At 38.8% G+C, this 576716-nt stretch overlaps 9 protein-coding genes and 1 long non-coding RNA gene across 13 annotated transcripts; 4 read left to right on the top strand and 6 right to left on the bottom strand.

Moving 5' to 3' along the window:
* Positions 1-278193: 278193 nt before the first annotated feature.
* LOC134741736 (uncharacterized) lies at positions 278194-285025 on the bottom strand. Its single transcript, XM_063674628.1, has 5 exons — positions 284897-285025; positions 284060-284741; positions 282551-282654; positions 279800-279977; positions 278194-278210 (listed from the first exon to the last, which is right to left on the bottom strand). Exons 1-5 carry the CDS (start codon positions 285023-285025, stop codon positions 278194-278196), a joined length of 1110 nt encoding a protein of 369 aa, XP_063530698.1.
* A 15831-nt stretch (positions 285026-300856) lies between these two features.
* LOC134741279 (uncharacterized) lies at positions 300857-539955 on the top strand. The gene is made up of 3 exons (XR_010127870.1): positions 300857-300985; positions 539632-539707; positions 539873-539955. It is a non-coding gene; the product is annotated as an uncharacterized LOC134741279 (long non-coding RNA).
* Positions 391309-393165, bottom strand: LOC134741644 (acetylcholinesterase-like). The gene is made up of 2 exons (XM_063674497.1): positions 391862-393165; positions 391309-391474 (listed from the first exon to the last, which is right to left on the bottom strand). The coding sequence occupies exons 1-2, from the start codon at positions 393163-393165 to the stop codon at positions 391309-391311; spliced, it is 1470 nt and encodes a 489-aa protein (XP_063530567.1).
* Positions 436751-440341, top strand: LOC134741269 (uncharacterized). The gene is made up of 2 exons (XM_063673980.1): positions 436751-438889; positions 440244-440341. The coding sequence occupies exon 1, from the start codon at positions 436778-436780 to the stop codon at positions 437981-437983; it is 1206 nt and encodes a 401-aa protein (XP_063530050.1). The 5' UTR covers positions 436751-436777; the 3' UTR covers positions 437984-438889; positions 440244-440341.
* LOC134741273 (protein ARV1) lies at positions 512819-520945 on the top strand. Its single transcript, XM_063673988.1, has 7 exons — positions 512819-512993; positions 513630-513749; positions 514538-514674; positions 515768-515910; positions 516953-517024; positions 518312-518476; positions 520813-520945. The coding sequence occupies exons 1-7, from the start codon at positions 512895-512897 to the stop codon at positions 520923-520925; spliced, it is 849 nt and encodes a 282-aa protein (XP_063530058.1). The 5' UTR covers positions 512819-512894; the 3' UTR covers positions 520926-520945.
* LOC134741268 (uncharacterized) lies at positions 527828-528503 on the bottom strand. Its single transcript, XM_063673979.1, has 2 exons — positions 528325-528503; positions 527828-528249 (listed from the first exon to the last, which is right to left on the bottom strand). The coding sequence occupies exons 1-2, from the start codon at positions 528413-528415 to the stop codon at positions 527912-527914; spliced, it is 429 nt and encodes a 142-aa protein (XP_063530049.1). The 5' UTR covers positions 528416-528503; the 3' UTR covers positions 527828-527911.
* Positions 530025-536801, bottom strand: LOC134741277 (uncharacterized). 2 transcript variants are annotated; one of them, XM_063673991.1, is made up of 7 exons: positions 536787-536801; positions 535833-535975; positions 534276-534392; positions 533305-533404; positions 531773-531863; positions 531018-531148; positions 530106-530217 (listed from the first exon to the last, which is right to left on the bottom strand). In XM_063673991.1, exons 2-6 carry the CDS (start codon positions 535968-535970, stop codon positions 531028-531030), a joined length of 567 nt encoding a protein of 188 aa, XP_063530061.1. In that variant the 5' UTR covers positions 535971-535975; positions 536787-536801; the 3' UTR covers positions 530106-530217; positions 531018-531027. The 2 variants fall into 2 exon arrangements, with proteins under 2 accessions (XP_063530063.1, XP_063530061.1); XM_063673993.1 differs by lacking the exon at positions 531018-531148 and having other exon boundaries at positions 530025-530217.
* A 52-nt stretch (positions 539956-540007) lies between the features above and the next one.
* LOC134741735 (uncharacterized) lies at positions 540008-545411 on the bottom strand. The gene is made up of 7 exons (XM_063674627.1): positions 545377-545411; positions 545230-545299; positions 543807-543972; positions 542989-543206; positions 542015-542145; positions 540797-540907; positions 540008-540218 (listed from the first exon to the last, which is right to left on the bottom strand). The coding sequence occupies exons 1-7, from the start codon at positions 545409-545411 to the stop codon at positions 540158-540160; spliced, it is 792 nt and encodes a 263-aa protein (XP_063530697.1). The 3' UTR covers positions 540008-540157.
* A 1091-nt stretch (positions 545412-546502) lies between these two features.
* LOC134741275 (uncharacterized) lies at positions 546503-552943 on the top strand. The gene is made up of 6 exons (XM_063673989.1): positions 546503-546650; positions 547081-547252; positions 548183-548289; positions 551057-551170; positions 552096-552226; positions 552728-552943. The coding sequence occupies exons 1-6, from the start codon at positions 546516-546518 to the stop codon at positions 552912-552914; spliced, it is 846 nt and encodes a 281-aa protein (XP_063530059.1). The 5' UTR covers positions 546503-546515; the 3' UTR covers positions 552915-552943.
* Positions 552944-553943: 1000 nt separating this feature from the next.
* LOC134741267 (histidine-rich glycoprotein-like) lies at positions 553944-569164 on the bottom strand. 3 transcript variants are annotated; one of them, XM_063673977.1, is made up of 4 exons: positions 567931-569164; positions 560095-560314; positions 557132-557324; positions 553944-556293 (listed from the first exon to the last, which is right to left on the bottom strand). In XM_063673977.1, exons 1-4 carry the CDS (start codon positions 569035-569037, stop codon positions 556155-556157), a joined length of 1659 nt encoding a protein of 552 aa, XP_063530047.1. In that variant the 5' UTR covers positions 569038-569164; the 3' UTR covers positions 553944-556154. The 3 variants fall into 3 exon arrangements, 2 of the variants coding, with proteins under 2 accessions (XP_063530047.1, XP_063530048.1); XM_063673978.1 differs by having other exon boundaries at positions 568516-569159; XR_010127869.1 differs by lacking the exons at positions 557132-557324; positions 560095-560314; positions 567931-569164 and adding an exon at positions 556574-556662 and having other exon boundaries at positions 556158-556293.
* Between the last annotated feature and the right edge of the window lie 7552 nt (positions 569165-576716).

The raw sequence follows: 576716 nt of genomic DNA, 5'->3' as shown, positions 1-576716 counted from the left end.
TTTACGGCAAACTGGATATCTACTATCTCGAGTTATCATAGTTTCGCGTAACCACACGCAGGTAGTACGGCGATAGGCGGCTCGCGGTGAGGCGGGGGGCGGGGCGCGGAGGGAGCGGCTCGTCGCTCCTTGCCACGTGTATTTGTTTATTTGTGTCGTTTTCAAACAAAAGGTACCACATTGTCGCTTATCATAAGGACATTCTGACAGGTTTTTTTATGTTGTTTGTTCAAAATATGATAAATTAGTCTTGGAAATGAGTTTTTTACGAAGTAAAGCCTTGTTACGAATGTGTAGTGATAGAAATGTGGTAGAAAACAAAGGTTGTGCGACTAATTATCTTAGCTAATCTCACTTTGTAATCATTGCTGAAAACCCTGTGAAAAACTAAACTATTTCGTTTTTTTTAAATCTTAAGATAACCTACATAGGTACTGAACTGTTTATCGTCGTCCGCTGTCTGTCATGAACTAGTCGTCAACTGGTCTTGTGATTGTCATGTCTAATTTTGAATTTAAATGTCGGTCGTTCCAAATGTTCCAATATTCCAAATATGTATGTCAGTCACCCAGTCAGTCAGTCGGTCTATGTCAGGTCGCCACGGAGGTTAGAAGCCCCGACAGGTACCTACTTACAAAAATCTTAACGTAAATAAAAAATAAAAAATGACAAACACAAAATTAATTGAAATAACTGACAATATAATATAAGTAATGCACGAGTACTATCTTGTTACATACTTCTGTAGTAGTTTCTTTCTTCTGTAGAAGATAACTAATAAATGCATAAAAAGTAAGTAAAGTTAGGAACATAATTTATAAAACATATTTTTTTACTCTTCTTTTCATTTTTATTACTAAAAGCAAGAAAAAGTTTCAAACAGTGTCAGTAGAGGCAAAATATTAGTTTAAACATATATTTGGATCGCTGGAGTATTTGAAATACATAGAAACGTATAGTTAATGATTCTGATTCTGATTAAATTTTTTGGAGTAACTGACCTTAATCTTTTTACTATATATCTTCTAATACCCACAATAAATTTACATCAAACCTGAACCAAAACCTGAGTTCCACTAGGTACAGCCAGGGTTCAGCATCAGCTCTATCTTAGGTACTGCTCTCCCAGTTGCTCATTAAGACGTGTTAGATGACCAAAACAGCGTGTGCCTATGTTACACCAAACCTGAGTTCCACTAGGTACAGCCGGAGTTCAGCATCAGCTCTATCTTGGGTACTGCTCTCCCAAGTGCTCATCGAGGCGTGTCGGATGACCAAAACAGCGTTTGTCTACGTTGCACCAAACCTGAGTTCCACTAGTTACAGCCAGGGTTCAGCATCAGCTTTATCTTGGGTACTGCTCCCCCAACTACTCATTAAGACGTGTTGGATGACCAAAACAGCGTGTGCCTATGTTGCACCAAACCTGAGTTCCACTAGGTACAGCCAGGGTTCAGCATCAGCTCAGATCTATGTATACTAAAACCTTCTCCAAAATGTAACAAACATTTTTCTGAATACCGCATCAAACTCGGTTCAGCCAAACGCGAGATAATCTCGGACAAACATACGGGTCAAACTGAGAACCTTTTTTTTAAGGCGGTTAAAGTTTTTGGAGTAACTGACCTTCTGCCGTTAATTCCGCCTTTTACACTTACTGGGATTAAATATTAAATAAAGTACATACAAACAAACACACACACACACACATACATACATACAGACATACATACATACATACATGCAATACATACAAACGCTATTAAACAAAAGGCTCTTTCCACCATACGATTGATCTACTTTATAACCAATGATGTAAGGACTGATGGAAATCGGGCTCCTTGTATGTAATGTGAGTTAGCACAATATAAAATGGATTATCTTGTGTAGTCTGGTTACGCGTTTTACTAGGAGCACTAATACAACGAACTCTTACAACTTAAGATAAAAGAACTACGCGTGACCACCTCAATATTCCCCATGCCCTGGTTACACGTTTTACTAGAAGTTGATACAATGTAGTCTTCTAACTTTAGATAAACGAAAACCGCAATAAGCCCGCGAGCCGTGGCCACGCGAAATAGTATGAGCGCTCATACAACGAACTCGTCTAACTTTAAGTTAACATAGTTACGCGCAACCACCAAATGTATGAAACAGTGGTTACGCCAAACTATGTTTATGCGTTTATTTCAAAAACTATGTACTTTTACAAAAAAAAAGTAAAGAAATATTATTGTTCACGTCTATTGAAACACAAAACACATATTAAAAATGACTTAACTCAATAAACTCACGAAATATATGAGTTTATTAGTTTTCACGCTCACCAAAAACTTTAAAGTCGATTTACTCAAAACTATGTTTTTTGAGATAGCAGAGATACGTCTGACACGGCAGTCGAGCTCTGGCAACCTTACTCACCGGCAGGAACACAACACTATTAGTAGGGTCTAGTGTTATTTGGCTGCGGTTTTCTGTAACTTAATCAAGGTGGAGGTACCTCCCCAGTTGGGCTCTGCTCTAGATCTGGAATGATATCCGCTGTGCTGTGCCCTACCACACAAAGCGAGATGTCATTCACAGTGCCCATACCTCTCTTTTGGACGTAGTTTAAGGACATACCCGGGTCCAAACATAAAGGGGCCCACTGATTATCAGTCCGCGGGACGATATCGGCCTGTCAGTTAGAACATGGCGGCGCCTTACTGTATACATATAATTATGTTTGAACATCTTGATACAGATTTCCCACAAAGCAATATCATATCATTCAAAATGGACACCATATTGAGCCTAGGCAACGGCAAATTACAGAGTAATTAATATTGTACACGTAGGCCACAGTTAAAATTTCTGTAACGGAACAGTACTTCAACTTACTTAATTAAAATAAGAGGGCAGTCTACCGAAATCGCTTTATTATATATTATGATTTATATGACCTTGTACCTAAAAAGTAAATTTATAAATAATTTATACGACTCCTTAACTCAAAAAAATCTTTTTAATTTAAAATTTGTAATTAAGTATAATAAATGTTGTATACTAGGTTTTCTTTCGGATTTGGAATTTTTTATGTTTTTTCTACTCAAAATTACGAGCAAAATTATTTTATCAAACATTTTGATTTGTGTTTCTTTAAGTAGACAGACTAATACTATATAATATATATATAAATAATAAATTTAAAAGAATGTAATTTACCTACTGAAGAAAATCTCTAATCTGTTAAACAAAAGCCATTGTTTCTTTTGTGCAAGCGGTCGGCCATTGTGTGCCATTGTTTCTGAGCGCGTGCTACGGCGCGTGCCATTGTCAGACACAATGGCACACAATGGCCGACCGCTCACATAAAAGAAACAATAGCTTTTGTTTAACAGATTACCGTCTTAGACGTAAAAGTCATTTGAGAAGATTCATACTATACCACCAGCAGGGGCACATTTCTCGAACGGTTAGACTAATATAGTCCACGAACTGTAAAATCGTATGAGTTGGAATCAGAATCAGAATCAGAATCAGAATGTCATTTATTTGCCTACTTTGTGTTATACATAAATGTCCCTATGACCGATGGAGTCGTGTAGGGGTGAGTCAGCTAACTTATGTCCTAATGGATCTGTGTTTGCTGTGCTTTATTTATTCGCAATAAGTTTAATACAAACATATTGCGTGTTTTGTTTTTATATGTGCTTACATACTATCTTATTCTAAGAGGACGCGGGGCTTTCGTTTTATCGGTAGGCCACCGCCTATGTACTTTTTTATTAGGGTCATACATTACTTCACCTATTCTATAATTAACTCTGAGGGGGTTGAATTCGCCGTGCGCCATGTAGGCGTCCCCGGGGGTTTCAAGATCTTTTATTTGTAATCTTGCGATGTTTTCTAGCATCTTGGTGTTGAGGTCCTCGGCACGTAGGTGCCAAGCTTCGATGTCAGCCATCTCCCAGATCACTTCTGTGGGTGTTCGTCTTGGTAATTGTGCGGCACTTTTCAGTGCCATTCTGTATTGGCGTTCGATTTTGGACAGGTTCGTTGCACTATACCTCGAGAGTAGTTGCACAACTCCGTAATCCAGCAGCGGTAGGATGCAAGTTTGTATGATGGCCAGTTTTGTTTCGAGTTCCGTCTTCGCGTGGTATCCTATTATAGGACCGAGGGCTCCTCTGACTTGTTTTAGTTTTTTGACGATTTTTGCTGTGTGCTCGTTCATCTTCATGTGTTTGTCGAAAATGACGCCGAGATATCTTATATGTTTTTGGTAAGGCAGCGTTTGTTGTTTAAGTTTCACAGTTGGGCGGTATTTTTTCTTTTTTGAGAACATAATGCACTCGGTTTTATCTATATTGCACTTGAGTCCCCATCTCGTATAGTAGTCAATGATGGCTTCAGCTGCCCATTCAGCGCGCATGGTTGCATGGTCTGGGTTCGTGGCTCTGTTAAGTATGCAGAGGTCATCCGCGTACTGTGAGAGTTTGAGTCCTCTGATATGGTCATGTATGTCCCATAGGTCATGGACGTACAGATTGAAGATTACCGGCCCCAGGATAGAGCCTTGTGGCACGCCGTGGGGTATCTGTTTGACGTCGGTTTCGGTAGTTCTGAATCTACCTTTCAGGTTCCTGCCCTCGAGGTAGTTTTCAATTATTTGTATGACGTTGTTGGGGACATCTTTGTTCTGAAGTTTGTTGATCAGGCCTTTGTGGTTGATGGAGTCAAAGGCCTTCGAGAGGTCCGTAGATATCATGGAGACGCTGTCGCCCACGGCTAGCGCGTCGGTAATTATTTTGCCGGTACGTAGTATCTGGGTCGCTGTTCCCCTGGCCCTCGTGAAGCCATGCTGGAATGGTGGTTGCAGCCGGTTGACCGTAGCAGTGAGTCTTGTCAGGATCAGCCGCTCACATAGCTTTCCCATGATGTTGAGTAGTGTAATCGGGCGGTACGATGATGCCTGGCGGTGATCTTTGCCAGCCTTGTGCAGGAATATGCATACGCCGGTTTTCCAACGGTTAGGGAAGTACCCTGTGGACAGTACACAGTTAGCGAGAGGCACGAATGCCTCAGTGAAGACTTCTCCCCCAAGTTTAAGGGCATCTGCCTTGATTCCGTCCGGACCTGGAGCCTTCTTGTTTTTGAATTTGCTCAGTGCGCGTTGGACTTCGCTCTTACACGTTGGGTCGAGCGGTTGAAATGGAGTCGTCTTTTCGGTACCCTCATCTTCTTTTGCTATCTTGGCCTCTTTTACTATGGCTGTGTCGGTAAGTGAGTCGATCGTTTCTGACTCCGTACTGCACCCCGTGATGTTAGGTAGTTTGGCGATTGGCTTTTTCATGTTCCGTTGAATGCGCCACATTTGTGATCTGTTGTCTCGCGGATCTTGAAGTTTGTCAAGCCAGCCCTTTTCGGTGTATTCCTTTAGGGCTTTTTCGACTTCTTTCTTCGCATGGTTATAGAGAGTGCGTGTTTCGAATTGGAGTTCGAGGCTGCAGTGTCTTGCTTGCCATTTAATTTGTTTCAGTTTGTTTCGAAGATCAATTTTATCATTGATTTCCTTCGGTAGCTGTTCATGTCTCGTTGCTCTTTTGAGGGGTGCGTGAGTGTCGAGGGCTGCGACAATTGCTTTTTCCACTGTCTCGACATACTTCTCGCAATCCGCTTCGGTAGTGAAGTCTTCGTTAAGGTCGCGAAGTCCTTCCCGCATTGTCTTTTGGTATGCATCTCTCAGTTCTTCGTCCTCGTAGATTTTCTTCGTGTTACGAGATAGGTGCTCTTCTATGTTGTGTTCAATCCTCACAGTTAGCAGCCAAGGCAGGTGATCCGAGCCAACACTTTCTACCTGCTTGGCCTGCGCTTCGAGCTGTTGATGTGTTATGATAGCCAGGTCCAGGATGGTGTTGCCTTGGCTGGTGGGTCTGGATGGTGCGTTTGCGTGTTTCAGGGTGCAGATTCCGTCATTGATTGCTTTCTTAATAATGTTACCGAGGCCGACGTTTCGCCTGTGGCCTAGGGTGTGCATGCGTAGGTTCATGTCGCCGATGATGATTGATGGTTCGTCGGCTAGGGTCTCCTCCAGTTCTTCCTTGGCGTGGTGTTGGTTGGGAATTTGAATATAGATTCCTTTTATATTGATATATTGTCCGGTGGCGTGGTTGGTGAACAGTTTGATGCCGACACCTTCGATCTTCTTGTTTTCGTCGTTCCATCCTGGGGTGACTTCCGTTTCGGTCCATCTTAGTCCCCTCTGTATGTACATGGCCGTGGCTAAGTGTCGTTTTAGTGTGTGGGTGAGTTTATCGTACCCTTTTATGTCGTATTTGTGTTTGTCAAAGTCGATCTTGCACTCGTTTAGAATGACTATAGCCGGTCTGTATTTCTCGACTAGTGCTTTTATTTCTGAGAATTTGTTTCTTATTCCTTGGGAGTTCAAGTGTAATATTTTTAAATTCTGTATTTTCTTTTTTTCGTTATTGAATGTTAAGATGCGAATGTCTTATTTATTGTGTCGATCAGCCTCGTCAGTGTCTGTTGCATCTGTATCTGCATCTGATAGAGGCCCTCGAGTGTGAGACCGCCTATTGTCAGCGGGACTTGTTCTGTGGATGGTTGTTGTTGTGGTATGTCGTTTTGTGGCAGAGTGGGGAATAGCCTCATGTTTGTGATGTCTGCGTATCTGACACCCTGTCTTACCACTGAGCGTTTGATTCTCTCCTCCCTGAGTTGGCATGACACCAGACTAATAATATTAAACTAATATCGTTCGAGAAATAGGCCCCAGGTGTAGTCTGAATTAGAACGATACTTTTAACTGTAACGTATCCCAAGCTCATTGAGGGTAGATTAATGCACATGTCTCAGTTCTGGATGTGAATATGTTGTGTTTTAGACACACCCATTAAATGTTACTAAAATAAACCTTGTTGCGTACGAGATAATGCTCATTATTCAGTCCTAGGCGCAACGATTATTGTGGTCGGGTCATAGTTTATGTAATGTTAGATAGTAAATTATATACATTGCAATATTAGGGATGGGTGCACCACGTTTGATGTAATCATATAGGTATTGTTATTAAGAACAGTAGGTATGTGTGTACAGATAATGCAAGCTGTAGGCGGTGACAGACAGACAGACAAACAACATAGTGATCCTTATGAGTTCCGCTTTTTTCCTTTTGAGGTACAAAACCCTAAAAATCTTGCAATATCTGTATCGCAATGGTTTACTTGAAATGTGCTGTGGACAGCCATTGCGAAGCCATAGCTCCGCATAGGGCCGAAGGCCCGGAGCATTCGATAAATGCTGAATTCTCGCAACTTTCCTAAGTTTATTAAGGTCCGAAGTGTCCGGGAGAGGCGCGCTGCACTCGAGGCCGAAGGCTGAGCTGTGGGAGGTTAGTGCTCAAACACCGAACGATAGTACAAGTGTCTATTTTGTACTATTTTTGAGCAGTAACCTCACGCAGCTCGGCCTTTGGCCTCGCATGGAGTCGCAGCTCTCTCGTAGGCTTTTGGCCTTCAACTCTACGCAAAGCTCAGCCTTTGGCCTTCGCAATTTGCCGTAGTTGCCGTAAGCTCGCACCTACGGACGCACCGGGCCTTCGGCCCTACAAGGAGCTCGTCCTGTGGCTTTCGCTGTTTATAAACTGTCAGAAGTTCCTGGCTTTCAGACTTCGCAACTGAGAATTCGTTGAGATGAGCTGTTCCATGCTTGTAATGAAGCGAATGCACTGGCAAGAATATGGCTGAATAACTGCAAAATGGCGACGATGAAGGGAGAGCGGGCCCGAGAGAGTACTATTTTTAAATGTTGCTGTCCTCTGTACATCTTCCTTGTACCACGAACCTACCATGACCTACCTATTATTTTATTGTTTGGTCATGCCAAACAATAAAATAAATGATAAAGGTTCTTTCAAAATTAATGGTGTCTAAGGTATACATTAACTGGTAGAAATCTTGGAGTTTTGGTACATTCTCATAGCTCTTATTTAGTTCTCGAATTGTTAACTTATGTTTTTATTCTTGCCACCCCTGGACATTCGAGGATGATGTGGGCGGCTGTCTCTTCTGCCTCCATGCATGCCCTGCAAAGGGGGCTATCTGTAACACGCATGGTTAGTAAGTGCTTGTTTAGTGGGTTATAGTTGTCTATTTTTAATTGTAATTACCTACACCCGTTGGTAAAAATTAATAAATGAATAAATAAATCACGCAATAAGACTGATGACTGGTGCATAAGATGACATTATATCGATTGATTCCTTTTCGCACAGTTATGGACACATGGCCAGACGGGAGCCGGAGAACCTTGAAAAGGGTATTATGATTGGCATGGTGGATGGAGGACGGCGTAGTGGACATCCACCAACCCGCTGGGTGGATACTGTAAAGAAGGCCTGCCAGGGATCTACACAGGCGCCTATTATCAGGAAAGCGTACAAATCGTGACGAATGACGAGTCTTCATGCACAAAATAACGTCCTCATGTGGTGTGATTCATGAGGAATCGATGAAGAAGAAGGATACTTATTTTTCATTGATTGGCAATCAAATTATAGCATTATAACTTGGAAGACCAAGTCTCCCCTAGAACCAAGTCTCCACATTATCTCCTAGCGGTCAGATTTTAATATTTTTTATCTAGTTTCGTCGTCCTTGTTTTATACAATATTGGAATATTGGTGCTCGTAAGTTTAGTCAGGGCTTGTTCGCCACACCACGAAAAAATGTGGCGAACAAACCTCCTCTTTCAAAGTCGGTTCAATCTGTAGTCTATGTCATCCGCGTTATAAAAACTAATACTTAATCTTATACCCAAATATATATCTAAATACATGTATACATAGACTGTTAAAATCACAATTCCTTCCACTAGCTGGGTAAAAATTGTGCTCTCTCGGTTTCTCTCAAATCAGGATTTTCATTAGCGAAGACTTTTAGTAGATTAAGACGGAGCATTGTCGCCGCACATAAAACCGAATTATTATCTTCTTTCCCTGTCTTATTCATCAGGTTAGGCGTGTGTTAGAGCGAGAAGGACACTTGTGAAAGACAACACCCTCGGGTCGCGTCTTAGTAATTAGACAAGTTTTTTCGCTGACAGTGGAAGTTTCAAGATGGTATTACTTGAACAGACTTATTACACCTATTGTCTGTGTTACTTAACGTATTGTAATAAGGTTGAATATTGCATACATATTTAGTACAGTCGCCATTAGATATATCGGAGCAGCCAAGGTGCTCACTAGGGTGGATCGCGCTTGTATGGAAAAAAAAATCACTTCTCATGCTCATAAAGTTGCTTATTATGTTCTAGAGCATAAAGTAAAATTATATATTACGATTACGACCCTTATTGACTTAGCAATAAAGTCCAAAATCTGCCATACAAACTAACAGCCCTGCCGGGGCGCCCCCGACCGACGCGGTCCCGACCGGCGTACCCCGCGCCCCGACACAACCGAGTACAATTTACTAGTCTTGAATAAATACGGTAAAATAACCTAAAATATTGGATATTTTTGTATATTTTACTCACACTCGAAGTGAAAGCAGTGTATAACTCAGGCATAAATGTCCATTTTTATCCTCGACTATATTGGTCCTCGCTGCGCTCGAACCAATAAATTGCCTCGGATAATAATGGATCGCTTTATGCCCTTGTTGTACAATCTACTATTTTTCGTAGATTCAATTCTAAAGTTACAGTATGGGGAGAGTATACTGTCTGTTTTTATTTAATTTTTTTGTGACATCTTTTGCCTTCGCATCATCTTCAAAATATTAAAAAAGTGGAAAGTCTTGTGTGTAACCCGCCGTACAACTGCCGCGGACACTCGTGCCTGAGGATGGATTCCCAAAGAAGCCGAAACATGTCGCCAAAAGCGACTAAAAATAATAGTGAGTAAAAACCGTACTGATAAATATTTTGAAATATGTCTCACGATAGTTTAAGTGCGAAAATATTCTTGCTTGATCAGAAATCGGCATTTTTGGACCATAAGACCATATTACTACGAATAAACCATTTGTATTTAAGATAAGATTTAGCGATTCTGAATTCTGATGCCCTCTTATATCTTAGAGGGCATCGGAATCGCGAAAGTGAAAATAACAAAAATAAAAAAAATAAAACATGTCGTGTATATAATGACTATTGTATCTCATAAAATATGTTTTCTTTCTTCGATATCATCCAATTTTCAGTTAAATATACCATAATAAATGGTTTAAACTACCTAAGCAGCAACCACCAACACTATCTAAGAGCAATAACATTTATTTCCATTTCCCATATAATATTGAAAAATAAGGTTTCCTTTGTTTTTAAAAGTTATTATTATAGGAACATACGTAAACATTTGGGTACATTTGGGTGTTATATGAGATTTTTCTTATATGGGGCATTTTATATGAAAAGGGACCTTATTGTCGATGGCGCTTACGCCGCACAGCGTCGCGCGGCATTGTATTTATATCGGAGCATCGTTAACAATGGCGTAAGCGCCATCGACAATAAGGTCCCTTTTTATAGAAAACACCACATATTTTGGATTAATAAAAAGTATTAATATACATCTGAAAATTACACTCTTCTCTCCTTACAAACCCACTTCAGGACGACAATATTAAACGTGATTTATTCTCTCTCCTCAACAACATGCTTCCGAAACATGTCGCGCGAGTGACTAAAAACACGTGAGTTTAACAGTAAACTTAGTCTAATCGCACTTAAACTATCGTGAGACATATTTCAAAATATACTGATAAATATTTTGAAACTTAGTCTAATGTGAAAAATGCTACTTATCCCTAAAAGAAACTTCTTGTAATACGTAACACAAATTTACATTCCCTCAAAGGCTCCGTGTATATAAATGGGATTTTTCTGAAGTTTTCCTTTCTGATTTGTTCCGTAACATACGGGGTGACACGCCCCGTGTTTGTGTTTTTAGGTGTCATATGATATGTTTTATTGGATTTGTTGAAGTGATGAGCTGTTTGCTTTTCTGGAGTATCGTGGGTTGGGTTTTAAAAATACCTTTTCTCAAACATGTGAAAAAAATTTAGGTTGCTAATAGAATATAATAGAATATAAATAATTTATTCGTTAGCACACACAAATAGGTAGAAAATTATACAAAACAGAGAAACATAAAAAAGAAAAATAATACAATCCATACTATCCATACTAATAATATTATAAATGCGAAAGTTTGTCTGTCTTTCTGTCTGTGTGTTCCCTCTTCACGCTTAAACCGCTGAACCGATTTAGATGAAATTTGGCATAGAGATAGGTTGAGTCCCTGAGAAGGACATAGGATAGTTTTTATCCCGAAAATCATCCCTTAAGAAAGCAAAAAGCGGGGTGGAATTGAGATAATTAATGAAATGCCTGCTAATTTGTGTGCATAATCGTCGACGAGGCGGGCGGCGCGGGCAGTGCACGACGTACAACCGCTGCGGACACTCGTGCCTGAGGATGGATTCCCAAAGAATCCGAAACATGTCGCCAAAAGCGACTAAAAATAATAGTGAGAAAAACCGTACTGATAAATATTTTGAATAATAATACTTGTGACTTCGCTGTGATAATAACTTAACGTACCTAGTAGGAGTTTTTATTTTTACATTTTCTTAGCTTACCGCTAGGTCTTACCTTATTGCGAGGTCTACAGCTCACAGAGCCACTAGTCACCCTTGCCATCCTTGGTCTGGGAGCGGAAGGCAGCGCAGCGGCCCGAGTGGCGGCGCCTCATTCACGATCGAGTCACTGATTTCGAGACTGAACGCCGCAGTGAGCTCGACAGGAAACGAGATGAGCTTAAGGCTCGGCCGCCAACCTCGATTCCCTACAACTATGTAGGTGGTGCGCTTACGTGCCCAAGATGTGCTCGAGTATTTAGCAAGAAGATAGGGTACGTGAGCCACCTAAGGGCGCACCAGAGAGCGGATCAGCTACACGCTAATAACGCGAATTAAAAATTGCCTACTCCAGAGCACACAGTCGCTGTGGCCGAAATCGGTCAGGAGAGCATCATCATCATCAGTGATATATTCAGTACCTACGAGTAGACCGATGTTTGGTTAGTTAGTCAATTCAAGTTAGTTACAGAGCGTTGCCAACGTCGTTAGTAACTTAACTTGATATTAAGTCATCTAAGTAGAGGAAGCCGGAGCAACACGGCTGAACGGGGCAATATGTGCCCTCTTTACAAGTTTTTACCTAACTTGCAATCTTTGTGTGCATGTATGAGTCAAATCTTATTAGCTAAATTAGACTCACTTCCCGATTATTCGGTTGAGTTGAAACTTCACATAAGTAAGCTTACTTAGGCGTCCATAGGCTACGGTGACTGCTTACCATCAGGCGGGCCGTATGCTTGTTTGCCAATAACGTGGTATAAAAAATACTGTCAGTGTCAGAAGTGACATATCTTCAACCATAAACGTCACTTTCGACACTGATCGTATCGTATCGCTGTGACGTCTTATAAGCATTGTTCGAATCAGGCCGTAAGTGACTTCACGTTATATGTATACTCGTAAGCGAAGTTCATGTATAGTTTACGGTTCTGTGTCATGTTTGGTTAGGCGCCGGCAATGTCGCAAAGAAAACATTCGTACATCAAACGTATTTGAATAAGTGTTCGTATTTTGAGACGGAATATTTCATGTTTTTCTATCATTTCGTCGAGGGTTAGAGGCGAAATATTCGTATAAGGTCGTGTTCTTTTTGGATTTTCGCAAACATAGGTAAACAAGACTCAATCAATGGCCAATCCATACTAATATTATAAATGCGAAAGTCTGTCTGTCTGTCTGTGTGTTCCCTCTTCACGCTTAAACCGCTGAATCGATTTAGATGAAATTTGGCATAGAGATAGGTTGAGTCCCTGAGAAGGACATAGGATAGTTTTTATCCCGAAAATCATCCCTTAAGAAAGTAAAAAGCGGGGTGGAATTGAGATAATTAATGAAGTGTCTGCTAATTTGTGTGCATAATATGCTCAAATTGAATAATTGCTATAAGATTTTCTCCAGGCGCTATTCTTACTCTAGCTGGGGTTACTAAGTCCACGCAGACAAAGTCGCGGGCAAAAGCTAGTATAGTATATAATATTGTCTTCGGTTACCGCGATAGTTACTCATGAAATAAAACTATGAAAACGGATTATATCGCGTATATTGAATTTATAATACATCCCGACGTTTCGAACTCTTTACAGCGTTCGTGGTCAACGGGTGAAAACTGTCAAAACAGAGATTTGTGTGACTGTTTTGACATTTTGCTGGGACGTCAGTTAGCCGCGACCACGACCAGTGAAACCTGTGTCGAAACGTCGGTAAATAAAGGTAACAAAATAAATTCGCGATAGACCCGTTTGTAAATGTGATTTAATATGTGTTCAAACCGCGAAAGTTTAAAATGTTATAACACAAAAGGATATCACGGTCCATATCCGGGCATTTTTTTCTGTAGTGATGCACTGGTTTTTTTTTAGGATATGTAAATTTAATGTTATTTGTGCCCAGAATCATGAGCTGATTCCATGCCTCCTAGGAAAGCTTGAATAAAAACTTGGGATGCTTTTTTCCTCCTAGTAGAAGCGAAGGAGCTCGTGATTCTGAGTAGGAAAAACATTTAATTTACCTATTTATAGAAAAAAACGCCCATCCAGGCATAAGTCTAGTAAACACACGAATGTTTCACCAGGAATTGGTACAATATATACCCACATCCATGTTTCACCAAATTGCCAATAAATACCACTCGCACTCCAAATACCTACTAACCATAAGGGTCCCTTTATTTGCACATTAGGCTTGTGAGGGAACATTAAAATTAATTACGAACAGGCTTGAGCCGCGTGTGGATTAGATCGGGTTGTGGAAAATTAGATTTGATTGAAAAGTTGGAAATGGGGTGATGAGTAATTTAAATTGAAAAAGGTATGTGACGCGTAGTCTGACCCGTTGCACTGACTGTACCACATTGCTTAATGTAAACATTGGCTACTTTTACAACTACTATTTAATAAAGTAAATAAAACTTAGCAAAATAATGTTTTTAATGTGTAAATAATTTTATCTTTGTTTTTGATATTCTTTATTTTTTATTTTTTAAGCATCTTATTTCTTATTACGTCTGCGGTACTGTACAGTACACGCCGCGCCCTCGACCAGTGAAGACGTGTCGTGTCTCCGTGAAGACGGTCCTCGTAAATTGGACCGAAACATGTCGAGCTATTCGACTTAATAATACGTGAGTGACCCGGTTTAAAATAATCTAATATGTTTGAGTCTCACGGGAGTTTTATAGTTAAAATCTTATTTCTTTTAACGTATTGTCCTGTGTAGGTGTGCTTTATGGAATAAATGTCTTTCTTCTTCAAAAAAAATAACATTTCAAATTATAACAAGTCACTAAACCTTAATGCCCCGTCTTGCCCCACCCTTGCCTAGCCTAATACATTTTTTTACATTCATATAAGCCTAAAGCATTTCACACACCACGGCCAACGCCTGTGTCCGCTGTACAATAAATAACTGGAGCCTAAACTGACAGTCCATTTGTTCGTTTTTGTATGGCTCGTCCATCATGGGGAAACCTATTAGGTCTCGAAGTCTCGGAAAACCCGGCCATGCGTGTGTTAGGGCCACCCCAGATATATATATTATTCTATGGTTCTTAAAAAATCTGATCTGATTGTGAGTATTATTTTAAATAGTTATGTTCAATTAAGATTTTATTAAATAGTCGACGATGATGAAAAAATAAAGATATAGTTGACATTTGAGTGGTCAAACCAAATTGGCAGTAAATAAGAACAAAACTTTTGGGTGCTAGTACTAGTGTAAGACAAGGATAGTATGATTCTCTCTGTGTATGTTTTAAATAAGACAGTCCTTTGACAAACTATATCTAATATCAAAGAGGATATAATAAGATAGAGCGGTACTGTCATAGTAAATTTTGTAACCACTGTAAATTCACTGCCATCTATCGACATACCTTGAAACTAAAAATGAAGATTTATAAAAATACGTTAAAATGTATTTAAATATGGATAAATGATTTTTTTATTTGCATTAATTATTTTTATATGATTTTAACCCATGTTCTTTAACGGATATGCGTTAAAATTATAAATAACAAACGAAACCGTCAACGCCCTCTATACGAGAGTAGGCTAAACTAGTGGCGCCCTCTTATCGAGAATCAAATTTTCGTGATTTTCGAGGCACGTTTTTTCCTTAGACTGTATCCATCTATTACGGAGTTATATCTATAAAACCCCCTGGCACTGACTAAAATAACCGACTTGATTTCACATTACGTCTCAAAACATTTTGTATGTGTTGTCTATTAAATTCTTTTGTTTTATTTATTTAATCTAGACACGCGGTAGCGTGTCCAGCCAAGTTCAATGGAAAAGGAACTGGTGATAACTATTTAGAGCTAAAGTAACTATTAACACGAACTATTTAGAGCTACTTTTGACCCTTTCACAACTTGAAACCTATTTAAACTACACACATGAATATTGTTCAATTTTGAATACTATTCAAAATATTTTTTCTTTTTTTTGACAACCTTTTCTAGCATTTATATGGTAAAATCGTTTAATTAAGAAATCTCTTCTTTTATACATCGATGACTTTCATATAAAAGAGTTTACAGTACATATGGTGCTACTTTCTCGCACTAGTGCGTAAAAGAGCACTTTTCGTGCATATATGTCGAAAGTTTAAAGGGCCATATGTACTGTAAAACGTTGTACGTTACACGTGCGAATAGGTAATTCGCAACTCGTGTCGATTTAAAACACTCCCTGCGGTCGTGTTTTAATTTATCGACACTCGTTTCGAATTTCCTCTTTTTCGCACTTGTATCGTAAATAACTATTTATTACCAATAAAATAAAATATGTGGGAGACCGAACTTTGCTCGTAAAACATATAAAAGCTCCGAAATGCGCGTTTTCCCAGAGATAAGACATAGCTAGATCGATTTTTCGCCCCCGTAAACCCCCATATAGCAAATTTCATAGAAATCGTTAGAGCCGTTTCCAAGATCCCCGAAATGTATAAATATATATATATAAGAATTGCTCGTGTAAAGGTATACTATTAGTACCTACTACTGAAATTCCGCAATATGGCGAAGACCAAATAAAAACTTATCAGGGTATAAAAAATGGTCGGCTGCTCGAAGCCAGTCACGAAGATACTTATAATATTACCTAAACGAGATTCGGTAATCGACGAGAATATCACCCTTTTATTGTAAAATAAACTCAAGCTCTGGCACGTCTCCAAGTTTCGCCACTTTTCTCCTTTTCAAGGTTGTAGGCCAACAATGTTATTGTTGCCAATCATTTATTCAAAGCTTTCGGATTCCTGGCGATAAAGAAAATGAAAGAAAACGAAAACTTTGCTGAGACTGATATTTTATCATTCCCGTTTGGCGAAGTTAAGTACATATTCTTTAAGATCTACGAGGATTAGCTTTGACAGTTTAAAAAAATAAAATAAATAGATAAAAAGTCATTTATTGTCGCAGTAAAAAAAACCAGTAGTAAATAGGTACAATAAGCTTAAATTACAGCGGTATTATACAAGTACATAATAGAATTATAGTTGACATTTAGAACTATAGTTAACATATTAAAATAAATGCTAAGTGCGACAATTAATAGGCTCGGGACTCAGTTTGTGCCGCGCGTCTGGCGACTACACAGCGCTGTTCTTTAGCCCGCACCTATTCTCTTTGCCTTTTAAAAGGAATTTCCTCCCTCGTACGCTTCGGCTGTGGAATGAGCTCCCTGCCGAGGTTTTCCCGAGGGGCTACAGTATGGGGTTCTTCAAAAAAGGAGTGTACAGGTTTTTAAAGGGTCGCCAACGCGCGTGTAATATCTCCGGTGTTGCAGGCGTCCATAGGCTACGGTAACTGCTTACCATCAGGCGGGCCGTATGCTTGATTGCCACCGACGTGGTATATAAAAAAAAATGCTAAGTGCGACTATAAGCTCGGGACAGCTTGTGACGCGAGTCTGGCGACTGCACAGAGCTGTTCTTCAGCCCGCACCTATCTCAGAAAAACAAAATCTTAATGTTTTGTGAGGATCACACCAGCAGAATATTATTATAATTTCTTATGAGAATATGGGAATTTTCCATCGGACCGAGATTATATGGATGATAGTGTTTTATGAAATAAAACTATGAAAACGGATTATATCGACGGATTGATAGTTTTTTCTCAAGTTTTTAATTAAACCGATTTGATATAGGTATTGGATAGACATTAAAAATCGAGGAAATTCTTCGAACATTTTACACTCCTATTATATTCCATAGGGCAACAATCCGTCTTACCAATTTCATGCCGAGCCATCTATCCATACTTGTGTATCCTCAAAAACATCTTCTGGAAATACGAAAATTCTGCATAAACTGTAGTTATTCTAACAGAAGAGACAAGTCTTAGAGTAAGAAAAAAGATTAGATTAACTAATTTAACTGAAATTATCCAACAAGCCACCAATTAAGTCTCGGACTATTAGCTCTCTCACTGAGTTCGCCAGAAATGGGTGCCTTTCATCCCTTGGTTATTGTTAATCTACTATTGTTATGGTTATGTACGTTTTTTATCCACAATCGTCTTGGTGATTGGCGTCATTCTCACGCACGACTTTCACGTCATTTCGCATTCACATTTATTAGAATAAAATAAAGAAATCTATTTTATAAATTATTACGCATCAATGATCCCGAACAAAGGAACAATGTGTGTTTCACTAGTATATAAGGCAGGCATTTTCCAATAAAGGATTCATTCTTGACACCACTCCAGAGTTGTTATTATAACCCCGGAACGCGCCACACTTCAAATCAGTGCGACCGATCTTCAAAGTCGTATCAAAATAAGATCAAAACCACAAGTTAAATGTTAATCGGGGTCCGGATCTAATTTTGTCAAATGTTTCTGCTAAATAAGTAAGTACCTTCAACTTCGTTTCATTGGAAGGGAAAATCTAAAGGTAACATTTTATTTTTCTCTAACCAGGTAAACGAAGGTTCCTTATCTCAGAATGATCTGGCAACAATGTGGCCTGTCGATAAAATTCCCCTTTTTGTGAATGCGGGGTTCAATTAGCCCACAATGGGCCGAAAACAGCCTTCCGCCCTCGTTGACTAGTGATGTCCTGTTTTGAGAAATATTTCTGACTTAGGGAATATTCCTGGTTCAAGAAAATATTTTTTAAAACTGCTAGTAAAAACTCTTTGTACTTCAAAAACAGATAAGAAAGTTGCTTTTTATCCACATGTGTGGCAAAGTAATCTCATGCAAATTTTGAGTTGTTTGCTCATGTTGGATGATAAAATTGACTTAGAAGTGATGATTTTGAATGATTGAATTCGATTTCTGATGTTTCACAGTTAGTACCTATAATTTCTCGCGTTGGTATAGTGTGAACAATTTTGTTTTTCACTCGGGAGCAAAGTTTGTTTAACCCTCGTGCCTTGAACCCTCGCTACGCTCAAAATTTCATATTTCAATTTTGAAATCTTTCGCTTGCTCTTTACAGTAGTACTAGTGTAGCCCCCTTATTCGTAAAACTTAAACAAAAAGTTTTATCCCATTCTTACAAATACATAAGTCAAAATGACAGATAAAGACAAACGATTCATATCTATTTCAGGCCAGTATCCGTGTCTCTGCCTACCCCTCCGGGGAATAGGCGTGATTATACGTAAGTATGTATGTATATAAAAATAACAATATAATTCAAAATATTTAGATCAGTACGGTTTCACTCACTATTATTTTTAGTCGCTTATGGCGACATGTTTCGGATTCTTTGGGAATCCTTCCTCAGGCACGGGTGTCCGCGGCGGTTGTACGTCGTGCACTGACACAAAACCACGATAGTTTAATTTCGAACAATATAACTCATCGAATTTAAACTATCGTGAGACAATTTAACTAAGCGGTTTCACTCACGTACGTGACGCCCACCCGTCGTGACTGCTACTCACTCAGGCATTGTTAGTGCTTGAAATTGGAGACCTAGGCTCTCCGAAACATGTCGCGCGAGTGACTAAAAATACGTGAGTGGAACCGCTAAGTTAGTTAAGTTAATATAACTCATCAAGAGAACAAAACTCAATTAGTTGCCACGATATAGCGTAATCCTTTGATGCGATCGCGACACAATCACCGCGCTCACTGAGCTGCGATTTTCACGCTATTTCACGGCCCGGTGAATCATTGCCGTGTTTTAACGTTTTATCTTTTTTAGGGTTCCGTACCCAAAGGGACCCTATTACTAAGACTCCACTGTCCGTCTGTCTGTCTGTCTGTCCGTATGTCTGTCACCAGGCTGTATCTCATGAACCCTGATAGGGGTCCCTTTGTTTGACATTATTATTGAAAGTCATAATGTAATGATTGTCATTTTATCATTAGTCATAATTCTGAAACCGTTAACTTTTCAGGATTTTCCTCGGGTTATCCTATAGATAGGTTAGGTTAGGTTTGTTTTATGGCAACTCTGAAAAGTATCGCGTTTCTGAGAAAAACCAAATTATGACTAATGATAATATGACAATCATTATACATCATGACTTTCAATAATTATGTCAAACAATAGGGACCCACCGTGATAGCTAGACAGTTGAAATTTTCACAGATGATGTGTTTCTGTTGCCGCCATAACAACAAATACTAAAAATATTTAAGTGGGACTCCCATACGAAAAACGTGATTTTTTTGCCGTGTTTTGCGTAATACAGAACCCTTCGTGCGCGAGTCCGACTCGCACTTGGCCGGTTTCTAATTGGTAGATAAGTGAGTGGATGGTCGACATTTCACACTATAGTCGGAGTAACGTAAGATAAAGCCAATGTGGAGAAGACCGTATCAGATAATACCGTCTACGTGTTCTAATTTTTGCGTTTGTAGATCAAAATAACCTGAGCTCAAAAATTTATAAAATTTTTACAACGTACCTACACTCATAATTTTAAAACTAACACTGGACTTAATCGCGTACAAACTTATGTTTATTTATTATATGACGTTTGACGTATGGCGTGATGAGTTTGTACGCGATTAAGTCCCGTGCTAGTTTTAAAATTATGAGTGAAAATCGTGTTAGTTTAAATCAGTGTACCTAAACTCATCCGTTGGAGAAAAACAAGCGTAAATCTTTAAACAATGGCTTTTGTTAAAACAATGGCGTTTCAGTTGGATTAATTAATTTTTCTCTCAAAGCGATGTAGCCCAAATTTTATGTTTGTTACAAGCAAATTAATTAATTTTTGTAAGCGCCTCGCTTTTAAAAAAAGAGATCTAATTTGAGGTCGAATTTTTATTTACACGCCATTAATATGGTTAATTCATGTTTTTCTAGGGTCATTTTTCGAAAATCTCATTTCCCTGGCCATACTTTTCGCAAATTCCCAGGAGATTCCGCTTTATTAGCATCTCAATTTTGGTGACTGTGTAACCCAGTAGTGGGCGAAAGGATTTCATCCGGCCCGCCGCCGGTCCTACGAAATAATTAGTAGGTATATAGCATTGGCCCACGATAATAATTGCAAATCAAAACCCATTTTAGCTGTAATTCTGGCCCTCCTCTTAAATTTCTTAAATATTCTGGCCCCCCATGAAGAAAGTTTGTCCACCACTGGTGTAACCCGTGCCAAGTTCCATCTACAACCAACACTGCTGAGCGGAATCTCCTGGGAATTTGCGAATAGGTATAGCCAGGGGAATGAGGAATGAGATTGCATAGGAATGAGGGTCTATCGAGCCAACTTTAATCTTTTAAGGTTTTGGTTATAGTATGCCCTCGCAAATATTATAGTCTACTTATATGATTGCTCCTGATAAGCTCTATAAAATGCGAATATTTCGTCCACGGCAGTAACCGATAAACTATCATATAGGTGTGTACTGTGTAGCAGATTTCTAAAGTTTTCAGCTATACACTTGAAAACTAGTGAAGAACATTTGCGACTGAAGAACGTCCCGACTTTGCGTCTTATTGAAAAAGTTGCAACTTACGCGTAACGGCAGACAAAAAGGTCGTAAGCGCCATGACAACTCAAGGCATTTACGATGTTTTATTTTCGTTTAAGACGAAAGGGGACGAAGTCACTTGACCGGTTCTCCATACAAACGTGGTCCCCATGTTTCAGGATATTAACATTGTAGAAAATATTTTTACAGTACATAATGGTTACTTTACCGCACTAGTGTAATAATTAGCACATTTCGTAACTATGTCGACAATTTAAAGGGCCATATGTAGGGCAGTGAGCTGCTAAATTGGAGTGAAAAAATTATGAATGAATTCATTAGTCGGCATGCACTTAAAAAAAATACGTTTACAATGCATGTGCTCGAAAAGTGCATTTCCTACGGAGCCATATCATGCGGAAAGTACTACTTTTCCGCACTAGTGCTTTTTGTTTTCAATTTTTTTTTACAGTACATATGGTGCTACTTTCTCGCACTAGTGCTTTTTGTTTTTGTTTGTTTTTGTTTTGTTAATAATTAAACTTATTTGCTTATATGTTTTTTATTTACTCGCACAATGCATAGTAAAACATTGTATGATACACGTGCGTAAAGATGATTTCCGACTCGTATTCCTTTATACACTCGCTCGCTTTGCTCGCTCGTGAATAAAATTCCACTGGTTAGAAATCATACATTTTCCGTACTTTTTGCATAAATAGCTATTATTAGCAGACACAAAATAGTATACAGCAATGGAAAAAAAAACAGAAAAATGATGGTGTACGTAACTTAAACTAAAGTTTTTAGTGTTTGGTACGGTTGATGATACTGTACAACGCTGTACGATACATGTGCGAACAGGTAACTCCCTTCGATCGTGTTTTAAGGCTGTTCCCATACCCAAATGAAATCTAAAATCGAGCCTATTATTAACAGCAAAACGCACTAGGTCTTGAATAAACGATTTATTTTAACTCGATACACAACAATGCTTCACCGACGCTTCCGTGGATCCGGCGCCAAGCCATCTTGACAGCTCGCGCTCATGGCAACCGGCCTGTCAGTTAGGGGCGCGTTCCGAACTCTGCTAACAGTCGGCCATCTGACCAAATAACCTTCGCCCTCGAAGGTGTCTTCCACCCGTGCCACGCTGAACTTCACCACCACACTTCACAGCTCAGCTCAGCAGCGGTAGTTAGCTCACTAGCTCTGTGAACCAATCAAAACAATCTGAATGCGTAGCCCGTACAAACCGTTTTTGTTTCAAAAGCCTTTCCACTAACTTTCTACATCAACTATTAAAGTCTCTAATAAGTAATAACCTATAATTTTATCTCTTTTATCACGATAAAAACAGACTTCCATAATTTACTTTTACAGTTTACATACTTTTAGAAACTTCCCTTAGTCAACTTCAAGACTTTGAATAATAAATGTCAGGTACTAAATCAAATTTATCATATCATTATTAAATTTAGATCCTTCTAAAATGATGCACGACTTGCGTGATCAACTGATCGCAAAACAGAATAGGTATGCACCACACTGCTTTATTAACGAGAAAAAGGAACGGGCTCACATCTGACGTCAGTGTTGTAGATGATGCGTGCTCCACGCAGGACCAGCACAAGAGACGGTGCTCGCTCGGCTCGCTGGGCCTCGGCCGAAAAACAAGCGCACAGCTCCACGTCCATGGCCGCCTCCAATACAGCACATGATAAAAACCTGGCATCACAGCCTCTCCAACTCTGTAATACATATTAATGATCTAAACGTTCCGTTGTACAACAAGGAACACTATGCCTTCAAAACAAACTGTGTCTTTCGTAGTCCAACCTACAAGGTAAAACATTAGGTATTACAATTTCGACATTTGCACCTTCTAAACAGGCTGCATAATATTTAAACATTTCATTTATCATAAAAAGACCACAGTGATCTGATTTCTAATAATATCAATGTTGTATTCATCAAAACTCAAATTAAGTCATTAAGCCTTGCTAATTATTACTCAAACATGATTATAGGTCATCTAACCTTGCTTGTACTTTATATTATATTTTGCCTTACCAGCATCAACTTTGTTACCATTCCTCGATGTTCATCTCAAGCCTAGCCATAGGCGTGAGGGAGTTCGCAGACATCATCACCGCACCATGGCAGCATTCCCTGGTCACTTCGTCAACCAGTGCGGAAAGCACCGTTGTCCACGTCTCTCAAGTCTTGCACGCAGAGTAGACACTGAACATTTCCGCCCGAAAGCGCAGTAGCGTCGTGAGAACAGGCATCACCGCATAAAGCGTCGTGAAAACAGGCATCACCGCATAAAGCGTCGTGAAAACAGGCATCACCGCATAAAGCGTCGTGAAAACAGGCATCACCGCATGTAGCGTCGTGAAAACAAACATCACCGCACACAGGCGTCGTGAAAACAAGCATTATCGCACACAGGCGTCACCGCAAGAGGCGTCGTGACTACAGGCATCACCGCACACAGGCGTCGTGAAAACAAACATCACCGCACACAGGCGTCGTGAAAACAAGCATTATCGCACACAGGCGTCACCGCAAGAGGCGTCGTGACTACAGGCATCACCGCACACAGGCGTCGTGAAAACAAGCATCATCGCACACAGGCGTCATTGAACCAGGCGTCACCGCAAGAAGCGTCGTGACTACAGGCATCACCGCACACAGGCGTCGTGAAAACAAACATCACCGCACACAGGCGTCGTGAAAACAAGCATTATCGCACACAGGCGTCACCGCAAGAGGCGTCGTGACTACAGGCATCACCGCACACAGGCGTCGTGAAAACAAGCATTATCGCACACAGGCGTCATTGAACCAGGCGTCACCGCAAGAAGCGTCGTGACTACAGGCATCACCGCACACAGGCGTCGTGAAAACAAGCATCATTGCACATAGGCGTCATTGAACCAGGCGTCACCGCAAGAAGCGTCGTGACTACAGGCATCACCGCACACAGGCGTCGTGAAAACAAGCATCATCGCACATAGGCGTCATTGAACCAGGCGTCACCGCAAGAAGCGTCGTGACTACAGGCATCACCGCACACAGGCGTCGTGAAAACAAGCATCATTGCACATAGGCGTCATTGAACCAGGCGTCACCGCAAGAAGCGTCGTGACTACAGGCATCACCGCACACAGGCGTCGTGAAAACAAGCATCATCGCACATAGGCGTCATTGAACCAGGCGTCACCGCAAGAAGCGTCGTGACTACAGACATCACCGCACACAGGCGTCGTGAAAACAAGCATCATCACACATAGACATGTGAAAACATACGTCACCGCAAGAAGCGTCGTGACAACAGGCGTCACCGCCCAACGTCGTGTGAAAACATACGTCACCGCAAGGAGCGTCGTGACAACAGGCGTCACCGCCCAGAGGCGTGTGAAAACAGGCTTACCCTCTTGCGAGTCTGAAGCTGACGGCTTACTGTTCAACTCATCTCATTGCCAACCGCAATCATGTCTTCGAGCTCAGGCCACCGAGTAGCCTCATTTCACATTATGCCGCATCAGCCGTGTCAGCATTTCTCGCTAGCAGCAATACGCCGAACACATGACACTCTTGCATATGTCCCTCTGAAAACATATTAAGGGCAGTAAATTGGTTCATGCAACCACGTAACACCGATGGCTTTATGCAGCTTTATGTTGTTGCATACCACTCAATCATGTTCCATTATATAATTATTACTCATCTTTCCAAATAAACATATTTTCAGAAACTCCCAAAGTACAAAAACATTTATTCATACTTCAATTTAATTATTTTACTGCACTAACATGTCAATCCTAAACTCAGTTACTCTAGCCACATAATCTCAGGGCTAGAACACTTAGTAAACACACTCTTATTTTTATATTTTCTGAAGAAGTTTACGAATCGCAGATTTTTTTTTTTTGTTGGTGGTGTATACTACCCATGATGTAAAACATTGCAGTTTTATTACCATCATTCATTACTCCCAAACATTATTAACATTAACCTCCCTTACTCATAATTCAGGTAAAGGTTGTACTTTAGTGAGAGTAATAGACATCACCATGATTTGTAAATTGTTTGTCAAAATCAGACTAACGAGCACTCACCTGATTTAATTGCTCAGGATTTAAAACCCTTAGGTATACATCTCACCATTATTATCTATTAGTCAAACATATTTGACATGTTACAAACTTCTAACAAGTAGTGGTCAAGTTTGCCCATAGTTTATCTTGTGTGAACTTTAAACAATAACCCACCAGCCAACACTATGCTTGTATAAGCTAATACTGTAATAAAACCCTTATGCATATCATAATTTCTCGCTGCTAGTAAAAGTCATTTGAGATGTGTTAACAACACCCGACCCGGTAGTGGTCAATTTTGTCCTTTTACTTCCTCTCGTGTAAACCAACCAACTATAGGATATATTAGCATCACACTTGTATTAGTTGTGCAGGTCAATATTCCATCACATTGTGAACCACCACCAAGTACATTTATTGTACACTATATTTAAGAATTTTAAGATTGAAGATGCCAAGACTGGTTTCATGACTTGAAATAAAAGTCATGTGTCATGTCACATGGGTCCAAGCATATCATGTCCTATTTTGATTGCTTATATACTTTCTCAATGGCACAAACTAGACTATGTGCATAATCCAATACCACACTTTGAAGGTTCAGGTAACCATCCACTACAACATATTCAAATATACTTACACCTTTCAATTTAAGTATCTCACAGTATTTATTACCTGCTTAGCTATCATAAGCAAACCACTTTGTTGTATTGTAACTTTGTTTCATATGGGCCATGTTAGGCCATACAATATACAATCTATAAATTTGTCTTGCCCGACGGTAACTTCAGATTAGTTGCATCATCAAATGCAATTCTCGGAGTTGAAGTGATCATTTCTACTCTGGAAATTAAACACAAGCACACCACAGCCACACTAAGCCTAGTGTGGTATTACAATAACAATGCATGTTGTGGATACAGTTATCCAATAATAAAGTATAAGTTCCATACAAATAACACACCAAAGCAGTCAATACCATACCAAATGATATATAATGCACATTCATGTTATGTATTTGTTTATAGGACATAATGTCCATACATTAAAGATCAAATTCCAATATCATTTTACGTGTTAGGTTATAAGTGGTATTACACATATGGATGGTATAGAAAGGATCGCAATCTCTTATGGCAGAATTGTTGTAAAAGTGACCGCGTTAAGCTTTAAATAATAGTTCCTAATCTCTCCGGTGGCGCTAGTTAGGCTCTGGGACATGAGTATAACATGAACCATATAAGGCAACAAATAACCCTACCAAATTACGTAGGCTGTTTTTGGTAGTATTTCGGTGCATGGTGGCGCCGCCTAATTACTGTTTTTTGATGGACACTTTTCATACATAGAGATTTGGCTCCTTTATACAGTCTCCATGATTACGCACTTTTACTCACACAAAACGTTCAGTCGGTTTAGCAATTCGACATACCTGCATTCAGGATTGGGAGAAACCATTTCCAAATAGTTTTTAAATACTAATAATGTTTCATTTACCACTGGCAATCGTGATCGAGTTGTTGACTCGCCTCGAGCGCATAACTTACCGGCAGGCGGTAATATTACTTACGTACTTTTTCGAAATCATATGATTTCTAACATTTTACTTCTTTGTTAAATAGGCATTTGTACAATACATATTTCAAACACTTTGCGACCCAAAACTTAGTGCATTTTACCAAAATACGTACGCGTCCATTCAGTGCGTACTTTGATGCTACTTCCAATATTACTATTTCGTACGCGAATCAATTTATTTGATGGAAATATTTTGTGAGCATGCATGTTTCATATCTCACTTCTGAATTATTAACAGCAAAACGCACTAGGTCTTGAATAAACGATTTATTTTAACTCGATACACAACAATGCTTCACCGACGCTTCCGTGGATCCGGCGCCAAGCCATCTTGACAGCTCGCGCTCATGACAACCGGCCTGTCAGTTAGGGGCGCGTTCCGAACTCTGCTAACACTATATATATATAATTTGTCGATGTTTATTTATTTTAAAAATATTGCCTCAAATTATCGAAATTCGGAAGCTATAAAATTACTATATTAGTTATGATTTATTTTTCTCCTTTTTGTGTTTCATAGTGTCACAAAGTAAAAATACGAGTAAAGTAAGAGTAAAAAATCGAGTTGGAGGTTACTTTGGGAATAAATTGTATCGAGCGAAGTCTTATGAATCGTGTATCGACCGCTATGATATGAAAGATAATATAATCAAGAATTACATATATTTTTCCCACGTCTAAAAATTTCAACGTTTCTTCGAAAAATAGGAAAAATCTTGGGGTATTTTTGCACATCTGGCTCAGGGAACGGCCTTAATTTATCGCCACTCGTTACGAAACTCCTATTTTTCGCACTTGTATCGTGATGTCCTTCTACGCAATTTGATGTATTTAACCGCATCTATGCTTGATTTTTTCTTTTATTAGAATGAAAAATCGAAAAAAGCCAAACGTAGCGTAGCAATAGTTAATATACATTATTAAGTAAATTATGTAAAAACATTTTCCATAATATCAATATTCGGCTTCGCCATCGTCTCGCTTTGTCTCTCTATCACTCTTCCATATTAGTGCGACAGTGACAGTTGCGTTCGTTCGCTACGACCAAAGATAGATATAACTCCGTAATAGATGGATACAGTCTAAGGAAAAAACGTGCCTCGAAAATCAAGAAAATTTGATTCTCGATCAGAGGGCTCTACTAGCTTTGGCCTACCTGTCGTTGGCGTTGACGGTTTCGATTGTTATTAAACAATTTTAACGCATATCAGTGAAAGAACATGTTTCAAAATCATAAAAATAATTAATGCAGTTAAAAAAAAAACATTTTATCGTATTTTTATAAATCTTCATTTTTAGATTTAAAGTGTGTCGATAGATGGCAGTGAATTTACTGTGGTTACAAAGTCTACTATGACAGTACCGCTCTATCTTTATATCCTATTTGCTACGACCCAGAAAAATGGGGTCTACGTTCCTCTTTGCTACGACCCAGGAAAATGGGGTCTACGTTCCTCTTTGCTACGACCCAGGAAAATGGGGTCTACGTTCCTCTTTGCTACGACCCAGGAAAATGGGGTCTACGTTCCTCTTTGCTATGACCCAGAAAAATGGGGTCCACGTTCCTCTTTGTTACGACCCAGGAAAATGGGGTCTACGTTCCTCTTTGCTACGACCCAGGAAAATGGGGTCTACGTTCCTCTTTGCTACGACCCAGGAAAATGGGGTCTACGTTCCTCTTTGCTACGACCCAGGAAAATGGGGTCCATGTTCCTCTTTGCTACGACCCAGGAAAATGGGGTCTACGTTTGTATGCAGCAGCGGTCAATCCACTATTCCCTTAAGTTTGTCGCTAAGACCATACGTTTAAACTGAAAGAGAGTAAGCGTCGTATAGGCAAATGGCGTTTACGACGTTTGAGTGTTACGTATTGTGTCGCGGTTATTGAGTTTGCAACAAAGCTTGTATTGCATAAGGAACGTGCAGCGTTTCCGTTGGCTACAGGCCGATTTTAACTTATGGAGCACTGAAATACTTTTTGGGGTAAGGTTGGCTTCCTTAAGACCGTTCCATCGGTTTGCCTATATCAACATTTCGCAAGAAATAACGGGATAAACAATGCGCCAAGTGTTAATTTTAATCGAATTTTGTCGATTTTGATTAGGGTTCCGTACCCAATGGGTAAAAACGGGACCCTATTACTAAGACTCCGCTGTCCGTCTGTCTGTCTGTCACCAGGCTGTATCTCATGAACCGTGATAGCCAGACAGTTGAAATTTTCGCAGATGATGTATTTCTGTTCGCAACAAAAAATACTAAAAAGTACGGAACCCTCGGTGGGCGAGTCCGGTTTCTTATTTTAAAAACGTTGCCTTACAATATCGAAATTCGAAAGCTGTCAAATTACTATTAAAGTTAACATTGTTTTTTAAATAATTTTATTTATTTTCTAATGATCTGACTTTCCAATCGACATCCATTGTATTTTTAACATTTTCTCAAAACAAAACTTGCGGATAGAAAACTAAAGAATTTCTATATGACAAGTTGACAACTATGACTTCACGAGATATTTAAACGTCACAGTTGAGCGAAAAAATATTTTAATTCAGAACAAGATTTCAGTCCTGAGCTGACTCAGTGGAGGCAAAATCACGTCACGACCACAGTCACTACTTAAACAGTAGGCGAGTGTAAAATAATGTGCTACATATACAGAATGGCTAAAAAATAAGTGCATACCCGTTGCCAGGGAGGTTTTGGGATTATACTGAGCAACTTTTACTATGGGACCAACTACGAAATAGCGGAAAAAAAACTTACCCTCCCATAGAAAATGGATCAGCCAAAATGTATGAAACAGCCAATATTTTTTCGTTATTTAGGGGTTCGTCCCATAGTAAAAGTTGCTCAGTATAATCCCAAAATGTCTCTGGCAACGGGAATGCACTTATTTTTTAGACATCGTGTATATTTTCTAAATGACAAGGAACCTAGCAAATATGGTAATCGCACACTGGCAAACGCTAAGTGATAAGAAAATTGTATCCGGATGACGGATTCTACGAAAAGTCACGTCATTATTTTAATACATTGTTCAATCAATGATTTGTCATGTTTGTTAGATCCCTTGAGTCTACTCTTTTTGTGGAAGTTAAGATTACATAAGCCTAATTTCTAGTTGACTTCTTTTTTATGGTTCCGTACCCAAACGGGACCTTATTACTAAGACTCCTCTGTCCGTCTGTCCTTTCTGTTACCAGGCTGTATCTCATGAACCGTGATAGTTAGACTGTTGAAATTTTCACAGATGATGTATTCCTGTTGCCGCTATAAAAGCAAATACTAAAATACAGAATAAAATAAATATTTAAGTGGGCTCCCATACAACAAACGTGTTTTTTTGCCGTTTTTTGCGTAATGGTACGGAAGCCTTCGTGCGCGAGTCCGACTCGCACTTGGCCGGTTTTTCAACATAAATACTGTTATTATTTTACTATGCCGCTAGAAATGTTACACGGATATGTACTGCAAAAGAACAAGCGAGATTTCGGCCTAATGCCACCATTAACACGTCCATAACATCCCTCATACTAGCCAACGTATTTACAACTCAAAATAAACTTTATCCCTTTGGTATACAGTTCAAATTTCAATGGGTCTAATGGCCATAGTATCTCTTACTCCTGGTCTAGCCAAAATCAACCCTACGCCCCAACAATAAGGTTTGAATTCCAATGGATTTAATGATCCTTGCAATTATGAGTTACGGACACGTACTTTTGGACATGGTGAGATGTTTTCTTATTTGTTTAAAGGTGTATTGACATGGTGCGATTTTCTTCTACGATTGGGCGGGAAATCTTGTAACAATATTGTGATAAACGCAAGGCGATGAAGTTGTTCAACGTCAGTAACGGTAAAAAGGTAATTTTATCGAGAAATTTGTATTAAATTTGACATTTGCGGTATTGTCTGATTCCGAACGTCACCTAGGGTCTCCCTCATAGACATAGTATAAACAAGTAAGTAGTTATAGACGCGCCACCGAGCGACCGGGGGTAAGAGAAATAATCTTAGGGTAGCGGGGAGGTAGGGGGGGGGAGTGTCTATTTTACATTTTCAATCGACTTTGAAAATGAGGGTTTTTTACGGAGAATAAAATATTACATCATTTCAAGGATTTTGCTTGTTTCATCGGGTTCTAAATTATCTGTAGGGCTAATTGTTATACAATTTATTTGAGAAGTTCCCTTTGAAAACGGATCTGAAGTTAAATTGGTTTTACTAATTCCGTTTTGTTAAATATTAATACAAGATCATCGCTTGAACTTGTATTATTTTGCGTATTTATGTATATGTGTTAAAATTGTTAAATATCAAACTGTGTCGCCATCTGCACGAGTATAGGCCAAAGATATGGAGCTATATTTTCGAAATTCGGTAAAAAAACGAAAGTTTTAGTATTTTAACAAGAATATAGGTGTATTAAATATATTAATAACGGGTCACTCACGTATTTTAAGTCGATAATGCCGTAAAAGAGGGTAGTTTCTCGCCCCCTGCCGACACCGGCGCCCGCGCCGAGTCATCGGGCGCGGAGGGCTGCGGCCTGCAGTCTGCGCCGGTCCGTCACCGTCGACGCAAGCTCCTGATGACGCTTCTCGGTACGGAGTGAAACATGTCGAGCGTTTTCGACTTAAAATACGTGAGTGACCCGTTATTAATATATTTAATATGTCTATGTCTCACGGAAGTTTTGTTATTAAGAATATAGGTGCCCCACAATCGCTAATATCTACGTGTTGTGTATTTTTGCCTTCGATTTTATAATTGCTAACTGTAAACCATAGGTAAAACCTTTAACTGTACTAGCATTACACAAACCACCAAAAATGAATCCACATACCTTTTTGATGACTGGCGACGACGGCGATGTGCGCTAGATTGTTCACGCACAGATTTAAATATTTCGACCTGGCCCAGCGTATATCTTTACGCACACACACTTATAGTTATATTCCAAATCTTTTTAGGTAAAGGTGAGTTCACTTCTCACACTATTTTAATATAAATCTTAGCTTGATGCACCGAGAAAACTTTTCATTCCGACATTTTTACAACGACCACCAAGACTAACGTGGGACTTCCGGTTCGATCGCCATCTTGATAGTAGCCTCGTGATTAATTTCTTTGTTTTTTGCTCATTAATATTGTTTAATGTGTAATATCGATAGCTTTATTATACAGTAATCTAATGTGATAGTGTGCTGTCGTATATAGCTTTTAAGATATTTTTATTGTACGTTTTGTGATCCTCTAATTTTGTGTTTTATTATTGTGTAACTTTCTATGTCTTTTAATCATTGTGTGTTTATGTTTTTATTTCTATATTTCGTGCATAGTTATAAGTCAATCAATGTTTATTATTAAGAATCAATGTCCCACAATATTCCCTAACTTTGTAAAATAGCGTAAGCTGATTGGCCAATAAATGGAAACTGACTCTGCACAACTCACCCACGTGACACAGTGGGCGGGGCGCGGTCGCGCTCTCATATAAATATGACCGCCCAACCGAGCCTCGTCAGTAATTCCGGCTACGGCAGCGGTCGAGTGAGGTCGTGCTCACAGTGCGCTCTTGCTTGATTGTTGTCATAGCTTGGTGATCTCTCAGACTTGCTCTGTCTCGCTCGCTCTCTGCTCCCCCTCGTGGTAATTTATCGCAAATTATCACAAGGACAGCCCCGGGTGTGTTAGCTCAGACTTTCTTAAGTCCCCAGTTGACCCGTGTGTCTCAGCCCCTCTGGAAATCCACGCTCGTAGTGGTCGCTCAGTGTTAAAACTGAGTGGGCTTGACGCCGATTGGCCGATACCCGTTAGTTAAGACTTTCTTAAGTCAGACCCGCGTGTCTCTGCCCGTTGAAAAGACCACGCTCGCAGTGGCCGTTTGTGGTGGATACTATAACAGTGCCAAACGAAGCCACGAACGGGGTGGATACCACCACGAAGCCCAATAACCTCAACCCAGTCCGATTCTCTCCCCTCGTGTAGGCACACATTTAGTGGACTGACACGGCGGACAAGTGCGTACCAACCCGACAACGACCCTAGACTCACATTCACAGCCCGGTACCCTAGTAGGCCTAGTTTGTAAGTACGTGCGGCGACCACATTAGGATGGAGGTGACAGCCGAGATTGCGGCGTTGCGGGAGCAAATGGAGGAGCTACGGGCCAGTCACGACCGCCAGTCGGTCGAGATAAGCAACCTGAAGTCTGAAAACGACCTCTTGCGTGCGGCTCTCGACAAGGCTGTTGTCGTGGCCGGCCCAGGCAAGGCCATCCGCCCCTCAATGCCGCCATCCGAAGCTGCGCACAGCCAGGCCCCTCTGGCCACCCCGGCAGACACCACGCCTGCCCCGGCCCCTCCGGCCATCATGGGACCGCCGCCGCCGCCGCCGGCGCCGACGGCCGCCATACCAGCCCCCCTGCCCCCGGCCCCTCAGGCCATCGCACCCACAAGCGTGGGCACCCGTAGGAAGCCCCGTAAAAAGGCAGCCGCGCCTGTCTATGACTCCCCTCCGGCCCATAAGGCCCGCTCCCCCGCGGTTCCTAGCGTAAGGAAATCCCGCTCTCGCTCGCCAAAAGCGCGTGAAGAGCGGGTGTCTGATCGCGACCGCGGCTACTCCCATTCTCCTTTTACCCACATACTGACGGACCAGGAGAACCTAGACCTCATTTACTCCACCGACGACATGGACGACGACACTGACACCAACAAGGAGGAGTGGAAAAAGGTGGAACGCAGCCGTAAGGGCAAACGATCTCGGCCGAAGTCTCCAGCGGACTCGACGCCGGCGTCGAAGACGCCTCGGACTCCCTCCGTCACGGCACCCTCTGTGCAGGCCCCTCAGGCCCGTAGTGCCACTCTGGCAAATGGCGGAGGGTCTTCGGACTCAGAAGTAGATGCGGCGACCCCGCCGACTCCTGCCTCCAAGGCGCCCTCAGCGCCGGCCCCTCAGGCCCGTAGAGCCACTCTGGCTAATGGCGGCGGGTCTTCGGCACCAGGGGTCAGCCATAATAGGCTCGATTTCCTGGTTCTGGTGGACGTGCACAGATGGACCGCTGTTAGGGCTATGTTCCAACAGCGGGGCATCCCGGTGCACCACACCGAAATCCAAACCGAGCCCTATTACGGTCTCAAAATATGGGTTCAGGGATCCGATAACTACCGCGCCCTGGCCAGACTCCTAGAGGAACTTAGCGTGCAGTTCAACAGGCGACAGTTCCCCGAGGAGAAAGACCATAGGGCCGTCATCAGGAATGTCCCCAGGGACATCCCTGATGACGAGGTCAAAGCGGACCTCCAAAAACAAGGAGTCATCGTCAGGGAAGTCTGCCGCCTCCATCATAAGACTAGGGGCAAATATGATATCGTATTGGTGAAGACCGATCCGACCCCGGACACTCGTAAGGCTCTTCAAGCCATAAAACACTGCGTAGGAATTTCAGTTAGGGTAGAACCTCCTAACAAGAGGAACTACATCTCGCAGTGTCACAACTGCCAGAGGTACGGCCACAGCGCGCGTGGCTGTCGCTCTGCCCCCCGGTGCGTCAAGTGCGCTGGCGACCACGAGTCTCGCGGCTGCAAACGTCCGAAGGGTTGCAAGGACCCGGAAGGCAGGCGGTGCTGCAACTGTTTGGAGCGTAAACTCCCCCATGGGCATACTGCCAACTTTGGGGGCTGTCCTTGCGCTCCAAAACGTAGAAACACCGCTGGCAAACCGCAGTCCACACAACCAAGCGGGCGCAAGCAGGAAGCGAGACAGGTGACTCTCCAGTCCGCTTACGCACAAGCTCCACAAGCCCCTCCGGCCGTAGGGTTAGGCACACCGCGTAGGACCCCGCCGCCCTCAGCGGCCGCAGCCCCCCGCCCGGCGCCTTCAGCGCCCTGGTCCCAGAGGGACCCCCGATCAGTCCGGGGTGCTCCCGCCAGTCAAGCAGGCCGGCCTGCTCAAGGCCCCCACTCAGGTGTCGATCCACGCATCGGAGCCCTCTCTCCTCTGGAGCGAAGGGAATACGAAGCGCTGATCGACATCGCACTGTCCAAAATAATCGCCGCTAGGTCCGGCAGTCAGAACGGTCAACACCAATATGAATCATAGTTCCCTTAAGCTTAAACCCAGTTCGCTTACCATTGGCATCTACAATGCCAATGGCCTGAGCCGAATGAAGGATGAGGTGACTCTCTTCCTGCGCGATCATTCCGTAGACATTTTACTAGTTCAGGAGACATTCTTCAAACCGTTTATGAGAAGTTTTCGAGTCCCTGGGTTCACTCAGATTAGGAACGATAGGGTGGATAGGCCACTCGGGGGCACGTGCATTTTCTATAAAAGTAGTTTACATTGCATAAGTCTCGACCCCCCGCCACTGACTAACATGGAAGTGTCGGTCTGCCGCATATCGATGGAAGGTCATCCCCCAATATCGATTGCGTCAACCTACCTTTCACCACAACGCGACATACTTCAGACTGACCTTGATAGGCTCGCCTCCTTAGGTCCTTCGGTCATCGTGGCCGGAGACCTAAACAGTAAGCATGTTCAATGGGGATGCGTGGCATCCAACCCCAACGGCATCCGACTCAATCGTCTCTTGCTCGAAAGCATCCCTTTCGATCTCCTCACTCCCCTTGAACCCACTCACTATCCCCATAACGTAGAACACCGACCCGACATACTTGACATAGCACTCCTAAAGAACGTAGGGTTAACCCTGCGTTCTATAGAAGTGGTACACGAACTAAACTCCGATCACAGGCCGGTCCTTTTGAGACTCGGGCCGCACCCTAATCATGCACCTCCTACCAGGACAGTTGTGGACTGGGATCAGGTAGCGCGTGGTCTCCTAAAGACAGATTCTCCCCTGTTAAGAGCCATCCCCGACAACATTACCACAACTCAACAGACAGACGAAGCGATCGACCTTTTCACCAACTACCTCAACGCTGTAAAAAGCGAGGCCTCAAGGGAGGTGTCGGCCGAGGACATCCAACGCCGCCCTCTGCCTAGGGAGCTGAGAGAGTTGGTGACTAGGAAAAATCGTGCTATCAGGACTTACTCTAACTGGCCTTCCCCCGAAAACCGTCAAATCCTGAAGGACTTGTGCCGCGAGTCCAAGCAGCGAATTGCCGAATTTCGGGAGAACTCGTTCAGGGATCTGATGGGTGAGATAAAGCCTAGTCATCTGGCGTACTGGAAACTAGCTAGATCTCTCAAATCAGATGCCGTTTGGTCTACTCCCCCCTTGGATCGCCCGGATCACCCGACCCCCGCGTTCGAGGACGACGAGAAAGCCGAATGCCTTGCGAGTAGCTTAGAGTCCCAATGTACGCCCAGCCTCCTGCCTGCCGATGAAGCCCACGTCGAGAGGGTGAATTCCGAGGTGGACAGGAGATCGCGTCTCCCAGTAACTTCACCTTTCGTTCCGGTGTCGGTTGAGGAAGTCAGCTCCCGCGTAAGGTATCTGCGTGTTCGGAAGTCTCCGGGTGCGGATGGCATTTCCAACCGCATGCTGAGACTTTTGCCCGCGCATCTACTGCTCGTTTTGGTCGGCATCTTCAATGCCGCCCTGACCAATTGTCACTTTCCAGCCGCGTGGAAACGTGCAACGGTCATCGGAATTCCGAAACCGGGTAAACCCCGTACGTCTGCGTCCTCTTACAGGCCGATTAGCTTACTTAGTTCCGTCGCGAAGCTATTCGAGCGAATCCTTCTTACTAGGATTCTTAACTTCACGGTCGCAAATTCAATCGTCATTGACGAACAGTTCGGGTTCCGCGCAGGGCACTCGTGTGTCCAGCAGGTGCACCGCCTCACGGAGCACATCTTAGACGGCTTCTCACGGCTAAGTGGGGTAAAGACTGGTGCGATCTTTCTTGACGTAGCAAAAGCCTTCGACAAGGTCTGGCATAACGGGCTGATATACAAGTTATATCAGATCGGAATGCCGGACAGACTCGTACTCATAATACGAGATTTCCTTACGGACAGAAGCTTTTGCTACAGATTGGAGGGAACGCTATCAGCCCCACACCCCATTAGGGCAGGAGTCCCGCAAGGCTCCGTCCTCTCTCCTACGCTTTATTCGTTGTTCACAAATGACATTCCAAGACACCCGATGGTGCAACTTGGTCTGTTTGCTGATGATACCGCGCTTTTCACGTCTCACGTTCGTCGCGACCTTATCCGGAAATACCTCCAAGAGGCAATCATCGACCTCGGTCAATGGTTTCGTCTTTGGCGTATTGAAGTCAATCCGGATAAGAGCGCGGCTATCATATTCCACCCTACTTTCACCGCGCCGGTCGAAAGGAAGGTGGAACCGGTACGGCTATTTGACCAACCCATCCCGTGGGTGAACGAGGTCAAATATCTCGGCGTCACACTCGACCGTCGACTGACTTTCCGAAACCACATCCGTAGGGTACGTAACAGAGCGCTGTTCGTATTAGGAAGGCTCGGGTCGATGATTAACAAGTTTAGTAAAATGTCACTTAGAAATAAGCTGACCCTTTACAAGACTTGTGTTCGTCCAATCATGACATACTCAAGTGTGGCATTCTCACACGTGAGTATGTCAAGTCTCAAGCCGCTTCAGGTCGTTCAAAATCGTTTCCTCCGTAGGGCGACTGGTGCCCCGTGGTACCAGACGAACCTCAGTTTGCACCGTGACTCGGGGCTTAACTCCATTTACGGTTTCTTTAAGCAGACTTCGCGGCGTTACTTTGATAACGCTCCGCACCATAGAAATCCGATAGTTAGGAAGGCTGCGAACTACGTTCCCACTCCTCCACCTCCCCCCTCTGAAGTAACCCGATCCACACTGATTAGGGGACGCTCGGTCCGTCGTCCCAGGCACACACTCACGGATCCGGACGAGGCAATCTCCATCGCTAGGATGGCCGCTGAGCGTGCGGCGTCCATCGCGGACACAACGCGTACACAAAGGCTTGCCCGCCGGCGGGGACGTCCACCACGCGACCACATCGACACATTCAGTCCGTTATCAACCCGGTACCGCCGCGTACCGGTTAGCATCATTCCGACAGTCGTCGGGCCTAGCTGAGTTTCTTGCTGGAGTCTTCTCGGCTAGGCTAGGTTGTAGCGAACCAGCGACAAAACTCCCATTAGCTCGATTCCCTTTACACCCTCAGATCAGGTTGAGACCGCTCAACCGATCTGCGCTGGAGCGAAAACTCTTTAGGAGTATTCCAGCGTAGCAAAAACCGTCTCGTGTGATGCGGAAGGGTCCTGGATTTTCCCCAGGCTACCATCCCCCCACACAGTCCTACCGCTCTAATTGCCACCCCTGCAATAGAGCCCAAGTCAGGTTCAAAAAAAAAAAAAAAAAGAGCCTCGTCAGTCTTTCTACAACACCTCTACACTTAACAACTTATTAACCCTAAAATAAGTGTTCTTACTAACCCTCACACTAACCCGGTAACATGGTGGTGGTATTTCTGAGGTAATTGGCAGCGGCAGCTTCACTTCGGCCAGCGCGTTCCAGTCTTCGGCGTACGAGCTTCAACGAAAAACAGTCTACGCTCAACAGTGTGCAGTGAATGGAGAATTAATCTCAAAGCGTGTTTAACCACCATTCTGGAGTCAACGGCCGGTAGTCCACGTGCTTCTCGTAAAATCCAGCTATCGGTTTTACGAGACAACTACAACAACCACCGAACAACGTCGTGCTCTAAGAGCATTTGGTATTTCTACCTCTAACCGTGTCTGGCTAGAGCCCTAGAGGCCCATAATATTATTGTTTACCGTACACTGGCTATGGCCGATGGCTGATATGTTTTAATCAAGAAATATTAATTCGATCCCACTTTGACGTTGGCGAAATCATCGACAGTATCGATGGAGCCATACTACCTGAAAAATTGAAGACTAACGTGATTGGTCCATTTGAACGCTTGTTCTTTTCGCGGCTGCGCAGTGCGAAGTTTAGTATTGCCATGCCATGACACAGACAATGGATTTCAAAATTGAGAGAATGAATAATGCTCGCACACTACGATGCTCACTATATCGTGCAAGTGGGTGCGGTTTTGTGTATTTTGATCAATGATCAGTATATTGATGTAAAGTGTTTACACGCGATCCTCTAATCAGATGGTATCGCACGATTGCCTAAATCAATATGGCCCTTGATAGATATACAAGGTGAAATTTAACGGTGACGAACAACCCTTTTAAATATGTGTAATGTAGGTATATTTTATAAATGTATTGCGATATATCTTTTAGCAATACAAAACTCGCTACCTCTTGGTACTAGACCCACGCCGTCATATTTAAAATGATTATATCTATGCACCTTATGTCTTTATTTATTCTTATCTATATTAAGTATTTTTGCACTCATATCTATCTATCATAAGCTTATATACTTCCTTAAATACATATGTAACTATTAAATTCTGCTTACACACTATACCAGCAATTGTTCTGTCCAATTTCTAAAACATAGTTTACACTCATACATACATGTTAACATAATTCTAAGCCATTTAGTTTTCGACTAACAGCGAGTAAGGGATAATGTATCAAGGGTCTGCCTGAAAACCAGCGTTGTAGTAAATACACTGCAACATTATGCTGAGGCAAGCTCCTATTTAACACGCATGAATATTTCTCTCTGATGTGCAACTCAATTTCTTAGTTTTGTAAGTCTAAATTTAAGGTTTATCTGTAAAAAAATGTACTACGCTATCTGTTAACTCTGCCATTTCATGTGATGTTGAATAAAAATGTTCTATTCTATTCTATTCTATATGTTAGCACTATGCTGTCGGGACTATTTTGTGGCTAAAAATGTGTCATGTAATGTTATATATTGTAACTAATGTAAGTTTGTTTTTGTTCTTTTTAGGGTTCCGGTCCAAAGGGTAAAAACGGGACCCTATTACTAAACTCCGCTGTCCGTCTGTCCGTCTGTCTGTCACCAGGCTGTATCTCATGAACCGTGATAGCTAGACAGTTGAAATTTTCAGAGATGATGTATTTCTGTTGCCGCTATAACAACAAATACTAAAAACAGAATAATATAAATATTTAAATGGGGCTCCCATACAACAAACGTGATTTTTTTGCTGTTTTTTGCGTAATGGTACGGAACCCTTCGTGCGCGAGTCCGACTCGCACTTGGCCGGTTTTTTTTATCTGTATTTCATTTGCTTATTTCTAATGTTTGATCTATAACCCACTCCACTCAGTAAGCTCTGCCCTCTGGCGGGTATAGCGCCCCCGCAAATTCGCAGGGAGGTGGCCTGAGCTGTGTAACTGTGTACAGTCGCCATCAGATATATCGGAGCGGCCAAGGTGCTCAGAAATATCTGAACATGGCCTCTATTGTCATGGCGCTAGGGTGCGTGTTCAGATATTTTTGAGCACCTCGACCGCTCCGATATATCTGATGGCGACTGTACAGCCCGCATGACAGATGCTACAAAAATTCACATTATTATTTCCATACATTACTGGGTGTTTTCTAAAATAAATATTGAAAACCTGATTCTTTCAAATCTGGACATTCTTGGGCTCATTCTACTCAGAATCGACAGCATTCTATATCCTGCCATTAAAAAGATGCCTGCCATTTTCACTTGTATGTGCGTGACGCAGTGGAATGTACAATTTTCATACAAATTTTTGGGACATTTTTTCTTATGATCAGGATTGAATATGAAAGTGATTCTGAGTTGAAAGAACCCAAAAACACCAGGATCTGTGAGAATCAGTTTTTAGGGTTCCGTACCCAAAGGGTAAAAACGGGACCCTATTACTAAGACTCCGCTGTCCGTCTGTCCGTCTGTATGTCTGTCACCAGGCTGTATTTCATGAACCGTGATAGATAGACAGTTGAAATTTTCACAGATGATGTATTTCTGTGTCCGCTATAACAACAAATACTAAAAAGTACGGAACCCTCGGTGCGCGAGTCCGACTCGCACTTGGCCGGTTTTTCAATATTTATTTTAGAAAACGCCCTACTAAGTTTCGATTAGTGTTTTCTATCAACTATTACCTATCATCTTGGCTCCGGCCCTTCATCAGCAGCTCGATATTATCATATCATATCATATCATATTTCATAGTTTTGTTGAGAAATTGTTACCAATTTCGAATTAAAAACCTCTATTTAAATTTTAAAGTAATTAAAAGTCACCAAGCCAATTATCGACGGCACGCAGCCTGGCCACATTAAATTAAAAACGTAAATTCAGTGTTTGCTCTCATTTTAATAGTCAGTATATTGCGGTGTGCCAGATTTTATCTAGTGTGCAGCGGTCAATATAAACCACGAGAGCGGTGTTTACTATTGGAATAATCATCACCGCCTGCTAGATGGTGCAGGTACCGTATAACCACCCAATTACTATAGCCCAGTACCGTAAAATGGGGTGAGTAGGGTTCGCGGGGAGAGTTCGGTTATGAATGGTGAGAGAAAGTTTGAAAGGGGGGTGAGATGGATTTTTAGGGCTACTGCTACAAAAATAATGTATTCCAATTTAAAATGGAGCTATAGTACTCATAACTCAAAAAAAAAACGATCCAAAATCACCTTTGTATGAAAACCCATCTCACCCCAATCACGAGGGACTACGGGATGAGGTGGTTTTTCCTGTTTTTCGTCAAAGTTATGAAATGGAACTACCCAAAATAATATAAAAACTAAAATACAAACGTCCGGAACACTTATTATATACACCATTCAGTTTGCATATGTAAAAATAAAATGTTATCGAGGTTTGAATGTCAGTTTTGCTCCTACTCACCCCATTTTACGGTACTGGGCTATAGTAATTGGGTGGTTATACGGTACCTGCACCATCTAGCAGGCGGTGATGATTATTCCAATAGTAAACACCGCTCTCGTGGTTTATATTGACCGCTGCACACTAGATAAAATCTGGCACACCGCAATATACTGACTATTAAAATGAGAGCAAACACTGAATTTACGTTTTTCAACAAGTTCAACACGTAGTCACAGAATAAGTATAAGTATTATCATACAGAACGGCCACGCACCGCCCCGCCCCGACTCGAATTACCTCGCCCGCGACAGTAGATTGACGGCCGTTTGCCGGCCGCTCAGTACTATTTTTAAGCACTACTATGACGCATGCCGCGTGTACAGACGTGCCGTTCACACATAGAAACGCAAGTGATTTTTGATGTATAGCGTGTCCGCCCTGTGACGTAGTTCAGTATTTTTATACTCAACTACGTATTCAATTAAAATTATTATTCCCTAAGTTCATTAAAACCTTTTTTCTTGTTCGCATTGTTATTTTTCTTCTTCGGTAATTTTACGTATTAAGTGCCTATTCATGGCAAATTATTGTTTAAGCAAACGTAAAAAATGTAATTTTATCGAAACATTTATATTAAATTTGACATTTCCTGTAGTAATGCTTCAGAATTACTTCTCCAGTATTGCATCGCGATATTAAATTAATGCCGACTGCATTGCTGCCGCAAACGTCAAAAAACCGGTCGGTCAGCAACATTGATTTTGAGATTAACGGCAGCAGTACAGCCGGCAGTGATATCGCGCCGCATTACTGCAACAGTAATAGTAATACAGTAATAATAGTGTATAAAAATGTGTGTAGTGTGTGTGTGTGTAGTATGTGTGGGTGTGTGTAGTAATAGTGTGTAGTAGTAATAGTGTATAGTAGTATATATGTATAGTAGCAGTAGTAGTGTAGTATAGGTAGTAGTTTGAATCTGAACAGTGTCTTTATCGTCCAGTTATTAAAGTAGTAGCAGGTATATATATATATATATATATATTTATTGTTGTATTTGTGCTCATTAATTAAAAGCATCTAGTTTTAGTGTTCTTTACATACCCCGCACCAACTATGCTTCTCTGTTTGGCCTAAAGGTTGACTGGTAGAGAATGCCATGTAGCATTAAGTCCGCCTTTTGTCACTGTATATTTTTTACTGTGCAATAAAGTTTCAAATAAATAAATAGTGCGGTATCTACTAGCTGAAATAGCTTGTAATCGAAATCACACTCGTGGTTTCATGCAATGCAAATAACACTTGTTTATCACTGGTAACAATGATTGAAATTACGTACATACTATCACTGATTGGAATTTTCGAACGTGATCGGGCGTGTAACGCAGCGTACTACGTAGGCGAACAACACACGAACGCGAAGCGAAGCGATGCGGCGCAAGGTGAATCAATCCTTTGATACCACATACCTATAGAAGTGTCCTACGTGGGCGATCTCGTTGCGAACGCGAACGCCGTGGGCCCGCCGCGCCGCGCCGCGTCGCGTCGACAACTCGCGAGTTGTTCGCTTACGTAAGACGCTGCGTAAGTATATTGACCATAACTTCCATCGAAAGTTTCACGCGGCTCACCGTATCTTTTGTCCCATTTAAAACAATTTAAAAATGAAATAAACGATCCCATCAAAATTGCAATCCTAAATCAAATCAAATCATCAACTTGGCAGCCCCCTTGACTGCCAACTTGACTCCCATTAATTTTTCATTCCAATGCTCTCGTTTTCGGTTTATTTCACTCGTAGATCACCTCTATCTAAACATCGCATTTAGGACTTGTAACGCTTCTTGGCACACAAGGGATAAACATTAAATCCGTGAGAGATTAACTGGAAGGTCTAGGTGGGGGTTCCTCAGAATTTTTACTTCACTTACCCTGATAAAAATAATTACTGCGAGCAACTCGTTCTTAGGGACATTTATTTTGTTCTAAACTAAGCAAGGTAACCCGTCAGCTGCTACTTTTCATATATTAAGATGTGTCTTGTAACGAACCTTTTACAATCACTGATTGTTAAAGGTCTTCTACAACCTCAGTGATACAGTACTTTATTGGTAAGAGAAACATATACAATTACACGTCATTTCATTACTTAATTACTATTTACATTTTAATATACAATTTATAATAATAACATTCAGATCTACTTATAATCACGATCCTCAGTTATGAGGGAGCGACCACAGAAGGAGATAATAATAACATTGTTGCTATTGTCATATAGGTACCGGCCTTGGGTCAATGATCCTACCGTATACTTGCGAATTCATCTATGCTGTAATAAGCTTTATCTAAAAGTAACAGTTTAAGTTTGTTTTTAAATATTGCATCTGTTTTTGAGTCTTGTATCTCGTTTGGTGTTTCATTATATAAGTTTGGCCCCATGACACTGAGTGACCACCTCCACTCACCTCCAGAAACCTTTTTTTTCCCCTACTAGGTCGGTGGCAAACAAGCATACGGCCCGCCTGATGGTGAGTCTATGGACGCGTGCAACTCCAAAGGTGTTAAATGCGTGTTGCCAACCCTAACACTCCGCACCCTTGTTGAGCTCTGACAACCTTACTCATCGGCAAGAACACAACACTATGAGTAGGGTCCAGTGTTCAAATATTGACTATGTTTGGTTGTTTGTTTTATAAATAAAGATGAATTATTAGTATAAGCAGTCAAGTTGGCGCAAATCGACTAACTCGCTATTTATGTACAGTGGCGCCTTCCTAGCGGTTACATAACACATTACTTTTTTGACATTTGACCGTTGCACGTACTAAATCTGATTTGCGTGATTATATTAAATTAATTAATAACTATATGGTTTGTTGCTAGATAAATCAAAAATCGACCACATATTAGCTTTGGTAACTGCAACGATAATTTGTAATTTTTTCAACATGTGCTATCTAGTGGAAGATAGTCTTCGACCATCGTCTCTCGTGACTTCCAGTGGGCTCGTCTCAGGATCGAGTCCCGGTTTAAATGAGTTAAGACAATTACACGCCGTTAACGATCCGTGGCTATTCTTCTCTTGATAGTAGAACTGGGGGCCTAGTCAAGATGACACTACGTACGTTTGTCATCTTTGCTAGGCCCCCATTTAATGTACATAACGGCACCTTCCTGGGTTATTGGCATTTGTCTTTTTAGGGTTCCGTACCTCAAAACGAAAAAAAAACGGAATCCTTATCCGTCCGTCCGTCTTTCCGTCTCTCACAGCCTCTTTGCTCCGAAACTACTGGACCAATTAAGTTGAAATTTGGCACACATATGTAAGTCTGTGACCCAAAGACGGCCATGTAACGTCTACAATAAAAACAATGGGGCCATTTGGGGGTAAATGAGAAAATTAAAAAATAAAGTTTTGCAAACTATATCGTGTCATATAGGCGTATTGTAAGAATCTCAATTTTTTTTTATCATTTTAGGATAAGCTAGAAGTTATTCAAGAAAATATGCATAAAATGACTATTCCCCCTTTTATCTCCGAAACAGGGTCTAAAATTTTGAAAAATAAAGCACAACAACTACTACTATATACATTTCTATATATTTCAGTATTTCCTTACATGTTCGAGAAAAGCAATATGTATACCTCGTTGGAAACAGGCATTATCTTTCTATCCCTAGGCAACAATGTACTATTAAATGCATATTACTTACCAAAAGTTTTGCGACAAAAAACTTTTGACAGCATTCCGAGCCTGTGTATAAAGAATGGCCTCATTATAAGATTTAAAACTTTCGCAGTTTGAACACATATTAAATCACATTTACAAACGGGTCTATCGCGAATTTATTTTGTTACCTTTATTTACCGACGTTTCGACACAGGTTTCACTGGTCGTGGTCGCGGCTAACTGACGTCCCAGCAAAATGTCAAAACAGAGATTTGTGTGACTACCCCACGAAAAGTGCATTTAAAGTTTGAGGTAGAGATCCCATTTTCAAACCACCGACTACACATAAATGTTAATTATTGTCAATAGTCCAACACGCAACACTCACAACATCCGCGCACACATCCGCAGATAGATCCCTTGGCTTTAACTTCTGGATCACTGGTCCCCAAGTTGCCGATAAGTTAAAACCATCTTCCCTATTAAAATTTCTGGGGTGCTTCTTGATTTCAATCGCTTCTCGCACAACTCGAGGATAATAATAGTAAGTAATTCGCGATAGACCCGTTTGTAAACGTGATTTAATGGCCTCATTAGTCAGCTGTCAGCCAACTTTGTTCCCGACTTGTTGTCTCGAGTATTTGAAAGGTCAACATATAAGTCCTGACCTACCTTGATTTGGAATAGAAGTTATTAGATGCTTTAGTCTATTTGACAAGTTCAAAATGGTGAAAAATTGAGATACTACTCCTAAAAATCCGTGTGATACATCATTCGGAATGATGTATAGAAAAATGTATTCGTTTTTTTTCTTTATTGGGGAAAAAAACAGATACACGGGAACACCAAGTGCACACTACCGTGACCTCGCAGCGGCCGGCTGCTAAGCCCCATCTCCGGGAAATTGATTTCCCAACCGGCATTTGGGGCGTGCCTACGTTTTTTTTTTTGACACACCCTTCGCCTCGAGGAAAGAAAAGTACATATAGCCTACATCCTAAGACAATTCCTAGGAGGTCCGACAGTAGTTGTAGGATAGCATTGTGATCGGAACTAGATACACAGACATACACTATATACTTACACTTAACAATAACGAAAAAAACAAAAGTTATAGACAAAAAAAATACCCAAAAACCGGTGTCTGCCATTCAACTCCACTCTGCCATCGGGAATTGTAGCTTTATTAATACTTTTATCCTCAATGCTGAACATTATTTTGGGTTATTTTAGGTATGGGCGCGCGGCGTAGATACAGTTTAATAATATTCTATTTAGATTTCTTAAAACAAAATGTATAATTAAAAAAAAAAAGTTTTTTTCGCTTTGATACACAAACGCAAAACTTTGCAATAAACATTTTTGTCAACGTAATTTTGGGTCGTTAGAAAAGAAAAACAAAATACACGCATATGCTTACTATTTATAGTACCATACAAATATTTTGAATATAGTGTTTTTACTATTGCCATATTCGTTTTGATGAGTAAATATTAAACGTACAAATGTATGACATGACACAAAACTTTGGAATATGTCACCAATGTCACACTTTTGTGATAATTTTCTATTAACAGAGATAATTATCCTATAGTAAAACGCGGATATGGCACAACATTTTGGAAAAATAAGTTGTTTCAAAAACCGATTAGTGACAATTATAACATATTTTTTGTTAGTTTAGGAATCATTAAAAAAAGATTTTTCTCAAAAATGGATATGGCACAAACGTATTCTCAGCCGCCGATATTTTATCTATGTCGTATCTTTAGCAAATTTTTGACGTGTCTTAAAATTCGAATCAGGCCGCAAATACAAAAAAATAAACTGATAATTGAGCTTAATATCTGCTAATCGTAATTAAAAACTCAAGTAAGTAAAGAGGGGGCTCGATGATCTAAGAACTAATCGAGACGAGTGTTCAGTATTTTTTAATTGAATTTCAGTTCAAAATGCTTCAGTTCACTCCCACTGGATTAAGACACAGACTATTTAATATAGACTCCGTTTTGTAAAACATTTATAGTCTGTATCTTTAGGTATTTAAAAGAATGTAAACAAACCCCAATTAGGTATTTTATTGGGCAAGAAAACTCTTCAAGTCAATTAATTTAACTCGATGTGAAACTTACAGAAGTTTTGCTACGATTTACTTAATCAGCTTAACAACGAAGCTGCTACAATCATGCTATTTTGTTAATAGGAATATATCGGGATGATTTGATTTATCAATATAGTTTGTCAAAGGACTGTCTCAATTCAAATATAGACAAAGATAATCATACTATCTTTGTCTTACACTAGTACTAGCACCCAAAAGAAAAGGATGAGTATAGTTTTTGTTTGTTCTTTTTACTGCCAATTTAAAACATTGTTTACATTTATTTAACTACCTAAAGATACAGACTATAGATACTAACGACGTGAGTACCGTAAATCCACTTAACTATACTCCAGTACTATACAGGGTTCTATGTTTTACTTTTATCGAACTGAAATTTGAACTTTACCATAGTGACAAGTCGAATTTCAACTATCTTGAAAATGTAACATAGAACCCTGTAACATTGAGGCAGCGAAGTTTAATACGTAATAAATTTAAGTATTTTTTTGACATTTCTTTTTATTATTACAATTGATCTAAGCAATTGAATTTACTTGTTAATTGTTGGTAATGTGTTGTTTCTAGGACTCCGTTTTGTTTGTGTATTTTTTTAATGATTTTATTGTTATGTGGAATGATTAATTGCCACACGCGCTCACACGCATATATTATGTGTATTTGGATGGCTATTTATTTCAGTTTATGTGCAATCTAGTTTAGTGATCTGTGGATCAGAAAGGACCGTTGATTATGAGATAAGGATTTATTTCTGTAAGGAGATTAATTAATTACGGCTTTATTGATAAAGAGCTTTGCGTTCTTTCCAGCAAAGTCCCGGGCAGCAAAAACAATTGATTGATTTATTTATTCACTGGTATTTTTTTTTGTTTTACAAGTCAAAATTATTACATATTTACATAATGAAATTACAATACCAATGTACCCAATATTTACAAATTATAGCATTTACATTTACAACCAAAAATGTAACCTATGTAAAATTAATTAGACACAATAACACAAATATTACAAGGTCTTCTTAAAGCTACATTCATTGTTTTTTTTTGTACTACGTCGGTGGCAAACAAGCATACGGCCCGCCTGATGTTAAGCAGTCTCCGTAGCCTATGTACGCCTAAAACTCCAGAGGAGTTACATGCGCGTTGCCGACCCTAACACTCCTCTCCCTTGTTGAGCTCTGGCAACCTTACTCACCGGCAGGAACACAACACTATGAGTAGGGTCTAGTGTTATTTGGCTGCGGTTTTCTGTAAGGTGGAGGTACTTCCCAGTTGGGCTCTGCTCTAGATCTGGAATGACATCCGCTGTCCTGTGCCCTACCACAAAGCGAGATATCATTCGCAGTGCCCATACCTCTCTTTTGGACATAGTGTGACGTTATGCCCTCCTCCACGTATATTGGAGGAGTGGGTAACGGAGCAGGGAGTGAGGAGGTAGAAAGGAAAGGATAGATATAACAGGGGTAGGTTCTTTATTTATCGGCTTTTGTCTCAATATGACACGCTAACAAATGGTTTATTTACAAAAAGAATAAATACGATTGTAGTCGCGCTAGTAGCACGCGCAAGGCAGGAGCACGCGCACGGTAAGGCGCGCAGATAGCACGTGAAAGGTGAGGCGCGCTGGTAGCACGCGCACAGTAAGAGTAAGAGTGCGGGACCAAAAGGCAGCGACATTTATCGCCCTGTCCGTCGCATCACGGAGATCCTGCTCAGAGCAGGAATGCGGGCACGCTGGGCAAGATAACATGTGTTCCATTGTTTGGGGAGTCGTCCCACATGGACATTGGGCGTCTGAGCCGCTTAGAGCGCCCCACTTCAGCATGTTCTCTTTGCTACGACCGACCTGGGAACGCAGTCTGTTTAAGGCTTTCCAGATCGGCCACGGCTGCTTATGCCCAGCGGGGAAGCGCTTCAGCGGGGCGGACGTAGTCATTAGGAGGGGCGCGGGAACTCTTCCATTGGGCAAGTCGCTTCTGGGATGGTGGAATCCGGATCGCTGCAGTACACCGCATAAAGCTCCTACGGCTCTTTAGACGAGATGGTGGTAGCTTGTGGCCGTGGAGAGGATGCCTAGGGTCTTGTTCCTGCTTCAATGTCACTTACAATGGCACTGTCCGCGCGCCAATGCCGTGCATTAGAAGGTCAAGGATGTGGGGGGGAGGGGGGTGTGCGCCGCGCCCGTACGTACAAAATGACACCACTCTGTCATGACGCCCAACATTCCTAACATTCCTCAGCCGTGCACGAAATTCGCGCGACAGTATATTGACAGTGCGATAGCGGCAATACCATGGAGACTATATAAAGAAGCCAAATCTCTATGTATGAAAAGTGTCCATCAAAAAACAGTAATTAGGCGGCGCCACCATACACCGAAATACTACCAAAAACAACCTACGTAATTTGGTCGGGTTATTTGTTGCCATATATGGTTCATGTTATACTCATGTCCCAGAGCCTAACTAGCGCCACCGGAGAGATTAGGAACTATTATTTAAAGCTGAAAGCGGTCACTTTTGCAACAATTCTGCCATAAGAGATTGGCATCCTTTCTATACCATCCATAGGCAATACGGCCAATACGGCTAAAAACCTGTCACTTTTTCAAGGACACTTACCACGACCGCCTTATCAGTGTCAAACTGACATATTCGCTAACATCTGCGTCAAGGGCCTGACACTCTTTGATAGAGAAAGATAGTCTTATTGCGATTTCTATAAGAGAAAAGAGAAAATAGTTCTATGCTTTGTGGGTGGCATCATAGGTAGGAGGCGATGGCGAAATACCAAAATGTATAAGAGTGAAAGAGAAAAAATCCTATGCTGCCCAAATTTTATATGAATATTCTTTCTCTTTCCCCACAGTTGCTCGGTGGCGCGTCTATAACTACTTGTATATACTATGTCTATGGTCTGCATTATGGAGTGTATAGTGTATACCGTCCATAGTATACAGATATTCTAAAAGGTGACATTTTGATTTCTATTTGTACATATTGTTTGTTGTTCCTGATCAAAAATGACTGTTTTATAAAAAAACTTTCTGCAGGCCTGAGGCCGATCGTTTTGTCATACGAGACTTTTAATCGTTTTTGTTTGAGCTGAAATGTTTTATCTGTTGATTGATTAACTGTCAAGCAGATCGAGAGCTGAATTAAGGTGACAGTTCATTTGCAACCGCAGCTGCGTTACTGCTCCGACACTACTGCAGCGGCCTGAACGCGTCGGTGTTATTGTCAATTTCCATAGTAAAATGAATGACGATATCGACTGCACGTAATATGGTGATTTTTCCGTTTTCCCGACCGCAGCTGCACTACTGCTCCGACACGTCGGTGAAGGATTAACTTTCCCCGCCGCGACTGCCGCGATTATGGCGTTCATTCCGTCACTCATTTTACCAAGTCCATTATCAACCCGATACCGCCGCGTACCGGTCAGCACCACTCCGACAGTCGTCGGGCCTAGCTGAGTTTCTTGCTGGAGTCTAGGCTAGGCTAGGTTGTAGCGAACCAGCGACAAAACTCCCATTAGCTCGATTCCCTGTACACCCTCAGATCAGGTTGAGACCACTCAACCGATCTGCGCTGGAGCGAAAACTCTTTAGGAGTATTCCGGCAGCGTAGCAAAACCGTCTCGTGTGATGCGGAAGGGTCCTGGATTTTCCCCAGGCCACCATCCCCCCGTGATCTCCCCACACAGTCCTACCGCTCTAATTGCCCTAGTGCAATAGAGCCCAAGTCAGGTTCAAAAAAAAAAAATAGATACAGCGGCGGAAACAACAGCGCCGTAGCAGTAATTCAGCTGCAGTCGACATTCGAGCGTCACCTTATAATAATGAAATCATCAAAAATCATAGAATAATGATAGATTAAGTGATTTTTGTATGCATTTTTTAGGGTTCCGTACCCAAAGGGTAAAAACGGGACCCTATTACTAAAACTCCGCTGTCTGTCTGTCTATCCGTCTGTCAACAGGCTGTATCTCATGAACCGTGACAGCTAAATGCAGTTGAAATTTACACAAATGATGTTCTCTTGCCGCTATAACAACATATATCAAAAACAGAATAAAATAAATATTTAAGTGAGGCTCCCATACAACAAACGTGATTTTTTGCCGTTTTTTGCGTAATTGCACGGAACCCTATTGTGCGCGAGCCCGACTCGCACTTGGCCGGTTTTTATATATAGAGCTGAAATTTTGCACACATATGTACATCGGACTTCTTCTTCCTCCTTGACCTTTTTCCCATTTACTTGGGGTCGGCCTTTCTTGTCCTTTTCTTCCATAACACACGGTTTTTGGCTATTTCAGCGTCTGTATTAACATCTTTCATGTCTTTTTCGACTGTCGTCAGCCAAGTGGCAGGTGGTTTTCCACTTCCTCTCCTTTGTGTCGGCAAATTTAAGGCTAACTTGACCATATGATCTTCCGGGCGACGTAGGATATGCCCGTACCACCGGAGACGATTTTCTTTAAGTTTCTCGAATATAGGTGCGACTTTAAAACTTCCTCGTATATAGTCGTTGCGGATTTTATCCAACAGTGTGACTCCTCCCGACCAACGCAACATGCGCATTTCTGTGACATGCATTTTGTTTATGTGTTGTTTGCATGTTGCCCAACATTCCGAGCCGTACAAAAGAGCGGGTCTTATTGCACTTTTATAGATTTTCCCTTTAACTTTTATTGGCATTTTCTTATCGCATATTACGCCAGTCAGTTCTCTCCATTTTTGCCAACCTACTGTGGTCCTATGTGTGACATCCTTATCGATCTTGCCATCGTTACTGATAATAGATCCCAAGTATTTGAACTGGCACACAGTAGGAATTCTTGTTGCACCGATGTAGATCTCAAAGTTGTTGGCGTCGGAAATGCCATCAAACACACACGACATATGCTCAGTTTTCTTTCTGCTAATCTTGAGCCCATTTTTTTCAAGTGCATCTATCCAGGTGTTAAATGTGTGTTGGAGGTCGTCTATGTCCTCTGAGATGAGTGCAACATCGTCTGCGTAAAGGATGTTCCAAGGTAGGGGTTTTTGGCAACTTTTCGTGAGGTGGTCAATTGCTACATTGAAAAGCAACGGGCTGAGTGTAGAGCCTTGGTGGACGCCGGCTGTTATGGAGAAACTATCACTTTTACCTGCTGGGCTCACAACTTGCGTCTTCACATCGGTGTACATATCTTTTATTAACGAGATGTAGCTTTCCGGCACCAGCTGACTTCGAAGAGCCTCCCAGATAAGGTCACGAGGGACATGGTCGAAGGCTTTTTCCAAATCAATGAAGACCATGTGTAAGTTCTTTTTGTTGGTTTTTGTCTTTTCTAGTAATATGCGTATAGTTTGTATAGCATCCGACGTTCCTTTTTCAGTTACAAAGCCACATTGATTTGGAGTTAATGATATTAGTTGGTTTAATCTGTTACCCAAGACTCTTTCCCAGATTTTTAGAGAGTGGGACGTAAGTTTGATAGCGCGGTAGTTACCACAGTCTCTCACATCTCCCTTCCCTTTGTAAAATGGAATAAGAAGACTGTTTCTCCAGCTTTCAGGTATTGGTTGACCTTGTATAAGTTTGTTAAGCATTTCATATAGCCAGAGCATACCCTCTTCGCCTAAGTGCTTCCAGACTTCTGCCGGGATTTCATCTGGTCCTGTCGCTTTGTTATTTTTCATTTGGCCTAAAGCTTTTTTAAGTTCCATGGGTGTTATCGCTGGAAGCGGGCCATAAACTGGATTTGGTTGAGACGTGTTTGAGTTTCTCGGGTGCGATACATTTAACAGGTCTTGGTAGTAGTGTAACCATCTATCCCGAATATCCCCATCCTGAGTTAGAAGTTTGCCGGATGCTTCATTTATGTATTTGACCGTTGTTATGTCTTTGGTGCTGTTGTGACGCGATTTCGCCAGTTTATAAATGTCTACTTGGCTGTTGGCGTTTTCCAATTGGTCATACAATGCTTGGTAGGATTTGGCTTTGGATATAGCCACTATTCGTTTAGCTTGCTGTTTGAGGTCATTGTATAACAAACGGTGTGCCTCTTCGTTTGTGGACTGCCAGGTTTTAAAAGCCTCTTTCTTTTTGGAGATAGCGTTTTTCACCTCTGTGTTCCACCAAGCTGTTTCTTTAAACGGACCTTTTTCTGCCTTTGTGCGTCCTAGATGTTTTTCCGCAGCATTTCTACATGCGATCTCAAAATGATTCCACATTTCTGCGGCGGTTGAATCTGCGTCTTTTCTATCCATGCATGCACCCTTTAGTTCCTGGGTGAAAGTTTGTCCTACCGGTTCTGATAGTGATCTCCACTTTATTTTTGGAACCTGGTATTGATTTTGTTTTATAGGCTTGGGGAGTTTATAAGTGGTGACCAGTATCCTATGCTGGGTTGTCAGTGGCTCCCCCGGTATGACCTTACAGTCCCTGTATCTACCTAAGTGTATACGTCTTGCGAGGGTATAATCAATCTGCGTCGAGTTTCCACCACTTCGGTATGTTACTAGATGATCGTCTTTCTTTTTGAAAAAGGTGTTAATTATAGCAAGGTCAAACCTCGACGCCATTTCTATTATGGTCTCCCCATCACTGTTTCGGGTGCCGTACCCAAACCCACCATGACATCTTTCCGCATTTCTATTTGACGATCCTACGTGGCCATTTAGGTCACCGCCAAGATGGATAGTTTCATCACTCGGGATGTCTGATAGAAGGCCACTTAAGTCTTCCCAGAAGATCTCTTTCTCTGTCTCACGGGTGCCTGACTGTGGAGCATACGCAGATATCACGTTGAAGCAGGGCTGTCTATCCAGAGCTAGTTTCACTTGTATAAGTCGGTCACTTTGTCTAGTTACTTTCACTATGCGCTTAGTCCAGTATTCTGAGACTATAATGCCGACGCCGTTCCTGGTGGTAGATGTTCCGTGGTAAATAAGTTTGTAGCCATTGCCGATGTTTCTTGAGTTTGACCCCTTCCACTTGGTCTCTTGTACACAACACACATCGATTTGCCGTCTTTTTAAGACTTCTGTCAGTTCGGCACTTCTGCCCGTCATAGATCCGACGTTCCAAGTGGCCATTCGCATCGATGAGCGCTCGTTTCTTCGACCGTCGCTTCCGGGGGACGCCCTAGCATTTATCATAGACTTCTTATTGTGTACTTTCATATTTGGACAAGAAATAAGTGGTTGGCTATGTCGTTTTACGGCCGGCTGCCGCCTGACGCCAAGACAGTGATCCTCGTGGAGGACTGTGATCGCTGCCGTTGGACTACTAGGAGTCTCTTCCGCCACCAAATCTACTACGTCACCCTGCCCAGTAACGTAGCTCCAGCATGACCTGTAGACCTCATTATGTAAGGGTAGCTCAATGCTGGGGTTGTGCCCTTCCGCCTGTTCCGCCGATTCGATGTTCCGCCATCTTCGCCTTCACAGCCGTTAGGGGTTCAGCGCACCTCTAGCCTTCTCTTCAATTACCTCGAAGCAGCCTCTTGGTGGGGTTTATTGACGGAGTGTCCTTCTCCGGCCTGTTGGTCCGCGGGGGGTATTTTATTTCCCCCCTACCCTGCATATCTGCCGAGCTTTCCCCTATCCGCCACCTGGGGACGCGTTCCCTAGGGGTGAGGCTCCCCCGAGAAACATATGTACATCGGACGACAATGCAATATTATGATGACAATATGGAGCTGATCTGATGATGGAGACAGGAGGTGGCCATGGGAACTGTGATAAAATACCGCAAACTAATTGTGTTTGAGTTTGTTAGAATTGTTTCTATGAGTATTAGTTACCTGTGGAAAGAAAAGTACAGTCAGCGATAAAAGCTTGTACCGAAATTCAAAAAAATTGCCAAAAACTTATGTTCAAGCACAATGCACAAGCATTTCGTACATTCTAGTGGAAAGTCCCTTTATCAAGATTAAAATACTAGGTACTTCTCATCACACGAAACTCATTATAAAATAAAAATAGCTAAAGAAACAATATATTTTTTTCAAGAAGGGTCCGAACCGTACTTTATCTTTAATTAAACTTTATTGGCTTCAGTATCAGATTCTTATCTGTATATGTATTGTTTCTTGTTTGTATTGGTCAGAGACGAAGAATTAATAGAGACTGGTCATAATAAATATACGCGTGCGCCGATCGCATGCAGAAAAATTAAAGGATATTGAACAAGGCAGGGCGCGCTGGCGTCAAAACTACAAGCTGTGTTATTTGTTCGTGACGAAGACATTTCTAACTAATTTCAGACCTAGATACTTCATGTCATTGTATGTGCAAAGTTGAATTACAATCTAACCCGTAGTTTTAAAATGAGAGCGGAACTACGTTTGTATGGGAAGGTGCAATTCGGCCGAGCTTGCCGGGGACTAACATCACAGACAGAAACTTAGTTCACTTATACTTAATAGCGTTGTTGTCAACTTAATCAAAGCTATATTCAACATTAAACCGAGACAGCACAAATTGATGCCATTTATAACAGTAATGAGGATCGCGACCTTGTATGAAGATTGGATGTCTGTATTAATGACTTATCTCTGTATTTGTATGCTTTGTTTGTGAAGCAATTTCGATTAGTGTTAGCTGCTGGGGTGGAAAGGTTCTTGAATGGTGATCAAGTTGTTGAATGCGTCGGAAGATCGCCAACGATCAATTGATTTGGACATTGCAAGAAAAACGTTGGCTCACAATATTTAAACTAATCCTAGGCCTAAACTACACTTGTAAGTATAACATTTAAAACTCGCCTTTTGAACACATATTAAATTACATTTACAATCGGGTCTACCGGGAATTTATTTTGTTACCTTTATTTACCGACGTTTCGACACAGGTTTCACTGGTCGTGGTCGCGGCTAACTGACGGCCCAGCAAAACAGAGATTTGTGTGACTACCCGACGAAAAGTCCACCCAAGAGGAGTCCAGTCAAGAGGGTAAGTGAGAGTTAGCCGCGACCAGGACCAGTGAAACCTGTGTCGAAACGTCGGTACATAAAGGTAACAAAATAAATTTGCGAGCGATCCGATTGTAAATGTGATATAACACTTGTAAGTTTTATTTATTTATTTATTTAAATAGGGACTTTTTCGTAAATAGGGAGTTCTTTAAACAATGGTGTAATCCATTTTTAGCATACAATTGATTTTTTTGGCATATAGCGTTAGGTTTTTTTTATATTTTTTTTATTTGATAGTTATTTAAGTAGTAAAAACTAGTGCCTATGTCAAATGTATCGCCCGGGAAGCTATTATTAACCTTTATTCCTGGCTCATTCATAGGAAGCATGCATAAACAAGGCACATTTGCACATGAGGCCCCTCATTATTATACAGTCAAGCTTAGGGGGAAGTCCTCCAGTGGCGGACACCTAATTTATGAATTAATTTAGTCAACAAACTTTAGAATCAAAATAAAATAACACAAATGCAACTTCTACTTATACATAAACTAATTCAAAAACAAAAAGTAAACTTTTGTAAAAAAAAATTTGCAAGAGTCACCCAGTACCGGACCCAGTAAAGACACTACTTTTAAACTATAAGACTTGAGTTGGACACATAAGAATGCAATAAGAAATCAATAAAATACAAATATTGTAAACAGAAAAGGAAATTTTGTTTCATCCATTCACAAGCAAATCTCAATAAAGCCATGAAAAAATTTCCTCAATCTTTTTTCGTCAGTTACCTATAATAATTAATTACTCAATGTGCTCGATATACCCAATGTCAAAGTCACAGACATATATATTATTAGACGTCATACCTATTCACCCACCGATATCATTGGCCATCCTTGAATGCGTTTAACTTCTAGGTACCTACTCCTAACTTATTTGTACTTATTTCAATCTTGCAACAGAAACTAGTACCAGTATCGTGTTATAATGGTGATGAAAGAAAGACGAACTGCACTTTATATAATGTATTCTAATTAAATATTTGTGGAGCACAATCCAGACACTTGTACAACGACGCCATCTTGGGTGGAAGAGAGAGTTGCCACAGATAACACTAAATGTTAAACTAAACTAGTGCTGTTATTACCAACCTAACATACGTAGACGTAGAGAGTAGGCGTAGAGCCGCCGGCGCAGCATGTCTTTTTCTTCTATACCTCTCTGTCGTCCGTCATCTCATCATTCACTTGCGTTGGTTTCATATCAACTCTCACACAGTCCAGCCATCTTTTCCTCGGTTTTCCTCTCCTCGTACCTCCATTCATTCGTAATACTTTTCTCGTCACATGATTTTCATCCGCATCACATGCCCGTACCACGCTAGGCGATTTCACCTTACTTTTTCTGTTATGGGTGCAATTTTCAGGCTTTCTCTTATACTCATTCCTTATCCTATCCATTCTCGTCACGCCACACATCCATCTTAATATTATCATCTCCACTACATGCAATCTCTCGTGAAAAATGGTATCTAATTGGAAATAGACTTATGCGATTACCATCTGGGGAAATGCAGTAGTAAACCGGGTATTGATTCTACAAAAACGCTCGATTAGAATAATATGCGGGGTAAATTGGAGGACATCTGCGAGGTCCTACTTTGTTAAGCTTGAACTGATGACGGTCATATCATTGTTTATATACAACTCTGTGTTAGAAATTCACAAGAAAGCAAGCACTCTACTTAAGCGTTCGGATTGCCACAATTATACTACAAGGAACAATAGCAAACTAATACTTCCATCACTAAGATTAAAAAAAGTGTCAAAAACAGGGTTTTTTTTTAAATAAAGTTTTTTAATAAACTGCCCACAGATGTCACGGATTTACCTTTTAATTTATTTAAAAACACAGTCAAGACATTTTTCCAAAACCATGCCTTCTATTCGATTACTAAATATTTATCATTAAAACATATTTTAATTGACGCAAACTGTAAATCTTAGATTTCAATTATTATTAAGCGTATTTACCTTGTGTAAATCCATAATGCTCTCTCTATAAGTATAATATTGCATGAAATGTTGACTTACCATGTAATGACCATATTACGTTATGGTTAATGAATAAACTAAACTAAACTAAAATTTTGTATGGTAGGTATTATTTTTTTCGCGATTTCGCGCTTATGGTCCCATAGTAAAAGTTGCTCAGTATAATCCCAAAACCTGGTAACGGGAATGCACTTATTTTTTAGCCACCCTGTATAACTATAATATTATAAATATCGTCGTCTAGTACCCATAAACACAAGCCTTATTGAGCTTACTTATATTTATTTATTTACATATATTTATATGTTTATTTACACATGCACCTCGCCGTTATAACGAGGGTACCACGTATATGTCTATGTCCAATATCGAGCGCCGATAATGGAAGAGCTTCTTCAAAGCGTAATTACTTAAGATCCATCTTTCCCTTAAAAGCTGTTTGGCCCAACCTCCCCTAATCTGGTTGACACAAAGGACTACTCGTATTATTCTGAGTCATTAGGTCCGATTGAAACGAATGAGGGAAAAAGGTATTTTTCTAAAAAAAGGTTTCGGTGAAAAATGTCAGGGGAAATAGTTTCGTTTGACAGTTATTGTTTTTATAGGGTGTTTATCTCTTAGGACAGAATAAGTAATACAAGCAGTAGAGGGTTTACAGGTGGTTTGAAGCTAGGGAATGAAATCTCTAACCAACATTGGCGATTCGAGATCTCGGTCGAAAAATCTGAATCGGGATTGGGTGTTTCGAGATCTCGTCATTCTCGACCGTCAGACATTCGAGATCGAGATTAATCTCGACAACATAGAGATTATTCATAGACAAAGTCATTAAACACCGGCCAAGTGCGAGTCGGACTCGCGCACGAAGGATTCCGTACCATTACGCTCAAAAACGGCAAAAAAATCACGTTTGTTGTATGCGAGCCCCACTTAAATATTTATTTTATTCTGTCTTTAGTATTTGTTGTTATAGCGACAAGCGAAATACATCATCTGTGAAAATTTCAGCTGTCTAGCTATCACGGTTCATGAAATATAGCCTGGTGACAGACGGACAGACAGACAGGCAGACAGACAGGCAGACAGACAGCGGAGTCTCAGTAATAGGGTCCCGTCTTTACCCTTTGGGTACGGAACGGAACCCTAAAAATAATTTATTTTGATCAAAAATCACAAAGAATTCAGTATTTATTACCTATTTATGGTACTAGCTGTGATATAAAAAAAAATATATCAAAGAAAGCATTAACAAAAACACAAATGGGGCATTTTCTATAAAAAGGGACCTTATTTTCGATGGTGCTTACGCCGCACAGCGTCGCGCGGCATTGTATTTATATCGGAGCATCGTTGATAATGGCGTAAGCGCCATCGACAATAAGGTCCCTCTTTATAGAAAATACCACAAATGGGAAAGTTGTATAAAATACTCTTTTTGGTCACTCTTTATTTTCGCTCCATAATTTGAGAGCGCGGCAAGCAATGAAAATTTGGTGCAGAAGAGCGGCGTGCGGCGTTCAGGCTTAAAATTCTGTTCTTGATTTAATATTTAATAATTTATTTGATTTCACTAGACTTATATTGACCGGGATATAGACCGTGATTACCTTTTGTATTATTTGTGAGCTCCCGATATTGGTAACCGTTGGTAACGTTGAAAGTGAACGCAGCCGACGCGCAAGAATGAGGGTAGACAGAGCGCTGTCTACACAACTTTGACACCCACCCGCTATCTTCAGTCACCCGTGAACATGATGCATGTAACTGCGTCGAAATATCGGGAGCTCACAAATAATACAAAAGGTAATCACGGTCTATATCCCGGTCAATATAAGTCTAGTGAAACTAACCGTGAATCATTCAAAACTCTAATTTATTTGATTTATCTAATAGATAGTCTCAATGCTTTAATTTCAATTAAATTTCTTTATTCTTCAATGTAATTGGCGAGATCAAAGCCACACGACTCCGCTGGCTTGGTCACCTGGGGAGGATGGGAGAGGATCGTGCTGAGGATCGTGGGAGAGCGTAATATGTGTGGCACCCGGGCGGAAAGCGTCCGTCTGGGCGTCCCAGATACCGCTGGAGTGACGAAGCCCTAAAAGACCTGTCCGCCCTCGGAATACCCAACTGGCCTGAAGTGGCGCAGGATAGGGCAGAGTGACGCTCTCTTGTGTCAGAGGCCAAGATCCTTTTTGGGTCACTGAGCCAGTGAAGTATTCTTCAATGAAGGCATTAACATAAATTGAGATGATTACGTTTGTCGGGTAGACTTATTAAGACGAATTTATTTGATATTAACTAACTAGTGCTTAAAATAGTATACTAGCTTTTGCCCGCGACTTCGTCTGGGTGGAGTTAGTAATTTGGGTAGCTTATTTTTTATCCAATCTGCTTTTTATCCCATACAAACTTCCCCCCCCCCCCTTCTCACCCCCTTGAAGGATGACTTCTGGGATAAATACTACCCTATGTTCATCCCCAGGACTCAAACTATCTCTATACCAAATTTCAACTAAATCGGTTCAGCGGTTTAAGCGTGAAGAGGTAACATACACACACTTTCGCATTTATAATATTAGTATGGATTACTGATAAATCTAGGCATTTACTTATCTCCGACGAGGTCTACCGTGCCGCCTTACGGCCCGGCCACGACATCGCGAGGCGGCGAGCGGCGGCCATAGGTGGGAACGAAAGGTCTGATTGCTGTGTCTCGCTCCAACCTATGGCCACCGCTCGCCGCTGCCGCCGCCGCGCGATGTCGTGGCCGGGCCGTTACAATTTGTGGGACCCAACACGTGGCTATTTTGGCCCACAAATCATCCGGATCCGGCATACGGCCGACGTGTCCTGCCCAGTCCAATTTAAGCTCATCATTTTATCTTAGCTTTATCAGCGCGTGCGCTTACTCATGTCTAGTTATCATCACGCGCTGACAATATTTAGCTGACCGGCATAGGCATAGGTCTTATGGGCTAAAAGCCTGAAATAAACAATATTTTATTTTATAAATATCAAATCAGTATAAGCGACTTGAAAAATCCGAATCACTCCATAGCCTTTGTACGTTACACAGTAGGAAATTCACTTGAATTTTTAAATATTCAAAACAATATCTGCGCTTGTTTGTGTGACAATATCCTTTGTGTTGCAATCAGGGATTGTGCGGGAAATATGTTTTTTCTTTTACAAATATTGTGTATCATATTTTACATGTTTTTTAGGTCAGAAGAGCAGCGGATGAAAAGAGAATGTGTTAAATATTGTACGTAGTTACACGCTTAAAACGCTTTTTTTTCAGGGGTTCAAGGCGTTAGCCCGGATTGCTAAAGACACTGGTTTGAATCCGTTCTTCACCACTGGAGGGCTTCGTCACTTTTTCTATAATATATGAACATCCATTTAAGTTTATAATTTATATATAATAGTGTCTACTTAAAAAAAAAATTGATTTGTTCCCAACGTTGTCTAACTAGGCCATGTTTGGTTTCGTTTTCGTATAAATCGGGAGTGCCAAATTTATTTATGGTGTCAATGGGACACCATAAATAAATTTGGCACTGGTGTCAATGGGACACCATTACGAAGTTTACCTCCTCTTTAACTTTATTGAGCATTCATTTCCTGACAAATCCCACCTAAGTAATCCCGATCCCGACCCGTCTTACAAACGTTATCCAAACAATACGATAATTGAAAAACAAAACGCGGTGAAAACGTAAATGGCAACATTCGAGTTCCAAATATAAATCTTTATTAGTAATTCAAACAAAGTACCTACCGTTATAATAGAAACTCGCGGTTATTATGCATAAATTAACGGTCGAATTCGAAATTCAAAATTCGTTCCGAATAAGCAAAAGAAATTAATGCTGTTGGTAAACTCTTACATCCTCAAAAACACGCAACTTGCTACCGTATTTCGTAGTAATAAGGATCGGTAGTTTGGCAAGAGGAGTTGCGTGAGTGAATATGGAGTTTGTTTTGTCTATTCGCGAAATGTATAACGTTATGTCTGTTTTTAATTGGGTCAGTATGTAGTCCTTTTAAGGGCGGAATTTGAGTGTTTTGCGGAATGTGAAAGTTTATGTAGGTACGAAATATTATTTTAATGATATTTGTCTACGAACATATTCATAAACCCTGTATGGTGCGTTCAAAAACCGCAAATTACAGCCAGCATAAAGATAAACAAAATGACAAAATCAATGAAAATTTTATTATTGCGTTATAAGAAAGTCGATATCGATTAAACAATGACTATCAAAGGAACGGGAATATGATTGACCTTATTTGTAGCACAGGGCGGACACGCTGTACATCAAAAGTCACTTGCGTTTCTATGTGTGAACGGCACGTCTGTTCTGTACACGCGTTATGCGTCATAGTGTGAGTAAGTTGCTTAAAAATATTACTGAGCGGCCGGCAAACGGCCGTCAATCTGCGTTCGCGGGGCGAGGTAATTCGAGTCGGGGCGGGGCGGTGCGTGGCCGTTCTGTATGATAATACTATTACTTATTCTGTGTTTGTAGTGTCAGTCGGGATGACATTTTATTTCAAATTAAATGTGAAATGTAAACAGTGTGATCAAATTCTGCAATGGCGGCCGTAACACATCATGCGGTTCCTGAACACATCATCTATAGAGAATTGCAATAAAAGTGAAGATAAAGCAGTGTATGTAACTGTACATAATTGGGCATTAAAAACTGCTGTTTTTTTAATGAAACTCGCTTTTAGCTCGTTTCATAAACCTAAACTCGTATTTAAAACCTTATTATGTAGTACCAGTCATATAAACTACAATTTTATTGTACTATTTATAAGTAAGCTTTGAAGAATTGTACCTGTGTGACTTTTGTTACTATAATGTATTGTAAAAACTTGAATTTATTGTAAACTTTTAATATTATAACTTCAAACAATAAATGGTTAACTTATAGTATATCTTTCTTTTCTTGTATTACCTTACATTGCTTGAATTTAAATAGCATTACATCCATTATTTCTGGCTAACAAAAGAAACAACGCAAAACAGGATTCCTACGGGAAATACGAAAAAAGTCCTCGAACATCGCAGATTAGCGATCGAGCTTAGGCCAGTCACACATTGAACACGTTCGTACGAGTTTAAAAGTCGTTACAGACGGGCGTACCGGACCGCGACCATGGTCCGGTCAAAATATATATTTTCCCAAAATATATATTTACAGGTCCCAAGTTGGTCGATGTGCAAAACATGGCTGATGGGGACTGCTCCGTAGCCCTTCGACTTAGTGTACCTGCGACACGGCAACTCAAACCATGGCACATCTACTGGCGTGCCCCGCATGCCCACATCACTGCTCGGAACTGGATCTGAGGGACGCGACAGCCAGGGCTGTCAACACCGCTGCCTACTGGGCATCCATCGCATAGAAGTAGGGGTGGAGCCACGACACGAAAAGAAGAATATATATATTTAGCTCTCACTTATAGCTGCAACCTTAGGACGTACGGCAGACCACCTTACACTCGAAACAGCTTACACCGTACCAAGGTCGCGGTGCGGTACGCCCGTCTGATACATATTTTACTAGTAAGAACACGGCTCCCTAGCCTAGTCCCTAGATCCCGGATTCGAATCCTGGTAAACGCAATAATTTGTGTGCTTATCACAAACATTTGTTTCAAAGTAATTGTAAATAATTGTACAGGCTTTGCCTAGTGCGGAGACCCGTATGTCTGTAACCTTTAGCCAAAATAAATGATCTTTAGAATTACTGATGTTTTCAATGTACTTAATTGTATTGTATGTATTTGGCGAAAATAACTCTGTGATAACACAACAAACTATTTGTGTTTGGGTTTATTAGGATTATCTCGATTCGAATTATCTGCCGGTGAGTAAGGTTGCCAGAGCTCAACGAGGGTGCGGAGTGTTAGGGTCAGCAACGCGCATGTAATTCCTCTGGAGTTGCAGGCGTACATAGGCTACGGAGACTTTTTAACATCAGGCAGGCCGTATGCTTGTATGCCACCGACGTAGTATAAAAAATACAGTCAGCGATAAAAAACCGTATGAAAAATTAATTTTGGCAAAAAACATTCATATTTTAAGTTTGTTTACTCCCTGAATCGTATCTAATATGCACCCAGCCTTAAGCTCTAAACACATTACCTTCACAGGCTTCCTTAATATGGAGAAGTCACATTTTCTCCAATTCCCCAAGTAATGAGTCTACGGCGGGATTACCGGGGCAAAAGACAACGTATATTGAATGTAAGGGTACTGGGATATACAGGACGGCCGAAACAGACGTTGACTTTTTTTTTCACTGCGGCTTTCTAGGGTTCCGTACCAAAAAGGTACAAAAGGAACCCTTATGGTGCGATATCTTGTAATTAAAAATCTTTTATAAGTTACACAAGAAATCAAACAAAAAATTGACTTGTAAACCGCCCAAGTAGACCTAATATTATGTAGGACGTACCGTACGGATGCATATGTAGATGTGCCCGCACACATACATAGTTATTAGTTTCGGGAGCAAATCAGAGATGGTGTTTTCAAATGAGTTTCCATAAAATGCTTCAAGAGGGCTCTCTTTACCCATTATACTTACTTTACTCTTTGGTTCATTCGCTCTTAAATAAGTCTAGATTTTGAATTTAGAATAAGCTTCCAGCTTTGTTAACGTCAGATTTAAGTACGGATTAGTCTAATGATTTAAATGGTCGAGTATTATTCAAGTAGCTCTTCATTTGAACAAGGTGAGTTTTTAGCGTTCAGTAGGTACACTAGGTATCTAGTTACTACCTTAAAAGGAAAATAAAAACCGGCCAAGTACGAGTCGGACTTGCGCACCAAGGGTTCCGTACTTTTTAGTATTTGTTGTTATAGCGGCAACAGAAATACATCATCTGTGATCTATAGCTATCACGGTTCATGAGATACAGCCTGGTGACAGACAGTCAGACGGACCGACGGACATACGGACAGACAGACAAACGGACAGCGGAGTCTTAGTAATAGGGTCCCGTTTTTACCCTTTGGGTACGGAACCCTAAAAATGGAACTTGTATAGGATCATTTGTGTGTCTGTCCATGTGACACAGCCTATTTCTTCCGAAACTACTGGACCAATTAAAAAATTAAAACCGGTTCCGTACCATTACGCAAAAAACGGCAAAAAAATCACGTTTGTTGTATTTATTTTATTCTATTTTTAGTATGTTTTGTTATAGCGGCAACAGAAATACATGATCTGTGAAATTTTCAACTGTAGCTATCACGGTTCATGAGATACAGCCTGGTGACAGACGGACGGACGGACGGACGGACAGCAAAGTCGTAGTAATTTTACCATTTGAAGAAAGAAAGAAAGAAAATACATTTATTTGACGCCACAACATAGTACATAAAAAAGACAAGCATGCAGACAAAAAAACATTTGGACGCCAAAAAGGATCCCCACTCAGCATAGTGCCGCGGCAAACCGTGGCGCTGGTTTTCTGTTGGGACCTGGCTTAATCTAAAAAAAATGGTGACACGTACGCTCACGACACACAAATAAAATTTACATTGACATAAAAATACAAACATTACGGTACAGAACACATTTGGGTACGGAATCATAAAAAAACTTTCTTAAAAAATGTGCGAGTCGCTCGCACTTGGCCGGTTTTTGCTTCTTAAAGGTAATTGTTATTGTAACAAACATATGTGACGTTTTCAACCAAAAGGTACCACATTGTCGCTTGTCGATAAGGTAGATTTCTAATTGAATCTATATGGAAAAAGCGCCTTACTGACAAGCGACAATAAGTACCCTTTTGGTTGAAAATGGCACATATTTCTACATCTAACTTTACCATGTGGAACTATTAGATATATTTAGTAACTAGTGGTTAAGGACTCCATAACACGAACGTACATAATGATGATCAATTCAAACATAGGCTTGAGCAATCAACCCTTTCCTCGCTGTGACCGCCAGGGATCTTGTTCCAAACGCTTACCGAGTTCAGGAAAATTGTCAGGGACCTTCTTCTTCTTTATCTTTAATAAAATAACCCTTTTTGGCGTTCCTCATGAATGTACTGCAATTTAGTATAGCAGCGCGACATAACTGCCGTCTGCATTGATGCTAGGAAATTTCGTCTGTCGTGATCGATGTTTCCGCCCGGATTTCTGTCATTTGTGACGCACTTTATGTAACATAAACATCATTTCTATTGTTCACTTTCTAACAATAAATAATTTGTATTGTATTGTATTGTATTGTATTGTATTGTAGGTACTTACTAAGCTGACTCTTTGACGCTGATTATCACATTTCGTTGGTTGGCTCTGAGCGGCTGTTGGGCTTGTGGTAAGTAGATAGAGAGGGCAATAGAGAGTACTCTCTCTAGGCGGGTGTTATGCCTGAGGACCGAAGTCCACTGAGAGTTAGTCAGAAGGAGTATATATAGTAAGTGACAGTTGAAACTCCGTAACCGCGATGTAGGTTTCTAGCTAATTGCGTTCTAGGTCCCTAACGCCATCTGTTACTCGTAGATGACGTCGACAGTGGCAGCTAGAGGAGACGTCACAAGCTGATTCACTGTACGTTAATGGACCACTTCACACACACACACACACACACACACACACACACACACACACACACACACACACACACACACACACACACACACACACACACACACACACACACACACACACACACACATACACATACACATACACACACACACACACACACACATACACACACACACACACACACACACACACACACACACACACACACACACACACACACACGCGCACGCACGCACGCACGCACGCACGCACGCACGCACGCACGCACGCACGCACGCACGCACGCACACACACAATTAATAAAGAAACATAGTTTTAAGAATAGTATAATACTAAATAATTGTAATTTAGATATGGAAGAGCGGTGCCTCCTAGCACAGGTTATTTTGTAAATAACTTAAAAGGAGACACCAGCCACTGTAATATTTGTAAAGTTTTTAAATGCAATAAACAATTTTGAATTTTGGAATTTTTTTTTTAATTTGAACTCTATATAACTCTATAATATTGTCTTCGGTTACCGCGATAGTTACTCATGAAATAAAACTATGAAAACGGATTATATCGCGTATATAATACATCCCGACGTTTCGAACCCTTTACAGCGTTCGTGGTCAACGGGTGACTGAGGAAAAATTGCAAAACTGCAAAAAATTGCAAAGTGCAAAAATACCCACATACTAAAACCAGCCTTAAAGTTTGTAGTCTATGATTGTTCATTATTTTAGTATGTGGGTATTTTTGCACTTTGTAATTTTTCCTCAGTCACCCGTTGACCACGAACGCTGTAAAGGGTTCGAAACGTCGGGATGTATTATAAATTCAATATACGCGATATAATCCGTTTTCATAGTTTTATTTCTATATAACTCTGTTATTACGCAACATGTTGTTTGAATGCTCAAAATTATTAAAAGGATAAACATCTACCACATTAGAAGAATAAAATGTTGGTTATTTTGAGCGTCTGATTCACTGTGTCCCACTACACATATACAATAACTACATACACCTCAATAATTATGCTGCGGCCATTTGAACTTCGAATCAAAAAATAATTTTTCACCATCGCTCAAAAATATTCAGGCTTATTAAATATATTAATAACGCCCCCCCTGCCGCCACCGGCGCCCGCGCCGAGTCATCGGGCGCGGAGGGCTGCGGCCCGCAGTCTGCGCCGGTCCGTCACCGTCGACGCAAGCTCCTGATGACGCTCCTCGGTACGGAGTGAAACATGTCGAGCGTTTTCGACTTAAAACACGTGAGTGACCCGTTATTAATATATTTAATATGTCTGTGTAATAAGTTTTGTTATTAAAATATTCAGGCTGGTTTTAAACGCCTGATTCACTGTGTCCCATCGGAATAACTCCATACACCTGTAATTATGCAGCCGTTTGAGCGCTGGCACTTTGATCGTGCCCTGTACCTGTACACCGAATAGTTACTCTGGCATTGGCCCCTTTACCTTAGGGACCTTTGATACAAATTAATACAAACTGGGGTCATACCGTGGTATTGTTTGTACTCTTAATTGTATTACACGTGTACCACATATCTACCTAGTTATATCCCTATAGTGTATATTAGACTAAACACGGTATCGCTTTCAGCACGGATTAAAGGTTATTTTGGATATTCTATTTCAGAATGATGAATGTTCGAGTAACATAATATCTCTGATAGTTACTCATGAAATAAAACTATGAAAACGGATTATATCGCGTATATTGAATTTATAATACATCCCGACGTTTCGAACCCTTTACATCGTTCGTGGTCAACGGGTGACTGAGGAAAAATTACAAAGTGCAAAATACTAAAATACTGCACATACTAAAATAATGAACAATCATAAGTAAAGGGTTCGAAACGTCGGGATGTATTATAAATTCAATATACGCGATATAATCCGTTTTCATAGTTTTATTTCATAATATCTCTGTGTAAACTCGCATTGTTTGGTGACACGCCTAATTCGGTCATACAAGTTTTGAAGCATGACACCCAGGAAAGCTAGTGAAGTAGGGCCTTTTAAATGGGACCTCACGGCTTTACGGCTTCGGCGGCTTTGCCGTGAGGTCAAATTTAAAGGCCCTAATTCACTAGCTTTCCTGGGTGTCATGCTTCAAAACTTGTATCACCGAATTAGGCGTGTCACCAATTAATGCGAGTTTACCCTACTAGTTTTAGTGGAAATCTAGGAATTGTAGAGCGATTAAAGCAAGCTGGAAATAAACTTAATACCTTAATTTGGTTCTAAATGCATGTAAACCGAGTTTTCTCCATCCCAGGTGTGCCTAAATTTTTGGGCTCACTGCTTCACGGCTTCGGCGGCTTTGCCGTGAGGTCCCATTTAAAAGGCCCTAATTCACTAGCTTTCCTCGGTGTCATGCTTCAAAACTTGAATCACCGAATTAGGCGTGTCACCAAATAATGCAAGTTTACTGTACTAGTTTTAGTGGAAATCTAGGAATTGTAGAGCGATTAAAGCAAGCTGGAAATAAACTTAATACCTTAATTTAGTTCTAAATGCGAGTAAACCGAGTTTTCTCCATCCCAGGTGTGCCTAAATTTTTGGGCTCACTGCTTCACGGCTTCGGCGGCTTTGCCGTGAGGTCCCATTTAAAAGGCCCTAATTCACTAGCTTTCCTCGGTGTCATGCTTCAAAACTTGTATCACCGAATTAGGCGTGTCACCAAATAATGCAAGTTTACTGTACTAGTTTTAGTGGAAATCTAGGAATTGTAGAGCGATTAAAGCAAGCTGGAAATAAACTTAATACCTTAATTTAGTTCTAAATGCGAGTAAACCGAGTTTTCTCCATCCCAGGTCCAATTTTTGGACCCTTGGGAGATACATTTTTCCTTGGATTGCCAAACCACTTGATGTAGAAGGAACTCACCATCAACTTGCACTACCAGCAAGGTTGGGTGGATCAGACACTGGTTGTTAGGGTCCTACTGGGACGTTTAAACGATATCGCGGACTGTATAAAAATAGGCTGGTTTATTCCGCCTTAATTACAACTGTATGGATGAACAGTGCACACGTGGCCAGAGTTGACGTCGAGCTCAACCATACGATGAGGATCATCTCGGGCTGCATTATGCCTACGCCTACTTGCTGGTTATGCAGCATTACGCCACCAGGAATTCGCAGACAAAAATGCCTATCACGGGAGATCACCAAAATGTCTGGAAACTTATTGCTGCCTATCCATGAAGACCTGGACAACCTCAAAAATAGCCGACTGAAGTCGCGAAATCCACCAGCCAAAGCGTTCCATACACATAACCTGGCATGGAATGATAAACAAGCGTGGGAAAAAGAATGGGAATCCCAGCAGCAGCATGTAGACAACACCATCTTTGAGTTTACCACACAGGAACGGCCCAAAGGATTCAACGAAAGCCGACAAACATGGTGTGGAACTGTGGATTTTAAAAATCTAACAGAAAGCGCGAGTTTATATCTGCGGAATTGTAAATTTTGATGTTAAGTTTAATTTAAGAAGTGTGTGTATTGATGCCATACGATAAATAAATAATTACAACTAGAAATCCCGGCCAAACAATTATAAAAACTAATTCGGTACTCGTCCGTTGCCGGTGAAGCAGGTGAAGCCGAGTGTGCGATGACGTCGCGTGCTGCCCGCCTCCGCGCGTCTCCTCCCGTGCCTATATCCAGTACTTAACACTGGTGAAACGTTTTCGAATTTTTAACATGATATACCAAAAACCGGCCAAGTGCGAGTCGGACTCGCGCACCGAGGGTTCCGTACTTTTTAGTATTTGTTGCTATAGCGGCAACAGAAATACATCATCTGTGAAAATTTCAACTGTCTAGCTATCACGGTTCATGAGATACAGCCTTGTGACAGACAGACAGACGGACAGACGGACAGACGGACAGCGGAGTCTTAGTAATAGGGTCCCGTTTTTACCCTTTGGGTACGGAACCCTAAAAAGGGTTTTCGAATTTTTAACATGATTATACTAAAGATTACGAAATTAAAATATGGCGGCCATTTTTCAGAACCTTTGACTACGAATTCATATTTAGGTACCTTTCGGATCCTCAGATATCAACTTTCATCATTATTAGAGAAAATTTTCCGTCGGACGCAAACAAAAAACTGAAACAGAAAAACTATTTTCATACCCAGTAAACTCTGATTCCACGCATTTAGGACCCAACTAAGTTATAATTATAAATATGATTCGCCGCGGTCAAAAAGCGGGATAAGTACGCGAACCTGGCCGGTAATTATTATTTTGTACCCCTGGCGTTTGAGACTACTGGGTGCTGGGGGTCAGAGGCTATTGCCTTTACTAGGGAAGTGGGACGTCGCATTAGGGAGAGGGGGTCTGACGCCCGCGCGGGTTCGTACCTGGTGCAAAGGTGACAACCACCGTGGTAACGCGGCTAGTGTGATGGGCACCTTTGCGCCGGGGACAACTCGTGGGGGACTTTTTGACTAGGCTAATTAATTCTTCGCAACAATTGTTAAAGGTCCCTTTTATTAGTTTTTCGTAAATCACTCGTATGGATGAATTGGGCACAAGATCGACGGGAGTGGAAGAGGAGGGAAGAGGCCTACAGCCAAGATTGGATCACCAAAAGGCCACCATGATGATGATGATATTGTTTTATTTTGTGTTTTTCCTGTGCTAGATTTCTTTTATTGCATGTGAAACTCCTACTGTAATAAGTACACCGACGTTTGATGTTTGTACGTTTGACGGTTTGACGACCAGTCTGGGCTAGTGGGTAGTGACCCTGCCTGTGAAGCCGATGGTCCTGGGTTCGAATCCCAGTAAGGGCATTTATTTGTGTGATGAGCACAGATATTTGTTATTAATTCATGGGTGTTTTCTATGTATTTAAGTATTTATATATTATATATATCGATGTCTGAGTACCCATAATACAAGCCTCCTTGGGCTTACCGTGGGACAGTGGTGGGACATAACGCTGCTTATCTAAAAGAACGCTCTATCGCGAAATAGTTCATTTTGCAACTAAGCATACAGCTAGACGCGCAATACGCCAAAGTTTATCGTGAATAAAACTCCCGTGGAGTTACGTTATAAAATGACCAGATGGCAGCTTTGTGCCGTTATGACATTGGTCTGATTGTGACGCCATCTTATGAGCGAGACCGGCCTCTGACCAGGTTGTGCCACGGCTGTCCGCGTCGTTCCTGCGTTTGTTTGGCGAATAACGGCTCAACACGAAATAATACACGAGTGGTTATTAATTTTTTTGTGCAACAGTGTAGTATTCACAAATCGTTTGGCGGAATAGTAAAGAAAATTTGTGCAACAGTGTATCATTTGTGGATAGGACACTATTCAATTACAAGTAAGTACAACTATTTTGCAGTAAAAACAAATGAACTTGTATTTACTAAAATCATAGAGATAGGCACGGTCGCCATAGCAAAATAATCCCCTTTACTTGATAAATATAATTAAGTATTGTTATTTAATATGAAATAGTTCACTGTTATTCATAAAATCACATTCAGTTGCCTGATGCATGCATGAATAATACTACTTTTAACTTAGCTGTGGGGCTTGTTTATTATCTACACATAGCTGAAGGTTGACGGAAACATAAACGTCTCTATTAGTTTATGTCTTTTTGCATTAAATGGAAGCTTTGATAACATAATTTTGTATTCATGCCTATGTATTCTTCTTTGTACACTGCGTGTCAGTATTTTTATCTAGTCTCGCACGTTTGTAACTTCAATTTTTTTTGTTTGTGCCTATTTGTGGGTGTAACCGGGAGTGTTTGTGTTCCAATTATGTCACTCGACCACAAGATGTATTCTCTGAGCATGCGCGCTTAAAAACGCTGACGCCGATCCTACTATAAAATGTGTGAGACCGCGCGCCGCTTGCGTCCGTCCGCGGCCTAAATGTATGGCGGGCAGGATCAGCTCTGAACGTATTATAGGTACACGTTTGGAGCATTACGTGTAGGTACAATACGTTATTTCAGTGTACAAAACATTAAAGTCGTTTGTTTTTCAGACATGAACACGCAAACAGGCAAGATGTTTCAAAATCTTCATATCAACCTGAATATTTGTAATAAAAGAATTTGGAATTTGTAAACACGCATGATGACAAACCTACACCTTCACAAAATTAAACGTCATGGAATTTGTAAACAGGCACAGCCCAAATACAGTTATAGTGGAAACTGAAAACGAAAATAACATGTTCATGATGGCACTCAGAATGGCATTAGATGCCACAGAAACAGCTTTGAAAATTTTACCGACCCCTCTTTCTAGTGTATGTCTCGCTCTCGTTTAATATGGGCACTAAGTAGAAGTAACTAATGATTAGGGCTCATAAGAACACAGTAGGTACTATAATAATTATGTTCATGTTCTCGGAAGACCTGAACATGTTAGTACTCCGCTAGGAGCCCATAACTCAGTATTCCAAGCTGAGTGCAATGGGCATCATAAATGCGGCGGCTGCCATCACTGCAAGGAAGGTAGTAGGATCCTCGATCCGCATACTCTCCGACAGTAGAGCAGTCTTAAAGGCTCTAAAAAGCCATATTGTTACATCAAAACTTATACACGAATGCCCCGAACGACTAACGGAGGTATGTCATAATAACAAGATCACCCTACAATGTATCAAGGAACACAGTAGATCCCAGGCTAACGATGCTGCGAACGAGCTCTCCAGGTAAGGGTCGAGTGCGGGGGCGATTGGTCCGGCACCGATTCTCCCGATACCGTTTAGCAAGGTACGCTCAATGCTGCTAGCACGTACAGGGAAACTACACACAGAACACTGGCTAAACCAGACTGGATGCAGACAGGCCAAACAATAAGCCATGCCTGGCATTAACGAAAAACTCACAAGGGCGCTCCTTCAACTAGGTAAGGCCATATTGGGTATTGTTTTACTGAGTATATGGTAACCACTAACCAGTGTCATAACAAGTCATGGACTATTTAACAAACATCTTATAACAGGTTTTACAGACAGTCCCCTATGCCGAGAATGCATGGAGACAGAAGAGACAGCCTCTCACGTGGTGCTTGAATGCAGCGGAGTGGCCCATACAGGGCAAAATATCTCGTATCCCCGAGAGACTACCCCGAGGTCAACATGAAGGGTTTGATAGGATTCCTCGACGAGCTGGGCTGGCAGGACTAGCCCCCCCCCCCCCCTGTCACGCAAAATAGGCGCCAGTCGTCTATGCGGAAAATCGCCCGAATTACAATACAATACAATTAAGACAACATAATACAATACAATTCGGTGGTTGCGAGCGGCACAGGATCGGTCGGAGTGGCGAGCCTTGGGGGAGGCCTATGTCCAGCAGTGGATGATGATGAATACAATATAATTATGTTTAAGTAGTTACTGTTTTTTTTTCGATTGTTTTTAAATTTTGTTTACTGTTTGGGATTATTTTTTTGCATTAATTTATAAGATATATAACACCCACATATAACAAGACAACCAGAACAAGATGGAAGGATGTAGTGCTAAAGGACATGAGTGAGTGCAAGTTATCCGAGAACGATATCGTGGACAGGGCGAAGTGGAGAAGGTTAAGCAGGAAAGCTGACCCCATGCATGTGGGATAGATAGCTAGGAAGAGAGAGAGAAATAACATAAAAAATATTACGGTTATGTTTGTAATAATGTTTAGAAAACAAAATATTCCTTTAAATACTATTTAGATTCGTGATTAAGGAGATTCATTCTTATGACGCAAGCACTGAAAAGTCATTATAGTTGATAAGGCGACAACATTTTTTTTATATAAAACGTAATACTACGGTATTACAGATAAACTTATAGTTACTTTTATTGGTAAAGACGAATATGCCGATATTCGACATAAAAATAAACCATTTTGTAGAACTATTTTGTGTTGTGTCCATATTGCTCAAAGAAGCTAGATCATACCTTAAAAATTGCACGTCACAATGCTAAGTATGTTCAAATATTTTTGATTTTGAACTATAGTTTTTGTTTTTTTTTAACATTATTATTGATTTACCTTGTACTTTATTAAAAAACAAAAAGGAAACAGAAATAATTTTTGATTTTAGTTTATTACAATAAAAGTTATGGCTTGATACATTTTGTTTATTTTTCAAACCGCTCTCCTGAAAAAATACGTTTTTTGAAATACTACGTTATTTTAGATAAGCAGCGATAAGTCAATCTGTGTAAGAATGTCCTATAATATTTATTTATTTACTGTAATAAGTACAAAGAAATTATAGCGAGTAAAGATTATATACAAAACTTGTACTCGCAATTAATGATCCGATTCGCCTCGGTCCACCCTATTGTCTAATGACCCTGTATAATATTATGAAGCTAAAATAAACCTTTGACCCCATCACTCACTGAAAATCTAGCGGCAATAAATATTAAAACTGTCTCTAAGAAACCGCCGAGTAAGCTTAAAATGGCTCATTTTGTTAAACGAGGGCGTAGATCACCTCAAATAGACGCCGCATTTTGAAATATTTTTATTGTTGCCATGTGGCATATGTATCCCCGGTACGCAATGCAATGTTTTTCCGTTTTTCTGCATTTTAATAATAGCTCTGAGGAGCTATTAACGTAGAAACGTATTTGTTAACGTAGAAACTTATTTTTTACTAATTTTACTGCTGTCTAGATGATAATATGTGCCATTCCCAATCAAAAGGGTACTTATTGGCGGTTGTCAATAAGGCGCTATTTCCACATAGCTTCAGTTTGAAATCAACCTTATTGACAAGCGACAATGTGGTACCTTTTGGTTGAAAATGTCACATATGTAGCCGCCGCCATCCAATCAAGTAAGCGAGTTTCATGCAATTTAAGCTATAAAACCCCAAATATAAACTTAATAAAAATATGAATAGAATATATTTTTATTTTTTATTTTTATACTACGTCGGTGGCAAACAAGCATACGGCCCGCCTGATGTTAAGCAGTCTCCGTAGCCTATGTACGCCTGCAACTCCAGAGGAGTTACATGCGCGTTGCCGACCCTAACACTCCTCTCCCTCGAGCTCTGGCAACCTTACTCACCGGCAGGAACACAACACTATTAGTAGTGTAATATGTTATGGTAGCGTTTAAATTTTTTCTTGTATGGCAGTGGCTTATTAATTGACAACGGGTTGTGTGACTCTTAACTTAAAAGTTAATAATGTAATCAGCTAATAACCAGTTACAACGTGCATGTGCGGGTGCACCTCTGCGCACACGCATCCGCTTAGGCAGCTCTTCTGTAAACGCAGCCTTAAATCTGAATATGAATATGAATTGAATCTGACATATTAATTATTATATATTAAATTTATTGGATTTTGATTTTATTGTTGAAAATTTTGTTTTTATTTTTAATGTATTTACTAACACAGCTATAACGATGGTACTAACAATATTGTATGGAATCTTGAATGTTCTGAAATAAAGATATTTTATTTTATTTTATTTAATGGTGGACGTAACGAAACGGAGTGGTAACGGTGGGAACTACTTAATTATATAGTGACACTATGAGATGGCAAGTAGCCACCCAGGTAGCAAAATGACGTAAAATGACGTCATTTTGCTAGGCCAGGATCCTTGGCCAGGGCCAAGGATTAAGATACATGGAGGGCTTTGAAGGAGGCCTTCACCATTGAATACGGGGTTCTTGAATGTTATCTAAAATTTTAATCAAATATGAAAAAATGTAAAGGTTCAAGAAATAAGGCTTTTTTATTATTAATAGAAAAGGAAGAAAGAAAGAAAAAAAAAATACATTTACATACACACATACATACATACATATAATCACGCCTATTTCCCGGAGGGGTAGGCAGAGACCACGGATTTCCACTTGCTACGATCCTGACATACCTCTTTCGCTTCCTTCACTTTCATAACATTCCTCATACACGCTCGCCGGTTTAGGGTGCTCTTGACCTGGCCTTTCTTCAGGATTTCCCCGATCTGATCAGAGAAAGTCCGCCGAGGTCTGCCCCTTCCAACCCCCGTTTCTACCTCTCCCTTATACACTCTCTTTGTTAGCCTCCTTTCACTCATTCTTTCCACGTGTCCAAACCATCTCAACATACTTAACATACAACATACATTTAACTATTTATCATCATAAACATTGGACAAAACTATGATGAAAATTAGATGCTAAAACAGGATCCCCACTCAGCATTATGCCATGGAAAGCCATGACGCTGATTTTCAGTGGGTACCTGACTTAAATCTAAGCTACAACTAAACTAAAACTAAACGAGTGACAACACAAACAAAACAAACAAACACACATAACATAATAATTATATTATGATTATTTAGTGACAAGGAGTCGGCCATGCACCATCTAATCTAAGTGATTTGTGAACGGAACGCCATTAATTTACATTTACCAAGTTATGGAGGTCCTAAATCAATTAACATGTTAATGATGGTAAATGAACTGTTTTGCATATTTTTTTCATCATTTAGGTGTTATGGTCAGGGTTGCGATACTTTAAAGAGTTTCGTGAGCATAATAAAATTGACTTACGAAGTATGTTTTTCAGTAAAATTCGGCTAATACAATCTGCATCTGATTTTACAATTGGTCAGTTTTTAAGGTTCCGTCGGTCTGTCCGTCTGTCCGTCTGTCTGTCACCAGGCTTGAAAGCCAACACAGCTGATCTGTGAACAGATGTTGTATTTCTGTTGCCGCTATAACAACAAATACTAAAAAGTACGGAACCCTCGGTGCGCGAGTCCGACTCGCACTTGGCCGGTTTTTTTATGAACGATTATATTCTTGGCTAGGCTCTCTGGCGCACCAATCAGCACATCAAGCGGTGCGTAGCGCTACGCCGTAGCAGCTTGTTCGCCGTTCGTAGACCGTAGCAGGGACCGGCCCGCTATCCCTTATCGGGGTTTTATAAGGGTATTGCATAAGGCTTAACTCACCATACCCTTTGCCAGACGAAACCCTTTGTTTTGCTTTTAAAAACCCTTATATAAAGCTACCACATTTGAGTAATCGGTAGCCCAAATACCCTTACAGAACCCTTATCATCCGTTCACCAACACCTTGCATATTGCTTATAAGAGTTAGCCTTATAAAGGGCTTCCCTTTTAGCATATAAGCATGCTAATTTAAGTCGTCTACCTTGTTCATAAAGCATACATTACTTCGAATCCGAGCGATCGTCGGCGGCGACGGCGGTGTTCTTTGTTCTTTGACTAGGCACGTACTTTCTTCCCTTTTGATACACTACTGTAGATATATACTAATCCTGTCTCTTTCACGCAAAGGGAAACCTTTATAAAAAGCGCTTAAAGATAAGGGTAACCCTTATTAAGAACTAGCCTTATTTTTGGTTAGCTTTTCGGTAAGGGTTAGTCAAAGGTAGGTGTATGAATGGGCTTGCAGTTCAAAAGGGAAAGTCTTTCAATGTGTTAGCCGTGTTTAAGTGTCGCCCATTGAAAGGGTTTTATCGCGGAAAGGGTTGTCCGTTCCCTGGACCGTAGTCGCTTTCGTAGACTGGTGTTCATTCAGCATACTGATGTTTTACATACTGATATTCAGTATCATATCGGAAACAGATCTAATAACTAAAATTCGAATTGGTCTGTCAGTCCCAATCAATGCACTATAACTTGTTTTATATTTATTTGTTCTTTAGGCATAAGACCGCATATTGTCTTTCTCGATTTTATACATGTAATATAGGTACCTAGTCAAATAACGAGTAGTATGTACTTAAGTTTATTATAATTACGCGAACCTGTACTAAATGTGAAGTAAAATAAAAAATATTCATCATCATCATAATACCGGCCCTTTATCGTCCACTGCTGAGCATAGGCCTCTCTTCCAGTACGCCACTTGTGCCGGTCCTGAGCTAATCTCATCCAGAAGTGACCCGCAATTTTCCGGATGTCCACCCAACGAGCCAACGGCCAGGGGCTCTCTTTCATCCGAACACACACACTTTTAAGTCCACCTCCCATCACTCTGTCTAGCAACATGTCCCGCCCAACTCCATTTTAGAAATATTGAATAATAAATATAGTTGGTCAAGCAAATCTTGTCAGTAGAAAAAGGCGCGAAATTAAAATTTTCTATGAGACGATATCCCTTCGCGCCTACGTTTTTCAAATTTGCCGCCTTTTTCTACTGACAAGATTTGCTTGACCAATTATAATACTGTATTTGTATTATTACACACAAAAACCACAATGTTTAGTCGACAAAGTCATTAATATCTTAACTAATCACATTCAAACAGATCGATTGTTCCAAAAACGTCGGTGTCCCCAAAATATATTATTAAGAATAAGAAATAATTGCGAAAGCAATAAATAAGGTGGCAATAAACGATCGTCATTTGTCATTATTTAAGATGACAAAACAAAAGATCATATTGGAACTTGTGGTCTTTTTATTTTGAGTCTTATTGTTAAGACTGAAAGTTGATTTTTGAGCGCGCATGAAATGAGACTTAGGGGTTTTGGTTGTAAGGTAATGTTGTTTTAACGAAAGCAATTCAACATTGGGCTTTTTAAATTCGTGATATTGCTTTTAATTTTCTTTAAATTAAACCACAGGGCGGACACGCTATATATCAAAAATCACTTGCGTTTCTATGTGTAAACGGCACGTCTGTACACGCGGCATGCGTCATTGTGTAAGTTGCCTTAAAACAGTACTGAGCGGTCGGCAAAAAGCCGTCAATCTGGTGTCGCGGGGAGAGGTAATTCGAATCAGGGCGGGGCGGTGCGTGGCCGTTCTGTTATGATAATTTTAAATGAATTTGTGGCGAGCACTGGCTGATGCGCGGAATCGCGCAGGCCTGTCGAGCTGACTTGTCTTTGTCACGTCAAGTAAAAATTATCTCTCAGATATCTTCCGTGTTATTGTGCGAAGGAAAATAAAAAGTAGTTAAGATTGAAGCTAGAGATTTTACTATCTACACAGATCACAAGCCCTTGAGTTTTGCTTTCGGCACACGAAAAGAAAAATGCTCACCACGACAGTTTAGGCATTTAGATTACGTGTCGCAGTTTTCAACCGACATACGTCACATTTCTGGCCAAAATAACGTCGTGGCTGACACCCTTTCTCGCATAGAGGAAATTCAGTCGCCCATTAATTTTGTCCAACTAGCAGAAGCCCAACACAAGGATCCTGAGTTAAGTCAACTTTTAAACAATAACACATCTCTACGTTTTAAAAAAATGAAGCTTCCCGACGCACACGTTGAGTTGTACTACGACATTAGCACTCAGGTGCCAAGACCCTACGTCACTCAGTCATTGAGAAAACAGGTTTTCGACAGCCTACATTCACTGAGTCATCCCGGGGCAAATTCATCAGCGCAGCTTATCGCAGCACGTTTCGTGTGGCCAGGAATTAGAAAGGACTGTCGAGACTGGGCCCGTGCATGCCTTCCTTGTCAACGTGTGAAGATAACTAGGCATGTAACTGCTCCCTTAAGTAACTTTACACTCCCACGAGCAAGATTCGCGGATGTTCATATTGACCTTATCGGACCGTTGCCCCCGTCTAACGGGTATCGCTATTGCCTCACAGCCGTGGATCGTTTCTCCAGATGGCCAGAAGCAATACCGCTCGTTGACGCGACGGCCGAAACTGTAGGCAAAGCATTATTGTCAGGATGGATAGCAAGGTTTGGTTGTCCATCTTCCATCGTTACAGACCGTGGCCGACAGTTTGAGTCCGCTTTATTTCAACACCTCGCCAAAATATCCGGTTTCCATCATAAAAAAACCACAGCATACCATCCAGCCTGTAACGGCATTATCGAACGCTTTCACAGGCAACTCAAGGCCGCCATCACCTGTCATTCATCAGAGAACTGGACCGAGTCACTTCCTCTCGTACTGTTGGGGATAAGGAGCGCATTTAAAGAGGACTTACAAACTTCATCGGCTGAGATGGTTTATGGAGAGACACTAAGATTACCTGGTGAATTCTTTCACCTGTGCACACCCGGTACGACCGACTTAACGGACTACATTGCTCGTCTTCGGTCAGCGACTGAAAAGCTTCAACCCAAGCATGCCTCACGTCACTGTCATCCACCAATTTTCGTATTCAAAGAACTAGCCACCGCCAGTCACGTATTTCTGCGAGAAGACGCTCTGCGTGGTGCTCTGCAGCCAGCATACACAGGCCCGCATCCGGTAATAGAAAGAACCGAAAAAGTTTACAAGCTCATGATAAAAAGCAAACCCGTCACGGTCACGATTGACCGCCTTCAGCCAGCTTATATATTGGTAGACGGCACTCAACCTAAAGAACCTACTACCCAAGATAAAGTTGACACTGAGCATGTTAATAGAAAAACTATCCAAACCCGCTCTGGCCGTACCGTAAGGTTCCGTGATTACACTCGCCCGTAGTGACGGTCTCTGGAGGGGAGCCATGTGGCGAGCACTGGCTGATGCGCGGAATCGCGCAGGCCTGTCGAGCTGACTTGTCTTTGTCACGTCAAGTAAAAATTATCTCTCAGATATCTTCCGTGTTATTGTGCGAAGGAAAATAAAAAGTAGTTAAGATTGAAGAACGGTTTTATTATTACTAACTACTTACACATCGACTTCCACAAATTCATTACATCCCGCTCGTCCGTATTGCTCAAAGAGACGGATCATGTCACGATCTTTCACATAAACAAGTCGAATACGCCCCCAAGTAATTGCACCCAATTAATCATTAAAACCATTTGAGCTTATCGTGACTTAAATCTGGATATTAACGGAGATTTCAGCGACAGCTGAAGCTTGCATCAGAAATGTCTCTCTGATTACTTGAGGCGTAGGTATTTCGATATTCAGAATATGATATAACATTTAGGCCGTGGACTCAACGCACGCGGCGCGCGACGCGGCAAGCGTGGGCGGGTGGACTATGTACATACAGGGTGGCTAATAAATAAGTGCATTCTCATTGCCAGGGAGGTTTTGGGATTATACTGAGCAACTTTTAATATGGGGCCAATCACGAAATCGCGAAAAAAAAGTACCCTCCCATAGAAAATGGACCAGCCAAAATATATGAAACAGCCGAATTATTTTTCGCGATTTCGGGGATGGTCCCATATAAAAGTTGCTCAGTATAAGTTCAGTTACCTATTTCGATCTATTTCGTGGTATAGAATATATGAATTGTTTTTTAAAATAAGTACCTTTAGTAATAGTTTAGTTATATATTTATTCTAGATTTTTGTAATGTATACTAAGTCTTTTTCTAGGTGTTACTGTTGACTTAATGTTTAAATTAATATAATAATGCATGCTGTGATTGCCTGTAAGTGGGGGATCAATAAAAAATGTGCCCTTTTTGTAAGTTAATACTAGTATGTAAATTGTATCTTCTGTTGGTGATCCTAATAAACAAATAAACAAATAAATAAACATATAGTTTACTAATCCTATCTTCATATTTAGTTAAGATAATCACTAACAATATTTTATGGACTTTAATAGTTCCAAATGAAGATTTTATTATTATTATTTATTATTATAATCCAAAACCTCCCTGGCAACGGGAATGCACTTATTTTTTAGCCACCGTGTATATAAATTATAAACTGAAATAGATACCTAGATATAATATATTAGCCGCGTAAGCTGAAGCCGCGGGTTCGACTCCCGCCTCGGCCATCCGGTGGACTTGGTCACTTTTTCTATAGATTTTGTTTAGAACCGGGCGGCGTGAGAAGCGCGCGCCGCGTGCGTCCAATCCACGGCCTTAGAACCTTCCTCGTTTCTTGGCACTAATACATAATAAACTGGATATCGTTCCAAAGAAATCTTAATCTCACGATAGATATGATTCAATCAATCAATCAATCAATCGTTTATTTGCACATAAAAACAATACAATGTCACACCGGTAATGTCAAAATTAATTACACAATCTTAAAAGATAATACATTACAATAAAAATTTATATGTATATTATATGTCAGTAAATTCATAAATTGCCAATAAAATTAAGAGAATAGGTTAAAACAGAAGAAATACATAATCAGAGCTAATATATAAATGTCAGATATTAATATTAATCTAAAGCTCTAGCAAAATATTCTTTGATGGAATAATAGGGCTTACCTTTGGGGCTTACTAATAAAATATTGTTTCAGTTTTCTTTCAAATGTTTTTAGATCCTGGCATTCCTTTATATCGTTATCTAATTTATTATACACCCTTACTGCGGTGTTGTGTAAAGGGGCCCACTGACTATCAGTTCGCCGGACGATATCAGCCTGTCAGTTAGAACAAAAATTTGACAGTTCCGAACAACTGACAGGCCGATATCGTCCGGCGGACTGATAGTCTGTGGGCCCCTTAAACTCTTGTCAAAATATCTATTGTTTTGATACCATGATTATATTATTACCTACTATAAATAAAGGCACAGTTCGAAGTCAGGCTGCACCAGTATTACTGCTGCAGTCCGGGCAGCAACATTGATTTTGTCATTTTTTTTTTTTTAATTATTATAAACTGATCGGCGATTGGCCCTAGTCACACCTGATGGAAAGTGAAGACAGGGCCTAAGATGGAGCTCACCGGTTCAGTAACAGCCTATTCACTCTTCTTTTAAAAAGACCGAGGTCATATTGATCAGGGAATACAGATTGCGGGAGCGCATTCCATTCCTTAGCGAACAACTCGCGAACGCGAAGCGAAGCGGCGCGGCGCGGCGGGCCCACGGCGTTCGCGTTCGCAACGAGATCGCCCACGTAGGACACTTCTATCGGTATCAAAGGATTGGTTCACCCCGCGCCGCTTCGCGTTCGCGTGTTGTTCGCCTACGTAGTACGCTGCGTTACGCACGCTGCCATTGCGTAATGCTGTCGACTGCTCTTAAGTAGGGTACGTGGGAGCAGTAATAGCATCTTAAAAATGATAGCTAATAAGCTTGATTGTCCTTTGATGTGGAAACTGTGTCAAAGGACAAAATCTATGTTTATTATTAAGTACAAACGTAGGCTAGGATCAACTAACACTCATTGGACCATTTGTTGTCTTTAATAGCATATATGGCAGAAGAGGCATCAGAGCCAAGTGAATGCAGTGGAAATGAGAGCGTTGAGGAGTGTGTGTGGTGTGAGATTACAAGATAGAATTAGGAACAGTGTGATAAGGGAAAAGTGTGGACTGAGCGAAGATGTAGTGACAAAAATTGAGAAAGGTATGTTGAGATGGTTTGGACACGTGGAAAGAATGAGTGAAAGAAGGCTAACAAAGAGAGTGTATAAGGGAGAGGTAGAAACGGGAGTTGGAAGGGGCAGACCTCGGCGGACTTTCTCTGATCAGATCGGGGAAATCCTGAAGAAAGGCCAGGTCAAGAGCACCCTAAACCGGCGAGCGTGTATGAGGAATGTTATGAAAGTGAAGGAAGCGAAAGAGGTATGTCAGGATCGTAGCAAGTGGAAATCCGTGGTCTCTGCCTACCCCTCCGGAAAATAGGCGTGATTATATGTATGTATGTATGTATGTAATAAAATAATAAAATAAATTAATTACTGCAGGCAACATAAAAAGGTAATTTTATCGAGGCATTAATATTAAATTTCGGGGGTACCAAAAGACAGACGGACGGACAGATACACGAATCGTCCTAATAAGGTTACTTGTATCCTTTTAGGGTACGAAACCCTTAAAACCCGTCACCTTCACTTTCTATTCGTACCCACTTCTCGTTATAAATAGGTACAGGGCAATCTGACAATTTTATTCACCTTTATTCCGAAAAAACCCTATGCACGTGACTTGTGTTGAATGTAGTAATGTTTCGTTATTAGGGTTCCGTACCCAAAGGGTAAAAACGGGACCCTATTACTAAGACTCCGCTGTCCGTCTGTCCGTCTGTCTGTCACCAGGCTGTATCTCATGAATCGTGATAGCTAGACAGTTGAAATTTTCACAGATGATGTATTTCTGTTGCCGCTATAACAACAAATACTAAAAAGAGAATAATATTTTTTTTTAATGGGGCTCCCATACAACAAACGTGATTTTTTTGCTGTTTTTTTTCCGTCATGGTACGGAACCCTTCGTGCGCGAGTCCGACTCGCACTTGGCCGGTTTTTATAGTTGCCTAATTTTAAAGTATTATGTAGATGTCGCTGTTCTGTCGGCTTTTTCGCGCTGTTAAGACTTTTCCACAGCCCCGTATATAAGAAAACTTCCGTGAGACACAGACATATTAAACATGTTAATAACGGGTCACTCACGTATTTTAAGTCGAAAACGCTCGACATCACCGTCGACGCAAGCTCCTGATGAACTCCTCGGTACAGAGTGAAACATGTCGAGCGTTTTCGACTTAAAATACGTGAGTGACCCGTTATTAATATGTTTAATATGCCCCGTATATATAGTTTTGGTTTCGAAATAAATGAGTATTAATTTGTCCAGTGAAGTGTTTCATTATAAAAGGTAGGAAGTACAGTACAGTGTAGTGAGTGAACATCATCATCAAGATCACTTATTTCATCAACAAAGCCCAGTTTGACGGGTGTAATTTGGTTTGACATTTTAAAAGTGCTAGGACGTACAAATAACTACGGTTATGTAAAAATAACACCGAAAACTCTTCAGAGAACATTGTTAATTACATTGTATACAGGGTGCCTAAAAAATAAGTGCATTCTCGTTGCCAGGGAGGTTTTGGGATTATATTGAGCAACTTTTACTATGGGACCAACCACGAAATCGCATAGAAAATGGACAAGCCAAAATGTATGAAACAGCCAAAATTTTTTCGCGGTTTCGGGGTTGGTCCTATAGTAAAAAATGCTCAGTAAAATATTAAAATTTACACAAGGGCACAGTAATATGATTATCCTCTTGATAAACAGCTTAAAGCATCAAATTAAGTTTAATTCATGTTTATTTTTACAAGCTAAGCATTTATGTTGGTCTAAATTGTAAGTGAGTGCTTCCAAATACAATTAGGCTCACATTAAATGGCCATTCCTTTTAAACCGAGATGTGTCATAGTAACAGAATGTAGGACAGTACCTTCGAACAATTTAAATTGTCCAAGTCTACATAATTATAATGATGTTAATTATAAAACAACCAATAAAACTTAAATAGTTCTATACAGGTTGGCCAAAAAATATGTGCATTCCCGTTGCCAGGGTGATTTTGGGATTATACTGAGCAACTTTTACTATGGGACCAACCCCGAAATCGCGAAAAATTTTTTGGCTGTTTCATACATTTCTGCTGGTCCATTTTCTATGGGAGGGTAAAAAAAAATTCGCGATTTCGTGGTTGGTCCCATAGTAAAAGTTGCTCAGTATAATCCCAAAACCTCCCTGGCAACGGAAATTTGTTTGTCTACAACCAGGCCTCCTTCAATCGCTCAAGGCCACGCGCTATATGCCTATCGCTCGGCGTATCGTGGACGATACAACCGATGACAGATGGCCGCCGAACGCCCGCCTGAGCGCTCGCACCGCACGTTTTCCGCGCCTACGCTTCGAAATTCCGAAACCACGTAATTATTGTGCAGTACATGGGTGTAAAAGTCAAAAAACAAATTTTGTCACCATTTATTTCTTTGAACATAAGTAGGTAAATCGTAAATTAAGGAGTTTTTTGAGTCAGGTATTATAAGTGTTGTTTTTAAATATTTGATTGACTAATAAAAAATATGGTCGATTCGAAACATTCGTTTTATTACAATAATAACATAAGTAACAGTTCAACCCTAGCGCATTCTTACGATGACGCGTTGGCACGTGGCTCGCACGGCGAGCAAGGCAGTCTCGACTCTTTGTGCGCGTACTTATGGTACATTTCTTCTCATCCTGAGCAGCAGGTATTATTATTAAGATTTTGTAGGCTATTATAGCGTAGGTATTTTCGCTTTTGTATGGGAATGATGTATCTGTTACGTAGTAACTATTTATTAATCTGTGCTACAACTTAGTAATTTATGCTTTTATACGGAGTCTATATAAAGATTATGTGACTAATAGAGGCTTGTTAAGTTACAACGAAACAATTATGGCGTTAGTCATAAACGGTTGTCAATTGTAATAAGCCTTTTATAATCGTTTATCCTTATCTGTCATTTTGATATTTGGATTTGTTAGAAAGGGACAGAATTTAACAGGTTTGCTAAGTTTTATGAATAATAGAGGGTTAGTGAATATGTAAGTTTAGGTAGTTTTGACTCGTTTTGACTTCTCAAACTTTTTTTTAAGTATGAAGTAATTTTATTTCATTATGTTTACTTACAGCATGCTGAAAAACATTCTAAGTTATGCTTTTCTTATCTGTCCAACTTTCCGGCCAATTCAAACGTACACCGAAATTAGAATGATATCTGAGTGATGTTACGAATATTTAGTTAGTGTGCGTCTCGCCCGCGCTAGTATATGTATGGACAAGTACGACCGAAATGCACGATAACTGAATGACATGAGTTAGATGTCATTCAGATGTCAGTGTACATTCGAATTGGCCGGTATTTAGATTTATCTATAGATATAAAAAATATACACTATTTTGCACTGAAGTCTTGTAAAGAGCATCCTTAGCCATTGGACAAAGCCGAACAACCGGTGTAGAGGTTGCGAAGAAATTAACAAATTACGATTTATTACGTTGGAGCAGCCTGTATGTGTTAATAGCTCCTGAGGTGTTAATAGTATAAAACCTTCTTCGACCTTATTGATTATCTTTTTTATTTATGACATTAATAAGATTCTGACTTTCATTTCATTTCGATTCATTTCATTTCATTTCATTTCATTTCATTTATTTACAAATAAGCTTAGAGTCTATAACCAAGGCGCTTATATGTTATTATATCATACATGGTATGCTACACTTACACTATAAAATTACATGTAAATACAAAATTACTTTTGACAAATGTCATCATTGCCGCATATTTTCGAACAAATTGCCAAAGCACTGCCAATTATTAATACAGTAGTCAGTAATATGTTTCTTTTTCTTGTCGATTATTAGAAATAACTTTTGTTTGAAAAAATATATTTTTTTTCTTTTGTTCTTATGAAAAAAATATTAACGTTAGAACATTACTGAGAAGTAACCCTACGTGGGATTTCAGGGTTTGTCCAATGGCTAAGGTCACCCTGTACAAGTTTTTTAGTTTCCATAAGAGATTTCAGTAAATCGTTACTTTTATCTTTATTATGGACCATTCTCGCACAACACGCCTGTTCCCAATGTCTGTTACGGCTGTTATGTCCTGTCACGGTCGCCATGAGGTGAGGTGGGAGGCGAGAGATATTGAAGATGATAACTGGCGTACGTTATAATGGTCCGTATAATACTCGTTTACATACTATCTCCCTCTTTTATGTACATTATAGTATACTATACCATACCGTAATAAAGCAGTATAAGCATACTGTTCTAAAGGCCCTACTGTGACGACAGGCAAAGCTAATTGACAATTAATACTTTAGTTCGTACATATTAATGAGTGATCGTAGCCTGACGCCACTTAAAGCCCACCTGAGCACACGGCAAAATGAAATAGACTCTATTTATATCAAACTAGAGTTCAATTTCATTTCATAACGCCAAGAAAAGCCCACCTGAGCACCCGATAAACTGACCTGGACTCTATTTATGTCAAACTAGAAATCAATTTTATTTCATATGACACAACTGAAAGCCTGCCTTATAAGCACTTGAATAACTGAACTAGACCTTATTTAAAACCACTTAGAGCTTAATTTCAAGTGCCAGTTTTGCAAAGCGATCGGTCAATAAAATAAAGAAATTTAATGCATTATGACATTTATGACGCCTACCTTTGACTTTTTTGATATTTTACATGTTTGACAAAAGATAAAGACTTTTATCGCGTATATATATATATATATATATCTTTACTTGAAAAATAATTATAGTGTATAACTAGCCTTATGAACCGATTTTGCATGTACAACCAGCCTTAAAGTTTGTAGTCTATGATTGTTCATTATTTTAGTATGTGGGTATTTTTGCACTTTGTAATTTTTCCTCAGTCACCCGTTGACCACGAACGCTGTAAAGAGTTCGAAACGTCGGGATTTATTATAAATTCAATATACGCGATATAATCCGTTTTCATAGTTTTATTTCAAAAGAAAGAATTTTTTGGTGAAAAAGTATTAATTTTCAATACAGTTGGATGTTAGAATATACGAATAAAATATTTAGGACAAGATTCAAAAGATTACGACAGGGACAATAAGATATTTACGATATAGTCGGCTGCTAATGAAGTTTTTTTATACTACGTCAGTGGCAAACAACCAGGCCGATCTACAGCTGTAGCTTTGAAACAACCAGTTGTCTTTTTGCTCATTGCTGGTCCTGTAATTATATATTTATTTGCATGTACAGATAGAGCTCTATGTCATAGAATAAGGCTGACTAGCCTTGTTTCTAAATGCATGCTGCGAAATAATTCATTTTTATTTTATATGCAGTCAAACCAAAAAAAATAAAAAAATAAACAATAGTTATTTTTTATTTTTGTTGATGTACGATTTTCGTTATGCGACAACAAATTAATTTATTTTTTTCACACCCGGCCGCTCCTTTCCGCTTCCTTAACACGTTTGCGGCAGCTATGCAATCGGCAGTCATATCGCGCTGCAATACTGCAAGCCAATGATAATTACAAGCTAGGTAGAGTTAGACCATAAAGTAATAGCCTGTGGTTAGACCAAGCTAAGTTGGAAGCGATTTTGATAGCCCAGACTGCGCAAGTGTTATTTAAACGTCATAATTTTATAGAAGTTTGACATTAATTTTAAAATAACAGTCAGGGCTATCAATATCGCTGCCAACTTAGCTTGGTCTAAGTCTACTGATTTGGCCTTCGCTAGACGGAATTTATACTGTTTTGTTTTGTGTTTTATTTTTAATACAGTTTTCCAACGCTATCGATAAAAAATTGGCGTAAAAATAAAAATAAAACTTTCATAACTTTACAAAGAGAAGTTTTTATGGAAACTGGCAAATTGCAAAGTTCTAACGCAACGCAACATCAAACAAAACATAGGTATTTAAATCTATAGATTGTATATACAGATGTCAATCACAATGAAAAATCAACGATGATCAACTCTGGTCAACGTGGGACTCGAACCCACATCCTTGGATTGCCGGTCTAATGCGTTACCAATTGCGCCAGCTGACCATCCGTCAATCAACGCGAATTTAATCATTGCAACTGTGACGACGTCACTAGCGACATCTGCATATTAAGGTTCATAACCTTGAGCAATTTATAGATTGTAATAATGTGGTACGTCCCACAATAAAAAAGGAAAAATATATTAACATTTAAGAGGTATTTAAACTTTGTTTTCTAAAAGTTGTGAGTTACACGTTAAAGAATGAGTAAGCACTTTGCTCTTCTGTTTGGAAATGTTTTTGTTAATTAATTAATATACACGGTGGCTAAAAAAGAAGTGTTTGCCCATTGCCAGGGAGGTTTTGGGAAATAGCAATGCACGATAGTGCGTTTCCGTGAAAGCACGATGGAAAATAATTATGCACTGCACTGATTTTTGAATTTCAAGCGCTCGGTTTCGTCACTAAAACTCTGTAGAAAACGGCGAAATGCTGTCTTTGAACTAATTATTTTTAATTAATTTATAGACAATATTTACACTACACTGATTTAAACTTTCACGATTTTTACTCATTATTATTTATAACGACGGGACTTAATCGCGTAAAATAAGTATTAAACCCACCTCCGACGTTTCGAGGACGGCGTTGTCCCCGTGGTCTCGGAGAAGACTCTTCTCCGACGCCGTCCTCGAAACGACGGAGGTGGGTTTAATACTTATTTTACGCGATTAAGTCCCGTCGTTATAAATAATATTTACACTTACAAAATATGATTTTCAGCATTCTAATATTCCCTGCTATGGTAAAAACATAACATTTTATGTATTCGCATTCCATGTTAACATTCCTATTGTCTTGAGCGCCATAGACGCTATTGGCGTTTAAGTCCTAAAATCTATATTTAATCATAAATTCTAGTCAAAAAATTCACGAGAATCGATTAAGATCAAATCATTTTACGGTTTAGACTCACTTGTTTTAGTCACTCGCGCGACATGTGACAACTCGCGCGACAAGACAGTGCTTGAGAAAGGAGACCTAGGCTCTCCGAAACATGTCGCGCGAGTGACTAAAACAAGTGAGTCTAAACCGTAAAATGATTTAATGTTAATGTTAGTATGTCTCACAACAGTTTAAATTCGATTAATCGATTAAGAGTTGCGAAATATAGGAGAACATCAGGACATACGAAAGCAAAATGCCCGAGTTAAAACGGAGACCTTCGCTAACGCTTCGGTTAAATAAATAATGATTATGATAATGTAATATCTCATAAAATTTTACGGTTTTTTCAATAGAAGTATAATATTTCCAGCACAAAAAGGAACTGATAGTAATCCCTGAAGAGCTGTAACGTTGCGACGATCGTTGTCGCTTCAGCCTGAAGTTTATTTTTTACTTAGGACCAGAGACTGGATAATAAAAACTGAAGTGCGAGTCGGACTCGCGCACGAAGGGTTCGCATTACGCAAAAAACGGCAAAAAAGTCACGTTTGTTGTATGGGAGCCCCACTTAAATATTTTTTTTTCTGTTTTTAGTATTTGTTGTTATAGCGGCAACAGAAATACATCATCTGTGAAAATTTCAACTGTCTAGCTATCACGGTTCGTGAGATACAGCCTGGTGACAGACAGACGGACAGACGGAGAGCGGAGTCTTAGTAATAGGGTCCCGTTTTTACCCTTTGGGTACGGAACCCTAAAACACAAATCAGAAATATTTAATAAAATAATTTGATTTGTTCCCAAAGTTGTGTAGTGGCAAGTTTTCAACTATTTAGCTAAATTAGCACCGTTTACAAAACATTGTCTACAGGATTTCGTGTTTATTCCTAGCTAGCTATCACGGTTTATGAGATACAGCCTGGTTTGTGGAGACCGGTCTGTTTAAGTTTACACGAGCTTCACGTTACGTCCTATGTAACTTTACTTTTGAGTGGCACGGGTGAGACACTTCATTCGGTTCTTGTCTGTCTGATTTAATTTCTTGTCTTATAATTACTTATATAACAATTCAAGTCTTGGAGACCCTTTACACCTCTAAGGATAATTTGATGATCTTTTTTTATTTTTTATTTATTATACATATTTTATCTCTGACACCTAGAGACTTTTACATCTCTAAACAATTTTAGTAACTGTCTGTTGTTTGTATATTTTTTATTAGTTTTTTTGTGTAATTCGACATTGATTCCATATTTGTAATTGTTTTTGTAAATTTTGGTTATTTTGGTTTTGTATTGCTTGTAAAAATTGACATGTAAAAGTGCCCCTGTGGCCTATTTGCTGAATAAATGTTTGATGTGACAGACAGACAGACGGATAGTAATGGAGTCTTAGTAATATGGTCTCTTTTACCCTTTGGCTACGGAAACCTTTTTTGCCACTTTTTGCGTAATGGTAGGGAACCCTTCGTGCGCGAGTCCGACTCGTATTTGGCCGATTTTATATATTTTTCCGAGCGCGATTGGAGATATTTGAGCAGAAATGTAGTAAAATTTTACAATTGTGAACAAACTTCAGTACTTTTACCGGACAATTCCTTGCCGATGTTTTGTATATTTCTCGGAGACCTATTTTAAAGCTCTTGTGACATCATTTACAGGCCCATTCGGACGTGCACCTGACATCAAATCAAGATTTGATTCATGTTGTAATCATATCTATTAGCTGCCATTCTCGTGGACGTGTCACTCGCACTAATACATGTACGGACAAGTCAGAGCGAAATGAACGCGCAAATAACTGCTGACTGATATGATTTCAATACGTTTCAATTTTGTTTTGTTTTGTTTGATTTTGAGACTGAACGCCGCACCCAGGTAGCATTTATACGTCATTATTACGTCAACGAAAAGAAAATCATTATTTTGTGACTTAAAATTGATCGTGATCACCTTTTTTACGTGGAATACAGCCTATAAAGGAACCCTTGCTCACAATAATTCCTGCATATTACCGAAAGCCCTTCAGGACCAGGAATTTATATAAAATCTTCACGGTGCTAGGGAGTGGCCATAAACCGTTAATTGCATCCTTTGTAGCAATACCGTCGTAAAAAATTGTGGCAGCCCTTAACACAGAGGAATGAACTAAACAGAGTAACAGTCTATACGATAGTCTAGTAGATATATCTTACTGTGAAATTTTATCCAAAATAAACGAAAAATAAGTCAACAATAAAATGGGTCGATTCAAATTTAGTTTTCAATTTTTTTCGACAGATTTTGATAAAATATTCTGTGGAATAAACACGAAATCCTGTAGACAATGTTTTGTAAACGGTGCTAATTTAGCTAAATAGTTGAAAACTTGCCACTACACAACTTTGGGAACAAATCAAATTATTTTATTAAATATTTCTGATTTGTGTTTTAGGGTTCCGTACCCAAAGGGTAAAAACGGGACCCTATTACTATTCTCCGTCTGTCCGTCTGTCTGTCACCAGGCTGTATCTCACGAAGCGTGATAGCTAGACAGTTGAAATTTTCACAGATGATGTATTTCTGTTGCCGCTATAACGACAAATACTAAAAAGTACGGAACCCTCGGTGCGCGAGTCCGACTCGCACTTGGCCGGTTTTTTAAGTAGTCACACTCACACACATCAATTATAAACTGTAATAGATGTCATATATTAAAGAAAAAGTGACGAAGCCCTCCAGTGGTGAAGGCCGGATTCGAACCGGCGTCTAGCAATCCGGGCTAACGCCTTGAATCCCTAGGCCACCCCGCCACGGCGGAACCCGTCCCAATTTCTCGACTATATGTCATCAAACATCAAACAAACATCAAACATTTATTCAGCAAATAGGCCACAGGGGCACTTTTACATGTCAATTTTTACAAACAATAAAATTAACCCAAAATTACAAAAAAAAACACAATTACATAAATATAAATGTCACATTACACAAAAAAAGCTAATAAAAAAATATACAAACAACAGAAGTACTAACATTGTTTAGAGATGTAAAAGTCTCTAGGTGTCAGAGATAAAATGTATATAATAATAAAAAAGATAATCAAATTATCCAGAGATGTAAAGGGTCTCCAAGACTTTATTTATTTATCGTATGGCAATTGTATTTTACACTGTTCATTTATTAGCTAGCTTATAATCTAAATCTACAATTGTCCAAGTAGGTGATGGCTGCACTCGTTACGGTTTTAAAATCTTCCACTGGGCCATCATACTTTGTCAGTGGGCACTCCAAGACGATATGCCGAACAGTTTGCTTTGGGCATCCGCATTCGCAGCACTCCTGATCACTCCATCCCCATTTTTTTCGGAGGTACGCACAGTGGCCGATTCCTGTTCTCAGACGGTTAAGCATGCACCAGGCACGGCGTGATTCATTGAACCCAGGCGCGTGGCTACGTGGGTTTAGCTCAAAGAGATCAGATGGGACGTCTGCCTGTGACCATTCTTCGGACCAGGCTTCGTTCAGGTTCCACTGAGAGCATGGTTGGTGGGTAAGGAGAGCCGGTGGGTTTCTGGACTTCAACCTTGTACATCTGAACGTAGCCAAGTCTCTGTTGAGAGGCAGTTCCGGTCGTTCATGAGCTTTGTTAACTTCTCTGAGCAGATGGTGTTTGCGACGGAGGTGGGGAGGGGCAATGCCACTTAGAGCTGGGAGCCAAGGCACAGGGGTGGGCTTCATGCATCCCGTGATGAGACGCATCGTAGCATTTAGCTGCGTGTCAATGACGCTTGTGTGGGCACTGTTGAGCCAAGAGGGGGCGCAATATTCTGCTGTAGAGTATACAAGCGCCAAGGCCGATGTTCGCAGGCAGCTGGCAGAGGCTCCCCATGTAGTTCCCGTTAGTTTTTGCAGAATGCCATTCCTGGTCCTCAGTTTTGCTGCGGTATTATTAAGGTGAGAGCTGTAAGTTAAACTTCGGTCCAGAGTGACACCCAGGTATTTGGGAGACGGGTTGTGGTTGAGCAAGGAGCCCCTGAATGGGATGCTGAGTTTCTTGGTAGCTAGTCGGTTATTTAGATGGAAGCAACACACTTCAGTTTTCGAGGCGTTAGGACATAGGCGCCAGCGGGTAAAGTACTCGTCCATAACGGCTAGGTCATATTCTAAGCGGTGTTCAGTGGTGCTTATATTGCGATCCTGCACGACTAGAGCTAAGTCGTCAGCGTAAGTGAATTTCCTCGATTGAGTATCTGGCATGTCGTAGGTGTACAAATTGAAAAGAGTGGGAGCCAGGACTGATCCCTGAGGTAGCCCATTATTCAACACCCTAATACTGCTGGATTCATTCCCAAGGAGGACGCGGAATGGCCTGTTGGTAAGAGCATCCTCGATGATCCTATATATTTTTATACATGGGACCACCTTGAGGAGCTTAGAGAGGAGGCCTTGCCGCCACACGGTGTCGTAGGCAGCTGTCAGATCTATGAATGCAGTTGACGACTTAAGGTTCTCATCGAAGCCTTTTTCCAAGTGGGTCGTGAGCGCAAGGACTTGATCACTACAGCTGCGGCCTGGGCGAAATCCTGCTTGTTCCTGTGGGATGTATTTGTCGATGGTCGGAGCAATGCGATCGAGCAGTACCCGCTCCAGGAGTTTGTACAGCACACTGAGAAGTGCGATTGGGCGGTAGCTGTCTGCTCGGTCGGCCGGTTTAGCAGGTTTAAGGACTGCAGTTATCTTCGCCAGTTTCATGGAGGGCGGAATTTTCCCAGAGTTGATGATGGCCGTGAAAAACTTTGCAAGCCAGTTTTGCACGCGAGGGCCACAATGCTTAATAAACTCTGGGAAGATGTTGTCTTCTCCGCAGGCCTTCCCGCATTTGATGCACTTGATACTGGACTCTATTTCATCAGCAGTCACCGAGCGACTGAATTGAGGGTCTGGGGCAGACTGTGACTTCAGCAGTTTCAGCTCCTTCTTGACGGCGCGAGTGTGGGCTTTGTGGCTCGGTGCCTTTGACAGGTTTACGATTCGACTCGCTATTTCATTTGGGCTTACTTTACTTATATTCGTCTGGCCACCAGCTCCAGATGTAAGGCGTTTCAGTAAGTGCCATGCTTTACGGCTTGAGTGGGTGAAGTTCATGCCTTGGACTGTGCCTTCCCATTTCAACTGGCGTGCTCGGTTTAGGGATGTTATGAGGGCGTGGGCGACATTGCTGTCCGCAGTGCTGGTGTATTCTTGCCACAGGGTCTCGGTGTCAGAGTTCCAGCACGGTATGTATTGCTTGCGATATCCACGTGGAATGTATTTTTTTGCCGTCGAGATCATTAATTTTAAAAATCTTTCGTAATTTTCTACTAGGGGCGGTATCCATCTAATGGAGTCATCCAATACCTGGGTGTAACTTCCCCAGTCGGCTTTGTGGAAATTCCAGCGTGGCACAGGGAATGACTGGATTATTGGTATCTTAACACCGACGTCCAGAAGGACTGGGCGATGTTGGGTATGTGGGAAATCCTGCAGTACAGTTCTATTTACTGGTATGGGGCGCCGGTAGCAGTCAAGGGAAACAAAGGCTAGGTCGGGGTTATATTCTCGGCCCCAGCGAGCAGATTTAAAGGTGCCTTTATCCTTGTTCCCGAACACCAGAAAGTAGTTACACTCATCTGCCCAATCCACAATGGCTTCACCATTACTATCATTACCTTTATAACCCCAGGAGGTGTGATGGCTATTAAAATCTCCTACTACGATGGAAGGGTGTCCGAAGTTTGGAAGTGCAGGTTGGGGCCACGGACTGTTCGGTGGTTTGTAAATATTGCATATCTTCGTTTCTCCCACTTGTACTGTTGTAATTGCGGTATTCACATCGTTTATGGAGTTGCATATAATTGTAGCCGATGGTAGAAGGTTGTCACGTATGTATATAGCCGTACCGTATTTAGCGTGGTATGTAGCACATAGCATGTGGAAGCCAGGGATAGTTCCCCTTCTAGCGAGTTGTGTGGGGTCAGCTGCGTGAGTCTCTTGGAGCAAAATGACGTCGATTTTATAGTCTATGGCAATCCTGTGCATGCATTCGGACTTAGCTTGGCTTATGCCTTCTATATTTAAAGAGCAGACTCGGGCTGAGGGCCCTACGTCCTTAGTCAGCTGGCACTGTGCAGTGCTGGTAGTAGACATTTGGGAACGCATTCGATTTTTCTGAGCATAGCGAGGCATCTTTGGTAGAACAGTGTAGTAAGAACCGTGAGATCTTCTGGAAGACAGTACGGTTGCCAGTTTGTTGCACTTTTAGCACCACCCAGGGGTCACGTGTAGGGTAGCGGTGGGTAATTCCTACGGACGACCTCCAAGACTTGAATGGTTATATAATTAATAAAAAGACAAGATATTAAATCAGACAAACAGACAAGAACTGAATGAAGTGCCTCACGTTAATGCCACTCAAAAGTAAAGTTACATAGGTAAAATGAAGCCCGTGTAAACAAACAGACCGGTCTCCACAAACAGCGCCCGCAACATCTTACTAAGTAAGACTAGGCGTCTAGGGGTTCTGAAAAGGACACTGTAGTCAATCACGTTCATATAATTGGGGAATATTGTCTGTTATTCCACCTGTCCGCAGTTACCCCACTTGACGGTATAGTGTCACTGACCACTCGTTACGTTAGATGAGGTCTGAAAGAGATAGCATCTAATCCCGTCTGATGAGGTCCTGGGAAGAAAAAGATAGCATCTAAATACAATGAACGTGTCGGACAGAACACTATTGTTGTCAAAAGAGTGGAATGTGGAGATAAGAGTGTGGGCCATGAGATGTGTCTGATTTTGATTATTTATAATCGAGGGAAAAAATTGAAAAATTTACGTTTCCGTTTGGACCATAGTTCCAAGTTGTGGACAAAAGTTACCTGATCTTACGGTACTGATCAGAATGGTAACTTTTTTTTTTTTGTTAGAGGTGGAGGTAATCCTCATTGGATACTGCCGGCCCGGTATACGGCAGCATGTCCGACTCGGCTGCTCTGGAGATTTAGCCGCCTACGGACTAAACCCCTCCACCCTGTAAAGTGTTTTGTTGCCAGAAACTCGGCGCTATCGGTATACGCGTTATTTCTGGGTGTGTAGTTGTGTGAACCGGGAAAGATTAAGTGTCTAGATGTAAGTGTGATGAATTGCGAAGTGTTATGTGTGAGCGACGAGGCGGGCGGCGCGGGCAGTGCACGACGTACAACCGCCGCGGACACTCGTGCCTGAGGATGGATTCCCAAAGAATCCGAAACATGTCGCCAATAGCGACTAAAAATAATAGTGAGTAAAAACCGTACTGATAAATATTTTGAAATATGTCTCACGATAGTTTAAGTGCGATGTTATGTGTGTGTTGAGTGTACCTACGTGTTTATCAGTGTAAGAAGCGGTCCTGTGACCAACTCTTGGCTCGTTGGGTGGACGATATTAGAAAGATTCGAGCACCTCTGGGTGGGCACCCAGGACCGGGATATACGAAGAGAGGCCTATAGTCAGCAATGGGTGACAGGATGCTAAAATGATAATCACTACTCATATTACATCATTATTACTAACAACTATTTTCCAGTTGGATTCCCGCTAACTTTATGGCCCCACCAACCCTGATCTTAGCTCAGATAGCGTTATTGAATCCCCTCTCCGGGGACTTTCTACCTTTCCACCCTGTATGTGTAAGTTTTTTTACGAATTAAACGAACTTCCTGTATATCGTGTAAATACCTTTACCTCACATGAAGTATTGTGTAATATAACCCCGTAAATGTTATTTTGAACTTTTATTGAATCAATCATCGTCGCATCATTTACCGCATCCAATTATTATTATTATTATTATAAACCTTCTTTATTCCTTAAGTAAACTTAGTCTATTTGTTACATATTGTTATATTTGTTATATATTTTTTTATAATACTTTCATAAACAGTTGTTATTAAAGTTTGTTGAAGATAATAGTTGTTTTTTATTTTATATATATATATGTATACAACAAAGAAACAAAAAATTAAATTCAAATTTGTCAACCGCATCCAATACTCGACTTAATTTATTTTGCATGCACCAATAAGCGTAAGCGATCTTTAAGGTCGTATCAAAATAAGATCAAAACCTTAACAAGTTGTTTAATCTGAACCGGACTCCACGATGAGGAGCATTTGCCAAACCAAAGTAACAAAATAACCTAAAATAAATTCAACTTGTACAGGAAAATCCAAATTAAAAACCGGCCAAGTGCGAGTCGGACTCGCGCACCGAGGGTTCCGTACTTTTTAGTATTTGTTGTTATAGCGGCAACAGAAATACATCGTCTGTGAAAATTTCAACTGTCTAGCTATCACGCTTCGTGAGATACAGTCTGGTGACAGACAGACGGACAGACGGACTAACGGACAGACGGACAGACGGATAGACGGACAGCGGAGTCTTAGTAAATAGGGTCCCGTTTTTACCCTTTGGGTACGGAACCCTAATAATACTTAACCTCCTAAGGCCCAAGGCCCTACCTATAGTACTTCAATTAGAAGTCGCTTTTGCTTTGTTTCGTTTAATTTTCAAACAACGCAAAATCAACTCTATTTCCTACACTATTAAGTTCAAATTTCAGTGGCACGATTTGGATTTTTAATTTGTATGTAACACGCGTCCCGGGAATTCCAAATCCCATGTGCATTTAAAACGAAACATCAAAATAATACTTTAATACGGTAAAACGGTTTTTTATCAGCTGACAGATCATTTAAATAGATGGCTTAGAAAACACAGCTTTACAATATGCCGAGAATTTTTGAAACATTTTTTGTTGTTGAACTTCCACTAAGAAAATTTTAACTTTTTCACGTTGTCCAATCCGATATCGGATCACTGATTTAAACTTTCACGATTTTTACGCATTATTATTCACGCCGTCCTCGAAACGTCGGAGGTAAATTTAAAACTTATTTTGCGCGATTAAGTCCCGATATCGGACGTAGGATCCTACATCCGCGAATAGTTAGGCTGCTAGTTATAGCGGCAACAGAAATACATCATCTATTCTGTGAAAGTTTCAACTGTCTAACTATCACGGTTCATGAAATACAGCCTGGTGACGGACGGACAGCGGGGTCTCAGTAATTTTTCGTTTTTACCCTTTGGATACGGAACCCTAAAAAAAACATCAAAATAAAAATCGGCCTCTGAATTGGCCAATATATATGAAAATTAACATATGTCGAATAGGAACAGTCGCCATCGGATATATCGGAGCGGCCAAGGTGCTCAAAAATATCTGAACACGCCTCTATTGTCAAGGCGTTAGAGTGCGTGTTCAGATATTTTTGAGCACCTCGGCCGCTTCGATATATCTGATCGCGGCTGTATCATCATTTCCGAACGAGCTCGGGTCTTCAATGGTACATCGAATGCCCATTGAAAAATCCTGGTTCTATTTTATCGAGATTGTTCGAATTTCATTTAGCCTTATTCAAAGTTTTCTTTCAGATTTAATAGGGTTTTGTGTTGAAAGGGAATTTAAAAAATCCGGGATCGCGTTGGAAGGCTTCGGAGTCAATTTATCAAGAAAATGAACTGTGACATTCAGACATGTTTTAATCTTTATAGAGGACGCGATCTCCATTTTTGTTTTCAAAAGTAAATAGTAGTAGTAGTAATAGCAAACACTTTATTGCACAAAACAAGTACATAACACAGAGAGAATACAGTAAATGTGTACAAAGGTGAACTCCTCAACTCAAAACTCAAACCAACTCAACTCAGAACTCAAAGGTCCTCTAATAAATAGTCCTCTTAAATCATTTAATTTTATTCGTAATCATACAAAAATTACAAATTACAAAAAATTACATGTAAATTATGTCATTTGCCATACGTCAAGACTCAGGATTCCCCTGACATGTCAGGATTTTTTATTTTTTTTCAGCATCAGGGGTGCTTTTGCCAGGATATTCCATTTTTTCATGTGGCAATTAAATTAGTTTAACGTCAAAGTGCGGTAAAGGTTATTTGACTTATATTTTTTACCACGAAAACGATACAAAAAAATACTACTATAAGTACCTTGATATAAGCTCTCGGTAAAGTAGATAGGTTACAATCTACTTGACTTAAAAATAACTTATTACCAATTAATTAAACATAAAACTATTGTATAAAATTTCATAAAAGCACGTTCTATCTTTATAATCCTCCATATTTAGGGTTCCGTACCTCAAAAGGAAAAAACGGAACCCTTATAGGATCACTCGTGCATCTGTCTGTCTGTCCGTCTGTCTGTCTGTCTGTCTGTCCGTCCGTCACAGCCTATTTGCTCCGAAACTACTGGACCTATTAAGTTAAAATTTGGTATACATATGTAAGTTTGTGACCCAAAGACGGACATGTAACGTAAACAAATGAATTTTAAACACGGGGGCCACGTTTGGGGGGTAAATGAGAAAATTAAAAAATAAAGTTTTTCAAACTATATCGTGTTACATATCATATGAAAGAACTCATTGTGATAATCTCAAATATATTTTTTTTTTATAATTTTATGATAAACAATTTAGAAGTTATTCAAGAAAATAGGCAAAAAATAACCATTCCCCCCTTTATCTCCGAAACTACTGGGTCTAAAATTTTGAAAAAAATACACAAAATAGATCTTTACCTATAGATTACAGGAAAATCTATTAGAAATGTGCAGTCAAGCGTGAGTCGGATTTAATTACTTAGTTTTTGATCCGGCCCCTACGGGTTTTTTAAAGACATTTCACTCACGTTTCACATAAAAAATACATTGTTTAAATTATGTCACGTACGGAACCCTTGGAACGCGAGTCCGACTCGCACTTGGCCGGTTTTAAATCGTAAAATTACTTAAATCAGACTTATTAAATTGTCCACCTGTCGTGCCTAATATCTGAATTAGGTTTTATATTTCAAGTAAAATTCGTTTAATGTATCTAATTAGTTTAATTAATGAAATAACGAACTATTATCAATTCTGATAAGTAAAGTCTGACTTTCTGTAATTAAATAATTTTCTTTTACAGAATTAATAAGTGTATGTAGAATCATTGAAATATTAATTAATTATACAATTTCATGATTCATTGCTTATAGATGTAGGTGTCCAGACCGCTAAGCTTAAGTGGGACTGGGCTGGGCATGTCTGCCGCATGCACCCTGAAAGGTGGGCCAAAATGGTTACCGAGTGGGACCCACGGAACACCATAGATGGTGCTGGCCGGGGTGCAGGCAGGCCGAAAAGGAGATGGCGGGACGACTTGGACGCATTTTATCCGGATTGGCGGGACACTACAAACGACAGGGTCGAGTGGAGGAAACGAGGGGAGGCCTTTGCCCAGCAGTGGGACACTAAAGTAGGCTATTAAAAAAAAAAAAACGCTTATAAATTTTTTTCTTCAGTTCAAATTACTGCAGTTGTAAAAAAGGTACCCGTAGAATTTTTTATTCATTTGTTTTACTGTGACAGTCACATTTGTCACTTTCTTATAAACCAATAAGGACATAGAAGGACGTTTGCGCTTTATCTTTTATCATGTCTTGCATTGCATTGCACCGCTCTGACACTTAAGATAAGATAATATTTTTTTTCATTGCATTAAGCTTGGTTACATTGTTGATTATAACTAGCTGTTTGCGTTAGTTTTTTTGTACTTTTTATTTATTATTTTAAGCAATTATGCGATAATTTAATAACGGAAATGCATTTGTAACATTATTAACGGTAACAAATATCCGAATAAAAGTATTTCGTTCAAATATAAACTTCATGCATGAGGCTAATTTTTGAAATTTTTTTGGCACATTGCTAGTGATAATTTGTGCCATTTTCAACGAAAAGGGTACTTATTGTCGGTTGTCAATAAGGCGCTATTTCCATATAGCTTATCGACAGGCGACAGTGTGCTACCTTTTGATTCAAAACGTCACATATGGCAAAAAATTAAATAAGTTTTGTCTAATGAGCTGTTACGGCTGTTACGGTAGGTAGGATAGAACCTGTCCAATGTAAATACAAGTATTTATTTATTTATTTAATCTTTATTGCACAAAAGAAAACCTTACAGTACAAAAGGCGGACTTAATGCCATAAGGCATTCTCTACCAGTCAACCTTAAGGCTAAGCAGAGAAATTGTGGGCGGTGCTACAAATACAACAGCAAAAATAAAATAAAAATAACATAATATATAATCACATATATACAAATATAATATACATATACATATATAACACACATATATAATACATATATAAATAACGACGAGACTCAGTATGAAACTAATAAAAATACACTAAGAAACTTTCTTTCCGCTAGCATAGAAAGCACGTAAGGATTCTCAAGGAGGAAGTATCAACTTAAGTGAAGTTAAAATCTCTTTAGATAACTCTAAAAGTGCGTAATCCCTAGCCAGCTGTTGTATGAACGATAGGACATTGTAACTTTTTACTAGAGTTCGTTTATTGTTTATTAAAATAATGGAACTTTCAGTTTCGAAACTTTTTCATCCCAACCTTCGTAACTGTGCGGAAAGTGTAATTTTAAGTTCTAAATTGAAAGTTAAGGAATATCCTCAGTTTATGGATACTTACTTTGAAAAGGACGGTTTCCTTACAATATATTTAACATATTAATAACGGCCGGCTCACTCACGTATTTTAAGTTGAAAACGCTCGACATGTTTCACTCCGTACCGAGGAGCGTCATCAGGTTTCCTTACAATGTTACTTTTTAGCTCAGAATTCATAGATGGTGTTACATGTCAAATTAAATTAACTGAGAATCTAAAGGTGACGTTCAGATGCATTACTGTTACGACATTACTGCTACTGCCTTGAAACGGGTGCTACATCTGTCAATTTGCTTAATAAAATAAGCGACAATCGCCGCCGCATACTGATTTAGATACGTTGACGATCTTGGTGATTGGCTCGAGGTCCCTTTGTTTGACATAATTATTGAAAGTCATATTATCATTACTCATAATTCTGAAACCGTTAACTTTTCAGGATTTTCCTCAGGTTATCCTATAGATAGGTTAGGTTAGGTTTGTTTTATGGCAATCCTGAAAAGTTACGCGTTTCTGAGAAAAACCGAATTATGACTAACGAAAATGTGGACAAACAATATATTATGATATTGTCTTCGGTTACCGCGATAGTTACTCATGAAATAAAACTATGAAAACCCGTCACCCGTTGACCACGAACGCTGTAAAGAGTTCGAAACGTCGGGATGTATTATAAATTCAATATACGCGATATAATCCGTTTTCATAGTTTTATTTCATGAATATATTATGACTTAAAACTATATGAGAAACAATAGAGACCCGATTGGCTCGCATCTTATGATCTCACGCATGACTTTCACTTCATTTCGCATGTCCCAGGTAGCATTTATACGTCATTATGACGTCAGCGACGTCATAATTACGTCATTATGACGTCGCTGACGTCTCTTTGCTTCCTGGCCACCATTCAGCGTGAGCTATCTTTAAGGTCGTGACAAATTAAGATCAAAACCGTAACATATAATATTGTCTTCGGTTACCGCGATAGTTACTCATGAAATAAAACTATGAAAACGGATTATATCGCGTATATTGAATTTATAATACATCCCGACGTATCGAACTCTTTACAGCGTTCGTGGTCAACGGGTGACTGAGGAAAAATTACAAAGTGCAAAAATACCCACATACTAAAATAATGAACAATCATAGACTACAAACTTTAAGGCTGGTTGTACATGCAAAATCGGTTCATAAGGCTAGTTATACACTACAATTATTTTCAAGTAAAGATATATATATATATATACGCGATAAAAACTATGCCGGCTCCAACCGTAACGTAACATATAGTTAAATTAGAATCGGCCTCCATGTTCTAAAACCCTGCCACGTTAACCAACGTCAATATGAGTGATAACAGTTCCGCCGCCGGCGCACCGCGGTGACAATATCCGCTGCACCCGTCAATTTCCTCGCGATAAGCGAGACCATCATAGCTCTCGTCTCAACTTGCGCACTAAAACTAGCTCATTTTTCAGTGTATCGACTATGAACTTAATTCCAGGTAATAAATATAAATAAAAAATCTTTATTTCAGAACCATAAGTAAAAGACCTCGCGATAATTAGTTATGCTCTCATTTTTTAAAACGACTAGCTAGATTGCTCTGAAACTTTGTACTTAGTTTATGTAGCTTCAGATGCCATAGTAAAAACAAATACAGCGAATTTAAGATTTTCATACAAAACTTGTTTTTGCTCTATTTCGTTTGTTTTATATACAATACAATAGGTACAATACAAATATTCTTTATTGCTCACCAATATAAAAATAACATAACATACAAATTAAGCATTGAAACTATGGTAGACAACAGGCGGTCTTATCGCTAAAGAGCGATGTCTTCCAGACAACCTTAGGGTAATGAAGACAAGGCAAAATGACAAGTAATCTGAGTAGGTGGTGCAGTGAGTGATAGGTGATAGAAATCGAGAAATAATAATACCTAGTAATACACATAAATAAATAGCAAAGAGTATGAACTACTATTAAATCATTTTACGGTTTAGACTCACTTGTTTTAGTCACTCGCGCGACATGTTTCGGAGAGCCTAGGTCTCCTATGATTTAATATTAGTATGTCTCACAACAGTTTAAATTCGAGTATGAACTACCATACATAAATATATACTAGAGCTATATAAACTAATTAAAGACCTAGATATACCTCATGTCATTGTTTGTGCAAAGTTTCATTACAATCCAGCACGTAGTTTTAAAATAAGAACGGAACTCGGTTTGTGTGGGAAGGTGCAATTCGGGCGAGCTTGCCGGGGACTCATAACTCACTGCACCTTGAACAACGCGAAGTGTCACAGGCAGAAGCTATTGGAATTATTCGGGCCTCAATATCAGGTTAAATTGTAAATGCTCAAATCATCATAATGGCTGTTAGAGTACTTATCATAATCAGGCCTTCGGGCGGTTGGCTATCACAGACTAGTTAGACAGCTTCATTACATGATAACCATTACATTCCGTTTTTTTAATAGCCTATATTGTGTCCCACTGCTTGACAAAGGTCTCCCCTGTTTTTAGTTTAATCTTTTTAATATGGAGGCTTATGCTGATTGTGACTTTGAACTGGATTTGTTTTGGATATAATCTGTCAGTGTTTAAAGTGACTTCTTATTTTTACAGTTTTTTTTTATGTAATAGGAAGCAAACGAGCAGACAAGCCGCCTAATGGGAAGCAGTCATCGCCGCCCACGGACATAAGCAACATCAGAGGAGCTACTTATGCGTTGCCCACCTTTGAGAACCCTAAATACCTGCTTCTTGAATAACCCCATGTCATAGCGCAAGGGAAACACCTCAGAAGGTAGCTCATTCCACAACTGGCACGTTCTGGGCAAGAACGATCGAGATGTCCGCTTGTTTTTGGTTTGCCACGTGTAAAGAAAGTGAGGATGAGCTTTGTTTCTTTGGCGGGAGGTGCGGTGGTAAAAACGTGACGGGAATTTCAATAAACCTCTAGGTCTCCTGATTATTATTTTGTAAGGGCATATGCGAATTGTATTTGTGACGAGCAGTGGCTGATGCGCTAGATCTCGCAGACCTGTTCTGGCTCGGGGGGGGGGGTGCCGTGGTCGACATGCTCGCGACGCCATTGCACCCCCCTCAACGGCATAGACGGAAACGCCGCAGGGGATGTTAGTGGGTATTCTCCTCCCCTTCCTCTGGCTAGCAGGGGAAGTTACGGGAGGAGCGAGTCCCACATACCACCCCCCAATGTGCTTCCCCAGCCCGGGGGTGAGATGCGTAAATGCATTTACCACTGCGTCAAAAAAAGGCCTGTTCTGGCCGTATAGTCTGTCACGTCAAGACAATTGTCGTAGCATATTTTGCCTAATCGTTTATTTAAGTAATAAATGTTTTTTGAAATAATCTAGGGTGTGAATCAAAAACTTTTGTAGTATGAGAGATTTTTTAACATCTAGTGACAAAGGTACCATAGTACTAGGGTAGGTGTTATCATCTTCCTCGCGTTATCCCGGCATTTTTAGCCACGGCTCATGGGAGCCTGGGGTCCGCTTACCAGGGTAGGTGTAGCAGGGTGAAAAACTTTTGTAGTATGAGATTGTGCAATTGTCCTGTGGACACCATAAAATTCACTTCAAAGCCTATAAGAGAGAGAAGAAGAAAGATATCGTTTAATATGTATTATAATAGGTTAGGCTAGTTTTTAGGTATTTATCAATGGGCCAGTAGTATCCTGAAAGTAAAAAAAAGTCTTTCATTCATTCATTATCACAGTGGTGAAGTAGGGGCCAGGGCGTTTTGGCCTTCGTTTGGTCCGTACTGTACAGACCCCCTGTGTAAAAAATCCCTGCCTTAGCTGTTCTTCCCACTGCGACCAGAACGCGCCTACGTGCCTAGCATGATATTTCGCACGTGACTTATATCCACTGGACAGGACACCGAAAACTGACAGGTGAAGCTTTGAACTCTATTCCCTTGTGATAAAGTTGAAATTGGCCTGATCCTTACGAACGCTAGATATTGAAGGTGACAGGTAAGTAAGCTCTAGAAGCTATTGGGAATAAAGTGTATTATGGCTTAACAGCTGTCTCAGTTTTGTTAGTGACTAAAAAAATACGGAGTTTTCAAGTTGGGGCGACATCTTGATTAAAGTTATGTCGAAATATAGATTTTTGCGTAAGTTTTAATGTTGTCCAGACAAACACTGATACTCTCCTTTATGAAATAAATGCCAGATAGAGCATTTACTGATTATCAATCCGCCGGACGATATCAGCCTGTTAGTTGGAACAAAAATTTGACAGTTCCGAGCAACTGACAGGCCGATATGGACAGGACTGGTAATCGGTGGGGTCCTTTATAATCGCGCTTATAAACAGAAATGCAATTTGTTAGAAAACTATAGTATTTTTCAAATAGCGTGAGTACGGTCCCAGTTATCATATTCATAGCTGCCAGTGGTCTGCTGTCAGTTGTCTGGACTGGATCAGCGCGTAATAATATTTTGCTGGTCAGAAGACCCATTCGAATGGTCGTTTTGATATCTAAATGATGTCATTTATCATTCGGGCGTGCATTTCGCTCGTACTTGTCCGTATAAGTATTGGCGCGAGCGAGACGCACGCGCAAATGATAACTAAATGACGTCATCTTGATGTCAAAATGTAAGTTTGAATTGGCCGCCAGCACGATTATACTTAAAAAAAACCGGAGAGGTGCGAATCGGACTCGCCCACCGAGGGTTCCGTACTTTTTAGTATTTGTTGTTATAGAGGCAACAGAAATACATCATCTGCGAAAATTTCAACTGTCTAGCTATCACGGTTCATGAGACAGCCTGGTGACAGACAGACGGACAGACAGACAGTGGAGACTTAGTAATAGGGTCCCGTTTTTACCCTTTGGGTACGGAGCCCTAAAAACATTTTCTCCCAAATTAGGTGGTAAGCTCCTACGAAATTCAGGGTCTCTGATTGGAGATTTACTTGGCCTTATAGTTTGACTCGGGACTTCTATTAAGTAAGTTCTCTTTGTCCCTATTGGGAAACTTGCCCGAGTTTATCGCATATAAATAAGTTTAATTCTAGCTTTTGTTTGACCATTGACATTCAGCGTCAAAAGTAGCGTATCAGATTATGCGTCAATAATATCTACTATCCTCTAATAGCATAACAAATAAATACCTTGTGAGAGTTAAGCTGTTATTTAGCATTCTAGAAGTAAAACAACTAGTTGATATAAGAAATAACTATATTTAAAAATAAAAATCGGAGCCGGATTCGCGCACCAAAAAACCACCACCATGGCGCAAAAAACGGCAAAAAATCACGTTTGTTATTTTGCCACTGTTGTGGATAAAATGCAACTTTTTCATAAGTTTCTGAAAAATAAAGATAGCTACCCACATAACTAACTTTAGACTTAGAGATCGCTTTATAGCGATAAGACCGCCTATTGTTTAACCTCTTCTTTTTGTATTATTGGTATTGTTTTCTGTATCCCAGGTAGCAAAGTGACGTCAGCGACGTCTTAATGACGTAATAATGACATAATTATGGCGTCATAATGACGTCGCTGACGTCATAATGACGTATAAATGCTGTAGGTTAATGAGGTGTGCCATAAAGAGTATTGGTAAGAAAAAATGTATTGTATTGTAACTTTTGCTACATAACTGTACCCAGCAATTCGAGCTATAAATTGTATTACTTATACCCAACGCTTCTTAAATATTTACAAGCATACGTTTCGGGCCATAAAATACGCGTTACCAATTACATTTGTGCGATCTAGCTCCGTGTATGTAGAAGCGTAGAAGCCAATTCGCTTATAGCACAGACGAGTTGAAAGATAGACAGCCGATAATGTTAACCTTTAATGTTTAAGTTGAATATATATTAACCTAACCTAACCTAACTTTAGACTTAGAGATCGCTTTTTAGCGATAAGACCGCCTGTTGTTTAACCTCTTCTTTTTGTTTTATTTGTATTGTTTTCTGTATTCCAGGTAGCAAAGTGACGTCAGCGACGTCATAATGACGTAATAATGACATAATTATGGCGTCATAATGACGTCGCGGACGTCATAATGACGTATAAATGATGTAAGGTAATGAGGTATGCCATAAAGAAATTGGTAAAAAAAATTGTATTGTATTGTAACTTTTGCTACATAACTGTACCCAGCAATTCGAGCTATAAATTGTATTACAAATACCCAACGCTTCTTAAATATTTACAAGCATACGTTTCGGGCCATAAAATACGCGTTACCAATTACATTTGTGCGATCCGGCTCCGTGTATGTAGAAGCGTAGAAGCCAATTCGCTTATAGCACAGACGAGTTGAAAGATAGACTGTCGATAATGTTAACCTTTAATGTTTAAGTTGAATATATATTCAACTTAAACATAAAGTTGTCACGATATTTATCAGTACGGTTTTTACTCACTATTATTTTACGCTTCGTTCGATGCAGCCGCCATACCAGACCTTCACTTGACGACTCCATCTGCGGACTGCCCCGTGCCCCCCGCCGCCGCCCCATCAGCGCGTGCGCAACGAGCGACGAGGCGAGCGGCGCGGGCAGTGCACGACGTACAACCGCCGCGGACACTCGTGCCTGAGGATGGATTCCCAAAGAATCCGAAACATGTCGCCAAAAGCGACAAAAATAATAGTGAGTAAAAACCGTACTGATAAATATTTTGAAATATGTCTCACGATAGTTTAAGTGCGAATAAAATTGTCACGATTGCTATTTATATGGATTTTTTTTGACATGCGCATACGAAAGGTTAAAGTGTCGCTAAAGTTAAGTTAAATAATTTCTTAAATCATGCCGTTTCATATTGCACGCGCATAATTATATTGCTGTCTCGCCTATGATGCCGGTGATCAATGCCAGTGTGCGAGCGGTACAGCAATATATTTATGCGCATGCGATAGAGATAGGAAATGGCGTGTCAATGTACTAAATTCTTCTTTTTTGGCGCCCTTAGTAAGAAAGTAAGTATAATTCGTTTTTTTTAGTATATAGGTATTATTTCCTAGAGTTAGACCAAGTAAAGCATGCAACAATTTTGATAGCACACATCACATTGCAAGTGTTATTTTAAACGTCAAACTTCTATGAAATTATGACGTATAAAATCGTTGCAGACTTCACTTGGTCTTACCTACCGATCTTTATTATTAAATTGTCTCTGTATAAAGGATATTTCTGGGTTTAAAGGATATTTTATGAGGTCCATTAATGTAATTACACCACGTGCCACTGACACAAACGGTTTAGAATTAGGTGATTCGAAATTAAGATAATTCAGGTTAAGGAAGAGTTAATGTTAAGAAACCGGTTAAGTGCAAGTCGGACTCGCCCACCGAGGGTTCTGTACTAACTTGAACTTGTAGTGTAAACCTGCCTGTCCGTGCAAGCTGCAAGTATGGTAAACGGGGTACGCTGGTTCGATTCCAGCTCTCGACACTGGAGGCTTTGGTCATTTTTTTCTTCGTATATGACATTTATTTCAGTTTATAGTTAGAGTTGCTCAGTATAATCCCAAAACCTCCCTGGCAACGGGAATGCACTTATTTTTTAGCCACCGTGCAATTGTAATGTGATTGGTATCGTATAGACATTTGATCGTCCCAAAAAAGATTGATGGCATATACCAGGCCGCGTTTACGATGCTTAAACGATGCTACTTTATTTTTACGATGCACGTACCGACGCGGGTAAGACATGACAGGATAAGGGAGGTATTCGGGTTCGTATCAGCATCCTTGCTTTACAATGTCCCAAGGGCTTATTTTAACCCTTAAATGCATAATGATGTATATATGCATCGTATATTTGATGGTTTTTTTAAATACTATGATTTTTTTCTTTATTTTTCCCTCAATCTATACAACATGACACATCTATTTCAATTTATTAAAAAGTTATACAAAAAATCATGCATTTAAGGGTTAATTTAGTTTAGTAGTACTACTGTATTAAGTATAATATATCTTTTAAGTATAAAATTACTTACTTTATCACAGAAGAACCTTATTACAGCATACTATGCTTACTTCCATACTCATCTAAGTAGCGGAATAGACCTATGGGGCCTAGCAGCGGATAGAGACCGGCCATTCATTATACAAAAAAAAACTATTCGGCTAATATGCGGTGTTCCTCAGGACGAGCCGGCCAAACAACTTTTTATTCATCTAAGGATATTGACAGTGCCTTCTCTCTATGTTTTTGAGGTCGGTATGTAAGAAGAAACCTGCATGAGTTCCCAATGGCAAAGGAGCAAACCAAGCCGCAAGGAGGAAACCAAGGCTGGCTGTCCCCGCGCATAGGCTTCAGAAAACCGGTAAGTCTCTTGGTGTAATGGGTGCTAAAATATATAATAAAATACCTGAGCCAATCAAAACAGTTACGACAGATTGTGCCTTTGTTCGTAAGCTCAAAATGTATTGTACTAACATGGCCTACTACTCGGTAAATGAGTTCCTGGAGAATTCATGTGACATGTGACCAAGTACATTGATTAGAATAAATAAATTGTGTAATTTTATATTGTAATTAGTTCTATCTTATTGTTATTATTGTTATTTATAATTATCGAACTGTTCACATTATTAATTTATAGTTAAAATATTGACATGTGAATTTATTATTATTTTGTAAGTAATTATTTTTTATGTAACTGACAGTGTATGATTAATACCAATAAAATTATATTCTACTCTATTAATATATTTTCTGTTTTAAATAGAATCCGCTCAGACTGTTCTTTTTAATTAATGTAATGGAATGGTAAGCGGTTTACAAGCGAATAAACTGTACGTAAATCTATATAAAGTTTCACCCAGGTAGCAAAGTGACGTCAGCGACGTAAAAGTGACGTCATAATGACGTCATTTATACGTCATAAATACGTAACGGACGTCATAATGACGTATAAATGCTACCTGGGCAGGTGTTATATTCAATGTCGCCAAGCCCAAATATCGTAATCAATTACTCAATATTCTCAACGGCCAACATAGTGTTCGTCAGTAATGTGTCGTCATCATTGCTATAGTATCGCTTATTTATTAGTATCGCTACTGTCATTGTACTTAGTTGTACTTAATGTTACATATATTGATTAGATTGGTTGTCAGTATTTGCAAGTTTTTGGTATTTTTGTTTTCTTTTCTCTTTAATTTTAATTGTAGTACCTAATTACAGTACACATACGCATGGTCTGGAACACTTGGTAAACTTGTATGTAAAGATACCTTTTAGTTAAGTCCGTTTATTTTAAGTATGTTTTAGTGAGAGCGTTTAAGGAAGTAAGTGTCATCTCAATCATATATGTACCTAACAATGTAACCTATTATCCTGTCGCATACCTCTGTTGTTTCTCCAATAAATAAAAATAAAAAATATGCGAAATAAGTTTAAATTGTTTTAATGTCATGATTTATGTTTCATACTAATATTTAATTTGATATTTTAATTATTAAGAATTATTTGTGAATTGTCCCGAATTTCGGCACCATATTAAAACAGTGACATACGGACGGACATAACGAAACGTCCCTTTATCCAATTTAGTCTCCAGAACCTAACAAACTCCCAATAAAAATCCTCAAATTCTTGCCTCGCGATGTGACCAAGAATGTTTGCTGTTTGCCCTAAAAATTTTCCTTTCCCGAACGGACGGCCTATTATTATTTTAAGAAATGGTGTCCCAAGTCTATATTATACAACACAAGCCTTCTTGAGCTTACTGTGGGACTTAGTCAATCTGTGTAAGAATGTCCTATATTTATTTATTTATTTATTTATTTATTTATTATTATTTATAGCGTGCTGTATTCTGATAGCTCACAAAGAGTAGAACACTTATGTGTCATAAACACATTGAATAATCTGTATAATTACAAAAAGTTAAAGATAAAGGTCAGCAGAAGCGTCTGCGAACGACAGATAGATGTCGCTAGGGTCCCCTAGACCCATATTGTGGAAAGATTTGCTGGCTATGGATGAGGTATTGGTGGCTCAGTTGGCAGGGCGCTGGAATCTCCCAACTATGAGCCAAAACTAACTTGAATATCTTATTTTTTTGATGATGCAGTTCTAAGGTAAAATATATTCAGAAATGGGAGAAAAATCCGAGATAAAACCATAACAAATATTAGTACTCGTAACCCCTTTTTTAACGATGTGGTAATGCTGTTACGCATACCCCCTGTGACCTAGAGAGGCGTCGGGGGTTATGTGGGACTCCCATGATGGGATTAGCGAGAAAAGGGGGAGAAGTCCTACCCACTAAACCCACATCGGCTTGACCCGCATTGCCGTATGGGAGACGTCATGGGATCGCGAACATTCTGCTATGACGCCCCCGAGTATAGTGTTAATTTTATGAATTGAGCTTGTTTACTCAGAGTCTCAAGAATACAATACCATATTGAGTGGTAAACCACAAATTAGGATAACTACCTCGTAGTAAAAGCATATTATAACCGCCTTGAAATGTTCGTATAGATTAACAACTCTATTTTTTTTAACAATAGACTACAAAATACACTAACTAAATAATGGCTAACATAACTTTTTTTTACATTTTACAACCGTCGACACTCAAAGTGGCTAAGGTGGATATGATTTCACAAAAGATTGAATATGATATTATCTTTTAGGACCATTTTAACCCTATTCAACAAGGAATAAGGTTAAAAATTCAATATAATTGCAATGCACTTCTAACTTATTTTGTAAGTAACTGGTTGGCGGCTACGAGACCCTGTGACCTAGAGAGGCGTCGGGGGCTATGTGGGACTCCCATAATCGGATTAGCGAAAAAAGGGGGAGAAGTCCTACCCACTAAACCCACATCGGCTTGACCCGCATTGCCGTATGGGAGACGTCATGGGATCGCGAACATTCTGCCATGACGCCCCCGAGTACTCATAACCCCTAGTGTAAATTTCATTCGATGGCGTGACGAGCGTTCGCGTTTTTTTTTTTAATACTACTTCGGTGACAAACAAGCATACGGCCCGACTGATGGTAAGCAGTCTCCATAGCCTATGTACGCCTGCAACTCCAGAGGAGTTACATGCGCGTTGCCGACCCTAACACTCCTCTCCCTCGAGCTCTGGCAACCTTACTCACCGGCAGGAACACAACACTATTAGTAGGGTCTAGTGTTATTTGGCTGCGGTTTTCTGTAAGGTGGAGGTACCTCCCAAGTTGGGCTCTGCTCTAGATCTGGAATGACATCCGCTATCCTGTGCCCTACCACACAAAGCGAGATGTCATTCACAGTGCCCATACCTCTCTTTTGGACGTAGTTTAAAGACATACCCGGGTCCTTTTGGACGTAGTTTAAGGACATACCCGGAGCGGATGTTAAAAATATAGATATGTAGGTATCTATGAAAAGTTTTCCTCGATTTCAAAAGACACGGTTTCCCCTATTTCCCCTTAAAGGTCGGCGCGGCATTCCAAATAGGCAGTTTGGGAATCTTTGGCTTGTTTGAGTTGCCAACTATCTCGAACTCCCTTCGATTATACGCGTATAAAAAGTTTGGGAAACTTGAGGAAAGTGAGTTTGAAAGGAGCCCGTAAAAATACTATTGGGTTTTCTATGTTCGTGACTATAATTTTAGGATAAATTAAAGATATATCATAGATCTTTTATCATACATTGAGCATATACAGTTGCCATCAGATATATCGGAGCGGCCGAGTTACTTAAAAATATCTGAACACGTGCTTTATATTACATGCCTATTAGGGTGTTGCCTATTTCGTCGAAGTTAAAATTTTCTATGTCTTTTTTAGTCTTAATTTAGTCTCTCAAAAAAATTTTTTTTTTTTTTTAATTCAAAATGAGAAAGCCCCCCTTCAAGATGTTAATAAAAAAAACTCGTATTTTCTTTGTGAGACAACGGGTCAGGGTGGTTTAATGTGCAGTTTAACACCCCTATTTTTTTTAAACCATATTATGCGTATTTTAGCCGTTCTAAATATTGATTCAGCAGTGCGTACTCCTAAAACAGGATTAACTTATTATTTTAAGAGGGGGCGTAAAGCCAGGAAATGAAAAGGAAACAAAAGAGTATGGGTCGCCAAATTAAACTTGCGATGAAAGAAATGGCCATCGCGCGGGTTTTTTTTTTACTTTTATCTAAACTACTCTGAAAAACTTCTGTTTAAAATTTCTCTCGGCTGTATTATTAGCTATTTTATACTTAAATTATACTCCTATCATTTATTTTATTTATTTTATTTATTTTCCACACTTACAACTATTTTTACAGGTAAACCTAAGACAATCATATGGTATGCAGGGTAACGATTCCAATATATCTAAAAATAATTAAAAATTAGACATGTTTTCGTGATTTTTGTCTAATGAGCCAATTTTTAAGCTTTTTGTTGGAGTCTGCCTAATTTTTATTTTACCCAATTGTAAAAAAAGGAATTAAATATTAACTATAGTTATCAATAGCTAAATAAAATAACTTGTATTTTACTTCCTAGATAAATTTACAACCACTAGACTAGATTCATGATCGCAACGAAATCGCAAAACACCCATATATCATTCCTTACTTCATAAATTCTTCGTCCAACCAAAATTTGAGCCAAAAATGTTCTCTACCACTGCCCGAATACGGTAACAAAATTATAACTCCCAAACTTACTTTTGCAGCTCACAAAACCAGATTTACAGCAGATTTAAAACAACAGTGCCATAACCGCCTGCAAATTTAACTTTGTCATATCAGGAAACATGTGGTTATAAAGGGTATTCAAAATCGCACTTTAGACTGAAGTGTTAAAGTTCAAAATGCGTTAAAAGATTATTATTCAAATTGTAAGATGCGTGACATTAGTAGGGAAGTGAGAAATTAATATTTTTCATGCGTTTTATTTTAGGTTCGTATTTGGAATAGCAAATTGGCGAGTTATGCTTTGTAACTGTGAAAGAGTGGATTTACTGTCGAGTAGATAAAAGGGGTTCCGGTAAACAGACAGATAGACAGACACTCGAGTATTCTTATAAAGGTGAATTTACGTGACAGCCATAGCGAGGCCCAAATTCCGAGCCTTGTGTAGGGCTGAAGGCCCGAATCGTCCGGGTCGGGGAGAGACGCGCCGATACGCGAAGCCGAAGGCCTAGATGCAGTATGCTCAAACAAAGAACAATAGTGTAGACTTATCCGGCTTATATTGACCGGCATATGGACCGTGATTACCTTTTGTATTGTTTTTGTAAGGTAATAAAAAAAAAAAATCAGATAGCTGAGATCCGTAAATTGTTAGTTACAAGACACTTATAAAACTACATTAGTAAACTACCTATTACGTCATCATCATCATCATCATCATCATCTAGTCAGCCGATACACGTCCACTGCTGGACATAGGCCTCCCCCAGGGCTCGCCACTCCGACCGATCCTGAGCCGCTCGCATCCACCGAATTCCCGCGACCTTCACCAGGTCGTCGCTCCATCTCGTTGGAGGCCTACCAGCAGTTCGTCTTCCGAGTCTTCTCGCGCCTGAGGAAGGATTCCCAAAGAATCCGAAACATGTCGCCAAAAGCGACTAAAAATAATAGTGAGTGAAACCGTACTGATCTAAATATTTTGAAATATGTCTCACGATAGTTTAATTTCGATTATAATTAATTTACTGTTATCTCTTACGGTATCTGTCTGTCTTCAGTTCTAAATTAAGCACAATTACATTTATCTAAAGCATTTTAACTGTAATACCCCAATAAAATTAAAAATACCCTTAAAACAAAGTTACAACAACGTAATAACTCTTGTTGCCCGCAATCTCTTCGAAACAACTTTCGGTCGCAAAAGACACCCGTACATAATAATGAGGGAGCAATATCTTTGACAAAGAACTTCGTTCACGTATGAAACGATCGCGAAACCAATTAAAAGTTCTGAGGGCCTACCGCGAACCACGTTCGACGTGTTGCCTCCCTGTCACACTTACGTACGAATTTACAAGTGCGACAGAGGTACAACACGTCGAAAGTGATTCAGGATAGGCCCTCTGAACTTTGACACAGACCACTTTCTCGCCAGACGAATAATAGATTATTAGGCAATAGGGAATATTACGCGAAACTCTGCGCAGGGGGCGCCACTACCACAATCTGAGAGTATATAGCAAAACAAGAAAATTAAATTTCGTTACCTAACATCTCTTTCACCCTTGCATATTCGAGCGATAAAGAAGCAGATAGGGAAATTTCGGATTTGCGTTTCCCGGTAGGTTCTCTGTAAATAAATCGTTTCTAAAAAACGGGTTCTAGTAAAAATGTTTAATAAAAATAACAAAAAAAAAAACTTAATTTCGGAACTTTCAAAATTCCATAAAATATTGTTATTGCTATAACGATGGTATCGTTATAGCGACGTGTTAGTAAATACATTAAAATCAAATCAAAACATAATATAAAATATAAATAATTGATAACGTCGACTTAAATACTACTTTCAACAATGAAATCGCGATAGTAAAATTAAAATTAATTTAAATAATTAATATAATAATAATTAATATGTTAATATATAATATTAAGCCTAGCTTAAGACTGAAAATAAATTAAGGATTAATATGTCAAATTCAAATAAAATAGACTACAATATTAAGATGTCAAAATATCATATTCAATTATATTTCAATATAAATAATGATTTCTTGTCAAAACAGCAACAGGTACAAGCATAAATTGACCATTAAAATTTGACTTTAAAAACTCCATCTCAAATAATAATCGCACCTCTTATATGCAGTATTTTCTAAAACACCTGCAAATATTTTCGTGTTCACTTTAACAAGTTAATTTAAAGTGTATAATGTACCGTTATTTCATACATATTATTCCAGTTTTAGAGTGTTGGAAAATTTTAAACAATTTTGTGGCAGCAACGCTTCTTTAGAAATTGTGAAAACGTTTTCAGGCTTTTTGTTATGGACTTTATTTTAAAGTAGTACCTAGTGTATTTTTAAAACATGTAGGTATAATTTGAAATTACAAATAGTATTTTTTTGACAGACTTAGTTGCATAAAAGTAGTTAATTTGATTTATTAAGTATTTTACCTACTAAAGTTTGTACTTATATTCGGAATTTTTAAAAGTTACGATTTTTTTTCATATAGCCTCCTAGAGTCAAAAAAATAAAGGCCCAGTCATACAAATAAAAAATCCAAAATCTCCTACTGAAATTTGAACCTATGTAGGAAAAAATAGTGTTTGAAAATTGAGCAAAACAAAAATTCAACTCTGTTCCAATTTAATATGATTTAAATTTCATCGAACTGATTAAATTCTATAGCAAGGACCGTGGGCCATAGGACGATAGGACGTCTTTTTTGAAAATTAGTCAAAAACTTGCCTATCGATCAAGACCGATCTACACATTGAATTGATATACCTAAGTAAACAAATTGTCAAATAAAATTCGGCCTGGGCTAAAATAAAATTGAGCGTGAAAACATTTTACATCAGACGCAAAAAAAATGGAAAGCGAAAACCAAATGACAAAGTAAATGTTCACGACAATTAGTCCGACGCACGATCACTTCTAGTAGATGAAGCATATTTACCTCTACTGCGTCTACCTCTACCTACCTCTCGCGTCACATGAAGGTCCCTATGACAGTATTTTTTATTTATTTATTTAGAACACAAATAGTCATAATATGCATGTTACATATGTTGTACACAATGTACAAAAATTAAGAAGCGATACAAACAGACCTGGAGGTTAATAAAAACAATATTAATAAAATAAAAAGGTAGGTAAGAACAACGTAGTAGTTTAAGAATACATAACTAAGCATACGATCAAGGAGTAGTAATTGCCACACAAACAGACCCATCCCCAGAAAGCCCCTGAGTGTATGTACATTAATAATATATGTCGAAATGTATTGCTACTGTTAAGAATTACTGAAAGAGTTTACGTCTTACTAGCATTTTTAGACTAGACAAGGAATTATTAAACGGATCAATATCGAACAAATATTTATTATAGAAACTGGGCTCGTCTGAAAAAGGTATGTCTAGAATAGTTCTTGCGAGAAAAGCTTACATGGAATAAAGATCTAGGTCGTAAGGGGAGACGCGGACAACCAAAAGTCACTAATTTTAGGAGATCAGGACAGTTGATGTTACCTTTAAGAATTTTAAACAGAAACATAATAGGTAAGGAGAGAAGGGACACGAAAATGCTTTACCGCTAATGCTGAATTTTCAAAGTTTCAAAGTATGTACCTGTTCTGTAAGCTAAAGACTTTAGGAAAATGTTTTGTATGTTTTTAATATGAAGCAGTTGTCACGTAAAGTGTTTCTAGACTTTTTTGGAAGCTTAGTCGGGAAAAGAAAACACAAATGAGAACGTCTTTGTATGACCGAAATATCAGCTTAAAAGTTGATTATCGTTTGCTAATTACAGTTAAAAATAATGTCTGATGCTACTGAGAAGTGTGTCTCAAAGAGACGAACTTTACCTACTACTTGTAAAGAACCCGTACATTTTGGTGACCTTGACTTACGTAAACACTTCATAATGCGGAGTCTAAGTAGGTAGTCTGTGGTCTGACGCATAAAGAGATTAAACAGAACAGATGGAACTTTTTTTTCTTGCATAATGGTGCTGGCTGTCATTGGACTTTTTTCACAAAAATATGTTAAAAATATAATTTTTAATGCTTTTTAGGGTTCCGTAAGTACCCAAAGGGAAAAAACGGGACCCTATTACTAAGACTCCGCTGTCTGTCTGTCTGTCTGTGTCTGTATGTCTGTCTGTCTGTCCGTCTGTCACCAGGCTGTATCTCATGAACCGTGATAGCTAGACAGTTGAACTTTTCACAGATGATGTATTTCTGTTGCCACTATAAAAAAATATTCAAAACCCAATAAAATAAATATTTTAGTGGGGCTCCCATACAACAAACGTGATTTTTTTGTCGTTTTTTGCGTATTGGTACGGAACCCTTCGTGCGCGAGTCCGATCGAGTTACACACGGATATTTCGTTTTCTTATTCCAAAACGGTGGCAAATGAGTGCACGCCCTGTCTGGTGGTAAGCTGTTTACACAACATATGGACGCTAACTAAGGGTGCCACATGTGCGTTTTCTGACCCTATAAAACATGGACTTTATAGAATAGAATAGAAAATAGTTATTTGTGCAACAAGAGAGCAAAGTTGATTTTTGTTGCGGGTGTTTATTTTGAATCCCCAGAAAGCGAAAGATTCTATGATTGAATCACGAGCAAAGCGATGTAAAATAACTTTGCTCTTGTGTTGCACATATAATTCTTCACCTCAGTAGTGAGAAAATATTAATGTATTGCGAATTACACAGAATAATACAGAGAAACAAAAAAAGAAAAAATCCTAATTCAAATTCAAATTCTGGCCTATTGTGATGTAAAATTATTTAAATAAATAAATTAGTATTTACTAACCCTACCACCATTCAATTACAATAAATAATTTGTATTGTATTGTATTGTATTGTAAAAAATTTTTTAATATAAGTATGAAGTGGCAGTTCATGGCCTAAATTAAAAAGCTGCTTTGTTTCACTCCCTGGAGTGAGGAAAGTCGCACTTTCCTCACTCCAGGGAGTGACGAAAGTAGGCTTGTTCGAGCTGCTGAGGTAAAAACGTTTATTGCAAAAACCATCTACATACTACAGCACCATATAATAAGTAACTTTCTTTCTCTCCTGTATTGAAGAATTAATTAGCGGGTCCGCTTGGCATTTAATCCCAAGAATTGGCGTAGGCACTACTGCCATCTGACCTTCCAAGTTCCAACCCAGAGGATACTAAACCTTGTTGGGATTAGTCCGGTTTCCTCACGATGTTCCTTCACCGAAAAGCGACTGGTAAATATCAAACGATATTTCGTACATAAATTTCGAAAAGACTCATTGGCAGAACTGGGGTTTGAACCTGCGACATCTGGATTAAAAGTCACATGTTCTTATAAACTGAAATTGATAACATACACTAAACAAAAAGTGACCAAGTCCACCGGTGGCCGAGGCGGGAATCGAACCCGCGTCTTCAGCTTACGCGGCTAACGTCCTGACCACTAGACCACCCGACCCCGGCGGTACCCGTCCCAAATTCTCTGGTGTATGCTATCTTTAAAAGGCTAGGCGCCTTTGACCAACTCTAAGGGCGAGCAGTGTGGTGCTGCAATCTATCCAACTAGGGAACAAATCAAATTATTTTATGAAATATTTTTCGACTAGCTTTTGCCCGCGACTTCGTCTGCGTGGAATTAGTAATTTGGGTACCTTAATTCTTAAACAAATCTGCTTTTTAATCCATCCTTTTTCACCCCCAAATTGGTGCACACTATACATTTCCACCCCATTTTTTACACCCTTAAGGGATGATTTCGGGGATAAAAGTTATTTTATATCATTTCCCACAGCTCAAAATATCCCCATACCAAGTTTCATCTAAATCGGTTCAGCGGTTATTGATTCCCCATACAAATTTCCACCCCCCTTTTCACCCCCTTGAGGGGTGAGTTCTGGGATAAAAAGTATCCTATGTTCTTCCCCGGGACTCAAACTATCTGTATACCAAATTTCAACTAAATCGGTTCAGCGGTTTAAGCGTGAAGAGGTAACACACAGACAGACAGACAGACAGACTTTCGCATTTATAATATTAGTATGGATTTGTGTTTTTAAGTAGTCACAGTACTTCCTTAGCGCTAGGCTACCAGAGCTTAGGAAAAATCCCTGGTATTTAGGTTAAATTGTACGTCATTTTGTGGATCGCAAAAGCCACAGTCAACAGTCTAATGACTCGGATCAAGTTACTGAGTTGACTCAATCGACTCCATTCCCAACGCTTGCATATGACGAGCACAGCACTGGTATCATGGTCGCGTTTTAGTCACTTGTCATATCGTGCGTCACTTTCGTACTTACGTACTTGTTAGAGCGTGACAGGTATGGTGACAAATGATAGACAGCCGTCCATCTTAGGCCCGCAGATCTACATTCTTTTCACCACACCAGCTGCTGGTGCAGTGCTGGTATAGGCTCTCTTGATTGTTCAAAAACTGACAAGAAAGTTGCATTTTATCCGTATGTGAGGCAAAGTAATCAATGGTGCACATATTGTATTTTTCCATGTTATTATCAATAAAAAAATGCAAATTTTGAGTTGTTTTCTTATCCAACTAGGGAACAAATCAAATTATTCTATGAAATATATTTTTTTTTAAGTAGTCACAATACTTGGACTTGGTCACTTTTTCTTTAGTGTATGATATCTATTTCAGTTTGTTTTCTTATGTTTGCTGGTAGAATTTTGACAATAAAAAAAACCGGCCAAGTGCAAGTCGGAGTCGGTACATTACACAATTTAAAAAAATGTATTTTTTATGTGAAACTTGAGTGAAATTTCTTTAAAAAACCCGTAGGGGTCGGATCAAAAATTAAGTCCGACTCACGCTTGACTGCACATTTCTAATAGGTTTTCCTGAGATCTATAGGTAAAGATCTATTTTGTGTATTTTTTCAAAATTTTAGACCCAGTAGTTACGGAGATAAAGGGGGGGGGGGGATGGTAATTTTTTGCCTATTTTCTTGAATAACTTCTAAACTATTTATCCTAAAATTATAAAAAAAATATATTTGAGATTGATGAGCTCTTTCATTTGATATATAACACGGTATACTTTGAAAAACCATATTTTTTAATTTTCTCATTTACCCCCCAAAAGTGGCCCCCGAGTTTAAAATTCATTTGTTTACGTTACATGTCCGTCTTTGGGTCACAAACTTAAATATGTGTACCAAATTTCAACTTATACCAAATTTCAGCGCAGGGGAGACATGGCAATGAAGAAGAAGAATAGTATTTTATACAATCGTGATATAATAGAGAGTTTTTCAGTCCAGTATCGTGTTTAAGTAACGAAGCTTGCTGAGTTGCTTAAGTTAAGGTACGAGATTGAAAAGCTTGATTATATCACTATTGTATAAAATACTTTTTCTACGAGACAAAAAAATAATACCTACTTTCAACTAGTAGAATCATATAGGTAAACAACCCAAAAGTATACAGCTAAGATACGCAAGCTGCCGCTGCCCACGATACCTTTATACTCATACGCGCGGCCCGGCCGCCGGGCCCGGCGCCCCCGGCGAGTTGGTCTACGACACCTCCTCGTAACTCATGAGGCCCTGGTACCTGCTCCTTGCTAAATTCAAATATAAGACGGTTTTTTTCTCGATTTTGGCCACCAAATGTATGAAGTACTATTTTCAAAATTTTTATAATTGACTAAACCGTATCGATAAAATTCTTATGCTTGAGTCGGAAGTGCCATAGACTATCCAACGTTGAAAAGAGTTAGGTTGTAGTGTTGCATATGAAGTAGTAATACACAGATTATAATCGACGAGTAGAAAAAAATTCTTTCAGTATCGTTTCATAGCACTAAAACCTACGTCTCGTTTAAGTTTGCGGCTACCTTACATCTAAAATACACGCAGTATATATTCGTTAAAGAGCATTTGGAATAGTACCCAAGGCTAATGGCGAATAATCTATCGTGTACATTGCTTGCCTCATCGAAGGATATAATATATAATGGATGTACACTTGAGTTCATAGCTTGAACCGAAATTATAGGTTGTTGTCATTGTAAGTTAGGTGTTGATAAAAAAACCGGCCAAGCGCGAGTCGGACTCGCGCACCGAGGGTTCCGTACTTTTTAGTATTTGTTGTTATAGCGGCAACAGAAATACATCATCTGTGAAAAGTTCAACTGTCTAGCTATTACGGTTCATGAGATATAGCCTGGTGACAGACGGACAGACGGACAGACAGACGGACAGACGGACAGCGGAGTCTGAGTAATAGGGTCCCGTTTTTACCCTTTGGGTACGGAACCCTAAAAATGCCATTTGGTGAAACAGTCAACACAGTTCACTTGGGGAGGTACCTATAATACACTTAAGACTAGTAGAAAACGGTTACTATTAATAATAATCATGTATAACAAAAAAACCGGCCAAGTGCGAGTCGGACTCGGGCACGAAAGGTTTGTTGTATGGGAGCCCTTAACTTTAATGTTTATTTTATTCTGTTTTTAGTATTTGTTGTTATAGAGGCAACAGAAATTTATACATCATCTGTGAAAATTTCAACTGTCTAGCTATCACGGTTCACGAGAGTCTGGTGACAGACAGACAGACAGACAGAACGACAGACAGCGGAGTCTTAGTAATAGGGTCCCGTTTTTACCCTTTAGGTACGGAACTATAAAATGTAACCTGCAAAAAACTATCTCCAGTAAATCAGTAAACCGAAATGCAGCAGTTTTATTAAGTCTGTAAATTGGCTGCAACTCCGTCAAAGCTGAGACGTAAATATGTTAGCTGCAGCGTGCTAATAAACGTGTAAGCCGCATGTCACAGACCACTTGCCCACTAGACACCGCATATCGTCAGGTGACAAACAAAAGTCATTAATTGCAAAAATTATAAAAGATAATTGAACGTTGTCTTGTTACTAGTACGTTTTATTAAGGCTCACTTGTGGTAGAAATCAGTGAGTTTTAATTATCACCTGATATCTATGAAAAAACTATTCAAAAGTATTGTAAATAGGGAAAATTGTGTACTAAACGAAGATGTAGTGACAAAAATTGGGAAAGGTATGTTGAGATGGTTTGGACACGTGGAAAGAATGAGTAAAAGAAGGCTAACAAAGAGAGTGTATAAGGGAGAGGTAGAAACGGGAGTTGGAAGGGGCAGACCTCGGCGGACTTTATCTGATCAGATCGGAGAAATCCTGAAGAAAGACCAGGTCAAGAGCACCCTAAACCGGCGAGCGTGTATGAGGAATGTTATGAAAGTGAAGGAAACGAAAGTAGTATGTCAGGACCATAGCAAGTGGAAATCCGTGGTCTCTGCCTACCCCTCCGGGAAATAGGCGTGATTATATGTATGTATGTATGTAACTTGATCTTCAAAATATATGATGTAAGTAAATGTAAGCTCTTATAAAATATTGGCTAAACCAGAATCTATTATACTTTGGCAAGCCAGCTTTTTCAGTAGAAAAGGCGGCAAATTTAAAAAGTGTAGGTGCCAAGGATCGAGCTCTCATAACTCATACAAATTTTGAATTTCGCGCCTTCGCTAACATATAAAGTTGACGTATATTTAATGTAAAATTCGTCATGACATAAACGTATGGAGTCGAATCTCCATGGTTTCTCCTTAAATTGGCTGAAATGTGTAATTATGTTAGCGACTGCAGCGAGCTAATAAGTGCCTAAGGCGAAAGTCACAGATCACTTACCCATTAGAACGCGCATTATGATTCGGCTACAAAAAATGCACAAAGGCTGTATGAGTTCAATGATAAACAAAATTGTAATTGAGCCGTAGCAGGTTAGTCACGTGATATCTGGACTGCCCCCTGCTGGTACCTCACCCCAAGGTTGCACTGCTGGAGTGATATATGCGACAGGGTTGTACGCTGGTTGTAAAAAAGGTGCTGGCGCATCTCTTGAAACGTATATGTTTTTTTATTGCACTCACTACATATCAGCACTTTCATACAAAAAAGTACCTAAATGTATACCTTTATTGTGTACGACCATTGTTAGATTTAACAATAGCTATGCCCTTTAATGTAAAAAAAAATATAAAAAAAACATAAGCACTTCTTTATGGCGCCCCTAGAAATTTTTACGACGAACGTACTTAGGATTTATGGCAAAAAAAAATAATTCAAAATTTCTTTACCTGCCTCTCTATCTCTTTACTTTAATACGCAATGAGCGATAGAAAGACAGATACCTAATATTTTCGATTTCGATGATGGCGGCAGGACCATGTTAGAGCAAGTAATAGTGGAGGACCTCCTAATCACCTTAGCGCCACTTGCACCATTCCACTAACCTGGAGTTTACTGGTTCAACCAGGAGTTACGATGATTACCAGTACAATTTGACACTGGGTTAATAGTTTAACCGCTTAACCCCGGGTTAGTGGGATGGTGCAAGTGGCGTTTAGTGTGTAAGTTGAACGTGAGTCCTTATTATTTACTTTAATGCGGGATCTATGCATGGTGGTCTATTAAGCTCATTCCGCTAAGCCCTAGTACCGGGAACAGACCATGTACTTTAAAAAACCGGCCAAGTGCGAGTCGGGACGCGCACGAAGGGTTCCGTACCAGTACGCGAAAAACGCCAAAAAATCACCGCCAATCATTTGTTGTATGGCAGCCCCACTTAAATATTTATTTTATTCTGTTTTTAGTATTGGTATCACTCAAAATTTCAACTGTCTAGTTATCACGGTTCATGAGATACAGCCTGGTGACAGACAGAGGGACAGAGGAGTCTTAGTAATAGGGTCCCGTTTTACCCTTTTTATCATGTCCTGTAATCTTTTTTGAGGTGAAAAGTTCCTCAGTTGAGCTGTTCCAAGGATCTTTTTTAAAGCTGGATTTTCCGTCTATATGTCACATTGAGACGCGGTTATGACCTCTATGTTAGGATATCTTACTTAAATGTTTAGTTGTTCATGTCAAATTTCATGTTAATAGGGAATATTACGCGAAACTATGGGTAGGTGGTGCTAGGGCGCCACTACCACAATCTGAGGGTTTATCGTGAAACAAGAAAATGTCTTTATCTAACATCTCTGTCACTCTTGCATATTCGAGCGATAAAGCAGATAGCGAATTCTCGGATTCGCGTTTCCCGGTAGGTCCTCTGTAAGCAAACCGCCTTGATGCATCAATGTCATATTTTATTACTGAAAACTTGTCAAAAACCTGTTAAAGGTACAGTATGCATAAGTTACTCTATGGTTTACTAAAAAGGATAGTCCTGCACTCTGGTGGCAGAACGTTGCAGCAATATCCCCTATTCAAAATGTCGTTTTAATAATAGTGTAACTTTGTTTCTATGGCCGCAGCTACATTATTTACTCTAAACAAGTAACTCTCAAAAAAAAAATTTTGTGACACACACTGACTGTACTTCTTCTCATTGGCATGTCTATCGAGTACTTCTTGAGACCTTTATAATGAGCCTAAACTTGATGCGTTTGTGTTTTTCCATCGAGGAGTTCCTTTGGCTAAATAAATAATTTATGATTTACCTACCGGCTGCATCATCAGAACACCTCCATGTGAGCATATTATTGCATTGTCACCGGAATTACGACAGTACTCCAAATTTCAACTGAATCAGATACCGGGAAGTGGTTCTAATTTTAGTTACAAGATTTGAAGCACTATATATATATACAAAGGTAATATACGCAGTGAAGCTAAATAAAAGTGTGTAATAATAAAATATGCATCAGTCAGTAATCAAAACATATAGGTAGGCTGCTCTTTCTGGACAGCATTAAGGCTTAATTCCGGGTCGGTAATTAGACTGCCTTCAAAACTCATTCGAGTACTCATTACTGTGCTCATTATTAATTATGACAGTTTGACTTTGTCACTATTGTTACACTCGTTAGCGTTTTCACATTGTCCGATCCGATATCGGATGTCGGAAGGAAGTAAAATGTAAGATAAAAGTGGCCAAAAAATAAGTGTATCGTTGCCAGGGAGGTTTTGGGATTATACTGAGCAACTTTTACTATGGGACCAACCACGAAATCGCGAAAAAAATCACCCATAGCATTCAGGCAAAATGTATGAAAGAACAAAAAAATTTTTCGCGATTTCGGGGTTAGTAAAAGTTGCTCAGTATAATCCCAAAACCTCCCTGGCAACGGGAACGAACTTATTTTTTGGCCACCATTACTAAAAAACGATAAATAACGCAAAAAGGCGGCCTTAATGCCAATGGCAATCTCCTGCAGCTTTATTTGTCATAGGCGCCTTCCGAAATCTGATATCGGAAAGGCGCTTCCAATAAATTCAGCCATGCCGGAGCTTAGAGTTTAGGTCCCGAGATTCACGCTCCGCTTCTATGGTTTGATGCCAAAACGGCAGCAACTCATGGTGCAAACTGCTGGTTCTCTGTACCGGTTCTATACGATAGCAATAATAGTACAATGACGAAAACACAGTGCACATAATGGTATTCGACCTGACGCGCCATCGCCGTAACAGCGGGTGCAGCATGGTTTCTTTTTTATCGCCTGTCACTATGCCCGTCACTCGCACTTACATCCTTATTAGAACGTGACAGGCATGGTGACAAGCGATAAAAATGAGACCGTGCTGTCATCGATCCGTCCCTCCGATAAAATCCCCGCGAAGGCCGTTTCTTCCGTCGCAAGTTTCGCCCCCAGTCTTAATTGTTTGCGGATTGATACTTTTATATGATGAACCAACAATCTGAAATACGAAATTGAAAATTGGAGTTGTTGCGAGGTTTCACAAGCAAGGTGGACAAACTTTGTAATTTCTGAGCTCTCTCAAAACAAACTAAGCGTTTAAGGTGCTGTATGTTCAACCAGCAGTTTTTAAAATATCGTAACGCTTTTTCAGATTATGTACATGAACAGTAATCGTGAGTCTTTTCTCTAGTATCTTCATTGATTCGAAACCTGATTGAACAAATTTCGATCGATAGGAAAAAAAATACGAATAGGTCTAAAATGCACAAATGAAAATAATTTGTTGCACAAAAGTTACTGCTTCTAAAAATGGGCAATTTTGTTTTTGGTCAAACTCATCGATTCCTTCTTTTTTTAGGGTTCCGTACCCAAGGGGTAAAAACGGGACCCTATTACTAAGACTCCGCTGTCCGTCTGTGCGTCTGTCCGTCTGTCTGTCTATCACCAGGCTGTATCTCATGAACCGTGATAGCTAGACAGTTGAAATTTTCACAGATGATGTATTTCTGTTGCCGCTATAACAACAAATACTATATATATTATATATATATATATTGTATTGTATATTTATTTGTGTGTTAGGTTTCGTTTTAATACTTATATGTATAAGTAGTAATTGTAGTATGTGTGTTTGTGTTTAATAGTCTCCATATTTAGCTCTTTGCACTACCTGTTGACTTTTGTATGAGTTCTACATTTCCTGCTACCCAAAGGTTGTCTGGAAGAGATCGCTTTTTAGCGATAAGACCGCCTGTTGTTACCTGGTTCTATTTTTTCTTTAAATATTTCTCTGTAGTTTTACATGTATGTAAAATGTATAATTTTGGTGCAATAAAGAATATTTACTTACTTACTTACTTACTTACTAAAAACAGAATAATATAAATATTTAAATGGGACTCCCATACAACAAACGTGATTTTATTGCTGTTTTTTCCGTAATGGTACGGAACCCTTCGTGCGCGAGTCCGACTCGCACTTGGCCGGTTTTTTAGATTATATCACGGTTGCCAAAAAATATGAACAGCAAACTTGAGTCCTTTCACTAGTATCATCATCTTTCGCTCGATAGGAAAAAAATTACGAACATGACATAGGTCTAAAATGCACAATTGAAAATTTGTGATAATTTTTGCACAAAAGTTAGACTGCTTCTAAAAATGGGCAATTTTATTTTTGGTCGAACATGGATTCCGCCTTTTTTTGGTAAAACTAACTAAAATAACAATTCAAAACAATGCGATCCCGGGCACGGACAACCGTCTCGCTCAGTGCGAGTGAGAAAACAACCTGAACTTACGGCGTCATTGGAATAATTGGACTTCAAGAAAACCGTAATATTGGCCGTCCGAATCAGAGGGCCTACCGCGAACTACGTTCGACGTGTTGCCTCCTTGTCACACTTACGTACGAATGTACAAGTGCGACAAGGAGGCAACAAGTCGAACGTCGTTTGCGGTAGGCCCTCTGACCTGACGGCGAATCGTTTCAAATGCAAAAGAGGCAAAAATAGGTATAGGGGAGAAGTGGAGCGAAATCAAGCGTGAAGTCCAAGATGGCGGCACTGTGGACGTTCCGTGCTTGATCTAAAGGGGCTTGGACATGTCTAGTGTAAATTTCATTAGATAGCGTGTCGTTTACTAAGGTTTCTGATCTAAAGGGGCTTGTACTGCAAAGCAAAGCAGCAATGTACTGCAAACATTAGGACTATTAGGAGACATAATTTCATATAAATTCCATAGTAGCAAAATCGTTTTGACAGTTCGAAAAAAGAAACTGATTTAACTAGTAGTCAAATGCGCCTTTACTGGATTACAGCACCTAGAGTAATTTTAAAATTTGTAATTAAATTAAACTTTTTTTGCATTCCTCTAAACTTGTCCATGGGTCTATGTAATTAAGGAACATCACAAGTTGTAAACTAATTAGTAGAAAAAACAGAAAAAATAAGGTAACATAAATAAGTTAGCAAAGAAATAAATTGCACAATCACGTGACGAGAGAGCAGGAAATTGCGAATGCTAGGGAAATGCGGCATCGCCACAGATTATATGTCCTAAACTGGAGGAGATACGCCACTAAACGACCCCCTAACCTGGTCGGCAGTTATTTAGAATAAAATAAAATTTTATTCGTATGCACAAACAAACAAGACATTACATAATATAAAAGAAAACATAAAATAAGATTAAAGTGCCACGAAATGGCCTCATCTCAGCATTTCATCTCTATTTGTGTGTTTATCACAAATATAATAATATCATTAATAAAAAAAAAAAATATATATATATATATTTGTTTACATTTTATATACATGGATACATGGGCATTTCCACTTAAAAGTGTACTTTGTCGAAAATCCATCGAAATTTGGATTATTTCTACTCAAAATTGCGAGGACTATCGATTTAAAAAGAAAAAAAAAATGTCCCTGAAAAACTAACAGTTTTGTAACGCATTATCACATACATGTTGTATGGACCGTTACAAAACATAAACCCAAAATTTTTATGAAAAACTGGGGACACTTTTTTCTTTGTTTCATTCAATAGTGATTCTGAGTCTAAATAACCCAAAAGTTGATGGTAAAAAAAAACAAAGTAAGTATAAAAATTATAATAAAGAATATACAAACAACACCAAGGCACATTGCGAAAATTAATTTTGACTAAAATATCCCAGTGATAATTAGAACTAGTTTTTACCAAAGCGCTTCGGAAAACTAGTTTCAACTAGGGATCGGGTTTTTACAGTAACATAATGTTATTATGTTATATCGGTTTATTATATAACATATATTATATAATATCGTCTAGTACTGAGTTTACTGTAAGACTATGTCGATATGTGTAAAATTAGCTTACAATTTTTATTTCTTTAATCTGCGACTGGGAGACAACACGACGTATGCAAAGTTGGATTTCAAACACTCGTTTTCTTCAAAGAGATCAAGTGACAACCAATTAAAACTTTATTGACAATTACAATTTACTGCAAACATGTGTGAGAAGTTTCGTTTAAAAGTCTAACCTAATAAGACATATCAGACAAAATATATGATTTACATGGTATTTACAAAAGTGGCTAAGAGTGTGGTATTTATAACGCTAGTGATTTTTCTGCTGGCTATTCAAAGATTAATTAAGATATGTGATAAACACACAAAAGACCTTACCAGGATTCGAACTCTGAAGCTCTTGCTTCGCAAGTAGGGGGTCACTATTGACTAGGCGAGAAGGCCGTTAATCCTTACAAAAAATAAAAACGATCGAAATTGATTTGATCATTTGTGGTATTCGACAAACTTTCTTTGACAAACTTCCACAAATCGATTGTTCTCGTTTTTTTCTAAGTTGCTGAGCAGAAAATATGCATGCCGTTTTGTGATTCCACAGAACGGTTCTGGGCCGACCAGGAGTGTGTCTGCGCCAGTTCTAGAAAGTTCGTCCGCTTCTTCGTTTCCGTTAATGGCAGTGCCCTGGTACCCATCTAAGTATGACTTTGTTAGAGTGAGCCAGTGCATTTTGTTTACAGTTCTGGACTAGTTTTGAGTTTGACTCAAGAGATTCTAGTGCCAGCAGAGCAGCCTGGCTGTCTGGGTTGATGTAGATATGCTGGTGTCTTATATAGGTTTCTATCCAGGTTAATCTCTGCACATTTGTTGATGGCGAAGACTTCTGCCTGATAGATTGAGGACTGTGTGCCCATGCTGACGCTAGCTCTGAGCTTAGGTATATAGGCATTTAAGTAAAGCTTTATGTCAAGTATTCAGCTTTATTTAAACGCCATCAAAATTGCTTAAAGCCTACACAGAAATTATATTCTTGCAAAACATAAAATCGATTGAAACTGATTTGATGATTTGATAAAAATATCTCAAGTAGCCAGCTTCATAAATGCTATTAAAAATTGCCTATTTCGGCCACGTGCATTCAGAATACCAATATGGCAATTAACTTTGGGGACGTCCGCCCATGCCTCATCGGACTCCGCAAATATGAAAATGGAAAATGTGTGCTATTTTTCTTCGGTATTTTCGCGGGATATTCGTTGGCTTTTTTTACATCCTGTGCATGAATTGCGATGGAAATAAATGGTATTTTAAATGGGGAGCGATTTACCAGACTAATTTTTGTCTGAGACCTAAACAGGCAATTATAAGATCTGAGTTACTTTTATCAAAACAGATGATACCTCCTATTTTTTGTCACTTGTTTGTTACCTTGTTTGTTAAAATATTTAATAGACTGCCTGATGAGCTTAAACAGCTAACACTCAATAAATTTAAAAACAAACTGTACTCTTTCCTTGTCGACAAATGTTACTACAGTCTGAAGGAATTTTTAGTTAATTAACTGTCACTTCATAATTTGTTAGTAACAGTCCACGTTAATAACTAATGGCTTTATAACTAGGTTAATAATGCATGTTTTGATTAAAATAATGATGTCAATTAAACTTAAATTTAGTATAAGTTTTCAATTTGCATGGCTTTTTAAAGTCTAAATGTGTATGGCTCTATAAATAATAATGTAACACCATTGTATACCACATTTAATGGCAAATAAATATATTCATATTTATATATTATATTTATATTTGGTACCTAAATTTTTTTTTTGTTTCTTCAGCATGGGCAGTAGTATAGTTTGTAGTTTTTTTGTACCTACCAAACACATTCTACAAATAGATAATTCTTGGTTCCCGTTATCGACTGTTGCATCATGTGCAACAGTCGATAACGGGAATAGGAATCTCGGATCTGGCACTAAAAAAGGCCCATTTCGTCCTTGAGATTTCGAATGAATCGAAATTCAGCCTTATATGTGACTGGATAAGGTTTTAATTCTATTAAGAACTTACAAAGGGTCATTAGTTGAGGGAAAACGATATTTCGCTGTCAGCCTCGCCCTTATTCTTATTGCTTACATAGTTTAGGTGAGTCGAAAACAGATGCTCACAGAGAATCAAACCAGCTCTGCGCAGCTTAGCGATTTAAATAAATAAACGAAATAAATACCAGAATAAATACGTGGTGACAATCTTACGCAGATCTACCTAGGTAAAACCTAAGCAAAGCTTAAAATACCAGGTACTAGGCAATAATAAACATACATAATTATATAAATAGAAATATGAACCCGGGTACGTTCTTAAACTACGTCCAAAAGAGAGGTATGGGCACTGTGAATGTCATCTCGCTTTCTGTGGTAGGACACAGCACAGCGGATGTCATTCCAGATCTAGAGCAGAGCCCAACTGGGGAAGTACCTCCACCTTACAGAAAACCGCAGCCAAATAACACTAGACCCTACTCATAGTGTTGTGTTCCTGCCGGTGAGTAAGGTTGGAGCTCAACGAGGGTGCGGTGTTAGTGTCGGCAACGCGCATGTAGCTCCTCTGGAGGCGTACATAGGCTACGGAGATTGCTTAACATCAGGCGGGCCGTATGCTTGTTTGCCACCGACGTAGTATGAAAAAAAGTGTGTGCGTGTAATCTTTACGCGCGATTGAAGTAAAACTTCTTTGACGTTTATGTTGGCACTTTGACGTGTGTCCTATTGCGTGTGTCACTACTGAGTGGTACTTCCGTTTGAAAAAAAATCTGAGTTACTTTCTAGTCGCGCCTAAAGAAGTTTTACTTTAAAAAAAAAATAGTACACAATAATAATACATTATGATACAAGTGTACTACGTTGGTCATTGCACAAGAGGAAAGCCGATGTGTGTAATGACCAATGCACACGTGTTTCATACGACGTTTTTCAACACACTTGCGAGGAAAAAAACGAAATTTACATATTCATCAACTTTTAATTGTTAAACCAGTAAAAGAATATTCACTTACTCTGTAAGCATTAGGAAGCGCTCTGATATATGACATAAATGAGGACAGATACCTACTACATACAGTAAATATGATATATGGAGACGACATATTGTCTCAGCTAATGTACGAAGGTTCACTACGTCGTGTGGTTTTTATTGGTGACATGGGTTATACAATACGAGTATGACCATTATTATTCACAACGACGGGACTTAATTGCGTAAAATAAGCCGTTCTCAAAACGTCGGAGGTAAATTCAAAACTTATTTTTTTGAATTGTTTTTGAATTGTCCGCTATCTTCAGTCACCCGTGAACAAGATGCATGTAACTGCGTCGAAATATCGGGAGCTCATAAACAATTCCAAAGGTAATCAAGGTCTATATCCCAGTCAATATAAGTCTAGTGAAACTAACCGTGAATCATTCAAAACTCTTATTTTGAAATATGTCTCACGATAGTCTAATTTCAGTAAATTTCATTTGATATCAAGATTTGTTACTAAAAATCCAATCTTTATTTATTATCATGAATATAATCGGGGCTCTACATCAGACCGATTTAACATCGGTTTTGATATGGTAATCCCTGAAGGTCGGACCTGATCTGCCAACCTAATGTGCGCTTTTGACTCACAGACCACTTAACTAGGCTCTGTGAACCCATGGCTCCGCCATTTAATAAAAAAATCTATAAAAAATCCATATGGATGTTTGTATGGGGAATCGATAAAAAGCAGATTAGATAAAAAAATAAGCTACCCGAATTACTAACCTCACGCTGACGAAGTCGCGGGCAAAAGCTAGTAATATTATAATTGCGAGTGTGTCTGTCTGTCTGTTACCTCTTTACGCTTAAACCGCTGAACCGATTTAGTTGAAATTTGGTATAGAGATAGTTTGAGTCACGGAGAAGGACATTAGGGTAGTTTTTATCCCAGAAATCATCCTTTAAGGGTTTTTTTCGGGTGAAAAGGGGAGTGGGTTTGTATGGGAATCGATAAAAAGCAGATTGGGTAAAAAATAAGCTACTCAAAGTACTAACTCCACGCAGTTGAAGTCGCGGGAAAAAGCTAGTTCTATATAATTACCTATAAATTTGACGAAAATCGGTTGAAAAATGCGACAACACCCGGACATACGAATTTTAGCCCAAGCTGAAAAGGAGACCTTTGCTTTCGCTCGGTCAACTAATAGATGGAGCTTTAGAACGTTTTCACATTGCCCGATCCGATATCGGATGGCGGAAGGAAGTAAAATGTAAGAAATATCTGTTTCTCTGTATTTATTACTAAAAAACGATAGAGAACGCATAAAAAGGCGGACTTGATGCCATATGGTACTCTCCTGCAGCTGTTTTTCTCATAAGCGCCTTCCGACATCCGATATCGGAAGGGCGCTTCCGATAATTTCAGCCATGTCGGAGCCCCCCGTCAGCTGTCGGACCGATAATATTTGTTTGTGTGCGTAACTGCGTGTGTAGGTATAAGGTTTGTTGTAGTGTTCGTGATCGCTAGAAAAGACGGCGCCCCGCGGCCTGACTACGGGGATGTGGGATCCTGCGTCCGATATCGGATCGGATAATGTAAAAACGCTCTTAAGGCCGTTTCATCGGCTTGCCGCTGTCTTTGTCACATTTCGCAAGAAAGAACGGGAAAGAACATACGCGCAAAGTGTCAATTTTGATCGAATTTTGTCGGTTTTTATATTTTAAAAACGTTACCTTACAATATCGAAATTCTGAAATTACTATTTACGTTAAGATTGTTTTTTCTTCTATTTTTGTTTATAGTATCACATAATAAATAACCGAGTAAAGTAGGATTAAAAGTCCGAGTTAGAGGTTACTTTCGGAATTAATTGTATCGAGCGAAGTGTCATAATTGGTGTATCGGAAGCTATGATATTAAAGATAATATAGTCTAGAACTACATATATTTTTTCCACGTCTACGAATATCAACGCCTCTTAGAAAAACATGATCATATAAGAAGATTTTTCGCCTTCTGGCTCAGGGAACCGCCTTAAGAGGACAGGGGACGAAATTACTTGATAGCTTCTCTGTTGGTCTAGCTACTGGAGAGAAATAAGCGGACTGTATAACTTTTATAAATATATTAAAAACTACAAATTGACCGTTACAATAATAACTTAGCGCGGCGCGTACAGTGTTGTATCGCGAGCGGGACGGGCGCGAGCCGTCGTGTTTCGTGTGTCGCGGTTGGTGAGAGAATGTCGTGCGCGGCGCGCGGGGCGCGGGGCGCGTGCCCGGCCGCGGATGGACTACCGGTTCTGCTCCGAGCGTCCAGGGCTCATGATGATGCGATGGTGCTATCGGCACCATTCTCCATACAAAATCGTGATAGCATGAGGTAACGCATTGCGTTGCGTTCACACGTGGTAGGCCTCACGCGGAACTGGGGAGAGACGATAGAATAAACTACCTATGTAGTGACCTCGAGTTTGTACAAGCTTCGCGAAGAGGATTCTATTCGTGGTAGTCCATGGTTTGACCCAAACATGTCATTGAAACCAACGTTCTTGCCAAATGGGTATTAGGCGTGTCGATTCGTAGACATTTGTGTGACATTAACATGTGGGTATCGGCTTTGTCACCTGACAAAATATGTGAATGTCGGACAGTTACACGGTCACTAAAGGACGTTAAGCATTTGGTACATTGACCCGCCTGGTTCTCTCTTTCACACGCGCATAATTATATTCCTGACCCGCTAGCACAGATAGGGGCATTGACGCCGGCATCATGGTCAATAACATTTTTTTCTGAAGTGGTTCACCGGCAATGTCCCGATTGTACGTGATCTTGGCTAGACCACTATGCATGAAATATTTTTCCCACGCAAATAAATAAAACGTGAATTCAAGGCGTTTCTGACTCAATTGAGAAACACAATGCGCCTAATCTACGACCACGCACGGGGATACTTCACACACGTTATTGTCCTGAACAAATAACAAAACCCGGGGCGAGTAGAGGCGGGGGCGAAACGATTTACGCCTTATTTACGGGTATACGGAAATGAAATTTACGAAATACTGATTAAAATTGTGTGAACGGGTTGTAAAAGGGAGGGGTTCATTATGCGCGTGGGCGTTACAAATTACGTTTGTTATTTATAATAAGAATCAGGCAACACTATATTCGTCATCGTGGTTAATAAAATGAGTTGAGTATCTTTACAGAAAGATCAGAGTGGCAGTCAATACAACATTCATATTTTTTAGCAATAATTTTAGTTTAAAGTAGTAATTTATTTACAAGTTAATATAACATTTACAGAGATATCATATTATATATACACGGTGTTACTTGAGCCACTGAAAACCTGAGACACCCCAACAGAGTTTTTTTTTATTTTGAACTCATCTTGAGTTCTTCGTCATCATTCTTTAAACCGATAAAGATTTAAGTAAAAAAATATTATTGTTGATTAGTTTTCTTAACAATTCTATTCGACTGGTGAATTCTACACAAGATGCTTCGTCGTTTTAGTGATGTCAAACAATTTAATAGTTACCTATTCAGAGTACAGGCGATTCAGAATAATTGGTATTTCCAAGTATTTGGTGCTTTAGTTAATGTTTGTGAGCTAGAATATAGTTAGGGAAACAAAACATAATCCCTAGGAGCGAAACACGGTTGCAAACTACAGAATTAGACAGTTCTAACAGAATTGTCTCTATTCAATAGTTAAATGTTTATTCAAAATTAAAGGGTTCTTTGTTTTATAAGCAGCAAAATTGGATTTTATTGTGAGTGATTTCTGGAGTATGATTTCCGGTTGAACTTCAAAGTCTCGAGAATATTTTTGTGTTTTTTGTTCATTACTGTTATTTAAAGTGATTTTTATAGCTAATTATTATTACCTATTTACAGTTAACTAACGTAGAAGTCAGCAGCTAATAAGAATTAAAAAATTTTTTGGAGAAACGAGATTTGACATGTCGTTATTTTGCTGTTGATTGAGGGTAGTAAAAAAATAATAATGAAAATATGGAACGAAGAATTTTTAAATTAATATATCAGTTAATAAAACTAAGTGATATGCAATGACAATATCTACCTTAGACATGTGTAGTCTGTGCTTAGACAAAATCTGAAAAAATATTTTTATCGTATATCTAGTCAGTTGCGTTTTTGATCTTAGGTTGATATGACCTCGAGGATCGCTCGCGCTGATAGGATAGGTACATGCGATATGAAGTGAAAGTCACCAAGACGATCGCCAAGGTCGTATCAAAACCAATTCCAAAGCATAACAAGTTGTTAAAATAGAATCAACCTCCAAATGGACCAACCAATCAAAAAAATAATTTAGTAATGTTTACATACAGTGTACATAATAATACATTATATGCAACCGTTGAAAATCAACCCAAGAATCATTTGAAGTTTTGTAAGCGTGCAACGCAAAATGAATTTATTAATTGTATCCATGTTTTCTCAAACTAAATAAAAATGAAGTAAAGAGCTCAATAGCGAAGATAAAATGTCAAGTGCATGCATTGCGGTTAATACAAGAGAGAAAATCGCAGTAGGATTTATAGGGAAGAAATCAAATTTTATTGATTAAAAAAAACTTTTTTACATACACATATTTGCATACACAAGTAAAAAAAGACAAAGAAATTTGAAATAAGTATGGAATTTATTGTTTATCACGAAATGGGTCCGTCAGCATAATGCTGACGCGAAAGGCAGCGCTGATCTTTGTGTTTTTAAGTACTCACAATTTATAAATTATCGGCAGTAATGTCACACCGCATTACTGCAGCAGTAATGCTGATGTAAAAGTAATTTAAACTTTCACGATTTTTACTTATTGTTATTCACAACGACTTATTTTACGCGATTAAGCCATCGTTGTGAATAATAATGCTGAAGTAGTTTAAATTTAAACGATACCTTAAGATGTCGATCGATTTGTTTCTATTGTATATGTCATAAATTGGATAAACAGTAACCTTTTCTAAAAGAGATTCTCTTTTAAAAGAATAATATCCGTAATCTGATAGGTTTTCCAAACCTTATCCTTGTTAATTTTGAGCAGATAGCAGATATAACATCTATAGTTTGCGTTGTTACGTGACTTGTCTCCATTTCCATTTTTATTTTAGCTGTCATTGACATCCGACGATTCAGATTTAACAGCTTGTTACGGTTTTGATCCTATTCTGATACGAGCTTGAAGATCGCTCCCTGATTGGTGCATGCGAAATGAAGTGGAGTCGTGCGTGAAATGCGCGCATAGACATAGTATAGTAGTTATAAACATGAAACCGAGCGACCAGGGGTAAGAGAAAGACATATTCATGTATTGACAGGTTAATGTATGGCAGCATAATCCTTTTTTTCTTTCACTCCTTTAAATTTCGGTATTTCGCCATCGCCTCCTACATATGCTGCCATAACTCGACCATGAAAAAAAAAACCCGGTTAGTGATAAGGACAAAGCATGGCACTATTTTCTCTTTCCTCTTATAGGGATCGCAATAAGACTATCTTTCTCTATCAAAGAGTGTCAGGCCCTTGGATGCGCGGCAATCTCCAACACGATCAAGATCATATCAAAACCAGTTCACAACCGTAACAAGATGTTAAACCTGAATCAGGCTCCTGATAACTTCTGTATATTGTGTTGTTTTAAACTTATCTGCATTTCCATTCTTGTTGTTTTTCAAACTGTGAAATTGAGCGCTGGTTTCAGTTATGATTTGTGGGAAAATATTGGGTTTATTTATTGACAGGGTACAAGTGTGGGGAAATATTTGTAGATGCGACATGTTTTTGTAGGCATGTGATTTTTTGTATTGAAAATATGCATGCGTATTAATAAGAATAATTTTAGAATTTTACTTTAGGTTTGTGTTCGCCACGGCAGACGATGTAGTGGAATATGTTCGCAAGAAGACCTGTCTGAAGTTTGTCTGACGACGCGTCATTACCTACACTTACAATTACGTTATATGTTTTAATGGCTATGTATATTTAATGTATGTTTCTATTAATTTGTTAAATAGGTAATTAATTTAATTTATTAACAGTTCTTTATTTTCTAAGTATTTAATGTATGTTGTGATTATTTGGAATGTGTAATTTTGATTTTGTACAACTGTACTATTTTGACATAGGTGCATTATGTTAATGCCAAAATTTTTAATGATTCAATATGCTTTGTTAATTTACAATACAATACAATAAAATTACAATAAAAAAATACCATCATTACCATGCCTAAATTGAATAATAAAGAAATTGAATTGAAATTGAACTTCAGCTCATTTGTGATACGCCTGGGAATCACCGCGAACGCGGACTTCTGGGGCCCATTTCTCGAACGGTATAAGTGTAATATTATAAGTGTGTTGTCATGGTAACCCATACGAGTTGACAGTTCGTGGAGTAATAATATTAGTAAAGTCCCTTTCGCGAAATCATGCGAAATGGGCCCCTGGACAAAAATATGGTATTTAGGCGGTTCCGTATTAGGAATCTGTCGAATCCTCCAACGGAACAGGCGGCGCAACTGTGGTCGCCAAAATGATTTTTATTTAGCTTTTTATTATTGTATGTATCTTAGTTTGTATGGGCTATAGTTGCCTTAAAATAGAACAGAAAAGATCCCAGTAAAACAGATTGTAGGTACATTTCGAGTGTTTTACCAAGTGTCACGGGATTTTGTTTATTTTTAACGTAACCACACGTCGGAACAAAGAAGAGCTTTCCAATTATACACCCTTTTACACCCTTTTCCACCCCCTGTCATGTTATGAAAATGGGTCTCGATAAATCACTCCCTAAAATATCAAAGGCGCCCATCAATCAAATGTCAAAACGAGCATTAATTGATGGACTTGACAAGAAGGTCTAAAATGGAACCTAGCTTAGCCCTCATAAAATGTCAATTAAATTATTTAAAACATTCAACTTTCAGGAGCTATTTTGCACAGATTGTTTTATGGCATCACTTATTATCTTATCTTATGGTTTTCGGGGGCCCTTGCGGATACACTTCGACCGATAGGGATCTTTTGTTACCTTCTAGGAAAGATCCGTCCGCTACTCAAGAGCTTTTCCCACCATCTCCATATTCATATTCATATTAGACTTATATTGACCGGGATATAGACCGTGATTACCTTTTGTTTTATATCGGGAGCTCACAAATAATACAAAAAGTAATCACGTTCTATATCCCGGTCAATATAAGTCTAGTGAAACTAATCGTGAATCATTCAAAACTCATATTCATATTCTTTATTTGTATTAATCATACATTATCATATCATATATTATGCTGGATGGATGGAGCTCATGGGTAGCGTTTTGAATTCCTTTGGTTCCAGATAGCCGGATCCAAAGTCCTTCATTCTTTGTCTGGCGAGGGCGTGACATTCACACATAAGGTGTTCTACTGTCTCTTCCTCTTCGCCACACATACGACAATCGGTGTTGTCAGCCGTGTCCCATCTTGGCCAGGATTCTCTTGACCCCGTAATGGCCAGTAAACATCACTTATTACTGTTCTTAGGATATTGACAATGAGAATTTAGTATAGAGGCGTATTGTCAAAGTAAATTTTGTAGTCACAGTAAATTTCCTGCCATCTTTTGACTTTGATCCTTGTTCTTTCACTGATATGTGTTAAAATTGTTAAATATCAAACGGTGTCGCCATCTACATAAGTATAGGCCAAAGATATGGCATTATTTTTTCATGCATAAATTGTTCTTGATTTTCGGAGGTATGTTTTTTTCATAGACTTTATTTATCTGATACGGAGTTGTATAAGTATATCTTTGATATTGATAACCAAACAAAGAGTGCGTTGGCGGCCTTTAAGATAGTAGTAAGTACGCTTTTTTCTTGAAGGTGGAATTTGAAGTTTAAATTCTTTTCTTTTCTTGACCAATGCTACCTTGACGCATTCACACTTCAGTTAATTCTACAGTTTAGATGTGCGAGGCTTGTGTTCAAAAAAATTAAACTATTATTATTCAGTTTTGAAACTTACCAGTGTCAATTAATTACAAATTAAGTCTTAGCCATGGCATGATGGCATGGCCTTAAACTACGTCCAAAAGAGAGGTGGTAGGGCACAGGACAACGGATGTCATTCCAGATCTAGAGCAGAGCCCAACTGGGGAGGTACCTTCACCTTACAGAAAACCGCAGCCAAATAACACTAGACCCTACTAATAGTGTTGTGTTCCTGCCGGTGAGTAAGGTTGCCAGAGCTCGAGGGAGAGGAGTGTTAGGGTCGGCAACGCGCATGTAACTCCTCTGGAGTTGCAGGCGTACATAGGCTACGGAGACTGCTTAACATCAGGCGGGCCGTATGCTTGTTTGCCACCGATGTAGTATTAAAAAAAATGAGGGCTTGTTTCAACCCGTGGTGGTGGTAATTTTTAAACTGAATCACTTACGGGGTAAAATGTACCCAGTCATTTATCCTCGTGACACCATGAGACCCGGGGCCATGTTTGTATTTTATTTATTTGACCCAGAAAACATAATTTTATTTTTGGAAGTTCATTAGAAAAACATGAAACGCAGAAGTTTCGTGATGCTTCTAAAGTTATAATGTCCTAATAAATTTGAAAATAAATAATTTTGTTTGTTAAATAAAGCTCATCTCGTTGTTGCTAATTATTGTAACTGTGTATAATAAGAAATAAAAATAAAATCATTGATACATATTTAAATCATCATCATCTTAATATCAGCCTTTTTATCGCCCAACTGCTAGACCAGTTGATAGGATAGAGATAGGCATAGGAAAGGCATAGGACAGGAATAGGATAGATATAGGCATAGGATAGGCATAGGAAATAGGATAGCATATATGTGAGTTGTCCCGGTTCGGAGCTATCATCATCCAGAAATGAATCACAATCTTCCGAGTGTCGTCCACCTAAAGAGCCAACGTCGTATGCGGAATGAAATCTGGACAAAGTTTTGAACACATTTAATAATACAGGAAAACCCAAAATGCCTAAAAAGTTCAGAATTAAAATATTATCAAATTGAACTGAATTTTTGCTCAGAAGAGAGTCGCAGTAAAATTCTATACGGATGAAATTCCATTTTAAAAGTATTCCCATTTTCATTCATATATAGAAAAATAACTCCACTGTGATTTTTCTAAATAAAAGAAATATTAAACAATTTACCCTCGGGCAATTTACCCTCAAAGCTGTGAAGCGAAGCTTTCGAAATTCACAGAATTTTCCATTTAATTCAAACAATATAATTTCGCTAGAAGACTGCTTTGTTGAGTAAAAACTTCACATGCGAACTAAAATTTGAAGCTTTAGTCAAATCCGGAAGTTCTGATTTGCACTTGTTTATGATGTTGCCCTAATAAAATAAATAATCCAAGTTTGTGACCTCGAGCGCCGAACGCAACATTGTCAAATAATCGGCAAAACCTCGCAAAATTCGCATTTGTTTCAGATTTGGGCGATTATAACTCTAAATGACTAGTTTTTGATATTAACTTTTCAAAACGTTTTTAAAGTAGACTAAATTTGCTACAATATGAGACTAGAATTGTTTCTGTAGACTTAAAAGTTTCCGAGATAAAGCCTTTCAAATTTTATAATTTTTCGAACAAGTAACAAGTGCTGTGAACGTGCAATATTTAGCTCGCAGTAATATTGGCGGGGAAATATTTATGTAAAACAAGGTTGGTGCCCCAGTTTGACGCCATTACTGCAACTACCACCTATCTCAGAGCCCTCGGCTCGGTAACCAGATATCTATAAAGATATTAAATAAATAATAAATAAATAAATATTATAGGACATTCTTACACAGATTGACTAAGTCCCACGGTAAGCCCAAGGAGGCTTGTGTTATGGGTACTCAGACAACGATATATAATATAAATACTTAAATACATAGAAAACACCCATGACTCAGGAACAAATATCTGTGCTCATCACACAAATAAATCTTACTGCGATTCGAACCCAGGACCATCGGCTTCACAGACAGGGTCACTACCCACTAGGCCAGACCGGTCGTCAAACCACAGGTATATTGTTTGTCTGGTTATGGTCGGTCAGGTATATTGGAAACAGTAATTCAGTCATTAACCTTTTAAGATTTACTTATTCTACTTTGTGATCACTGCTTGGCAAATAGACCAATAACTACAGATGAACAGCTGCCAGACGCATGGATCCAGTAATAGGTATGTAGGCGAGTTCTCTGTTCGTAGGCCCTTTACGCTACATACGCGTTTTCCCGTGTTACCGGCTAAAGGATGACTCACGTTAGACCGGGCCGTGTCCGGGCCGGAGCTTCCGGCGCTTACTTTTCTATGACATGACAGGTGATCACGTGATGCTTTCCATAGAAAACGAAGCGCCGGAAGCTCCGGCCCGGTCACGGCCCGGTCTAACGTGAGTCATCCTTAAGTTAAAAGCGCGAAGCTCGGTAGCAGCGCACTGAATGTATTAAAGGAGTCTTGCGGTGTTTAATTTTTTTTATTTTTCCTTTAGTATCAAAAACTAAGTATTGTAAAATGACCCTACTTTGTTACAAAGTTTAAAATTTTATGTAAATTTTAAAATTATGATATATTGTGGTACCTACCATCGATTAAAAGTACACTACTTTTAGTCTTTTACGTCGTAACACTTAAATTAAGTTGTGATATAGTTTTCATATATATAAAAACTCTTGGAGCACAATTACCCATTGAGGAGAAAAGTAAAAACATCTATTTTTCGGTCATTCTAAAAAAAAAATATGTCTGCGTTCTAATTATGTATTTTTAACTTATCTCTGTCTTTGTCTTTTGTATGTAAATAAACATTTATTTACATACAAGATATATACAGTGGTACTACGTAAATGAAATTAATAACTAGCTTAAATCTAAAATAGGCCCTTGAGGCATTGTACCAAGGATGCTGGCGGCATTTCCCCGCTGTATCGCAATGCTGATACGTTGTGCGAGAAAGCCGCCAGCTCTTCGGTCACCAATTACGTCAACCAGACGCTTCGCGATTTCTGCAAACAACTTATGCGCGCTGGGACCCCATGGACCTAGAGTTTCAACTCCAAAATTTGTATGTTATATATTAATTTTGTTGTTTTTCTTGTCGTGATTGTTTTACCGGATGGTCTCACCGGAAGATCAGCGCTGGAAGTCGCCAGCAACATGCTGAGGTGAGACCATTTCGTGGCACTTTTTCTTTTTTATGTTTCTCTGTTTTGTATAATCTTTTATTTGTGTGTGCTAACGAACAAATTATTTCTATTCTATTCTATTCTAATTGCCGCGACCCAAACTAAATGTATGAAAAGAGTAGCAATTAGACGTAACAACAGACATATTCTCAGACCCTTTTAGGGTACTGATTTTGTTGATTCTTTGCCTCTCTATGCGATGATAATAACAACCAATATCCGCTGGAAGCTATTTCCGACGATTACGCCCTCTATACCATCCGTAACCCTATCTGAATATAATATAATATACGTATTCGTACAGGAAATATAGCAATGCAGCGGGGAATCCTACTAATATTACAAATGAGTATGTAAGTCTGGTTGTCCTTCCATTACGAGGCATTTATTAATTTGATGTCTATTTCAGATTTGATTCTGACACGAACTAGTTAGTATTTAGAAGTATTTGTCTGTTGTTTGTATAGTTTTTTTGTGTTTTCGACACTTTGAGACTGTATACATCCCTAATAAAGTAGGTATCCAATACATTTAGTTTCTCTAGAAATAAAACTTTGATTTCGTGGAGATTTATTTATTTATTTCATTGCATTTTTCGACAAAAGCACGATACATACCTACATCGGCGTGAAAAGGGGTTGTCGGCTTCATAACTATTCGGCCTCACTATGTTGGGCCGTCTATATGCAATCGGCCGGCAACCCCTTACTTCCCAGCCTCGGTAGTAATGTACTATTCCTAAATGTGTTTACATTTTTTAATAATTTAAGAAATTCATGGGCGGAGTTATATCTAAGTAGATTTTATTTTGTAAAATTTTACATCACATTGAAGAGCATAACTTTACATAATTTCTTCATTATCATCCTCCGATTCTCGGAAAATACCGAAGTAACCTATTTACAAGCCCATTACCGCCCGGCCGGCAATCTTATTGTTGCCCTAGTACTTCATCAACGCTTTTTACTCTATTTTGTGGTTTTGTAATATCGTCTTGATAAGCTTTGAAGAGGAAGATAATTAGCTTTAAATATACACCGTATTTAGTTTTAAAATAACTCTCTATTCTGTTGTGCTAATTTTATTTTAAACGTTGACTATGTGTCAAGGTTACATTCGAATAGCGACAGCAGCAGCATTACTGCTGCAACATTGCAGTAACGGCCAAACGGCATTGCTTATCTAGTCGAATTTAGAATGACACCTTTCGTGACTTATCGCTTCTTCCACTATCTTTTAAAAATATTGGCTGGGTTTCCACAAAGGCGGAGATGAGAAGAGACGTACTGGAATCACCTAATAGTATTGGTTGTAATCCATCTGAGAGAAGATACATCAGTATACCTATACAACAACAAAATACCACTGCAAACTGCAAAGAGGGATAGAAATCGTTACGCCATGTGTATTAAGATATTCAATCATTTACCAGAGCAATTAAGAAAACTACCCCTCAAAAAATTAAGGCATTTTATTTATCTATGGCGTTTACACACTGGTTATAAAAATATATTAGGTATTACAGTAGAAGTATACAATAATACAGATATGAGCTCGCATTCTTCGTTAGGTTTTTCAAATCTTCGGCGGGTCCGTTGTATTTGGTGATGGGGCACGAACACCATGTGGTGTATAGTCTGTTCTGTATAGTAGTTCTGTAGTCTGTGGTGTATAGTCTGTTCGGGATTTCCACATTCGCATGCCGACGACTCGCTCCATCCCCACTTGTGCCAAAGGTACGAACAGTTACCGAGGCATAAACTATTTACTTGGCTGGTGCAAAAATGTTTTTATAGTACCACTGAATATTGTATAATGTGAGTACTTAACATAGGTTATTTTAGCGAGTAAGCTAAAAATTTAAAATTTGTATGACATATTTAAGTCTAGATATATGGATGGTATAAGCCTAAGATCTGTAAGTACTACATTTGCGAATAAAGATTTATGATTTATAAACAACTATTAAGGAATAATTTTGTAATTTTAATTATAAAACTCCCGTGAGACTCAAACATATTAGATTATTTTAAACCGGGTCACTCACGTATTATTAAGTCGAATAGCTCGACATGTTTCGGTCCAATTTACGAGGACCGTCTTCACGGAGACACGACACGTCTTCACTGGTCGAGGGCGCGGCGTGTACGCGACATGTTTCAGTCCTCGTAAATTGGACCGAAACATGTCGAGCTATTCGACTTAATAGTACGTGAGTGACCCGGTTTAAAATAATCTAATAATTTTGTAGTTGTAGAAGTGTTTCGATTTCGATTGTCCCCGGTCTACCTTAGTTAATTTATTTGTATGCGATGCCGTAAAACGTGATTATTTATTTGATTAGTGTAAAAGGTAACTGAATGGACAAGTATATTTTATATTTTCCGGGCATAAAAGGAATAATAAATATTTTAACAACACAACTTTAAAATGGTTTTATTTGCAAAAGGGGTTTTATTTACTTTTAAGGTATTTCGCTAGTTGTTACCGAACACGAAAACGAGGTATCTTTATAACATTTTTATGCTTCAATAAAGTTTATACAAACCTAATATTAAAACGGTAAAAAGTTTATGCATAAAAATGAAAACTACCGTTGCTAGAGTTGAACGTATACTTTAAAACTTATCAACTTTTGCTAGTTTATTTTGGCACAAAACTAAAAAGCAATAATTCACGAATAGAAAAAAACTATAAACTAGAAACTTTACAACCCTATGAAATAAAACTATGAAAACGGATTATATCGCGTATATTGAATTTATAATACATCCCGACGTTTCGAACTCTTTACAGCGTTCGTGGTCAACGCTGTAAAGAGTTCGAAACGTCGGGATGTATTATAAATTCAATATACGCGATATAATCCGTTTTCATAGTTTTATTTCATGAGTAACTATCGCGGTAACCGTTTACAACCCTAGTCAACTAAGCCGGTTGGCAAATAACGGTAACTATCTCCCTCGCTCTTGAATCGTTATAAATAATGAAGAAAGAGATTGCATGAAAGTTCAAAGTTTTATTTTCGACAGATGTTTCCAGATTCGACCTAGTTTGTAGGGCTGCCAAAATTAATAATTTATGAAACTTGTACGAAAGTTTAGACTTGTAAAGCGGTAAGCATACGATACGGCACCGACTTTAGGCATTTTACTTTTTTAAGGTCTAGCGGTATGCGGTATTTATCCATTACTTTATTTTTGGTTATACAACAAAATAAAAATAACCGATCTATATATCTGTACCTATAACTTTTTTATCAGTACAAATCTTTGTGACATAACTTGTGACCTAAGTTTATTTATTCCCTCTTAAGGCTTGCAGTTTTCTATAAATAGGTAAATGGTGATGTGTGTATGTGTGTTCTTGTGTATAAATTACACACAAGCGGGCCAGCTTTGCAAATATTTAATGACATTAGCGACAATTTGTATGCAAACCCGCAGGAATGGAAAACAAACTTTACGCTCCGTAAATAATGTTATTGCTTTTGAAATTATTGTTATCTGCATCTGTGGTATTTAATTACAATTACAATAATTTATGAAGAAAGAGAAATGAAGAGATACTATGTATATTTTTTTGTTTTAATGGCATATATACAAGGCTCGGAAAAACGCCCGTCATTTTGAAAACAAAACATAATGGACCCGTTTATGAGTCGAAAATGTTCGTTCGCAGTCAAAGGACATGGTTGGGGCTATTGATGTATATCTGAGGACGGGCCTTACGAGCACTAAGATTGTTGCTAGTTCAGCCGTGTGTGCCTCACGAATTCGAGCCAATCGTGAATGTCGTGATGTCTAACGCGCGTAGCGCGCGCTAATTTCGACTCGAACACATCAATCGCGTTGTAGCTGTGGCATGTACTGTCCGCGCGTCAATTCCGTGCATTCGGAGGTCGAGAAGTGGGGGGGGGGGTGCGCCGCGCCCGTACGTACAAAAGGACACCAGTCACCATCACTCTGTCATGATGCCCAACATTCCTAACATTCCTCAGCCGTGCACGTCTTTCGCGCGCGGACAGTACTGGCCCCATTCTTATTATCCATAATTGTCCGAAATTTCGCATTTATAATATTGGTAAAGATATTTATGGATTTCATGTATGTTTACTAACAGGCCAATCCGAACGTACACTGAAATTAGAATGATATTTGAATCATATTATTTAGTTATCGTGCATCTCGCCCGCGCCAAGACGTACGGGACAAGTACGAGGGAAATGCACTATATTTGGATGACATCAGTTAAATGTCATTCTGTGCATCGGTGTATGTTCGAATTGGCCTGTAAGTAACGAGTTTCAACTCATCGTATTAACGTGACATACGAGGAAATTTTTGCCCTCACCAATTGAGTTACCCTTAATAAGGTTTTTACGGGCCTTTCTTAACCCAATTTCATTGAGTCCTTTAAGTTCACTTCAGTGGATAATGTACCGTAAGCAGGAAAATATTTACAAAGGTTTGGAAAAACTCAATTACTTAGTAAGTATAGGTAATTTGGTCTAACTGCACAACCAAAAGCTTTAAATCAACTTTTTCGTTTTACCACTTGTATCAGGTTGGTAAAGAAATTGCGTGGTGATTTTCTAGTAGAAGATAAGGTTTTGTGATAAAATCTAGTTTATAATTATACATTTTTGCTAAGGTACTTGCACAATACAAATCACCTTCATACAGGTAATCCTTCTGTCAGTACGTAGCTGATATAATAGTATTTATTATTCGGTAATATTGATGGGTTACCCCAAAGTATAAGTCCATATCGTAATATAAGTTCAACATCACCATGACACTTCGAAAGAGGGACTTTTTAATATACAGTTGAAGCATTACCAACACCAACACCAAAAACCCATCTCTACTGAATCTGTGAGTCCATATTGCCTTTTACCTGTATATTTTTTTATATATTCTAGTATATACCTACACAAATTGACTAAGCCCTACAGAAAGCTTAATAAAACTTCTGTTGTGGGGACTTAAATAACGATATAATATATAAATACTTAACAGAATACACCCATGACACAGATAAATAAATGCCCTTACCAGGATTTAAACCTGAGACCGTATGCTTCATATTTAGGGTCACTAAAGACTAGGCCAGACAGTTCGTCGATTTTACAATGTACCTATGTACGTTTGTTCGGGTCAAAATCTTGTACGTTAAATTTGACCCAATTCCCGACTTCCAATGAAGCTGAAAATATGCATACATATGTAAGTCGTATGGCAATGCAATATTATGATACCATCGAGCTGATCTGATGGAGACAGGAGGTGGCTATACAAACTCTGTAATAAAACAACGCAACCTAATTGTGTTTGGGGTTTTTAGAATTGTCTAGATAAGTATTAGAACTGCCTGTGAAAAAAGTACCGTCAGCGCTAAAAGCTTGTACCAAAAATGAAATTTTTGCCAAAAACTTATTTATATTAGGGATCCAATAAATTTCAATATAAAGTTTCCATAAATATCAATATTTATGCCGGGTCAGGTTCTCATAAGCGTCACGTCTTTTGAGAGGTCACAGGCGATACATCAAATGCTAAGTGTAACATATGTTAAACCTGGCATTGTAACATTACGATAAAGATTTCATTTCGGTCACACTACCAGTCTAACTTGAGCTCTTTAAGCTTATCAACTGCATATAATCTGAAATGATACTGAAACTGGTTTTGTTAAGGTGAAAAGCAGCGAACGTTTGGAATACAGCCAAGACCCTTATGGTTTATTCAGTATCCCCAAGACGCCCCGTTATTTTTACAAACATATGCAATAAATATAATTTAGACAACCTATCTGCCTTATTTCTGGAAGGTTTTTAGGGTTCCGTACCCAATGGGTAAAAACGGGACCCTATTACTAAGTCTCCGCTGTCCGTCCGTCTGTCTGTCTGTCTGCTGTCTGTCTGTCTGTCTGTCTGTCTGTCTGTCCGTGTGTCACCAGGCTGTATCTCGTGAACCGTGATAGCTAGACAGTTGAAATTTTCACAGATGATGTTATACTGTTGCCGCTATAAAAACAAATTTTAAAAACAGAATAAAATTAATATTGAAGTGGGGCTCCCATACAACAAACGTAATTTTTTTTGCCGTTTTTTGCTGGTACGGAACCCTTAGTGCGCGAGTCCGACTCACACTTGGCCGGCTTTTTTTAATAACCTAGTTTTCTTTGTTCCAGACTAAACTACCACTTGGCTCGTCGTCTACCAGTCGGACTCAACTCGCACTTGGCCGGTTTTTTAATACATCCTGCTCCGGATGTATTCAAGATCTAAAAATTTTACAAGCTTTTATTTAACTTGCCCTGTTAGTATGTGTAGGTATGTTATTTTGTTAGTGTGGGCCAAATCTTTGAGGCTAAATTTGACCCCCTTTTCGATTTCCGATTGAACCGAAATTTTACATACATATGTAAATCGGATGACAATGCAATATTATGATGACGTGGAGCTGATCTGATGATGGAGACAGGAGGTGGCCATAGGAATTCGTTGTTAAAACAACGCGAACTATTTAAGTAGGCATTGTAATACCTACTTAAATAGTTCGTACTTACCCAAATTGAATTAATTAAATTTTATTGAAATATTATTGTAAACATTTATTGACATTTATGCATTTTCTAAAATGACATATAGTTAATTAATATTAACTATATTGTTTCACATTATTTAAATCTATTTATAAATTAACCTGGACATTTAATATTTAGCATCATTATTTTATTATTTTACTAATTTTCTAAACGAACTTTACATTTAACATATAAAGTTATAAATATAGATTTTATTGCTATTTGTATGAGATGCATGTAATTTTACCTAGACTTAAGAAAATTGAGTGCCCTGACAGGGTGTCATGTACCTACCATCCTCAAACTGTAACACCTAATGTATTTTGAACATGACTGCAATACAATAAAGAATAAAGAATACTTGAATAATAAACTATCTTTATCTCTTTATCTTTACAAATATCAAAAAAGTCCAAATGTAACAGATAAAAAATGTCAATCAAATATCACTTCTCAAAGAGCTGGACATGCGTTGACTGAATATTTGAACGACGCCATGATTCCGATTCAGATATAACAACTTGCTACAGTTTTGATCTCATTTTGAAATTCGTTAACGCTGATGCATGCGAAATAAACATAAACATAATTTAAAAAATATTTATCAGTACGGTTTTTACTCACTATTATTTTTAGTCGCTTTTGGCGACATGTTTCGGGTTCTTTGGGAATCCATCCTCAGGCACGAGTGTCCGCGGCGGTTGTACGTCGTGCACTGCCCGCGCCGCCCGCCTCGTCGCTCGCGCGCGTCGCGTACTGATAAATATTTTAAAATATGTCTCACGATAGTTTAAGTGCGATAAACATAATTTATTCAAAAAACACGTGGCATGCTTACATTCATACAAAACAAAGTGCCTGAAGTAGGGTACCCTGTGTTTCAGGCGAGAAATATAGCAAACATTGTTAATGGAAATTAATTTTCACTTACAAAATACACAGCAATAATACTGTAATTTAGCAACTCAATACTTACATCATCATACTATAATAATGGAATACTTATCATATTTATCCTATTATAAATCTAGTCATAACACTGAAACTTATAAATTGTAATTGAATTATTTTTCTTTGTATCCGACGATCGCTATAGAACTAAACTATAATTTCACAACTAATAGTAGATTCTCTGTCTTCGTAGGGCTTTTCGGAGCGTTTCCTTACACTTTAAATAGCTGAATCTAATCTAAGCCCACGTTAAGCCTGTTGAAATGAAGTTAAAATCATACGTGGGATTCACGCCAAGCACCAAAACGATCCTTAACCTCAACCTCAGCCCCCCAACCTCACCGAACCTCAACCTCCTCAAAACCTCAGTGAACTCGGCGCCGTCGACTGGACAGAAACGGCTTTGGGCAGAGTAGCATGGCGGTCTTTGGTGTCGGAGGCCAAGATCCACTTCGGGTCGTCGCGCCACAGCCAGTAAGTAAGTACCAAAACGATCAAGTTATTTAAACCAGTTCACACCTTACAGAAAACCGCAGTCAAATAACACTAGACCCTACTCATATTGGGTTCCTGCCGGTAAGTAAGGTTGCCAGAGACAGAGAGACAAGCCACGCTGAATGCACTGATACCAAATATGTCCATGTCGTCGCAGAAAAGTAACCTAATGCCTGTTCCGCAAAGCCACTATAGAGTCGGCAACGCGCATGTAACTCCTCTGGAGTTGCAGGCGTACATAGACTACGGAGACTGCTTAACATTAGGCCGTATGCTTGTTTGCCACCGACGTAGTATAAAAAAACTGTAACATTTGTCACCGACGTAGAACATTTTTGTCAATCTGAATTGCGCTCCATATTATTTTTCATTTCTCATGCTCTGAAAGAGGGTCATTGTTGTTCTAAAAGGTGCGCAGAAAATGATACGTGTCTGCACTAGAGCATTTTACGTTCGAAGTACGATATTTTTAATTTTTTTACGATAAGCAATTGAAATTTGAGTTTAAATGGATTTGTTATACAATTTCCATTGTGATACTTGACTCTCCATTCCATAAATAACGATACTTTTGCCTGAATTTTTAATTGAAAGTTCCCTCAATAAATACTATAAAAATGTATTATTCGTCATGTTTTTGAAAAAACACATGCATTTTACTTTCCTCGTATTCGAAATGAAAAGTAGAGTGTTTAACTCGGGTGAAAGGCATCATTTCTGCCTCGGACTATTGGCGCTCTCACTGCGTTCGAGCGCCAAGACACCTCGGCAGAAATGACTGCCTTTCATCCCTTGGTTAACAATCTACTATTGTTCATGAATAACTTACGCTTCCATTCGGTACCGCTTTTTCTGTTCCCTTTGATACACCAAGCCTACTAGTCTTTTAATCTAAAATATACCCTATAACTTTAAAATTAGAGTGTAAATTCGATTGAAGGTAGTTGCGTGGCTAGTTTAAGATAATTCGGTTTATGAATAGCAAATATCTGAACGGGAAATGTTGGTATGTAAATTTGTTTGTAGCGCACGAATTGAGTCTATATTTACCTAATAGTGTTGGTTGAGACCCGAGTCCTATGAGTCTTCTGTAAGACTCGATTGTGTTTTTAGACTTATAATTGGGCGTTTTCTAAAATAAATATTGAAAACCTGATTCTTTCCAATCTGGACATTCTTGGGCTCATTCTACTCAGAATCGACAGCATTCTCCATCCTGCCATTAAAAAAGATGTCCCAAAATGTCCATTCCATTACGTCACGTTTTAGTGTGATTTTTTTTCACTTGTATGCGTGACGTAGTGGAATGTACAATTTTCATACAAATTTTTGGGACTTTTTTTTATCATCAGAATTGAATATGCCAGTGATTCTGAGTTGAAAGAACCCAAAAACACCAGGATTTGTGAGAATCAGGTTTTCAATTATAGCACTTTAAACTCGCGTTTTTGTACATATAATTAATGTCATTAACGGATCTAACGCGATTATATTTCAATATTTTAGAAAACGCCCACTTATGTCCATAGTCGAGTTATTTTCAACTTGTTAGAGACCCGAGTCCTTTGTAGAGAGTTGAATTCTTTAAAAAAAACTCATTAAATGAGAAAAAAATATGTACAAAAAATATGCATTGTATTCATGAATACAATGTAGAATTCGTTATTTACACCATAAATAACGTTTATTTTCTATATAGCTACTGGTATTTTCATAAAAGCTACAATATTATTGACTGAGTCTTTATTCGAGTCCTTTCAACCCATTCAGCGCTAATCACTACACTTTGTCGTTTTGCCTCTACGAAACATTTTCGCTACATACCAGAAAACCCATATAATTATGTTACGACGACTACGCTACGCTAGGCTACGGCGTGAATGTATTAGGGCGCGTGTACACGGTGCCGCCTCCGCGCCGAAACCGCACCGCCTCCGCGCCGACACCGCACCGCCTCCGCGCCGACACCGCACCGCATCCGCGCCGACACCGCACCCTTGCGCTATTATACGGTCGTTAGGTTATTAAAAGATTGCTAGCCACGAAGATCACGCGTCATGTCCAGTTTAACGAAAAAAAAAGAAATTAGTGTTAGCTTACTATATGTATAGAAAGTGGCAGAATGAACGTCGTAAGTCCATTAGAAAGTTGTGGGTACATCCTATTCTGCGGAGGCGGCGCGGCGACGGCGGGGGGCTCGCGTCTCGTATACATAGCGCGAAGGTGCGGCGGTGTTGCGGAGGCGGCGCGGCGGCGGGCTTTACGCGTCTCGTGTACATAGCGCAGAGGTGCGGCGGCAGTGCGGTGTCGGTGCGGAGGCGGCACCGTGTACTCGCGCCCTTAAGGTGCGCTTAAAAAAGACTCAATAAAGGACTTAACAAGAACTCTGAAGTTTCTCTTAAAAACGATTTAAGTTATTTAAATGTAGACTCAAAAGACTCGATTTCCTTCAACACTAATATTTACAATTCCGTTTTACCAAATTAAAACGGTTATTCGGAGTTTTGCATTATCCAACTGTTTAGTTAGTCACGTTTGGCTGGGTTGGCGATCGCTGGAATTACTGAGCTGGCGTTAAGAACCTTTGGTTTAATTTAAATGTGGGATTTAACTGAGAAAACTTCGGTGCGCCGAAGCTTATATAAAAGCAAGATAAGTTATCCTTGAAAAATATAAATTTAAGAGAGGGATAAGTATTAGAGGGGATGTGGGGCCATTTTTAAATGACAGTAAGTTCTTTTCTTGAAAGTTTGAAAGCATAGACATAGTATATACAAGTAGTTATATACATGAAACCTTGCAACCAGGGGTAAGAGAAAGACAATCATATTCATGTATTGATAGTTTCATGTATGGCAGCATAATCCTTTTTCTCTTTCACTCATATCCCCTCGAGCGGCAAAGCAATATTTAAAATTTTCGCGCCGTGCGGCGCGCAGCCGCAATGCGGCATGTTTTCCATATTAAAAATGGCGGCCCGCCGCACGCGCGGTTGTCAGATGTAGCTTGCCGCTCGAGGGGTTATAAATTTCGGTATTTCGCCATCGCCTCTTTGCTATGATGCCATAACCCGACCATGGAAAAAATGCCGTCCGGTGATAAAGACAAAGCATGGCACTATTTTCTCTTTCCTCTTATAGGAATCGCAATAAGACTATCTTTCTCTATCAAAGAGTGTCAGGCCCTTGTTTGAAAGTCATGCGACAATTCATTCCATTTAGCTGTTATAGATCGATAGAAAGAATACTCTTTATTGGCACACCTAAGTAAAAAGATACAATAGAAAAGAAAAGAAACAATTGATTAAATGTAGAGGCAGACAACAGGTGGTCTTACCGCTGAAGAGCGATCTGTTTCAGTCAACCTTTGGGTAGCGGAAACAGAGAAATGAATAGAAAAAGTAGGCGTTGCTAAAACGTTATGAAGCCTACATTTATACACACAATTACAGTGAATAAAAATACACGTATAAGAAATACAAATAGACATAATTACATATAAATATACTTATACTTACTTGCTGTTATACTTGGCACCTTGAATGGTGTATTTTTTAGGGTTCCGTACCCAAAGGGTAAAAACGGGACCCTATTACTAAGACTCAGCTGTCTGTCTGTCCGTCTGTCACCAGGCTGTATCTCATGAACCGTGATAGCTAGACAGTTGATATTGTCACAGATGATGTATTTCTGTTGCCGCTATAACAACAAATACTAAAAACAGCATAAAATAAATATTTAAGTGGGGCTACCATACAATAAACGTGATTTTTTGCCGTTTTTTGCGTAATGGTACGGAACGTGCGCGAGTCCGACACGCACTTGGTCGGTTTTCATTTTATTTTGAAAAAACGGAACATTAAATTTATGGGATCACTTCGATCTTGCAAATCAGTTATATGAAAAATTAAATGATAAGGTTAAAACGACGGAGCAAATATACTTTTGTAAGTAAATGCTAAATGAATGAATTAAGTAAGTACTCTAGAAATGGAAAGGAAGATAATCAAATGGAATACAAATAAATTAACTCAAAGTAATTACAGTCCTGAACAAAGTACGGTGTTTTCAATTAACATAAACTGTAGCATAAATTAAGTACCTAACGAAGCTAAATTAAGAATTGGGAGTGTTTTTCAACCCTGGACCAAATTTTGCCAGATTTAAAAATTAAACTGTAGGTTGATAGTCCTCAAACTGATGAACATTACACTGGTTTAAACTTTCACGATTTTTACTCGTTATTATTCACAACGACGGGACTTAATCGCGTAAAATAAGTTTTAAATTTACCTCCGACGTTTCGAGGACGGCTGTCCCCGTGGTCTCGGAGAAGACTGGCTCAAGTTGACATCAACATCTTCTCGCGAGTTTTTCGAACTACCCGCACTTGTTCTTGTTTATTAACTTGAACGTTTTGCGTACTAGGGATGTCACCGTATGTATTTTACGCGATTAAGTCCCGTCGTTGTGGATAATAATTGTGAACTAGTTCAGCGACTTTTTAAAATAGCTTGTATTTTGATTTTTAGCACACTCTAATGTTTATTCTAAAAGGCAATGTATTGCGAATTTTGTTATAAAGCGTGACAATTAACGTCAATTACATTTATGACAGATGGAAGATAATATTTAATTTTGTATGAAAAATACGAACTCCAAATGGAACAAAAAGGTACTAACTTCTCTACCGAGACTCTTCTATTTATTACGTTTTAAAATTTCGGCGCTTTCCGCCGCTCCGCCCGCTTTTAAAGCCTGATCAGGAATATATGATCACGCGCCATGTTGCGGAATTTCACTGGAACTAATTTTTTCATAATATACCCTATACATGCACAACAACAGCGCCCTTTTGACAATGATCATACTGGTCAGGCTTTACATACGTCTGTTAGTTTGTTTCCTATAAAAAAAATACTTTTACTACAGCATTATATCAGCTAGCATTTAGGCCGCCCAGCAGGAGGACGTCCTCGGACGCCTCAGGTATCGCTGGTGCGACATGGTGGAGGCGGATTTCCGCGAACTTCGAGTCACCAATTGGCGAGAGATCGCACAGGACTGAGAAAAATGGCGCTGTCTTGTGTCGGAGGCTAAGTCTCATTTTTGGTCGCTGGTAAGTAAGTAAGTACAGCATTAAGATTTCGGTGCGTAACAACTTATTTCACGCTTCACCGAATTTCGTACGTAATTTGAACCCGTCAAAAATTATAAAACAACCCTTCTGCGGGTAAGAAACTTGAAAATTCCGAACCGACAAAGTTTCCCTTTATTACATTTACTTTGACAAGGGTGTAATTGACTAAGCTTCTCGCAGTAACTTAGGACTTTGTGCTAATATACGGCTGGTAAGTTAAATGACTTTAGTACTAGCTAATTATAACGTTAATTAGTTATGGCAGTGGAAATTTGAGGTCAACAGGCTATCTTGTGGTTAAAATGCCTATAGTAAAAGAAAATGGCGTGATATTAACGTTTCCCAGTATGACCGTCACATCGTAATATGCTCAAAACCGGCCAAGTGCGAGTCGGACTCGCGCATCGAGGGTTCCGTACTTTTTAGTATTTGTTGTTATTGCGCCAGAAATACATCATCTGTGAAAATTACAACTATCTAGCTATCACGTGTCACGTTACTCCCTCCTCCACGTATATTGGAGGAGTGAGTAACGGAGCTGGGAGTGAGGAGGTAGAAAGGAAAAGATAGATATAACAGGGGTAGGTTCTTTATTTAACGGCTATTGTCTAAATATGACACGCTACAGATGGTTTAAATTACAAAAAGAATAAAATAAAGTTTATAGTCGCGCTAATAGCACGTGCAAGGCAGGAGCACGCACACGGATAGGCGCGCTGATAGCACGCGCAAGGTGAGGCGCGCTGGTAGCACGCGCACAGTAAGGCGCGCAGATAGCACGCGCAAAGGTAAGGCGCGCAGATAGCACGCGCAAGGTGAGGCGCGCTGGTAGCACGCGCACAGTAAGGCGCGCAGATAGCACGCGCAAGAGTAAGGCACGCAGATAGCACGCGCAAAGGTAAGGCGCGCAGATAGCACGCGCAAAGGTGAGGCGTGCTGGCAGCACGCGCACAGTAAGGCGCGCTGGTAGCACGCGCACGGTAAGGCTCGCTGGGTAAGGCGCGCTGATAGCGCGCGCACGGTAAGGCGCGCTGGGTAAGGCGCGCTGATAAGCACGCTCTTCAAAGAGGCGAGGCGCAGTGACAACACGCGCCTGTTGAGGCGAGGCGCGCCGATAGCGGGCGAGGCGCGGTGACAGCACGCGCCTGTTGAGGCGAGGCGCGCCGATAGCGCGCGCCTAGGAGACGAGGCGCTCCGCTAGAGCAACTGCAAAGCACCACCGGACTTGGGTGCGTGCAGAGAGCGCCAGACTTCGCCAGGAACACAGGTAACCTTTAAGGAGCGCGATCGAGGGTTTCTTGATGGTGCGGGGCCTGGCTTGGCCCCGCACGGACCCTTACAACTGATGTTCCTTTGTTGGGAACTAGAAGCAAACTGAATTCAGATGTCCGCTGGGCCGCTTATATAGCTAGCAATAACATTTTCTAGAATTCTTCTTTACTTCGTTATTAATTTTGAAAATATTTGAAAATATTAGTTCACCAGTAACAATTTTTAGGTAAAATTTAGAACAAACTACTTGAAAACTATACGACCTAAACTTCATGCTAAGGAATTTAGAGTAATTTAATAGTTTGACGGATTATGTCGAAACAAAGAAACAAATATGTCAAGGAAAATTTATAGTGAATTTTAGGTCGATTAGCTTCGAAATTATTATAAAAACATGAAATGATTAGAAAAACAGCAAGGTAAGTAACCGGACGGGTCAGGGCCGTATTAGGGTAGAAGGAGTTTAGGGAGAATTTAGAAATGATAGCCAGAAAGTAAAACATTTTAAATCAAAAGTTTCAGGGAGTAATTTGGAAGACGAGAATCAGACAGAAAGAGAACGCAAAAGCGTTAAGGAATTATAGCCGATTGGAGAATCCAGAGCATCAGCCCGTGGGAGTAAAGACTGGGAGTAAGGACCCAGGTATGAGATGCTACATTACCCCAAAAACCACGGAAAAAAAAAAACTTTGTCGTAATCTTAAACGGAAAAATTTTTTTTTTTTTGTGAAGAGTTGTTTAGGGGAAAGTAAAGTAAGTAAGTAGGTAGGTAAGTAAGTAAGTAGGTAGGTAAGTCAGTCAGTCAGAAGAAAGAAAGAGCAAGCTCGTTAATGGGGATGAATAAATGGAATGAGAGGATGAGTGATATAATGGAGAAGAAGATGAATAGATCGAGGAACTTCCCTGCACTCATACATCGCCTGTCATAATCACGCATTCATAAGTCTCTGGCAAAGGAAGGGGATGTGGTTCACGCTCTATGACGCACACTCCTAGGAAGTCCTCGCTATGACCTGAGGCTTCTTTATAGAAGGGAGTAGTCAGCCGCTCCACTGGAAAAGATAATAAGATAATAATGAAGGACCTAAGGCTTATTTTAAGGGAGTAGTCAGCCGCTCCGCGAAGATAAGTTTATGTACAAGTTCTAGTCGGTTTAGAGCCGACGAGAATAGAGAGTAGGGGTAGAGCCTACTTCTAGGTTGTGGTAGGGGTAGACCTACCACAGTTGAGTAAAAAAGAAGAGTTTGACCATAAGGCTTATTTTTTTCTTCAGAGTTGGACTACCGCTCTGCAGGGTGAAGAAAAGAAAAAGAAGGGCACCTGGCTTATTAAGCCACCCGAGAATATGAAGAAATATTTACAGATGACACACTCACTCAAAATGAAAGAAATGGAAAATGGCAGTTAATGAAGAATGAAAACGAGCTTGAAGAAGAAAAAAGGGGAGAAGGAGGACGGGCTGAGCTGCAGAGTAAAAGAAGTACAATTATTATAAAGTTAAAGACCTATAAAAATACATCATTAGAAATAAAAGTGATAAAAAAGTACCTATCTAGTCTGATTGCTATAATAAGATAATCTAAAAAACGTGCCATATTGACTAAGGAAATAGAAAATTAAACAGAAAGAGGCCGAAAAGTTATTTAAGATTTAAAGACACGGATTCTGTCTATAATTTAGAATTTAGTGGGTTAAGAAAGCCGGTAAATTTAAAAGTTGGGCGCCAAAACTGTCACGTTACTCCCTCCTCCACGTATATTGGAGGAGTGAGTAACGGAGCTGGGAGTGAGGAGGTAGAAAGGAAAAGATAGATATAACAGGGGTAGGTTCTTTATTTAACGGCTATTGTCTAAATATGACACGCTACAGATGGTTTAAATTACAAAAAGAATAAAATAAAGTTTATAGTCGCGCTAATAGCACGTGCAAGGCAGGAGCACGCACACGGATAGGCGCGCTGATAGCACGCGCAAGGTGAGGCGCGCTGGTAGCACGCGCACAGTAAGGCGCGCAGATAGCACGCGCAAAGGTAAGGCGCGCAGATAGCACGCGCAAGGTGAGGCGCGCTGGTAGCACGCGCACAGTAAGGCGCGCAGATAGCACGCGCAAGAGTAAGGCACGCAGATAGCACGCGCAAAGGTAAGGCGCGCAGATAGCACGCGCAAAGGTGAGGCGTGCTGGCAGCACGCGCACAGTAAGGCGCGCTGGTAGCACGCGCACGGTAAGGCTCGCTGGGTAAGGCGCGCTGATAGCGCGCGCACGGTAAGGCGCGCTGGGTAAGGCGCGCTGATAAGCACGCTCTTCAAAGAGGCGAGGCGCAGTGACAACACGCGCCTGTTGAGGCGAGGCGCGCCGATAGCGGGCGAGGCGCGGTGACAGCACGCGCCTGTTGAGGCGAGGCGCGCCGATAGCGCGCGCCTAGGAGACGAGGCGCTCCGCTAGAGCAACTGCAAAGCACCACCGGACTTGGGTGCGTGCAGAGAGCGCCAGACTTCGCCAGGAACACAGGTAACCTTTAAGGAGCGCGATCGAGGGTTTCTTGATGGTGCGGGGCCTGGCTTGGCCCCGCACGGACCCTTACAACTGATGTTCCTTTGTTGGGAACTAGAAGCAAACTGAATTCAGATGTCCGCTGGGCCGCTTATATAGCTAGCAATAACATTTTCTAGAATTCTTCTTTACTTCGTTATTAATTTTGAAAATATTTGAAAATATTAGTTCACCAGTAACAATTTTTAGGTAAAATTTAGAACAAACTACTTGAAAACTATACGACCTAAACTTCATGCTAAGGAATTTAGAGTAATTTAATAGTTTGACGGATTATGTCGAAACAAAGAAACAAATATGTCAAGGAAAATTTATAGTGAATTTTAGGTCGATTAGCTTCGAAATTATTATAAAAACATGAAATGATTAGAAAAACAGCAAGGTAAGTAACCGGACGGGTCAGGGCCGTATTAGGGTAGAAGGAGTTTAGGGAGAATTTAGAAATGATAGCCAGAAAGTAAAACATTTTAAATCAAAAGTTTCAGGGAGTAATTTGGAAGACGAGAATCAGACAGAAAGAGAACGCAAAAGCGTTAAGGAATTATAGCCGATTGGAGAATCCAGAGCATCAGCCCGTGGGAGTAAAGACTGGGAGTAAGGACCCAGGTATGAGATGCTACACACGGTTCATGAGATACAGCCTGGTGACAGACAGACGGACAGACAGAAAGACGGACAGAGTAGTCTTAATAATAGGGGGACTCTATTACTAAGATTCCTCTGTCTGTCTGTCCGGATTGGTGTTTTTACCCTTTGGGTACGGAACCCAAAAAACAACCTGTATAATAAGCTCTATTATGAATTGACCCTTATATAAACTAAGTCCTCAGTTAAACGGTAGGGCTTACGCTGCGTCTTACGCAAGCGAACAACTCGCGAACGCGAAGCGAAGCGACGGGCTCACGGCGTTGGCGATCGCAACGAGATCGCCTACGTAGGACACTTCTATATAGGTAACCAAGGATTGATTCACCCCGCGCCGCATCGCTTCGCTTCGCTTTCGCGTGTTATTCGCCTACGAAGTACGCTGCAAAATGAAGCATAGTTTTGTCATTTGGCCTGATTCCAATTTTACAAAACGTCAAGAATTAGATCCGATCCATATCGTATCGAGATCCAATTCTTGTTAAAATTAGAATCAGGCCGATTGGCGGAATCATCATAAAGATCAAAGCCACTTTTAAAAAGATTTTAAAAGAAAAAAGTACAAGATTTATATTAAATGGAAACCTCATACAATATTCCCTAAGGATGCTTTAAGAGCTAGAGCTCATTTTCGTCTCCATTTGCCTTTCTTTACACTTATTACTACATTATTAAAATGTTCAGAACATTGTAGCGTAGAACCGTAGATTACATCCGCTAGATATCTCGTTACGCTTAACTTCCTCTTGGTACAGTTAATAAAATACTTATGACTTCGCTAAGCGCATAAGGTTTACTAACAAGAAGGAAGAAGAATAATGGGGATTTACGATGAAAGAGGAAGATGTCACGTGACCACATCCATGTAAACGTAGTCCTCATTTTCCTCATTGGATATTGACATTATTAAAAGTATTTTTTTGCAATTTGATGTGTTTTAACTTTAGCCCATTCGTTTTTCGGATTTTTTTATTGTTAAATGAGTTAGGACCTTTCAAAATTGTGTATGTTATTATTGTGTTTCTCTACTAAACCTGCGTTTCCACCAGAGATGTGCGAGGTAACGAGCGGTGCGAGGATGCGTAACGAGGATGAGGAACGTTGTGAATGTTTACACCAGAGTGCCTACCGCGAACCACGTTGGTGCGAGGTAGCTGAGTGCGGTGTGAGGATGCGTAGCGAGGCGGCTGTTTAGTGGGCTCTTTTCGAATAAGCGATCGGCGTGCGGTGCGAGCAGAGCGGGGTGCGGTGCGAGCAGAGCGAACGCGAAATTATCTTTCAAAACATTCTCCTTTGGCTTTGATAACGTTTGGCCGGGGGGTCTAGTGGTTAGGAGTGTCAGGACGTTACCCGCGTAAGCTGAAGCGGGTACGATTCCCGCCTCGGCCGCCGGTGAACTTGGTCACTTTTTCTTTAGTCTATGATCTATTTCAGTTTATAATTGATAGGCTTTGTTATTAATTTCAAAAGTCTCATAAATATTTTGTCTACGTATTTTACCGCCTTGTAATAAAGTGGTGTGACTGTCTGTGTGTTAGTTCATGTTGCGTGATCTAACAGTAGGTAATCAAAGCACTGTATAAACATTATTTCGCGGTGCTCGCAGCGCAGACAAACAGCGCGTTCATTATTAAAATTTTATACTCTTTGTACTGTCGTGGAGGGAATTCTTGGGACACAGCTTACAACAGCTAGAGCAAACGACAAGTTACACACTGGGGAATATGTATAAGAAATTCCATGAAATACAATAATCCTAAGGTAAATCCTAGTGCTAATGCCAAATACAATGGTGTCATATCTAATGACAACTATTTAAGTTTGAATAAGTATTTACTGGGACAGTGTTATTCTCGGATGCCTACGTTAAGGTCAACCGGGATAATTGCGTTACATGTGGTAATTGCGTCTATTGAAGATGTCTTCAAAACGTAACATTTTAGAACTATTTCAACCCTCCATGTTCGAAGTATGGTTACCGAACTTTTAATGTAGACGCATTTACCACAAGTGACGCATTTATCCCCGTTGGATTTATATACCAACGCAAAAAAAACGGTGTTCAGATTTTTATTACATACGAAACCTTAAAGGCTAAATTAGAATTGCGTGTGTATGCGCTTTTCTGCATCTATTAAGTGTATGATATAATGTAATGCGGCAAAGATAGCAACGTACTGACGACCGGTCTGGTCTAGTGGGTAGTGCCTATGCAACCGATGGTCCTGGGTTCGAATCCCGGTATGGTAATTTATTTGTGTGATGAACACAGATATTTGTTCCTGAGTCATGGCTGTTTTCTATGTATATAAGTATGTATTTATCTTTATCTTTTGGGGTTTGGGGCTATGTCGATCTGTGTAAGATTGTCCCCAAATATTTATTTGTTGTAATATTACTCTTCGATGGCGACTGCAGCAGCGACACTGCTGCTGTGTTAACACTTACACAACACATTAACATTTGAAAGAAGAATATTTTACAATAATGCGGAGGGCGCGTAATGTAAACTATCTTTGTACACATGCTCTGTGGCACAGGACCAAGAGATAACCTTATTTTCTGCATCTAAAAATGTTATCCGTCTTATGCAGGGATGTGACTTCTCTCTCGGCAATATTCGCATTGCCGTGCGAGCTTTAGCATCGTAGGTCGGATCCTAACGATTTAATATACTAACGATATAGATATGCCATTTGCGGGCACTCGATTTGGGGCGGTCAACTTCACGGACATAACATCAAACATCAAACATTTATTCAGCAAATAGGCCACAGGGGCACTTTTACATGTCAATTTTTACAAACAATAAAATTAATCCAAAATTACAAAAAACATATAAATATAAATGTTAAATTACACAAGAAAAAAAAACGAATAAAAACTATACAAATAACAGAAGTACTAAAATTGTTTAGAGATGTAAAAGTCTCTAGGTGTCAGAGATAAAATGTATATAATAATAAAAAAGATCATCAAATTATCCAGAGATGTAAAGGGTCTCCAAGACTTGAATTGTTATATAATTATCAAGTCGTCGCTTAGTCAAGTTTTTAAATTGTCAGGTTCATATAGGTATGTGCAAAAATCGTGCAGTATAAATCACTACATAATATAAACAAAGTCTGTTTCCGCTGTCTGTCCGTCTGTCCGCGTATGCTTAGATGTTTAAAACTACGGAAGTGATTTTGATACGGTTTTTTTTATATAGATATGGGGCATTTTCTATGAAAGGGGACCTTATGGTCGATGGCGGTTACGCCGCACCGCGTCGCGCGGCATTTGTATTTATATCGGAGCATCGTTTATAATGGCGTAAGCACTATCGACAATAAGGTCCCTTTTTATAGGAAATACCAAATATAGTGATTCAAGAAGAAGGTTTATATGTATAATTTATCATCATCTTCCTCGGGTTGTCCCGGCATTTTTGCCACGGCTCATGGGAGCCTGGGGTACGCTTGGCAACTAATCCCAAGAATTGGCGTAGGCACTAGTTTTTACGAAAACGACTGCCATCTGACCTTCCAACCCAGAGGGGAAACTTGAGATTAGTCCGGTTTCCTCACGATGTTTTCCTTCACCGAAAAGCGACTGGTAAATATCAAATTATATTTCGTACATAAGTGGCCGGTGGGGCCGGAAGGTTCTGGAGTGGCGTCCGCGTACCGGAAGACGAACTGTTGGTAGGCCTCCAACAAGATGGAGCGACGACCTGGTGAAGGTCGCGGGAATTCTGTGGTTGCGAGCGGCACAGGATCGGTCGGAGTGGCGAGCCTTGGGGGAGGCCTATGTCCAGCAGTGGACGTCTATCGGCTGACATGATGATGATATGAAGTTCCGAAAAACTCAGTGGTACGAGCCGGGGTTTGAACCCGCGACCTCCGGATTGCAAGTCGCACGCTCTTACCGCTAGGCCACCAGCGCTTGATATTATATGTATTTTTATATGTATAATTTATAAAGGTTTTCTGTTAATTAGTTGAACTACCCGTGTGGAGCCGCCGGGTTTTAGCCTATATGTGTTTCTCTGTATTTATTTATGCATTTATTGAATCATCAATTGTAATTCTGTTTTTACATCTACTGTGACCCATTTTCGAGAAGAGCTAATTTTCACGCGTAAAATAAACGCCGCACTCTTTTGTACACGCTAATAACCAATACAATTCACAAAACTAACAACCAGTATTAGAAGAACCCATTATCACATGAAACTACTAGGAAATGAGGGGTCTAGTTATCCTGAAGCTTACGAGTGTGTTTTTCACAAATCTTAAATGTCCAGCTTAAGTTGGCCAGATGACGGGTTACTATAAAGAAATGAGGGGTCAAGAGACACTGGTTTGTCTAAAAGGTGTGTTTTTGAGAATCCAGGTACCCGTAATTCCGTTCTTTTGTTGATGTTTTGAAAAGCACGCTTGATGTATGAGTTGGGTTGGTCAGAAGGGTTTTAGAGTTCCGTATAAAAAGAATCTTTAAAGATTCTTTTTTTTCTTTGGGCACATCTAGTAATTTCCTCATAATAGGTGATATGAAAAGCAATATGTGTCACATGGCAGCACATTTATTTCTACCTTATCTAACATTTGACTCGTTACGCTCGGGATTCTATTATAGATTCTTAGCTTCGTTCAGGATTCAATATAGCTACGCCCACATGTAAGTGAATTGTAATATTCAAACATCAAACATTTATTCAGCAATTAAGCCACAGGGGCACTTTTACATGTCAATTTTTACAAACAATAAAATTAACCCAAAATTACAAAAAAAAAACAATTACATAAACATAAATGTCAAATTACACAAAAAAAGCTAATAAAAAAATATACAAACAACAGAAGTACTAACATTGTTTAGAGATGTAAAAGTCTCTAGGTGTCAGAGATAAAATGTATAATAATAAAAAAGATCATCAAATTATCCAGAGATGTAAAGGGTCTCCAAGACTGTTATATAATTAATAAAAAGACAAGATATTAAATCAGACAAACAGACAAGACAATTCTTTTGGAGAAATAAATTCTTATACCATAACCATCATAAATGCATCGATAGCCTTGTCATCATTAAAAATAAATTAAAAACACTGCTGCTGAAAGAGTGTTTCTATTCTATAGAGGAGTTCACGACCTACTTTAGTGATTTGTCTACGTAATGTTGGTAGTAATTAATTTAGATTAATTTAGGTAAATACGTCTGATATTGTTCTGCATGTTAGATTGTATAATTCTTAGATTTAAGGACCTAGATTTAAGGAACTTAGCATGTAATTATATTCAAATACAATTATATTGTTCATGAATAAATAAATACAAATACAAAAAAACCATAAGTAGGTAATTTTGCTCCCTTGTGACACAATCTACCATTTGTTTAACGTAACGGAACTCTCCATTACGCTCAATCCTACACACTCTTGGCCACGTTTTAAGTAGGCCCATTCTAGTATGAAAGGGACATCTAATTTATCGCTGGTGCTACTTAAACTCTTTATCCACAAGTGATTTACTTCAAACACTATTCTAGTGGAAACGCTACAGAGAATTTTGACATTTTAAGAACACAAGCGGCTTTAAGATGATACGATAAAAATACAAGCTAAAATAATACCAGGCTTGAAAAGTCAATAAAAACCGGCCAAGTGCGAGTCGGACTCGCGCACGCACCATTACGTAAAAAACGGCAAAAAAATCACGTTTGTTGTATGGGAGCCCTATTTAAATATTTATTTTATTCTGTTTTAAGTAGTATTTGTTGTTATAGCCGGCAACAGAAATACATCACGGTTCATGAGACGTATCTCACCGTGGGCTGTAGACTGGTGACAGACGGACGTACGGACCACGAACGTAACGTCACGTTCGAAACGTCAGGCCATAAATAAACGTAAGTTTGTACGCGATTACATCCCGTATTAGTTTTAAAATTAAAAGTAACTTTTCTATAAAATTTCCTTCAAACAAAAATGTCACTTGACACTGACATATCCGATCCATATCGTATCTAAACGTACTATATGACGTTCGAATCAGGCCAAAAGTTTCCACAGATAGATAGGTACCATAATATATCTTCATAAACACTTTATTTTTGCCAGAACTTTCAAGACTAATTAAAATTAATGAAGTAACTTTGCAGTGCTAATTTTTGTAACGTCGAAATGTGCGATTTATGTTTATTTTTTAATAATAATACCTATAATAGCCATGTTCAGACTAATTAAAGGTCAGACAGCGGATTTTAGAGGGCAAAATTTTATAACAGAGGAGGGGTGTTGCTTATTTCGTGAAGTAAAAATTTTCTACGTCACACCCGCTTAATGTAAGCCTGCCTGATGATAAGCGGTCACGTCGGTATAAGATCAACATCGTCATAGCATTTTTCAAACTGCCTTGATGTTGATACTACGGTTATATTCAAGTCATTTTTAGCTACGGCTTTATGGTGTGGGGAAACTGTCACTAATTTTAACAGCTTTTCTGTTCATATTTAAGACATATTTTTTTTGCAAAAATGCATGCAGCGAACTTCAACGGTACATTGACACATTATGAATGAATTCGTCCATAAATGAACCAGCGCTCACTACCAAAAAGTTCGACAAACCTAATGAGTTTTAAAATTTTTAATTAACCTCAGTAGCAACAATATTCACACACACACATTATACACACAGCAGCAATATTCACAACTTTATTAATTGTTGAAACCCAAATATAACCATTACCATAATAATAGCCCCTACGCATAATCATTTTAAGCAGCACCATTAAGTCCCGATTGTGTAGTTCGCAACAAATAGTTCCAAGTTTATTCCCAAAACAACAAGTTTCATTCCCAGGTAAATACAGTGAAAACTTGCAGTATGTTGACATTAAATAGGTGTTTTTAAAACGGGTCACACATATTTTAAGTCAAAGATTGCACCACGTGTTTCAACGGGAGTATTATAATACGCGGTGGCGGATCCACGCAGACTGCAGGCTGCAGTTCTCCGCGATCGCTTGATCGGTATGTTGTATCGGTTTTAATATATATAATATGTATGTGTCTCACCTTTCGTATATTGACTTATTTTTGTCATTGGAGTGAGCGATAGTTCAGATGTCTGCCGATTACCCGCTGTGGCAAGTACACCAGCCCAAATCCAGCCCTCACGGGACAGGCTTTGCCTAGTGTGGGGGTCAGTATAAACTGTAAATGCTCTAATGTTTCTGGAAATAAACTATTTGTATTTGTATTTGTAAATGTCACCGTATATCAATTTTATCAAGAAAATTTATAGATATAATGTCGGCCACAACGACGCTGCAACAGTAATGCAGCTGCAGCTGACTTTCAAACGTCATCTTAACCAGGTCATCCGATTACGTTGCGAGTGGCCGTCCTACGCTACACTTGCCTGGCCCCTATTTCGCCACGGTAGCACAGGCCTCCATAGGCTACGGTAACCGCTTACCATCGGACGGACGGTGTGCTTGATTGCCAAAACTTCATTATATCACCAATAAATAAGTACTTATTTTGCGAAGCTAATGACAATTGTCACAAGAAACACGACAATTGTCACGAAATTCCGACACAGAACTCATTTCCTGTCAAGAATTACCGAAAATTCTTTTAAATCTTGGGTTGCAATCCAACAGAGCAGCGGAGGAGAGTACTTATATTATTTGCTGATTCCCGCACGTCTCTCATTTTCGCCTCAGTTAACCTCCTAAGGCTCACCATAGAAAGTTTTTCAATTTTTAATAGTTTTAGTTTTTAGTTTCTTACCTTGTGCTATAAGTAAATTCTTTTTTTTTTTTTTTATTATAAACTGATCGGCGATTGGCCCTAGTCACACCTGATGGAAAGTGAAGACAGGGCCTAAGATGGAGCTCACCGGTTCAGTAACAGCCTATTCACTCTTGTTTTAAAGAGACCGAGGTCATATTGATCAGGGAATACAGATGGCGGGAGCGCATTCCATTCCTTAGCCGTCCGTACCAAAAAGGAGGAGGCAAAACGTTTCGTCCGAACGAATGGAATGTGGACCACGAACGGGTGCATTCGCTCCCCGCGCCTGGATGTCCGATGATGGAAAGGGGAAGGTGGGATCAGGTCGTGCAGTTCCTGTGCGCACTCCCCGAAATGTATCCGATAGAACACCGATAGGCAAGCGACTCGACAGCGATGCTCAAGGCTCTGTATCCTTGACTTGACAGTCTATGAGCCCGGCGCTCTACCGAGTCCAGGGCCGCCAGCTGATTCGACAAATTCGAACGAATTTCGTTTGTTTTACAACGCAGTGAAACAAAAGAAATGCTACTTTATTTGTTCCATGAAAGGTTCAAATTATATTGCAATGAATATGTACATTTTAATGTACATTTAGACTCACGAGGTTAAATACTGATCATCATTTAATTGCGTAAGCAATAGCGCTACATTGTACCGCGGTGTCCGGGGGATTCCCCTATCTATATCAATTACCGCTTTTAATTACGCCGTGCGCCGCAAGGGGCGCTGCGGTTCGCACCTCATTACCGTAATATCGAGGGGCTGTTTAAACTTGTCTATGGAATATTATAAAATAAAATAGGGCAACTGTTTACGTTGTATACTTAAACGCTCGTCATGCTTCGATCCGTTTTTAGGGTTCCGTACCCAAAGGGTAAAAACGGGACCCTATTACTAAGACTCCGCTGTCGTCCGTCCGTTCGTCTATCTGTCTGTCCGTTTCCCATCAGGCTGTATCTCATGAACCGTGATAGCTAGACAGTTGAAATTTTCACAGATGATGTATTTCTAATTGCCGCTATAACAACAAATACTAAAAACAGAATAAAATAAATATTTAAGTGGGGCTCCCATACAACAAACGTGATTTTTTTGCCGTTTTTTGCGTAATGGCCCACCTAACCCTGGGCAGTTCTGTCACCGTCTCTTCTGCCTCTGGCTTGCCTTAGCCGGCTGTCCAGAGTGCAGTCGCGAGAGCTACGTTCCCAAGGGTAGATGTGGAAAAATAAGTGGCCAACGGGCTGTAATAGACCGCGAGCCAGGCGCAAATTTCGTCAGTCATCGCCTCCCGGGCGAAAACTCGTATAGCGGTTAACGGCTATGTATGATGAACCCTCGTGAACGTCAGCTGCCGCTCCGTTGGTGGGTTGAGGAATGGCAGCAAAGTTTGCAGTTTTCGCCCGGGAGGCGATTGGTCATGGAAATCTGTTCCTGACCCGCGGTCTTTAAATTTAAAGTCCAGTGCGTCTCTCAACCCTCAGCCCTCATCGTTTATCGTTTGAGCTCTGAAGTTCGCTGACAATCAAAGGATCACAGTGCAGGTAAATATTTATCACAAGGTATCATGAGACCGATACAGACTCTTTACGGTCTTCAACAGGTTTTGATAAAACCTACAAGATCGTCTTGGTGATCTTTTTTCACCTGATGGTACTTTGGTGCTGAGGCCCACCGCGAACCACGTGCCTCTCCGACGCACTTGTAAATTCGTACGTAAGTGTGACAGGGAGGCAACACGTAGAACGTGGTTCTTCTGGTTTCACCGTGAGATACCTTCAAGGTCCATCAATAGATGTGCCATTTTCAACCAAAAGGGTACTTATTGTCGCTTGTCAGTAAGGCGCTATTTCCATATACCTTCAATTAGAAATCAACCTTATCGACAAGCGACAATGTGGTATCTTTTGGTTGAAAACGTCACAAATGGTCAAAACCGTATGTTGTTAAACGAATCGGGCTCCAGTTCGCGATAATGTTAACGACGACCCTTCCTTGTATTATTTGAATAACAGATGTTATCTTCGGCAAACTGATTCAAACGTAATACTAACGATATGAAATTCAATATCGTACGTAACGAGCTCTTGTGAAAGGTTCACAGACATATTCTTAGGCTAGACCACGCAAATACACGTAACTCTTGCCTAGTTGCTGGAAACACGCACTAGGATACATTAAAATTAATTTTAATATGGTCGTTTTATTTAATTTCATTTATTTACTGCATTCCACGGTATAAAAAGATGTTATCTTAAATTAAACTGTAACAACATTGGACCCTGAATAGGGTATAGCAAGTTAACCTTAATAGCTAAATACTTAAAATTAACTTACAAAACATATTACCTATTGGTTAATATCTCAATTTACTAATCCACGTACACTTTCGAAAATAATTTAAAATACATTACAAATCGTTAGTTTTTCAATCACAGTATATAGTAAATATTCAATGTAAATAACTATACCATTTCCTCATAAAGTTAAATTTAGTGTTACATTTCTCTAAATTAATAAAGTTTTCATTTTGGAAATCATAAAGCATTCCCCAAACATTTCAAATATTTTGGAATTTTTCAAACACACTTTGTCCACAACAATTTTATAAACAGATAATAACAAATGATTTATTTGCAGGACATAATAGGTTAAAGTGGACTGAAAGTAGAAGTGGAATTAAAGTGTTAGGTTAAATGCACAGCAGCATCATTGTTAAAATAATAAGCGGTAGGGGCATACTTAGATTGCCAGTATTCTATTTACATATATATCTGCGGGATGAATGAATGGAGCAGACCGAGTGAACGGATTTGGATGAACGATTGTCGGGGAAATACGATTGGATCCGTGGCGGTTAAATTTTAACCATTCTTAGTACAAAATTATTTGCCATTTCTTTTTCCAAGTCTTAAGGTTTTAATAACAAAACTTCCGTGAGACACAGACATATTAAACATATGAATAACGGGTCACTCACGTATTTTAAGTCAAAAAACGCTCGACATGTTTCACTCCGTACCGAGCAGCATCGTCAGGAGCTTGCGTTGACGGTGACGGACCGGCGCAGACTGCGGGCCGCAGCCCTCCGCAACCGATGACTCGGCGCGGGTGCCGAAACATGTCGAGCGTTTTTCGACTTACAATACGTGAGTGACCCGTTATTTATCTCTTTAATAAGTCTTAAGGTTAATGTTGCTTTCTTTTTAATGTTTACATATTTTTAACTGACTTCCGGATTGGCTATTGGAAGCACACAGACAAAAATAGTAGACTGTGTCACAAGGGAGCAAAATGACATATTTACGGCGAGGGCGTACATTGAATCCTGAACGAAGCGAAGGATTCTATAATTAAATCCTGAGCGTAACTAGGGATCCTATAATAGAATTCAATAGAATTCAGTGGAAATCATTATGCTACCATGTCACACATACTGCTTTTCACATCACCCATGAGGAAATTGTTATATTCCAAAATATGATTTAACCTAAAAATTTAGTATGCAAAAAAGAAAAAAATCGTGTTCTAGAACAGAAAAGTGACACTTTGATCCCTCCTAGCAGGGAAGAAAAGTGCCATTGTGATCCCTCCTAGCGGGGAAGGAAAAGCCCTTTTTCGAATAATAGGTGATGTGAAATAGTAGATTGTGTCACAAGGGAGCAAAATTACATATTTACGGCGAGGGCGTACATTGAATCCTAAACGAAGCGAAGGATTCTATAATAGAATCCCGAAAGTAACGAGGGATCTAAAGTAGAATCCTGAGCGTAGTGAGGGATTCAAGTGTGTTACGCCCAAGATGGAAATAATTTTGCTACCATGTGACACATACTGCTTTTCACATTACCTATGAGGTAATTATGATGTTTAAAAATATTATTTAAGCAAAAAAAATAATGTGCACAAAAATGTAAAAATAGGGTCCTAGAACAGAAAAGTGTTACTTTGATCCCACCTAGCAGGGAAGAAAAACCCCTATTTCGAATTTTATTGGTGATGTGAAAAGATTTTTTTTACTTCTTCTAACCAAAACTGCCATTTCACGCTACAATTATTGTGACGTTTTGGGATATCCATCAGATATCCATTGGATGTCTAAGTAATATCTTAAGCAAATCTAAAAGAGATCGTTGAAGAGGACATTCGGAATCGCGGAAATGACATGACTTTCTTAAATATCTCGTTATCGTTTCTGTTTCATATCTAGAAGATATCTAGTTGATATCTAGATCATTGTTCGAATTGGCCCGTAAGTAATATCTTAAGCAAATCTTAAAGAGATCGTTAAAGAGGACATTCGGAATCGCGGAAATGTCAGATTTGACATGACTTTCTTAAATATCTCGTTATCGTTTCTGTTTCATATCTAGTGGGTACTAGTTGATATCTAGATCATTGCGAATTTGCCCGTTCATTTATTCCTTACACAGGTATCAAGTAAACTGACACATTCACCTGCAAGTAGCAATATAAGTCAATAAACACGAGGTTACGAGCACGTGAGTGTAAAATGTGCCTTAGAACGTTTATGTTCAAAATGTGTCGCGTCGACTGACACCTTGAAGATAAGGGCCATAAAACAGGCGTATAGATGTTTAAATACTTAACTAATAGTTGACAGTTTACATTTTGGGCATTATTTTAATGGGTAAGCAATTCACTGATTTAAACTTTCACGGTTCCTACACATTATTAAACTAAAGACATTTATTTAATTCAAATAAAGAATATAAAAACTTAAAGATACTTAAACAATAAACAAATTACAAACTAAATTAAATGATAATACTAAAGTAAAAATAAACTTAAAAATACTTACGTAAAAGGACCTTCTAAATTTTGCCCCCTATAAGGCAAGGTGCCCATCACGCTGCGGCATTCCCGCGCTGCATTGCTATGGCTAATCTTTGCGCGAAAAAGCCGCCCGCGCGAGGGTCACTTGTGGCCTCCCTCAGGTGTTTGCTGAGACGGGACCAAAACGGGACTAAGTAAGTATGTAAGTAAGTCGCGATTAAGTCCCGTTTTACAATTTAATAATGTGTAAGCAATTTTTAGCCACTAACCAAACTACCAAACCATACAACCAAACCAAACTATACAATTGTACCTATGCAACATTGACACATCTCAACGAGAAGGCGTCTGCTTTTTAACTTTACACTTGTATGCACCCTTTACAACATCTTCAAAAAAATACACTCTTTAGGGTTCATCCATTAATTACGTCACAGGTTTTTTGACCTCCAACACACTAACACTAACACTTGTAACACTTGGTCACATTTGGCAAAACCCTCCTTCCCTGGTGTGACGTCACATTTTTCAATAAAATAGGCTCGCGAAACATGTCGCGCGAGTGACTAAAATACGTGAGTGAAACCGCTAAGTTAACAAATACTTACTAAGTACGGAACCCTCGGTAGGCGAGTCCGCCTCGTCCGGTTTTGCTTTAAACCAGTGTGAAATCTACCTCATACTACGGCACCAGGCAGCTTCTTGGAAGTGTTATTTGCTGCTTGCTTTATCCATTAAATTCCTTCCTTCTCTACATCATTTTCTTTTTCTTTTCAGACATTTCATATCTTCTGTATAACTATGAAGTTTAAGTTAATGTTATTGAAGTGGAACTTCTAATGCGACTTGCAACAAGGTTGCGTTAAACGTTTAACGCTACCATGGAGGGGTTAATTTTAAACTCTATTATTAACTCACTAAAGTTAACTTTCGCTCGACCAGCACGGTGTCTCTTATCTCTCTCTCTCTCTCTGTGTATAGTTTTATTCTTTTATTTCGTGGCCCCACACACGATAACACCTTAACCCCACAAGTGTCGCGTGACGCTTCAACCCCCCCATAAACCATTATACAACCCGTAACCTCCCCCCGATTTGCAGATTCGCAACCCATATTTACAATGCCGTATTTGACATTCGACATTCAATGGTTCGAAAACAGAACAGGGCCGTGTTGCATAATAAACTACAGCTTATATTAGTATGTATGTAGTTTATACAACTAATATTAGTATGTATATGTTGTTTATTATACAACACGGCCCAGGTGGTAGATTATAATAGTATTTTATACAATCGTGATATAATAGAGAGCTTTTCAGTCGAGTACCGTGTTTAAGCAACGAAGCTTGCTGAGTTGCTTAAGTTAAGGCACGAGATTGAAAAGCTTGATTATATCACTATTGTATACAATACTTTTTCTACGAGACAAAAAAATAATACTTTCAACTAGTAGAATCATATAAGTAAACAAACCAAAAGTGCTAAGATACGCGAGCTGCCGCGGCCCGCGATACCTCGCGGCACGGCCGCCGGGCCCGGCGCCCCCGGCGGGTTGGTCAACGACACCTCCTCGAAACTCATGAGGCCCTGGTACCTGCTCCTTGCTAAATTCAGTTTTAAGACAGTTTTTTTCTCGATTTTGGCCACCGTAGCCTATGGAGACTAACAAGCAACGCTAAGCGGTTTTCGTAGGGTATGGATGTTGCTATATGAAGGTTGTCACATGCGCGTTTCTGACTTATGAAGCAGTTATTTTTACTACAACATAAAATAAAATGTTTTTGTTGGCCAACCAATCACAAAGCAGATGCGATAATTTGCATTGAATCGAGTCTCCTTAAACAAGAAACATTTTATCGAAATGTATGAAGTTCTATTTTCAAAATTTTTATAATTGACTAAACCGTATCGATAAAATTCTTATGCTTGAGTCGGAAGTGCCATAGACTATCCAACGTTGAAAAGAGTAAGGTTGTAGTGTTGCATGTTAAGTTGTAATACACAGATTATACTCGACGAGTAGAAAAATTATAATTAACCCCCGACGCAAAAAAGGGATGTCATATGATATATGTTTGGCATCAAGGCATTGTAGCTCTAAAACGTATGCAATTTTTATTTTTTAGATAAGATAAGATGTTTATTTGTAAAAGTCATGTACATGAGATGTTATTAAAGTTATACAGGAAGCTTCCATGACAACCTGTCAGGGCACACAAATTGTCTTATATCTAGCTTATTACTAAATTACATTTAAATTTCATTTACAGGCCATGCATGCTATTATGTATAATTAATAATTGAATTAATGTATAATTAATAATTGGTCAGATAATTTTTTTGTATATGTATGAGGTATAAATAATTACAATAATAAATTCAATGTCAATATTTGCTTAATTGCTATGCTTGATAGTTAATTTCATTTAAAAGCTCCTCCACTGAGTAGTAACATTTTTGTATCAGAAAAGTTTTCAATTTTTTGTGAAACTGTCATTTGGTTCTAATTTGATCTCATCGGGTATTTTGTTTACTACTTGGATACACATAAGATGATTTTATGATTAAGGTTCATTTATCTTTATTGCTTTTATCACTTGTCATCTATATTAATGCAACAGATTTGTTAAAACGTTGATTACATAATTTACAGCACACGTGGTGCTACTTTACCGCACTAGTGCGATAATTAATACATTACGTATCTAAAACGTTGTACGTTACATGTGCGAATAGGTCGTTCGTAACTCGTGTCGATTTAAAACACTCCCTTCGATCGTATTTTAATTTATCGCCACTCGTTGCGAATTTCCTATTTTTCGCACTTGTATCGTAATGTACTTTTACAGTACATATGGTGCTACTTTCTCGCACTAGTGCGTAAAAGAACACTTTTCGTGCATATGTCGAAAGTTTAAAGGGCCATATGTACTGTAAAACGTTGTACGATACACGTGCGGATAGGTAATTCGCAACTCGTGTCGATTTAAAACCCTCCCTGCGGTCGTATTTTAAGAGCCCGGTTACGATTTTAGTCGCAAAAATGTAAAGTTGATAGATTTCTTCTGTGAAATTGTACACCTTTTGTTACCTAATTGAAATAACAAGTACTGGTTTCTATTAGCACGACTTCTTATCTCTAGGTTTACCAGATCATTTTTTTGAAAAAAGGCTTACTAAATTAGTAATGATTTTTTTTCTGATGGACGTTTAGGTAAACGCGTGTAAAGCACTGACTTTGATGCTCTTATTTGTAAATTTCGTAAAGTTTGGACTGCTAAAAATGGTAAATTTGTATAACACATATTCTGTACTCTAGGTTTATCAGATTACATTGTTGTTATATGACTTAGAGTTCGAGGAAATGAAAGTTAAACGAATTCAATTTTCTCCAGAAATGACCTCAAAACAAGTGACAATTTCTCCGAAAATCTACTTATTTTCGACGTAGATTGCATACTCAAATAATCTGCAATGTTTACTTAAACTGTTGCTGTACTTCATTTTATTTAAATTGCAACTTTTATTTTCTGACGATTTTTTAAAAACTTCCCCTTTTTCCGGCATAACATCGGTGACACGCGCTCGCGGCCTCAGTCCCGCGCGGGAGCTGGTAGAGGCAGGACGTTTGTTGATCGGCTCCGCACGTTGCATCGACGACGACGAAGTTATTTATCATTGTGTGCGTCGCTCGCCGTGTAAAAAGTTATATTTGTTTGCGTGTTTGGCTGTACTGTGTGCGTGTAAACTGCGACCAGAAACTTTAATCCTTGGGTTGTAAGTACTTGTTTATTACGCCTTCAAAAAAAAGGAGGTTCTCAGTTTGACCCGTATGTTTGTACGTATATGTATGTATGTTTGTTCGCGATTATCTCGCATTTGGCTGAACCGATTTTGATGCGGTTTTTAGAAAAGTGTTTGTTACATTCTGGAGAAGGTTTTAGTATACATAGAGCTAAGCTGATGCTGAACCCTGGCTGTACCTAGTGGAACGCAGGTTTAGTGCAACATAGGCAAACGCTGTTTTGGTCTGTCTTGATGAGCAATTAGGAGAGCAGTACCCAAGATGGAGCTGATGCTGAACCCTGGCTGTACCTAGTGGAAATCAGGTTTCGTGCAACATAGGCACACGCTGTTTTGGTCTTCCGACACGTCTTGATGAGCACTTGGGAGAGCAGTACCCAAGATAGAGCTGATGCTGAACCCTGGCTGTACCTAATGGAACGCAGGTTTGGTGCAACATAGGCACACGCTGTTTTGGTCTTCCGACACGTCTTGATGAGCAATTAGGAGAGCAGTACCCAAGATGGAGCTGATGCTGAACCCTGGCTGTACCTAGTGGAAATCAGGTTTCGTGTAACATAGGCACACGCTGTTTTGGTCTTCCGACACGTCTTGATGAGCACTTGGGAGAGCAGTACCCAAGATAGAGCTGATGCTGAACCCTGGCTGTACCTAATGGAACGCAGGTTTGGTGCAACATAGGCACACGCTGTTTTGGTCTTCCGACACGTCTTGATGAGCAATTAGGAGAGCAGTACCCAAGATGGAGCTGATGCTGAACCCTGGCTGTACCTAGTGGAAATCAGGTTTCGTGCAACATAGGCACACGCTGTTTTGGTTATTCGACACGTCTTGATGAGCAATTAGGAGAGCAGTACCCAAGATGGAGCTGATGCTGAACCCTGGCTGTACCTAGTGGAACGCAGGTTAGGTGCAACATAGGCACACGCTGTTTTGGTCTTCCGACACGTCTTGATGAGCAATTAGGAGAGCAGTACCCAAGATGGAGCTGATGCTGAACCCTGGCTGTACCTAGTGGAACGCAGGTTTGGTGCAACATAGGCACACGCTGTTTTGGTCTTCCGACACGTCTTGATGAGCAATTAGGAGAGCAGTACCCAAGATGGAGCTGATGCTGAACCCTGGCTGTACCTAGTGGAAATCAGGTTTCGTGCAACATAGGCACACGCTGTTTTGGTAATTCGACACGTCTTGATGAGCAATTAGGAGAGCAGTACCCAAGATGGAGCTGATGCTGAACCCTGGCTGTACCTAGTGGAACTCAGGTTTCGTGCAACATAGGCACACGCTGTTTTGGTCCTCCGACACGTCTTGATGAACACTTGGGAGAGCAGTACCCAAGATAGAGCTGATGCTGAACCCTGGCTGTACCTAGTGGAACTCAGGTTTGGTGCAATATAGGCACACGCTGTTTTGGTCTTCTGACACGTCTTGATGAGCAAATGGGAGAGCAGTACCCAAGATAGAGCTGATGATGAACCCTGGCTGTACTTAGTGGAACTCAGGTTCATTTATTGTTATCAGAACTTCCACCCCCTTTTAACCCCCAGTACCTACTGCATGTTAAACGTGTGGTAGCTCTGGTCAGGTGCCTGCTTCATCTGGCAGTCCTCCAGGTGTTCCAGGTCTTGAAGAACTTAACCTGCCTACAGCATACTCTACCAACTTCAGATTAAAAGAGTTTTACCCCTGATCCGATGCGTCCAGCAGCACTCCAGGTGTTCCAGGTTTTGAGCTGTCTCCGTCATACACTACCCACAACACGTTGAGCGAGTGTTACCCACCCTTTGCCCTTGACCCTTTGCACTCAGCAGCACTCCAGGTGTTTCAGATCTGGAGCTTTCCCCATCATACACTACCAGCGGCACGTTGAGCGAGTGTTATCCGTTACCCCTGACCCTTTGTACCCAGCAGCACTCCAGGTGTTCCACGTCTGGAGCTTTCCCTATCATACACTACCAGCAGCACGTTGAGCGAGTGTTACCCCTGACTCTTTGCACCCAGAAGCATTCCAGGTGTTCCAGGTCTTGAGCTGTATCCATCGTACACTACACACTACCAGCGGCATGTTGAGCGAGTGTTACCCCTGACCCTTTGCACCCAGCAGCACTTCAGGTGTTCCAGGTCTTGAGTTTTCCCCATCATACTCTACCAGCGGCACGTTGAGCGAGTGTTACCCCTGACCCTTTGCACCCAGAAGCACTCCAGGTGTTCCAGGTCTTGAGCAGTATTCATCGTACAACCAACCACACGTTGAGCGAGTGTTAGAAGAGTGGAGAAGAGAAGAGGATGACTTTGGAAATAAAAATTATTATCACCCTTCCCAACGATTAAGACTATCTCCATAATATCAAATTCCATCCAAATCGGTTTTATTGGATCCCATACAAATTTCCATTACCCCCCCCCCCTGCCCCCCGTTTCTGGGGTAAAACCTATCCTATGTCCTTCCCCAGGACTCAAACTATGTCCATACCTCATTTCATCTTAATCGGTTCAGCGTTTATTGATTCCCCATACAAATTTCCACCCCCTTAAAGGGTGAGTTCTTGAATAAAAAATATTCTATGTCCTTCCCCGGGATTCAAACTATCTGTATACCAAATTTCAACAAAAGGTTAGTTTCCCCTCTGGGTTGGAACGTTGGAAAGTCAGATCGCAGTCGCTTTCGTAAAAACTAGTGCCTACGCCAATTCTTGGGATTAGTTGCCAAGCGGACCCCAGCAGACTTCCATGAGCCGTGGCAAGAAGGCTGGGATAACGCGAGTAAGATGATTATATATATATAAGATATTGCCTTAGTGCAAATCATTATCATCATGCTATATAATTTGTATGTATTATATGAATACATAGGTAAATTGTTAAGAGTAATAAACGATTATATCAAATTTACCGAAAGTTTTATTTTAACCTAATTAAAGTTATAAAGTGACGCATAATGTTGCGAAAGTATCAATATTGTTTAGGCGGTCGCGTTATTTCAAGCAGCGGCCGGCGTTCGGTTACTGTGTAAAAGTCGTATCTTCGCGCGTTTTCAAATCGACTACGGGCTCTTAATTTATCGCCACTCGTTGCGAATTTCCTATTTTTTTTTTGATAGCATTTATTGAATAAAACTATCAGCTTATTTTCAATTAACTACGCCTTGCGTTTTTATAACAACCTAAATAAAGTTAAACAAAAGTCAAAGTGAAGTAATTCTAAACGAGAAAACTCATTTCGCTCCGTAAATAAGAATTAAACAGCTTGTTTGCTACGAAGTCTCAGCAAGTGAACGTCACTAAAGCCGGTACCCCTAGTGTAAATTTCATTCGATAGCGTGACGTGACGCACGCATTTGCGTTAAGTGTCATTTTGTATTGGATTTTGAGCTTCCAAAACATCCTGCAATAAACATTATGCCTGCATATACGCACACAATGAAATATTATTGATCCGACAGCTGACGGGGGGCTCCGACATGGCTGAATTAATCGGAAGCGCCTTTCCGATATCGGATGTCGGAAGGCGCATATGACAAAAACAGCTACTGGAGAGTGCCATTGGCATTAAGTCCGCCTTTTTGCGTTATTTGTCGTTTTTAAATAATAATGATTTATTAAATGCATATATTTATAAATACAGAAAAACACATATCTTACATTTTGCTGTTTCATACATTTTGGCTAGTCCATTTTCTATGGGAAGGTAAAATTTTTTTCCCGATTTCGTGGTTGGTCCCATAGTAAAAGTTGCTCAGTATAATCCCAAAACCTCCCTGGCAACGGGAATGCACTAATTTTTTAGCCACCCTGTATATCGTAGTCTGAGTACCCACAACACACTACCGCGAGACTTAGTCAATTTGTGTAAGAATGTCCCTATCATATATATTTATTTTTGTGGTATAATCGCGAAATATTTTATTTTTCTTAACATTGATGACATGCCTTCCAACGTATGTTGTCAAAGACTCTCCTTGCCAGTTAAATAAATGACCACTGAAAATCTTCAACATGGCGAGTCCAATCTTTAAAGGCTTTAGATACCACGACTGTTAATTGACATAATGTAAACCTTACTGGATAGATATTAAGGTCTACCGATGATCTGTTAAGAGTTTTGCTGTTCAGCTTCCATTTACAACGTCGAAACCAGTATAATCTTGATCCCCATCTCCCCGTTCTTTGTATAAAAATATAGCTCAATTTATACTGGAGTAGATACATTTTTGATCCTAGGACTGATGGCTCCATTTCTCCCGCACATTGTTTATCCGTGGTTAAGGGCAATCGGGTGACAAATGAGGGTCCGGGTCCCATAATTTAGGACCCTAAATCAAGCTGCATTGCAGCTCGGTTCAGATTCGACACCGGCAAGGGTCAAAGTTGTTTTTGTTGTTTTGAACCTTAAGACTTGATTTGTGACAAATTTAGTAAAAAATGTGGCAAAATAAGCTAATTTGACGGATTAACTTATTTAAATATTTTTTTTACAAACAGAAGCGTGTGCGAGCGATGCTATTAAGCTTAGAATAAATTTAAAAGTAGAAAAATAACGACCAACTAACTAAGATGGACTAATTATTATTATTCACAACGACGGGACTTAATCGCGTAAATTTAAAACTTATTTTACGCGATTAAGACCCGTCGTTGTGAATAATAATTAGTAAACATCGTGAAAGTTTAAATGAATGGACTAATTACCTACCTAACCCTTATAATTAAGAACAGCTGAAAAAGGAATGAAATAAATTCATTTGTATTTGGTTTTTTTTACATTAATCCATATAGACCCATATAGTGGTAAGATTTGCTGACTATGGATGAGGTCTTGGTGGCTCAGTTGGCAGAGCGCTGGAGTATCGATCCAGAGGCCGTGAGTTCAAGTCTCACCAAGGCAGTAATTTGTCCACTTTAAAATTTATTCTAAGCTTATGTTGTCATGTACATGTAATTTTAGTAACTAGCGCCACATGTTTTGGAGAGCCTAGAGCAGCGGTCAAGATAGCCGCGCGCCGCAACAAAAAATTTAAAATATTATTATGACACGACTTTAATTCGATTACATGTGGCACAAATGTAATGTTTTTCTTGTTGTACACTATGCGTACTTATAAAATGGACTATAAGAAAACAAGATTCAGATTCTGCATATAACATTATGTTATGCCGTAATTTTATAGTCTTCATCAGCGGTTCTTCTTTATCAAATTCGCTTTCCAGAAAAAGCTTCTTAATATACCCTCAAATCAATGTCAATGGAAATTTAAAATTTCTTAGGATCTCATCATTAGATTCTGTGTATCACCTGATAATAGGATCAACTTGTGAAGTATTTAAGCCTAAAAAAAAGGATTTGTCAAATTACCTCAGTTATCTTTAAAAAATCGGACTTCATAAAAAAATAAAGACAAATTGAGAACCTCATCCTTTGAAGTCGACAAAAATGGACAATAACACAATTACAAGGCGTCACATTCATTTTTTACAGTCCCATCACATATAAAAAAGCTTGTAAATTAATCAAAACTTTCGTTCCGAATAAAACTAAGTCAATTGTGTCACCTGCCACCGACAGTCTGAATTAACTTAATTCATTCCCGCCCTTTCTGTTAATGCAGAAACTGCAACTGCAAACTTCTGCGGAACTAAGGCAGTTCGCCGCGGAGTCGCTTTTACATCGTTCAATACGATGCATCCAAAGTTGGACAAGCTGTGAATGTATTTCCTAGTTTTATTTGCAAGGAGTTAATTTTAGTTGTTGAATTACCCGACAGATGTCGCTGTACCGTGCGTGAAAAATCCTAGTTCGCGGTATTTCGATACCGGTTCCAAGCCCTGGTTTCAGCACCGTCGTGACGGATATCGTCAAAGCGGTGGGTTTCACGATTTGAATATCATCATATCGGACGGCGTCAAAGCGGTGGGTTTCATGATTTGAATATCATCATATCAGACAGCGTCAAAGCGGTGAGTTTCATGATTTGAATATCATCATATCGGACAGCGTCAAAGCGGTGGGTTTCATGATTTGAATATCATCATATCGGACGGCGTAAAAGCGGTGGGTTTCATGATTTGAATATCATCTTATCGGACAGTGTAAAAGCGCTCTGGAAAAACTTTTCTATTAGTAAGAACTCTTTGGAAACTAGGTTTTTACAAGCGCAGATACAGTCAGTAATTACTTCTCTGAAGCCGAGGTGTTTTTGAATGTTCATTAAAAGTATTTGAATGGGACGCTTTGTGTTTGGAATTTGCGATGGCGGCAATTTCTGCCACTTCGCTTTTGATTGTGTGGTTTTTAAGAAGCTTGGTTTTATTTTATGAAATGAAATGGAGATTTATTATGAAGAGGAATGCAATAAAGAAAAGTGTTGGGATCTGGGGTCACAAAAATTGAATGGCGCCTATGGCCAGGACTAGTAGATAATATTATAATATTACCCCTTTATTGTCTTTGTTTATGTTACTGTACAGTCGCCATCAGATATATCGGAGCGGCCGAGCTGCTCAAAATATCTGAACACACACGCCTTGACAATAGAGGCGTGTGCAGATATTTGTGAGCACCTCGGGCGCTCTGATATATCTGATGGCGACTGTACAGTAACATAAACAAAGACAATAACTGTACATTTATTGTAAACTATGTGAGGTGTGCAATAAAGAGTATTGTATTGTATTGTATACCTAGGTACAACGTTTGTTGTTAAGATAAGGTTTGAGAGCATCTAGGACAGTGGTTCTCAAATATCGCATTGAGAGTTTCTGTGTTGGTGTAAGTTAAACAATAATAGCGGAATGGAGAAACATGTAAAAAAACCGGCCAAGTGCGAGTCGGCCTCGCGCACCGAGGGTTCCGTACTATTTAGTGTTTGTTGTTATAGCGGCAACAGAAATACATCATCTATGAATATTCCAACTGTCTCGCACCGTGACAGCTAGACAGTTTAAATTTTTACAGATGATGTATTTCTGTTGTCGCTATAACAACAAATACTAAAAACAGAATATAATAAATATTTAAGTAGGGCTCCCCTACAACAAACGTGATTTTTTTGCCGTTTTTTGCGCAATAGTACGGAACACTTCGTGCCCAAGTCCAATTCGCACTTGGCCGGTTTTTTAAACATTATATACTTAGGTCACGCTCGAGTTTATACCTTAAGCCGCGGCATTAGAGTCTATTTGCATAAGACTTGGAGGCTTTTAGTGTTGGCAGTGCTGGAGAGCTCCTTAATGATAGTCTTAGAACTCTTAGTGCACGAGATAATGCACTGTCAACTTGAAATATTAATAAACAACGACTTTTCACAAGAAAAAACAAGAAAGTGATTTATGAAATAGTTTTATTACGTAAAACGGATTTTATCGCGTATATTGAATTTATAATACATCCCGACGTTTCGAACCCACAGCGACACGAAACACACACAGCAGTTTCGCAGTGACAGCGAAACGTCGGGATGTATTATAAATTCAATATACGCGATATAATCCGTTTTCATAGTTTTATTTCATGAGTAACTATCGCGGTAACCGAAGACAATATTAAAGTGATTTATGTTTAATACTGATGAAGATGGACGAAACTTTACATTTTACTCTAAATTTAAAACTTTCCAACATAACGAGATCAAATAATGCTATTTTACAATACATAAATGGTGCTACTTTACCGTACCAGTGCGATAATTAGCACATTACGTAACTATGTCGAAAAAAAGGGCCATAACGTTGTTGACGTCCAGTCTGGCTTAGTGGGTAGTGACCCTGTGAAGTCGATGGTCCTGGGTTCGAAACCCGACTAAACGAAGATTCAAGTCCCGCGCACTCAAAAAAATGTTTGATCTCCATACAAACTTTCAACCCCTTATTCGGCACCTTAGGGGATACATTTTCAAAAACGCTGAGAAAATTTATCTTCTCTTTCAATAAAATACCTTTTTACGAAGTTTCAAGTCCCTTGCTAATAAAATTTTAACCTCATAGAAACTTTCATCCCCTTTTGAACCTCCTTAGGGGATACATTTTCAGAAACGCTGAAAATACTTTTCTTATATTTTTATGAAATACTTTTTCCCAAAGTTTCAAGTTTCTATCTTAAAATAAAACTTTTACGCCATATAAAATTTCATCCCCTTTTTAACCCTCTTAGGGGTTGAATTTCTCTAAATCGTAATCGTAGTTGCGGCTCTGCGTTGATTAGTCAGTCAGTCAATCAGTCAGGAGCTCAGGAGTAGTCAGGACACGCGCATTTATATATACATATAGATAGAAGATACATGGCAACATTTTCTCTTAGTGTAATCAATATTGCTCATAATTCTGAGTAGGAATAGGTTAATTAAAATTCTTGGGAATCTTAAAAAACAATAAAACGCCATTGATATTAGCACAATATAAATAAAGTTAATTTTAGTCCTAACTAAATACTCTTCACATTTAAGCCTAATTATCTCTCTCTAAGCTTATTAAGCCGATCTTACAAAACACCCTTAAAATAGAGTAAAAGCGTTGATGAAGCAGGGAAACAACGAGATTGCCGGCCGGACCGTAACGGGCTTGTAAATAAGTTATTACAGTATTTTCCGAGAAGTGAACGGAAATTATGAAGCAATTATGTATTAATTTTTAAAAGTGGAAAAAATATAGCATATTGAATGACCCGTAGCTAATCAGCCTTGATAATTACTTCACTTTTCAATCATATTGCCTTGTCTTGGGCTGAAAGTCAGTCAGATTGCATTCATAGGCAGATACTATATATACTTAAATAATTAATAATCAGAAAATTTATCAGGATCACAGTTAGAGCATAGGTAGGTTAATAAGTCTTAATTACACCTACACCTTTAATGGGCCCCGTTCTTATGTCCTTGAAATTCAACCCTTTCTTCTCCAGACCGCAAATTAGAGTAGGTAACTGGCACAACACACTATAAAATAATGTTCTATACTGTCCTCTTCACTCTTAGAACATCCACTACTAATCAATAAACATCAATATTTAAATTCCACAGTTAGTACAACTGAATTGGTGCAAGTTGTTCCGAGGCAGGCGTGACTCACTCCGCGATGTCGTCGCGCCGCTACAAGTACATGCGGCCGCCCCCAGTTCTGAGGTCTAGCCATAGTAATTGCCACCATGCGCATGCATGCATGCGCCACCTAGCGATCATATCTGTCCTAATAGACGAGTTTTGTTAAAAAGTGAATCTTCTATACCTAGTACTATTATTTATTTTGTGTCCGAGATCACAACATGCCCCCAAAAAAAGTAACATCTAGCCCCAATCACGCGTCTTGAATAGAAAGCCAGATATAGAGTTACGAATCATATGTAATTTACGCATAGTATACTGAAACTGTAGATAAATCCTTCAATTGAAACACTGAAGCACTAAAGGCTAATCGTTAAAATTTTTGAGATTGACCAAAAATACTAATTACGGAAATATTGAACGTTATCCAGCGACACATGAGCGACACACATTCCGTTGCTCCGAGTGTTATCGGGCTGTTTAAGATAGCAGCCGTCGATGCGCTGTGTAGTTTCGTTTCACGACGTGTTTACTCGATATTTCTATTGCTTTTCCTCGCAATCGGAACAACATATCCCGGTAACTTCTAGCCCCGATCTCCCCTACTTAAAAGTGATTGAAGTATATCTAAACTTAGGGGTTGTTGTAACTCGTAACATTGCCCAACAAAGTGATCCTGAACTCTAATCGAGTTTAGAAATCCAAGTGGCCTCAAGTACTTAACTCAAGCTGTCTGGTCAACACTTTGTACTATAAGAAATTCGAACTAGGACAAAGCTCAAAATATGTGCCATTTTCAACCAAAAGGGTACTTATTGTCGCTTGTCAGTAAGGCGCTAATTCCATATAGCTTCAATTAGAAATCAACCTTCTCAACAAGCGACAATGTGGTACCTTTTGGTTGAAAACGTCACATATCTTGGAAAGTCCTTGAATAAGGTATGTACCTATGTTAAGAAGAGGTCCTGTTTTCATGTCCAAACCATTCAATCATACCTATTTTTAGGGTTCCTTTCCGTACCCAAAGGGTAAAAACGGGACCCTATTACTAAGACTCTACTGTCCGTCTGTCTGTCCGTCTGTTATGTCATGAACCGTGATAGGTAGCTAAACAGTTGAAATTGTCACAGATTATGTATTTAATTTCTGTTGCCGCTGTAACAACAATACTAAAAAAATACGGAACCCTCGGTGGGCGAGTCCGACACGCACTTGTCCGGCTTTTTTTACAAACATTTGATTCTTAATTCAAAAATGTGGGAAATTATTTTAAGAGTGATTATATTAGGCTTAATACTGTTCTGGTATCTTAATAGTTGTATTCTCCTTGCTGAAGGGGGGCGCCCTAAGCGGTTCAGACACCCAATGCCCATATGGGACGGCTCCACAAACGTTGGAGCACATGAGCAGCGTGCCCGCAGGCCTGCTCTGAGCGGGATCAGCTCCGTGATGCGACAGACAGGGCGATAAATGTCGCTCGCTACCTTCTGGTCCCGCACAGTCTGAAACCATCGACACGAGAAGAAGAATATTATAGTTGTATTTCAAAAATACATGATAAACACATGAGTTGCTTTTTTAATCCATATTCTATTTTTTCTAATGACTAATTTATTCATCTATCCATACATTTATCTCACTGTTATTATAATAGTCAGAAGTCCATGAATAAGAAGTACATTTGCATGAAATAATCTCGAGCAATTAACTAAAATGGCCCGCGCTCCAAGTTTGAGGCGCATTCAGGTGCAAAACGCGAGGATTCGACTGAAAGCCTAGTTTAGGTTTCTACATAGATCACTTTCATACCTGACAATGTTGGGTAGACTCGCATTATTTGGTGATACGCCTAATTCGGTGATACAAGTTTTGAAGCATGACACCCAGGAAAGCTAGTGAATTAGGGCCTTTAAATGGGACCTCACGGCAAAGCCGCCGAAGCTGTGAAGCCGTGAGGTCCCATTTAAAAGTGCGAAGAAAAGGTAGTTTTGCTGACTGTGTCTATTTAGAGGTCCATATATAAGGTTTGTTGGTATGATTTAGATTTAGATATTTATTCTCATAATATAAAATTACAATATAAATTATCTTAGACTAATCTACACGAATTTTTATTATGATCGTCAGTACAAACAATTTACATTATTTGATAAATTCAAAAATACAATTTTATTACATAATTAATATAAATTACATTATCAAATAAATTCAAAATTACAATTTAAAAATGTCTGAGTAAGTAATCATAATTTTATCCACTTATGTCAAAAACAAAAATTCTTGAGTAACTAGTTACGAGTATCTCTTAATGATCGTCATGTTCTAAGTAAAAAACTAGGTACAAATTATAATACAAAACAATTTATGAAAAGCATGTCAGTTTAAAAAAAATGTAATGTAATGTAAGTTTTGTTATGTTGACGTAAATTCAAGTTACTACGAAATCAGTACTACTCCTTAAGCACTTATGATTGTTGTCAGGCTAGCCAAGTGAACTGTTGTTCTTGTAGTTTTCGCTTGCCTTACTCTTTCAGGAGGACGAGTGGAAGGTCAGAATGGCCGTGTCGCAGATCGTGCTTTATGACGGCTGCGTTTGATGGAATGTCAAGCATTGAATTAGTCTATGTTTGAGAGATTTTTATTTGAATGGCCTAAACAGCTGCGTTAATAATAGGGGGTATAATTACTGCAATGTTATGCCACCAGAGTGCACCCCTATAGTAAACCATAGAGTAACTTATACATACTGTGCCTTTAACAGTTTTTTGACAAGTTTCCAGAAATAATAAAATATAACATTGATGAAAAAATAAATTAGGTTAGGCTGGACTGAGAAAAATGTAATAATCTATCTCTTTCTGTCTCTTTATCTCTCTTTTGACATGTAAACTAATATTATCTACATTGTATTAGAAAGCGGAGTCTGTGACTGTTAATCTATGTCCCAGGTTTAGTCTGAAACTGCTAAGAAATAGAACCTAGCTCTGAACTTTCGAACTGGGGCTTAATCAGAAGTTTCACTTGGATAGAAGTTTTCGATTTAAATAAGAAATTTAAAAGGCTGAGTTTTTACAAGCTTTTTATTAACTTGCAATGTAGTTAATAAGAAAATGACTAAATGTACTCAAATTATATTTAATTCGAGTTGTAACATCACTGGCATTATTATTATAATAGGGTCACTACTAGGGGACTACTAGTCAAATCAGTTTCTTTTTTTGAACTGTCAAAACGATTTTGCTACTATCACAGTATTACAATTATTACTCCCTATACTATGAAATTTATATATGAAACACTAGCATGTCAAACATCAAACATTTATTCAGCAAATAGGCCACAGGGGCACTTTTACATGTAAATTTTTACAAGCAATAAAATTAACCAAAAATTACAAAAAACAATTACAAATATGGAATCAATAAAATATTAGATACTTTGTCAGAGATCTAATATGTGACGTCATAATTAAATTACCTACTCTTTATACGGGTTTTAAACAATAGAATTTGTGTCTAAAAATAACTGCTGTCTACGTTTCTCTATTAATCTTCTGGTGCTTTATTTCATTTATGCTGTAAAATAGTCTTTTTTAAATACAGTCAAATATACCCTAATCGTACTCCAATCAGCTTGTTTTAAGGAATGAACCTAACACCGTACCGGAAGGCATCAGTCAGCAGTAAATCAGGTGGCTGATAAGCGTCTTAGCGCCGTTACAGGAATTAGTCGGTTCGCTGGGCGGGAGAAATATGGCGGCTCGAAGGAAAGAAGGTGCGAAGGTATCAAAAATAGCTTTTTTAATGAATGTCAGCTGACATAGACTAAATAAACACATTACCCCCTTTGTGTCGCGCTGTTAAGTAAAAAGGAACGACTGAAACTCCCTATATTACACACTAAGCGTACCGGAAGGTATCAGCCAGCAGTAAATCAGGTGGCTGATAAGCGTCTTAGCGCCATTACTGGAATTAGTCGGTTCGCTGGGCGGAAGAAATATGGCGGCGTGAAGGAAAAAAGGTACGAAGGTATCAAAAATAGCTTTTTTAATGAATGTCAGCTGACATAGACTGATAAACACATTACCCCCTTTGTGCCGCGCTGTTAAGTAAAAAGGAACGACTGAAACTCCCTATATTACACACTAAGCGTACCGGAAGGTATCAGCCAGAAGTAAATCAAGTGGCTGATAAGCGTCTTAGCGCCATTACTGGAATTAGTCGGTTCGCTGGGCGGGAGAAATATGGCGGCGTGAAGGAAAAAAGGTACGAAGGTATCAAAAATAGCTTTTTTAATGAATGTCAGCTGACATAGACTGATAAACACATTACCCCCTTTTTGCCGCGCTGTTAAGTAAAAAGGAACGACTGAAACTCCCTAAATTACACACTAAGCGTACCGGAAGGTATCAGCCAGAAGTAAATCAAGTGGCTGATAAGCGTCTTAGCGCCATTAATGGAATTAGTCGGTTCGCTGGGCGGGAGAAATATGGCGGCGTGAAGGAAAGAAGGTACGAAGGTATCAAAAATAGTTTTTTTAATGAATGTCAGCTGACATAGACTGATAAACACATTACCCCCTTTGTGTCGCGCTGTTAAGTAAAAAGGAACGACTGAAACTCCCTATATTACACACTAAGCGTACCGGAAGGTATCAGCCAGCAGTAAATCAGGTGGTTGATAAGCGTCTTAGCGCCATTACCGGAATTAGCCGGTTCGCTGGGCGGGAGAAATATGGCGTCTCGCGGGAAAGAGGGTGTAATGTAAGACAAGTGTTTAAAATGTCGTAAATGCTTTTTATACAAGGTGTCAAAAGAATAAGGTTTAAAAAAAAAAAAATAACTTTATTTCAGTACGTTCAAAATTCCATACAATATTGTTAGTACCATCGTTATAGCCATGAGTTAGTAAATACATTAAAAAGATTAAAAAAAAACAGGTTTTGGTGGCAGCTGACAATTTTAAGAATTGCTTAAATTTGGTTGTATCAATAAAATTAATGTTACGCTGTAAAGGGTTCGGGATGTATTGTAAATTCAATATACGCGATATAATCCGTTTTCATAGTTTTATTACAAAATTAATGTTATTCAAGAATATTTAAGTCACAGGCGAAAATATTCTTCATATAGCATTTTTCAAAAATCAACCGCGGGTAAAGAAAAACTATAGCCAAGAAAAGTGTAAGAAATTGCGAACTTGCGAAGCATATTTTCTTAACAATATTATACATTACATATTATTACTGTCGTTTTGCACTAAAGGCAGTATATTATAATTAATGTAATTACCGGGTCTAACGCGATTAACCCCGCGTTAGACCCGGTAATAACATTAATTATGTGTACAAAACTCGAGAGTTTAAAGGGCAGTATTTATCTTAGAAACTTCATGTAAATAAAAATATGCCATTATTTGTCATTAGTATTTATTGCCAATATTTCTTTATAACATTATTTCTATACAACCGATAATTTATTTGTACTACTCGCAAATGCAACATGCAAATAATGTCAGTTGCAGTTTCTTCCATGCCAAACTATGCAGAACCTACTTAAGGCACAGATCTACAATGTACAATCAAAATTGCATGGAGAAATTATGAATGAATTCCATTTATAATTTCTCCATGCAATTTTGAACCTCACTGTACAAGATTGCCTGTCAAATATAAAAAGTGCGACCCAAAAAATATCTAAGGCTAAAATGTATGCACATCTCTGTAGGCCGAGCAACTGTATGAATTAAGGAGGGACGGGTAGTCTATGTCGCGGCGAGATACTCTCGCGCCAATCATGTGTTAGCCCGGCTGGGATAGAGCATACTCGGATTACATGCACTTAGGACCAAATTAAAACGTTTTTCAGCTTGCTGGGAATTAATTTTTCGAAAAAATCTAGTTTGTCTTCGACGTAAATATCATATCTTAGCTCTTCTCTATAGCATTATTTTGAACTCATTCATAATCGGTTCCATCGGTTTGCCGCTGTCACTGTCACATTTCGCAAGAAAGAACGGGAAAGATAATGCACGACAAGTGTCAATTTTGATCGAATTTTGTCGATTTTTATTTATTTTAAAAACATTACCTTACAATATCGAACTTCGAAAGCTATGAAATTACTATTTAAGTTAAGATTGTTTTTCTTCTTTTTTTGTTTATAGTATCACATAATAAATAACCGAGTAAAGTTGGATTAAAAGTCCGAGTTAGAGGTTACTTTGGGAATTCATTGTATAAAGCGAAGTGTCATAATTCGTGTATCGGAAGCTATGTTATTAAAGATAATATAGTCAAGAACTACATATATTTATTCCACGTCTACTAATATTAACGCCTCTTAGAAAAACATGATCATATAAGGAGATTTTTCGCCTTCTGGCTCAGGGAACCGCCTTAATTAAAGAGCGTTTTAGCTATCTCTCCTCCGTCAGGAATTCATGGAAATACCAATATGTTCGCCTCCTTCTTCCACGAAATTTTATTGTTCCATCTACTGTTATACAGGATGGCCAAAAAATATGTGCATTCCCGATTGCCAGGGAGGTTTTGGGATTATACTGAGCAACTTTTACTATGGGACCAACCCCGAAATCGAGAAAATGGACTAGCCAAAATGACACACCCAATTTTTTTTGCGATTTCGGGGTTGGTCCCATAGTAAAAGTTGCTCAGTATAATCCCAAACATCCCTGGCAGCGGGAGTGCACATATTTTTTGTATATTACACACGGAGGAGGAATTTGTTGCCTGTATTTATTTACTTAGGTATTTACTTTGATTGGCATATACGTAATGTCAAGTTACATAGGAAGTATTGAATTCCGATATACCTAATTACCAATGTGATTTCGTAAATTATGTTTTTGGCACCAGTATATTCTAAGCTATAATCACCCATCAAATCCCCTGAATAGGTACAGATTGTATTATCCAGTCCGGTTACCTTAAGTTTTGGTATTCTTTGAACGTACTGCGCCTTAAACTTATTGACTGCTGTATAACTGTTTAAAATTCAAATCGTTGCAGTGTATTCCAATGCAGATCATTATTTTCATCTACAATCTACAATTATGGGCACTTCGCCAAATAGTAGAACATTTTAACAAAGAACTAACTATTTAAATTGCGAAATCATAATGGTTGGGCTTTTGTTGGTTGTTAATAAAATCTAATATACATTTAAACTAAGCTTTAAGTATACTGTTTGTAAAAAAAATATTTGCTTACTTGTTTATCTGTAATGTAATTATGAAATCAAAATACACCGTAACATTTAAACTAAGGGTCGGTTGCACCAAACTGTTCGTCGTCGTTAAAGAGTTCGCAAAATCCATAGAACCACCGCGGCGCGCCGGGTGACGTTGATCAATTTGGACCCGGACTCGAACCCGGATGCGGATCCGAACCCGGACCGAACCTGGACCTGAACCCGGATCCGGCCCTGGACTTGGACCTCGACCTGGTCCTGTACCGGGACTGTCATGTACCTGTCTGTCAAGTGCGGATGGCGCAACTGGCACTTAGTCGCAGGTTATTTCAACCAAAATAGAATTATATTAAATATATTAATAACGGGTCACTCACGTATTTTAACAACGGACGGTACAGAGTGAAACATGTCGAGCGTTTTTCGACTTAAAATACGTGAGTGACCCGTTATTAATATATTTAATATGTCTGTGTCTCACGGAAGTTTTGTTATCAAAATATAATCTTATCTATTTGTTTGAATCGGTGGTGGCCGAGTGGATCTGACGTCGGACTTTCAATCTAGAGGTTACCAGTAGCCTTACCACGACTTAGCGGTGTCAGACGTACATATTATATAACGGATTCAAGTTACTGTTACCACGCTTTTGTAGCGCATCAGGTATGTTCGCCGAGGCACGCATGGACAGCTTTATATCAATAATACGCAAGAGAACCGCTTCCCTGATGCGCCGCGTGCAGGAGAGTACCAACAGTCTCCTGAATCTGGTGTCACAGTGCCCGACTAGTGCAGTCTGGCGGCACTGGAATTCCATTCATATGGAGTCAAGAGGTACTGTATATAACATATTTTAAGTAGTCTGTAAGTTGCTAACGTATAAAATAAGTTTTTTTTTGTTACTAACATTTCTATGGACTAATTACTTATGTCTGATACAAAATAAATTAATAAATTGAATTGAATTGAATTGAATTGAATATTCGATAACGTCATCGTAATTTTTTCTATACATCTCGCTCGCACTTATATTTATTTATTTATTTAAAAATTTAAATCAGGCAACAAGGCCCATATTACAAATACCTTACAGACCATATATATGCATTTTAAAAACTTAAAAACTAAACACTATTTAGGCGACAAAACGGCGTGGCTCCGTTAAATCGTTCTTGTGTCGGATTCGGAAGTTTGCCCCGGATGTCAGTACGAGATGCATAAAAAGTAAGTTAGCGTATAATTCAGTGTCTAAAAGGGCCCACTAATTACCGTCCGCCGGACGGTATCGGTGTGTCAGTTGTCGGAACTGCTAAATTTTTGTTCTAACTGACAGGCTCATATTGTCCGGCGTACTGATAATCCGGCCCCTTAAGGGGCCAATGTCCCCCTTTTACTGGTGGTAGCCGTACAGGAGGCCAGAGGCCAGCGTGGAGACCTTAGCCCAAGCCCTCGCTCATAGATGCTAAATATGCTAAATATATAAGCTAAATAATTTTTATTTTATATTAGTTTTAGTAGGTATATATTGTAATAAAATCCTCATTGTATTCATTGCCACTTCAATAAAAATAGGTCGAACCTTCAATTGAAATGATGAAAATCTTTTTCCAATCCCTTCTAATATTCTATTCTTTTTTTCATGCAAAATAAAACAGATGTTAAAAACGATCCACGTTCTTAAGCAGGTAATACCAATAAAAGCACTCAGCTAATAAATTCACAGCCTTCCAATTCATACACTTTGCATATTTTTAGAATTCGCGATCTTAAGAATAAACGAATTCTTCGCAGAAAATAACGTATTCAATCCAGTCCGTAACTCTGATACTATGCCTCTTACATAGATCACTGTTACTAGATGGTGACTTTATAAGTAGGTACTATAAACAAACTTTAGCTGAAATTCGTAGGTATATATATACATCAACTACAACAAGGGAAGAAACAAAATTATTTTATGAAATATTTTTTGATTTGTTTTCTTTTTAAGTAGTCAAACTAATATAAAGAGTGGCTAAAAAATAAGTGCATTCCCGTTGCCAGGGAGATTTTGGGATTATACTGAGCAACTTTTTCTTCGGGACCAACCACGAAATCGTGAAAAAAAATTACCCTCCCATAGAAAATGGACCAGCCATAATGTATGAATCAGCAAAAAATTTTTCGCGATTTCGGGGTTGGTCCCATAGTAAAAGTTGCTCAGTATAATCCCAAAACCTCACTGGCAACGGGAATGCACTTATTTTTTAGCCACCGTGTATATAAATTATAAACTACTATATATTATTATTAGAGGTCAGGACGTTAGCCGCGTAAGCTGAAGACGCGGATTCGATTCCCGCCTCGGCCACCGGTGGACTTGGTCACTTTTTCTTTAGTGTATGATATCTATTACAGTTTATAATGTCAACTCTACAGTTGCATTGCTGTTGTGAAAATACTGCGATAACGCCGCTGTTTTATCTGTATATTTCCTTGATAAAATGAGTAACATTCTCCGCCGCATTACTGTCAGGATTATGACGTTCAATCCGTCATTCATTTATCAAGGAAATTGACAGATATAGCGGTGGCATTAACGCTGCCGAAGTAATTTCCTAATAGTAACGCAGCTGCAGTTGACTACAGTTTCAAAATTGTGTCAAAACAGTTAAGTGTACTGAAAAAATTATAAACTGAAATAGATGCCATATATTAAAGGAAAAGTGACGAAGCCCTCCAGTGGTGAAGCCCGGATTCGAACTGGCGTCTTTAGCAATCCGGGCTAACGCCTTAAATCCCTTGGCCACCCGCCACGGCGGAACCCGTCCCAATTTCTCGACTATATGCCATCTTACTAAGACTGAGCGTCTTTGACCTACTCTAAGGGCAAGCAGTAAGCGCTTGCACCAGTAAGCATTAAAGTGCGACTACTTAAAAAACACAAATCAAAAATATTTAATAAAATATTTAAATTGATTTGTTCCGAAAGTTGTGTCCTTAAAAATATTATACAAATTATAATGCAGAATCTACGGGACGAAATCTATGCTTTGATATTATGCTTGAAATCGCACAAAGAAACGATTCTGTTTGTGGAAAAATACGGGTCATAAATTGAAAAAGAGGGCGAATTCGTGCGGAATCAAAAACAGGCCGATGACGTCACAACTTGAGAAGGCTAATAATGATTTAAACTTTCACGATTTTTACTCATTATTATTTACAACGACGGGACTTAATCGCGTAAAATAAGTATTAAATTCACCTCCGACGTTCGGACGGTCGAACGCCGTCCTCGAAACGTCGGAGGTAAATTTAATACTTATTTTACGCGATTAAGTCCCGTCGTTGTAAATAATAAGGCTAATAATGATTTAAGGTTGCTATATAATAGCTGAAGCTTGGAGTAACGTCAATTAGAAGGACATTTTGCTATTCAAAAGCATCTAAGTCCCCGGCAAGCTCGGTTCTCCATACAAACGTAGTTACGCTCTCATTTTAAAACAACTAGCTAGATTGCTCTGAAACTTTGTACTTACAATGGGATAAGGTATATCGCATTGTAAGTACAAAGGGGTAATTAGTTTATGTAACTGCAGATACCATAGTAAAAAAATAAAGCGAATTTAGGTTTTTCATACAAAACTTGCTTTTGCTCTATTTAGTTTGTTTTATATAATTACTAGTTCCCGCTAAGCCTGCGTGCAATTCCACATTTACTGAGCAAGTGTGATGAAAAGGTCTATTAAAGGTCTATTAAAACTCTTTAATTTTTAAGTTCCGGTGTCCCACTTCCGTCGCTATCATAACCATCTTAATTGATCTGAAATCTTGGCATGTAGCCAAATTGCCGACTAAATATAGACCCCTTCCCATAGACACCGCTTTTTGAAATAATTGCACAACGGGCGTTTTCTGAATAAATATTTTTTTTTTTTCAAATCTGGATTCTTGAGCTCATTCTACTTAGGCGGCCTAGCCAAGGTGACGATCGCTTGCGCTTCGCTATCGAATCGCTTTGTGTCTCTCTATGACAGTGACAGTTGTGTTTCGTTCGCTACGTAGCGATAGCGATTGGCATGTCGTCTACGGGGCCAGATTCGACAGCATCCTCCATCCTGCTATTTAAAAAAGATGTCCCAAAATGTCTATTCCATTACGTCACGTTTTAGTGTGTTTTTTTTTCACTTGTATGTTCGTGACGTAGTGGAATGTACAATTTTCAAACAAATTTTTGGGACTTTTTTATCATCTGGATTGTATATGCTAGTGACTAAGTTGAAAGAACCCAAAATCACCAATCTGTGTAAATCCAGTTTTCAATATTTCTTTTAGAAAACGCCCACCAAGCGGTCACTTGCAGTTTTTTATACGTTTGAGTCTCACGGAAGTAAGTAAATTAATAGTAAGCATAGTAAGTAAATTTATATTCTTTATCTTACACCATAAAGTAAAAAATACCTACATTAAAAATAAAATAAAAGTTTAAGGCTAGGTAACGCCAGGCGGTATTATTGCAAAAAAGCGATCTCACCCAGACAACCTTTGGGTAGCAAGAAAGGTTTTTATGATAACGGTTACAATTTTTTACGTGCTTTTCTTTTTCTGTATATTGTTCTGATAGGAATGAGGAAAGGCCTCTGCCCAACAGTGGGACACTCTTCCAGGCTTACAAAAGACTTGTAACGTGAGAAAAATATTCCAAAATTTTTTTTGTCAACATTTATTTTCTTGGGGTGGTATGAACTTATCACTCCCTAGCCCATTGCCTGACAACGCTCTTATGAGTCATATGATATATGGATTGGTCTATCATAAGCATACCCCGGATTTATGGATGCGGGAATGTTTTACACTAGCCAAAAAATAGGTAAAAGCTATAAAAAAAATAACTATTTGAACATTTATACGCCCGTTTAGAGCTTACTACCTATTTTTAGGGTTCCGTACCCAAAGGGTAAAAACGGGACCCTATTACTAAGACTGCTGTCCGTCTGTCTGTCTGTCACCAGGCTGTATCTCATGAACCGTGATAGCTAGACAGTTGAAATTTTCACAAAATTGATGTTTTTCTGTTGCTGCTATAACAACAAATAGTAAAAAGTACGGAAACCTCGGTGCGCGAGTCCGACTCGCACTAGGCCGGTTTTTTATTTATTCATAGTTTGGATACAATTTTACAATAAACAAAGTTATAAACACACGAAATCATTCCCGCACCCAAAAATCCGGGTTAGCTTATGATAGAGCAATCTAGTAGTATTAATCTATAGAACTAAGTAAGCGCGAAAGGCAGTGAACGGCAATCTTGGTCGCTTGGTTGCAAGAGAGCCAGTCTATTCACGAAAGATCTTGCAATCAACTGTACAAAATGATCCTAGCGTAATTTGACATAGAGATTATAATAAGTGCAACTCTGGAATGCATAAGATACCATCGTAAATCATGGAGTCAAAAATCAAAAGCTTGTCGAAAATTGTAATGCAAGTGTATCGGGTCCCTTTTTTGACATAATTATTGAAAGTCATAATGTAATGATTGTCATATTATCATTAGTCATAATTCTGAAACCGTACTTTCAGGATTGTCCTCAGGTTATCCCATAGATATAATTATAGGTTAGGTTTGGTTTGTTTTATGACAATCCTGAAAAGTTACGCGTTTATGAGAAAAAACTTCTCTTGTTTTCGTGTTAATACCGTAAAATGGGATGAGTAGGGGTAGGGTTCGCGGGGAGAGCTGGGTTTTGAATGGGGAGAGAAGGTTTGAAAGGGGTTGAGATGGGATTTTAAGGCGTCTGCTACAAAAATAATGTATTGAAATTTAAAATGGAGCTATAGTAATTCTCATAATTAAAAAAAAATCGATCCAACAATCTTCCAAAATCACCTTTGTATGAAAACCCATCTCACCCCAATTACGAGGCAATACGGGGTTAGGTGGGTTTTCCTTTTTATCGTCAAAGTTATGAAATGGAACTACCCAAAATAAAATAAAAACTAAAATACAAACGTCCGGAACACTTATTATATACACCATTCAGTTTGCATATGTAAAAACAAAATGTTATGTGGTTTGTATGTCAGCTTTGCTCCTACTCACCCCATTTTAGGGTACTAAAAATACTGCTAATCTCATAACACATGATAGGTTAGGAAAACAAGAAAATATCCGTTTAAAAATGTATTGTGATCTCGTAATCCTAAAAGCTTATGTGATGGAAAGCTCGGATACATAATTGAAAGCGCAAGGAACGTAAAGAGTAGGGAAGAGAAAATTTTGGCGGTGTTTTTTTGTAGGTGTAATGAATCATCATCATCTTTCTCGCGTTATCCCGGCACTTTGCTACAGGCTCGGGGTCCGCTTGGGAACTAATCCCAAGAAACGGCGTAGGCAATAGTTTTTACGAAAGCGACTGCCATCTGACTTCCCAACCCAGAGGGTAAACTAGGCGTTATTGGATTAGTCCGGTTTCCTCACGATGTTTTCCTTCACCGAAAAGCGACTGGCAAAATAAATATCAAATGATATTTCGTTCCGACAAACTCATTGGTACGAGCCGAGGTTTGAACCCGCGACCTCCGGATTTAAAGTCGCACGCTCTTACCGCTAGGCCAATAGCGCTTTTTTTTAGTTTCTTTTTTTTTCATACTATCGGTGAATCGGTGGCAAACAAGCAAGCCTGATGTTAAGCAGTCTCCGTAGCCTATGTAAGTACGCCTGCAACTCCAGAGGAGTTACATGCGCGTTGCCGACCCTAATACCCCCTAGTTGAGTCATTCTCATTATGATAGGATCTGATGCGATTCTTGACAATCGAGGGATTATGACAAATAAATATTATACATAAGTGATTTAGGTATTATTTATTATTCGTGCATTTTCTCTCGGAAAGCACAATTGAATTTAATTGAATGATGACATTTTAAACAGTGTAGTGAAAATCGAATTTAAACTATCGTGAGACATGTTAACTTAACCAACTAAAACACGTGAGTGAAACCGCTAAGTTAGTTAAGTGTAGTGAAAGCGGTTCTTTATGTGCTTAATAAATTAAATTTATTAAATATAATTTATTATAATTATTTACAACGTCGGGACTTAATCGCGTAAAATAAGTTTTAAATTTGGGTTTTGTCTTCTCCGAGACCACGGGGACAACGCCGTCCTCGAAACGTCGGAGGTAAATTTAAAACTTATTTTACGCGATTAAGTCCCGTCGTTGTAAATAATAATGAGTAAAAATCGTGAAAGTTTAAATCAGTATTAATTTATTATAATCTTACATAAATCGACCTAGTCCCATAGTAAGCCCTGTAAAGCATGTGATAGAAATTATTAAAAACCTTTGCCTATTGGAAAAACTTAGCCGACGGCAATTTAGTCGACTCATCCCGTCCCTAGAAAAGGGTAAACACGGCAGCCCAAAATGGATTTATGTATCGGACTAAAACATTTCAATTTATTTACGCGAAAGAAAAAGCGAAATTTATTCGGTAACTTCGAATGGTCCGATGGAACTTTTTCATTTTACATAGTTTCCGAAACTTTCGGAAAGTTTACGAAGTTCGGAACTTGGAGGCGTAATTTTAGCTCGCTCTTGAATGTTTAAATAGGCTATAGATTTACTTGTTGGTAGTTGAAATGTTTTTCATTAAATTTTGTAACTACTTAAATATTTTTGAAATAACGAAAAGCTAGAAAAATGGCCAAGTGCGAGTCGGACTCGCGCACCGAGGCTTCCGTACTTTTTAGTATTTGTTGTTATAGCGGCAACAGAAACACATCATCTGTAAAAATTTCAACTGTCTAGCTATCACGGTTCATGAGATACAGTCTGGTGACAGACAGACGGATAGACGGACAGACGGACAGCGTACGTAAAGGGTAAAAACGGGACCCGATTACTAAGACCACTGTCCGTCTGTCCGTTTGTCCGTCTGTCCGTTTGTCTGTCTGTCTGTCTGTCTGTCTGTCTGTCTGTCTGTCTATCTGTCTGTGTGTCGATCTGTCTTTCTGTCTTCCTGTCTGTCTGTCCGTCTGTCTGTCACCAGGCTAGACAGTTGAAATTTTCACAGAGGATGTACTTTTGTTGCAGCTATAACAACAAATACTTAAAAGTACGGAACCCTCGGTGGGCGAGTCCGACTCACACTTGTCCGGTTTTTGACGTCTTAGAAATTCGCCAAACGACATCTACCGTAGAAGTACTAAACTATCTATACAATTATTAATTACCTACCGAGTAAACTTTTACCTCATCTAATTAACTTTACTTGTGTAAAATATAAACAAGATTTAATTATAAGCTTCTGTCGCTATTAAAACTATTTTCCATTTTGCAGCATAATAAAAACATTTATTAACTCTTAAGACAAAGCAATAAAATCCAATTTCGCGTGACATTTGACCTATCATATTTCAATAACTATTCGTAAGTCAGGCACGTTTACAAAGTTATATTTGCAGTTGGCGTTGGCAGGGTTTTAATGAGATTTGTTCGGAATGTTGTTAGTTTTAGGTTTGTTCAGCTGTATGTGTAAGTTTGTTGGGTCCTTTAATATTCAACCGTGGATGCTAATTTCGCACTGGCTGGGGCCCAAAGAGCACAGCATTATTTCAAATAATGCGATTTGCTTACGGTACAAGCCACAGTGACACTGGAGGTAGACCAGGCCAAGAGGACCCAAACCAACTTAACATGACCCCAGTAAAAGTAAAACGGTTTTCGAGTTATTACCAAATTAAGGTTTTTCATGAATTTTGATCGTTTTTAACATTGTTAGTGCCAGTGTGCACTCGAAAAGGTCTCGAACTTCTCGAAGTTAGTTTTTTTATGTGTACGGCGTCATGAATAGTTAGTAGCTTCAAATTTAAGTTTATCATACAAAACCTGTTTTAGCTCTATATCGTTTGTTTTATAGACTGGAGCCATAATTTAAACTAATTACAGGACAATTAAACATTGTGTGTGCATAGTTTCATTACAATCCAACACGTAGTTATAAAATGAGAACGAAACTCCGTTTGTATGGGAAGTTAAAATTCGGCCGAGCTTGCTGGGGACTTAAAGTGACTAATGAGACCTTAACAATGGCAACAAGTGACAAGAAAAAGTTGATTCACTCAGCCAAATAAAACTTAGTGAATTGAATAGGCTGTTCTCGTTACGAGTCGAACAATGTAGGTAAGTAATTTGCGATGCCCTTTGCGGTGTATGTCTTACAGCTGTTACGTTTATTGCCGACAAGATTACCGACCCCGGGATCCGTAGCTACGGAACCCATGGGGGGTCGGTACTTAGAATACTGATTGGTTTATTATCAATTTGCTATGCACTTTACGGTATCTGTCTTTATTGCCGATAAGATTACGGAACCCGGGGTCCGTAGCTACGGAACCCTGGGGGTCGGTACTTAGAATACTGATGAGTTTATTAATAAATTAGCGATGTTCTTTGCGGTACCTAGCTGTCTGTATTGCTGATAATATTACGGAACCCGGGTTCCGTAGCTACGGATAGGTATGCTGTATTTATTAGCTTCTCCCCGTGACTTCGTCTGCAAAGAATTAGTAATTTTATTTATTTCTCTTTTATTGTAAATTTCTCTCCCTTTTTCGCAGTCTTAACTGATTATTTTCGTGATCAAAACCTAAACGTGCGTAAACAAATCCAAATCTAATCAGTGCACATAAAAGACGATAAAGTTTATAACGTATTATTCTTAATTAAAATACAAAACAATAATAAGAAAACCTGTATGTTCTCATTTAACCGAAATAAAACAACAGAAAATAAAAAATAAAATAAAATTTAATGGGTTCCAAAAATAAAAAAATCATGCATTTAAGGGTTAAGTGAATATGTACAATATTCTTATGGGAATAAATAATTTTAATCCGAATTTATGTATTTTTCTTAATTTATAAACAATTCTGGTTAAGTTTTATTAAAGTAGTTTAAGAGTAGATAGGGTTAGGTACATTTTGACATTTGTGGCACTAATGCAGTCGGCTGTTACTTCGCGCTACAATACTGCAGCAATAATTCTGGTATCTCGTATGAATCCGAACATCATCTCAACCTTAAGGAAGTTCCATCGGTTTGCCGCTGTCACTGTCACATTTCGCAAGAACGAACGGGAAAGATAATACACGCCAAGTGTCAATTTTGATCGAATTTTGTCGATTTTTATTTATTTTAAAAACGTTACTTTACAATATCGAAATTCGAAAGCTATGAAATTACTATTTAAATTAAGATTGGTTTTCTTATTTTTTGTTTATAGTATCACATAATAAATAACCGAGTAAAGTTGGATTAAAAGTCCGAGTTAGAGGTTACTTTGGGAATTAATTGTATCGAGCGAAGTGTCATAATTCGTGTATCGGAAGCTATGTTATTAAAGATAATATAGTCAAGAACTACATATATTTTTTCCACGTCTACTAATATCAACGCCTCTTAGAAAAACATGATCATGTAAGGAGATTTTTCGCCTTCTGGCTCAGGGAACCGCCTTAAGTGCTGTATATTTGTCAAACAGCCATCGCTCAGGAAGCCATATTTCTCTTTCGCAGCCAGGCGGGTAAAGGATGACTCACTTTAGACCGGGCCGTGTCCGGGCCGGAGCTTCCGGCGCTTCGTCTTCTATGGAAAGCATCACGTGATCACCTGTCCTGTCATAGAAAAGTAAGCGCCGGAAGCTCCGGCCCGGACACGGCCCGGTCTAACGTGAGCCATCCTTAATTCTACGTACTAATAGCGCCCACGAAAGGCCACGAAACGCCATCGAAACCCATTTACCAGGTCTGATTTACTGTTAGTGGTTAACTGCGTAGCTAAATAGCAAAGAGTTTGTATATATAAATCCATCTTAATAGTATATATTTACATACCTAGGATAATAAAGTAAGAAATACCTCGGATCATATATAATTGTTGGCCGAGGCGAAGCCGAGGTCGATAAACATATGATCTGAGGCTGTCTTATTGTCTTATTGTTCACGTATTTATGAACCCTTCGATAACTCAGCTGGTCCTAGGTTCCCTAGCGTAATAAAACCTTTGGACAGGCATTGCAATCAAACAATATGATATAGCCACTAACCTTGAGCACACGCCGATGATTTTCGGGGATTCTAGTCCTTCTTCAGCTAGCTAGCACTTCAAGGGCCTTGAGAAGTCGTCACACACGCCTTGTAAACAGATTTTTCGCAAACACCGCCGAAATACCGAATTTTGGAAATATTAACACACAGAGGAACATGCGTTGCAGGCCGCGCCCGTGCCGAAGTGATTAACAGTCCGAGGTGTTGAATCTACCTCCGAATTTGCTCCGAAACAGCATACCCTCATATTAAAAAGATTACAATGTCCGAACACTTATTTACTGGCAGAGGTGTATACTATTTTTCTGTTCGGTGGAGCCGGAAAGCGGCAACTTCGTTTAGCGCAGCGGGCCGAAAGTTGAGGCTTTCCGGTCAGAGAACAGAAAATGTTTTAGACGCTTTTGTAAATGATAATTATTATAACAAACGAACAGACGAGTCGCACAGTGGCCATTTTTCGAACGGTATTAGACTAAAATTATTTTAGTCCACTAACTGTCAAACCGTATGGGTTTTCATGATAACACACTAATAATATTAGCCTAATATGGTACGCGAAAGCGAGCCCCCTGAAAGGTTTCAAGGTTTGAAGTTTGTATTGGTCCGGTATAGGCGACAATTTATTTCACAGTTTAAAGATAGATAAAGATAAAAGACATTTATTCGTGACCACAACACAAGTACGAACATGTACAGACAACAACAGCAAGAAAAGAAGAGATCATCAAGTGTGCATCACGAAATGGACCCAACTCAGCATAATGCTAGCTATAAAGCCAGCGCTGGTCTTCCGTAGGGCTCATTCGGTGATGCCACGACAGATAACACACAAAGATACATATTAAAACATTACAAAGATACACACAAAGAATACCTAATTATATACAAACATATTAACCAAACCAAAAAGAAATACATGAAGAGCACAAAAAAAAAGTTTAGTGTTACACGTTCCTACCTATATACATATTTTTAGCTAAATGTAAAGAAAGACGCATTTAGATTTCACGTTCTGCGTTCCAAGTAATATCTAAGTCAGTGCATACATTTGAAGCGTGTATACCTTACATTACTTACACACATAAAGTAGGCATTGCGTGTTCCAACCCCATTGATAAGGGTTCCTGCTAACGATAAATTGCACCGGCTTATTTTTTCGGCATTTCTTTCCTAAACCGACGGGAGAGTTCTGTTTTTCTAGCTTAGTACTTAGATATGTACCTATAGGGAGCACATGTAGGTATATAACCAGGGGCCCATTTCTCGAACGGTAGTAGACTAAAATTATTAGTCCACGAACTGTCAAATCGTATGGGTTAGCATGGCAACACACTAATAATATTAGTATAATATCGTTTGAGAAATGGGCCCCAGCAGTGGATACCTCTTTTGGCAACTAGCAACCATTTTCTTTAGTACCGAACCAGTTTTAGGGTTCCGTACCCAAAGGGTAAAAACGGGACCCTATTACTAAGACTCCGCAGTCCGTCTGTCCGTCTGTCACCAGGCTGTATCTCGTGAACCGTGATAGCTAGACAGTTGAAATTTTCACAGATGATGTATTTCTGTTGCTGCTATAACAACAAATACTAAAAAGTACGGAACCCTCGGTGCGCGAGTCCGACTCGCACTTGGCCGCTTTTTTTCCCATTTAAAGAGCACAAAACAAGAATACAAACGCTATTGAAAAAGTGCAGTCTATATTTCGTATTAGTCTCACCCTATTTTTCGGCACTTCAGCAACCAAATATCTTCTCAAATATTAATTCCCATACATCGAAAATCGAAAAGTAACTGTCGGAATAAAAAGTTTCTAAGAGTTTTTCCGGAAAGATGGGCCAAAATGGTTACTGAGTGGGACCCACGGAGCACCATAGACGGTGCAGGCCGGGGTTCAGGCAGACCAAAAAGGAGATGGCGGGACGACTTGGACGCATTCTACCCCAAATGGTGGGAAAATGGCGATGACAGGGTCGAGTGGAGAAAACGAGGGGAGGCCTTTGCCCAGCAGTGGGACACCAAAATAGGCTAATAAAAAAAAAAAAAAAAAAGAGTTTTTCCCAGTTTGTTAATGAAATCTTAGTTTGCCGTGGGATACATCATATGCTAACTAAAATATAGTTGAGCGGTCCATATTGCTACGCAGGATAATGGCAGGTCGACCAACATATTAACGGAATGATGGCCGCTTTCGGATGAAAGGAGCGCCCGGCATCCATTGGCCCGTTAGGTGGACGACATTCGAATGATTGGGGGTCACTCCTGAATGAGATTAGCTCAGGACCGGGGCAAGTTGAGTACTAGAAGAGAGGCCTTAGCAGTGGCAGTCCGCGTAGGGCCGAAGGCCCGGAGCGTTCAACAGGTGTGCACTTTCCGCAACTTATCCAAGTATCTTAATAGCGAAGGCCGAAGGCCGAGCTCTGCGTGTGTCCGAAAGTCTGAAGCGTCTGAGAGAGGCGCGCCTCCACGCGAGGCCGAGGGTCAACTTCGGTCAAGTTAGTTCTTAATACCGAACGTACAAGTCTTAATGCAAAGGCTGGAGGCCGAGCTCCGCTTAGGGCCGAAGGCCCGAAGCGTATCTGGGAGAGACGTACCTACACCCAAGGCCAAAGGCCGAGCGCACTAAGTTAGAACTCAAACGCAGAACAACGTTACAGGACAGGGGGTAAAGGCTGATATGATGATTTAATGACCCTGTTTTGACATTACCTCAGCACGCAAACAAGCCATGCCCCCATGGTTTCAAATCAGAAAACTCGCAAACAATAAAGAGGAGGACGTAGTAATTTATTCATAACTCCAGCGATGGATTTCGCTGGGACGCAGCAACTATGGAATGGAGCCAGCATTCTCATTGCTAAGCGATTAAAGGATGACTTATAGTCTACAGAAACTTTCAGAAAATACGTGTTATTTTTCTGCAATAATTATTATAAAAAAATGTATTATAAAATAGTAAACAAGGAACTCATTAGGGTCGGTAATAATGGCCGCCATATTGAATATCTCACTTCCGGTCAAGATTTCGATCGAGCAACCGCCAAATTCGGATTCAGCGGGGTTAAATTAGGTTAAAAAACCCGGTTGCCAAAAGTAATATGATTTTCCAGTCGAAATCAAATTTTTCAAAAATATGACCAGACTATTACGTTATAGCAGTCTCAAACTGACATGTTCACTAACGTCTGCGTAACTTACTTTCTATACATCTCGCTCGCACTTATATGCGTCAAGCGAGATGTACCTATAGAAAGTAAAAGTTACGCACACGCTAAGCGAATATTGTCAGTGTCAAAGGTGGTAGCCGTACCGGTCCGGGCCGAGCTGCTCGACACTTTGCCCCGTCCCGTCCCGAAAACCCGAACCCGAGAGTTTGTACGGACGGAGATTAATAATTTAGACACTTGTGGTAGCAATGCAGTCAGCAGTAATGCAGCCGACTGCACCAATTAAAGGATGACTCACGTAAGACCGGGCCGTGTCCGGGCCGGAGCTTCCGGCGCTTACTTTTCTATGACATGACAGGTGATCACGTGATGCTTTCCATAGAAAACGAAGCGCCGGAAGCTCCGGCCCGAACACGGCCCGGTCTAACGTGAGTCATCCTTAATGCTGGTACCGTCTGAATCCAAACGGTACCTTAGCAAACATTCGCCCTCAATCGGTAAGTGGCATCAATAATACTTTCACAAAAGAATATCTATAGGATGAGTACCATCCACAATGTTACCTGTCTCGTGAATCTTATCACAACGTCGTAAAGTTCATTATTGGCAAGTTATTGTTGGTACTTATAACCTTTCTGTTCTTGATGGTTCAGATTCTGGAATGATCGGGATCGGAATTACATGATCACTGAATCTTTGAGAATTTCGACATTATTAATTAAAATTGGGGACCGGACGGAGACCGTCTAATCAATAAGTACAGATAGAAGGAGGCCAATTGAAACTTAAGTACATTGTGATATAAAAATGATACCTAAATGACGTCAGCGCCCGTGCGACTCGCTCGCCAATACATGTACGGACAAGTACGAGCGAAATGCGCGCACGACTGACATTATTTAGATATCATTTTTATGTCACAATGTAAGATTGAATTGGCCTCTAGGTAGCTATAGTAGCGATTGATTTAAACTGGGTATAGAGATTATGGATTATTGAGAGTACAGGTATTTGAACTTAAGGCTACCTGTCCACTGGAATGGAGCGAGGCAACAGAGCGATGAGCGAGATAAAAATCCACCAATAGAATTGCATAAAATCTTACTTTTGGCCCATAGATAAATACCTTAAAACAACAAACATAGCATACATATTATACAATATATCTTAAAAATTAAAATACACGCTATGGCTGCGATGCACTTCGCAACCCTGCTGTGCCAGGGAGCCGGCCGCGGAACCGCCAAAACTTGACACCCTTAGGCCAACACTCCCTCGCAAAATATATGCTAACAAGAGGCATGTACTGTTAGGGGGCAGCGCCTGCCTAGAGACGTTAAACGTTAAGGTTAACCCCTTGTGTGGCGCGTCATCGGAATGCATGGTTGATATTTCGCTGCGCTTTTGGTGGATCACCTCGCTCACCGCTCGCTCCGCTGCCTAGCTCCGCTCCAGTGGACAGGCAGCCTAAGAGTCACGTCAGTAACGCAGCGCACTACGTAGGCGAATAACACGCGAATGAGAAGCGAAGCGATGGGGCGCGAGGTGCATCAATCCTTTGATACCTATACCTATAGAAGTGTCCTACGTGGTCGATCTCGTTGCGAATGCGAACGGCGTGGGGCCGCCGCGCCGTTTCGCTCCGCGTTTGCGAGTTGTTCGCTTACGTAAGACGCTGCGTAAGAGAACAAATAGGTACGTAACCTGTATCTAAGTCTGGTGCGTTGCTAAAAATTGTTATATTATAAATAAAATAGAGCGAGTGCAAGTTTTGTATGTAAAACTTCTGACGGCGGTTTGTGTGACTTAAGTTTTATCAAAACATCATATCCACTGAACCGATTTTGGCAAGTGGGATGTCAAAGAATCATTTTCATGACGCGAGTAACATATTATAGTCATTAAAAAAAAAACCAGGTATAGTGTCAAACGTTTTGCTTGTTTGATAAAATCCATACTAATATTATAAATGCGAAAGTCTGTCTGTCTGTGTGTTACCTCTTCACGCTTAAACCGCTGAACCGATTTAGTTGAAATTTGGTATACAGATAGTTTGAGTCCCGGGGAAGGACATAGGATACTTTTTATCCCAGAACTCACCCCTCAAGGTAAAAAATGGTGCGGAAATGTATAGTGTGGACCAATTTGGGGGTGAAAAAAGGATGGAATAAAAAGCAGATTTGTTTAAGAATTAAGATACCCAAATTACTAATTCCACGCAGACGAAGTCGCGGGCAAAAGCTAGTGTACTTATATTTTAATAAAGCTTTACTTTGTTTCAAAAGATACAGTTACAAAATGCGCTACATACACAGAAACGCAACATTTTTCGTTCCGAAACTCGTTTTTTTGGTTAAACACCGACCAACTGACTGTTAGCAGTGCAAACGAGGTTTCAACGAATTTTTGCATAGATTTAGTTTTTTCACACTCAGTCAGAAAATGTTTCCTCTCTTTGCAGTAAAAACGGTTGGCTACTCCTGCATCGAAACTTTATATTGGAACCTGTAACTAATTGTTGCAGAACAATTTAAACGCTAGATTTTTAAACCATATCAGCTCAAAAAGGCTCTCCTCATTCTTTAAAAACTGATACAAAATTGCAAATTATTCACAACACGAAATGACCCGGTCAAAAAAAATAGTCAGTGTGGAAAAATTGAGGTTCTACATAATATTTTGTGCAACAGGTACATAATAAGGGTTCTTAAAGTTCAAGGGCCAAAGTAACAAAATGAGAGGAAGTTGAGTATTGTAAAGACAGGCCCGAGAATTTTAAGACCTAATTATGTACCGTAGTTCCGTGTTCTGGAGCGTACGGTACATAATTAGGTCTACGCTCCAGAACTAGAGTTGCAGATGTAGGCATCAAGACCGCTAAGCTTAAGTGGGACTGGGCGGGACATGTCTGTCGCATGCACCCGGAAAGGTGGGCCAAAATGGTTACCGAGTGGGACCCACGGAGCACCATAGACGGTGCAGGCCGGGCTTAACCACAGACCAAAAAGGAGATGGCGGGACGACTTGGACGCATTCTACCCCAAATGGTGGGAAAATGCTGATGAGGTCGAGTGGAGAAAACGAGGGGAGGCCTTTGCCCAGCAGTGGGACACCAAAGTAGGCTAAAAATAAAAAAAATGTACCGCACACAATATTTTTTCTAAGACAGCAAACACCTAAAATTATGAATATAATCAGAGTATATATTGTTTTGTAGAAGTTAGCATGGAAAAAAAATACAAAAGTTGTACAACAGGGTATGAATATTCATAATGACACTGCTCACTGAAGTTGATTTAAATATCAATGGCAGTTAATTGTGACGTTTTCAACCAAAAGGTACCACATTGTCGCTTGTCGATAAGGTTGATTTCTAATTGAAGCTATATGGAAATAGCGCCTTACAGACAAGCGACAATAAGTACCCTTTTGGTTGAAAGTGGCACATTTATCGACAAATGCTGAAGTAGAAAAAAAACCTAATAACTGCCCGTGTCGTATACATTCATTACAAATCTCGTTTTTCATTAAAGCTATATCTAATTATACAGTATTATTATCAGAAACCTGCCGTAAGTAAGTAATACAATATTATTGTCAGAAACCTGTACCTAATAAACAGGAAGCTACAATATCTCGTCCCCATTTGTCGTGCGATTAATCGCAGTCGCAGCGTAATGAAACCGCGTAAATCGCTGCTATTATCTCACCGAGCGACTATACTGATAAAGTAAGGACGCGAAGCACGAATAGTATATTGCATTGACACGCCGTTGCCTATCGCACACGCATCATTAATTTCTTCTGCTCCCAATGCCTGCTGAAATCAGCGGGCTAAGCACGGTCGCATTTTTATCGCCTGTCACCATGCCTGTCACGTTCTAACAAGTATGTAAGTGCGAAAGTGACAGGCATAGTGATGGATGATAAAAATGCAACCGTGCTGCCACCTCAGGGACCGGAACCGCTTACCCTAATCGAGGTTTTTAATCGAGTATCGCCTATAGCCCGCGGTCTATAATAATCAGGCTTCGGAGTATTTTTAGCACGGTAAGACTAAAGTGAGCTATGGAGTCATTGTTAACTTTAAAATTAAAGTCATACTCATACTCATCCTCATTAATTTGATTCATAAAATAAATAATAACTATAAAAAATACACCACCATCTTCATTGTCGAATAACAAATAATACGCAGGTATTAGAATAAATCCATAGAACAATCGATATCCATAGAACACGTAGCTATAAGAATGAGGGGATCCCTTTGTGTGACATAATTATTGAGTCATAATATTGTAATAAATAAATCAAATAAAATAAAATAAAAAATAAAATAAAATGATTGTCATATTATCATTAGTCATAATTCTGAAACCGTTAACTTTTCAGGATTTTCCTCAAGTTATTCTATAGATAGGTTAGGTTAAGTTAGGTTTGTTTTATGGCAATCCTGAAAAGTTACGCGTTTCTGAGAAAAACCAAATTATGACTAACGAAAATGTAAACAAACAATACATTATGACTTAAAACTATATGGGAAACAATAGAGACCCTAGGAATGAGTTCTTTATAAAATATAGGTAATATTGATTATGTTTTTAAAATGTAAAATTTATTTACATATATGTTAACAGTATTACATATAAGTAATAGAATATTTTAAAACGATCCCGACGAACTCAATCAGTGAGGATGATTATGAGTATGACTTTAATTTTAATGTTAGCTACGACTCCATAGCTAACTTTAGTCTTACCGTGCTAAAAATACTCCGAAGCCTGATAATAATAATGTAATATCCGTATCGTGCAGCGCTAACTATGTAAGGGATGACAATAGCGCCATATCGTCGCTATACTTGCTCAACCTCATATCTGCAACAATCATTTTGATGTAAATGTCGCTTTACTTTCATTCGGAATACGGGTGTTTTTGTCATCAAATGAGTGTTGCAGATACGAGGTTGAGTAAGTATAGCGGCGATATGTGACAGTTTACAATTTCAGTGGGATTAACAGGATCTTTGAGGCATTAGTCAATAATTGTCAGGCGACGAGATTACTTGTTAAATTATTCATATATTCATATACATTTATTAGTTTAAAGTTTAAATTCGGTGAAGCGTGAAATAAGTTATTGTTACGCACCGAAATCTTAAGGCGGTTCCCTGAGCCAGAAGGCGAAAAATCTCCTTATATGATCCTGTTTTTCTAAGAGGCGTTGATATACGTAGACGTGGAAAAAATATATGTAGTTCTTGACTATATTATCTTTAATATCATAGCTTCCGATACACGAATTATGACACTTCGCTCGATACAATTAATTCCCAAAGTAACCTCTAACTCGGACTTTTAATCCAACTTTACTCGGTTATTTATTATGTGATACTATAAATAAAAAAAGAAGAAAAAACAATCTTAACTTAAATAATAATTTCATAGCTTTCGAATTTCGATATTGTAGGGTAACGTTTTTAAAATAAATAAAAATCGACAAAATTCGATCCAAATTGACACATGGCGCGCATGATTTTTCCCGTTCTTTCTTGCGAAATGTGACAGAGACAGCGACAAACCGACGGAACGGCCTTTAGCATACATTGTCAAAAATATTACAGCTATTTATACAGATACATAATTAATTACACTAGATTAATACAACGTAGGCACAAATTTGTAAAGTATTCACAGTTATAAACATAAAACAATAAATAGTAATATAAATAATTACACATTAGGTTAGGAGTAAATAATAAAATATCTGTAGAAATAAGAAATAGTTATTTGTGCAACACTCTTGTTGCACAAAACATCCTCTCTAGGAAAGTTGGTTTTTCTTGCGAGTGTTTATTCGCTTCGCTCGTGATTCAATTATAGAATCTTTCGCTTTCTCGGGACTCAAAAACACGAGATGTAAAATAATTTTTCACCTCAGTAGTGAGAACATATTAAAGAAATAAAACTATGAAAACGGATTATATCGCGTGTATTGAATTTATAATACATCCCGACGTTTCGAACCCTTTACAGCGTTCGTGGTCAACGGGTGACGGGGTTTTATTTCATGAGTAACTATCGCGGTAACCGAAGACAATATTAACATATTAAAGGTTAAAATGTATTTCGAATTACACAGAATAAGCAGAAAAAAAAGTATTATAATATGTACGATACGATACGAGACGAGACCGGACCGGACCGGACCGGACCGGACCGGACCGGACCGGACCGGACCGGATCGTACCGTACCGTACCGTACCGTACCGTACCTCCTCACTCCAGGGAGTGACGAAAGTAGGCTTGTTCGAGCTGCTGAGGTGAAAATAAAATATCGATTTTGTTAGAAATTCATTAGATTGTTTTTAAATCTATTCAGTCAGGAATTCAGTTACGGAATAACAGGCCGTCTTTATACTGAGCAGACATATAGGCGGTCGTTATATATTGATATAGAGATATTATCCAATGATGACATTCGTTGTATTTGTCATCTCGATACGTTTTTTCTTTTTGTTCGGCTTTTTTCAATGTATGTATGATCTTGGCTAGACCCTATAAGCTGATTTGAATTGATTTTTAATTAGTTACGGGTGGCAAATATATTATTAAAAATAATTGGATTTTAAATTCTCATTTAGTCCAACCGAAATGCAAAAAATAGGAAAAAAGAAAACTAAAATATCAGGCCAGTACAGCAGATTGTTGCCTTATTTTTATATTTCAATTTAAGCCGTTTCCGAATACTGTGTATTTTGCCATGTCGAATGAACAAAGGTAATGAGAAAATATAAAAGATTTCCTAGTTTGATTTATTTTCATCTATAGTGCGGCTTCTTAGCTCGATTTAGTATGGAGGTAAAAAGCACAAAACTTAGCATGCATAGCTTTTAGGTTTATAAGTATAAATATTTAGCAGTAGAAACACGCCTAGAAGTTATTGTTTCCCGCCCTCCCCCTACTTTTATATAACTTGAAAACTATAAGTTTTAACAATGATCTTCCAATAACAATATTGTAGAAGATTTTATGGAGAATATGCTTTTCCTAAACATTTTTATTGTAGTTTTCAGTTTTTATGAAAATTCTAATAAACTACAAATGGGGATATACAAGTGGGGGGGGGGGAACGATAACGTCTCGGCGTGTTTCTACTTAGGATGGGTTTAAAGGATGACTCACGTTAGACCGGGCTGTGTCCGGACCGGAGCTTCATTTTCTATGGAAAGCATCACATGATCACCTGTCATGTCATAGAAAAGTTAGCGCCGGAAGCTCCGGCCCGGACACGGCCCGGTCTAACGTGAGTCATCCTTAAAGCTAACTAGCTAAAAGCTATATGCATGCCAAGTTTCATGCTTTCTGCCGGATGGGACCATAGTTGAGGCTAAGAAGCCACACTACCTATTGCGTTCCGGAGTTCGTAGTTCGTACATTTGCTACTAAACGCAAGTAGCAAGAAGCAAATATATGAACTCGCAATAAAAACTAATTAATGTTTAATTATATTCATTACACTGATTTAAACTTTCACGATTTTTACTCATTATTATTTACAACGACGGGACTTAATGTTGCTGAGCATTTACTAGAGTCAGGCCCAAACCACTGGATTGAGCTTCACAACCCTAGAATACTTTCTACAGATCGTGGGTTTTATAGTAGAAAAATCCGTGAAGCCATTGAAATCAAGAAACATAGAAATTTCAATCGAGACGAAGGTTTTAAGATCTCATCCACATGGAACCCAGTCATTAGTAAGTGTAAGCGAAACCAAATATCGAAAGTTGAAAAACCGAATATTGTGAGTGTTGTGTGTCGACCCGGTAGCATCCCTAGTGCGCAAAACGTTCAAGTTAATAAACAAGACCAAGTGCGGGTAGTTCGAAAAACTCGCGCGCCTAGAAGATGTTGATGTCACCTTTAGCCAGTCTTCTCCGAGACCACGGGGACAACGCCGTCCTCGAAACGTCGGAGGTGGGTTTAATACTTATTTTACGCGATTAAGTCCCGTCGTTGTAAATAATAATGAATTATATTCATTGTTTTCACCTTAAATTCCGACGTTTCAGTTGAGTTGCACCAGCTGTGGTCACGAACCCGTGTGGTAGACCCATTCGTATAATAAAATTAAATATTTGTGCCATTTTCAACCAAAAGGGTACTTATTGTCGCTTGGTTAAAGGCTCTATTTCCATATAGCTTCAATTAGAAATCAACCTTATCGACAACCGACAATGTGGTACCTTTTGATTGAAAACGTCACATATGTTCAAAACGCGAGATTAAAGTGTTATATTGCAAACTAATTAATGTGTAAACAGTTCCCAATGTCAGCCACATGTGTACCCCCCCTAGCAATGTGGTAAAGTTTTTTTTTTTGCAGTTCCTATGAAATTTTCTCGGTATTTTTTTCTGCACAATTATTGCCAAACCGTTTTACAGTTACTATACTTTCAATTTCTATGACACTTGAAATAGATGCCAACATGAAATGCATGAAAGTTTCCAGTAATTTCGAAAATTTTGAGGTTCTGCAATCTATAAATTGTATAATTATACAGATGTCAATCACAATGAAAAAACCAACCCACAATAAAAAAGGAAAATGTACATTTGAGGTTCAGCAACTTGGCACCACTTAACAATATTGACCTTATTAATAAATTGTTAGACATTTTTCATATTTCCACAATACATTTCAACTTCTTTAAGTCAAAATATTAGCAGCAATTTACTTGTTCCTAACGATTCATGAGAACAAAGAATGGTGAAACATTACCGCCATGACTGCGCTTGATGAGGCTAGCAAAAACATTTCCAGCGTAACTTTGACAACATCTCATTTAATTTAACATGTTAAGGTAAATTAAACCTTATAGTTGGTGAAATAAAGTATGAATTTGAATGCGTTTTTTCAAACATAAATGATGGTGAAAGCATTAGCGCGCAATACGTTTTTGTACCAGATTTGTATACAAAAGGGATATGTAGTCAATATTTTTGTTTTCTATTGTTTTGGTTTAATATACCTACGGAATAACTAATTCTTAGTACAATCAGTAAAATATATACTAAAATGTCAGGTTTTAGATTGTTTCGCTTCAGTCTTCTTAGCTAACTTTGACTTATCATTATTTTCAATAGTTGTTTAATGGTGTCATCTTCACACTTTCAAAGCGTGAAGATGATTTGCGACTTTCAATCTGAAGATCGCGGGTTCAAACCCCGGCTCGTACCAATGAGTTTTTCATTTCATTTCGCACGCATCAATTAGCGTGAGGTCAGAATAAAATCAAAACTGTAACAAAACTGTAACAAGTTGTTCTAAAAGTATTTACCTTCCCACAGACCCCTGAAAATGCCTTCACTAAATGCGTAAGGGGTGGGGTGAGACTATCACATAAGGCTAACATCTTTGTCTTGTTAGTTAGTTAAGACTAAAACAGTTTATTTTGCTCGGGACAAGACAAACATGATAAGCCCCACCTTATTACCTTAATTAAACTTCTGTAAGTAATATAACGTTTAAAACCTTCGCGTACACATATTTAAGCCGTCAGTTAGCTGCGACCACGACCAGTGAAACCTGTGTCGAAACGTCGGTAAATAAAGGTAACAAAATAAATTCGCGATAGACACGATTATATGTAAATGTGATTTAATATTCTGTAAGTAATTTCTGTGAACAATGACATTCGGAGCGCCATTTCAAAGCTAAATCCATTAGGTATTTCAATCTCGGTCAAAATGAGAAATAATTTGAACCTGCCATCCCTTCTACCCTCTGTCCTTGCCCTTTATCCGAACTTCAGAACTTGGATCTTTAGTTATAATGACGATAGACGTTAATTGTTCTTTGATGACTACTGTCTTCTAAATTTGAGGCAAAGGTTTCTAGGTTTAGGTTTTGTGGCATTATGCTGAGTGGGGATCCTGTTTACCATCTCGTTTGTGTTGTATGTGTTATTTCAAAGTATTGTCCAATGTTTTTACCATGTTAAATACATGTATTTGTTTCTTTCTAAAGGTACCGTTCGGATTCTGACTGCATTACTGCTGCAACTTAGCAGTTATTGCATTACTGCCGCAAATGTCAGAATTTCCGGGCGGCGACATCGATTTTGTCTTTTGCGGTAACAATGTAGTCGGCAGTAACTGCTGGAGTCATGCTGCTGACTGCATTACTGCAGGATATGTAAAAACAGGACAAGTGCGTAAATGTATTTCTTTCTTTCTTTCGAAAAGAACCGTTGGGATTCAAACTGCATTACTGCTGCAACTTGGCTGTTATTGCATTACTGCCGCAAATGTCAGGATTCCGGGCGGCGACATCGATTTTGACATTTGCGGTAATAATGTAGTCGGCAGTAGCTGCTGCAGTCATGCTGCTGACTGCATTACTGCAGGATTTGTAAAAACAGGACAAGTGCGAGTCCGACTCGCCCACCGAGGGTTCCGTACTTTTTAGTATTTGTTGTTATAGTGGCAACAAAAATACATCATCTGTGAAAGTTTCAGCTAGCTATCACGGTTCATGAGATACAGCCTAATGACAGACAGACGGACACCGGAGTCTTAGTAACAGGGTCCCGTTTTTACCCTTTAGGTACGGAACCCTAAAAAAGGTAATTTTAATAAGGAAATTGATATTCCTGCTGAAATGCAGTTGGAAGCATTACTACAGCAGTATTAAAAATAGTAACTTCTAGCCCCGATCTCCCGTACTAGTTGCACCAAAAGTAGATCAATTGCGTCCGTCGAAATGCGAAATGGTACGTTTTCAGCTGGCTAATAGGAATCACAACCAATGAGGATTCAGTTTCGTTTTGATGTACGAAACTCCAAAAAAGTGATGTAAAACTAGTGGATTAAATGAAACTAATGAATTTCGAGAGAATCCGTTGAGAAGAACAGCCGAAAACGTAAATCAGACAACGTTAAACAACGGCCTCGAACTATAAATCTCCATCCAAAATCGCTGTTCAATCCATGCATTCAATTACAATGCATAACCACACCAACCGATTTTAAACTTTAATCCATTGTTTTTAAGTCCACTGTGGATGCGATTTAAAGGCGTGAACACATCAATACGTATTTGCGGAAGCCCGTATTTGGGCTGAGTTAACAATGTTGTATAACCACGCTGTTTGCTGTATGTGTGTAAAGCTTTAACTGATTTGATTAAGACAAGGGCTGATCATATCAACCGTATAACTGAACAAATTATTCCCTTACACTCTGTTGCGTCATTGTGATATTTTCTGTTGTCTACGAAAGGGGACGATGTTACGTGACTTCTTCTCCATACAAATGTAGCCTCTTTGGTAATATAGTAATTTTACGAGCTTTGATGATACATTAACCACAGCTATCTATGCTCCTTCATTTGATTGTTTAGATTTTTAAGACAGATTTTTAATTATTGTAAGACTTTGCTTTTAAGATTTGTTTTTCCCTCTTAAATCTTTTGTTATTAAAAAAAAAAGTTCGACAAAAGTCCAACAAAAGCGCACAGCAGCTATGGTTAATATAAATCAAATTGTGTGAAAATATTGTGGTGATGGTTAGTGCCTAGTAAGCGGTTACTGCAGCCTATAGACGCTTGTTTTTGTAGAGGTCTTACTTGTTTTGCTGTCTCATATTTGATGATCATATTTTTATCGTATTTCTTGGGAGTCGGTCAAAACTAACGGGATAAAATCCTGAATATAAATTCATCACGCCGCAGTTCCTTGGAGGATAAACCATCTCGCTGCCCACGATGATTTAAGAAGGTACAGGTACCTAAGAAGCTTTATCGTTGTTGAAGCAGAGTATGTGGTCATTTTTATGGCACACTTACTATTCCTTACCGGCGCCTTTTGTAACCCGTTGTGGTTTTTCGGGTCAAAAAATATTTTGAATCTGAATACTAGAAACAAATATTCTTAATGCAGTTTTGATACTAATAAAGTGACCAATTTGACATTTTCGTTGAAGGATCAGTCGGATCAGTCTGGGGATGAGCATTTATGTACAAAGCACGCCACGTTCGAACGCCATCTTGATAGTAGCCTCGTGATTAATTCTTTATTTTTTGTTCATTAATATTGTTTAAAGTGTAATATCGATAGCTTTATTATACAGTAATCTAATTTGGTAGTGTGCAGTGAATGGAGAATTAATCTCAAAGCGTGTTTAACCACCATTTTGGAGTCAACGGCCGGTAGTCCACGTGCTTCTCGTAAAATCCAGCTATCGGTTTTACGAGACAACAATAACTACCGAACAACGTCGTGCTCTAAGAGCATTTGGTATTTCTACCTCTTACCGTGTCAGGCTAGAGCCCTAGAGGCCCATAATTTTATTTACCGTACACTGGCTGAAGAAAATCTAGAATTATTAATTCGATCCCACGTGGATCTCACTTTGACGTTGGCGAAATCATCGACAGTACCGATGGAGCCATACTACTTAAAGATTGATTGATTGAAACAAGTGAACTTTCTTTGGCCACAATTTAAATTACTGTTTGTAACTTTATCTCATAGCCAACAGGAGCCACTGTCATGCGCACAGTCAACAATAACCCAAGATTGGCAGGTGGATGAAGTTACAGGTCTGTTCATCATTTAGATGGAGAGCATATTTCATTTTTATATGTAATCCATTAAAATTCTACTAAATAGTACGCGTATTTTAATGAACTGAACATTTTGGGTTTTTGATCCTTTGGGAATGAAATCACTACTACTGATCGAGCGCGCGACGTGTACGAGTGACGGATTGAACGACATAATCGCGGCAGTAATGAGGCGGCGAGCGTCACTCATTTTATAAAGCAAATTGATAATTAAAGCGGTGGCATTAATGCCGCTCCGCAAGCGGTGGCGCTGTGGTGTCACCAACAGTAATGCAGCTGCCATCCGAATGTCACCTTTGATCGCTTGTGTCAAGCGTATAAGCATGTACTATGTCAAATTATCACGATCTGTCAAAATGGAAAGTCAAATGGATACATTTTCATGTCGTTTAAAAACACCAACACGTTTTTATTATCCGCTGGGATTCCGCGCTGATGCGTCGATGGACGCAGCTCCATAATGTCTCGCGCTCCACGTAGGTATTAGGTTATGTTTTTTAATAGATAGATAGATAAATGAATTATTTGCAGCTGCAATTACACACAATATTAATTTACAAACACATCAGAAGAAAAAAAAAAACTAATTACTACTAACAAAGAAAAAAAATTACAACGAAAATACTCTAATAAAAATGAAACAGAAATGGTGTAAAATTATGTGCAAACTGTGTGCGTTGCAGCAGGACAAAAGGGTCACGGCTCAGTGATACGCTTCGCTCTTTGGAGCAAAGCACTGATTTTCTGCCGGAACCCAGGTCACAACAGATAATATTATATTATACGATGTGCTTACGTAAGCGGAATGAAATGTACTGTGTAAAGTGTGATTATATGTGCATGTCGTGTGATAATTACTTGATTACATATTAAGACAGAAGGTAAATGACCCGTGTGTAGTGGTTTTTAAGTTTTTATTTGTATTATAATCGTATGTTACTAATAGAATATGGGACTTGTCCTGAAATAAATATCATCATCATCATCATCATCATGTCAGCCGATAGACGTCCACTGCTGGACATAGGCCTCCCCCAAGGCTCGCCACTCCGACCGATCCTGTGCCGCTCGCAACCACCGAATTCCCGCGGCCTTCACCAGGTCGTCGCTCCATCTCGTTGGAGGCCTACCGGCAGTTCGTCTTCCGGTACGCGGACGCCACTCCAGAACCTTCCGGCCCCACCGGCCATCAGTTCTGCGAGCAATGTGCCCCGCCCACTGCCACTTAAGGTTTGCAATTCTGCGAGCTATGTCGGTGACCCTAGTTCTACTGCGGATATCATCATTTCTGACTATCACGCAGAGAAACCCCGAGCATAGCTCTCTCCATTGCCCTTTGCGTGACCTTGAGCCTTCTTATGAGGCCCATTGTTAGCGCCCACGTCTCAGATCCGTATATCCGACTGATACATAATTATGAAATAAATATCATTCATTCATAATTATGTATCAGTCGGATTAGGCGTGTAAACCTGAGTTCATAATTAGGGGTTTTGGTAGCTGTGGTTAATAATTGTCACCTGCATAATAGGAGTGAGACCAGGAGTTCAATGTAAATTATTAGCGGCTGAATAATTCGTACAAAGAAACCTGTTGCCAGCAATAAAACAAAGATAATGGCTGAAAACAAATCACTTCGTATCTCCAATGTTTATGATTTATCCCTTGATCCCTATTATACGGCTGAAAAACGGACCGTTCGTCATTTCGACGGACGCCATTAATCAACTTTTGGTGCAATTATTAACCAAGTTATTCAAGTCTGAGTATATTTCTACCTTGCTTAACATTTTGGACATAGGAAAGATAATAGTTAGTTGAAAACAGAGCACTTCATATCCCTACTTTGTGATTTATGCGTTGACACAGGGCGGACACGCTATACATCAAAAATCACTTGCGCTTCTATGTGTGAATGGCACGTCTGTACACGCGTCATGCGTCATAGTGTGAGTAAGTTGCTTAAAAATAGTACTGAGCGGCCGGCAAACGGCCGTCAATCTGCTGTTGCGGGGCGAGGTGATTTGAGTCGGGGCGGGGCGGTGCGTGGCCGTTCTGTATGATAATACTATTACTTATTCTGTGGCGTTGATCCCTATAAGCCGGCTTAAAAACAAACTGTTCTTATGAAATAAAACTATGAAAACGGATTATATCGCGTATATTGAATTTATAATACATCCCGACTGAAACTGTTCTTAATTTCAACGGAAACCATTTATCTATTTTGGAGCAATTAGTAGCCAAGTTTATGTTTTTATGTTTCAAAGTTGGATATGTAATAGATTTAGATATTTATGATATTTTCTATAAAAAAGGGCCTTATTGTCTATGGCGCTTACGCCATTATAAACGATGCTCCGATATAAATACAATGACGCGCGACGCTGTGCGACGTAAACGCCATCGACAATAAGGTCCCTTTTCATAGAAAATGCCCCATTTATTCTCATAATATAAAATTACAATATAAATTATCCTAGACTAATCTACACGAATTTATACTATGATCGTCAGTACATACAATTTACATTATTTGATAAATTCATAAATACTTAATGTTGGTTGATATATATTATTATCTGAAAGAAGTCATGTTTGTTTAAAATCACTATTTCAAAATATTGGAGCAATAACCATTGTACACGGCCCAATTCGAACAATGCTTCTAAGATCACTGCGGCACGATACCTATCTGTCAGTATCAAGTGACTTTTTTGTTGAAAAAAATTACACTTTTGACATTTACTGATCGTTATCGTACCGCGGTGATCTCTTAGAAGCATTGTTCGAATACGGCCGATAGTCTTGTCTAACCATAAATAATAAACTGTAATACTGTATCATCATCATCATCATCATCATGTCAGCCGATAGACGTCCACTGCTGGACATAGGCCTCCCCCAAGGCTCGCCACTCCGACCGATCCTGTGCCGCTCGCATCCACCGAATGTGACCACTTAAAAAACACAAATCAAAATATTTTCATAAAAATAATTTGATTTGCTTCCAAAACTTACTAACCATAAATGTTTTTTTTTTTTTTTTAAGAGGGACGCTATGCGGCTTTTCAAAGGCTTATCAAAATTGAAAACAACTAGTTAATTTTTTGAGTAAGTAATGAATAATTAGGTACTTAAAAAAATAACCAGTTATTTTCTTTAGGCAACCGGCCTAATATGTTGGCAATGTATGTATGTTTATATTCAGAACTGCTGATGTCCCAAACTGATGTAATTTCAAAAATAAATAAAAACAATGTCAAATAACTGAATAATTAAATATTGTGATAATGATGTGTATGCTGTGTGACGTGTAAAATTATTCATAATTTTATCAATAAATTTCTCATTCTCATTCTCAATCTTACCATATTCTAATAAGTAAGTACGAAAGTAAAGGCCACAGCTCACCAGCTGCGTGTGCGTCGACGGGCACGTGCGTGTGCGCTGAGAGGCCTGTGTATAACCTGTGGGGGGAGGGGGTAGTAGGTACGCCAGGTATGCGACGCTGAGCCATTGGCCAACACCCCAAGTCCATCATACGCGTCCCAGTCGTCCCCCCTGGGCAATGCTAGTGGTTAGTACGGGCGTCGCCATGTTTACCAACATACCCCGGACCACTAGTAGCAGAGTATGAGGGCCTCGCCTGGTGTGGGCCACGCCAAGAGATGTGGCATCCCCACCCGCCAGGTGTTCCTTCCTTACCCTAGAATTCCCGTCTTTAACCTCTCGAACGCCGGAACGTGGAACCGCGCAGTGGGTATTGAAATTCTAATTAGTTGATAATTAGAGTTCAATGCCTGCTAGTGGGTCCGCGTTCCGGCTTTCGAGAGGTTAATCCCATGTTCCAAACTATCATTTCCTGTCTTAGCCTCTCGAACGCCGGAGCGTGGACCCGCGCAGTAGGTATTGAATTCTAATTAATTAACAATTGGAGTTCAGTGCCTGCTAGCTTGGGTCCGCGTTCCGGCTTTCAAGAGGTTAAATTCCCGTGTCAACCCTCCTTCCCTCTCTTCCCTTCTCCTAACCTTCTAACCCCTTTCCAATTTCCAATCCCCTAATCCAAGGTGTAACTGATCGTGCCGATGGATGCATGGCTGAGAGGAAGCTCAGTCGCGAACGATAGGCCTCGGGTACCGGGCGACACCCGTTGTATAAAGCCTTGTCTACGCAAGCGGGGCTCTGCGTAGTACTGACCTTTTACATCCCTAGCTACTCGTGGGAACTGAATGGAAGAGACTTTAAATAAAAATCAAAATAAAAAATACAAACAGAAACAAACGACCTCCTTAGCTGAGACGGCGAAAGCTGAAGCACTAAGGGGGGCGAAACAGATAGTGAGTGGTAAAGCCGAGGAGAAGCCATTGAAGCTAGATAGGCCGCTGAAAGCCGGGGTACCTACCGGAACCCCAGCCCAGGTGACTGAACTAGAGACGATGGAGCCTCCGACAGCTAGACCCTCCACAAGCAAACCGATGACGGCGGCGAGTGGGACAACACCTGTTGAACCCTCAAAGCAGATCATAGATCCCGGCTGGGAGATCAGGTGCAAACCAAGAGGGAAGCCTGCCCAGACTGAAGAAAACGCACCACTGCGGAAGAAAGTCTCGCAGAGGCAGAGGCAGCGGCTCCAAAAGCGCAGAGAGGCAAACAGCCGCACCTCTGAGAACAAGCAGGAGGTTGACGCCCAGAAGGGACAGGGTGAGGGAGTGACGACCACTGCAGAACAAAACCAGGCAAAGAAACCGGAGGGAAAAGCCAAGAGGGCGCGCCTGGATGAAACCATATCCCCCAGAGGCGACTACAAAAAACGCAGGACAGACGCCATGGGGAATGAGATACAACCCTCCTCCTATGCAGCGGCGGCAGCGACGGACCTGACGGTTGCGATCACCAACGACCGCACGGGCAGGCTGACGCAGCAGGACGCTGAAACGGTGGAGAGGAAGATCGGGGACGCCATCTTCCAGGCGGCCATAGAGACCGATCTGGATACCGTAGCGGAGGCCCCAGCGTTCTCGGGTAGACCCAGTTTTGTGGATGGGTACCTGAAGCTGTGGTGCCAGGACGCAAAAACCAAAGAGTGGCTGATGAAGTGGCTGGAGTCGGCCACCCTCGAGAACGGAGACCGTCTAGTCGGGAAGAGGGAGGACGAGATGGTCCGTAACACAAGGTGCGGTATTTTGATCCCGGCCCTGGAAGAAAACCTTACCAAGGTGGGAAGGGTCCTAAACTTCCAGAACCCGTGGGCCATGGTGAGAAAGTGGACTCTCAACCAGGCGATCCCCCTTAAGAAGAGATCCTGCACCCTACTCCTTGTGGGAATACCTGAGGACGTCGTTCCTACTGTGATGGAAAAAGGGAGGAGACTGAACTACTTATGTGGGACAGTCTACATCCGTTTCCAGCACGGCGGAGGGCGCTTCAGGGATTCTCCACCGGAGAAAAACACAACAGAGGAGAACATGAACAAAGGGGAGGACAAGACCGCGGAAAAAACATCCACACCCGATACCCCCTCTGCTATGGACACGGACAGCGCGGAAAAACAAGGAGACTTTGACCTCGAGGAAGGCATATTGCTGGACTCTGAGGACGAAGACGGGCTACCTAAGGGGATAAGTCTCCTGGACCTGAAGGGAAAAGCGGCAGAAGGGACACCCTCCGATGGCGCCTTCCCACTGTAAGGTCCTCCAGGTTAACCTCCAGCACAGCGAATCTGCAACGGCTCAACTTCGAAAATGGCTGGAGGTTAACCCAACATCCATAGCCCTGATCCAGGAGCCGTGGATCAGGAACACACGCATAAACGGCCTTTGTAACACCGGAGGTAATTTATTTTATAACACACAATACAAACCCAGAACTTGCATATACATATCTCGTAACATAATGGCACAACCACTAACTCAATTCTGTTCCAGAGACGTGTGTGCCATAAAACTCCTCAGAACACAAAACTCAAATCTACCGGAGATAGTCCTGGCGTCCACCTACATGGCGGCCGAGGACGAACCACCTCCAGTGGAGATGAACAACCTCATACGCTACTGCGAACGAGAAAGGCTCGAGCTGGTCATATCTGCAGACTGCAACGGCCATCACAACCTATGGGGAATGGAAACCAACAACAAAAGAGGTAACGATATTGTTGAATACCTTATGTCAACTAACCTAGATATATTAAACACAGGATCCAAACCAACCTTTGTCACTCGTAGATGTAATACTATAATTGACATTACTCTAAGCACAGGACTGGCAGCTCAACACATATCCAACTGGCACGTGTCGGACGAGCTATCCTGCTCCGACCACAGATGGATTCGGTACGACCTAACAGCCACCCACACCTAGAAGAAACCCGAGACGCACGGACATACCGGCGTACAAGGAACTTCTGGAAGGTAAACTAGACAATAACACACACACAGACAGACCTAGCAATACAAAGGAGTTGGAGGAACAGGTAAACTTACTTATTAAGAACATTACCGATAGCTACGAAAACACATGTCCACTATCGACCTCATCAGCTAGAGGGAAAAGCAGTAACAACAACAGCTGGTGGGGACCGGAGTTGGACCGAATGAGAACAAAAATGAGAAGGTTACTTAACAGAGCAATGAACACAAGAGCTGAAGAGGACTGGGATAAGTACAAAACAGCTAAAACAGACTATAAGAAAAGACTGAGATACAGAAAATCAGCCACATGGCGGAATTTCTGCGATAACATATCCACTGTAACACAGGCAAACAGAACAAGGAAAATCCTTGCAGACCAACCAAGGCAACTACTGGGCACCCTGAGGAGACAGGATAATAGCACCACCAGTAGCCCAGCAGAGACAGAAAGGCTACTGGTTGAGACCCACTTCCCAGGATGCAAGGTAGTAAATGAGCAAGACCCGGAACAACACATAACGAACTACAATCCAACTGAAAGAGAATGGAAGACAGCAGAACGCATAACAGAACATAGCAAAACGACCTGGGCGGTAAATAGTTTTGATAACTTTAAATCGCCGGGAACAGACGGAATCTACCCAGCCCTACTAAAGTGGGGAGGACACACACTAATAAAACATCTATCCAATCTACTGTGCAGCTGTATAGCCTTTAGGTATATACCACAGAAATGGAGGGAAGTGAAAGTGATTTTCCTACCAAAACCAGGAAAAACCGATTATTCGGATCCTAAGTCTTTCAGACCAATCAGCCTAACGTCCTTCATGCTAAAAACACTAGAAAGATTATGTGACAGAGAACTGAAGGACACGGCTCTAAAAAACATAGCAATCCATCCAAACCAACACGCCTACAGTCAAGGTAAATCAACTGACTCAGCTCTCCATGCTGTAGTAAGCAACATAGAGAATGCGTTAGCGAGGAAAAACTCCTGTCTAGGCACCTTCATCGACATAGAGGGAGCCTTTGACAAGACCAATTTCAGCAGCATTCAACAAGCATTACATAGACATGGAACCAATCCGCTCATAATCGAATGGATAATGAATATGCTAAGACAGAGAATAATAAGACTAACCGAAAATCAAAATCACCAGGCACTAGTCATGAGAGGATGCCCCCAGGGAGGAGTACTCTCACCATTGCTTTGGAACCTGGTTGTAAACGATTTGATAACAAAACTAAACAACAAACACTTTATGACTATAGGGTACGCAGATGACTTAGTAATACTAATCAGCGGCCTAGTAATAAGCACACTGTGCGATCTCACACAGACAGCACTGAGAATAGTAGAGAAATGGTGCAAGGAGAATGACCTATCGGTAAACCCAAAAAAGACCGACACAATTCTCTTCACACACAAACGAAAACTGGGTACATATGCAATGCCAACACTTTTTGGCACAAAACTGACACTTTCAAAGGACGTAAAGTATCTAGGCATAATCCTGGACGATAAACTGAACTGGAACAAACACCTGGACAATAAACTGAACAAAGCAACAGTAGCCTTTTGGCAATGCCGGAGGATGGTGGGAAAAAGATGGGGACTTGCCCCTCACATTATACTGTGGCTGTACAAAATGGTAGTAATGCCAATGATCAGCTACGGCGCGGTGGTATGGTGGCCCCGCACCCAGCTAACTACAGTAATAGACAAACTAAATAAAACACAAAGACTAGCATGTGTGGCTGCAACGGGCTGCATGAGAACTACTCCGACTGCGGCTCTAGAAATAATGCTAGGACTCCTGCCACTACACATATACATACAGAAAGAAGCGGCTGCCACAGCTCTTCGTTTGAAAAATCTAAACCTATGGACATCTTTCAGCTCATCGCACAAAAAGATCTATGAAAATACGATCTTAAAACTGCCCATGCTGGTAGCGCCCATCGACAAAATACCAAAAACTATGATCTTCTGGAAAGATTACGCCATATCGTTAATAGAAGATAGTAGAAGATCCGAAAGAAGGACTAAACCAAATAAACCTAAGAATATTCACAGATGGCTCAAAGACAAACGAAGGGACAGGATGTGGTGTCTTCTCAGAGGACCTGAACATACACATCACAAAGTCCCTTGGTGAACACAATACGGTATTCCAAGCTGAATGTTTAGGAATAATAGAAGCTTGCAATGCTATTACAAGACGACAAGTGAAACACGAAACCATACTAATACTGTCAGACAGTAAATCGGTACTACAAGCGCTATGCAGCGACAAACTTACTTCAGAGCTTATACTTGAATGTCATCGAAGCCTCACTGAAGTGACCAAAGAAGGCAACAAAGTAACAGTACAATGGATAAAGGGGCATAGTGGATCAAGAGGAAACGATGCAGCGGATGAACTGGCCAGGAAAGGTTCAGAAACACCGGCATATGGACCCGAGCCAATCATGCCCCTACCAATATCCTACATACACAACCAGCTAGAACAACATCACAGACAACTGCACAACAAGTACTGGAATGAAATGAAGACATGCAGGCAAACCAAATAAATTCTACCGGAACTGAACCACAAACTTACCAAAATATTACTGAAAACACCAAGAAGCCAACTACGTAAAATAGTAGGATTAATAACAGGACATAACACACTAAACAAACACCTACATATTATGGGTAAAACGGACAGCCCCATGTGCAGAGCGTGCATGGCAGAAGAAGAAACAACAAAACATATTCTCCTAGACTGTAAACAGGTAGAAGTATATAGGAGCAAATACCTAGGGAATCCATGCACACTAAAGGAAGCAACTAGCAACCTGAAGACCTTGCTAGGCTTCGTGGAGGAGCTGGGGTGGTTGGAGTAGCGCTACCTCGTTTCACGCAAAATAGGCACATTGGATATCGAGTTGCGGAAAATGCCCAGCAAAACTAACTAACTAACCTACGCACAGGGCTATAACCGCGAAAATCGAAGTTCGCAAATTGCGGGCATTTTTCTCTGTCACTCTAATTACGCCACATTGGAGTAAAAGAGAAAGATCCTCGCAATTTGCGAATTTCGGTTTTTGCGGTAGCCCCGATCCGGTGTGCACTACACATCCCTTGACGCACGATATATTATAGAAATGCGACCATCTTACTCATAACGTCTTTTTTTGGATTATAAACTAATTATTAACATTATCCTAGAACTTTAAACACCAGACCGGATATAATAAAAAAACTATTTAAGTAACTTATCCTTTCCAAAGTTCCTTATTCTTTAATATAATTTAAGATTACGGTTCCCTCAAACTTAAAATCCCTGAATTTAAACTTCACTAAGCTTAAGCGCAAAAACTTAAAGACTAACATTCAATTAGTCTACAATCTAGATAGTCAGATGAGTCTAGATAAGAAATAAGTACTTAAATACAGCTTTGAGGAAGTTTAAGTCGCTAAATGGTCCGGAGCCTGATTCAGATTTAACAAATTGTTATGGTTTTGACAATTTTAATAACAAAACGTCTGTGACGCTGACATATTAAATATGTTAAACATGGTCATTCACGTAATAAAGTCGATGATTGCTCGACATGTTTTGCTCCATAACGAGGAGTTTCATAGAGCGCACGCGTTTGAGGTCCGACGAAGACTGCGGGCTGCTGCAGCCCTCCGCGACCGATTAATCGGCGCGGGCGACGGCGGCGACAGGGTTGATTCGACCTTAAAGATCGCTCACGATCGCTCAAGAGTGCATGCGAGATGAAGTGAAAAATCATACGTGAGATACGCATCAATCATCATGATCAAGTATCAAAACCATTTCAAATCCGCAACAAGTTAATTCCGAATCATGTTCCAAGACGGCTGCGGCTTTATCCACGAAGTCAGTTTTCGAAGTTAGCCTTTTTCCGTCCCTTTCGCTCTTACAGTGAAAGAGTGGTGGAGATAAGTGGATTTCGAAAAGACTGAGTTTGCGGTAAACCCACTAGGTCACTTGTTTTATTGGACAGGCCAGTGTGAAACTTTTAAGAGCCGGGTAACTCAAAATTGTGTTTTTTATACAGCGTGTAAATCCAATACGGGCGAATATTTAAACGCTGGTTAGCATAGGATCCAATATTGAGATAAATTTTGCTTAGAAATGCAATGATAATTTTAACCATACAAAATCATATTAAACATATTAATAACGGGTCACTCACGTATTTTTCGACTTAACATACGTGAGTGACCCGTTATTAATATGTTTAATATGTCTGTGTCTCACAGAAGTTTTGTTACATACAAAATCATTCGGCCAACATGTAAAGCAACACACGAGTTGCGAGATACGTGCTTTATAAAGTAACTGTCAATCCTTGTTGGCAGTTACTATAAAAAGCTCGTGTCTCATAATGTCATGTTATGTCGCACTGCATTGATCTTTTAAACGTTCCTGCTATGGATGGTATAGAAAAGGATGCCAATCTCTTATGGCAGAATTGTTGCAAAAGTGACCGCTTTCAGCTTTAAATAATAGTTCCTAATCTCTCCGGTGGCGCTAGTTAGGGTCTGGGACATGAGTATAACATGAACCAACAAATAACCCGACCAATTTACGTAGGTTGTTTTTGGTAGTATTTCGGTGTATGGTGGCGCCGCCTAATTACTGTTTTTTGATGGACACTTTTCATACATAGAGATTTGGCTCCTTTATATAGTCTCCATGGTTCCTGCATTCGAAAAAGTAATTCTATTGAGTGTTATTTTAAATAAGATTTTTTAAAGAGTTTTTGAATAGGTGAACGGAAACCCGCGGTGTGGCACCGTAAGTGCCAATTACTGTTGATAACTTGTGCACTGCACATCTTCCTCCTCATCCTCTTCCTCCTTTTTCTGAACCCGTTTGAAAGTATCCAGGAAGACATTTTATTTAAAGCAATGGATCGTATTTATTACCTATTTAACCCGTCCGCCGCAGCGGAGCTCCGCTGCGCCGTCAACCCTGCCGCTGCGACTGGCAGACACGAGGTCTGCTTGTGACACCCTCTGTAGCTCACTTGTATACTCTGAAGTAGTATCTACTAATTCACCCTTGCTTTGTGTTAATTCTCTTTAAACGTATCTAAAAAATGAACTTGATATGTTTATTTGTTAAAAAACCGGCCAAGTGCGAGTCGGACTCGCGTTCTAGGGGTTCAGTACATTATACAATTTAAACAATGTATTTTTTATGTGAAATGTCTTAAAAAAACCCGTAGGGGTCGGGTCAAAAACTAAGTAATTAAGTCCGACTCACGCTTGACTGCACATTTCTAATAGGTTTTCCGGTGATCTATAGGTAAAGAGATATTTTGTGTATTTTGTTTTTAATTTTTGATCCAGTAGTTTCGGAAATATAGGGGGGGGGGGATGGTCATTTTTGCCTATTTTCTTAAATAACTTCTAAATTATTTATCTTAAAATTATAAAAAAGACAGACAGACAGACGCACGAGTGATCCTATAAGGGTTCCGTTTTTTCCTTGTGAGGTACGGAACCCTAAAAACAACAACATCCATAAAAAAATTTAATTTTAAGGAAAATAAACGATCTTAATAATACAAGTACGACATTTGTACAGTCGGCCCTTCAAGTTATTACGATCTAAATAAGTATTTTTTGCAGTGAAAACCAGCTATTTATAAATATCACTTAGTAATTAGATTGTATTCTAGAAATGAGCGAGAGTATTTTATTTTATACCTTATATTTATAAAATGCTATAAATTTTTACACAAATCTTATCGTATAGGTAGTTTGTCTTATCTTTTAACCAAGTTGTTTGACAAATATAATTTCATTAGTAAATCAAAGTGGCCATTCACATTTTTTTAAAGCGGGAATTTGTGTATTGGTTAAGAATATAGAATAAAGAAAGGATCAACTATCATTAAATAATTTCACGGTTTAGACCCACTTGTTTTAGTCACTCGCGCAACACAAGTGAGTCTAAACCGTGAAATTATTTAATGTTAGTATGTCTAACAACAGTTTAAATTGGATTAACTATCAGTGATAACTGCGTCGGGCACTTGGACCATTCTTTGACGTTATAAATGTACTGAGATCTTCGTCTATATATCGGCGACCGATCATAAGATCAGGCAGATCGTAATGTTCCTCTGTAATGTTTTGGCGGTAGTCACATTAAACCAATAGATAGGTAGGATAGGTTCGTTCGTTACTTCAGATGCCCTAAAAGCAAACTGTCCAGAAATAGGAGCCCCGCTACGCGGGGCTTCGTCGAATCAGGGAAATAGACAATGTATTTTACATTTCACGATATGCCTAGGAATTTCACGATCTGCCTGATCTTACGATCGATCGCCGACAAATATACCTATTCCGTCGCTGGTTCCGATCGCCATAACTGTGTTATAGCTGCATGTAAATGTCCATCTATAGATATTGCTGGACCATGCAGCATAAAATAATACTATTCCCGCCCATCCCAGTCTAAGTGCGTCGTAAATAATGCCGACTTTACACTGCATATATCGCAGCCATTCCTGTCCCTTGCAGGAGTGTAAACCGACATTTCCGTCCATTGCGCATTTAGCCCGATTCAAATTTAACAACTTGTTTCCGATTTGATCTTGTTTTGACACGACCTTGATGATTACGCTGTTTGGTGCATGCGAAATAATAAATAAATAAATAAAAGTATATTTATTTACCAACACAAAATAAAACAATGGATTGCAAGTACAATAAAAAATCAGGGAGAATTAACAAATATTTGTGCAGTAAAATGGATGAGACTCAGCGAGCGCTGATTTTCAGTCCCCAGCCAAAAAACTTAAAGCTAATTCTTAACTAAATAAGTTATTAAATTAATAACTAACTTAGGTACTAAGTGAAAGTCATTCACGAAGACGATCGTCAAGGTCGTGTCAAAACTAGATGAAAACCATAAAGCCGCGGACTGCGGTAAGCGGTGCGCGGCGCGGCGAACGGCAAATCAAGGCGGTTCATTTCGTAAAGGGTGAAATTTTAATCACCAGCCATAATGCGTAGTGACTGTATCCTCGTAAGAAGAAAGTCAGAATATGGCTGGTGTTTAAAATTAAACCTGTAAAATCAATCGCAATCGTCGAGCGCAATGTATGAATGGCCTTTCGCCGCGCCACGCACCGCGCCGCGCGCCGCTTGCGTCTCCGATCAGATCAAGTTCAGGAGAGTAAAACCGGCGTTGCCGGCCGCTACACGTTGTCTGCACCTGCAGGATATTTCCTTCCGGTCATGCAGACTTTATCCAATGCTCTGTTTATGTGTATACTGTATACAGGTGGATTTCTTTGCGTCGGTCTATACCTACTGAGGCGAAACGGTTCGCTATCCATACTAATATTATAAATGCGAAAGTCTGTCTGTGTGTTACCTCTTCACGCTTAAACCGCTAAACCGATTTAGTTGAAATTTGGCGTAGAGATAGTTTCAGTCCCGGGGAAGGACATAGGATAGTTTTAATCCCGAAAATCATCCCTTTAGAAGGTGAACAGCGGGGTGGAATCATGGTGGAATTGAGATAATAAATGAGTTGCCTAATATTTGTGTGCATATTATGCCCAACTTGAATGATTGCTATAAGACTTTCTCCAGGCGCTATTCTTACTCTAGCTGAGGTTACTAAGTCCACGCAGACGAAGACGAAGGCGGGCAAAAGTTACTATTATATAAAGGCGACATTCGTATTTCAACTGCAGCTGTATTACTGTTTTGACATTACTGCTGCTGCTGCGGCGTGGACGCGGCCGCTACAATTATCAAAATCCTAGATAAAGTGTGTAAACATATTAAAATTAACTGCACCTACTTAATCTTTCTGGTTTAACTCATTGGTTGACCGGTAGAGAATGCCTTAAGACATTAAGTCCGCCTTTTGTACCTTCATGTATTGTGCAATAAAGTTTAAATAAATAAATAATAAATAAAATTATTTTATTTTAAACAGGTTACTCACGTATTATTAATTCGAATAGACGCTCGACATGTTTCGATCCATTTACGAGCATCCTCTTCACGGAGCAATGGATCGAAACATGTCGAGCGATTCGACATACGTGAGTTGGGTCACTCACGTGACGTATTCAAAATCATTTTAATAATGTTCGAGTATTACGGGAGTTTTATAGTTAAAATGTGTTAAATTGACAGTGACCGCGCCCGCGTCAAGTCCGCAAAATTTATCTTCACAACTACTATCGGACCAACTCCGAAAAAGTGAAAAATAAATCCCTATACTGTTGGTTTAAGACCTAGATATTTTTTATTATAGTTATGTTATTCAGAAACTAATGTGTCCCAAAGGCCTCCCCTCTCTTTTTCCACTCGTCACTGTTTAGTGCTATATCTGGCCAGCCTCTCAAAAAGGAGTCCAAGTTATCCTGCCATCGCCGACGAGGTCTGCCGGATCCCCGGTTAGACTCGTGGGGCTCCCACTCCGTGGTTAACTTGGCCCACAAGTCGTCCGGCATTCGGCAGACATGACCAGCCTAGTCCCATTTCAACTTAGCGGCTTTTCGAGCAACGTCTATTATTTGAGTCTTCGAGCGCAGCGTGGTGAAAATGAAAATGAAAATGAAAATGAAAATGAAATTTTATTGATAACAATCGTTACAGGTCTGTTTATGTTTTATACATATTAAACCTACAATCTACATACACGTGGTAAAGTTGAGGTTTTTTAGGCAGACAGTCTTAATGACAATTATATTTACAATTCATTACATATATGTTTATTTGTTACATTCATCTAACTATATTATATTTAGAATTTGTGTCGGTGTTTCGGACTCGATCCCTTTTTTTTCAAGGTTATAAGAGTGAGGTTTGTTTGGTAGATAAGTATATAGGATTTAGTCGAGCCAGCGGTGTCAGCCGGGCTAGCACATGATTTGCGCGAGAGTATCTCGCCGCGACATAGACAACCCTTCCCCCTTTAATTTATGCAGTTAGTAAAAGACGGGTAGTCTATCTCGCGGCGAGATACTGTCGCGTCAATCATGTGCTCGGCCTACAGCATGGTTGCATTTTTATCACCTGTCACTATTGCCTGTCACCTTCGCACTTACATACTTGTTAGAACGTCACAGGCATGGTGACAGGCGATAAAAATGCTACCGTGCTCAGCCTGCTGGTTACGCCGCACATTCACCTCAGAAACATAATTTCGACAACAGGGATGGTCTGCACGTGCCTTTGGGTCGCTGCCCACGTTTCACTGCCATACATAAGAACCAGCTTTATTGTACTGTATGCCTCACAAGAGAGTAAATAACTGTCATGTCGTCCGCTAGACGGCATTGTCTCTGCGCCTGACATTTCCTTCCGGTTTGCAGACTTTGTCCAATGTCTTGTTTACGTGTACCGTTTAAGGCAGGCACACACTGAACATTCTTATCGCATACACAACTTCTATTATTTTTTATTTTTTTTATGAAATAGGAGGCAAACGAGCAGACGGATCACCTGATGGAAAACGATTACCGCCGCCCATGGACACCCGCAACACCAGAGGGGTTGTAAGTGCGTTGCCGGCCTTTAAGATGGGAATACGCTCTTTTCTTGAAGGTTTGAAGGTCATATCGGTCCGGAAATACCGCAGGCGACAGTTCATTCCACAGTTTAGCTGTGCTGTGTGTATACAGATTGGGAGTTATCTGATTACATCAATTATTAAATCGACCAAGAGATTCAGATTTAACAACTTCTTAGGGTCAATTTTATACATCCTTAAAGATTACTCGCGCTGATTGGTGCTCGCAAAAGGAAGTGAAAATCATGTGTCAGATACGCGCCAATCAAAAAGACGATCGTCAAAGTACAGTAGAAGACGCTTATAATGACATCGAAGGAAAGTGAAAACCACGTCATACTAAGCGGATGTCATGTGAAGCATAATTGTACGACTTTATATTTTTGTTATTTTTTTCCAAATTAATCCTTTTTTTTTAAATATGAATTATATGAATTTATATGAATTTTTGACATTCTAATTATTATTCTAGTCTATATTATTTCGAATCTGACAATATTAATTATTATTATTATATTCATTATTTATGCTTGTTCGTATTTCTCTATGTAAGTGAATTGTAATATTCTTTTGGAGAAATAAATTCTTAAATCATAATATTATTTAAATTTATTGGATTGTGATTTTGGTTGGTCAGTATAAGCGACTGTTAATATGACTATATTAAACGGATTCTACTGTAGTATCAAAGCCGTAACAAATTTTTAAATCTGAAACCGGCTCCGCCTATTAGAAGGAAATGCTCAAGTTCCGGTTTTCAACGCAAGTGAACCAAGAGGCACTGGGTGCATTAACTCTTCGATCTGTGCAGGAGTACCGTGCAACTGGTAATAGCACACTGCCAGGCAGAAGCAAAGGGTGGACACGCTATACATCAAAAATCACTTGCGTTTCTATGTGTGAACGGCACGTCTGTACACGCGGCATGCGTCATTGTGTAAGTTGCTTAAAAACAAGACTGAGCGGTCGGCAAACGGTCGTCAATCTGCTGTCGCGGGGCGAGGTAATTCGAGTCGGGGCGGGGCGGTGCGTGGCCGTTCTGTATGATAATACTATTACTTATTCTGTGGCATAAGTAAAGTATGACTCACGTTAGACCGGGCCGAGTCCGGCCGGGCCGGGGCTTCTGTTCGTTTCCTATGAAAGCATCACGTGATCATAGAAAAGTAAGCGCTGGAAGCTCCGGACTAGACCCGGCCCGGTCTAACGTGAGATGCCCCTTACCAAAAACCTCTATACAGATGGAAAATAATTGTGAAATGCTATTTTATTAAAAGTATGGTAATGATGGCCCTGGTACAATTATTTTTTGGAAGATTTCATTTGATTCTACTTTCTGTGAAATTCAAGGAAGGGGCAGGCCCAAACGGAGGTGGCGGGACCAGGACAGCTTCCTGAACAACTGGCCGGAAGAAACACAACATCGGGAGTCTTCGAAATCAAGGGGCATTTGCCCAGCAGTGGGATAATCAAATAAGCTAGTAAAAAACCGGCCAAGTGCGAGGCGGACTCGCGTTCCAAGGGTTCCGTACATTACACAACTTTTAACAATGTATTTTTTTATGTGAAACGTGAGTGAAATGTCTTTAAAAAACCCGTGGGGGTCGGATCAAAACTAAGTAATTAAGTCCGACTCACGCTTGACTGCACATTTCTAATAGGTTTTCCTGTCATTTATAGGTAAAGAACTATTTTGTGTATTTTTTTCAAAACTTTAGGCCCAGTAGTTTCGGAGACAAGGGGGGGAAATTGTCATTTTTTGGATATTTTCTTAAATAACTTCTAAACTATTTATTATAAAATTAAAAAAATAATTTATTTAAGATTCTCACAATGAGCTCTTTCATTTGATATGTCACACGATATAGTTTGAAAACTTTATTTTTTAATTTTCACATTTACCCCCCAAAAGTGACCCCCATATTTAAAATGCATTCGTTTACGTTACATACACGTGACCCAAATACACGGACGTCTTTGGGTCACAAACTTACATATGCGTACCAAATTTAAACTTAATTGGTCCAGTAGTTTCGGAGAAAATAGGCTGTGACAGACGGACAGACAGACGCACGAGTGATCCTATAAGGGTTCCGTTTTTTCCTTTTGATGTACGGAACCCTAAAAAAATATTGGTGCTAGCTTGCAGTGTACTCTGTGCTGGGTAATTGTGTGTCACTGGCACACCGTATCCACTGCCGAACCAGTAGTTCCGCACCTGTATTACCCTTCTATTACTACTTGGAAATTACGAGCTGGATTTAATATTTTCCCTGCTTACTTGAATCTAACTATGCTAGGATGCCTAGGATGCTTTTTAAACGTTTAGCCGCATAATATTATTATGGCTCTAATGAAAAGGGGTACAGTTAGCTGTAGAGAAAAGGACCCCCCTGCATATAATTTCGTATGCAGTACTCTGCTGCAGCTGACCGTACAACTCCCATGTAACTCTTTATGAATTGTGTCGTTTTCAATCAAAAGGTAACCACATTATCGCTTGCCATAAGGACGCTCTGACAGGTTATTCGTATAAAGATACAATCCAATTTCGTCCTTATTATGGTAAGCGACAAGCCGTAAGGATTTTGATTGAAAACGTCACAATTTTACACCTAAAGTCATCTATTTAATAGGGTCAGGTAGGGTAAATATAAGACACGGGTAAAAATTAAACTAAGTTTTTACACCCAAAAACTTTTTATATTTCATTCTTATTCCATTTAAAAAGAAGTCTACCCTATACACAAGGCTTATTTTTAAATGGAATAGCAATGATGTAGAATAAGTTTATGCTTGTTAAAAACGTAGTGTTATTTTTACCCATGTCTTAGGTATATATGAATCTGACCCCAGATGTATAGGACAAATACGAAAAAAATAGCTGTTATAGGGGCGACCGAGGTGAGTTGTGACAGAGGAGAGTTGTTACATTGTAGCTCACAACAGTGCGCGTTTGTTAGCTAGTAACTTGAACTAACAAACGCACGCTATTGCGAGCTCGTTATTAGTTAATAGATTCTAATAAATCGACGATGTCACAACTCTCCTCTGTCACAACTCACCTCGGTCTCCCCTACATTTCAGCTGACCAAATAAAGTAATTTTTTGCGATTTGGAGACAGCTCAACGCATTCAATCCTACGTAGAATGTAAAGTTGAAAAACCTTTGTATAAAATCAATCTTTTTATGCAGCAAAACATGCTTGTTTGAGCAAAGCTAAAACTAAATTCCAAATACCCATTTCTCAGATATTTTTACACAAGATTGCCCTCCATTACACCAATATTAACAATTTGGTATCTCGATATTGGTATACTTTTACGAAGGGTTTTCAGGTTTTCACGATCGAACGGATTGTCTCAAATTGGCCCTTAGACTATTGAACCTATAAATTGCGTGGACAATATCAGGAAACTTACCTTTATATGATACATACTGTAGTGTGTGTAACCTTACCCACACTCATACATGCATACATCCCACGTCCCACACATATTGTTACACTTATTTAACTTGCTTACCTAGGTCTACCTTTCTTGCCTTAGGCACAGGGTGGACACGCTATATATCAAAAATCACTTGCGTTTCTATATGTGAACGGCACGTCTGTACACGCGTCATGCGTCATAGTGTGGTCATAGTGTAAGTTGCTTAAAAATATTACTGAGCGGCCGGCAAACGGCCGTCAATCTGGTGTCGCGGGGCGAGGTAATTCGAGTCGGGGCGGTGCGTGGCCGTTCTGTATGATAGTACTACCTATTCTGAGCCTTAGGTTAGGTTAACTTATATGTAGGCTGTATGTATTACCCGTTACTGTATATTAAACTAAAACCGTAAAGTCTTGGCAGCCTGCGAGGCCTCAGTGAAATTGCAGGCCCATTTGGCTGCCTGTCCACTGGAGCGGAGCATAGTAGCGGTGCGGTGAGCTATAAAAATCCACCAATAAAATTGCAGAAAATCTCCGGTCATCTTTGCGCTATTGATGGATTTTTACTTAGCTATAAAAAGCACCTACTCGATATGCTGGAAGTCACGACATTTCTGTACATATAGTCAATCCAAACAGTGTGATTAAACGCCGTAATACGAAAAAAAAATACAAAAAAAATACAAAAAATTATTTCGTTACCAGGCATAGATTCATCTATAGGATAAAACAATTGGTTTCACTTACAAATATGACAATTTGGGTAGCAGTAGCCCTCACACTAGGTCAAGCCTGTGTCGTGAGGACTAGGAAAATTCAGTAGATTTGTCAATAAGATGATGCGAAAAAAATACAGATAAAATACGAGTTGCAAATATAAATCTAAATAAATAGTAGTAGCATAGAGTAACTTATACTAGAGCGGTACTGTCATAGTAAATTTTGTAACCCCAGTAAATTCACTGCCATCTGTCGACACACTTTAAAACTAAAAATGAAGATTTATAAAAATACGATAAAATGTATTTAAATGTGGATAAATGTTTTTTTTTATTTGCATTAATTATTTTTATGATTTAGACCCATGTTCTTTCACTGATCAGCGTTAAAATTGTTAAATAATAAATGAAACGGTCAACGCCATCTATACGACAGTAGGCCAAAGCTAGTAGCGCCCTCTGAACGAGAATAAAATTTTCTTGATTTTCGAGGCACGTTATTTCCTTACACTGTATCCATCTATTACGGAGTTATATCTATCTTTGGTAGTAGTAACATGCGTATCCGGGACACATCATAGAGAGCTTATTAATATGTGAGTAGATAAAGTAAATTTTGTAGTCACAGTAAATTTACTGCCATCTATTGACACACTATTAAAACTAAAAATAAAAATATCAAAACATGTATTTATAATTTTTATATGATTCTGACCCATGTTCTTTCACTGATATGTGTTAAAATTGTTTAATAAGAAACGAAACTGTCAACTTCATCTAGCCGAGAATAGGCCAAAGGTTGGTATTGGAGGTAGCGCCATCTATGCGGGAATCAAATTTTCTTGATTTCCGAGGCACGTTTTTCCTTAGACTGTATTCATCTTATACGAAGTTACATAGATCTTTTTTACATTAAAAACACTCGTGATGTTTTTATGAAACACGCTTATCGCTCGTTTCATAAAACTACACTCGTATTCATTATGTAGCAATCACATAAACTGCTATTTTGAACTGCAAGTGAGTGACACTACGTAGCATGTGGTGGTGTAAAGTTGTGTGTGGTTTCAATTTGCGGTGCGATATAGCTATAAATACCTACCATCATGCAAATGTGGCAACTGGGGTTCACATCTGTCAGAAACACATTTCGCATAACAAGTACCGCAGAAAACTTTGTCGAATTATACTTTCACTTTAAATCGGCAAATTGATAAAATCTTTTTTAACTGAGAGAAAACAATCGGTTGAAGTTAAGATTAATGGAATACGACAAAGATCATCTGCTCATAACGTATCCATCGGTGTTCCACAGGGATCCGCATTGGGTAATACTTTATTTCTTATCTTTGTTAACGATTTATGGACATTAAACATAGACGGAAAAATGATATTGTATGCTGATGACACATCAATTGTAGTAAGTGCTGAAACATACGAAGAATTGCAAGTAAAAATAGTTAAAACTATTCACACATGTGAGAACTGGTTCAAAGCGAATGGTTTACAGTTAAATTCAGAAAAAACTAACATAATGTTATTCCAATCGCGTAAACCTACAACAACACTACACGTCACCTTAAGTGACAATAGAATAATACAAACAGTCGACAACGTTAGGCTTCTTGGATTTCAGTTGGATGCTGCATTAAAGTGGAATCTCCACATAGATTTGGTCTGCAGTAAAATTGCGAAGGGTATTTATGCAATGAGGCAACTCAAAACCTTAGTATCGAACGATAGCTTAAAACAAATTTATTACGCCTATGTTCATTCAATTATATCGTATGGCATACTACTATGGGGAAAATCTATAGAAAATGAGCGAGTTTTAAAGTTACAAAAGCAAGCTATAAGAATACTAGTGGGGGCTAAGTATCGGGATCCATGTAGACAGCACTTTAAAAAATTAAGTATTTTAAGCTCAATCTCTGTATACATAATGGAAATAATCTTATATGTAAGAAAAAACATCAAACAATTTAAGGTACGATCACAGTGTAATCCGCGCCAAACAAAACGATCTCTGGATATTATACCAACTACCTATAGATATAGGTTAAAGATGAGTAAGCGCTTACCTGACCCTATGGGATGTGAACTCTATAATAAGTTACCATACAATATTAAAAATATAGAAAGCAGCTGTACCGCCTAGCGAAAGCGAGAGAAAGAAGTTCTCGGGATATGGCTCATATAAAATGTGTGAAAGATGATGCAGGTAAGGTGATTACGAAAGATGAAGCGATAAAAGAACGTTGGAAAGTCTACTTCGAAAGGTTGATGAATGAAGAAAATGAATGGGGCAGGGTGCTAGAGCACAGGCTGATAAATATGGGTGCAGTGAAAGAAATATGTATGGATGAAGTAAGAACGGCTGTGAGAAGTATGAAAAATGGAAAATCTGTAGGACCAGATGATATACCAGGAGAGGTATGGAAGTTATTGCGTGAGGATGGATGTATGTGGCTGACTTTATTCTTCAATAAGTTGTTGCATGAAGAAACAATCCCCGACGAATGGTGTGACAGTTTGCTGGTGCCCATTTTTAAAAACAAAGGGGATGTACAGGAATGCAACAACTATAGAGGAATAAAGCTCATGTCACATAGCATGAAAATATGGGAAAAAGTGATAGAGAGACGCCTGAGAGATGAGAGTGATATAACACAAAACCAGTTCGGGTTTATGCCGGGGAGAGGTACAACAGACGCCATTTTTGCACTTCGCCAAATGTGCGAAAAATACAGACATGCTAAAAAGAACCTGCATATGGTGTTTGTTGACCTCGAAAAAGCATACGATCGAGTACCCCGAGAGGTTTTGTGGTGGGCTCTGAAAGAGAAATGCGTGCCTGGGAAGTATGTGGAGCTAATCCGGTCAATGTACAACCGATGTTGTACACGCGTCCGGTCAGCAGCTGGCACCACCGACAGGTTCAGTGTCACAGTAGGCTTGCACCAGGGATCGGCTTTAAGCCCTTACCTCTTCCTGCTAGTTATGGACGCACTGTCATCGGACATACAGGAGGAGGCACCTTGGTGTATGCTGTTTGCTGATGACATTGTGCTTGTAGGTGAAAACGAACTAGAGGTGCAGAGCAGACTTGAGAAATGGCGGCAAAAATTGGAGAATGTTGGCCTAAAGATCAGCAGATCTAAAACAGAACACATGTTCTGCGATTTTGGCGGTCTCTCCAGTTTTGCTGCCATAGAACTCGATAGCGTTACATTGCCGGTCTGCTCCGACTTCAAGTACCTCGGTTCGCTCGTGCAGTGCGATGGCGATATTGACCGCGACGTGAAAAACCGGATTAGCACAGGATGGATGAAATGGCGACAGGTTACGGGAACCATTTGTGACGCCCGTATGCCCCTTCGGTTGAAGGGTAAAATTTATAAAACGATCATAAGACCTGTCGTCATGTATGGATCAGAGTGTTGGGCCCTAAAGGTGAAGGATGAAAAGAGATTGCATGTAGCGGAGATGAGAATGTTAAGGTGGATGTGTGGCGTGACGAGAATGGATAGGATAAGGAATGAGTATATAAGAGGAAGCCTGAAAGTTGCACCCATAACAGAAAAAGTAAGGGCAAATCGCCTAGCATGGTACGGGCATGTGATGCGGAGGGATGAAAGTCATGTGACGAGAAAGGTATTAAGAATGAATGTGGAGGGAAGTACGAGGAGAGGAAAACCGAGGAAAAGGTGGATGGACTGTGTGAAAGATGATATGAAACTAACGCAAGTGAATGATGAGATGACGGGTGACAGAGATGTATGGAAGAAAAAGACATGCTGCGCCGACCCCAAGTGAATGGGACAAGGGCAAGCGAATGATGATTAAAAATATAGAAAGCGAAAGTTTATTCCGTTTACGAGTGAAAACACTTCTGTTGTCTCGCACATTGTACAGCGTTAAAGAGTACATGACCAATGATTATTCCGAATTTGATATTATTTTAAACAATAAAATATTATGTAACCACAGTAGTTGAGCTGACCAATATATAATATTAGTAGTGTTTGACGAAACTTAATTTTTCACTGTATAGAAATAATCTTAATAAAAATTGTAATATTGTACTAATAATACTATACTATATATTGTACTAATTGTACTATAATAATAATAATACAAAATTGTATTCCTATGAACATAATCTCTGACGATCATTATAGTTATGCGTTTTAGGTTTGATTGAAGGCAAATTTATAATGTATTTTATAATGAAATAAAGATATCTTATCTTATCTTATCTTATCACATATACTTGATACTTGATATAATATTCATTCGGCAGATTTTCTAAATGGGTCCGGTTAGGGTTTTCTGTCAAATAAATATTATGCAAAAAAAACTACAAAGTAATATTATGCGAAAAGCAGTATGCGGAAGGTAATTCTGCCAAACATTTCTGCCAAGTAACATTATGCAATACAAAAATATGACAAAAAACTTTCTGCAACACAATAGGGAACTATGGCAACTGTTTAAAAATATCGTAACCATTAATACAGCCGTAGCAACCGTATTATTACGCGATACCGTAAATTTAAGCTGAACCCGTAAACAGTCTTGGCAGGCAGCAGCGGGGCCTACTTCTGAAATTGGCCCATTATGGAAATGCACTCGATACGCGGCATGCACGCGTGCAACGCGCAACGCTGCCATTAACAGTGCTGCGGTGGCAAACCGAATAGGTTCAGAGAACAGTTTGTAAATTGTAGGGGTTTTTTAGATGCCCTACAATTTATTTTAAGATTGTGAAGGTGCCCTGGCGATAAGTAGGGGCTGCCGGAGGGCGCCGTGGTGGAATGTCATCCATCCCAGTGCGCCTTCACGAACGGCAAAGAGGGTAAAACGCCGGAGTGGGTTTAGTGGGTAAGGCCAAATTCTCCCCTCCCCCCTCTCGCCAAGAGAGGAAAGCAGCGGCGAGTCCCACTCACTGTGCGTAAGTGCATTCCCACTCCGTCAAAAAAAGGGCACTCACTCATTTTATAAAATAAATTAACAGTAATAGCGAGAAAACTGAAGAAACTGTATTGGGACGCAAGAGGTATAGTTTTTTTTTTAAATATATATTACATACGGCCCGTCTGATGGTAAGCAGTCACCGTAGCCTATGAACGTCTGCAATACCAGACATATTACATGCGCGTTGCCGACCCTTTAAAAACCTGTACACTCCTTTTTTGAAGAAACCTCGGCAGGGAGCTCATTCCACGTCCGCGGGAGGAAATAGTGCGATTGAAAACTCAAAAGTTATAAAACAAGTTTGACGACTAGCCTGCCTGTGAAGCTGATGGTCCTGGGTTCGAATCCCGGTAAGGGCATTTATTTGTGTGATGAGCACAGATATTTGTTCCTGAATCTTGTGTGTTTTCTATGTATTTATCTATTTGTATATTAAATATCGTTGTCTAAGTCTGACCTGGCTATAGTTTTCCACTCATCTACTCAAAGGTTAGCTGGAAGAGATCCTTTATAGGGATAAGTTCGCCTTTGTACTTCCATTACTATAATTTATTTTTGTAAACCTGCATTGTGTACAATAAAGTGATTACTACTGTCTACTACTACTAAGTACCCACAACCTTTGCCACAACACAAGCCTTCTTGAGCTTACTGTGGGACTTAGTCAATCTGTGTAAGAATGTCCTATAATATTTATTTATGTAAATTATCTACTTACCTCAATCCGATAAGACAAGTTAAGTACTTATACCGTTAATCACTCCGTTAAGCAAGTCCACGTGAATTTATTACCCTAGGTCGAATTGAAAAACTTTCCACTTCGCAATGAGTCGGAGGTAATGTGACAGAGATAGCGGGAGTAGAATTATAGGCCTAATTTAAATTAAGGTAAATGTACCTATTACCAAGGATAAAGTAAGGGCAATACTCAATACAGGTAAGTGTACTGCCCTGCTAAGCCGGAAGGCGCTTATATATTTTCACCTTCATAAACAACTTTCAAGCAGTTAAGGAAACTGTGGCTATCGGACCAGAATTTACTGTTTGTGACTATGGATGTATATTTATTATATAAAACGTAGGTATTATATATATTTGTTATACTGTTACTTCAAATTTTTATCTTATTTTATTTATTTTCGCCCTCTTTTATAAATTTATTGACTTTCCTCTAGTCTATTGTACGCAGTGCTATATTTGTCTACCGTTCTTCATCAATTCTCATCTACTCAAAGGTTAACTGGAAGAAATCCCTTAAAGGGATAAGTTCGCCTTTGTACTGCCTATTTCTGTGCCATATTTGTGTTCTATGTCTTTGTACAATAAAGAGTTTATACATACATACATACATACTTTCTTGAAACCGTAAAATGATTTAATGTTAGTATGTCTCACAACAGTTTAAATTTGAACTTTCTTGAAGATATTTAAACGGATACATACATAATTTTTTACTATACAAATTATTTACATATCCAGATTTTACATTACATTCAGTATTATACGTATTTACATGCTGAGGTGAGACCATTTCGTGGCACTTTTTATTTTTTATGTTTCTCTGTTTTGTATAATTTTCTATTTGTGTGTGCCTAACGAATAAATTCTTTCTATTCTATTCTATTTTGTGAGATGTGGCCATTTTGATTAAAAAAGAGGAACTTAAACATTGATACTGTTTTAACCTTAATTTAGTCATAGACCGCTCCATAAAAAAATATATATACATATTACTCTACAGTAGTTGCGGGATAAAATAAACTGTGTCTGATCGTCACATTAGGACTGTTTACACATTTTATACATTTGCCACGCAAGTAGCAAATGTATTTACTCGCAATAAACAGTTATCAATGTGGAAGCGCTGATGGCCTAGCGGTCACAGCGTGCGACTTGCAATCCGGAGGTCGCGGGTTCAAACCCCGGCTCGTACCAATGAGTTCTTCGGAACGAACGAAATATCATTTGATATTTACCAGTCGCTTTTCGGTGAAGGAAAACATCGTGAGGAAACTGGGCTAATCCCAACAAGGCCTAGTTTCCCCTCTGGGTTGGAAGGTCTGATGGAAGTCGCTTTCGTAAAAACTAGTGCTTACGCCAATTCTTGGGATTAGTTGCCAAGCGGACCCCAGGCTCCCATGAGCCGTGGCAAAAATGCCGGGACAACGCGAGGTACATGAAACAGTAATTAATGTGCTGTAAACAGCATTGAACTATTATTAATTACTAACTTATAGAACCGGCACATAGAACCAGTACTGCTAAGCGGAATCTCCTGGGAACTTGCGAATATGTGTAGCCAGGGAAATGAGATTGAAATGAAATGTATCAAACAGCCACAGAGTTGAAACAAAGGTGGGGGTCGGAAGGTCGGAACACATAAGTTTGTGTGTTTGGTAACTTTTGTACATGTTAATCGCTTATTTATATATGTACCATGAGTTTGCACCATGAGTTGGTGTTGTTTTGACAACAAACCATAGAAGCGGAGCGTGAGTCTCGCGACATAAACGCGTAAGCGCCATGAATTTAACGGCGCTTACGACGTTTTGTTCGCGTGGTACAGGTTGCGATTGCGACAATTACATTATTTGGTATGGTTTCTCTATAGTAATATTATAATAATAGTAATAATATCACAATGGTAAACAGGTCCCAATGTAAAGGCCAGCCACACTTATTCTTATAGACCTCTTATTATCAAAATCACAAACCTATGTGTTCCGACCTTCCGACCCCTACCTTTGTTTCAACTCTGTGGCTGTTTGATACATTGTTGTTTACATTTCATTTCAATCTCATTTCCCTGGCTACACATATTCGCAAGTTCCCAGGAGATTCCGCTTAGCAGTTATGGTTGTAGATGGAACTTGGCACGGGTTACACAGTCACCAAAATTGATATGCTAATAAAGCGGCATCTCCTGGGAATTTGTGAAAGCCAGGGGAATGAGATTTTTATAGAATGACCCACCAAGGTCGGAAACAACAATTGGACGATTTAGCATGACGGTGCTATCCATTTTGAATTTAAGCCATATTTCTCCTAAATTCCGATTGTTGGCAACATATAAATACCTGCGATGTAAGCGCATTTTACGATGACAGTAGCTATAAATCTACCGATAAATGTACCTATAAATCTACCGATAAGTCTATATAGTCCTGTTCTATCGCTCAACACAGCTTGCCAATTTTACTTCGATCTCCGTATACACTTTGTTGCTACGTATCTAGGTGTGGACTTATTTGGTTATTAACGCTTGGTAAACGTTAAACCAGCTTAAAATAAATCTTACATACACAGTTTTAAATCATGGAGAGATCAACGTATATTGGTTTTTCTTTGTGAATTCACTGGCTGGTGTCCAAAGCTAAGATTAACAGCAGAAGGCTTAACAATTTTGCACCTTGCCCTTTTGTGTTAAGATAGAAAATGTCTGCTTACTTTTAAGATTGTACGCTTTAGTCTTAGGCATGCTTAACTTGTCAGCCGTTTTGGCGGTGATTCGCGATATTGCTAGTCGTGAAAATATGGCAGTGTTACCGCAAATCTGTCAAAAAAGTCTCAGGCCAATTCGAAATTACACCTGACATCAAACCGATATTTGGAATCATATCAACTATCATTCGCGTGTAGATTATATATATTTATACATCTTATTAATATTTATATGTCACTCCCTAAGGCCTTGGCAGAATAACAGCGTTGGAATTTGCCTCGTTTGCAAATTGCAAGAATATGCCGAGACAGGGCCTCTTCCCTACTGCACACATTGCCCCGTGTGTAATTTTTATGTTTTTAATGTGTAAATAATTTTATTTTTGTATTTGCTATTATTTTTATATTCCCTTTTTTAATCATCTTATTTCTTTCATCGTATTGTCCTGTGTATGTGTGCTTTATGGAATAAATGTCTTTCTTCTTCTTCTTCTTCTTCTTCATTTTGCTCCGACCTATCCGTACATGTATTACCAACAAAAGTAAACAGACCCTTCCTTTGTGTGCGATAAGCCTTCGATAAACTGTAAAGGCTTCCTGCAAACGACTGCAGTGGGCTTCTCAATTCACAAAACGTTTGTATGTACAACACTCGTAGCTAGTTATTAAAATACTTGAACCCCCTAGTGTTAATTTTCATACCATAGCGTGATGTGCGTTCGCGTTTGCGTTATGTCTATTTTTAGGGTTCAGTACCCAAAGGGTAAAAACGGGACCCTATTACTAAGACTCCTCTGTACGTCTGTCCGTCTGTTTGTCCGTCTGTCTGTCACCAGGCTATATCTCATCAATCAACCGTGATAGCTAGACAGTTGAAATTTGGACAGATTATGTATTTCTGTACACGCGTAGTTCGGGGCACAATATTTGAAGTCATGCTGCGCGCAGTAGGTACAGTTAGGTCATTCGGGGCACAATATTTGAAGCTGTCATGCTGCGCGCAGTAGGTACAGTTAGGTCGTTCGGGGCACAATATTTGAAGCTGTCATGCTGCGCGCAGTAGGTACAGTTAAGTCGTTCTGGCACAATATTTGAAGTCATGCTTCGCGCAGCGGGTACAGTTAGGTCGTTCGGGGCACAATATTTGAAGCTGTCATGCTGCGCGTAGTAGGTACAGTTAGATCGTTCGGGGCACAATATTTGAAGTCATGCTGCGTGCGGTAGGTACAGTTAGGTCGTTCGGGGCACAATATTTGAAGTCATGCTTCGCGCAGCGGGTACAGTTAGGTCGTTCGGGGCACAATACACGTGGGGTGCTCTAGTCAGACTGCTTTAGGTAGGTATTCTAGTTCAATGTTCTTTTACCTTTCTCTTTTACTCCAGTTAAGCCGTAATTAGGGCGACAGAGAAAGATGCAATTTACGAACTTCGATGTTCGCGGTAGGCCCTCAGGTTTACTTAAACTGGTCCATTTGTAGCACACTGGCTTACAGGATTTGTAAGCAATATCCCTGATTGTGAGGGCTGATTGAAAAGTACAGTACAATTCCTCTATTCAATAGATTTTAGTTTGCTATCGGAAAATAAAAGCAACGATTCTGGAGATTGAAAACAGGTTTTTGACAAAGGTGTAGTTTTTTACATTTTTTGTTGTAAACTGTACTGTTTTCGTTTATCAATTAATGATATCTCAATGACTAACCTCGTTTGCTACACCATTGGATGAATTTGTCTAGACGTGTAGTGACTCAAATTTTTAAATCTAAGTAATAAATTATTAATAAATTAGTACCCATGTATCTATTAAATACTTACTTACCTAATATTAGTGAATAAATTGTCTATGTAACTACCAGCCTTAAGGATGACTCACGTTAGACCGGGCCGTGACCGGGCCGGAGCTTCCGGTGCTTCGTTTTCTATGGAAAGCACCACGTGATCACCTGTCATGTCATAGAAAAGTAAGCGCCGGAAGCTCCGGCCCGGTCACGGCCCGGTCTAACGTAAGTCATCCTTTATTTGACTTGTAAAATATTATGTTTTATGAATAAAGATATGATATGATATGATAGGAGTATTGTATATAGTAGTCGAGTAACCGAATGCTACAAGAAGTAAGGGAACGAAATTACGTGATCGCTTCTGCATACAAACGTAGTCCCCATTTTCCTCTCTGAATATTGACATTACTTAAGTTTCCGGCAAGCTCGGCCGAATTTCACCTTCCCGTACAAACGGAGTTCCGTTTTCATTTTAAAACTACGTTTTGGATTGTAATGAAACTTTGCACATACAATTACATGAGGTATATATAGGTCTGAAATTAGTTTATATAGCTCCAGTTTATAAAACAAACGAAATAGAGCAAAAACACGTTTTGTATGAGAAACGTAAATTCGCTGTATTCTTTTACCTATGGTGTCTGAAGCTACATAAACTAATTTCAGACATAGATATACCTTATCCTATTGTAAGTACAAAGTTTCAGAGCAAACTAGCTACTCGTTTTAAAATTAGAGCGGAACTATGTTTGTATGGAGAACCGAGCTTGCCGAGGACCCTTATGCCGCGACAGCAGAGGACGCTGGTTCAGTTTTTCAATATAATAATTATTATGTTTTCGAATGTTACAATTCTTAAAGTACATCTGATGCCATATTACGACACCATGTGCTATAATAATCACATTACTTTGTACACATTACACAGTAAAACTTTGTACGATACACGTGCGAATAGGTAATTCGCCACTCGTGAATTTTGCACTTGTATCGTAAATAACTATTATATGCGCTGGTGGGCAGTTACATTTTTTATAACAACGTATAAAATGTGTCCTTTACTAAAAACTAGCATAAAACTTGTGATATAAAATAAATAAAAGCTATCGCGGCCAATAAAATGGCGATCCTCAATCCTCAAGTATGACGCATGGCGGTCATAAAAGTCGCTTTAAAAATATGGCGACAGTCAATATAGCCGCTATCGACGAGGGGCCGAAGATATCGGTACACCCCTAGTGTAAATTTCATTCGATAGTATGACGTGACGTACACGCCTGCGTTAAGTGTAATTTATTATGGGATTTTGTTTCTAAAACGTCCCGCTTGGCGCGCTGTTCGAAATCTCATACAAAAATAGACAACGCAAACGCGAAAGCTTGTCATGCTATCGAATTAAATTTACACTACGGGGTTCGGTTTTCACGAAGTTCCGTACCATTAAGAAAAAAGCTACAAAATAATCACGTTTGTTGTATGGGAGCCCCATTTAAAAATATTTATTTTATTCCGTTTTTGTATTTGTTGTTATAGCGGCAACAGAAATACATCTGTAAAAATTTAATCTGTCTAGCTATCACGGATCATGAGATACAGCCTGGTGACAGAGAGACAGACAGACGGACAGATAGACGGACAGACAGACAGGCGGACAGTGGAGTCATAGTAATAGGGTCCCGTTTTTACCCTTTGGGTACGGAACGCTAAAAAGGATTAGACTGAAACGTCAGTGTCATGGAATGAAAATAATTCAAATGTCACCCTACCCTTCCCGTTTGAAGTACACTATAATTAATGGAATCAGGCGTTACTCTGCGGAAATGCCAACGAAAAAACTTTTACTTACATACATTTCATCAGCTTTTCTAAAATTCTTGCTCACAAACTTAGCAAAAGGTTTGGAAAACATCTTACCGTCCTGAACAAATAGTTCTGGCTTCCGGGTGGTTAATTTGTCCCGTTTAGGTTGTTTGGGACATTTGGGACAAAGTTTTGGGACATGTTTTTGTTGGTGTCCCGGAGACAAATGTTTATAGTTTGTTTAGGCGCGGCGCAAGTGAAGATAGTAAGGATAACTATGGTCTGTTTTTTTATTCCGTAGACTAAAATGACGTTTCATGTGTATGAGATGACATTTCTTAGTACCACATGGAATGTAATTTTAGTTAACGGAATAAAAAAACAGAACATAGTTCTCTTTAAAGAATCTTTGTCGAAATAATTTTTAACCAATCAACCAGCGATTTTTATATAATAGTCTTATGAGTTACGCTGCGTCTTACGTAAGCGAAAAACTCGCGAACGCGAAGCGGTGCGGCGCGGCGCGGCGCGGCGCACGGCGTTCGCGTTCGCAACGAGATCGCCCACGTAGGACACTTCTATAGGTATCAAAGAATTGATTCACCCCGCGCCGCACCGCTTAGCTTCGCGTTCGCGTGTTATTCGCCTACGTAACACGCTGCGTAAAACTTTTACTCGCACTAATCTCTTTGTACCACAATTTCCAATGAGAGCTTTCTTTTAATGAGAATGTCACTTTGGTTAAACTATGGCTAGGTTTGTATGTCTATTAAAATATTTCTCTTTAGAGTGGACAGTGTCCGACTCGTAAATGCTCACATTTCACGCCCCACACCAACCCCTTACCTGAACAAGCAACTTGAAAGTCAACAAGGTTTAACTGTCTGTGTCGCTAGTTCACCATCCAGACCTTCCAGTGTTTTATGTGTTTTACAATGGAGTTTTTATATTAAGGAATAATTCTATTTTAAAAGTTTGTTACGGTTTTGATACGAACTTGGCAATCGTCGTGGTGATAGGCTTGTCACGCACCAATCAGCGTAAGTGGTCGTCAAGTTCGTTTTAAAATAATTGTTAAGGCGGTTCCCTGAGCCAGATAGCGAAAAATCTCCTTATATGATCATGTTTTTCTAGAGTCGTTGATATTCGTAGACGTGAAAAAAAAATGTAGTTCTTGACTATATTATATTTAACAACATAGCTTCCGATACACGAATTATGATACTTCGCTCGATACAATTAATTCCCAAAGTAACCTCTAACTCGGACTTTTAATCCAACTTTACTCGGTTATTTATTATGTGATACTATAAACAAACAAAGAAGAAAAAACAATCTTAACTTAAATAGTAATTTCATAGCTTTCGAATTTCGATATTGTAAGGTAACGTTTTTAAAATAAATAAAAATCGACAAAATTCGATCAAAATTAACACTTGGCGCGCATGATCTTTCCCGTTCTTTCTTGCGAAATGTGACAGTGACAGCGGCAAACCGATGGAACGGGCTTAAGAGGGGGCTCCTGCAAAATTGCAATTTTTCATTTTATTATTAATTTTTACACGTATTAATGAAGGGCAATAAATGAAAAAAATCATATAGAAACTAGACTATATTTTCGAGGGCTGACTGCGAGCAAAACCTTAAAAGGATAGTGTTGGCTTGATAGAAAAAAATCACAAAAACATGTCTAATTTTCATTTATTTTCAATTTTATAACGTTACCCTGCATTACATAGCAGTATACTTTTAATATAAAATAGCTAGTGATATAGCCGAGGGATTTGTGCAACGAAATTTTGATCAGAAGTATAATTTAAGAGTTATTGAGGAGAAACGTGAAAACCCGCGCGATCGTCAAATCTTCCGTTGCAAGTTTCGCACGGCGCACTGTATTTTTTATTCCTTTCTAATTTGCTGGGTTTACGCGCCCTCTTAAATCGGAATTGGGCTCGAAAGTCAACAGGTTTTGTTTATAGTGCGACAAAAAATAATAAAAATATATCTTAGCAAACGTTGTGCTTTGTTGGCGAACAGTTTTCATAATAATTGTGACTCAAAATGTTCGCATGCTATGCCGAATATTCGGCGCTTCGGTCGATAGGGGTCGAATATTCGATATTCGCCCAAAACCTTTATTCGGGGCATCTCTAATAACCAGTATTGCAACTATTTGGCTTGGCACCGACTTCAACCGTTTCAGTTGCTAGCGCATATAAAACGGGATAATATTTTATTTTATCCGTTTTGAAGCTGGTTTTACTTTTTTTTCATCCTGAAGAAAGGCCAGGTCAAGAGCACCCTAAACTGGCGAGCGTGTATGAGGAATGTTATGAAAGTGAAGGAAGCGAAAGAGGTATGTCAGGATCGTAGCAAGTGGAAATCCGTGGTCTCTGCCTAGGTACCCCTCCGGGAAACAGGCGTGATTATACTGATTTAAACTTTCACGATTTTTACTTTCGCCAGTCTTCTCCGAGACCACGGGGACAACGCCGTCCTCGAAACGTCGGAGGTGGGTTTAATACTTATTTTACGCGATTAAGTCCCGTCGTTGTAAATAATAAGGCGTGATTATATTATGTATGTATGTTTACTTTTTTTGTAGATACATTTTTTATTTCATTTAATGTTCTGAACAGGTACTGTAATGATAGTTTCATATTGCAGTCTTCATATACAAAGGGCCAAAAAATATGTGCATTCCCGTTGCCAGGGAGATTTTGGGATTATACTGAGCAACTTTTACTATGGGACCAACCACGAAATCGCGAAAAAAAATTTGGCTGTTTCATACATTTTGGCTGATTCATTTTATATGGGAGGGTAAAATTTTTTTTCGCGATTTCGTGGTTGGTCCCATAGTAAAAGTTGCTCAGTATAATCCCAAAACCCCCCTGGCAACGGGAATGCACATCTTTTTTGGCCACCCTGTATACATAGTAACTCGTTTCGATTGCTCTCAAGTGTATAAAGTGCACTATTCGTGTCGCCCACATTTCTAAACGTAAACATAAACTAGAGGCGGCTTTGAAAAACAATCCTCCCTTTCCCAAATAGCATAACTACCACATCACTCAAGCGAATTTATACTCTATCTTTAAAATTTAAGGTTGTTATTAGCATGAGAAGGCGAAGTTAGTTTTCATTTTCTAAGTTATTGTCAAGTGTATGCTCCCGTCTCTAAACAGCGTAACCGCCACTGATTATACAAGCGAGTTTAAACCCTAATGTTTATAATTAAAGTTGATATTAAAATGGCAAGGGGAAGTTAGTTAAGTAGTGTTGTGCGTATGGGTGAGGTGTGAGTTTGTAGTTATAGTACCTTTGAGGCTAAAGTTGGACAGACAAATAGTCCTGTAAATGAGGTTATTGTAGAGGCTTCTGTTTATGAATGTGTTATTTAATAAGAGCTTGTTGAGAGGTTTTATTAATTTTACGTTGTCTGAAATAGTAATATACCTACTGGTGCCGCATCACTCGTTTTCCGCAGTCTGTCCGTCTGTCCCTAAGTATGCTTAAATCTTTAAAACTACTCAACGGATTTTGATGCGGATTTTTTAAATAGAGTGATTCGAGGAAGGTTCATATTTATAATTTGTAAAGGTTTTGTGTAAATTAATTGAACTACCCGTGCGAAGCCGGGGCGGGTCGCTATAGTTATTTATATACTGTGGAATCTAGTTAACTCAAATCCCCGTTAATATAATAAAACGGATAAAAATTAAATTCAATTTCCTTCCCTTCAAAAAGCAAAACTTTCATATTATTCCAAAAAAGACGAATTCGTAGCAGGTAGCAGTGACGTCAGTGACATCATAATGACGTAATTATGGCGTCATTATGACGTCGCAGACGTATGTGAGCAACGATATTTAGAAGGGCTCATACCTACGCATGTTTTTTTTTTGAGAAATATTTTTCTGGCGACATTGACCTAGACATCCTAGACTAATAATTATATATGTTTCCCTTCTTTTGGCCTCAAAAATGCATCGTTATAAATCTTTCATGTTCAACATGTTGTATTATTAGAGTTAATTACATACTACTTTTATAAACTTCTGAAACCCCAGTGTACAGTCGCCATCAGATATATCGGAGCACACAACTAGCGCCCTCACAACAGAGGCGCGTTCGGATATTTGTGAGCACCTTGGCCGCTTCGATATATCTGCTGGCGACTGTATATTTCCTTAGATAGCGTGACTGACTAACGCGTTTGCGTTATGTCTCATTTTGTATGGGATTTTGAACAGCGCGCCAAGCGGGACGTTTTAGAAACTCATACTCCCATACAAAATTGTTTAATATTGCCTAGCCGTTTTTGCTCTTTTCCATACAAGTCGTATACAGCATTTTCAAAAATGTTAGTTCAGGCTTCAACGGTTTAAGGATGACTCACGTTAGACCGGGCCGTGACCGGCTCGGAGCTTCCGGCGCTTCGTTTTCTATGGAAAGCATCACGTGATCACCTGTCATGTCATAGAAAAGTAAGCGCCGGAAGCTCCGGACCGGTCTAACGTGAGTCATCCTTTGTACGGAATTGTTTAATATATTTCAATGAAACCTGCTTTAATTTCGACCTTAATTTAAATGTAAATAAAGTTATCAAAGAGAATAAACCGTAATATAAACTTTCACATCCACAACTACATTATCATTAACTAGGTTTACACAAATGGAAAACAATATGGTCCGGACATTCATTTAACAAGCTTTGAGCTAGAAATGTATTATATGACTGTAAAAGCTTATTAATTTTCATTGTAGGTAACTAAAACTATAAAATAAATGAAAACGGGATTGGAAAATGGAATTAGGTAGGTAACTAGGGAACAAATCAAATTATTTTGTGAAATATTGGGTACGCGGATGACAGCACGGTTACGGAGAGATACCTTGGTGACGCGAGGGTCAGTGAAGCTGACACCAAGATCCTCAGGGAGACCATGGTGGAGCGATTGAATCTGTCCTTGGATGCCGTGTCCGAATGGGGCGAGGCCAACTTGGTTGGATTCAACGCCACTAAAACACAGGCGTGTCTTTTCACCGCAAAACGGAGCCAGTTCACCTTGGCTCCCACTTTCCGAAATGTGTCCCTTCCCGTGACCAACACTTTAGAGCTTCTTGGTCTAAGTTTAAAATCAAACTTAAACTTCGGGTCGACTATTGAGTCTAGGGCTAAAACTGCTGCCAAAAAACTTGGTGTCCTATTTAATGTGAAGCGGTATTTCACGCCGAATCAGCTTCTCTCCCTATACCAAGCACAGGTACGCTCGTGCATGGAATACGGCTCCCACCTATGGGACGGTTCTGCCAAATATCAGCTGGCGGCCCTGGACTCAATAGAGCGCCGGGCTCATAGACTCTTTGGCGATGACCTATCTGTCAAGTCAAGGATACAGAGCCTTGAGCATCGCCGTCGAGTCGCTTGCCTATCGGTGTTCTATCGGATACATTTCGGATTTCGGACATCGGATTTCGGGGAGTGCGCACAGGAACTACACGACCTGATCCCACCTTCCCCTTTCCATCATCGGACATCCAGGCGCGGCAAGCGAATGCACCCGTTCGTGGTCCACATTCCATTCGTTCGGACGAAACGTTTTGCCTTCTCCTTTTTGGTACGGACGGCTAAGGAATGGAATGCGCTCCCGCCATCTGTATTCCCTGATTAATATGACCTCGGTCTCTTTAAAACAAGAGTGAATAGGCTGTTACTGAACCGGTGAGCTCCATCTTAGGCCCTGTCTTCACTTTCCATTAGGTGTGACTAGGGCCAATCGCCGATCAGTTTATAATAAAAAAATATATATATATTTTATGTTTTTTTTATGGTTCCGTACCCAAAGGGTAAAAACGGTACCCTATTACTAAGACTCCTCTGTCTGTCCGGCTGTCACCAGGCTGTATCTCATGAACCGTGATAGCTAGACAGTTGACATTTTTACAGATGATGTATTTCTGTTGCCGCTATAACCACAAATACTAAAAACAGTATAAAATAAGTATTTAACAAACGTGATTTTTTTTTGTCGTAAGGAAACTTGCTTTAAGGTCTCGTGTAAGTTTCCAGAAACTTCCGAAAATGTTTCCGCATTTGTCTCCAACTTTCACAGTACCTAGTGCTTGTGTGCAGCAAAAGATGAATTAATCTAAAGGGCCCTACCCATTACCAGTCCGCCGGACGATATCAGCCTGTCAGTTAGAAAAAAATTTGACAGTTTCGAACAACTGACAGGCCAATATCGTCTGGCGGACTGGTAATGGGTAGGGCCCTTTAGATTAATTCATCTCTTGCTGGAGTGATGTACTAAAATTTGACATTTGTTCCAATTTCGAATCTCAAACACTTGGTAAATTGAAAAAATGAAGTCTCTCGAGTTTCAAAACCATTTTCACAAAATAAAACAGGAAAATAGAAAGTAAATAAAATGCCAAAGGATGTCAGACAGTTGTGAAATTGTCCCTAAAAACTAATTCGCAAAAACTCTCAGTTTAAAAAGTCCCTTAACGACCTTAAGAGCCTGAAGTTTGAGGTCTCTTAGTCCCAATTCCACCCGTTATCTGCGACCTAGCTTATCTTAAAGCCTAACCAACGTAATAATAACCAGAGACGAGGAAATAGTATAGAATGTATCAATACATTGTAAATGGGATTTTTTCCTAACATTTGCAAAGTTAAGTACTAGTTTTTAGAATAAAATCCAAATGTTAAGAAGAGAGAAGAAGAGTCTAAGTGAGACGAGTACTTTTTATAAATTATAACAATTTTTTTTTTATAAGATAATAGCGTCAATAACAATTACTAGATGATATTTGTGCTAATTTGAAAGTGCTCGTTGCTAGGCTTACATGATTATTTGGATTTTAAATGAAAAAAAATAATAATACCATACTACGAACAAAGACACATGTAACGAAAATACGTTACGTAACCTAGGTTTCTTTTAAAGTCTGAGGATCCTAAACACCATAATATCCACATGTGTGTGCCCTAAGCAAATTCATGACTAAAAGCAACATAAAACTACAAATAATTATATTATGTGATATTAATCCTTTATGTGCTTTTAATGTCTCATGTTTGAAAGCTTTCCCTTATTTATTTTTTACATTGTGTTTACTAGTCCATCTACTGGGCCTTACTGAAAATCAGCGTCGCGGAGTGTGCCATGTTGGCTCACACCGTGACACCAAGCTGAGTAAGGACCATTTAGCGCAACCTCATTCTGTTTAATTATTTCTAGTTTTAGTCTTGTTATGTTGTGCTAATAAATGCTTTTTCTTTCTTTCTTTCTTTCTTTCAAATGGTTCAAAATTGGTGGTGGTTGACGTTATATTGTGTCCGTTGTATTTCTTCCAGGTATTACACATTTTAAAGTCATCTCTCGATCGGATTATTTATGTTATACCCTCATGTCAGCCGTGTGAAGCTCGATACTCGTTTTTGGCAGAATTACGCTTAACTGCGCGGTAGCCACAAGGAAAAGAGTGAAGTGAAGTGACCAGTGAAACCTGTGTCGAAACGTCGGTAAATAAAGGTAACAAAATACATTCGCGATAGACACGATTGTAAATGTAATTTAATATGTGTTCAAAACGCGAAAGTTTAAATGTTGGATTGCGTCATATCCTCTAGGGGGCTATTTAATTGGTCTCGCGATGACATTGTGAAATGAACGACGAAACGTATCTTCACTCTGACTGCATGAAAATTGTCTGTACTGTTAACTGGTCTCTGTTAATAACGAAGGATTTCGTTATATCCCCTAGGGAGCTATTGGTCTTGCGATGACATTGTTAAATGAACGATGAAAGATAGAGCATTATTGGATTTGGGAGAGGATATGGGATATTATTTTAAGATTATTTTAGCAGCACAATTATAAAATAAACCGCCCAAGTGAGAGTACTTTTTAGTACTTAATGTTATAGCGGCAACAGAAATACATCGTCTGTGAAAATTTCAACTGTCTAGCTATCACGGTTCATGAGATTTAGCCTGATGACAGACAGACAGACAGATGGACAGCGGAGTCTTAGTAACAGGGTCCTGTTTTCCCTTTGGGTACGGAACCCTAAAAAAGAGGAGTAAGGCGTTTTGTATGAACTTTTACTCGCTCTAATTTGTTTGTAGAACCTCAATAACTCGAAATATTTAACCTCATTAAGACGAAGTAATCAACGTTTCCCTTCACGACTATCCAGTACAATTTTTACCTCTATAACTCGAAGAATAAAATTTGACCTCTATAACTCGAAAAAATAGGTGTACCTATTCTTTTATTACCTCTATATCTCGTAGTTACTTACTGACAAACCTTTGTAACTCGAAAAAGACAATGAGACTGTACGTTACGGGTTTGTATAATTATGTAAGACGAATTTTTCATACATTTTACCTCTGTAGCTCGAAACCTCTTCAAGACGAACAAAAACCTATAAGAACCTCCCTAAGTCTATGCCCTCTATAAGACTAAACCTCGTTAACAGTTTTTCACGTTTTCCTTGAGATTCGTGCTAGTGAGGTTCCACTGTATTACAATTTTTAGGGTTCCGTACCCAAAGGGTAAAAACGGGACCCTATTACTAAGACTCCACTCCGTCTGTCTGTCACCAGGCTGTATCTCATGAACCGTGATAGCTAGTCAGTTGAAATTTTAACAGATGATGTATTTTTGTTGCCGCTATAACAAAGTCCGACTCACATTTTTTTATAATTATTATATTTGTCAACGTATTTTGGACCACTCTTGTATTTATTAAGCCAGAAGAATTTCATAATGAATATTATGATATAGTTATATTACTCCATCAACAACGGCCCATTTTCCAATTAACCATCAAAAACATTTCTGCCCGTTTTCAATACCCAACCAATTATTTTGCTCTTTAATTTACTATTCGTAGGTACTTCAATTACGGCGGGTAACTAAAATTTAGTGATCGACGTTTAGTGGTGTTACCTATGGACAGAAGTTTAGGCGTGCGTGTGAAATACGGTCAGAAAATTAATTAATGTTTTTGTACTGTGTACAAAAAAAAGTAGTAATAGTAGTAGTAGTAGCTTAAGATAATGTAAATTAGCAGAGACGCCTCCTGTCCACATTGTGGTAAAGAGGAGACTAGCTTTCACTTACTAGCAGAGTGTATTATGTATGCGGCATCGCGATATAATATATTCGGTAGAGACACGCTGAAAGAGAATGAACTAAAGGATGTCGAACTTAAAGATGTCCTTCTGTTCTGCAGGAAAACAAGAAGATTTGAGGAGAATAGTGTTGGAATGCCGCCGGGACAGTAACCTGCAGCTCCAACTTCAGGGAACTGGGCTGAATGAACGCAACACGTGATCGACAGCCCGCCTGCCTCCGGCCGGGCGTCCTACACTACATCTACATCTACATCTACATCTAGTAGTAAAACTCTTTATTGTACAAAAAGAAACATAAAACAAGAGAAACGCATCATTTGTATAAAGGCGAACTTATCCCTTAAAGGGATCTCTTCCAGTTAACCTTTGAGCAATTGAGGGAGAATTGGAGAACGGTCTAAGCTGTACTAAACGGCATAAAATAAAATATTTAATTTCCCAAAAGATAGGTAAACCAGTAGTATATAGCATGGGCATGGAATTTATGTTAAATAAAACAAATATATTAACAGTCATGTATAATACTTTACTTTCTATACTACCTATAATACTTTCTATACGATATAATACATATACAAAAAATGTACTATTTAATTATTTTTTTCATCTCCTATTGGGTTATTTTTACTCAGGAACACGAAGACGTGACGAAGACTATCGATTTAAAAAGGAAAAGAAAGTGACCGATTTTTTTTAGTTTTGTGACGCATTTTCACATACTTTTCATATGGATTGTCACAAAACTGACGCCTTGTACTTCTAATATTTTACACAGTATGTGTACCGACTTAATAAGGTCAGATATTTCGAGTTATAGAAGCTTGGGCTTCTTAAGGGAAGGGCATATCATTTTATTTCGTGCTTACGAGTATTTTATCTTGAAATGGTTCGAGTTATCGAGGTTCCACTGTAGTTGGAAAGTCGGTCAAATCCTGGAAACAAAAGGCAGGACAATGTGAGCTGATATTATGTGGCGCGCTTTGCAAATATTTGAACGGGTGAGTCATGGGTGGTTTCAGCCATGAGGAACAAGCGGAAAAGTAAACGAATTTAATGCATAGGTATAGGTAATAGAGGTATCTTCTCCCGCATAGGGCTACACAGCCACGAACGCAAGTGTCGTTACCGGGAGCTTAAAACATCTGATACAGATGAAAAGGCCTATTATTAGTGATTACTAGCGATGCTAGTCTAGCGGTAAGAGTGTTCGACTCAATCTGGAGGTCGCGGGTTCAAATCCCGGCTCGTAAAAAAGAGTTTTTTTATGAGGCATCTTTTTCTTCTTCAGGTGGTCCCTTAATGCTGAGGATCGTGACATCATGTCCTTTTCTTGAATTTTAACCTCGCAATAGGGCATTTCTATTATTTTAAAGTGGTACTAAAAATTTTGTGTTACAATTAGGAATTATTATATTATTTCTACTCAGAATCACGAGCTTTTTCCATTTTTACTAAGAAAAAAAGTGTCCCTAAAATTTTTGTTCCGTTTGGTTACGGTTTTCTATACAACCTACTATGACCATAAAAAACTCACAAAAAAATTTATATGAAATTTTGGGGACACTTTTTTTCTCGTATTACGATCGAAAGAGCTCGTGATTCTGAGTGGAAAAAACATAAAAAATCCAAAATCAAAAATGCTAGTCGGGGAGTACAACTTTATAGAAATGCCTAATAATGTAATCGCCTGTGCATTACACCACCAACATGTCCAAGCCTCTGAGTCCTTTCAAGCCTTTACTTTATGCTCCCACCACACCCCACTCACAGAACGACTCAAGTACCTATTCTCGCTGACAACTTAATATAAATCTTATTGCATAGAAGCCATGCGAATTTCACCTACTTTCGCATGGCAACTGGGTCAAAATTTCTTTTCGTTCTTGTTTTTTGTACCCAAAAAATGTGACGGTGTGGAGCTTTTTGTATGTGGAATTTAGTTTTTAATTTTTATCAAGATAATTAGAAAAACATGCAATAACACTCAACTTTTTTAGGGTTCCTTACCCAAAGGGTAAAAACGGGACCCTATTACTAAGACCGCTGTCCGTCTGTCCGTCCGTCTGTCTGTCTGTCACCAGGCTGTATCTCATGAACCGTGATAGCTAGACAGTTAAAATTTTCACAGATGATGTATTTCTGTTGCCGCTATAACAACAAATACTAAAAACAGAATAATATAAATATTTAAATGGGGCTCCCATACAACAAACGTGATTTTTTTGCTGTTTTTTTCCGTAATGGTACGGAACCCTTCGTGCGCGAGTCCGACTCGCACTTGGCCGGTTTTTTTATAACCCTTAAATGCATGATTTTTTATTTTTGGTTTGGTTTAACGGTGCGTCCAATGCTTTGTATACATTTGGCAACAATATGCATTTAAGGGTTAATTTGATAAAATACAAAAATAGAAGCGTGACAGAGTGGTCAGAAACAAACAACGAAAATAATTTTAAAATAGAATAGAATGTAATAGTTTTCATTCGTAAACACACAGACAATAGACATACATTAAAAGAACATAGTGAAAATACAGTGTCACGAAATGGCCCCATCTCAGCATGCTGCTGGCGACTTCCAGCGCTGATCATCCGATGAGACCATCAAGTGAGAATCACGGGAGGTAACAGCCAATTAGAATCATGTTATTTAGTAAAAAAAAAAGATAAAAAATGTTTTGATTGCACAGAACAAATACAATTGTAGTACATAGTAAGTACATATCGCAAGTTACTGAAAAGAGTTGGTGCACTGACTTGACATTCGGAGGTTCCAGGAGTCCCCGCACTAGGCTAGGCCTGTATCGCGGGAGACCAGATGTACATTTTTATGTAATGCGAGTTAACTAGAATAATATATAACTTGTCCGTACATGTACTGGCGCCGCCCGCGATAAATAAATAACATGATTCAAATTTCATTCTAATGTCAGTGTCAGCCTGTCTGTTTGAATATAAATTGATTCTGAACTTATTAAATAATTCATAAGAAAACGCTCAGTGATTAAATGCCACCAGGGGCAATAAACAATGGGCAGCATTTAGCGCTATCTATTATTCAGCACATTAACGACGCTATGCTTTTAGCACTTTGGATTTATACACCGTGTGCTGCAGTACCAACAAACCTTAGCCACGTATTTTGAAGCAATTATGGCAAGTAATATTAATTTTTAACACACCAGCCGATAAAGGCTGTCTTGATTGTTCAAAAACTGATAAGAATGTTGTATTTTATCCACATGTGAGGCAAAGTAATCATATGCAAATTTTGAGTTGTTTTCTCATGTTTGCTGGCTTTTAAATGATGATTTTTTTAATGATATGGTAGAATTGACTATCAAGTGATAATTTTGTATGATAAATATTTAATAACATTAATTTGATTTTGTTTTTGTTTGATATTTTACACAATTAGTAATTTCCTTGTGTTGGTGTGGTGAAAAAATTTGTGTTTCACTCGGTGGTAAAATTTGTTTGACCCTAGAACCTTGAACCTCTCGCAACGCTCAAGATTCCATTTTTCGAACCACTCGCTACGCTCGTGGGTCAATTTTGGGAATCTTTCGCTTGCTCGGGTACCTATCAATATCAGCACGAGAGGTTTAACAACAACTTCCCCCCTTGTAAAACAAATAACTATTGTTGTCAAAGATGCACCTAAATAAATATTTAAGTTTTATAATGGAAAAATACAAATATTTTATACGGCCAGAATTAAGATAAACTGTCAATGTGTTGTTACAATAAATTTATTATCTGTGTAATTTTATTAAGTAATAAGAAAAATTAAGATATCGATTTGATAATGACATTCAAATTTCGAATATCTCTTAAAACAAAGGAATTCGATTTAACTTCATTTCTAGTATCAGTCGAGATGACGTTTTTTTAAGTGGGCGATTAAGTGCCCCAGTGGCGGTTGTAGTTTGACTTGTTTTAAACCAGATGCACTTGTGCATTAAAGCCCCTTCAACGTCCCGCCGTCGCTTGAATAATAAATGAAGAGTAAATGAGGCTGGCTGGCGGCTGACGACGGAGTTACGTCAGAGCTTCTGAAAGCTGGTCGTAAACCAGTCATGAAAGCTCTTCAGAGGCTGTTTAACTCCGTCATAGTCGAAGGAAAAACGCCAAAGGCATGACACATAAGCCTGGTAAGAAGGGCGACAAGACCCTTTTAAAGAATTATAGGCCCATCTCACTTCTGAGCCATGTCTATAAGTTGTTTTTGAGAGTCATTACGAACCGTCTCGCTAGCAGGATTGACGACTTCCAGCCTCAACAACAACAAGCCGAACAATAACAACAACAACAACAAGCCGGTTTCCGGAAGTCCTTCGGCACCATAGACTACATCCATACGCTGCGGAAAGTTATACAAAAGACTGAAGAAAATAACCAGCCAGTATGATTAGCGTTTGTGGACTATGAGAAGGCCTTCGATTCGGTCGAGACTTCGGCCGTGCTGCAGCCTCTTCGGCGGTGCCAAATAGACAATCGATACTGAGGTGTTGCGGAGTTTGTATGAAAACGCCACAATAACAGTTCGTCTCCAGGATCGGGAATCGATGCCTATCCAATTGCGGTGAGGAGTGAGGCAAGGGGATATCATATCCCCCAAATTGTTCATCACTGCTCTGGAAGATGCTTTCGAGCTCGTGAATGTTATACCCACTCCTTTGAAAGTTGAAGAATTTACACTTTTTGTACTGTGCCTACTTGAAAAAACACCAATTAAAATATTTTCATAGAAAATAATTTAATTTGTTCTTAGAGAATAATTTAATTTGTTCTTAGAGTATGGGAAGGCTTTCGATTCGGTCGAGACTTCGGCTGTGCTGCAGCCTCTTCAGCTGTGCCAAATAGACAATCGATACATTGAGGTGTTGCGGAGTTTGTATGAAAACGCCACAATAACAGTTCGTCTCCAGGATCGGGACTCGATGCCTATCCAACTGCGGCGCGGAGTGAGGCAAGGGGATATCATATCCCCCAAATTGTTCATCACTGCTCTGGAAGATGCTTTCGAGCTCGTGAATGTTATACCCACTCCTTTGAAAGTTGAAGAATCTACACATTTTGTCCAGCAATGGAGGTCTTTCGGCTAAGATGGTGATGATGATGAAATGAGGCTGAGTTGTCCCTTAAGGCATTTTATCAATTCCCTACTAGAAGCCCGATTTAGATTTCACAACTTGTTATGATTTTAAGTTGGTTTTGATACGAGTTTGACGATCGTTTGGGTGATTGCCGCGCATCTCACGCATGACTTTCAGTTCGCTTCGCATGCATCAAAGTTCGTATCAAAATATGGCGCTCGAACCGAAAGTCCTTTCTTTGTTAAAAAGTATTATACAAAGAAGATAGAGCGAGTAGAAGTCCCCAGAAACGTCACTTTTGACACTCGGCGCGATTCGGGAAATGGATTAGAGATTCACTAGATATGAAATAGTAAAGACATGTGACGTTCCACGGCAAAAGGTACCTTATGGCAGCCGGCCAAATAAACAAATAAATAAATAAATTATTGCGGTGCTATGCGACGTAAGCGCCATCCAATATTAATAATAGCGTAAGCGCCAACCGCCATACAACCTTTACCCATAGGACGTCACATATCTTTACTATTTCATATCTAGTGAATCTCTAATTCATTTCCCGAATCGCGCCGACTGACAGATCTACCTTTCTAAACAAATCCAAATCAAATTACACTTGTTATTACAATCAAAATACGCTTTCAGATACGAAAATTGGAAATGCCAAAACGATTTCCGCTTTCGATCAAATAATGGCGCCTTCCGTAACTTCAAAGGGTATTTTTCAGTTTGTGCTTTTGGTCTTGTTAAGTGCCTACCTGTAAAGATATTTCAGGATTTATTGATACGAATGATGGGAGATTTTGTATCGGTGGAAAAGTTAGAATCAGGCCGCGTGCCTATGTCTGATACAGGAATCGGAAGAGGAGTTGTGTAATTATTCCAGAATGTCGTTTTTAGGGTTCCGTACCCAAAGGGTAAAAACGGGACCCTATTACTAAGACTCCGCTGTCCGTCTGTCCGTCTGTCCGTCTGTCCGTCTGTCCGTCTGTCCGTCTGTCCGTCTGTCCGTCTGTCCGTCTGTCCGTCTGTCCGTCTGTCCGTCTGTCCGTCTGTCCGTCTGTCCGTCTGTCCGTCTGTCCGTCTGTCCGTCTATCCGTCTGTCTGTCACTAGGCTGTATCTCATGAACCGTGATAGCTAGACAGTGTAAATTTTCACAGATGATGTATTTAACAACAAATACTAAAAACGGAATAAAATTAATATTTAAGTGGGGCTCCCATACAACAAACGTGATTTTATAGCAGTTTTTTTGCGTAATGGTACGGAACCCTTCGTGCGCGAGTCCGACTCGCACTTGGCCGGTTTTTAAATGGAAACGTCACGTCGATTGTATGGAAGCGGCTTGGTTCATGTGACTCTTAAGTGAATATATTTAGTATCTAAAACGATCTAAAATGACGCATACGCATAAAGAGAATTTAAGTGTGCAAAGAGAAGTAATTTTCACACATATGAACATCATGAGTGCGAAAGAGGCAAACTACAACAGAAGAAGTAACCCCAGGTAGCATTTATACGTCATTATGACGTCAGTGACGTCTTTACGGCGTCATAATGACGTCATTATTACGTCATTATGACGTCGCTGACGTCACTTTGGTACTTGGGAACGTAAACGCGGAAAGTTGGTTGCCAAGAGGAATTCAGAGAATAAAAGTTTGACGAAAAGGCACACACCATATTCGTTGACTAATCTGAAAAGCCCAGAATTTCAACCAAAAACTAGAGATGCCCCGAATTGTGGTTTTGGCCGAAAACCTAATAATCGGCCCCTATCTCGGCCGAAGCGCCGAATAATAGGCATGACGTGAACATTTTGAGTCACAATTATTATGAAAACTGTTCGCCAACAAAGCACAGCGTTTGCTAAGATATATTTTTTATTGAACAGAATTAATGAATGTAGTCAATCAAATCAGATCAATGATAAAAATAAAATATTTTGTAATCAACAAATGCTGAAAAAAGGATCTTCGTATTATCAAAGATAGATATAACTCCGTAATAGATGGATACAGTCTTAGGAAAAAACGTGCCTCGAAAATCACGAAAACTTGACTCTCGATCAGAGGGCGCTACTAGCTTTGGCCTACTGTCGTATAGATGGCGTTGACGGTTTCGTTTGTTATTTAACAATTTTTACGCATCTCAGTAAAAGAACATGGGTCAAAATCATAAAAATAATTAATGCAAATAAAAAAAATCGTTTATCCATATTTAAATCAGGGACCGGCCCGCTATCCCTTATCGGGGTTTTATAAGGGTATTGCATAAGGCTTAACTCACCATACCCTTTGCCAGACGAAACCCTTTGTTTTGGTTTTAAAAACCCTTATATAAAGCTACCACATTTGAGTAATCGGTAGCCCAAATACCCTTACAAAACCCTTACCATCCGCTCACCAACACCTTGCATATTGCTTATAAGGGTTAGCCTTATAAAGGGCTTCCCTTTTAGCATATAAGCATGCTAATTTAAGTCGTCTACCTTGTTCATAAAGCACACATTACTTCGAATCCGAGCGATCGTCGGCGGCGATGGCGGCGTTCTTTGACTAGGCACGTATTTTCTTTCCTTTTCATACACTACCGTAGATATATACTAATCCTGTCTCTTTCACGCAAAGGGAAACCTTTATAAAAAGCGCTTAAAGATAAGGGTAACCCTTATTAAGAGCTAGCCTTATTTTTGGTTAGCTTTTCGGTAAGGGTTAGTCAAAGGTAAGGGTATGAATGGGCTTGCAGTTCAAAAGGGAAAGTCTTTCAATGTGTTAGCCGTGTTTAAGTGTCGCCCATTGAAAGGGTTTTATCGCGGAAAGGGTTGTCCGGTCCCTGATTTAAATACATTTATCGTATTTTTATAAATATTGATTTTTAGTTTTAAAGTGTGTCGACAGATGGCAGTGAATTTACTGTGGTTACAAAATTTACTATGACAGTACCGCTCTAGTATAAGTTACTCTATGGTATTATTTAACAACTTTCCAAGGATATAATTTTAATTACCTATTAAATGTATACCTAATTTTTGGTTATTTTTATTATGTAATTTTTCGGTATTAGGCCGAATAGTAGGCAACATTCGGCCGAATACTGAAAATTCGGCTAAATGTCCGAATAGGCGGAATACCGAATATTTGCCGAATATTCGTGGCATCTCTAACAAAAACCTCCAACATTCGTACATTTTCAAAACAACTCAACACTAAAAAGGTAAGTACCCACCGTTATCATCGCGACCACAGAATATGAAACTCCACCACTAGACACTAATTTGGCAGATTAACAAAATTACAACCTTAATTTCCTTTTCCATTGCGGAGTCAGCGCTTGAAAAAGTAAAAGGTACAAAGTCGAAGCGGCAATGGATAGGGTATAATAGTTCTTGTCGTTAGTTAGTGAGAGTAAATATAAAGTCAGTTGTAGGAAAGGGGTGAAAATATTGTACAAGCTGGTTGTAGAGTAAATAAAGCAGACGGTTTAATGTTGGGTGTTTTTATTTATTTAGGTTAAGTGTTTTTGTGTATTGTAGTGTTATTGTGTAAGAAAACTTTCACACATTTCTGATTTTGCACATTAATATTTATTAAATTAGTCTATTAGATTCTATTTTCTCGTTTTCATATAATGTCAGGTAATTTTTAGCTGTTAATAATTTAAAATATTTATCAATACGGATTTTACTCACATTTATTTTTAGTCGCTTTTGGCGACATGTTTCGGATTCTTTGGGAATCCATCCTCAGGCACGAGTGTCCGCGGCGGTTGTACGTCGTGCACTGCCCGCGCCGCCCGCCTCGTCGCTCGTTGCGCGCGCGCTGATGGGGCCGGGGCGGGGGGCGCGGGGCAGTCCGCAGATGGAGTCGTCAAGTGAAGGTCTGGTAGGGCGGCTGTATCGAACGGAGTCAAGCACACTGCACTCACTATGTCCCCGCGATCGCCGCAACACGTATGGAATTTGTTTTTAGTTTCTAACTTTTACAATTAAAAATCGAATATTGTCGAACAGAGTCATTGCTACGGTTAAAATGCAATTAATTGTGTAAAAATACCTTCCATAACAAAATAGGCACTACCTTTGTATGATTGTATGTATGTATATACATATTAAAATTATTCTAAACCGGGTCACTCACGTATTATTAAGTCGAACAGAACGTTTCGAACCAATTTACGAGGATCCTCTTCACGGAGCAACGACACGCCTTCACTGATCGAGGGAGTACACGGCGCGCCCTTGAACAGTAAAGGCTTTTTAAGTGTTTACTGTTGGTAACTACATTCATATTCATATTCGTATATTCATAATAATTCATATTACATGTCGTTTTTCATAATTACATTAAAAATAAAAATTAACAATTAAATTACAATTAGCATTATAAATACATTAAAAATAAAAAATAAAAAGATATTTTTCTTAACAGACGCACTTAAGTACTTATTTATACACTGCGTAAATCCAATACGGGCAATAAATTAAACAATAAAAAAAACAGTTAACATTTATCCGGGAAATCATTAATTAAGAAGTTTTTTTAAGTTACACTTATGATCCCGTAATTGTTTTTTGAATATTTACCGATCAGCATTGTATTGTATTGTGTTTGTATTGTTTTAATTAATTTTAAGTTTTGTTGTACTTACTAACACTATAATATATGGATCAAAATGATTCGAAATAAATAATTGAATTAAATTGAATTGTACTTTAGATATTACGAGACATTACATTACTAGATACGAGTTTTTTGTATTAACTGCCAACAAGCGTCATTAAAAACTCATTATTATCTCGTACCTAACTTGAGTTTTGCATTACATTGCGGGCCGAATTATTTTGTATGGTTAATTATTTTCATTGTATTTCTAAGTAAAAATATCTCAATATACTTCTGAGGTCTTATGCTAAACACCGCCACAGAATAAGTAATAGCATTATCCTACAGAACGGCCACGCACCGCCCCGCCCCGATTCGAATTACCTCGCCCCGCGACAGCAGATTGACGGCTGTTTGCCGACCGCTCAGTACTATTTTTAAGCAACTTACTCACACAATGACGCATGCCGCGTGTACAGACGTGCCGTTCACACATAGAAACGCAAGTGATTTGTGATTTTTAGGGTTCCGTACCCAAAGGGCAAAAACGGGACCCTGTTACTAAGACTCCGCTGTCCGTCTGTCTGTCTGTCACCAGGCTGTATCTCATGAACCGTGATAGATAGACAGTTGAAATGTTCACAGATGATGTATTTCTGTTGCCGCTATAACAAATACTAAAAAGTACGGAACCATCGGTGCGCGAGTCCGACTCGCACTTGGCCGGTTTTTTTTAAATGTATAGCGTATCCGCCCTGTGCCACCGCATAAATATTCGCCCGTATTGGATCTACACACTGTATACCAACCTTTATACTGAGAACAATTTTAGAAATTATAGTCCCACTAGAGAAAATGCTGTCATAACTTATTTTAGTACCTGTCTTAACGTCCCGGCTTACTAGATAAATTTAGAAGCAAAAGCAACTAAATTTGTGTCTCAAAGTGCTTTTTCAAAAGTGCCTTAAGTGCCTTTGTGTTGCTAAGTAATTTTTACGTTTCTCAACGTAGAGTTTCAACGGAGGATGATACATGAGAAATTTCATTTTGAACCAAGTTTGTACTAAGTTTAGTCCAGTTTTATAGGCGAAACAGACTTCCCTTTTATTAAAAACCGGCCAAGTGAGAGTCGGACTCGCGCACCGAGGGTTCCGTACTTTTTAGTATTTGTTGTTATAGCGGCAACAGAAATAGATCATCTGTGAAAATTTCAACTGTCTAGCTATCACGGTTCATGAGATACAGCCTGGTGACATACAGACAGACGGACATACGGACAGACGGACAGCGGAGTCTTAGTAATAGGGTCCCGTTTTTACCCTTTGGGTACGGAACCCTAAAAATGGTAAAGTTTAGAAGAAATAATAAAAATTACGCTTCTATAATAAGGAGATAGGCATATTCGAGTATAGTTATTGGATCTGTTTCCGATTTGATTCTGATCTGTCAGAGTGAAAAGTGACATTTATTGAACCAAAAACGTCACTTTTGACACTGACAGATCGGAAACAGATCAAATAACTAAAATTCGAATACGCCTGGTTAGTTAATACAAACATTGTATTAAATACATAATAATAATAATAATATTCTTTATTGTGCACAATGAAACATGATTAAATACAGCAAATTAACATAAAAAACTAAGCAGCAACAGGCGGTCTTATCGCTTAAAAGCGATCTCTTCCAGACAACCTTCAGGTAGTAGAAATTAGCGCAAGGAAGAAATATGTATAAGGGTAGCAAAAATAAATGGAGAACGAGTACAGGAAAAAAAATATATCAGCACAACTAAATATATAACAATATCAATACATGCATAAATGTAATATATACAATAAATAAATATATATATATAAACATATCACACAATACAGATAGACAGACAGAATTTAATAATTAACGAGTACATTTAAAATCATTAATATTTTTATAAACATAAAATGTTTTTTAAAATAAAGAAAGCCGACTTTAAAAATGAAAGTATAAAATGATATTCTGGATTTAATTTGTGAGTTAAAAAGTGACGATTCTGGTTTTTAACACTGACAGATTATATTCATAAAAAATCCCGATCCCACCATAAATTGTTATTACAGTCAGAACCCGCCTCACTGACTTTTCTTACTGAAATAATATACCTATTTACGGCCTGATTCGATCTTTAAGATACCTCAAAATTTTGCTAAAGATACGACATGGATCGGATACGTCACTTTAAAACACTGACATAATATACGATCCATATCCTCCTTCCTAATCAATCAATCGTTTATTGATAACAAGCGTTACACGTCATTTAACATTTTCTGTTTAGCACACTTTACATACAATTATAAATATGTCATTATTCATGTAGAAGTAATCCTTAGAATTTTTTTGATGTAACTTAAAGTTCGAATCAGACCGTAAATAGGTATATTATTTCAGTAAGAAAAATCAGTGGGGCGGGTTCTGACTGTAATAACAATTAATGGTGGGATCGGGATTTGTTATGAATATGACCTGTCAGTGTTAAAAACCAGAATCTTCACTTTTGACACTGACAGATTAAATCCAGAATATCATTTTTTACTTTCATTTTTAAAGTCGGTTTTCTTTATTTTAAAAACATTTTATGTATACTTCTCATGTTAGTACTTCTTCATTACCTCCCATACCACAGGCCAATTATTCGAACAGTGAGATACGTCATTTATTAGTTCTAGAAACGATATCGATTAGATATGTCAGAATGAGATACGTCTCATTGTTCGAATTGGCCTGCCAATTATGCACTGTGTGCTACGCGGCGTAGAGGGTTACGCCGTAGCTCGTAGAGGTGCTACGAAACCGCAGTCTCGTCTCGAGGTTTCGTGAACATGGCTACGAAAGTTCCTCATTTACGAGTATACAGAGTGAAATAGTACAAGCTACATAAAATTGTACTCGTTACCATGAGCGCTCTGGATTTTTTAAATTAATTATTTTATTATCGTGGCCCAATTGATGAATAAATTTAATGATTCTAAATGATTAAATGATTCAGATCATGAAAATTTATCATCATCTTCCTTGTCCCGGCATTTTGCCACAGCTCATGGGAGCCTGGGGTCCGCTTGGCAACCAAACCCAAGAATTGGCGTAGGCACTAGTTTTTACGAAAGTGACTATCATCTGACCTTCCAACCAAGAGGGTAAATTAGGCCTTATTGCGATTAGTCCGGTTTCGTCACGATGTTTTCCTTTAACGAAAAACTCATTGGTACGAGCCGGGGTTTGAACCCGCGACCTCCGGATTGAAAGTTGCACGCTCTTACCGCTAGACTTCATCATGAAAATTTCTCATTTCATAAAATACTATTTAAGAATTGACTACTTAATGAAAAATTACAGTGACCATCGAAATTACATTCAAAATTTTATTTATTTATTTTATTTAGAAAAAATCTCCTGGACCGTTAGTTTAGTTACGAATGTGGAAGTACTTAATAGAATGGACAAAAAGTTAGAAGTTTTGATCACGGTAAAAAGAAGGAAAATATCATATTTTGGACACATATACAGAAATGACAAATATAATATACTACAACTAATATTAGAAGGAAAAATTGATGGCAAGAGGGGAAGGGGAAGAAGGAGGGTCACCTGGCTTGACAACATAAAAAAATGGACGAACGTCGATAACGCAGTGATGCTGGCAGAAATGGCTACGAACAGGAGAGAGATGGCAAAGGTGGTCGCCGACGTCCGTTAGGGCATGGCAAACAAAGAAGAAGATTTAGAAAATAAATTGGCCAGGAATGGGTCGTTATGAAGCTATAAAATGTAAACTTATTTACGTATACACACAAGTATATCCATATTTTACGTATTTCCACACGTCACCACCAAAGCTTTCAAAGAAGAAACTTGGCATCATTTCTCAAGTGAACAAATATGCGAACTTTGACAAGTTATCCAGTTGACTGTGCAAACAGCAACTCTAAACTGTCCAACCTTGAACCTTACGCCTTTGGATTAAGGTTCATGAACTGTCAGTTAACAGTGTGGGCCATGTTACCTACAGTTATGACACTTCAGAGCCTGAAATAGGAAGTTACTGTTTTAGTTATTTATAGCATAGAGTACAAAAATACAAAAATACAAAATACAAAAATTCTTTATTTAATAAATTAGCAATATATAATGATTTAAAGGGATGGAGCCGCCCAGTAAGCATAAGAATGCCTGTGTCGGGAGACACCGCTCTTCCCTAACTATGTTTTTACATAGAAACAATAACACGACTAATACAATCAATTCTAAATTTAACATGCTAACTATAAACTATAACTATGTAAATAAAGTAACCTAAACTAAACAAACATATAGATTAATCTAACATTTTAGAATTAACATTTATATTACATTAGGAATTAAAAGAAACACAATTTAAAAAGTTACATGAAATATGAAATAATATGAGCGTAAAGAGAGATCTTTTCTGTGTGTGTGTAAGAGCGTGTGTGGATGTGTGATGTGAGTGTAGGTGTGTATGTGCGTGTGTGTGCATGTGCGTGTGCATGTGTGTGTGTGTGTGTGTGCGATTGTTTAGATTCAACGTAGTAAGTTCTCTGTCTCTTCATATGATTTAGTTTTTAGCCAATGTGCTAGGAGCTTTTTACACTCATGGTAAGATTTGGAGTGTATGTCTAGTAATTTATTAATTTTATTGTAAAGGTGTGCGGATTTTATGTTAAACTGTGAGCTAGCAAATGAGGTTCTAGTTTTAGATGGATTAGCTATATTGACGATCAATCTTTTCTTTTTGTAGTTTGGGTTGAATGGTAGAGTCCTATGTTTTTTAAGGGAAGTCTGCAGAATGTACAATTTTCTGACAGATAGAAGTCCACTAATTTGGTATAGTAGTTCAGTAGGAAATCTATTCTTTTTGAAATACATGATCTTGATAAGTGCTCGTTGTGCTCTTTCAATGTCTATGAACCGGCTTTTAGCAGCACCCCCCCAGACAGTGATGCAATACATCAAGACAGACTGTACCAAGGACGTGTATATTTCATTTAAAATGTTACGACTTTTTGTTTCTTTCGTGATTATTGTTACAGGCACAATATGTCTTAGTGTCTTAAATATCCAGAGTAGCTTTCTGATCCTAGATATTACCTGGTCTATGTGCGAGTACCAACTTAGATGCTCATCTACTAGAACTCCCAGATACTTGATTTGTGCAACTTTTTCGATAGATGGGCATCCACAATTTGTACCAACACAAGATTGATCAAAATGTATTTTGATATCCATATTCTGTTTGGGCTGTGAGCTACTTGTAATACTGAAACACATATATTTTGTTTTTCCGGTGTTCAGTGTCAATAGGTTCATTCGCAACCATTTAGAGATCTCGGTCATTCCTAGTTCAGCGCTGATTTTCACTAAGTCCCATGATTTGCCGGTATATACAACAGCCGTATCATCCGCGTACGAATAAAGTTTTGCGTTAGGAATCGTCATGTTACAGAGATCATTGATGTATATTAGAAATAATGTAGGTCCTAAAACACTTCCCTGGGGTACACCGTAAGAGACATTCTCATCAGTACTGGTGCGTTGTGATATTTTAACTCTTTGCTTCCTGTTAGTGATATAATTTTTAAGTAGCAAGAGTGGTGTACCTCTTACACCAATTTTCTCAAGTTTTTGTAGAAGAATAGGGACAGAGACGGTGTCGAAAGCCTTCTTAAGGTCTAGGAAGACTGCCAAGCACTTGTTGTTATTATCAAGATTATCTACTATAAGCGATGTGAGATCAGTTACTGCGTCTTCAGTAGACTTTCCGTGCCTGAATCCGTACTGTGCGGTAGATAGGAGATTAAATTTGTTTAAATAGCTAAGCAGTCTAGTATTGAGAAGTTTTTCTAGAATCTTAGATATTGTAGGCAGTACCGATATTGGCCTATAATTACTGACGTCGTCTCTGTCCCCACTCTTGTACACGGGTGTAATCAGCGAATGTTTCAAGGACTGCGGGAATATTCCTTGGTTAAAGCTAAGATTAGCTAAATGTGTAATGATGGGGACTATTTCTGCAGAGATAAATTTCAAAAAGCTACTAGTGATGTTATCCCAGCCCGGTGCGCTATTAGATTTAAGGTTAGTCAAGGTATTGTAGACTTCATCGACAGTAGCAGGTAATAATACAAATGATCCAGTTTGAGTAGGGATACGACTAAGGTACTGGTTGATATCGTCTTGCGGGTTGGGGACAATTTGTTGGGCAAGTTTTTCCCCAATGTTAGCGAAGTAATTGTTAACAAAGTTTGCTGATTCGGCAGCATTGTCTTTTATATTCAATAGCTCTGAGTTGACTTTGTTAGATTTGTTAAACGTTAAATTTTTTATATTTTTCCATAACAACTTATTATTATTAACAGAGTTAACGAGGAGTTCCCTTTCAAATTTTCTTTTTAAGTTTTTTATAAGTTTGTTGCAGAAGTTTCTGTATCGGGTATATGTAATCTTAATAATATTGTCGTCAGGATTATTACGTGCCTTTTTTTGTAGCTGATTTCGGTTTCTTATGCATCTCAATATTCCGGGGGTTATCCATGGTTTGATAATACGTTTTTTGCTTGGTATCACATTAGTTTTAGTATTTTCTGCTAAGGATTGGGTAAGCATGAATATTAAGCGGTCTGTAAGAGCGTTGGGGTCATTACAGAACCTTAGTTCCGATATATTATTTTCCCTGAGGTATTTTAAGAGTAACTTATACTAGAGCGGTACTGTCATAGTAAATTTTGTAACCCCAGTAAATTCACTGCCATCTGTCGACACACTTTAAAACTAAAAATTAAGATTTATAAAAATGCGACAAAATGTATTTAGATATTGATAAATGATTTTTTTTATTTGCATTAATTATTTTTATGATTATGACCCATTTTCTTTCCCTGATATGCGTTAAAATTGTTAAATAACAAACGAAACCGTCAACGCCATCTATACGACTGTAGGCCAAAACTAGTAGCGCCCTCTGAACGAGAATCAAATTTTCTTGATTTTCGAGGCACGTTTTTTCCTTAGACTGTATCCATCTATTACGGAGTTATATCTATCTTTGTTTATAGCTTGCACAAAGAGTATACAGGGAAAAAGTTAATATATTTTTCCTTTTTTATTGTGGGAGACATACCACATTATTACAAATAAATTGTATATACAGATGTCAATCACAATGAAAAAATCAATTATGATCAACTCTGGTCAACGTGGGACTCGAACCCATATCCTTGGATTGCCGGTCCAATGCGTTACCAATTCCGCATTGGACCGGCAATCCGAGGATGTGGGTTCGAGTCCCACGTTGACCAGAGTTGATCATAATTGATTTTTTCATTGTGATTGACATCTGTGTGACACATAAATTTGAACCTTAATTCTATCACGATACAGTTGCTTTTTAGGGTTCCGTACCCAAAGGGTAAAAACGGGACCCTATTACTAAGACTTCGCTGTCCGTCTATCCGTCTGTCTGTCCGTCTGTCCGTCTGTCTGTCAGTCACCAGGCTGTATCTCATGAACCGTGATAGCTAGACAGTTGAAATTTTCACAGATGATGTATTTCTGTTGCCGCTATAACAACAAATTCTGTTCGTGGAGGCCAAGGTGCGCGGAGTCAGTGTGATTGTTGGTGTAATCTACTGCCCTCCTACGATTGACTACTTCTCCACTTTAGACAGTCTTCTTTGTAGTGTAGGTTCGGAGTACATGCACCACATAATCATGGGTGATTTTAATACCGACCTTCTGAAGGACCACTCAAGGGCACTGAACCTTAAATCCATTGTACATGCGAGCGGCTTCTCCATATTACCTCTCAATGCTACTCACCGCAACGCGGACTCGCCTGATACTTGGTTGGATCTGATACTTACATCCTCCACGGAGCATGTCATAGATTCGGGGCAGATGTTGGCTCCTGGGTTTTCGCGCCATGATCTTATTTACACCACTTATAAAGTCAAAGTGCCCAAACCGAAGCCTACCGTGGTGCGTCTTCGAAACTATGCTCGCCTGGATATCGAGAAGTTAAAGCTGGATGCCGCTGCTGCTAACTGGGCGCCGACATTTGATGCACAAGCTGTAGATGATAAGGTGCTAGCTCTCAATAAAGTCCTTCTAGAGTTATTCGATGCTTATGCGCCGGCGCGCGACGTCCGACTTAGGCGGCCCCCAGCTCCATGGATTACCAGGGGAGTACGAATGGCGATGACGAAAAGGGATCGAGCCTTCCGTAAATATAAGCGTGATCGGTGTGACGAAAACTGGCGTCTCTTCAAGGTTGCTCGAAACCGTTGTAACCAGATGGTGAGGGTCGCGAAACGCCGATACATTCATGACAACATCTCGAAAGCATCTCTTACGGACACTTGGAAATTTTTAAAGTCTTTGGGTGTTGGCAATTCCACGAACAGTTTCGATCCATCAACTTTCTCCCTAGATAGTCTTAACGCCCATTTCTCGAACACTACAACATTAAACTCTGTCATCAAATTTAAAACCATCTCCTTTATTGCTTCTCTTCCGTCTCCTAACATTACACCTTTTCATCTTGCCCCTGTCACAATCGAGGATGTACGTAAAATCATTAGCTCTATTAAGTCCAAAGCGGTAGGCCATGACGATATAGGTCGCGTTATGATTCTCTTTGTTCTGGAAAGTATTCTTCCTGTAATAACCCATATCATCAATTTCTCTTTTCACACTAGACAATTTCCATCTTCTTGGCGTAAAGCCTTTGTTATCTCGCTTCCCAAAGTTTCTAACCCCAGCTCTCTTAGTCACTTCAGGCCTATATCTATTCTCCCATTCATGTCCAAGATACTAGAGGCTGCAGCACATAACCAAATCTCAAAATTTATTAATTTCAACCGTTTACTGTCTCCATACCAGTCTGGTTTTCGGGCAGGGCATAGTACGACCACCGCGCTTTTGAAGGTCACTGAGGACATAAGACAAGGCATGGAATCCTCGAAAGTTACAGTACTTGTTCTCATTGACTTTTCAAATGCGTTTAACGTTGTTGTGGGGGTGCGTAATAACGCAGGAATACTCCACACCTATCCACTTGCTTGCTATAGGCACGGCTTCGGGCGTAGAAAGTAAACAAGCGATATGTTCTTTTGTTTTATTCTTGAGCACACACACACAAGCGTAAGCGAAGGTACAGAGTATATAGGAGTATTTACAGAAGGAGAAATGAAGAAAGATAGATAGGCACTTAAAACTATCAGGCGCGAGCGAATACAAAACAATGCAATTTGCGGTGCAATACGCGGCGCTGCGACATGCACTTCGCGTCAAGGCGGCTGATTGACTGGTGAGCGCGGCCCGCGAGAGAGTGCGCGTGCGCAAGGTGGTCGGCTGAGAACCGGCTCGGCCGTGACGTATGCAGTCGCCGCGCTAAATTATATAATATAACGGGGGATCTGCTTGTCCACTTCGACATGCAAAATATGTAACATTAAAATAATTTTGAATAAATAATTAATTACATTGAAAAAAATAAATAATAAAATGAATTTGATTTAATTGCACAATAAAATTAGAAAAACATAAAACTGTAAAATGTAAAGGTGTAAATTAACATAAAATTAGTAGTAAATACATAAAACGTTTGGCTTGACGCCCACATCACCCCCCCCCCCCCCCCCCCCCAGAGACCGGCTAAGGGCGATAATAGTCTGGAAAATGAACTACACGACCTGAGCGTGTACGTTTGACGACATTTTCCTCATTCAAAGCTGAACCGGTGGTGGTTGTTTTGTGGGAGTTGTTGTGTGTTTGTGTTTCATGTGTAATGTGATTGGTGTGTGTGTCGTGAAGTATGTAGGCTGGCTTTATGCGGTCTACAGATACTGTCACAGACTTACCATTTATGAGCAGAGTGAATACCTTTGGACCTCTCTGAAGGACCTTATAGGGGCCCGTGTAAGCTGGCTTCAACGACTTGAACAGAGTATCGTCTCTGAGAAATACATGAGAAGACGTTGCTAGGTCGTTGAAAATAAATGTACGACGCTGACTCACGTGACGGGAAGCTGGTGTCGGGCGCAAGTTCTTTGTGAACGTGCGAAGCCGAGACAAGTAGTCCGTCACATCAGGAAATGGATCAGCACCTGGGTTGAAAAATTCACCAGGCATTCGCAGGGGCTGTCCGTAGACGAGCTCCGCAGAGGAGGCTTGGAGGTCTTCTTTGAAGGCGTTCCTTACGCCTAACAACACCAGTGGGAGTGATTCAACCCATGTGCTGCCGGCGTGACACGTAATGGCGGCCTTTAGCTGGCGGTGCAGACGCTCCACGATGCCATTACACGCAGGATGATACGCTGTGGTACGCTTATGTACAAACCCTGCCAGCTCGGAGAGCTTCTTAAAAAGTGCAGACTCGAACTGGCGACCTCTGTCCGTGACGATACTCACCGGGCACCCGAAGCGAGCTATCCAGCCATGTAGCAGAGCCTGTGCGACGGTATCGGCGGTCATGTCCTGTATTGGGATTGCCTCAGGCCACCTCGTAAAACGGTCAATGGCGGTGAGGCAGTACTTAAAACCCTGACAAAGTGGAAGCGGTCCGATTAGGTCAATATGTATGTTAAGGAACCTGCCTTTGGGGACGTCAAATGATGACAGTGGTGTGGAGACGTGTCGAGTGACCTTCGAACGCTGGCAAGCCAGACAGTCTCTTCAAGGTTCAGGACCTGCTGTACCTTCCTCTCCCGCGACGCAGAAAGGCGCTTAATCAGCTCCGTCTTGAGCTTTCCATATTTGTCCTCCTCCGGCGGTGACGTAATAATATCTTCAACCTCCGCCGCGTATTGAGGTTCAAGTTGCGCCATGGCATAATAAAATTTTGTCTCGTCTGTCGTTACTCGAGATAAACGAAATTGTCCTTCCAGCTGCGCAAACCATAGCGCAGGTTTGTCAGGGTAAAACGGTGGCACTTTGACGCCAACCCGAAATGATTCAGCCGTTAAGTGCTCGGCGCCATTTTGTAACGGTACTTCTTTGTTTGGTTCAGTGCCGCTGGTGTTAGTCATTCTGAGGTGTTTAGCAGGGAGTCACCAATGTGGGGGTGCGTAATAACGCAGGAATACTCCACACCTATCCACTTGCTTGCTATAGGCACGGCTTCGGGCGTAGAAAGTAAACAAGCGATATGTTCTTTTGTTTTATTCTTGAGCACACACACACAAGCGTAAGCGAAGGTACAGAGTATATAGGAGTATTTACAGAAGGAGAAATGAAGAAAGATAGATAGGCACTTAAAACTATCAGGCGCGAGCGAATACAAAATGCAATTTGCGGTGCAATACGCGGCGCTGCGACATGCACTTCGCGTCAAGGCGGCTGATTGACTGGTGAGCGCGGCCCGCGAGAGAGTGCGCGTGCGCAAGGTGGTCGGCTGAGAACCGGCTCGGCCGTGACGTATGCAGTCGCCGCGCTAAATTATATAATATAACGGGGGATCTGCTTGTCCACTTCGACATGCAAAATATGTAACATTAAAATAATTTTGAATAAATAATTAATTACATTGAAAAAAATAAATAATAAAATGAATTTGATTTAATTGCACAATAAAATTAGAAAAACATAAAACTGTAAAATGTAAAGGTGTAAATTAACATAAAATTAGTAGTAAATACATAAAACGTTTGGCTTGACGCCCACATTGTTGACCACGACCTTCTATTGGCTGCTCTTTCCCATTTCAGGTTCTCCTCGGAATCAATGGCGTGGTTTGATTCGTACCTATCCAGTCGCACCCAAGCTGTCCGTAGAGATAGGTGTATGTCTGATTGGCGTGATCTGAACACCGGAGTACCACAAGGTGGTATTCTCTCTCCATTGTTATTTTCGATGTTTATTAATTTCATCACGCACGGACTCAAATGCGATCATCATCTGTATGCAGACGATCTGCAATTATACGCCCAAGCCGAGGTAGCGGATGTCAACTGCGCTATTGCGGCTATCAATGATGACCTGGATCACATAAGTGACTGGTCTAGTTCTTTTGGCATTTCTGTCAACCCATCTAAGTGCCAGGCCATTATTCTGGGTAGTCGATGGCAACTTTTGAAGTTGGATGCGGTTTCTGTTGCACCGATAATTTTTGACGGCTCGGTTATCCCAGTTTCGAGTCAAGTGAAGGACCTCGGTTTAATCATTGACAGGCATCTCTCATGGGACGGGCAACTTTCTGAGATCAGCCGGAAGGTCACCTGTACCTTACACACACTCTACCGGTTCAAAAACTTCCTTCCGGTATGCACAAAGAAATTGCTCGTTCAAGCACTCATCCTCCCGCTCATTGATTATGCTGATGTGTGCACAACCAACATGGATCAAAATTCTCTCAACAAACTCGATCGACTGGTAAACAACGGAATACGGTTCATTTTTGGAATTCGAAAGTTTGATCATATATCCAGCTACCGCCGCCAGCTCAAGTGGCTCCCCATACGTCAGCGCCGATCCTTTCGAATACTCTCCTTACTCTTCTGTATCCTATTTGAGCCCATCACTCCAGAATATCTCAAATGTAACTTCAGCTTTATTACCCCACGCCCAGGCTGTGAGCTGCGCGCTGCCCGTTCTCTTAAACTCTCTGTTCTCCCTCACCATACCGGTTTTCTCACGTCTTCTTTTGCTGTTCAAGCAATCCGTCTTTGGAATTCGCTCCCTCTAACGATTAGACAAGCCCCAAACAAGCTGACTTTCAAACGAATGCTCTACAAGCACCTGCTAGATACTGTCTAGTGGGACCCCCTCCCCCCTACCCGCACATGCAAATATATATTTATGTATATTATATGATAAATTTGTATATGTATTTATATTGTTTATTTATGTAGTTTATAAAGGTATTATAGTATATAAATATTACTAGTTTGTATATTGGCGTTAGTATTAGAATTTATATTTAGAATTTTTTTTTTCGCATCGCACTGCACCCACCTTAACAATTTCTGTTTGGCCCAGTGGTTGACTGGTAGAGAATGCCTCAAGGCATTAAGTCCGCCTTTTGTACTTGTTCTTGTGCAATAAAGTTTAAAATAATAAATAATAATAAATACTAAAAAGTACGGAAACCCTCGGTGCGCGAGTCCGACTCGCACTTGGCCGGTTTTTTAAAGGACATTGTTGCTTTGCCACGTGGCTAATACGGATGTTAACCGCTATAAAAGAAACAATGGCTTTTGTTTAACAGATTAGGATCTTAGGCGTAAAAATAAGAAAAGATAAGATAAGATAAGATAAGATAAGATAAGATAAGATAAGATAAGATGATCATTTATCTTAGTTGGTAAATACATAGTGGTGGAGTCCTCCTATTAGGTATGAAGTACCTGTATCAGGAGACCTCGCTCTTCCAGAATAACATTTTTTTTTTAATCATTTGAGAAAATTCATAGTTACTTTAGTTGATATCTGAACCCGCCATAAATGTAGTGACAGCATAATAAACCCAGTACCGTCCACGCTGAAAGCTGCAGTTGATTTATGCACTATAAATTTATCAGATGCAGCTGCGGTCAATTATACCAGACCAGTGCGGTGATTCACTGTGTCCGACTATTGTCACTTATTCATGTTTACCATTGTAACGTTATTCGTATATTTTGATGATAGCTTGCCTTTTAATAAATGAATGAATGAATGAATATTTTTTATTGCGTGTAACACATGGACACATATTTATATTAGTAGAACTTACAAACTAAGGGGTTAGTTTGTAAGTTCTACTAATAAAAATATGTAAATACTAAAGCCGATTTCAGATTAGCTGTAACTCCCTAGGGCGTTATAGCTTTTAATTATGTCACAAATTCATGAGAACCCAAGAAGGTATAAACTAGTTTTACTTTTTAAATACTGACGTTTGTAATTAAAGTTTTTATTTATGTTTAATAATATTTAATGTATATCACATATAGATAGTTCCTCATGAAATAATTTATAATACATCCCTACGTTTCGAACCCTTTACAGCGTTCGTGGTCAACGGGTGACTGAGGAAAAACTACAATGTACGAAAATACCCACATACAAAAATAATGAACCATAATAAACTTAAACTTAGGCTGGTTGTACATCCAAAATCGGTTCATAAGGTTACAACAATTTTCAAATAAATGGTTCGAAACGTCGGGATGTATAAATTCAATATACGCGATATAATCCGTTTTCATTGTTTAATTTCATGAATATTTAATGCGATTAATTTCATAGCCGTATAAAATATTTTTACACAATTTTTAATCGTTGCTGAATTCCGGATGGGTCTGTGTCTTCGATGCCTAACCTGTCAAAAAATGACAATATGGAGGACGAATGTTTGAGACGGCACCGTATTTAACAATTATTTCGCTTAGAATTTAGTTTTTTCTTCGCAAGAGTGATAAGAACTATTGTTAAATCATTTTACGGTTTAGACTCACTTGTTTTAGTCACTCGCGCGACATGTTTCGGAGAGCCTAGGTCTCCTTTCTCAAGCACTAATAGTGCTACTAGTACTAGGCTCTCCGAAACATGTCGCGCGAGTGACTAAAACAAGTGAGTCTAAACCGTAAAATGATTTAATGTTAGTATGTCTCACAACCGTTTAAATTCGAGAGCTATTGTGTGTAACTTCGGGGGTAAGAATATTACAAAGTCGTGAATCTAAAGACCTCGTTTTCATTATTTCACAGCCCCTTCGTAGCACATTTACAGTATTATTTATTTATATGATCAACGTAGTTTCTCATAACAAGATTAGATCCAGTTTACACTAACGAAGTTGCCTCGTGTAAGCAATTCGTTAGGAATACACAGGTCAATGACCCCGCGACCTGTGATACTAACATGTCAGAGATAATTCGAGATAAACATATACTGTTTGGATAGCTGCAGTTTAAATTCATTAAAACTGAATAAAGACCGTAAAAAAATATATTTTAAATTTACTGCGAATAAAAATTGATGCCTGATCATCATCATCATCATCATTTTTATTCAAGGACAATATTACATTGTGTTTGAAATCTTAAAACTAGGCACATGCACACAAAAAAAATACAAAAACAAACACCATAGCCACCAATAAAAATATTAATAAGACGTAATCAAAAAAAAGTTGAAATTTCCAAAATAAACATGAATTTGTCAAAAATATTTTTTTTAACATGCAGATACGTCTGCGAGCGATATTCCAAAATTTTATATTTGAGGAAAAAATGGAAAAAGTTACAAGTTCTCTCTTTTTATCTGCATATTGCAGACGCTTTCATAAAAACTATAGTGTTCTACGCTAAATTTTGCAATTAGGTCACCGAGCGCACCACTGGCTTTCTATATGAGCAAAACAATTGATTTTTTTCTTGCTTACACTTCTTTACAAATTGTATTATCTTAAGAAAATTCTAATTTAGTTTTAATATTTGTCAAAAAAATGTCAACGTATTTTTATCACACCCTGTACCGAACATTATGACCCTTGTTTTTTTTTGACTAATTTAGCAAATAAGAACTGTATACATTTGTTTAGTATAGTCCATATAGGGTCGAGTAGGCCAGCAATCCAGTCGCATACCTGCATTGCCGGCGAGGTCAGAGCGTTTTAATCTAGCATGCGCAGGAAATTAAAGCGCAATTCAGCTCGCGTGCACTCGGCGGTCACTACTGCCGGCGCTATTCGACATGCTACTAAATCATATGGTCCACCGAAATATTTATATTTATACAGGTTGGCTAAAGATAAGTACATTCCCGGTACCAGGGATTCCCGTTTTGGGATTATACTGAGCAACTTTCACTATGAGAGCGAAAAAAAATGTACCCTCCCATAGAAAATGGAACACTGTACTGCCAAACTGCCAAACTGTATGAAACAGCCAATTTTTTTTTTAGATTTCGCGGTTGGTCTTATAGTAAAAGTTGCTCAGTATAATCTCGAAACCTCCCTGGCAACGGGAATGCACTTATTTTTTAGCCACCGTGTATGGAGGATAATTTCTGGGTCGTGACGTGGTCGTGACCCAAAACCACTTTTTCTGACTGTAAATGATCCACATTGTCATATGGTAGTACCTATATGATTAAAAGATAGTTAATATTGTGTATTGTGTGTTAATATTGTCACCCGTTGACCACGAACGCTGTAAAGGGTTCGAAACGTCGGGATGTATTATAAATTCAATATACGCGATATAATCCGTTTTCATAGTTTTATTTCAAAAGATAGTTAGTTTATTTTTTCTTATTTTTCAAGTAAAATTAATCTTATACTTAGTAATCATCAATCAATCATCACCTTATTTATGACTTTTGACATCCGCTGTATGGATAGCGACACGACGTCACATTGAGTAGGGTGACCAAATTGTATGCAAAAAAAAAAATGTTTTCTACTTGTCATCTGAAAAAGTATACAATACAAGTCCTCTTTATAGCACAACCTCAGAATAAATGTACACGGAAACACAAATAATACATGAAGACAGAAGTAAACAACAGGCGGCCTTATCGCTAAAAAGCGATCTCATCATCATTATTGGTGATAAACAATAATTAACAACATCATTAGGCTCATCTGTGAATGTTGTATGATGTCTTGTTTTCTTGCTACATGACCCCGAAATCACCCTGTATAGATCCACCAAAATTTGAGCCATAAAAATCATATGAAATGAAATTAAACGAAAAATATTTATTTCGAGTAGTTATGGACTCATGCCGGTTTTATTAAATTAACCACCGAAATTATATGAGCCACCAAAATCAAATGTAGGTGAAATTTACTTGCGTGTGATCCGGCGGTCACTGCTGCGGGCACTATTCGATATGATACTAAATCAAATGTTCTTATATACCGAAATTATATCAGCTAACGAATCGAATTAAATAATAATTTTATCACGTGTGCACTCAGCAGACTACTGCTGGAGATTTATGACGTGCTTATACTATGAATCTTCTCAAATGACCCCTGCATCTGTACTTTTACCCCTAGTTAATAAGAATTACATATTTAATTACCGAGGCCTTACGGAAAACTAGTTTTAACTTAAAAAAAACGCGTTTTTACTAAAAACGGGTTTTTACGGTAACATATACTCCACTAGACTTATATTGACCGGGATATAGACCGTGATTACCTTTTGTATTATTTGTTTTATTTTTATTTTTATCCGGAGCTCACAAATAATACAAAAGGTAATCACGGTCTATATCCCGGTCAATATAAGTCTAGTGAAACTAACCGTGAATCATTTGAAAACTCTAACATATACTCCGTTGGAAATAATGTGAAATTATGTAAAAAATAGTTTTTTCTTAATTTGTACTAACCATTCAATCACTCTCAAAAAGGACATGAACGTTAAGTCGTAACCTTTATACACCTATGTAATCCTTTAGACTTTCTATTCAGTACTAAAATACCTAATGTAGCTCCTGTGACCGCGTTGGATGTCGGCCAAACCGCAGATACTATCAAACGTTAGAATATAACTAAATTGGACAGGGCACTTACATAGACCGAAACAAGTAATTGAAGAAGAAGTCAAATTAAATCAAAAACATTAGGTACTTTGCTAATCGTTGAAATAATAAAGTACTTGTCAATCAATGCTAATCCACTATACTTCCTTGCATATTTTTGCATTAAATTTATTTTTATTTTTATTATTTAGCCTTTTATCAGAATATGTGGTATCGTTTGTTTAATTATCTTCCATTGCTAATTCTGTGTGCCCTTTGGCAAAGGCCTCCCTCAACATTTTCCATTCTTCTCTCTTCTGTGCCAGTCTATTCCAGGTTTTGCCAGCTGTCTTTACCAGATCATCCTGCCATCTTCTGAAAGGTTTTCCTCTCTTTCTCTTGCCCTCTCTTGGGTACCATAGTTTGCATTAAATTAAACTAAATTAAATTAATGTTCCCACCAATGCAAATGTATACAAAACTTGCAAACTTTTGGAGTTTTTAACGCCGCTGTAGTAATGTCGCAATAGTACTCGTAATTCAGCTGCAGAATGACATCCGAATGTCACTTTAATACTCTCATTTACACTGTTTTTCTTGTCTCCTATTATCATTATCTTGGTCAGTGTAATGGTTTAATTTTGTGTAGCAAAAAACTGCACTATCCACTCTGTCATTTACACTGTTTTTCTTGTATCCTATCATCACTATATTGGTCAATGTGTGGTGTGGTGTAATGGTTTAATTTTGTGTAGCAAAAAACTGCACTATCCACTCTGTCATTTACACTGTTTTTATTGTATCCTATCATCACTATACTGTCTTGGTCAGTGTTATGGTTTTGGTGTAGCCAAAAAAACTGCACTATCCACTCTCTCATTTACACTGTTTTCCTTGTCTCCTATTATCAATATCTTGGTCAGTGTTATGGTTTAATTTTGTGTAGCAAAAAAATTGCGCTATCCACTTTAGGTCTGCTTACATCTGTGGCTTCAGAGTTTACATTCAAAGCCTTACGAGGCACTTCAGTTCGTAGCTGTCCCTTTTATATATTCTTAACTCATGAATAGAACTTGGTTTAGTCAACAAGCACCAGTAATAATATTATTAAAGCGAGAATCCAGTGTAAAAGCTTATGTATTATGATACTTGTATTAAACTTGTAAGCGATAGTATTATAATAATGGTGTATTGTTTTGTTTATAGACGATTTAGAGAAATAAAACTACAAAGAGTCCAATAAGTCGAATGTGCACCTTGGAGCAATGAAGTACTTTAAGTATAAACCTTTATAGGAAATAAATCCATGGATTTAACGTACTTTGTCAAATGCTATGGATATTGACATTTATCGAAATTTGTTACATTGTAGACTTACAACACACATTTAGATTTACATGAGCGATGTTTTTTTTTATAATAAATTTTTACTATTTAAGTGTAAAATAAGCCACGAAATTTGCAAACAAAATGTAAAATGTTCAATCATACATTAATTAAAAATATATGATATAATTATAGAGATCTTTTTTTATTATTGACGTCTAGTCTTGTCCACAACTACCAATTCTAACAATACAAGCAATGCTTCTTTATATTTTACACAGCAAAGAACCAATTAACGTTAGCGTAAACGATATCCCATATCTGTCAACTCCTAGCTTTGTAGCTAGGAGTTGATAGCTCTTATGAGCATTAAAAACAAAGCGCTACTCATTCGTTTACGAGTTCAAGGGACTGTCACTGGATCTGTTAACCGCGCCTGATATCCCTTATCCCCTCAGCTGTGTGGGAAAGCCTCGATCAACTTTGATAATTATATTTATGACATATAAAATTCAAATTTGCTCGGGCCCCCTGGGCCCGTCACAGCTGAGGTGATATCTGTCAACTCCTATAACAAGTTTCACAACACTGCTCATTCGTTTACAAGTTCAACAGACTGCCGCTGGGGCTGTCAACCGCGCCTGATTGAATCACGGATATACTTCATACTTCAAAGTTGGAAAAGTTGACAGCTAGACAATTTTGACAAAATATAAAGTTTACGAGTAATAAACGCTGTACGTTTTTGCGAAATACTATATTATTATTATTATTCAGCACAACAGCTTTTTCTTCTTCAAAAACAGACGAGAAAGTTGCATTTTATCTACAAGAGTGACAAATTAATTTGATGCAAATTTAGAGTTGTTTCATCACATTAGCTCTGTAGACGCCTAGATGAGCCATTTTTTCAACCTGTTTAATTTTGCATATATTTTAGTTGGCACTTTTTAAACCACTAACATTTAATGAGCTATACGAGTAAGTACATATTGTTTACCATGATTGATCAAAGATGGACCAAGATTTACCACAATCCCCCAAAACTTCTATGCATTTGACATTTTGAAAGACCTCCATCTCCACTAGCGTCCCTAGCGGCAAAATTAAACACGGTAGCCCTCATTGCTTTGTATTTCTAAGGTACGCTGTGAAATATATTGGCCAAAAAGAAAAACGAAACTACATATACCTGTAAGCGTATGGAATATGAAGGCAGGTGAGTGACGTGGCTCGATCGTGCATCGGCCTGCTGGCTGCTGCCAGCTGGCACTTCGTATCTTGGTACGTGCAATGACGGATTGGCAGGAAAAGTGCCAGGATTTATGGAGCCGATTTTCGATAGTGTCGGTGCACTTTTGAAGACACCGTAAAATGTGCCTTTGCTGCCCACTGGGTAATTGTAGTCCAACACTTTTTAAATGAAAACTAGTGGTGGAGGCCAATTCTTACTAACGTTTTGATGTTATAATGATCTCATTAGCGCCTGATGTCATTAGGTATAATATAAACCTATCAACAATCATCAAACATCGGATGCCCTAGTTGCAATAGGGAATATTACGCGAAACTCTGCGTAGGGGGCGCCACTATCACAATCTGAGGGTCTATCGCGAAACAAGAAAATCGAAATTTCGTTATCTAAAATCGCTGTCACTCTTGCATATTTGAGCGATAAAGAGGCAGATAGCGAAATTTCGGATTCGCGTTTCCCGGTAGGTCCTCTGTAAACAATACAACAATACTTTTTATGTTACAAATTAAGTCTAATTGTTCTTTCAAATTTTAACTGATTATGTAATACGGGCAACCACTGGGGCTGCAACATAGTGCAAAATAACGTAGTCTCCAGGGCTCCAACTTCATAAGTACCATGTATGTTTTGAACAATAAAGATTAATTTATTATTATTCGGTATTTCTATTCCTCTAAAGTCAATCCAGACGAAATGTAAATACAGTTGACTTTTACATTTTGCGGAGTTAAATATTTATCTTGTACACCTTTTTTATCTTTTAATTCGTATTTACAAATATATTCTCAGACGGCTCTCATTAACTTTGTTAATTAAATTTTTGTTTGTTTCATGACTGGGCTGTGACATTCTTTTTGACGAGTTCTTGAGTGTATTTACAAGGTTTTTGTTAACTTACTCTGTTAGTTGGTTGATTAGTTAGTTGTTAGTTTTGACCAAATCAAACCCTGGTACGCTAAAAAATTGTTACCGTAAAAACCCGATTTAATTACTTATATCGGGTTTTTACGGTAACAATTTTTTAGCGTACCAGGGTTTGATTTTACAAACACATTATTCCTTAGTTATCACTTTTACGCAGGCCCTTTGCGACAGCTAGTTTTGACTAAAAAGATCCAACTAAAACTAATTTCCACCAAGGCGATCTAGTTTATCAGTAACAGAACCACTTCCATATAAATAAATGCAATTGAATAATCTTCTTCTTCCTAGCCTTATATCCCATTCACTTGGGGTCGGCTCTCCTTATACGGTGTCGCCAGGAGCGTCTGTCCTGGGTCGTCTCTGGTGGTAATCTTTTTTCTTTAAGGTTCTTTTTTACAAGACCTATCCATGTTATCTTGGGCCTTCCGCGACCCCTAGGCTTTTCACTCATCTCTAGCACCTTTCTCGTCATGTGGTCTGGTGGGCGCCTCATGACGTGGCCATACGATCGTAGTCGATTTTCGGTGAGCTTTTCTTCGATTGGCCTTACTCTGAAACTGCCTCTAACGTGGATATTCCTAATATGATCCAACAACGTTACTCCGCCAGCCCATCTCAGCATCCTCATCTCCGCAGCATGCAGTTTAGCGACTTGTTCTTTTTTGAGTGGCCAACACTCAGAGCCGTATGTCAATTGAATAATGTTAAATAATTTCACGGTATAGACTCATTTGTTTTAGTCACTCGCGCGACAAATTTCGGAGAGCCTATTATTTAATGTTAGTATGTCTCACAAGAGTTTAAATTCGATAAATACAATTTTTTGTTATATAAAAATTTGCTATGGACATGGAAATAGTTTGAGACAAAACCGTCAATTTAAAGAAAACGAAGTTACGGGCAGAAGCAATATTATAGCAATAGCTAACGTTTTAATTTTAATTCATTACATACTTGTCAGAATGTGACAAAAACGTAAATGAGGTTGCAGAAGAGATTTACGAGTAGATATGTAGCGTAAGATTGATGAATTTTCCTCAGAAATGGGAACTGAATTGATTGATTGATATCGGGATTTAATGATCTGTAGGGATATATTTTATCAGATTACCTCAAGTACAATCCAGAGGACGCAAGAACATTTTTTTATTTTTTTATTTAGGAAACAAACAGTCACATACAGATAAGTTTAAACTTGCAGATATACAATAAGACTTATTGTTCCATTAATTATAACATACTGATATTGATAACAAGTAGAAACAGGGCATGTTCGGCACTGCCTATAAATAGGAAGATACACAGAAGTAACAATTAGATACACAACTAATAAAGTACCTAAATATCAAACATGCTTACAAACATACATACGTTACATAAGACTATAAAAATAAAAAATAAATAAATAAATAAATTGATTTTATTTCAGGCAAGCACCCATATAAAACACAGAATTACCTATAAGATGAGACAAGTGCAAAAAGTTAAAAGTAAAAATAAGTTAAAAATAAAAAAATCAATAATTATATATTTAAAATTACAATTTAAAATAAAATAAAATAACCTACTACTTCCGGTTCGCATCTTGATGCAGAGACAGCCAAAACCTACAAATTGGACTTTGCAAATCCTCACTAATTACGGCAAGGATACAGTTTTCAGTGCTGCGCATCCTACTCCAAAAGGACGCCACTCTCGACCGAATTACGGCAAAGAAATCGGGGACACGAGCCTCCGCAAACATACTCGACGCACTACACCACCTTGGCAACTTCATCAGGATTCTGAAGGCGTCGTTATATTGAACCCTTAGGGTGTTAATTGCTTTCCTGGTGAAGTTGGTCCAAAGTTGCCCTGTGTAGAAGCTTTGACAGAATGCTCTAAAGAGCGTCACTTTGACCTCGTCGGAGCATCTGCCAAACCTGCGCGCGAGCATGTTGCACCTCACTGATAAGGCTCTTCTTTCTCGCTCGATGTCTTTGTCGTCCTTCAAGTTTTCGGTTATAATATGTCCGAGGTATTTAAACTGCTGCACCCTTCGAACAGGTAACCCGTTTAAAAATACGTCCAGTATCCTCTCCGGACCCTTTCCCGCTTTAAATACAAGGTATTCAGTTTTAGAGCCATTATATTTCATTCCGTGAGAAATCGCATATTTCTCACAGAAATGAAGCAACCTCCTGAGGCCCTCAGCCGAGGGGCTGAGGAGCACCATGTCATCCGCATAGCTTAAACTATTAACGCAGACGCCACCTATGTGACATCCGACTCTGGTGCTCCTCAACCCCACAATCAGGTCATTCACGTAGAGGTTGAAAAGGTCCGGAGAGGTTATTCCCCCCTGGCGAACACCGCATTCTAACCTATACTCGTTAGAAGTCGCTTCACCCCATTTTACGTAGTTCGTTTGGTTTTCGTACCAGTATCTCAACAGATTGGTGACCTCCGTAGGAACTGTAGTGTTCCTAAGTTTACTCCATAGTAAGTTATAATTTACCAAGTCAAAGGCCTTACTAAGGTCGAGAAAACATGCATACACTGATGTTTCACGCGTAGTGTAGTAGTTGACCGTGTGCTTTAGGCTCATTATGGCTGAATCCGTATATTTATATTTACCGAAAGACAATGAGAAGATATCTAGATTTATGAAATTAACATTGTAATCATGACAGGCTCGTCTAAAAAAAGTATTTTTGGCGAAATTAGATGGTGAACATATATTGTGATTGCGTTACATACATTGCTCACGATCTAATATAGTATAGTAGTTTCCTGTAACAGGAGCAATAAATTAAACTGGAGGCTGTACGCCTCAAACTGACCAACGGTCAGAAACTTTTTAAAATTATGATTTTTTTAGGTTATACCTTTTTCATACTTATTAAATATTATTTTCAATGTACGCTGCCATCTGTGTTTGACGTTTTTGGTGTCACCCTTTAAACATAACTGCAATACTTTGCGTCTTAGAATAAACTTTAAAGTGTAATGAAAGAAAACACAAGTTATTTTTAAAAGTTGTTGAACAAATGTTGGTCAGTTTGAGGCGTACAGCCTACAGGTTAAATTAATGGTCCTGTTACAGGAAACACCCGGTATATTACATACCTGGGCAGTAAAAGTAAGAAATTTGTCGGCCGAGGCGAATCCGAGATCGACAATAATATAATTCGACATTGTAAATTCTTTTTTTTAAATTGACATGCTTTTCATAAATTGTTTTGTATTATAATTTGTACCTAGTTTTTACTTAGAACTTGACGATCGTTAAGAGATACTCGTAACTAGTTACTCAAGAATTTTTGTTTTTGACATAAGTGGATAAAATCATGATTACTTACTCAGACATTTTTAAATTGTAATTTTGAATTTATTTGATAATGTAATGTATATTATGTAATAAAATTGTATTTTTGAATTTATCAAATAATGTAAATTGTATGTACTGACGATCATAATATAAATTCGTGTAGATTAGTCTAAGATAATTTATATTGTAATTTTATATTATGAGAATAAATATCTAAATCTAAATCTATGATAGAATAGAATATACTTTATTGACAAACCTCAGTAAAAATATACAAAAGGTAAAAAAGACAATGTATTAAACGTAGAGCATGCAGCTTGCATTTCCTGTTACTTGCTATTATTTGTTGTAAGCTTTAAACATTATAGAAGAATGTCATTGTTTACAAGATAATCTCTCAAGTGCTAAGCGGTCAGCTTAAGAATCCAAGCTCGGCCGAATTGCACCTTTTCATACAAACCTAGTTCCGCTCTCATTTTAAAACTACGTGTTGGATTGTAATGAAATTTTGCACATACAATGACATGAGGTATATCTAGGTCTGTAATTAGTTTACATAGCTCAAATTTATTAAGCAAACGAAATAGAGCAAAAACAAGTTTTGTATGAAAAACTTAAATTCGCTGTATTTTTTTTACTATGGTATCTGTAGCTACATAAACTAATTACACATAGATATACCTTATCCTATTGTAAGTACAAAGTTTCAGAGCAATCTAGCCAGTCGTATTAAAATGAGAGCGGAACTACGTTTGTATGGAGAACCGAGCTTGCCGGGGACCCTTAAAAAGTTACAACTATAGTTAGTGCCTAGGAACGCTCGGGGTGAGACTGTCCGACATGAATTTGGCCCATTTTCTTCCCACATTTGAAATCAGCTTTTAGGTATATAGAGGTTGATTTTTGGCTGTTTCATACATTTTGGGTGGTCCAGTGTTGATATTTTGTATGGGAGAGACAATATTTTTTGGCCCCATAGTAAAAGTTGTTCAGTATGACCTACATATACTCAGAGTTAGGTCACATCTAACAAAATCACCCTGTATTCATGAGTGGGGAATTCTGATTATTTGATCATTGATTCAAGTTCTCCAATAACAGTCTAAGCATATGCGAATAATCAGAAATGCTAGTATTCATTAATGCGTACTCTTATCGCCTAAAACCAAATTATCAGTGAGCCGAAATTGCAATCTCATGTTCAAATATGCCATTTTCAACCAAAAGGGTACTTATTGTCGCTTGTCAGTAAGGCGCCATTTCTATATAGCTTCAATTAGAAATCAACTTTATTTACAAGCGAAAATGTGGTACCTTTTGATTGAAAACGTCACAAATCACTGATTTAAACTTTCACGATTTTTACTCATTATTATTTACAACGACGGGACTTAATCGCGTAAAATAAGTTTTAAATTTACCTCCGACGTTTCGAAAGTGCGGTTAGTTCGAAAAACTCGCGCGCCTAGAAGATGCTGATGTCAACTTTAGCCAGTTTTCTCCGAGACCACGGGGACAACGCCGTCCTCGAAACATCGGAGGTAAATTTAAAACTTATTTTACGCGATTAAGTCCCGTCGTTGTAAATAATAACGTCACAAATATTCGATCCAATCAGAGACCAACTTTTAAGGTGGTGTTCGGATTGTGAAAGCAACATTACTGTAACAGCAACGCTGCAGTGGCCGCAAATAAAAGATTTCACCGTCAATTTCATTGATAGATCGAGCCTCCTTAACCAGTAGATAGGATAGGACGAAATTCAAAAAATAAGGCAAACTTTATGTTGTCCCTAACCTACATTCTTTATGTAAAATACCTCATACCTAAGGTTATTAGTGTAATGGTATACGAATATATTTCCAAAACCGTCAAGCCATACCCAATCATACCTTCATCATACCTTCACATGCCATTCGACCAATCTGTCAATTTTCCTTAAGCTTCGAGCTCAAAATAATGTCACCCTTTGTTACAAAAACCCAACTAAGTACTCTCCTTAAATCCTTCATGAATAGTAATGCTAAACAAAAATCAATCCTAAAACGAAGTAGTAAGGTCAGTTTTTGTGTATATCGAGGTATTGGCAGGTACTTCATAAATTTAAATCTGCTAATCTAAACCCAACTCTAAACCGAAGTAGTAAGGTTAGTTTTTGTCTATAGTTTCTTATTGGCAGGTACACCATAAATTGGTGAGGGGCAGCTATATGTTTTACGGAACCTGCGTAACTCTTTTTACAGACGGATCAGTTTCAGTTTCAAAAAATACGACCCGTATTTCGTAGTTTATAGAGTGGGATTAGAGCGTTAGGCGTCAATTTTATTACAGGGCTTTTTTTCGAAGGTAAAGGTTGGGAGTTTCTTATATTAAGTTAGCTACTACAGTGTAGGGCTAAGATGGTCGGTTTTTTATCATCTGTCATCATGCCTGTCACGTTCTAACAAGTATGTAAGTGCGAAAGTGACGCATAACATGACAAGTGATAAAAATGCGACCATGATACCGCCGCAGGTCGCGGACTGGACGCAAGCGGAACGCGGCAAGGCGAGCGGCAAATCAAGGCCGTTCACATCAGGGCCCAGAAACTGTTTTATTTTTCAAACCGTTTTCGTTCCTACACCTTGAAAAGAAAAGGGCTTTGTTTCCGTATGCAGTTAGCGGTTACAGAACTGTTCTAGTCACATACCATTTATTAGAGTTTTGAATGATTCACGGTTAGTTTCACTAGACTTATATTGACCGGGATATAGACCGTGATTACCTTTTGTATTATTTGTGAGCTCCCGATATTTCGACGCAGTTACATGCATCATGTTCACGGGTGACTGAAGATAGCGGGTGGGTGTCAAAGTTGTGTAGACAGCGCTCTGTCTACCCTCATTCTTGCGCGTCGGCTGCGTTCACTTTCAACGTTACCAACGGTCGCATTCACACTTGTTGGTCCGGTCGCGTTCACACTCGTTGGTCTGTCCAAACACACTACACTCACGGTGTCACTACGCGTGTTTGATTCGGATATCACTGGTTTTTTACACAAACAAATCACAGGATTCCACACATTTGACAGTTTAAACCCATCTTCACGATTAAAATTTTTGTATTTGTGAATTTCAACGGCTTCTCTTACCAATCTTGGTATATAGTGGCGTTCTGTCGAAATGACCTTGGGACTATGCAACTCGATCCAGTGATTTGTACCCGACTCAAGGAGATGCTGAGCAATAGCTGACTTGCGAACGTCATTGTTCTTGACCGCAGCAATGTGTTCTTTAATTCTGCAGGCAATAGTGCGTTTGGTCTGCCCAATGTACGAACTACCGCAGCTGCACTCAACTTTGTATACACCAGGTTTTTCCAGGGGAAAATTGTCTTTGGGCGACCGCAGAAATTGTGCAATTTTCCTGTGCGGGGTGAAGATAGTTTTTACAGAGTAGTTATTTAGTATTTTTGATATCTTGTCTGTCACACCCTTGACGTACGGCATAAACGCTGGCTGTCTCTCAACGCGATGAGTAAGGCGCTTGGTTTTTGTATCCCGCTTGTCCATGTTAACTCTGTAGCCATTCATCTTTAGGACACTCTGAACATGGTTCAGCTCCTGGTTTAGATGTAGCGAGTCACACAGAGCGTGTGCTCGATTAGTCAGTGATGCCACAACCGAGTTTAACTGTCTGGGATGATGGTGCGAGCTCGCGTGTAAATAGCGGTCCGTGTGAGTCGGTTTCCTATAGACTGAGTGTCCCAGCATGCCACAACCTGTAACATTCAGTCTCACATCCAGAAACGCAATACTCCTTTCTTGTTCCATTTCCAATGTAAACGACATAGATCGGTGCATGCTATTAAGGTGTCCTAGCATCAGTTCAGCTTCCTGTTTACCACCCTTAATTATGCAGAACACATCATCCACGTACCTCTTCCAAATTTTAACGGGAACTGGGGGCGCAGAAAGGGCTAGGTGCTCAAAGTGTTCCATCCAAATGTTAGCCACCACTGGAGCCACCGGACTGCCCATCGCTACTCCCTCTGCCTGTATATAATATTGCCCGCGAAACAGAAAGTAATTTGTAGTGAGGCAGTGTTCAAGGAGCCTTACGTATTCTATTGGCATGCCGTTCACCTGGATCTTGTTTCTTACTACCTCAATGCTATCAATTACAGGTACGTTAGTGAACAATGACTCTACGTCAAAACTGACCATCACTTCATCAGGTTCAATCCTAACGTCCTGTACGATCTCAATAAAATGGCGAGAGTCCTTCACGTACGATTCCGTCTGCCCAACCAACTGTTGCAGCACCTTTGCGACGTGTTTTGCTAAGTCGTACGTAGGAGAATCAATCTGACTTACAATAGGCCGTAAAGGAGAATTCATCTTATGTATTTTAGGCAAACCATATATTTTGGGCGGCAGCACATTTCGGGGTCGCAAAAGAAACTTCACTGTATCCTCGCTTAACACCTGTTCACACTCCTTGACTAGCGTCAATGTAGAGCGATTGTACCGGGCTGTAGGGTTGTAATTTATTTTCTTGTACGTAGCCTCGTCACTAAGTAGTCCATTAATTTTGCTCTCATAATCACTGACATCCATAATTACTGTGGCATTGCCCTTGTCCGCCTTCAAGGTCAAAAGTAAATATCGGGAGCTCACAAATAATACAAAAGGTAATCACGGTCTATATCCCGGTCAATATAAGCATACCATTTATGCCAAATTCGAAAATAGAATGAGTAAGACAAGTATTTCTAGGTATCTCTTACACGTATAAGAACGAGTTTAAATCTTAATTGTTACTAACCATTATGGGCCAGTGTTAAATAAATAAATTGAATTGAAATTGAATTAACAGAGTGCCCGAAAGTCGAAAGTAACCGGTAGGGCGTTCCTCGCGAACCATACTATTTTGTTCCCTCTTTTAACAGGTAAAAAGATAAAAGATTTTTTTAGTTAGCGTTCAATCAATTAAACGGTTATGAATGAACGAAATAATATAATATAATGGTTTTATAAATACGAGTATATAAGTATTTCAATACCGGTTCCGAGCCGTAGTTCAAAAATGTGGTCGAGCGCAATATAGGTACTTTTAAACAAATAAAAGAAATAAATATTATAGGCACATTCTTACACAAATTGACTAAGTCCCACGGTAAGCTCAAGAAGATTTGTGTTGTAGGTACTCAGACAACGATATATAGCTGTGGCTTAAAACTAATGTTTCTTCAAAGTAACTAAAAATAGAAAGAAATTAAGTATATAAAGCTAATTTTAACAAAAATCTGTTCTTAATAGAGTACCTAAGCCTTTTTCTTTTTATGTAAGGTACAATGAGGTGGACTACAATTTTAATAAAGTTTTAATAATCTAGGGGATGTGTGTGCGCGTGCGTGCGTGCGTGCGTGCGTGCGTGCGTGTGTGTGTGTGTGTGTGTGTGTGTGTGTGTGTGTGTGTGTGTGTGTGTGTGTGTGTGTGTGTGTGTGTGTGTGTGTGTGTGTGTGTGTGTGTGTGTGTGTGTTAGAAATACAAGAAGATACCGAGTTATACGTATGTAGATACATGTAAAACAACCATAACTCAAGAATAAATATTTGTGGTAAACACATAAACAAATGCCCTTACCAGGATTCGAATCCGGCACCTCCTGTTTCACAGTCAGGATCACTAACGACTAGGCATGCAAGGAAAAGATTATACTAGGTAGTTATATAATAAAAACCGGCCAAGTGCGTGTCGGATTCCGTACCATTACGAAAAAAACGGCAAAAAAATCACGTTTGTTGTATGGGAGCCCCATTTAAATATTAATTTTATTCTGTTTTTAGTATTTGTTGTTATAGCGGCAACAGAAATACATCATCTGTGAAAATTTCGACTGTCTAGCTATCACGATTCATGAGATACAGCCTGGTGACAGAGACGGACAGAGGAGCCTTAGTAATAGCGTTTCTTTTTACCCTTTGGGTACGGAACTCTAATATTACGACTTCGTATTTTTGTTTCTCTAGATCATCGTAAAACAGAATAATACAAGTATACCTACTGTAACTTATAAATGCTGAATTTAATATGCTAAAAACAGATATCCCTCAAACTCTTGAACATAATTAAATAAAACCATTTCTCATTCCTAATATTACAAAGGAAAATAACATTTCAGGTCGGCAATTTTATATCCCGCGCTCTTTTTTAAGGGTCATAAGTAATATTATATTACAAACTTTTTTATTTCGCGAGGGACAAGTCTTCGGATACAATTCAATATTCTGTGTTCGTTTCAGTTTGTTATTTTCTTTGAAATATTTTGTAAGGCTTGTTTATTTAATGTTTTTATATCTGATGTTCATCTTAAGCAGAGTTATTGATTGTGTCAGGTTTATTTTTACCTTATGCCTTTTTGTTACGGATGCCCTAAGCTCTTAACTGAGAAAAAAACATGATTCTAATTTAGCAATTTGTTATATCCTAGAATATCCTGTAATTTTTCTGAATTCTATATTTCCAATGACGTTTAATATTCCGAATGTGATAGGCAATTTTACATTGCCCTGTGCATACATAGATCTGTGCCCGAACCGTATTATCAACACCCTAAAATAACAACGAACACTCATTGAGATTCCAACCTCAACCCACGTGTCTTTATTACACCAATCTATAAGTTTAACTTGGCGTATTTTTTACAAACATTTTCACTCTGATATCAACCTTATATCTTAAGATATAAAGTACAGATTAAAAACAAAACGCGAAACGGCATTGCGGCAAGACGTGTTATGTGTTTAGTAAGCATGAGAGGTACGATATAAGGTTTTACGTGCGTTGTTATAATTTTAGATCTCTGAACTGATTTTGTTTTACATGTAGGGGTGCGCTATATTTTGTTTTCATAAAAAAATAATGGATTATAGGATAATCTTATATAGGTAAATCAACCTTAGTAAATTCAATAAGGCTTGAGTTGTGGGTATTTGACGGTGATGCCTATATATTAGATAGATATAAGGTAATTGTGGGGAAGATCGTCTATCATGTGATACCGGCAAGCTCTTTCGTAGCTTCTTACTCTTTATATTATACTCCACTTCACTTACTTGACTTAAAGTCCTATGTCCCCTAAGTGGGGCAGAGGGCGTCCACAGAGCGCCACCATCTCGTTCTGTCTTGGGCTGCGTGCTTCGCCTTGGGCCATGATAGCCCGATTGCTAATATTGCTATCGACTCGGATGCCACTGAGCGCCCCCAGGATTGCTTGGGACGGCTTGCTCATCTCTTGCCTTGCGGGGTCCATTCTAGGGCTTGCCTAGAGATGTGGTCGGGATCCCTTCTAAGAGTGTGATCGATCCAGATCCACTTGCGGCGCGCGATCGGGGTTTCACGGCAGGTATCTAATACTCCACTTGCAGAAGGTAAACAGAATAGAAAAAGCAACGCTCTGCCTTTCTGACTTTGTTTGAGCGAAGCACGTATAGAAACATAAGAGTATTTGCCTTACGACTGTCTTCTTAACCAACATTTTTATATGTAGGTCTTCTCCTTCATCTGTTTCTTCGGGTTTGGCAATCATTATAGCAATCTGAACCTTCGTCACATCAGCTCTAAAAAGTGACCTTGTGCTTTTTTGGAACCATTGGCGCAGATTTCTAAGTCATGATATTCTTCTTACTCCGACATTTCATTTACCATGAATCTTTCCTTGTATGTCTTCTCCATATTATACCTTACCTTATATAAATATTTAGATAAACATATGGGAGTGGGGCGGCCTAAGCGGCTCAGACTCTATGCGTATGTGGCATGGCTCCCCAAACGATGAAACACATGCTGTCCTGCCCAGCGAACCAGCACACATGTTCCGAGCAAGATCTACGGGTCGCTACCTTCTGGTCCCGCTTAATATGAAATACGAAACCATCGACACGAGAAGAAGAAGGAAAACAATCATAACTCGGGAACTTCTTCTTCTTTCCGTGCCTCTTCCCATTATTTGAAGCCCTCCTTATTCTTAAGCGCCAGCTCGGTCGATCCTGGGTTGTCCTTTTGTTCAACTGCATCTGTTTCAAATTAGGGCTCCCGGTATCCGTGTTACACGCCGAAACGTATACCCGTGTTCTTAAGCCCGGCGGTACTAAGAACCCGGTTTACACGGAACCGCCGGGATTCGAAAACGTTTCGAAGGAACGTTCCCAAGAAACGTATCTCAGACACGTAACTCCGTTTACACGGGTACTTAAGACCGTTCCGAACGGGTCTGAATACTCCGAACCAGTTTGAGCCAATGTACAATGGTAACAAGGTCCACTTTCCACTATTATTATGTTGACTTCAGATGAATTCGTTTGTCGTACGATTTTTAAAGTAAAACTTTTTTTCTATCGCCCCAATTTATTAAGTTAACATTAAAACCGCGATTTTAATACCGTAATTCGAATTAATTTCCGAATTTTTTTAGTTAAATGCCTACAATCCGAAAAAAGTTTCACTTGCATCGTGGTTTCATAAAACCGCACAATTACATTTTTTTAAATTGTTTTTAACCGTATTGATAAAACATAGGTACTGAGCCATCTTCCTATGTTTAATAGTAGGTATATAATTTTTATTTTAAACTATTTATATCATTTAATAAAACCGATTGCTTCTAAGCTAATTACATGAATTTGATATCGATCATAGTTTTTTTTTATAATTACATTATGGTATTGTATTTTTTCATTAATAATAGGTGTGCAGACAGAATACAATATTCATTAAAAATAACAGTTTAATTATTTCGTGGTTATTTTTATCTCAGGTGTATTACTGCTTTGCGAAAACAACAAACCTGCCAACGGCGCAAAAAAAGTTAGGTGCACAAAAGCGGGATTATCGAGTAATCATGCTCAAATGAAAAGCAGAATTTTACCCAAGAACCATAAAACCCATACTACCTTGAATAACTTGCGATAATATTGCTAATTACATTAAGATAGATCTTTAAATTGGTAATCATTCATAATTCACTTTGGTCACTTTCTCACTAGCGTTCAGGTAATAAACTTAAATGGTCCATCCATCCATTGTTTTCCAATATCCTTTTGTTTGTCATCGTCGAAAACATGTAGGTTCCCAAACTATTATCACAAGTGTCACCGCGAATTATAAGCTTTATGTCGTTGTAATAAGGTTAAAACATCTGCACAAGAAAATGTTTTCCATTGTTTTGTAGCCGCGCCGCACTAAAAAGCGTTTTATTATGGTAAGAGGTACCTAGAGCAAAAACAATTAGAATTTATTGAGAAGGTGCAATTTTATCAAGTTGATTTAAAATGTTTATTAATAACTAGCGACCTTCGCTTGGAGAGTCAAGCATAATAAAATACATTCTGTAACAAGTATTCACATCGGAAGCCCAATAATACTAAGACTTCCATCCACCTGTCTGTCACCACTCACTAGGCTGTATCTCATGAACCGTGATAGCTAGACAGTTAAAATTTTTACACATGTATTTCTGTTGCCGCTATAACAACTAAAATTTAAAATAAAATTTTGTACGGAACCTTCGGTGGGCGAGTCCGACTCGCACTTGTCCGGTTTTTTTAGAAGTTAATAATGGGTTAATTATTCTTAAAATATAGACAGACAGCCATCGCGCACTTTTTTGTAGACTTTTTTCCACCATACATTGTGTCGTTATATCTCAAATAGATTGGGCAGCGTTTCCGATTAAGTCCTGGCCAGCGTGATTTTTTCTAACTTCATTAGTAAACATCGTCATATTTCTACCAATTTAAACAAAACCTTAACAAAATATACACATAAACATTCCCAAAGAAAAACTTCATTCATAGGTGAGGTCTAGTTATCGCGAACATACAGTCTGTACATACGGACGCGGCGGGGGACTTTGTTTTATAAGGTGTACCTACACTACATTATATGACAAGAAATATAATTTCATATCATGTTCTCAAATTAAACTAAAAATAAAGAAGCAAGTTAAAAATTAACTTTTTTATAAATACTTACCTAATGCCAATTTCGAACATTAGTTTGACTTCCTGCCTACATACTGAACTCGATGGTTCTAATTTTTTTTTAAATAGGTACTAGCAGGTTTTTATTTTATTTTATTGCTAACCCGCAACGTAAAAAAAAAGTAGCTATTTAAAGTGCTATATAAAATACTACTTTGATAAGAAGCGTGAATACTCGTAATACCTATTGCAAGCAAAAACTACCTGCTCAAGAAAGGGTTTTCTAAACCGTTTATTTAATTTCGACTCTACGACCTCACGGAATAAGGTTAAATATGACAGAAACTCGTCATGAATCTTTTGTCTATTCATTTGTAGCTGGCGTTCGTTCCTTCGCTACTATCGTCAAGGACGTGTCCCGGAGCCACGGATAAATAAGATACGTATCTTCGAATACCCGTTTATCCGTGTACACGGGTCTTAACTACACGTTTCTTAATTAAACGTGCGGAACGGGCCAGAAAACCGTTTACGTATTATTCGGAGACGGGTATTCGAAACGTGTAAACGAAACACGGATTCGACCGCGAGCCCTATTTCAAATCCATAACGCTGCGTCTTACGTAAGCGAACAACTCGCGAACGCGAAGCGAAGCGGCGCGGCGGGCCCACGGCGTTCGCGTTCGCAACGAGATCGCCCACGTAGAACACTGTAGGTATCAAAGGATTGATTCACCCCGCGCCGCATCGCTTCGCGTTCGCGTGTTTCGCCTACGTAATACGCTGTGTAACTCGGGACCAAATATATCTAAAACACACAAATCATCTTACCAGGATTCGAACCCGGGACCACTTGCTTCGTAGGCAAGGTCACTATCGACGCCAAATAAATTTAAATGAGGTACGATAAATAGCCGTTATCATAAAGTGTACAAATGTGACGTTTTCAACCTAAAGGTACCACATTGTCGCTTGTCGATAGGGTTGACTTCTAATTGAAGCTATATGGAAATAGCGCCTTACTGACAAACGACAATAAGTACCCTTTTGGTTAAAAATGGCACAAATTGATTCCGTTATAATATTGTCGAAGTATTCGGTTTTCGGCCCTAATAATCGTGATTTATTACCCTGTAGCTAAAGTTGCTGAGTGTGCGAAAACTAATATTCATACAAGGTGAAATAACACCTCCTAAATGGTTTACGTAAATACGATCAAGGAATTTAATTTTAGTACAATTTATTACCTTGGCACAGTGATAATAGTACATATTATATGAAAAAAAAGTAAAACAACGTAAGGCCACCAGTGTCAAGGGCTGAGATCGAACCAACGTCCCCTGAATAGGGAGTATTACTGCAAAATTGTGCCACCAGAGTGCAGCACTAGCACCCATCGAAAACCATATAGTAACTTATAGATACTGTGCTTCATGCAGTTTTTTGACAAGTTATCACTATGAGATTGATGCATGTGGGTATGACGTTGGTTTGTCTACAGACGGATTGTCGCCATAATTAACAGCCTAATTTCGTTATCTGCCTCTCTCTCTAAAAAAATAAAAAAAACGCTTGACCATCCGAGTCACGGAGGTAGAAACATGTTTAACCCTATTACTAAGACTCCGCTGTCCGTCTGTCCGTCTGTCCGTCTGTCTATTTTATTTTCTAGTTTTTGGTCCCCTTTCTGATTAAAATAAAACCGTTTAACCTAAAACTTTTTTACCTTAATTTTATTAATAATCGGCCTGTGGGCCAATTTGTTATATGTAACAAAAACAGTTCCCACTAAATTGCAGACTCCTCCCTTTTGAAGTCGATTAAAGCTCCTACTCAATCGCCTTAAAATAAAATAAATCCCGTTTCTATGCCAAGCAATTTATTTTAATACATTGGTCTTATCCTAATCTGGAGGCTGATTCAGATTTAACAATTTGTTACGGTTTCGAACTGGTTTTGATACGCCGGTGACGATCGTCGTGGTGATTGACGTGCATCTCACCGATCTCACGCACCGCTTTCAATTCATTTTGCATGCATCAATCCGCGTTTTTTTTTTATAGGAGACAACGAACGACGCCTGATCGTATCAAGTTGTTACATCTGAATCGGACTTCTGGTAATCCTGATTCTGTTTTTCGGAGAAATTGAGGATTTGTCGATTCAAGTAAACTTGATATGGAAAGGAGCCTATGATAATATTTTATCTTATTATTGCTTATCTATATACTTAACGTGATTGAAAAGATTATTTTTAGGGTTCCGTATCCAAAGGGTAAAAACAGGACCCTATTACTAAGACTCCACTGTCCGTCTGTCTATCTGTCTGTCACCAGGATGTATCTCATGAACCGTGATAGCTAGAACCTGTTGAAATTTTCATAGATGTATTTCTGTTGCCGCCATAACAACAAAGACTAAAAAGTACGGAATCCTCGATGGACGAGTCCGACTCGCACTTGTCCGGTTTTTTAAAGTATAAAATTACGCTCTTATTTTAAAACGTCTAAATAGCTAGATTGTTCTGAAACTTTGTACTTACAATAGGATAAGTTATATCTAGGTCTACAATTATTTTATGCAGCTTAAGATACAATAGTAAAAAAATACAGCGAATTTAAGTTTTTCATACAAAACTTGTTTTTGCTCTATTTCGTTTGGTTTATATACTAGAGCTATATTTTTTTTTTATACTACGTCGGTGGCAAACAAGCATACGGCCCGCCTGATGTTAAGCAGTCTCCATAGGCTATGTACGCCTGCAACTCCAGAGGAGTTACATGCGCGTTGCCGACCCTAACACTCCTCTCCCTCGAGCTCTGGCAACCTTACTCACCGGCAGGAATACAACACTATTAGTAGGGTCTAGTGTTATTTGGCTGCGGTTTTCTGTAAGGTTGAGGTACCACCCCAGTTGGGCTCTGCTCTAGATCTGGAATGACATCCGCTGTCCTGTGCCCTACCACACAAAGCGAGATGGCATTCACAGTGCCCATACCTCTCTTTTGGACGTAGTTTAAGGACATACCCGGGTGCTTTTGGACGTAGTTTAAGGACATACCCGGGTCCAAATATAAACTAATTACAGACCTAGATATACCTCATCACAATCAATCAATCTTTAATGTCAAAAACACATGTCAAAAATTACAATACTAATAAAATTAAAAAATACACAACACCCTAAATTATATAATAACAAAATCACACATTAAAAGATAAAATATAGTTATATATACAAATGTCAAAAACCATTAAAAATCAAAAATACAAATGTCAATAAAATAATACAATGGTAATCATTTTATGTTAAATTTACTGTAAAATTCTTTTACCGTGAAAAATGCCTGGTAACTCCGTTTGTATGGGAAGGTGAAATTCGGCCGAGCTTGCCGGGGACTCTTAAAACGTGATACAAAGGAAAATGAACTCTATTTTCCAAATAATTTGGTTTAAATATCAATGGATTAAATTATCATTAATTGGCTTAGTATGGCGGGTAACACGTCAGTATTGTTATTGTAAAACCAAAGACCGTGGGGTTTGTTTTTGGACAAACAATGTAATAAATTTCAAAGATGTCAGGACAATACATCTGAATATTAAATTATTAATCCTCAACCATCGTTTTCTGAAAACCGTTCAGGTTTTCACTGTTATGAGAAAGTTTAATTGCAATTAAAATAGATTTTCCTTCTAAATTGTTTTAGAAATTCCACAATTTAAAATTACAACGTCCAGTTTTAGGAATTGATATTGCAAATATCTTTTTACAATTTTAACAATTAAAATTTGATAATTATGTTAATTTTAAAAACTGTAATAGATGTCATATATTAAAGAAAAAGTCCCTCCAGTGGTGAAGGCCGGATACGACCTTCACCACTGGAGGGCTTCGTCACTTTTTATTTAATATATGGCTTCTATTACAGTTTTTAATTTATATATAGTAGTGTGACTACTTAAAAAAAACAAATCAAAATATTAAATAAAATAATTTGATTTGTTCTCAAACTTGTTGATATGTAAATTTTGTTTTTTTCCTTGCAAGTGTGTTGAAAAACGTCGTATCAAATGCGTGTGCAACACTGTGCATTGGTCATTACACACATCGGCTTTCTTATTATCACATACCTATATAATTACTAGAAATAAACATAAGCTCGCAGTGCCCTTCACTCGGCTCCATAAAATTAAAAAATCATTCATGGGTAATGTGTAAGATTTTATATTTTAAACTTCCAAATCATATTACTGAATTAAGGATGACTCACGTTAGACCGGGCTGTGACCGGCCCGGAGCTTCCGGCGCTTACTTTTCTATGACATGACAGGTGATCACGTGATGCTTTCCATAGAAAACGAGGCGCCGGAAGCTCCGGCCCGGTCACGGCCCGGTCTAACGTGAGTCATCCTTAATCCTTTTCAATAATCTGTTACTGCATTGCAGTGTGGGGCAGTGCAGCAAAGACTACCATGTTAGAAATTGAAAGAGCGCAGCGTTCAGTCTTGAAAGTAATGTTCAAAAAACCTTTTCGTTTTCCAACTGCTGATCTCTTTGCTCAGGCTAAAGTTCTATCTGTTCGTCAACTGTTTATACACAAAATTTGCTTACAAACACATAAATCGTCTAAAGTATCAAAGGAGTATAATATATTATCACAAAAACGCGTCTTCAATTTACCCGTTCCAAGAGTAAATTCAGCTTTTGGCAAACGTTTTGGGGAACGCAGCAGGACGTCTACATACAATGCTATAAATAAACTATGTAACCTCAGGGATTGCACACAAATGGAAGCGAAAAAACTGCTTTTCAAACTGCTGCACTCACAAAATTATGCCGAGACAGAAGCCATATTTAACAAAATTTAGTTTTAATATTGTGTCTAGATTAAGCCTTAGTTTGTAGTTGTAATTGTAACAAAGTCTGATATTTAAATTATAATTGGTTCCCCGCGATACAGGCACTGCCTAGTGCGGAGACCCCTGGAATGTCTGTAACCTTTTGCTGAAATAAATGATCTTTATTCTTTATTCTTCTTTATTCTTTATTCCCTAATCAATAACTTCCGCTAATCTTGTTTTTAGGGCCACGATTTTCTTTGACCTGATCCGGATGCTAGGATACTAGTTATTTTAAACAAAAACAACTTGTAATGTATTATTATTTTATTATTTAACTGAACAATAATTCTTAATACGTATCTTATAATACTACTTACGTGTATGCTATGTGTACACAAAATTTCATCCAAATCTATTTCAGTAGGTAATAATTTTTACATTTCTAAATAATATAAAAACTATGGACAGATTATTAGTCAAACCAAAAAAAGTATGCAGAGATTTTGACAGCACACGCGGTGCAGGTGTTTTTTTAAACGTCAAACTTCTATGAAATTATGACGTATAAATAACACCGGCACTGCGTGTGCAAATCTCTGCAGACTTTTCTTTGTCTAACTCTAGCTAGATTAATTAAAGCTTTTGTTGTACGCCGTTTAAGTTTAAAACTAAAGGATAATATTAATATTCTAGCAACTTTACTAAGAAAATCTCAAAATAACTTCCGCGATTCGCAAAAGTTTCGTTTTAGTTTTCTTATAAAGTTAGTTCTTAAGATTACCAGCGGAGAAAATTTCGTTATAGTCTTGAAAAGAGTGAAGAAAATATCGTGTTCTCAGATATACAGTTTATAGTTCGTTCGCGTTAAGGATGACTCACGTTAGACCGGGCCGTGTCCGGGCCGGAGCTTCCGGCACTTACTTTTCTATGACATGATAGGTGATCACGTGACGCCTTTCATAGAAAACGAAACGCCGGAAGCTCCGGCCCGGACACGGCCCGGTCTAACGTGAGTCCTCCTTTAAAGCCCGTCATAGACGGAGCGATAATAATTATATCGGCAGATACCGTAAGATACGGCATCTTATCTTTTACACACGAAGCTGTAATTTTGTTATCTTATGATATCTTATCGCAAGGCATCTTAAGACACCTTAAGATGTTATAGCGGTATATTTATTACGATATATTGTGTGTACGCTCTTACACCTTAGACAATAAAGTCGTGTTCACATATTTTTGAGCCATTGGTCTGGATCGATATTTTTGCCTTCGACTGTACCTTAGGGCACCGTTCGAAATCCAACTTTATGATATTGATTTATGTGTTCAAAGTAAACTTTTACAAAAGTGTGTCACACTTACCCATATTGACCTACTTAGCAAACAACAAAGATCATAATTCTGTCATTCCCCCCGGTGGAGGCATCAATTTTGATTAACGTCGAAGTTGCGAACCTATAATAGTGATTGATCTGAGATCGCTTATACCGCTATATTCCAACTATTGTTACAGTCGCCATTAGATATATCGGAGCGGCCGAGATGCTCAAAAATATCTGAACACGCACTCTAGCACCTTGACAATATAGGCGTGTTCAGTTATTTGTGAGCGCCTTGTCCGCTCCGATATATCTGATGGCGACTGTAAATTTCAATTAAATCGGTTTAGCGGTTTACGCGTGCAGAGGTAACACAAAGACAGACAGAAAGGCAGACACACTTTCGCATTTTAAGATTCCCGATACTAAATTATTTCGGTGAATTGATTCTCTTAGCATCTCAAATTAAATTGTTTGTACACGAAACTAAACTGGGGGTAAATCGATCAAAACAGAAACCGACCTATAGAAAGTTATTATAGATATTTAGATCGAAGTTAAAAAAAAATTGAAATATTTAGATCACTACGGGTACACTCACTAGTATTTTTCCGACGACGCCCCCCGCCCCGCCCCGTCAGCGCGCGCGCAACTAGCGACGAGGCGGGCGGCGCGGGCAGTGCACGGAGACCACGGAGTACAGCCGCCGCGGGCACTCGAGCCTGAATAAGGACTCCCGGCGGGTCCGAAACATGTCGCCAATAGCGTCTAAATACTAGTGAGTGTAACCGTAGTGATATAAATATTTTGAGGTATTTAGATCATTATAAAGACTGAAAAACTAGCCTGAAGTTGTTCAATAGGTTATTATAAAGAGTACTTATTAAACTTACGTGTTTAGGTACAGAACCTCTAGTATAAATTTTATTTGATAGCATGACGTGCGTTCGTGTTTGCGTTATGTCTATTTTTGAATGGGATTTTGAACAGCGCGCCAAGCGCGAAATTTTTGAACTCAAAATTCCATGCAAAATGACACTTCACACAAACGCGTACATCACGTCACGTTATCGAATTAAATTTACACTAGGGATACGGAACCGTCACCAAATGGCTGACAGTGAGGAGGCGTGGGTGGCAGTAGCCAACTTCAGTGTCGCAGTGATGACACGAAAGGAGGCTGCTGAGAGAATGCGCGAGGACGACGCCAATTCGCTTCCTCAGCGCCGCAGGAGGACAGAAAGGCGGCGAAGAGCCTTCGCAGCCAGGGTGCTGCCGCTGCTGCTGCCGCCTTAACGGGAACCTGCAGGTGATGGATCGGGAGTTCCATCACCCACCTGAAGAGGTTCAGAGCTGGAGGGCCCTCCAGTGTTCCGAGGCGCCTTCAGCGGAGGACGCTGCATGAGCAGCCACCACAGAATGGGCCTCAAAAGGCAACGCTGACGGGGTATCGGAAGTTGGCAGCCGCGTTCCCGAAACCCCGTCCAAAAGCGAGCGGTGGAATACCCCAGGGGTTTTAGTCCGTGTGAGTCGGACATACCCACTCGGCTTCTCCCGGGCCGGGTGGGATCCATAACAGATTTCCCCTGGGTCAAAAAAAAAAGGGATACGGAACCGATTTTATTCTAAGTAAGTGTCATAAACTCATAACATAAATATTAAAAATAAATGTGGGATCTTTTTTTTTCAACTGGGTAATTTTATGTTATGAATCACGAGCTGCTTTGATGCTAGGAGAAAAAAAGTATTCCAAAATTTCTATACCTACATCCTCCATTCCATTACCGTTACATAAAGTCCATGAATAATGGTGACGGAATGTAAATAAAAAAATTAATAACACTTGTTTTCTCCTATTAGGATCAAAAGAGCTCGTGATTCTAAGTAGAAAGAATAATAAATAATAATAATATAAAAAGTAATAAATAAAAATGTTATTCATATATTTAATATGTCTGTCTCACGGAAGTTTTGTTATTAAAATATAAAAATGTTCAAAAAAACAAAGTAGTGTGTAGCTTTACTAGCTTTAAATAAAATGACCCATATAAGTTATGATTTAAACTTTCACGATTTTTACTCATTATACAAGACCAAAACCAAGACCAAGACAAAGACCAAGACCAAGACCAAGATCAAGACCAAGACCAAACAAACAACAAACAAGACCAAGTGCGGGTAGTTCGAAAAACTCGCGCGCCTAGAAGATGTTGATGTCAACTTGAGCCAGTCTTCTCCGAGACCACGGGGACAACGCCGTCCTCGAAACGTTGGAGGTGAATTTAAAACGTATTTTACGCGATTAAGTCCCGTCGTTGTGAATAATAATGACATATAAGTTATAACTAGGTATGAATAAGAGCAGAAGTACGAATAGTACTCAATTTTTAACATTCGCTGCTGACGCCATAACTCAGTTATTTCAATTTATAGCAAAATTGCTTTCACCTGACCAAAGAATGGAACGAATGACTGAACGCAGGAATGAGTGATTGAGAATAGTTTAACAATCGACCGTAATATAGATGGAGTCAGCATTTCGAATAAACGGTTTTATTGAAAAAGGTAATCGAATTCCGAACAATTATTTATTCACTGTTTCCATCGACAGATAAAAGCCTTAACAGCCATTGGAAAGTCAATTTGAATTTGGACTTAAAGGCGCATGAATACGGTAGTGAATTGAATGCGTTTTTCGATGGCTGTTACGGATTTTGGCTGCAATGTTGGGCAGGAGTTTTTACAGTGTGAAAAGCGAATGGAAATTAAATATGGACGACCAGGTTTTTCAATTGAAATATAGGAGGTATGAGTAGTTATAGGTATCGATATCAGAGTTTGGGCCACACGCGTTATAATCAATGTCAGCGGGATTTCGAAGTTAGTTTTATTTTTATTAATATCGATAAGTGTTATTACAATGATATGCTGTCCTAAAATTAATTTCTGAACTCCTAGTGGGAATTGTGTTAGGATGCATGATAAATTTATCAATTTATGATCTTATCTGTGTATTGTTACTGACCTGTATCTGTATAAAGAAAAGAAAATAAAATAAAAAATTACCAAGGTAACGGGCTTCATAAACATTAGAAGAGAATGTTTTCAAATTTTTTGGCTTATTTTATTATATAATTAAATCAAGTTTAGTTTAACGTAAAAACGAGTGACAGTCGAAAATATTTTTTGTTACACATTTTTATCGCCGACTACACTTTATCTCCTTTGCATGTCTAAATTGTCTATCACGTGTTTACCTATTGGTTGAAAAATGTCACATTTTCTCAGTCAACTAATCTACGTACTGGCCGGACGTCTCATATTGTTCAAATTGTTCGAGCACCTGTTCTGTGGTGTACTTCGACACGGTGTTGGCTACTTGCCACTGACGTTTTACGGGCGAGCAACTGGACTGGCAAGTAACGGGAGGGTATTGAGGAAATGTGCACTGAAATTAGGAAGAGTTAGGTCAGAAATATACTAAGGTATAATTAACACTACATAATCTTACTTAGTATATTCAAACTCCCTATTATTAACAATCAGAATACGTCACATAATGCGCAGCGTTCTAATACGAACTTCACAAAAACAAATTGTTATTGTCATTTCGACGACAACAACGTACAAGGTGCAAAGTGCTAAAAGGTTCGAACTACGTCAGCTGTAGCATAATGATCTAGAAGTCGAAACCTATCGCCTGGTATAAGAATTTTCTTAAAATCTCACTTAGTATAGATTTTTAAATGACGCATACAGTGCCATCTGAGTCGAAAATCTGTATACTAACACGAACACCATTCCAAGTGCCACATCGAATCGTACGCGATGAATGCCATCTCATTCACTCGCGCGTACGGAGCGCTATTTACCACATCGCACTCAGTTCGCGGCCGACCGGCTATTCAACGGTTGTGAATGCTTCGATCGTTTTCTAGAGAATATTAACATGTTATTACGTTAATTTTGTCCTAATTTTGAGTTTTTGTAAGAATTTTGTTGAATTCATTCGATCGATCAATTTACTACAAATATAAAGTTTGTTAATCATGACGGAGAAACGTGCGAGATGGTTGGAATCATTAAAATCAGGAGCAAAAAGATCGGGTACGGATTACATCAAAACAGAACTAAATAAATCGACCACAATAAAATGGAGGTATGTAATATTTATTTACATTTTCTTTATATTTTTATGTTTATACGTTTAAAAATGTGTAAAGTGTTCGATGTGACATATAGAACTACATACGCGAAAAGTATTATTTAAGAGAACTACGCACGCAGGACTATCTGCCACTTAGAACTGTTTACGCCATTTAATCAGTCACTTAGAACTATTTACCTTTTTTTTATTTGTTTTTGAACACACTCAAAATAGTCATATCTTTCATTGCAAGTGCTAATTTAAATAATAAAAAGCTTAAGCGTATTATTATGTTATAATGCTATGCTATGTGTAATAAAATAACTATCCTAGATGAAGGTTTTATACGGGCAGTTTTGTTGTACCTATAGCTAATCCTTATTTTGATCACTGTTTACATTGCACCACTAATATAGCTTTACGTATGAATATATGCACATAATGTTAAAGCTTAATCTATGTTGCTTTTAATATGCATGGTAGGTATTTGACTTTCAGAGTCACCACTAAGGATGGACGAAGCATCATGCGAGGAATTATATTTAAAAAAAAAACAAAAAACATTGTCACCCCAGTTAGCAAATACAGTTCCAGACAGGCAAGACAACCAAAACTTTGATTGTATGAATAATTTTGAAAATATTAGAGATCCTTCTTTGAATGTCGCGAATTATGTATTGTGGCTTGGCCGTTTCGCTACCGTCACATGGACGGAAGGTGAAAAATTTATTCATTATTCTTTATTATACAATAGTTCTTGTAGTAACGAAACGAAAAATTTGACTAAGATGTAGAGCCCTAACTACAAGTAGGTCTACCCACAAGTAGTTAGAAGCTTGGCTCTACAAGAGATCTGATATTAAGTTTTTGACAGTGCGAGCCTAATGGTTTCTTTCATCTTTGCAACATTTTACATGAAAATGTTTTTGGTGGGATTTCACTTCTATTTGTAAGTTGCGTATGACAATTTTCCATCCCCTAATTTAAAGGATTGGGAGTAATTTACTATTAAAAATCCTGAAATACGTATCTGAAGGCATATTTTCCACAATCTGCTTTTTACTGATTCCCCATACAAACTTCAGCCCCCTTTTTTCCCCTAACGCTCTTTTCCACCCCCTTACGGGGTGATTTGAGGGTTGAAAACTATTACTACAAAATGCTACCCCCCTTTTCACCCCCTTAGGGGCTAAAAATTTCAAGTTTTTGAATTTTTCTGTTGTTTGTGTACTAAGACTATGTTATATACCAAATTTCAGCTTCCTAGGATTTCGGGAAGGACCCTAAATGTTTTGATGATCATCAGTGAGTGAGTGAGTGACGAAATTGTTTTTTTTTTAGATATGAATAAAATCTATAGTAAATAAGAGTTATGTAATTGAAAGTGTTTATGCTTACTAAGTCTACTAATGACATCATATGCCGAGAATTTTGTTTATCTGGTATAATCTAAACCCAAGTAATGAGGGTTCAAAAAAACGACAAAGCGCTTCGAGAAAAGGTAGGTAGTGCGCTTCGCTTTGCTCGTCTTGGCGGGGGCACCGTGCCCCCAGGTTCTTCGCGAAAATATCTTGATCCTGACGTTTGTTTTTATTTTTATTGTAAGACATTATTCATTTGATTGAATTATGTCTCACAATTGATTGATTCAAAGACTTGTTTGAATACGTAATTTTGTCAGAAAGACTGATAACTCACGTGATATTAAAGAAGATTTATCAATGTGATAGTAAACCCTAAGGTAAATAAGTAAGAACAATGTTTAAAGGTGCTCCTTTTTTCCTGACTAATTCCGTGATGTAGACTGATATGTAAGGTGTTAGTAACAGGTTTACATTTTTATTACATAATATTGAATAAACAACACATCTAATAAATTTTAATAACAACTAATAAACTTTTACTTTTATTTAGTACTTTCTACATAATTATTAAGTTATAAAACTAATGTCGAATATGATTCTATCTGCAAAATGTGTCAAAATTATAATTATTCAGATTTAATATTGTCTTCGGTTACCGCGATAGTTACTCATGAAATAAAACTATGAAAACGGATTATATCGCGTATATTGAATCGCGTAGATTTATATAAAATAATTATGCAACCAAAAATAAAATAAAAAATAGTGCGTTAAAACTATGTTATATAATTTAAAAAAATAATCGAAACAAATGACTTAAATTTGATGAGTTACTTCACACATAGAATCTTTTACAGTGAGTCGGACACTTTTTTTACCAAGTATAATATTCTTAGTCCCAGATAGACCTACATACGAAGATTTGATAGAAAATTACAACCAAGTATAATGTTCTAAGTCCCAGATAGACCTGCTTACGTAGTTCTTAAAGAAAATTGAAACCAAGTATAATATTCTAAGTGGTAGATAGAACGGTATACACAACGGTGAGCAAATCGTTATAACTTAATCTAGTGGGCTATCTGCATTTTCTCGAAAAATACCATTAAATTGAGTTATATGAAAATAAAATAAGCAATAAAATAAAATTATAATCATGTGTGCCAAATTTCAGTTTATTATCTTTAACACAAAAAAATTTATAAGGATTCTACTTCTGATTTGCTCTCCTGTAAAGTTGTCATTTTTCAATTAGAATCATATACGTTGTTGTCGTCGATTTATTTTAATAAGAAAACAGAATAAAACACATAATAATGATTTGTTTAATTTCTATTGAATGGATAATGAATTGAACTGTATACGAAATGAGTGGTAAACATTAACAAAAAAACCGGACAAGTGAAAAATGAAAAAATTAAAATGAAAATATTTTACTTCATTAATAAAAAGTTACATTACAAGGTAGTAGGTTGGGACTTCCTTTAAAGTATATTATACCTGTATCAGGAAGCCCCGCTCCTCCGTAGCAACAAGTAGTTTTTAGTTTAACAAATGCAGAAAGAAAACTTAAGCTAATACAATTTTATCTACATTAAATGTGTGTGTGTGTGTGTGTGTGTGTGTGTGTGTGTGTGTGTGTGTGTGTGTGTGTGTGTGTGTGTGTGTGTGTGTGTGTGTGTGTGTGTGTGTGTGTGTGTGTGTGTGTGTGTGTGTGAGTGAGTGAGTGAGTGAGTGTGTATGTGTGTGTGTGTAGGTGTAGGTTCTGTACTTTTTAGTATTTGTTATTATGGCGGCAACATTTTGGCTAGTCCATTTTCAGGTTATGGGAGGGTAAATTTTCCCCAAATCTCCCTGGCAACGGGAATGCACTTATTTATTAGCCACCGTGTATAAATGGTTTCAAATATTATTAGTTCATTGAACAATCACTTCGCAAAATATACTTACTTACTACAATTTCTACACAGAAATTGTAATCCCTCGCTACGTACAGGATTCAATTATATAATCCTTCGCTTCGTTTAGGATTCAATCTCGCCGTAAATATGTCATTTTACTCCCTTGTGACACAATCTACTATTATAGTACTCCAGCTATGGAATAGACTGGCTAGTCACCTTTTTAACCGGATTTTTGGTTAAAATATTATTTTAAAACGCGCTCATGATTCACCCTTCGACCGGGCAATCGTCACGTTCCGTGTATTACTCGCTGCACTCGATATGACCGTTACGTGCCTGCAATACATCTCAATATGGTACAATCTCCAAAAATATGTATACACGTAACGCCTTATTACAATGGAGTACGGATCAAAAGTGTTTGTATGTTTTTAACGAGGACGCACTCGTTGTCAATATGGCCGTGTTGCGATTTGAATTTTAAGAGAAATCGGGTCGTCTTATATTCTTATTGCATTTTCTAGCGGGTAATAATTGTATGATAATATATTTTTTTTAACTTACGTGTAACTTGTACAGAATGAAATATAGTAAAATTACTAATGTTAATATTTCTAAATAGTTATTTGTTTTACGAGGGGGCAAAGTTGTTGTTTAACCGCTCGTGCTAATATTGATACCCGAGCAAGCGAAAGATTCCCAATATTGAACCACGAGCGTAGCGAGTGCGAGGGTTTCAAGGCACGAGGGTTAAACAAACTGCCTCCGAGTGAAACAAAAAGTTTTTGTTCGAAACTTTAAGATCTTGTATTTTTTATTATTCCCATATATTTCTAGTTTTCAATTTATTGTGATAAATTGCTCATTTTACTTATATCTATTTAACTAGATTTAGATATAAAATTTAACATGTGTCAACTACCCTAATAGAAATGCTCTAATGTTAAGGTTTTTATGAGCCCATCTTGGCCAAAACAAGAAAATTGCGGTTTTGTCGATGAAATATTGCGTTTACGTATTTAGTTCACATACAATCTTTTTTTGGACAAAATGTAAGGAATCGAATGGTACCCTTACTTTTTTCTTTTTTGGAAGTAAAAAAAAACTTAAACTACACGTCCTGTAGTTTTGTATTAATTCCATAATTATATATATTATTTTAATATCCACATTATTGTGATAAACTGCCTATTTTGCAATCTATTTTACTAGATTTTGTTATAAAATTCAACATGTGTCATCATCCCTATTATTCGTGGTTAGCGTTCTTAATTTACTACCAGCGTTCTTAAATAATGCTTTATTACTTAGGAGGAATAAATTTTCTCCGCATTTATGATCTGTGTTTGAGTACTTACTGCTTCGTTACTTTATGCTTCGCTTTATAGCTGCTGAAATTACCGTCGTTACAGACTAACGCAGCGGCAGCGTACATTGTAGGCGAACAACACCGGAACGCGAACCGGCGCGGCGAACGCGGCGCGGAGCGGGTGAATCAATCCTTACGTATAGAAGTGTCCTACGTGGGCGATCTCGTTGCGAACACGAACGCCGTGGGCCCGCCGCGCCGCGCCGCGTTGCGCCGCTTCGCTTCGTTTGACTACCTAAGACGCAGCGTAGGTAATGTTTTACTAGGTAGTCACCATCAGATATATCAGAGCGGCCATGCTGGTCAAAAATATCTGAGCAAGTAAGTACTTATGCACTTTAACGTCTTTATAAAAGAGACTTTGTTCAGATATTTGTGAACACCTTGGCCGCTCCGATATATCTGATGGCGATTGTACTGTTCGGATTCAACTAGTGCTGCAGTACAAAATAAAAAAAATAAAAACACAGGCAAAAAGTACATTCGTACACCCATATCAAAATACCATTAGAGGTTGCAAGTGCTTTGCTTAGCCTTAAAGATGGGAGTACGATCTTTTCTTATTTTTTTTTTAAATATCTGTTAAAGATGAAGATTTGTTCAACATGCAATCTCTAGCTTTTATAAAAGCACCTTGTAATCCGTAACGACATTTTTATTGCTTGTTCCCTAGTTTAGTTAACGTCTCAAGCAGACTTGCTTATCTTTTTAATTTCCTTAAGTACTGCATTACGGAGGATTGCCACTAGTGATGTAGTGGGAAATGCGGTAATGTTCCTACCTAGGCTTGTTCCCGGGAATATTTTCTATTCTCGAGTGCTTATCAAGGAAACCTAATGTAAAAACAATGAAATTTATTTTTTATTGTCAATATAACATATATAACTATTTAATTGCGCTTTGTTGGTAAAGTTATAAATACTCAAAATCATTCCCGCACAAAGACCACAATGTATACTAATAATAATATAATTGCGAACTACTACGGAAAATTAACGAGGTGCAGGTTAATTAAGAAAGCGGGGTAATTTACGAGTATAAATAAAAAATATCTAGTTCTACTATAGCAACTGTAACGCAGCGTCTTACGAGTACGTAAGCGAACAACTCGCAAAGCGAAGCGGCGCGACGCGGCGCGGCGGGCCCAAGGCGTTCGCGTTCGCAACGAGATCGCCCACGTAGGACACTTCTATAGGTATCAAAGGATTGATTCACTCGCCGCCGCTTCGCGTTCTCGTGTCTTTCGCCTACGTAGTACGCTGCGTAAGCAAGATGCTTAAATTGTGCCATTTTCAACCAAAAGGGTACTTATTGTCGCTTGTCAGTAAGGCGCTATTTCCATATAGCTTCAATTAGAAATCAACCTTATCAACAAGCGACAATGTGGTACCTTTTGGTTGAAAACGTCACCTTTGGTAAGCGTTGCAGTAGCATTAATGTGCGCAAGTATGATGCTTCTGGTTTTATGGATATTTGCTATTTTTAAAATTATCCCGGTTACAAAGTTAGTAATGCTCGTTAGTTGTCAAAAATGACCCCGGAAACACCGGGAAATAAAAATATTCCCGGGAATGTAAAAAATAAAACATCACTAAAATAGATACTCGGGTTGCTTGTTCCAAGAACAACTATTTATTTGCATTTGCTTGTAGCGTTTTTATATCGCGTAATGCTAAACTAAAGCACAATTAGTTTCTTAATGGACGAAATATAGGGAAAAACAATTTTTGCATACATAATAAAATTGCTCGCAGAACTGATGGCCGGTGGGGCGGGAAGGTTCTGGAGTGGCGTCCGCGTACCGGAAGACAAACTGCCGGTAGGCCTCCAACGAGATGGAGCGATGACCTGGTGAAGGTAGCGGGAATTCGGTGGTTGCGAGCGGCACAGGATCGGTCGGAGTGGCGAACCTTGGGGGAGGCCTATGTCCAGCAGTGGACGTCTATCGGCTGACATGATGATGATGATGATGAATAAAATTGACCGAGCGAAAGCGAAGGTTACCGTTTCAGCTTGGTCAAAGGCTTTCGTATATCAGGATGTAGCTATAGGTCGCATTTCTTAACCTATTCTGGATCATTCCACGGGCTGTCCCGTAAAGACGCGTTTTTTTTCCTGTGTTGCGATTTTTTTTCGGCATTCAAAGCAAGCGATTATTTTTCTCTGTATATTTGTGACCATTTGTTATAGAAAAGGAAACTCATACTTGCAAATCTTCAGAAAATTCGCGTTCGTATGGGACAACTGTGGACAAATTTATGGAATTATGGATGGTATAGAAAGGATGCCAATCTCTTATGGCAGAATTGTTGCAAAAGTGACCGCTTTCAGCTTTAAATAATAGTTCCTAATCTCTCCGGTGGCGCTAGTTAGACTCTGGGACATGAGTATAACATGAACCATATAAGGCAACAAATAACCCGACCAAATTACGTAGGTTGTTTTTGGTAGTATTTCGGTGTATGGTGGCGCCGCCTAATTACTGTTTTTTGATGGACACTTTTCATACATAGAGATTTGGCTCCTTTATATAGTCTCCATGCATGGAATGCTCCTTCTCGTGAAATTCTGTGAGCAGGTTCGATATGGATGTACATAGATTTTTTCTGTCGTTTCTTTGAATAGTTTTTAATGTTCAAAATCCGATACAAAAATAGATATAACGAAAACGCCGAACACTCCTCACGCTAACGAATGAAATTTACACAAGGAGTTCAGACCGGAAACCAAACCACAGGGGAGCCAAGTTCGATTGCTATTTAAACTGGAATTGTATCAAACTTGTTCTTTAGACCGATTTAGCTGGAGAATTTGTTCCGGCAATGGTCACTAGGGATGCTTGTTCAGTTGTTTTTAGGGCTCCGTACCCAAAGGGTAAAAACGGGACCGTATTACTAAGACTCCACTGTCCGTCTGTCTGTCTGTCTGTCTGTCTGTCTGTCTGTCCGTCTGTCCGTCTGTCCGTCTGTCTGTCTGTCACCAGGCTGTATCTTATGAACCGTGATAGCTAGACAGTTGAAATTTTCACAGATGATGTATTTCTGTTGCCGCTATAACAACAAATACTAAAAAGTACGGAACCCTCGGTGCGCGAGTCCGTCTTGCACTTGGCCGGTTTTTTTAGTAGATATCTTAATTCGAATTCTTCATAATAAGGTTAAAAATACAGAGCTGGCTTCAGCTGTATATCATTCCACGCAGATGAAGTTAGGAAAAAGCTGGCAATATGATATACAGTGTGGAAAAAAATTATGGGCCCTGGAGGGAGTGTTTAAACCTTAAGTTAGCTCATTTGTGGTATTTTCTATAAAAAGGGACCTGATGGTCGACGGCGCTTACGCCATTATTAACGATGCTCCGATATAAATACAATGCCGCGCGACGCTGTGCGGCGTAAGCGCGATCGACAATAAGGTCCCTTTTCATAGAAAATGCCCCATTTTACTTAAAGTAAACATTCTTTTATTTTTAAAAAGAAACAAAACTGCATTCAAGGATATTTTTCTAGTTCATCCCCTAAAGTGGTGAAACATTTTTAAGAGCCAACAGGAGTGGTCATTTCTCCATACAAACGTACTCGACTGTTTCCTCCGTGGTTTTTGAAGCTAGAGGAATGATTTTTTCAACACAGATTAATATTGTCAATATCTGTGTCGGTGTGTTTTGCTTTTTTTGATATTTTTGTTTTTTAAGGCGCTAGAGCCCTTCAAACATGGCCAAAAATGGCCTCACTGACTATGCCGCAATAAGAGGCGTGGTATTCAAAACTGGTATCAATTAGCCAAAAAATCAAAACAGTCCGACACAGACAATTTCATAATCATTTAGATTTCCAAATTTGGTTACGATTGCTTAAGTTTTGGAGGAGGAAACAGTCGAGTACGAAACCTCGATTTTTGAGATTTTTACGCAGGATTTTTCGCCTAAGCTGCAGTTGTCCTTATCGCACTAATTTTAGGGGCGGGGTCAAGTTTCTAAATACGTACACGGACAGAAAAGTGATGGGCAATAGTCGACATTGAAAGTCGATAATCTAGTGATGTGATAAGTTATCGATAAACCATAACAAAGTCGCGATTTGCCTCTTAGTAGGCGAAGTAAGTAAAGTGAGTATGCACTTTGGCCTCAGGGGATATCGTTTAACACTATTTATTATTCCTTGGTTCATACAAAGCTGAGCTGACGCACTAGCTACGAGATTAAGTCCTGGCTACCCCCCAAAAAGGGAGGGGAAAAGTCGGCTTCTGCGGTCCAGTTTGCCTCTATTTCTACCTATCTCTTGATATGAGATCAAATTTGGTATAAATTTTGTGTAAATTAGGGACGAATAATTTTTTTTTAGAAATAATAGTTTCACATTTTCATACACAAATCTGAATATACGAACGAAAAATTAAAACTATATATAATTTTTGGTCACAGATTTGCTCTTTAGAAGCAAATTGTGGTGATTTGCACTAAAAATTAATTACACAATTTAGTTTATTCATTCTTTATTTAGAAAAGTATCAGTTCTAAGTACGTATTATTATATTGCTTTATATTTTACAACAAAGTATTAATTTTATTAAAACTTTTGTGACGTGATCTCATGAAAGGGGCTCCACGAGGCGAAATACTTTTTACGCCAATTATTTTCTTTTTTTTTAAATTTACAACAGACGAAAGTTCGAAAAAAATGTGGTTACTTAATAACCTAACTTGTTGAAAAAATTACTTTACATAATATCAATTTATAACCGTAGTATATTCCATGATATGTTTTAAATACACCATATTATTTCCTAATTTTTAAAAGAATATTTAATACCTTTAAAATAATATCTGTCTGTCTGTCTGCCAATCTGCCTGTCCGTCTGTCACCAGGCTGTATCTCGTGAACCGTGATAGCTAAAAAGTTGCAATATTTACGGATGATGTATTTCTGTTGCCGCTATAACAACAAATACTAAAAACAGAATAAAATATTTTTTAAGTGGGGCTCCCAAACAACAAACGGGATTTTTTGCCGTTTTTTGCGTAATGGTACGGAACCGACTCGCACTTGGCCGTTTTTTGTTAATAGCTTTGAACTTTTTTTATGTGGGAATAAACGCTTCGAATACATTTTTCTAGACATCATTCTGAATCCAATGAGGTATCATACGTATTTTTAGGAGTTAGTATTTCTATTAGTGGCAGCCGTACAAGCCCAATTTCAAAGAAAAACCGCAAATCGATGTACAGGTTAGCCGTTTGGCACACGCATACTAAGAGGTCAAAACAAAATTTTTGACCCGCAGTTTCTAAAAAAAATCCCTTAGGAGGGGTATGCTGAAACATTTTTTTTGTATGAAAAAAAAAAACATATTTTTTTTCCAAAAACCTATCGTGTGTGGTATCATACGAAAGGGCTTTTTGAGGCGATTCTAAAATTATACCACATCATTACATTTTAGCCATTTTTTTGTAAATTAAAACAAATAGAATTTTCAAAACACACCAAGTTTGGGGTCAAGTTAAAGGGTTAAGTAGAACTGTGTCACTTTGTATTGAAAAAAAAAACTAAATAAATTTTTTATTGCTTTTTTGGGGTTACATATGAGGATATCACGTATCATTTGTACAAAAAAAATCAGCCATATCGTATCTGGAGGAGCCCAAACTTGGTATGTTTTGAAAATTATTTTTCTTTCAATTTAAGAAAAAACCGGCCAAGTGCGAATCGGAATCGGGCGCCGAGGGTTCCGTACATTACACAATTTAAACAATGTATTTTTATGTGAAACGTGAGTGAAAGGTAAATTGCGGTTTACGATTTATAACGTATTAAAAAAAAACTACTAACTAGATCTCGTTCAAACCAGTTCTCGGTAAAAGTTGGCAAGGTAATGTACATCATATATTTTTTCAGTTTTATCATTCTCTTATTTTAGAAGTTAGAGGGGGGGTTACACATTTTACCACTTTGGAAGTGTCTCTCGGTCTCGCGCAAACTATTCAGTTTAGAAAAAAAATATATGAGAAACCTCAATATCATTTTTGAAGACCTATCCATAGACCAACCACACACGTATGGGTTTGATAAAAAAAAATTTTTTGGGTTTCAGTTCTAAGAATGGGGAACCCCTAAAATTTTTTTTTTCCTATTTTTGAGTGAAAATCTTAATGCGGTTCACAGAATACATCTACTTACCAAGTTTCAACAGTTCTTATAGTTTCGGAAAGAAGTGGCTGTGACATACGGACGGACGACAGACATAGACAGACATGACGAATCCATAAGGGTTCCGTTTTTTGCCATTTGGCTACGGAACCCTAAAAATGGCTAAAATGCAATGATGTGGTATATTTTCAGAATCGCTTCAAAAAGCCCTTTCGTATGATAGATGAGAAGTATACGATAGGTTTAAAAAAAAAGTTTTTTTTATACAAAAAAAGGTTTCAGCACTCCCCTCCTAAGGGAATTTTTTTTAGGAACTGCGGGTCAAAATTTTTGTTTTGACTAGTATATACGTGTACCAAACGGCTAACCTGTACATCGATTTGCGGTTTTTTTATGCGAACAGCTTACACTATTTTTTTCACCACCTTGAACCTTTTGTAGACTAGACTATTGTCCCAAAATATTGGGCGACGACCGGTCGTCTGGCCTAGGAGGTAGTGACCCTGCCTGTGAAGCCGATGGTCCTGGGTTCGATGATATGATATGATGAGCACAGATATTTGTTCCTGAGTCATGGGTGTTTTCTATTTGTATTTAAGTATTTATATATTATGTATATCGTTGTCTGAGTACCCATAACACAAGCCTCCTTGGGCTTACCGTGGGACTTAGTCAATCTGTGTAAGAATGTCCTATAATATTGATTTAATATTTATTATTATTTATTTATTTATTTATTGGGTTTCATATTTATTCCGATCAGAATTAGGAGCTCTTCAATTTATACCTATTTTTATCAAAATCTGACACATAAATAAAAAAACGGACCATCAATAAAACTGTATAATTACATCAAAGTAAGAAATATCACATGTCACATGTTTCTTTATTATGATAATTTTATCTAACCTGAGGCTTTCTTTTTTTCTATTCAACGGAGCCGGAGAGCGGCAAATTTGTTTTTCAAGACGCTTGCTCGAAAAGATCTTATTTCATGCAGGTGTACTGAAGGGAAAAGGCCTATATTGTTCCCGCGGGAGTTATAGCTTTCTTTTTTAATTAGGTATGTCACTAATTCATACGAACCAAGTAAGTTATAAGTAAAATACTTTGTTTAAAATCAAGGTATAAGGGAGTTTTACTTTTAAAATACTCACGACTATAATTTAATATTTTTGTTTATCATATTTAAAAATATTTAATTGGATTAATTTAACAGCCGTTATCTTGTATGTTTTTATACAACAATGTTTTCTTGTATGTCCATGTTATGTTATGTTTTTTTACTATTCTGTAACTCGAAATGTTAATTAGATTGCAGGTTGTAGAAGGATATTGAATTTAGTTACTAAAAACGCGAGCGGCGTGAGGCCGGCGAGGAGCGCAAATAACGTGCGCGTCGGTGTGCGTGCACCACACACACTGGGATAGTCCCTCGGTACGCGGTACCGCCCCCGTCAGCGCGACGACGATATTCTCTTTCAAATCTCAAAATTGAGTTTGGTCTCGGCTCCTGTTGGCTCTTAAGCACTTCTACGCGGACACAGCCACGTGTTTCTTTATAAACTTAAAATAGATGTTTCGATTCAATAAAACACTTTATCGTGGTGAAATTGCAATCTTCTAGCAATTGCGTCCAGGGTCCGACAAATAGATGTCATTATATGTGCACTCGTCGGAGATAGAAGGAGGCAAGGAAAGTTACAAGCGCGTAGAAGGAAAGTATAAAGTTAAATTGGGACATTTTCTATGAAAAGGGACCTTATTGTCGATGGCGCTTACGCCGCACAGCGTCGCGCGGCATTGTATTTATACCTATCGGAGCATCGTTAATAATGGCGTAAGCGCCATCGACAATAAGGTCCCTTTTTATAGAAAATACCTCAATTATTCATTTTTAGGTACATTTAGCGTCAAATACTCTGTAGCAGTCAAAGTGAACAAATAGTTCAGTACACCATACTAAATATACGGTGTACCGAACTATTTGACTACTTTAGTTGCTACAAAGTATTTGACTGAGAGTACAAGTGGCTGTAGACCTTACGAACCCCCCTCTGGGCTGACTGTTATTTCCAAAATTTTCAAAAACTTAAATCGACGAAAAAATTCCATAATAGTTGTTTGTCAAACCAATATTTCACGAGAATTTAAAAAAGGAAATCAGCCGGCCATAGAATACGATAACATTTATGTTCAAGCTGATCAGCCGGCCTAGCCAAGGTGATAATCGCAATCGCTACGACAACGAAACGCCTTGTGTCTCTCTATCACTCTTCCATATTAGTGCGACAGTGACAGTTGCATTTCGATCGCTACGGAGCGTAAGCGATTGGCGTGTTGGTTACGCGGCAAGGAGACGCTGCTCGCTCATTCGATCAATATGGATTAACGCTCAAAATGGATCAAATATGAAGCTCAAGGCTCAAGTATGAAATAAAGCCATCATTAAAAAAAGTGTGTGCATGTAATCTTTACGCGCGATTGAAGTAAAACTTCTTTGACGATGACGTTTATCGCTATGTTGGCACTTTGACGTGTGTCTTATTATGCGAATTATGGATGGTATAGAAAGGATCGCAATCTCTTATGGCAGAATTGTTGTAAAAGTGACCGCGTTAAGCTTTAAATAATAGTTCCTAATCTCTCCGGTGGCGCTAGTTAGACTCTGGGACATGAGTATAACATGAACCATATAAGGCAACAAATAACCCGACCAAATTACGTAGGTTGTTTTTGGTAGTATTTCGGTGTATGGTGGCGCCGCCTAATTACTGTTTTTTGATGGAAACTTTTCATACATAGAGATTTGGCTCCTTTATACAGTCTCCATGATGCGAATGTGCGTGTGTCACTACTGAGCGTTACTTCCATCAGAAAAAAAATCTGAGTTATCCTCTAGTCGCGCCTAAATAAGTTTTACTTCAATAACAACCTGTAGGACTGTTTCGGTGAATCATATGTTTTACGAACAGTATTTCCTTTTGGCGGCTTTGGGGCCTGCTCTATAATAAAAGTTGTCACAACCTAAATACATACCTCCCAGAGTATGGTCAGACTTAACAAAACTATCCTACTTATAAATCATAGCCTAAGCATTCTGTACAAAGTCGGGTGTTCATTTGCGCGAAGCTACCGTCAGCCAGCGGTGAGACAACTGGTTGGGGTTGTAATTTGAACTTGTTGTGAGACATATTAACATTAACATTATGAGGGCGCGGCGTGTAGCGTATTTTTTTATCAAATGCAAACGTTTAGGAGCGGCCTTTGATGGACTCTGCTCGAATAACTTGTGAGCTCGACACCACGCTGCACGCCCCGCCGAACGCTCCGCTTCGAGCGTCCACTCAGACCTTGCACTTAGTTTTATAAGATATTCGCTTTCTACTACGGTGTTTGCTTATGGAACATCAAAGTCTATCTAAAACAAATTCAGCTCACTTAATCTCCCTAAGCGATGTTCTATCGAACGATATTCCTCATATTGAAAATAAATTCAATTTTGACTTCATTTTACGCTCTCCAAGCGTCAGCTAGAACCTTCTAACACTTTCTAAAACTCGTATCTACCTTAACGAGACCCTTCCAAATGCAACATTGAAGTCTGAGAAGTAAGGTTTTATTTTGAATGTGGCGGGCAAGTGTTGTAGGAGTTGGTGAGAATTATTTTATATGTAATAAAAGTTATGGCTGTAGTCCCGTGACGATAACATTTTCAGGGTATTTGTTGATTTAAATTATATTGGAATATATTTTAGGAAAGCTTTTACAAGAAAATAATATTAATTGGCTCCCCTGCGTTACTTTCATTACTGGTACATTTCGTATTTTTGGTGGTACGAAAATATAGTAATTAATTTTGATGTTTTTGGGCTAACAGCCTATTATTAAATTTACCTATTAGAATATTTTTTTTTTTTTTTTTGTCCAGGGATGAATGTTGCTCACGTTCGGAGGAAGCATGTATCAGGGTCTAATACATTTTATAAAAAGGTCACTTCTGTGGACAATACATTAAAAGTTAACGACTGGTACATACCTAAGTATATATCCCGTTTTTCTTATTTGCGTTTCAAGTACTGAAATAAAAACCGGACAAGTGCGAGTCGGACTCGCCCACCGAGGGTTCCGTACTTTTTTAGTATTTGTTGTTATAGCGGCAACAGAAATATATTGTATACATCAGCTGTGAAAATTTCAACTGTCTAGACAGCCTGGTGACAGACGGAGGAGAGGAGACGGAGTCTTAGTAATAGTGTCCCGCTTTTACCCTTTGGGTACGGAAACCTAAAAATGTATCCCTCCTGTAAGGGTGTAGCATAAAAATTAGCTTTAGTTTCCATGTCATGTCTACAGGAAAGACGCGAACGAGTTAACTATACTATAAAATGTGTCGTTTTCAAGCAAAAGATACCACATTGTCGCTTGGCATAAGGACGCTCTGGACGGTTTTTCGTGTAAAGATACAAGCAATTTTCGTCCTTATGGTAAGTGACGTAGTACCGTTTGATAGAAAACGTCACAAATGATTGTGTGTGATACCAATACTCCGCACGTGTTTTTTGGGTGTCTACCTCTACACGAGCAACAATCATAATAAAGCGAAATAGGCGAAATCAATCTCTGCTCAAATACGAATGAAGCAATTATTTGTAATACTAGCTTTTGCCCGCGACTTCATCTGCGTGGACTTAGTAACCCCAGCTAGAGTAAGAATAGCGCCTGGAGAAAGTCCTATAGCAATCATTCAATTTGAGCATAGCATGCACACAAATATTAGGCAACTCATTTATTATCTCAATTCCACCATGAATCCCCCCCTCTTTTCACCCTCTTTAGGGATGATTTTCGGGATAAAAACTATCCGTCCTTTCCCGGGATTCAAACTATCTCTACGCCAAATTTCAACTAAATCGGTTCAGCGGTTTAAGCGTGAAGAGGTATCACACAGACAGACAGACAGATAGACAGACAGACTTTCGCATTTATAATATTAGTATGGAGTATGGATATAGACTTACATATTTAATGAGCTTTAGATTTCATTGTTTTGTGTAGAAGGTAGTCTTAATACTTAAAAAAAAAAAACATAAAAAATGTCAAATTTCGTTAACTCGTAGCTAGTAATAAAATTGTAAAAAAAAATGTAATGTGTTGTCTTGTTATGATTGTTATTGTAATTGTACCTATTTGATTTCAAATTCTAAATTGAAAATTGTGCTTGTTATTTTCCAAATTCTAAATTATGCTTGTTATATTTTTAATCGTGCTCGTGGAATATTACTCAATGTTATTGTTAAATTCAACTTACTACTTATTCAAAATACCTAATAATTGTACTTTTTTTTCGGAGCAAAGGAATTTTGTATTAACTATAAGTGGAAACTCTTTTGGCCTATGTTCTAACTATATCTTTTACCCTATTGTATTATTATGTGCTGTATGTTTCCCAAATAAATAAATTAAATTAAATTAAATTAAATACCTTTCTGGTGGCGTGGCTTTGTGCAGTCGCTAGTAATTCCATAATCTAAATTCCAGGTCAGAATTTAAAAGTAAAACTATTACCGACCAAATTTAATCTCGTTAAAATACCTACTTTAAAAATTGCTCCACTGAAAATTAATTCATACACCTTTCAATATTAATAAAGTCGTTCGTTGGCGTGACATGTGGCGTTTTGCATACATTTACAATAATTTACATGCTGATATATGCTAAACTCTTAGATTTATTCCAAATTAGGGTTAACGGCTTGCCTTAGGTACAGCACACGCCATGAATTTCAATTCGCGTACCATTACGCAAAAAACGGCAAAAAATCACGTTTGTTAGCGGCAACAGAAATATATCATCTGTGACAGTTTCAACTGTGATAGCTAGCACGGTTCATGACATAACACACTAAACAAACACCTACATATTATGGGTAAAACGGACAGCCCCATGTGCAGAGCGTGCATGGCAGAAGAAGAAACAACAAAATATATTCTCCTAGACTGTAAACAGGTAGAAGTATATAGGAGCAAATACCTAGGGAATCCATGCACACTAAAGGAAGCAACTAGCAACCTGAAGACCTTGCTAGGCTTCGTGGAGGAGCTGGGGTGGTTAGAGTAGCGCTACCTCGTTTCACGCAAAATAGGCACATTGGATGTCGAGTTGCGGAAAATGCCCAGCAAAACTAACTAACTAACTAACGGTTCATGAGATACAGCCTGGTGACAGACAGACGGACAAACAGACAGACAAACAGACAGACAGACAGACAGACAGACGGACAAACAGACAGACGTCCGGGCAGTGGAGTCTTAGTAATAGGCTCCCGTTTTTACCCTTTGCGTACGGAACCCTAAAAACTGTCAAGTAGCCCTATGGAGGAGCCAACAACTGTAGCTGTCACCATTCATATTTGGGGCATTTTCTATGAAAAGGGACCTTATTGTCGATGGCGCTTACGCCGCACAGCGTCGCGCGGCATTGTATTTATATCGGAGCATCGTTAATAAGCGTAAGCGCCATCGACAATAAGGTCCCTTTATATAGAAAATACCACATTTTACAAGCTTTTATTTAACTTGCAATGTGTTTATGTTCATGTCAAAGCTTGCGAGCTAAATTAGATCCATCACTTCTCTTCATCATTCGATTGAGCTGAAACGTTACATACATGAGTGATGTGTCTTCTCGAGGCAGAGGTGTTGGGTTAGAGCTGGCGTAACTTTATTCATAAACGCATTGTAATACGCCTACTTGTATAATAAAGATCTTTATCTTTAAGGCGCAAAGGCTTCGGTGGCTCGGCCATCTGGAGCGAATGGGAGGCGATCGGGCGGTAAAAAGAGCGTTTGAGAGAAAACCGACAGCACGCCGCCCGGTCGGGCGACCTAGGTACCGATGGGCGGATGTGGTGGACGCTGATCTGCGCGAGCTCCAGGTCCAAGACTGGCGAGAAAAGGCACAGGACCGGGATCAGTGGCAACTGTCGTGTTGGAGGCCAAGACACACTTTGGGTCGCTGCGCCAGAGGAGTAAGTACGTAAGTAAGTTTATCTTTAAGGTGAGTGACAATGCAATATTTTGGTATCATGGAGCTGCTGATCTGATGATGGACATAGGAAGTGGCCATATAATTAAAACATAGCAACAGAATTGTGTTTGGGTTTGTTTATATCAAAAGTGTCTCAATGCGTATTAGTTGCGTGTTGAAAGAAAATTATAGTCAGCTTTAAAAACTTGTATCAAAAATCATTTGACACACAACATAAGACATATTAAATATATTAATAACGGGTCACTCACGTGTTTTAAGTCGAAAACGCTCGACATGTTTCACTCCGTACCGAGGAGCGTCATCAGGAGCTTGCGTCGACGGTGACGGACCCCCCGGTTGATGTCGAGCGTTTTCGACTTAAAACACGTGAGTGACCCGTTATTAATATATTTAACACAACATAAATTTTAAAATTTCATTCGACATTTTAAAGACATGGTTTTCGTGGTCTCGAAGAAAGAATTAATCTATCTTAATGCTACTGAATTCGCGATTAAGTCCCGTTTAAGTAAATATATAATAATACTTGCGGGACTCAAACATAGTGTTAGCTTTTATTATTAATATTTTTAACCGGGTCACTCATGCACTCAGCCCTACATTTGTGACGTTTTCAACCAAAAGGAACCACATTGTCGCTTGTTGATATTAAGGTTGATTTATAATTGAAGCTATATGGAAATAGCGCCTTACTGACAAGCGACAATAAGTACCCTTTTGGTTGAAAATGGCACATTTATTCCTCAACATGATTCCATTTGAAACTTGATAAAATGTCATTCACTATCAGAATTTTGTCCTACAAAAGAAGATATAAACTAACTGTCTCTGTTTAGCCCAATGGTTGACTGGTAGAGAATGCCTCAAGGCGTTAAGTCCGCCGGCGTATTTGTATTACTATTTTTGTGTAAATTTGTGCAATAAAGTTTAAATAAATAAATTAATGTGCCATTCTCAACCAAATGGGTACTTATTGTCGGCTGTCAATAAGGCGCTATTTCCATATAGCTTCAATTTGAAATAAACCTTATCGACTAGCGACAATGTGGTACCTTTTGGTTGAAAAGTCACAAATATTTAATATTATACTTACCACAGAAACCTATTTTATTTCGAACCCTAATATAAAAAGGTATATCACATTGCCGAACAACTCACAGAAATGCAGCAAAATTTTAAAATCCCTAAGCTAGAGCCAGTCGAGCTCAAACACATCTTAACTCAATAAAGCGCAGTACTGGAATGCAAAAATCCACAATTTAAATTGTTTCAACTTCGCGGAAAGTCTCCGAAACCATTTTTGTGAGAAATCCGCTACGACAGTTTTGCAGACAGTTTAAATTTCATTATTATTTACAACGACGGGACTTAATCGCGTAAAATAAGTTTTAGTTTACGCGATTAAGTCCCGTCGTTGTAAATAATCATGAGTAAAAATCGTGAAAGTTTAAATCAGAGTTTAAATTTCATACCACGTCGGTGGCAGACAAAGCATACCAGCCGATTAGTAAGCTATGGACCTGTAAATCCCAAATAAAGAAATAAAAAAACCGGCCAAGTGCGTGTCGGACTCGCGCACCGAGGGTTCCGTACTTTTTAGTATTTGTTGTTATAGCGGCAACAGAAATACATCATCTGTAAAAAATTCAACTGTCTAGCTATCTCGGTTCATGAGATACAGCCTGGTGAAAAACAGACAGACGGACAGACGGACAGACGGACAGCGGAGTCTTAGTAATAGGGTCCCGTTTTTACCCTTTGGGTACGGAACCCTAAAAACTATTTATCTAATATATATTATTACCAGTTATCTACATACAGGCGATGTAGATAACTGGTAATAATATATTTTGCTAAGTTTTAGTTTAGAATAACTGGCCTTAACCGCTTATTTACTTGAAGTATTTAAAGTTAAATATTATCTCGCGGCTAGATTTTATGCAAATAGTTAATAAAGAATGAAACTTACGGACGGAGTTATTTTAATTAAAATCTTGATTAAAGTTTATTTTACTGAATATAAATTTAAAACCTTTTAACTATTATTTATTTTAAATTCGTAACTCCCGTGAGACTACGAAATATTAAATGTGTTCCAAATAGAACGATACGATATGGATTTTCTGGATTTGTGGTTTCTATAGTATTTTTCAAACTCGATGGGTAGGGTAGGTGTTATCGCCATATAATATATAACCTAAAAACGACAAATCTCGCAAAATTGTATTGAGATGACATCTATTCTGTCAGCGTACCCATCGAGTTTTTAAATAGTTACGATACAAGTGCGGAAAAGAGGAAATTCGAAACGAGTGGCGATAAATTAAAACACGACCGCAGGGAGTGTTTTAAATCGACACGAGTTGCGAATTACCTATTCGCACGTGTATCGTACAACGTTTTACAGCACATATGGCCCTTTAAACTTTCGAGATATGCACGAAAAGTGCTCTTGTACGCACTAGTGCGAGAAAGTAGCACCATATGTACTGTAAAATACTATTATTTTTCTAACTCGATGGAGGTAACAGGTGTCATATACAGTTTTTGACCTAAAGAACGTCAAATCTCGCAAAATTGTATTAAGATGACGTGGAGTCGAGTCATACAACGAATAAACAGACGTGACTAATCTATGTTATAAACCCCTTAGTTTATAAAAAAGAAAATAATTAATTCATATAAAAAGTTTTTGACAAATTTTTTATTATTGGTACTTACAAGCTTTTATCGCTGACTGTACTTTTCTTTTCACAGGTAACTAATATCAAAGATAGATATAACTATGTAATAGATGGATACAGTCTAAGGAAAAAACGTGCCTCGAAAATCAAGAAAATTTGATTCTCGTTCAGAGGGCGCTACTAGTTTTGGCCTACAGTCGTATAGATGGCGTTGACGGTTTCGTTTGTTATTTAACAATTTTAACGCATATCAGTGAAAGAACATGGGTCAAAATCATAAAAATAATTAATGCAAATAAAAAAAATCATTTATCTATATTTAAATACATTCTATCGAATTTTTATAAATCTTCATTTTTAGTTTTAAAGTGTGTCGACAGATGGCAGTGAATTTACTGGGGTTACAAAATTTACTATGACAGTACCGCTCTAGTATAAGTTACTCTATGCTAATATTCATCGAGACAATTCTAAAAACCCCAAACATTAGGTTTCGTTGTTTTATCACAGTTCCTATGGCTACCTCCTGTCTCCATCATCAGATTAGCTCGATGGTACTATATTGCATTGTCACCCGACTTTTATGCAAATTTTCACCTTCATTGGAAGTCAGGAAGTGGGTCAAATTTAACTTTGCAAGTTAATAACAAGCTTCACTAGACTTATATTGACCGGGATATAGACCGTGATTACCTTTTGTATTATTTGTGAGCTCCCGGTCAATATAAGTCTAGTTAAACTAACCGTGAATCATTCAAAACTCTAAAAACAAGCTTGTAAAAAGAAAAAAACCGGCCAAGTGCGAGTCGGACTCACGCACCGAGGGTTCCGTACTTTTTAGTATTTGTTGTTATAGCGGCAACAGAAATACATCATCTGTGAAAATTTCAACTGTCTAATAGCTATTACGGTTCATGAGATACAGCCTGGTGACTGACAGACAGACGTACAGACGGACAGACGGAAAGACGGACAGACGGACAGCGGAGTCTTAGTAATAGGGTCCCGTTTTTACCCTTTGGGTACGGAACCCTAATAATACATTCACTGATAACACGCGAAATAGACATCACGAGCTCAAAAACATTTGTAACACAAAACGAAAAAAGCAACCTTTGCAAAATGCAGATAAAAAAGGAACTTGAACATCTACATTCAAAAGAAAGAATTGAAGTAAAAAGGTTCCATAGAAAAATGATAACGCGAACTCGTAGATACTATTTCATGCCTTTTTAGGGTTCCGTACATCGAAAGGGAAAAACAGAACCGTTATGGGATCACTTGTATAAAATGAGTGAAAGAAGGCTAACAAAGAGAGTGTATAAGGACTATAAGGGAGAGGTAGAAACGGGAGTTGGAAGGGGCAGACCTCGACGGACTTTCTCTGATCAGATCGGGGAAATCCTATAGAAAGGCCAGGTCAAGAGCACCCTAAACCGGCGAGCGTGTATGAGGAATGTTATGAAAGTGAAGGAAGCGAAAGACGTATGTCAGGATCGTAGCAAGTGGAAATCCGTGGTCTCTGCCTACCCCTCCGGGAAATAGGCGTGATTGTGTATGTATGTATAATCCATCTGTCACACACAGCCAATCTTTGCTCTGAAAGTATAGTATAAGGATTTTGTGTCGATATTATTATGGCAGTCGGTGACTTAAAGACGACGAGTAACGTAAATATAAGTAATAATTTGAGTTTTAAACACGGCCGACATTTTTGGGGTAAATAAAAAATAAATAAAAAACTGTTTTGATAACCATATCGTTTGGTGCATCATTTCATATCATATGAAAGGGCTTATAGTGAAATTATATTATTGTGTTAATTAATAATATAATTTAAGGAAATATAATGACATATTAAACATATTAATAACGGGTCACTCATGTACGGACACGGACACGGACGGGTACGGGTACGGAGTGAAACATGTCGAGCGTTTTCGACTTAACATACGTGAGTGACCCGTTATTAATATGTTTAATATGTCTGTGTCTCACGGAAGTTTTGTTATTAAAATATAATGACATTGTCCAAGACCTCTCCCCTCTCCCTTGTCACAAACTACGTCGTCCTCTAAAACTTTGGTTTATTTTCTGAAGGATGAAGTGAAGCAATACCTAAAGATCGGTCAAATGTGGGTCGATCGTAAGGGAAAATTATTAATAAATTATTAACTTTGTAAGAAAACTGCAGAACCCATGGGGTGCGCGTCCGACTCGCACTTGACCGTTTTTTCCAAGAAGCACTTGGAAATAAATTTTATTAAGTTATGGGCTTTACAACGAGGTTCTGCGGAACAAATCGGGCTTTGAATGGAGTTGCGTGATTCTATTGAAGAGAATTGTATTTTTAAAATTAAAATGTCCGAGGTAGTGTCGGAAGACTATAGTTAGAGGTTATCCGGAGCCTGATTCCGATTTACCGATTTGTTATAAAAATAAAATAAAAAAAATAAAAACCATTTATTTCCGACAATTCGGAATCCATATATCACAAATAAAATATTAAAATTAAAATACAATCAACTTTTAGAAATTAAAATTAAAATTAAAATAACAACATTATTTAAATTACAATTAAAATAGAACTAAAAAAATAAATAAAATTAAAATTTTAAAAATTGATTGTTTGATTTATGTATTTGTGTATTTAATTTGGCAAATGATTTGAAATGATGATTTTTCTACGATCTTGAAGATCGCTTTTGCTGATTGGTGCTGCGAAATGAAGTGAGTCATTACGTGAGATGCGCGCCAATCACGAAAATGAAGGTCGTATCAAAACCAGCTCTAAACCATAACAAATGATTAAATCGGAATCGGGCACTTGCTGTTTTGAACGTACAAAGTACAAACATTTAAGTGTATGCTATTAGACTTATATTCACCGGGATATGAACCGTGATTACCTTTTGTATTGTTTTCGAGCTTCCGATAATCCGATTCTCCCGAACTGTTAAATGTGTGGAATCCTGTGAGTTGTTTGTGTAAAAAACCAGTGATATCCGAATCAAACACGCGCAGTGACACTGTGAGTGTAGTATGCTTAGACAGACCAACGAGTGTGAACGCGACCAGACCGACGAGTGTGAACGCGACCAGACCAACGAGTGTGAACGCGACCAGACCAACGAGTGTGAACGCGACCAGACCAACGAGTGTGAACGCGACCAGACCAACGAGTGTGAACGCGACCAGACCAACGAGTGTGAACGCGACCAGACCGACGAGTGTGAACGCGACCAGACCAACGAGTGTGAACGCGACCGGTGGTAACGTTAGCGAACGCAGCCGACGCGCATGAGGGTAGACCGAGCGCGGTCTACACATCTATCTTCCACACGCTATCTTCAGTTACCCGTGAAGGACGCATGTAACTGCGTCAATATATCGGGAGCTTGAAAACAATACAAAAGGTAGTCAAGGTTCATATCCCGGTCAATATAAGTCTAGTGAAACTAACCGTGAATCATTTAAAACAGTTGTATTGCTGTTGTAGCGAATGTCGTGACCTAGTAATCAGCAATGTGGAACACTCGCGGTATCGAGAACATTTCCATAATAGGCCAATTTCAGAACCTCCTGCCAAGACTGTTTACGGGTTTTAAGTCTAACTTACAGTATCAGGTATATAAATAAAAAAATACCGTAAAATGTCCTACTTTGCTCCCTGGGTAATTGTACTTCAACAGTTTTTAATTAAAACTATAAAAAGTAGCTACTTTTAAAAAGGATGAGAAAGCGATTTCTGGTCTGGTAATGTTTCATGACTTGATTAACAAATTGGCAGTTTATTTTCGAGCTTTAGGCCCCATTCGCACGAGAGCTTAAAAAAGCGTTGCGTGTGTGACGCACCCATAATGTATATGTCTATCTAACATAGCTTTAAGTGCCCGCATGTACATGTTCGACTAACCTGTTATGGATTTCTGTGGTCCGAAATAAATTATTTTTATTTTTATTTTTTTTATAAGTAAGAGCGAAAAAGAGATATCGCTTTCTATTTCGATATTGTATTTCGGGGCCTTACGCATTTTGATTGAGGTAGCTGCCATACAAAGCATTATGTAAGTGACATTCTTATGGAATGCCCCTAAAACATAAAGTACCTAAGCATGTAAGCTTCAACCTTTATTGGTCAAAATCACGGCCGCGGTATTAAAAATCATAAATTCTCTTTATGCCCTTGGAGGAAAAAGGCCTTTTTAATGGAAGTTCAGGACCCTTTTGCGTTGTCGTTTCGCGAGTGATATTTTCATATTTAGTTTTGTCGTTGTACGAAATGAGTTTCCTTAAAGGAAACTGAACGACCGGGATCCATACAAAACTTCACCATTTTACTATCTGGATGTTAAATTATACTTTCAATCCTGAGGTCGCGGGTTCAAATTCTAGCTCATACCAATGAGTTTTTCGGAAAGGAAAAGTTACGTGACTATTTCCATACATTATTTAACTTTCGATTGGTGTTTCCTATCAATGAAATTCATCATCATCATCTGAGGCACTACAGCCGCGGGTGGGCCTTAGCCTGGTCAAGCAAATCTCCAGTCCGATCTGTTTGTGGCTTTCCTTCTCCAACTTTTCACTCCTAAGGTCCTGATGTCCTGGTATACGCCGTCCAACCATCTGAGCTTGTGCTTTCCTTTCCCTCTGCGGCCCTCCGGTCGGCCTTCTAGAAGGCGTTTGGGTACTCTGGCCTCGTCCATTCGTAACACGTGCCTTGCCCATCGCAGGCGTCCGATCTTTATGGTCTTAATGACGTTAGGCTCATTATACATTTGGTAGCTCGTGGTTATAACGCGTTCGCCATCTCTCATCCTCCATCACAGCTCCGAAAATGCGTCTTAGTATTTAACGTTCAAATACCAACAAGGAATTCTCGTCTTTGTGAAATTTCTGATAGAAAAATGGAGGCTTAGTTTGTATGGGAAAGCGATCTACCACTTTCCCCTTATTATTGTGCGGTGGTTTATAAAGTAAATCAAGATTTACGATTTATTATATGAATTATGAAATGCATATTGCATTGTTTCTTTACGGTTCGCTCGTTTGGCACATCGCCATGAAACGAAGTATAGGTTTTTTTAAATTATTCACAAAGTTTGTAAGTTTGCTGTGGCAAAATATTGTTTTCGTTCTATTTTTATTTGCTAACTTATTAAATATACTAATAACGGGTCACTCACGTATTTTAAGTCGAAAAACGCTCGACAGGTTTACTCCGTACCGAGGAATGTCATCAGGAGCTTGCGTTGACTGTGACGGACCGGCACTCCTTCTGATGACACTCCACGGTACGGAAATATGTCGAGCGTTTTTCGACTTAAAATACGTGAGTGACCCGTTATTAATATATTTAATATGTCTGTGTCTCACGGAAGTTTTGTTATTTAAATCGCTAACTTATTACTTGTATTGTGTACATTTTAATGTTATATGTATAATTAAGATGTGAAAAATAAGCATATCTTTAATAAGGCGCGGTGGCTAAGGTTCGTGTTGCTCTCGGTACCGTTTGTAAATATGAAATAAATGCCCTTACCGGTATTCGACCCCAGGACCACCTCTTTGTAAGCAAGGTCTAACAACTAAGTTACGAATACTGTGGTTTAGTATTTTAATTGACTTTTCATCACACCAGGTGGTAAAGGCCCTCATGATTGTTAAAAACTGATGAGAAAGTAGCATTTTATCCACATGTGTGGCAAAGTAATCAAACGAAAATTCCTATATTGAATTGATTTGCTTTGATTTTGTTTGATATTCGGCCGAATATTCGTATTCGACAAAGTCCATATTCGGCCCATCTCTAATTCTAATATTGGTTTCATGTCAGTGCACGTTAGAATTGGTTTGTAAATGAGTATATATAACTAGTTGGGTGCTTTCACGACAATGAAATCTTTACTATACGTACTGAGAGCCTCTCCGATCTTTTCGTAACGTACATGAATGTGCTTAAACCGTACTTAGCGTCCATTTGCCGCAGACAGAGCGTTCCGAGTTGTTTTAACGATGGCTTCTGCGGCGCCGCATAACGTAGACATTAACGTCAGGTCTATTTGACTTGTTTAGTATTAAATCGTGATATTGCGGCACTTTAAAACCTACTTAAAGTGTTTATGATGTCTTAGTAAAAATTATCCAAACTCACCCCCTTAAGAGCGGAGCACAAACTATCTTTAAGTATACCAAATTTCAAATAAATCGGTTGAGTAACGAGTAAAGAGGTAACAGACAGAGAGAGCATCTCCGTACTCTTCGATGAAAGTGAATGTGTTTAAACCGTACTTAGCGTCCATTTGCCGCAGACTGATCGTTCCGGGTTGTTTTAACGATGGCTTCTGCGGCGCCATTTAACGTAGACATTAACGTCAGGTCTATTTGACTTGTTTAGTATTAAATCGTGATATTGCGGCACTTTAAAACCTACTTAAAGTGTTTATGATGTCTTAGTAAAAATTATCCAAACTCACCCCCTTAAGAGCGGAGCACAAACTATCTTTAAGTATACCAAATTTCAAATAAATCGGTTGAGTAACGAGTAAAGAGGTAACAGACAGAGAGAGCATCTCCGTACTCTTCGATGAAAGTGAATGTGTTTAAACCGTACTTAGCGTCCATTTGCCGCAGACTGATCGTTCCGGGTTGTTTTAACGATGGCTTCTGCGGCGCCATTTAACGTAGACATTAACGTCAGGTCTATTTGACTTGTTTAGTATTAAATCGTGATATTGCGGCACTTTAAAACCTACTTAAAGTTTTTATGATATCTTAGAAAAAAATATCTAAACTCACCCCCTTTAGGGCGGAGCACAAACTATCTTTAAGTATACCAAATTTCAACTAAATCGGTTGAGTAACGAGTAAAGAGGTAACAGACAGAGAGAGCATCTCCGTACTCTTCGATGAACGTGAATGTGTTTAAACAGTACTTAGCGTCCATTTGCCGCAGACTGATCGTTCCGGGTTATTTTAACGATGGCTTCTGCGGCGCCGCATAACGTAGACATTAGACGTCAGGTCTATTTATTTGACTTATTTAGTATTAAGTCGTGATATTGCAGTACTTTAAAACCTACTTAAAGTTTTTATGATGTCTTAGAAAAAATTATCCAAACTCCCTTAAGGGCGGAGCACAAACAATCTTTAAGTATACCAAATTTAAACTAAATCGGTTCAACGGTTTAAGCGTAAAGAGGTAACAGACAGAGAGACAGACACAATGACGCATTTATAATATACGGTAGTTTTACGGTAATGAAATCTTTATTATATGTACTGAATATCTCCGTACTCTTCGATGAACGTGAATGTGTTTAAACCGTACTTAGCGTCCATTTGCCGCAGACGGATCGTTCCGGGTTATTTTAGCGACGGCTTCTGCGGCGCCATTTAACGTAGACATTAACGTCAGGTCTAGTTGACTTGTTTAGTATTAAGTCGTGATATTGCGGCTGCAGCTACGGGCCGCTGGACCGTGGAATTACAGCTATTGGTGACGGCTAACGTCGAATTTGCGAAATCCAATATTTAAAAGTTAGACCAATAAGTTTTTGATTGGTAATATACATCAGTGGAATCCATTTATTATGGCTCTGCTTATACCGACCAACCGCTAAATATGACGTAATTACTGTGTGAAGTTTGGTTTTCATATAAAATTCTTTGTGACGGAGTCGGAGATGACTTCGCTTAAAGTCACAAATCGCTTACTATGACCTATTAATCAGAATCAGAATCAGAAAAACATTTATAGCCACAAAAAAATACCTTAAGAACTAAGTACAAATACTTACTTACTGCTTACTGCTAGCCTTTCTCCGCAGACGTCTTGTCTGGTTGCCCTTGGCATAGGCCTCTCCCATATTCCTCCACGAGTCCCTGTCCAGAGCCTGTCTTCTCCAGAAGGCTCCAGCCACCTGCCTAAGTACAAATATAAATCTTAAATACTAAAAATAGGTACAATTTAATTAGAAATTTAAAACATTTAATATTAAAGATTGGGCAATGGGCTCCAATCTCAGCATATGCGAAGCACTCCAAGTAGTTAATCCTATCATCTGACATTTGCTAGTTTTCGTGGCCGTAGCCACGTCTTTCCCTGATGCGAGGATGTTTAGTGGGTGTGACTGGTGTGAGACATGTAAGTTGTTTTATTTTTGATTCTCAGTGACAAGTTGATAGTTAACAAAACTCATCTCTCACAAAGGAATTTGAGATTAATTTGGAAAACTTAACATAAATAAGAAGTTAATCAACTATGTTTTATATGACATCCGTTTAGTATGACGTATTTGTCACTTCCCTTCCATGTCATTATATGCGGATTCTACTGTAGATGTAAAATAAATAACTTTGCAAATAAAACTAGGTTAACATACAGAGGTTGGACGATATTGTTCAGACAGTAATTTGAGGCATTTTCTATGAAAAGGGACCTTATTGTCGATGGCGCTTACGCCGCACAGCGTCGCGCGGCATTGTATTTATATCGGAACATCGTTAATAATGGCGTAAGCGCCATCGACAATAAGGTCCGTTTTTAGAGAAAATACCACATTTAGTGTTTGTCTAGCGTACCTCAAGAGCAGCTATTCTCGGTCTAGAATTCTAGATATCATTTGATATAAAGCTGGAATATCCTAAATTTACATACTAGTTCGTTAAGAGAGCGGCGTAGCAATTAGCAAAGATATGAATACACAGATCACTTTCCACTAGATGGAATCAAAGAATCAAGAATCAAATTAATATCGTCTTCGGTTACCGCGATAGTTACTCATGAAATAAAACTATGAAAACGGATTATATCGCGTATATTGAATTTATAATACATTCCGACGTTTCGAACTCTTTACAGCGTTCGTGGTCAACGGGTGACTGACGTGTGGGTGGGTGACGGGTGTCAGTCACCCGTTGACCACGAACGCTGTAAAGAGTCCGAAACGTCGGGATGTATTATAAATTCAATATACGCGATATAATCCGTTTTCATAGTTTTATTTCACAACAATCAAATTTTTTATTCGTGATAAACTTAAAACTAAAATTACATACAGAAGTATAACTAAAACTATAAGAATTTATAAAATAGGTAGGAGTTAGTTTACTACGAAAATGGTCTCGCCTCAGCATAATACTGACCCGAAAGTCAGCGCTGATCTTCCGGCGGGACCATTTTGGGCCACGATCGCAGCCGTACGACACGGCCCAACCATAAGCTGAACGCAGCCTTTGCAGCAGCGACCAGCGAATGGCGCATGAGGCGTATTCTGATTGTTATAACACTAATAACAGGTTATAATATTGATCTGAATTTGTGGTTTATGATCTGTCAGTGTCAAAAGTGACGTTTTTTATTGAAGCAATGTCATTTTTGACTGACAAATCATATCCATATCCAGATCAAATATTACAATCATAATCAAGCCTCGGATTTTGTATCGCAGGATGGTAGATCAGAGAGATCGGTAAGACGAAAATGGAGTCGATTTTAAAACTAAAATTTAACTCACATTCATACTCATATTCATTTTCATCATATCAAAATTTAACTCATATTCATTGAAATGCAGTTGCAGTTGACATTCCATGTCACGTTTATTCATTGTAAAAACTAGGGAATGTAAACCGGTTTTAGTTGTATCGAAAAACCGTTTAATAACCGGTTATTAAGCTAAATTTCATGCAAATAAAAACCGGTTTTCATTCCCCAGTACAAACAGCAGCACTCTTAAACTGTCCATCGGTGGACCTTATGCCTTTTGTGAACCTTTTCACAAACAGTGTGGGCGATGGTACCTAAACCCAGAATAAGTATTATCATACAGAACGGCCACGCACCGCCCCGCCCCGATTCGAATTACCTCGCCCCGCGATACCAGATTGACGGCCGTTTGCCGGCCACTCAGTACTGTTTTTAAGCAACTTAAGAATGACTTACGTTAGACCGGGCCGTGTCTGGACCGGAGCTTCCGGCGCTTACTTTTCTATGACATGACAGGTGATCACGTGATGCCCTCCATAGAAAACGAAGCGCCGGAAGCTCCGGCCCGGACACGTCCTGGTCTAACGTGAGTCATCCTTTACTCACACAATGACGCATGCCGCGTGTACAGACGTGCCGTTCACACATAGAAACGCAAGTGATGTGCGAAAACATCAAGTAGTGTATCTTAGTCTAAAATTCTAGATAACGTTTGATATACAGCTTCCATATCCTCAATTTACATACTAGTTCGTTTAGAGAGCGCTTTGCAATTAGTAAAGGTATAAATACACAGATCATTTTCCATTAGATGAAACATTAGACGATTCGCGGTACCCGGATTCAGACTGTACCAGCATTACTGCTGCAGTAATGCGGCGCAATATTGCTACGGCGCACTAGGGAATGTAAACCGGTTTTTATTTGTACGAAATTTCGCTTAATAACCGGTTATTAACCGGTTTTTCGATATAACTAAAAACACGTAGTATTGTTACATACTTTTTTTTTATTATTATTTTAAAATAGTTGTACAGCATAACAGTCTGTATACATAAATGTTCATAAATGTTCATGCTAAGTTCCAGATAATTAAAGCATGTCGTTTTAGAACCAGAGCGTAACATCGATTGTATGGAAGCGTCTTTTGGGCAGCGAGTTCATGTGACTTTAAAAATTGGCCAAGTGCGAGTCGGACTCGCGCATGAAGGGTTCCGTACCATTATGCAAAAACGGCAAAAAAATCACGTTTGTCGTCTGGGAGCCCCTCTTAAATATGTATTTTATTCTGTTTTATAGTGTTTGTTGTTATAGCATAGCGGCAACAGAAATATATCATCTGTGAAAATTTCAACTGTCTAGCTATCACGGTTCATGAGATACAGCCCGGTCACAGACAGACAGGCAAACGGACAGACGGACAGACGGACGGACGGGCAGACGGACAGACGGACAGACGGACAGACGGACAGACGGACAGACGGACAGACGGACAGACGGACAGACGGACAGATGGACAGATACAACAAACGTGATTTTTTTGCCGTTTTTTGCGCAATGGTACGGAACCCTTCGTGCGCGAGTCCGACTCGCACTTGGTCGGTTTTTAGTATTGGTTGTTATAGCGGCAACAGAAATACATCATCTGTCACGGTTCATGAAATACAGCCTGGTGACAGACAGACAGACAGACGGAGAGACAGACAGGCAGACGGACAGCGGAGTCTTAGTAATAGGGTCCCGTTTTTACCCTTGGTTACGGAACCCTAAAAATCACCGAAACCTAACCGCATTATCTTCTTAATTATACTTGTCATTGCTTTAAAAAATCCCGCTAAAGAGACGGCCAAGTACAAGGCCATTTCCATTACATTAATCCTGTCATTAATTTCCCTGAAGACCGGAGTTACGGTTCAAATTCGCGTTACATTCGTGTGTTGACACTGATTTACCTTCCAAGGTCATCTGAGGCCACGAAAATAGCGTAATTTCGCCCGACAATGTTCGAGAGTATTAGTGCAATATTCTGCCGCCAGAGTGCAGCACTAATGTGAAATGTGCACATCCTAAACCGTAGAGTAACTTACCTTCACATACTTAGCCTTAAACAGTTTTTTGACAAGTTTTCACTATGACATTTATGCATCAAGGCGGTTTGTTTACAGGTGGTCTACCGCGAAATGTCAAAATCGAAATTTCGTTATCCGCCTCTCTATCGATCGAATAATATGCAAGTGATAGAGAGGCAAAAACCAACAAATAGTTGTACGTTATATATATTACTATACACATGTTAAATACATTTTTATTGTACCTAAATCATTTTTTAAGCACTTTTACCAACCGAAGAAACTTTTCGGCCGCGCCGAAACATTGTATTTTCGGTGTAGTGTCCGACCGACGTTTCGGTTAGGGTTCGGCAAGTCGGCCGAAGGTAAGGTTTCAGCCGAAACTAGAGCAAAACCGAAACGGTTTAAGTTTTGGCGAAAAACTCGGTTTCGGCCCGACAAAACTCCCATTAGCTCGATTCCCTTTACACCCTCAGATCAGGTTGAGACCGCTCAACCGATCTGCGCTGGAGCGAAAACTCTTTAGGAGTATTCCAGCGTAGCAAAACCGTCTCGTGTGATGCGGAAGGGTCCCCCCCACACAGTCCTACCGCTCTAATTGCCCTAGTGCAATAGAGCCCGTCAGGTTCAAAAAAAGGTTTTCGGTCGTACTAATTGCATAGCAAAAAAGAGTATTTTATTTCATTAATTTAGAATCTGAATCTGTTTCGTGTCAGTTTCGTGGCCCATTGCGACCGACTTATTCCCCAGAAACATTTCACTTCACAAAGAATATCCACGACAGTTTATTCTCTTAAAGCAACAAAGAATCGTATTCAAGGTTTTTATTATTCAAACTGGATTAAATTACGTTCTCACTTTGATGTATTTTGTTAAGAGATTTGTCTTTTAGCTTTTTAGGGTTCCGTACCCAAAGGGTAAAAACGGGACCCTATTACTAAGACTCCGCTGTCCGTCTGTCCGTCTGTCCGTCTGTCTGTCACCAGCCCGCGCAGCATGGTTCCCCTATCACTAAGTCCGTCACTTTCGCACTCACATACTTGTTAGAACGTGACAGGCATGGTGATAAGCGTACCGTGCTACGACCCCAGGCTGTATCTCATGAACCGTGATAGCTAGACAGTTGAAATTTTCACAGATGATGTATTTCTGTTGCCGCTATAACAAATATTAAAAAGTACGGAGCCCTCGGTGCGCGAGTTCGACTCGCACTTCGCCGGTTTTTATTTAGGATTCCTAGCTAAAAGGTGATAAAGGAAACCTATTACTCCTTATTTTATCTTATATCTTAAAACGAACAATTCTTGGAGACATGTATATATTATTTATTTATCTATTTCGGGGATCTCGGAAACGGCTCTAACGATTTCGATGAAATTAGCTATATGTGGGTTTTCGGGGCGAAAAGTCGATCTAGCTAGGTCTTATCTCTGGGAAAACGCGCATTTTTGAGTTTTTATGTTTTCCGAGCAAAGGTCGGTCTCCCAGATATTTTTATTACTACTCAGCTCGCGTCTCCCACGCGCTTCGCGTTCGATAATTATTTGAATTTGAAATCGAAAATTTGCTGGACAGTGGACATCCTGTATTTTAGTTTCCATTGTGTGATGCGTGTTTGGGCCTCCAACGAGATGGAGCGACGACCTGGTGAAGGTCCCGGGAATTCGGTGGTTGTGAGCGGCACAGGATCGGTCGGAGTGGCGAGCCTTGGGGGAGGCCTATGTCCAGCAGTGGACGTCTATCGGCTGACATGATGATGATGATGATGATGTGTGATAGTAACTTAGAGGATATAACCAAACTGAGTAGCCATTAACAGGCGTTCCCCTTTGTCGAAAATAGTCGGCCAATGGTCATACACAATGTATGGACTGATGTTTATCTGACATGGCTATTTTTAAGTTATGTATACATTTGACGTTCCCCTCGCCCCGCAAAAATCGGCAGACTTTTATGTACAGAAAATTACAGACAAGGCGTCACCGTTTGGTTATATCCTCTAAGGATGGTACGGAACCCGTAGTACGAGTCTAGGCTATGACCGCGAAAATCGAAATTCGTAAATTTTTTGCGACTTTTTCTGTCACTGATTACGCTTTTATTTGAGTAAAAGAGAAAGATTGCCGAAATTTGCGAGCTTCGGTATTCGCGGGTCTGCCTCGAACTTGGCCATTTTACAAGCTTTTTATTAACTTGCAATGTACCTATGTAAGTATCTATGTATGTATGTACTTATGTAGCTATGATTGTTTGTAAGGGTCAAATATTGTTAAATTTGACCCTCTTCCCAATTTCCAATGAAGCTGAAAATTTGCATACATATGTAAGTCGGGTGACAATGCAAATATTATGGTACCATCGAGCTGATCTGATGATGGAGACAGGATGTGGCCATAGGAACTGTGGGATAAAACAACGAAACCTAAATAATTGTGTCTGTGGTTTTAAGAATTGTCTCGATCAATATTAGTTGCCTGTGGAAAGAAAAGTACAGTCAGCGATAAAAGCTTGTACCAAAAATGATTTTTTTGCCAAAAACTTATTTATTGTTGCTACACTTCAGCCCTTCGGCTATTCATATTTTAATTTGGCTTTAAAATATTTAATTTAACGCGCTCTGGGTCTTAAAGGGCGAGTAAAATAATAAAAGTGGATTAATTAAAAGAGGCAGTAAGCCATTTTGTTAAAATTAATACTTTTAGCTGGGCTCGCTTTAGGTATTATGTTTCCTCACTTCCTGGGTTATTAGGGTTCCGTACCCAAAGGGTAAAAACGGCACCCTATTACTGAGACTCCTTTGTCCGTCTGTTTGTCTGTCTGTCTCTCCGTCTGTCTGTCTGTCTGTCTGTCTGTCTGTCTGTCTGTCTGTCTGTCTGTCACCAGGCTGTATTTCATGAACCGTGACAGATGATATATTTCTGTTGCCGCCTATAACAACAAATACTAAAAACCGACCAATTGCGAGTCGGGCTCGCGCACGAAGGGTTCCGTACCATTGCGCAAAAAAACGGCAAATAAATCACGTTTGTTGTATGGGAGCCCCACTTAAATATTTATTTTATTCTGTTTTTAGTATTTGTTGTTATAGCGGCAACAGAAATAGGTACATCATTTGTGAAAATTTCAACTGTCTAGCTATCACGGTTCATGAGATACAGCCTGGTGACAGACAGACAGACGGACAGACGGACGGACAGACGGACACTGGAGTCTTAGTAATAGGGTCCCGTTTTTACCCTTTGGGTACGGAACCCTAAAAACAGAATAAAATAAATATTTAAGTGGGACTCCCATACAACAAAGGTGATTTTTTGCCGTTTTTTGCGTAATGGTACGGAACCCTCCGTGCGCGAGTGCGACTCGCACTTGGCCGGTTTTTTTTATTACAATTCTTAGAATTAAAAATTAAGAACGACGAGGAAGGACATAGGATAGTTAGGTCGGAAATCATACCTAAAGAGAGTGAAAAGGGAGGTGAAATTGAGAAATTTAATGAATTGCCTGATAATTGTGTCAAGCAATTAAGCTTATGCTCAAATTGAATGATTGCTATTACCAGAGGGGTGTCACTTCGTAGTTTAGGTACATTTGTCCGGCGCGCCTCCCGGGCAGGCGTATGGCAATGGGTTGCCGCTCGACTCGCGCAAAATTGAAAATACATAATGCCTTCGAAACCTAAATCTATAGATATTGTTCTGTTTACGGATGTCTGAATAAACGGAAGAACAAGGAAGCAGAATTTTTTTTCATTCCGGACTATATTGACCGACATATTTTCAAAGGAATAAATACTTCTGTGGCATACCTACTTCCGTGAGAATCAGACATAAGTTCTCCGGATAAAAAAAATATGTTTACAGAATCAACGTTCGTAATTCCTACATATTTGTTAATCTTAAAAATAATAAATCAGTAGGTATAGGTACAAAAACTTGTCAAGTGACAACCCCGTGCCGACACTCGCAGCTCGGTCATAAAACAGCGGCGCGCAAAGAAGATTCACGGTTCGTGCGCGGTTAAGTTTTAGTTTTGCTTGCAGGCGGCGAGTATAGGTATAATTTTATACCTAAATCTGACTTTTGTGAAGGAGTAAATTTTCTGTACGGTAGTACTATTAGTTATTCTGTGCTATTACACTTTATCCAGGCGCTAAACTTGCTCTAGCTGCTGTTACTGATTCCACGCAGGCACGAAGGCCCGAGCAAAAGCTATTACTGAATAGTGAACAAAAACTTCTAATATCGTACTAATACGGTGTTTCTTACCAAGTAAAAGCATCAATTAGCAACATTTATCAAAGTCAGACTAGCTTTGTAAGAAATGCCTCTATCTTGATCTCATTTTTCTTTCTGGATATTGACATTGTAGAAAATATTTCTACGTAATATGATGTATCGTTAGGTGACAACCAAAACTCACTAATTAAGTACTAAAAATAATGTGTCCAATGCTAGTTATGTTTAATTTAATTTTTTGCACGTAATTCATCATCCTCATCATCATGTCAGCCGATAGACGTCCACATTCAAAAAATCCAAAATTCAAAATTCGTTTATTTTTTAAAAAGGTTTATCCTGGGTGTCGAATCCTCCTTTTAAGTTTGACACTTGTGTTAGGAGGTATTCGCTCTTTCATACAAAGGTGAGAAAAAAAATTAAAAAATAGGTTTGGACATATGGACATAGGCCTCCCCCAAGGCTCGCCACTCCGACCGATCCTGTGCCGCTCGCAACCACCGAATTCCCGCGACCTTCACTAGGTCGTCGCTCCATCTCATTGGAGGCCTACCGGCAGTTCGTCGTTGCACGTAATTGGTTAATTTATAATTTTTTCATTTCTCCACTACCTAAAGGTTGTAGTTGTAGTAGTAATCACTTTATTGTACACAACACAGGTTTACAAAAATAAATTACAGTAATGGAAATACAAAGGCGAACTTATCCCTATAAGGGTTCTCTTCCAGCTAACCTTCGAGTAGATGAGTGGAAAACTAGCCAGGTCAGATAGACAAACTTACAGGATGAACAAATGAATATTTAAAAAAGTAAACTATTTAACATATGGTCTATTCATAAAATAAAGAAATAATATTATAGATTAAAATACATAAAATACATACTAGCATACATACATACAATACTAAATATATATTATAATACGTATAACTAACGTATAACTGCTCGTGTGGGACGCAACTTGTGTTGACACGCTAGCGCCGTCCCACCTCCACGGTACTACACACAAAGCCGGCGCGGCAGCGGAGGCGGCCGAGGCCCTCAAAAAACTTTGTTGCATTTGGAGTCGAGACTCTTGGTCCGTGGGGCCCCGCAGCACAGGGCCTATACCGGCAATTGGCGAAACGGCTGGTGGATGGGACCGGAGATAAGAGAGCTGGCAGCTTCCTCGCCCAACGCTTGAGCATAGTGATCCAGCGCGGAAATGCTGCCAGCATCCTCGGCACCATGCCACGGGGGCCCATTTTAGATTTAGATTTTTAGTTTTATAGTAGTTTTAGTTTAGTTAATTGTAGTTTATTTTTTTCTGTAAAGCTTTATTTATTGTTTCTATTCCAATTGACGTTAAGTTTACAAATAAATTGTATTGGAAATATTAGGCAAGATACTAAATTACAATTATAGTAAAAAAAAAACGTATAACTATGTATAACGCCAATATAACTTAATTTACAGTGGTGAAGGGTAGAATAAGTTTTCTGATAACAAACTGCTATGCAGTTTGGCAGATAAGTAGCAACAATTAATGTACTTCTCCTTTAATATAATAATTAAATTAATATATAAGGTCAGCCACTCAGGGGCAAATATATAAAGCTAAAAACTCTTCTAAGGAGATATGGGGCATTGTCAACAAACGGAGAAGTAAGCTTCCTAATTCTGAGCAGGGAAACATTGCCATAAAATGTAACTCCCAACTAGTGAAAAACCCTCAAGAGGTCGCGGAGATCTTTTCGGCTCAATTTGACCATAGCAGTATTCCGGGGACGGGTGACTTGTCGTCGGCAATTCACTGTGTAGAGCATTCACAGAGAAAACGATTTGCCGATCTGTCCTGGCAACCTATCTCAGAGTCAGAAGTGTTCAATACTGTTAAATGTATGAAAAACAAAGCATCCTATGGATATGATGAGATGCCGATAACAGTAATTAAAAGATGTAATAGCACACTCATGGGGCCACTTGCCTACCTATTTAATAAATGCTTGGATCAGGGCGTATTCCCGGATCAGCTGAAAGTGGCAAGAGTAAAGCCAATCTTTAAGAAGGGTGTTAAAACGGACCCGAAAAATTATCGGCCAATATCCCTCTTACCTGTTTTGTCCAAGATTCTGGAGAAACTCATTAATTACCGCCTTCTTAAACACCTAAAAGACGAGGCCGTCATCAACGCAAGACAGTTCGGGTTTCAAAAAAAAATTTCCACTACAGACGCAGTTGATTGCTTTGTTGAAGATGTAATATCTCAACTTAACAACAAGAAAAGAGTGGCGGGCCTCTTTCTCGATCTTAGTTCCGCATTTGATTCGGTGGATCATGAGATTCTTTTGAGGAAACTAGAGTTTTATGGTCTAAGGGGTAATGTTTCAGGTCTCCTGAGAAGCTATCTCAATAACCGTCAGCAATTTGTGGAGTTAAAAAATCTTGAAGACAACTTGGAGACTGCGGCCAGATCTCGCTTCATTAGACTTAAAAGAGGCGTTCCACAGGGTTCTGTTTTGGGGCCTTTGCTTTTTATTTTATTCACGAATGACCTGGCTAATTACATGAACTCTACTGTGCCTGGTTGCAGGTTAACCTTATTTGCCGATGACACCAGCGGGGTTGTAGCTGCAGACAGCATGGATGACCTTAGCGAACTCATGAGAAAGGCATTAGCGGCGTTCCAGTACTGGTTCTACATTAATAATTTAAGATTGAATACGGAAAAGACCCAAATAATATTATTTAAGAACAATACAAAAAAAACAGATAAGCTTGAAGTCATGCTAAACGGAGTATCGGTAGACGTAATCGATGTGGTCAAGTTTCTTGGTATTCGAATGGACGCTGAGCTGACCTGGAAACCGGAGATAGGCAATATAGAAAACACTATTCTGTCAGCTTGCTACGCGCTCAGAAGCCTGAGGGAGGAGCTCACGATAGAGCAGCTCAAGACAGTGTACTATGCGTTAGTAGAGTCCAAGCTAAGGTATAGCATCATATTCTGGGGAAATAGCTACAAACAAAATATTAATAGAGCTCTGGTCGTACAAAAAAGAGCGATCCGAACCATTCTGCGCCTTCCACAGTGGATATCCTGCCGTGATCTCTTTGTGAAGTTGGGAATCTTGACAGTTCCTTCATTATACGTTCTCGTTTTGTTGACTTCCCTTGTCAAAAATATATCAAAGTACGAGTCTTCTACAGAACAGGAGTTGCGCCTTCAAACGCGTACTAAAAACATTAGGCCAACTTTCTACCCTAGACAACAAGCTGCAAGGCATAGTGTGAAATACCAGGCTGTCAGAATCTTTAACAAGCTGCCTGTAGAACTAAAAGTCATCACGGACTATGAACATTTTAGAAAAAAATTAAAAATATTTTTATTGAGGGGGTGCTTCTACAGTATTGACGAGATCTTTGCGGATTTCCCACATTGAGCGATTGTTTGTATTGTCTTAACTGTATTAGTGTTTTTATTTTTTATTTTTATAATTAAATTTTATTTTATTTTTATTAATAGGTATATGCACGTTGACTTGTTAAATTGTAGATGCATAGTTTAAACTTATATTTAATTTAAGGCTGTATATATTGTAAATTTTATATTGTAAGGATTTCAAACACAATGCTTGTATTGTTTCTGAATAAACTAAATCTAATCTAAAAAATCTAATCTATATATATATATATATACATATCACAAGTGTAAACAAATTAAAATAAAGGTTAGTACTTAACCAGATCACGCTGTTTGGAAAGCCAAAGTTTCTTCAGATTAGCCTTGAGTGACTGGGACTGGGACTGGGATTAGGACTGGGACTGGGACTGGGACTGGGACTGGGACTGGGACTGGGACTGGGACCGGGACTGGGACTGGGACTGGGACTAATTGACACGTTGGGACTGTTTGAGCGACAGGGGCAACTCGATTGTTGTCTGGAAGAGATCGCTCATTAGCGATAAGGCCGCCTGTTGTTTACCTCTGTCTTCATGTATTATTTGTGTTTTCATGTGCATTTATTTTGAGGTTGTGAAATAAAGAGGATTTGTATTGTATTGTAGTTTTAAGTTGGAAAACGAGACCGAGAATTTAGATATTAAAGTATACTGGTAACTGAAAAATCCATAGACCTAGCATTACATAGACGAGCTATACGCGTGCGCCCGTAAGGGATAGACATAGATGACGTCATGAACGTGGGGATACCATATTGGTAAAAATTACCCCAATATTTGATATCACGTTGGGGCGATTACCCTGGAGGCAAAGTTAGCTTGTTTGACGGTATTAAAAAATTGTTAAATAAAATGTCAATGGGCCGTTCTTTTTAGGCGTATAAACAATGAAATACCTCCTATAATTCGCGCAGGTGGTATAAAACTAAACATGTTTAGTAAATAAAACGTAAAATAAAATGTATTATGAGTTTTAATTTAAAGAAATCACAAATCGCAATCACACAAATTAATGTACACCACATTTAATCTTCACAACATTTGTTTATTTATTTTTTGGATTTAGAAGTAAGAAAAAACTTCGAGGTCAAAATTACCCATAAAATTATGATATTTTAATCTGGTATCCCTAACATGATTGTTATGCAGCTAAATTAAGAAGAAGTTTAAAAATGGCTGACCTCAGACTCTTACCTACCTACGTAATTTGAGCGGATAATTTTACAAATAATGTTTTGTTAATTTGCGTAAATAATTGTGATATTTTTATTGAAATCGTTTGATTCTACATTGCTTTGAGTGTAACGTAATTTTACGATGTTATTCTCACATATTGCGTTAAGGGGAAGGTGTAAAATACCGTACTTATGTGTGAAAGGTTATGATCTCATATTTTTGCTCAGAGCGGCTATTACAGCCGATTACAGAACAATTCACCAGTATTTTATCAAAGTTCAAGCATTCAAAACGCTAACCATCACTATATTTCATAAGAGAAAGCACAATTTCATACAAAACAACGATAATTAAACAAGTAACGAACAAACATGACATGTCACGTACTTATTTGTTTGCCACAACCTCGGTTGTGGCAGCGGTGGAAAAGTGAAACTATGACAAGGACAAACAATAACAGCGCTTTCTCTGCTACTCCTACTGAAAGATACATAAGACTATCCCGTTCGGTCATTTTCCCCCACTCCTCATGACCGATCCAGTTATACTAGATTCATGGAAAAATCATTATATAAACTTGTTTAACCCAACCTAAATACCTATGATACATGTAAATATAAATTGTACCTATACTAACACACTATGGACCACGGTCTGCAATAAATATTTCAATTTCAATTTAACTGTTTAACAAATCGCTGCCCCAATAGTAGTCCTATGTTACATTTTCAAGATAGTTGAAATTCGACTTAATGTCACTATGATAAAGTTCAAATTTCAGTTCGATAACAGTCAAACCCTGTAGTATCGGGGCCGCGAAATTTTGGTAGGTAAGCTTCCCGATTTTCGATTAAGCAGAAATTTTGCATAACTATGTAAATCGGATGGCAACGCAATATTATAATGGTTTGAGTATGGTCTGATGATGGAGACGGGAGAAGGACATGGGAACCCTGTGATAAAACAACGCAAAGTACTTAATTGTGTTTGAGGTTGTTAGAATTGTCTCGGTGAGTATTAGTTGCCTGTGGAAAAAAAGTACAGTTAGCGATAAAAGCTTGTACCAATAATGAAATTTATGCCAAAATCTTATTACAGTCATTCTTTATTCAAATAGGCCTGGCAACAAGCACTTTTAAATTGTCAAGTCATCATCATCATGTCAGCCGATAGACGTCCACTGCTGGACATAGGCCTCCCCCAAGTACCTTGGGGGGGATTGCCGTAGTCGCCACGCTTGGCAGGCGGGTTAGCGACCGCAGTTTGATAGAGGTAGTTCTCGGAGGACGCTGCTGCCCATCCACCAATTGCTGACAATTGTCAAGTATTACTAAGTATATCCTTCGAACGTGAGTTTTAGATATTTCTAAGGTCTGTGATATATTATTAACATATTCGGTGCAAAGTTAGCTTGGACGGACTCTACTTCTCTTGAAAGCCGTACACATTAAAGTTGCATTAATGTGGCCAAAACCTTCAGGGAGAATAACTTTATCTAGTTTCCTGAATAACTAAGTTTTGTTCGACTATAATTCAGTCAGCGGCGGTAACACACACACACACACACACACACACACACACACACACACACACACACACACACACACACGCACACGTTTTTCATGCATTTATAGTTATTATTATAAATTATTTAAGTTACAATATCATAAGTTTGTTAAATTTTAGTGTAAGTTAAATGGTCATTTTTGTTGTTTTGGTTTCAGAAATTAATCTTTAGATTTTAAATTTTTATTTGTACAAATAGTTTGCTTTAACCTAGGGAAGAGCGGTGCCTCCCGACACAGGCAATTTTTTGCTTACCGGGCGGCTCCATCACCTAAATCATGGCAATTTGTGTTTAAAACAAATAAAGATTTTTGTATTTTGTATTTTTGTATTTGTATAACTAAGTTGTGTTCAATATTATTATAGTGCGACATAAAAAAGTAGAAACTAAATAAAGTGGAACTAAAAGCTTCCATACTAAATTGTTGCTATGTTTAAGCATTTTACGTCAAAAATGTGACAGTTACGTAGGAAGTGGCGCCCTCAATAATTTTCTACATTTTCTTTAAACTTTATTATTAAAGGTGCAGTGAGTTCAGTACAGTCGCCATCAGATATATCGGAGCGGCCAAGGTGCTCACAAATATCTGAACACGCCTCTATTGTCAAGGCGTTAAGTGCGTGTTCAGATATTTTTGAGCACCTCGGCCGCTCCGATATATCTGATAGCGGCTGTACCCCTAGTGTAAAAGTCGATTAAACATAACATGAAGCATTTTTATAAACAATTTTATAGGTACAATTTTTTAATATCGAATCGATGAAGTTACTCGAGAAAAGGTTCAAGATCCGTATTATTATCTCAAAAAGCGCTATAATGTCAATTTGATTAAGATACCTCCTCCCTCCCCCCTCCTCCTCCCTCCTCCCTCCCCCTGCCTCCTGCTTTTTAGGGAAACATGATCTTAAGTACTAGGTGTAATGTATATCATTGTACCTATAGATGCAAATTGGTTCTAAGTATTTGAGATACTTCGAAATTAAATTTAGAATTTCCCTAGAATCCAGAACACGTATACGTGTGTAATATTCCATGAACAGAAAATGTAATATCATTTCATACACGTGCTAAGCCGTTATATTGCCGGGAACCGCATCATTTGAAATTAGAACATATCTAAAAAGACGTATAATCATACTAAAACTGAATCAGTTAGATCGTTTTGGATAGAATACTAGAACAGTTAGCATTCCAAGTACTTCAAATATGAGATGATTGTAATGCGAAGAAGTAACTTTTGGTATTTTACACTGATAAGTTTACACAGCTAACATTTTTTGGGCCATGATTGACTATACAGGTTGGCTAAAAACTAAGTGCATTCTCGTTTAATATAATCCCAAAAACTCCCTGGTGGTGTAAGGATTATACTAAGCAACTTTTACTATGACGCAAACCACGAAATCGCGAAAAAAAAATTACCCTCCCATAGAAAATGGGCCCGCCAAAATGTATGAAACAACCAATTTTTTTTTTTTTGGGGTTTGGTCCTATAGTAAAAGTTGCTCAGTATAATACCAAAACCTCCCTGGCAATGGGAAATATGGGAATGCACTTATTTTTTAACCACCGTGTATATTGTTTACTGTATTCTTGAGAAATAATTTTCAGAAGAAATTTTAATACCGTGCAGAACGCTAGAAGGTAAACTTTCGTACGGTTTTGATATAAAAGAGCCCGATAACAGTGTTTTTTGTAATCTGTAATATTATTTTAAAGTAAGTAAGTAATCTGTAAGTTTAATTTTAGTTACCTACTTTTTACACGTAAAGTTATCACTTTTCAATCCTGGTCACGGCACCGATTTGAAAACTTAGGTATAATAAAGTAAGTAACTAGCACCAGTTACAGCATGAGTGTGATGAAATGAGTGATAAATAATTGGAAATCAAACAATTGCTAGCGACTGGTGATATAAGTAACTCTAAAAGAGTTAGGGTATCTTGGCCGCAAATGCTAAAGAGTTTGGTTGGAATCCAACATCAGCTCTTTGAGGTCCTTGTCATCAACAGTTTAATTTTAATAAAGCCTGATACAATTTAATTTAGTCCTGAGATAGATAGTGTCGCTACAAGCAACTTACTTATGGCAATAATGTGCGTACGTTCCTTCCTCCCGCGTACGCTTCGGCTGTGGAATGAGCTCCCTGCCGAGGTTTTCCCGAGGGGCTACAGTATGGGGTTCTTCAAAAAAGGAGTGTACAGGTTTTTAAAGGGTCGGCAACGCGCGTGTAATATCTCCGGTGTTACAGGCGTCCATAGGCTACGGTAACTGCTTACCATCAGGCGGGCCGTATGCTTGATTGCCACCGGTACAATGTCAGGTACTCAGTACCGGTCATTTCAACGATTAGTTTCTAAACATTGCTATATTGTTATAGCTATTGTAATGCTTCGCAGTCCTTCGTCCTTTTTTTGTTGTGAGTGCTTTATTGTATTAAAAATATTTTTACTTGCATCTTTGACAATCTATTTCGTCATTTTTGTGGTGAAATCGCGTATGATTGTGAATTGTTCTTCTTGCCAAAGAGGATATAATAAGATAGAGCGGTACTGTCATAGTAAATTTTGTAACCACTGTAAATTCACTGCCATCATTCGACATAATTTAAAACTAAAAATGAAGATTTATAAAACTACGTTAAAATGTATTTAAATATGGATAAATGATATTTTTATTTGCATTAATTATTTTTATATGATTTTGACCCATGCTCTTTTACAGAAATGCGTTAAAATTATAAATAGCAAACGAAACCGTCAACGCCCAAACGCCCAACGCCAAAACTAGTGGCGCTATCTGATCGAGAATCAAATTTTCGTGATTTTCGAGGCACGTTTTTTCCTTAGACTGTATCCATCTATTACGGAGTGATATCTATCTTTGTTCTTGCTTACTTCGGTGACATTCGATGACTTTCAACGTCTGTTGTAAAATAGTATCCAAATAGTACCTGTAAAATAAATTAGTACCACTAAAAATCGGCAACATGTCGAAGGTCAAATATTGTCAGAGTATAGTACCTAATATTCCTAATATTCCATATCCCGTGGAACTAATTAAACATGTTAAATTCCAGCATTGACTGAAACGTATTGCAGCATTTGCAGCGACACACATTATTTATTCAAATGTGGCAGCAATCAACCACAGATGCTTCATCTTAGCGGGCGTGTCTACAGACTTTATTAGTTTAATTCATAATCTGTGGAAGGCTATAAAATTTTGGTACCATTAAACTTTTACCTGTTACTGTATAGAACATTTATTTTTTATTAAATAAGTGGCGAGCCTTGGGGGAGGCCTATGTCCATGATTATGATGAAATAATTTCACGGTTTAGACTCACTTGTTTTAGTCACTCGCGCGACATGTTTCGGAGAGCCTAGGTCTCCTTTCTCAAGCACTAATGGTGCGAGCAGCGTTTACGACGACCGTGTATTGCGTACTGCCGCGCGCCGCGTCGCCCGCTGCGCTCGCGCCGAGAAAGCCGGTTGGGGGAGGTCTTGCGCTATCGTTGTAGGCGGGCATAGTGGTGTGTTTGGATAGCGTGAGTGACTAAAACAAGTGAGTCTAAACCGTGAAATTATTTAATGTTAGTAGTAGTAGTAGTAAAACTCTTTATTGTACAAAAATAAACATAAAACAAGAGAAAAACGCATCATTTGTACAAAGGCGAACTAACTAACTAGTATGTCTCACAAGTCTCACAACGGTTTAAATTCGATTTAATTTTTACTTTATAGTCTGTGAACAGCTCTCTCTACACCTTGACGTCTTCCTTTGAGGTGAGCTTGCTTAAAACTGGTTATATACGGGAAAAAGAAAGAGGTATTTACCTCTTGCTTTTAACGTAAGATGAAGAAGAATTGATTGATTAGTTTATAACCGAACCGATTATAAACCAAATAAAATGTAAGGATATATCTGACTGATTTGGATGAGATTTAACTAAAACAAAGACAACTGGATTCTGGATTAGACAACAGGTATTTTTTACTTTGAAAAATTGTTATAGTTTACTTTTAGGGTCCAGAGCACCGAACTGTAGTCCGGGTTCTAAAAAAATTTAGAGTCACTATCAACATGGCTTTTTTTTATACCACGTCGGTGGCAATCAAGCATACGGCCCGCCTAATGGTAAGCAGTTACCGTAGCCTATGGACGCCTGCAACACCGGAGATATTACACGCGCGTTGCCGACCCTAACACTCCTCTCACTCGTTGACCTCTGGCAACCTTACTTATCGGCAGGAACACAACACTATGAGTAGGGTCTAGTGTTATTTGGCTGCGGTTTTCTGTAAGGTGGAGGTACTTCCCCAGTTGGGCTCTGTTGGCTTAGATAGGTTGACGTAAAATTAAGGTAACGTAGTAAAATAAATCTAAGTTACAAACATTTAAATTTACATTTGTGGCTGATGCCTTAATTACGTCCCTATCCAAAGTATTTAAGCAAACTATTGAATATAACTTTATTCCCATGACAACGCAAAATTCTCAGAATTAAATTTACATTTATTTTTTGGAATCCATACTTATATTTATACTAATCAATACTAATATTAATAATGCGAAAGTCTGTCTGTCTATCTGTGGGTTACTTTTTCACGCTTAAACCTCTGAACCGATTTAGTTGAAATTTGGCATAGAAATAGTTTGAGTCCCGGAGACGGACATAGGATGGTTTTTATCCCGAAAATCATCCCTTAAGAGGGTCAAAATCGGGCTGTATTTGAGATAATTAATGAATTGCCTGATAATCTATGTAAGCAATTAAGCTTCTTCTTCTTCCTGCCCTTATCCGACGTTATGTGGGGTCGGCACAACATGTTTTTCTCTTCCATTCTCCTCTATCTTTCGTCACCTCAGCACTCACTCCTTTCTTTCTCATAAACAATTAAGCATATGCACAAATTAAATGATATCCATTAAACTTTATCCAGGCGCTATTCTTACTCTTGCTGCGGTTACGGTTAGTAAGTCCACGCAGACGAAGTCGCGGGCAAAAGATAGTCATAAATATAATAATCACATAATAATCCATACTAATATTATAAATGCAAAAGTCTGTCAGTCTGTCTGTCTTTCTGTCTGTGTGTTCCCTCTTCACGCTTAAACCGCTGAATCGATTTGATGAAATTTGGCATAGAGATAGGTTGAGTCCCTGAGAAGGACATAGGATAGTTTTTATCCCGAAAATCATCCCTTAAGAAAGTGAAAAGTGGGGTGGAATTGAGATAATTAATGAAGTGCCCGCTAATTCGTGTGCATAATATGCTCAAATTGAATTTGCTATGAGAATTTTTCCAGGCGCTATACTTACTTTAGCTGCTGTTACTAAGTCCACGCAGACGCAGTCGCGGGCAAAAGCTAGTTATAAATATAATTGTCTGATTCGCAGAACCACCCATCTTAGTTAACAAAGCTTAAGTAAAATCTTTTGTATCTCGAAATGCTGAAGTCAAACAAGTGAACAGCCATAACTGAAGTTTGCTGAAGTAATCTAAAACTCAGCGGCTGTAGCACTGAAACTTGCTGGCCTGCATGCATAAATAATATGAGTTTTATTAAAATGTGGCTTTCTATTACAAAAGGGTCCTTATGCTTCAAGTGCAATACGGACGTTTTCATCTGAAATTCCAACAGAAATTCTGATAGAAAGATCCTTAATGCAGATTAAGCATAAGGAACCTTCTCTGATGAAAAGACACAAATTATTTCCCACTAAGAGTAGAGTCTATCTAAGATAACTTTGCACTGACTGGAACAAATCAACAAAGGTGTCATTATTATACAAAATATTTTTCACATCACCAATTGCAAAAAGGGCTTTTTCTTGCCTGCTAGGAGGGATCAAAGTGGCACTTTTCTTCCCTGCTAGGAGTGATCAAAGTAACACTTTTCTGTTTTAGGACACTATTTTTACATTTTTGTGCGCATTATTTTTTTAGCTTAAATAATATTATTGAATGTTGTAATTACCTCATAGGTGATGTGAAAAGCAATGTGTCACATGGTAGCAAAATTATTTCTATCTTGGGCGTAAAACACTTGAATCCCTCACTACGCTCAGGATTCTATTATAGAATCCTTTGCTTGGTTTAGGATTCAATTGTACGCCCTCGCCGTAAATATGTCATTTTGCTCCCTTGTGACACAATCTACTATTTCTAGAAATTTGGCATTAAGAGGAAAGAGGACGGCCGGATTCTCCATACAAACGTAGTCCTTTTCCTCTCTGGATATTGACAATATGAAAAATATTTTTACATATTTTAATGTTAGCCTTAACCATAGCATTAACATTAACTATAGCTATGCCCCTACGTTTGACTTTATTAGATTTTTTGTATGTAAAAATTTGGAGCGAAAAACATTTCGTACAAATTTTGAAATGCTCCTAAATAATAATTAAAAATTCGAAAATTATTTGTTTAAGGATCATAGCTGTGGTTGATGTACAACCAATTGTGTCAAAATATTTTAAATAATATTAATATCCAGAGAGAAAAATGAGGACTACATTTGTATGAAAAGGCGATTTCGCGCGGGTCCTCCACTTTCGTGTTAATGATGACATTTCCCGTGACATTTCCACACTCTGTCATTGCAAATGTCATGCTGAGCTTGGTCTGTCTCTATGATGTCTTGGTAAACTACAGCAGTGGCTTTAAGAAAAATGTTGTATTTAAATTTTACTAGCATTTAACTTTACATTAAATCATTTCACGGTTTAGACTCACTTGTTTTAGTCACTCGCGCGACATGTTTCTGAGAGCCTAGGTCTCCTTTCTCAAGCACTAATAGTGCGAGCAGCGTTCACGACGACCGTGTATTGCGTACCTCATGCAAGTGAGTCTAAACCGTAAAATGATTTAATGTTAGTATGTGTCACAACAGTTTAAATTCGATTTAACTTTACCTTTTCAATTCTGATTATCATTACTATGACTAATTTCAGTCTTAGGGAAGATAAATGAACACGATTTTATAAAATACTATTAAATGAAAGACCCTTCAGTTAATACAGAATGCCTGTCTGGGAACAATGCCTCAGGCTAATTAAGGATTAGATTTAGTTTAATCACTGTTTTGTATGTCAATTAGGTAAGAATCAATTTGTTCCAGTATACCGAAATATGTTAATAGAGAATAAAATATGTTCAATTTATTATAATATGAAATGATAGACTTTATTATATATAAGCCTGTCAAACGGATCGCTGACAACAAACTGAAGGCAACAATAAACAGAGATGTCTTGGGAGACGAATAATACCGATTGAGACAATTGCACAGTTAGGAGTATTAGGACGAAGTTGTGGTATCTAAGGAAACCGATATTTAAGTTATCTTAAACTATCGTGAGACATATTTCAAAATATTTAGATCAGTATGGTTTCACTCGCTATTGTTTTTAGTCGCTTTTGGCGACATGTTTTGGATTCTTTGGGAATCCTTCCTCAGGCAGGAGTGTCCGCGGCGGTTATACGTCGTGCACAAAATCCGAAACATGTCGCCAAAAGCGACTAAAAATTATAGTAAGTGAAACCGTACTGATCTAAATATATCGAAGTTATTTTTATGGAGTTCCTTAAGACGAAAGTGGAGCACACGGAAGAAATCGCCTTTTCATACAAACGTAGCCCTCATTTTCCTCTCTGGATATTAACATAATTAAAAATATTTTGACACAATATATCAACCACAGCTATGCCCCTACGTCTGATTTTTTTCGAATTTTTAATAAGAGGAACATTAAAAAAAATACAAAGTACATAATGGAACTCCATAAATGCGGTCTGGAACTAGACAGATAACCTGTTATAGTATCCCATTCCTGGGCAAAAAAAAAAAACCGGCCAAGTGCGAGTCGGACTCGCGCACGAAGGGTTCCGTACCATTACGGAAAAAAACAGCAAAAAAATCACGTTTATTGTATGGGAGCCCCTTTTAAATATTTATATTATTCTGTTTTTAGTATTTGTTGTTATAGCGGCAACAGAAATACATCATCTGTGAAAATTTCAACTGTCTAGCTATCACGGTTCATGAGATACAGCCTGATGGTGACAGACAGACGGACAGACGGACAGCGGAGTCTTAGTAATAGGGTCCCGTTTTTACCCTTTGGGTACGGAACCCTAAAAAAACAAAGCCTGGCAGACTTTTCCACGACATCAGCTATGAGTGTTTTGGAGTACCTAGTTTTCCGAATGCAATCCGCCCTTGTGACACCTAGAATGCTGCGCTCCATTGCTCACCGGCAAACCTTATTATTTGGACTTCTGACTCTCGCCCAGGTAGCAAAATGACGTAAAATGACGTCAGCGACGTCATAATGACTGCATTATTACGTCATTATGACGTCGCTGACGTCATTTGACGTCATTTTGCTACCTGGGCGGTGAGCGACCATATTTTGGCACCGTAGGTTAGGACTAGAACTAGACTGAATACACATGTCAACGAGTTAAGTGACATTGGAAGGTCGCCCTTAATTACTCAATAAAAAAGGGGAAGGAAAATGAGTCTAATTTATCTTGCAAGATTTGATCCAAACAAATATTACATTCATGCATTTAGGTATTAATCGGGTAAAAAAGATAAGAACAAATTCAATTGATAGCGAAATAGATACCAGAACTGGTACATCATGGCATAGAGTAACTTATACTAGAGCGGTACTGTCATAGTAAATTTTGTAACCCCAGTAAATTCACAGCCATCTGTCGACACACTTTAAAACTAAAAATGAAGATTTATAAAAATACGATAGAATGTATTTAAATATAGATAAATGATTTTTTTTATTTGCATTAATTATTTTTATGTTTTTGACCCATGTTCTTTCACTAATATGCATTAAAATTGTTAAATAACAAACGAAACCGTCAACGCCATCTATACGACTGTAGGCCAAAACTAGTAGCGCCCTCTGAACGAGAATCAAATTTTCTTTATTTTCGAGGCACGTTTTTTCCTTAGACTGTATCCATCTATTACGGAGTTATATCTATCTTTGATCCAAACAAATATTACATTCATGCATTTAGGTATTAATCGGGTAAAAAAGATATGAACAAATCCAATTGATAGCGAAATAGATACCAGAACTGGTACATCATGGTCACATCCCTAAAGAACAATACATAAAGCGAGTTGTCATCTGTCTAGTTCCAGCCCGCATTTATGGAGTTCCATTATGTACACGGTTTTGAAAATGAAAATGAAAATGAAAATATTTTATTTCATTAATAAAAAGTTACATTACAAGGTAGTAGGTTGGGACTTCCTTTTAAGTATATTATACCTGTATCAGGAAGCTCCGCTCCTCCGTAGCAACAAGTAGTTTTTAGTTTAACAAAAGCAGAAAGAAAACTTAAGCTAATACAATTTTATCTATAGGTACATTAAATGTGTATGTGTGTGTGTGTGTGTGTGTGTGTGTGTGAGTGGTTTTATTCTGTACTATTTGCTCCTCTTGAATTGGTCTACAAGACGCTATGCATTTAGGGTGAGAGGGGATTTTCTTTGTGTATATATGCACATAATGCACACAAATTTGTTCTCAAATACCTCTATGCCGGTCGGCGCAATATCATTAGTGCGTGATGAATTGACGATAACTTGGAAGAGGTTAGCGCATATATTAGAGCAGCTATGTTTGTATAGCATAGATTAAAAAATTAGTATTACGATAACGATAATACAACTAAGTTAAGGCCGTTCCATCGGTTTGCCGCTGTCTCTGTCACATTTCGCAAGAAAGAACGGGAAAGATCATGCGCGCCTAGTGTCAATTTTGATAGAATTTTGGCGATTTTTATTTATTTTAAAAACGTTACCCTATAATATCGAAATTCGAAAGCTATGAAATTACTATTAAAGTTAAGATTGTTTTTTCTTCTTGTTTTGTTTATAGTATCACATAATAAATAACCGAGTAAAGTTGGATTAAAAGTCCGAGTTAGAGGTTACTTTGGGAATTAATTGTATCGAGCGAAGTGTCATAATTCGTGTATCGGAAGCTATGATATTAAAGATAATATAGTCAAGAACTACATATATTTTTTCCACGTCTACAAATATCAACGCCTCTTAGAAAAACAGGATCATATAAGGAGATTTTTCGCCTTCTGGCTCAAGGAACCGCCTTAATAAAGTAGTCCAGCGGTGTCAGCATGGTTACATTTTTATCGCCTGTCACTGTCGCACTTACATACTTGTTAGAACGTGACAGGCACGATGACAGGTGATAAAAATGCGACCGTGCTACGGCCGCAGCCAACGGTAACATTACTCATACTGCCACTGCCCCTAAATATCCAGATTTTAACTCAATAGATGGCGCTGCTATAATTTGACGGGGTTATTTTGTTTATTAAAATTATTAATTTATTTTTGCTTTAATTGATATATTCCTTTGGGTGTTATGCGAATATATTTCAAAATAGTAATTTTAATTCTCAAATATCATTTTTAAAATCAAATCTATTGATGTCATCTGCGAGAGTAAAACATTAGGAGCCATTTCAATATAAATGTTGTATAATATTGTCTTCGGTTACCGCGATAGTTACTCATGAAATAAAATATGAAACGGACGATTTTGCATGTACAACCAGCCTTAAAGTTTATAGTCTATGATGGTTCATTATTTTTAGTATGTGGGTATTTTTGCACTTTGTAGTTTTTCCTCAGTCACCCGTTGACCACGAACGCTGTAAAGGGTTCGAAACGTCGGGATGTATTAGAAATTCAATATACGCGATATAATCCGTTTTCATAGTTTTATTTCATAAATGTTGTATATTCAGTTAGTAAACAATTTCTTTGAGTAAAAATAAATTTCGTTCGCAATTTTCTTCCTAGCTCTTAAAACGTTGCTTACATTTGAATTGCGAATATCTCTTCAAAGAAAATAATACGATTTGGCTCTTAATGTAAATATATACCTTCTCTGCAAACTGAATAACAGAAGAATACTTACTCAACGGTAAAATTAATGCTTAGTTTTTACTTGGCCTAGCAATATTGTAAATAGTCATACTTGTTATGGCCATTTTTTGCCCGGATGCTGCACTTCATAATAAAAGCAAGCCGCTTTGCACAGTGATAGAAGGGACCAAACTGAGTGATTTGACCCGCAGCAGCGCAAGTTTCACCCCTTAGGAACAGAGATGGCGCCACTTCTTTAAAAAATATTTCAAAAAATTCTACAAGCTAAACAAATGAACCGATTTAAATGTTTAATATCTTAAATGAAAGCTTATTATATACGTTACTTTTTAAAAAATACTCAAAAAATATATACTGAATACTTTTGACAAGAAACGGCATCTTAAGTTTTTTTTTTACTCGATTGATAGTTGCTACTTGATTTCTCAAAAAAAATGTATGGAACATGAATAGTTTAATACATGTGCATATTACTGAATAAACAACAAGTATTATACAAAAAACTTGACACCGATACCTCTCATACTTCACGAAATATGAAAGTTTGAATGTAAGTGTAAATTTCTTCAAAATATATTTCAAAAAATTCTACAAGCTAAACTATTTGACCGATTTCAATGTTTAATATCTAAAATAAAAGCTCATTATATACATTACTTATAAAAAAATACTCAAAAAACATACACAGAATACTTTTGGCAAAAAACGGCATCATAAGTTTTTTTTCTTACTCGATTGATAGTTTTTACTTGATTTCTTAAAAAAAAAAATTATGGAACATGAATAGTTTAATACATGTATATATTACTGAATGAATAACAAGTATTATAAAAAAAACCCGACACCGATACCTTTTATTCTTCACGAAATATTTAAGTTCAATTATGCACGCTCTTACAAATAAATTTATTTAAAAGAAATCTTCAACCGCAGTAAGTGCACTGATTTTAATATGAAATGTGTCATATGAAAAGAAATCACCCAATTTATTTTAATAAATAAATAAAAATTAAATAAAGTTTTTTCCTGGTGCTGAATTACAAAAAAATATAACAAAATAGAAATTATTTTTATTTAAAGTGACTACATTTGTAAACAAAAAACTTAAATGTCCTCTTCGGTAGATGTAGAACTGAAAAAGAAAAGTCGTTTTAAAGCACTCGTACCATTTCAATACTACAAAATCACCGATCATACATGAACTGGTTGCTGTAGATTACTGTTGAATTTTAATTTTAATTTTCTATGAAAACAATAAAGTGAGCTAAAAACATAATGACCTAAACTAAAAAACTTACAAATAAAAAATCTGACCTAGGTCTCGGTCGTGTGGTAGGGTGCCCAGAAGGCTGGCCGCATTTCCGCGCTGTATAGCTATGCTGATGCGCTGCGCGAAATAGTGACCAGCCCTCTGGTCACAAAGGGCTTCTGTTGAATTATATTTGTGCCTAGCTGATTACCATTAAACCTATAATTTTGTGCCAGACCTATAATCAGTGGTCAGCATGCAAAATAACCCTGGATTGAGAACTACATTAACTTACTTATTATTTGTACAGCCACCTTTGCATGATTTACACTGGGCTGTGCATGGTAAGCTGACGCGACGATACCCACAACGCATAGTTTCGCAGCCAGATTTACAGCCACAATGGTCCAAGAGGCTTAATTGCGACCAAATCGCTGTAACTGCCGACCATTTCTGGAGTCCAACTCTCTTTTTCCTAAGTCCATCCCCAAGAAGATGGACATGGTATGAAAACTTCTGGTTTCAGAGCGTTTCCCCACATATATAGCCCGCTTGGTAAGCTGCTCGAAGTGCATGATGTAGGTGGCAGGGTAGGCAGGTTCCAATTTCTCGGCCAAATCATCTGCTTTGAAATTGGCCGAGAGATTTGTTCCCTGAACGAAGCCCTCCATTGACTGACAACGAAGGTGGACAAATTTGGTTTTCGTACTAGAAGAATTCGTTCAGATCCAGCTGCCTTTCTCTGGCCACTATAAAAAGACGGGAAAATAGGAGTACGTCAACTTTTAAGTTTTAGATTTTGTCAGTTGTTAGGTGTGTACCTACATATTTTAATTTTAGTATAAAGTTCAAAGTTCAGAGTTCAAAGTTCAAAGTGTTTTTATTTGTGAGTATATGTCAAACTGATTACAGTGGCTGGTGGAGTAACCCTAGATTTATGTTATTGCTTTGCTATAGTTACAATTTCAAAAAACAAGCTTGTGACAAGCCTGCCACCTACATCAGCTGCTCTCTATAAACATGCACTTCGAGCAGCTTACCAAGCGGGCCATATATGGGGAAACGCTCCCCTGGAACCAGAAGTTTCCATACCATGTACATCTTCTTAAGGATGGACTAAGGAAAAAGAGAGTTGCACTGCAGAATTGTCGGCAGTTACAGCGATTTGGTCGCAATTAAGCCTCTTGGACCATCTGGCTGCGAAACTATGCGTTGTGGGTGTCGACTGTCGTCGCGTCAGCTTACCATGCACAGCCCAGTGTAAATCATGCAAAGGTGGCTGTACAAATCAAAATTAATGTAATTTTCAATCCAGGGTTATTTTGCATGCTGAGTTGCTGACCACTGATTATAGGTTTGGCACAAAATTATAGGTTTAATGGTAATCAGCTAGGCACAAAAATAATTCAGCAGTAATCTACAGGCACAAAAATAATTCAACAGTAATCTACAGCAACCAGTTCATGTATGATCGGTGATTTTGTAGTATTGGAATGGTACGAGCAGGAACCGGCCCGCTATCCCTTATCGGGGTTTTATAAGGGTATTGCATAAGGCTTAACTCACCATACCCTTTGCCAGACAAAACCCTTTGTTTTGCTTTTAAAAACCCTTATATAAAGCTACCACATTTGAGTAATCGGTAGCCCAAATACCCTTACAAAACCCTTATCATCCGCTCACCAACACCTTGCATATTGCTTATAAGGGTTAGCCTTATAAAGGGCTTCCCTTTTAGCATATAAGCGTGCTAATTTAAGTCGTCTACCTTGTTCATAAAGCACACATTACTTCGAATATGAGCGATCGTCGGCGGCGACGGCGGCGTTCTTTGACTAGGCACGTATTTTCATACACTACCGTAGATATATACTAATCCTGTCTCTTTCACGCAAAGGGAAACCTTTATAAAAAGCGCTTAAAGATAAGGGTAACCCTTATTAAGAGCTAGCCTTATTTTTGGTTAGCTTTTCGGTAAGGGTTAGTCAAAGGTAAGGGTATGAATGGGCTTGCAGTTCAAAAGGGAAAGTCTTTCAATGTGTTAGCCGTGTTTAAGTGTCGCCCATTGAAAGGGTTTTATCGCGGAAAGGGTTGTTCGGTCCCTGGGTACGAGTCCTTCAAAACGACTTTTCTTTTTCAGTTCTACATCTACCGGTGAACCCGAAAAGGACATTTAAGTTTTTTGTTTACGAATGTAGTCACTTTAAATAAAAATAATTTCTATTTTGTTATATTTTTTTTTGTAATTCAGCACCAGGAGAAAACTTTATTCAGGTTTTATTTATTTATTTTTATTTATTAAACTAAATTGGGACATTTCATATTAAAATCAGTGCACTTACTGCGGTTGAAGATTTCTTTTAAATAAATTTATTTGTAAGAGCGTGCATAATTGAACTTAAATATTTCGTGAAGAATAAAAGGTATCGGTGTCGGGTTTTTTTTCTAATACTTGATATTTATTCAGTAATATATACATGTATTTAACTATTCATGTTCCATATTTTTTTTTAAGAAATCAAGTAAAACTATCAATCGAGTAAGAAAAAAAAACTTAAGATGCCGTTTTTTGCCAAAAGTATTCAGTATATGTTTTTTAGTATTTTTTTATAAGTAATGTATATAATGAGCTTTTATTTTAGATATTAAACATTGAAATCGGTCAAATAGTTTAGCTTGTAGAATTTTTTGAAATATATTTTGAAGAAATTTACACTCACATTCAAACTTTCATATTTCGTGAAGTATGAGAGGTATCGGTGTCGAGTTTTTTGTATAATACTTGTTGTTTATTCCGTAATATGCACATGTATTAAACTATTCATGTTCCATACATTTTTTTTTGAGAAATCAAGTAAAAACTATCAATCGAGTAAAAAAAAAACTTAAGATGCCGTTTCTTGTCAAAAGTATTCAGTATATATTTTTTGAGTATTTTTTTAAAAGTAACGTATGTAATAAGCTTTCATTTGAGATATTAAACATTTAAATCGGTTCATTGATTTAGCTTGTAGAATTTTTTGAAATATTTTTTAAAGAAGTGGCGCCATCTCTGTTCCTAAGGGGTGAAACTGCCGCTGCTGCGGGTCAAATCGCTCAGTTTGGTCCTTACTATCACTGTGCAAAGCGTCTTGCTTTTATCATGAAGTGCAGCATTTTGTTCATAACAAGTATGACTAAAAGTACTCAGGCGAAGTACCAAATTACTTCAAAATAGGTACTTGACAGATTTTTAGTGTTCTGTTCGTGCCGATGAGTAAGGTTGCCAGAGCTCAACCGAGGGTGCAGAGTGTTAGGTTCGGCAACACGGATGTAACGCCTCTGGAGTTGCAGACGTCCATAGGCTACGGAGACTGCTTACCATCAGGCGGGCCGTATGCTTGTTTGCCACCGAAGTAGTATAAAAAATCCATACTAATATTATAAATGCGAAAGTGTCTGTCTGTCTGTCTGTGTGTTACCTCTTCACGCTTAAACCGCTGAACCGATTTAGTTGAAATTTGGTATACAGATAGTTCGAGTCCCGGGGAAGGACATAGGATACTTTTTATCCCAGAACTCACCCCTCAAGGGGGTGAAAATGGGGGTGGAAATTTGTATGGGGAATCAATAACCGCTGAACCGATTTAGATGAAACTTGGTATGGGTATAGTTTGAGCTGTGGGAAATGATATAGAATAACTTTTATCACCGAAATCAACCCTTAAGGGTGTAAAAAATGGGGTGGAAATTGTGGACCAATTTGGGGGTGAAAAAGGATGGATTAAAAAACAGATTTGTTTAAGAATTAAGGTACCCAAATTACTAATTCCACGCAGACGAAGTCGCGGGCAAAAGCTAGTAATTAAATAAATATTCACCGCTTCCGGCAATACTCGAACTTGTGACCTTTCAGAACACCGCCGCGCCGGTCCAATCGCCCTTAACCAACTGACATAAATAAAGGGCTGCGCTAAACAAGTTGTGTGTAGGATTGCCTTTTTCTTAACAATTTCTTCGTCCATGTCCTTTTTGGTTTTTTAAGGCGGTTCCCTGAGCCACAAGACGAACAATCTCCTTATATGATCATGTTTTTCTAAGAGGCGTTGATATTCGTAGACGTGGAAAAAATATATGTAGTTCTTGACTATATTATCTTTAACAACATAGCTTCCGATACACGAAAGATGACACTTCGCTCGATACAATTAATTCCCAAAGTAACCTCTAACTCGGACTTTTAATCCAACTTTACTCGGTTATTTATTATGTGATACTATAAACAAAAAAAAGAAGAAAAAACAATCTTAACTTAAATAGTAATTTCATAGCTTTCGAATTTCGATATTGTAAGGTAACGTTTTTAAAATAAATAAAAATCGACAAAATTCGATCAAAATTGACACTTGGCGCGCATGATCTTTCCCGTTCTTTCTTGCGAAATGTGACAGTGACAGCGGCAAACCGATGGAACGGCCTTAAGCCTTTTCACATTAATGGCTACAGTTCCAAGTAGTAACAAATCCAGCATACGGTACCAATAAAGCACACACCAGCAAGTGAAGCAAGAGCACCTATGGACGTATGAAATGGATCGATCGTCAGTGTACTAAATAATTGGATGCCGTCCATTAGAATGAATCCATTGTAACGGCATCCGTTTGGAAGGAATAGAATAGAATAGAATAGAATAATATTTATTCAGGCAACACATTATTACATTACAAAGATACATTAACAAGAAAGAAAAAAAACAAAGGTGAAAAATACGAAACTAACAGATAAGGATGTGAGGCTGAAATGGTCTCCACTCAGCAATGCAGTTGGCACGACTAAGCGTTGTCAACGGCGCTGGTTTTCTGTGGAGCCAGGAGGAGGTGGAGGTGTGCGGAACGGCATACTGCGCGACTTGTGTCAGGTAATAATAAATAAATAAACATTTGTCAATAGTAAATATGAAATATAAATACTTGTATATTACAGCAATGGTACACGCAGTCGGAAGACTCGTCAGTGTGGCCCGATGTGATACAAATTTACAGAGCTGAAACATACTTTGTGTGACGTGAGTTTAAGAGTAATTCTACTATTGAGAGAACAGTATGAGACTTTTTAGCAAAGCACCTTACTGGTTTTTAAACGCCAAACGTGCAGTATGATTCCTTCAGTTGTCAAATCGTCAAAAAGTTCAATATCTATGTACTTCACAGATTCGCTGATAACCTAGAAGAGTAGTAATTAGTGCAAGTCATCAGATATTAGGGAGGCGACCATTACCTGGCCTTTGTTGAAGGATTAATGAATTACACCTAGGTACCTTGGGTTCAGAGAAATCGTGCGAGAGAGTACCTCTTATCAAGTTTCATTGAGGTACCTAATGTATATACACACAGATTCGAGTTTTAGTTATTCGATCTGTTTCCGATATGATTACTGATCCGTCAGTGTAAAAAGTGACATTTATTCAACCAAAAACGTCACTTTTAACACTGACAGATCAGTATCATATCGGAAACAGATCGAATAACTAAAATTCGAATACGCCTGACAATTACTGATGTGACGTTTGAAAGTTTCCAAAACTACGAAAGTGCCACATGGAAAAAAATCGGTAACCTCAATATTTTCGAATAGAAATCGAAATTTTATGGTTTAATTTATTAAAATAACCATAGGGACTGATTGTGAGTGTAGGCAACTAGCTAGTGTTAGTAGAAACTAGAGTCTTTTAAGTCTAAATTAGGTTTATAGAAACTGTAATAGATGTCATATATTAAAGAAAAAGTGACGAAGCCCTCCAGTGGTGAAGGCCGGATTCGAACCGGCGTCTTTAGCTATCGCGGCTAACGCCATGAACCCCTAGGCCACCCCGCCACGGCGGTGCCCGTCCGAATTTCTCGACTATATGCCATCTTAGTAAGACTAGGCGTCTTTGACCAGCTCTAAGGGCAAGCAGTGCGCGCTTGCACCTCCTAAACGAACTCCTTACGGATTTACGTTGTAGCGAGAGAGACTGGTGCTGCCATCTTTGAACAAGTTTGGGAACAAATCAAAATATTTTATTAAAATATTTTGTTTTGTGTTTTTTAAGTAGTCACACTACTATATATAAATTAAAAACTGTAATAGATGTCATATATTAAAGAAAAAGTGACGACGAAGCCCTCCAGTGGTGAAGGCCGGATTCGAACCGGCGTCTTTAGCTATCGCGGCTAACGCCATGAACCCCTAGGCCACCCCGCCACGGCGGTGCCCGTCCGAATTTCTCGACTATATGCCATCTTAGTAAGACTAGGCGTCTTTGACCAGCTCTAAGGGCAAGCAGTGCGCGCTTGCACCTCCTAAACGAACTCCTTACGGATTTACGTTGTAGCGAGAGAGACTGGTGCTGCCATACATGAACAAGTTTGGGAACAAATCAAATTATTTTATTAAAATATTTTGTTTTGGGTTTTTTAAGTAGTCACACTACTATATATAAATTAAAAACTGTAATAGATGTCATATATTAAAGAAAAAGTGACGAAGCCCTCCAGTGGTGAAGGCCGGATTCGAACCGGCGTCTTTAGCTATCGCGGCTAACGCCATGAACCTCTAGGCCACCCCGCCACGGCGGTGCCCGTCCGAATTTCTCGACTATATGCCATCTTAGTAAGACTAGGCGTCTTTGAGGTCTTTGTGTTTTGAGGTTTATAGAACTTTATTTTTTCAAAGAAATTATATATTTCACTACAGAAAAACTTAACTACAGCAGAACTAAATTTAAAATTATTATTAAGCAGAATTAAAATAAATTTGAGAAATTCGACTCTTTTTACGGGATTCTGCGCTAAAAAAAACCTCCGAATCTTTTAAGTCCCGAGTCGAGTTGAAATAAAGGTATTTCAATGCTACCAGCCAAAATGAGGAAACAACAAGAAATTTGCATCTAATTACTTTGCCGCTCTTGCGTGGATAAAATGCAACCTTTTCATCTGTTTTTGAAGTATCAAGGGCCATTATCAGCCGGTGTGGTGAAAAATATCAAACTCTCGCGATCTTCCTCTCTGCCGGAAGCTAAGAGTATGACTGGCTATTTTTCCCTACTTCGACTCCCCGGGACCGTTTTATTTTCATTTAACAGATGCTGAGCGTCGGCAACTGAGCACAACAGATTACTGACAAAAAGTAGTAAGTCAATATATAGTTGTACGGACATACGACCTTGCGTCGGCAACTGAGCAGAACAGATTACTGACAAAAAGGATGGAAATCAGTATTTAGTTGTATGGTCATACGACCTTTTGACAGAAATAAGACAGTGACTCGACGGAATTAGTGTTAAAGGTATTGTATTATTTGCATTTGTAGTATATTTCAATAAAGACAGCTACGCTACCTTTGTCACAATTATCCAATGAATAGGGAATATTACGCGAAACTGCGTAGAATGCGCCACTACCACAATTATCGCGAAACTAGAATATCGAAATTTCGTTATCTAACATCTCTGTCACTCTTGCATATTCGAGCGATAGAGGCAGATATCGAAATTTCAGATTTGCGCAAATCCGTGATGCATCAATGTCATGTTTTATTGTCTCTGAAAACTTGAAAAAAAAAACTGTTAAAGGCTGTATGTATAAGTTACTCTATGGTTTACTAAAAAAGGCTAGTGCTGCACTTGGTGGCAGAACATTGCAGTAATACCTCCTATTATCAAACAATAAAATGTGTTTCGAATTCAAGCATTTAAAAGCTAATTTTTAAGTACATACATTACCAGTTTCATCCTCAATAGCAGCTACATATTTGCGGCATATGATTTGGGTTTTGAAGTGACCAGTACCCTTATCACGAGTTTGACAACTGACATATTCGCTAGCGACTGTTTTTTTTGAAGAAACGTCATTTCTGACACAGACATATATCATCCATTTCGTTTCTAGAACTTAGTAAATGACGTATTTCATTGTTCGAATTGGCCTGTTAGTTAATTTATAATTTTTAATATTATAATAGTTAAATAACATGTAATTCAGCTGCAGGTCAAACAAAATACAAATTCAATTAAATATTCATTGTTACATTGACGTCATTTGCTTATTTGAGCGTGATTTCTGTTTATTTGGAGCTCGACATTATAAATTATTCACAAAGCTGTAACTTATAAATACAACGGTTTCTATTATAAGGTTGATTTGAGTAATTAGGATAATTCGAACGTACATCTGACATCAAAACAATATCTGTGAGTTAGTTATCGTTTGCAAGCGCGTTTCGCTCGCGCTAATTCATGTACGAAACGTATGAAACGAACGCGCGAATGATAACTAACTGACTTCATTCAGATATCGGTTTGATGTCAGATGCATATTTGAGTTGGCCTGAATGTCTAACAATAGTTTGGGAGTGGAATATATTATTATTATTATTGTTGGGGTGTTGTGGGCCTGTGAGTGTCACGTCGACCAAGCAGTGATCTATTGTGACGGCCCTTTAAAGTTCGTTACTAATGCCCGTTGAGTCCAGAAAATTCCAGATTCTTTGGGCCGTAATGTTCTGTACCTCATAGGGTTGCAGTATGTGCCGCCCTGAACCTGACCTGAGCCATGACCAAACCTGAGCTCTTGGGAGAAGTCGAGAAGTTCTATGGACAGTTATACACAACAACCCGAGCACCCGTCGTGGATCTAGCTAGAGACCCTAGAGCTAGACTAACTCGACACTATACCGAAGATATCCCGGACGTCAGCCTGTACGAGATTAGTATGGCTCTCAAACAACTTAAGAATGGCAAAGCCCCAGGTGATGACGGAATTACGGCCGAACTCCTGAAGGCGGGTGGTAAACCAGTCCTTAAGGCCCTTCAGACGCTGTTTAGTTCCGTCATGCGCGAAGGAAAAACGCCGCAAGCGTGGAACAGAAGTGTGGTGGTGCTCTTCTTCAAAAAAGGTGATAACACCTTGCTGAAGAATTATAGACCCATCTCACTTCTGAGCCATGTCTACAAGCTGTTTTCGAGAGTCATCACGAACCGTCTCGCACGCAGGTTTGACGACTTCCAGCCTCCCGAACAAGCAGGTTTCCGTAAAGGCTATAGTACCGTAGACCACATACATGCGTTGCGGCAGGTTATACAGAAGACTGAGGAATATAACCTCCCCCTTTGCCTTGCATTTGTGGACTACGAGAAAGCCTTCGATTCGATCGAGACTTGGGCTGTGCTGCAGTCTCTCCAAAGGTGCCAAATCGACTACCGGTATATCGAAGTGCTGAAGTGTCTGTACGAAAACGCCACCATGTCCGTCCGACTACAGGGCCAGAGCTCGAAGCCTATTCCATTGCAGCGGGGAGTCAGACAAGGAGATGTAATCTCCCCAAAGCTGTTCACCGCTGCATTGGAGGATGCCTTTAAGGTTCTGGACTGGAAAGGACGAGGCATCAATGTAAATGGCGAGTACATCACTCACCTTCGGTTTGCCGATGATATCGTAGTCATGGCTGAGACCATGGAGGACCTCAGTGCGATGCTCGCTGATCTCAGCAGAGTATCTGAACGAGTTGGTCTGAAAATGAACATGGACAAGACGAAGATCATGTCTAACGTCCATGTTGTGCCAACTCCCGTATTAATCGGAGGCTCTGCGCTCGAAGTTGTTGACGATTATGTATACCTAGGACAAACAGTCCAGTTAGGTAGGTCCAACTTCGAGAAAGAGGTCACTCGTCGAATCCGACTCGGTTGGGCAGCGTTCGGGAAGCTCCACAGTATCTTTTCGTCCAAATTGCCGCAGTGTCTTAAGTCAAAAGTCTTTGACCAGTGTGTGTTGCCAGTGATGACATACGGATCTGAGACGTGGGCGCTAACGATGGGCCTCATAAGAAGGCTCAAGGTCACGCAAAGGGCAATGGAGAGAGCTATGCTCGGGGTTTCTCTGCGTGATAGAGTCAGAAATGATGATATCCGCAGTAGAACTAGGGTCACCGATATAGCTCGCAGAATTGCAAACCTTAAGTGGCAGTGGGCGGGGCACATTGCTCGCAGAACTGATGGCCGGTGGGGCCGGAAGGTTCTGGAGTGGCGTCCGCGTACCGGAAGACGAACTGCCGGTAGGCCTCCAACGAGATGGAGCGACGACCTGGTGAAAGTCGCGGGAATTCGGTGGTTGCGAGCGGCACAGGATCGGTCGGAGTGGCGAGCCTTGGGGGAGGCCTATGTCCAGCAGTGGACGTCTATCGGCTGACATGATGATGATGATGATGTGCCGCCCTAAGTGGATACTTTTTTTTTACATTAGTGGTCCACAGGAACAGAGAATGTGCATTGCAGTCTCCTCTGACTCCTGGCAGAACCTGCATGTCGCATCCTGTTTCTTCCCAATTCGGAACATGTCTTTGTTGAACTTACAGTGTCCAGTCAATATTCTAGTCACTGCGCAGGTTTTATATCTTTTGAGTGGAATATATAGGCCACACTGAACAATATTTCCTCCATTCCCTCTGAAAAATTTAATTTGTAATTTCATATTTATTTGAATTTATTTTTTATTCTTTTGGCATTTTATTGACTAGGTATCTAGCTTGCATGCAAGCGTGCAAATGTATGTAGGTACCTAGTCAATAAAATGACGTTCTGTGTGACAAAAGAATAAAACCAAGTATAAACTTGGTCTGAGCCGATTATTCAGTAAGCAATTGTAATTCCCTCGGCAGATAAAAGGCCGTAATTATAATGCCAGCTCACGCGGGGTCGGACATTAACAACAAATCCAGGTCTGTTCAGGGAGGGATCACAATTTGTGTATTTGCTAAGATATTTGCAGTGCCTTGCCCGTATAAGGGCCACACCACACTAGCACACAATAAGTAATAGTATTATCATACAGAACGGCCACGCACCGCCCCACCCCAACTCGAATTACCTCGCCCCGCGACTTCAGATTGACGGCCGTTTGCCGGCCGCTCAGTACTATTTTTAAGCAACTTACTCACACTTTAACGCATGCTGCGTGTACAGACGTGCCGTTCACACATAGAAACGCAAGTGATTTTTGATGTATAGCGTGTCCGCCCTGTGATATTAGCATCTCTCGACCGTCGCGTCTAGTTAACACTATTACTGCTGTTCGACGCAACGTTGACGCAACTGCGCAGCAACGCCATTTTCCATAGCGCTGACTTAGAAACCGACGCTCGAAAGACGCTAGTGTGTGGTGGCTCAGGGTACCGCGTTCAGTATGGATCAAAGGAACATCCATGATACCTAAAGCAAACCAATTTCGACCCCCAATTTCGATGATTTATTTGTGATAGATTAATTGGGATTGCCTGAGCCAAAATTATAAGAATAAGAAAGATCAGGCAAGAAGAAGAAGAATATTTATTTATTTATTTCCTTTCTTTGACGACCGGTCTGGCCTAGTGGGTAGTGACCCTGCCTGTGAAGCCGATTGTCCTGGGTTCGAATCCCGGTAAGGGCATTTATTTGTGTGATGATGAGCACAGATTGTTCATGAGTCATGGACTCTCTCTTCTTCTTCCTCGCGTTATCCCGGCATTTTACCACGGCTCCTGGGAGCCTGGGGTCCGCTTGACAACTAATCCTAAGAATCGACGTAGGCACTAGTTTTTACAAAAGCGACTGCCATCTGACCTTTCAACCCAGAGGGGGAACTAGGCCTTGTTAGGATCAGTCCGGTTTCCTCACGATGTTTTCCTTCACCGAAATGCGACTGGTAAATATCAAATAATATTTCGTACATAAGTTCCGAAAAACTCATTGGTACGAGCCGGGGTTTGAACCCGCGACCTCCGGATTGAAAGTCGCACGCTCTTACCGCTAGGCCACCAGCGCTGTTCATGAGTCATGGACGTTTCTATGTATTTATAAGTATTTGTATAAGTATTATATATATCGTTGTCTGAGTACCCACAACACAAGCCTTCTTGAGCTTACCGTGGGGCTTAGTCAATTTCTGTAAGAATGTCCTATAATATTTATTTACTAGCTTTTGCCCGCGACTTCGTCTGCGTGGACTTAGTAACCCCAGCTAGAGTAAGAATAGCGCCTGGAGAAAATCTTATAGCAATTATTCAATTTGAGCATATTATGCACACAAATTAGCAGACACTTCATTAATTATCTCAATTCCACCCCGCTTTTTACTTTCTTAAGGGATGATTTTTCGGGATAAAAACTATCCTATGTCCTTCTCAGGGACTCAACAATGCCAAATTTCATCTAAATCGATTCAGCGGTTTAAGCGTGAAGAGGGAACACACAGACAGACAGACAGACAGACTTTCGCATTTATAATATTAGTATGGATTATTTATTCTTTCGATCAATAATATAAACGAAACCGTACTTACACATATTATATTCACCAAAAAAGTAGCCTGAAATGAGGATGCTGCTGCTGCAACGATTAATACGAAATAATTAAAAAATAAATAATTAAATTAATTAATTAAATTAATTTAATAAATTTTAATTAATTTCCACCTAATAAAGACTAGGAAATCATACCCCACTAGTACGTACAGGTACATGCACATGCTGGTCCGTCATGAATCACGTCGGACGGTCTCGGGTGGCCATAAATCTCGAATATTCAAGGAAACTTTGTTTTTACGTCTCTAATATCGTCGGTCGTCGGTTATTGTTCAGTAGATTTACGATTAGGTTCAGATTCAGACTAAATTAGCATTACTGCTGCAGGAATGCGGCGCGACGTTACTGCCGACTGTATGGCTGTCGCAAATGTCAAAATCGATGTCAGTGTCACCGCCCGGATTTTTGCGATAGGCCATATTTCTCGAATATTCGGGAAACTTAGAAGCTGGAGTTGGAAGAGGTAGACCTCGTCGGACTTTTTCTGATCAGATCGGGGAAATCATAAAGAAATGCCAGGTCAAGAGCACCCTAAACCGGCGAACGTGTATGAGGAATGTTATGAAAGTGAAGAAAGCGAAAGAAGTATGTCAGGATCGTAGCAAGTGGAAATCCGTGGTCTCTCTGCCTACCCCTCCGGGAAATAGGCGTGATTATAAAATATATGTATGTATTCGGAAAACTTTGTTTTTACCTCTCTAATATCGTGGCCACGGATAGGTATTGTTAAGTAGGTTTAGTTCGCACTGACGCACGCTGATTTATTTATTTAGAAAGTTAGAGGTAATTTGGTTCTTAGCTTTTGAATCTATTTGAACTTTGAAAAGTAATTCAAGTTTTAATTAACTTTTAGTTTTAGTCTCAAAACCCAGCCAAACAAAAGACAACTTCCCCACTTGATTACCAATCATCTAAAATAAGTAGACTTATAAAATTTATAATACTTCCGCATATGTATAATAATAGGAAAATGATAAATGCAAATTTATTTCACATTTCCACGCATCGAAAGTCAATTCAGCGTAATAGTTACACATTCAAACTAGGAACGGAGCTTGTTTTCAGCGGCGCAATGTGTGCATATTGTTTAATCTAAATTTTCTGCTCACCAAACCCTTATTAAGTAAACCTTAAAGTTCAAATTCCATTAAACTGACTGTATGAGTGTGTGATTCGCCGAAATTCTACAAATTTATAAAATGCTGATCATTGCGTTCTACGGAGTTTTTAATAAGATTGATTTTGCATTGACATGGGTGTATAAAGAGGTGTGAAAACTTCAAACTCAATAATGTTATTCAAGAGATAATGATTATTAAAACATTAAGTTGTGTGAAGTCAGACGGAAACTGTGGTTAATGAATATTGATGATGAGGGGAAAGGGGGAAAAGGGGGAGAAGGGGGAAAGGGTTTCAGTGATTGATTCAGCCTATTGTAAGTCTATTAATATAGGTAAATGAAAATCTGGGTCGTCACGATAATCCTTCGCTCTCTGGTCCTTTTAACGTTAATCCAGGCCAATTTCAAATTACACTTTCACACGAAATGATATCTAAATGAAAGAGAGAAGAGAGAAGAAGATTAAGTGACATCTAATTATATTGTTTTTAATAGTCCTTTCGAAAAATTTCACTTGATTTTTTTAAATGTTTTGTACGAAATTGAATCTTGAAGGCCAATTCCAACGTAGGTAAACTGATATCAGACTGACATCTAACTGACGTCATTCAAATATCGTTCATTTCGCTCGTACTTGTCCGTGCTTGTATTGGCGAGACGCACGATAACTACCCAATATGACACGATAACCTATAAGTAATATCATAATTCAAATGTCAATAAATGTTCGAATTGGCCTGTTGGCCGGCATTAAAAAAAACCGGCCAAGTGCGAGTCGGACTCACACACGAAGGGTTCCGTACCATTAACTATAAAAACGGTCACCCATCCAAGTACTGACCCCGCCCGACGTTGCTTAACTTCGGTCAAAAATCACGTTTGTTGTATGGGAGCCCCACTTAAATCTCTATTTTATTCTGTTTTTAGTATTTGTTGTTATAGCGGCAACCGGTATACATCATCTGTGAAAATTTCAGCTGTCTAGCTATCACAGATCACAAGATACAGCCTGGTGACAGACAGACAGACGGACAGACGGACAGCGGAGTCTTAGTAATAGGGTCCCGTTTTTACCCTTTGGGTACGGAACCCTAAAAATGTTTTTTTTTTATAAAAATCACGCTTTTTATCCAATATTAGGATAATGCTTAGGCAGTTCCTTTGTATCTTCTACATTTTCGGATTTCCCCATAATATACCTATCTACTACTTTTTAGTTATTAATAGCGCCGTAAAAATTTCTATATAAATAATAGACGAATTTAAACCGTTGTGAGACATACTAACATTAAATCATTTTACGGTTTAGACTTTAGACTCACTTGTTTTAGTCCCTCGCGCGACATGTTTCGGAGAGCCTAGGTTTCCTTTCTCAAGCACTGTCTTGTCGCGCGAGTGACTAAAACAAGTGAGTCTAAACCGTAAAATGATTTAATAAATAATAGAGCTGCATTTTTTTTTCTTAGCCCGTTTTAGTGTGTCACTGGGCAAATGCCTCTCCCCTTGATATCCACAACTCCCGTTGTTGTGCTTTTTCTACCCAGTTACTGATGAAGGTGTCTAAGTCGTCCCGCCATCGTCTGGGCCTGCCACATCCGCGCTTCGTTTGCGTTGGTTTGCGGCATCCACTTGGTGAATATACTAGCCCACCTATCCGGATCATGCGGCAGACGTGACCCGCCCAGTCCCACTTCAGCCTGGCGGTATTCACCCCCACGTCAGCTATGCGTGTTTTGGTGCGCAATGTAGTGTTTCGGATGCGATCCATCCTGACATAGCTGCATTATAAACTCCATTTGTTTGTCTTCGGTCACCTGCAGTATAAACTGCACCAAAAGTTAAATCGGCCGCATAAATTCAACGCTACAAGGTACAAGGGGCTAGTGAATCGAAAATACTGATAACACTGATACAGCGCCGCGAGAATGCGATAGATGGCCCGTGGTAGATGGCGATAATAGTATATAGTCTGGAGATGGTCCGAATATTCGGTATTCGGCATATTCGGCAAGTTTTCATATGTTCGTATTCGGCCTAATTAGTGGCTGTGACATCGGTTAGGTAAGTCCAAATTTAAATCATTTTTAGTTTAAATGCACACAAAGCCACAGAATTTTGATTTTCGATCAGATGGCGCCACTACCTTTGGCCTACTCTCGTATAGAGGGCGTTGACGGTTTTGTTTGTTATTTAACAACTTTAACGCATATCAGTGAAAGAACATGGGTCAAAATCATAAAAATAATTAATGCAAATAAAAAAAATCATATAACATTTAAAACTTTCGCGGTTTAAACACATATTAAATCACATTTAGAAATGGGTCTATCGCGAATTGCATTTAAAGTTCGAGGTAGACATTACCTCGAACTTTAAATGCACTTTTCGTGGGGTAGCCACACAAATCTCTGTTTTGACATTTTGCTGGGACGTCAGTTAGCCGCGACCACGACCAGTGAAACCTGTGTCGAAACGTCGGTAAATAAAGGTAAAAAAAAAAAAATTCGCGATAGACCCGTTTCTAAATGTGATTTAAAAAAAATCATTTATCCATATTTGAATACATTTTATCGTATTTTTATAAATCTTCATTGGCAGTGAAATTCACTGTGGTTACAAAATTTACTATGACAGTACCGCTCTATCTTAATATATCCTCTTTGCTAAAATGCAAAAATGGGAGAGCGCACAAAAACAATGACAAGGCACGCGTAGTAACATGCAAGTTGCAGAACTTTCTCAGAAATGCAGGAACATTCTCGAAAGTTTGTGGACACGAAACTTACACGAGAATTTAAAGCAAGTTTCCATACAGAAAAATTCTGGTTATCGCATAAATAATAATAAGACATGCAAGGAATATCTAATAAAGATATTATAGTTATTTACGATACAAGTGCGGAAAAGAGGAAATTCGAAACGAGTGGCGATAAATTAAAACACGACCGCAGGGAGTGTTTTAAATCGACACGAGTTGCGAATTACCTTTTCGCACGTGTATCGTACAACGTTTTACAGTACATATGGCCCTTTAAACTTTTGACATATGCACGAAAAGTGCTCATTCCCGCACTAGTGCAAAAAAGTAGCACCATATGTACTAGATAGATAGATAGATAGATCATTTATTGATAAAAATATAAAAAGATTTACATGTCAATTTTGCTTATTCCTATTCTATATTATACATTATTATTAGGTACATTAGGTAATTAATATCACAGATTCAAAAAATTCAATAATTACTGTAAAGATCTTAACATGTTTTCATTGTTTGCTAAATTTAAATTTCTGAGAACTTTTATATATAGGTACCTACTTGTCCTTAGTATAAAATATGCCTAGCGTGGGAAACGCACATGCTGTCGGTCTTAATATTTACTACTCTGTGTCGCTAACCAAGAAAATGGTAATTTAAAGCATTAAGAATTTCTGAAGGAACCTTTATTATTAAAACTATGAAATATTTATGCAAATCGCTACTTACATTTTCGCCAAGAATGCTGGAATACCTACAAAAGTTTCTCTCTTTTTAGTCTGTATATCAAATGGCAAATCTATTTGTAGGTACTTTTATACTGACAAAAGCGAATTTCAAACAAATAAACTAGTCTTTTTTTATAAAAAAAACTAATGTTTTTTGTCAAAAATTTCATTCTTTATGGTTAGATTAAGGCAATTAGTGTTATGTTATTAATTCATAGAAGTCTGAATCGTCATAATTTCATAGAAGTCTGCACTGCGTATGCAATCAAAATCGTTGCAGACTTATCTTGGTCTAACTACCTACAAACCATGCACTTCCAGGAATTAAAACTGTTGATGTTGATTTATAAATGATGATGTATTACCCAGTGAGTGATGTGAGTGAGTGATGTGTTACACCTTTATTAAGGTCAAAGTCTGGCACGCACTTTTCTGACGAAACGCTTTGTTGCTGTATAATATTTTTATAATAAAATGTAAGGAATCGAATGGTAGTACCATTTTTTTTCCTACTTAGAAGTATTTTTTTTTACTTTGAAGTCTTGTATTTATTTATTATTCCCATATATTTTTTAAGTTTCCAATTTATTGTGATAAATTGCTAGATTTAGTTATAAAATTCAACACGTAGAAACAACCCTATTGGAGAAGGCAGACAAAGACTAGTGGAGGTGATTCATCCTTCTTCTTCCAGTGCTATCAGATCTCCTACCGGAGGTCAGCTATCATAAGGGACCTTAGACACAGCTGCGCGGAATAATGAGAGTGATGTTCAAAGATTTTTGACCCATGAGTTACTTCTTCGTCCGGATGATCTTTTCCCTTGAATCTTTCCCTGGATAATGAGTTGAAGGAGTTCATACTTCTCTTCTCACATGGTACATTCTACCACCTCATAAATTCTCCGTACTTCTCAAAGATTTGGTCCCAAAACGCCATCCTTTGGTGATAGAGGTGATGTATCATTTGCAGCTTGGCACCTAACAAAGCGTAAGAGAATTCTTCAATCACTGGTGTCCAGGTGAAAATATGTCTTGCTGGAGTTGGGTTACTGAAATAAATATAATGGGAAAATATTAAAATCAAATTAAAAAGAGACAGGACGCCGTCCGCCGCAGGAAGGTGTGACAGAGAACACACTACGTGCTACAACGTGCAGCGGGTGTTTTACTCAATTATAAAGTCTACCGTTTAACCACAGTATAAGGAAGGTGTTATTGTTTAGTTTTGTTAAAATTGTTTCGACGTTAACATTGGCCTTAGAAAAACATCAGGTTAGACGTCAAAAACTTTCTTTTGGTAATGTGTTTGAAAGGAATGTTTCTTCTTTCTAATTAATTTTGCTAATGCTTGCTTCCAGTTAAATCATGTTTAAAAATAATTTGACAATAATATTCATATAATTACAAAAACTCTTGTAAATATACTTGTACCATACCTGGTTTTGGCAAAATCTGTCCACATGTATGTCATTAGATTAATGATCACTTTATCTTCATTTGTTTCTGAGCATCGAGGGTGTATGTCAGACGATTGTTGAAATAAATACCCAATCTCATCCCCATGTATAGCTCCAACGTTCAAATTCACCCTAAATCTTTTCTTCATATAGTTCCTTCCACCGGCGTAATCAAATGTATACAAATATACTGTAGCACCAGCTTCTACATAGTATCGGCTATCTCTTAAACTTGGATACATTAAAGAGAAGTCAGCATCAAAATCGAACATAGCTTCAATAGTATGAAGACCGACGTTTTGATCGGGTATGTAAAAATATCTAACTCGACTCTCAACTTCATCTAAATCTTCGTCATCTAAATTGAAGTAATTATTTATCTTAGCTCTGAAACTCGCATTCGCTCTTTTAAAATAACCATCAAGAGAATCTGAGAAGTAACGCACGTTAGGATGATCTTCTCTACTATTAAATCCTATTATAATTGGGATTGATAACGACGCTTCATTTAACAGTTCGCTTGGCTTGTCTTTTATCATAGATTGTACGCGAAAGAATTCTTTTTCGACTGTCGGTTTAAAAGATTCAATGAGACCTGTATCTATAGAGGCAGTTATTACCAATTTAGGATCAATTGTGTATAAGTAGTTTAAAGCGTCGTCGACATTATCTGTATCTAGTCCTAAATATTTAGCTAATTTCATCGGTGCCTGTGTATCCCGTTCTGCCATGGCCCAATCACAAAGCACTGATCCACTTTGTAAAATAGCTTTATGAAACAGGCCTTTAGAATTTTTTGAAAGTATATGGACTTCTACAGAAGCAGCGCCTGCGTCCTCACCAAACAATGTAACATCATCATTATCTCCTCCAAAAGCTACTATATTCTCTCTGACCCATAGTAATGCTTTCCACTGATCTCTTAATCCAGCGTTACCTGGTATATCTGATCTATGTATAGACATGAATCCATACGCGCCTAGTCTATAATTAAACGTTACTAGAATGACGCCTTTGGTGACAAGGAAATCAGGACCGTAAGTGTCTCTGTTAGAGTTCCATCTCCTGAAATCTCCGCCGTGGATGAAGACCATGACTGGGAGTAGACTGTCAGGGTTAGTTCCTTCAGGGACGTAAACGTTGATCCGTAAGCAGTCCAGGGTACCGATTATTTTATAATTTATGTCATCTTGTTGTGGACATAATGCCGTATCATCTTTAGCAGAGTAGACTCCTTCAAATGGAGGTACCTCTAACGTTTCCTGCAAAGATAGCAAAATCATGTTTCGATAGGGGATATTACGCAATGTTCTGCCACCAGAGTGCAGCACTAGCCGTTTTAGTAAACCATAGAGTAACTTATACATACTCTACCTATAACAGGTTTTTGACAAGTTTTCAGAGATAATAATATATGACATTGATGCATCAAGGCGGTTTGTTTACAGAGGACCTACCGGGAAACGCGAATCCGAAATTTCGCTATCAGCCTCTTTGTCGCTCGAATGTGCAAGAGTGACAGAGATGTTAGATAACGAAACTTCGATTTTCTTGTTTCGCGATAGCCCCTCAGATTGTGGTAGTGGCGCCCCCTTCGCAGAGTTTCGCGTAATATTCCCTATTGTTAGTAAATGTGTACGAGGTTTTTTTAACCCTTAATAAAATTTTGTGAGGTTAATACACATATTGAACAATTTTACTACGGGCCCAACCCAAATAATGTAAAAAATTTGGCGATTAAGTAAAAGACATTGACATCTGAGGAGTAACTGTATGAAACAGCCACTTTAATTTTCGAGATTTAGGGATTGAAAGAACAGTTAAATTTAAAGATCCATAGTATTTCGTAGGCCTCCCGGTCTGTGTACTTGTTTGTCACAGACGTGAAAAAGTGGTGAGCTTACCCCAAACTGGTTCAACGGGTCAACTATAGCATAAGGTATTCCCATGAAACTGACAATACCATTTTCACTGACTCCTTGGACAAAGCCGTTATTGGTCCAGAGTAGTGGATCTATACAATTCACTACGTTTAAAGACAATAGGAGGTAAACGTACTGCATGTCAGACGCGCTGATGTCAAATGGCGAGTGAAACAATAACCTATTATATTTTATAGAAAGCGACTGTTAAGGCGAATAGTTTTGTAAATAATTCAAAGTTTAATACTAAACTCTCGCGTTTGTACACATATTTAATGATGTTAACAAGTCTCGTGGAAATCAAGGGGAGAGGCCTTTGCCCAGCATTGGGACACTCAGATAGGCTAGAAAATAAAACCCGGCCAAGTGCGAGTCGGACTCGCGCACCGAGTTCCGTACTTTTTAGTATTTGTTGTTATAGCGGCAACAGAAATACATTACTGTGAAAATTTCAACTGTCTAGCTATCACGATTCATGAGATACAGCCTAGTGACAGACAGACGGACAGACGGACAGATGGCCAGACGGACAGACGGACAGATGGCCAGACGGACAGACGGACAGACGGACAGCGGAGGCTTAGTAATAGGGTCCCGTTTTTACCCTTTGGGTACGGAACCCTAAAAACGGGTCTACCGCAATTACATTTCATTATTTTACCTTAAATCCGTCGTTTCAGCTCAATTGCACCAGCTGTGGTCACGGATAAAATTTAATATAGATAACCACCTATGATGTGAGAAGCAAAAAAAGTTGTTCCTAAGTCATGTTTGTAGTTTATTTTAGTACCTAATAGATAGAGATAAAATGGTTGGACGACCTGGCGGCCTAGCCAATTGACAATCGTACAGTCACCATCAGATATATCGGAGCGGCCGAGGTGTTCACAATATCTGAACACGCACTCTAACGCCAAGGCATTGTCAAGACTATAGAGGCGTGTTCAGATATTTGTCAGCGCCTTAGCCGCTCCGATATATCTGATGGCGACTTGTACATCAACAAACGCCAAACGAAAATAGATGCTACGAAATGTCACGTGAATATTTCCATTTGACTATTGTGGAATGAACTGTCGCCTGCGGTATTTCCGGGCCGATACGACCTTTAAACCTTCAAGAAAAGAGCGTATTCCCATCTTACAATCCTTCTGGTTTCGTGGGTGTCCATGGGCTACGGTAATCGCTTACCATCAGGCGATTAGTCCGCTCGTTTGCCTCCGATATCATAAAAAAGATGGCTCTCGTGAAATTGAGAGGATGTGAGAGGATCGTGCGGCCAAGAGTGCTTATCTGGGGCGACTAACTGGGAGACGTCCGGTCGGAAGGCCTAGGTACCGGTGGATCGATGAGGTCCAGAAAGACCTATGTGAAATCCAAGCGGCTGAATGGCGTCGGATCGCACAGGACAGAAACGAATGGCGGAATCTAGTATTGGAGGCCAAGATCCACTTCGGGTCGCTGAGCCAGCGAAGTAAGCAAGTAAGTTCATGAAATTATGATTACTTTTCAAAGTCATTGGATAATCTAATCGCCTTAATCATTTTGGCTATCAAGTTGTGGATATTGTTCTATTATTATATTTTCGTTTCTTGAATAATTGGAATATTTTCATAACATTACCGGATTTTGCCATTGTGTGAAATGTGAAAGTGAAGTAACCTTTTCAAAGGGCAGATGTGCGAATAAGGATTGTACCGAGAAAAAACTGTACATTTCAAACGGCTGTATAATATAAAACATGAAATAAAAATATGAAATCGGATTATATAGAGTGTATTGAATTTATAATACATCCCGACGTTTCGAACCCTTTACACCGTTCGTGGTCAACGGGTGACTGAGGAAAAACTGACTACAATAATGTGCAGACACACTTTCGCATTTATAATATTAGTATGGATAGTATGGAAGTATGGATTTGTATGGGATTTTGAACAGCGCGCCAGGCTGGTTTTGGAAACTCAAAATCCCATACAAAATGACGCTTAACGCTAACATTACGTCACTTCACGATATCGAATGAAATTTACACTAGGGGTACAGTAAAAAAACCTTGGTCCGTACGGTAATGACGGCATCGCCACGCGTGATGGCGTTCAACCGTTTCCGCTGATGAAAGAGCACGTTTCCTGAATAGCACACAGTGTCTGTCAGTTAAACATTTTTCGTGTAGAACCCGACTTTAGGATATATGTATTTATTTTTAGGGTTCTGTACCCAAAGGGTAAAAACGGGACCCTATTACTAAGACTCCGCTGTCCGTCTGTCCGTCTGTCTGTCTGTCACCAGGCTGTATTTCTGTTGCCGCTATAACAACAAACACTAAAAAGTACGGAACCCTCGGTGCGCGAGTCCGACTTGGCTGTTTTTTTTTTTCAATTGCGCTCGAAAGTGTCCGTATTTCTTTCGCAAATGAAACACGGGAATTGGAATTTGTTTGACTTCTTTAAATAAATAAAAATGCAGCATAGTTCGCAAAACAAAATCGTAAGCCATAAAAAATATATTAACAAAGCAAATCCCGTACTCAATCGTATCCATTTCTGATATTAATTATGTTTTTTTATGGATACAAGAAATAAGAACATTTTAAAGTGCTGACAAAATTTGAGAACCAGACAATATTCCTCATTGCTCTGAATAGAAATAATCCAACATTTGTTAATTAAAAAAAAAAAAACTGTACTTTTTTCTGAAAACGGTCTTGTGCGAAAACTTCAAAAAAGAAGATAAAATAAGATACCATTTATTGCTTACAGAAAGGTTACACAATAGGTATTTTATTGTGAATCACTATAATTTGCCTATCAGTAACTTGCAATATTATTATACTGTTCAGCCTCTGTGTGCTATATCCGGGCAACGCGGGTCATTAGCGCGGCCGATATTGCCTCTTCCGGCATAAATCCTGCCCGGGCATACCCGTCCGGGTAATGAGCGGAGCTATGAAATATCTTTCGTCACGACACGCCATTTGTGAGAAAAGTAAATAAGTTTCTATCAAAAAAATATTTTCCAAGGTGACTTTCGGATGGTAACTGCGATAGTGGCCTAGCGGCAAGAGTCGTGCGATTTTCAACCCGGAGGTCGCGGGTTCAAACCCCAGCTCGTACCAATGAGTTTTTCGGAACTTATGTACGAAATATCATTTGATATACCAGTTGCTTTTCGGTGAAGGAAAACATCGTGAGGAAACAGGACTAATCCCATAAGGCCTAGTTTCCTCTGGGTTGAAAGGTCAGATGGCAGTCGCTTTCGTAAAAACTAGGGCCTACGTCAATTCTTGGGATTAGTTGCCAAGCGGACCCCAGGCTCTCATGAGCCGTGGCAAAATGCCGGGATAACACAAGAAGAAGAGGACTTTCGGATGGTAACACTGCAGCTGCTTTACTGTTGCAGCCTTGACATATATTTTGCCTATTTCGCACTCATGACATGTTCAAATACGTGACGGTTTCCCTTTTTCACACTTCAATTTTAAAGGGGCCCACTTACTATCAGTCCGTCAGACGCTATCGGCCTGTCAGTTGTTCGGAACTGTGAAATTTTTGTTCTAACCATAACTGATAGGTCGATATCGTCCGGCAGAATAATAGTCAGTGGACTCCTTTATACCAAAAACAAACAAGCACTGAAGTTAACAAAAATAACCTCTTTTCATCCGTGATTTGCGAATGCTGCTAGCTACATGCAAGGCGGCCTCAACACTGAAACACAAGTGGCCAATTATAGTGGAGGCTTGAGTGCGTGCTAGTTTCAAATGATTGTACGGTGGATTTCAAATGCGAAGTGCTGTTTAGTATGAGTTTTTGACGTAAAACGTGAGTGGAACGTATTTAAAACCAATAGAAGGGGTCAGATCGAATATCAGATGTAACGAAAAGTGTTTAGAGGAAAGTAGCCATTCTTCGAAACTGTATCGCTCACATATATGGCGCTGATTTTGCGCATTCAGAACAAACAAATCAGCTCTCAAATTAACAACTATAAAAGGTAACCTTTTTTCATCCATTGTTGGGAATGCTACATACAAGGCTGGCCTCAAAACTGAAACGCAAGTGGCCAATTATAGTGAAAGCTTGAGTGCCAGTTTCAAATTGTACGGTGGATTTCAAATAGGTATCATATTTGTTTTCTTTCTTATTTGTTTCATTGTGAGCTTTACGTATTTTTTTTTTCAGTTGACAACTGAATAGGTCTTCGAACGCCAGGAATCGGTACTACTCTAAATGTTACACTACGATATATAAATTATAAACTATAATAGATAACATACACTAAAGAAAAAGTGACCAAGTCCAGTGTAGCCGCCGTGCAGGTCTCGACGACAAATAAAAAGACTTCGATTTGAAGTAAACTTATAATCAATAGGTGCTGGTTACTTTAAAAGGTACAGTTGACGTAAACGGTTAAAGGTGTAGAAGTGGCGATAACAGTATGGAGGCTGATGTGAAAGTGGTTAAGCTAATTTTGAATGTTAAAAATGGTAGTCTAAATTTAGGCGCCTCTGATTGGCCGCGATACAGGTTATGTGGAGCGCTCCTATTGGTCCATTTAAATAAGCCTCCGCATAGTAAGCGAGCCCGACGGCTGCGTTTTGCTACTGCATTATACACATAAAAGGTTGCGTTCGCAACATCCAGTAAAGTAGTTGGTCAAAGGCCTAAAACGCCTAGCCTTTCAAAGATAACATACCTACACCAGAAAATTTGGGACGGGTACCGCCGTGGCCGGGTGGTCAGCGGTGGCAGCATGGTGGCATTTTTATCACCCGTCACTATGCCTGTCACTTTCGCACTTACATACTTGTTAGGACGTGACAGGCATGGTGACAGGCGATAAAAATGCGACCGTGCTTAGCCCGCAGGACGTTAGCCGCGTAAGCTGAAGACGCGGGTTCGATTCCCGCCTCGGTGGACTTGGTCACTTTTTGTTTAGTGTATTTTATCTATTTCAGCTTATAAAGATAACTTAATTAAAAGTGAAAAACCTTTAAAAGCTATTTAAGACAAAACAGACTGGATGTTAAAGCCGTAAGTCGTAATAGAGTATCATTTAGTACAGTACGCGAGATCACGCTTTAGTGATGTACCTAGTTTATTTTTTACCTCAATTGGGCTTGAGGTATAGTTCGTTATTTAAATTACATAAATCGGTGCGTCCATTATAACTCATATACTCAAGGTCATAGCAGACAGGGTGGATTCTACATGTACCTTCCTGAAATTTTGGATTGAATTAATTGTAAATAAATAAATAATGTAGTAGTAGTTAAGTAACTAAAGTAGTCATAAGCCAAACTAACAATTCTATGGATAAATTTATCTGAAATAAAGAATTAATAACTAACTGTTTTATTTTCTTCTCGTTTCTTTTTAATCTCGTTTATTTATTTGCTCTTGTACGAGTACACATGACGAAATAAGTTTGGACCTATTTTAAGTGTAGAATTTAAACCTTATTTAATTAAAAAACTGTAATAGATGTCATATATTAAAGAAAAATATATATAGTAGTGTGACTACTTAAAAAAACACAAATCAAAATATTTAATAAAATAATTTGATTTGTTCCCAAACTTGTTTCTTATTTAATTGTTAAAAAAAACTTTTGTTTTGTTTTTATCTTAATGGTGCCTTTTTGTATCTCTTTTGTTTTTTTTTATATGTGTGTATTGTGGCAAACGAATAAATGGTTTATCTATCTAAATACCTCATTAGAGATAAACTCAAATGCCTCACATGACTCACATCCCTACTCGCCCCGCCCCCCGCCTTACCGCCTAAATTAGACTCCGTACGTTAGAATAATTTATTTACGTCGTTAATTCGAGTCCTCGAGCGTCTTGAAATAGAAATGTAATTATGTAAAGTCAAGGCTAGGATTAAGAAGGTTTGTACATAATAAATAGGTACATAAATACGTTATAATATGTAAAAGATAATATAATCATTTCATACATTCATATATCTGACGAAACATTTATATTATTTATAATTTAATAATAAAATGACAATTAAAAATTACAACTACAAATTACAACCAAAAATTACAACTAAAAATCTAAACTATACTATCCTAGAAACTAACACTAATAATAATAAGTCAAACTTCAGCCGTCCCAAAAATTGTCCCGTGACCCCCCCGATGCAAAGGTGCCCATGACGCTCGCCGCGTTGCCACGCTGAACCGCGATGGACAATCTTTGCATCAGGAAGGACCCAGAGCGAGGATCCAAACCCCTCTCCCGCATGCGTATCCCCACTTCCCCGAAAAATCCCTTGGCCTCCGTACACCAGCAGCCCGTAATTTCCACTGCAAGAGGGACCTCATATTTCTCCCGCTTGCGAACTGCAGCCAACTCGGCTGCTGCCCCTGCCGTTCTCACAGTACGGCCAATATGCGACGCCGCGAAAGTGCTGACGCACGTTGCGTCCCACACTAAACATTTCCCCCTCTCCCAGGGAACCAAAGTTAACCCATCCGGTCTCTTCCCGTCAGAGCGACTGAGACCCGGAGGTTCCAAGACGCACGGGACGTTAGCAGATACTAGCGCCCTTCGCACGATATCATTAAGCGCGTGGTGCCGTGGGAACCTCCCCGCACACCGACCACAACTCAACGCGTGATGACCGTTGCTCTCCACCATAGTACCGCAGATGCAAACGTGGGGTTCACACACCGCACAGCCCAGGCGAAGAGCAACTGCAATCCGCGTCGAGTCGTTGTCAAGCAGTGTACCCAAGTGCGGAGAAGGAAGCGCGTGAAGCCACGCTCCAGACTCCGGCTTCGACACTGCGATTACCCTCGCCCTGTCCACACCCACCGCACTCTCCACTAAGCCCCCCAGCAACCGCTTAACCCCCACGTCATCCCACAAACGCTGACGATCCGGTCTCTCCGGCGGCGCTGCCTCCGGGTTGAGAGCCAGCCAAGCCTCCATAGCTTCCGCAGCGAAAGGTATGGATACCCTGTCACCATATGGAGATAAAATTTGAGTGACAAGATCCACGACCCCCGCCGCCGACGCCAGAAAGGCCGGCCAGCTCACGTCCCTTGCGCGCCTTACGCCTAACCCACCCGATCGAATGGGAAGGGAGGCCAGATCCCACTGGTCCGCATTGAGGGAGACGTTCAGCAGTGACTCTACCGAGTCCTTCACCACTGCATCAAACGAGTCAATAAGGCCGGGGCAAAGCCAGGTGGGCACGGTGCGCAAAAAGTAGATGACTCTGGGAACGGCGAAACAGGACCGCAACAGAACCAGTGACACGTGCGCAGAAATGTTCTTTAACTTATCCCCGGCGCTCAAAAGAACCTGTCTTCTCACCTCGAAGGCCTCCGGGATGGCTTCCGAAAAAATGGGAGAGCCTAACAGATTAAACGTTTGGGGTGACAACTCCTTGAGCCCGGGAAGCAACTCCCTAAATAAACTGAAGGAAAGTTGAGACTCGACGCCACATGGAAAAAACTCGCACTTGCTAGCGTTCACTTCTAGCCCCAAGTCACGAAAACGCGGAAGAAGAGCAAGCAAGTCTTGCTGAACCTCAAGAGGCTTACCCCCGATAGTACCGTCATCCAAGTACCAGATGTTGAGTGGGGATTGAAGCCCGGAAACGGCTTTCTGTATTGCGAGGCTAAAGATCAGCGGGCCAAGAGGGTCCCCCTGCTGTGCGCCAACTTGCGAAAGAGTTGCATATCTAACGCTAAGGATGATATGAGTAGGAGTGTATGGCGCGTTATCTCCGCGGAAACATGTAAAAATAAAAGGGGAAATGCTATCGATGTACTCATTAGCAAGTCGGCGGGCGACTGCGTCGGCGCTCGCGCCGCTGCCGCCGCCGCGCTGCTAAACCGGTATTACATTGATACTAATATAAACAATGCCACACCATGCACCCGGACCGCGCTAGTATATCTCTCGCAATACCTATCCGCCGGATGTCCGACCTTTCAATTTGAACCGTTTAGGCTAGATGAGGTGAAAGTCGCATGCAAAAAAATCAAACGCAAGGAATCCAAGGACATTAACGACATGTCGACCCGCATTATCGATTATTTGCCTCCGACCGTCATCTCTCTGCTTTTAATGATGTTTAATAAATGTATATTCTGTGGAACCTACCCAGAAGTTTTTAAACAAATAAAAGTACATCCTATATACAAAGGGAAAGGCGAAATGCACGTACCCAAGCATTACCGTCCAATTTCACTTATACCGGTAATGTCAAAATTTTTTGAATATTTGTTAAGTAACAGACTAATGAAACACATTACATCTAATGATCTCCTGAATCGTCGGCAATACGCATACCAACCTGGTCGATCCACCTCGGACGCGGCGCGCGACGTCGTGACGCGAGTGATGGCACACCTAGAGGGCGGGCGCCAGGTCGCCGCCATCTTCTGCGATCTGTCGCGCGCCTTCGAAATGATTGACCACAAACTACTCCTCGCCAAGCTATCGATGTATGGCCTATCCGGTAGCTTCCATGACGTCATCGCCTCGTTCCTGAGTGACCGCAGACAGAGCACCTATGTACTCGATACTAAGTCTGACCTTGAACAAATAGGAAACTGCGCAGTGCCCCAGGGATCGGTAATGGGAAATACCCTATTTTTATTATTGGTTAACGATATTACGACTGCGTGTGAGGACTCTGAGTGTGTAATGTTCGCGGACGACACCTGCCTTATAGTAAACGCTGATGACATAGACGGATTAAGATTCAAGTTAGGGCATGTCATGTGCCAAATGAATAAATGGTTTTCGGCAAACGGGATGCTACTAAATGTTGAAAAAACTAATATAATACATTTTAGGTTAAGGAAAAGTAACATTCTACTGAATATAGCGACCAACAATACTCCCGTTCCGCAAGTGGACGCCACCAGGTACCTGGGCTTCGTGATCGACTCCGGGCTGACGTGGTCTCCGCACATCGACTATGCGTGCGACAGGCTGTCCTCGGCGTGCTATGCCCTCTCGAGACTGGCACCAACGTTAACAAGTGAAAACTAAAAGAAAGCCTACTATGGCTATTTTCACTCCATACTAATACAAGGTGTCGATCTCTGGGCGGCGTCAGCTGGCCGGGACAGACTGTTCAGATTGCAAAAAAGAGCGCTGCGCATCATTGACCGAAAGCCAACCGATCACCCGGCCCAGGACCTGTTTAGGAAACATCGAGTCCTGACTTTGCCCTGTGTCTTTATCTTAACTGCCTGTAAATATGTTCGGTCTAACCTACACAATTATAAAACTTACAGCGACAAAAATAAAAGGCTAGGCAGACAACACCTTCTAGTACCACCTCGCCGAAGACTGGCAAAGGCCCGCGCGATGCTCGATGTTGTCGGACCTAACCTATACAACCGTGTCCCTATGGACATTAAAAATTCGCCTAGCGATGCCATATTTTCCAAAAAGCTTAAAAACATGCTCACCGAATTAGCATGCTATAGTACTAACGAGTTTCTGCAAAGAGATCGTTGCACCCACTTATAAATTTTGTATTATATTTTACGCCTACTGTTACCATGTGTAATTTGTGTATAAAGCCCTACTTACTGTTACTGTTGGTTCTGCAATTGTGAACATGTAAATAAATAATATGCAACACTTAAGTTATAAATTATATCAACTTAGTTATAAGATATTGACGTGTAAACTGTATTTAATGTATGTTTATAAATAAATAATCTGAATCTGAATCTGAATCTGCTGGTCTATTTTCTATGGCTCGGAGAGTAAATTTTTTTTCGCGTTTTGTGGTTGGTCCTATAGTAAAAGTTGCTCAGTATAATCCCACAACCTCCCTGGCAATTGGAATGCACTTATTTTATAGCCACCCTGTATGTTATACCTAATACAGATTTCAAAACTTAATCGAATTTAAACTGTTGTGAGACATACTAACATTAAATAATTTCACCCGCCCACCCGTCCCCGCGCCTGTGGGTGGTATGCGAAATGCATTTTCCTCTATAAAAAAAGGGCAAATACGGGCCGATTGTTTATCGTTAGATTTGGATAAAACTAGATAGACTATTCTACAGTGCCTATAGTTAGTGATCTATGATTAGGACTGACCGCAATAGCAATTTCGCATTTTCGCGAAAATGGCACCTCTTCAGAACCGAGGTGATTTTTTCCTCGCACGATTTATTTTTATCGCCACATTCTGCTGGCATTGTGTATGCAGTTCGGTGCAGTGAATAGTGGACTTAATTTTAAATTGGTACAGTCGCCATCAGATATATCGGAGCGGCCAAGGCGCTCACAAATATCTAAACGCGCCTCTATTGTCAGGGCGCTAGTGTGTGTTGTAGTAAAAAAAAACTTTTTTTTTACTGAAAAAAACAATTACACTCATGAGCTCATTGCTTCGATTGGCTGATTTGTTAAAACAGATTACTGTGACTTAGCGTTGGTTTAGTTTTGACGTTACTACACTACCGCTATCAGTGTCCCGCCACCCGAGAACCGGCTGGCACACTGGCAAAGTACTCGCGCCCCTCCCGATGACTACGTCCGTCCCGCCGAAACGCTCCCGGCCGGACACAAACAACCATGGCCGATCTGGAAAGCCTTAAATAGACTGCGTTCCCAAGTTGGCCGCAGCAAAGAGAATTTGGTAAGGTGGGGCGGCCTAAACGGCGCAGATACCCTATGCGTATGTGGCACGGCTCCCCAAACGATGAGACACATGCTGTCCTGCCCAGCGAACCCGCACACATGTTCCGAGCAAGATCTACGGGACGCAACAGACAGGGCGTTGAGCGTCGCTACCTTCTGATCCCGCTTAATATGAAATGTATACGAAACCATCGACACGAGAAGAAGAAGAAGTTTTGACGTTTTTCTTATGCTTAGGTAGCCTGTAGTGACTGCCACCAAAAATGTAGGAATAGTGACATTGATGGTTATGTTAAGTCCAGTATTGTGTTATTCTTCTTTATTCTATTAAAGATAATGTCAACTCAATTTGGATTTCCATTTTTTGGATTAACAGGGACCAAAAAATCAGTTCAGTTCTCTCCAAAAAAAAGCGTATTATTCAGACCAATATTGTCCATACTCTCTTAGAATTCAAAAACTTAAAATTAAATTTATAACTAAGGTTGATGATGATGATGATGCTCTCCTGACCGATTTCGGCCACAGCGACTGTGTGCTCTGGAGTAGCTTTTTCATTTACCACAGTATCCAGAAACAGTCCGTTGCGCAGGATATATTTTGGTACGTAAGTGCTCGCGCAAGCACAGACGCACCCTCTTGTCCCTGCCCCCCTTGTTCCAATGGAACGGATAGCCGCTACGATAACAGGTCTCCTATCGCTACCCTTCAGGCCCTCCACAATTGCCTAGCTACCTCGCCACCGGTGGCGGACTGCTATTCAGCCGAAGCAGACACTATGCACTATGCGGGGAGCGACCGCAAGGCTTAGGTGCAAGCCACTAAACCCCCTCTACCAGGTTAGGCCCTCGAGTCGACGTGGTCGCCCGGGGTGTGGCAGCTGCGTGCAAACAGCTACGAGGAGCCACTGGTGAGAGTTTATGGGCATCGGTGATTTTAATTAGGTAGTCCCCCGCCAATAGGCCGACTGGGTGGATTAATTAGGTAGTCCTCCGATAATAGGCCGACTGGGTGGTTCCGACACTTATTTATTTAATCGAATGGCATAAAAAGTCACAAATAAATCGAAAATATAACAGGTATGTCACAGGTTTATATCCAAAGTTCTCAGCCATTGGGCTGCGTCAGTGTGGGTCTCTTGGATTGTGACAACGTCAGCTCTAATATCATACAGTAGCTTTTGCAAGTAGTCCGACTTAGCTTTACTAATTCCTTTTACATTCAGCTGACATATCCGGATTGAAGGGCCGATATCTTTTGTCGAGTGACTCTGTAAAGAGCCGTTCGCATGTGGTAACATTCCGATTGCATGTAAATCTTCGATTCGTGTGAAGCGCTGCGAGGTCCTTCGAGAGAGAACAATGTGCAGCGGCCAAGAGTTGCTGCTCGTTTGGCACCACCCACGTTTGGATCCGACACTGAAAGCCCACTACACCCCACACATACAACTAAGGTTACTTATAACGAAAGTGACTGCCGATATCGTGTCTAAGTCGTGTCGTCCGCTATAAACACTTGTGTCGGGATATATTCCATTAACGTACACCTCGCGTCGTCGCTTTTGGGCCGATTTTAAAATAATTGCCCGGCTTAACTTGATCACAGTACACACTGCTAGATATATCTAGAATATTCTGGAAGCTAATACAATTTTTAAAAACTAGAACTCAAAGGTGTTAGGGTGGCTGTACCGAGTGCACATTACAATTTATTAACTACCTAGTTAAACAGATCTTAAAAAATGATTAGAATGTAGGCGTGCGTGCGTGCGTGTGCGTGTTGGCGTGTGGGTGTGCGTGTGCGTGTCAGAGTCATTGGTGGAAGTGTCACTAACTTTGGCATTGCAGCTGTATACACGGTGGCAAAAAAATAAGTGCATTCCCGTTGCCAGAGCGGTTTTGGGATTATACTGAGCAACTTTTACTATGGGACCAACGCCGAAATCGCGAAAAAAAAATTTGGCTGTGTCATACATTTTGGCTGGTCCATTTTCTATGGGAGAGTAGATTTTTTTTCGCGTTTTCGTGGTTGGTCCCATAGTAAAAGTTACTCAGTATAATCGCAGCCAGCGTGTATACAGCTGCAATGCCAAAGTTAGTGACATTTCCACCAATGACTCTGACACGCACACGCACACCTAGATCCAGACGCACACGCAAACATGCACACGCACGCACGCCTACACTATAATTATTTTTCAAGATAAGAAGCATATCACATTTACATATTTTTATTATTTTTCGGGTCGGTTATTTAAAAAAATTTGTTTTGAATTCTAAAATTGACAAATTCGTCCAAAACAATTTTCCACAATACTCACATTCCTATGCTATTGCAGTTGCCGGAGGCCTGAGGGGGCCTTTTTAACTTGGTCAGACCCTCTAGTTGGTGGGGGGTTGGGTCTTTTGCCTTCCACTTTTACAGCTCTAACAACCATTTTACAAATCCAGATATAATTGAAGCTTCTATCTGGAAGACAGAAAAGATACAAGCTTAAGTTATATTTTAGAGGTAACATGCAGTGTGCACTTATTCCCATCTCCTCCAATGCACTGCAAACCCAATTTGCCGACCGAGTGCGGGCAGATTTTTCAAAATTCCCCTCACATTTTGTGGGCGCATTTTATTTTCCGGTTTTAATGAAATTATTATTTAGAAGATACGGGCACTGAAGCCAGGTTAATGCAATTTTAGTATACCTACCGAAATTTATTCTGCTGGAAAATATTTTAGGGTTACATGTTGCGGCTTCCTGCAACGATACTAAAGGGGCCCACTGATTATCAGTCCGCCGGACGATATCAGCCTGTCATTTAGAACAAAAAATTGTTCCGAACAACTGACAGGCCGATATCGTCCGGCGGACTTGTAATCAGTGGGCCCCACACGCGATTGCATCGGGGCTCTTGTCAACTATGAGTTCCCACACTGGCCCAATGCGGGTTAGGGACTTCAAATACACCTGCATATACCATAACTGCATGGGGAGGAGCATGTAAAACCCACAGGGTGCTGTTGGAGAGGGCACAACGTGCTGTTCTCAAGGTTATTCTTCGGAAACCCATTCGATACCCAACCCAGCTTGTATACAGTGACATGAATGTCCTCACCGTTCGTGGATTGTTTGTTCTGCGCGTGATGTCTAATGTACACGGAGCGGTTATAAAATCTCCCAATTACAACTCCATGTTGCAAAAGCGTACCCATACCTTCGACTTCGTCAGTTTTTGCTCACCATCTGCCTAACTTTCTGCATCCATTTGTTTATAATAAAGTTAATTCTAAAATCTCCATTAAAATATTGTCCGTTAGAGAAGCCCAGAAAATAGTATCAGCCTGGCTCAGCTACCTTACGTATGAGGATATAGAGGATCTCATGAGAGTTGTCAAGTCATTATATTCACTCTCAACAACAACACACACACACACACACACACACACACACACACACACACACACACACACACACACACACACACACACACACACACACACTCGCGCGCGCGCCCGCACACACACGCGCACCTAAACAGTACCTATACACCCAAAATTGCACATGCATCACCCAGGCGCGGCTTCCTCTAAGGAGCGCTTGTGCAGTGCACTCCCATAAAATTATAGTGCCTAATTAATATATTACTCTTTAAGATCTATCGTACAAAAGTCAATACCAATTAAATAATTACCTTTATTCATTATAAGTTTATAGACGGCCTATACTACTCGGCCTACTCCTATAATTACATAGGAATCATAGGTAACGCGCGAAGCGGAGCGCTTTGGATTGCGCTCCTATGAAAAAGATTTAGTACATAAAATCAATAGGAAATTCAATGAGAGCGAAAGAGAAGTTTCGCTACAGTTCCGCACGTGAAACAGAAGATTTTCTATGAAGAAAGAGGTAAAATTGGAGCGGCGCTCCGTAGCCCGTTTGACCTTGCGCCCTCTCGTCGAATGCGCGCGCATTGTGTGCGCCATATTGTCACTTGTTTGTAAACAGACCTTAGTTAGTAGTCAATTTTAAAGTACGCGCGTGAATGGAATTTTGGCATTTTTTTATTATAAATAATTAACCAAGAGTTTAAGCAGTAAGTGCACATAATTTGTTTGTTGTGAGGTGTTTAAAATGAATGAATTTAACGGGAGAATGTGAAAAAAGTTTACAAAATCGACTCGAGTTCAATATAAAAGGAAAACCTTGAACTTTCGTAACAATGTTCGTCAAAAACAAAAACTTATATGTCATTAAATAAGATCAATATGAAAAAACACCGTGGTTGTGTTATGTCGCTGTGATAAAAGTAACTAGGTGTTTTAGTTTATCGTGTTACCTACCTAAGTACATGTATGTACCTAAGTATATGTCTTGTTTGGAGCGGGCGCGGGCGGGCCGGGCGACGGCTGTGCGGTGAGTTTGCTTGGACCGAAACCGATGTGTTAACAATTTAGCACATATTTCCATAAAATTTGAAAACAACATTCACAACCTAGAATCCATTTGTAAAATGAACTGCAGTTAGCGTCTATCGGTCGTCAAGATATTCGTAATAGCGAAATTCTATAAGAGAGTTCAATGACCGTATTTTGTGTCGGTTAATTCAATGTGTAGTTTTTTACTGTGATAGTGAACACCCATAATATAGAATCACCAGCCGCCGCTGGCATCACCTATAAACCTAAGTTTAGTTATGTATGTAGTTTTAGTTTCACCCTGTCTTAAATTTAGCTTTGTAACTAGTAATATTGTTATTACCTACTGATTAGTAACTTCTTTAAATTTAAGTATAGTGTCTTATTGGCATTTCGCACAAATCATGTCACTGATATTTCGTGTCTGGATTGGTTACCTACGTGACAGGCCACGCCTAGTGTAGGAACCGGTACAACCGTCATTGTAAATGCATAAATGTACATAAATTGTCCCTTAGTTTTAAGACCAGTTAATTTTGTTTCTGCTTAATTCTTTGTGTACAATAAATGATTTTTACTTTTTTTTTTTTTACCTTTAAATTCTCTCTCTTACCCCTGGTTGCTCGGGTTCATGTCTATAACTTGTGTACTTGTCTTGTTGTCTATGATTACCACACATGAGTGATATCAAATAAATCCTCAGTCAGTGTATAATAAATATTTCAGTGGGATAACAAAAATCAACAACACTACGAGTAAGTATGTATGTACCTGGTCTACAATATATTATCATACTCCATCAAACCAAGCCAACGTAAGTTTTATTGAAAATCGCATGATAAATGGGTGAGCTCAGTACGAAGGAATGCAGTGCAATATAAACTGCATACATGATTAACAATCTTAACATATATTGCAGAGCAATAAAAATGGGTCACTTTAAAAAAATTACCCCTTTTCAGTGCTGTAGAAGAATAAGAATAAAGATCATTTATTTCAGCTAAAGGTTACATACATACCAGGGGTCTCCGCTCCGCACTAAGGATGACTCACGTTAGACCGGGCCGTGTCCGGGCCGGAGCTTCCGGCGCTTCGTTTTCTATGGAAGGCATCACGTGATCACCTGTCATGTCATAGAAAAGTAAGCGCCGGAAGCTCCGGCCCGGACACGGCCCGGTCTAACGTGAGTCATCCTCTAGGCAATGCTTGTATCGCGGGGAACCAATTACAATTTAAATATCAGAGCTGTTACAATTAAAATCTAACATTTACTAAGAAACTACTTACGGTGAGTACTATTTAAACTACAAACTAAGGCTAAATCTAAACATTGAAACTAAATTTTGTTAAATATGGCTTCTGTCTCGGCATAATTTTGTGAGTGCAGCAGTTTGAAATCCAGTTTTTCGCTTCCATTTGTGCCAATTTCAATCAAAAGGGTACTTATTGTCGGTTGTCAATAAGGCGCTATGTCCATATAGCTTCAATTTGAAATCAACCTTATTGACAAGCGACAATGTTTAGTTGCTGCCTTTTAGTTGAAAATGTGACATTTTAGTGCAATCCTCAGGTTACATAGTTTATTTATAGCATTGTATGTAGATGGAAAATCTGTGGATGGAAAATATTGGTATTGAAAATGTGTGTTAAAAATAATGTACAGCACAAAGTAGTGTGTGTGTGTTTGTGTTAGATAAAGGCAGAATGATCGTTGTGTTTTGCTTGGCTTTAAAGAATATTAAATGAGCTTCTATAAGGCCCAAGATACACTTGAAAGTTTTACTTACGTAAGTAGGGACACAGCTATACTACAGAATGAGAGATGAATATATTTATCTCACTCTAACAAATAGCTTTGTCCCTACTTACGTGAGTAAAACTTACAAGTGTATCTCGGGCCTAAGGCGCATTGTCACTTAAATTATGGCAACTCCAACAATATGCAGCACATACATAATGTGTGTGTGTTACAAAGGCTAGATGAGTTTTGTTCTCGCGCCGGCGCCGGATGTGCTCTGGCGTGTTCACGACATAGCCGCCTGCCTTAATTTAGAAGCGAACAGGCCTATGGAACTCTTCCCGCGGCCTTGTTTATGTACCTTCGCGTCGCGCACCTTAGAAGGTGCAAAAGGTTTAGGTTGTCCGTGCTCACCGATGAAAGCCGCCACGATCGCTTAAATTTCACGATAGAAATGACTTCGCCCCGTGAAATATAGTCTGTGGAAGCGGTAGCGATGCGAAACGCATAAACTGAGTTATTTTCTTGCCTGAACTATACTCATGATGCCTTTACACTAAAAAAGCCCGAATATTTTTTAGATTCATAACAGAGGTCGCACTTCTAAAGCACCACATTCCTCGGCTGGAATTCAGCGTACTCGATGGTCCCCGACAGCAGTACTATCCATCGCGTTTTACTTGTTACATAAGGATTCATAGCCATTGCACAAACCTCATCCCCATCAATCTGCCCTCACTATTTAATTGCCATTTCCACCGACTTGACAATTGCAGACAAGGGCGTGAGAATTGTAGGCGCTTCGTGTGAAACAACATCTACAGCTCTGCTAAAATGCTTGGACCTCGTGTGTTCATTGTGTGTTCGGCAATAGGTGAGACAACAAACCGCCTCGCAAGGCAATTGCCGCGCAGCAGCAGACCTGAAGTATCGTGATCACGCGTACTGGGGAGTTATAACTAAACTCTAGCAAGGAAATTGCCTCGCGACGCAGCTTGTGCACGGTGTGCCTCGCTCGAGAAAAACATATGCGTAGACTCAATGCCTCTGACGGGGCACTGCTTTGCGCGGCTCATAGCTTCACTTTGTGAAGACCCTAATAATTCCCATTTTAAACCTCTTCAGCCAGCAACTTGCACTTCAAACTAGCTTGTTAATACATGTTCGTACGCCATTGTAAGCGTACGTTCAGTTTACTTTGTTTAGCCGACTTTGTTAGTTTGTCGAAGCTCAATGTCCAAGCTTCGACAAACTAACTAACTAACTCAACGATTCAATAGTGGTGGATCTTTGTTTTCTGAGTTATCACAGCACTGGTTTAGTCTCGTGGTGTGAAGAACTAAATGCAAGAAGCTTTTTAATGCGCCACGTATGTAGGAAGAAAAGTTTTTTTTTTATGATATGGGAGGCAAACGACCAGACGAATCGCCTGATGGTCAGCAATTGTAGTTACCCATGGACAACTGTAACACCAGAGGGGTCGCAAGTGCGTTGCCGGCCTTTAAGATGGGAGTACGATTAGTTCTTAATGTACAGAAGCAGGAAATTGATGAATGTGTGAAAAAATAATTATTAATGAAGGAGTGGAAAAGGGTGTAAGATGATCTAAAGAGAGGACGTGCGAAACTGTTACTAATAATTAGTATTTACCATTTTTTTTATTGGTAGTAATGCAATATTAATTACATACAACTGTAACGTGAAATAAACAATGTAGAAGATAATTTACGTTTGGGAGGTCATATTACTGACCAAGGCTTTTAAAGCGGATCAGGAATGCATCAAACACTATCAAGAGAATCTGGTTCAAAGGACCAATAATCGAAATGTGGGTCAGTTTTACGGTGAATATTAAGTTCGGACAAATAATAAAAATGATTATTAGTCAACCAATATAAAATAATATAAACGTTAATATAATAAATAACAAGTCGATAATGTTGAATGCATCTGCCGCGATAATTCCTAAGTATACTAAATACTAACTAATTTTTCGCGTTTAAGTAATTTTTTTTGTTAATTTAATTTAGTACATAAGTATTTTAGTTTTGTTCTGATTGCAATGTACCTATTTATAAAATTGTGTGTTTTTGCAGCATCCAAATAGATGTTTTATCTATCTATCTACTAAATTGATTCATGGTCAGCAATTAGCCGGCTCACTAGACGCACCGGCCGCGCGCGTAAAATTGCCTCTGACGGCAATCTCGGACAGTGTGTAATATACTGATACTTGTGGTAGCTCCAGCCAGCAGATCCTGCAGCAAGGACTAGGAAAAAGAGACTACGAGGGGGAGGCCGAAGTTGAGGCAAGATAGCACTGGGAGCTCGCATGACCGGTGAATCTGCCTAAGCGGCAGCGAGTCGGTGTACTATGTCAGCGTCACATCACACCGGCTAAGCCTCAGATGCTAAGTCAAACAAAGTACGCGTGCAAACATTAAGCAGCAACCCCTGCCAACTCGCCGTATTACGCACCCGCAGCCTGCCCGAACACCGGAGCACCCAGTAGATAGGGTTTGAAGCAATCTCGGACAATGTATAAGACGGTCTTCTTCTTCTTCTCGTGTCGATGGTTTCAGACTTTCAGACTGTGCGGGAGCAAAAGGCAGCGACATTTATCGCCCTGTCCGTCGCATCACGGAGATCCTGCTCAGAGCAGGAATGCGGGCACGCTGGGCAAGATAACATGTGTTCCATTGTTTGGGGAGTCGTCCCACATGGACATTGGGCGTCTGAGCCGCTTAGAGCGCCCCACTTCAGCATGTTCTCTTAGCTACGAGCGACCTGGGAACGCAGGGTATAAGACGGTGTTTACACTAGTTTCTGTTTCTGCTCAATGCCCTGCCCTTAGCGGCACAGTGTGTAAACGGGGTATAAGGTGCACTGTAACGAATCAAGTGCATGCTTTTTGGGAAAACTAAAAGTGATAAACTGCCTGGCGTAGCGACAATTTTTCGTTAACTGAAATTATGGATGGTATAGAAAGGATACCAATCTCTTATGGCAGCTTTGTTGCAAAAGTGACCGCTTTCAGCTTTAAATAATAGTTCATAATCTCTCCGGTGGCGCTAGTTAGGCTTTGGGACATGAGTATAACATGAACCAACAACCCGACCAAATTACGTAGGTTGTTTTTGGTAGTATTTCGGTGTATGGTGGCGCCGCCTAATTATTGTTTTTTGATGGACACTTTTCATACATAGAGATTTGGCTCCTTTATCTAGTCTCCATGACTGAAATATTCGTTGGCATCTTTAAACTGTAAAATATCGTAGTATTAATATCGAACTGTAGAGAGAAAACGCCATATTTAATTATTAAATATTCATACTGAAATATTGAATATTCTATTTCGTAGTGACCTTTAACGAAATTTAATTAATTCCCTGGTAATGGGAAAATCCTTCAAAATTCCTTGTTGCTAAAATGGTAGTATATTTTAAATAAACAGGAATGAACTTCTATATAGATATTCTAACTGGTACTTTCTCACAGCTACGTCCCGTACAACTTGTTTAAATATCAAAATGTTACCTAATTGTACTCCACATCCATTTCATTGTTAATCGTTAAAAAAATTAAAAACAAAATGTACTTTGAAACTTATCACTTTCAACCTGCTTCATAGATAAACAATGAACCACTTTCAATGCATGATAAGTGAAAGTACAGGTTGCCTTAAAAATACGTTAACAATTTTTAAAGGGTTTTTTTTTTTGATAATTTTGACACAGCTTCGAGTTTGTGAATCAATCCCGAAGGAAAATATTTTGAAGATAATATGTCTTGTGTTTATTTTTAATGGCAGTTTGTAAAACGCATATAAGTAAAATAGAATCCGGCCAAGTGCGAGTCGGACTCGCGCACGAAGGGTTCCGTACCATTACGAAAAAAAAAAACAGCAAAAAAATCACGTTTGTTGTATGGGAGCCCCATTTAAATATTTATATTATTCTGTTTTTAGTATTTGTTGTTATAGCGGCAACAGAAATACATCATCTGTGAAAATTTCAACTGTCTAGCTTACACGGTTCATGAGATACAGCCTGGTGACAGACAGACAGACAGACGGATAGACGGACAGTGGAGTCTTAGTAATAGGGTCCCGTTTTTACCCTTTGGGTACGGAACCCTAAAAATGAGTAGTACAAAATGTTTCCCAACATATTTTAGGGCCAATGTAAATACAAAATCTATCATTAGTCATTACCCCTAGTGTAAATTTCATTCGACAGCGTGACGTGATGTACGCGTTTGTGTGAAGTGTCATTTTGTATGGGATTATGAGTTTCCAAAACCTCCCGCTTGGTGCGCTGTTCAAAATCCCATACAAAAATAAACATAACGCAGACGCCAATGCTCGTCACGCTCTCGAATGAAATTTATACAGGCGGTTCTGCAAATTTCTCATTGTTAAAATTTTTTAGGGTTCCGTACCCAAAGGGTAAAAACTGCAAAGGGTAAAGACGGACAGCGAAGTCTTAGTAATAGGGTCCCGACCCTATTACTAAGACTCCGCTGTCCGTCTGTCACCAGGCTGTATCTCATGAACCGTGATAGCTAGACAGTTGAAATTTTCACAGATGATGTATTTCTGTTGCCGCTATAACAACAAATACTAAAAAGTACGGAACCCTCGGTGCGCGAGTCCGACTCGCACTTGGCCGGTTTTTTATAATTTATTGACTTTTGTGAGTTTTTCACCATTTTAATTAATACTCTATAATACTTTTCCGTAGATTTGTATTCCGCCCATGCACTTATTTATATCCTTTCATCTCCTTTTCCTCGTTTTCCTTAAATCTTAATAAAGAAACAGAATTGTTACGGATTTCAACAGATTTATTGCTTACTTGCCGGCATTTATTAAAAATATTATTTACAATTTCGAGTTGGACGTTGCTAGAGGAAAATAAAATATCGTGTTTTACGTTCTAGGATTACTGTGCATAATATTAATAAATTAATACTATAATCAATTTTAAACTGTACACTAACGGATACTAACATTAAATAATTTCACGGTTTAGACTCACTTGTTTTAGTCACTCGCGCGACATGTTTCGGAGAGCCTAGGTTTCCTTTCTCAAGCACTAATAGTGCGAGCAGCGTTCACGAAGACCGTGTATTGCGTGTCTGACTAAACCAAGTGAGTCTGAACCGTGAAATTATTTAATAATACTATAATGTAGTTAATCAATCAATCAATGTATTGAGAATCAATTTGGTTATAACAGTCAATCTTTCATACTCTAAAAATTATACTAAATTACATTTTGTAGTTAATTAGATTATATTAAAAAAATTATACTATAAAACAAATGTAAAACAAGAACAACGCGCACGAGTTGCAGGCGTCCATAGACTACGGTGACTGCTTAACATCAGGCGGGCCGTATGCTTGTTTGCCACCGATGTAGTATAAAAACAAAACGAAACTAAAAGGAAAGAAGTCAGAAGATATCACCTCTTGGCAATTTTCTATCCCTCGCTGCGCATTCTCGCACATCTCTGGTGGAAACGCAGCCTAAAGGGAGCCTTTACGAGCTAGTTTGGTGAAAAAGGTTTTCCTAAAAATGCTCTCCCATAGGCAATGTTTTTCAAACAAATATGTCCGTCAGAAAACCGGCCGTGTTTGTACTTTTATTCCCCAAGGGGCGAACGTTTAAAAATATTTTCGGTTTGCTTTTACCATTTCGTGCTCTTTAGGGTTCCCCGTACCCAAAGGGTAAAAACGGGACCGTATTACTAAGACGCCACTGCCTGTTTGTCTGTCACCAGGCTGTATCTCATGAACCGTGATAGCTAGACAGTAGAAATTCTAGTAGTACCGTCAGCTGCTATTAGCTTACCGCTGCATACATTTTGTATACTCAAAAAGTATGCAGATTGATCAGGGTGATTATTACTTTATCAGTTTTTACTGCAATTTTTGAATAGCTAGTGGAATTGTATGCGAATTTATCAAATTACACACTTGTAACTTTAACATGAAATGTGGTTAATTCAATTTGTCCAAACTAAAATCCTTTGTTGTATTTTATTGTTGAAATATTTGTGAAATTTCCATCGGTAGGTATTAATTGAGATCATTTTAATTTTGGACCCGAAGGTACGGATTTAAAAATATTATATAGATTTGATGTTAATGTTATATTTTAATTATATATTATAAGTAATATAATCTATCGTAATAATAAGTAAGTATGTAGGGGAGACCGAGGTGAGTTGTGAGTGTGACAAAGAAAAGTTGTGACATTTCATAAAGGTGCTAGCGGGCTCGAAACAGTGCGCGTTTGTTAGCTAGTAACTTGAACTAACAAACGCGCGCTATTGCCAGCTCGTTATTAGTTAATAGATTCCAAAAAATCGAGGATGTCACAACTCTCCTCGGTCACAACTCACCTCGGTCTCCCCTAAATAAGTAATATAATATCATTAATATCAATCAAGCAATATACTCTAAGGCCAGGATTACACTTGTAAGTTTTACTTACGTAAGTAGGGACAAAGCTATTTGCTAGAATGAGATAACGATATTCATATCTCATTCTGTAGTATAGCTGTGTCCCTACTTACGTATGTAAAACTTACAAGTGTAATCCTGGCCTTACTAACGACTTTTACTATCCCGGAGGTCTTTTCTTCAAATACAATATTATTATTTTAATACTACGTCAGTGGCAAACAAGCATACGGCCCATCTGATGGTAAGCAGTCTCCGTAGCCTGCAAGTTCAGAGGTGTTACATGCGCGTTGCCGACCCTAACACCGCACCCTCATTGAGCTCTGGCAACCTTACTCACCGGCAGGAACACAACACTATGCGTAGGGTCTAGTGTTATTTGGTTGTGGTTTTCTGTAAAATGGAGGTACTTCCCCAGTGGGCTTTGCTCTAGATCTTTATTATAATAATGATTTGATACGATGATATAATATAATATTGATACGTATATTTTCTAAATTTAATGTACCTACCCATCACTTAGAAACTAACGTAAAATATAATGTTAATGTTTTGAGGCCTACTTACGGAACTATGAATTTTAAACATGAATTTGGCATTTAGGTACCTGCATTTCATGATTGTTTTATTGGCGAGCGCGGATTGAATATGGGATCAAATTGAGTTTTTCAGAGTCCAAATAAGCTTCTTAATAGCCGTATTGACCGATATTCGCTGGACATAAATTTATTATGAATAGTTTAAATTTAAATTTAAAGCGTGCATTCAATGTTTAAGCTTTTGTGAAATTTATTATTAAACGCTGCTTTCATAATTATCGTTTTAAATTACTGTCCATTTTAAATTCAAAGTTGGCGTAAATGTAATTAATTAAACGAATGTTTTACCATTGTGGCAATTCTGTCCGATTATCACGAGTCGCTCTGTAGGTACCAACAAGGTATTCGATTTCAAAGTGGATTTCAAGCTAACATCAGACGATAAAACCGCGACCATAGTAACAATTATTATTGTATTACAACACACATACACACACACATTATTATTGTATTTGTGTTAAGTCCGCCATTTGTACTCTTTTGTGTAAATTTGTGCAATAAAGTTTAAATAAATAAATAAATATTACGTCCGTATCACAATACCGACGTGTGCTGTAGACATTGTCGAAGTCAAAGTCAAAGTCACAATCAAAGTCAAAGTCAAAGTCAAAGTCAAAGTCAAAGTCAAAGTCGAAGTCAAAATATTCTTTATTCAAATAGGCCTAGCAACAAGCACTTTTAAATTGTCAAGTTTTAAATATTACTTTATTCAGTCGATTTTTTGGAACCTACCAATTCTTAGCGAGCTAGCAACAGTGCGCGTTAGTTAACTAGTAACTTGCACTAATAAACGCGCGCTATTGCGAGCCCGTTATTAGTTAATAGATTCCAAAAAAATCGTCGATCACAACTCTCCTCTGTCACATCTCACCTTGGTCTCCCCTATACAGGATGTTTAACATAGTGAAACGAGTGAAAATTACAATTAAGTACAAGAATTCGCTTAAGTTCTTAAGTACACGAGGCGGATTAAGACAATATTTATAAGAACTCAATTTTTGATATCGGGTCTTTCAACCGTATTTTAATCTTAAGGGTCCACTGACTATCAGTCCGCCGGACGATATCGGCCTGTCAGTTGTTCGGAACTGTCAAATGTTTGTTCTAACTGCCATGCCGATATTTTAAAATTGTAATAACACTTTGCACATTTTTAGTACTCAACCAGAACGCTTAGTCTTAAAAAATAAGAAGCAGCAATTGTATAGTTGCCACCAGATATATCGGAGCTGCCAAAGTCCTCAAAATATCTGAACATGCACTTTCAACGTAAAAAAAAGGCTTTTTAGGGTTTTGTACCCAAAGGGTAAAAACGGGACAACGCGACTTTGCTGTCTGTCTCTGCGTCTGTCACCAGGCTGTATCTTATGAACCGTAATAGCTAGACAGTTGAAATTTTCGCAGATGATGTATTTCTGTTGCCGCTATAACAACAAAAACTAAAAACAGAATAAAATAAATATTTAAGTTGGGCTCCCATACAACAAACGTGATTTTTTTGCCGTTTTTTGCGTAGGTAAAGGTACGGAACCGTTCGTGCGCTAGTCCGACTCTCACTTGGCCGGTTTTTGGTTATTTCAGATATTTGTGACCACATTGGCCGCTCCGATTTATCTGCTGGCGACTGTACGAGACAACAAAGAGTAATTTTCAATTTATTGGAGCTTAGCTTTTCCTGGAAATTCCTGTAGCAAGGCTTTACTACGGATTTATGAGAAATTAGTTTTATAGGAATTTCGTAAAGAACAGGATTGGCTGAGAAGGCGACGAATACAGAATAATAGCAATTGAAATCAGAAAACATCGAAATTTCAATCAAAATGAGGGACAGGGGATTTCGTCTTCGTGGAATCCAGTAATTATAGCATATGTAAGGGGGAAAAAACATCCAGCCACATACCATTGGATGTCGTGAGTGTCGTGTGTAGGCAAAGTGACAACCCTAGCGTACAAGTTAATAATCAAGATCAAGTGCGGGTAGTTCGCAAAACCCGCGCGGCAAGAAGATGTTGATACAATTCCTCGCCAGTCTGCCGGTGACCACGAACGTGACGTCACGTTCGAAACGTCAGGCCATAAATAAACGTAAGTTTGTACGCGATTAAGTCCAGTATTAGTTATAAATTATGAATACAGATCACATTTATATTATTACTGGCAACCCGCCCCGGCTTCGAACGGATTACAAAAAACCTTTACAAATTGTGACATTTTCAACCAAAAGGTACCACATTTTCGCTTGTCAATAAGGTTGATTTTCAATTGAATGGAAGTAGCGCCTTATTGACAACCGACAATAAGTACCCTTTTGATTGAGAATGGCACAATTATACATTAAAACCTTCCTCAAGAATTACTCTGTTGACAGGTGGAAACCGCATCATCATCATCATTTATTTAGCTTCAGACAACAATGGTCCACAACGGTACAAATCAAAATCCGTTGCGTAGTTTGAAAGATCTAAGCATACATAGGGACAGACAGACAGCGGAAAGCGACTTTGTTTTATACTATTTAATGATATAAAAAACCGATTTTACAGATTAGATTAGTTATAAATTACTTATTAATTACCAAATAGCACTATATTTTAATGCAACTTTATTTGTAGATGTAAATACAAAAATAGCTAAAAGTATGCTTTTATATAATATCAAATCAACAAAGCTGCTTAGAAATAAATTAAAAGTGGAAAAATTCAGTCGGAGTTGCGACTGAATCACTAGCCCATCGCTTCACCAGCTAAGCTACCGAGACTTCACTCGATAACAGCGAACATTTCCACCATCCACTCACACATCAGAGGCTGCATGCACTCGCCGTCTAGTTTTTAGTTTTAGTTTTAGTTTTTATGCATTACTAACAATAGTAATAAGATTGTAATGTTTGCTAACCATGTATGTGCCTTTTAGTCTGAAATAAATGTTTATTTTTATTTATTTATTTATATCACCCGAGACAGTGAATTTTTCCATTTTTCATTCATCTCTAAGCTTTGTGGTATCGTTAGCAGACCTGACGTTCCAGCTTAATACAATAATTATTTACGATACAAGTGCGGAAAAGAGGAAATTCGAAACAAGTGGCGATAAATTAAAACACGACCGCGGGAGTGTTTTAAATCGACACGAATTGCGAATTACCTATTCGCACGTGTATTGTACAACGTTTACAGTACATATGGCCTTTTAAACTTTCGACATATGCACGAAAAGTGCTATATTACGCACTAGTGCGCGAAAGTAGCACCATATGTACTGCAAAATTAGTTTAATATCACATCAAGAACAGATATTTAAACTTCGAATGCCACCTTTGTCAAAGTTAACAATGGTGCTTTACAATATGTTCCAATTTCTTGCAATTTTAAAGGACTGAAATCCTGAAAAGTTGAAAGCCTCTCAAAAGCTGAAAACGTACGGTTTGTATAGAAACTTCAGTACATTTTTCTATTATAATTGGTACTTATAAATTGAATCTTCTTTTTACTACAAATAGTCATCGGAATAAGTGACGCAACTAAAAACTATAATGAGTGAGTAGACAAAACTTTTAGTAGTGTAAAGGGGCCCACAGACTATCAGTCCGCCGGACGATATCAGCCTGTCAGTTGTTCGGAGCTGTCAAATTTTTGTTCTAACTGACAGGCCGATATCGTCCGGCGGACTGATAGTCAGTGGGCCCCTTTACATGTTAATTCTTCTTAAAACTTTCCTTAAAGTGACTTTTGCCCTAACATATAAGTCTAGGGAAAATTGTAAAGGGCAAAATCAAAAAGGGATCCGAAAATATGATACGACGCAGACGAAGTCGCGGGTAAAAGCTAGTTTCAAATAAAACCTTATTTTATGCAGATACCACCGCTTATTTGGAACGCTTTCAAACAGTATGCTAATACCTTTAAATTGACATTAATTGAATGATTAGAACCGCAATGCCGACATAGGTAATGGATACCGATGTTCTACGAGTAACTATATTGGTTTAAATACAATAGCCAGTGCGATAGGAGTTAATTCAGTTTTAGACGGAGGTTCGGGTAGCAGAAGGCGCATTCAGAATACAAGTTTTAATATTGATATTGATGATTTCTGACCGCTAGGTCGCGCAATAGCGAGCAGGCGTCCGTTCCGCGTGGCAACTACTATGGCTAGCCACCAAAATTGGTGTGGGCCGCATGTACTTGTAGCGACGCGACGAAATCGCGGAGTGAGCCACGCCTGACTTGACCTAATATGGAAAGGGCTTATATTAACTGCTATAAATTTTATGTTTGGTTATTAAACTTATTAATTACCATAAAACCTTACAGAAAACCGCAGCCAAATAACACTAGACCCTACTAATAGTGTTGTGTTCCTGCCGGCGAGTAAGGTTGCCAGAGCTCGAGGGAGAGGAGTGTTAGGGTCGGCAAAGCGCATGTAACTCCTCTGGAGTTGCAGGCGTACATAGGCTACGGAGACTGCTTAACATCAGGCGGGCCGTATGCTTGTTTGCCACCGACGTAGTATAAAAAAAAACAGGAATTTAAAAGTGATCCAGGCGACCGTAACCATGGCAACGAGTTTGGCTTGGCCTAGTCCCTACGCTGGCTCACTGCATGTTGGACACTACATACACCTTTTCTTCGTACATTTAAATTCGAAATATTATTTTCATACGTAGTGGTGGCAACTGTACAGTATGATTCGGGAGACGTGACCAAAATCAACCCTCACTCAGTAACAAATTATGTGATATAAAATTTTTGGTTTCTGAATACGCCCCCTGCAGTTCCGTATTGCAGTAGGTGTCTAACCCGTTTATTATTTCGTAATACAGGGTGGCAACGTGCAGCGGCTGTTCTAAGCGTAATTTGATATAAGCCTGAGCACTTTTACTTAAATGTGTACCATTTTCTTTTTTTCGAAAATTCACCAACTTTTGGGTTATTTCTACTCAGAATCACGAGGACTCGATTTAAAAAGAAAAAAAATCCCCGAAAAAATTTCAGTTTTGTAACGCATTTTCACATACATTTTGTATGGACCGTTACAAAACAGACACCCAAAATTTTGTATGAAAAACTGGGGACATTTTATATAACCCAAATTAAATAACGCAAAAGTTGATGGTTTTTCAATAAAAAGTACGGTACCATTTTTTTTAAACCCCCATAAATGTATTCTATCACGATGTTAGGGTTTGTAGGGAATCGATTAGAACGCAACGGTGTTTATATTATAAATAGTGTCTGCATATTTTGAAGATAAGACTTACCTTATGCGTGCGACGTAAAATAGTAAAAATTAATTAAAACGCAACTAAAAAATTTCCATACTAAATTGTTGCCATGTTTAAGCATTTCACGCCAAAAACAGACAGTTATGTAGGAAGGTGGCGCCCTCTATAATCTTCTACAATTTCTTGTCAGACTATAAGTAGGTATAGAAAATCTACTGCCTCTACCTACTGGTCGAAAGGCCTTACTCCTTATTTTAGTTATATTCAGACTGTAAGTGTAAAAGGCATGCAACAGGAGCCATTTTTTTTAGTTGGACGTAATAGCGAATGCAATCCGGTTTTCATTTGTATGAAATTTCGGTTAATAACCGGTTTTCTTTTCATACAATTAAAAACCGGTTTGCATTCTCTAGTTGGACGTCACACTAACGAAAGCGTTTTGTTTTTTAATCAAAATAATATTTCAAAATATCGCATCCCGCTTCGGAGTGAAAACACCGCAGTAATGGTTATAAAAAGATATTAAATAGCTCGTTATGAATCTTTAAAAAAATAAAACGCCATTCCCGACAGAGTAAAGTTTAAAACAAGAATAAAACAAAGAATCAGCAGCTTGTTGCGGACTAGTGATGGGGTAAATGATAAAAAATAATTAAAAATAAATTATATGAAAATGTAAAATGGAATTATGTAGTAAAGGGTAAAATATTAAATTTAATACTTAACCCTCTCTTAGCTAAAGCAGCACCACCTAGTTGGTTGAGACTTAATGCTTTTGTCAGTTAATACAAAAATTTGACAGTTCCGAACACATAAAGGAAAAAAGTCTGCAAGCGGTACATCATTTTTTTATTAAAGGAAAATATATCAAAAATCACCGCCTCCTCATCATTAATGGCTTCCGCCCGAAGCGGTGAATTTTTCCATGTTTCCTTTAATCTAAAAAAATACCTACTTGTGATCTTTGTACCAACCAAACAGGCATAAATATTGTTTGATACCACATTGTACTCGTATAATATTGATAGGTACCTGCCTTAGGTTGTCATAGTTCGACAACTAATGCCTAATTGGACACCGTAATTACATAATAGTTTTACTAGTGCCCACTTGCACTATCCCACTAACCTGGGGTTAAGCAGTTAAACCGTTTAACCGGTTAATCCCGGGTTATTAAATGATGCAAGTGGCCCTAGGAGGCATAAGCCATCCGACACCGCTACCCTCTACACGCTGGCCCATCTCGGTGCAGAGCCATCCATCCATTCATCCATCCATCCATCCATCCATCCATCCATCCATCCATCCATCCATCCATTCATCCATCCTTCCATCCATTCATCCATCCATCCATCCATCCATCCATCCAACCATCCATCCATCCATTCATCCATCCATCCATCCATCCATCCATCCATCCATCCATCCATCCATCTATCCATCCACCCACCATCCATCCATTCATCCATCCATCCATCCATCCATCGTCCATCGTGTAGAGGAGCCATAATAGAGATCCATAATCATATCATAATCATTCATATTCATAATCTACCAGACCTATCCTGGTGTGGTGAAAAAGTATTTTTACGTTTCAGTTTGGGCACAAATGTTTTCTTTATGTCCGGATGTTATATAGATGCTCTACAGGTTGCAATTCTCAACCGATTCTCGTGAAATCATGTGCACAGGTTCAATGATTAAGTAGTTTTTTTTTGTCCATACAGTTTGTTGTTTTTATTTTAATGACGGAGCCATACATTTATTTAGTTTAAAGCTATCCTCGCGAGATCTACAGCTCACGAAGCCACTAATTTTAATAATTTTCTCTAACCCTTTCTCCTCTCTAGTTGGGACCACAGATAAAGCACTCATTAAGGGGAGCACTAATTGTATTGCTCCGGTTGCGGTACGAACTTTAAATTAATAACGAATATTCTGCGAAAATGTTGAATGTCGACGCCATTCTGACGCGCATAAATAGCCGTAACAGTTATGACAGTTTAAAGTTTAAAGTATGGATGGTAGAAAGGATCGCAATCTCTTATGGCAGAATTGTTGTAAAAGTGACCGCTTTCAGCTTTAAATAATAGTTCCTAATCTGTCCGGTGGCGCTAGTTAGGCTCTGGGACATGAGTATAACATGAACCATATAAGGCAACAAATAACCCGACCAAATTACGTAGGTTGTTTTTGGTAGTATTTTGGTGTATGGTGGCGCCGCCTAATTACTGTTTTTTGATGGACACTTTTCATACATAGAGATTTCGCTCCTTTATACAGTCTCCATGGTTTAAAGTATTTAATTGCCAAACTCTTTATGAATATATTCATTGAATATAAGGGTTAGCGTAATTATCTATCGCAAAGAACCCTATCTTCACCGTTGCTGCCAAACTTCGTCCGAGTAAAATAATAAATCTATCAAGAAATGTGACGTTTTCAACCAAAAGGTACCACATTGTCGCTTGTCGATAAGGTTGATTCCTAATTGAAGCTATATGGAAATAGCGCCTTACTGACAAGCGACAATAAGTACCCTTTTGGTTGAAAATGGCACAAATATAGGTATTTATATACCTACATTGAATTTACAACAAATAGGGTTACGTAGAAATGAAAAATGAAATGAAAAAAGAGGATAGATATATACTTTTTTATTAATTTCATTATACAGATGAGCTGAGACTTTCATCATCATCATCATCATCATGTCAGCCAATAGACATCCACTGCTGGATGCTGGACATAGGCCTCCCCCAAGGCTCGTCACTCCGACCGATCCTGTGCCGCTCGCATCCACCGAATTCCCGCAACCTTCACCAGGTCGTCGCTCCATCTTGCTCGTCGCTGAGACTACGATTAATAAATAAATAATAAAAAATTTAATAAATGTTCAAATTTGTTATACGACATTAACCCACACATGGCGATCTACATTCTGCGGCTTTGCCTTTTTTCACCAAGGTTCATGTATATTCTCCGCTGTGCCCCAGTCTGGAAATTTCCCTTAATCGGGAAGAATCGGGTTATTGGCTGCACGCGCTCCCTTCACGAAACTTGGGCTCCGCTCTAGAACCATCAGCTCTGCGAATCGCGGTTTGCCTTCGCCTGGGTCTGCGAATTTGCGAATCCCACTCTTGCAGTCGGTGCGCCCTGCCGGTGGACACTCTGGGGCGGCATGGCCTGCACTGCAGATTGAGCGCTGGCAGGCTTTACAGGTATGCCACCCTAAATGACTTAATCCGCCGCGCCCTCAGCACTGCCTCTCTCCCAGCGACTTTGGAGCCGTCAGGTCTCTGCGCAGCTGACGGGAAGAGACCTGATGGCTGCACGCTCGTGCCCTGGAGCCTGGGTCGCCCTTTGGCGTGGGACGCCACCTGCGTGGACACGCTGGCTCCGTCCCACGTGGAGGGGTCGGCTCGGAAGCCTGGGACTGCCGCGGACCAGGCCCAAACTATCAAGCGCCGCAAATACGCGTTCTTGTCGAATGAGTACGAGTTTGCGGCGCTTGCAATGGAGACATTGGGCCCGTGGTCGACCGACACCAAGAATTTTGTAAAGGAAGTGTCGGTCCGGTTGATAGGCGTCTCAGGCGATCATAGGGCGGGCGCTTTCTTTGCCCAGAGGCTAAGTCTGGCGGTGCAGAGGGGTAACGCCGCTAGCGTCCTTGCGACCATGCCGGAAGGAGGTGATTTGGGGGAAGTCTTTTATATTTAAGGTTTAGTTTTAGGTTTTGTTAGCATAAGTTTAAATTGTACATGTTAAATGTTAATGTAAATTATTTGTTATTAAATCCGTAAACAATAAATAAAAAATTTATTCTAAATTACAAAATACTGAACTGAATCTAGGCAGACCGTGACTTAGTGGGAGGTACCGGTACAACATTTGCTTACGCCTCCCTGTAGTTATAAGATTGTTGTTGTACGGTACACAGAAAAAAAAGTTGACTTGAACCAAGAACAAAAGTTCTTGAACGAAGAAAATTTGAACGAAGACCGAAATAATCTTGAACCAAGAAAAAAGTTCTTGGCTCGAGAATTTTTTTCTTGGGTCTAGAATTTTTTTCTTAGACCAAGAAATTTTTTCTTGGTTCAAGATTATTTCGGTCTTCCTTCACATTTTCTTCGTTCAAGAATTTTTTTTCTTGGTCCATGTCAATCTTTTTTTCTGTGTAAGGACTTATGTAATTTTAGAACTGATTGCAAGACAAACAGCTTTCTAATTTAAAGTAGTTCGGAAATTTTGTAAAGCTCATTAGCAGGGTATCTGCTCACACATTTGAATTGGCCTGAATCAAAATTACCGGTCTCGGGCATCTATTAAATTCAAATCACACTTTACAAAGGTATCAGTAAACCATTTACTTTTACTATTCATTAAGCAAGAAACTATTTAAACCCCAATTCGGACACCCCAATTAATATTTAAGGTGTAATTAATGCAAACTAGGAGCATCCATTCCACTAACGATTAAATCGGAGATAGTTCCAAAACTATAGGATAGGGGTCCCCTTCCACCTCGGCACAGTTTAAAGTATAGATGCAACGAATATTCGGCTACTATTCGGTATCCGGCCTATTCGGCCACAATTTCACTATTCGGCCGAATACCGGATAGTGGCATATTATTCGGCCGAATACCGAATAGTACGTTAACACGTAGATAACGGTAAACGAGGGTAAAAAAGTAGCAAACTACAAGTAATCAATTATTAAAATCAGTAAAATCTTTCAGAATACCTTTGTATTCATAGATAGTACAAAGATATGAAAAAAAATAAGCGTATTGAAATTGCCTACATAACAGCGAGAAACAAGTTGCAACTTGCACAGCGCACGTCTAGCCGAATATTTGGCTATTTGGCCGATGGCTCCGCCAGATATTCGGTATTCGGCCAAGCCACTGTTCGTTGCATCTCTAGTTCAGGATGGGGGTCTGAAGTATCAGAGGTAAATAGTCAGATTTTATAATTTATTAGTTTTGATATTGCTAGTGACGTTCGGATTCATACGACACCAGTATTTAGCAGTATTGCAGCGCGACATTACTGCCGACTGCATTGCTGCCGCAAATGTAAAGATTCTGGGCAGCAACTGGTTTTGTAACTTCGGACCTTGAATTTTAAGAACCGTTATTAATGTACCTTGCACAATAGTACATTACCATACAAGTGCGAAAATAGGAAATTCGCAACGAATGGCGATAAACTAAAACAGGGAGTGTTATAAATCGTCACGAGTTGCGAATTACCTATTCGCACATGTATCGTACAACGTTTTACAGTACATATGGCCCTTTAACTTTTCAACAAAGTTGCGTAATGTGCTTAATTATCGCACTAGTGCGGTTAAGTAGCACCATATGTACTGTAAAATACTATTATGTAAGCTGTTGCTCTCTGATTATCTACAGAAGTACAAGCCAGATCGGGCGAGTGATGTCAAAATGAGACCAAATTTGACATCATTTTGTACGAAGTCACGAAAAGTGTGTTGATGTTCTCTTATTTTTAATAACAGAAGTGCCGGGTTAGTTTTAGCGCGTATATATATCTTTACTTGAAAATAATTGTAGTGTATAACTAGCCTTATGAACCGATTTTGCATGTACAACCAGCCTTAAAGTTTGTAGTCTATGATTGTTCATTATTTTAGTATGTGGGTATTTTTGCACTTTGTAATTTTTCCTCAGTCACCCGTTGACCACGAACGCTGTAAAGAGTTCGAAACGTCGGGATGTATTATAAATTCAATATACGCGATATAATCCGTTTTCATAGTTTTATTTCAACTGAAGTGAAAAATAGTTAAAATAATGTCGATTCATATTCCATTCCAGCAATACTGAATAGATGCCTAGATAAGGCTTAGCTGTAGTAATCGCTTCAGCAATAATCCCGCGCGGATAACGGGACCGAGCTTAGTTCCCGCCATTTGTACCCTAGGGGCCGATTCTGATCTAAAAATGTTGACTTGATTTGTTATTGATAAGACTCGTAGTGCATCTTGCGCGCATCGATAAGTGCGAGCGATCGTAGACGTATCGTTAGGATTCAGACTACACTAGCATTACTGCTGTTGCCAGTAATGCGGCGTGACATCACTGCTGAGTGCCGACTGCATTACTCTTGGTAATGTCAAAAATCCGGACAGCTACATAAAATTTGATGAGGTACGACAGCAATGCGGTCAGCAGTAAGGCTGCTGACAGCATTACTACATGAAACGTCAAGAAGGTCATTTTATCGGTTCATTTCATTAATTTCATACAATGAAAATATATTTAATTTTTTTATAAAATTTTTAGCAACAAAAACTATAGGTACTCGTACCAGACATAAATATTATTATTATTATTTGGAACCTTACGTGTCCCACTGCTGGGCAAAGGCCTCCCCCAATTTCTCCACAGATCTCTGTCCAGTGCTGTGTCTGGCCACTCCTTCAAAAAGGAGTCTAGTTCATCCCGCCATCGCCGGCGGGGTCTGCCATGTCCCCGATTTGAGTTTTCGGGCTCCCACTCTGTGGCGATTTTGCCCCACAAGAATGGCATTCGCAGACGTGACCAGCCCAGTCCCATTTTAGCTTGGTCGCCTTCCGAGTTTGACGATTTGGGTTCTGGAGCGAAGCGTGGTGTATATTTTAAAATTATATAATATATATATATATTACCCCAATACCTTTTTAACAAGTTATCGTACTCCACCCGCCCTATGAGAGATGCTATTCGACTAATCTGTCCGAGACACGGCAGTTCAGCAGCGTTTCGTGGCAGTTTTCGCTACCCTGCTACGAAATGCTGGAACAACATACCCCCTCCAATACGTAACTCTAAAACTTTATTCACTTTTAAACTTAAATTTAAACGATATCTTTTCAGCTTGCAACTGCCGTGTTCCTCGCGTTCCATGCATCTTAGCTAGATTATTCCATAGGTGTCTTACTTATTTGCGTGAGTGATATTGAATATAACGGATATTTTTCTGTTAGTTTAAATCGTCGATCGATGCCTTCTCTAAAAACCTATTTACAACTAACTACCAAGTACTAACTCACAAATATTTATTAGTTATTGTATTTTATAAATTTAATCATTATTTATTTATTCGATTATATATATATGTTTATTTAATATTTTTTGCTCAATACATGATGGTACAATGGCAGATCTAATGCCTTAAGGCATATATGCTCCACTATATATTAAACTAAATACATGCTTGACTTACACCTCTTTATATATATTTTTACATATTCCCAAACCACTCACTTCCACATCCACTTTCAAATTTTTCCTTGTATATTGTTTCTAATTTGTCCTTATTATTAGTTACTGCCTTTACTGTTCTGAGCTATCTTCTTGCCCTGGGCTCCACGGAAGACCAGCGCTGTAGCATATACCTATATGTTAGAGCATATGCTGAGTGGTGTCCATTTGTAGCCTCTATAGCAGCATCAATATTGTAATTATTGCATGTTAGTATAAGCTACTTGTAATTTTACGTGTTAGTGTATAAGATCTTCTTTTTAAATTTGTATGGTGCTGTATGTAGATTTTTACAATAAACGTTTTCTATTCTATTCTATTCTATTCTATTATATATATATTACTTAGATATATATTAAAAATATTTAAGTATGCTAAGTTTCACGTAATTTAAGCATATCGTTTTAAAATGTGAGTGTAACTTCGATTGTATGGGAGCGGCGTTTTGGCGGCGGGTTCGTATTACTCAATATCAAATCAAATAGATAATTTTCAGGGCCTTATCGGTCTCCCGGGATTTAATCAAAGCGTCGGAATTTTTTCGTGAATTTTGACAAATCGTGAGACAGAACAGGTGGCGTGATAAATTGAAATTAAGATTAAGGTTTTTACATTTTTTTCCCACGACGGAAAAATTAGGGTGTTATAAATTTTTGATCACACTTGCTCGAAAAAGATCTTATTTCTTGCAGGTGTATTAAAGGACAAAGGCCTATATTGTTCCCGCGGGGGTTAGGGATTGTAAAAAAAAGCTATAACTCACAGTGAGTTGTAGCATTTTTAGGGCTCCGTACCCAAAAGGTAAAAACGGGACCCTATTACTAAGACTCCGCTGTCCGTCTGTCTGTCTGTCACCAGGCTGTATCTCATGAACCGTGATGGCTAGACAGTTGAAATTTTCACAGATACTAAAAAGTACGGAACCCTCGGTGCGCGAGTCCGACTTGCACTTGGCCGGTTCTTTTAAACTAAATAAGATAAGATACTAACTTACTTTTTAGGGTTCCGTAGCCAAAGGGTAAAAAAAAACGGGTCCCTATTAAGAGTCCGCTGTCCGTCCGTCCGTCTGTTACCAGGCTGTATCTCATGAACCGTGATAGCTATTAGACAGTTAAAATTTTCACATATGATGTAGTTCTGTTGCTATAACAACAAATACTAAAAACAGAATAAAATAAATATTTAATGGGGCTCCCATACAACAAACGTGATTTTTTGCCGTTTTTAGGGTTCCGTACCCAAAGGGTAAAAACGGGACCCTATTACTAAGACTCCGCTGTCCGTCTGTCCGTCTGTCACCAGGCTGTATCTCATGAACCGTGATAGCTAGACAGTTGAAATTTTCACAGATGATGTATTTCTGTTGCCGCTATAACAACAAATACTAAAAACAGAATAATATAAATGTTTACTCCCATACAAAAAACGTCATTTTTTTGCTGTTTTTTTTCCGTAATGGTACGGAACCCTTCGTGCGCGAGTCCGACTCGCACTTGGCCGGTTTTTATAGATAACTAGCGACCCGCCCCGGCTTCGCACAGGTGCAATTTTATATTATAAACCTTCCTCTTGAATCACTCTCTACTAAAAAAAACCGCAACAAAATCCGTTGCGTAGTTTTAAAGATCTAAGCATACATAGGGACAGACATTCAGACAGCAGGAAGCGACTTTGTTTTATACTATTACGTAGCGATGGCACGGAACCCTTCGTGCGCGAGTCCGGCTCGCACTTAGCCGTTTTTTTTTTTTCATTTTCAAATTACCCAATTGTAGCAAATCAACCAACAAAACTTGAAAAAGCTTATAAAAAAAATAGTAACGGAATTCTTTTTTTTTTGTTTATTTGTTTATTATTATACATATCAGCACTTACAGATAAACCTTACGTGCTAATAGTGTTGTTAGTAATAATTTCATGTGATTATACACTAACTCTAATATAATTCTACATATTCATGAATGGAAAAAGCTTGGGACTAGTCTATTCTCTCACAAGGATTAAATGAGCCCAAGCCCATGATTATATAAGTAGAAATACAAATACAAATACAAATACAAATAGTTTATTATCATAAAAGTTGTTTACATGTGTATCGATATATCCGTCAGACTCCAAACTAGGCTGAGCCTGTATCTTGGAAGTCTGCGAGAGCGATTGACAATTATGTCCACGTTATTAATGTTATTATACATATCTTCTGCCTCGCACAGAATGAACCGCCGCCTGCGGTATTCCGGACCGATACGACCATGCGACGGTTGATGGCTCCTCTACATGGTCCAGCACTGGACCAGCGAGACGGCCATGCTATAATTGAGAGCACGCACTATACGTGTAGATGCGTACGCGCCATGCCCACTACCTTTGGTGTTCGGACGAAAAACCGACACCGTGGCCATCCCATCGCCATCCCGCCGCGCCATAGGCCCCCACAAACCACTACCCTCTCTACACGCTGGACCATCTTAGTGGGCCAGTATGATGGCCCATCTTGTAGTGGAGCCATCAAATCTTCAAGAGCGTCCTCACAATCTCAAATCCCGGCAACGCACTTCCGGGCTGGAAGCACTCTGGTATTGCGGGTGTCCATGGTTGGCGGCAAACGCTTACCATAAGGAGATTCGTCTGCTCGTTTGCCTCCTATCCTCCTAAGTCTACCTTCAGACCCAGCATTAAGTAAAGTACTATAGTAATAAACACAATACAAAATGTTTAGTTGCCCCCCGCTTTCAAATTTGAATGCTCGCGCGGAATATTCTGACAGTCCATAGAGTTGTAAATAGTCTGTTCAGGACTGACAGTAAATATTTATTATGTGCAAAAAAATGAACAAGAAGCCTCTAGGACTAGGACGTTTAAAAAAAGCTGGGACTTAGGCTATATAAAAAAAATACAAAAATAGTACATAAAAGCCTGTACGACCAAAATTTATTTTTCTATTTATTCTACTTTCAACCACAAAGCCATCTAGAAATAAAATTATACCGCGACCGAAACTCAATCAGATCGAAAACAAACGGCAATACCATCACACAATACCAGCCCTTATCACGATCGTATTTGAGTCGCTTTTTGTTTGTAAAGAAATGGTGCGTTCCATTTAGTTACAGCTACAAAGGGCTCTGAATCATTTTCTGTTATCTGGTTTTGTTTTCTCATCGCTTGAAAGGACTTGAACGAGTTGAGTTACCAAGCAAACCACGGTAACGTGACCTTGACGACTGGCGATGGCTGCGTTCCAGCATTGCTGCTGCAGTATTGCGGCGTGACTGCCCATTGCATTGCTGCTACAAATGTCAAAATCGATGTTGATGCCCGAATTTCTAGAGAAGTCTGAATCTGAACAATACCTTAACTTTGCACCGACATTAAAGTCCGACAGTCCGCCGGAAGATATCGGCCTGTCAGTTGTTCGGAACTGTCAAATGTTTGTTCTAACTGTCAGGCTGATATCGACCGGCGGACTGGTAATGGGTGGGCCCCTTTACAAAGTGCTATTAAAAACGGAACGTCATGGTTTCATATGAATTTAACGACACTAGGGTTTGAAAGAACGTCTAAAAACATCATTATTACTGGTTCACACATTTTTCGTCTCACACAGTTTGCGATAGCAATATCTTCGTGCTCTTTCGAATAAGGAACGATTGTCCTCGCTCCATTGTCCTAGCCACAATGAGTTCGACGGCTGTTAGCAGAGTGTGAATTCAGAAGGGCCACTTCATTTGTCCAAACTAGAAATACATAAGTTTTTGGCAAAAAAAAAAACATTTTCGGTACAAGCTTTTATCGCTGACTGTACTTTTATTTCCTACTGAAAACCCCAAACATAATGAGGTTGCGTTGTTTTATCACAAAGTTCCTATGGCCACCTGCTGTTTCCATCATCAGATCAGCTCGATAGTACCATAATATTGCATTGTCACCCGACTTACATATGTATGCAAATTTTCAGCTTCATCGGAAGACGGGAAGTGGGTCAAATTTAACTTGCAAGATTTGACCCGTACATACATACATAGTTAGGTACATTGCAAGTTAAATAAAAGCTTGTAAAAATAAGGTCAGTGTGGAGAAGACGGCATATATGTATTATAATTTATAAGACATATTTAGATCACACTCACTAGTATTTTTAGTCGCTTTTTGGCGACATGTTTCGGACTCGTCGGGAGTCCTTCCTCGGACTCGAGTGGCCGCGGCGGCTGTACTCCGTGCACTGCCCGCGCCGCCCGCCTCGTCGCTCGTTGCGCGCGCGCTGAATATTTTGAAATATGTCTCACGATATTTTAATTTCGATTATACGACATATAAACCGACCGACGACCGGTCTGGCCTAGTGGGTAGTGACCCTGCCTGTGAAGCCGATGGTCCTGGGTTCGAATCCCGGTAAGGGCATTTATTTGTGTGATGAGCTCAGATATTTGTTCCTGAGTCATGGGTGTTTTCTATGTATTTAAGTATTTATATATTATATTATATATCGTTGTCTGAGTACCCATAACACAAGCCTCCTTGGGCTTACCGTGGGACTTAGTCAATCTGTGATCTGTGTAAGAATGTCCTATAATATTTATTTATTTATTTATTTAAATTGTTGGTTGGGAAGACCGTCAAAAGGCAAGAAGGGCACTTCGACTTCGGTCAGACAGTCTAAAAGGAGGAGACACTCCTTCTGCTCTACGGCTCATCTCATTTCGTCGCTTTTAACTCTTGTGTGCACAAACACGAGTTAAAAGCGACGAAAGAGCTTGCAGATGGTATACATCAAGAAACGCAATGGTACAAACCGCGAAAATCGATGTTCGCAAATTGCGGGCATTTTTCTCTGTCACGGTGACACTGAGTGTCGCTCAAATTACCACCTTCATTGAAGTAAAAGAGAAAGATCCCAGCAATTTGAGAATTTCGGTTTTCGCGGTGGCCCCTCAGGGATCGGAACCGGTTTTTTGCAAAAAACTTCGAAATAACCATATATTTATACTCGAAATGTAGGACTCAGTTATGTTTTAGGTAAAGACTTCGTTAGAAATCAGGTAACGTATATTTATATAAACTAAATTCAATTTTAACAAAAACAAACATGAAATAAAGCTATGAAAACGGATTATATCGCGTATATTGTTTTTTTTTTATCGCGTATATATATATCTTTACTTGAAAATAATTGTGGTGTATAACTAGCCTTATGAACCGATTTTGCATGTACAACCAGCCTTAAAGTTTCTAGTCTATGATTGTTCATTATTTTAGTATGTGGGTATTTTTGCACTTTGTAATATTTTTTCCTCAGTCACCCGTTGACCACGAACGCTGTAAAGGGTTCGAAACGTCGGGATGTATTATAAATTCAATATACGCGATATAATCCGTTTTCATAGTTTTATTTCATGAGTAACTATCGCGGTAACCGAAGATAATATTAAAAACAAACATAATAAAACTTAACCTATAGGTAAAAAATTGGCCTAAATCGCCGTCCACGGGTAAGGTTGGCAGAAGGCTGGCCGTATTTCCTCGCTGTATAGCGATAATAATTCGCTGTGCGATGAAGTAATTAACAAAGAACGAAAAAATATCGTTATCGTTCCCATACAAAGATACCGGATCCCTGGTACAATGTTCAAACAGTTGAACCCAAGATTACCGATTTTAGAAGATGCAGTGCTGTGTGTTTGCCAAATGCAAATATTACCCGCACTGCCAACATTTACTTAGATCAAAGCCTGTTGCTGTAGCGAGATCTAGGCCGATCTATTTAAATAACATTAATTTGCAGAATTTGATTATCTATTAGATTAGACAATAAGTTAGTATTTAACCTAGAATAAGTTAACACTATACTTAAACTAGAACTTTTGTATTGTATTGTTGTATTGCTATTTTTTGTACTATCATGTTTTGGCAATAAAGTGATTTGAATTTGAATTTGAATTTGAATTAAGCATCGCTGTATCTTTAAGTGGGTTAGTTTACTTCGTACGTTTAGTTACGGCCGTTCCATCTGTTTGCCGCTATCACTGTCACATTCTACAAGAAGGGCCAAGCGCGCCAAGTGTCAATTTTGATCGAATGTTGTCGATTTTTATTTATTTCAAAATATTGCCTTACAATATCGATATTCGAAAGCGGTCTTAGTGTGTATTTGATACGTTATCTTCTGCTCATTTATTTCCGTTTGCTTTCCAAATAAATAAATAAACAGGCAAGTGAGAGTCCCCCACCGAGGGTTCCGTACTTTTTAGTTAGTTGTTATATACATCATTTGTGAAAATTTCAACTCTCTAGCTTTTACCGTTCATGGAGAAAGCCTGGTGACAGACAGACACACAGACAGACAGACGGACAGAGGAGTCTTAGTAATAGGGTCCTGTTTTTACCCTTTGGGTACAGAACCCTAATGAAATAAAAGTTCACATTTATACTAATGATCTGTTTTTCCTGTTATGTTTTTCTTTTTTGTACAATTACCTAGTGTTTTACTACTCGTAGGTACTTCCACTTGTTATTCTAGCGTGATGGAAAACTAATGTATAGCAGCTAAGCAAAAGCAACCGCACAAAGCAAAACATTAATTAACACTATAATACAGTAGAATACACAAAAAAAATAAATATGAGGTGCATGGCTTGTCTAAATCCGATCCAACATAACACGGATCTTTTGGTCTGTGTGGCATGCAAGGGATTATATCACTACTTGTGTACAAATATGACACAAGCGTATTATAGAGAACACTCTCACGAATTAAAAATATCCTGGCGTTGCCCAAATTGTGAAAATGTTACACGGAGGCGAAAAAATGATGACACGCCAGTACGCAATCAAAAATGTTCACCAACCTTAAATGACACTACCATATCTATAGAAGAACTGTTAGACCCAAACGGAGATGAAAGCTCACACGGAGCCTCCGACAACCCCCCAGCAAGAATATCACCTGTCATCGCCCCGCCAACACAACACAATCAAGATAATCAACAGTCCATCACACTAGATCAATTTAGAACCCTTCTGGAAGCAAACAACAAAGCCATAGTAGCCGAGATGCAAGGAACAATAAAAAAAGAAATAAGTGATGCTGTCCATCAACTAAAACAAGAAATTACACAAAACTACAGCACACTGTCAACAAACCAAACAACTTTAAAACGAGAATTGCAAAAAACAAACACAAAAATAGATCAATTGGAAAAGGAAAATCGGAAGCTACAAACGGAACTTCTTGAGCTCCAAACCAAATTAAAAGCACAACACGATTGCAATCATCACAGTGAACCAACAAAAACAATAATTCTTTACGGACTAGACGAACTTCACTCAGAAACGGAATCAGAATTGTGCCACAGAGTGGATAACATGTTTTATGACATTCTAAATATACATATAAATGGATATATTGAAGGAGCCAGCCGAGTAGGTAAAAAAGGTTACCGTCGCCCGCTAAAAATAGATTTATTAAGTAAACGAATGTCAAACTACATACTACAAAATGCCTACTGCTTTAAAAATACAGGGTACGCTGTATCTGCATGGTTGGATACAAAATCTCTTGAAAAACGAAAATTACTACGAGAAATTATGATACAAGCACGTCATGAAGGCAAATACGCAACCATAAGAAATAACAAGCTATTTATTGAAGGAAAGGAACATATCATCCGCGAAAAAAAACCACAAGAATTAAACAAATCACAAGAGACAACACCAAGCACAAGTACTTCCCCATCGCACACCCTACCAAAACAAATACCGCCGAGTCATAACAAAACACGTTGCAATGAGGAAAATAGTAGCAACGCACACTCCTTTCGTGAATAAAATGACAGTCTTGGTGCAAAACGTACAAAGCTTAAAAAACAAAAGCCATATTATAGAATCATTTCTACTAAGCAAAAATATACCAATAGCTTGTATATCAGAAACATGGATTGCCCAATATCAAAACAAATTAGTCACGTTTGACACATACGAGTTTGCAGCGGAATTTAGTCGTTGTTTACGCCAGGGAGGCGGTGTGGCGATTCTACTAAAACAAGGCATCGAGTTCATGGAAAAAATAGACATCGCTGAACTATCGAAAGAGTCTGTCTTCGAATGTTGCGCCATAGAAATCCCTAAAGAAAACATGTTATTAATAAATATTTATCGGCCCGGCCCGGAAATTGAAACCTTTTTTGAACAATTAGACAAATTACTATGTATCATACATCAAAGGTATAAAAACAAAAAAATTGTCATAGTAGGGGACTTTAACATTAATATGTTGACTAATAACTCTACTAGCAGAAGACTTTTGGACACCATGTTATGTTACAATCTAAGACAAATTATCAAAACACCCACAAGAGACTCGAATAGCTCATCTACTTGTATAGATCTCGTTTTCACGAACGAGATGAAATATAACGTTGAAGTTCAAGATAATGGTATATCAGATCACAAAAGCATTCTGTTAACAATAGAAACACAAACAACACAGATAAAACCGAAACCATGGTTCGCACACAGCAGAATATTTAGTGAAAAAAACAAGCAGTTATTTAAACAAGGGTTGAAGGCAATAAATTGGAATAATATACTATCGGTAACAAACGACATAAACGCAAATTTTCAAGCATTCCACAACATACTACAAAATAATTTAAATAAATATATACCAAGGAGAAAGATTAAACTATTGGCACCGACACAAAACAAAACGTGGTTAACAAAAGGCTTACGATTGTCATGCAAGCATAAACGTCAACTGAAAACCTTTCTAAATATATCAAAAAATGAAGTCATAGGCAATTACTATAAACAATACGAAAATTTTTTAAAAAAATGTGTTAAAACTTCAAAAAAACTCAACTACTCATTCCAAATAAAAAGATCAAATAATAAAACAAAAACTATGTGGACGGTAATAAACACTATTACACGCAAACATAAAGTTAGACAACACAAGAATATGTCATTAAAAATAGACGACTTAGTTGTAGAATCACCCCAACAAATCGTAAACATATTTAATGAGTACTTCGCATCGGTAGGTGAGTCATCGGCGCCCGCGCCGGGCACAGCTGCAGCGCAGCCACAAGCGCTCGGACGTCCCGTTATCTCTCCCGCCAGTAATTCTATTTACATTAGCCCAGTCAACGAAGATGAGGTAATTAAGTTAATACAACAATTAAAAAATAAAAATAGTTTCGGCTGCGATGAAATCCCATCATGTTTAATGAAAATATGCGCAACTGAGTTGGTAATGCCTTTAACACGGCTAATTAACCAATCCTTCGAAGAAGGCATAGTTCCAGACCTATTAAAAATATCAAAAATTAAACCGATTCTTAAGCCAGGAGGCGCCGCAAACAACCCTAACCAATATCGTCCAATTGCGCTCTTGCCGACTGTGTCTAAAATTCTCGAAATGGCCATGTCAAATCGCATTTACAGCTTCTTTGAAAAATATAATATATTTGATAAAAACCAACATGGGTTTCGAAAAAATCACTCGACAACTTTAGCAGTTTATAACTATGTAAAAGAAATTTTAGAGAGAATAAACACAAAACAATATGCTATCGGATTACTATTGGACATGACGAAGGCCTACGATAAAGTGTCCCATGAAATCCTGTTATCTAAATTGCACGACATGGGAATACGGGGTACTGCACATAAATGGTTTAAATCGTACCTGCAAAATAGGAAACAGGTTGTGCAAATCGATAACTACGATGACGAGACTCGGGAGGTTACGGCGACCACCTCACGGTTGCGGTCAACCACCTGCTCAATTCCACAGGGAAGTGTTCTCGGATGTACCCTATTCTTGTGTTACAAAAACGACTTGCCTAAAATATTGGATACAAATATCAAGTGTGTTATGTTCGCGGACGACGTTTCCCTGCTACTTAATGGTACTGATAGTATTGAGTGCAACAAACAGCTTTGCCACACGCTCCTTACCGTTCAGAAGTGGCTCGAGGACCACAATTTAGAAATAAACCTTAAAAAAACCAAAATTATGCAGTTTAAACCCATCCAAAAGAAGCCCTTAGAGTTACAATTAAAAGTTAATAATAATGAAATTGAGGAGGTTAACGAATTTAAATTGCTAGGAATCACAATAGACTCCAGTTTAAACTGGAAAACCCACATTCAAAATACCAAAACAAAAATAGCTACATATACATACGCGCTAAGCGTACTTAAATCGAACACGAACCTTGAATCTGCGTTGTCTGTGTATTACGCGTATATCTACTCGAGTCTCCGTTATGGTGTGGTCCTATGGGGAGCTAGCGTAGACTCTTGCCAACTTTTCATCATGCAGAAGAAGTGTATCCGCATATTAGCAAATATTCACATTCCTAATAGCTGCCGCCCCCACTTTATTAAACTTAATTTGTTAACGCTGCCTTCAATATTTATAAAGGAAGCGGCCCTCTTTGTTCGAAAACACCCAGATCTATTCCCGATAAAACCGGAAACATCAAAAACTAGAAGCCAATATAAAAACAAATTACTCCTACCAAAATCTAACTTGGCTATCTTCAAAAATGGGCCACAATATAATTGTATTTCAATTTTCAATAAAATTCCGGACACTATTAAACTTGAACCAAGTGACAAATTATTTAAAACGAAATTAAAAGACATGTTAATTCACAAATGCTATTACTCAATTGAGGAATTTTTAAATGATGAAAAGCTGACGAAGTAAAATAGCGCAAATACTTATAATAAGAATTTAAAATACTTTAATTTATTTATTGTGACATTGAATTCAAATTATGATTAATTTTTTTTATTCTTTTTATTTTACTTTTACTTTTACAATTGCCAAAATCGGAATGTATGGAATGTTATTAATTTTTTTTATCTTTTATCACTTTTACAATGTTATTATTTGATGATTATAATTATCTTATTTTATTTCTTTACACAAATTACGGTAGATATATTATAATGAAATGTTTTAATAGGTATTAGATAGTAAGTTAAACATTGTTGTTGTGCCCTAACAGGGTGTCATGAATTTACTTACTTTATTTGTAACACCTTATTTTATGTATCATGACTGTGCAATAAATGAAATATGAAATATGAAATATGAAATATGAAGCTCTAAGCTTAATTAATTATCTATGTCAGATGACGCCGTTTTGATTTTAGGAGTTCTTATATGTAGAATTATTCTCAGTAGAATTCCGTGTCTGTACGAGAACGCCTACTTTATACTAAAAGACACTCACTAAAACTCCAAATTAGTTTACAATAGATTATTTATTTTGAGTTTTCTATAATTAAAACAATACAAATCTCTTATCCAACAACTTGCGTTTTTCTCTCTGTCTTAACTTAATCTCCTGTCAATGTCATTATTGTCCAAAACCGCGGCAAACCATCTGTCACTTGTCAGATATTTAAAAAATAAAACTAAAAGACCGTTTGAGATATCCTCAACATCTAACATTCGGCCATCCTGACAATCTAGGAGTTTGTCCTCAAACTCACTCTAGGATTTAACTTTTCACAACCTTCTTGTCCAATGTACCACACGACTCTTATTACATTTCAATATTAACTTATTTTAACATTTTTACTTATCACAGATTAGTCTAAAGTCTCGTAAAGAATTTGTTTCATTAGCCTTATTTACATTACGTGACATGTCGACCTTTACCACACTAGTCTCTAATGCGACAAATATTCACCTGATGTGACATTTCACTCCGCACCACATTAGGCTCTATTTGCGGCCGTGGGAACCTACCCACTCAGTCCATAACATTCAAAATAATAGCCTGAAGTGACATTTCACTCCGTACCACATTAGTCTCTACTTGCGGCCGTGTGAACCTACCCACTCAGTCTTAAACATTAAGAATATTCACCCGATGTGACATTCCACTCCGTACCACATCAGTCTCTAATGCGGCCGTGTGAACCTACCCACTCGGTCTAGAACATTATTAACATTCACCTGATGTGACATTCCACTACGCACCACATTAGTCTCTACTTGCGGCCGTGGGAACCTACCCACTCAGTCCATAACATTCAAAATAATAGCCTGATGTGACATTTCACTCCGTACCACATTAGTCTCTACTTGCGGCCGTGTGAACCTACCCACTCAGTCTTAAACATTAAGAATATTCACCCGATGTGACATTCCACTCCGTACCACATTAGCCTCCAATGCGGCCGTGCGAACCTACCCACTCGGTCTAGAACATTATTAACATTCACCTGATGTGACATTCCACTCCGTACCATATTAGTCTCTACTTGCGGCCGTGTGAACCTACCCACTCAGTCTATACCTAACATCAACAATTATAGCCTGATGTGACATTTCACTCCGTACCACATTAGTCTCTACTTGCGGCCGTGTGAACCTACCCATTCAGTCTTGAATATTCAGAATATTCACCCGATGTGACATTCCACTCCGTACCACATTAGCCTCCAATGCGGCCGTGTGAACCTACACACTCGGTCTAGAACATTATCAACATTCACCTGATGTGACATTCCACTCCGTACCATATTAGTCTCTACTTGTGGCCGTGTGAACCTACCCACTCAGTCTATACCTAACATCAAAAATTATAGCCTGATGTGACATTTCACTCCGTACCACATTAGTCTCTACTTGCGGCCGTGTGAACCTACCCACTCAGTCTTGAATATTCAAAATATTCACCCGATGTGACATTCCACTCCGTACCACATTAGCCTCCAATGCGGCCGTGTGAACCTACACACTCGGTCTAGAACATTATCAACATTCACCTGATGTGGCATTCCACTCCGTACCATATTAGTCTCTACTTGCGGCCGTGTGAACCTACCCACTCAGTCTATACCTAACATTAAAAATTATAGCCTGATGTGACATTTCACTCCGTACCACATTAGCCTCCAATGCGGCCGTGTGAACCTAGCCACTCAGTCTATAACATTAAAAATATGCACCTGAGGTGACATTTCACTCCGCACCACACTAGGGCCGGGTGAACCTGGTCACTCAGTCTAAACATTAACAATATTCACCTGAGGTGACATTTCACTCCGCACCACACTAGGGCCGGGTGAACCTGGTCACTCAGTCTAAACATTAACTGATTAACAATATTCACCTGAGGTGACATTTCACTCCGCACCACACTAGGGCCGGATGAACCTGGTCACTCAGTCTAAAACATTAACAGTATGTATTCACCTGAGAAGGCATTTTGCTCTGCACCACACCAGTCACCAGTGTGGCTGGGTGAACCTGCTCATTTGTTTAGTATACTTATCCATATTTGCAACAAATAACAATCTCAGCGGCAAAAAGGCAACATTATAACCTTTAGTATTCATCTAAAGGCAGTAAGTATTATCATAATTAAATATATGTTCACATATATAAACATGACTTTCATAAACAACAATCATTTTCTTTGACTTTCATTTTTCCTTACTATTTACATCACGTTACTTAGGTGGAATAGCTTTTTTCTCAACCAAATAATTCTATTTTACTAACTATTCTCTTTTCGCTATCTGTTACTTTGTTTCAGACATCCTAATACCATAATATCGTACATTTCATAATATTTCATGTAAAAGTCAATCATATTTTAATGAATCTACCGAACCTGAATCATCAACATATCATATCAATCATCTCAATCTTGTACTATTGACATGCATGACTGTATACAATTATTAACCTAGACATTTTTTTTTCTGAGATGTCACAAGCGTTTAGTGTTAAAGAAGAAACACCATACATGTATCATTAAATAACGGATTAACCATTAGATATTATATTATATTAGGATAAGCATTAGTTTAGGTAGACCACATAATGACGCCAGCAATGATGGGCAATGCTCTGGCCACATCAGTATATAGTGATCAGACCATCTGCAACATTGAACATAGGGCTGCACTGCACTCGAGCTAGCGTCATAATCAGTTATCAGTTCGACCTCATGATGAAAAGCCTTCGCCCAATAAGGTCAGCAAGCAGCACTTCAGAACTTCTACGCCTCGTGCGCCTTCTAAATCGCATCAGGAGATTTGCGACGTAGCTAAGTTGGTCCTCAGCGACTCCACTGACCCCGATGACTGTGCACTGCTTAGGCCTGCAGACTCGCACCGCCACACAGGCGCACACACTCGCACCGCCGCTTAGACGTATAGCCTAGCACTTCCGCTCAAGTATGCAGACTCGCACCTCCGCTCAAGTGCGCAGACTCGCACCGCCGCTCAAGTGCGCAGACTCTTGCCAGTACATTCTGCAATCATAATTCAGGGCAATAACTATATTCGTCATGTTAAAGCATGTTTGGATTCAACATTTCAAATTTCGGTTCAACTATTCTTGACTCACTAACATTTTTCTAATAATTTATCAAAATAATGTTTGATCAGAAGGATTAAATATGACCTTGCGGAGAAGACCTGTGCCCAGCACTGGGACATCATCTGTTATTAATGATGAAGGCTTCAATTACATCAACAATATCAACATGCACTAAGATGTACACTTACAAAACAAGTCAAATACTCTATCGAGATTCTTGATTAGGTAACTCTATCCCTCATATTATAAAAAATTTTGGCAAATATTTCATTTTTGGTTCAAGCTTTTATCGCTGACTGTACTTTTCTTTTGACAGACAACTAATACTTAGACAATTCCAATAATCCCAAACACGGTTTGGTTTGCAAATTAGGTTGCCTTGTTTTATCACCGAGTTCCTATGGACACCTCCTATCTCTATCATCAGATCAGCTGGATGGTACCATAATATTGCATTGTCACGCAACTTACTTATTCAAATTCAAATTATTTCGGAAACAATGTCCATAGTTGTTAGTTTTATACTTTATTTATATATACATAATAACACACTCAAGAACAATCATACATAACCTAGCGAGCAATGCAAAAGGTTCCAGTGCTTCTGGAAGCGCCCCTCACATCGCTCTGCAATGGTGTTCAGTATGCTGTTTGGGCTGCCCCGCAACCTCTTCACTAAGGATGCCACTCTTTTGCGCAAAATAGCTGCAAAGCTGTCCAACTTGTTGTGGCACTTATGTATGCCAATTTTTAGCTTCATCGGAAACCAGAAAGTGGGTCAAATTTAGCTTGCAAGATTTGACCCGTGCAAACATACATAGTTATATAGACACATTGCAAGTAAATAAAAAATAAAAAAAAACTTGTAAAATAAGTTTTATAAGCATTCAGTAATATCAATAAAACATGTGATCAAAATATTGACCTAAGGTGTAGGTCCAATACTGTAACCTGTGCTATAGTTTTTGTACCACGTGTTTACGAAGCGTTACACTATCAACCTTCATACTATTTCTGGCACATAACATTCTAAATTCCCTTTTCTTAATTTTGAGATTAATACAAAATTTTGATCAGTAAATATCAACATTTTCTTACATAGTTTTCTAAGTCTATATTTTATATTGTGATGTGATCCAAATAGTAAATCCATTAAGAACATACATGACCTCTTGTAACCAGTCCACCTCTAAATATCCTTGTTCCTGGTTCCTGCCTTTAACAACACCCTGTTGAGTGAGGCTCCATCTATCTCTCCCCTCACACTGGCACCAACATGCTCAAACCCGGACCAAGACCAGAGACCAGCCCTATGCCACTGCGCAGCCCGTTCTTGACAACTAGTACCTGCTCCTCTACCCAACACTCCACTACTCCGGCCCCTCCTCCAATGTTCCTGTTCTTAATCAAGTTTTTTTTTTTTTTTTTTTTAATTCTAATGGATTGTAGTAGACCTTACCCAAATTACGGAATAATTGCTCGGTCTAATATCATATTATTATTTTTACCTTTTAACCAACTATTTTATCTAACCCTCGACTTTTGATCAAAAACTCAACCTCTAAATTTACTCCCTTCTTAAATAACTATAAATCGCCCATTTACCATCCTCATATACTAATCTGTCTTATTTTATTTCTCTTGTATGCCAGCATCCTACGCTTTTCATAACACCTCTATACACAACACTTAACCCAGTGATAACTCACACATATATCTCATACAGTTACACGATCCACAATTTCCACTGAAGTCTCACAAATTGGTCTCAACCTTAAGTGTCTGACACTGAAGTGTGAGCCAATACTGACTTATGGCAGTACTGTTGGAGAACTTCAAATAGCATACTATCTTGCATCTTTATTGCAAACCGAATAGTAAAGGCTTGGAACAAATTACCCTCTGAAGTTGTGAACTCTACAAGTGTGAATCAATTTAAAAATAGACTAGACAAACTATCAAAACTGTGAAATCATGCTAAGTGAACTATGATTTAGACGTACCAGCATCAGCTGCCTGTCTAAAACAAAATAATAATAATATCCTTCATGTGATTAGATAAGTATACCCTTAAGCCAACAGCCAACAAACAAAGAACTTGTGTAGAGAATACTTAACTTTTGTCATAGTAGCAAATGCAGTATCCACTTCGTAACTTTTGACATAATAGTTAGCTGCAGTCATCTCTCACCGCAGATTTTCTTTTGCCAATGCTCTTTGCTTTCGCTGAAAAAATAAATCCTTGTGCACAATTTGGTGAAGATTCCCATCAAGCAGCTGCAGTGATCATTGGGAAAGACTTTGACATTTTCATTCAATCTTATATGGCTGATTATATTTCATAAACCTTTTATATATGGCCATATAGCACATTGCAATAATTCATTATAATTCTTCAACAATTAGGCCTTTGTGGATATCCAAACACCCAAACTATCATCATCTGTGCATGTAGTTCTCAATCTCGTTACTTTTCATCTTAGAATAGTTAAAATATTTATCAACATGAAGCAATTACTCAACATTATATAAATAACCAAACTTTTATTATACACATTTCTTTTCATATTTTAAGGTTAGCATAACCTTGTCACTAAGGTTGTCATTGTTGTTGAGTTGTTGACATGCGTATATGCCATCATAGCTAAGAATGTAGGCTGTAAAATGTTTGCATATGTGCAATACTCAATATTCAAGATTTTGCACTAAAGCATTCAGTTTGCTCAGTCAGTAGGTTTCGCTTTTATATCATTTGTTCTTTGACATTTAAGGCCCATTCTTCAACGTTCTTGCCACTTCTGATAAAAGACACTCACTAAAACTCCAAATTAGTTTACAATAGATTATTTATTTTGAGTTTTCTATAATTAAAACAATACAAATCTCTTATCCAACAACTTGCGTTTTTCTCTCTGTCTTAACTTAATCTCCTGTCAATGTCATTATTGTCCAAAACCGCGGCAAACCATCTGTCACTTGTCAGATATTTAAAAAATAAAACTAAAAGACCGTTTGAGATATCCTCAACATCTAATAATACAGAAGTGTATTTATGAAGATGTTTATCTAAACACCGTCCCCGATGGAAATGGAGGGAACTCTTTGTCTCACTTGAGGTTGAAAAGAGCCCTCTCACTGTTCTAGTTTTTTTAAACCACGGAGTTCATTTTTATTTTTATGTTCACCGTTTTTCTTTTTGATTTTACTTTTTCGTTCGATTTTGATAAAATGTGGTGCATACAACTAGAATTTAAACGAGTGTGTGAAATTTGCTACTTGCGTTAAAATATAATAAACTCGCAATAAACACTAAGCAATAATAAACACTAATCAATAGCAAACAATGTGAAGGCCTGCCACATTTACCCGTTTTGACTTTTTTCTTTTTTCCCTTGATCCTTAAGCTTGCTCAGTGACAAAACTAAAATAAATAATTATTTGTTTAACAAGGGGGCAAAGTTGTTGTTTAACCACTTGCTAATATTGATACCCGAGCAAGCGAGAGATTCCAAAATTGAAAAATGGAATCTTGAGCGGGGTTAAACAAATTTTGCCACCGAATGAAACACAAAATTTTTCACCATACCAACAGAAGGACAATACTGTAAAATATCAAACAAAATCAAAGCAAAATTCAAAATGAATGTTATCAAATATTTATCATTCAAAATCATCATTTAAAAATCAGTTCTACCACAGCAAACATAAGAAAACAACTCGAAATTTGCATTTGATTACTTTGCCTCACATGTGAATAAGCTACTTTCTTATCAGTTTTTGAACAATCATGAGAACCTTTACCAGCTGGTGTAGTGCAAAGGAAGTTACCATTTCATAAATTACATACTAATATTATAAATGCGAAAGTCTGTCTGTCTGTCTGTATCGATTTTGATGAAATTTGGCATAGAGATAAGTTGAGCCCCTGAGAAGGACATAGGATAGTTTTTATCCCGAAAATCATCCCTTAAGAAAGTAAAAAGCGGAGTGGAATTGAGATAATTAATGTAGTGCCTGCTAATTTGTGTGCATATGCTCAAATTGAATTATTGCTATGAGATTTTTTCCAGGCGCTACTTTAGCTGCTGTTACTAAGTCCACGCAGACGAAGTCGCGGGCAAAAGCTAGTTATGAAATAAACTAGATCTTTTCAAGTAGGTTATTACTTTGAAATTAATCTGCAATGTTCGCGAGCTCTTTGTTTGAGCTAAAACTAATCCATTAAGTTTTTATGATAAAGAGGCTTTTGAGAACGATTCGAGTAAAGTCACTACAGCATCTTAGGAAAGCAATTTATTATCAACTACCTTGTTTTTCTGTTAAGTGGTAAAAGTTAGTTTAAGTATGTCTTTCCCATCACGGAACAATGGTGTTCTAGGGCGCCCGACACCTCCGTTTTCTATAGAAAGCATCACGTGATCACCATCACCTGTCACAGAAAAATAAGTGTCGCGCGCCCCGGCCCGGGCCCGGATTGTTCTAGCTTAAGTCATCCTTTTTAGGGTTCCGTACCCAAAGGGTAAAAACGGGACCCTATTACTAAGACTCCGCTGTCCATCTGTCCGTCTGTCTGTCACCAGGCTGTATCTCATGAACCGTGATAGCTAGACAGTTGAAGTTTTCACAGATGATCCACTCACAAAACGACTCAAGTACTCTCGCTGACAACTTACTATAAATCTTATTGCATAGAAGCCATGCGAATTTCACCTACATTCGCATTGCAACTGGGTCAAAATTTCTTTTCGTTCTTGTTTTTTTTTCCCCAAAAAATGTGACGGTGTGGAGCTTTTTGTATGTGGAATTTAGTTTTTAATTTTTATCAAGATAATTAGAAAGACATGCAATAACACTCAACTTTTTTAGGGTTCCTTACCCAAAGGGTAAAAACGGGACCCTATTACTAAGACCGCTGTCCGTCTGTCCGTCCGTCTGTCTGTCTGTCACCAGGCTGTATCTCATGAACCGTGATAGCTAGACAGTTAAAAATTTTACAGATGATGTATTTCTGTTGCCGCTATAACAACAAATACTAAAAACGGAGTAATATAAATATTTAAATGAGGCTCCCATACAATAAACGTGATTTTTTTGCTGTTTTTTTCCGTAATGGTACGGAACCCTTCGTGCGCGAGTCCGACTCGCACTTGGCCGATTTTTACAGGATAACTTTGGCCTTGCGAATCGGTCAAATGTGCTCTACGCAGATGGCTAAAACTTGGAATAGTTATAACAACTACTTCCACTAACACTGTAAGCGCCACTTGCACCATCCCACTAACCCGGGGTTAACCGGTTAAACCGTTAACCCAGTGTCAAATTGTACTGGTAACCATGGTAACTCCAGGTTTAAATGGTTAATCCGAGTTAGTGAAATGGTGCAAGTGGCCCTAAGCGCCACGCCACTTGCACCATCCCATGGACTAACACGGGGTTAACCGGTTAAACCCTTAACCTAGTGTCAAAATGTACTGGTAACCATCCAGGTCCAGGTTTAACTGGTTAACCCCGGGTTAATAAATGGTGCAAGTGGCCATAAATGAGTTAAAACAGCTTATTTCTTATTTCGTAATGTTTACCGTTTCTCATTCGATTTTATCCCAACATAAGTATCAAAATTGACGTAACCTTTCAACATTGAAGGTGATGTTAAGTCCCCTATTTGCTTGGCTATGCTCCGCTCTCGATATGAAGGTGTGACCGAAGCATGTGCAATATGCATGGTCCAAGTGAAAGGCGCGCCTTTTTTTTGTGAACTTATAGTTTTATTTATTTATTTAAACTTTATTACACAAAATATATACAAAAATTTACAAATGGCGGACTTAATACCAAATGGCATTCTCTACCAGTCAACCATAGGGCCAAATAGAGACACAATTGGTACAGAGAGAGAAAAAAAAATCAATTAAATGAAAAGCTAACTAAGATAGGTACTTATAAACTAAAGATAAAGAAAGTTTATTATTCAAGTAGTAGGCATATTACAATGCGGTTATGAACGTCAAATCGTCGCCAAAACGTCAAATAAAGCTGCGATATATTACATAAATACAAACATATACATACAATTGACACATACATACATACATACGCACTATATATATAATATTGATGAATATTATTCGAACTTGTTTTAGCAAATGTGACGTTTTCAACTAAAAGGTACCACATTGTCGCTTGTTGATAAGGTTGATTTCTAATTGAAGCTGTATGGAAATAGCGCCTTACTGACAAGCGACAATAAGTAACCTTTTGGTTGAAAATGGCACAAATGCTTACGTATTACGTAACATCCGCTTGAAAGAAAACTTACTTGTAGCTTGTCGGATATGTGGAGTAGGAGTGTCAAATACTTATTTATTTTACAAGGGGGCAAAGTTGTTGTTTAACTTCTCGTGCTTTAATAGCCGAGCAAGCGAAAGATTCCAATATTCAACCACGAGCGTAGCGAGTGGCTCGGAAAATGGAATATTGAGCGTTGCGAGGGTTTCAAGTGAAACACAAAATTTTTCACCAACCCAACACAAGGAAAATACTAACTGTAAAATATCAAACAAAATTAAAGCAAATCGATTTAAAATGAATGTTATTAAATATTTATCATTCAAAATCATTATTTAAAAGTCAATTCTACCAGCAAACAAAATATAAGAAAACAACTCAAAATTTGCATTTGATTACTTTGCCTAATGTGAATAAAATGCATCTTTTTTATCAGTTTTTGAACAATCAAGTGAGCCTTTACAAGCTGGTATGGTGAAAAATATTTTGTTCCAATATCTAACTTTTGAACGTGCAAATCTATTTCAAAAGAAACTCATGAATTGGACCAGATGAATGGCGGGATGACTGGCGCAGTAAGCGAGCTCACACTTGTTATCGACGCTCGCAAATCCGACGACCGATACTCTGTCACACCGTGTACTAACACTGGATGATTTTTGAACACAATTTTTTTTACCACAGCTCTGAGCTAGGAAAAAATTAACTGTAAAATATTACAATTCCCAATCAAAATGAGAAAACAACTCAAAATTTACATTAAACTACTTTGCCATTCTTGTGGAAAAAATGCAATTTTATTCATAATAATGAAGAGCCTTAACGAGCTGAGGCCCGTTTCTCAAAAGCTTGTAGCTTGTAATACAAGTGGAAGTCCTTTTCTAACAAAAGCTGTCAAAAAGTGACATCCGCTTGTATTACAAGTTACAAGCTTTTGAGAAACGGACCCGGTGTGGTAAAAAGGTGTTTTTAGGGTTCTGTACCCAAAGGCACAGAAAGGAAACCGGGACTGGAACCTCAGGTGGCATGAGCTTTCTCTGTCAAAAATGTGGGAGGTCGTGCCGCTCGCGCATCGGCCTCCACAGTCACCAAACCCGCTGTCTAAACAGCGATGCATAAATCGTCTGCAATAGACGCAAAGGCCTGTTATGACCCAAAGGGTAAAAACAGGACCCTATTACTAAGACTCCGCTGTCCGTCTGTCCGTATGTCTGTCACCAGGCTGTATCTCATGAACCGTGATAGCTAGACAGTTGAAATTTTCACAGATGATGTACGAGTATTTCTGTTGCCGCTACAACAACAGATACTAAAAAAGTACGGAACCCTCGGTTGGCGAGTCCGACTCGCACTTGGCCGGTTTTTTTACGCTTCTTTCGCCGACTGTCGCCACTGGAACAGTGAACGTTACTTCTTTTCCCAAAAAGACTGGCAGTGATATAAATACATGACTTGGCCAGACAGGAAGGAGTCTTGCAGAATGCTGCGTGAAACTAAAACTGGAAAAATAAAATAAAAATTAAGAAAAGGAAAAATATACTTCAAAATGGATAAAATAAAATATTCTCTTTTAATGCGCTAGCAACTGATACGTTTTAAGTCGGTGCCAAGCCAAATAGTTACAATATAGACATGACGAACACACATATAGGTAGATACCTACTCAAACAATATCCGCCCAGTGGTAGTATTGTGTTACTTTTCGGTGTAATAGAGCACCAATGCATTTTGCTAACACCATATTTGAGGTCCCCATTCGCTACCCAATAGACAGAGAGGTAGTTCCGGAAAATGGTATATATTTTATGATATATTACCGTCGCTCGTGGATATCTGCAACATTACACCAGAGGGGTTGCCAGTGTGTTGCCTGCATATCACCTTTCAGTGTGTCGTCAACGCCAAGCCACAAATTGCACGTAAACAACCCGTATAACATATCAAGCCGTGGCGTGTGGGCAGGGACCGGACAACCCTTTCCGCGATAAAACCCTTTCAATGGGTGACACTTAAACACGGCTAACACATTGAAAGACTTTCCCTTTTGAACTGCAAGCCTATTCATACCCTTACCTTTGACTAACCCTTACCGAAAAGCTAACCAAAAATAAGGCTAGCTCTTAATAAGGGTTACCCTTATCTTTAAGCGCTTTTTATAAAGGTTTCCCTTTGCGTGAAAGAGACAGGATTAGTATATATCTAAGGTAGTGTATGAAAAGGAAAGAAAATACGTGCCTAGTCAAAGAACGCCGCCGTCGCCGCCGACGATCGCTCGGATTCGAAGTAATGTGTGCTTTATGAACAAGGTAGACGACTTAAATTAGCACGCTTATATGCTAAAAGGGAAGCCCTTTATAAGGCTAACCCTTATAAGCAATATGCAAGGTGTTGGTGAGCGGATGATAAGGGTTTTGTAAGGGTATTTGGGCTACCGATTACTCAAATGTGGTAGCTTTATATAAGGGTTTTTAAAACCAAAACAAAGGGTTTCGTCTGGCAAAGGGTATAGTGAGTTAAGCCTTATGCAATACCCTTATAAAACCCCGATAAGGGATAGCGGGCCGGTCCCTGCGTGTGGGGAACGAAATGTACTTACTTTATATCAAGACAATGGCCAAGGCGGCGAAAAGTTGATAGGGAATGTACGCCCTTTTTAGGGTTCCGTACCCACAGGGTAAAAACGGGGCAGGGTACTAAGACTCCGATGTCCGTTTGTCCGTCTGTCTATCTGTCACTAAGCTGTATCTCACGAACCGTATGATGATGTATTTGTGTATAACAACAAATACTAAAAAGTACGGAACCTTCGGTGCGCGAGTCCGACTCGCACTTGGCCGGTTTTTTTAAATAATCATCATAATGAGAGCAACGAAACTGGACAGTTTGCGATGCTATTCTTATTACCTACTTGATCCAGGCGTCTGTCAGCTGTACATCGGTGGAGATCAGACAACGATGACCACTTAAAGGATGCAAGTTTGGTGTCGTATAAAGTTATGAATCAAATAGATATAGGTCGAGCCCTTCATATATCAGACAACTTCAAGACTTTTTCGTAGTCTGGCATTCCTTTTTTTTTAACTGTCATTTTGACCTCCACCGCTGAACAGCTGCCAGTCTCCTGGCTCCGGTAGTACAGCAAAAATAACTAAGCTATGTTTACATTTTTTTCCTTATTACAAAAGTGTAAGGTTTAAAAGTGTATACATACACATATAGGTGTTTGATGTCGGCTCTACAGTTTCATTGCTGGCATTTTCCGTGTCAGCTCTTAGTCTATAACTGCATTTTGTCTATGCTCGCGTTTTCGTGCAACAAAGTTTTGAATATGGATGTCAGTTCCGTGCCAAAGAAATCAAGTCATGGAGTGTTTGGTTTTACACATCGAAGTAAGAGGTTTTGTTAAAATATTACCTAAGTATACATATTTTTTAATGATTTTATTTTTAGGGTCACGTATGTACCTCGAAATGGAAAAACGGAACCCTCATAGGATTACTCGTCCTTCTATCACAAAACCACTGAACCAATTTAGTTGAAATTTGGTACCACTTATGTCCAAAACTACTAGGCCAAAGATTTTGAAAAAACATTAACCTACAAGAAAGTCTTTGGATCAAACGAGAGTTGATCCAAAAACAAAAATATTTAAAAAAATGTCATCATCATTAGTGTCATTACTCTCACATGATCAGTTTTGAGGAAAAAATAGTTCCTCTAGACTTATTTTCCACGGAATGGTAAGAATATGGAATTAAAGAAAATAATCAAAATCTCGACATATATATTGACCGGGATATAGACCGTGATTACCTTTTGTATTATTTATGAGCTCCCCATATTTGCAATGCATTTGTCACCCGTGAACATGATGCATGTAACTGCGTCGAAATATCGGGAGCTCATAAATAATACAAAAGGTAATCACGGTCTATATCCCGGTCAAAATAAAACTAAACTTTATTGCACCACAAAAGAAAAGTCAATAACAGATTGAGGTAGGAACAGGCGGTCTTATCGCTGTAAGCGATCTCTTCCAGACAACCTTAGGGTAGCAGGATATAAAGAACAGAAAACTAAAGAACAGGTAGTGCACGACTAAATTACAGGAATAAGAAGATTACACATACAGATACAAATAAATAAATACGTACCAATAGGTAAAACCAAATAGTAAAATGTATATCAGATGCATTTTTTTTTTATACCACGTCGGTGGCAATCAAGCATACGGCCCGCCTGATGGTAAGCAGTTACCGTAGCCTATGGACGCCTGCAACACCGGAGATATTACACGCGCGTTGCCGACCCTAACACTCCTCTCCCTCGTTGAGCTCTGGCAACCTTACTTACCGGCAGAAACACAACATTATGAGTAGGGTCTAGTATTATTTGGCTGCGGTTTTCCGTAAGGTGGAGGTACTTCCCCAGTTGGGCTTTGCTCTAGATCTGGAATGACATCCGCTGTCCTGTGCCCTACCACACAAAGCGAGATGTCATTCACAGTGCCCATACCTCTCTTTTGGACGTAGTTTAAGGACATATCCGGGTCCGGACGCAGTTTAAGGACATACCCGGGTCCCACACGGTACGTATATATGTATTTATATATACAAATATATAAATACATATATACGTACATACATAAAATATATAAATATATAATATATACACAGCGGCACACTAAGGAAGAGACAAGTAATGATTCTTCAGAAGGTTTTTAAAGCTACATGAAGAGTTTTAGCACACCTAATATCTAACGGTAGAAAACGCTCTGAAAGAGAAACACTGTTCTTAAGCAAGATTAAAATCGAAAAGGAATCGTAGACCGTAAAAATTCCATCGAAAGAGAAGCAAAAAAGCGAAAACGTGTAGGAAAAGGTTCACGCACACTGAACAATTCGACGCCCGCTACACAGTTCTATTCTCGTTCCGGAAAATTCCTTGGATCTTACAATCGTTTTACTTGCAACGAATTTCCTCGTCGCATTATTTCCAGTTTTTCTGTACTTTTACTTTGAGACTTTACTCGATTGCGGCAAAGCGAAGAATAGGCTGAAACGAATAATGTGGATGTACCTAAAAAGGGTAAAGTAGTTCGTGAAACAGCGGGCTGGTAAAACGGAGTCATCAGTTCAAAGATCGCCCGAGAAAATCAGTTTTTTCACTTATACACGGTGTTTCATGACCCACTGAAAACCTTAAAACAGTTTGTTCATAATCGATAGGAGAATCGATCGCGCTGTTTTCTTCTCTTTTCCTTTGCCTTATCCCACATTAGGTGGGGTCGGCTCTCCTTATCCTTCGGCGCCAAGACGATCTGTCTTGAGTTGTCGGGTTGGGTAGTTGGGCTTTTTCCAATAGTTTGGCCATACTCGTCCACCACGTCAGAGGGGGCCTTCCTCTTCGCCAGCCTCTGCTTCGAGTATTCCAAAGAAGCCTGCTGACGGGGTTTGTTACGAAGTGTCCTTCTCCGGCCTTGTGGCCCGCGGGAGATATTTAATTTCCCTCCTACCCTCCGGTGGGGGTACCTGCTACAGATACGCCCAACCGGTGAGCATTCCCCTATCCGCCACCCGGGGACGCGGTCTCTAGGGAATTAGGCTACCCCGTGACAATCGATCGCGCTGTTCTAATGGGGGTAATTTTTTCATTCTTTTTTATCATTTTTACATGCCCATTCTGCAGGTTTGTAATGCAACAATATCAATAACTAGCATTCGACACGTTATTTGTCAATGAGCTGAACTGGCCATTGGTAAACCTTATCTCGTTGCAGTAAGGTATGCAAATGGTCAGTTAACATTGTTTACGATGGTAACTAGCAATTGTTTGATGTCACTAAAACGACGAAGCATCTTGTGTATTGTGTAGAATTACCAGTCGAATAGAATTGTTAAGAAAACTAAACAACTAATACTTTTAGGGTTACGTAGGTACCTCAAAAGGAAAAAAAGAAACCCTTATAGGAGCACTCGTGCGTCTGTCTGTCCGTCTGTCACAGGCTATTTTCTCCGAAACTACAGGACCAATCAAGTTGAAATTTGGTATACATATGTAAGTTTGTGACCCAAAGACGGACATATAACGTAAACAAATTAATTTTAAACATGGGGGCCACTTTTGGGGGGTAAATGAGAAAATTAAAAAATAAAGTTTATCAAATTATATCGTGTTATATATCAAATGAAAGAGTTCATTGTAAAAATCTCAAATATATTTTTTTTATAATTTTAGGATAAATTATTTAGAAGTTATTCAAGAAAATAGGCAAAAAATGACCATCCCCCCTTTATCTCCGAAACTACTGGGTACAAAATTTTAAAAAATATACACAAAATAGATATTTACCTATAGATTACAGCAAAACCTATTAGGAAATGCAGTCAAGCGTGAGTCGGACTGAATTACGTAGTTTTTGATCCGACCCCTACGGGTTTTTTAAAGACATTTGACTCACGTTTCACATAAAAAATACATTGTTCAAATTGTGTAATGTACGGAACCCTTGGAACGCGAGTCCGACTCGCACTTGGCCGGTTTTTGTATAGCTACTCGCTTCTCTTAATTCGCCGCTCAATTTAAAAGAGCCTAATTTAACGTTTTCGCCGCTTAAGAAGCCTTACTCTGATAAATGTCCGTTTTTTCTGAAAGCCCGCCGTAATTTATGCAAAGCAGCCGGTAAACAGGCTTGCTCTTGTAGCTTACCGGAAATAAGATTGAAATGAAACGAAATGGAACATTTTTTCACATCACCAATTCGAAAAGGGGTTCTTCTTCCCTGCTAGGAGGGATCAGTGGCACTTTTCTTCCCTGCTAGGAGGGATCAAAGTAACACTTTTCTGTTCTAGGACACTATTAAAAAAAATGCACATTATTTTTTTAGCTTAAATAATATTTTTAAACATCATAATTACCTCATAGGTGATGTGAAAAGTAGTATGTGTCACATGGTAGCAAAATTATTTCCATCTTGGGCGCCACTACGCTCAGGATTCTACTTTAGAATCCTTCGCTTCGTTTAGGATTCAATTGTACGCCCTCGCCGTAAATATGTAATTTTGCTCTCTTGTGACACAATCTACTATTACTACCGAACTACTAGCCTCTAGCAATGACCTTTTATTAATAATAGACGCGTGACGTTCATAGTTGACAAAACTAAAATGCAGGCAATATTTAGTAGATAATTTTAACAATCTTGACACATTGGCGTCACCTGTACGACATACTCTAGGTAGGTTCTGGAACCTATATTTGATGACTCACGATCGAACGCCTGCTGCCATGTCTACCTCCCTTCACTTACATTCCATGGCCTCTAGTTTGCTAAACGCCACTTACACAATCCCAGGAACCCAGGGTTAACCGGTTAAACCTGCAGTTACCGTGGTTACCAGTTTAATTTGATACTGGGTTTACGGTTTAACCGCTTAACCTCGTTAGTGGGATGGTTTAAGTGGCCCTAAGTTTTTTGGCAGAGATTTTTTAATAGTAAGAGATTTTTATTATTTCATGTCTTCATTTTGGTGACATCTATTATTTTAATGACCAACTTTATGAATATGGTAGTTGACACATGTTGAATTTTCTAACTAAATCTAGTTAAATAGATAGAAAATGAGCAGTTTATCACAATAAATTACAAACTTAAAAAATATATGGGAATAATAAAAAATACAAGATATCAAAGTTTCGAAACAAAACTTTTTTTAAACTTTCAAATAGGAAAAGAAACGGTACTATTCGATTCCTTACATTTTATAAAAAAATATATTGTATAGCAACAATAGACATAAACGCAACATTTCACCGAAAAAATCGCAATTTCCTTGTTTTCCATACATCGAATCGAATTCTAAGCAAAGCGGCTTCAGCAAAGTGACACAACAGTGACGTCACGTTGTGTTGCCATTTGTGTTTTTTTTTATACCACGTCGGTGGCAATCAAGCATACGGCCCGCCTGATGGTAAGCAGTTACCGTAGCCTATGGACGCCTGCAACACCGGAGATATTACACGCGCGTTGCCGACCCTTGTGTTAGAGCGTTTCAGTAAAGGGCGATGGCAGACTGACCATCATTTGTGACTTTTGTATTGCTTTAAGACAATGGGTCAAATGCAGACATTTGATCCTCAAAACAAACCTGATCGACAGATACCATTAAAATATTGTCAGCTACCTTATTATGAGGCAGTCCATACGTTTATTTGGCGATCGATAAAACTACATATATCATTAAATATAAATAATATGTACAAACAGCAACACTTAGTTGTCCATCGGTGGACTTTATTACAAAAGGCATTCCACCCATGGACAGTTAAACGAGTGTGGACGATGGTATAGTTAACGCTATCTCTACTGAGCTCGTTCACTTACGTACTAACAATGGCATTATGTTAAACAAAAGCCATTATATCTTTTGTGCCTGAGCGCGTGGCCTTTGTGCCTGAGGCTCCAACACAATAGCCACGCGATCAGGCACAAAGGCCACGCGCTCAGGCACAAAAGAAATAATGGCTTTTGTTTAACAGAATGCCATTGTCAGTACAGGTCCGCATACTATACAACTAAAATATTAAAAATCCGAATGATTACGAGATCATTTGTCTTTCTTTATCGGTTGAAATAATATCTTCCCCTATTACAATAATTGTAACATATTATTAGTATAATCTTGAACTAAAACCGCAATATTTCAACAAAAGTTCTTCAATAAGGAATACAAGATATGAATCCCTTTTCGAAACAATTTAGTGGTCATATAAAAGGGGAAAAGAACATATGTGTCTATGGAATACATGAAAATTTCAGGGAGTGACAAAGTTGACAACCCTTTTTTATCGAGGGTACGTTCATATTTTCCTCAATGTTATTTGAGTAAAGTGGCGAATTATTTCGATAAACCTTTGAGTGAGAATTGAATAGAATTTTCTTTGTTTATTTAAGTACGAGAAATTTCTTTAGATTTAAGCGTTTTTAAACGAGAGATGCTGAGGCGGTGTTCACAAAATACAGGATTAAATTAATTTTGTCCTACATTTTTGTTAATTTTAATAAGTTAAAATCAAGTTTTACTCAATAGGGAATATTACTCGAAACTCTGCGTAGGGGGCGCCACTACCACAACCTGAGGGTCTATCGGGAAACGAGAAAATCGAAATTTCGTTATCTAACATCTCTGTCACTTGCATATTCGAGCGATAAAGAGGCAGATAAGGAAATTTCAGATTCGCGTTTCCCGGTAGGTCCTCTGTAAACAATCCGCCTTGATGCATCAATGTCATATTTTATTATCTCTGAAAACTTATGTATAAGTTACTCTATGGTTTACTAAAGGGGCTAGTGCTGCACTCTGGTGGCAGGACATTGCAGTAATCTTAGGTACGATTTGTCTTGCTTGTAAGAAATGGTCCTTAGAACCGGATACAAGAAACACATCTTAATTCCCAACTCGTATTTACGGCCAGTAAACCTTTTACTGGCCGGTATGGTTATTGGATGAGATTTTTATGGTGAGCGAAACCGGGGCATTAAACAAGCGTGTTGGGTGCTGGGGCTCGATTCAGGTGTATCAATCTGTTACGGTTTTGAACTGGTTTTGATACGAGCTTGACTGTCTTGCGCGCGCATCTCACGCACGACTTTCACGTGAGCGATCTGATATGAGCGAATGATAATGACGTCTCTGACGTGATAATGACGTATAAATGCTGTTACGGTTGAACTTAAAGATCGTTCACTCTAATGGGGTTGGCCGGTCGAATTTATTAGCAGATGGCGCCAGCATAGCGTGTCCTATCAATCCCTAGGATTATGTCAGCTAATTCTTGTTTTTTAATGTAATTTTGTGCCATGGATGCCAGCCCTTTAAGCCAAATCTTATAGAACTCAACTAGAGAAAGGGGCAATGATGGTGCCATCTATGTAAACCTTTGACAGTTTCCAACCCCATTAGGAGCATTCCACGGGCTGTCGCGTACAGACGCATTTTATTTCCTGTGTTGTGACTTTTTTCCAGCATTTAAAGCAGGCGTTTAATTCTCTGTGCATATTTTTGACCATTTGTCATAGAAAAGGAAACTCTTATACCTGCAAATCTTCAGAAAATTCGCGTCCGTATGGGACAACGGTAGACAATTTCATGGAATGCTCCATTAGATGCATTCGGAATGGAGTGAATGTCGAGCGTAAGATGCGTCGAGCGCCAATCGTCAAGGCGTACCAAAACAAGATCAAAGCCGTAACAAGTTGTTGAATCAGAATCTACCTCCGGAACGTTTAACGAGTGTGTCGGGTGCTGGTTTATTTAAGGGTTTATTTATGATGACGGGTCGTGTAAGTCGCGGTGGATTTACGAGTTTATTTGTGACACGCTTTGTGCGACTAGCACAGTTTATTGTATTAATTTCGGGGACGGAAACGGCTCTAACGATTTCGATGAAATTTGCTATATGGGGGTTTTCGGGGGCGAAAAATCGATCTAGCTAGGTCTTATCTCTGGGAACACGCGGATTTTTGAGTTTTTATGTATTATGTCTCCCAGATATTTGTATTATTTAACAGGGCAAAATTTTAGTTTTTGAATTTTATTTGAATTTTTACTCGTTTCAATCAAAAGCAAATGCCATGAAAAAATGTACACAGAAACCAGATTATATTCGTAAGAATAGAAGAAAAAACTTTATAATGAGTCAGATTATTTTAGCACTTTTTTATTTGCTAAATTATAAAATGGCGATACGTTAAAATCAGCTTACTCTTTATTAAAACGCTTTAATAGTGTATACATGAATTTGAAACGAAGACAGTGACGTCATCATTAATAATGCTTTTAATTAGTTTTTGCTCAATTAATAGAAGTTTATGTGTCTGCTACAAAGGCATAGGCAAAATACGTGTGGATATGTGAAACGAGCAAAGGCGAGTTTCGTATTAAGATCTCACGAGTGTTTTGATGGCAGATTGTGTACAGTGTCATACACTGCTGTAGATAAAATACATATTATAAGCTCTATCATAATAGGTTCAGAAGCCACATGTTACGATCGCCATTGCCGCATTTGATCGCACTTTTTGCAATTGACATTTCATCCATACTAATATTATTAAATGAGAAAGTCTGTCTGCCAGTCTGTCTGTCTATCTGTGTGTTGCCTCTTCACGCTTAAAACGCTGCACCGATTTAGATGAAATTTGGCATAGAGATAGTTTGCCCCGGAGAAGGACATAGGATAGTTTTTATCCCGAAAATCATCCCTTAAGAAAGTGAAAAGCGGGATGGAATTGAGATAATTTATGAAGTGCCTGCTAATTTGTGTGCATAATATTCTCAAATTGAATGATTGCCATGAGAAATTTTCCAGGCGCTATACTTACTTTGACTGATGTTACTAAGTCCGCGCAGACGAAGTCGCGGGCAAAAAGCTAGTTTCGAATAAAGCATCTGTACGCATTAATAAAAGAAATGGATAGAAAAAGTTACTTTACGTAAAAAATAATAATATGGATAAACTGTTATTTTTAATCTAGCGAAATCGCGTAAGTATAACGTAATATAATAACGCACGTACAAAGTCAACTGTCAGTGTCCCCAATATACTGTGACCCCTCAGTCCGTATTAGTTCCTACAAAACGGGGACCAAGTAAGGTTGGGTAGAATGCGCAATATCCGTGGTGGCACCGCCGCGGGCACTCATTTGAGTTGGACACAGATAATAAATACAGAGCATTCCGTTGACGGAGGTTCTTAGAAATATATCTGCGTGTAAATTGATTTCATAAATAAAATCATTTACATGTTACATTGAATCGCGGGGTAAAATTGATCTTCGATTTTTGAGAAATGATAAACAAGATAAGTTCAAGTTAATAAACAAGACCAAGTGCGGGTAATTCGAAAAACTCGCGCGCCTAGAAGATGTTGATGTCAACTTTCGCCAGTCTTCTCCGAGACCACGGGACAACGCCGTCCTCGAAACGTCGGAGGTAAATTTAAAACTTATTATACGCGATTAAATCCCGTCGTTGTGAATAATGATGAGTTAAAATCATGAAAGTTTAAATCAGTGTTTTACTAGCAACATCTACCACAAGGCGGTAGGTACACTTCTAAAACGCCTCGACGCTCGCACGAGTCTTGCCTCAGGCGGTGAGTTTTTCCACTTTTCCTTTATTTAGGTTTGTAGGCATTGCATATTCTGTGTTTCTATTCTGTGTCGTCGCAAACAAGTCATTTAATCTCATATTTAGCTAAGTATGTACTTGCCGCTGTTACGGCTTTGTCTTATATACGCCAGTTTAATATTATATTGCTGGGTATACTTTCATATAAGGGAAGGTGAGTATTTATGAAAAGAATTTTGAGTCTTTAGAGGTATATAGTGTTGTAGATATTTAATTAGATTCTACCCGCAAATTCTTCCATAGGTATCGAACTTTCATAGTAACTTCCACTTCCCCTCCTTTTCCCTTAAGTCCCACGAAACTAGCCGCCGCCGCCGCCATACAATCGAACTCATCCACTCCTTTTTTAATATACCACGTCGGTGGCAAACAAGCACACGGCCCGCCTGATGGTAAGCAGGCTCCGTAGCCTATGTACGCCTGCAACTTCAGAGGTGTTACTTGCGCGTTGCCGACCTTAACACTCCGCACCCTCGTTGAGCTCTGGCAACCTTACTCACCGGCAGCAACACAACACTATGAGTAGGGTCTAGTGTTATTTGGCTGCGGTTTTCTGTAAGGTGGAGGTACTTCCCTAGTTAAGCTATTCTGATTCTAGATAAAATACGTTAGATGGATATAGATCTGCTGCATGCACCAGCGTTACTGCAGTAATATTGCAACACGCCATTATCGATTGTATTGCTGCCGTAAACGTCATAATATATTGCTGCTGCCCGCATTTTTGACATGTTTGACAGCAGTAATAATAACAGCGTACTACGTAGGCGAACAACACGCGAACGCAAAGCGAAGCGATGCGGCGCGCGATTTGATACCTATAAAAGTGTCCTACGTGGGCGATCTCATTGCTTCGCTTCGCGTTCGCGAGTTGTTCGGTTATGTAAGACGCAGCGTAACGCTGCGCACTAGTGCAGCCTGAATCTGTGAATCATACCTTCACATTTTATAAAGAAAATTGACAGTAACAGCGGGTGTCTACGTCCAGCAGTATTGCCGCAACATATGCAACTGCAGTTGTCAAATGCTACTTTGTCCGATTATGTCACCTTAAATACAAAGTAACTTGCTTTATTCCTGCAAACTGATTATACAGTTCTAAACTGTATCCACTTGACCTAAAGCTTATATTAAACTGTGTAAGTTTATTAGTCACAGCAAAAGCTTAGGAAATATGTTTTAATCTAAATGTTAATTTCACTGATAAAATCTGTAGCGTGGTTTTTTGTAATCAAGCTACTTTAGATTTAATTAAATGTTGTTACAACGATTTAGACGGGATAGCATTTTGTTTTGCTTATCTTAATTATGAAATTAGGGAAAAAAATTAACAAATTTTAAGACAATAAAACTTGAACGCCAATGCAATATAAATCAATATTTTTCGAATGTTCAATACAAACCGTTGTCTGTGTAGATGTCTTTCGATATCCTTAATATAAGGAAAAAACCGGCCAAGTGCGAGTCGGACTCGCGCACAAAGGGTTCCGTACCATTACGGAAAAAAACAGCAAAAATATCACGTTTGTTGTATGGGAGCCTCATTTAAATATTTATATTATTATGTTTTTAGTATTTGTTGTTATAGCGGCAACAGAAATACATCATCTGTGAAAATTTCAACTGTCTAGCTGTCACAGTTCATGAGATACAGCCTGGTGACAGACGGACAGACGGACAGCGGAGTCTTAGTAATAGGGTCCCGTTTTTACCCTTTGGGTACGGAACCCTAAAAACTAATGCTATCCCATACTCCGGGACAAAGCCATGCAGAGCACACCGGATGTGTGCGCGTAGCGTTATATAGTAGTGATTTTAAATTTTTAGTCATATTTTTGCATCTTTTTTATCGAGAACGAGTTTTTCTGGTCTGGTGGTTGGAACCAACGATTATTGACCCCCGTCATCCAAATGAAGGGTAAAATCAAAATCAAGTCACCGAGGTAAATTTTATAAAAAAATAATTTTAATTTCTAATTTATTTGAATGATAAAAACTCGCTATGTTATGATGTCGCGCGAGTGACTAAAAATACGTGAGTGAAACCGCCAAGTTAGTTAAGTTATGATAAAAACTTGTTTTCAAACAAAGAACGTTTTTCCGAGCTTTTTACGTGTAAACTTTAAACCTAAAATAATTTGAAGTTACTAAAAAGCTTGTAAAAAGTGCATTTCCTTTATATTCTGCTTTCGGTAATATTTTTAAAATTATTTTGCGCAAAACTGTTTTAACGTTTATTATGTTATATATTTCTTTTACTCAGTTACTGGCCAAAGAGTTTATAAAGCGTGTACAAAGCTTTGCTTTAGGTTTTGTTTAGGAATAAAACACATAGACCGCGGGATCACCACACAAAAGCGCTATTTTACTTCTAAAATACTTTGCCACGACGAGCCGCCCCCGAACGGTAACCGCATCCTGTAGGTATCTAACTATTATCAATACCTATATTGAAAATCGATATTATAGCTCTCCCAGACATTGGAAGTCATAAAATGTTATTTAACATCGTGTGACAGGGACAACATAATAAAACATATATTATTAAATGGAGAGAAAAGGTATCAGAGGAACGCCACTATTACTTTTTAAAGATTATTTATATGGCCGAAAGCAACGCCTTAAATTGGGCGAATGTGTCAGCGATGACGAGGATGTCAAATATGGCGTACCGCAGGGAAGCGTTCTGGGTCCGACTCTATTTTTAGTTTATATCAACGATCTCTGCGTTATGACCATTGCTGGCGCAAAAATCTTCTCTTATGCTGACGACACTGCTATCATTTTTAGTGGCAAATCATGGGAAGAGGTAAGGGTCGTAGCTGAACTCGGAATGTCATACATATCAAAGTGGTTAAGGATGAACCTTCTAACATTAAACACAAGTAAGACAAAATATGTTTGTTTCAGCATCTCACAGCCGACTTCTCCTCTAATAGATTTAAAAATTCACTCTTGTCAGCAATCTAATTTTTGTACATGTAACTGTCCAACTATTGAAAAAGTCTCTGAAACAAAATATTTGGGTGTACAACTAGATGAGCATTTAAATTGGTATTCTCACCTTGACCAAGTAATCGGTAGAGTCAGAAAATTGCTTTGGATCTTTAAGTCGCTAAGGCACATTGCACCAGGTAAAACAAATCTTACAAAGCCTCGCAACATCTTAAACGAAATCTATATCTCCCTGGTGCAATCTGTCTTATTGTACTGCATATCGGTCTGGGGTGGTGCAGCGAAAAGTCGCTTCATCTATCTGGAAAGAGCTCAACGTGCACTCATAAAAGTGATGTACTTCAAAAAAATATTATATCCTACTGAACTACTTTATCAAACCAGTGATCTTCTATCGGTAAGAAAATTATATGTTCTGCAAACAATATTAAAAAAACACAAATTGATACCTTACAACCCTAATTATAAAACCAAAAGAAAAATGATAAATGTAACTGCTTCTTTACGTACGAGAACTTACTTTGCAAGATCTCAGTTTAATTCAAAGTCGTCCTACCTTTATAATAAAATTAACAGAGAATTAGATATCCATTCAAAAACATATCACGAATGTAAATTATATCTCACTAAATGGCTTAAAGCTAAAACCTACGAAGAAACAGAGAAGCTGCTAAAATCAGAGTACTAGAATACACTCAATCTCTCTCTCTCACTCACACACACACACACACACACACACACGCACGCACACACACGCACATACACACACACCACGCACACCACACACACACACACACACACACACACACACACACACACACACACACACGTCCCAGTTGATATTCACACCCCTGTCGTACACAAGCCTGTGTTATAATGCCTGTCTTAGAATTAAGTTAAAAGCCTATTAACTAGAAATTTTGTAAAAAAAAAAAAAAACTCGGATGTATAATCACCACTATTTCTTAGTTATTAGTTATGGTACCATTGGTACCTCAAGCTTATAAAAACTGTAAAAAAAAAAATGTATTATTTATAAACCTAGGGAAGAGCGGTGCCTTCCAACACAAGCATTGTTTTGCTTACCGGGCGGCTCCATCCCCTGTATCACAAAAATGTAAATTATTATAAAATAAAGAATTTTGTATTTGTATTTGTAAATATGTTAATAACGGGTCACTCACGTATTTTAAGTCGAAACTGCTCGATAATTTTCACACCGTACCAAGGAGCTTGCGTTGACGGTGACGGACCGGCGCAGACTGCGGGCCGCAGCTCTCCGCGCCCGGTGACTCGGCGCGGGCGCCGGTGGCGGCAGGGGGGGCGAGAAACTACCCTCGTTTACGGCATTATTGTCACATGATGGGTTGCACACAACACTCACTACGTCATTCGCTAATGGTTCGTCCACACTGTCCACCGACGTAGTACCCAAAACAGTTTCGAGAGCGCTTGTCGAGCGTTTTTCGAATTAAAATACGTGAGTGACCCGTTATTAATATATTTAATATGACTGTGTCTCACGAAAGTTTTGTTGTTAAAACATAATAAAACACTATCAATACTATCATGATGTCCCTAAATAATTATATGTAAAAAGTTTAAATCAGTGCACTGTGTACGAATTTACACCTTTTCAACAAGCAATTGCACTTTGCCACAAATATCAAGACTGGATTACCAAGTTTGTAACTGTAATCTCAGCTCATCACTTATTTCTCGTCGGCCTGATACCTATTTGCTACCAAATGCCTTACAAACTAAAGAACTTAAACTTGCTTCATCAATATCCGAACATGATTCCTTTAAGGCGCCTTCACACGGTCCGATTTTCTCGGACGATTTGCGGCGAGACGAGACACGCTTTGACAAATAATAGCTGCCCTTACCCATTGAGTTATTATAACTATAGAGAAGCCATACTAAACAATGACAAGCCATACTAAACAGAGAGTGATTTGTAATGATAACCGATTATGTGGCTTGCTCGGGTGCAGCCCTACGATTGGTGTCGATGGTCACATTACGATTGGCGCGTTCCAAACTGTCAGACGTCGGAGTGTGTTTTACCTAAACTGTTTTCCGTGGTTTTATGTATTAAATCCTTTATTTAATAATGTATGGTGTTTTCTCCTCTAATAGTAAGTACTCATTTAGTTACGATAATTGTAACTGTACGATAAGAATCTCGCACCACGTAAATGTCCCTTCCGTTTAGTTACCAAGTATCTGAAGATATTTCTAGAAAGTTACCGAAAGTATCCGTTTACGATAGACTCGATAGATTGATCCTCTGCTAAGTTGTGATATATTTTCGGGTATGCCGTTGCCGGGAAATTACTCTTTATTGCACACCTCAATAAAAGAAAACAATATAAAATAAAACGGAAACAAGCATAGGTAAACAGCAGGCGGTCTTATCGCTAAAAGCAAAATCAGTCGGTCAATGTTATTAATGGTACTACTGAAAGATCTCTGAATTCATTGTCTAACAAAACCGATGTTTGACAGCGAAAGTCATGAATCATGTTATCCCTGATCTGACACCATTATCTAGCTCGCTAGACTAAGAAGTCGTGAGCTAAGCGCTCCAGAAACAAATGAATGATTGATATATTTATTTTGGGGTCCCTTTGTTTGACATAATTATTGAAAGTCATAATGTTATGATTGTCATATTATCATTAGTCATAATTCTGAAACCGTTAACCTTTCAGGATTTTCCTCGGGTTATCCTATAGATAGGTTAGGTTAGGTTTGTTTTATGGCAATCCTGAAAAGTTACGCGTTTCTCAGAAAAACCAAATTATGACTAATGATAATATGATAATCATTACATTATGACTTTCAATAATTATGTCAAACAATAGAGACCCATTTATTTTAATTATAGAAAATGTATTTATCCTTTCTTTAACTGTTTCTGAGTTGTAATGTTTTGTGTGCATTTACGAAAATGATTATGATTATACTGGTTTAGTTACTTAAGGTCAGGCTAATCAGAGGGGCTACCGCGAAAACCGAAATTCGCAAATTGCGGAGATCTTTCTCTTTTATTCCAATAAAGGCGTAATTAGAGTGACAGACAAATAATAATAATTCATTTATTGCAAGTAAGTTACACTCATAATGTGGTTAGTAAAACTTAATTCTAAATTATGTATTAGTATTTCTTAAACCTAGGCACAGAATAAGTAATAGTATTATCATACAGAACGGCCACGCACCGCCCCGCCCCGACTCGAATTACCTCGCCCCGCGACACCAGATTGACGGCCGTTTGCCGGCCGCTCAGTACTGTTTTTAAGCAATTTACTCACACTATGACGCATGACGCGTGTACAGACGTGCCGTTCACACATAAAAACGCAAGTGATTTTTGATGTATAGCGTGTCCGCCCTGTGACCTAGGGATACATCTATATCTATAAACTATTTTTGTTGTCAGCTGAGTACGGCACATGTAGCCGACTGCAGCGTAGTAAATAGGGGGAGTCCAGCCTGCCCGCAATTTGCGAACTTCGATTTTCGCGGTTATAGCCCAGGCAAGCTATTAAGAGAAAAGATGGCACGTGGACGCTTCTCCATACAAACGTAATATTTAGTCGTCATTTCAATCAATCAATCAAACATTTATTCAGAAAATAGGCCACAGGGGCTTTTTTACATGTCAATTTTTACAAACAATAAAATTAACCCAAAATTACAAAAAATAATTACATAAATATAAATGTTAAATTACACAAGAAAAAAAAACTAATAAAAACTAAACAAATAACAGAAGTACTAAAATTGTTTAGAGATGTAAAAGTCTCTAGGTGTCAGATATTAAATGTATATAAGTAATAATAAAAAAGATCATCAAATTATCCAGAGATGTAAAGGGTCTCAAAGACTTGAATTGTTATATAATTAATAAAAAGACAAGATATTAAATCAGACAAACAGACAAGAACCGCATGAAGTGCCTCACGTTAATTTCCCGGATGCGTCTGGCGTCCATGAATTGCGTAAAGTGTTTTGACTATTTTTTGCCAAAAAACGTAATATTTGCGAAGACGCCCTCTCTCTCAAGTAACATTTTGTAATATTCCGTTTGTAACACTACCACTTCAAGTAAATCAAGTTCTCTATATTCCTTACTCACGATAGCAACAATGTTTCTGGATCTAAAATTTAAAACTGCTGCACATGTCGAGTTTGAGCCGACTTTGACTGGCTTGTATACTTTGCTAGATGTACTGGGGTCCGATTCAGATTCAACAACTTGTTACGGTTTTGATCTTATTTCGATACAAACTTGAAGATTCCATACGCTGATTTTTGCATGCGAAATGAAGTGAAAGTCGTGCGAAATATATACTTGCCATAATAGTCACTTCGCATAATATTCATTCGGCAGAATTTTCTAAATGGGTTAGGTTGGGGTTTTCTGCCAATTAATATTATGCGAATAGAAATTCTGCAAAGTAATATTATGGGAAAAGCAGTACGCGAAAGGTAATTCTCCCAAACGACATTTCTGCCAAGTACCATTATGCAATACAAAGATATGTCAAAAAACTTTCTGCAACACAATAGGGGATCAAAGTTTTATTTTACGATGACCATTTGTTTATTAAGTATTTTAAAATGTCACAACTTTTAACCGCTTATATAGGTAGTTTACGATCGTCCGATTTCCATACAAATTACAAAGCAAGCCGCAACGCTGCAACTTTTCTCAGCCCAACGCAAAACAGACGTAACAACCATTGGAAAATCAATTGAAAATTTGGAACGTATTACGCTGAAATACAGTATATACTTGATTGAGTTTTCCAATGGCTGTTACGCGATGTATAGTTCGAATCGGTCCTACTTTTAAGACTTAAAAATAGGACCGTGGCTTTTGTATTGCCCTGGGCTATTTAAAGGTTTTTTGGTATAAATAAATATTTAAACAGAATGTAATAAAGTTAACGACAAAGTTCTAGATCTGTTTAGAAATTATTTAACAAGCTTTTATTTAACTTGCAATTTTTGTATTGTATGTGACTATGTTCGGGCAGGCGTGTCTCACTCTGCGATTTCGTCGCGTCGCTACAAGTACCTGCGGCCGCCCCAGTTCTGGGGTTTTGCCATAGTAATTGCCGCGCACCACTACGGAACGGACGCCTGCACGTGCTTGCGTCGCCTTGCATATAAGTATGTATTTATCTATATAAGTATGCATATCGTCGCCTAACACCCATAGTACAAGCTTTGCTTAGTTTGGGGCTAGATTGATCTGTGTAAGATGTCTCCTAATATTTATTTATTTATTTATGTATTAAAATTCAGGACAACACAATTTTCTCGAGCTTTAGAGGTAAGTATATAAATTTTACTGACGGCAACATTAAAGTAGAGATAATTCATACTTGTCATGTCAATATCTATCAAATAAAGTAAAATAGTAAAACTTTTACGAACATCAATAATAAATTGGCTCACACGTCTCACGCAGAAATGTTTCGGAGGGAAAAATACTTTGTGAAAATTCAATTTTATTCGTATTTCAATAAAGCTTGAAAATGTTTTGGAGTGCAGTTCAGGCTTATAAAACATAGTTTTTATTTTAAACTGATATATTTTTACAAATCTATACCGTTAGCAATAAAAAAATATTAACCATACTGTTCTCAGTATATATATATAGGTAACTATTACCTAAATTTTTGAGGTAGGTGTAAGATTGCTTTAGATTAGTGATTTAGAAACATACAACATTACTTACCCCGATTTGACGGGGACAGAAATGCACCAGAGCTTGTGATTAATTGAATATCGACTCAAGTATTATCGATATCGATATGAATAAATTTGTAAGTGATAATAACAAATGTGACTCCTCCTCGAACTAAACGTTAAATTGCGTTAAACAAACTCGTTTTGCACGAGTTCAGAAACTCGCCAAGAGTGAAACGTAAAATTAAAACTTAACAACAAACTCAAACTTGAAGCTAAACTCAAAGATTTACCGCTACTAGAGACCAGGGAATTATAAAGACTGGCGATCTCTAGCTGGGCGTCCGCGGTTGCACTGAGCGGTTGTGTACGGAGCGGGTGAGCCGATTTAGTATGAGCAATGCTAACCGGCGTGGATGCGTGCGACGGAGTTTACCTGCAATGCAATGGCACCCGTGTGACGTCCCTTTGCGTGCACGGCCACAGATAAGATAATGACTTGAATTTTGACAACCCTAAAGCTGAAAGGGATAGTGCCATATATTAGAAAGGGGTTTGATCCGACCTTGAACCGCTGTCAAACTTCGGTTTTGTAGGAAGTTTACTTACTGTACGGTAGTACTACTATTTATTCTGTGGTATAGCCACCAAGTGGATGCAGAAAAATTAAGCGCGGACGTGGCAGGCCTGTCCTCCATCTGGGAGATTACGGGACGACTCAGACACCTTCATCAGTAACTGGCCGCCTGGCCGGAAAAAGCACAATCACGGGAGTTGTGGAGATCAAGGGGCCTTTGTCCAGCAGTGGCAAACTATAATGGGTTAAAATAACCGGTTAAGTGCCAGTCGGACTCGCGCACGAAGGGTTGCGTACCATACGCAAAAAACGGCAAAAAAAATCACGTTTGTTGTATGGAAGCCCCACTAAAATATTTACTTTATTTTGTTTTAAGTATTTTTGTTACAGCGGCAACAGAAATACATCATCTGTGAAAATCTCAACTGTCTAGCTATCACGGTTCATGAGATACAGCCTGGTGACAGACAGACGGACAGGCGGACAGACGGACAGTGGAGTCTTAGTAATAGAGTCCCTTTGGGTACGGAACCCTAAAAAACCCGGTTTCAATAGAAGTCTTTATTGATAACCAGTCTCTGCCGCTAGCGTTAGCCCTGTTAGCTATTTTGAGTTAACACAGCCATTACGAAGTTGTTCGTAGTTGGAAAGCGTTGTGCGATCTATCCCTAGAAGTTTTATCTCGGCTCTAGACAAGATCTTTTCTTCTACTTTTAGTTCCTTTGTGTTATAACTATTAAATAAAAAAATTAAAAACCCACTACGATAACCATAAGATAACGAGACGGGCGGCGCGGGCAGTGCACGACGTACAACCGACGCGGACACTCGTGCCTGAGGAAGGATTCCCAAAGAATCCGAAACATGTCGCCAAATGCGACTAAAAATAATAGTTAGTGAAACCGTACTGATCTAAATATTTTGAAATATGTCTCACGATAGTTTAAGTTCGATAATCATAAGATTTTAAAACATTTTATGCCAAAAATGCCTTATATCATTTTGGAAAAGAGCTGATATTCTTCAAACTGCTGGATCGATATTTATCAAACATAGCTAGAAACTACCGCAAGGAAACTCGCTTTCACTTAACCTCGTAAGGCCCAATATTCATCATAATGTTCACTCTGTTTCAATCTAATTTGAACCTTACGCTAACTGAATTAAGTAGCATTTCTTTTGTTTCATTGTTTTCTAAAACAAACGAAAGTCACCCTAATCTTCTATACAACAAGGTTCAAATTAAAAATAGGGAAACTTTGTATGGTGGGCCTTACGAGGTTAAAAAAAGCATTGAAATCGGTCCATCCGTTTGAGAGGTACGATGCCACAGACAGACAGACAGACATTGGCACCAAACGTATACAACCCTCTTTTTGCGTGGGAGTTAAAACCCAGTAAGACCCGTCAAGCGCCTTCAATATTATATTCTATAGTAACTCAGTGTATTTTTTCTTATTTACTCGTAATGCATGTTAATTATAAGATTTAATGTTTTAAAAAGATGTGTCCCGCCGAGTTTGTTGCCGGTCCCATATTGGGATACCCACCTCCAATTGAGGGGGGATTTAAATCTTCTCGGGGTAGAGGTGTAGGGTTAGAGCCGGCGTAGCTTTATTTGACGTTCATAAGCGCATTGTAATATGCCTATTTCAATAATAAACTATCTTTATTAAGTTGACCGGCAAATGTCGGCGCCGCTGAAATTGCTCGCACAAAAATTTGAAGTCCTTTTCGATTGCGTGCTTTTGTATAACAGCCATAGAAAATCAGGCATATTTGTTGACAAATTGTATAATAAAGTAATAACTAAGCAAGTTTCAATTCGATTTTAAACTGTTGTGAGACATACTATTAAAGGAAAAAAGGAACGAAGGAAAGGCGACTAGGCTCTCCGAAACATGTCGCGCAAGTGACTAAATAAAAACAAGTGTCTAAACCGTAAAATTATTTAAGTTTTAATTCGTTTAAACTATGATATACAGTCATAATCAAACGTAATTGACTATCATATTCACTAAACTAAATTAAAATTCGTCTCCTGAGAGGATTAAAAAAAAGGTTGAAGTTAAAATGGACCTGTAGAATTTTGGGTTATATTAATTTCTCCCCTAGAGAACGTGTAAACCAATCAGAATGTATAATCAAACGATCTTCATTATCTTACGCGTCTTTTCACTGGTTGGTTATTCTAGTTCGTTGCGACTTTGACTAATAATAGTTTATGATTAAATCACATTTACAATCGGAACTATCGCGAATTTATTTTGTTACCTTTATTTACCGACTTTACTTTACTTTTCGACACAGGTTTCACTGGTCGTGGTCGCGGCTAACTGACGTCCCAGCCAAATAAATGTTATTGTAAATATGATTTAATATGTGTTTAAAACGCGAGTTTCAAATGTTGTATAGTTTATTATTCCAGTACGCCGACTCTAACCCTACATCTCTGACTCGAGAAGATTTAAATAAATCAAAAGAGAATGAACAATTTTACAAAATCAAACCCATTTAGTCATCTAAAATTCCGCTTCAATCCCTCAAATAGTCTTCGAAAATCATCCACAATCAAAGTCAATAATAATAAGTAAACAAAATGGGACGGAAATTCATTTCTCAAGTCCTTATTGTGCTCAACTTCCTTGTCAGGGTTGTCTCCTCTAAGTTTTTGCTGGCATTTTTTTTTATGAAAACAAAACTATATGATGGATTATATCGCGCATTATGAATTTAAAATGTATCGATGATGTATTTTAAATTCAGTATACGGCGACATAATCCGTTTACATAGCTTTATTTTATGAGTAAAATGGGTACAAAGAGCGTAAAATAGAACAGAATACCAAAAATATATGGAGGCCTATCTTTAAGATTGAAAGGGGCTAAGAAGAGAGAGAGAAATACATATATAAATACATGGAAAACATCCATAACTCAGGAAAAACTATTCGTGAAACAAACCAGGACCTCCAGTTTCGTAAGATTTCTTTGAGAATAGCGTAGAATATAAAGAATACAGTCCTACTAGAATGTTGTGGTTTTTTTGGTAGAAATATGGGAGTTATTAAGTTTTTTTATAGAGACGAAATCTCACATGATGGAGGTTAATAAATAAACTAGCTTTTGTCCGCAACTTAGTCTGCGTGGGATGATGATGATGATGATCCATAAAAACTATCATAATTATGTCTTTCGCCAGGCCTTAGACAACTTCTTCTTCATACCAAATTTCATCTCGTGATATCGTGAGATGAAGTACACACGTTCAGAAGAAAATAAATATAAAATTGAGGGCTCAAATTTTTTTTATTAATTAAAAATTAAAAAATCTAAATATGTTCAGCGATTTAAGCGTGAAATTGTAACAGACAGACAGAAAGGTACTAAGAGTTACTTTCGCATAACTTTATAATATAAAAAAATGTAGGGATAAAAAACAAGTGTGTGTAGCAACCCTAACAGGTAGTCGCTAAATGAGTGGCCCTTGATTGAGTAAGTATGTAATTCGGCGGAAAACGTCCCAAGTTTTTGCCAAAGGCCATTGTTGGTCGCTGAAAGGACGAAATGCTGAGGTGTGTTGGGGTAATTTCTGATTTTTGGACGAGTTAAGTGTAGTGATAATACTCCGGTTTTTCAGAGAGAAAAATGTACCAGTGTTAGTTCTAACTATTCGGTGTCTATATAGACTCACGTATTATCGAAAAACACTTGAAAAATAAATTGCAGCTAATATGTGCACTGTAGAGACACGTATGATTATTCACATTATTTTGGTTTCGTAAATAATAGTTACGGTTTTTTAATAGCGTCTTTCAATAAAAAAACACATCAAGATTGTTTATCCTTTTTCTAATTCTAAAAAAAAACCGGCCAAGTGCGAGTCGGACTCGCGCACGAAGGGTTCCGTACCATTACGAAAAAAACCGCAAAAAAATCACGTTTGTTGTATGAGAGCCCCATTTAAATATTTATATTATTCTGTTTTTAGTATTTGTTGTTATAGCGGCAACAGAAATACTACATCATCTCTGAAAATTTCAACTGTTTAGCTATCACGGTTCATGAGATACAGCCTGGTGACAGACAGACGGACAGACGGACAGCTGAGTCTTAGTAATAGGGTCCCGTTTTTACCCTTTGGGTACGGAACCCTAAAAAACGATGTATAGATGAATACTTTTTGGATTTGCCATGTTCACGAAATTACTCTAACGCACCATACTTCCATTAAGCCTCTACTGTTTACCGTTTTAATGTGGTAAATATTACTTTCGGTTTCGATAGCTGACTGTGAAGTTCGTTTACGGCTTGCATTTTATATGACAAAGCTGGACAAAGTTTATTTCATAAGTACTTTATAAGTACTTTGGTCTGTTGTTGTGAAGCATTAATGTTGTTTTGGTTATTTGTTTGCAATCTGTTAGGAGCATAGAGAAATAAGTATGGATAGAGTGCTCACTCCATACATTAGTTTCCTAACTTAATTATATTATAAATTGTATGGAAGCTATGGTAAACGTATTACCGTATGGTCGGGGTACTTTAGCCCTTCAAGGTTACTTTGCACACCCATGAAAACCTATTTTATTGAGTTTATGCATTCTTAAAAATCGGCCAATTGCGAGTCGGACTCGCGTACGAAGGGTTCCGTACCATTACGCAAAAAACGGCAAAAAAATCATGATTGTTGTATGGGAGCCCCACTTAAATATTTATTTTATTCTGTTTTTAGTATTTGTTGTTATAGCGGCAACATAAATACATCATCTGTGAAAATTTCAACTGTCTAGCTATCACGGTTCATGAGATACAGCCTGGTGACAGACGGACAGACGGAAAGACGGACAGACGGACAGACAGACGGACAGACGGACAGCGGAATCTTAGTAATAGGGTCCCGTTTTTACTTTTTGGGTACGGAACCCTAAAAACGACATGTGATTAATCTGTGTTTGTGTAACCGTTTAGTGTCCTTTTTAAGAAACCCAATTATTAATTCATTAAATGGGTTTTCATGATGAGTGGACAAAGTAACCTTGTAAGGGCTAAAGTACCCCGACCTTACGGTACTAATATGTTTTAAACTTGTTTACACCTTAAGGTACCGGACCTATGTAAGGCCCAGTGGCCAGCGCCTAACAAAGCCCACTTCTTAATTTTCGGGTCATTATTTTTTACAAAATCGGTTTCAGTTTTTATTAAATTGTTTTCTAAGCAAAAGCTAATTACGTCGATGATTGTATAAAATTATTATGGAGATTAAATTGTTTTTTTTTTGTTAACATCCACAGTTTTTTTTTTGTATCTATATATTAATAAGGTGGGAAATTACATAGGTCCGGTACATTCTCATTTTTGCCCTTTAAATACTCTGTAAACATGTCTCAAAAAGTTTCGTTCTCATTTTAAAACTACGTGTTGGATTGTAACGAAACTGAACATACAATTACATGAGATATATCTATATATCTAGATTATATACCTATATATCTAGTTTATATAGCTCCAGCTTATAATGCAGACGAAATAGAGTAAAAACAAATTTTGTATGAAAAACTTAAATTCGCTGTATTTTTTAACTATGGTATCTGAAGCTACATAAACTAATAACAGACATAGATATACCTTATCCTATTGTAAGTACAAAGTTTCAGAGCAATGTGTAACTACGTTTGTATAGAGAACCGAACTTGATGCGGACTCTCAAGGGTTAACTAGCTACGGTTAGGAATATCGATAATATTGACAAGCTTCGGACTAAAGTTTACCTACCGATAATCTTATTCAGCATTTACCTATCCAAACATGAAACCACTATTACCATATAACATCCACAGCCCCTTTGACATTCAGATTAATCATTATACACGTCCCTTAAAGTCCCTTTTGACCCACGTACACAAAATACACACTTTCGTCCCTAACACGCAAATTCCCTTTTGGGGTTATTACATACTCGACATAGAGTAGCCACATGTGAGGGAACAAAACGCAATGTGACGAAATCATGTACTTATTAACATTCCTGACATGTCCGTCTATCCGTCTGTCCGTCTTTCCATCTGTCCATCTGTCCGTCTGTCAGTCTGTCCGTCTGTCCGTCTGTCTGCCAGCAGGCTGTATCTCATGAACATAGCTAGACAGTTGAAATTTTCACAGATGTATTTCTGTTGCCGCTATAACAACAAATACTAAAAACAGAATTAAATAAATATTTAACCGGGGCTCCCAGCTCCCATACAATAAACGTGATTTTTTGCCGTTTTTTGCGTAATGATACGGAACCTTTCGTGCGCGAGTCCGACTCGGACTTGGTCGGTTTTCTTTTTATGCTTTAGGAAAGCGAATAGCGTAAAATACATAGACTGATACTTTACCCCCCTTACGTTTATCTGTCGGGTAAAAAATAGATAATACCCCCATTACCCCCCTTCTCAGATGTGACCTGGCATTAATTTCTTTCATCAGACATTTGAGGGTTTAGGGGTGTCAATTTTGGATTAACACAGCTTAGGACTACAAATGCAGGTATATGTAAAGGACGATATGCGTCGTCGGTTATTTTAAGGACAAATTGGTATTTTAAGGGTGATTCAGAGGATAATCTGCCTTCATAAGAGTCCCCGGCAAGCTCGGCCGAATTTCACTTTCCCATACAAACGGAGTTTCATTCTCATTTTAAAACTACATATTGGATTGTAATGAAACTTTGCACATACAATAAGATTGCGGAAGTGGCTTCTTAGCCATACATTTTATTCTATGGACGAGTTCTTCGAGCTCCCCAATATATAAATATTACGTATTCTAATTATTTTTTGAAATGAAATGAAATGTGTTAAATTAAATGTACCAATTAAAATGTGTTAAATGTGTAACAGTTAAATTGAATATGTACCTATTGAATGTGTACCTGATGACATGTTACTTGGCGTTATGAATAAACTATCTGTATCTGAGGCATATCTAGGTCTGTAATTAGTTTATATAGCTCTAGTGTATAAAACAAACTAAATAGAGCAACAACAAGTTTTGTTGTCTTAAATACGATATATATAAATATATTTTTTTACTTTGGTATCTGAACCTACGTAAACTAATTACAGACATAGATATACCTTATCCTATTGTACGTACAAAGTTTCGGAGCAAACTAGCTATTCGTTTAAAAATTAGAGCGGAACTACGTTTTGGAGAACCGAGCTTGCCGGGGACCCCAGAGCATAATCTGGGATTTAATTTTGTTATAAGCAGAAATGTCCGCAAATGATGCTATTAAGCTTAGACATAAATTTGTAAAAATTCACTGTCTCGGGCGAGACTTGAACTCTCGACACTGGATTACTTGGCCATGCCCTACCAACTGAACTACCGAGACGACACCCGAGGACAGCGAAAATGCGCCGTAGCGAGGCCCTAGCGACATCTACTGTGAGAATGTTACACTTAAAAAACGGCTAATACCTGAGTTCCAAGTTATATTGAAAATTCACTAGTAACGATGCACCACCCTATACTAAATTAAGTTTTTAGGGTTCCGTACCCAAAGGGTAAAAACGGGACCCTATTACTAAGACTTCGATGTCTGTCTGTCTGTCCGTCTGTCACCAGGCTGTATCTCATGAACCGTGATAGCTAGACGGTTGAAATTTTCACAGATGATGTATTTCTGTTGCAGCTATAACAACAAATACTATAAACAGAATAATATAAATATTTTAGTGGGGCTCCCATATAACAAACGTGAGTTTGCCATTTTTTGCGTTATGGTACGGAACATTTCGTGCGCGATTTCGACTCGCACTTGGCCGGTTTTTTATTAAGCAGAAACGTGCTACTAAGTTCAGAATAAATTCAAAAGGGAAAAATGTATGTCTTGGGTGAGACTTGAACTCACGTGAGACTGGATCGCTAGCCCATATTATTGCTGCCATCTGAGCTGCCATCCCATCACGATATGTCTTTGTTTCATTTTGTCAATCACGCGTTTCTTGCTCAAGAGGTAAGTATAAGCCATCTCATATAACTTTTCTTATACTATGTACAATACATCACAAAACAATTTGCCAACGAAACTTTATTTTTATTTCTGACGGCGAACGTTTCCTCACCCTACTTGCGGCGATAACTTTTTTCACACAAAGATTTGGGACTACCTGCCATAGTAAAAGTTATACAACTTAGAATAACCTATGAATTTTATGAAATAAAAAACTATGAAAACGGATTATATCGCGTATATTGAATCTATAATACATCCCTTCGAACCCTTTTACCGATTTTGCATGTACAACCAGTCTTAAAGTTTATAGTCTATGTTCATTATTTTTAGTATGTGGGTATTGTTGCACTTTGTAGTTTTTACTCAGTCACCCGTTGACCACGAACGCTGTAAAGGATTCGAAACGTCGGGATGTATGCGATATAATCCGTTTTCATGGTTATTATTTCATGAGTAACTATCGCGGTAACCAAAGACAATATTAGAATAGCCTATCCGGTGACATACCGCCGCTTGCCCTTATTGGTCAAATGGACCAATTTTTTTTTTCTTTTATGAAATAGGAGGCAAACGAGCAGACGGATCACCTGATGGTAAGCGATTACCGCCGCCCATGGGCACCCGGAACACCAGAGGGGTTGTAAGTGCGTTGCCGGCCTTTAAGATGGGAGTACGCTCTTTTCTTGAAGGTTTGAAGGTCATATCGGTCCGGAAATACCGCAGGCGACAGTTCATTCCACAGTTTAGCTGTGCGAGGCAGGCTTCTTCTTCCTAATTAGCCCACGCTTCTTAAATCATTTCATGAAATGCGATTTTCATCGATTACTTCATGATAAGTTTGACTTTTTCATGACCTGGCCAACCAGATCGTTCCATGAGATGAGAGACAAATAGATGGCGTAGATTCAACTTGAAACACCCATTTATGGGTTAGAAACTTGGTCGAATCGAATGTGGAACACATTAACAAGTTGGTTCTAAGTTTGTATAGAGTACATGGAACAGAGAGTTCATTTGTAAATGTAAAAGCACAATCAAATCTCATAAGAGTCATAAGCTTCGTCAGGGCCACTACTGACTAAAGTATTAAAGTATTAATAGAAAAAAATATGATGAATGAGAGAGTGAAAACATTTTATGTATACCCCTTTAACCCTATGTACTCCGTTAAGGAATTTATGGATTATACTTTTGCTTTTAATTAATTTTATTACCTCATTACAACAGATATATTTTTGTTATTTAATATTTTTACATTAATTTTGGCTTAATTTTGGCTTAGGTGGCTTAGGCAAAGTTGTACTTGACTTATATTGACCGGGATATAGACCGTGATTACCTTTTGTATTATTTATGAGCTCCCGATATTTCGACGCAGTTACATGCATCATGTCCACGGGTGACGTCAGGTCAAGAGTTAATCACGGTCTATATCCCTGTCAATATAAGTCTAGTGAAACTAACCGTGAATCATTCAAAACTCTAAAAGTTGTACTGTAATTTATTTCATGAAATAAATAATCTAATCTAATGTAATTGAAATAAATTGACCTTATAGATATATAAAATATAACTATGTTCTCGAATGGAACACAAGTTTTTATTGGAGAGCCACAAATTAATCATTTTTAGAGTTTGTGCGGCAATAGAAGAGTTGTGAAATGTATTGGTTTCCTTATATTCACCATTCCACGACTTCTCTTCCCGCACAGACTCTATAAGCTTTTAATAACTTGCCCTCTTAGTATGTAAGTTTGTTCGTTTGAGTAAGTTAGTGTGGGTCATGGAAGCTGAATTTAACCCACTTCCCGATTTCCAATTGAACTGAAAATTTTCATTGTATGTAAGTCGGGTGACAATGCAATATTATGGTACCATAGAGCTGATCTGATGATGGAGACAGGTGGCCATAGGTACTTTGTGATGAAACAATGCAAGTTAATTGTGTTTGGGGTTTATAGAATTGTCTCGATGAGTGTTACTTGCCTGTGGTAAGAAAAATACAGTCAACGAAAAATTTTTTTAAAAAATAAATGTTATTACTATATTGATGAATTTCTGATGGACACTTTGACAAATGAATGATTGACTTATATAATTACCCATTAATCATTATTTCTTTTAATTATTAATTACAACTTATTGATTATTTTTATTTTAAATATAGTGACATTTCTAATAATATTGCATGCGGTAGGTAACCAAAATCATTGAACGTCGCAAGACATATTACAGAGAACAAATTGTTCATAACACCTGTATTCATTACCTGTAATGCACAATTGATGAATAAATGATTCTAAAAGCTTGTACCAAAATAGTACATTTCGATGCTAGTGCGGAAAGTATGTCATTACTTCACGAGTACCGAGATATCTTGCCACGAGCCGTAGGCGAGTGGCAAGACTCGGGACGAGTAAGAATGACATATCCGCACGTGTATCGAACGACGTTTTTTAATATAGTTGCGAAAAAATAAGAAAAGCAACAAGTAATAAGGATCCATTCCTTTTCCATTCGAAACTTTTTATATTATTAATTCTGTGACATCATTGACATTGACATTATGAAGAGGTGTTTTTCTAGCTTTTATTCGACTAGAATAGATTTTGTTATTATTATTGAACCCACTTCAATGAAAGTTTTTTTTTTCAAATGCATGTTCTATAAGACAGAAACAATTGTAAATATTAAAACATTGTACTATTATTACTTAAATATCGTTATTTACGATTATTTGTGTATCGTATATTTATAAAAACAATATCGAATGTTGCCTTTGGAAACTTAAAACATTCTTGCAGTAAGAAAATACGCCTCTTATTTGACAGACGTTCCGTTCCATTCAGACAACTTATTAAGAACGGTTTTTCAACATTAAAAAATAAACGTGTTATAATACTTATAATAATGAAGAGGTAAATAATAAAATATGAAATATGCATATTTTTCGTATTCTTACATTAACAGTAGGTTTATATCTTGATTACGACGTTTAAAGGAAACTAATATAAACACTCATCAATAAGTAGTCATGAATTGGAACAAGTATAAATTTAAAAAAAATGGAAAAGTAAAAAGCACTAGTTCGCGAAAACCAACTTTCCGCACGCTAAACAGCCACGAAATGTAGCACTTTTTGAGCAACTGTATTAAAAATGATTTTTTTTTAACTTTTATCTTGTCAAGTGAATCATCTTCTGCCAAGTGTTCTGCTAGAGTCCCAAACTAGTGCATTAGTCGGTTCTGGGTAATTAATGCTCGATCGGTGCCCACATCAATCACCTCTCATGTATGTATGTATGTATGTATGAATGTATTTGGGGAGGTTCTAACTTTCCTTTACACACAGGCCAATTTAATACATTTATGTTCCCATCAGATATATCGGAGCGGCCGAGGTGTTCACAATATCTGAACACGCGCTCTAGCACCTTGACAATAGAGGCGTGTTCAGATATTTGTGAGCACAATGACCGCTCCGATATATCTGATGGCGGCTGTACCATCGTCCACACTGCCAGAAGGCGAAAAATCTCCTTACATGATCATGGTTTTCTAAGAGGCGTTGATATTAGTAGACGTGGAAAAAATATATGTAGTTCTTGACTATATTATCTTTAATAACATAGCTTCCGATACACGAATTATGACACTTCGCTCGATACAATTAATTCCCAAAGTAACCTCTAACTCAGACTTTTAATCCAACTTTACTCGGTTATTTATTATGTGATACTATAAATAAAAAAAGAAAGAAAAAACAATCTTAACTTAAATAGTAATTTCGTAGCTTTCGAATTTCGATATTGTAAGGTAACGTTTTTAAAATAAATAAAAATCGATAATATTCGATTAAAATTGACACTTGGCGTGCATCATCTTTCCCGTTCTTTCTTGCGAAATGTGACAGTGACAGCGGCAAACCGATGGAACGGCCTTTACTGACAGTTCGTAAACCTTATTACAAAAGACATAAGGTCCACCGATGGACAGTTTAGAGTGTTGCTGTTTGTACGTAAAATAAAGCAGCTAAGAATAGAATAGAATAGAATATTTTTTATTTTGCTTAAAAATGTAAAAACGCAGCTAAAAACGTAGCTTTTCAGCATTTCAGAACCCAATAAACTGGATCAAGTACTTTACCACATAAAAGACTAATTCAATTCACCTGCGCCATTAGTTCATTTAGTACCATCGTCACACCGTTAACTGATTGTAAACCTTATTTCGAAGACCATAACGTTCATCGGCAATCATTCAATTAAGTAAATTCAGTGCCATCATGCACATTGTTAACTGATCTATCGTCAACTTTATTTCCAAGCACTTAGGGTACATTATCAGTCGATCGCATAACTTCATTGAATGCGACAAAGGATCTCTGAATACGTTTAATTTGAATGGAATATTCATACTAACGAGGTCTCGAGAGATTTCCAATGTCCTAGCTGAGAGGCTCTGTGAAAGGACGAGGGAGATAAAAGGCATTATAAACATTTTAATGTGATCGTATTTTATTCACAATATTATTCGATAAAGTGTTTCTGTGATACATGTTATGCGAAGTGTACATCTGAAAAACAAAATTATGCCAAATGAGGGTAACCCTAAATCACCATTTGTTTTGTTTTTGAATTTCAAACGTTCCCTTAATTACTAAAAATCATAATGTTTTTTAATGTTATTTCATCCATAAGAGCGTTTTCACATTGTCCGTTCCGATATCGGATGTAGGATTCTATAGTTTGTCAAAGGACTGTCTCATTCCAAACATAGACAGAGATAATCATACTATCTTTGTCTTACACTAGTACTAGCACCAAAAAAAAGGATGAGTATAGTTTTTTTGGTTCTTATTTACTGCCAATTTGGTTTGACCATATACATCCGTGTAGTCAGGCTGCGGGGGCGCTGTGCCGTCTTTAGCGGTCACGCACACGACAACAAGCATTTTGGCTACACATACGCACCCAAACAAATATGGTCCAACAGCTGACGGGGGGCTCCGACATGGATGAAATTATCGGAAGCGCCTTTCCGATATCCGATGTCCGAAGGCACCTACGAGAGTATGACAAAAACGGCAAGTGGCATAAATATGGCATCAAATCCGTCTTTTTGCGTTATCTATCGTTTTTTAGTAATAATGATTTATTAAATGAATCAACAATTACAGAAAAAGACACGTGTCTTCCATCCATCCATCTATTTTACTTCCATCCGACATCCGATATCTAACATTTAAAACTTTCGCGTTTTGAACACATATTAAATCACATCATAATATTAAATCTTTTCATGGCGTAGTCACACAAATCTCTGTTTTGACATTTTGCTGTGACGTCAGTTAGCCGCGACCACGACCAGTGAAACCTGTGTCGAAACGTCGGTAAATAAAGGTAACAAAATAAATTCGCGATAGACCCGATTGTAAATGTGATTTAATATCCGATATCTAATTGGGCAATGTGCAAACTCTCTAAGGCTAAACGATCTCTCAGCTGCTTCTTTCCTTTCTTTCTACTAAGTCCATTACGAAAGTGTCTCAGATCGGAATAATCTTGTTTTTGTTGCGATTAAAAACGATTTGTCTCAACGCCAGCTGCCGGCAAAAAGAGTGCAATTATATTATTCAAGGAAAACTCTTTTGCTTCCTTGTAATCATGGGTTTATTCAGTTTCCTTAAAGATACTGAATTCATGAAGATAAAACACAATTTTTTACCACACCAACGCGAGGAAAATACTGTAAAATATCGAACAAAATCAAACCAAATAAAATCTATGTAAACGTTATTAAAGAAAGAAAGGAAGAAAGAAAGAAAGAAATAAATAAAGAAAGAAAGAAAGAAAGAAAGAAAGAAAGAAAGAAAGAAAGAAAGAAAGAAAGAAAGAAAGAAAGAAAGAAAGAAAGAAAGAAAGAAAAAAAAGAAAGAAAGAAAGAAAGAAAGAAAGAAAGAAAGAAAGAAAGAAAGAAAGAAAATACATTTATTTAACGCCACAACAGATTACATATATGGAAAATGATACATACAGACAAAAAACATTGGACGCTAAAATAGGACCCCACTCAGAATAATGCCGCGGTAATCCGTGAAAATATGATTATCATTCAAATTAATCATTTAAAAGCCAAATGTACCGGCCAACATAAGGAAACCACAAAAAATTTGCATTCTATTAATTTGCCACACATGTGGATAAAACGCAACTTTCTAATTAGTTTTTGAACAATCAACAGAGCCTTTACCAGCCTGGTGTGGTGAAAGAAATCCCACCAAAAACATTTTCATGTAAAATGTTGCCCAGACGAAACCATAGGGCTCGCACTGTCAAAAAGTTTTTCAACCAAAAGGTACCATATTGTCGCTTGTTGATAAGGTTGATTTCTAATTGAAGCTATATGGAAATAGCGCCTTACTGACAAGCGACAATAAGTACCCTTTTGGTTGAAAATGGCACAAGTTATCAGATCTCTTGTAGAGCCAAGCTTTTAACTCTACAAGCCCTAACTTCACAAACTCTATACGTTAGTCAAATTATGTGGCTTGGCCATTATTGTATTAAACGTGATTGTATTAAGCGGGTTTCATTGTTCAGAAAATCCCACTTATGAAAATTCTGTTAAGACCGCGTAGTTTTCTCTTTGCTGGATTCGTCAATATATTAGTCCGAAGTTAAAACGGGCGTTTTTGTTTTGAGTTCATAGATCGACAAATCCAGCAACATAAAAACTAGTTTGATGTGTTCAAAAGGTACTTAAATACAAAATATAGTACGTAGCGGCCCTCTTTTTAAAATATCTATTGTTAAATTTAAGTAATCACAATTATTTAGCAGTGGCGCTAGGCGAGCACGTTGAGCGTGAAAGCGGGAAAGCGTATTTAACTTTGATAAGATTTTTTTTTTTTAATTTATTTATCTCAATGTACATCACAAACATTTGCTTACAATTATATTCCTCGCCAAACTGCGATTGCAGTTTGTTGGCGAGATAGCGCTCATTTTTACATTTTAAGCATTTATGCACTTAAAAAACTAAACTTAAACTAAACTTAAACTTAGATACTATCCGAAAAGCGAGCATGCATGGCGATAGTTTATGATGACTATTAAAAAAAAGATATATTATTTTATCTTTTTGTTTAATTGTCACTACACCTTTTAGACTATTTAAGAGGCCGTAGTCGATTTTGGAGCAAAAATGTAAAATTGATAGATTTAGTCGTTGAAATTATACACGTTTTGTTACGTAATATCTAAATAACAATTATTGGTTTCTATTAGCACGTCTTCTCATCTTGCCCTTTTATAATGAGGTCGCGAGCGTACGTCACCGGTAATATATGAAAAGAAGGGGCAGTTTTTAAAAATTCATCAAAAAATTATGGTGGTAAATTATACAGATTAATGTATAAGAATAGTTTCAGCAAATATTATAGATTGTTTAAGTATCAAAATTACGTTGAAATTAAGTCGATCTTCAGAGAAATTGTCACTTGTTTTGAAGTAATTTCTGGAGAAAATTGATTTCGTCTAACTTTCATTTACACTACTTCAAAGTCATAATAATAAAAATGTAGTTTGATAAACGTCAAGTACAGGATATGTGTAATACAAAATTACCATGTTTAGCCGTCCAAACTTTACGAAATTTACAAATAAGAGCGACAAGATCAGTGCTTTACGCGCGTTTACCTAAACGTCCATCAGAAAAGCAAACATTACTAATTAAGTGAGTCTGTTTTCAAAAAATTGATCTAATAAAAGTTAAGATAAGAAGACGTGCTAATAGAAACCAGTACTTGTTATTTCAATTAGGTAACAAAAGGTGTACAATTTTACCGACGAAATCTATCAATTTTATATTTTTGCGACTAAAATCGACACCGGCCTCTTAACAAAAACCGGCTATAAACTGAAATCGGGAAGCAAATATAACCTGAGAAGATTGTGTCTAAACGCGTCTCAAGCTTGAAAGCGTTTTAAAGTGATAAATGTATGAAAACCGGCTTAAAGGGGCCCACTGGACGATATCGGCCTGTCAGTTGTTCGGAACTGTCAAATTTTTGTTCTAACTAACAGGCCGATATTATCCGGCGGACTGATAGTCAGTGGGCCCCTTAAGAGATGGCATATTACACGAGAAATCTAAATTCTACTGTAAGTGTGAAAACTTCAGTGAAATGGCTTCCTTGCTCGTAATTAATGCTATTCCAGGGAGTGCACTGTTCTGTTGCAAGAAAGTCAGTAAATATTTACGTAGCCTTTGAGGAAACGACAACTACTATACCCAACAATAGATGTAGCATTTGAGAGTTTTGCAACTGAGGGCATTTTCGTAATTAAGTAAGAAGAAATACATTAAGTACTCTACACAAGTAAGTACAAGCATCTATAGGTTAGTCTGCATACTTTGTATACTTTGTATGCAGACTGAATACCCGGATTTCTTTTATCTTGTAACATCACCACGTATTGGTCTAAAAAAATAATTTTTGATGATGTTTTGCGCATTAATTGTACACGTAGTCTTATCAGAATGGTTTACCCGCACATTTGGCATTCAAAACATTGTAAGGTCATAACCTATAGGTAGGCTTTCGTCGACGATTCATCGTATCGTATACAATCAATCAATCAAATATGTATTTGCTTTAGCACAGTACGTACGTATACGTACTTCACTATTACCCTGAGTACGCTACGCGTACGAAAATTTATTCGGAAGCTGAAGAAGTGGGAGCACGCTGCTGGCGATGCAGCATTTCGGTTCCTCGTAGTTCATGCGCAAACAATAATGAAGTAGTATGAAAGAAAGTATATATTGTGAAAATTCTTATACCATGATGAGTGTTCGCTTCTAGCCTTCTACTTCTGTGAGTGTTGGACATCTCAATAATACGTACGTGAGGGAAAATAATTAAGTAACTTCAGTAAGCACAGTAAAATTTAATATAATATATAATTATAATAGTGTCTGATGTAGTTTAAGGCTGCCTGTCCAGTGGAGCGGAGCGAGGCAGTGAAGCGTTGAGTGAGATAAAAATCCACGAATAGAATCGCATAAAATCTCCCCTCCTCTTTACGCTATTGGTGGATTTTTACTACGCACACCACTCCGTTGCCTCGCTGCGCTCTTGTGGACAGCCTTATGCGGGATCTAGCGGCCGGTGATCTACGGAACGAGATGAATCTCGGGCGAGCACTGAATATTAACAGCTGCTTTTGAAAATTGGAGTTATTTAACGACTTGTTATTTGAATGCTGGTTTTGAATGTAAATGTCTTTTTAATCAGTGGCAGTCAGAGGGTTCTTTTATGTACTGGGTACTTGTTATTTTAAGGTTAAGTACATTTTCTCAAAAATGGACGGCAAAGTCGACGTTGCCGGTTAAAAAGTAGGTCGCGAAGTGCGTAGTTTATGGTCAGTCAAAAAATTAAAAAGTTAAAAACATTGCAGTCTCGATTTCGGGACTGCAATGTTGCATACAAATTCCATTATTTCTTGAGTTCCAAACTTTTTAAAAGTTGAAGTGGCCATATCAAATGAAGGCATAGGTCCATTAAACAGCCAAACAGATGATCAGTACTTATTATTATAATGTTGGTACCGCGACTATTTAGGTGTCTCAAATAGGTTGGCGTATTTTCAGCAGAAAAATACACTTCCATTTTTAATTAAAAAAATAAAACGGCGGCAAAGCAAATCTTTTTACTTTTTTCTGTGAAAATATATACATAACAATGTTGCTTCTATAAAATATTTCTATTATATTTGCATTTATTGCGCCATTTTTGAGAAAAGCACTATATATGACTCGGCTGGAAGGCTACTTGCTGGCTTCGGATTCAATTAAACTGACTCCCAAGGTCGTCCGTTTAAAACAAATCCTCAGCCAGCAAGTAGCTACTTCCGAGCCTCGACAATAATGTACTATTGTTCTATGAGAGGAAGGCCAGCAGGCCCCATGTTTCACAACGGTGACAATTGTCATCTGACAGTGGTAATTCGACGTCAAAATTGTTTCACCTTATTACGAAGGAGTAAGGAGCAAAATTGTAAATACTATATTTTAATATTGTCTTCGGTTACCGCGATAGTTACTCATGAAATAAAACTATGAAAACGGATTATATCGCGTATATTGAATTTATAATACATCCCGACGTTTCGAACTCTTTACAGCGTTCGTGGTCAACGGGTGACTGAGGAAAAATTACAAAGTGCAAAAATACCCACATACTAAAATAATGAACTATCATAGACTACAAACTTTAAGGCTGGTTGTACATGCAAAATCGGTTCATAAGGCTAGTTATACACTATAATAATAATTATTATTATTTTTTTATTGCGGCGCTATGTGTACGTAAGCGTCATCCAATATTAATTGGAGCGGGGTTAATAACAGCGTAAGCTCCAACCGCCACAAAAAAAATATATATATATATATACGCGATATAATCCGTTTTCATAGTTTTACTATATTTTAAGTTTACTGTACCATCGCTCAGATCAGATCGGGGAAATCCTGAAGAAAGGCCAGATCAAGAGCACCCTAAACCGGCGAGCTCGATTTGTCGAGCCGGAATGTTATGAAAGTGAAGGAAGCGAAAGAGGTATGTCAGGATCGTAGCAAGTGGAAATCCGTGGTCTCAGTAGGTAAGTGCGAAAGTGACAGGCATAGTGACAGGTGATAAAAATGCAACCATGCTGACACCGCAGGACACGAGAGAGCTGTAAAATCGTCAGTATTGGTTAACGTTTGGAACAGCTGGGCGGTTTGAAAGTTCTAACGGATCCACGGACCGCTTTGAACCGCACTAGCCCTGTTCCTCAGTCATCGCCTCCCGGGCGAAAATTCGTATAGCGGTTAACGTCTATGTATGATGAACCCTTGTGAACGTCAGCTGCCGCTCCGTTGGTGGGTTGAGTAATGGCAGCCACCGAAACGCGTAACACGTCTTTCCACCGCGATACAAGCAGGCTGACGATTTGTTTTATTTACAATAGCATCTAAACTATCATCTGACAAAGTATCAAACGGGAGGCGATGACTAATTTTTTTATATAGAATTTATTTGCTGCCATTCCTCAACCCCCAACGGAGCGGCAGCTGACGTTCACAAGGGTTCATCATACATAGCCGTTAACCACTATACGAGTTTTCGCCCGGAAGGCGATTGGTCATGGAAATCTGTTCCTGGCCCGCGGTCTATTACAAAGAATTCTATTGCAACCAGTGTAAGGCTTCACTGCGATTTTTTTCTTGCGGTTTCAGTCTAATTTCTTGTGGTTTCAGTGTTTTAAGTGCGTGCGCTTATAGCATGCCGTGCGTTACACTTTTTGCGGTTCTGAAACCGCAAAAAAATAATCGCAAATGCGTTCTCAGCCTAAAAGATTTCACCACACGAGATCGTAAAGGCTCTCTTTATACTTGAAAAGCTGATGAGAAAGTCGCATTTTATCCTCAGTGTGCAAAGTAATTAGATGCAAATTTGCAGTTGACATCCGAATGCTACCTATTTTCGCATTTATGTGGCTTTCCATCAGAGAATACCACATATTATTATTTGAAGAAATTTGACTTACAATACTTAACGACACAAGTAGGACCCTGGTCTCTAATGCGCATAGTTATTTGGGGCATTTTCTATGAAAAGGGACCTTATTGTCGATGGCGCTTACGCCGCACAGCGTCGCGCGGCATAATTGTATTTATATCGGAGCATCGTTTATAATGGCGTAAGCGCCATCGACAATAAGGTCCCTTTTTATAGAAAATACCACATTTTGAATCGGATGTCAAGCTAACCTATGGCGTGATTCGGGAAATGAATTAAGAGATTCACTAGATATGAAATAATAAAGACGTGTGACGTCCCACGGGTAAAGGTACCTTATGGCGGTTGGGGCTTACGCTGTTATTAACCCCGCTCCAATTAATATTGGATGACGCTTACGTACGCATAGCGCCGCAATAATTTGCGACGCTATGCGACGTAAGCGCCAGCCATCATAAGGTATTTTTTGGCGTAAAATGTCACATATCTTTACTATTTCATATTTAGTGAATCTCTAATTCATTTCTCGAATCGCGCCGCTAGACCTCAAAGTCAAGATGAAATGTTTTTGTAATTGAAACCCGCAGACGGTCCAACTCCAAACTATCTAGTAGGTACCAGATGCTATTGGCAGTTTCAAGTTGGCTATTTGAGGTTGTATTTTAGATTTTGGAATGTAATCTTATTTATCGGTGCTTAGTCTATTATTGCTGTGCTGTATTTCACGTAGGTAACTTAAGGGGCCCACTGACTATCAGTCCGCCGGACGATATCGGCCTGTCAGTTGTTCGGAACTGTCAAATTTTTGTTCTAACTGACAGGCCTATATCGTCCGGCGGACTGATAGTCAGTGGGCCCCTTTACGATTGAGTTGATTGACATATATTTTTTCACATCAGCAGCTCGAACAAGCCTACTTTCGTCATTCCCTGGAGTGAGGAAAGTGCGACTTTCCTCACTCCAGGGAGTGAAACAAAGTAGCTTTTTAATTTAGTGAATGCCTTGAACTGCCACTTCATACTTTTTTTTTTTTTTTGTATTATCCTGTGTAATTCGAAATACATTTTAACCTTTAATATGTTCTCACTACTGAGGTGAAAAATTATGTGTGCAACACGAGAGCAAAGTTATTTTCCATCTCGTGTTTTTGACTCCCTCGCTACGCTCAAGATTCTACCTTAGAATCTTTCGCTTTCTCGGGACTCAAAATAAACACTCGCAAGAAAAACCAACTTTCCTCTCTTGTTGCACAAATAACTATTTTACGTCTTTACCCATCACGGAACAATGGTGTTTCGGACACTTAACTAATACCACAGAATAAATAATAGTACTTGGTACAGAAGGTTCACTCTCTAACAAAACAGGTTTATTACGACAGCGACCGCTAGGTGGCGCAAACGCGAGCCGGCGTCCGTTCCGCAGCGGTGCGCGGCAACTACTATGGCTAGACACCAAAATTGGTGCGGGCCGCATGTACTTGTATATAGCGACGCCTGCAAATACGTAGAGGCCCTTTTGACACTTTTATGAGATGTAAGGGGTACACCGAGCGGATGATGCCCTTGCCCGTGTCATGGGACGCACTAAAAGCGATGGACTTAAGGCTAAGGGATAAAATACCGGACGCCTGCCTAATAAAACGATACCGTCAACCGGGGTGAATAGGGATGGCTGGGGTGAATATAAATATGATTTACCTGACAATTTTTTTTAAAATACCCACAAAAATTCACGCTCCGCTTCTATGGTTTGATGCCAAAACGGCAGCAACTCACAGCGCAAAATACTGGTTCTCTGTGTCCGTTCTATACGTTAGTTCGTCGTTCGTGTAGATTAGTCTAGTATAATTTATATTGTAATTTTATATTATGAGAATAAATATCTAAATCTAAATAATAGTTCAATGTTGCCAATAGCCAAATTACAGCTATATATCTACCAGTAAATGGCATTATGTCACAGACGGACTAAAATACGTCGACTTTGGTCAGCATAGTAAGTATGTAGCGTTGAACGACGAATAAAATAGACATTTGTGTGTGCCACGATGGGCCCACTTTTCCTCAATCCTGCACTTTACTTTATCCAGACGCTGACACGCAATAGGGGCAGTGGGGTGAAGCGACATGAATGGAGGTAGCTCGATCGGAATCTGGAATTGATTTGGGATTCGAGAAAACGTGCGAAATAATAGTTCCAACCATGCGTGTCAAGCTATGTGTGTACTACCAAAGCACAGATTAATAAATAGTTACTACGTAACAGATACATCATTCCCATACAAAAGCGAAAATACCTACGCTATAATAGCCTACAAAATCTTAATAATAATACCTGCTGCTCAGGACGAGAAGAAATGTACCATAAGTATTACGCGCACAAAGAGTCGAGACTGCCTTGCTCGCCGTGCGAGTCACGTGCCAACGCGTCATCGTAAGAATGCGCTAGGGTTGTACTGTTACTTATGTTATTATTGTAATAAAACGAATGTTGCGAATCAACCATATTTTTTATTAGTCAATCAAATATTTAAAAACAACAATTATATTACCTGACTCAAAAAACTCCTTCATTTACGATTTACCTCGATGTTCAAAGAAATAAATGGTGACAAAATTCATAAAGATAGATTTAAAATACTACTCGGTAAATACGACAAATTTTTCTTTGTTTTTTGACTTTTACACCCATCTACTGCACAATAATTACGTGGTTTCGGCATTTCGAAACGTAGGCGCGGGAAACGTGCGGTGCGAGCGCTCAGGCGGGCGTTCGGCGGCCCTCTGTCGGTTGTATCGTCGACGATACGCCGAGCGGTAGGCATATAGCGCGTGGCCTTGAGCGAGTGAAGGAGGCCTGACCAAAGATATAGATATAACTCCGTAATACATGGATACAGTCTTAGGAAAAAACGTGCCTCGAAAATCACGAAAATTTGATTCTCGATCAAATTGTGCCACTACCTTTGGCCTACTCTCGTATAGAGGGCGTTGACGGTTTCGTTTGTTATTTAATAATTTAACGCATATCAGTGAAAGAACATGGGTCAAATTCATAAAAAAGAATTAATACAATTAAAAAAATCATTTATCCATATTTAAATACTTACTATTTATCGTATTTCTATAAATCTTTATTTTTAGTTTTAAAGTGCGTCGATAGATGGCAGTGAATTTACTAGTCTACCAATAAGATTCGCAGGTGTTCATAATAATTATGTACATCTTAAAATGTCCAAGATGTTTACATTTATACAATGTATACAAAGGAGTAGCTAAGGTGCAAAACATACATTTATACATATAATCACGCCTATTTCCCGAAGGTGTAGGCAGAGATCACGGATTTCCACTTGCTACGATCCTGACATACCTCTTTCGCTTCCTTCACTTTCATAACATTCCTCATACACAAAAAACAAAGGTGCAAAAGTGTAAACATAATACATAACATTACCTTATTTCTTTTTGTATTAGTTTGTGTAAACTGTGTGTAATTTATTTTTCGCCATACCTATTTTATGTTTCTTTCCTCTATGTTGCTTTCTTTTTGTCTGTTACTTTCCGTGATTCTCACTTAATGGTCTCATCGGAAGATCAGCGCTGGAAGTCGCCAGCAGCACGCTGAGATGGGGCCATTTCGTAACACTTTTTTTTCACTATTTTAATGTATGTCTATTGTCTGTGTGTTTACGAATAAAAACTATTATATTTGTTGTTGTTGTTGTTGTTGTTTTCTCTTTATTGTACAAATATACACATTAAAAATTACATGGTACAAATAATAAGATGTACAAAGGCGAACTTATCCCTATGAGGGATCTCTTCCAGTTAACCTTTGAGTAGATGAGAGGAGAAAGTGAAAAGAGGGTGACAAATGTAGCAAAATGTACAACAAGGTACCAGAAAGATAAAGGATATAAATACATACAAAATTAATAGGATAAACATATAATATATTACACAAAAAGGAATGGGGAAAATACACTAAAAATTGGAAAAAAGTAGAAAAATATAAAGCAACATACAATACAAATATAGGCACATTAGTCAATCAGATAACCACAGCTTCTTTAACCTCTCCTTGAACGACGCAAGCGATTGCGCCTGTCTGAGCGAAACTGGCAGCTCATTCCACAGCTTCACTGAACGCACTGCGAAGGACTTGTTGTATCCACGAGATTTGTGAGAGGGGATGGCAAGTGATAAATTCGCGCTAGAACGGAGACGGTGGCCACTGCCTTCAGCCAGAAATTGAAATTTTTGAGAGAGGTATACAGGAGAAGAAGGTGTAAAAAGAACATTGAAGAGAAGAGAAAGAGTGTGAAGATCTCTGCGGCGGCGGATTGGAAGCCAATTGAGTTTATGACGGTAGTAAGATACATGATCGAACTTCCGTAGGCCGAAAATGAATCTTATACAGACATTCTGTAAGCGCTCTAACTTGTCCAAGAGCTCTTCTGTCATGTCAAGATTCACAGCGTCGCCGTAGTCGAGTAAAGGCAGTAACAGAGAGCGAGCGAGCATGGCTTTGGTGTCAAGTGGAAGAAAGTTCTGCAGGCGCCTTAAAGAATGGAGCGATCCAAACAGCTTTTTGCTCAATTCAGTGACATGAGGCGCCCAGGAAAGTATATTTTATTCTATAATATGTTTGACGTCGTCTGTACAACCATCTAAAATCGTTCCTAAACCGAATGGGCCCCATTCGTTACACCCTCCCATCGAGACTTAATCTTAAATGAGTTTTATGTAACAGGCTCCTCGGAACGAGCGTATAAATAAAATTTTATGTCGAAATAAAAAGACTAGAAACAAAGTAATGGCGGCAGGATTTGTTAAGTGACTCTCTTAATGTGGAGTGGAGTCTCCAAGCAATCAGGGGATAAATTACCTTTATTTGTATACCAAAATAATGTTATTTATATGAAAACTACACCGATAATGACGCGCAAAAGAGAAGCCATCACTTATATGAACTTACTAAAAGTACCTATACTACCACCAATGACAATAATACACTTGGGTTATTACCGGGTTGATAAAAACTATACTTGTACCAATCTTTTAAATTTATTCGTTTTTTTTTATACAACGACGGTGGCAAACAAGCATACGGCCCGCAGCCTATGGACGCCTACAACACCAGATATATTACATGCGCGTTGCCGACCCTTTAAAAACCTGTACACTCCTTTTTTGAAGAACCCCATACTGTAGCCCCTCGGGAAAAACCTCGGCAGCAAGCTCATTCCACAGCCGAAGCGTACGCGGGAGGAAATTCCTCTTAAACCGCACAGTACGCGACCGTTTAGGTGCTAGGGTGTGAGGATGAACGCCCTGTCGATGGCGAGCGGTGCGGTGATAGAAAGCGGCCGTTGGCATCATGTCAAACAATTCTTCAGAGCACAGCTCATTGTACAGGCGGTAGAACACACACAAGGAGGCAAAGTCTCTCCTTAGACTTAAAGGTTCAATACCGCTTGTGAGTTTGGGATCGTCGACGATTCGTACAGCGCGCCTTTGGACCGAGTCGAAGGGTCCAAGCTGGCATCCAGGTGCAATCTGAAATCGTTTGTTAGAAACGTAATAACAACCAATTTACAATAAATATTCCAAGACATCATACCTTTACTATAACTTGTATGCTCGAACTGGCCACTTTTCGCTTACACACCCGGCTTTTTATAACAATTCAAAATGGCGGGAACCAGTGAAAAGAAAGAGTCAACTGATACACTTTTATAAGTTTTTTTTTTTTTTTTTGGTACATGGAAAACCAACAGCGCTATACATATCCAATAGTTATTTGTTATACAAGGGTGCAAAGTTGTATTTTACCCGCGAGTGTAGAATTGAAACACGAGCAAGCGAAAGGATAGTTGAACCACGAGCAAAGCGAGTGGTTCTAAAATAGAATCCTGAGCGTAGCGAGTGTTTCAACACACGAGAAGTAAAATACATTTGCACCCGTGTGTAACACAAAACTTTTCACCTCACTATAGCGAGGAAAGTGCAACATCCACAGGCGTTAGATCATCTTCATCACTGGAATCACTAATTTTTTTACGATATTATAACAGAAAACTCTGAAGTTGTGTATTTTTACGCGAGTCGGTGAGAAAAGTTTTTAAGTAAAAAAATTGTTGACAATGTTGACATTTCTGACGTATGAAATGTCAACGATGCGTTTTAAAATTGCATCGACTCAACTTGTGCGTTCCGAATGATATTTAACATCATTATAAAAAAAACAACGTTTCTTATGGAATTTTAAGGTGTATGACTTAAAATCATTAAATAAAGCTAAATTTGGTATTTTTTATTAGATTCTCAAACCATTTATTTAATGATAATTAATATCGAACAAACCATTATCATGAGCGTTTTACGTTTTTTTATCTGTCAAGCTACTTAAACACGCTCCATCCAAGGTCAAATTACTTTCCCCACTAGTGGATAAAACGCGTTTTTCCCCGCTTGTTTTGAAGGATAAAAGACAACTTTCCGAGCTAGTGAGGGGAAAAAACTATAATATAATTAGAAAGTCAATTATGGGTTTTCACTTATAGAAACTGAATAAAATATAACAAGCTTATTGCCCAACTTACATTACATATCTACAAGTTCATACAGCACAAGAACAGAGGATCGATATGAATATGATCTATTATTACAAAAAATAAGTAGAATAGAAGGTAAAATCTGTTAGGTTTATTATAAATAAAAGTGAGAATGATCCAAATATAAGCTATTAATAAATAATGATCCTTAAGCTGGAGTGACACAAGTGCCAAACCGTTACATCAGAGGCTCGTTCAAAATAAGACCCATACAGGACAAGTTAACGGAAACACGACTCCAATGGTATGGGTCATGAGAAGGCCGGAGGACCACATGACTAGGAAGGTGCTAGAGTGTGTGGAAAAGACGAAAAAGAGCGGACGACCCCGACTTACATGGATGTCCGTAGTTAAGAAAGACCTAGAGAATAAGAATATAGACCCAACGACGACCCGGAACAGATACAACTGGAGAAAATTGATTAGGAGAGCCGACCCCAAATAAAAATGGGATAAGGCCTGAGGAAGAAGAAGAATAAATAATGATCCTTACACACATAATTCCGATTTTGGTCGTACCTAACTTTTGGTATTTGACAGGCAATCTTGTGCATCATAGACATGTTTAGTGTGTATACCGAAATAATGCCATTTATGTGCACACTAGCGTCTGCTCACGTCTTCGTCCATTTATTAAAATTGCCTGCCTTTCCCCCTAAGTATGGTCATACGGGACATGTTGCTAGGCATCTGGGACATGTTGCTAGGCAGAGTGATGGCAGGTGGACTAAAATGTTAACGAAATGGTGGCCGCTTTCGAATGAAAGAAGCCCCTGGCGTCCATCGGCTCGTTGGGTGGACGACATCCGGAAGATTGCGGGTCACTTCTGGATGAGATTAGCTCAGGACCGGGACAAGTGGCGTACTGGAAGAGAGGCCTATGCTCAGCAGTGGGCGATAGATGATATGATGATGATGGTCATACTGAGTTGAAACAACATTTGCACTAGGGGTGAATTCCAGATTATCTCAACCGTTTACGCGTGATGGAAAAACATACAAATTTTCACATATAAAATAGTTTTGGTGTAATTTCATTATTGTAGGAGGAAAATTGTGGGTATAAATGTGCAGACGGCCGTTCATTAATAGTACTTAAATCCAAATATAACTATTATATTTCTAACATTTATAAAATTTAAGATATTCCATCTCAATCTGCAGAATCATCGTTTAAATAAAGAAATATGTTCCTCTCGAAATGGAGCTAAATATGACTCATAAGCTTACATACAGGGAAAATATAAAATTACATACAAAAATGCATCTTATTACATTAAAATAAGGTAGAAACTACCTTCACATTTACAACGATATTTCAGCACATATGACTGTCTTGTTCGGAGAAGATAAAATGAACCCGCGTAAAATCTTGCTATAAAGTCCCGTGCGGAATTGAGACGTAAGGTCAATATTAGGGATGGGATACGATTTATTCGCCGATTTCGCTAATATTGTCATTAGGAAACAAGGGCCTTTATGGTTAAGAAACTTATGAATTTAAAGGCAATTATTCGGCAAAATACATTTCTACAGTAATCTATAAACCCCTTTTTATAGTCTGGCAATTTGGCAAACCAATTTGTCAGTAGGTAAATAATACAAAAAAACCTTTGGGTACGTCTACCTACTAGGGTAAGACAAAGACTATTTTTCGACAGTTCGAATACGGCCGTAGGCCAACCAACTCGCTTCCACCTCCTATAGGAATCCCTTACGGGATTACGATATAGCGAGAGAGATAGTGGTGGTATAACAACCCAAACCCCGCTTCCAATAATAAGCCTAAACTTACCATTCCTACACTAACTACCCGATACCCGACTTCCCCAAAATACAAAGCTCGAGAATCCATGAAACCCAATTTATGTTATTTACCTCTGTCTACATTAAAATCAATTGGCCAAAAGAAATATTTTATGAAGTCAAGTATGTATGTGTAATATATTTTATTATCTAAATAGTTCACTGAACTTATATAGAGTTGTCTATTATGATTTACTTGTAAAAAATGCTAAGTAGAGTCAGTTCTCCAGGAAATTATCATAAACAGAATACACAATATAGGAGTAATATTGAAATACTAAGTTATCATGGTGGGATGGATGGACGTCGACAAGCACGGCCCGGCGCTGCGATCGGTCTATCAGCACGATGTCAGGCTTATTGGCTACAATAGTCCTGTCAGTGATGATAGATCGATCCCAATAGAGCGTGGAACGACCATTTTCGAGAACTGGCGCAGGTGAATACTTGTAGTACGGCACTTCGCGGTCCACAAGGCCGTATAGGAGGCGCCGTGGTGGAATGTTATCAATCCCAGTGAGCCCTCACGAACGGCAAAGAGGGTGAAACGCCGGAGTGGGTTTAGTGGGTAGGGCCAAATACTCCCCCCCTCTCGGCAAGAGAGGGACAAGGAGCGGCAAGTCCTACACACCGTGCGTAAGTGCATTCCCACTCCGTCAAAAAAAAAGACCGAATAGGGGAGCAAGCTGCTGGATCTTATTTTGTTACTTATTTATTATACCTATAGTATCGGGTATTCCAGAAAGTATAAGCACAAGCTTCAAATAATCTAAAACAAATACGTAGTAGTTTTACAAATATTTAGTAGTCAGTATTACATTTCTACTTATTGTGCAACAAATTCAGATACCATATTTTTGACGTCGTCAACCGTAAGCTGAAATCGCACCTTGAATTGAACCCTCGACATACGCTTTGGAGGCTTGCAACCAGTTTTTTTCAGAATAGGTAATTCGCAACTCGTGTCGAATTTCCTTTTTTCCGCACTTGTATCGAAAATAACTACTTCGGCATTATCGACATCCGGGTTTTGTTGTATGATGCCTTTACTAATCTTTTGATAATTATATTATATTTCTGTAATGCTCTTTCCAGCCATTAATAAGGTTGCCTGTAGACTTGCAGTCTTTTTTTTTCAATTTATTTAGGTAAACAAACAGTCACTACAAGATACACTTAAATATAGTAGTTTTAACACTATTTACAGTATGTGTGACCAACACCGTTCACCACTTAATTATCTTCTTCTAATATTGTCTTCGGTTACCGCGATAGTTACTCATGAAATAATCTCTAAATATCTATATCTTCTTCTAAAATAAAATATCTCGTCTTATTAAATAAAATATTTATTATACACAGATGCTTAAATGCATAATACCTGATACATTCATATATTATATTTTATATCTGAACCGGAACCTGTGCAGTCGGTTACAGTGGTTTCCTTAATATATGACATCTATTTCATTTTATTAAAACCTCGGCAATGAGTTTCGGCTACATGTCCCCACCCTATAACGTTACGGCAGTGGTAAGTATTTGTGCACCCGCAATCTTTGGCACTCGGCTATGAATGAATTTCAGATCAGCAATATTGTGGTTACCCGTGTGCACCAATCATGGTTCGTAGTTTTGAAGAATTATTAGGATTTGACAACGCTTAGAAATAATGGGAAAGTGAAGAATTTGCTCATAATTCCTCACGCGATTCTCTCTAACGCGTCTAACGCGATTTTTCATTATTTTACCTTTTTTCCGACGTTTCAACTAGGTTGCACTGTACCTATGGGGTATAGGCACAGTCCTAATCTTACAGAACGGCCACGCACCGCCCCGCCCCGACTCGAATTACCTCGCCCCGCGACAGCAGATTGACGGCCGTTTGCCGGCCGCTCAGTACTGTTTTTAAGCAACTTACTCACACTATGACGCATGACGCGTGTACAGACGTGCCGTTCACACATAGAAACGCAAGTGAGTTTTGATGTATAGCGTGTCGTCCGCCCTGTGGTATAGGTATGATGATACTGATTGACTTCCGTCTGGCTGCAATTAACTTGCAGATTCTAATTGATTCCATTAAACTCCAAATCTGGATTGTTAATCGATTGACCCCAAGCGATAGTCGAATCGATTAAAAGTCAATTACTGAAACTCGATATGTGTGAATTGCGTCGATATGTGTGAATAGCGTCCATTATCGGAACAGTTAAACCATTTTGAACGTTATTGGAAATATGTAAGATCTATATTACTAGTTGTGTTGTTGTTTAATTAATGACTATGTAAGTAACGACGGAGCATTGTTTAGTACACGGTTGCATGTTAGTGACTTAGATGGAATAGTAACATATACCTTAAAATGGACTACTATTGTAGGGTTTAAGTACCCGAGACGGGAATTTCCAGAAATACAAGACGTTAACAACCCGGGAAAATAATAACAAAATTACCGGGGAATTTTACAAAGTTGTCACAATACAATCAATTTGAGTATATAGGTCGCTAAAAAATTAATTTCGTTTTACGATTTCGTACAAGATTAAAATAAGTTTTGGGAAAAATTTCATTTTTAGTACAAGCTTTTATCACTGACTACTTTTCAACTAATAATCATCGAGACAATTCTAAAAACCCCAAACACAATTAAGTTGCGTTGTTTTATCACAGAGTTCCTATGGCCATCTCCTGTCTCCATCATCAGATCAGCTCGATGGTACCATAATATTGCATTGTCACCTGACTTAGATAAGTATGCAAATTATCAGCTTCATTGGAAGTCGGGAAGTGGGTCAAATTTAAGTTGCAAGATTTGACCCGTACATACATATAGGTAGTTAGGTACATCGCAAGTTAAATAAAAGCTTGTAAAATTCAGTGGTTGGTGTAGCTGTAGTTGAGATAAAGTTACAAAACTTGGTGTATTTTATCAGCATATCATAATAATAATAACAGAATGTTTTCGCTCTTCAATATATATGTATTTCATGATTTCCATACATGCTTTGGATGGCATTCCAAAAACCTCTTCTGTAAATAATTATTTCATGCAACAAATTTTATCTGTTTTGTGTGCCTAATAAATAAAATAAAAAATAAAATAAGAATGAGAATAAGCGGGTGCCCCGTCGGAAAATTAAAAAGAGGTTTTTTTTAACTACCCTAAGGTCGCGGCTCCTAAATATCTGTACGCCTGTACGGCTACCAGCAATTTGACACTGACATATTCGCTAGCCTTACGTGCGTAGCGTATGGGTAGCGTATGCGTGGCGTATGCGTAGCGTATGCGTGGCGTATGCGTAGCGTATGCGTGGCGTATGCGTGGCGTATGCGTAGCGTATGGGTAGCGTATGCGTAGCGTATGCGTAGCGTATGCGTAGCGTAGCATAGCGCAGACGTTGGCGAATATGTCAGTTTGGCACTGCTAAGACAGTAGTGGTAAGGCTACTTATAGCGATTTTAAAACAACTACGATTTTGTTGAAATCCCCTAATGGGGTATTAATTATTCAAAGGTTATCAAATTGGACGCGAACAGTCACGGGTGGAGGCTATAAGTTAATTATAAAACGGATCTTTTGTCTTAATGTGTTTTTAAAGCGCCATAATGACATATGACATTATAGATAGGCCTATCATAGAAGAGTTAGCACATTTCGACCATGAATGTACTATTTAACTGGATCAGTCATGAGCGGGAGCGGTTAGGTTAGCATAACGCATAGCAGAACGCGTAGCGAAGCGATGCGACGCGGGGTGAATCAATCCTTTGATACCTATAGAAGTGTCCTACGTGGGCGATCTCGTTGCGAACGCGAACGCCGTGGGCCCGCCGCGCCGCGCCGCTTCGCTTCGCGTACGCGAGTTGTTCGCTTACGTAAGAAATCTATATTAGATACATAATCGCCTTATACACGCACATGTCAACTCAGTGGCCTGTAATTAGTGTTGGTTGGGACTCGAGTGCTTTGAGTCCTCTGCTTCAAGACTCGACTCAGTTTTTCACTCTTATAATTAAATCTAATTTCGAGTTCTTTTCAACTTGTTAGTGTCCCGAGTCTTTTGTAGAGACTTGAGTCCTTTTCAGAGAGCTCTTGTTTTTTTTTTTACCAACAATTTCGAAATGCATTGTCTTTATGTAAAATTTGTAAGATTATGTACACAAATCATACAACAACGCCTAATTTCTTTACTGTTATTTAGGAAAAACCTATAAAATTTTTGACGGAGTCTTAATTCGGAGGCTCGAGTCCTTTTGAGTTGCTCTTAAAAAAAGACTCGACACGGGACTTAAAAGACTCAGAAGTGTTTTAACCGCCGAGTCTCGTAAAAACTAGTTGAGTTCTTCAAATTCAGACTCAAACGACTCGAGTTCCTACCAACACTACCTGTAGTAAAATGCTGCATTAGCATTTCGTGTGTATTGAGACTCAGAAGTGTTTTAACCGCCGAGTCTCGTAAAAACTAGTTGAGTTCTTCAAATTCAGACTCAAACGACTCGAGTTCCTACCAACACTACCTGTAGTAAAATGCTGCATTAGCATTTCGTGTGTATTGACCTTAAATCTGCATCCGGTGGTGATAGCTATTAATACTTAACGAAGACAATTAAGACTATATTGTCAGCTGTTCAGTGATACGATGAAGTTCTGTATTGTGTTTCTGATTGTGGTATATTTGTTAGAACTAGGCTATTTAGCTCATATCGGTAAGTCTTTCTTTAGTCAACATAGAGAGTATAGAGACAACCGGAGTCGCCTTTAAGAGCTTACCTCTGTCGAAAACCTCGCCTAATGGGGTTGGCAACTGTCAAAGGTTTGCAGATATGGCGCCATCATAGGGAGCGTGCATAAACTGCAGGGGGCAGCACAGGAGACGTCAGATTTTTGGCGCGAGGCGTAAATGTGTAGTTTATGTTTCCAAAGTAGCCCATAAGATGGCAGCACTTGCTTTGGCGTGAAGTGTCAATGTACATGTGATGTACATTTTTATTGTTCCGATTCAGGCCACAAGATGGCAGACCCTCCAACGCGCACGGTCCCTATAGCTTGCCCCTTTTTCTATGAGATTTGCCTTAAAGGGCTGGCATCCAGGGCATTAAAAAACAACAATTTGACACAAGGGCCCTCCACACTCATGAGCGAATCACGGCGCGAAGCCGCAATTCGCGCATGAGTGTGGATGGCCCTTAGGGATTGACAGGGCAAGCTATGCTGGCGTCATCTGCTAATTATTTCGACCGGCCAACCCCATTGTCATACTCATTGTATGGACTGACGTTTATAAATAATTTATTTTGTTTCACAGCCTCACCAAAATGTCTTCCAAACGAGTATAACCCTGGTCCCAACTGCGGTACAGAACCGACCTGCGCGCCCCCCAGCTCGCATTTCTGGCCCAAACACACTTGTGAATGCTGGTGTATACCTGGCCTATATCGGGATGTGGACACCAATGAGTGTGTGAAGAAATGTATGCCACCACCAGGATTTCCAATAAGAAATAGACTATATTCGCCATCAAGAGTGTCAAGATCAACTGCCTTCGAGAAAAATTGATAAAAAATGGTCATCACTTTAGATTCTAAATTAGATTCTTAGATTAACTACCCAGGTAGATCCCCAGCAAGCATTTCAGGCCCATTTGGCCCAAACAACTTCAGCCGTCAAGAATGCCTTTGAGAAACAAACTATTTTAAAGAGCGTTATTACTTATTCTATTATACAATATACATATACAATATATACAATATTTTAATGGGTGCCTTTCACCCGAGTTAAACACTACTTTTCATATCGTATACGAGGAAATCAAACAAGAACAAGAACTGTAAAAGTCGCCTCAACCACTCGCCCACCATAAGTCACAACTAGCTTTCTAAAGCTAAAGGAACTTTACGACCTAGCCCACATCTTAGTGCCTATAAAACTAAGTACTAGGTACTAACATAACCTATGTTAGCTCTAAACTGGAGTTTACGACATCAACTTAACTGTCTCAAGTTTTAACCATGCAAAGCGGCACACTCGGCTCTCCATACAAACGTAGTTACGCTCTCATTTTAAAACAACTAGCTAGATTGCTCTGAAACTTTGTACTTACAAAGGGATAAGGTATATCTAGGTCTGTAATTAGTTTATGTAGCTTCAGATACCATAGTAAAAAAAAATACAGCTAATTTGATTTTCATACAAAACTTGCTTTTGCTCTATTTCGTTTGTTTTATACACTAGAGCTATATAAACTTATTACAGACCTAGATATACCTCATGTCATCGTAGATGACAATTGGAATAGAAACAATAAATAAAGCCTTACAGAAAAAAATAAACTACAATTAACTAAACTAAAACTACTATAAAACTAAAAATCTAAATCTAAAATGGGCCCCCGTGGCATGGTGCTGAGGATGCTGGCAGCATTTCCGCGCTGTATCGCTATGCTCAAGCGTTGGGCGAGGAAGCTGCCAGCTCTCTTATCTCCGGTCCCATCCACCAGCCGTTTCGCCAATTGCCGGTATAGGCCCTGTGCTGCGGGGCCCCATGGACCAAGAGTCTCGACTCCAAATGCAACAAAGTTGTAATTGGTGTCGAGACTCCCGTATTTGCGCTTTTGTCATTGTATGTGCAAAGTTTCATTACAATCCAGCACGTAGTTTTAAAATGCGAACGAAACTCCGTTTGTATGGGAAGGTGAAATTCGGCTGAGCTTGCCGGGGACTTAAGAAAATAAGGATAAGCTCAACTGTAATAAAGTAATGCAGAGCCCTCTTTATAGGAAGTGTTTTAAGGCGACTGGTAACCACGACGACCTTGATTATACTTTGAACAAGTCGCTCGCCGGGCTCGCGAAAATGAATATAATAAAATAGATAGCAAATGAGCAATTTATCACAATAATGTGGATATTAAAATAATATATCGCGATGATAATAAATTAATTAAAAAATTAAAAACACGACTGCGGTATTTTAATGGTCTCTCAAAGCTCTTCATTTTGATACCCCACTCGATAAAATTGCAAGATTTTTTTTTCCAAATGTCGCGCGTTATTGTGTATTACGTCCGCCATGTTGATTTTATTATGACGTTATATAGCCTAAGTCAGCCGGGATGAAGTAAGGATTCTAATGATATATCATCATTAGAATCCTTACGTCATCATACATCTAAATCGGTTAAGGCATTTAGAAGTTATACCAAAATTATGTCTGCGCGTATAGACATACGTAGATAGCTCTGCTGGCCAGGATTTGCGCTGATGTGGATGGCAGGTTGTTGAAATGATTAATTCTGGATTTTTTACTTAATTAACTTTATCTATAAAAATGAGCAAACTAAAACAAGAGTAGGCTGGTAAGTTGTTCGGTGAGAAATCAAATTGTGTTAGAAGTGGAATAAAGAAACTCACATACAAACATGAACCCTGAAAACAATATATACACTCCTTTTTTTGGGCAGTCGTGTAAAAAATTATATGTCTATTAGGTGTCTTGTTAATTGGTATTATATACTTATTCTAGATTTTTGTAATGTATACTAAGTCTTTTTCTAGGTGTTACTGTTGACTTAATGTTTAAATTAATATAATAATGCATGCTGTGATTGCCTGTAAGTGGGGGATCAATAAAAAATGTGCCCTTTTTGTAAGTTAATACTAGTATGTAAATTGTATCTTCTGTTGGTGATCCTAATAAACAAATAAACAAACAAACAAACAAAACGTTCATAATATGCGTCAACGTTAAAAAAATGCTAACCAATAAAAATATCTTGAAGCGGCCGTGAGAACATTAAATAAATAAATATGCAGCATGTAAAGACCTATCCTATCTCTGACTGTTTAACACTGCCGCCGAGATTTTTTTCTACGAGTAGGTACCTAATAGAAAAACTCGCCTCTCTTCTACTATATACTCTTCTTCCGCTGCGCTGGCCGGACGGTTGCCCTAAATCAGGGGTCGGCAAACTGAAGCCAGCATTTGCGACTCTTTGAGATGGCTAAAACTGGGCCGTGTTGCATAATAAACGAACTAATATTACAAGCGGAACTCCTTTTCTAATTCCACTTATTAGAATGGGAGGTCCGCTTGCAATATTAGTTGTAGTTTATTATGCAACATGGCCCTGGTGATTTTCAATACTGCCTTTGGCTATTCATCTTAAAAGTTTCCCGATCTCTGCCTAGACTAGTGTTCTGAATCCTTTTTTTATGTTTTCTTTGATTTATTAAAGCTTTGACCCGCCAGTCGGTCATTATCCATAATAGGTGAAAAAAATAATCCTTAAACTTCCCAAAATGAAAATACTACAATTGAAGGGTACACGGAAAGAACATGTCTAGTCACTTTAGTAACATTTTGAGTAATCGCGGTTTTAAAATTTGGAACCATGTCAAAATATAAGGTAATTCCGTGACCAAGTCTTTTTTAACAAAAAAAAAGTTGTGTTACATATATTATACAGTGGTAGCAAAAGATATAACTAATAGTTCATTAAGTAGCTCTACATTTTGAGATGAAAATCTCATTTTCCGAAAAAAGTGACTAGACATGTTCTTTCCGTGTACCCTTCAACCTTCAATTGTAGTCGCCTTAACTCTGTGCGAAGATTATGATATTACCACTCTAGTAAAATCTCTTTTAATTTCCGGCGTATAAGCCGACTCATACGCAAGCTCAGAGGGTAAGGAATTATGGATTATGGAACAGAGTATATTTACATTTACCCCATAATCAGATGAGGATTTAGCTAACAGGCTAAACAATGGAAAAATGTCAAAAAAAAAAACGAAAATGTCTAAGTTTTTCAAGTATTTTAACAAGCGACTCAAAACTAATACAATGAGATTTGTCAAAAAAAAAAAAAACAAAGTCCCAAACTTTGACACGCACAAATTAAATCCTCAAAACCGTTACAGCCATCAATTACAAAGTTAAGACAATAACGTTACCCGTAACGTTATTTAGTAACGTAACGTAATTAACCAAACAAAAGTAACGGCTTATATCGGTGTATTCCTTTGTGGTTTCAGTAAATTTATTTTTAAGCGGTCGTTCTGGTAATTATGTCGCTGTAAGCACAGCGTGATTAGGAAAGTATTATTTAGTTATTTTAGGGTTCCGTACCCAAAGGGTAAAAACGGGATCCTATTACTAAGACTCCGATGTTCGTCTGTCTGTCTGTCACCAGGCTGTATCTCATGAACCGTGATAGCTAGACAGTTGAAATTTTCACAGATGATGTATTTCTGTTGCCGCTATAACAACAAATACTATAAAGTACGGAACCCTCGGTGCGCGAGTCCGACTCGCACTTGGCCGGTTTTTCTTTTTGGCCAATCCGCTTCACAGCGTACTTACGCTGGTACCTACGTAGGTAAGTACCTACCTAACATAAGAATACAAAGCAATTAATTGTAAGGTTTACTGCAAAACACGGAAACGACAACGAAGCAAAAAGTCATAATATTGTCTTCGGTTACCGCGATAGTTACTCATGAAATAAAACTATGAAAACGGATTATATCGTGTATATTGAATTTATAATACATCCCAACGTTTCATAGTTTAATCCGTTTTCATAGTTTTATTTCAGAAGTAAAAAGTCGTTACAACCATCTTGAAGGTCCAACGGATTATCGACTGTATCTATGCACAATATATTGCAAGTCGAACAATGATAATTTCCGTGTTTTGGAGTAAACTTAACAATTACTTTGTATTATTAAACTGTAAATTACTTTGTAGGTATTCTTAGGGCCTAGTATATAAGAGCATAATACGACCGGTTCTAACCTATGGGAGTGAAACATGGGCTATGACGCAGAGCCATGCCCGGTCCGTCCAAGTCGCCGAAATGAAGATGCTTCGGTGGATGTGCGGAGTAACGAGGCTTGATAAGATACGCAACGAGCACGTTCGCGGCCTCGGAGTACGTGATATCGCCGATAAGCTACAAGAGAGTCGACTGAGATGGTTTGGACACGTGAAAAGAAGACCTCCTGATTACATCGGGAATGTTGCTATGGATCTGAACATTGCTGGGTCCAGAGGAAGAGGAAGACCGAAGATGAGATGGGCAAATATCATAGCAAAAGACATGAGGGCCTGCGACGTTTCAGTAGACGACACGTCCGATCGTGCGAAGTGGAGAGAAAAGACAAGAAAAGAAGACCCCACAATCAGATGGGAATAATAATTGCTAAGGAGAGAGAGAGAGAGAGTATTCTTAGGAAGTCTCCGGGCGCACGCACGCGGGTGCCATTGTAGGTAAAAAATCCGTCGCACGCGTCCGCGCCAGTTAGCGTTGCTCATAGGTACTTTTTTACAAGTTTTTTTTTAACTTGCAATGTACTATTATGTAACTATGTTTGTACGTGTTTAATCTTGCAAGTTAAATTTGACCCACTTCCAAACTTCCAAAGAAGCTGAAAATTTGCATACATATGTAAGTCGGGTGACAATGCAATAGGTATTATGCTACCATCGAGCTGATCTGATGATGGAGACAGGAGGTGGCCATAGGAACTGTGATATAACAACGATACCTTATTGTGTTTGGGGTTTTTATAATTGTCTCAATGAGTATTAGTTACCTGTGGAAAGAAAAATACAGTCAGCGATAAAAACTTGTAACAACGTGAAACTTATTTTCGTTAACCCACTCACCCGCTCCGAGCAACCGCACCAGATGGCACCAGCTAGCTAGCGGACTAAAAGTGGATTGGCTTTTTAAATGGAATACTTTTCTCTCTTCGCTGTGCACTCGGGGTGTAATTTTGTTGGAGTTTGTAATAAGTCAGGCCTAATCGTAAGTTTGTTTAATTTGTTTAAAGGAAATTTATGTTATAAAACTATGAAAACGGATTATATCGCGTATATTGATTTATAATACATCCCGACGTTTCGAACCCTTTACAGCGTTCGTGGTCAACGGGTGTTTATGTTGTTAAAGCCCACTCACTTAGTTTAGAGGTTTGCTTTAATACCAAAATTAGCATTGAATGCGGTAATGCTAATTTTCAATCCGGAGGCACAGATTATATCCGGAGGATGCGGCTTCAAGTCCTGGCTCGGGCCAATGAGTTTTTCATGTAGGGAATGTCATTTAACTGATTTAACCTCAAAAAGAAATTCAGTCTAAAGAAAAGAACGTATGAGGAAACCTGCCGTGGGTAATGGTACTCGTACATTTGCGAAAAATTCAAAAGTGTAGGTCCCCAACCCATTGGGCCAGCGTGGGCACTTGGGCAGTGGACAGTGGACACTATTATAGCGCAAGCCCTCTCGCGCGTCGCATAAGAGGAGGCCTGAGCCCAACAGTGGGACGTATGACATAATTAGGTTGAATTATTTATTTATTTTATTTTATATTGTAGAAATGGTGCATTTTCTAAATCAATAATTATTTGGGACAATCTTACACAGATCTATCTAGCTCCAAACTAAACGGTCACTGTAGCCTATGGTCGCCTGCAACCTGCAACTCCAGGGGCCCATTATTTCTCGAATGGTATTAGACTAATATTATTAGTCCACAAACTGTCAAATCGTATGGGTTACCATGGCAACACACTAATAATATTATTAGCCTAATACCTAATACCGTTCGAGAAATGGGCCCCAGGGGTCTGCCGCCCCTTTAAAAACCTATACTTACATTCCTTTTTGGAGAACCCCATACTGTAGTCCCAAGAAAACCTCGGCAGCAAGCTTATTCCACAGCCGGAGCGCCCGCAAGAGGAAAAAAAATCAAATTTTAAATATGCCTTTCAGCGAAATTCGTGCAGCCGTTTTTGCCTGACGAACGAAAAAATATCCATAAAGACCATTGTTAATGGGATTATTTTGCTTCGATAATTTGAATTATGTGGACTGTATTTTAATTGATTTTAATATTTTTTATGACGAGAAATGAGACGGTATATCGCGGAACTTAGAGGATAGGCTGGGTCAACCGTTAGAAGCACGCACCTTGCTGAGCTGTAGATGATGAAGCAGCTCTCGGCGATGGCTGGCTTAGGATCCTCAGACTCTCGGCTCGTCCGGAGTTCCGGACTTACCTTATTGAACCCGAGTTAACCTTCACCAGCGTCGACGCCGCAATGAGCAGGATCAGCACTTCTCCAATTGAACAAACAGCCTTCCACAATGTTCGCACACGATTTTCATACCACATACAGACTTTCACAATGTTTTATAATTTTAAATGTCTTTCAAATAACCGGCCACCCAATAAGTTTTCAAACGCTCGATGCAGAATCAAAACGCAAGACGGAATGTCAACTTGAAAATGACAAAAAAAACGTTTAGAAACTTTGCTTTGTTTGCTTTTAATTAACAATATTTTACATATACTTATTAAAAAAATGTGATTAAAAGCTACCAAATGAAAAAAAGTGAAATAAATGAAAGAACATTATTCTTATTCTCATTTTCTCAGGTTTAATAGCACTTAATGAAAAAAAAAACTTAACAATCTGTTCAATTGTGTTGTGGTTTTCGAACATTGATCCATTGTGTCTGTCAGAATCAGAACATCAGAAGTCAAGTCAAAACTGTCAAATAAAACATATGGATGGAGATGGAGTTAAGAGTGATCTCGTATCGCATAAACTGAATATTTATCTTAAATGTAAACATAATGAATAGTTAAAAATGGCCGAGAATAAACCCTATAAATGCGTTAATTGTGGAGAGGCTTCTGCGGCCTTGTACAAAACTTACGGGCCGTCTGTTTTGAAGCTGACCAAATGCGTAAGTAATTTCTATGTTTTCGGCTATTTACCATAACAAAATAGCCTAAGAAAACGGAAAAATACAGTCTATTCAAACATTATAACGATATGAATAAGATCACTCCTTTACTAAACATAAAATCCTTACATACGAACTAAAATCTAACACAAAAACACAGAAAAAAATCTGAATACTTAGCTTATCATCGCCTAACCCTATTCAGCCGAGACATTGCCCCCAAAAATGCTGGCCGCAGTACCTCTTTGCTGGGCTAAGGTTAGTCTCTGGGCAAAAAACGCCCCTTCCCGGAGGTTACCAGACACCAATAAGTTTCTGTGATATTTATATAAGCCTTTTGGTGTCTGAAGACCAAGGCCTCAATCTCAACCGCAAGGGCCACACGTAATTGTTTTTCAAAACTCCTTTTAGAAGTTAAAGCTTAGACCAATCCTTTTCAGTCCATGGCGCACTTGCAAGTTTAAAATGAAATCTCGGCGCCCTAACCTAGCTAGGCTATTCGAAATAGATGGGGAGGAGGGTTGCCTCATGGTGCCCCTCTGAACTGTCTATGGCGCCCCTGGGTGCCGTGACGCACAGTTCGGGAACCCCTGCTTAAGACTATATTTTAGTAAAAAATTAGTTTTTTTTTTTCAGGTTAAATGCAACAGAATCGTGGACAAATATGTTGAATATGATCCAGTGATTGTTATGATTGACCTAGTACTGATATCGAAGGAAGCCCAGAGACATGTACTATATAACACAGAGTTTAAGGTAACATTTGTGACGTTTTCAACCAAAAGGTACCACATTGTTGCTTGTCAATAAGGTTGATTTCTAATTGAAGCTATATGGAAATAGCGCCTTACGGACAAGCAACAATAAGTACCTTTTTGGTTAAAAATGGCACATTTGTATATTTAATATCTAGGAAACCAAAGTATTTAAAGTACCTATTTAGTTACTGGTTACTACCCAAGTATCCAGTGCCGTTTATCAGCCATTTGCCTCCAGCGGATCCTTAGCTACTTTGGACACGTGGCCAGGTGGGAGCCGGACAACTTTGAAAAGTGCATTATGGTTGGCATGGTGGATGGAAGATGGGGTAGTGGATATCCAACAACCCGCTGGGTAGACACTGTATAAAAGGCCTGCCAGAGATCTACACAGGCGCCTATTAATAAGGCGGAAAATCGTGCAGAATGGAAAGCCTTGGTGCACAAACGACCTCATGTGGTTGTGACCCTCAGCCATGAGGAACCCAGGGAGCAGAAGAAGAAAAAGACTAGGTACTTAGTGGTACCTATACCGGGTGTGGCCTGTAACACGAGCAATAAATTAAACTGTAGACTGTACTCCTCAAACTGACCAATATTTGTTCAGCAAATTTTATAAATTACTTGTTAAGTGAAAATATAGTTTTCCTCTTTTTTATTTTGTGACGTACCACATTATTATAATGGTGTCGAAAGTTGGGTATGGCAGAAGAGGCTTTAGAGCCAAGTGAATGCAGTGGAAATATACTAAATCTGTAATACAAATGTTTCCATGTATATTTCCAGGCATATTGGAAGCTCTTCATTATCCTAATAATGATAGAAACATATGGACTATGGCGGAGTGACAGTCTGTTCAACATTGTGGTCAACACAGCATGCGGCATACAGACAAACGATACCACATTAAATATTACACACTTGTAAGTATTTTAAACTAATAAAAACAAATTGTAAAGCGTGGACTGAACGAAGATGTAGTGACAAAAATTGAGAAAGGTATGTTGAGATGGTTTGGATACGTGGAGAGAATGAGTGAAAGAAGGCTAACAAAGAGAGTGTCATACAGTTAACTTATTAAAACATGTTTATAACCGGGTCTATAGCGAATTTGACGCAGGTTTCACTGGTCACTGCTACCACGACTATTTTGAATATTGTGTAAACACGAGAGTTTTAATTGTTATAATCTTATAATACAGTACCTGACAATTATCATACTAAGATTTTTTTAAACACCCTTAATCTTAACAGTAATATGAAATAAAAAAAAAGAATGAAATTAACACTTTATGCAATAAATCGGGCATTTCTTATTGTCGTTGGCGCCTACGCCGCACAGCGTCGTGCGGCATTATATTTATATTGGAGCATCGTTTATAATGGCGTAAGCACCATCGACAATAAGGTCCCTTTTTATAGAAAATACCACAAATATTTAGCCGCAAATTGTACGAAGAACTAAATTTAACAATAGGTAACTAAGTAATTGGTGCATTTTAAAATTACTTTATATTTTATACATGTGTTAATGTAAATTAAACATGTAAAGGTACAATATGATAGTAGCGACCGACCCCAACCGTCCCGGGACCAGTCTGAAAATCAGCGCGGAGCCCTCTGGCACCGCACATGCTGAGATTGGGACCCTTTGCCTCACCATAGATTTAAGTTATAGTTATATTGATATTTAAGTTTAAGTTTAGTTTATATTGTATTTTTAAGCTATCCTTTCACAAATTGTAGATTTTTTCCTAAGGTGTGGCAATAAAGATTTTTTTTATTTTTTTTATTGCGAGGTTTAAGCCCGGTTCACATTTGTCTGATGTGTCGTGTTGTGTTGTCGTGACGCATATCGATTTCATACATTTAATATGGTTGCGTTCACATTTGTCTGATGCACGCTTCGTCACGCGACACGACAGACAAATGTGAACCGGGCTTAATGCTGAGCAAGCCACTTGCGTCTGACAACGTTACTAAAATGATATTTCACCTAAAACACTAATGTTTCAGACCTTCATCTCTTCAATGGGAGGCGCCGCAATGGTGGCAGCGCCAGTGCAGTGGTTGGCGGCCGGCACAGGGGGCACGCGACGAGGGAGATCTCTTCATATGGGAGAAACACTTCTACATACAGTTCATTTCTACATTCGCTGGTATGTATAAAATAATAACAATATGTCTTTGAACTAGGGAACAAATGAAATGATTTTATAAAATATTTGTTCATAAAATAATTTGATTTGTTCCCTAGTGAAATAGATGGCAGCACCATCTCCCTCGCTATACCGTAATCCAGTAAAAGGATTCGTATAGGTGCAAGCACACACTGCTCGCCCTTAGAGTTGGTCAAAGGCGCCTTACAAAGATAGTATACATCAGAGAATTTGTCACTGGTACCGCCGTGGCCGGGTGGCCTAGTGGTCAGGACGTTAGCCGCGTAAGCTGAAGACGCGGGTTCGATTCCCGCCTCGGCCACCGGTGGACCGTGCTTGAATCTCGAGCATCCCAATCGGGGACCAAGTAACTCCACCATATCCACCGTTACATTGTGAGTAAATGTGGCGTTTTCAACTAAAAGGTACCACATTATCGGTTGTCAATAAGGTTGATTTCTAATTGAAACTATATGGAAATAGCGCCTTACTGACAAGCGACAATAAGTACCCTTTTGGTTGAAAATGGCACAAATAACGAACAATACTTTGAAGGCTCATTAAAGAATTCTACTCGTGACCTAAAAGACTCGGATTTGTAAAAAGTCGGGCTTGCCCACCGAGGGTTCCGTACTTTTTAATATTTGTTGTTATAGCGGCAACACAAAAATATATCATCTGTGAAAATTTCAACTGTCTAGCTATCACGGTTCATGAGATACAGCCTGATGACAGACAAACGGACAGAGGAGTCTTAATAATAGGGTCCCGTGTTCACCCTTGTCTTTTTTAATGGAATTGTATGCCCTGGATGCCAGCCCTTTAAGCCAAATCTCATAGAAAAAGGTGCAACTATGGTGGCGCCATCTCTGCAAACCTTTGACAGTTGCAGACTAGAGTGCCTACCGCCACTAGGCTCAACTGGCCACGGCTGGAAAGAGCTGAAAGCACACAGCCAACAAACTTATTGAAATTACCCCAATAAGGTGCATTGGGGTAATTTCGTATGTAGTCCTAAGGTACTGTTTTTTTGTAATTTCAGGTGTCACGGCGTTCATACTGACGGTGCACTTCGCCATGAAAATGCTCAAGCCATTTATTTCACAGAATGAAAGTAAGAAATAATTATAAAATGTAATAGATGTCATATATTAAAGAAAAACCGGCCAAGTGCGAGTCGGACTCGCGCACGAAGGGTTCCGTACCATCATTTTGTAACACCAGTAAATTTACTGCCATCTGTCGACACACTTTATAACTAAAAATGAAGATTTATAAAAATACGATAAAATGTATTTAAATATGGATAAATGATTTTTTTTATTTGCATTAATTATTTTTATGATTTTGACCCATGTTCTTTCACTGATATGCGTTAAAATTGTTAAATAACAAACTAAACCGTCAACGCCATCTATACGACAGTAGGCCAAAGCTAGTAGCGCCCTCTGAACGAGAATCAAATTTTCTTGATTTTCGAGGCACGTTTTTTCTTAGACTGTATCCATCTATTACGGAGTTATATCTATCTTTGGTACCATTACGCAAAAACGGCAAAAAAATCATGTTTGTTATATGGGAGCCCCACTTAAATATTTATTTTAAACTGTTTTTAGTATTTGTTGTTATAGCGGCAACAGAAATACATCATCTGTGAAAATTTCAACTGTCTGTCTATCACGGTTTATGAGATACAGCCTGGTGACAGACAGACGGACAGCGGAGTCTTAGTAATAGGGTCCCGTTTTTACCCATTTGGTACGGAACCCTTAAAAAGTGACGAAGCCCTCCAGTGGTGAGGGCCGGATTCGAACTGGCGTCTTTAGCCACCACCACTGGAGGGCTTCGTCACTATATCTTTAATATATGGGGCATTTTCTATGAATTTATATCGCGGCATTGTATTTATATCGGAGCATCGTTTATAATGGCGTAAGCGCCATCGACAATAAGGTCCCTTTTTATAGAAAATACCACATATGACATTTTATAATTTATTATATAGTAGTGTGACTACTTAAAAAACACAAATCAAAATATTTAATAAAATATTTTTTTTTGTTCCCACTTCCCAAAGTTGTTTAAGAAATGATAATTTTTATTACTTCTTAGGGTTCCGTACCCAAAGGGTAAAATCGTGACCCTATTAATAAGACTCCTGTCCGTCTATCACCAGGCTGTATCTCATGAACCGTGATAGCTGGACAGTTGAAATTTTCACAGATAATGTATTTATGTTGTCGCTATAACAACAAAAAACAGAATATAAATATTTAAGTGGGGCTCCCATACAACAAACGTGATTTTTTAGCTGTTTTTTGTGCGCGAGTCCATTTGGCCGGTTTTTTTTTCTTTTATTTCCTGTTTGCTTTGATTTCAATTAATTTTTTTCTCATTTCAGCTCACTTCTTATCTTTATTAAAAGCGTTCTCACTGGCCAATGTGAGTATTCTATTAACCCTGCCGATGTTGGTGTGGGGTTCGGATCCCGTCGCAGAAACTAAAGCTTTCCACTATGGATTGGTCTTCGTGTATAGTTTCGCTGTGCACCTTAGTACTTTTATCGGTAAGACACATTTGTAATTCAATATACAATTATTCTGTATTTTAGCATAGAGTAACTTATACTAGAGCGGTGCTGTCATAGTAAGTTTTGTAACCCCAGTAAATTCACTGCCATCTGTCGACACACTTGAAAACTAAAAATGAAGATTTATAAAAATACGATAAAATCAAAGATAGATATAACTCCGTAATAGATGGATACAGTCTAAGGAAAAAACGTGCCTCGAAAATCAAGAAAATTTGATTCTTGTTCAGACGGCGCTACTAGTTTTGGCCTACAGTCGCATAGATGGCGTTGACGGTTTCGTTTGTTATTTAACAATTTTAACCCATATCAGTGAAAGAACATGGGTCAAAATCATCAAAATAATTAATGCAAATAAAAAAATCATTTATCTATATTTAAATACATTTTATCGTATTTTTACAAATCTTCATTTTTAGTTTTAAAGTGTGTCGACAGATGGCAGTGAATTTACTGGAATTACAAAATTTACTATGACAGTACCGCTCTAGTATAAGTTACTCTATGATAAAATGTATTTAAATATGGATAAATGATTTTTTTTATTTGCTTTAATTATTTTTATGATTTTGACCCATGTTCTTTCACTGATATGCGTTAAAATTGTTAAGTAACAAACGAAACCGTCAACGCCATCTATACGACAGTAGGCCAAAGCTAGTAGCGCCCTCTGATCGAGAATCAAATTTTCTTGATTTTCGAGGCACGTTTTTTCCTTAGACTGTATCCATCTATTACGGAGTTATATCTATTTTTGATTTTAGTCTGCACGCATAAAGCGCTGAACCGAAGGGTCTCCGGCAAGCTCGGTTCTCCATACAAACGTAGTTCCGCTCTCACTTTAAAACGACTACTGTACTTACAATAGGATAAGGTATATCTATGTCAGTAATTGGTTTATGTAGCTTCAGATACCATAATTAAAAAATACAGCGAATTTAAGTTTTTCATACAAAACTTGCTTTTGCTCTATTTCGTTTGTTTTATAAACTGGAGCTATATAAACTAATTTCAGACCTATATATACATCATGTCATTGTATGTGCAAAGTTTCATTACAATCCAACACGTAGTTTTAAAATGAGAGCGAAACTACGTTTGTATGGGAAAGTGCAATTCGGCCGAGCTTGCCGGGGACTCTTTTAAGTAGATGAAATTAGCAAAGTTGGGCACGAATTAACGAATCAATTGGTTAACTTCGGTAATCCGTTAATAAAAAAGTTATCTTAGCAAAAATTTAATTTTTGCATTGTTGCGATTCTTGCGATAGTTCTACTTATAAAAAAACAGCCAAGTGCGAGTCGGACTCGCGCACGAACAAATCTAGGCCGACCATTACGCAAAAAAATCACGTTAGTTGTATGGGAGGCCCACTTAAATATTTATTTTATTCTGTTTTTAGTATTTGTTGTTATAGCGGCAACAGAAATAGTAACATCATCTGTGAAAATTTCAACCCTCAAGCTATCACGGTTCGTAAGATACAGCCTGGTGACAGACAGACGGACAGTGGAGTCTTAGTAATAAGGTCCCGTTTTTTCCCTTTGAATACGGAACCCTAAAAATGAACTAGGTATTGGTATATATAAGATGATACGGAGGGTTCTCGGAGGTGTAAAACAGAAGACCGTGCGTTCAGTACATAGGTGTATTACCGGACTGACAAGACATTACAATAATGCCGCCACCAGAGGGCGCACGAAGACTTAACCCTACCCTCCACCAATATACATACATACATATAATCACACCTATTTCCCGGAGGGGTAGGCAGAGACCACGGATTTCCACTTGCTATGATCCTGACATACCTCTTTCGCTTCCTTCACTTTCATAACATTCCTCATACACGCTCGCCGGTTTAGGGTGCTCTTGACGTGGCCTTTCTTCAAGATTTCCCCGATCTGATCAGAGAAAGTCCGCCGAGGTCTGCCCCTTCCAACTCCCGTTTCTACCTCTCCCTTATACACTCTCTTTGTTAGGCTTCTTTCACTCATTCTTTCCACGTGTCCGAACCATCTCAACATACCTTTCTCAATTTTACATATATGGAACAGGTATACAGGTATACATCTATCTATCTAGCCCTTTTATTCTGAGCTAGAGTATGTCCCGTAGCTCAGTGTGCCGCTTGGCAAAGGCCTCCTCTAGCTCTTTCCATTGAGGTCTGTCGTGGGCCACTCTTCTCCAGTTCGGGCCCGCTGTGAGTTTGAGTTCATCCTCCCATCTTGTTCGAGGTCTCCTAATAAACATAATAAAATAAATATAAAATAATAAAAATAAAAGGTATACATAATAAACGTTTATTTCAGTTCTGTACGGGTGTCCAATGATAATCACAGTACTAGTACTGACCGCTAGCAACTGTATGAAATTCCTCACCACCCACCACGCCTCGCCGCTTATAAGGGACCTGCTGCAATAGGCTAAATGACTAGTCAAATCCATGGAGACTGTATAAAGGAGCCAAATCTCTATGTATAAAAAGTGTCCATCAAAAAACAGTAATTAGGCGGCGCCACCATACACCGAAATACTACCAAAAACAACCTACGTAATTTGGTCGGGTTATTTGTTGCCTTATATGGTTCATGTTATACTCATGTCCCAGAGCCTAACTAGCGCCACCGGAGAGATTAGGAACTATTATTTAAAGCTTAACGCGGTCACTTTTACAACAATTCTGCCATAAGAGATTGCGATCCTTTCTTTACCATCCATAGTCAAATCAGTTTCTTTTTTCGGACTGTCAAAACTATTTTGCTACTATGGAATTTTTATGAAACACTAGCATGTGATGTCACAATCAAATTACCTACTCTTTATAGTTTTATAATGGGTTTTAAAATAGAAATTGTGTTTAAAAATAACCTGCGTGTCTCTATTAATATTTTGGTGCTTTATTTCATGCATGGTGTAAAATAATTTATTTTAAATATAGTCAGTTAAATTACAATTTATTATTAATGGTATCAATCAGGTTTGTTTTTGGGATCAAATGTCTATATGGGACCCACTGCATTAAAGCAATACAAGAGTCAGAAATGATAGTCAAAGTCCGACAGTCGTACTTCACTCGCGAAACGCTCCTAACAAAACGATAAGAAAACGTGACGTCAAGGTGAGGGCCCATCTTGAATGTATAATAGAGTAACTTATACTAGAGCGGTACTGTCATAGTAAATTTTGTAACCCCAGTAAATTCACTGCCATCTGTCGACACACTTTAAAACTAAAATTGAAGATTTGTAAAAATACGATAAAATGTATTTAAATATACTAGATAAATGATTTTTTTTATTTGCATTAATTATTTTGATGATTTTGACCCATGTTCTTTCACTGATATGCGTTAAAATTGTTAAATAACAAACGAAACCGTCAACGCCATCTATACGACTGTAGGCCAAAACTAGTAGCGCCGTCTGAACGAGAATCAAATTTTCTTGATTTTCGAGGCACGTTTTTTCCTTAGACTGTATTTATCTATTACGGAGTTATATCTATCTTTGAATGTATGGAAAATAAGTAAATTGGTATTTTGTCGGTGAAATATTGCGTTTATTCATATAGTTGCCATACAATCTTTTTTTGTATAAAATGTAAGGAATCGAATGGTACTAACTAAGAATTCAGTTCAAAAGTTTTGTAAATAGAATCTTAGAACATAAGACTTTGTCTAGTAAAAGTATAATTTTCTTTATAAGTAGCACATTTTTTTGCAATATGTAATAACATTGTAAGTAAATAAGTACTGAATGTTCAGATAAGTAACAATTTTAAAGATAAATATGGGGAGTAATGAAATAAAGAAAGATGACATTATCACAGAGTATTTTATTTAAAAATATATAATTTGTAACATTACATGAACGCCTTACTTGGAATATTTTTTAAGGCAAGATAGACACTGATTAACCAAATTCATACAAAAGGGAGAAATCTACTGATTGAAAATTTCATCGGCTTCGAACGGAGCATCGGTGGCTCAGTTGTCTCAAAAACGACTATGCTGAATTATATCGCCTATTAAAATGATGACCTCATCGAGACAATCGCAGGGCAGTGTAGTTTTATATGATATATCTGTCATATAAAACTACGACGACCGGTCTGGCCTAGTGGGTAGTGACCCTGCCTGTGAAGCCGATGGTCCTGGGTTCGAATCCCGATAAGGGCATTTATTTGTGTGATGAGCACAGATATTTGTTCCTGAGTCATGGGTGTTTTCTATGTATTTAAGTATTTATATATTATGTATATCGTTGTCTGAGTACCCATAACAAAAGCCTCCTTGGGCTTACCGTGGGACTTAGTCAATCTGTGTAAGAATGTCATATAATATTTATTTATTTATTATTATTTATTTATATAAAAAAGCAAGGATTAATTCAACAATTAATTTGATTCCATTCGAAGCAAATAATTTTTCAATCTTCCTATTAATTTCGAATAAAATCATACACTAGCAATTTAGACATGCATTTAATTAAAATCTAAAATATTTCACTACCTACTTTATTATGACTATAATAAATAATAATATTGTTGTAGTTGAAAATCAAGGGAACATTCTTAGATGGTAAAATGAATAAGAGACGAAACAACTTTTTGACAGACGCATCTGTCCACTTATAAGCTTCGTTGTAAAATTTTCTTTAAATAATGATTTTTTTAAGTTTCAGTTTATGCTGTAAGCCTCCAACTGTTAGTACCTAATAGAGAGAAACTATGCGTTAGAAGCCCGATTTCTTGGTAACTCCAGAGACGTTATGAGTAACGCACAGGACACTCGAAACCATCTCGAAACTGTCGGTCAAAAAGTTGATTCGTCCTCTTACGAGGTCAATTATCGAACGAGGAATAGTACATTATTGCATTGTCGATGCGAACTATCGCGATGAGTAGGTAACTATCGCGGTAACCGAAGACAATATTAAGATTTGTGCTGTTTTGATGCATTATGTCTGAAAGTTTGGCTTCTCATGCATTTTCAAATTTCTTTTTTTATTAGCTTTTTTTGTGTAATTTGACATTTATATTTAATTTGATTGTTTGTAAAAATTGACATGTAAAAGTGCCCCTGTGGCCTATTTGCTAAATAAATGGTTGATGTTTGATGATGCTTACGCTAAAATACTTAGTAGGTACATAATTATTAATTTATTATAATATCAACATTCCAAAGTAGGTATTAAATTTAATTCATAGCACATTACAATAATAAAACAATTTAGCTGGTAAAATCATTTTTTTTAACTACAAATTAAATTACGTATAGTCCGACAAGAAATTGTAGGAAATTATTGAGGGCGCCACTTCCTACGTAACTGTAAGTTCCATTTTAATTAATTTCTGCTACCTATTTTATGTCGCACTATAGTACCTACTTATTTTTATTTTATTTGGGGACAACCAACCAAAAGAAACTAAAATAAAATAAAAAGAAATGTAAAAAAAAAAATCCAAGTCGAGTGGACAAGCAGAACTCGATTTTTTTTTCTATATTTATAGTTGTCACCATAGCTTATGTTTATTATCATGGAGACTATATAAAGGAGCCAAATCTCTATGTATGAAAAGTGTCCATCAAAAAACAGTAATTAGGCGGCGCCACCATACACCGAAATACCAGGGACCGGCCCGCTATCCCTTATCGGGGTTTTATAAGGGTATTGCATAAGGCTTAACTCACCATACCCTTTGCCAGACGAAACCCTTTGTTTTGGTTTTAAAAACCCTTATATAAAGCTACCACATTTGAGTAATCGGTAGCCCAAATACCCTTACAAAACCCTTATCATCCGCTCACCAACACCTTGCATATTGCTTATAAGGGTTAGCCTTATAAAGGGCTTCCCTTTTAGCATATAAGCGTGCTAATTTAAGTCGTCTACCTTGTTCATAAAGCACACATTACTTCGAATCCGAGCGATCGTCGGCGGTGACGGCGGCGTTCTTTGACTAGGCACGGTATTTCTTTCCTTTTCATACACTACCGTAGATATGTACTAATCCTGTCTCTTTCACGCAAAGGGAAACCTTTATAAAAAGCGCTTAAAGATAAGGGTAACCCTTATTAAGAGCTAGCCTTATTTTTGGTTAGCTTTTCAGTAAGGGTTAGTCAAAGGTAAGGGTATGAATGGGCTTGCAGTTCAAAAGGGAAAGTCTTTCAATATGTTAGCCGTGTTTAAGTGTCGCCCATTGAAAGGGTTTTATCGCGGAAAGGGTTGTCCGGTCCCTGCGAAATACTACCAAAAACAACCTACGTAATTTGATCGGATCATTTGTTGCCTTATATGGTTCATGTTATACTCGTGTCCCAGAGCCTAACTAGCGCCACCGGAGAGATTAGGAACTATTATTTAAAGCTGAAAGCGGTCACTTTTGCAACAATTCTGCCATAAGAGATTGGCATCCTTTCTATACCATCCATATTTATTATGATAATATTTTATGTGTAATATAATATTAATTGTGTGATAAATACTTATTCAAATTCTATATAGGAAAGGAAATACAACAGTTTTAGGAAACTAAACTATAGTTTTATTTATCATAATATTATGAACCAAAATAGTTATTTGTGCAACAAGAGAGGAAAGTTGGTTTTTCTTGCGAGTGTTTATTTTGAGTCCCGAGAAAGCGAAAGATTCTATAATTGAATCACGAGCGAAGCGAGTGATTCTAAGGTAGAATCTTGAGCGTAGCGAGGGACTCAAAAACACGAGATGTAAAATAACTTTGCTCTCGTGTTGCACACATAATTTTTCACCTCAGTAGTGAGAACATATTAAAGGTTAAAATGTATTTCGAATTGCACAGAATAAACAGAAAAAAAAAGTATTATAATATGTACGATACAATAAGATACGATACGAGACGAGACCGGACCGGACCGGACCGGACCGTACCGTACCGTATCATAAAAAAAATGTAATAAAAGTATGAAGTTCATGGCCTTCACTAAATTAAAAAGCTACATTGTTACGAAAGTAGGCTTGTTCGAGCTGCTGAGGTGAAAAAGTAATTTTAAATATTGAATTAGAATCAGTCTTTGGCATAAAATGAGCACGAAATTAGAAAAAATATATTACTGGGCATTTTAATTTGAGTGTCCATTGTGTGAAGAAATAGTACCCCTAGTGTAAATTTCATTCGATAGCCTGACGTGACTACACGTTTGCGTTAAGTGTAATTTTGTATGGGATTTTGAGTTTCCAAAACGTCCCGCTTGGCGCGCTGTTCAAAATCCCATACAAAAATAGACATAACGCAAACGCGGACGCTTATAGTGCACTAGGGGTTCAGAGTGTGCCAATTAGAGTTGTGCCGTTCCCGGTACGGAGCGAGAAATTTCCACATACAAAATGGGGAATGGGGAACGGCACAACTCTAGTGCCAATACTTCCCGTTTTGTGACAATCAACCGAATGTTAAAGATTACAAAAGTTAAATTAAACTTATGAGAAACTCGTTAAATAAAAATGCCCAGCTAATACTAAATCCTTAATAACTTGTAAAAATAAAATGCAATTTATCATGCCATATACAAGCTTGAATATGTAATCAAAATTAGATCTAGTACAATTTAAAATAAATTTTCATGGAATGTTAACTTATCTTACACAAAAAAAAACGGTTGGAAGTGTCCTTTCTGTTCGGTAGTACTATTATTTATTCTGTGATATAGGTAATATTTGGATGTCACAGTTTATCGTGTTTTTAAAGTATACATTGTTGCTTATCAGTATTGGTTTACAAATAGTAAAATTACATGCATATGTTTTGATAAAATCAATATATCCCATCAACTCATCATCTTTCACATTTTTAAATTAAAGGAAATATTGAAAAATTTACCGCTTCGGGCAAAACTTGAACTTGCGACCTTTTTTGAACACCGGTCCAATCTTAACCAACTAAGCTACCTAAGCTTAGCAGAAGCGTGCAAATTTTCCATTTTATTCCTTCCTTTTGATTGTTACATACCCCAACAGCGCAGTTATTTCAAAAGCCTGAGATTGTTGTTGTTAGACCATACCGTCCATACCATTTAGTATATTGCCTTACCTACATGGGATGAAGGTATGAATAAATTTCCTTCAGTCTCACGGAAGTTGGTTGATTTTGTAAGCATTAAAAGCTTTTTACAATAATCAGAGCATCGTGGATTATTATCGCTCTCACCTTTTCATAGCATAAACACATTATTATGTCTCATCTCACTTTGATTTCATCATATTGACCAAGCAAACAAAGGTACAAATACAGTAAGCATCAAAAGTAATGGATCAGACAATGCATCAAAAGTATATCCTCTAATAGCTTAACAAAAAGAATAATTAATGTCATTACCGGGTCTAACGCGATTAAATTTCATTATTTTACCTTTTTTCTGACGTTTCAACTAGGTTGCACTAGCTGTCGTCACGGAAGACTGACGTCCCAGCAAATGTCAATTGAGATATTGGTAAACAACACTAAACTACCAACAAACAGAACAAAAAGAAGTCACTATATGTAGTCACCTGCAATAATATGTTACTCTGCGAAGGCTGCAAAAATATCGGACACTATCTTATTTGTAGAGCCATAAGCGCGTGTCACATATATTTGCGGTCTTCGAAGAGTATGTATTATTGCAGGTGGCTGTACTAGACTTTAGAACACAAACTAGACATATCTCTATTTTTAGAAAATAATTCCAGGATGGCAGATACTTTTGGCACATTGTTTCTTCCGCTATAAATGACGATGACAGTACATGACGATAATATCTATATTCTTGTAATCATTGGAGGCCTGATTTAAGAAAATACTCAAAGCTCCATTCTTATATTTCTGATACAAGAGTTGACATACTTGCCAGTAAAGCAAAGTATATATTTAACGCTTTTACAATACTCTAGGTTACCCAAGCTGCCCAAGACCGTAGTCAATGGAAAAACAAGATTCGAGCCCTACACCCCAGCAGGGGCGAACAGGAAAAGAAGAAGAAGAGACAATACTCTACCGTAATGAAATTTATTTAGTCAATTTTATCTTAATAGAATAAAAATACGGAACCCTAAAAATGTGACTCAATCATTTGGGCAACAACATAGTTTCATAGAAATAAATTGTACTTCAGTGGCCGAATCATTCAATGAATGTATACAAATATGTTTTTCCTTGTTTATATTAATTTAAGATCTGTATGAAGTAGATTATATTAAAAAACAAACTACTATCCATTTTTAAATATGACTTTTGTTCTCATTTCAAATAGGGAAATGATTTATCAACTAAATCCAATAGGAAAGCCCTAAAATAAAGTTTAACACAACCGGTTATAAATATTATATTGAAAAACTTGGTCAATAAAATGTTTAGCTTTAACAATAGTATTCTAGAACACAAGCGAAGGCATTAGGGCGTCAACGGCGGGTCGTCTTGGCCTATCATTACATCTTCATACATTATATCACCGTTTCTCTTCAAGTTGATTTTCTGTCGGAGATATTCGATTAAATTATACTTCCTTACGATTAATACGAGTCCACAAATGACTAGTGCTAGTGTGAATATGGTAACAACAGCGGCCGTAGCGCTATGCTTCGCCGGGGAATCATTACTCGGAGGTTCGCAATTCTTCTCTACTCTTACAAAATCTCGTAAGCAATCGCATATCCTTGTAGTTTGATTACATATTTGGTGCTCCCCGGGGCACGGTTCCAGCATCGCCGGGTTACAGGACAGGATATCATCTGTTAAAAAGAATGAAGCTCTTAGGATAACTGTCCGAATAAATTGATTCAATTAAATAATTGCCTGGTACTTACCTTGCGCGCCGAAGCTACATGCAGCGTTGAATATCAGCGTCGCGATCAAATTTATCACCTTTACACTGTTGCCGCGTGTCGACTGCATCATCGTTTGGTATTTACATCACAAATCGTAACGGGAAACAATAGTTTTTGTCTTCTTACAACGGAGTACGGTGGACTCAATCGCGCAAGCAAAACAACTTGTCATCTGATTGTCAAAATTGTCACAAATTTGTTAGCAGACGCGTTTTGTTACTGCTCAGTGAAATGAATGTGGAATCACTTTTATCCTGCAGCGGTATCGTGGTCGCATTTTTATCACCTGTCATGCCATGCGTCACTTTTGCACTTACATATTTGTTAGAACGTGACAGGCATGGTGACAAATGATAAAGAGCCGACCATCTTAGCCCTGCTGGTAATATTAAATTTTAACTATAAAATAGAGGTTGTTGTCATTTTGGGGATTATCAACGATTTTTTTTTCGTATCAATCATGGAGACTGTATAAAGGAGCCAAATCTCTATGTATGAAAAGTGTCCATCAAAAAACAGTAATTAGGCGGCGCCACCATACACCGAAATACTACCAATAACAACCTACGTAATTTGGTCGGGTTATTTGTTGCCTTATATGGTTCATGTTATACTCATGTCCCAGAGCCTAACTAGCGCCACCGGAGAGATTAGGAACTATTATTTAAAGCTTCTGCCATAAGAGATTGCGATCCTTTCTATACCATCCATAGTATCAATGAATATGCTGTAAACATTCACAAATAATGGTTTTTTTTCCATTGCACTAGTCGGCATCATAAAACTTGAAACGAGACATAAGCAGGTTCTAACTATGTAATAACAAAACGCAATCAAAATGCACGTTTCGTTTCACGCATGGTTTGACAGTTTATTCGTTTTTATTCCAATCAGCAAAGCAAATCAACTTGTCAGACGAAAAGGCGGGAAATTCAAATTTTCTATGGGAAATCAACACGTCGCGCCTATATTTTTTAAATTGCCGCCTTTTTCTACTGGCAAGGTCGCTGTGTAAATAAAACATGTTTTTTCCGTCGGTCATTTTATTATTTTGCTACAATTTTTTACATTTATAGTCTGTCAAACAACTTTGTCAGTAGCAAAAGCCGCGAAATTCTAATTTTCCATGGGACGATAACCCTTCGCGCCTACGTTTTTGAAATTTGCTGCTTTTTTCTAATGACGGAAATGGCTTGACAGACTAAGTTTAAGTATAACTTGTTGTTGAATCACTAATAATTATGTTTTTGGTTTATTCTGTAAGGTCTATATATACTCTACATAAGCGTCCGGTTCATATCATATTTCATTTCATACCATGATCATTCGGAAGTTTGTTTTTGTTTTAGCCAATAGGGGATATTACTGCAACGTTCTGCCACCAGAGTGCACCACAAGCCTTTTTAGTAAACCATAGAGTAACTTATACATACTGTACCTTTAGCAGTTATTCGACAAGTTTACAGAGATAACAAAATATGACATTGATGCATCAAAGCGGTTTCCGAAATTTCGCTATCTGCCTCTTTATCGCTCGAATATGCAAGAGTGACAGAGATGCTAGATAACGAAATTTCGATTCTCTTGTTTTGCGATAGACCCTCAGATTGTGGTACTAGCTCCACCTACGCAGAGTTTCGCGTAATATTCCCTATTGTAAAAATACATACCTACTATTTAATACATGCAAAGAAAAACTTACAACTACCCAGCCCTAAATACTATCAGTCAAATAAGTATTTCTTTAAACTATGTTTATTCTAGAAGCTATATTCATCTCCTTCGCCATAAACATATTTTTCGGGAAGAACATAATCCTTTGGGTCGTGGCCGTGTGCTTCTACGCCGCCGTTGCCATCGCTGGCGCCCTCTCTGAAAAAAAAAGTTCGTTAAAAACTTGGCAAATAAAAAAAAAAGTTGGTGCGAAGCGTAGACCTCCGACAAAATATATCAATATCGCGACTTTCTATGTATAATTATAAATTGTAGTTTGTCAAAGGACTGTCTCATTTCAAACATAGACAGAGAGAATCATACTATCTTTGTCTTACACTAGCAGTAGCACCCAAAAGAAAAGGATGTATAGTTTTTTTTTGTTCCTATTTACTGAAAATTTGGTTTGACCAAGTATAGTTAAATTTAAAGTAAAACATACTCTGGCAAACCCACTTTGTCAGTATAAAAAGGCGCGAAATTCATATTTTCTATGGGTAGACAACCTTTTGCACCTACATTTTTAGGGTTCCGTACCCCAAGGGTAAAAACGGGACTCTATTACTAGGACTCAACTGTCCGTCTGTCTGTCACCAGGTGTCTCATGAACCGTGATAACTAGACAGTTGAAATATTCACAGATGATGTATTTTTGTTGCCGCTATAGCAACAAATACTAAAAACAGAATAATTTTTTTTTAAGTAGGCTCCCATACAACAAACGGTTTTATAATTTGTCGCTTTTTTCTACTGACTGAAATAGCTTGCCAAAGTATAGGTATTTCAATCATTAAGGGCCCTCCACACTCGTGCGCGAATCGCGGCGCGAAGCCGCGAACGCGAGTGTGGAGTCTAGTTCGCTAATCAGCGAAAACGAATCCACACTCGCGTTCGCGGCTTCGCGCCGCGTAGTCTGTAGCGGGCTTTAAATAAACAATCGAGTCAGTTTATAATCTCACCTCTGACGTATTAGAATACTTTCATCGCTAAAATAGGTATTTTCTTTTTTCTTTGCGAAGTAAGATCTCTTCGTTTTCTTATAGGGAAGGGAATTTCATCTTCCATAGCCTCAACACTCTCTAGTAGCGATCTATAATAGAAGCGATAGCATAAAGGCAGCAAAGCATAGCATTAAGGGCCCTCCACACTCATGCGCGAATCACGGCGCGAAGCCGCAAACACGAGTGTGGAGTCTAGTTCGCTATTCAGCGAAATCGACTCCACACTCGCGTTCGCGGCTTCGCGCCGCGATTCGCGCACGAGTGTGGAGGGCCCTTTAAACGGTCGCCGGACACTGTCTGAGACAAGAAAATGTACCTGTACATAGGTACTTATAGGTAAATAACATATTTCTTTATCGCGCTTAGCAGATATATGCAATAAAACTGTACTTCATTGTTAAAAAAATAAATGCATGTAAAATTTTGGACGAGTTCACAACAGCCAGATGGTCCATTTACGGTTCGATCCGCGCGCCCATGTGTTATCCGGGACATCGCTAGCTATAATATTGGCATAGCGCTGTTTCGCTCACACAGCAGATCCGCGTCATTACACACGGGCGTACAGGACCGCGACCTTGGTCCGGTCCGATGCCTGTTCGATCGTGTGGAAGGTGGTTCGCCCGTATGTTACAGTTAACCGAAACCTTAGCCATTGTTGCAGCTGACTATTTATAGATAATAAAAAAAATAGGTAGGAAACCAAAACTTACTTTAACTCCTCATGAGTATGTTCATCCTTCTGTTCTCCGCTGCTTCTTTCTTCTGCTTCGTACTCCGGCTCTCTGTACTTCTCCTTATTGGCTGTAAGCAAACACATTAGATAAATGAAACAGCAATAGTTTATAACAAACAGTTTATTATAACATACCTGATTACATCACAGTAAGGTTAATGAATGAAAAACTTATAAAATTCCTTTCTTTTTACATTCGTCCGTCTATTATGCTACTAGCTTCTGCCCGCGACTTCGTCTGCGTGGATCGAATGATGATGATTGATTGATAAAAACTTACTCTATGTCCTTTCTCGGGGCACAAACTATTTCCATACCAAATTTTGTCCAAATCGGTTCAGCGGTGGAAGCGTGAAGAGATAACAGACAGATACTTTCGCATTTATGGTATTAAGTATGGACATGACTAGACGAAACTTCGTTTCTCGATGTTCGCGTTGGCAGCCCTGCTTCAAATTAATTTTATTAATTAGTGGTCCTGCCATGATTCTAAATTGACATATTTAGCAGTGGCGGTGCTTCTTATTACAGGTATTAGGTGTAGCTATGTAGGTACATAATAAGTCGTTCAGTCGCTAGGCTCCATCCGCTAGTATTTTAGTGTCCATTAATGTATAATTTCGTCGGATTTAAAAAATTACAGTAACAATACTATAATCCTCAGTTTCAGAACTATTCCATCTGTTTTTTTGTAGTTAAGAAATAGTACATTATGATACAAGTGTGCTAAGTTGGTCATCACACACGAGGCGATATTGTGCGCGCGAGCTGTAAGCGAGCGCGCAATAAGAAAGCCGATGTGTGTAATGACCAATGCACACGCGTTTCATACGACGTTTTTCAACACACTTGCGAGAAAAAAAGAAACTCATATTAATCAAATTTTAATAGTTAAAACAGTTAGTATTGTGTGTTGCATCTGTCATACTCGTACTGCCGGCCGGCCATCGCCCCGGCCGCGGGCGGCGCGGCGGGCGGGCTCCCTTTCCATGCATATTATTAGCAATCAGTTATTTTCTTAACTCAGTCGGATAATATAATGAAAAAGCACGAGTGGAATAATACACTAAAAGAGCACGCGTGTTTAATATCTAGGATTATGAGCCAAAAATCGGTGGAATAAAAACGTCGTTTTGAGCAAGTGTGTTGAAAAAAAAGTTATGATACATTTTTAAAAGAACCACCTAACAAGTCGTCTTATAAACTTCCACGGCCGCGGGCGCCTTATCTTCGCTGACCGCCCCTCACCCTCCTCATTTCCGTCATAATTGTTAACCTCCTGGTAATCGTCATTGGCCCTGTTATAGTCATTAGGATTTCCATACCCATTATTAACCCCCGGGTTATTTTCATTCGCCTCCCTATTATAGTCATTGGTATCTTTATAAACTTTATTGCCACCCAATGTGAGTATTCTCCCGTATTGATGACTATGCGCGCCCTGTGCGTCATTAGCCTCCCTAACCTCATTAAAGTCATGAATACCGTCATTAGCGTCATTGTGGTCACCTTTTTCTTTTCTTTCGTGGTTGTGACTGTATGCGCCCTCGTTGCCGCCGTCGTCGTGTCCGAAGGAGTCTTGCTTTTCGAATTCGTAGTTGTCACCGGCCTGTGGATAGACAATCGTTTAATCTATAACTATGACTAAGAAACAGCTTAACTTAGCCACTGTCAACGCAAAGCATCAACCGTTCATGATAGTAACTTGAACATTGCAACTTGCAACACATAATATTCGTGAAAAAACTGTACACTCCATATGTACCTAGGGAGAGAACACATGGGGTTTAGGGTGCGTTTCAACCAGATATGTGCGAGGATGCGTTGCAAGGGATGTGTTTCTTAAGAGCCAATAGAATCACTACATTTGTTTTCCTCGCTCAGCATGCAGTGATTCTATTGGTTCTTAAAAACACATCCCTCGCGATGCATCCTCGCACATCTTGTCGAAGCGCACACTTACAGTTTTTTACTATTTCTATATTATTCAAGGTCATATTTCGTGCCTCAATCAAATGACTTAGATGGGAACAGCTTGAGTTAAAAGTTCTTGGCACCTATAGAGACAGTTTGAGTACTTTGAGTAGCTTTGCGAGTTTTTTATCTTCTAAATCTTGCGCTTGACATACACTCCACTTACAGAAGGTTGGTAGAGCAGAAGGAGCGAAGATCTTCCTTTCTTACTGTTCTTGCCCTCTGACGATGACGATCTTCCCAACCAAAACTTTATTTGCCGGTCTTCCCAACCAAAACTTTATTTGCCGGTCTTCCCAACCAAAACTTTATTTAACGGTCTTCCCAACCAAAACTTTATATACCGGTCTTCCCAACCAAAACTTTATTTGCCGGTCTTCCCAACCAAAACTTTATTTGCCGATCTTCCCAACCAAAACTTTATTTGCCGGTCTCCCCAACCGAAACTTTATTTGCCGGTCTTCTTCTGCTCCAGATTTAACGTAACTTCATTATTATAATCTTACCTTCTTGTGAAAGCTGTCAAAGTGCTGGTACCCCTTCTTGCCACCTCCCTGTTTCTTGCGCGAGTACCCGATCTCGCCGTCTCCCTCGTTCTGGTACGATTTGTGGTAGTCTTGAGGCTGTGTTAGAAGATCTTTGAATTAGCAGAAACTAAGGTTTCTTTATACGGTGGTTTTAAATTAGATCCCTACTTGAACTTGAAACATTGTTGATACTGAAATTAGAGATTTTTTGGGAGGTCTAGTCAAATGAATGTTAAATGCGTTTTCTTCAAGAATTATCTTTCCAACTGATTGGAAAAAAATGTATGTGGTGTAATTTTTCGATGCCGTTTTTTTCTAACTACCTATGTTAATTAAAGAGGGACGGGTAGTCTACCTCGCCGCGAGATACTGTCGCGCCAATCATGTGCTAGCCCGGCTGAAATAAAATGTTTGTGATTAAAGTTGCCAGTCAATAAAAAAAAGCATTATTGCCTTCAGGGACTGCTTTACTCTGCTGCTTTGCTTGGTTACACTGTAACTTACCTCTAAATCACTTACTTCTCTCACGTAAATACCCCACTGCTTCATTATCATCATCTATTTACAGTACTTCAATGTTCCCAACTGATTATTATTTAAAAAACTGCTTGGCGAAACTTAAAACTGCATCGATTACTAGCACAAAGTTGCCATTTCAGCATAAGCAATGCTAAGAACGACCGGTCTGGCCTAGTGGGTAGTAACCCTGCCTGTGAAGCCATGGTCCTGGGTTCGAATCCCGGTAAGGGCATTTATTTGTGTGATGAGCACAGATTTGTTCCTGAGTCATGGATGTTTTCTCTGTATTTAAGTATATGTAAGTATTATATATATCGTTGTCTAATCTAAGTATCCACAACACAAGCCTTCTCGCTGCGCTTACCGTGGGATTTAGTCAATGAGGGCTATCGTTTTTTTTGCTCACCAGTTGGCGCCTCTGTTGATGGTGGTCCAAAAGACTAAAGAACAGCTTCTTCTTCTTCTTCTTCTTCTTTTAAAATTATGGCTTCAGCCCAGTGGGACTATTTCGCCAGTATCAAGGTATTGAGAGGTTTACAAACGACAAAAATTGTACGGTTGTACAAGACAGTGTACGGTGATTTGTTAGCTCTTGTAAATCGATAGCTAGTCTTTACAAGAAGCACGTGGACTACCGGCCGTTGACTCCAAGATGGTGGTTAAACGCGCTTCAAAATTAATTCTCCATTCACTGCACACTACCACATTAGTTTACTGTATAATAAGCTATCGATATTACACTTTAAACAATATTAATAAGCAAAAAACAAAGTAATTAATCACGATGCTAACTATCAAGATGGCGCTCGAACCGGAAGTCCCTCTGTTGATGGTGGTCCAAAAGACTAAAGAACAGCTGTCAGTCATTGAAGTGACAATTGACATTTGACATTTCGAAGTATGGAAAAGACCACCATCTACACTAGCGCCCCTAGCGGGGAATTCATATGCGTTAGCCCTCATTTGTGTAAGAATGACGTGTGGAAGAAAAAAAAAAGTATTATTTTGATAACTTACCGCCGCCGCCCGCACTTCCCTCACGTAAGACCCCACTGCCACTGTATCATCAACTAGCTCCATATCTTCTAGCGTTAGGGTTGGTTTACATGCTGCTAGTTGCACCGCAGCTGCTAAAATAATTAACTTGAACGCCATAGTTCCTGAATAAAAAAAAACACATTGGTTTATTTATTTATCGCCAGCAGAAGAAACTATGTAAGGTTACAGAGAAATACTAGGGCAAAATGAACTAAGTACCATGTTTCTCTCACCACTCACTAGGGTCCCCGGCAAGCTCGGTTCACCATTCAAACGTAGATCAGCTCTCATTTTAAAACGACTAGCTAGATTGCTCTGAAACTTTGTAAGTACAATGGGATAAGGTATATCTATGTCTGTAATTAGTTTATGTAGCTTCAGATACCATAGTAAAAAAATACAGTAAATTTAAGTTTTCCATACAAAACTTGTTTTTGCTCTATTTCGTTTGTTTTATAAACTGGAGCTATATAAACTAATTTCAGACCTACATATACCTCATGTCATTGTATGTGCAAAGTTTCATTACAATCCAACACGTAGTTTTAAAATGAGAGCGGAACTACGTTTGTGTAGGAAGGTGCAATTTGGCCGAGCTTGCCGGGGATTCTTTATTATTTCAGCAGTTACTCTAGAATTTAACGACATAATGAAATAATACTATCAAATATTGAAAGTGACTAAAAATTTCGGCAAGAAGTGTCAAATATGAATCTCAGCTCATATATCGTTCGTCTAGTACTCTTCGAAGGCTGCAAAAATATGTGACAAGCTCTGACGGCTCTACAAATAAGATCGTGTCATATATTTTTGCGGCCTTCGTTGTGTAACATATTATTGCAAGTGACTTTACCCACAGCATAAACTTTATCCTACAATATTTGTTTTATTTTTATTTATTTAAATTATCGATTAATTTAAACACAAACTCACCTTATCCAAACGCAGAACTTACGAACTGCCATTTCCAACTGCTACTTATTTTATACAAATCAAACAATACATCCACTAGATCTTTCACAAGAATAACTAACAACTATCACACTTTACTGACACTTCTTCAACCTTATTCCAAAGACATAAGAACCACTATTGTTCAGTTAGTTGCTTGGTTTTTAAAGAAAGGTCATTTTTTAACGTATCAATTGCAGTATCCTCTCAAGCGAAACGGGCAAGGCGTTGCAGTTGAGATTTAAATACTTCCCAAAGAATTGAGTAAAAGTTGACAAACGATAGAGCAATCTAGAATATGGCATCATTTTAAATTAATTCGTTGAATTGGTCTGACTATTGAGACATTTGTGTTTTTGTTTAGAAAAAAGGATTTAATGGAATCTCGATTCGATTTTTCCTTTATTTCAACACTGTCATTGCAGCTGGCGTCTTTGCCGTCTTTGCTTAATGCAACTTAATGCAAAATTAATCAAATTAATGTTCTTTTTAGGCACTACCCTCGATCTACATCCATCTCGGTTTCAAGCAATCTCCGTATGACTAAAAATACAAGCCGCGAAAACATTTACGTCAGCGGCAGTAATCAATGATCTACACTCTTGTGCTCAGATCATATTGAACACCTCGCCCGCATAGAAACTTCTGCTACCTGTATCTAGAAACTAGTGTGCTTCTTCTTCTTTCCGTGCCTCTTCCCATTATTTGGGGTCGGCCCTCCTCGTTCTTAAGCGCCAGGTCGGTCGATCCTGGGTTCTCTGTTTGTTCAACTGGCTCTGTTCCAAATCCATTGATATGGTGGACCACCACGTAGCAGGCGGGCGGCCTCTGCCTCTCTTATTATTTGGTAGTGCAAGGGCTTTCCTCACGACATGGTCTTCGTCGCGTCTAGAAACTAGTGTGCCCTAATGATCAACCAACACAACATCAAGTAGATATAATTTGAGCGTCCTCAACTCTGACGCCGATACCTACTGATATCAATTTCAATTTATTTATTCATTAGGCTAACATTGATCTCATTATAATTCACAACGACGGGACTTACCTAATCGCGTAAAATAAGTTTTAAATTTACCTCCGACGTTTCGAGGACGGCGTTGTCCCCGTGGTCACGCAGAAGACCTCCGAGACTACGGGGACACTTACCGTCGCAGTTTCCAAGTTTGCGAAGTTTCTGTATTAAAAAAACTTCCCATATTTTTGTACCGGTATAAAAACAACTATTTCCAAAATGAAAGTTTCCTTAATTTTCTATAAAAAAAAATCCTGAAATTTTCGAAATCTTTTGTACAAAAACACGCCTGACTTCGCTTGCAATCGCGACAATATTTGGGAGACTGAACTTTGCTCGGAAGACATATAAAAACTCAAAAACGCGCGTTTTCCCAGAGATAAGACCTAGCTAGATCACTTTTCGCCCCCGAAAACCCCCATATAGCAAATTTCATCGAAATCGTTAGAGCCGTTTCCGAGATCCCCGAAATATATAAATATACAAGAATTGCCCGTGTAAAGGTATAAGATTACTAGGCTCAAGGTCACGCAAAGGGCAATGGAGAGAGCTATGCTCGGGGTTTCTCTGCGTGATAGAGTCAGAAATGATGATATCCGCAGTAGAACTAGGGTCACCGACATAGCTCGCAGAATTGCAAACCTTAAGTGGCAGTGGGCGGGGCACATTGCTCGCAGAACTGATGGCCGGTGGGGCCGGAAGGTTCCTGGAGTGGCGTCCGCGTACCGGAAGACGAACTGCCGGTAGGCCTCCAACGAGATGGAGCGACGACCTGGTGAAGGTCGCGGGAATTCGGTGGTTGCGAGCGGCACAGAATCGGTCGTAGTGGCGAGCCTTGGGGGAGGCCTATGTCCAGCAGTGGACGTCTATCGGCTGACATGATGATGATGATGATGAAAGGTATAAGATTATACTTAGACCAATTCGCAAAACAAAAGCAGAAAGAACAATAGGCCCGGCCTAATTTCCGTTACATGGTTACATTCAAACCGTTACAATTCCGAACCGGAATACGATTAGCCTCAGGTGTCATAACATCTTTCATTTTCCTATAAATTAGATTCGCCACAGCCACAGACCACGCCCCGACAGATGCCCCATCATGCAACGTTTACGAACAAAAAAAAGTAAATAAAGAAAGAACCCACTTGTCGGACACTTCGCAAAATGGTACATTTCTAGAGCAAAGCACGCTACTTTTAAAAATAAGTACTGAAATCTCTGTAAGCCCATAAAGTTTGAGTTGTTTTAGTGTATGTTTTCAGATTTATCGATTTTAGTTTTTTTGTTTGTAAAGGTTTTCACAGTTATCAGGCCAGGGTCTGATGGTGAGGTTGAAGAAACTCTTCAATATATAATTATAATCATTAATATTCGTTGCAAGTGTTGCAACCACAGTTTTAGTGATTTGTGTATAGGTATGAACTCACAAGCAGTTGGTCACGGAAAACATCAATTAGTTAAGCGAAAATGCAATAAAATTAAAAAAAAAACCTTAAAAGGAAAAACGAAAACCATAGTACTTATAGGATTACTCGTGCGTCTGTCAAAGTCAAAGCCAAGGAAAATGTATAAAAAGCCTACGGCCAAGCGTAACTCTGACGTAAGAAAAACAATATTAAAATATGTAAGAATAAGTACGTATTCCTTCGCGCGCGAGTCTGACTTGCACTTGGCGAGTTCCTTTTTTAATTCGGTTCTGTTTTTATTATAGATTATAATTATGGTAGCATTTCTTAATAAGTATATTAATTAAAGGCAAGTTAAATCACGTTAAATGTATTGTACTGCTGCTATTTATCCCTTTTCCAGGGATAGTACGATTTATCGACCACATACGCGCCAATATTATTTCAACTTTAATATTCCGATTTAAGGTTCAAATTAAGTAGATTAGCATTGCGATACAGCGAGGAAATGCCGCCAGCATCCTTGGTACAATGCCTCTAGGGCCTATTTTAGATTTAAGCTAGTTATTAATTTCGTTTACGTAGTACCACTGTATATATCTTATCTTTTATGTAAATAAAGAGCTTTAAGTATAATTAAGTAGATTGCACTTTCGTTAAATTTGACTTGTCTTCAAATGAATCATCAAAGCTGGATTATTTGGAATATATTTAGATTTTTGGGAAACCCTTGCAGATGTGGCCTGGAAAAAGCTGCCATAGAGAAAGTAAACAAAAGCTTATACAAAAGGTATTTATTAGCAAACCGTCACAAAGCCACCAAATAATTGGTGGCTATTCATTAACGCAGATATTTCGTTGTGAATTGCTGTAGATATCCTTGCTGACTCTAGGTTAATTTGCGTACTCCATCGGGGGTCATCTGTGACTCAGGGCTTGGCGGTGTATACAGATACGTAGTTGCCAGAAGAGTCGTTACTTGTTTCATCCCTGAAACGTGAGGGAAAATCGCAAGCTTTATACAGGGTGCTTTTGTTATCAGTCACATAATTTACAAATATGTAGGTACATTACAAACAGAACAATACTAAAATACCTGTGTACAAAATTTAATTAACAAAAAAAAGGCGAAAAATGGGTTTACTTGCTCATCTTATCAAAAGGGTTCTGACTCAGCTATACGCTTCACTCTTTAAGCAAAGCACTGATATTCTGCCGGAACCCAGATCACGTTACAGTTGGGTAAATATGATGGTAAAAAGTGTGTAGTTTAGGGTTGTTAAAATATTCTTCTTCTTCTTCCCGTGCCATCTCCTACCGGAGGTCGGCTATCATGAGGGCTATACGAACTTTAGATGCAGCCGCGCGGAATAATGAGCGTGTGCTCTGTTTGAACCACGTTCGGAGATCTTTGAGCCATGAGTTACGTCTTCGTCCGGATGATCTTTTACCTTGGATCTTTCCTTGGATAATGAGTTGAAGGAGTTCATATTTCTTGTTTCGCATGTTCCGAAAATGTTCCGAAAATAAAATACATAAATAAATCAAAAAAAAAAAAAAAAACTCACTTTTTGCTGTCCTCTTTGCATCCTTGAGCGTCCTCCTTTAGGGCAACGTCTATGATCTTGTATGAAACAAACCATTCCTTCTTCAGGTTAAGTTCTTCCAAAGATTTTGCACTAAAATTATGAAATATCGTAAACCGGGGTTAACAGGGATGGATTTATTTTTAATTTTTATTGCAAATGTTATGTATGTTTTAATTATGGATCAATGTTATCTGGATTAAATGATTTTATTATTAAAAAATACCTACACAAATTGTCCGGTAAATCAATTTCAAGTTTTGTCCCTATTCACCCCGGTTGACGGTATTTAATTAACAACATATATAAAGTCTGTTTTTTATTCCGTAGACTAAAATGACGTTTCATGTGTATGAGATGACATTTCTTAGTATCACATGAAATGTCATTTTAGTCTACGAAATAAAAAAACAGAATATAGTACCTATAATTAATTTTGTATCAAGCAGAAACGTCTGCGAACGATGTTATTAAGTTTAGAAATAAATTAAGTGAAAAAATTCACTGTCTTGGGTGGGACTTGAACCCTCGACCACTGGATCACTAGTACAGTGCTCTACCATCTGAGCCACCAAGACCGTACCCAATGCAGCGAATATTTCCACTATATATTAGCCAATTATTATATTTTTAATTTTTTTCTAAGTTTATATAGGTAACTATATTAAAACATGTTTAAAACCGGTTCTATCGCGAATTAATTTTGTTAGGTACCCTTATTTCCGACGTTTCGCAAAAGACCCGGTTTTAAACATGTTTTAATAGGTGTTCAAAACGCGAAAGTTTTAAATGTTATACATAGTTAGTTTATCAACACGTGTAGACCTACTTATTTAACTCTTAAATGGTTAAGAGAAATGTACTCGTATAATGAAACCTTCTGAAAATTATGAACGCCGATGGAGCGTCAGCTGACTTTCACGAGGCTTCATTATAGAGGAAATAATGCATGTTTTTGAGAGAAGGCCAGGCGCCCTTATACCTCGAAGCTTGTGTGTATTATTTAAACGATTTTTTTTACTAAAAAACCTCAATGAGATTTCTAAAGTGTGAACAGCTTTTTAAAAAGACCGCACACGTAGGTAATACGCTTTGGGTTGCATGAAACCCTTGTTTAACGAATGTAGGAAAGTAGACTTGTTTGTTATTATACTATCAGGATCTATCAGAAAATTTAGAAAGCTAGAAAAAGGTACTCACTCAGCATCTTTAGTGACGTCAAACCGTACCAGCGGAAACCCGGTTTCCTTCCCACGTTTGATGGCATTCTTGGCTAAAGCTTGCGCTATTTCTGCACTCTTCGGCTTGTCTGGCGGTACTATTAGGGTCACCTGTTGAATGCAAACACGTATTGGTAGGGGTCTATGGTCTATTGCTAAGTTACAAACTTTTTGAATCAATAAAAAAATAAGTTTAAGTGTTTAAAGGTGCTTGTTGATAATTAGGTACATTTACCTGTCTAAACATATTTCCCACTGATTACCAGTTTGCCGGGCGATATCAGCCTGTCAGTGAGAACAAAAAGTTGACAGTTTCGCAACAACTGACAGGCTGATATCGTCCGGCGAACTGGTAATCAGTGGACCCCTTAAGACTATGTTAAGGTAAAGTAGCAAATCTCGACCATTGGATCTAAACACATACATAACAAACAGTGCTTTGTCTAAAGGCTTGCCTGATACGAATTCTCATTTTTAGGGACCATGGTATTAGAATTCGGGTTTCTAAGATTTTCAAGTGAACATTCGGGACAAGTTTTTGAAATAATTTACATTTCATGTACTATCCCAAGTTGGTTTTCTCACTGTTCGGGACACGTCCAAATTCCATGGCTAAAAATCTGGATGCCCCGAAAAATTCGGAACTATACTGAGTCCTTATTCCGAGTCTCCAGGCAGTTCTATTCTGAGCGTCTTCCTTAAGTAAGCTTAGGCTATCCATATCCTTCTCAATAATTTTCGTTCATGAGGTTAGTGGTCTTCCTCGTCCTCTTCTTATAGTATTCATGGATAGGCATTTTCTGACGATATGATTTTCCGGCCTTCGCATTATATGACCATACCATCTCAGTCGGGATTCAGAGATTTTATCCGTGATGGGTGGGACCTTAAAGCTGCCTCTGATGTATATGTTACGTACCGGTCACCCTAGATGTCGAGCAAAATAAAACTAACCTGCAGTATCCTATCTACACCATAATTCTCATGTAACTTCGGCGCCCTCAGACAGTGTGCTGTGAAGTTCACCAGACGTTTGGAACGCCTACAGCGTATACAGCTCGCCCATTGCTCTAGTATATTGGCATCCCAGGAACATATAGCTCCGACGAGTGCTAGGCCAAGGATTTCGGAACGGGTGGCATTGGGAGTTTGCTCTGCTAGCATTGAATGACCTGTAAAAGAATTTAAGTCATCTAAACTTTGACAAGAGGATATCGGCATCCGATATGTGCTTATATACAGCTGCTATAAGATCTAGACTGAGGATTTTGGTTGTGAGCCCAGCAAATTAAGAGGATAAAGCCATCCCAGAATACATCAAGGTAGCAGCAAGAGCAGCGGCAGCAGAATAAGCAGCAATAAGCTGTCGCACCTTCCTACGCTGAGTTCTTCTGTGTCTATCGCGGCAGTGTAAACGCAGTGTGAGATACGTACCGTAAGCTAATGTCCTCGCCACAGTCGTACACAAGGTTCGTATTAGCGAGCGGGCCAGGCTGCACAGTGCACACGACGGAGCACCGGAGCAGGGTAATGCTGTGATGATACCATTGATACCCCAGGCAGCAAAGTGACGTCGCTGACGTCATAATGACGTATAAATGCTGTTAGGGATACATATTTAAGTAAACGAACGGATCTACCGCGATTTAATTTCATTGTTCTTACCTTAAATGCCGACGTTTCAGCTTGCACCAGCTGTGGTCACGGAAAGACTGAGTTCTCAGCAAAATGTCAACGGAGATGATGGCTGGTGATAATGGTGATGTACGTACCCTGAGCTAAAGTCCTAGCAATATAATCGTCTAGAACTAGATTATTAGGCGCAAGCGGACCAGGCCAAACACGAATGTGCTCGCGAACGAATTTTAACACTCGCGGCACATCCGACGGGCGGGCCAGACGCACGCGAAGGCGCTGCTCGGTATCTGTTCCTTGTACCTTGGAAAAAAAAACTAGTGATGAATTGTCCATATGAAATGATTTATCTATCAATGTTTATTTCTTTGGGGACATCATGAGCGGGCGGGCACATTGCTCGCAGAACTGATGGCCGGTGGGGCCGGAAGGTTCTGGAGTGGCGTCCGCGTACCGGTAGGCCTCCAACGAGATGGAGCGACGACCTGGTGAAGGTAGCGGGAATTCGGTGGTTGCGAGCGGCACAGGATCGGTCGGAGTGGCGAGCCTTGGGGGAGGCCTATGTCCACCAGTGGACGTCTATCGGCAGACATGATGATGATGATGATGATCATGAGATCATTAAGGCATTGTTTGACAGACAAGTTTCTTTTGAAACTCTTATTTAAACTAAGACGGTTTTTACACATTATTATTTAGACTAGGATCTCTAGAACTGTGTCGTATGCATAAATGTTGTAGAACATACAAAGAGAGCCAACATCTCTCAGAAGGCTAAGAGGGTCTAAGCCTTCAGTAAGTTCGGGATCGCCGACAATAAGAACTGCCGTCGTTGGATGGAGTCAAAAGGAAGGAGCTGGTATTGTGGAGCGCCAGACCAGAGATACAAGCAGTACTCCATATGAGGTCGAACCTGCGCTTTATATAACAAAATGTCGTTGACCCGGTGTGAAGTACTGTTTGGCTCTGTTGAGCACCCCAAGCGTTTTGGAGGCCAGTTTGTCTTTATGTTCCAGATTACTACAGATACTTTTAGCGGTGGTAAGGGGAATCACCTGAAACTGGCGGCGTGACAAATGAGGTTTTTTAGCGGAAAACGCGCAGACTTGTGTCTTACTGGGGTTGAACTGGACGAGGTTAGGTCTACCCCATTCGGAGACCCGTTCAAGGGACGTCTCGATCTCAGACACAAGTCTTAATTACGGAATTAAATACTTAATTACGGATTTAACTTATGAACCAAAGTTGTGGTACTTACTGAACTATTGTTGGGTATAGTTTTACGGTAGTTAGGGTGGTACAGTCGCCATCAGATATATCGGAGCGGCCAAGGTGCTCACAAATATCTGAACACGCCTCTATTATCAAGGCGCTAGGTGCGTGTTCTGATATTTTTGAGCACTTCGGCCGCTCCGATAAATCTGATGGCGACTGTACCACCTGTCAAATTTCTTTGTCTAATGTGTATTTGCGTCTCAAATTTTGTTTAGTGGAAAGCGAGATGCATTGCACATTGGACTGGACCAAAAAATTGTACAGGTGAAATACTATTTTACTCACTTTGACGACAGCTTTCTTACTGTCGCTCCTCGGTGTATCTGAATAATTCCTAAGGCATAATACAGGTATCCTGCCGGCGATAAAGCTGCAATACTTAATTATTAACTATTGTTGGGTAGTTTTATTAGGGTGGTATTTGCGTCTCACATTTTGCTTAGTGGAAAGCGAGATGCATTGCACATTGGATCAAAAAATTGGACACGTATAATACTAAGTTTACTCACTTTGACGACAGCTTTCTTACTGTCGCTCCTCGGTGTATCTGAATAATTCCTAAGGCATAATACAGGTATCCTGTCGGCGATAAAGCTGCAACTATTTTTAAGGTGTGTCGGGAACCCCCTTAACACTTTAATAGTATAAATTGTTTCGAAAATAGCGAACATGAGTGGGTTTGGGGTTCCCGAATTTGGAAATTTCTGTGTCAGTCCATTTTACTTGAATTTGGTCGATAATTTATTGGGATTAGACGTTAAATGGTGGCTCGGTGACGGGTTGACTGACGGTTGAGTTTTTTCTTTTGATACTTAGTTGTTTTTAAATTAGGTTTGGTGTTTTATGGAAAGGAGGTTTGATATGTGGACGCCCTAGGTACCGCTGGAGAGACGAAGTGTAGAAAGACCTCAGCGAACTCGGCGCCGTCGACTGGACAGAAACGGCTTTGGACAGAAAAGCATGGCGGTCTTTGGTGTCGGAGGCCAAGATCCACTTCGGGTCGTCGCGCCACAAAAGTAAGTAAGTAAGGTTTGATGTGTATTACAGATATTATATTGTTTCTGGGCAATATTTTCCGAGAATAGACTCAGATGATGGAATTAGTAAGTTTGAAATTTATTTGGCATTACCTGATTAGTGTTAGACCAAGATAAGACTGCAACGATTTTGATAGCACACGCAGTGCAAATGTTATTTTAAATGACAAACTTCTATGAAATTATGACGTATAAATAACACTTGTACTGCGTATGCAATCAAAATCGTTGCACTTTTCTTGGTCTCTTTCTCATTAGGTAGTTAAACATAAAAATTTTAATTTTATAATTTTCGGTCCTTTATCCTACATTCCATTGTCAAAATTACAGTGTGTATTTTAATTCAAAAGCAAAATTTAGATTTTAATTTGTATTAAAGTAACCATAGATTAGTATATGTAAAAGTAACTGCATTTAATAAAACTTCTTAGTATTTTGGCAGATGACAGATGTTCTGCTACATTTTACTTCAAAACAAGTTTTCTAAATAATGACCTAACCTAAACCCTTTGGACAAATAAAATTTCCAAAAAAATGAATAGCCTAAATATTTTAAGAACTGCAATCCTCAAACCATCTTTGAAGTGTATTCCTACCACCAATTTGATTACCAAAAGGTTCAGAAGACCTTCATTATGTGCATATTTGGACTATCCTGACAGGAGACCGGTATTAATTTTCAAATAACCTATTCTCTTATCCCACGGCTGGGCAAAGACAATTGTATTTATTTACGCCTCTGACCATGTCATTAAGTAACAACTAGACCTTGGTCTCCGGTTGACACCAAAAGCTCCCTCCATGCTCGTACGCGAATCGCGGCGCGGAGCCGCGAACGCGAGTGTGTAGTCGGGAGCGGGCTTTACAGTTCAGTTTAGTCTCACTTTGTAAGAGAAGACCATTGACATATTATTAACTTCATATAGAGGAGCCATACCAAACAATGAAATTGACGAAATCGCAACCTGTATATAGGCAAGGGGCGCGGGGCGTGGCCTTAACACGGTACTCGACTGAGAAGCTCTCCATTATATCACGATTGTATAAAATACTATTTAACAATGTTCAAATATATTAAGTTACACCTATTTGTCCTCAGTGCTTCGACATATGCAACACGAAGATAATACGCGGAGACCAATCAACAGGAGCCATAATCCATCCGTTTCTCTACGAACATTATTGGTCTAGGGAACCTAGTGTCTGTTCATTATGGATGCATCTGGATAATGACTACATTAGGATCATGACTGATAAATTCTCTTATACCGGTTAGTCAACAGTCAACACTATAGGTATAGTAGCCGCCGTGCAGGTTTCGACGACGAATAAAAATACTTCGATTTGAAGTAAACTTATAATTAATAGGTGCTGGTTACGTTACAAGGTACAGTTGACGAAAACGGTTAAAGGGTGTAGAAGTGGTGGTAATGGTAAAGAGGCTGATGCAAGAGTGATTAAGCTAAATTTGAATAGCAAAAAGGTGCTTTGAATTTAGGTGCCTCTAATTGACCGCGATACAACTTATGTGGAGCGCACCTATTGGTGCTTTAAGAAAGCCTCCGCATAGTAAGCGAGCCCGACGGCTGCGTTTAGCTACTGCATTATACAAATAAAAGGTTGCGTTCGCAACAGTTGTGTTTTTCTATAAAAAGGGACCTTATTGTCGATGGCGCTTACGCCACTATAAACGATACTCCAATATAAATACAATGCCGCGCGACGCTGTACGGCGTAAGCGCCATCGACAATAAGGTCCCTTTTCATAGAAAATGCCCCATAGTATTTTTCAAACTGCATGGGTAAAGGTGACAAGTGTCTCCATCACGGATGTAGAATTAATAAGCTGGATCGAGTACACTGGCCAAAAAGTGTGTCCACATGAGAAGTCAAACTAGAGCCTTGCATCTTGTTCTAATTAGGGTGACCATAAGTCATATGTATGTGGGATATTAGGATAAGTCAGAATATATATGTTTGGACAAGATCTTAAATAAATGTCAGCCGTTGGCGTCCAATGCCGAACTTTAAAATGGTCACGTTTTTCATTTGTAGTCTGCTTCTTTGGCACTCATGATATGTTCATATACGTGATGGTGATAGCTTCCCTTTTCCACACTTCAACCGTCAAGTTCTTCTATAACTGCTGGCGCTAGAACCATAATATGAATATTAAAGTTTCGACTTTTGACTGTTTCTAGGCGATCGATTCTTAGCCATGGAACCAATGGATCGAACTGGAGAATGCAAACTAGTTGGCGTTCTCGTCGCCAACAAGATCTTTCCCTGGGAGCCGAGAGAGCTGGAGGTATCTGTCTGTCTTTGTCTGCCTTAGCCATAGACCTAGCATTACATAGATCAGCTATACGCGTGCGCCCGTGAGGGACAAAACATACGCAATGCGACAATATGATTGGTCGAGAAAATTTGTAGCCCACCATAATGTCAATAGAATAAAATACACTGGGAATCATTTCATGTTGAACTTAGTATAACATTCTTTTACCGTGAAAAATGCCTTGTCAATTAAAAACGCTTTCAACGCTATCTTAATTTTTTTTTTTTTTTTACTAGCCCGTTATGGTGTCCCACTGCTGGGCAAAGGCCTCTCCCCTTGTTTTCCACGACTCCCGATATAGTGCCTCCTCCGGCCAGTTGTTGAGAAAGGTGTCTAGGTCGTCCCGCCATCTCCGTCTGGGCCTGCCGGGTCCGCGCCCCTCTTCTGGCATCCATTTTTAAAATTTTTTTTATAAGACTATCCCGTTCGGTCATTTCCCCCCGCCCCTCATGACCGATCCAGTTATTCTAGATTCCAGGGCCTTAGCCCGAATTAAGCATACACATATGACGCTAATATAAGTGCCACCCCACACTAGCGTCTTAGTCAGCGCTATGGAAAATGGCGTCGCTGCGCAGTTGCGTCCACGTTGCGTCGGGCAGCAGCCGTGACGCTCGGAAGACGCTAGTGTGAGGTGTACGGTGTACTCTAAACTGAACAGGGACTTAATTGCGTGAATTACGTACTCTTAAGACATGACATTTTTGGTGGCAGGCAACCAGCGGCCGGAGCACGGTCGCATTTTTATCACATGTCACCATGCGTGTCACGTTCTAACAAGTATGTAAGTGCGAAAGTGACAGGCATAGTGACAGGCGATAAAAAGGGAACCATGCTGCCACCGCTGGCGAGGCATTGGTATCAACGTTAGGTGCGAGGGTGTTGCAAAGTACTCACACTTGGTCTTGAATAGTCTTGATTATTCATTTTTAGGGTTCCGTACCCAAAGGGTAAAAACTGGACCCTATTACTAAGACTCCGCCGTCCGTCTGTCCGTCTGTCCGTCTGATCGTCTGTCTGTCCGTCACCAGGCTGTATCTCATGAACCGTGATAGCTAGACAGTTGAAATTTTCACAGATTATGTATTTCTGTTGCCGCTATAACAACAAATACTAAAAAGTACGGAACCCTCGGTGCGCGAGTCCGACTCGCACTTGGCCGGTTTTTTTTACGCTACGTTTGTCACTTTGACATAACACTAAAGATATTCGATGGTCCCGTAGAAGTCCCGTTTCAATTTAAATTCACTACATACCTATGACGTTTTGATAACGATGCTGCTATATCAGGATTGTCTGGCGGTGGTCTTATAAAAAAAACCGGCTAAGTGCGAGTCGGACTCGCGCACCGAGGGTTCCGTACTTTTTAGTGTTTGTTGTTATAGCGGCAACAGAAATACATCATCTGTGAAAATTTCAACTGTGTAGCTATCACTGTTCATGAGATACAGCCTGGTGACAGACAGACAGACAAACAGACGGACAGCGGAGTCTCAGTAATAGGGTCCCGTTTTTACCCTTTGGGTACGGAACCCTATAAATTAAAAACTTCGTACCTAGGCATAAACCAAAGATAGATATAACTCCGTAATAGATGAATACAGTCTAAGGGAAAAACGTGCCTCGAAAATCAAGAAAATTTGATTCTCGTTCAGAGGGCGCTACTAGTTTTGGCCAACTGTCGTATAGATGGCGTTGACGGTTTTGTTTGTTATTTAACAATTTTAACGCATATCAGTGTCAGAACATGGGTCAAAATCATAAAAATAATTAATGCAAATAAAAAAATCATTTATCTATATTTAAACACATTTTATCGTATTTTTATAAATCTTCATTTTTAGTTTTAAAGTGTGTCGACAGATGGCAGTGAATTTACTGGGGTTACAAAATTTACTATGACAGTACCGCTCTAGTATAAGTTACTCTATGCATAAACGGAACCGATTTTGATAAAACGTGTCTAAGAACCTAGAACCGCTAGAAAACCTGCTTTCATATAAAAACCCGCATCCAATTCTGTTCACCACTTTACGAGCTACGGTACCACAGACAGATATACAGACAATCATACACAATTACATGGGTTAAGTACATGGGTTATTTCTTACACGAATCGACCTGGTCCTAGCGGTCCCACTGTTACGTAAGTGAACAACTCGCGAACGCGAAGCGAAGCGGCGCGGCGCGGCGGGCCCACGGCGTTCGCGTTCGCAACGAGATCGCCCACGTAGGACACTTCTACATATAGGTCTGGTATCAAATTAATAAGAATTGTATTATGAAGCGCTGGTTGCTTGGCGGTAAGAGCGTGCGACTTGCAATCCGGAGGTTGCGGGTTTAAAACCCCGGCTCGTACCAATGAAATTTCGGAACTTATGTACGAAATATCATTTGATATTTACCAGTCGCTTTTTGGCGAAGGAAAACATCGTGAGGAAACCGGACTTAATCTCAACAAGGACTAGTTTCGCCTCTGGGTTGGAAGGTCAGATCAGATGGCAGTCGCTTTCGTAAAAACCCCAATTCCCCCCAATGCCCTACCAATGGCCAATGCCGGCAATGCCCAATGGCCTACACCAATTCTTGGGAGTAGTTGCCAGGCGGACCCCAGGCTCCCATGAGCCGTGGCAAAAATGCCGCGAGGAAGATGATGAGGATAATAATTGTATTATGTAATAATAGTATTGTATTAGGCATTGGCCTATCATATTTTATTTATGTGGTTGTTTCCCAGGAATGGGGTGATGCCACACCCTCGGTGCCAGAGCAGAGCCGCATGTATTTCTACTCACACTGCTATAGCAGCTCCAACCTGTGGAAGAAATACAAAGTGGATTATATTTACGAGGTAGGATTTTATTACATAATCATAATCATGTTTTTTTATCTCATCTCAGCTACTGATTCATTTGCCCAGGTATTGGCTGTTGTATTGTCACAGGGCGGACACGCCATACGTCAAAAATTATTTGCGTTTCTATGTGTGAACGGCACGTCTGTACACACGTCCTACGTCATTGTGTGTCATCATCATATATTTAAGAGTAAGTCTCTTGTCGGTGGAGCAATTTCCATGTTTCGCGGTCCTCTGCCTTCTCTTTGACAGCCTGATACGACACGACGTTGAGTTTTTCCTTTATTTGATGCATGTACGCTCTCCTTGGTCTTCCCTCCTTCCTCTTTGCTTCGACTTTCCCTTCTATGATGGTTTTGATAAATTCGTCGTGTCGTATCAGGTGCCCAGACATCTTTCCTCTTCTATTATCTATAGTTCTTAACAAGCTCCTCTTCTCTCCTACTATACGTAAAACCTCTTCGTTAGTTTTGTATTCAGTCCAACTGATCTTGATTTGAGTGTGCGAGTAAGTTGCTTTAAAAGCGAACTGAGCGTTCGGCAAACGCTCGCCAATCTGCTGTCGCGTGGCTGTTGATAAATTCGTCGTGTCGTATCAGGTGCCCAAACATCTTTCCTCTTCTGTTATTATAGTTCTTAACAAACTCCTCTTCTCTCCTACTATACGTAAAACCTCTTCGTTGGTTTTCTTTTCAGTCCAACTGATCTTGATTTGATTGTGCGAGTAAGTTGCTTTAAAAGCGAACTGAGTCGCCAAACGCTCGTCAATCTGTTGTCGCGTGGCGAGGTAATTCGCATCGGGGCGGGGCGATGCGTGGCCGTTCTGTATTCTATGGTATTGTTAAATGTTGCTCTGAATTTTTCATGTCACTATTATCATGTACTTTGTTAACAATTAACTAATGTTCAATTGTTCCAGATCGAGGTGTTAACAACAGCTTCAGAAGTCACGAGTCAGGGCGTAGCGACTTTGTTACTAAAGTACGCCCTTAAAGAAGCTCTGCTGTTGCGTCATCCTCTCATACAGGTCATCTCTACTAATGCATACGTGTAAGTACATTAAGGCCCAGTAATTTCCTGTTTTTCTCTCACTCACTGAGCGTAAGCGTGAAAGAGATGAAAGTGCTAGCCCGGGAGCGCCGATATCATGTTTTTAATTTTTTTGTACGTTTGAATTTGAAAACCGGCCAAGTGCGAGTCGGACTCGCGCACCGAGGGTTCCGTACTTTTTAGTATTTGTAGTTATAGCGGCAACAGAAATACATCATCTGTGAAAATTTCAACTGTCTAGCTATCACGGTTCATGAGATACAGCCTGGTGACAGACAGACAGACGGACAGACAGACGGACAGACAGACGGACAGCGGAGTCTTAGTAATAGGGTCCCGTTTTTACCCTTTGGGTACGGAACCCTAAAAAGTAATCAAGAGCCAATTAAGGCCAAGGCGTAGCCAACACATAGCCAACATGGTCAATAGGCTAAAAATCATGATGGCAATCTTTTTCTCACAAGTTTCAAATCCATTTTCAATCCAATTTCATTTTTTCAGTCCAAAAGTATGCGAGCGCTGCGGAATGACGAAGGAATGGTCAATGAATTACGCAGACTTTGTCGATAGCTTCGGTCAGAGCATATTCTACCCTCGAGCTCCTCATCTTGACTGCAATATATATATTAAGAAGTTTGACCAGAAGGAGGCAGCTGCTTTGCCGTGCTTACCAAGTTTGGTAAAGTAAGTGCAAGCGAATGTCCTCAGCTCGATTATTGTGTGGGGAAGATTAACATTTGGGAAGCCATTTTGTTTCAAATTCATTCTAGTTTAACATTATGATGTGTTCAGTTCAGTGAGAATGATGAGTGATTTTTTCAAATAAAAAAATAATTCCTGCATGTTTGTTTACATTTTCGATCTTGTTACGTTGGCCTTATTTTAGTTGCAGTAAGAGTTCAACCCTATTAACGCAGCGTGCTACGTAGGCGAACAACACGCGAACGCGAAGCGAAGCGATGTGGCGCGGGGTGAATCAATCCTGTGATACCTATAGAAGTGTCCTACGTGGGCAATCTCGTTGCGAACGCGAGCGCCGTGGGCCCGCCGCGCCGCGCCGCACCGCGCCGCGCCGCGTCAGGCCGCGGACGAGCGTCCGGGCGCCATCTTTAGCGGTTTCGCACACAAGCACAAGCATTATGCCTACACATACGCACACAAACAAATATTATTGGTCCGACAGCTGACGGGGGGCTCCGACATGGCTGAATTTATCGGAAGCGCCTTTCCGATATCGGATTGTTTTATCAGATTTAGTTTTAAGGGCATAAAATTAAAGAGAATTTGACACTATTCGTAGGACTGACAGATAAAACCTATGCTGGCGCCATCTATAAAATACTTCGACCGGCAAACTCTATTTGAAGTTGGTAATTTTAAAAAGCGAATTAAATGACAGCTTATTTCGTAGGCAAAATTGTTGCCATACAATAATTTAAAAAATACCTACACTGTGACTTGATTCGCTGGCCATTTTATACAACCGCTTTCGACGTAATTTTTCTCTAAACCAAAATTGCGACTTCTGTACAGTCGAGGTCAAAGACATATTTGTACTTACAATGAGTCCTTTGTAATAATTTAAGGCGTAAAATGTAAACATATCGACTGAACAAAATTATATTCCTAATAACGTGGTTAGCTTTGTCGATTTTCGTTGTATTTAGTAACCTATACCTATTGTTTTTGGATTTTAATGAGTAAAAAAAAAAACAGATAACAAAGACTTATTCATTTATTTTCACAAAGTAAAATAATAATGACGAAAAATATAAAAACGTTAAATACACATAATTAATACTCTTATTACAATTAAACAAATTTTACATCTACAGTCTTTCATATTTTCAGGTTTAGCCAAACAAGTCAACATACTTTTATAATACTCGTAATATGTGATTTGACTTCCGGTTCGAACGCCATCTTGATAGTAGCCTCGTGATTAATTCCTTTGTTTTTTGCTCATTAATATTGTTTAGTGTAATATCGATAGCTTTATTATACAATAATCTAATGTGGTAGTGTGCAGTGAATGGAGAATTAATCTCAAAGCGTGTTTAACCACCATTTTGGAGTCAACGGCCGGTAGTCCACGTGCTTCTCGTAAAATCCAGCTATCGGTTTTACGAGACGACTACAACAACCACCGAACAGCGTCGTGCTCTAAGAGCATTTATTTTGTTCCTACCCTTTTACGTGACATTGGCTACGGGCAACACCGCCCTCAAGTCCATCAAGAAAAGAATATGTGATTTCACTATTTGCTTGCATAAAACGTTTTCTCTAAAATTAACAGACTTATGTATAAATTAAAATATAAATATTTAACGGGCTTCCTAACTTGTTATTGTATTTTGCGACAAGTTTGAGATGCACCAAGTTTTAATTAACTTGCAAATGTTCCAAATAAAACATATTATGGAGGTATTTCTATAAAACTGCAAAACGAAGTTTCTTGCATTGAGGTTTCCGATATTTTTTATAACCTAAATATAATAATACTGGTATTTACAATAAAAGGTGAAACATTATTTACAATATGTGATGATATTTAAGATGCTGATAATAACATAATTTTTATACTTTTAGATTACATCGGAAGGACTAAAAAAGAAAATTAGTTAAGTTAAAACGATTTAATTTTTTAGCCAACCAGTTTTATTTTCAAAACCACATAATATGTGTTTAATATTAGTAGGTATCTCATCAACATCATATAATAATAAGTATTTAGTTCTTGCCAGCATCTTAAATACGTAAAAGTTTACTTCCTGAAATCCTGATGAAATAACATTTATACAATAAATAAACCCACGGAACTGAATTTCACACGGGCCGGAATGATTTCATGCGTTTCTACTGTGTTAAGTAATTTCGTTTACACAAATATCAACTCTAATGTGTGCGTTCTAAGGTTGATTTTAGCCAAGTTAATGTTAAGTGAGGTAAAGTAAGTTTTCGAATTAGGTTGCGACGATAGTTCGTTTCGGTTTTTCGGTTGCGTCATTCGATATAACCGTTTTAACTATTTGATACACTTTTTTTATTAAACGTTAAGTGGGTTTCGATGTCTGTTTATTTTACTATCGATCAGTTCTTGTTATACTTTTTCGTACTATTGTTAATTTAAAGTAGCTTCTTTGTACTTCTCTTAGACGTATTTCAATGATTAGTTACTATAGTTAGATAGAAGAAAGAATCTTTAGAAATATTTGCCCAGGAAAAAAGTAACATTAGATCTTTTTACTAAAAATAGGTATTTTACATACATACTTACAGCTGAATCAGATCGGGGAAATCCTGAAGAAAGGCCAGGTCAAGAGCACCCTAAACCGGCGAGCGTGTATGAGGAATGTTATGAAAGTGAAGGAAGCGAAAGAGGTATGTCAGGATCGTAGCAAGTGGAAATCCGTGGACTCTGCCTACCCCTCCGGGAAATAGGCGTGATTATATGTATGTATGTATGTATGTATGTACTTACAGCTGGTATAATACTGATTATTAAAACAACTGGCAGTTGGTGTTACAACCTTACATAAAAGCCTTACAAGAATGGCATTTGAAAATTTGCACTAATCCTTAAAGCCAGGCCACATTAAAAACGTATGCATCGCGCCAGTTATAATATAAGAAACTGTATGGCAGCTGTCACATCAAGCGGTGTGACACATTGCATACAATTTCAATTTCAGATAAAAATCACGCAAGTAACTAAGGCCTTTTTGCATAACACTTTAAGGTATCTGTTGGCCTTAAAAATAGCCCTAAATCATGGCATTGTTTTTGACGCTTTGACAGAAAGTTTCCGATATTGCGTAATTTTCTACATGGAAACTTTTGTATCGTAAACGAAAGCTGAGAACTAAGATTTCTGAAAATTTCTGCAATTTTTGGGAGACTTTCCGTAACTTGCGCATCATTGTAGGTTTTAGTTCTTCGCATGTTTCCAGTGCGAGCCCCCCTCTTTGCCCCCCTTCTTGCCGTGTGATGAGTGTTTCTCGTGGTGTTCTTCGTGGCCTTGCTTGCCGTTGTAGCCTTTGTGGTCTGCATCCAGGTGGCCCTTGTTGCTGTGGAGAAGAATATTGAGTTAGATAAAGCATCCATGACTATTATAAGTCTCAGTGCCCTGAAACAAAAGAATACCTAATTCTAGTTGCAAGGGAAGTGGGCTGCCAACTGCCCACAGAAATTGGAGACCGTAAGATGGCTATAATTACCATACTCAAAATACTTATATCCTCTCTCAAATAAGTCATGTCCAGCGTTAACATGATGCGCCTTCTTCTTTCCACTCTCATTTCTGTCTCATTCTTACCTTTACTCCCTCGTATCTTTTGTCTTACTCACCTGTATCCCTTCTTCCCTCTCTCAACGAAGTCATATCCAGCGTTGACATTATGTGCCTCCTTCTTCCCACTTTCATTGCTGGCGTGTTTACTACCGCTGTCATGCTCCTTCCTTTACTATTTCGTATGTTTTGTCTCACTTACCTGTATCCCTTCTTGCCTTTCTCAACGAAGTCATATTCAGCGTTGACGTGATGCGCTTTCTTCTTCCCACTTTCATTGCTGGCATGTTTACTACCCCTGTCTTGCTCCTTTACTATTTCGTATGTTTCGTCTCACTCACCTGTATCCCTTCTTGCCTTTCTCAACGAAGTCATATCCAGCGTTAACATTATGTGCCTCCTTCTTCACTTTCATTGCTGGTGTGTTTACTACCGCTGTCATGCTCTTTCCTTTACTATTTCGTATGTTTTGTCTCACTCACCTGTATCCCTTCTTGCCTTTCTCAACGAAGTCATATTCAGCGTTGACGTGAAGCGCTTTCTTCTTCCCACTTTCATTGCTGGCGTGTTTACTGATGCTGTCTTCTTTACTATTTCGTATGATTTGTCTCACTCACCTGTATCCTTTCTTGCCTTTCTCAACGAAGTCATGTCCAGCGTTGACGTGATGCGCTTTCTTCTTCCCACTTTCATTGCTGGCGTGTTTTGCGTTGAATTTGCCGTATCGGTGGTGTTCTCCGCTCTTGTGGTAGTCATCGTAGAATTTGTGCTCTTTGTGGAACTCGTCTTTGTGGTATTTGTTGTGGTAGCCTAGAAGAGAAGAGAAGGAAATTACCATTCAATATGATATTATAAAATAGTTATTTTTACAAGAGGACAAAGTTGTCACGGCACTATGGTTAAACAAACTTTGATACCGAGTGAAACACAATTTTTCACCACACCAAGGAGACAAAAATAATAATATTAACTGTAAAATTATTTGATTTTGGTACCTATTACAATGGTTCAAATCTCCCAGACTTCCCTTAACTTATGCATTTCCTCTCCTCCTTGGACGAGAGCCCTGCGCACATTTAACGAAGTTGCCAATCGAACTGACGTATTTTACTGTTCCGAGAGTGAATTTGTAAAAGTTACATTGCTTGTGTTGTGTTATTCTTAGTTATAGTATGTATATACCTAGTTATAGTAGTAATTTATTATTTTTAAGGTTAATAGACACTATCGCATTGGGTAACTCTAAGGATAGCTGTAAGATTTATTAAATAAAAAATAAAAAATGTTCTATGAAGTCAATTCTTTCGGTAAAAACTTACAATTCATATCAAACCAATCAGGAAATAATTTTGTATGTTAAACCGCAAACAGAAAACCCATAATTTGCCACAAATCGTAAACAAATCACACTTAGATCGATTTACGAGAGAAAGCGGCGCTTACGCAAGATTGTCATTCACGCTCTTTTGTTGATTGACCTCGGATTTAATAGAAATAGGTATTTGGAACATTTACGACACAATGTGTCAGTTTTCATGTAACATTTTTTTGTTGCTTATTAATAATTTGCTTGGTTTAGAAACGCGTAACTTTTCAGGATTGCCATAAAACAAAACTAACCTAACCTATCTATAGGATAACCTTACGAAAATCCTAAAAAGTTAACGGTTTCAGTTTTAGGACTAATGGTAATATGACAAACAATACATTATGACTTTAAACTTTATGGTAAACAAAGGGAAGTTCAATGAACATCGGTTAGTAACCTCTCTACTTTTTTGTAAGTTTTCTTTTTATTGCCAGTCTGTGGCAGTTTTTGTGAACACAATGGTTGGCCTTGGGCTGGTTGCAAGATGATAATGAATCCTATGTATTAATGTGCAAGTAGGTCGCAAAACATTTTCAAAACAAGAGTAGTAAATAATTTAAACGAAACTGCTACACTAAGAACAAATTAATTTTTTTTTTTAATATTTTTAATTTGTGTTTTTTCAAGTAGACACACTACTATTTAAACTATATACTGAAATAAATGTCATATACGAAGGAAAAAATGACCAAAGCCTCTAGTGTCCAGCGGGCTTAGCACGGTAGCATTTTTATCGTCTGTCACCATGCCTGTCACGTTCTAACAAGTAGGTAAGTGCGAAAGTGACACGCATAGTGACAGGTGATAAAAATGCAACCATGCTGACACCGCAGAGCTGGAATCGAACCAGCGTCCCCCGTTTACCGGACAGGTGCCTCTGGAGGTGGACACTGGAGGCTTTGGTCATTTTTACCTTCGTATATGACATTTATTTCAGTTTATAATCTGCTACACTTTTAATTTAACCCTTTTCATCGTACTCCTTTTTTGTTAGCTTACACAATAGGGTATTTCCCTACTAGTCAAATTAGTTTCTTTTTTAGAACTGTCAAAACGATTTGCTAATATGAAATTTGATGACCGGTCTGGCCTAGTGGGTAGTGACCCTGCCTGTGAAGCCGATGGTCCTGGGTTCGAATCCCGGTAAAGGCATTTATTTGTGTGCTGAACACAGATATTTGTTCCTGAGTCTTGGGTGTTTTCTATGTATTTATGTATTTTGTATATTATATATATCGTTGTCTGAGTACCCACAACACAAGCCTTCTTGAGCTTACCGTGGGACTTAGTCAATCTGTGTTAGAATGTCTTATAATATTTATTTATTTATTCATTTATATGAATCATTACACAATGACGCCATGTCACGGTTTTCGCCTGCTTTTTATATTTCTAATATTTCTGTCCGATTTATTGAATAGAACTTGTGTTTAAAAATAATTACTGTTTCTGTTTTTTTTTTAATAATTATCTGGTGTTTTATTTTATGCATAGTGTAAAATAATTTATTTGGAATGCAGTCAAATACCCTATTATTTATTAAGGTTACCTTACCTGTAATATTATGCTCCTTCATCTTGTTTATTCTGTCTCGTTAGTCCTCGTTTAGTTATTTTTACCCGACTGTGTCAGGAGGGTAATATTTTTCAAGTGTATATATGTATATCCAATTCTTTGGCACGCCCTACAGCCCAAACGGTTGGACGGTTTTTGACATAATATGGTGTCAGGTGTCGTTGAATTCGTCAGATAGTAGTGACATAAGCTGTATACATTTTTAAATTGTGTTTTTTTCCATAGCCATATTCATATCAAATAAAACATTTCAAAAATCGTTATACGGATCCCTTTGTTTGACATAATTATTGAAAGTGATACCCCAGTAGCATTTATACGTCATTATGACGTCAGCGACGTCATTATGACGTAATAATGCCGTCATTGTGACGTCTCTGACGTCATTTTGCTTCCTGGGTAATGTAATGATTGTCAGATTATCGTTAGTCATAATTCTGAAACCATTAACTTTGCAGGATTATCGTCAGGTTATCCTATAGATAGGTTAGTTTAGGTTTGTTTTATGACAATCCTGAAAAGTTACGCGTGCCTGAGAAAAAGCAAATTATGACCAACGAAAATGCGGACAAACAATACATTATGACTTAAAACTTTAGTACAGCTTTCTATTTTATGACCTAACATTAGTCTTACCTTTTGTCTTATGTCCCTTCTTATGCCCCTTCTTTTCATCAAATTTCGATCCCTTATGGCCATGAGCCTGTTCCTCATGGCCTCCCTTATGGTCAGCTTTATCATGGTGTTTCTTCTGTTTTCCTTCTGCCTCCTCATATTCTTTACGATGTAACTCATCTGTTTTGAAGCCCTTAGCACCTTTGTCTACATGATGATCGTGCTTGAAACCACTGGAGCTCTGGAAGTTTAGTTAAAGTCAAAGAAATGTCATTTCCCATGTGCAAACCGTGCGCTGCTTTAAGGGGCCACTGATTATCAGTCCACCGGACGATATTAGCCTGTCAGTTAGAACAAAAATTTGAGAGTTCGAACAACAGACAGGCCGATATCGTCCGGCGGACTGGCAGTGGGCCCCTTTACCATTGTGTGTAAAATAAATCTTGGTAGCTACAATTACGTGCTTACGTGTGAATATTAATGAGTAATATAAAGAATGATAAATAAACTGTGTTTACAGGTTGGTCTAAGGAATTTTAACTCAGAGTTTTGAATGATTCACGGTTAGTTTCACTAGACTTATATTGACCGGGATATAGACCGTGATTACCTTTTGTATTACTTGTGAGCTCCCGATGTTGAATAAATATATAGAATGAGGGTAGACAGAGCGCTGTCTACACAACTTTGACACCCACCCGCTATCTTCAGTCACCCGTGAACATGATGCATGTAACTGCGTGGAAATATCGGGAGCTCACAAATAATACAAAAGGTAATCACGGTCTATATCCCGGTCAATATAGTCGTGTCTAATAAATTTTGTTGTGGCTCGAAATATTAACACTGAGTGACGTCATACTTGTTCTGAATCTCTTTGAGGGCAATTTCTCTTTAAAATAGCTCAAACAGCTACTGGGAAATAATTCCAGCGACTTTTATGAGAATTCTCGATAGCGTTTAAGTCAGTGCCAAGCTGGTGGAAGCCACACAGACGCTAGCGTGTACGTAACATACTTTCTATGCATCTCGCTCGTAGTCGAGTCCCATTTTTACCCTTTGGGTACATAACCCTAAAAAAAATTCATATGCAAAAATATCACATTAAACATTTTTGTCAAGAAGAGACAAAGTATTATTAACATGTCAAATATTCTTAGTTGTGCTGATATTCCGTGAAACGGAAAATAACTTGCTCGGACCCGATATCGGAGGCATGGAGACTGTATAAAGGAGCCAAATCTCTATGTATAAAAAGTGTCCATCAAAAAACAGTAATTAGGCGGCGCCACCATACACCGAAATACTACCAAAAACAACATACGTAATTTGGTCGGGTTATTTGTTGCCTTATATGGTTCATGTTATACTCATGTCCCAGAGCCTAACTAGCGCCACCGGAGAGATTAGGAACTATTATTTAAAGCTTAACGCGGTCACTTTTACAACAATTCTGCCATAAGAGGTTGCGATCCTTTCTATACCATCCATAATCGGAGGTCTTTCAAAATGTCAAATGCATACCGTAATACGGGGTGAATAGACACGATTTTGAACTTCTAGCTCGATTTTCAGAAGGAATTCAAGTATCTTAATTAATAAAGTTAACTTTTTTTGTATGAGTCTTAGTTGGTTCTTCAATTTTGCATACGTATTTTTAAATTAAACCCACTTATTTTAGAGAAAATCGAGAAAAACTACCCGATTTCGTCATATTCGTAAAACCGGGTCAATAGACACGTCATATGGGGTGATTAGAAAAAACAGGGCTGTCACTAACTTCAAATAGGTTTATATAGATAGAAAAACAATAAACTGACAAATTAAATTTATTAATCAAACATAATTAAACTATGACATAGTACTCATAATACGTATGAGAATTGTATGTAAAAAAAATCAACTTAGCTTACATTTGAAGCGTATTCTTTAAATAAGTACTCTAGACCTACCTATTATTTAAGGAACAGTTTACATCCCTACACGTATATATTCGCAGATATTTTACATAATTTAATAATTTTCTCTTTTCACCCCGCGATTTCTGGTAACCCCGTTTTACGGTAGAAGTTTTAGGGGTTTCAAGCTTTTTTATCGGGAATTTTCACTCCTTATTCATAATTGTGGTAAATCTTTGTCCATTATGAGTAATAAAAAAAAGATACTCGTATAGCTCAATAAATGTTAGTGGTTTAAAAAATGGGCCAACTAAAATAATTATATGCAAAATTAAACAGGTTGAAAAAATGGCACATTTAGACGTTAAAATACATTTGTGTATTAAACGTATTGATTTTATAAAAATGAGCATAGAAGAAATTTGAGGTCTATTTTTTTTACTACATCTACAGTGGCGCCAACTGGTGAGCACAAAAACGGTAGCCCTCATTGGTCCTCGACGCTATACGATGTGGGTATGTTTGTGTCAATCGATATTTTACAACGCGGGTGACATAAGCTATAAATTGTGGTATTTTCTATAAAAAGGGACCTTATTGTCGATGGCGCTTACACCATTATAAACGATGCTCCGAAATAAATACAATGTCGCGCGACGCTGTGCGGCGTAAGCGCCATCGACAATGAGGTCCCTTTTCATAGAAAATGCCCCAATTTTGGCCGACAGTGAAATAAGTGTGAAGTTAAAGTTTATCAAACGCTTTTATTTTATTTTATTTATTTTATTACAATTATAAGCTTACAGTAATACCATAGAGTAACTTATACTAGAGCGGTACTGTCATAGTAAATTTTGTAACCCCAATAAATTCACTGCCATCTGTCGACACACTTTAAAACTAAAAATGAAGATTTATAAAAATACGATAGAATGTATTTAAATATAGATAAATGATTTTTTTTATTTGCATTAATTATTTTTATGATTTTGACCCATGTTCTTTCACTGATATGCGTTAAAATTGTTAAATAACAAACGAAACCGTCAACGCCATCTATACGACTGTAGGCCAAAACTAGTAGCGCCCTCTGAACGAGAATCAAATTTTCTTGATTTTCGAGGCACGTTTTTTCCTTAGACTGTATCTATCTATTACGGAGTTATATCTATCTTTGGTAATACCAAAGCGCCTATAATGCTAATAACAGTATTTAACAATACATAATGAAACAGTAGATTTATATCATATATTATGTAACAGTAAATCTGATGCTTTGCTTGTTTGTTGACGATTAAATTAATTGTTTTACATGGACGTATTAATTAATTGAAAAGCCGCGTAGAATTTATAAAACGAAGGCAAAAGAAGTGTTATTATTTTAGTAGTCTAGTATAGTTTAGCCGCAGAACTCACAGAAGTAACTAAGCGGGCAAGCAGTTCAAAATTATATACACGCATATATGTTTATCCCTTTTTCTTACTAAATGAGAGAATAAGACAGACGAGTAATAGTTAATGGGGTTGGCAAACTGTCAAAGGTTTGTATAGATGGCGCCAGCATAAGTCTTATCTGCCTTTAGTTTTGTTTTATGAGATTTCATGTTCTCTCGCTCTCACCGAGCGTAAGCGTAAGCATGCCCAGGATTATGGATATCATCTCAATATTTTTTTTTGTAAGTTAAAAAAAATTGGGGTTTTAGAAGCAATTTTCATATTTTAATAACAAAACTTCCGTGAGACACAGACATATTAAATATATTAATAACGGGTCACTCACGTGTTTTAAGTCGAAAACGCTCGACATGTTTCACTCCGTACCGAGGAGCGTCATCAGGAGCTTGCGTCGACGGTGACGGACCGGCGCAGACACACATGGACATGTCGAGCGTTTTCGATTTAAAACAAGTGGGTTCATATTTTCATATTTTTCACTTTTTTGCAACGATTGCCATAAATTTTTTATTTATTTTTAAGGCGCGTTTTAGACCTATATGTTCGTGATTTTTTTCTATCAAGCGAAAGTCAACAAAATCCGAATCGATGAATTTACCAGAAATAAGGATTGCTAAAATTTTTGGCAACCGTTTTGTGATCAAAAAAAGCGCTACGATTTTTAAAAATCCGGTTAATAAAATTCCAAAAAAAAAAAACAATTTGTCACTATTCGTAGGATTGACTGGTAAAACCTACGCTGGTGCCATCTGTAAAATTCGTCGAGCAACCATCCCCATTGAGGTTTGTAGCGCGTAATACAAAAATAAAATAAAAAGCTTTTATTTCAGGCATTTACCCATATTGCGTACAAAATTAAATACTACTTAACAACTAATTGACACTGTAAAGAGGTGCCAGTCATGTTAAAAATAAATCTAATAACGTCATAATAACGTCATAAGAACGTGTATAGATCAGGGGGCCTAGCTAAGATGCCAATCGTTAGCACTACAACAACGAAATGCTTTCTATCTCTCTATCACTCTTATATATTAGTGCGATAGAGAGACAGATAGCATTTCGTTGTCGTAGCGCAAACGATGGGTATCTTGGCTAGGCACCCTACTCACAGTATGTAATTCCACAATAACTTGTATCATGTGCATTTGTTTTAATAGTCATTCAACATTTGGGATTTGTAAATAAGTTTTAGCATAACTCATCATTATAAAATAATGATCAGGCGACCCCAACTTCGCCTGATCATTATTTTATTATGATAAAAGTTATGCTTAAACTTATTTCCAAACGCGTGGCAAAGGATTAATTTTTACCTTAAAACAATTTTTACACAACTAGGGAACAAATCAAATTATTTTATGAAATATTTTTTGATTTGTGTTTTTTTTTGTAGTCACACTACTATATACTTATAAACGGGAACGGGGGGCGGGAATGGGTTCATTTCCCGCCTCGGCCACCGGTGGACTTGGTCACTTTTTCATTAGTGTATGTTTATTTTCACACAGTTCTAATAATTGTGAATTCATATAACTATTAATTGGTAAAATTAATTATTATTTAAATATGTTATTAGGCGAAGTTGGGCACCATAGGTGAAGTAAGGGTTGCCATTGTCAACCCTTATTTTCAATAGATTGCAACATTCACGGGGTTTGCTTAGTACAGTCAGCAATGCTTAGCACCTTTGCATACAAACTTCTATATGCAGCCCCCCTGCAGCTCACTGTGCCTACCTAAAGTCCCCTGTTGCACGTGTGTATCGTTCCGTTACAAAAACGCATAATAAATTATTTTACTTTGATATCTTTTTTTATGCTTATCCGTCATGACACGATTAAATTTCCTGTATCTTACCTTTTTTTTACACAATGCCCAAAACGTTGACAAAGATTTTCACTGCAGCATATTGTTGATAATTTTAATAAACGTTTGCGTCCGTGTATCAATGAAGTAAAAAAAGAAAATTTTAAAGATGGTACGTTTTTAGAGTTCCGTACCTCAAAAGGAAAAAACGGAACCCTTATAGGATCACTCGCGCGTCTGTCTGTCTGTCTGTCCGTCTGTCACAGCCTATTTTGTCCGAAACTACTGGACTAATTAAATTGAAAATAATTATGTAAGTTTGTGACCCAAAGATGGACATTTAACGTAAACAAATGAATTTTTAACATGGGGGCCACTTTTGGGGGTAAATGAGAAAATTAAAAAATAAAGTTTTTCAAACTATATCGTTTTACATATCAAATGAAAGGGCTTATTTTTTTTTATACTACGTCGGTGGCAAACAAGCATACGGCCCGCCTGATGTTAAGCAGTCTCCGTAGCCTATGTACGCCTGCAACTCCAGAGGAGTTACATGCGCGTTGCCGACCCTAACACTCCTCTCCCTAGGTAAGTAAGAAATATATTTCAAATAAACAGTTTATCTATTTATCTATCAATTTTTTTTGTGTCCGTTTTTTTTGGAGGACTCTATCTTTATTAATTTTAAACGGGTATTTATTTATTCTATTATTACTTCTAGGTAAGGAAATATTACCAAATCTCTTCCTGAATGTGTGTGACCAGTTGGATACACGTTCCATATTGGAGCTATTTAACTTAAGATTTGCTGACTCATTATTTCTATAGTACATAGTACAAAAGTATAGTACATAGTACAAGATTTGCTGACTCATTATTTCTATAGTACATAGTACAAAAGTATAGTACATAGTACAAGATTTGCTGACTCATTATTTCTATAGTACATAGTACAAAAGTATAGTACATAGTACAAGATTTGCTGACTCATTATTTCTATAGTACATAGTACAAAAGTATAGTACATAGTACAAGATTTGCTGACTCATTATTTCTATAGTACATAGTACAAAAGTATTGTTTAGAAGTTTGGGTAATTCTGTGCACCAATTAATTCTGTTGAGTTTAATTATTTTAACATAAACTGTTGTCAATGTGAAGAAATTTATTTAATGCGTTTTTGTAAAATGTACACCTATTCTGAATTCTTGTTTTTAGTTTTATTTCTTAACAATTTAAAATATATTTTCATCGTGTTGCCCTTGAACTGTCACATACATATAAGAATAGTCAGCAAGGGTACCGTACCTCAAAAGGAAAAACGGATCCCTTATAGGATCACTCGTGCGTCTGTCTGTCCGTCCGTCCGTCTGTCCGTCTGTCGCAGCCTCTTTGCTCCGAAACTGCTGGACCAATTAAGTTGAAATCCGGCACACATATGTAAGTCTGTGACCCAAAGACGGACATGTAACGTCGACAAATAAATTTGAAACATAGCGGCCATTTTTGGGGGTTAAATGAGAAAATTAAAAAACAAAGTTTTGCAAACTATATCGTGTCATATATCAAATGTCATATATTGTGAGAATCTCATATATATATTTTTTATATTTTTAAGATATACAGGTAATAAGTAAGCTATTCAATAAAATATGCAAAAAATGATTATCCCCTCCCCTTACCTCCGAAACTACTGGGTCTAAAATTTTGAAAAAACAAAAACAAAATAGTTCTTTACCTAAAGATGCCAGGAAAACCTATTAGAAATATAAAGTTAAGTGTGAGTCGGACTTAGAACAAAAATGTGGTTAGGCTGTTTTAGCGACACATCCTCAACGGTTTACGTGAAACGTGGTGTTGTTATTGTGTGATGTACGGCGGAACCCTTAAAACGTGAGTGTGACAAGTACCTTGCCGGTTTTTTAGGGTTCCGTACCTCAAAAGAAAAAAAACGGAACCCTTATAGGATCACTCGTGCGTCTGTCTGTCTGTTCGTCTGTCACAGCCTATTTTCTCCGAAACTACTGGCCCAATTAAGTTGAAATTAGGTATACATATGTAAGTTTGTGACCCAGAGACGGACACGTAACGTAAACAAATGAATTTTAAACACGGGGACCACTTTTGGGGGGTAAATGAGAAAATTAAAAAAAATAAAGTTTTTTAAACTATATCGTGTTACATATCAAATGAAAGAGCTCATTTTGAGAATCCTAAATATATATTTTTTTATAATTTTAGGTTAAACAGTTTAGAAGTTATTTAAGAAAATAGGCAAAAAATGACCATCCCCCCCCTTTATCTCCGAAACTACAAGGTCTAAAATTTTGAAAAAAATACACAAAATAGATCTTTACCTATAGATCACAGGAAAACCTATTAGAAATGTGCAGTCAAGCGTGAGTCGGACTTAGTTACTTAGTTTTTGATCCGACCCCTACGGGTTTTTAAAGACATTTCACTCACGTCTCACATAAAAAATACGTTGTTTAAATTATGTAATGTACGGAACCCTTGGAACGCGAGTCCGACTCGCACTTGGCCGGTTTTTTTATTTGTTTTTATTGCATTTTTCACATAGCTTGGGAACGGTGACAGATGTCACCTCAATACAAATGTGCGTAAATACAAAGAAGACAGCAATGTAGGTGCAAAGTTAATGAAGCACTTAATCTAAACACAAAACACAACTTACCTTTCCTCCTTTATGCGCATCATGCTGGGCATGTTTCGCATGACCACCACCCTGCTTATGCCCCTTCGCATGCTTATTATGCTTAACCACGGCAGCTGCTTCCTGCTGATCCTTCAGCAGCGGGACTTCTTCCACGGTAGCTACAGCAACTTCTGAGGAAAGCGGGACTTTCGCTTGGATGATGCCTAAGGGACTTTGGAAGGAGTTGGGAGCGTCAGCTACTTGTATAGAAGATTTTACTGGAACTAAGAATGGTTGTTGGTGGGATTGAGCTACATTTGAAGGTTGAGAAAGTTGATGGACTTGGGGCTTTGCAACCAGATTTTGAGGATATTGGGTTACTTGAGGCGTGGCGTGGATAGGTTGAAAACGTTCATGGGCTACTTGAGGCTTTGCAACTAAATTTTGAGAATATTGGGGTACTTGAGGCGTTTGGATTTTTGCGTATGACGCTTGGACAGGAGCTTGGTGAGGTTGAGTGTACAAAAGTTGAGCTTGGAAAGGTTGGGACACTTGACGAGCTTGTTTATATGGCACAGGAGACAACACAGACGGCACAGGACGATACACAACAGGCACACTCACATCTGGCCTCGTATTTGGAGCTGCATAAACTTTATGATAATGCTCAGCGCTAGCCGCTAACATTTCTTCATAAGGAGGCGATGGATAACTCTCTCCATCTGTAAACTCGTGGACTTCGTACTGGTGGACTTGCCGAGGAGTTCTTACTGAGCGACGAATGCGACTTATTGGAACATCTTCGTATGTACATCTTTTCACTCTTATATGCTCTTCAAACGGACCTTCGTTCACATTACGCCGTGTCCTGTTCTCTTCATAATCACCATTTATCTCACGTCTGGCTCTAGAATGTTCTTCAAACGGATCGTGAACATCCCGCCGCGTTCTAAAAATCTCTTCATAAGGATCATCATCTTCTATATCTCGTCTGGTTCTAGAATGTTCAAAATCTTCTATGTTCCTTTTGTCTCTAGAATGCTCATAATCTTCTTCATTATAAGGTTCTTCCAACTCCTCCTCCTCGATGTTATCATCGAGCTGAGCGGCCACCGCAACAACTAATAACAACCAAAGTAACTTCATCACTGCTGCAAGCGTTGTATTTTTTTCTTTTATACCTTTCAAAGTCGGTAGATTGCAAATACGAATAAGTAAACAATGATATTTGCTCAAGCGGGCGCGCGCGGTCAAAGCTACCGATGCACTGTGGTCCTCGTCCGAGCCCCGCTTAGAAAGCGTACTTTAACGCTAAAATGGATTTTCGGTGAAAACTATGACCGTGAATAAAATTAAGTTTTCTGAGGTTATATTATGCAATGATTACTGAACCATGGATGATGTATCGATAACAGGTATTATGCGATTTATGGGGGTAATAATAAGTTTTTAGGCGATTGAAGTAAACGTGAATGAGAATTACTAAATCATTTCATTGCTATTTTTATAATATTTAGCTATTGTAATTGTAATATTGATCGTGAATGTCCAAATAATTGTATTGTTATTAAAAATCTATTGCATTATTGCTGTTGGAAAACATTGATCAATACGGTGGAGTAATCGAAATGGAATTGAAAAAGTCCTTTAGCAACACTTGCTACGAACATTTAATTATTTTAGATGTCTATAATTATAGAATCAATGACAATTCTGCCTTGCTAAAATTATTACATACATGATTAACAACCGTATGTGACACAGGAAAACTATTATAAAATTTTTCCCCTCACTAGCTCGGAAAGCCGTCTTTTATCCTTTAAAACAAGCGGGGAAAAACGCATTTTATCCACTAGTGGGGAAAGTAATTTGACCTTGGATGGAGCGTGTTTAAGTAGCTTTTGACAGATAACAAAACGTAAAATGCTCATAATAATGCTTCGTTCGATATTAATTATCATAAATAAATGGTTTGAGAATTTAATAAAAAATACCGAATTTAGCTTTATTTAATGATTTTAAGTCATAAACCTTTAATTGCATAAAAAACATTTCTTTTTTTAAATGATGTTGAATGTAATTCTGAACGCACAAGTTGAGTCGATGCAATTTCAAACCGCTTCGTCAGAAATGTCAACATGTCAACATAACATTGTTAAGGGGCCCACTGACTATCAGTCCGCCGGACGATATAGGCCTGTCAGTTGTTCGGAACTGTCAAATTTTTGTTCTAACTGACAGGCCGATATCGTCCGGCGAACTGATAGTCAGTGGGCCCCTTTAACAAAAATTTTCTCACCGACTCCGACACGTAAAAATACACAACTTCCAGAGTTTTCTGTTATAATATCGTATTATCGTAAAAAAATTAGTGATTCCAGTGATGAAGATGATCTAACGCCTGTCTAGATATGTTGCACTTTCCTCGCTATAGTGAGGGGAAAAGTTTTGTGTTACACACGGGTGCAAATGTATTCAGAAATCAGAAACATTTATTGTTCAAACTGTGTAGGTACAAGAAGTATAGCTAGGTACATTTTTTTATGGGTATCAACAGTTTTACCCTTTTCGGGCATACAATTTATTTTATCTTAAACTAAGTAATCTTAAACTAAATTTTAATATACATTTAGGTTTTCAGAGTTATAAAATTCTTTTAGGTTATAGAAGACTTTGTCTATTAAAAAGTTTTTTAAGCATCTTTTAAAGGTATTTCCTTCGAGGCTTTTTATTTCATTAGGCAGATGATTAAAGACATTAATAGCGGATATGAATGTGCTTTTTTTATATATTAAAGTGCTAGCTCTCGGAAGTACCATATTATATTTATATTGCGATCTAATATTATCTTTGCATGAGCGCTTTGTGAAATGTTCAGGGTGATTTTTTACAAATAGACTTAATTCTAATATATAAATACCGGTAAGTGTCAAAAAGCGCTTTTCCCTAAACACGTCACGTAGCGATTCATCTGTGTACATTCTAAAAACAGTTCTTAAACATCTTTTCTGCAATATGAATGTTTTATCAACATCAACAGAATTGCCCCAAAAAATTACTCCGTACGTAAGTAGTGGGTAGACTGTTCCATAATATGCACTGATAACTATTTTTTCGGAACAAGTTTCTGACAATATTTTACTTCTCGTGTGTTGAAACACTCGCTACGCTCAAGATTCTATTTTAGAACCACTCGCTTCGCTCGTGGTTCAACTATAGATTCCTTTCGCTTGCTCGTGTTTCAATTCCACACTTGCGGGTAAAATACAACTTTGCACCCTTGTATGACAAATAACTATTATCTATTTACTTAATAATAATTATAGGTAGTTTTTCCATAATGTTGTAAATAAGGCATTTATTTTTTGTCATGAAAGTCTTGTGATTAACGTATCGTAGGGTTTTTTTTATTTACAAATTTAATAGGTAGGTTTTAGGGTTACGTACCCAAAGGGTAAAAACGGGACCCTATTACTAAGACCCTACTCTCCGTCTGTCTGTCTGTCTGTCACCAGGCTGTATCTCATGAACCGTGACAGCTAGACAGTTTAAATTTTCACAGATGATGTAAGTATTTCTGTTGCCGCTATAACAACAAATACTAAAAAGTACGGAGCCCTCGGTGGGCGAGTCCGACTCGCACTTGTCCGGTTTTTAGTTAGTTGTGAGACAGTTTACTGAGCAACGAAGTTTAACAATCTCTGAGGTCACTGGCTGTCATTAAATTCCTTAGGTACTTAGTTATTTACTTACGCATTGACGTCATTTGGAATAAACAATTAAACATGGAACAATGTCCTTATCTAGATAAATATAATAAAGATCATTAACATTGCACTGAGGTCATGGTAGGTTAAAGAGGCTTGTTCCACATCCACAGAATAAGTAATAGTATTATCATACAGAACGGCCACGCACCGCCCCGTTCCGATTCGAATTACCTCGCCCCGTGACACGATTGACGGCCGTTCAGTACTGTTTTTGAGCAACTTACTCACACAATGACGCATGACGCGTGTCCACCCTGTGCTTGTTCTTTATATATTTTATGTAGGTACGTATATTATTATTTATTTATTTTAAAATTTAATTCAGGCAACAAGGCCCGTATTACATATACCTTATCATACATATACATTTCATAAAGTTAAAAACTAACTAATTTGGCGACAGAACGGCGTGGCTCCGTTGAATTGTTTGCTCTTGTGTCGGATTCGGCAGTTTGCCCCGGAACCTCCGAAACGCGCCACCCTTCGGCCAGAAGTCGGCGCACTCGATGGTCCCCTGCAGCGGTCGCGGCACGCGCACCACAAGAGAGGAAGTGCACGTAGTGGCGCGATCGAAGCTGGAACACCCTCAGCGTGAACCGGTCTTCTGTTGTACATACTCCACCGCTTCAGCAGCCATGGCGGTGTAATGCAAGCGCGATATGTACAGCGCCTTACTCGGTGTAGCACCCGCATGCCAGAATATAATTGTATGATCTTTCTGTAGTAAATGATCTAGTTATTAGGTAAAATGGGGCATTTTCTATGAAAAGGGACCTTGTTAAATCACATTTAGAAACGGGTCTATCGCGAATTTATTTTGTTACCTTTATTTACCGACGTTTCGACACAGGTTTCACTGGTCGTGGTCGCGGCTTCGTCACTTTTTCTTTAATATACAGGGTGGGCACAGGGATTCCGACACACTTTAACCATGAATTCTAGTGCCTATTTGGATAAAAAAAAAGTAATATAACAATGCCATAGAAAGCCTAATTTACGAGATATTCAATTATTTAAGTAATTTCGAAGTTAAAAAAACTCAAGGCTAACACGCCCTTATGTGACGTAATCATACATACCAAGACACAAACAATCACACATGCAAAGCAGAAGTGTTAAAAATAGTAAACTTACCTGTCACCTGCTATAAACTAGACTATAAAGTGTCATATTGGTGTCGCATGTTGTCTTTTTCACTCTTTCAAACTAAAGATACGTTCACAAGTTAGTACTATCGTTAATTGATTTATTTTGTTCCAGAAATTAAGTAAATTAATTAGGCAATTTTGGACCCATGTTGATATAACATTTTTCTTTCGTAACACTGCCAGGAATCCACGGTTAAAGTCTGTCGGAATCCCTGTGCCCACCCTGTATGACATCTATTACAGTTTTTAATTTATTTGAATTGTTGTTGTTATTTTTTTGTAGGAATCTTGTATATCCTAAAACGGTTGATTGTAACAATAAAATGATTAATTATAACTTTCTTACCTACTTATTTAGGTACTTTATTTTACTAGTTGTACCTGCGGCGCTCGCGTAGTATTTCGTTTTTTAACTTACCCTTAGAGGTATTTAATAAAATTATTAGTTTTTTAGCATTTAATATTTGGCATCTCAATATCTGTAAAATAACGGATTGAAAGCAGAGAAAAAAATATTAGGACATAATTACCTACGTGGATGAAGCGATTTTCCGCGTTTTTAAGTTATACCCTAATGGGGTTGGCAACTGTCAAAGGTTTGCAGAGATAGCGCCATCATAGCTTGCCCCTTTTTCTATGAGATTTGGTTTAAAGGGCTGTCATCAAGGGCATTAAAAAGACAAAAAATTGCCACAATTCTAGGGATTGACAGGGCAAGCGCCATCTGCTAAATATTTCGACCGGCCAACCCCATTAGCATGCAATTTGACCTAGTTGCAATCTTTTGTCACCCAGGGAACAACATTGTCATTTAAATTTGCACCACCATTTGAAAAAAAGTTAGTAACAAGCATGTTTGTGACGTTATGGCAGTTGAAAACCTCCATAGATCTCGACGTTCGCTTACAAATAGGCGGGTAGTATGCTTATTCAGCGTATAAAAAAGGTACTATCGTCTCTCAATGAAGCAACGGCCGACATTGCAAGATTTGCAAGTGATTAATCTAAAATTGCCCAACGTTTAAAACATTTGCTAACCCCATCTTGAAATTTAAATAGAAGAACTTTTTTAGTTGACCATGAGTAATGAGAACGGCCTAAGTTTGTTTTTGTTTTGGTTGGGTAGCAAAAAATAATAAGAAACAAAAGGTAGGTGCTGTAACTTAACTGAAATAAAGTTTTGGGACAGAAAAAATATCGAGCATTATAATAGAAAGGTGTGGAAAAGTCCCAACAAGGTAGACTTACAATAGGGTATTTGACAGTATTTTAAATAAGAGTTATTTACGATACAAGTGCGGAAAAAAGGAAATTCAAAACGAGTGGGGATAAATTAAAACACGACCGCAGGGAGTGTTTTAAATCGTAACGAGTTGCGAATTACCTTTTCGCACGTGTATCGTATAACGTTTTACAGTACAATTGGCCTTTTAAACTTTCGACATATGCACGAAAAGTGCACCATATGTACTGTAAATTATTTTACACCATGCATGAAATAAAGCACCAGAAGCGAAAGCGCCAGCAGTTACTTTTAGACACAATTTCTATTTTGAAATCCGTATTAACCCGTGACGTCACATGCTAAATCCCATAGTACCGAAATCGTTTTGACAGTTCGAAAAACCGGCCACGTGCTTACTTTTTAGTATTTGTTGTTATAGCGGCAACAGAAATACATAAAATTGAAAATTTCAACTGTCTAGCTATCACGGTTCATGAGATACAGCCTGGTGACAGATAGACAGGCGGACAGACGGACAGCGGAGTCTTAGAAATAGGGTCCCGTTTTTACCCTTTGGGTACGGAACCCTAAAAAAGAAACTGATTTGACTAGAAGTCAAATACCCGGTTCAATGACCACAAAACATACAGCGCAGTGTAGCCATCTTTTTTACTATCAAACTAGGCGACGTTTTTTTCTTAGAGTTTTACCTCTACAAAATCAATAAATCTCTGGCGATACGCATGACTGCCTTTGGAGAAACTGTACAAATAGATTTATAACAATTACATTTGACTGTTATAATAATTGAATTGTATTCGTGCTTGACCTTATTGAGTTGCAAAAAGTTTATTTAGTTTTTATGAATATCGCAATAATATGATTTATTTTAACAGTAGACGCCAGCCAACAAAACAAACACAAACACATGTCATGTTGCTGGTAGAATTTGGATATACAAGAAAAATGGATTAAAAAACCGGGCAAGTGCGAGTCGGACTCTCGCACGAAGGGTGTTCCGTACCATTACGCAAAATAGGGCAAAAAAAATCACGTTTGTTGTATGGAAGCCCCACTTAAATATTTATTTTATTCAGTTTTTAGTATTTGTTGTTATAGCGGCAATAGAAATACAGTCATAATGTGTGAAAATTTCAACTGTCTAGCTATCACGGTTGATGAGATACAGCCTGGTGACAGACAGACAGACAGACAGACGGACAGACGGACAGAGGTCTTAGTAATAGGGTCCCGTTTTTACCCTTTGGCTACGGAACCCTAAAAAGCTTGAAACCCCCAAAACTTCTATGCATTTGACATATCTCCATCTACACTAGCGCCCCTAGCGGCGAAATTAAACGCGGTAGCCCTCATTAGCAGTCTCTTTCCAAAGACAGTTGGCGATGTGCATTATTTATCGCCGGGTACTTTAATATTGGTTAATAAAACTTCAGAATTATTAAATTTAAATGTATTTATTGTATATTAATCGAAATAAACACACAAAAAGCGTCGCGTGCATTTACTACATGTTGTACAACATAGTTTAAAACTAACTACTTATTTACATACACTTTTTACATTTCTTACTATTTACCTGATGGAAACACGAAGGATCACCCAACACTAGCGTCTATAGGAAACGGCGTCGCTGCGAAGTTGCGCCAACGTTGCGTCGAGCAGCAGCCATTGACTAGACTAGACTAGTGGGTGGCCCTAGAGAGACCCGACACTAGCGTTTTTTGAGTGTCAGCATCTAGTCAGTATTAGATAAAATGGTGTCGCTGTGCAGTTGCGCAAACGTTGCGTCAAGCAGCAGCCATTGACTAGACTTGACTAGTGGGGTGGCCCTAGAGAAACCCGACACTAGCGGTTTTTGAGGGTCAACATCTAGTCAGCATTAGGTAAAATGGTGTCGCTGCGCAATTGCGCAAACGTTGCGTCGAGCAGCAGCCATTGACTAGACTAGTGGGGTGGCCCTAGAGAGACCCGACACTAGCGTTTTTTGAGTGTCGGCATCTAGTCAGCATTATAAAATGGTGTCGCTGCGCAGTTACGCAAACGTTGCGTCGAGCAGCAGCCATTGACTAGACTAGACTAGTGGGGTGGCCCTAGAGAGACCCGACACTAGCGTTTTTTGAGTCTAGTCAGCATTAGGTAAAATGGTGTCGCTGCGCAGTTGCGCAAACGTTGCGTCGAGCAGCAGCCATTGACTAGACTAGACTAGTGGGGTCGCCCTACACTAGCGTTTTTTGAGTCTAGTCAGCATTAGGGAAAAATGGTGTTGCTGCGCAGTTGCGCAAACGTTGCGTCGAGCAGCAGGCAAAGAGTTGATTAAAGGCCTACGCTCGGGAGACGCTACCCAGGTAGTATATATACGTCACTATGACGTCAGCGACGTCATAATAATGTCACAATGACGTCTTCATGACGTCGCTGACATCACTGCTACCTGGGTCTGGGTCTCTCTTACTATGACGAATAAAACAAAAGCTTAATTACGAGTACACTAACTTCTTGGCAATTTCTTAATGAAGTGAGTGACACTAAGAAGATTGTCATAAATACATTGTAATGTGTGTAATAAAGTCTGTTGGGATAAATGCGGCAAAGGGGCAAATGCGCCTATGCTAAATACAACCGTAAATAAAAAAGCTCCACCAAAAATTATACGGTAGGTAC

This window comes from Cydia strobilella, chromosome 5, assembly GCF_947568885.1.
Source record: "Cydia strobilella chromosome 5, ilCydStro3.1, whole genome shotgun sequence".
NCBI classification, from domain to species: Eukaryota; Metazoa; Arthropoda; class Insecta; order Lepidoptera; family Tortricidae; genus Cydia; species Cydia strobilella.
This window is presented reverse-complemented; position numbering and strand designations above follow the sequence as displayed.

Coding starts and splice junctions, on each gene's coding strand:
- LOC134741736 (XM_063674628.1), bottom strand. CDS start 285,025: ATGGCGCAACTTGAACCTCAATACGCGGCGGAGGTTGAAGATATTATT. Junction 282,655..284,059: donor ATTCACTCTGCTCATAAATG/GTAAGTCTGTGA, acceptor TTAATGTTGTAG/TGTTCGAGAAATGGGCGTTA. Junction 279,978..282,550: donor TTAAAAATTTCCAAGTGTCC/GTAAGAGATGCT, acceptor TCTACCGCACAG/TACGGATTCAGGCACGGAAA.
- LOC134741644 (XM_063674497.1), bottom strand. CDS start 393,165: ATGATTTTGCTATCTTTGCAGGAAACGTTAGAGGTACCTCCATTTGAA. Junction 391,475..391,861: donor ACAGATTTTGCCAAAACCAG/GTATGGTACAAG, acceptor TATTTATTTCAG/TAACCCAACTCCAGCAAGAC.
- LOC134741269 (XM_063673980.1), top strand. CDS start 436,778: ATGAGGTGCATGGCTTGTCTAAATCCGATCCAACATAACACGGATCTT.
- LOC134741273 (XM_063673988.1), top strand. CDS start 512,895: ATGGCCGAGAATAAACCCTATAAATGCGTTAATTGTGGAGAGGCTTCT. Junction 512,994..513,629: donor TTTTGAAGCTGACCAAATGC/GTAAGTAATTTC, acceptor TTTTTTTTTCAG/GTTAAATGCAACAGAATCGT. Junction 514,675..515,767: donor ACATTAAATATTACACACTT/GTAAGTATTTTA, acceptor CTAATGTTTCAG/ACCTTCATCTCTTCAATGGG.
- LOC134741268 (XM_063673979.1), bottom strand. CDS start 528,415: ATGATGCAGTCGACACGCGGCAACAGTGTAAAGGTGATAAATTTGATC. Junction 528,250..528,324: donor ATGTAGCTTCGGCGCGCAAG/GTAAGTACCAGG, acceptor TCTTTTTAACAG/ATGATATCCTGTCCTGTAAC.
- LOC134741277 (XM_063673991.1), bottom strand. CDS start 535,970: ATGGCGTTCAAGTTAATTATTTTAGCAGCTGCGGTGCAACTAGCAGCA. Junction 533,405..534,275: donor TTGACAGCTTTCACAAGAAG/GTAAGATTATAA, acceptor GTCTATCCACAG/GCCGGTGACAACTACGAATT. Junction 531,149..531,772: donor CATACTCATGAGGAGTTAAA/GTAAGTTTTGGT, acceptor CTTCTATTATAG/ATCGCTACTAGAGAGTGTTG.
- LOC134741735 (XM_063674627.1), bottom strand. CDS start 545,411: ATGTGCAATGCATCTCGCTTTCCACTAAGCAAAAT. Junction 545,300..545,376: donor CGCTTTCCACTAAGCAAAAT/GTGAGACGCAAA, acceptor TATCGCCGGCAG/GATACCTGTATTATGCCTTA. Junction 540,908..542,014: donor GACGTCACTAAAGATGCTGA/GTGAGTACCTTT, acceptor TCATAATTTTAG/TGCAAAATCTTTGGAAGAAC.
- LOC134741275 (XM_063673989.1), top strand. CDS start 546,516: ATGAATAGCCTAAATATTTTAAGAACTGCAATCCTCAAACCATCTTTG. Junction 546,651..547,080: donor ACTATCCTGACAGGAGACCG/GTATTAATTTTC, acceptor ATTTGTCCTCAG/TGCTTCGACATATGCAACAC. Junction 552,227..552,727: donor ATCTCTACTAATGCATACGT/GTAAGTACATTA, acceptor TCATTTTTTCAG/TCCAAAAGTATGCGAGCGCT.
- LOC134741267 (XM_063673977.1), bottom strand. CDS start 569,037: ATGAAGTTACTTTGGTTGTTATTAGTTGTTGCGGTGGCCGCTCAGCTC. Junction 560,315..567,930: donor ATGCGCATAAAGGAGGAAAG/GTAAGTTGTGTT, acceptor CTAAACTTCCAG/AGCTCCAGTGGTTTCAAGCA. Junction 556,294..557,131: donor AAAGGCAAGAAAGGATACAG/GTGAGTGAGACA, acceptor TCTTCTCCACAG/CAACAAGGGCCACCTGGATG.